The 488,768-nt window shown below is 32.8% G+C and overlaps 7 protein-coding genes and 1 long non-coding RNA gene across 12 annotated transcripts; 4 read left to right on the forward strand and 4 right to left on the reverse strand.

The window, feature by feature from the left end:
- Window positions 1-11,891: 11,891 nt before the first annotated feature.
- Window positions 11,892-114,332, reverse strand: LOC114329808 (UHRF1-binding protein 1-like). Its single transcript, XM_028279044.2, has 20 exons — window positions 114,139-114,332; window positions 109,440-109,641; window positions 79,507-79,698; window positions 77,686-77,911; window positions 76,396-76,562; window positions 69,851-69,998; window positions 68,265-68,363; window positions 63,310-63,458; window positions 58,977-59,163; window positions 40,185-40,277; window positions 39,205-39,386; window positions 35,031-35,327; window positions 31,227-31,595; window positions 26,090-26,246; window positions 24,371-24,592; window positions 21,371-21,666; window positions 16,614-16,748; window positions 15,321-15,596; window positions 13,346-13,520; window positions 11,892-12,459 (listed from the first exon to the last, which is right to left on the reverse strand). The coding sequence occupies exons 1-20, from the start codon at window positions 114,180-114,182 to the stop codon at window positions 12,194-12,196; spliced, it is 3,882 nt and encodes a 1,293-aa protein (XP_028134845.2). The 5' UTR covers window positions 114,183-114,332; the 3' UTR covers window positions 11,892-12,193.
- Window positions 114,333-114,587: 255 nt separating this feature from the next.
- Window positions 114,588-121,722, forward strand: LOC114329811 (adenosine 5'-monophosphoramidase HINT3). Its single transcript, XM_028279047.2, has 3 exons — window positions 114,588-115,009; window positions 118,515-118,708; window positions 121,417-121,722. Exons 1-3 carry the CDS (start codon window positions 114,817-114,819, stop codon window positions 121,450-121,452), a joined length of 423 nt encoding a protein of 140 aa, XP_028134848.2. The 5' UTR covers window positions 114,588-114,816; the 3' UTR covers window positions 121,453-121,722.
- A 2,883-nt stretch (window positions 121,723-124,605) lies between these two features.
- LOC126881803 (uncharacterized) lies at window positions 124,606-127,579 on the reverse strand. Its single transcript, XR_007697003.1, has 3 exons — window positions 126,817-127,579; window positions 126,564-126,758; window positions 124,606-124,787 (listed from the first exon to the last, which is right to left on the reverse strand). It is a non-coding gene; the product is annotated as an uncharacterized LOC126881803 (long non-coding RNA).
- A 1,503-nt stretch (window positions 127,580-129,082) lies between these two features.
- LOC114329816 (adenosine 5'-monophosphoramidase HINT3) lies at window positions 129,083-134,491 on the forward strand. The gene is made up of 3 exons (XM_028279049.2): window positions 129,083-129,727; window positions 132,755-132,942; window positions 134,250-134,491. Exons 1-3 carry the CDS (start codon window positions 129,547-129,549, stop codon window positions 134,283-134,285), a joined length of 405 nt encoding a protein of 134 aa, XP_028134850.2. The 5' UTR covers window positions 129,083-129,546; the 3' UTR covers window positions 134,286-134,491.
- Window positions 134,492-139,942: 5,451 nt separating this feature from the next.
- On the forward strand, window positions 139,943-150,998 carry LOC114329813 (islet cell autoantigen 1). The gene is made up of 3 exons (XM_028279048.2): window positions 139,943-140,293; window positions 145,773-146,408; window positions 149,951-150,998. Exons 1-3 carry the CDS (start codon window positions 140,082-140,084, stop codon window positions 150,330-150,332), a joined length of 1,230 nt encoding a protein of 409 aa, XP_028134849.2. The 5' UTR covers window positions 139,943-140,081; the 3' UTR covers window positions 150,333-150,998.
- A 3,018-nt stretch (window positions 150,999-154,016) lies between these two features.
- Window positions 154,017-178,853, reverse strand: LOC114329809 (armadillo repeat-containing protein 8). Its single transcript, XM_050646370.1, has 8 exons — window positions 178,654-178,853; window positions 177,776-178,594; window positions 175,862-176,028; window positions 170,172-170,392; window positions 168,226-168,497; window positions 166,726-166,992; window positions 164,709-164,851; window positions 154,017-154,300 (listed from the first exon to the last, which is right to left on the reverse strand). The coding sequence occupies exons 1-8, from the start codon at window positions 178,687-178,689 to the stop codon at window positions 154,264-154,266; spliced, it is 1,962 nt and encodes a 653-aa protein (XP_050502327.1). The 5' UTR covers window positions 178,690-178,853; the 3' UTR covers window positions 154,017-154,263.
- A 7,462-nt stretch (window positions 178,854-186,315) lies between these two features.
- Window positions 186,316-243,513, forward strand: LOC114329817 (rho GTPase-activating protein 1). Of its 3 annotated transcripts, XM_028279050.2 has the most exons (8): window positions 186,316-186,621; window positions 186,683-186,808; window positions 218,334-218,625; window positions 222,828-223,145; window positions 239,489-239,667; window positions 240,623-240,820; window positions 241,413-241,519; window positions 243,015-243,513. In XM_028279050.2, exons 1-8 carry the CDS (start codon window positions 186,582-186,584, stop codon window positions 243,183-243,185), a joined length of 1,431 nt encoding a protein of 476 aa, XP_028134851.1. In that variant the 5' UTR covers window positions 186,316-186,581; the 3' UTR covers window positions 243,186-243,513. The 3 variants fall into 3 exon arrangements, with proteins under 3 accessions (XP_028134851.1, XP_028134855.1, XP_028134852.1); XM_028279054.2 differs by lacking the exons at window positions 186,316-186,621; window positions 186,683-186,808 and adding an exon at window positions 187,309-187,330; XM_028279051.2 differs by lacking the exons at window positions 186,316-186,621; window positions 186,683-186,808 and adding an exon at window positions 206,894-207,202.
- Window positions 243,514-253,940: 10,427 nt separating this feature from the next.
- On the reverse strand, window positions 253,941-473,841 carry LOC114329818 (bestrophin-2). 3 transcript variants are annotated; one of them, XM_028279055.2, is made up of 12 exons: window positions 473,569-473,841; window positions 328,057-328,167; window positions 323,756-323,927; window positions 307,884-308,013; window positions 286,241-286,479; window positions 273,834-273,968; window positions 269,176-269,283; window positions 263,352-263,594; window positions 260,000-260,255; window positions 259,631-259,830; window positions 259,135-259,389; window positions 253,941-257,727 (listed from the first exon to the last, which is right to left on the reverse strand). In XM_028279055.2, the coding sequence occupies exons 1-12, from the start codon at window positions 473,637-473,639 to the stop codon at window positions 257,269-257,271; spliced, it is 2,379 nt and encodes a 792-aa protein (XP_028134856.1). In that variant the 5' UTR covers window positions 473,640-473,841; the 3' UTR covers window positions 253,941-257,268. The 3 variants fall into 3 exon arrangements, with proteins under 3 accessions (XP_028134856.1, XP_028134857.1, XP_028134858.1); XM_028279056.2 differs by lacking the exon at window positions 473,569-473,841 and adding an exon at window positions 471,182-471,390; XM_028279057.2 differs by lacking the exon at window positions 473,569-473,841 and adding an exon at window positions 447,707-447,864.
- Between the last annotated feature and the right edge of the window lie 14,927 nt (window positions 473,842-488,768).

A 488,768-nucleotide genomic window follows, 5' to 3' on the forward strand; every position in this document is an offset into this window, starting at 1 on the left:
ACGGTTTTGTTTATTTTTTCAAAACGTACATTTTTGTTAAGTAAAGTTGTTTTGATAAATCGAAAACTATTAATTTTATCAAAAAAATGTATAGAACGTTTTTTGCTTATAATGAATGTTTTTACCAACTCTTGCGGTCAAAATATAATAAAAATTTCCACCCCCGAGATAGGGTGGCAACCACCCCTATGGTAAAAGCGCCTTTTGGCATCATATAGATTTTGATCCTTGGACTATCCACTACTTATTCTCAAATTTTCAAGCAAATCGATCCATTCTGTAAAAATTGCGAGGTTTTGTCCTATTTTAAGTTTCATTATACTTGGACTATGTGTTTTCAAGAAAATATTTGTTGTAAACTTCTCTTATTCGAAATCTTAACCTATTCGCTGCCGATCACGGGCCAGCGCGTGATGTGGTTACTCTAGTCAGGTGCCGTTCACGCGCCAGTGAGTGATATGGCTACTTCAGTCAGGTGCCGTTTAACAAAATGGCTCCTAACCGAGTTCCATCCTCTTCGATAGGTAGCGAATGGGTTAACTGCAATACATAAAATACACCCCTCAATTGAAATCACTGCATCTTACTACTTCTAACAAGTTTAGAGAGAAAAATGATCCTAATAACTTATAATTTCTCTATAAAATATAAATTTTATTTACACTATATTACAAACAGGCACCAATTGTTGATGATATTGCTTGGCATAGCTCCCTTCATGCAAATTATGTGCACCCTGGAAACTTAAATTGTAAACAAGTCTCAAATTAGTTCGTAAAAAATTACCTAAACAAAACAGCCTAGCACTAATATAAAACATGGCTGGATCAATCAAAAATATTCTGAATATCTGAAATTTTGAAAGAATCTGAGATTCTGAAATCAAGAATATTCTTTGTTGCGTCATTAAAAATATATTTCAAGTATAAGCCCAGAAACAGACGAGCCACTCTGCAGCGCTATTCTGTGGCGCCACAGCGTGTAGCTTAGACAGGCGATTTTGTAGCGCCAATGATTTTCTTTTTGTAATAGGGTTTTTCATTCACAGTCATTTGTTTCGAGCTCCTGTCATATGTCGTATAATCCGTGTATATTAATACAAGAATAAAAAACCGCTAAACGCCGTAAAAATGAGTGGCGCATACAATATTTCAGCTACAATAGAGCTGATATGAATCTTACGTGGCGCGAAAATGTATTTTCATTTTGATAGAAAATAAAATTCTAGTTTTTTTTTAAAGATTTTTCCATAATATTTGCTAAATTTGAAATAAAACGCGCCACAAAAGACTAACTTTGATACAGTTTGCATTTTGAGGCTCTTTTGTGGCACGTTTTACTCCAAATTTAGCAAATATTATGGAAAAATCTTTCAAAATAAAACTAGAATTTTATTTTCCATCAAAATGAAAAATCATTTTCGCGCCACGTAATATTCATCTTTTGTAGCTGAAATATTGTATGCGCCACTCATTTTTACGGCGTTTAGCAGTTTTTTATTCTTGTATCAGGAGTTTTTCAAAGTTTTTTATAAATTAAATGTATTAAGTTGAATGTAACGTTTTTCGATTACAAGTTAAGCGTTATAAATGGTCGCCTTTGTCGCATTCTCTCCCAAATGATCTAGTAGTTACGACACCAAACTTGTGATAAGACAATCCGAGTTAATATCCCAGCCATCTTAATAAAATTATGGCCGGCAAATGAACTCGGATTTCCCTATCAAACTTAGCGTCGTAACCACTACAACTACATAAACCATTTCGGCGATAATGGTTAAATGTATTATACGTTTGGAGCTTGATAGCTTTTGAACGGCTTAACCGATTTTGATCATTAAACATGAGTTTCAAACGTATTGATAAGTAGTATCTGATGCAACCAAGGTCAAGTACGATAACTGAAGGTATTACAAGAATTATTGAGCCTGAAAAACCGTTTTTCCCATAAGAAATTGATTTGATCATACTTATGTAGCCTATAACTTAAAAATTCGAATTTTCCCAGATATGAAGTATACACCATTAGACTCGTCTAGAGTCTTCCTACAAACCCTGTTATTGGCGTAATTCGTAGGTTGAAATGTTAAGTAATTGTCGAAAAACCAAACTTTTCAAAGTTTAATTTTTCAGTTTTTCGGCTATACTGAGCCGTGTGTAGGTATGATCTTGACCGCTTAGACACCATTTGAAAGCTTAACTCAACGCTATTGATTTGGTGTATTTGCGGTTTTCCTGTCTGTCCTTGAACCTAAGATATATACGCCCAAAAAATATGCACTTTTGTATCTACGTAGCCCTATAGCTGGCTTATGGGTAATCAAAAGTCACAAACTACACCGGTTCTGAATCGACCCTGACCCCCTCTTGAAACACAGAAAAAAATTTCAGATCGGTGTAACTTTTCCACACACATTTTTTAAATAAAAATTGAGTTATATTTCTGAGGTCGGACTTATTTTTGACATTTTTGGAAGTTTTGGGGACGAGAACGAAAAACAGACCCTAAATGGGAAGGGCCGTAAAATCCACACCCTTGAACCAAAATAGAGTTGACATATGGATGGACGAGCTTTTCCTAAACTTGAAGATGGGATTTGGCCCAATTTTCAATTCAGTCAGATTTAGAAAATCGAAAATTTCATGTATATACAGGGTGATTCATTAAGAATGTCCAATCTCTGAGTTGTAGATTCTAGACCTCAAAATATTAAGATTTAACCCAAATCACTTATATAAAATGTGCCTCGTTACTGAGTTACAGGGTGTTCTATTTAAAAATTTAATAAACATTTTTACCCAGTACTTTAAAACTATTTGACATATCCTTGTCATACTTTGCAGAAAGTGTAGCTGCCGTACACCCTACTAAATTATGATAAACAAACGTTTCTGGCTACTACCAGAGGCGTACGACAGGGGACATTGCATGGTTTACCCTTCCCAAATTCTACGCCACTGGCGAAATTGCTATTTTAGCACAATATTTCGATTTTCCAATACTTTCTATGTAAATCATATACTCTTCATCCGTAACGTTAAGGTCATTAGTTTTCGAGATATTTGAAGTTGAAAATGAAACTTTACAGTTATTTTGATTAATGTATTGTGCCCCTTCATTTTTAATTTCAAATATCTCGAAAACTAATGATTTTATCGATACGAATGAAGAGTATATTATTTGCATAGAAAGTATTGGAGAATCTAAAAATTATGCTAAAATGGCAATTCCATCAGTGGCGTAGAATTTGGGAAGGTTCAACCATTCATTTTCCCCTGTACGCCTCTGGTAATAGCCAGAAACGTTCATTTGACGTAAATTAGTAACGTGTGCAGTACCTACACTTTTTGGCAAGTATGATACGGCAATTTCAGTACTTTTAAAGTACTGGATACAAATAATTTTTAAATTTTTAAATCAAACATCCCATTTACATAAATATTATCTATTTGTATCCAGTATTTTAAAGTATTTGACATATCCTTATCATACTTAGCGGATAGTGTAGATACTGTACAACCGACTAAAATATGTTAAATAAAACTTTCTGGCTAGTACCAGAGGCGTATGACAGGGGAAAGTGAATGTTTGACCCTTCCCACATTCTACGCCACTGGCGGAATTACTATTTTATTGCAATTTTTCGATTCTCCAGTACTTTCTATGCAGATAATATACTCTTCATCCGTACCATTAGTTTTCGAGATATTTAAAGTTAAAAATGAAGGAGCACAATACATTAATCAAAATAGCTATGCCGTTTCATTTTCAACTTCAAATATCTCGAAAACTAATGACTTTAACGTTACGAATGAAGAGTATATTACTTACATAGAAAGTATTGGAAAATCGAAATATTGTGCTAAAATAGCAATTTCGCCAGTGGCGTAGAATTTGGGAAGGGTAAACCATGCAATGTCCCCTGTCGTACGCCTCTGGTAGTAGCCAGAAACGTTTGTTTATCATAATTTAGTAGGGTGTACGGCAGCTACACTTTCTGCAAAGTATGACAAGGATATGTCAAATAGTTTTAAAGCCCTGGGTAAAAACAGTTATTAAATTTTTAAATAAAACACCCTGTAACTCAGTAACGAGCCACATTTTATTTAAATGATTTGGGTTAAATCTTAATATTTTGAGGTCTAGAATCTACATCTCAAAGATTGGACATTCTTAATGAATCACCCTGTATAGTGTCGCACATAGGGGTATTGTGCGCCACTGGCGAGAACTGCCGTTCTCTGGTAATTATACAGTGATTATATACAACATCACAGAAGCTCGAAACAAATGACAATCGATGAAAAGTCCTATAGACCCCACTGTCGCTCGTCTAGAATGACACGTTTAATTTACATAAGAATTTACGACTAATCATCAGAAGCTACTTTGTGGCGCCACAGAGTAGTGCTGCGGAGTGATTCGTCTGTTTCTGGGATAATAGTGGGATCAAAGTAATCAAATGTGATCAGTGATTACTGATCACGTCTAGACATAAAATTTATTTTTGAAGCGAAGCTTTTAATGTTAGCCTTGGGATGAGGAGTGAACGGGGAAAAATACGACCGGATAGAGTCATTCTTTGCCAGTTAAATGTGTCCGGTACTTATCGCGTATAGGGCGCAGGTACAGTGAACCAGAAGAGAAATAGACGTAAATATACTGTGCGCGCTGGTAAGTTTCAAATTGCGGCACAAAGCGCTCAGTTGATCTACAAATGCTTAGCTGTTAGTCTGGGCTGATTATCGGAGAATAGGCCATTTTTGGGAAAAGTTATTTACCAGCAATTTTATTGCTGGAATCGAATCTTATGATTGTATTTATTAATAATATAGGTATGCAAAGTCCGCAGATAGTGTGCTACTTTTTTTATAAACAAAATGGCGACCGAAAATCGTGTTTTTTTCAATTTTTACTCTATAACTCCAAAGATTTTAACTTACACCAAAAGCACTCAAATAAAAATTCACCGCAATTAAATTCTGCATAGAGACGTGTTTTTCCCGATTCACTTCGATGAAAACTTTCCCCGGAAAAAGCGGGTTTTTCCAACAAAATCTTTAATTTTCAACTAAAATTTTAGATAAGTAATTGTTAATTAATAATTAAATATCTTAGTAATGTAAAAGCTCTTTTCGTATAGATTATAATTCCAGAAGCCGATGGAAATTGAATGAACAGTTTAGCAACAATTGAATTGTTAATTAAAAATTTACGGTCGCTATAATAACGACAATAATTATGATGCATAAGAATAACTATAATTTTTTCATAAAAAGACACTATACCTATCTAATGTACTTTACAAAATTGAAATTGGACTATTTAGGCGACCTCAGGAATATTTTAAAATTATAAACAATTTTTAGGCTTATAAACAAATAGAATATCTCGGGAAATATTAAACTAAATTAAATTGTGAAAACGGTATTCGAAAAACAGCGGCAGGACGCTTCCTTTAAAAGAAAAAACGTTTAATAATGAGGAGTGGCTCCTGAGATACAACCGGTCAAAGTTGACCTGAATTTACGGCAAAGATATAAAAAATAGGATCATAATTTTTAAACCTTCACCTTATTATTTTTGTCCTCTTTCTCCACACCAATTTTCATATCTTTAGAATACTCATACCATATATTATTATAATAAAAACTATCGATAATACGTGTGAAAATTGACAAAAATAGCAAAATTCCAATCAAAAATTAGGTTGGAGATAATGTATCCCTCAAAGTTCAAAATCAGTATACGTTAAAAAAATGCATTTTCTCGGCTTTCCATGGAGCAATTTCCTTCATTCTTTTTTTGTTCCCAAGTAACTCGAGGAGAGTCATCGAACAAACGCATTATTAAATGTCAAACTTGCTTTTGTTTTGTTATAATAAATTAATTTATTTATTATAACACAAAATTGTAATTTGTTTAAATAAAAATTGTTTAAATAATTATACAGCTTTCAAATGAGAATATTTATGTTTTTAACTTTAAAAGGTACACTTTAAAAGGTACAACTGGAAAAAATATGTAGTTTTCTGTTCTTATAAATAAATAAATCTATTATAAAAAAACAAAAGCAAGTCTGACATTTATAAATGCATTAGTTCGATGGCTCTACTCGAGTTATTAGGGAACAAAAAAAGAATGAAGGAAATTGCTCCATGGGAAGCCGAGAAAATGCATTTTTTTAACGTATACCGATTTTGAACTTTGAGGGTTACATTTTCTCCAACCTAATTTTTGATTGGAATTTTGCTATTTTTGGCAATTTTCACACGTATTATCGATAGTTTTTATTATAATAATATATGTTATGAGTATTTTAAAGATATGAAAATTGGTGTGGAGAAAGAGGACAAAAATAAAAAGGTGATGGTTTGAAAATTATGATCCTATTTTTTATATCTTTGCCGTAAATTCCGGTCAACTTTGACCGGTTGTATCTCAGGAACCACTCGTCACAATTCAACGTTTTTTCTTTTAAAAGAAGCGTCCTGCCACTGTTTTTCGAATACCGTTTTCACAATTTAATTTAGTTTAATATTTCCCGAGATATTCTATTTGTTTATAAGCCTAAAAATTGTTTATAATTTTAAAATATTCCTGAGGCCGCTTAAATAGTCCAATTTCAATTCTGTAAAGTACATTAGATATGTATAGTGTCTTGTTATGAAAAAATCATAGTTATTCTTATGCATCATAATTATTGTCGGTATTATAGCGACCGTAAATTTTTAATTAACAATTCAATTGTTGCTAAACTGTTCACTCAATTTCCATCGGCTTCTGGAATTATAATCTATACGAAAGGAGCTTTTACATTACCAAGTTATTTAATTATTCATTAACAATTACTTATCTAAAATTTTAGTTGAAAATTAAAGATTTTGTTGGAATATCCCGCTTTTTTCGGGGAAAATTTTCATCGAAGTGAATCGGGAAAAACACGTTTCTATGCAGAATTTAATTGCGGTGAATTTTTATTTGGGTGTTTTTGGTGTAAAGTTAAAATCTTTGGAGTTATAGAGCAAAAATTGAAGAAAAAAAACACGATTTTCGGTCGCCATTTTGTTTATAAAAAAAGTAGCACACTATCTGCGGACTTTGCATACCTATATTATTAATAAATACAATCATAAGATTCGATTCCAGCAATAAAATAGCTGGTAAATAACTTTTCCTTGTATTTTGCTAATTAGCCCAGAGTATGTTTATGTAAATAGTTTTAATGTAGTAATGATTCGCGACGTTGACAAGTTTTGCGTAAAATCTCAATTTTTAATAATTTTTAATAACAGTAATTTTGAATTTTGGATTTGTTCATTTAATCTAAAAATGAATCAACAGTGTAAAGTGAAGAGAAACATTTTTAATGTTCAAGATCGTGAAATAATACAATAATTATATTTAAAAATTGTCGAATGAGTTCTTGAAATATTTTTCGTAGAAAAGCGGAACAGACTGTAGACAAAGTAAAGATTACACACTAGTCAAAACAGCTTGTTTAGATTATTTCTATAATATAAAGAATTTATAATAACCGAAAATTGTTAAAAATCATTTAAAATTTCCAAATTTTAAATAATTACATGCAACTCGTTATAAACAATGATTCATGTAAACAACAGTTCAAAAGAAATCAGTTAACATTTGGAAGAACCGTGGCAACTCTGTAATTTAAGGCCCAAATAAATTCTGCATCCCTTCTCCGGTTTACGCGATCACGTCTATTCCTATTCTGGTCGAAGTGTAGTCAGACTAAATTCTAAATAAATAAATAAATAAATAAATAAATATATTATGTTGTAACTGCCGTTCGATATATTTTTATTCACACATGTTAAATACACTTTTTATAGATATATAGTGTTTTTTATGATATAGATATACAGTATTTATATGGGTTTAATTTTTTTAAGGGCTAATCTTCGGTTTATATCTCTTACTTGCAGCGAATTTAGGCAATTTGATTACACATTACTGCATTTTCAAACGACAGTTTTTTTACAATAAGAATGAAATGATGTCATTCTAGTAACTTTTAAATGTCCAACCATACACCAAATTCCCTATGCATAGATTCTGATATAATTAGTGACTTTTAGTGAATTATCAGTTGGCAAAATATTGCAGAATTGCCAGTGCATTTCTAGCGGACTTTTGTTATTGTATTTGCGTGAATGGGAGGTTAATTCGTGTTGGGTATTTCCTTTGTCGTTTCAATTTTTGCGGCATATTTAATTAAAAAAGTTCTTTTAAACTTTTATAAATTTTCAAAAATGTCTACAGCTTTAGGAAGTTGTACCCAAAAATTTGTTTTTAAAAGAAGAAAACGAAAATTTAGGTTATGTGTGTTTAAGAAGAATCGGAAATGGAAAAATAGTTTGACAACGACGCACCTGACCACTGTGTGACGTCATTTCGTTGAATGTGTGTGAAAAGAAAGTTATACTTCTATCATATAATTTCAAAGAAATAAATATACTTAACAGGTTATTTGTATTTTATTTAAATATTAAACTAACTTTCTTACCTACTACTGTAAAAAAATTTTTATTAAAACGATACCAAAAATTAAAAAAAAAAGAATATGAATCGTCCGGAATTTGAACCCAGGACCTGTCGATCTCCGGTCACACGCTCTCCCACTGAGCTATATTCCCTTCGCTTTGACAGGTTACAAGATTTCTCATAAATACTGACAAATTTAATAGACCAAGTATACAAAAATACTTTAAATATACTTACTATTATTATAAAATATCTGATTCCCGAGGAAGACAAATCCAAAGACACAAAAATTATAATAAATAATACATTTACTAAAAACACTAATAAATCCTTTTAATGATTTATTTGCGCTGACAGCGCTGATACATACATATCTTGAAAGATTAGCAACGAACTACATACTGTCTGTGTGCGCATGCGCCCGGTGTTAAAAAATTTCACTCTCGATCGTAAAGAAGTATACCTTCAAAAAAAAACTGTAAACTCATTTACACATACATACTTACTATACACAAATGCAAAATTAAAATTCTTCACACATAATTGCAAATAACACTAAATACATACAAAAGAAATGCTGCCTTTATGCAAAAGATACAAGAATCCCTTAGAAAATAGAAAACTATGTACACAGTTTTTTTCAAAAAGCTCTTTTGAATAACTATTAAGATGGGAAATAAGCCACAATTAAATTGAAAAAATGATTTTATTAACGTTTCGACGCCCATACCGGGTACCGTTGTCAAAATACAAAATAGGTAATTTTTGGGAAACAGAGATTTGGGCGTCGAAACATTAATAAAATTATTTTTTCAATTTAATTGTGGCTTATTTCCCATCTAAATAGTTAATCATAAAAATGCCAAAAGGAAATAGCTTCAGAACAACCTCTTTTGAACTTAAACCTGTTTGAGTATACAAATATCAATAGTAATTAAATAAAAAAAGATTTAAAAAGAAATTCTTAATATATGAAAACTGTAATACAACCATTTCTTATGAAAATATATTAAAAAATAGGTTTTATATCTCTTTCTACAATAAGAATGGAGCGCATGATTTCAATTAAATTTTATAATTCATTGAAAATCACACAAAACCTTACTGTTCATTGTGAGATTCTTCCTCTTTCAGAAAACTCGTTAATATAAAAGGTATATTTGCCAGGAGGTAATTGTTATATTTGAATATACAAGTTTGTATACTCGTATTTACAACCGTTTTCCCCAGTAACTCTTCTCCGGTAAAGATAATAACAAAAGCTTCGTTTCTGTTGGTAATTCTCCGAGTTTTACACTCTTTTTTACTAAAATCCATTTTTAAAAGATTGCTGATTATGATTTACAAAAAAAAATATAATTCTATTAGCAGATCTCCCTGTCGCGAGTATTTTGATATATTTTGAGCTTTTTAAATCGGCAAATGAGTTTTAAAAGATTATTTTGATGTTAACTTTTGGAAGCATTATTAGTCACAAATATTTAACACAAAATGCTCTTCAAGTAAATTATGCGATTTTTTTATATGCGGTTTTCTGAAGAACGTATTTACCGCATAAAACGAGACCTTACTGTATAACCATTTCTTATGAAAATATACTAAAAAATAGGTTTTATATATCTTTCTACGATAAGAATGGAGCGCATGATTTCAATTAAATTTTATAATTCATTGAAAATCACACAATACCTTACTGTTCATTGTGAGATTCTTCCTCTTTCAGAAAACTCGTTAATATAAAAGGTATATTTGCCAGGAGGTAATTGTTATATTTGAGTATACAAGTTTGTATACTCGTATTTACAACCGTTTTTCCCCAGTAACTCTTCTCCGGTAAAGATAATAACAAAAGCTTCGTTTCTGTTGGTAATTCTCCGAGTTTCACACACTTTTTTACTAAAATCCGTTTTTAAAAGATTGCTGATTATGATTTACAAAAAAAATATAATTTTATTATCAGATCTCCCTGTCGCGAGTATTTTGATATATTTTAAGCTTTCTAAATCAGCAAATGAGTTTTAAAAGATTATTTTGATTTTATCTTTTGGAACTCACAAATATTTGACACAAAATGCTCTTCCATATTGCATACCACAAATAACACAAAGCAAAAGACACATATCACATGTAATATAAATATGAAGCATTTAAGCATTGTTGAATATAGTTTCATTGTATTGTGTACTTTCAGGTATTGTGCTTTTACGAGCTTTTTAAGCAGTATGGAAAAGCATTAAATATTTTGCCTGTATAGGCACAGGAGATGCTTTGTTCGGGTTGAATATGCTGGCCCAGAGATGCATGGGCATGAATCAGGATATGTACTTATGTTTCGTAGACTTTGAAAAGGCATTTGATAACGTTCAACATAAAAATCTTGTAGACTTATTAAAAAAATATTGACAGTCGTGATATGGAAATTATATCTAATCTATATGGGAATCAAATTGTTAAGGGGATGGGTACGTAGTTTCTGCTCCAATGCTATTCAAATGGGATTCATTTTTTTTCGAATCCTAAGAAAACTAATAAGTATTTTTGAAAAATTTAAACGCAGAATGAAAGATTACGTTATTAGCGAGGGCCGAAAGTCCCCGAGAACTTCTATAATGTTTATTTTTAAGTTACAGGGGTGAGAAACTAAGAGAAAATTTAGTGTGATTTATAATTTCAAATATCTCATTCAAAATAAACTTTTTATTTATTTTAAGGGACTTTCGGTCCTCGGTATTAATATAGTCCTTTCATTCTGCGTTTAAATTTTTCGAAAATATTTATTGGATTTTTCAGGATTCGAAAAAAAATTAACACAATGTCCGTGGTAATATTTTCCAAATCTTTGTCATACAATCGCACTCAGTCGAATAGAATATTGATAGCATATTGTCAGTCAGACAGTGACAATCAGTGACAATTTTAAATATTTGACATGGTATCGGGAATATTTTGAGTTGTTGATTAAATAATATTGATAGTGTATTTGATAAATAATTGATTTAAGACGTAAACTTAATAAAAAGTTATTTATTGTTTATTATTTATGGAAGATCCAAAGCAGAGAATACACCAGGACATATTCAGTGATCCAAGTATTTTATTGTTAAAGATGTTCAAAATTGTAAGCGTTTGCCAGACTAAAATGGGCAGGACACATAGCCAGAATGACAGATGGGCGATGGACAAAGAGGTTATTGGAATGGAGGCCAAGAGAAGATAAGAGAAGCGTCGGTCGACCGCCTACAAGACGGACCGACGATTTAAGAAGGATAAATAAAAACTGGATGAGATCGGCGCAGGATAGACAGGGTTGGAAACAAGGGACTATGTCAATATAGGACAAAGTCCTATGTTCAGCAGTGGACTTTTGAGGCTGGATGATGATATCCTTTATAATGGATTTTTTATTAAAAAATTTTGTGATTTATGGTCTACAGCCGACTATAGTAAATTAATTTTCCTTGTGGATAACAAAAAAAATATTTTACCAAGTATATACGCTATACCAACGCTATATAAAACTCATTTGTATTTTAAAACCTTAAAATCCAATCAACAGCACCTCAATAACCTGATTTAACATCATTTTTGATTGATCCAGCCAACTTTTGCAGTCTGCTACACAAAACTACTGAGTAGTAGAGGGATTATCCTTACAAAAACACTTTGTACAATCGAAACAACATTGCTATCTCTTAGAACTGTTCCAGTGGTGCTGCAAACGTCTTATTTCGTCTAGTAAGTTCTGTTTTTCGTTTAACAGTCGCGTCACTTCGTCCTGCGACTTCTTCAGGTATTCCCGCAAGACATCTTTTTCTTTATCACTTTCTTCCTTCGTTTTTCGTAGAAGGCGGTTCTCTTCTGATATTCTTTCGAACGTCATCAGTCTTCTCAGATCTTCGTTATTTAGAGATACGCTATCTACTTTCGCTAACTCTTTCTTTGATGATTGACCTACAACATTAATATACATTAATAGACACTAAATTGAAAAAGAAACATCTGAAGAAATGGAAATAAAAAGAGGAGTCCGGCAAGGATGCATACTATCACCTCTATTATTTAACGCTTACTCTGAAGAGGTAATGCAAGAAACTGGAAGATGAAACAGTCGGCATAAGAGTAAATGGAGTCTTAGTTAACAACATCAGATATGCAGATGATACAGTAAATCAGATGATACAGATAAATATAAAATAACACAGATATTCGAAGACTTCTACAAAACCTTGTACAGCTCGCAAAGTCGGCCTAATGAATCAACAAAAGAAAATGTCAAAAGAAAAGTAATAAACGTGGTATCAGAGGTACTATCAAATATAGAGGGATTCGAAAGAGAAAGAGCTTTCAAAGAACTAAAAAATAATAAAATTTCAGGACACGACGGGCTAATTGCCGAGCTTTTGAAAACAAGCAACACAGCAACTATCCCTATACCAATAGAGATATTTAGATGTGTCTAATGGATAATTACCAACCAGAAGAACAGGCTGGGTTCCGCAAAGGATATAGTATATCAGACCATCTGCTGACAATGAGAACATTGATAGAATAGGCAAATTAATACCAACTACCCGTATTTTCTGCCTCCGTAAATTATGAAAAGGCATTTGAAAGTATCGAAATGTGTCCTATCGAACAAGTATGCTCCTCAGGATAGAGATCGATGGAAGGAGTTATTAGAAGCCTATGTCCAACAATGGACCATAGAAGGCTAAGAAGAAGAAAAAGCTCTTTCTGATATATTTAGTTAGCAGCGAAAAAAAAACTATGTCGGCGATTACTTCTCTAAGAAAATAAAAAAAAATCATTTTTCCGTCTAATAGTAATCTTCACTTACCATTAGTACTATTGGTTTTGGATTTGCTACATGGAAACAGGTTAAACACGCCATCTTCCGTTCGAGTTATATACATATGAGTAACATTTAAATCTATTGGTATCGGTCCAGGTGAAGTAATATTAACAGGTGGTCGATCTTCGTTTAAATGGACTTTTACGTTATCTACAGTCATCTAAAATCAAAATATAAAGATAAAGATAAATAATAACAATATAAAGATAAACATATCAAAAGATTATTACATTAAGTGGATTTTTACGTTCTTTACACTTTTTAAGTTTTAGAACCCAACTGTCCAGTAGCAGCTGCACAGTTCAAGCGTCGCGCGCGTTGTTATATACAAATGAGATTTAGCTCAGGTAAGTACCGTTATAAATGCAGCTATAACATCGTTTCTATTTCGAATTTCTTAATAAAATTTTAGGACAGTGTTTATATGATACTAATGCATGGTTACACCAACAGATCTTAAGCTTAAGACGTGCCTTAAGCTCTGCTTACGAAACATACGCGTTGCACCATTGAGTCTTAGATCAATTTTCAGCTTGCCACAATGGATTGCCAGAATGAAAAGAATGATAAGAATCAAAAATTATGGTGCGACGTAAGTGAGACTTAAAGCGGCCCTATCTATAAGCTTGTAACGTTTGAAAAAACCCAACATAAATTTTATATCCCAGCTGCAAAAAAATATCTATTTTTCTAATTAGTTTTGTGAAGTTTTTTATCATAAAAGTTCTGAACCGCACCTGCTTCTGGATATTACAATTTGTTTCACAATATGTATAAAGAATAACGCGTAGAATAAAAAATACCTACTTCCCCTTAAAATAATGCATTGGCCGATCCCAAACAAATAAATTTATAGATCTTGCAGGCATTAAGGACGAATTTGGCTTGCAAGTTCGCAGAAGAATTTTCGGAGAAGGATTTGCCGCGCGGAGAGAGGGTAGTTCCACATTAACCTCCGAGATGGTAATATGTCAACCAGCGGTGGAGCTCACAAGCCACCACTTTGCCGGCATCAATTAGATATTATCGCTATATGAAATCAAGTGAAGGGTTTGCAATTTGTTCTGTGTTTCTGAGTTTCACTCCCTAATTTCGGATTTTTTAAAGTGAAAATGCAAATACGCAGTACAAATGAATCGCGTAGTTGATGGCCGCCATTATGTGGTGATGTTCTGTTCCTGTTCCCGTATTGAAGTCCCCTACTGAAGTCCTCTATTTGAAGTTTCCGATGTCCCGATGAGATGTTTGGTCTCGTAGCCTCGTTCCAGTTTTTGTTCCTGTTTCCAAGTTTTGCTCCCTACGCCTCTTGTCAAGGACGCCGATGCCTGTTTGTTTTGTTTACGTGTGACAAGGAGATGTTTTTTAAAGAGAAAAAGTGTGAAAGAAAAAAGGAGTTGGCCTAGAAGCCAAGGTAGATGTTAAGAGTAGCCCAGTTTGACCCAAAAGAGGAATCTCATATGAATGTCCCCACATTTGGTATCCGTAAGTAAGATATGTGTCCAGTAAGTACCCAATAGTAAATCTGAGGATTGATTCCAAACTGCGTCATATTTTAAATAGTAGGAAGGTCCTCCAGTCTGTGTAAGTATCCTTTGCTTATTTGGTAATGGTAGTTAGTCTTCTAGTATCCTTTGCTTATTTGGTAATGGTAGTTAGTCTTCTTAAAACCCTCTCAACTCCCTAACGATTCCATCACCCGCCACCGAACAACCACTGAGCTGCCGTTTCGCAAAAGAAGGTTTGAGTGTCTGTTTCTTCTACTTTAGCCCCGTTTCGACCCCCAGTACCTATGTAGCTAGTTTTATCCCTGACCCCAACTGAGCAGACATTTTAAAACGCTTCAAGCTGAGCTGAGCTAAGCTGGGGCTTAAGATTTGTTGGTGCAACCGGACGTTAAAAGTGTTTTTACGTAAAAAATCAAAAATCGATTTTTTTAATTCAGAAAGTTTTAAAAACTCACCTTGATAGGGAACGGAATCGGCATTACTTCATCTTCCACTAGATCGGCTAGCCCAGTGACGGTACTCATATTTAAATTCAACATCAAATCCTTTACTTGAATGGTAATCAAATCCGAAAAAAGTTTTGCGAAACTATCTCTATTCGTCAAATCCGTTTCTGATAGTGAATCTTTACTAACCATTAAGTTATGATCTAACCGCAATTTTACTTTTGGCGACGTAAAATCACTTGGAGGATTGCAGGTCCACACACGAGATCGTGTGCCAAACTTACTCTGAAAGAAAAAGAACATAAGGGTATGATAGGAGTTTTATACTATTATACTTCGTCTTAAAGAATGCAGCTCTGACCTCTATATACGTATTATTTATTAGTTCGCATTATTTAGATTACAACCAAGGTAGGAGATACTGTTAGTTTTCTCCAGTTGTTCACTTCCGGTTGTATTGGCGTTTTACTGACAACCATCACCTTTGTCTTTGCGGTGTTTAGCTTGAGTTCATATTCATCACACGTTGTGGTAATCCTATTAATCAGATGTTGAAGTTCTTCGTAATTGCTTGCAATTAACACCATGTCAATCGCGTATCTGGCTCAAATTATTAAAATTGACGCCATTCATTTTAATACCACATTGAACATTATCCAGTGATTTATTGAAAACGAACTAAGAATAGATGTTAAATATTAGTGGGAACAAAATGCAGTCCTGCCTTACCCCTCTTCGTATTTCAAGCTCTTATTCAGAAGTATCCCGGTCAATCCTAATGTTTGCACGTTGATGCCAATAAAGATTTTTAATAATGCGGAGGTCTTTACCATCAATACCCACCGGTTGAAGAATGGTAATCATTTTAGTATGTTTTACTCGATCAAATGCCTTTTTAAAGTCAATAAAACACGTATAAACTGGATGTCTGACATCTCTGTACCGTAACCTGAATACTAAATAGTGCCTGTCTGGTTCCAAGGTTATTGCTGAACCCAAACTGTATATCACTAAGTCGTTCTTCTATTTTTTGGTACATCCTAGAGTGCAAAATTCGTGTAAATAACTTTAAAACATGACTCATCAAGCTGATAGTTCAGTCGTAGCTATAACACTCTGACCAAATGTATCAGCCTCAATTTTGACAACACATTACGTACTATTGGGTTTTCTCCAATGTGTGCTTCCGGTGTTGATAGAAAAGCATGGAAAATAAGAGTGGAGAGACGAAGACACCTCAAATAATCCTTTAATTTATCTATTTGAGTTCAAATTTAAAAATTTATTAGGCAAGTGACTTACCTGCAGTTCATCCCACGATATACAAGAACAATCATCACACATTAGATTGGTGAGTTGTATCTTTAGCGACGATTGAAAACCTAAAGACTGGTATACGAATTCTATTTTATTAAGTTTGAATGTTGATACTGAGACCTAAAAATAGAAATAAATAAATATTAGAGTCTTTTTGGATACTTTGGATAATTTCTGAATAATTAAATAGAATACATACTACATGCTTTGAAGCCAAATTACCAAACGCAACGTATGTGTCCTGACTGAAAAATAGGCCCGGAATTACAATTTTGCTTAGGCACAGTATAATGCTAACGAATCAGTAGGGTCACTCCGTGAAAATCCTTTGTTCTCTATGTTCCATTTTGGTCATGGCGCAACAAAAATGTTGGTCCTTTGCGCAGATGATTGACAGTTAACGGCATCCTACGTTTGCCGATATTGGTCGTTATCGTCGTGTCTCAGGAGTGGATTGCAAAATTGGAACCATCAAGATTCGAGAGTGAATTAATTGATGTGTTAGCAATAAACTGTGCCTAGGGCCTGCTTTAGCCTTAGTCGGTCACTGAATGTTGTTCAATACATGAGATAATTTATAGTGCAGTCACTGAAGGTGGATATGTGCCATTACCTCCGATTTCGTTGAACCTCCATCGATTTGCATGAAAATTGGTGAGTGGTTAGAGAATATCTCATGGAACAAGGGTGACATAAGGTGCCAACTTGCGCTTTTACCCTGGGGGTGGATTCCGCCTCTTCTCGGGGGTGAAAATTATTTTATTAAAAATAACCCCATAATTCGATAGAGGTATAAATTCTGAGCAAAATTTGTTATACAAAGTTATTAAAATAAATCAAAACTTTTTGAGTTATTAAACATCAAAGATTTTAATTTTTGTGAGAAAAATGCATGTTTTTAAACGATTTTTCATAAATAACTCAAAAACTATAAGTTTTTACAAAAAAGTTATTATTACCAAAACTGAAGCTAATAAAAAGTGAAATAAACCCCTTACTATAAAAACCTCTTAATATTAACTAAAAGTGAGTTATAGGTAATTGAATGTATATTTTTTTCGGCGAGTACCCAAATCTAAGTAGTCAAGCTTAAATAACGGGAAAATGATGCATTCTGTAACGTAAACTTATTAAATATTTGTGAAAGTACTTAAAAATATCTATCAAATGAGCCCCCGAACAAGTTGATAGCATTAAAATTTATACTCCAAAAATTTTTCAAAATTTGTATTAAAAATCGTTCCAAAAAATGTTGTTGTTTTTTTAAATAATTCCGTCAATTTTTACAAGATCATGTTCAACTATAAACCATTTGAAAGTTAATTCCAAGGGCTATTAAACCACATCAAATTTATCATTCTAAACCCCTTATTTTTTTTAATAAAAGGTTAAATTGCTACGGTTACATGATCCTCGCAGCAAAATTTAAGCTTCAAACCTTTCTATCTCGGTTATATTACTCTAGAGAAATAGTAAAAACGGTAAACTATTTGATACAGAAAAAACTAAAATTTGGTTATACAGGGTGTCCAGAAACTCTACCGACAAACGAAGACAGGAGATTATTCAGATAATTTTAAGATATTTTAACCTAATTCACCTAGTCCGAAAATGCTTCCTAAAGGAGCTAGAGCTCTTTGAAGATGGCGTCGTGTAAGTAGTTTTTCTTAAATAACTCCAGAACGCTTATATTGAGAAAAACGAAAATTGGTACACATATTTATCTTCCAGAGATAAATCGACTCCATGCATTGCGAATTTCTATTACCGATCATAGGCGTCCGTTTTGGGTAGGGCAACAATTATTTTATCGCATAACTTTTTTATCTTTAACTCTTGAGCATTTTTGACTCTGGATTATTAAATTGTGAGATATTCTACAACTAAAAGGTACTCTTGTTTTAGGTCGATAGGATACACCGTTTTCTAGAAAAATCGATTTGAAAAATTTTTCTTTTGAATTTCCAAAAAAAAAAATTAAAAAAAAACTATTTAGAAATCTGAAAACTGGTACGTTTATTTATATTTCAGAGATGAATCGATTTCATTAACTGCGAATTTCTAGTACGGGTCATATGCGTCCGTTTTGGGTAGGTCAACGGTTATTTTATCGCATAATATTTTTGTCCTTAATTTTTAAGCATTTTTGACTCTAGATTATTAAGTTATGAGGTATTCTAATACTAAAAGTTACTCTTGCTTCAAGTTGATAAAATACACCGTTTTTTTTTGAAAATTTTTTTCAATTTTTATTCAAATTTACAAAACGAAAAATTTTCAATTCGATTTTTCTAGAAAACCGTGTGTCCTACGGACTTAAACCAAGAGTATCTTATAATACTAGAATACCTCATAATTTAATAATCCAGGGTCAAAAATGCTTAAAAGTTAAAGACAAAAAAGTTATGTAATAAAATAACCGTTGCCCTACCCAAAACGGACGCCTATGATCGGTACTAGAAATTGGCAATGGATGGAATCGATTTATCTCTGAAAGATAAATATACGTACCGATTTTCGTTTTTCTAAATTGAAGCGTTCTGGAGGTATTTAAGAAAAACTAATTACAAGAAGCCATCTTCAAAGAGCTCTAGCTCCTTTAGGAAGCATTTTCGGACTAGGCAAATTGAGCTAAATTGTCTTAAAATTATCTGAAGAATCTCCTGTCTTCGTTTGTCGGTAGAGTTTCTGGACACCCTGTATATATCATTTTTTACGTATATTGAGTTTTGGGGTTCTTATCAAAAGAAAATGAAAATTACGATAATTTTAAAAATTCTGATTTTTTTAAATATCTTTTTTCAAAAATGTGCATTCAAACCGGTCAAAATTGTTGAAATCATTACTTATGCTAATATAATGGAATTCTTGTAAGGATTACTATAAATTTTAATTTTTGTGGAAATGGCGTATGTTTTATTTTTCACTTTTTCCTAAAAAAGTCGAAAGGGTTCTCTTATTTTCATCATAACTTGCTTAATTTTGATGCCATTAACTTCTTCTGGAGCTCATTTGATAAGTATTTTGAAGTACTTTGACAAGTGTTTAGCAGGTATATTTTATAAATTGCATCGTTTTCCCGTTATTTAAGCCTGAATACTTAGATTTAAGTACTTGTCGAAAAAAATATACATTCAATTACCCATAACTCACTTTCAATTAACATTAGTTTAGTTTTATAAGTGGGGAGTTAGTGTACAGATGCAATATTCGTCATAAAGCAAATTACTGAGAAATCACTAAAGTATAATAGACCAGCATTTCTATGTCTGATTGACTTGAAGAAAGCATTTGACAGAGTAAGACTCAAAGATGTAATCCATCTTCTGTATAATAGAGAAGTCCCTCTGAATATCATAAAAACTATTGAAAACATCTACCAAAACAACAAAATGGAAGTCTGAATAGATGGACAACTTACAGAACCTATAGATATAGGCAGCGGAATAAGACAGGGAGACTCATTGAGTCCTCTGCTCCTCAATTTAATCATGGATGAAATCATCAAAAACGTCAACAAAGGACGAGTATATAGAATGGGAAACAAAGAAGTAAATACTCTGCTACGCAGATGACGCAATATTGATAGCCCAAGATGAAGATAGTCTGCAAAGATTAGTCCACAGATTTAACATAAGAGCAAAAGAATTCAATATGATAATTTCCTCTCAGAAAACCAAAACAATAGTAATCAGTAAAGAACCAATCAGATGTAAAATAGAAATTGATGTTATCAGTATTGAACAAGTTATGGAAATAAAATACCTTGGAATTACATTGTCAAGTTACGGAGACCTGGACAAAGAAGTGAGAAATCAAGTACAAAGAGCAAATAGACTAGCAGGATGCCTTAATAACACTATATGGCGAAACCGACATATTAACACTGAGATGAAGTCGAGAATTTATAAAGCCAGTGTAAGACCAATAATGACATATGCATCAGAAATAAGACCCGGTACAGCCACAACACAAAGACTACTGGAAACGGCAGAGATGAGAGTACTGAGAAGAATTACAGGAAATACACTGAGAGATCGAAAGAGGAGTAAAGAAATCAGAAGACAATGTAACGTACAGTGTATAAACGAATGGACACTAAATAGAAAAAGGGAATGGAACAACATCATAACCAGAATGGGGGAGACACGTGTGGTCAAAATAGCACGAGATAAATCACCAATCGGCAGAAGAAGTACCGGCCGGCCGCGCAAAAGATTGAGTGACAACCTTCCATAGAGGTATCAATCCGCCAATGAACAAGCAGAATTGCTTTTAAAGAGGAAGAAGAAGAAGAAGTGGGGAGTGTATTCAGTTTTTTATTATCTTCAATTTTGGTAATATTAACTTTTTTGTCAAAGCTTATAGTTTTTGACATATACGTGAAAAACAGCTTTAAAAAATGCATTTTTTTACGAAAAAATAAAAAATTTTATCCGTAATAACTCAAAAGTATTGGTTTATATTAATAACTTTATATAACAAATTGTGCTTAGAATTTGTCCCTTTATCGATTTATTTTATTATTTTTAATAAAATAATTTGCACCCCCGAGAAGGGGCTGCATCCACCTCCAGGGTAAAAGCGCAAGTTGGCATCATGTCACCTTTGTTCCTTGAGGTATTCTCTAACTACTCACCAATTTTCATGAAAATCGATGGAGGTTCAATGAAATCGGAGGTAAAAACCTTCAGTGACTTCACGATTATTAAAAAAATGCTTCAAAAGATTCTAATACTTACTAAATCTTTCCTACGACTGGTACTCGTCACTGAATGTTCACTAGTACTCGTAACAGTATTATCTTCTTCCAACACCTCCGACGCTTCCTCCACTCGCTCTGAGAATTCTACTACTATGAAAATAATCTCTGCACCAGCAATATCTAAATCACAATTAATATGGACAAATTTTTCTGAATCACTCGACGCATCACTTCTGATCGACATCGTATCACTGAGGTCATCGGGACTAGCTTTAAGGGCGCTGTCGATAGACGACTTGAGACTAGTAAAACCTTTTTTAAGGGAAGTGAAACCTAGTAACAAAATGCCAATGATAACAATTGTACTTACTTTGTTCAATTTTTCACATGCATCAAACCCAAATTCTCAACCTCAATATTAAAAACTGGATAATTATTCGTAGCAGGTACCTAGTTTTATCCCTGCCCACGTACAGACATTTTCTGAGATACTGCAAACTAGTGCAAACGTAAATTCTCTCTCTTTACTTTGGACCGCCTGGGGCAACAGAAGTGCAAAGATAACTGTTCTCCTCACTGTTGGCCCCAAAGGCAACAGATGTGCAAATATATCTCTTGCTCTCTCCTGCGTCGCGTCGAAGTGATAGGACGCAACTGTATCTGCTTTGTCCTCTTTGTTGTGAAAACAACAGTTAAATTAATTCGCATTTATGTAAATCTCTCTTGTAAATCTCTTGGGACAATTTGTATTGTGTTTGAAAAAATTAATTCTCTGAAAACTTGAGTGTTAGCGTTGTGTTAGGCACAAAAGATAAAACGGACACATGGTTGCTGTTTGTCGTCTTCGGTGGTTGCAAGGGTAGAAACATGTGTGGATGGATACTCTCTTATGAAGTGACATTCTTACCCTTAGCGAGAAAACATTTTGAAGTTTTAGAATAAAAACTGAACAGTCCCTTTTAGTTCTCAGCAGTGGATACTTCTGTTCGCGTGTGTTCCTCTTTTCGCCGTGAAGATACGTTACGCTTTCCGCAATAATTAGGTTAAATACTCTTTCTCTTTCGCTATTAAGACAATTTATCGTTAATTCCGCATATTTGTTAAACTCGTTGTTGTTAATAAATGTTTTGTTCATTATTTTGTTTATTATTAACTATAAAGCCAGACCAAATAAAGTCTCAGAACCAGTCGCCCTAAATGTTCACTAGTTTGTTAATATCGAAGGACTCTATGCTTTGGGACATATGCGTGTGGTCCTAAAATATTTACCTATGTAAAATTAGGCAAAGGGTAATAATTAAACCCTTTTCACCACTGTTGGGGTGAGATTCAATAAAAACTCACACCACTCTTGAAGGCTTAATCAAACACGTGCTAAAATACCGCCAATCGCTCTGATCCCTACTCTCGTATTAAACAAACGTTTTCTCTCCTTGTGAAATAGTGTAAAACAAAAACGGTGACGCTTACACATGTACCCGCGAAAGACAGACGGAACATTTTGGTTTTATTCGCGATCAGCCACCGTGAATAAATACCTACTATGCGATAACCGAAACTGAATACTGCGAGTGAAATAACAGTGATATTGGTAAGCTTTTTTACAAACCTAATTTAGATATTGTCTGTATAACATAATTACCTCTAAATTCCTTTGAACCACACCCTATAATACAGTCCACAAAACTGTGAAATTATTTTAATAATTTTGCATGAGGGGAGGGGTATGATTTGAAATCAACATTTCAAACACATTTTTGTGATTTTTGTTTTGAAACTATGGTACAAGTATTTTATTTTTAAATTAAATAAGCGTATTAAGTACAATTCAAAGAATATTAGAAAAAAATTTCAACGAAAAATATTGAAAAATTTGCCAACGGTGACAAATTTTTACAGACAACTAAAAAAAATGAAGTTTGCGGTGGACATCACTGGATTATGTGAAACAAAAATTTCAAAAAGAATTTTCTTGGCTTATGAGTTTCTCGAGGTAACGCTGTCGAGTTTTTTTTTATTTTTAACGATTTTTGAGTTCTTGGTATCACTCGGACGTCAAAAAAACGAAAGTCTTTGTAACAACTGGGTGAAAATCAACATATTTATTATTGCTAAACACGAAAAATGCATAAAAACAAATATATCTCGACAGCATTACCTCACGAAACGTCTAAAGATAATCAGTGCAAAATTTCAGATGAATCGGCCGAGTAGTTTTCGAGTCCACCGCCTTTGAAAAAACAGTTTTGAGAAAAACGCGTTTAAAGTTTTGACAACTTCGTCTTCGTCTTCTTATTTGTCTGTCAAATAATAAAGTGATGCACATCGGAATATGTTTTTGAATCGAAAAGTAACCTACAAAAGAGAACGGAACAGTTGTTAGACGTTTCTCACTACGCTCAAGCGTGCTAGCTCGAAATCGGGGCAAAGCGAGTCGAAGGAAGGGATATTCAACATGATGTATATGAGAGAAGTGTTCTTGACGTTATGCACTTTCATTTAAAATAATAAAAAAAATAAAAATTTCAAACCATACCACCCCCACTTAATTGTGTATATTTTGTTTCACTCGTGCATCGATAATCGTCCAGGTTCCACACGTGGTTGTTTCTTGTACGAGTTTTAATTTGCTTTAGTGGACTAGCGGTTCTTGTCTATAGCGGATTAGGGGTATTTTTCACTGTATTGTCTTTAGCCGATTCGCGCGTTTCTTGCATTCAAGAGGAGAACTCATAATCAATCATGACTTCGACACGAGGCATGAGAGAGAGAGAGAGAGAGATATATATATTTGCACGTCTGTTGTCTTTGGGGGTCAACAGTGAAGAGAGAGAATTTTCGTTTGCAGTGTCTCAGAAAATATCTGTACTTAAGTAGAAATTAAACTAGAACTTACTACGAATTATAATTCAGGGCAGGATTAAGCAATAATTTTTAATATTGAGGTTGAGAATTTAGGATTTGATACAGTCAAAAATAGAATATTATTATTTCCATGTGAAAAATTGAAGAACAATAATTATAATTAATATGTTACCCATGTTGATGTTCGTCTGTAAATTCAAATTTCCTTTTTGCTGAAGTAAAAAACTGTGTTCTTCGTGACTACTGATTCTATTCGGACTTGTCTGAAGATAATCAGAAGAATTACTGGTAGGCAAGTCCAGTTGATTTGAAGATCCGTTTGCTATGGGTTTCTTGCTTATGCCAATTTGGGTTATAGACAAGGAACTGTTGTGCCAAACCGATGGGTTTGAACCTAAAATCAGAAGAAGTTACGAAACTTTAATTCCATGATGAAATATTATATACAGGGTGTTTCATTAACAATTGTCCATATCGTAACTGGAGAAACCTTAGCACAAAATATGAAGATTTAACCCAAAACACTTAAATAATATATGTTCCCTTACCGAGATACGAAGTGTTTTATTACAAATGCTTTTCTAAATGCAAATCTAAACTTGACACACAGTTTACACATGTTAGGATACTTTAACTAGTCTTAAAAGATAGTTTTCCGCTGTTGCCAGAAGCGTGCTGTAGGGATATATACTTCCTTTTCGCCCCTTTTCCTCCCTTACAATCTACGCCACTGTCGTAATAATCATTTCAGCATGTTTCTTAGATTCCTGGATACTTTTAACGTAAATATCATCCGTTGTCTCAATGCGATAGAGTAAGTAGTTTTCAAGTTATTTGCGTTTTAATGTAATGGATTCAATAAGATTATGTATTTTAAACACATAAGCTTATTGAATGTAGTTTAAAGTACATAGTCTTATGGAATCCATTATCTTTAACGGTAAATAATTTGAAAACTACTTACTTTATCGCAATGAGACAAAAGGATGATATTTATGTAAAAAGTAACAAGGAATCAAAAAACATACTGAAATGATTATTGTGACAGTGGCGTAGATTGTGAGGGGGAAAAGGGGCGAAAATGAAGTATATATCCGTACACTGGCGTACACCACTAGTTAAAGTACCCTAACATGTGTAAACTGTGTGTCAAGTTTGAACAAAAAATAGTAAAAGGTGCTTGAACAATGGGCCAAAATTATTTTAGAATATTTGTAATAAAACACTCTGTATCTCGGTAAGAAGGAATATTTTATTTAAGTGTTTTGGGTTAAATCTTCGTATTTTGTGCTAAGGTTTTTCCAATTACGATATGGACAATTGTTAATGAAACTACCCTGTATATTTAAATTGAAACTATATTTATTTATAAAGTTCAACATTTCGTTGATTATTTATTTTTTCAACTTCATCAGGAACATACTACAAAATTAACTTACAATTAAATAAAAACATTATACTCTCTTTTAATAGTTATTTTCTATATCCTATATTTTCTATATATTTTTTCTATATATTTTCTATATCCAACATCTTGACATCTGATAAATTAAATTTTTGGCAAGGATTTTTCTATTTTGCAATCACTTTTGTGCTGTGTTACTCTTTATTTTGACCACTGCGGTGTTTGACCTATATACTGCCCATCACATTAGAGACAAGACAGTTGGTAAATGAGATTACTCTGATTTAGAAGCGCTGTCTGTTCTTTAAGCTTCAAGAATAAGCTGTTATTAGTAATATTTAGATAGTTTGCTATTAGGAATTCCACTCGGCAGCAAACAAGGTAATTATATTGTTAGTTAAGATATTTACGTGGGGTAACTTTTTGTAAATGACGGGATATGTTGGTGTGGAATTTTATACATAAAATTAAAGTATTTATACTTACCGATAAAAATATCATCTGCTAAACTTGACGTGTCTGGTACAACTGACTCAATGTCACCTCCTGACGATTCTTTTCCGGGAGAATTTGATGGCATTACAAATGTTACTTCTAATTGAGGTATGAGTACGCCCATCGCTATGGTACTATTGCTTTCAACCTAAAAATATAATGTTGTGTAACTAAGAAACAGAAACAAAAAATAAAGAGTAAGTAATTATCTATAATTTGACGAAACGTATAAAGAAGTACATTCAAATTAACGAAATATTAAGGTACTATGGTTTGTTTTTTAACCAAGAGAAGTGATTCAAATTTACCGCGCTGTATTGCTTGTTTGTAATTGGTCCAACCGCAGGCAAATTTACCCCATTGTTATAAAATTTTGACACTAATGACATTTATCAAATTTTGACACTAGTGACATTTCACAAATTAATTAAGTTATATCGGCGATTTTTGTGTTTTCTGTGTTATTCCTTTAATTTTTAGATTGCTGTCTGCTTTTATATAAAAAGCAGTTATTATTCTAGTGACTTTCTTGGGTGTGAATCTGTCGTGTTAGTTTACTCCTCCTGGTTAAAAAATAAACTATAGTACACTTTAGAAGACCAAAAATAAGCATTTTTCAAGATTTTTTACTCAGAACCTTCATTAAAAATGAACATAAAACTTTTTACATTTTAATATGTATCTCTTAGAGAGTACAAAAAATTTTCGGGATCAGTGGAGGATGATCTTCAGTTTATTGAAACACCAATAGCACTTAGCCATTTTATTGATATCGACTGACACCAGGGTAGTAAACCCTACAACCCCGAAAGACCGTTTGATGTACTGGTATGTTGCTTATAAGCGAATTAGTTGAAGACTCTATTTGATGCTATATATTGATTCTAGTGAATGAAGCTAAAGGCACTTCTGGCCTGGTTGAAGTGATTCTTGAGAATGATTCTAAAATGTATTATCTCTTGTTGGCAACATGAATTGGGTCATCCCACACGACAAAAGAGCAAAGGTTTTACTTAGTCAGCTAAATTAAATGTCCATTGCCAAAATATTGTTTATAAATTGCAACAATTAAACAAATGAAATATCCCGCACATGTTTAAATATGATAACAAATTGGTTCGTGTGATGTACGGGGTGATAAAAATATACTGTTCAATATCGGATACTAATTCTGAATATTTGGTATTGGACATATGCTTAAGTTAGCATAGTTCATCAATGTTTCCTTGACAGATTAATTTTAAAGGGTTGTTACCCTCATATTTTTGTAATATTATATTTTGGTGGTTAGCATGTTAGATCACGTGAATATTGTTAGATCACGTGAACTTTTCTTAACCGTAGTCAAAATTTTAAAACCTTTGCATCATTTTGTCAGGTTATATTCATTTTAGGTAAGCACTGATGATTGGTCAACCAATCGAAAACTAGTTCTGTGGTGTAGCCCTTTTCAGGGATTTTAAATATATACCTTTTATAAAGGATTTTATGTATTTGTTTTTTTTGTATTGTACGGTATACAGCCAACTACAGGAAAATCTTTTTCCTTGTGGATTTCATAAATTAAGATATAATATACACGAGGCAACAAATCTATTGTTTAATGAATGAGATTCATATCAGCCAATCGCATCCACTGCTGGAATAGGCCTCCCTCAGTTCTTTTCAGTGTTCTCTACACTGGGCCCCTTGTAGCCAATTTCCCGCTACTCTTTTGATGTCATCGGTCCATCTAGTCAGTGGTCGTCTCCGACTTCTTTTCTAGTTTCTGGGTCCACCGCCCATCTCGTGTTCTAGCTAAATGCCCTGCCCAGTTCCACTTAAGCGTCGTGATTCTCTCGATGACGTTTTGAACTCCTGATCTTTGCCCGATTTGTTGGTTTGTTATGTGGTCTCGAAGGCTCATGTTCAGCATTGCATGTTCCATGGCTCGTTATGTAACTCTGAGTTTATTCGCGGATTTTTAATATTTTTTTATGTAATTATGTTTATTTACAATCTACATCATTAAAAGAGTATTAAGTAAATTTGTTCCAGGATTTTTAATGACTTAATTTTTAATATGACTTAGCTTGCCAAATGCTGCCCTTGTCAAGCCTATTCGCCTCTGTATTTCAAGTGTATGATTGTCTCTGCTTTTTTGATCTCGTGTCCCAGATATGTATAAATGTCTGTTTGTTGTATGATATATTGTCAATATGTAGTTATATTTCCACTCATTACGAGATTTGTCATAAGTTTAGTTTTCTTAAAGTTTATTTTTAATCCTGCTCTTTCAGACAGAGTTTTAAGCGAATGTATCATAGAAACTGTATCTTGCAAGTTGTCTGCGATTAATACAACATCATCCGCAAACCTCAGATGATTTTAATCTCTTTCCATCTATATGTATGCCCATTACTTGCCAATGAGTGTTCTTAAATATTGACTCTAGAACTGCCGTGAATAATTTTTGTGAAATAGTATCTCCTTGTCTTACTTCTCGACCTAAGCTGAATTTTTCTGTGTCTTCTTGTAGCCGTATTCATCGTGTGCAAGTACTTGGAGGGAATACGAGAAACGATCGTGCGCGAATAGCGGAGAAATCTTGCAACTTTCTTAAATAAATCATATTGTCAATTGAAATTGTCAAATTGACGTATATTTCACACCTACTGTCATTGAAGAAGAAAAATTATATCCACGATATTGATATAATATGCAATTATTATATTTTAATTAATTGATTTTGCTTGCAGTACTGCATTTTAATAATTAATTTTATTTGCTACATACAATTGTTTACCTTTTAATAACATAACCTCAATATTACTTTTTCTTCTTAAAATTATTTTTGGGCTATGGCCTTGACAAGTATCCAGCAACCAGGACTAATATAATTAGTCAATATAATTAAAAGTGCGAAAAATGTTGCTGAGCTATGAAACCAGGTGTCGCTTTTCCGAACTTGCACGGTCCCAATAGTTGATGTCTTCTTCTTCTTCATGTGCCGTGCTCGATTATCGAGCGTTGGCTATCAAATTGGCTATAGTAATTTTGTTGACGGCAGCTCGGAAAAGGGATGCAGACGATCTGTTAAACCATTATCTCAGATTTTTAAGCCATGACGCTAGTTGATGTAGCGTTCTCATATATGTTTTTGATTAGTGATGTGTACCTGTAATCTATTAGGCTTCGCTTAGGGCTTCCAGTACTGTATCAAACGCTACAGAATCAAAAGCTTTCTCGTAATCGACAAATGCAAGAACCAGTGGTATGTTGTACTAGATGCATTTTTCAATTAATATCTTTATGGTATTCAAATGGTCATTTGTGTCATATCCTGCCTGTTCTTTGGGCTAATAGAAATCAAGGTTAGGTGTTAGTCTCTTCTGTCTCCCAGAATATCTAATTTTCTAATTTATTTTGTGAAGATTATTTATCTTTAAAAATATCCTAAGCCGCTCCTGTTAGAAGTGTTTCAAATTGTTACACAACATTGAGAAAGTACCTATTTCCCCTTGGAATAACGTATTGGACTGGTCCCAAATTTGTTGATGTTGCGACGATAGTGACGAATTTTGCTTACAAGTACGCAGCAGGTTCGCAGCGGTGAAGGTTTTTGCCGCGCGGAGAGGCAGTTCCATGGTACCCTTTTAGCTGGTAGCACGTCAGCCAGCAGTGGAGCTCCAGAGATCGCTACCTACCGACTTAAAATTGTCTTTTGTCGCTATGTTAGATCAAGTGGATGGTTATCTTTTGTTCCATAATCATTGAAGAACACCCGTGAAAAGTTTCACTCCATAATTTTGGATTTAAAGGTGAAAATCGCAATGCAGATAGCATGACGCAGTTGTACTTATCCGGTATGGCAGCGTGTGGTCTGTTTTTTGTTTGAAGTTTCCGTATTGAAGTCCCGTACTGAAGTCCCGATGAGATGTTTGGTCTCAATAGTCTTGTTCCTGTTTTGTCCTGTCCCATTTTAGAAGCCCTGTGTCGTCGTTATGAATTGAATGCCTGCCCCCCCCCCCTCCCCGTGTTGGATGGAAAGTTTGGTTAAGTAGTGCTGTGACGTCAATGCAATGTGTGACGTATATGACAATGAGATGTTTTTTCTTTTGAAAAGGAAAGTTTCTTCAATAAGGTACTGTATTTTTTTTTGTTAAATAAAAAAGGTGAATAAGTTCCAAGTAAATATAAAAATTGTAGTTAGTAAAATTTTAAATATTTTGTAGGGATATTTTGCTTTCAAAATGGTTTAATTTTTGTAACGTTTGTTTAATTAAAAGTCCTGTTTTGCTATTGTAGCTGTCTAAAATTATTATGTTTGAAAATAAACAGTAATTTGTAAATTAAATAAAATGGCAGTGACGTCTGACAGCTCCGTCAAATTTTGTTTTGGAATACACTGCCCGATAAAGTTTAAAGTTTTGTGATTGTAAGTCATGTAAAGGTTATAAATTTTTATTGTCATTCCTAATAGTAAAGTCTGTATTTCTTTGAGAATATGTTTTCTCAACAGAATAAAAATAAAGTTTGAGGTTAAAAATAAATATTTTGAAAATGTACCTATTTTTATTTTTTAAAACCCTTTTGGAAAATTATTAACTAGATTTCTAATGCAACTGAGTTGAGTTTTAAAGTAAAGGAAAAAGAAGTTGGCAAGGGAGCCAAGAAAGATGGTAAAGATAGATAGCCCAGTTTGGCCCAACAGAGGAATCTCAGATGAATGTCCCCCCAATTGGTATCCGTAAGTACCGTAATATGTCCAGTAAGTACCCAGTAGTGAATTTGAGGATTTGTTCCAAACGGCGTCATATTTTAAATAGTAGAAAAGTCCTCAAGTCTGTGTAAGTATCCTTTGCTTATTTGGTTATGGTAGTTAGTCTTCTGTAAACCCTCTTACCCCCTAACGAATCCACGACTCAGCTCACCGAACAACAAACTGATGCGCCGTTCGCAATGAAGTTTTGAGTGTCTACTTCTTCTTATTTAGCCCCATTTCGACCCCAGTATCTTTGTAGTTAGTATTATCCCTGTCCCCATCTGAGCAGACATGTAAAAAACACTACAAGAGGCTGATGGGTCTATAATTTTGAATGAATCTATGAATGAGATTAAACACTACAATATTAGAAAAAGTACAAACCTTTAATATTCTCTCAGAGTCTATAGCCAGGTAAGTAGCCAAAAGTGCCGCATCTTCCGCTAATCTTAACAAGAACAAATACTGGTAATGATTGATTTGAACACTAACTAAATTGGTGATATAAACTAGAGCATGAATATCTGCATCCGTTTGGGAATTTTCTTGACAGTCACCAGGTGGTTTCACAGTTGAATTGGGATCCATGTGAGTATGTAACCAAATGGTAACCGGCAAAGCGTCCAAAAAGGGAACCGATTTAGCAATTCCTATGGCCCTGGCACCATTAAAATCAGCCCAAACAGGATCGAGACTTATGCACCACACATCCTTGGCGTCGGTCCACAACATTTCTCTACTAAAATTCGCCATCTGAAACATTCAATTAAAATTTTTCTATTGTAATCTAACATTACTATTTTTTTTATTTAATTGCAGATATGTATGTAAAGAGAATGGAAGAAATCAGGTAACTAAGCATGAATGTGGTATAGGGGATGTGTTGTAGAGGTAGTATCTTTTATCGGAAGTCTAAAATATCACAAAATATTCGAATCAAGCCCCGTAACGCAAGGCAAAAACATTGAAATTTGGCAACAATGCATACAGGTCCTAGAAAAATATTTTTTTAGTGTTTGTTTACATATTGGCTGTGAGTTTCGACGGTAGCGCTCTCTCGCGGTTTGAAATTTGTACTTTTCTGATAAAATTGGTGTATGTGAAATATACAAAACGAGAAAAATAGATATTTATCCAGAAAAACACAAATTATGAACTGAAATATTATTGTAACCTGATTACTGAACGAATACACAGAATTAATAGTAAAAGTAATTATGTTTTCTTATTGTATTCATTAAAATTTTATTATTTAATATATAAATTCGTGCAACTGGATGACTGCTTACGAAAGAGGCCATTGAAAAAAAGAAGAAGTGTATGTGAAATTTAGAGGTTACCTCTGTTTTTATTGGTTGTGAGTTTTGTCGGTAGCGCTCTCTCGCGGTGTGAAACTTGTACTTTTCTGATAAAATTGTTCAAATTCAATGCACTGCCACTAACAGCGCTGGCGAAAACTGTCAAATCCCCTCTACTCATCGGCTCACAGCGAATCGCGCCTACGCTCAAATAGTGTCACAACTCAAAAAAGGGAGCATACCTTCATTTATTTCCTAATCCATTGTAACACACAAAACGGATACATATTATAATAAATAATAGTATAAATAAATAAACACAACATTTTGTTTACGGTTCGTATAATTTTTGGGCTATGTTGTTGAATTAAGTCACTGTTTCTAAGCATGCGCAAAAATTCCGCTGCGTTAATTTATAAATTGACAAAATATTTTCTTACGTCTGCAGTCCGTTTCTTACGTCTACGTTGCGTCTACATCTACGCTACGTCAAACTATAAATCCAACTTAAGTCATCTTGATCTTGGGATATAACAACTTGGTCGTCCGCAAAGTATAATGTAAATAGGGAGTCGTCTCCCACTTTAAGTCCCATCGGTTTTACTGCTTTTACTACTTTAAGAACACAAAACATCCATACCTAACAAGACAATTCAGTCAAGTGTCAGATTTCTCAAATTCCAACAGGGGATACCTTATCCGCTAATAAAGTAATACGTTATTTTTCTGGTAATGCGCATGAGCAGAATAACGTATAACGTTTAACGTTACTGAAATAAGGGGCTTAAAAACTCTCTAATGACAGTTGTTGATACATCAGATAGCTCAAGAAGTAAAGCAAGTAGTTAGGTTAAATATGTAGTGCAGTCACTGAAGGTTTTCACCTCCGATTTCGTTGAACCTCCATCGATTTTCATGAAAATCGGTGAGTAATTAGAGGATACCTCAAGGAACAAAGGTGACATGATGCCAACTTGCGCTTTTACCCTGGGGGTGGATGCCACCCCTTCTCGGGGGTGAAAATTATTTTATTAAAAATAATACCATAAGTCGATAGAGGGACAAATTATAAGCAAAATTTGTTATATAAAGTTATTAAAATAAATCAACACTTTTTGAGTTATTAAAGACCAAAGATTTTATTTTTTCGTAAAAAAATGCATGTTTTAAATCGGTTTTTCACGTACAAATCAAAAACTATAAGCTTTTACAAAAAAGTTATTATCACTGAAATTGAAGTTATTAAAAAATTGAATACATTCCTTACATAAAGAACTAAACTAATGTTAGTTCAAAGTGAGTTATTGGCAATTGAATGTGTATTTTTTTCAACGAGTACTCGAATCTAAGTATTCAAGCTTAAATAACGGGAAAACGATGCAATGTATAAAATATTCCTGCTAAACATTTGCCAAAGTACTTCGGAATACCTATCAAATGAGTTTAAGAACAAGGTAATAGCGTCAAAATTAAGCAAGTTATAATGAAAATAAAAGAACCGTTTCGAATTTTTTAGGAAAAAGTGAAAAATAAAACATACGCCATTTCCACAAAAATTAAAATTTATAGTAATCCTTACAAGAACTTCTTTATGTTAGCATAAGTAATGTTTTCGATAATTTTGACCGGTTTAAAATGCATATTTTTGAAAAAAAGATGTAATTTAAAAAAAATCATAATTTTTAAAATTATTGTAATTCTCATATTCTTTGGATAATAACTCCAAAAATACTCAATATACGTAAAAAATTATATTTAACCAAATTTTAGTCTTTTCTGTGCCATATATGTTCCCTGTTTTACTATTTCTAGAGGATACAAAATAACCGAGATAGAAATGTTTAAATCTTAAATTTTGCATTGGGAACCGTGCAACCGGGGTCATTTACCCTTTTATTTTTAAAAAAGTAAGGGGTTTAAAAGATTAGGTTTGACCTGCTTACAAAGGACTTGGAATTTACTTTCAAACAGTTTTTAGACGAACCTGATATCGTAAACACGAACGGAGTTATTTAAAAAAAAACAATAACATTTTTTGGAAAAATTTTTAAAAGATAAATTTTGAAAAAATTTTGGAGCATATATTTTAATGCTATCAGTATGTTCGGGGGCTCATTTAACAGATATTTTTAAGTACTTTGGCAAATGTTAAATAAGTTTATGTTATAAAATGCATCAATTTCCCGTTATTTCAGCTTGAATACTGACGAGTTTTTTACTCGCCGATAAAAATATACATTCAATTACCTATAACTCACTTTTAGTTAACATTAAAAGGTTTTTGTAGTAAGGAGTTTATTTAATTTATTATTAGCTTCAATTTTGATAATAATAACTTTTTTGTAAGAACTTACACTTTTTGAGTTATTGATGAAAAATTGGTTAAAACATGCATTTTTCTCAAGAAAAATTAAAATCTTTAATCTTTAGTAACTCAAAAAGTTTTGATTTATTTTAATAACTTTATATAACAAATTTTGCTTGAAATGTGTCCCTCTATCGAATTATGGGGTTATTTTTAATAAAATAATTTTCACCCCCGAGAAGGGGTGGCATCCACCCCAGGGTAAAAGCGCAAGTTGGCACCATGTCACCGTTGCTCCTTGAGATATCCTCTAACCACTCACCAATTTTCATGCAAATCGATGGAGGTTCAACGAAATCGGAGGTAATAGCTCATATCCACCTTCAGTGACTCCACTAATGATACATTACACCAATTCGACGATTATAACTTAACTACAGATTAACTTTGCGTTATATTTAACTTGAGTGATACATCACAGGGCTGATTATATTTAGAAAAAGGCCCTCTATTTGACAGCTCGACAGTGTTGCCACATCTAATATAATCGAACACATTTGCTAAAACTTCAAATTTAAGACTTACCCAATCATCCGAAATCGAGGAGTCGATCTGTGAAGGCACATTTCTAATATTATCCACAGTTGATATGTGATCGATAAATTTCTGAGTCACTACATAAAAATCGTTCTGTTGGGATGGAAACTCCGATCCGAAAAATAACGAGCCCATATGGAAAGAATCCACGCATTTTGCTAAGTCGGCTCTGGAAGATTGCTCCAAACTTCTGATATTCGTTATGGTTGCCCTCGTCACTTGGAAACTCAAACATTTGGGTCTATCCTTTTGGTTAGGATGCTCTAATGGACTTTCAAAATTTATCTGAAATGAGAAATGAAAGATATGAAAATTGCAAGCAAGCAAGCATAGTGATTTAACCCAGCCTGAGAGACTTGCTCACCCCTAGAGAATGACATTCGGGTGATACAATTCATTGGGGCGAGGAGGATTAACTCCCTTAAGCAGGAATCACTCCACCCCGCTTCAATGCTCCAGACCATCCACTTACCCCCCGATAGCACTCTGATGCGCTATAGGGGCTCTCAATCAGCAAAGTGCTTATCATATGGGAGTCTTGGGTACATGGACTCCCATATGAAATCCTACCCCGATCAATGCAGGCCAGCGTGAGGCGCTCTATTCCCGCTATCTGTAGTGACTTATCTTCGATCTGTTTTGCTTGCTCGGGCGCCGAGTCCCCGCTCTGGGCTATGTCCAGTTCGGTGACTCGGCGCTCGAGGATGTGGGCCCCTCATGCCCGTTTTTTGGGTTTTGTTACTAATATTTTTTATGGCTTTCGCCTATTGTTAATATTTTATTGATATGTTTAGTGGCTGAATCCGTTTTTAAGTTTTTTGTATATTTTTTTTTGAGGGATATTTGAAATGTATAAAAATCAACATTAATAAATATAATGAGATGCCAAAGGTGAGCAAGTTGTCTTCTTTTGATAGAGCTACGATTATCTAGCTTTTATTATATATTTATTAATATTTGCTGTTTGGGTCTCCTGTGTTTCCATCTATGGTACACATCATACCTTAATATCTCTTGCAGGATCTGGTTTGGGTGGTCTTCTAGCTCAGCAAATTTTGTTCTGGCTTTATCCTCCATAATATCCAGTACTCTTATTGGTTTTAGGTCTCTAAATAAGAACCGTTCTGCGACGTATCTGGGTACATTTGCAGCTTCTCTGAGGCAGTTCTTGTGTGCCGCTTTTATCTTCTTTTTGTTACTTTGACTTGTGTGACCCCATGCAAGAGATGCGTATGTAATTATTGGCAGTATAATGCTATTTATCAGTCTTAATTTTGTTTTCATAGCTAATTTGCTTCTTCTTCCTATCAGTCCTCTTATTGCCGCTCTGGCCGCTGCTGTTTTCTGGACTGTTGCGTTGACATGTGATATGAATGTTAGACCTTGGATTGTGACTCCTAAATATTTAGCTTCGTTTTGCCATTCGATGGGTCTGTCTTGCAATGTTAGCTGTTCTTCTGGGTTATCTCTTCTCTTTTTGAAGATAACCGCTTGGTTATGAAAATTAAGACCAAGTCTTTTTCAGAACAAGAAAACGCACTAAAAAGTATAAAATAATTTCTTATGAGATTCATAATCTCATACAGATGTGTTTGTTTGAACTGTAAACAATACAGTCGATATCCAAACTCCGGTATATTGAATTAAATCTAATATAATAAAAGGATAACACGACACGTCACGCGGAAATGCTGTTTGTCCGGAACGATAACTCCTAGCGCCACCTAGGAAAGAAATCTGAACTACCAACTGACAGGTTCCGTGGACTTAACCATTTTTTAGTTAATAAAAGATTATAATTAATTAGACATATGTTTTGTTTAATAAAATAATCATTTAATAATAAACCATTTTCGTCGACCGTCCATTTATGATCAATTTTAACAACGATTTCATTATAGGCAACACAACATACATTGCTTGCATAAATTAATTAAACGCTCTGTGATTGGCAGTGACCTGTGGTGTAGGCAACCAAACATATACCTATTTATATTCCCACTAAAAAATTTAAAATCAAGTAGCCGCTGTTAGTACTATCTGGCACTGTATGTCATTATTTACTTTATTGTTTAAAATTCTGTGTATTTGAAAAATCAAAAGATGGATATTGACGAAGAGTTTAATTTAACTCCACCAGAAGTGGCAGAAACTGCAAATGAAATATCTTTAAGTTTACTGCCTGAAAAAAGCAGAGTGTTGTACGAAAAAACATACGCTGAATTTATTGCATGGTGTGACGAGAGAAAAATAATACGATATTCAGAATCTGTATTGTTGACATATTTTCAAACATTGCCGAAAAAGGACTAATAGCAAGTTTGTGGCCCAAATATTCGATGCTAAAATCAACCTTAAGTTTAAAATCAAACATTGATGTATCTAAATATAATAAGTTAATTATGTTTATCAATAAAAAAAAGAACAGGTTATGTACCAAAGAAATCAAAAACACTTGAAAAAGAACAAGTCCAGAAATTCATCTCTGATGCTCCTAACGACGTGTTTCGAATTATAAAGGTAAACCAGTAAATTAAGTTTATATACTTAATACTCGTATTTCATAACATTTCATTTTGTAGGTTGCATTGATTTTCGGAGTGGCTGGTGCGTTAAGAAAGGACGAACTATTGAAATTAGAACAAATAACGTTCAATACTTGGGGTCACAGTTTCTTGTCACAATAAAAGCATCAAAAACACACACAAATAGAATATTTACCATAGTAGATAACGAAGCAAATACCATTCTCAATGCGATCAAAAACTATATTTCTTTAAGACCGGCACACCACCACATAAACGATTTTTCATTTTTTATAAAAATAAGAAATGTTCCACACAGCCAGTTGGCATAAATACGTTTTCCAAAATTCCTTCCATTATTGCTAAATTCTTGAAATTAGAGCACCCGCATCTCTACACTGGGCATTGTTTTAGACGTTCCTCTGCCTCAATACTGTGTGACAGTGGTGCAGACTTTTCAGTTATTAAAAGACTAGGTGGCTGGAAATCGACTGCTGTAGCAGAAGGTTATATAGATAATTCTATGCAGAATAAACTTGAGACGGCTGAAAAATTCTTGGGACAAAACATCACTAAACCTTGTCAAAGTACTTCCTTCAGCACCACCGCGTCTTCTTCTATCACAGAATTTACAGAGGTCCAAGAAGACGTAAATATAAATATGTCAAAATGCTATACAGCAGATAATCATTTATCAATCTTCTTCTTAAGGTGCCGAGACCGCTTGTCGATCGTTGGCTCTCATGTTGTGCAGCATATTAACAATCATTGTCTTATTTACAGCCGCACGAAATAGTTCAGTGCTAGTTTTCCCAAACCATTGGCGTAGGTTTTTAAGCCAAGAAGTTGTACGGCGGCCCACACTTCTTTTTCCCATTATTTTACCTTGCATGACAAGGTGAAGTATGTCATATTTTTCTGGGTGACGCATTATATGACCAAAGTATTCCAATTTGCGCCTTTTAACCGTGTTCACTACTTCGCAACTTTTATTCAAACGTTGCAAAACCCTTTCGTTTGTGACTCTTTCTACCCAACTGATCTTCAGAATACGGCGGTAGACCCACATTTCAAATGCTTCTAGGTTTTTTAAAAGCGATTCTGTCAGTGTCCATGCTTCAACCCCGTAAAGTAGTACTGGGAATATATAACATCGGACCATTCTTATGCGAAGTTCCAAATTTAGATCATGACTGCACAGGATTTTCTTAAATTTCATAAAACTTGTTCTTGCTTTGGCAATTCTACTTTTTATTTCTGTACTAGGGTTCCATACCTTCCTTTATCAATACCTTCCTTTAATTTCAGTAATTGTACTATTTCGAATATTAATATTTACAATAATAAAACTACCACTAAGGAAAATTAAACTTTGAATAAAGTTAATGAAAGCTGAAAAAATTGTTGTTTATCGTTAAGTAAATAAAAATTTAAACTAAGAGATCTTTATTTCTGAAAAGTACGGTCGACGGAAAAGTTTTGTAACGAACTCGTGAATTAAAATGGCGATTAACAATCTCGAACATTAACGCGCTCGCACCGCTCACGCGTTAAAATATTTCAATTGTTAATCGCCCTTATTAATACACTTGTTGGTTAAATAACTATTTATACTTATAATGATATTATATGCTTACTCTTGGAAGAATTGCTTCAATTTTTATATCCATGTACGTATAAGTCGATACTGGTACTTCACTTTTGGCACTAGTTAACGACTGGAAGAGATTCAAGCCGAAAGAGTTAATCCACAAACAGGTATCCACGTCAAACATCACAGAAATGGGATTGAGTTGGACGTAAAACTTCGGAGGAGGTACTGAAAATTAAAAAATTGTTGGTTGTTAAATGTTGTTATAAGTTAAAATATGTTATTATGTTTTAACAAATGTTGGAGACATGCTTACCAACAAAGAAAATATTAAAAATCGAATGTACGTAGCCTCCTAAATTTGAAAAGTCATTTTTATTTTGAACAATACTCGTATGTATCTACATTTCTTCGATTTTAGGTAAAAAATTGGCGATAACGTGGGGTCGACTGAGAGGGGCTTAAGATTAGCTGGTATATTGAAAAACAAAAAATACGAGACAAAAAAAAGAGATGATATAGTAAGAAATGACTGAAATATAAAACAAATAAAGGGGAGTTTGTGGAACACACTGCAAGATTAAAGGATAACAGGTAAAGAACAAAAATTATTGAATGTTACATTTTGATCAACAGAATAGACGGGGGTGAGAGATATTATATATTTCATGCCGAAACAATAAACTTTCGTACTTTTTTCCCTAAAGAACAAATATAAGACACTAATTAAAGAGTCTTAATACAATACAATATCCAACAGATTTAAGATACACCTTATAATACTTGACTAAGACTAATACTAATATGGGCAGCATACGTGATACGCAGTAACGATAATCGCCTTATAAACTATGATTTTTGGGTAATACCAGATAGGAAAATGTCCGTAGAACGGCCTAGAAGAAGTTGGAAAGATGCAATCAGATAGGATCTGGAGAAAGTGAGAGTGAGACCATAGGAAATAGTGGCACAGGGCCCACAAACATGGAAGGCAATAATGATAATGATGATGATTATGATACTTACAAGGAAACGGTACATCACTTGGATAATAGTAATACGTAAATTCTGCGTGAACCATGTTGGAGTCGACTGGAAGAGATAACTGTGTTCGGTCACCTGAAAAAAAGAACATGTATTTTCAACTAAGTTCTAGTTAAATGGGTAATGTTATTTTAATTATTTCAAATCATTTTATTTCATGTGTAATTAAAGTAACTCAGAATAATAAACAAACAAAACTTACAATGCAAACATTATTCATCAATATTTACCAAAGTTCTAATGTAATAGACATGCACTATTGGTTTTATGAATAAAGAACAAAAAACAGTCAATTTATTATTCTGAGTTGAATCTAGATCTAGACTAATGTATGATCTAATAAGCTAAGCTAGTACCTAGACGTTTTACTTGTCTTACCAAAGTAGAGAAACCGCCTGTTTGATTTTTAACCCGCATTAACCGGCATGAATTTATCATCAGAAATTCCACTTCCAATAGACTGGACACATAGATTACGAGAAATCTGATAGAAAATGAATTAAATAAAACCTTTAGTGTCACTGAGACTCCGCTTTTTAGTACAAGGGAGATTGTAAATGCTTTTGCAATTAGTGGTGCAAGTAGAGGTGTGGAAACAATTTTAAAAGAACCAGATGCATCCATGTCATGCCCAATTGCATCAAGAGTTTAACGAGGACGACTTAATAGAAAAGATTTTTATCCGTGTGTGCAGAAACAAATTCAGAACGGACATAATTTCCACTACAGTCTAACCCGCTTACTGGAATAGCCTTCGTGTCAAACAAAAGTAACAAAAGTATGCCTATAACAGGGATATTCTAATAACCGATCATTGGAGGCTAGTAAAAACGTTTCGTGACCTCAAAATTCCTTAAACCGGGATATTCCTATAACAGGTATTCTAATAAGCGGGTTCGACTGTAGTACTCAACTTCTAATCCTCACTACATTCTTAGCCATAGTAAAACAAGATGGCCGTTGAATGTTTTAGCTCGATTTCTTGGAGATGGTGTCATCGGATCCTACTTTTTTGAGGATCACTTTAATGGAGAAATTTATCTACATTTTTTGGACAACGAATTGCCGGAATTATTGGAACCAGTATAGTTGAACATACGTCAGAGAATGTGGATATTTCATGACGGCGCACAGTGGTCAAAAAACAGGAAAAGCTGGCCATAAGTCAAAAAAAATTTAACTTTTCAAGAATATTATTACATTTTCTAAAAAAGAATTAAATTCCCTATTCAGTGTTGGCAACCCTACAGCTATATCTCTTATATCTGAATTTCCAGTTCAGTTCAAACTTGACCTTCGTACGGAACAGAAGCGCAGTTAAGAATAACGAATATTTTATAAGCACAGTCTTGTGCGTGTATCTCGAAAACGAAGTGTGCAAATTCAATTCTGCAAAATGGACGATATTCGTGGAGCCATCTTTAATAAAAGCCGATAATATCAAAATATTTGTATATGTGTTATATTTAGTAGATTTTAAGTTGAAGTTAAGTAATAAGAAAGTATATATTTTGAAAAAATTAAATTTTCAAATAGCCAAATAGTTATGTATTCCATCGAATTCCAAGATGCTACTACAATCATCTTTTAGCTTATATTTCTCTCTTTAAGATTCAAAAAAAAATTAGCTGGCACTATCTGCCCCTTTGGTTTTGCGAGAATTTTTTGTACAAGCGCTCTGCGCTATGAGTTTCAATATGAATCGTTAACAACGCAGAATAAACAGATCATGCCGCAACATTCAAGTAGTTGTTATGACTGTAGATCTTTAGTTATTTCAGTATCGTAGGGTAATTTCGTAGATAAAAGGGTCAGGTACAGTATTGTTGAAAAATAAAGTAAAAATTAGTTTTGACTTTCATATGATTAATAATCGAATTTAACGTTGGAATAAAAAATTGGCAAATTGCATCCGCCATTTTGTTTTTTGAAATTTCGATTTTGGATTCGTAATCAGCAACCTCAAAAACCCCCCGATATCAAATTTCGACGGTATTACATATATTTAAAACGCTTCCATATTGTGGCCATTTTTTCGGGTTTTTGGACCACTGTGCGGCGCCCCAGTATATCATAATTTTTTAGTGAGTGACCAAACAATTATTGACAATTTTCCTGGACGTTGTGTTGGAAGGGAAAGACCCAGATGGTGACCTCCACGATCTCCAGATTTAAACAAGCTAGACTTTTTTCTGGGGCGTTATACTAGTCGAAGGTAAACTGTATAAAACATCAGCTACAACGAAACAAGATATGAAACGAATTAAAAATGAATGTATGAGATTAAACAGAAATGTATAAATAGTATATGTTGCTATTTTTAAGACCGCTTTTAACTATGTATTGGTGTCGATGGAGGATGTTTTGGTCATTTATTATAAACTCAACAATTTTATTGTTATTTTTGTTAAGTAAATACAGTGATGAGCGCGCTAATAACCGACAAAACAGCGCAAAAGATGGAAAACATAATTACTCTGGGCTAATTAGCAAAATATAAGAAAAAGTTATTTACCAGCAATTTTATTGCTGGAATCGAATTATAAGATCCTCCATATTAATAATATAGGTATGCAAAGTCCGCATATAGTGTGCTACTTTTTTTATAAACAAAATGGCGCCCGAAAATCGTGTTTTTTTCAATTTTTGCTCTATAACTCCAAAGATTTTAACTTTACACCAAAAACACTAAAATAAAAATTCACCGCAATTAAATTCTGCACAGAGACGTGTTTTTCCCGATTCACTTCGACGAAAACTTTCCCCGGAAAAAGCGGGTTTTTCCAACAAAATCTTTAATTTTTTAGATAAGTAATTGTTAATCAATAATTAAATAACTTGGTAATGTAAAAGCCCTTTTCGTATAAATTATAACTCCAGAAGCCGATGGAAATTGAATGAACAGTTTAGCAACAATTGAATTATTAATTAAAATTTTATGGTCGCTATAATAACGACAATAATTATGATGCATAAGAATAACTATGATTTTTTCATAAAAAGACACTATACCTATCTAATGTACTTTACAGAATTGAAATTGGACTATTTAAGCGGCCTCAGGAATATTTTAAAATTATAAAGAATTTTTTGGCTTATAAACAAATAGAATATCTCGGGAAATATTAAACTAAATTAAATTGTGAAAACGGTATTCGAAAAACAGCGGCAGGACGCTTCTTCTAAAAGAAAAAACGTTTAATTACAACGAGGGGTTCCTGAGATACAACCGGTGAAAGTTGACCGGAATTTAGGGCAAAGATATAAACAATAGGATCATAATTTTCAAACCATCACCTTTTTATTTTTGTCCTCTTTCTCCACACCAATTTTCATATCTTTAAAATACTCATAACATATATTATTATAATAAAAACTATCGATAATACGTGTGAAAATTGCCAAAAATAGCAAAATTCCAATCAAAAATTAGGTTGGAGAAAATGTAACCCTCAAAGCTCAAAATCGGTATACGTTAAAAAAATGCATTTTCTTCGCTTCCCATGGAGCAATTTCCTTCTTTCTTTTTTTGTTCCCTAATAACTCGAGTAGAACCATCGAACTAACACATTATTAAATGTCAAACTTGCTTTTGTTTTGTTATAATAGATTAATTTATTTATAAGAACAGAAAACTACATATTTTTTCCAGTTGTTGGCTTTTTTTTAGATAAACTTACTACAAGTGTACCTTTTAAAGTTAAAAACATAAATATTCTCATTTGAAAGCTGTATAATTATTTAAACAATTTTTATTTAAACAAAGTAAAATTTTGTGTTATAATAAATAAATTAATTTATTATAACAAAACAAAAGCAAGTCTGACATTTAATAATGGGTTAGTTCGATGGCTCTACTCGAGTTACTTGGAAACAAAAAAAGAATGAAGGAAATTTCTCCACGGGAAGCCGAGAAATGCATTTTTTTAACGTAAACCGATTTTGAACTTTGAGGGTTACATTTTCTCCAACCTAATTTTTGATTTAAATTTTGCTATTTTTGGCAATTTTCACACGGATTATCGATAGTTTTTATTAAAATAATATATGTTATGAATATTTTAAGGATATGAAAATTGGTGTGGAGAAATAGGACAAAAATAAAAAGGTGATGGTTTGAAAATTATGATCCTATTGTTTATATCTTTGCCGTAAATTCCGGTCAACTTTGACCGGTTGTATCTCAGGAACTACTCATCATAATTAAACGTTTTTTCTTTTAAAAGAAGCGTCCTGCCGCTGTTTTTCGAATACCGTTTTCACAATTTAATTTAGTTTAATATTTCCCGAGATATTCTATTTGTTTATAAGCCAAAAAATTCTTTATAATTTTAAAATATTCATGAGGCCGCTTAAATATTCCAATTTCAATTCTGTAAAGTACGTTAGATAGGTATAGTGTCTTTTTATGAAAAAATCATAGTTATTCTTATGCATCATAATTATTGTCGTTATTACAGCGACCGAAAATTTTTAATTAACAATTCAATTGTTGCTAAACTGTTCATTCAATTTCCATCGGCTTCTGGAATTATAATCTATACAAAAAGGGCTTTACATTACCAAGTTATTTAATTATTGATTAACAATTACTTATCTAAAACTTTAGTTGAAATTAAAAGATTTGGTTGGAAAAACCCGCTTTTTCCGGGGAAAGCTTTCGTCGAAGTAAATCGGAAAAAACACGTCTCTATGCAGAATTTAATTGCGGTGAATTTTTATTTGAGTATTTTTGGTGTAAAGTTAAAATCTTTGGAGTTATAGAGCACACATTGAAAAAACACGATTTTCGGGCGCCATTTTGTTTATAAAAAAAGTAGCACACTATCTGCGGACTTTGCATACCTATATTATTAATATATACAATCATAAGATTCGATTCCAGCAATAAAATTGCTGGTAAATAACTTTTCCCAAAAATGGCCTATTCTCCGATAATTAGGCCAGACTAAATACATTGCGATACAAAAAGAGGTGAAACTAGTGGAGGTGGAAATGATCGTTATAAACGTATAAATTAACGTTACATTACATAGTTTCTCACCTTGAGACGTCAGTGACAGGAGTATTTTATAAAATATTCTACTGTCACAGTGACAGTTGTCATACTCCTCTGATACGTCTAAAGGTGGGAATACTATGTAACGTAATGTTAATTTATACGTTTATAATGATCATTTCCATCTCCACTAGTTTCATCGCTTTTTGTTTCGCAATGTATTATGTTCTGTAGCGCGCTCATCACTGTATATTGTTTTACATTAATTTTATTTATAAATTAAATGTCACTTCTCTCTATGTTGATTTATTAGTGGGTATAAAATTTAGATTTTGTAGGTATAATGATTGGGATGATATTATCTATTACCTTCACAGTCTAATTTACAAAGTCTTAGTTAATGGCTGTTTTTATTAATATTTTACACACCAACAATCTCAACTATTTAGGTGTTTTGATATCACATCCAATTTTTAACAAATTAATGATCAGTTTAGATTTTTATGTATTTTTTTTTATTTAATATTTTCCAACGTAATAAAATTTCAGTTAATTGTTTTTGTAATTGATGTTTGATTCAAAGAATCACGAGTAACTCACAAATTAAAGCAGTTAGGTATAGGTGTTCCATTTTAGAAAACTAGGAAAATACTAATTCCAAGTTGCGACCAATCCTGTATACCGAAATTAAATATTTCGATGTGTTAATAATTTTGTTTTTGTTTTTATAGTACTTTATAATAATTTATAACTAAATTGTCCATATTCATATAGGCCATACACTAAATAAATAAATAAAATATTAAAATACCTAATTCTTTAAACAAATTCTCGATTTTTGAAGTTATACTTATTTAGGCGCGTTGGGAGTAAATTTATATGTGCGCGAATTCATCAAAAGTCTTGGTCCTGAGCGCAGCTCAAACGTTATACGGGCTCTGATTGGGTAATTACAGTGACCTGTCAACAATTTTTCAATTTGTCGGTTATGGGTAAACAAATGTTGTGTATATTAGTTTTTATTGTTATGAGTACAGAGAAAAAAGCAAGTTTATAATCGTAGTGACTTTTTAAATAGTTTTTAAAAGCAACAGGTACGTAATTATTGTAAATGTTTCAGAATTGTAATAAAAAATTACATAGGTACTTACCTATTTGGAAAATGTATGTACCTATCTAGTAGGTAATGCTTTGATTTACATAAATTGATTACCATCAAAATTGCTACCAATCTTCATGTAATATATTGTTTTCTTACTCTATGTTTTGTTGTATTTTAATATTTTAATTCCACAAAAATCAAACTAATTTGATTAAATTTAGAACTGTCAAACAGTAAAACGTTGAGTTGGCCTATCTTCGCACATGACAGGTACGTGTAAGTGGCTAAATGAGTAGAGGCTTCGAATTCAAATCCTAAGCACCCGAATAAACGCGGGTTCGAATAACAAAGCAAGTTTTTATTTTTTTATTTTTTTTTAATTTTTTTATACATTTTATACTTGTAAGTATATTTGTTATAATTTTTGAAGTTATACTTCTTTACCGGCGATATGAGGGTGAATTTTTATATGTTAAAACCTATGATCCCGACGCATGCGCATTATAACTTTGTTCTGATTGGATGTTCAAATGACATGTCAAAAATTATTCAATATGGCGGCTGTGGTACAGCTGTAGTTTAATTATTTATGGTTGTTGCGTTTTAAAATTTGTGTGAAAAGAAACAACAAACAAAAGTTAGTTAATAATTATACTGCCTTTTTAAATAGTTTTCATATACCTATATTTTTGGACTTTTGGACTATTTTGGACAAGGAAAACTCATTCTAATTTGGTAAGTAGTTTTTATTATAATCATATTGTAATTATACATTTGGATTAGGTTGAAATACAGTAGATCGTCGATTATCCGAACTAATTGGGGGACATAGGTGTTCGGAAAACCGATTTGTTCGGATAATCGAACTACAATATATTGATACATATTTATAGTCATACATATTTATCCACAAGTGAATAAAAGCCATATTTATATACCTACATCTTTATTTATATCTTGATAATGACAACTAGCAACTAAACAAAAAAGTGCAGTCTTTGCAACAACATAATTATTTTTGGATACAATATTGAAGAAAATTGAAGATATTTTAAGCGTCAATTACTAACGCTTGCTCGGTATTCGAGTGCGGGACGCGGGAGTCGATAGTTCGAATAAGCGGTCGTTCGGTTGATCGACGTTCGGATAATCGACGCTCTACTGTACATTTATTTTCTCAAGAATGGGGATTTTAGAGAGAAATCCCAAATTAGGTCCGATTTTTATTTTTAAATTATGATTTTTTGGCGTAGATTTATTTATCTAGTAGGTATGTAATGCTTTGATTTACATACTTAATTTGATTACCAACAAAAGTTCTACCAATCTTCATCTAATATATTGTTTTCTTACTGTTTTGTTATATTTTAATACTTTCTTCCACAAAATTTAAACTACATAATATAATTATATTCAAAACAACTGTCAAACAGTAAAACGTTCAGTTACCCTATTTTTCCACATGACAAATAATGTGGAATTGGACGAGTGAGTCTAGGCTTCGATTACGAATCAAAGCGCCCCGAAAGTCACGGGTTCGATTCCCGATGCAAGTTTTTATTTTTTTATTTTTTTATGCATTTTATGATTGTAAGTATATTTTAAGTATATAATTTTTAAATAAATTTTAAATAAAATTTTAAATTAAGTATATAATTTATTTTTTCAGAAAATGCGTATTTAAAATTTTTGCCAACAATTATTATCGTTCAGAAATCATTTTTTCTTTGTGGCATTTTTCAATGTGTTTGTGTGCGTTTTATTCTTTTATTTTTTTAAATTTTTGGTATTGCCTTAAAAATCACATAATATGTAGTAGAAGTATAACTTCTTACGTGCGTACAAAGTACACACACATTCTTTTTTTTTTAGAAAATGCATATTTAGTTAAAATTTTTGCCAACAATTATTGTTCAGAAATCATTTCTTTGTGGCATTTTTCAATGTGTTTGTGTGTGTTTTATTCTTTTATTTTTTTAATTTTTGGTATTGTTTTAATAAAAATTTTTGGAAAGTAGTAAGTATTAAAATTAGTTTAATATTTAAATAAAATATTAATACACTGTTTAAAGTACCTACATATTAATTTCGTTGGAATCATATAATAGAAGTATAACTTCTTACGTACAAAGTACACACACATTCTTTTTTTTTTAGAAAATGCATATTTAGTTAAAATTTTTGCCAACAATTATTGTTCAGAAATCATTTCTTTGTGGCATTTTTCAATGTGTTTGTGTGTGTTTTATTCTTTTATTTTTTTAATTTTTGGTATTGTTTTAATAAAAATTTTTGGAAAGTAGTAAGTATTAAAATTAGTTTAATATTGAAATAAAATATTAATAAACTGTTTAAAGTACCTACATATTAATTTCGTTGGAATCATATAATAGAAGTATAACTTCTTACGTACAAAGTACACAAACATTCTTTTTTTTTTAATTAATTGTAGTGAAGTCCCTGAAAAATATTAAAGCTTCTCACTTTTTGTTAAAACAATAATACATTGTGTAGCTCAAAACCTTAGCACAACGTCGAAAAAGCACATGAAAAGAAACATAACACCCATATAAAGAACAAGACATCATCTCAACTAAAGAGGTATGGTCAGAATATTTGATAGTTGCAGATGGTAGGCAGTGTAAAAAAAATATTGGAATAGATCTAGTATGGAAGTGCACATGGTGATAAAAATTTGGAAGAAAATTCCATGCACGAAAAGAGGGGGGAAAGGATAAAGTGCTAAACGACAAAGATGCTTTTATGGTAAATATTTTTTTGGCGCGAGGTACAAAATAATTAGGAAAAATTATAATTCTTATATCTTCGTAATCGGTATCTTGTTTGATTTTACGTCATGTGTTCTCGGAGATCCAACTTTTATTAGGCTTACTCTTAGTTTCTCGGTTCTTATTCTTCGTATTCCTTTATATAAACAACTTTGCTTGTTCTCTTGCTATTTTAACCACTCTTTAGAACGCCATTCTACTGTTATGATAGTTCCTTTCTATTTTTCTACTTAGTATCTACTCGTTTATACACTGTATAACATTCTGTATGAAATGAAGCTGGAATGCATTTATAGACCAGGAAGGATCTGTTATTAGGTGGATGTGAGAGGTGGCATTCGGATTTTTGCGGATAAAGTTAGGTGATAACTTCGTTAATAATAATTGACTTATGCTCCTTCTCAGATATGCCCGGAACATTAATAAATAAAAAAAAATATTTAAAAATTTCAAAAAATTTCGTTTTTTTTCTGCTTCCTTTGCTTATAACTTTAAAACGATTCATTTTGGAACAAAGTCGTATAGAAATAAAACAAAGATAATTAAATTTTCTATCAGATACGATTGGTTAAAAATGTCTTAATTTAACACCCTTGCTGCAAAATAGCAATAAATATAAAATAAGGGGGCAAAACAAGCCTGTCCTTATTCAATGTTTTTCTATCACTTAGGTTACACTTGGAACCTTCCTAATTCGCTTAGAAAATTTTTGTAATGTGCTAAAACCGTCCACCAAATTTCATTAAAATTGACTTAGAGTTTGCATAATAATTTTGCAATTTAAACTTTTTTTAAAAAATTAATTTTTTTTTAAATCTTGCACAACAAAAACTAGAACATACAAAGATTTGTCAATTTTTTTACATATAAAGAAGCACTCCACCTATCTAATGCACTTTACAGAATTGAAATCGGATTATTTAAGCGGCCTCAGCAATGTTTTAAAGTTATAAACAATTTTTTGGCTTATAAACAAATTAGTGCTGTGTCCAGGAGGGGGTGCTACGGGCTCCTTTATTTAGATGGACTTACCCAAGTTTTTTTTATGTATTTTGACCCGTAGAACACGAATTTTTTGGTAACAGTTGATCCGGATGTCGATAAGATTTTTATAAACAAAGAACTTGAGGAATTACATAACATCGATTTTTCGCAAAATAAATTTTCACATTTTTTTGTATTCCTTGGGTAATTCTAAGCAAAAAATGTTCTTACAAGTTTTTTCGTAGGATGCATACTTTTCGAGATAAACGCGGTGGAACATTAAAAAAATCGAAAAATTGCAATTTTTGAACGAGAATAACTTTTGATTAAAAAATAAAATAGCAATTCTGCTGACAGCATTTGAAAGTTTAAGTCAAATTATACCGGTTTTAATTATTTGCATTGCTAAAAATAATTTTTTTTTATTATTAAACAAAGCTATTTGTTTATAAGCCAAAAAATTGTTTATAATTTTAAAACATTGCTGAGGCCCCTTAAATAATCCGATTTTAATTCTGTAAAGTGTATTAGATAGGTAGAGCACCTCTTTATATGTAAAAAAATTAGCCAACTTCTAAATGGTCTACTTTTTGTTCAGAAAGATTTCAAAAAATTTGAACTTTTTTAAAAACATTTAGATTGCAAATTTATTATGCAAAATCTATTAGGTACATTTTAATGAAATTTGGTAGACCATTTAAGTAAGATAAGAATTTCCTAAGCGAATTACTAAGGTTCTAAGTACCACCAAAGTGGTTAAGAAACGTTGAATAACAACAGGCGTATTTTGCCCCCTTATTTTGTATTTATTGCTATATTGCAGAAAAGGTAATACCTTAAGACATTTTTTACCAGTCGTATATCATACAAAATTCAATTATCTTTATTTTATTTCTCTACGACTTTGTTCCAAAACGAACCGTTTTAAAGTTATAAGCAAAGAAAGCAGAAAAAATCGATGTTTTTCGAAATTTTTAAAGTTTTTAATTTTTTCATTAATGTTCCGGGCATATTTGAGGAGCATAAGTCAATTATTATTACTGAAGGTGTCACCTAACTTTATCTGCAAAAATCCGAATGCCACCTCTCACATCCAAAAATACACGTTTTTTTACAGATTAGTCCTGGTCTATTAGACCCTTCAAAGAAAAATGATCGTACTCTGCAAATCAGGTCTCCATAGCTTCTTTTTTGCAATTGATAAAGAGGGATGGTACCAAATATTATGAATAAGGGGAGTGTTTGAGTAACGTAAACCCTAAATTACGAATTGAGCATGCGTTTTTTGTACCAGAGCATTGTCAAATACCTTCAATTCCATCAAAGAAAGAATTGCAAGTCGATTGTATTCTAAAGCTGCTTTCTTTCTGTGTTGCGACATTGTTTCTTTGCTGTGTTGCTATATTTGTTGTAACACATCTTGTCTTAACCCATAGTCAGCTGCGCCATTTGGCTGTTCTTCTGATTTAAGTTTGTTAATCTTAAAGATATTTGTTGTTTTAAAGCTGTCATTATATTTGAGGTCCTATAGGTTGGTGATTGGTTTAGATATCTTGGGTTTGCCTAACTACACGAAATTACAACATAATACATCTGGATCAAATTATAATTAGGTAAATCAAAATGAAAACAGTAATACAAAATGATTGAAGGATAATTTGATATTCAACAAGAATATGATAACACAAAAATATGTGATACAGGTAAACGATTAACATAACCTTTTTATTATCTTTACGATGATCAACTTAATTACCTAAAAAGTTTAACCTGTCCATAGAATCAAAAATGTGTGATTATGTGTTAAGTAGGTACATATTTATGTCATTAATTATAATACACTTGAGAGCAAAAAAAATCGACTCACTCGATGAAGTTTAGTTTATGCTTAGTAATTTTATGTTTCGTTCTTTGAATTAAGGTTTGGAAAGACAGATCTATCTCTCAAAATATCAAGATGAGACTGGTGAATGCCCTTGTATTCTCAATATTTCTATACGGAGCAGAGACTTGAACTCTTCGCGCATGCGAGCGCCAAAAAATTGATGCCTTTAAAATGTGGTGCTGGAGAAGAATGCTGCGCATACCTTGGCCAGTTCATAGGACAAACGTTTCGTTCTAAACCAACTCAATATTAAAAAAAGGCTGTCCACAATATGTCTGCAATGAATTCTGCAATTCTTTTGTCACGTGGTTCGCAGAGGTGACGACAGTTTGGAGAGATTAATTGTTTCTGGAAACGTTCCGGGGGGAAGATCAAGAGGACGATCACCAACTAGATGGTCTGACCAAATAAAGCATTCAGCTGGAAACTCATTCTGAGAAGCTCTTAGAGCAGCTGAAGATAGAGACCAATGGAGAAACATTGTTAGGAATATTGGAAGAAATCACGATCCTCAATAATGGGGAAACGACAAGAGAGAGAGTATGGCATAGGGAATGCAGTAAACATTGTAACGGACATTTTCTACGCAATTTAGACCTCTATGAATTTACTGGTGGTCGTCTCAGTCGCTTTTCAAACGTTGGTCTGTGTGTACACTTCGAAGTAAGTGAATATTTTACAAAAAGTAAGAAGTAGATACATCACCAGTGAAGGCGTCCCAGGTAATTGGATAATTACGAGAGCGATATAGTCAAAGAACTGTCGCCCGTCGCCTCTTTATGACGAAGTCGGCAGTCTCAAGTCGCCAACATATCATCGGACAAATAAAAAAAGCTAAGTATTATTCAATTATATTCGACAGCACTCCAGATCTTTCTCATAAAGATCAAACAAGTCGGGTATTAAGATACGTAGTAATTGAAAATCAGGAAGTAAAAGTAATGGAATCTTTTATAGATTTTTTTGAAACTAAAGACAAAGCTACTGAAGGAATTTCAAAGATGATTTTGGGCAAGATTCAAGCTGATGGCCTAAATATAAGCAACTGTAGAGGCCAAGCATATGATAATGCTGCTGTTATGGCTGGAAAGTATTCAGGAGTTCAGCAAAGAATTCAAGAAATAAACCCTAAAGCTGAATTCGTACCTTGCTCAAATCATTCGTTAACCTAGTTTGTTTACACGCTGCCTCAGTTGAGGTGGATTCATTAACTTTTTTCGGCACTTTAGAACGTTGCTATTCTTTTTTTTTCCTCATATCAATACATCGTTGGGAAGTTCTGATAGCAGCTACAGGCAAACGGGTTCAAGACACGCGGTGAAGTGTAAGAGGCGATGCCGTAAATGTGACATGGCAACATTACAAAGACATTCTCGTCACTTTGGGAAAACTGACAGAGGCATGTGAAAGCTTAAACACTAGGACATATGTAGGTGCTTTACTAGTTTCGATGCAGTTATTTTCCTTTCTTCGTTTTTTGAGCCTGTAGCAACCGGTGCTACACATTAAGTAAATGATGTACAAAAACATTTACAAACAAGGGTACTTGACATAAGATTGTGCGCTTAGAAAGTAAATGCTTTGCAGATGATATTGACAGAGAAAAGAGAGGAATGGGCAAATGGCGCTGTAGGTTATGCAAAAAATATGTGTGAAGAACTTGGAATTTCCATAAAACCTCGGAGGCGCATAACAAGAAAGCATATTTTTGATGACGGAACTAGAGATGCTAACTTGTAGTGTGAAAATGAGTTGAGACGAACGATCTTTTCTTCATTAGATAGTTATTGTAGAAATTCGTGAGCGTTTTCAAGCGCTACAGAATTTAACGGATAAGTTTGCATATCTAACGCCGGCTATATTATTAGATCCAGACAACACTGAATGTAATCTAGGCTACGCATCTGACGAAATTGACGAGCAGGATTTCAAGCTAGAAAGACTTCGACTGCGGACTTTCGTTGCTGCTACAGGCAACGAAAATAAATTGATTAATGCAGACTTACTTAAATTATTTAAATGTATTGTTAAATCCGAGCTGGAAGATACTCTGGTCAATTGTTTAAGTTGATTAAAAATTATTTAAGATCGACAATGAGTACTCTAAGGCTAACTAATTTGGCTATTTTGTCTATTGAGCAAGAGGTGTTTGATGCGATAAATATTGACGGTGCAATAAAAGACTTTGCTCTTAAAAAAGTAGACGTATAAATTTTTAATTGAAGACGGAAGTTTTGTTTTTAATTCTAACAAATACTCATATTACTTTTCAATCAAAATAAAAATATAACATTATAGGATCGTTCTAGTTCTAATTAAAAATTGATTTTATTTAATATTGTCGATCGTCAAGGTGTACCTAATCTTAAGTGATATGTACCTAAGTTATATCAATGTATCTAATTGGTTAAAGTAAAAGAATTTTTGTATTAATAAACGTGATTGTAAAACTTAGATAAACTATTTTATTTAAAATCTAACCTGCATAATGCAAAATAAGGATGAATTTTCTAGCCGAAAAGTTCTCTATAATTAATGTATGTAATGTATAGCATACATTAAATTAAAATACCTAAATAAGAGGGCGGCAAAATTGTCTTCCGCCCCGGGCAGCCGACACTCACGGTAAGCCACTGGAAAAGTGGGAAGCGATTCTTCAGGAATCGCTAAGAAACTTATGTAAGGTCGCATGAAAAGTGTAATACAACGCAAAGGAGGAAATGCTCGATATTTCCTCCTAATTTTGATTTACTCAGATTTTTTATGTTAATTTACTTTGATATTCATTACATAATGACTTTCATCCATAACATGTTTTCTCACATTAAGTTATCTTTCTTATGTTTTTTAGTTACTAATTGTATAAATATTTGCGTCATTGCAATAAAAAGTGAAATATTCACAGTATTTCACTTTTGCATATCTACATTGTGTGTGGATAGACACTTGCCAAACAGCGTAATCAAAAGATATAACTTATTTCACTTTTGAATCGATTTTTTTTGCTCTCAAGTGTAGTGTAAACGTTAAATTTCTTAGGTAATTAAGAACGATAATGATCAAACCATTCTCTTTCTAAAAGCTGTATGCATTTTTAACTACTCTTACTTCAAACTACCTGGTCTTTAGGAATAGATACCTGTATAATAACATTTATCCTTCCTTTTATGCTGAGCTATTGAATAAAACAAAACAAATTAACCACTTCAGTAACAAAAAAATCTAAAAACGCGTATTATAAATATGTATAGATATAGAATCACGTTAATTTTTCCAAAAAAGTAAATGGTTAAATTATAAAAGAAAAATTGGCTTTCAGGATTAGAAATTTTAAAAATTTTAATTAAAAGGCTACATCAGAGCGCCATCAATATTAATTCGAGAAATAGTAGCTGCACTGGTTTTTGAAAGTTCTGCGAACCTTTGACAACAGCTCGTCGGCAGTACGTGACACTATCAAAGACAAAGGCACAATATTGTTATAATAATAATACATTGATACAATAATAATACAAAAGATGGAAAACATAATATATTGGGAAATATAAAAAGAGATGTAACTAGTGGAGGTGGAAATTATCGTTATTAACGTATAAATTAATATTACATTACATAGTTTATCACTTTTAGACATATCAAAGTATGACAACTGTCACTGTGACAGTAGAATTTTATAAAATACTCCTGTCACAGACGTCTAAAGGTGGCAAACTATCTAATGTAAGGTTAATTGTTTATACGTTTGTAACGATAATTTCCGCCTGGACTAGGTTCATCTCGTTTTGTTTCGCAATGTATTATGTTTTCCATCTTTTGCGTCATTCTGTCGGTTATTTTAGCGCGCTCATCACTGTATACTCAGAGGCGCGCTAAATATTGCCAAATTAGTCAGTTAAGTTCGATTTCTTGTTATAGACAATCGATTTTAGTAGTTCTAATGTGACAAAAATCTAGGCATTGGATAAAAAAGTTTATTTGAAGAAAGTGTATTTTTTGTTCTTCTTAGGGCCGGTTGTTCGAACGCTAATCAACATTGATCACTATCAAATACTTAATTACTGTCACAACTGTCAATTTCAACTTTGGTTGGGTTGCCGAAAACATAATTATTGATGACAATTATGAAATTAGTTAATCAATTATGTTAATAATTGTTATGTTAATTGACTAACTAATCTCATAATTATAATTAACTATGTTTTCAGCAACCCAACCAAAGTTGACATTGACAGTTGTGACGGTAATTAAATATTTGATAGTGATCAATGTTGATTAGCGTTCGAACAACCGGCCCTTAATGACGGTACAGACTCGTTTTTTAATATTTTATTTGATTATAGAGTAATCGCCATATACTAACATATTTCTCAAGTTGGACTCTGTACCGCCATTCTTTATACTCTGGGCTAATTAGCAAAATACAAGGAAAAGTTATTTACCAGCTATTTTATTGCTGGAATCGAATCTTATGATTGTACATATTAATAATATAGGTATGCAAAGTCCGCAGATAGTGTGCTACTTTTTTTATAAACAAAATGACGCCCGAAAATCGTGTTTTTTCAATGTTTGCTCTATAACTCCAAAGATTTTAACTTTACACCAAAAACACCCAAATAAAAATTCACCGTAATTAAATTCTGCATAGAGAGGTGTTTTTCCCGATTTGCTTCGACGAAAATTTCCCCGGAAAATGCGGGTTTTTCCAACAAAATCTTTAATTTTCAACAAAAATTTGAGATAAGTAATTGTTTATCAATAATTAAATAACTTGGTAATATCAAAGCTCTTTTCGTATAGATTATAATTCCATAAGCAGATGGAAATTGAATGAACAGTTTAGCAACAATTGAATTGTTAATTAAAAATTTACGGTCGCTATAATAACCACAATAATTATAATACATAAGAATAACTATGATTTTTGTATAAAAAGAGATTGTGCCTATCTAATGTACTTTACAGAATTAAAATTAGACTATTTAAGCGGCCTCAGGAATATTTTAAAATTATAGACAACTTTGGGCCTATAAACAAATAGAATATCTCGGGATATATTAAATTAAATTAAATCATGAAAACGGTATTGAAAAAAAAAAGCGGCAGGACGCTTCTTTTAAAGGAAAAAACGTTTAATTATGATGAGTGGTTCCTGAGATACAACCGGTCAAAGTTGACCGGCATTTACGGCAAAGATATAAACAATAGGATCATAATTTTTAAACCATCACCTGTTTATTTTTGTCCTCTTTCTCCACACCAATTTTCGTATCTTTAAAATAATCATAACATATATTATTATAATAAAAACTATAATAACTTTTGCCAAAAAAAGCAAAATTCCAATTAAAAATTATGTTGGAGAAAATGTAATCTCAAAGTTCAAAATCGGTACACGTTAAAAAAAATGCATTTTCTCGGCTTCCTATGGAGCAATTTTCTTCATTCTTTTTTTTTTGTTCCCAAGTAACTCGAATAGAGCCATCTAACTAATGCATTATTAAATGTCAAACTTGCTTTTGTTTTGTTATAAAAGATTAATTTATTTATAAGAAAAGAAAACTACATATTTTCTCCAGTTGTAGACTTTTTTTAGATAAACTTACTACAAGTGTACCTTTTAACTTTAAAAACACAAATATTCTCATTTGGAAGCTGTATAATTATTTAAACGATCTTTATTTAAACAAATTATAAATTTTTGTTATAATAAATAAATTAATTTATTATAACAAAACAAAAGCAACTTTGACATTTAATAATGCGTTAGTTAGATGGCTTTACTCGAGTTACTTGGGAACAAAAAAAGAATGAAGAAAATTGTTCCATGGGAAGCTGAGAAAATGCATTTTTTTAAAGTATAACGATTTTGAACTTGGAGATTACATTTTCTCCAACCTAATTTTTGATTGGAATTTTGCTATTTTTGGCAATTTTCACTCGTAATATCGATAGTTTTTATTATAATAATATATGTTATGAGTATTTTAAAGATATGAAAATTGGTGTGGAGAAAAAGGACCGAAATAAAAAGATGATTGTTCAAAAATTATGATCCTACTGTTTATATTATCTTTGCCGTAAATGCCAGTCAACTTTGACCGGTTGTATCTCAGGAACCACTCATCACAATTAAACGTTTTTCTTTTAAAAGAAGCGTCCTGTCGCTTTTTTCCAATACCGTTTTCATGATTTAATTTAATTTAATATTTCCCAAAATATTCTATTTGTTTATAAGCCAAAAAATTGTTTATAATTTTAAAATATTCCTGAGGCCGCTTAAATAGTCCAATTTAAATTCTGTAAAGTACATTAGATAGGTACAGTGTCTTTTTATAAAAAAATCATAGTTATTCGTATGTATCATAACTATTGTGGTTATTATAGCGACCGTAAATTTTTAATTAACAATTCAATTGGTGCTAAACTGTTCATTCAATTTCCATCGGCTTCTGGAATTATAATCTATACGAAAAGAGCTTTTATATTACCAAGTTATTTAATTATTGATAAACAATTACTCATCTAAAATTTTAGTTGAAAATTAAAGATTTTGTTGGAAAACCTGCATTTTCCGAGAAAAGTTTTCGTCGAAGTAAATCGGGAAAAACATGTCTCTATTCAGAATTTAATTACGGTGAATTTTTATTTGGATGTTTTTGGTGTAAAGTTAAAATCTTTGGAGTTATAGAGCAAAAATTGAAAAAAAAACACGATCTTCGGGCGCCATTTTGTTCAAAAAGTAGCACACTATCTGCGGACTTTGCATACCTATATTATTATAATATATACAAGCATAAGATTCGATTCCAGCAATAAAATTGCTGGTAAATAACTTTTCCCAAAAATGGCCTATTCTCCGATAATCTGCCCAAACTATTATTATATTACGTATATGTATGCCAAATAACTGAACAAAATATTCAAAATGAAAGCTCAATCTTGGAACGCGTTTTCCGTCTTGATGACTCGCTGATGTAGCCTCTTAAGCACACATAAACATGAATCTACGTACCAAAAATGAATTCTTTCAGTCCTTTTTTCTGGGAAGAAGACACTTTGTATATTGTAAAGTCCTCTATCCGCAACACTATACAACTGGTCATAAGTTTAGCTATTTTAGCCTCGATCTTTTTCTTATTTCGCGGATCACTGTTTGGTAGGGATTTCTGTTCTGGACTTTGAGGTGTGCTACCTGGATTCTGCAATATATGATTCATAATAATCAAACTAGTAAAATGAACGGAGCTAGGTAACTTCTACTTAAAAAGTAATTAAAGAAATTCTTGACTTCAAAACCAAGAAATAGTCAACAATGGATATTATTCCACCAAAATATGTCTCAACATGGCAGTCAATAAGCGCGAAATACTACATACACAGCTCTTGGTTACCCAATGCCTTATTGGTTGACATACCTTGGTATGTCCACTTCATGTATGACTACTCAGAACCAAAGAGTCTACCCTCAGATGTTATATAATTAGAAGTAATGGATTTTGACAAGAGCTATGACTTTGTAAATAACACCTAAACTTGTGTACTGCATCGGCATGACTCATAGCTCTTGTCAAAGTCCATTACCTCTATCTACCCTATTATGGGGAGTAGAGGCTTGGGCTCTTTCTAAAGCTTCTTTAAAAAAGTTCTAAGCCTTCGAAACGTGGTGTTAGAGTCACATCTTAACAATTTCATGGGTGAGCCGGGTGGCTAAGTTTGAGGTTATAAGTAAAATTAAAGGAATGTCAGATCATCCATACAATCAAAGGACACATAGAATGTCTGGGACATATTACGAGAAACCACCAGAAAAACGGCTTCTTGCAAATCTTTCTTCAGAGCAAGATGTACGGAAAAAGAAGACCAGGGAAATAAGGAATACCTAGGCTTCAAAACCTGAGAAAATGGTAAACATCAACAACCTGAATATTCCGAATAGCTCATCATCACGTAGCGCTACAACCCTGGGTGGTTCTTGGCATCTTGGCTGACTGCACAACTGTTTTTCAATTTGTTCGGTCTTCCATCAACCTAGGGTCAAATGGGATGTTCATTTTTCGGAGATCTGCTCGGATGTTATCTCTCCATCGCATTCTGGGACGTCCGAGTGGTCTTTTGCCTGTAGGAATCTCCTCCCATACCAGTCTTACAAGTCTCTCGTTATGAAGTCTGTTCACGTGGCCTGCCCATCTTAGTCGCTGTGATTTAATTTGTTGGATAATCAGGCCCTATTCTGTAACTTTTAACAAATCGAATAGAAATGACCAAGTCAAATCGTAATTACCCGCATGGCCCCCACATTCCATTGCGGGCCCTGTAACCAGGATCAGGCTCGGGCCCCCCTATGTTCGCGTGCTATGCTATGTTTCAACAATTTACATGGTAATTTTTTAGTTTACAAATTTTATTTAAACTGATGATTATTGATATTAAGGAATAATTAAGGCTATTATTTTAATCTAAAAACCAAACTTTATTGACAAAATTGTTGCAAACATAAAGTAAATCATTTATATTTTACTGAAAGTACAGTACATTTCCATTTTGAGATTGATTTCCCTTACTGACCAAGAATAAAATTCAAGTTGACAAAATACTAAGAATGAGATTATAAGAAAGTTAGGAGCTAAACAATTAAAATGTTTTTTAAGTGTTTAATACACTGACAAGAAAACGCTTACTTTGATGTTTGATAGTCTATTTAATCATAGATTTCCTAGCTTTCTTTTCACTAAAATCATTTATAACATCAGAAAAGTCAACAGTTTTGGCCAATTCATTCTCAATTGCCAACATTGCCAGATGGTTCAGACGAGTTTGGCCAGTTGTGCTTCGTTGCCAAGTTTTAAGTGAATTAGACAACCTACTAAAAGACCTTTCAGCCGTTGAAACTGTCACTGGGATTGTACAGAAAAGTCGTATAGCTGTGCACAGGTTCAAGAAAATGGGCTGGAGGTTTTTCTCATATATTGAGTTTAGAAGCTTCAATGGGTCCTTTTCTGACTGGAACACTGTTACAAATACATTCTTCATATGAAGAATGCTTCATCTGAAGCGGAGAGACAAAGATGGACTGGCCGCGGAAGTGGGGGCGGGGCAGCTAGGCGCCTGGGGGAAGGGGAAGGTAGAGAGAGTGTGTGGTGCCCGAGCAGGCTGTTGTACACTAATATACAAACAAACAACAGTAACTAGCATGTACGGTACGCACCTAATTCCTAATTATATCGTAAATAACCAATAACCTAGAATTAATAATTATTTCACAACACTCTGACTTTGTAATAATTATATAGGCCTATTTGAGTTTTTAATCTATGATCCCCTGTAAATATTCTGCAATTAAAAAAAAACAGGGCTAGGCCTGGGCCCCCCAGGAGCCCGGGCCCTGTGACCAGAGTTGCACCAGCCCCACCCTTGTGGGGGCCATGATTACCCGAAATCGGAATGTTTGATATCTATCGAGTCATTTTCGTGTTTGGATTGGTATTCTGTAACTCACATCGTAAGCAAGTTAAATCGAAATCGGCAATTTCTATTTCACGCGGTCAAGCGGGGGTGGCAACCCCGCATTGGCAAGCGAAATTAGTGTTCTGTGACCCGTTTGTTACTGGTTCTAAATTTGAAATACGACACCGTTGCCATATCTTCAGTTTTTAATATTATCACATTACATACAGTTGCTTTTTTAAAAATAGTTTTGAAATAACAAAAAAGAAAAGTTTTGAAAAGTAAGCAATAAAATGTTAGTGTAAATATTGGACACAAAAACCTCAAAAGATGATAAATGGTTTTAAATCAAAGTTAATTAAAATTGTTATAAAAAGAAGATAAACTGATAAATAAAAAAGATAAATGAAGCTAAGATGTATAATGTAAGATATTACTAATATATACAATCTTAAGATTTGATTCCAGCTAAAATAACTGATAAACAACTTTTCCCAAAAACGGCGTCTTTTCTATAATTATTTTCGTTTCTATAAGCGTTAATTAATACAAATACACGTAAACTGGTATAATACATTTATCAGTCAACGCTATAAGTCTATCTTTATATTTTAAACGTTCTTGTACAATATATTCTTGTAGATTATGCCATTGATTGAAATTGTACAAGAAATAAATAAAAAATGTTTGGCAACACTGTGACTGGCAAACATTCAGCATTCAGAATCTGAATTTCGGATACTAAATCAATTTTAAGGTTAGGTTTGATGCATACTCGTACATGTCTAAATTAAATATACAATTCCCTAAGTAAATACCACCAAAATTAAACAGATACAAACGGTAAAAATACTATAAATAATGATAAATAAGTAGTAATAAATTATTTTTAGTAGATATAAAATATAAACGTCAAAACAAAATACAATGCGCTTGCGTCAAACACAATTCAGATTATCGAAATCTAATTTCGACAGGGTAAATGGTGTCGAAGTCATTTCTATTCACTATTCCGATTGTAGAGATTCCGAGGGAGTTATGGAATACCGATTTTGACTATTTCTATTCGACTTGGCCACTTCTATTCGATTTTCCTGACTTCTATCATCGAAATGAGTTACAGAATAGGCATGAATATCGGCGTCATTGTAGAGTGCTTTTAATTCGATATTGGTTCTGATAATATAATGGTTTGTAGTGATGTGGTGAGGTCCGAAAATGTTTCGAAGTATTTTTCGTTCAAAACGTCTGAGCTTTTCTTCGTTTATTTTGGTCATGGTCCACTTTTCGCATCCATATGTTAGTACAGGTCTGACGATGGATTTATGTATTTTGATCTTTGAACTTCTTGTAAGATTTTTTGATTTTATGAGCGAATAGACAGCGTTTTGCCGATTGGATTCTGTCTTTTATTTCTTCAGTATCATCGTTGTCAGCTGTTATTACGGACCCTAGCTCCTTAAAATGTTGTACTCTTTTGAAATTGAAGGTTTTAACCGTCACATTTTGTCCTATCATGTCTCTGCGTGTCGTTCTATTTATACACATATATTTCGTCTTCTCTTCATTAATCTTCAGCCTTACTTCACTTGTTGCTCCTTCCACCTAATTGAAAATGTCTTTTATGGATAGGATGAAGTTTTCAACGAGATCAATGTCACCTGCATATGCTAGTAATAGCTTGGGACCTTGAACCGTTAGCAATTCTGTTTTTATTTTAGCCAACCGCATGGCTTTATCCATTCCTTTTCACTATTCCGAATAGCTGCCAGTAAAGTAAGCAAGCTATGTTCATCGCAAATATCCGAAAGGGATAGGTACCGTAATAAAAAGAATCTGAACATATAGCCCTAAAGTTATATAGCATCTATAGATAAAAATCAATACAACTATCATCTTACCTTCATTGGACGATTTAAAGGAGTATGCAATGGTTTGTGCTGATCGATCAAATTTAACAGTTTAGTCTTGAATGAATTAAGCGCCTGTTCTTGCCATAATGAGTGTGGCACAAAGCTCGTGTTGTATTTCAGCCAATGTTTTCTGTTACCTACAATTATTATTTTACATATAACGTATATAACACTTTTTCAAAACCAAAAAATCTTATTAGAGTAGCCTGTGCAATAAATGACGTCATTTGGAATTTTAGTCAGTTCTGTAACGGGATTTAACTCAGTATTCAGAAACTTCTAAAATTATTTTAATACAAATAGATTAATTATTGTTTAATACGACATTGTTTAGGTTGCATAAAATTAAATACATCGATGTATTACAACGTAAGTGGAACGCATGCATTCAGTGACTGTGACCCAGAGAATCCGGCTGATTAAGCTTAAAACATATTATGATATTGTATTTACAAACTGATGCAGTCACTGAAGGTGGATATGAGCTATTACCTCCGATTTCGTTGAACCTCCATCGATTTGCATGAAAATTGGTGAGTGGTTAGAGGATATCTCAAGGAACAAAAAATAACCCCATAATTCGAAAAAAGGGACAAATTTTAAGAAAAATTTGTTATATAAAGTTATTAAAATAAATTAAAATGTTTTGAGTTATTAAAGATTAAAGATTTAATTTTTCTTGAGAAAATGCATGTTTTTAACCGATTTTTCATCAATAATTCAAAAACTATAAGTTTTTACGAAAAAGTTATTATTACCATAATTGAAGCTAATAAAAAATTAAATAAACCCCTTAGTAGCAAAACATTTTAATGTTAACTAAAAGTGAGTTATAGGTAATTGAATGTATATTTTTTCGGCGAGTAAAAAAATCTAAGTATTCAAGCTTAAATAACGGGAAAATGATGCATTTTATAACATGAACTTATCAAAAATTTTTGAAGCACTTACAAATATCTATCAAATGAGCCCCCGAAACATGATGATAGCATTAAAATTTATGCCCCAAAATTTTTTTAAATTCATTTTTTAAAAACTTTTCCAAAAAATGATATTTTTTTTAATCCTCGTAAGGCGGTGCGGGGTGCAGCTGCACCCCAGACCTCGTTCTTTTTTAATATTCTTTTTTTATTTTTGTCCATTGTTTTATTTGCATTAAATTCAGTTCTAAACACATTACACCCATTGCAGCATCTAAAACGCTTTACGTTTACGTGACTTTTTGGAAAAATGACTGTAGGGTGCAAATGATAAAAATTTGATATTCTAAATTAGACATTTCTGGTGTTCCACTTGGAGCTAACAGAGCTACGGGACAAGGTCGATGTTACTTATTTCAGAGAGAAAAAAGACCGAAAGTCCTGACATAACTGTATTATGTGTAAAAACTTTGTGTTACTCACTCTGTGAAAAATTTCATGTGTTTATCTTGCAACGATAATAATTTTTTTTAAGAAGAAATGGGTACTTTGTTTGTAAAATTATATTTCATACTATAATAAACAAGTCCTAATTATCTTTCAAATCAATTTCCCCGACGTTCGCATATAAAAAAATGGATATACAGATGGGGTGCAAATGCACCCCGCACCGTTGTTTACGTAAGAATCTAAGCACCGCTTTACGAGAGTTAAATAACTCCGTTCATTTTTACGATATCAAGTTCATCTAAAAACCATTGGAAATTTAATTCCAATGCCTATTTAACCACGTTGAATTTAATCTTTTAAACCCCTTACTTTTTTAAAAAATAAAAGGTTAAATGGCCCTGGTTGCATGGTTCTCACAGCAAAATTTAAGATTTAAACGTTTCTATCTCGGTTATTTTTTACGCTATAGAAATAGTAAAACGTAAAATATTTGGCACAGAAAAAACTAAAATTTGGTTACATATAATTTTTTACGTATATTGAGTATTTTTGAAGTTATTATTAAAAGAATATGAAAATGACGATAATTTTAAAAATTATGATTTTTTAAAATTATACCTTTTTCCAAAAATATGCATTCTAAACCGATCAAAATTATTGAAATCATTACTTATTCTAATATAAATAAGTTCTTGTAAGGATTAATATAAATTTTAATTTTTGTGGAAATGGCGTATGTTTTATTTTTTACTTTTTCCTAAAAAATTCGAAAGGGTTCTCTTATTTTCATCATAACTTGCTTAATTTTGACGCTATTAACTTGTTCTGAAGCTCATTTGATAGGTATTCCGAAGTAATTTGACAAGTGCTTAGCAGGTATATTTTTTACATTGCATCGTTTTCCTGTTATTTAAGCTTGAATACTTAGATTTGAGTACTCATCGAAAAAAATATACATTCAATTGCCAATAACTCACTTTGAACTAACATTAGTTTAGTTCTTTAAGTGAAGTGTGTATTCAGTTTTTATTATCTTCAATTTCAGTAATAATAACTTTTTCGTAAAAGCTTATAGTTTTTGAGTTATACGTGAAAACCCGCTTTAAAACATGCATTTTTTTACGAAAAAATAAAATCTTTGGTCTTTAATAACTCAAAAAGTGTTGATTTATATTAATAACTCTATATAACAAATTCTGCTTAGGTATAATTTGTCCCTCTATCGATTTATGGTATTATTTTTAATGAAATAATTTTCACCTCCGAAAAGATGTGGCATCCACCCCAGGGTAAAAGCGCAAGTTGGCATCATGTTACCTTTGTCCCTTGAGGTATCCTCTAGTCACTCACCAATTTTCATGAAAATCGATTGAGGTTCAACGAAATCGGAGGTGAAAACCTTTAGTGACGACTGCACTACGAATTGAAAGTGAAAATATATAGACAGACACGCATCTATAAAAAAGGGATCTACGAAATACCACATGATTATTAATTCTAATAATTGAGTCAATCAGATATCGTCATCACTTTATTGAATTTAACCACGAATAAAATGGTGATGATTACATAATGTGTAAGCTCACCCCATCCTACGCAAATATCCCTTCGAATAATTAATTACCATACTCCACAGAATAACATATGAGGCCCCTAGAACACAAAGGGTGTAAGTGACAAATTTTAGGAAATTGGTTTAAATACAAAAATGGACTCCAAAACACATAGAAAACATGGTGGCTGCAAACTTTCTACAGAAACTAGCAATAACATGATCAAAAATGACATGTCATTGAAAACATGCTAAGTAGTACCTATTATCTAGATTTTTTAAATTTGAATAGAACTTTGAACAAAGTTTTCTCTAAACTTGGCACTTACACCTCTTGTGTTCTAAGGACTTCATATATTATACAGAGTGAGTTTTATGTATGGAAACAGTCAATTCTCTCGATATCGGCTTGCACGATTTTTATAGATTTTGGTAGATAGGGGTTTTCCAATACGGCCGATATTATAGTGCTAATTACATTGTTGTCAGATCTTCCGTTTTTCTGAAAATCTAATGAACTTTATTTTAAGTAGAGCTTTTATGAAGTAGAAGTAAGAGTATATTTTTTGCGTTTTGAAGTCCTTACGAAATACTGATTATTTTTTATGGTATATTCCCTATACCTAAATACCATAGTTTCGGAGCTATTTATATTTATTTAAAAAAAAATTTAATCAAATTATAAAAATTAATTTTTTTGGCCTGGGTGAACATTATTTTAGGTTGCTTGAATAATTTGGAATAAAAAACATATTTTGTAATTTTTCTCTAAAGTTAATCGTTTCGGAGTTTTAAACAATTTAAAACTGAAAAAAATCGAATAATGACGATTTTCAAGGTTCAGAAACATAAATAAAAAATACTATTTTTAAAACTACAAAGTGCCCACATTCAAGTTCAACCCTTATTTTATCAGTTACCGATAATTAATTTGAGCTTGTTTCATTTTAAAACATTGTTTTTTAGTTGTTAATGCAGCTCGATCGCCCGTCCTCTCATATGCCCTTCATTAACAATTAAAAAGCAATGTTTTAGAATAAAACGAGCCAAACACTCTTATGGCAAGTTATTAGAAGAGTTAAGCTTGAATTTAGGTACTTCGTAATTTCAAAAATTATATTGTTTTACTTGTGTTTTGGAACCTTGAAAATCGCCGTTAATCGATTTTTTCAGTTTTAAATGGTTTATAACTCGGAAACGATTAATTTTAGTAAAAAATTACAAAAGATCGTTTTTGTTCCCAATGATCCAAGCAACCTAAAATAATGTTTGCCCAGGCCAAAAAATTGATTTTTATAATTGGTTTAATTTTTTTTTTTTTAATAAATGTAGCAATAACTCCGAAACTATGGTATTTAGGTATAGGGAATATGACATGAAAAATAATCAGTATTTCTTAATGACTTTAAAACGCAAAAAATATACAGGGTATTCCATTTGAAATAAGAAAGTTCATTAGATTTTCAGAAAAACGGAAGATCTGACAACAATGTAATTAACAGTATAATATCGGCCGCATTGGAAAACCCCTATCTTGAGTGTTTCCATACATAAAACTCACTCTGTGTAACCTAACTTACCGCTTACACTTTTCTTAAAAATGTTTGAATTATTTACAAAAATGGTACAGTAGACGGTACTGTAGACTAATGGGAAGCTATGATATAAGATACTATGTTTTCTGAATTGTAAAATTTTAAACAATATTTTTAAAATTGAATAAAGTAATTTTTTTATTTATTTATTATTTTTTATTTTACGATTTTTTAGCATACGCTTTCCTTCGTGACATGACGCTATTTCGTGGCGCTACTTCCGTGACGCAATGTCGTAGCGCTACTTCCGTAACGCTCGTCTCAGCATTTTACTATAGAAAAAATTAATACAGCGCCAGTATCGAAGCTTCGTTTCAAAATCTTTATATTGACAAGTACAATTCATAAAAGTCGTATTGAAGTGGTTGAATTGCCAACATACTCTAATTACGATTTTTCTCGATAATTCGATGATATTGTACTTACCTTTGGCTAGATGATACGGATAGTAATCCACGTGAAATTTCTTTAGGCTAATGTGCAGAGCGTCTCCATTTTTTAGATTCGGATGTGATGAACGGCCAGCTAAATAAATATATAGTATAGAAAAATATATGTGGTATATTGATTATACATTACACAGCTCAACAAAAAAAATTGTTACTTGCTGCCGAAAAAAAGCAACAGATAGGCACCTTTTGAAGAAGTGTGCGGTATTGAAATTAAATCTTAACTGTCTCGTAATCTGCGTTTACCCACGCAATATGAGTACTAGAAATCAGCTCGCTATGGGTTTTTGTTTATAGTCCATCTCACCTTGACTTTACAGTATAAGGGGCATAGGCAATATGAGAGTTTTTAGCGCGGTGATGCCGATTTTATCAAGAAGAATTTGTAATCGAACATTATAGAGATTAAATTAAAACTGTTTTAGAAAGGCAATCTACAATTTTAGGATTCATATGCGTTCAAGTTTTTTTGATATACAGTAATACCCCGAACTTACGCGATAAGTGGGACCGAGCGATAATCGCGTAAGTCGAATTCGCGTAAGTCGGGGTATAATTTCGTATATGTATCTATGTATATAAATTATTTTAATTGGGACCGGAAGTTTAAAAAAAATGCACTCTTTCAAGTCTTCTTAAACAAAAAATCCCTTTATAAAAGTAACAAACACCCACTCCATTAGACAGAACTGCAGATAAGAAATACCTAATACAAAATAAAATCGCTGATTCCGTGTGAAAAGTCCAAACATGTATAATACATTGGATGAGCAATAGTGTGTGGGTGGTAATTATATTTCGTCATAACTAAACGATCGTGTGGCGCTCAAATAATGAATCGAGAATATTTTAAAATCGCATATCAAATAACAAATCGACAAGATTTGAAAATCGCGTAACTCTGGGTTCGCTTAAGTCGGGGTAGCGTAAGTCGAGGTATTAATGTACTATAGTTATTACGCATATGAATCCTAAAATTGTAGATTGCCTTTCTAAAAGTTTTAATTTAAGCTCTCTAATGTTCGATTACAAATTCTTTTTGATAAAATCGGCATCACCGCCCCAAAAACCATCATAAGGACTGCATTGCCTATGTTCCTTATACTGTAAAGTCAAGGTGAGACGGACTATAGATCAATTGACGTGTAAGATAAATCCTGAGCTCCACATGTAGTGTGCAAAACGTGTATTGAAAACTTGCGGCAGTGGACAAAAGGACAACGAAAATGTTTAATTAAAGTATGGTGTTCCAATGGTATGGCGGGAACCAAAAATCATTTTGGCGAGTGCTAGTGCTGTCTTGTTAATGTAACGGGCATTAATAGTAACAATCGACATAAGTGGACATATCCTAACTTGGATTCAGCAATAATATCTATTTCACATCAGGTTGATCAGATACCCATTCCAATATTAGCCTACCTACATTGGTGGAGGATAATGTCGAAACGTCATCTGACAAACTCTAGACTAATACATTTGAGTGAAGCAAAAAAATAAAGCAAAAAATACGACCTGACTATCGATAAACCATTAAAAAATATTAAATAAATATTAACTCACCTCCCTCATCGTCACTCAAATGTAACATTATTTGATGGGATATCAAATGGTAAGAAGTTTCGATGACATCGTGAGCAGAGAATAGTTTATATTTGTCTACCACTTCAGATTCTTCTTGTGATAGTTGTGCTTGATATTCTGGAAGTTCCTAATGAAGTAATAAATAAATATAAATTATATTTTATAATACACTACGAGATATTACACACTGAGAGTACTTGTGTCTTCTGTGTCTTTTTATGTTGTGTTTTTACGTGACTTGTGGTACCAAAAAGAAAGCTGGTGCCTGACGTCAGCAGATATTGCTCGCCTATTATACTCGAAATCGTTTCCCTATTTACAATAAGAGAAGAATACAGAATGGGAAACAAAGAAGTGAAAATACTCTGTTACGCAGACAACACAATGTTGATAGCCCAAGATGAATATAATGTTCAAAGATTAGTCCACAGTTTTAGAATAAGAGCAAAAGAATACAATATGACAACTTCATCTCAGAAAACTAAAACAATAGTAATCAGTAAAGAACCAATCAGATGTAAAATAGAAATTGATGGCATCAGTATTGAACACGTAATGGAAATAAAATACCTTGGAATTACACAGTCTAGCTATGGAGATAACTGGTAAAACCCGGTACAGCCACAACACAAAAACCACTTAGAAACGGTAGAAATGAGAGTACTGAGAAGAATAGGGATGTTCACTAATTTTTAAATATAGTTAAATTCAATAGATTACAAGGTATATAAAAACGTAACAATCATAAAACTGTTTAAAAATGTATATTTTTTAAGATAAATGAATTCATAATGTTGATTTTCTTGGAGGCTAGAAAAACGGTACCCTGCAGCGAGGCTACGGTCTGTGACGTCAGCAGTCGTAACGTCTTTGATCGACGACTAGTTTTGTATACTTATTTACTCAGTGTATTTGAATGTGCGAAGTTTTTTACGTATTTAATTATTAAAAATAAAGCCAAGTAAGTGGTGTTTTGTTCCTGGGTGTGTAAATACATCAAAAAACAGTTCTGACAAGATTTTTTTTACCGTTCCAGCCAATTTAAAACAGAAAAAGAAATGGTTTGTTGCAGCTAGAACTTAAAATAACTAACTTAAAGAACTAACTTAATAAAATAAACATTATAGAAGTTTTCCAGAGACTTTCGGCCCTTGGTAATAATGTAATTGTTCTTTCTGCATTTACATTTTTCAAAAATACTTATTAGTTTTCTCAGGATTCGAAAAAAATGAATGAATTTAAATAGCATTGGACCAAGATTTTGCACCTACCCCCTTAAAGAGTAAATGAAAAAGTTTCGGGACCTCAAATTTGTATTCCTTAAACTGGGATATTCCTAAAAACGGGATTCTAATGACACATACAGTAAAAGTAAACCTTGAAATCACTACATGTGGATGTAGGTATGACTTTATATTATATTAAAATCATTAATAATTTAGTGAAAAGATTGGTTGAAATGAAAATGTATAATACCCAAGTTCAAAAATATTTTTTACCTTGTAACAGTTGTCAACTCGAAATACGAAACAACCGAAATAAGACCTAGAGTTGAAAAGGACATAGCAACATTTAACAACATGCATGAGAAATATTTTCACCCATTGCGGCTGCTAAAATGTTATTATTTCCGGTCTTGCTATATGGCGCAGAGGCCTGGACAATAATGGAAACATTAATGAAAAAGCTAGAGGCATTCGAGATGTGGGTGTACCCACGTATCCTCAAAATATCCTGGGCGACCCACACCAACGTATAGATATTGCGTCGAATGGGAAAACAAAAAGAAATCTCTTTTACAATTAAGAAACGAAATCTTAAATATTTCGGTCATATCATGAGGCATGATAAATATCGTATACTCCAACTGATAACGCAAGGTAAAATAGAGAGCAAACGCGGACCCGGAAGAAAAGACACTCATGACTTAAAAACTTACGCCAATGATTTGGACAAAAATCGATCGAGTTATTCAGAAACGCCTCAAATGAAATTAAAATTGCCATGATGATAGCCAACGTCCACAACGGACAAGGCACATGAGGAAGAATAAAAATATTTTTAATACACCTAACCAAGGTAAAGTAATAACCAGCCAATGTATGTATACAATATGCATGCGTACAATGCATGCATACAGCTTTCTCTATTTTTTTTTTGTGGAATATTAAGCATTTATTTTTTTAGCTTAAAGAAGACATGAAAAATTATATGGAATATATACTGAGTAAAGCTGTGGTAGATTTATTTTTTTACAAGATGCCAATAAATCATACACCATTGTTACATCTACACTACAGTCGGTAGTTTATACGAATCGGCTTTCTGAAAACCTTCTTCCATTTTATTTGTTTATTTTTGTAAAACCCAAAATATGTCCTTACAAACAGTCTATCCACTTTAAACTAAACAAATTCACTATAAAACTCCACTTTAACCCTGATAAAACAAGAAGAGAACAAAATAAAATGACCTGAAACGTCAAACAGGTAAACAGTAACACTATGAGAATGGCGCGCGCTTGGGGCATGCAACTAGTGACGTCAGGCCAATAGAGAAGCGTTCTTGAAATTTAAAATAATGCTAGATTTCTAATAAAGATTTTTTATAGAAAGGCTTTTTCAATTTTATTGAAATTTTGGACAATTATTCCTAGGGTGTTTCTTAATCGTTTTACATGTTTGAAATGAATTTTTAATTTTTTGTGAACATCCCTATTACAGGAACTACGCTGAGAGATCAAAAGAGGGGTGAAAACATTACAAGAAAATGTAACGATCTGTGTATAAACAAATGGACACTGAATAGAAAAAAGAATGGAATAACCACGTAAGCAGAATGGGGGAGACACGTGGGATCAAAATAGCCATAGATAAATCACCAATCGGTAGAAGAAGTATCGTCGCAAAAGACGGAGTGACAACCTTCCACAGAGGTATCAATCCGCCAATTAACAAGCAGAATTTCTTATAAAGAGGAAGAAAAAGACAATAATAAGGGTCTGCGTACTTCCCTGAAATTAGCGGCTAGCGGCTGAGTATATCCCAGGCGAAAGTATAAAGACAGAAATGATCTTTAGAATAAATAAATATTTCAAAGTAAGTACTAACAATGAGGCACTTCGGCACATGAGAATAATCAAAGAAAAAGAAATAGTATAAAGTAAGTTATCAATCGAAGTAGCACAGAAAACGACAATAAATATCGTTCCCATACCACCAGATTGGCAACAGGTGGAATACTTTCTTTGGTTACACCTCCTGAGATTTTCAAAATTTATAAATCAAACAGGATGCCGAGGAAATTAAGATGAGATCATTTTAAATAATTCACAATCCATCTGCTCAGCGTGGTAAAAGTTCCAACAAGAAAGATTCCTTAGTACTGAACAAAAGAGTAAATGAATTAAAATGTATAAACATTTTCAATTTCTTTGCAACACGAAAATGCAGCAGCTGCATAATACTCGGGTTAAATCGGAGAGTACAGGAAGAGTCTATACCGGTTTCGGAGGTTTTTTCCTCCTCATCAGTAGTCCCATATCCTCTTCTCTCCGATTTCCCCAGGCATCACACTTTGGGCCCTTCCGAATTGCAAAGAAAGAAATGTCACGGATGTACTAGAGCCATCTACCGAAAAACAAAGTAAGTTATCAATCTAAGTAGCACAGAAAATGACAATAAATGTCGTTCCCATACCACCAGATTGACAACAGGAGGTTGTAACAACAGGAGGTTGTAACAACAGGAGGTTGTAACAACAGGAGGTTGTAACAACAGGAGGTTGTAACAACAGGAGGTTGTAACAACAGGAGGTTGTAACCAAAGAAAGTATCCCACCTGTTGTCAATCTGGTGGTATGGGAAAGATATTTATTGCCGTTTTATTGCCTTACTTTGTTTTTAGGTAGATGGCTCTAGTACAGGGGTGGCCAAACTGTGGCTCGCGAGCCACATGCGGCTCTTTAAAGGATTGTTTGTGGCTCTCGATAGATGCAACCGAGATCCTTGTCAATTTTTTGTCATTTTCTTCGAATTAAAAAAATTGTTCCAATAACAAGAAAAACAACGGGTATACAGGGTGAGGCAAATAAAAGGCCTATTAGAAATATCTCGAGAACTAAAAGCAACAGAATCATGAAAATTTGAACAAAGGGGCTTTGAAAGATGATATATTAAATGAAAATATTTTCATCTCTTTGCAACTTCCGGTTATACCGGAAGTTGCTTATAACTTCGTTTTTTTTAAATAGGACACCCTGTATATTTTTACATTTTTGGATTCCCTTCGATGTCTTCTTTCTTAAAATATAGGTTTTGTAATATTATACAGGGTATTTTAAAAGATAATTACGTTTTTTTATTAATTTCGTAGCAAAATTAACACCCTGTAGAATTGTAGTAGTTTGACATCTAAAACTCTACTTACGTTCAAATGATTTTTAATATACTCTACTATTGCTAAGAATCATTAGTATAGCTAAGTTTTTAATTTTAGTATACAGGGTTGGTCGAAACTCGGAATGAGTATTTTCTGAGTTCTCTTAAATGGAACACCCTGTATTTTAGTATTGTAATGAAATGATATTTTATGGTACTTTTTATTTTTTAAGTATTCCCTATACCTAACTGCTTTAATTTGTGCTTAATTGTCAATCGCACCAACAATCTTAAGTATGTACGTATTTTGATAGCTAAACCATTATTGGTAATTTTAAGGAACAGTCTGGATTAATATGTATTTATTTCTGAAAAATTATTTGGGATTGAGTATTTTCACGGCCAACCTAATAAAATGTTACGTATTTTTTGTTGCAATTAATGTTTAGCTTGAATCACCAATAACTCACAAATTAAAGCAGTTAGGTATAGGGAATGCTTAAGAAATAAAAAAGTACCATAAAATATCATTTCATTACAATACTAAAATACAGGGTGTTCCATTTAAGAGAACTCATAAAATACTCATTCCGAGTTTCGACCAACCCTGTATACTCAAATTAAAAATTTAGCTATACTAATTATTCTTAACAATAGTAGAGTATATTAAAAATCATTTGAACGTAAGTAGAGTTTTAGATGTCAAACTACTACAATTCTACAGGGTGTTAATTTTGCTACGAAATTAATAAAAACAACGTAATTATCTTTTAAAATACCCTGTATAATATTACAAAACCCCATATTTTAAGAAAGAAGACATCGAAGAGAATCCAAAAATGTAAAAATATACAGGGTGTCCCATTTAAAAAAACGAAGTTATAAGCAACTTCCGGTATAACCGGAAGTTGCAAAGAGATGAAAATATTTGCATTTAATAGATCATCCTTCAAAACCCCTTTATTCCAATTTTCATGATTCTGTTAACTTTAGTTCTCGAGATATTTCTAATAGGAATAGTTTTTGATTGTTGATTGATTTTTTCTGATTTCTTGATTTTTTTTCTGGTTCTATTTGAAATTACCATAATTGAAGGTGAATTTTCCATTTGCAATATAATTATGGCCCAAAAAACATCTGGAGAATTAGAATTAACAGAGATTCGAGAAGATCGAGCTCTATAATTAAAATATAAGTCGAAGCCGATTACTGAATATTGGAAAGGATACTGCACATATCTTATGGAAAATATAATGTCAGTCAAATGAAATAAAATTTAATTACAATAGTTAATATTATTGCGCCAATTCTAAATAGTGATATGATGGCACAATGATATGACATGTTTGTAATTTCGAGACGGAACTATTCATGTAAATTTTAATCCATTTGAGTGACATTATAATATTTTCCATAAGTTGTTTGTGTACAGTGTCCTTTGTACCAGAATCTTAGTATCACGAATTAAAAAAGGCTGCCTATTATTTCCATAATAATTCCATTCAAAATAACATACTTATGGGTATCATATTATTCCACTTTAAAATTCGTAAAATTAAACGTTGATCAGTAATAACTAACCAGAATTTAAAAGAATTACTGAGAAGTGCTGTCACCAATTTATTCAACAAATTTTAAAGAATTATCAAAAGAAGTAAAATAAGTAGTTTAATTATTAATCTTTAAATTTAATCCACGTATTTTGCAATTTTATTTATGTTTTCAATAAATATAACTTCTGTACAAAAAAATTAATACCATTTTGCATCTTTTTTTAATATACAGGTAAATTTAGTTGCGGCTTGCGAGAAATTTCGAATTTTGAAAAATGGCTCGAACTATAAGGAGCTTGGCCCTAGTACATCCGTGACATTTCTTTCTTTGCAATTCGGAAAGGCCCAAAGTGTGATGCCTGGCGAAATCGGAGAGAAGAGGATATGGGACTACTGATGAGGAGGAAAAAACCTCCGAAACCGGTATAGACTCTTCCTGCATTCTCCGATTTAACCAGAGTATTATGCAGCTGCTGCATTTTCGTGTTGCAAAGAAATTGAAAATGTTTATACATTTTAAATAAATATTTAATAACGAATTTTCTGCGACTCTCGAACACCTCATATTTACAGTTATATGGGAACTTATTTACCTCTAATTTTCTAGCAGCTTTAGTCCGCCTGGTAATTTGAGTTGATTTCTGTATTAAATCAGTAAGAGAGTCGATGAAATACAAGGCTGCTTTAAGTTGAGAGTCAGTAAAAAACCACATTAAGTCATTTAAAATAATTGCCAGTCTTGAACCCAAAATGAATGAGTCTGAAACACGAAAGATAGCATGTAAAGATATACACAGTAACCGCCACGCTACTAGACACACGGGTGCATTGAGCTAATGCAGTCCTGGTACCTTCACTTGTTGTATACCCTATTCCACGAACATACGCCTGTTTTGGATTACTTTGACAACGAATATTTTACTGTGCAAAATAAGAAGAACGAAAGTAAATTGTAAATTACATTGTTGTTTATTGGAATAATTATTAGCGCCATTTACTTTCGTACTTCTTATGTTGCACAGTAAAATATTCGTTGTCGCAGTAATCCAAAACAGGCGTATGTTCGTGGAATGGCCCATACTGTTTACTTTTATGTCTAGTGACATCTAGAACGCCAGAAAATGCATAAAAACCAATAGAAACATAGAAAGTTGACAGTTTATAGAACAGTAGTTGTGTTTGAAGATTATAGTTGTCATTGTTTAAAGTTGTATAAGTTATAAAGTATTGTAATTTTGGTATTTGAATAAAGTTTTTTTTAAAAGAGTAACAATACTATTATTTTTTTTTAATGTTGTTCTGAAGCTATTTCATTTGGTTGTCTTTTTAAAGACAGATCACATGCTATGATTCTTTTTGTGGCGGATATTCTTGAGTTGGGTTGATTTCATGTAATCAAATGAACTATCTTTTAGTAAAGTCGTCCCAGGAATGCAACCCATCAATATTGGCAATATCGTTTTAAAATGTATAATACAAGTCTGAATTGCCGATATAAATGAGTCAGATTAAATAAATTATTAGAAGAATTTTTTACTAAGCAACAACATTTTTGTTTAATTTAGTATTATTTTGTATTTTGACAACGACACCCGACTTGGGCGTCGAAACGTTAATAAAATCATTTTTTGGTAAAATTTTGGCTTAATTGCCGTTGAAAATAGTTGATTATTAATTTTTTTTGTATGGAAAAACAATTATTTTGAATAGTTTCATAACAGTCACATGACATGAAAGTCACAGGTGAGAACGAGCCGGATTAGCTCAAGCCTAGCAATTAGGTACCCGTGTGTCTACTAGCGTGGTGCTTACTGTATATTTTATTTTACTAAAGAGAAAAAGTAAAACCTGCCGGTGTAAAAGCTTCGCTTAAAAATTCTTACCTGATAATCTCTTTTTTATCACAATCCTACACCTAGCTTCATTGATAATAAGTCTCAAAGGGGTTAAATTTTTATCTTTGGTAGATTTAGCTTCAATTCTCACAGTGTCCCATTTCAGTTCTTTAAATATCAATACTTGTCCCTTTGCTTGATTCTTCAAGCGCGTCATTCTTAAGTCGGAAGGTTGAAACTTGTGATTTTTCGAATCCACTACTATTCTTGATATCTAAAAATATTTTTTATTTATTTATTTTTTATTAAAACCTTCGCAAAGATAGAGTATAGAGTCTGTATACAGTGATAACCTAATAATAACCGACAAAATAACGTAAAAGGCGGAAACCATATTAAATTGTGAGATAAAAAGAGATGAAACTCGTAGAGGTTGGAAATTTAACGATACAAACCTAGAAATGTACACTGTATTGATTGTTTTCCACCTTTAGACGTATCGGACGAGTTGCAACTACCACTGCGTCAGTGACAGTTTTAATTGACATACTCCTCTAATACCTCTAAAGGTGGGAAACAATCAATATAATGTAAATTTATAGGTTTACATCGCTAAATTTTTCACCTCTTCAGTTCCATGTCTTTTTATCTCACAACTTAACCCATTAGCGCCCAGCGTCCTTGTTTAAGGACGGTTTGTTTAGGTGGGGATAAAACAATCTCTGGGTGAATATTTTCAGTGGTTTAGTAGAAGCACTACCGTAGTCATAAGTGTATGTATTCGTGCTTTATTTTTATTTGACAAAATACTAGCCCAAGCAAAAAATGTTTTATACATTTTTTTGATAAAATTAATAGTTTTCGATTTATTCGTTATCAAAAGTGTTAATTTTGTATAGAAAAAATCAATGTTTTTCGATATTCTCATTTACGATTCACTCAATTTTTGCCGTAGAAAAATTTTTTTCAAACCAAGTTCTTGGGAATTAAATAATCTACAATTTTATATTGAAACATTTTTGCGTATCTCTGCTGCTAATCTTTCTATTCTGAAGAAAATGGCATTTTTTATCAAACTACAAAAATCATTCTAGAAAAAACTTCTAGAACCTATTAATAATACTTAACAAAAAAAGACCAAATAAGGTCAATGACTAATTTTAATTACGGTGGTGATTAGGGGGTTGATTGCGATCACTTTTTCAATGAAAAAAATAGGGACTGACATTTTTTTCATTATAAGTCACTGTTTGAGCTACAGACTTTTTTTATTTCTGGAGATATACATTTTTAAGTACTTTAAATTAGTTTAGACAAGTTGTCCTCGAAAAATGCATAGTTTTCCCGTCTTTTGACTTTGAAACTACAATATTTAGCATTTTACAAAAAAGAGCCAACATTATAATAAAGTATAGCTCAATTACTATTGGTCTTAAAGAAAATTAAAAAAACGGTTTTGTTTATTTTTTCAAAAGGTACACTTTTGTTAAGTAAAGTTGTTATAAAACGAAAACTTTTGGAGTTATTAGCAGAAAACCTAAAAACATTGATTTTTCAATATAAAACTAACACTTTCGATAGCGAATAAATCGAAAACTATCAATTTTATCAAAAAAATGTATACAACGTTTTTTGCTTAGTATAAACGTTTTTACCGACTTTTGCAATTAAAATATAATAAAAAATTTCCACCCTCATATAGATTTTGATCCTTGGAATATCTACTAATTATTCTCAAATTTTCAAGCAAATCGATCCATTCTGTAAAAATTGCGAGGTTTTGTCCTATTTTAAGCTTCATTGCTTGGACTAATTGACTTGTACTAAATTATTGTTCTAGTTGTAGTCGAGTGGTATAAACATACATACCTGTACCGACGCAGAGAATGCTGGACTAGTAAAGAGAATGTTGACAGTATTGACATGTACAGTAATTCCATCGATAACTTTGTGGATAAAGCTGTACTTTCCCGGAACGCCCGCGTTGGAATTTCCCTGTTGCATTGAAGGTATCCTCAAATCTGCACAAGTTTCAACCACTATTTCAACTTCTTCCAAATTCTAAAACACATATTTATAAAATTAAATAACTGATATGGTTTTTTTCATAATGAAATAAAATGATTTTATCATTTCAAAAGAGCCGGAAACTACAATTCAGTTCTTCTACATAGGTGCTCCGATGAGGCTAAATTAAAACCGAAATACGTATAAGCACATAGCGGAGGGCCTATTCTGTAGTCAAATCTGAATCATCTTTACTTTTAGAAATGATTTTAGTTCGCCCAATCCATATAAATAAAAATGAATGTTTGTATGTATGTATGTACCTTATAGACTCGCAAACTATGCATTTGATCGTATGATGACCTTAATCAAAGTTGTTGTGCATGAACCCGGGAAGGTTTCTGAAGTGGTACGATCTACCTAAGTGAAAAGGGGGCTTGTCCCCCCGACGTTTTTTAAATTTTTTTTGGACAAACTCTTTTTTCTTAATTTTATACGATGTAGAACCAAAATATACATACAATCCTAAATTTTCACTTTTTTATGTTCAACCGTTATTTTTTAATAGCCATTTAAATATTTAACATCTATATAATATCGACGGTTGAAAGGCAAGTTATCAAACGCCAATTTGGGCGATATTGAGTTATATACACTATGGTGCAAATGAAAGGAATAAATTGGATATTTCGTAATCCGACAACTTTACGGAAAAATCCCGAAACAGTTCGATTTTTATTTTTAAATTATGATATTTTTGCATATGTATCACACAAGTGACGTCATCCATCTGGGCGTGATGACGTAATCGATGATTTTTTTAAATGAGAATAGGGGGTCGTGTGCTAGCTCATTTGAAAGGTTATTCAATTCTCTATTCAGCAATATAAACATTAACATCGTTATTTATACAGGGACTCCAAAAACATTTTTTTATATTAAATTAATTGACAAAAAAGAAGAATTTATGTAATTTATTTCATTCAAAATACATTTACTACTGTCATAAAACAGAAAAAAAAATGTTTATTTGAAAAATTAACATTGCTTTTCGCTTAAATTAATTGTTCAAACTTCCAAAAAGCAGGTGCCTAGCGGGAGCTGGCTTAAACATTGAATTTAAGGCTATGGGTACATAATTCGCAAATATTTTACGTGTATCCCTACTTTTTCTGTCTTTACACGGCAAATTACATGTAGTAAAATTCACACTGGTATGGATATGTAAACATTACTAGAATGTCATTCTACTTGAAAATGTCATCATTAATTTAAAGAGATGGCTTTTGAATGTTCTTGGATAACTGTTATTTTTATAATTGCAAATTATTAATTCAGTTAATAAATGTGATAATTTTTTCACTACCTATGTATTCAGTGATTGTAATAATTTATTTGTACAACAAAAACTAATACTCAATCGAGAAAAGAGGAAAAGTGTTAAAGTGATTTTTTAATAATATATTGTTATGGAACGCTTACAATTTTGAACATCTTTAACAACAAAATACTTGGATCACAGAATATATTATCCTGATGTATTCTCTGCTTGGATCTTCCACAAATAATACACAATAAATAACTTTTTATTAAGTTCACGTCTTAAATCAATTATTTATCAAATACACTATATCTCAATAATATTTAATCAATACCTCAAAATATTCCCGATGCAATGTCAAATATTTAAAATTGTCACTGATTGTCAGTGTCTGACTGACAATATATGCCGACAATATTATATTCGGCTGAGTGCGTTGTAAGACAAAGATAGATTTGGAAAATATTACCACGGCATTGTGTTCATTTTTTTCGAATCCTGAAAAAAGCAATAAATATTTTTGAAAAATTTAAACGCAGAATGAAAGACTAAATTATTACCGAGGGCCGAAAGTCCCTTAGAATAAATTAAAAGTTTATTTTGAATGAGATATTTGAAATTAAAAATCACACTAAATTTTCTCTTAGTTTTTCACCCCTGTAACTTATTAAAATAAACATTATAGAAGTTCTCAGGGACTTTCGGCCCTCGCTAATAACGTAATCTTTCATTCTGCGTTTAAATTTTTCAAAAATACTTATTAGTTTTCTCAGGATTCGAAAAAAATGAATCCCCATTTGAATAGCATTGCAGCCGAAAATACGTACCGATCCTCTTAAGCGAAAATCAATGTTTATTTTTTAAATAAACATTTTTTTTTCTGTTTTCTGATAACAGTAAAAAGTATTTTGTATTAAATAAATTACATACATTCTTCTTTTTTTTGTCAATTAGTTTAATTTAAAAAAATTGTTTTTGGACACCCTGTATAAATAATTATGTTAATGTTTACATTACTGAATAAAGAATTAAATAACCTTTCAAATGAGCTAGCACGCGACCCCTATTCTCATTTAAAACAATTATCGATTACGTCATCACGTCCAGATAGATGACGTCACGCGTGTGATATATATGCTAAAATATCATAATCTAAAAATAAAAATCGACCTGTTTCGGGATTTTTCCTTAATGTAGCCGGTTTACGAAATAACGAATTTATTCCTTTCATTTGCACCATACCAGTATGGTGCAAATGAAAGGAATAAATGCGTTATTTCGTAAACCGGCGACTTTAAGGAAAAATCCCGAAACAGGTCGATTTTTATTTTTTAATTATGATATTTAGTCTAGGCGCCAGAGGGGTCACCATGTCATATTCAATTCTGATGTACAAAGTCAACGGTTTCTTATGGATTTTTGGCTGCTGATTTCGAATTTCGAGGGGGATTTCGATCCGAGTGGTCAAAAAATTGTTATAAACAATTTAATTGTTTATAAATTGTTTATAAGGCTCTGGCTCATAAACTAAAAGAGATAAAAGAAATGTTTCAAATAAAATTTATTCCTTAATAAAAAACGAAGAAAAAACCGTTCACTAAACTTAAATCTAACAATTAGAACTCAAGATATTGTAAAATTAGTGCACAATGCAAATTGCAAATTGCAAAATAACTATTTTTCGAAGCTTTATCGATCGTAACTCGGCTTCTACGCATGAAAATAAGTCTTAGAAGGTATCGTTTTAAAGCTTAATTAACAGGCTTCCAAACAAAGTTTGTTAAATTACTTGATCTTCATTTGTTTTAAAGTTATACCCGTTTGAAGTTACAATTGTCGTAAAAATATTGTAAATTCATTTGTTTATAAGGGTTTCAAGCAAATTTGAGCTATAAACATTTATACTTTAATGAACAATAATGACAGAAAAACTCAAAAGGAACAATTTGAGGTTACGAAAATGTTCATAAGTTTATTTTTGGCCAAGATGTCGATATTTTAATGGCGCGCGCTATGAGGCGCAAGATCGGCTCACCGCGTAAAGGTTCACGCGCTAAGTTCTCGATGCAAATTATAATTTCTATGTATACATACATTATCTTCATTTTTCATTTTTAAAGATCCTAATAAAATTTTATCATATAATTCTTATAATTAAATCATCATACTGTACCTCGTATCACCTTTCATTCTATTTACATTGTCTTCTATTTTTTGCACTAAATGAGAATAATACATTAAAAACTAATATTTCAGAAGTATAACTAAAAAGTAAGTTGATATTATTTATTAATACTATTTTTACAAACATTTTTTTCATGCACCTGCAAATCTGCATAGGGATATACAGGGAATATCAGCTTTTTTACATCTGCATAAGTTCTTAGCGAAATTTTATCAGTTACATGGTGGTACAAGTCTGTTCTTGTAGGCAGTAAAACTAAAACTTTTTGAGGCTTTAGAGTCTAATTATCTATATGATATCCATATAAAGTGGATCTAGTTCTTTTGCAGCATCATCAAGGCCCGTCAATTGTGTGTATGCCGCCACATCATAAATTCTCGTTTTATATGCAATGATGATGCTGCAAAAGAACTCGATTCATTTTTATATGGATATCACATATTGGCTCATTTTCATGCGTAGAAGCCGAGTTACGTACGATCGATAAAGCGTCAAAGAATACATTTACTTGACTCTGAGCCAATCTTGCGTTTCATAGCGCGCCATTAAAATATCGACATCTTAGCCAAAAATTAACTTACGAATATTTTCGTAAGCTCAAATTGTTCCTTTTGAGTTGTTTTATCATTATTGTTAATTAAAGTATAAATGTTTATAGCTCAAGTTTGCTTGAAACCTTTATAAACAAATTAATGTACAATTTTTTTAAGAAAATTGTAACTTCAAACGGGTATAACTTTAAAACAAATGAAGATCAAATAATTTAACAAACTTTGTTTGGAAGCCTGTTAATTAACCTTTAAAAGGACACCTTATAAGGCTCATTTGCATGCGTAGAAGGCGAGTTACGATCGATAAAGCTTCGAAAAATACTTATTTTGCAATTTGCAATTTGCATTGTGCACTAATTTTACAATATCTTGAGTTCTAATTGTTAGATTTAAGTTTAGTAAACGGTTTTTTCTTGTTTTTTTTATTAAGGAACAAATTTTATTTAAAACATTTTTTTTATCTCTTTTAGTTTATGAGCCAGAGCCTTATAAACAATTTATAAACAATTAAATTCTTTATAACAATTTTTTGACCACTCGGATCGAAATCCCCCCTCAAAATTCGTAATCAGCAGCCAAAAATCCATAAGAAACCGTTGAGTTTGTCCATCAGAAATGGATATGACACGGTGACCCCTCTGGCGCCTAGACTATGTGGCATATATGGTATACTAGTTAATAATGAATTTTAGTACTCAATTTATTTAGTTTTATTTTAATTTATTTACATTCACTATTTACACTAAAACATAATTTATAATACATTTTCATCTCCCGAGTAACAATACATAATCGATTTACATCTCAGAATGTGTGAACAATTTAAAAATCCTCTACTTAGATATTATTTCCAGTTAGCTGGTCTTCGCACGATTTTACTGGAATAACGGGCCCCTTTCGACACAAAGATACCTGCTCTCGGGTCTTCTAGAAAGGACTGATCTATTTAGCTTAAGGTCTGGGGGACCAGGCGGCTGGAAAACCTCAATACCTGTCGTAGATAGACGAATGCTGTTTACTTGAGGAAATACGACCTATTAGTGGAATTTTCTAGTGGGTCATTGATAGGTAGTTAACCTAACAGAAAGACAAAATAATATTCCTTAAAGAACCTCTTTTCGTTTTTTTACAATTTTTGAGAATTTCTTTTTTAGTTTGCTACGGCATCTTATATAATTATTTAACTACAAAAATTAAAAACACGATTAAGCTGTATCCATTGTCTTTTGCATTCATTCGTGACTAGCCATTCGCTTGATGTCATCAATACATCTGGTTTGAGGTCAGCATCTACTTCTCTTGTTTGCTCTTGATCTCCATTCAACAACTCGCTTCGTCCAACTTTTGGCTTTCATTCTTCCTATGTGTCCTACCCAGTTCCAGTTTAACATGGCAATATTTTGGAATACGTCTGTGGGGACACGCTTCAATTACTATTATGCTAATTTTAATTTTTAATAACTTTTTCAAAATGAAATAATACGTCCCATTTTAAAATTCACAAACCATATGCATAAAGGGCCTGTTAAATTTTAAGAAACGAAATATATCAGTATTCAGATAAAATGCCTTCTCAGCTTTTAAAACACCAGATGTCGATGGCCTGTTCAGTTTATGTATGGAAAACGCAAATTCCATAATAGATTACGGGACGATAAAGCGCCAGCCTCCTTATGTCAATAAATCAGTCTTCAACTTCTTTAAAACCACAGAAATGTAAAACTAATGTTTTTAGTTCATCCACAGGCAGTCTGACACAAACCCTCGTGCCGCAAAGAATAACAAACCCTCTTACGAGATATAAGCACGCCTTTTTAACCAAAAATAAATAAATATATTATTGTTTGTTGTCTTACATTTATTTTCTTCTTCCCGTGCCCAAATTTTTAGGCGTGGGTAGCTTCCATAACAATTTGCCGATATCGTTCTCGATCTTGTGCGGCATGTAACAATTGATCTGCTGATAAGCCAGTCCATTGACGAAGGTTTCGGAGCCATGAATATTTCTTTCGACCAATTCCTCTTTTTCCGTCGATCTTTCCAGTTTTATCTTTCTTTGAGTATTAACTGCAGCATCCTGTATCTGCTACCTCTCATTATATGCCCCAGATATTCAAGTTTTCTCTTTTTTATCATCTTGATTAAGTCACCTTCGCCTTGACCTACTCTGTTTAAGACTTCTCTGTTTGAAATGCGTTGAACCCAAGATATTCTGAGCATTCTACGATACGACCACATCTCAAAGGCTTCTAATTTGTTCATCATGTTAACGTTCATGATCCAGGTTTCACATCCATATAGTAATACAGGATACACATAACATTTTAGGAACTTGATTCTTAGTTGTAAGTTCAGCTGAGAGTTGCTCAGAATAAGTCTCATAAATGCTCCTCTTGCAATTTCTATACGAGTTTTAATTTCTTCATCCGGATTTAGTGTCTCGTTTATCCAACATCCAACATTTATTTTAATTTCATTTAATTGATTCCGTAAACCACCAATGGAACACGTCTGTTACTTTTAATCTGTGGAATACATCGTTGCTTAAGGCATTAAGGATTGCTCAAATATTTATGGACTCTAATGCCTTCTCGTAATTTGCCACATTTATCCAAAGTATGATATTGTGCTCTTTGATTTTTCCATTAGTGTTCTTATTATAGTCCAGCAAGTAAAAAATGAAATAAGTCACAAGCGTGATCACTAAGTGATCAATTATTGTATCGTTTAGCTATGGCTGTAACTTTTACCAGGAAGCGTGTCAGCAGCAGAGAAAGTATGTGTATATGGTCAGCAAATATTTAGTTTTTTTCAGAGTTCTAAGGACATTGTGTGTTGTATAAAGGTACCTTTGTGTTTAATAGACTAGATCTAATTGTTAAATAAACTAGATCTAATGTATTATTTTCATTATTATAAGCAGAAATATAATACTGTTATATTGTAAAGTACAAGTACGCAAGCCTTTACCGAGGCTGATAACTATCCAGTGTGTTTGTTAGTCATAATGTTATTATCTTCACAAACAGCTTATGCAAGACTGATAACAGGCTAATGGGTCTATAGTTTTCTAGTCCATATTTACTTCCATTTCTAAATATCAGTATTATTACCAGAGAACGGCAGTTCTCGCCAGTGGCGCACAGTACCAATACATGCGACACTATATATACACGAAATTTTCGATTTTCTAAATCTGACTGAATTGAAAATTGGGCCAAATCCCATCTTAAAGTTTAGGAAAAGACTCACCCATCCGTATGTCATTTCTCCATATTGGTCCAAGGAAGTGGATTTTACGGCCCTTCCAATTTAGAATCTGTTTTTCGTTCTCGTCCCCAAAACTCCCAAAACTTTCAACAATTGAAGTCTCACCTTTGCGGCTTCTGATAATCATTACCTTTCCAACGCATGTCTAATTTTGAAAATGGGTTATACCATTCAAAAGTTACCGAGCTCAGAAATATGACTCAATTTTTATTTAAAAAGGGCGTTTGTGCATAAGTATGTATGTATGTGTGTGGAAAAGTTACACCGATCTGAATTTTTTTTTCTGTGTTTCAAGAGCGGATCAGTGTCGATTCAGAACCGGTGTAGTTTGTGACTTTTGACCACCCACAAGCCAGCTATAGGGCTAGGAAGAAACAAAATGGCATATTTTTTGGGCGTATATATCTTAGGTTCAAGGAGAGACAAGAAAACCGCAAATACACCAAATCAATAGCGTTGAGTTAATATTTTAAATGGTGCCTGAGCGGTCAAGATCAAACCTACACACGGCTTAGTATAGCCGAAACACTGAAGAACTATTCTTTGAAAATTTTGGTTTTTCGACAATTACTCAAAATTTTAATCTACGAAGTGGACCAATAACTAAGCGTTTGTAGGGGGACTCTAGACGCATCTAACGGTGTATACCACATATCTGGGAAAATTCGAATTTTTAAGTTATAGGCTTCAAAACTATGATCAAATATATTTCTTATGGGAAAAACGGTTTTTCAAGATCAATAATTCCTGTAAGAGCTTCAGTTATCATACTTCATCTTGGATGCATCAGACACTTCTTGTCAATACGTTTCAAACTCATGTTTAATGATCAAAATCGGTTGAGCCGTTCAGAAGTTATTGAGTTCAAAGGTATAATCCATTTAATCATTATCGCCGAAATGGTTTATGTAGTTATAGTGGTTACGACGGTAAATTGATAGAGCAATCCGAGTTCATTTACCGGCCATACCAATATTTTTTTCAATCTATTTCGAACAGAAAAAAATGTACTGTACATTCGATGGACACTAGATCATTTGAGAGATAATGCTATAAAGGCGACCATTTATAACGCTTAACGTGGAATCCAAAAACATTACATTCAACTTCATACATTTAATTTATAAATAACTTTGAAAAACTCCTGATACAAGAATAAAAAACCGCCAAACGCCGTAAAAATGAGTGGTGCATACAATATTCCAGCTACAAAGGAGCTGCTATCAATATTAGGTACGTGGTGCGAAAATATATTTTATTTTGGTGAAAAATAAAATTCTAAAAAATAAAATTTTATTTTAAAATATGTTTCCATAATACCGGGTGTCCACTTATATTTTTCCCCATTTTAACTGCCTATAACTTCTAAACGGCTCAAGATAGAAATATGCGGTTTTCGCTGAAATGTTTTATTTTAGTAAAAGTTTTGTCTGAATCGACTGAATTTTTTATATCGCTTTCAAATATGAAAAGAAAAATCAAGTATATTCAAATGGGAATTAAACCACAATTTTACCTAAAAATGATTTTATTAACGTTTCGACGCCCAAGTCGGGTGTCGTTGTCAAAATACAAAATAATACTAAATAAACAAAAATGTTGTTGCTTAGTAAAAAATTCTTCTAATAATTTATTTAATCTGACTCATTTATAAAATTGTGGCTTATTTCCCATTTGAATATACTTGATTATAAAAATGCCACAAGAAAATAGCTTCAGAACAACGAAAAGAAAAATGGTGGATTTTTGAACAAAACGTTGTTGACTTTTTTTTAATGGAACACCCAGTATATTTTTTTGTAAATTGAAAGAATGGTCATTCACCTATCCAGCGATATAAAGTTTTTCAAAATCGGTTGTCAAATCACTGCGTAATTAATTTTTAAGATGAGAGGTGCAACGTGGATATCACATACCTAAATAGCATAACTAAGCAAATTGATATTATGTTATGTGATTTCCACATGGCACCTCTCATTTTAAAAATTAATTGCTCAGTCATTTGACCACTGATTTTAAAAAAATTTATATCGTTGGATAGGGAAATGACCGTTTCTTCAAGTTTTCAGGTAAATGCTTATTTTTTATATCGCTTTTAAACAAAAAATGGCGGATTTTTGAAAAAAAAAATCGTTGTTGATTTTTTTTATTCAAACACCCAGTATATTTTTTGTAGCTTGAAAAAAAGGTCATTTACCTATCCAGCGATATAAAATTTTTTAAAATCGGTTGTAAAATGACTGAGCAAATAATTTTTAAAATGAGAGATGCAATGTGGAAATCACATAACATAATATAATTTTGCTTAGTTATGTTATTTAGGTATGTGATATCCACATTGCACCGCTCATTTTAAAAATTAATTACTCAGTGATTTGACAACCGATTTTGAAAATTTTATATCGCTTGATAGGTGAATGACCTTTCTTTCAATTTACAAAAAAACATACTGCGTGTTCTATTAAAAAAAAGTCAACAACGTTTTTTTCAAAAATCCGCCATTTTTCTTTTCGTATTTGAAAGTGATATAAAAAATTCAATCCATTCAGACAAAACTTTTAATAAAATAAAACATTTCAACGAAAACCGCATATTTCTATCTTAAACAGTTTTGAAGTTATAGGCAGTTAAAATGGGGGAAAATATAAGTGGACACCCGGTATTTGCTAAATTTGAAGTAAAACGCGCCACAAAAGAGCTTCAAAATACAAACTCTATCTTCTTCTTCTTCTTCTTCCTTCTTGTATGTAGGCTTTAAAGCCTGTTTCTTCAATATTATCCTCCTAAATTGTTTAGGTTATCGCACCACCTTTTTCTTGGTCTGCCAATACTTCTTCGTCCATTTGGTGACTTATCTCGTGCTATTCGTACTATCCTATCCTCTGCCATTCTACTAATGTGTTCGTTCCACTCCTGTTTCCGTTTTGTCACCCATCCATTTATGTCTTCTATATTGCATGATCTTCTTATGTTTTCGCTCCTCTCCCTATCCATCAGACTTTTCCCTGATATTCGTCGGAGTATTTTCATCTCTGTTGTTTCTAGTAGTCGTCTCGTTTTAGATGTGTCAGGCCTTGTCTCCGCCGTGTATGTTAATATAGGTCTAATTGCTGCTTTATAGATTCTTGCTTTTGTGTCTTGTCTTAAGTGTTTGTTCTTCCAGATTGTGTCATTAAGAGATCCCGCCGCTTTACTTGCTTTTAAGCTTTGTTGTCGTACTTCCTCTTCAACATCTCCGTAACTGGTTATATCAATTCCCAGATATCTAAACCTTGCTTCCTGCTTTATTATTTTCCCATCAATTTCGATTTTACATCGTAGTGGGTATTTAGATGTTGTCATACATTTGGTTTTTTCTGCTGATATTATCATATTGTATTTCTTGGCTGTTGTATTAAAGATGTGTGTTAATCTTTGGAGATCGTCTTCTGTCTCGGCGATTAATGCGGCGTCGTCTGCATAACACAATACTTTGATTTCTTTATTCCCCATTCTGTAACCACGACCTTTACGTACTGCTTCTATTATTTCGTCCATTATTATATTAAAGAGCAGTGGGCTTAATGAGTCACCTTGTCTGACTCCACTTTGTACTGGTATAAACTGCGTTAGTTTTCCATTTATCTTTGCCTGTATTCGATTATGAAAGTAGATGTTTTCGATGGTTTGTATAATATTGATTGGTATGTTTCTTCCATACAGTAAATGTAAGACGTCTTCGACTTGGATGCGATCGAAAGCCTTTGTCAGGTCTATAAAACATAGATATGCTGGTTTATTGTACTCAATGGCCTTTTCTGTGATTTGTCTCAGTACAAATACGGCGTCTACGCAGGATCTTCCGGATCTGAATCCTTGTTGTTCATCTGATAAAGTTGTTAGTTTATTGATTTTGTTGGTTAGGACTTTTGTGGTTAGCTTAAGTGCGGTGTTTAGTAGATTTATACCTCTATAATTGTTGGGGTCTTCTTTGTCTCCTTTTTTGAACATTGGTATCATTATGCTGTTTCTCCATGCGTCTGGTATCTTGCAGTGCAATATTAGTTTTTGTATAAGTTTTGTCATCTCTAGGGTTATACTTTCTCCTCCGTATTTTAGAAGCTCGTTGGTTATTCCGACAAACTCTATCAAAGTTACTTTTTGTGGCGCATTTTACTTCAAGTTTAGCAAATATTATGGAAACATATTTTAAAATAAAACTAGAATTTTATTTTTCACCAAAATGAAAATATATTTTCGCGCCACGTACCTGATATTCATATCAGCTCCTTTGTAACTGGAATATTGTATGCGCCACTCATTTTTACGGCGTTTAGCGGTTTTTTATTCTTGTAAAAGCATTTAACCATAACCAAATATTGTTAATGATGCGTATTAAGGCACGTATCCACTATGTTGGTGCTCCTGCAACTGCTCCACATAGTGGATACGTTGGCGCTCCCTCTTGGTGTAACAGTGCGCGCTCCGTGAAATGCACTTCTCCAATAAATTAACGCACCACCTTAAAAACCGGTCATTTTTGATGTCTCGAATTTCCTAAACCTGTTATTCGATTTAAGTGATTTTTTTAATATTATTATAGCTTTACTATTTAACAATATTGCTGTAATAATATTGTTGCTAAACAGGTAAATTGTCATTGTATTGGGACCGTGCAAGTTCGGAAAAGCTACACCTGGTTTCATAGCTCAGCAACATTTTTCGCACTTTTAATTATATTGGCCAATTATATTAGTCCTGGTTGCTGTAAGTAAGATTTAGGTTATGTTATTAAAAGGTATGTAGTAAATAAAATTAATTATTAAAATGCAGTACTGCAAGCAAAATACAATTATTTAAATTTACTTTTATATAATAATTGCTTATCATATCAATATTGTGGAGCAACATATAATTTTTCTTCTTCAATGACAGTAGGTATGAAATATACGTCAATTTGACAATTTCAATTGACAATATGATTTATTTAGGAAAGTTGCAAGATTTCTCCGCTATTCGCGCACGATCGTTTCTCGTATCCCCTCCAAGTACTTGCACACCGCGAATACAGGGTGTACCAGTCAAACTGTGATTATTTCTCAAAGTTCGCGTGACCCTGTGGAATAGGTATTCTACGATTTATAAAATACTGAAATTAAAACCCAACTATAGCCTCATGTTTTCTTAACATTCTGTTTTTTGATTGACTCGCTTATGTTGGATAAAAAAAAGTTAGGTACTTTAACATCAAGCCTTCTTTTTCGTCAATACAAAGTGTTTTTAAATCTTCTTATGTTGCCTATCCGTTACGGATGTTGGACACTAACATGGCTATTCTGACTTTGTTGACTGCTGCCCTGAAAAGTCCGGTAGTGGTTAAGTTAAACCATTTTCGCAGGTTATGCAGCCAGGATATCCTTCTTCGTCCTGGACCTCTTTTCCCATGCACTTTACCTTTGAAGTATGGTCCGAAGTAGGTCATATCGTTGTTCATTGCGCATTATATGGCCGAGGTATTCCAGTTTGCGACGTTTTATGAGAACTTCTTCGTTGGTAACTCTGTCTATCCAGGAAATCCTCAACATGCGTCTATAGCACCACATCTCAAATGCTTCGAGTCTCTTTAGTGATGCTTCAGTTAAGGTCCATGACTCCACGCCATATAAAAGAACGGAGAATACGTAGCATTTTAGTAAACGAACCTTTATTTCCAATTTTATATCGTGGCTGTTAAAGATTTTTTCATTTTGACGAAAGCTGATCTTGCCTTCTCGATCCTTATCTTAATTTTCGTCGATTGGTCCCGCTGTTCATTTAAGTTTGCACCCAAATAACAAAAGTTGGTGATTTGTGTTATAGGTTGTTGGTTAACTAGTAATTGACCAGGTGGTATCCTATTTTTGCTTATAACCATGTATTTGGTTTTTTTGATGTTAAAATCAAGCCCAAACCTGCTACTTACTTCTGCCACCCTGGAGACAAGTGTCTGCAGACCTTCAAAACTGTCTGCAAAAATAACAGTATCATCAGCGTATCTTATGTTGTTCAATCGTTCTCCGTTTATAAGTATTCCCTCGTCTATGTCCGTTAGCGCTAGGTTCATAATGTGCTCTGAATATGTATTGAACAATAATGGGGACTATATACATCCCTGTCGCACACCTCTTTTTATCTTTATGTCGTCTGTTAACTGATCCCCTACTAACAGCTGCAGTTTGTTCGTAATAGATATTGTTTATTATACGGCGATCTCTGCTGTCTAGACCAATTGAATTTAATATTTTCATCAGTTCGTCATGTTTTATTCTATCGAACGCTTTCTGGTAATCAACAAAACACACATATATATCAAAATACACGTCTCTACATCTTTGAAAGAGAACTTGTATTGCAAAAAGTGCCTCTCGAGTACCCAATGCATCCCTGAAGCCGAATTGTGTGTTTGTCATGTGTTCTTCACACTTTTAAATAAGTATGGCAAATTTTAAGGGATACTTCTGCATGAAAAAATAATGACAGTTTGAGGGGTGTTGAGTTTTTAAGGGGTGTTGAAATTTTTCTTCAAACTGACGATTTATTTTTTGCATTAAAACCGGTTACGATAGGCGAATGAAATTTAATATTCATCATTGGCGCGCATGCGGGTAATATGACCCTTATGTGCGCCAATGGCGAACATAAAATTCTTAATTGTATATCAAAAAATACGCAATAACTACCTCTTAAAACCCACCAAATTTCATTTGCATATCTCAACCGGTTTTAGACAAATAAATAAATCATCAGTTAGTAAGAAAAATTTCAACACCCCTATCTCGAAAACGAAGCACTTGCGGACATTCGTTTATAAAGAAAACTGTCATTATTTTTTCATGCAGAATTGCCCCTTAAAGCTTGCCATACTTATTTAAAAACACACTGTATTGACGAAAAACAAGGCTAGATGTTAAAGTACCTAACGTTTTAATTATCCGACATAAGCGAATGAATTAAAAAAACAGCATGTTAAAACATGAGGCTATACTTGGGTTTTAATGTCAGTATTTTATAAATGCTAGAATATTCCACAGGGTGTGGTGAAGTTTGAGAAAAATCACAGTTTAATGGTACACCCTGTATACAATGACAATTTACCTGTCTAGCAACAATAGTATTACAGCGTTATTGTAAAAGAATAAGGCTATAACATATTAAAAAAAATCACTTAAATCAGACAACAGGTTGAGGAAATTCGAGACATCAAAAATGACCCATTTTAAAGGTGGTGCGTTAATCTCTTGGAGAAGTGTATGTAGAGGAGCGCATGCCTTATCGATTTGAGCAGTTGCAGGGGGTACGGAGCACCAACATAGTGAACACGTGCCTGTATCACCAGGAACTGATATTACGTTATCTTTGTATGAAAAATAACAAACATCCTCCATTAACTTGATGAACCTGAATGAACTTAAATTTGCATCTAATTTTATTCAAAAAAAGTATTTTTCCACAAATAACTCATTTTTCTTCGTAATACTGATAATGTTTATCAGTAAAAATAAATTAACTCGTTTTTAAATATTGAGGTCAGTTGCATTAAATATTGATGCATATAGTCAATACACGCTTTATAAATTAATGTAAATTGAGTACATATTATAAAATCTAAAAATGCGCATCATAATTCATGAATTAATGGTAAAAACAAAATATATACTAGAAGAATGTACCATGGCAGTCCGATAAGTACTCAGCCTTCAAAAGAAAAATGAAAATTTTGGAAAAGTGACGATTTATTTCTGAACATAAACTTAAGTGCATAGAAATCGGCCCACTTAAAAATTTGGTTATTTTTGATGTCTCATATTTTCTAAACCTGTTGGCCGATTTAATTGATTTTTTGAACATTAATAATATTGTTGCTAAACAGGTAAATTTTCATTGTACATCGGGTGTACCAATCAAACTGTGTTTTTTTCTCAAAGTTCGCATCACCCTGTGGAATATTCTAGCATTTATAAAATACTGAAATTAAAACCCAACTATAGCCTGAGGTTTTCTTAACATTTTTTTGATGCATTCGTTTATGTTGGATAATAAAAAAGTTAGGTACTTTAACAACTAAACATGTTCTTCATCAATACACCGTGTTTTTGAGTAAGTGCGACAAACTTTAAGGGGTAATTCTGCATGAAAAAATAATGACAGTTGGCTTTATAAACGTATGTCCGCAAATGTTTCGTTGCCGAGATACGGAGTGTTGAATTAATTCTTACAAAATGACGATTTATTTTATTGCTTTAAAACCGGTTGAGATATGCCAATGAAATTTGGTGAGTTTTAAGACGTAGTCATTGCACATTTTTTGACATACAATTAAGAATTTAATATTCACCATTAGCGCGCATACGTGTAATATGACCGATCATATTACCCGTATGCACGCTAGTGGTGAATACAAAATTCTTAATTGTATGTCAAAAAATCCGCAATAACTGTCTCTTAAAAACTACCATATTTCATTTGCATATATCAACTGGTTTTAAAGCAATAAATGAATCGTCAGTTTGTAAGAAAAAATTCAACATCCCGTATCTCGGAAACGAAACATTTGCGGAGATACGTTTATAAAGCCAACTGTAATTATTTTTTCATGCAGAATCAGGGCCCCCGCTACCATATGTGCAAAGTGTGCCATGCACACGGGCGGAATCCTTTAGGGGCGCCAAAACCCGGGGTCAAAAATTGCAAAAAAAACAAGCAAACAAACAAAAAAAAACAAAAATTAATTTATTTTAAAATAAAAGTTGAGGAGTTAAATAGGAATAAGTATAAACACACGAAATTTTATAAGTATATCATCCAGATACTGCCGATTCCCATTTGCGAGAACATGTCAGAAGTTAGGCATTTTAATTTATTTTGTTATGAATTTATTCTGTTTGTTTCATTTTGATACTTATTTTAGTCCACAAATAGTCCATTTACTCACGGTTTTTGCTGTGAATTTTAAAGAACAGCTTATATTGACATGAAATTTGTCATACACGTAGCTAACAAGAAAAACAGTGATGTTGTGGGGGTTGATACTTGGGTAATCTCGGGAGCAAAAAACATACGTTAAAAATAAGTCCGCTACTAATTCTAAGTAACTTTTGTTCTATAGAGATTTTCACTAAGTCTGTTGCGATAGTTTTCGAGTTATTTGCAAGTGAATATGTTCATCTTTCAACAAAAAACCCCGTTTTTAGACGGTCTTTCATAAATAAATGGAAAACTAATTATTTTTCGAAAAAATTCTCTTAGCAAAAATACAGCTTACAAAAAAGTGAAAAAAAAAATATATATATATATGGAATCTGCGAACCTAGTAGAAGCAGGGCTGTAGCTAGTGAAAAATAGGTTTTTATTCGTCAAATTCCAAATCGAATATTTCAACGTGAAATAACCAAAAAACTAAGCACTTTTCGGGGGAAACTCATTATAACTTGTTTAAAGTGTTTAAAAAAACGTTTTTTTATATTAAAAAAAAAGTTTCTAGCAACAAGAAGAAGCAACAGCAACCTTTTTTTGCTAAAAAAAATCGTAAAAATCACCCCGTAATTAGCATTCCAAATGAAATTAATCGTTACCGCTTTACCATTTACTTTATATACTGTGTATTGTTTATGTGATCTGTAAGTTTCATCGGTTTAAAGTGCTTATTTTTTAAAAAATTTGGTTTTAAAGTAAAATTTTTTTAATCATGAAAAAATTTCTTTTTTCCGAATAACTTAAAAATTATTAGTGATTCCAAAAATCTCAAACAGTAAAAAAATGTAGGTTTTGCTTTTCTGAATATTTTGGTTTTTTGTTTTCCTGTAAGATAAAAATTGGTTAAGATATGGCCGTTCAAATTTTGCATACACTCGTGATTAGTGACTTGTTCAAGCCCGTTCAACGACACTTTTCAAAAATAAGAACCGACGAAACTTCAGATCATATAAATAATACATACGTAAAGTAAATTCTAGGAAGCTGACCCGTGGACTAATTTCATTTGGGATGCTAATTAGGGGGTATTTTTTAACGATTTTTTTTTTTAACAAAAAAAGGGACCAACATTATTTTGAGCGTAACTTACTTACTTTTGATGTTAAAGAAGCTTAGAAAACAAAAATAAAGCTTCTTTTAAATACGTCCTTTTTATTAGCTACAATTCTGCTTCTACTGGATTTGAAGACTTCATTACTTACACCATTTTTTTTCACTTTTTTATAAGCTATATTTTTTCGATAAATTACTTACTTTTCGGGTTATTTGTGAAAATCTGTCAAAAAACGTGTTTTTTTGTTAAAAAATGAACGTATTTACTCGCAAATAATTTGAAAAAAGTATTGAAAAGTAGGTATTGACAAAACTTTATAGAACAAAAGTTGTTTAAAATTATTCATTTTATCCAATTCCGGACTTTTTTGAGCGTAGGTATTCCTATATTTTTTCACCCCCGAGAAGGGGTGAAACTCGCATTCAGGGCAAAAGCAAACATCGGCACGATATCACTTTTTTCTTTGGCATGTTAGCTATGTGTATGTCAAATGTCATGTCAATCCAATCTTTAAAATTCGGAGGTTTTACAGTATTTTACCTTGAGTGAATGGATTATAAATTAATATGACTTCCAAAGTTCAGTGTTTTGGTTTATTTCAAGCACCTGCCTACCTTAAAAAAATAAACAAAAAAAACATGATCCAAAATGCCTTAAAGGGCGCCAAAATCCTTTTTTGTACACAGGCGCAAGTAACCCTTACGGGGGCCCTGTGCAGAATTACCCCTTAAAGTTTGTCGCACTTATTTAAAAACACGGTGTATTGATGAAGAACATGTTTAGTTGTTAAAGTACCTAACTTTTTTATTATCCAACATAAACGAATGCATCAAAAAAAATGTTAAGAAAACCTCAGGCTATAGTTGGGTTTTAATTTCAGTATTTTATAAATGCTAGAATATTCCACAGGCTGATGCGATCGTTCAGAAAAAAAACACAGTTTGATTGGTACACCCGGTATACAATGAAAATTTACCTGTTTACCAACAATATTATTACAATGGTATAGTTAAAGAATCAGGCTATAACAGGTTCAAAAAATCACTTAAATCGGCCAACAGGTTTAGGAAATATGAGACCTCAAAAATGACCAAATTTTTAAGTGGGCCGATTTCTATGCACGTAAGTTTAGTTTCATTTTAGCTCGATAAGCTTGACCCCGCAATGCTCCACCTTCTTTAACCCGTCTGAATAATACCTTTTTTCGAAGTCTGCAAAGTAGGCTGCGGTGGAGGTGATGAATTCCTTATAGACTTAATTTCTGCCCGGTGAGAGACTTTTTTAAGTTTGAAAACAAAAAGAAGTCATACAGGCTAAAATCTGGAAAATACGTTTGATGGAACAGCAGTTTGTAGCCCAATTCGACCAATTTGGTCATGGCAATGGAGAAGGTGTGAGCCGGAGCGTCGCCATGGTGTAACAGTATTTTTTTCTTCCTCAATTGAGGCTGTTTTTTCTGAAATTCAGCGTCGAATCGGGCCGAATAATGCGGCATACTAAATCCCTGTGACCGTTTTGCGTTTTCCAGAAAGTGGATACAGATCACACCTTGTGAATCCTAGAAAATGGTGGCCATCACCTTTCCGGACGATTAAACAGTTTTCACCCTCCTCGGAACATGTTCGCAGGGTGGCGTCCACTATATTAGTCTAAGAGCTAGTGAACCCTCCGAGTAACGGTCTTCCTGTAAGGCTACAAATTTGTATAGTGATAATTCATAGCACACCAAGGCTAAAAACCATGACCTGGCAGGCATCAGCCCAGCACGTGTATCTACCAGGTGAATCGAAAAGTGAATAGTTTAGGGGTAAAATTAACTTTCTCCTGTAAGGTTTAAATTTAAGTATGTGTTTGAGTAAGTCATTTAGAAGAAATGTGTACAATGACAGGCGATTCTGAACAGCTTAAGACCTTGCCAGGCGAGGGAAAAGATTAGGCTTTTTTCCTAAAATTATTTTTTTTGCATCGAACAAAGTTTTTTTAGGTTTTTTGAATCATTCCAAACAGAAATGGTCTTCAGTGACTTTTCTCTTAGGTTAATAGTTTTTGACATATAAGCGATTAACAATTTTAAAAATTGCGAAATCGGCCATTTTTAACCCTGAATCGAACATTTAACTGAAAATTTAAATGTTGCCAAGGTAGATAGATATTCTTTAAACATCGATTAATGAAATCCCGAAGAGTTTTTTGCAATACAATATCGAAAACCCCTTTGTTTTTTAATTGCTTATCAAGCGGGCGCGACACTGTAGTATAAGTGATGACGTTTGAGTTTGCATAAATTCAATATCTCGAGAACGGGAAAATTTGAAGAGAAATACTCAGACAGGTCTATTTTTATTTTTAAATTAGTACTGTTTGGCATATATATAATACTAGTGACGCCATCCATCTGGGCGTGATGATGTAATCGATGATTTTTTTAAATGAGAGTAGGGGTTGTGTGATAGCCCATTGGAAATGTTATTTAATTCTCTATTTAGTAATATAAACATTAACATAATTATTTATACAGGGTGTACCCAAATAATATAAATAAAACAACACTACAGGCCTTCGAAGCCCTTGGCGAGAAACCATAGTACAAGACATAATTTGAATTTTTAGGAAATTCGAAATTGTAGGTAAAAATTTATTCGTCGATCTGAAAAATATTATTCTAATAAGCAGTATTGTTTTATGAATACGTATTCCAATAAACGGATAAATTTATTAAGGAGTAAATGGAAACGTTTCGGGACCTCGATTTTATTTTCCATAAACCGGGATATTCCTATAACCGGTACTCTAATAAGCGGGTTCGACTGTATTTAAATCGGACTTACTCATATGCCTGAAAAGGAAATCTTTGACCAGTGTATGTTGCCTGTACTCACTTATGGAGCGGAAACATTAACACTCACAAAAAAGGTAGTGAACAAGATTCGCGTAACTCAGAGGGCTATGGAGCGCCAGATGTTGAGTGTCTCCCCGAGACACTAAATCCCAAATGAAGAAATACGTCGTAGAACAAAAGCAACAGACGCTATCGAAAAAATCGCGTCGCTAAAATGGAATTGGGCAGGACACGTCGCCAGATTATCGGATAACCAATGAACAAAACGCATTGTTTTCTAAATTTTTATCTTGCTATTAATCAACTTTTTTTCATACGCGGGATCCAGACCTATTAATGGGAGGTGTATGGAATGGGTATGGAAAGTAAACGGGAGGGATAGTGAGAATCGACCTTTAGCCTGGGCAACGTTTGGTAAATTGAATTATATATTTAAATCGGAGTTACTCATATGCCTGAAAAGGAAATCTTTGACCAGTGTATGTTGCCTGTACTCACTTATGGAGCGGAAACATTAACACTCACAAAAAAGGTAGTGAACAAGATTCGCGTAACTCAGAGGGCTATGGAGCACCAGATGTTGGGTGTCTATTCGAGAGACTGAATCCCAAATGAAGCAATACGTCGTAGAACAAAAGCAACAGACGCTATCGAAAAAATCGCGTCACTAAAATGGAATTGGACAGGACACGTCACCAGATTATCGGATAACCAATGGACAAAACGCATTGTTTTCTAAATTTTTAGCTTCTTTGTTCTATTCCGGTTGGTGGATGGCGGAATTAATTTAATCCTAGAAATAAATGTTACACAACGAACGGTAAATATTTTATTTATTGTTGTAACAAAAATGTGTTTCGCTTAAGACACTCGGAAGAAGGGTCGATTGTTAATCAGAGCGTTGGGTGTGGTCCGACGCGTTTGCCTGCTGAGCTGTTACTGAATAGTAAAACCACAACGATTACTGTTATCTTTCTTCCCTCTGACCAGATGACTGAGCAATAAATCATTTATTACGTCTGGTGTATACTTTCGCAGTTACAACAAAAAACACTCTCAAATGCATAGTGAGTTGTTGACACAAGCGTCTGATATGGTAACTAATTTATGTGGGTGAAAAAAACAGATGGTCGACAGGGTAAAGCCATGTCTCTCTTAACATTTGTATTTGAATGTGCATTTCGAATGACTAACGTTGTTTCGTCTTTGAGAAAAAATAATAAAAGAAATAAGAAAATAAAATTAGCAGAAATAGTAATTATAGCGTAATGCTATAGTTCCATTTCCATATTTTTCCATGGTTATATCTCGGTTCCTTTTACTTTTTCTTTATATGCCCTTTGGCATATTTCCTTGTTCATATTTCTGTCTCTTTTATTCATCCTGGTTTATGTACATATATTATTCTCTCATCTTATTCATCTTTATGATTGTTGTTGCGTATAGTATAGTCAGTTGATAACAAAATAATGATGCAATAGTACCTCTACATATTTAAAATTTGTTATTTGCCTAATTAGTTTTGCTAAAATAATTGCGATTTCATAATAAACTACATTACACACAGTTAAGTAGCATGTTCTAGACTTAACATTCATGATAAGACTAAGTACCTACATATTTTCGTTTATTTATAGTATTTCTATGATAATATACATCGACAGTAACAAGAAACATTGCTTAATATCACTAATTTGTAAAATTCTAAGCATTAGAGATGTTGAGATGTTTATTTCTTATTAAAATTTTACTGTTATTCGATTTTTTTGTACGTAACATAAAAAAAAGAATGTGTGTGTACTTTGTACGCACGTAAGAAGTTACACTTCTATTATATAATTTCAACGAAATTAATATCCTTTAAACAGTTTATTTATATTTTATTTAAATATTAAACTGGTTTTAATACTTACTACTTTTCAAAAAATTTTATTAAAACAGTACCAAAAATTAAAAAAATAAAAGAATAAAACACACACAAACGCATTGAAAAATGCCACAAATGATTTCTGAACAATATTTGTCGGAATTTTTTTTAACTAAATACGTATTTTCTGAAAAAAAATTATATAATAAGTATTCTTACAATCATAAAATGTATAAAAAAATAAAAGTTTCTATTGGGGTTCGAACCCGCTTATGTTTGCGCAGTTAGTATTGGAATTCATTCATATTACACTTTTACCCACGGAGGCACATGCATCATGTGGAAAGATCGACGAACTAAACGGTTTAAACTTTTGACAGAAAACAATATATTAGGTGAATATTGACAGAAATTTTGATGGTAATCAAATTATGTAAATCAAAGCAATACATACCATTTTGGTATGTTCATTTTAAATTTTCCAAATAGGTAGAGTCCTTTTCATGAGCATTTTTCAGTGCGTCACAGTTTTTCGATTTCTTTCTAACGCATTAAATTGTATGTGACAGAAAAAAGGCACGTCTGTGATTACAGACATTTATTTTATTTATAACATTTATTCTAGTTGTCGATAGATGGCGCTATAATAGAAAAAAAAATATTTAGGAATTATATAATATATCTACGAATATAATCTGTACAATTTATAAGACGATACAAATCAAAGAAAATAGCATTTTATAAATGCAATAAACACAATTGATTTGTTTTTATGCCAAATTGCAAATAAAATGTGACACTGTCAGATTTAACTAAAATGTCATGTCAGAATAAATATTATAAATGTGTATTTATCACGGACTTACCTTTTTTTCTATCATTTGTGACGCACTGAAAAATGCTCATGAAAAGTACTTTAGGTACTTATGTAATTTTTTATTGGGATACTGAAACCTTTACAATTATTACGTACCTGTCGCTTTTAAAAACTATTTAAAAAGTCACTACAATTATAAACTTGCTTTTTTCTCTGCCATCACAACAATAAAAACTAATATACACAACATTTGTTTATCCATAATATCCAACAATTATTGACAGATGATTTTAACACCCAATAAGATCCCGTATAACGTTTGAGCGACTAATAAGATAGCGTCGGTGTGCGCATGCGCCAGAGAATGTAAAAAATTCACCCTCGTGTCTAAAGAAATATAACTTCAAAAATAAAAAACCCAAATGAAGTTTTTATGGCTTTGTCCATTTAAATCCTTATGTTTTACCAGTATTGATTAGTTTGTATTCATCATCAGTTGGTGCTACAGCACTTCGTGGGTCTTGGCATGCCTCAAAACATTCTTATATCCATCCTTGTCGAGTGTGTCTTCTCAGTCTCCAATCTAACGTAAATCTTCCTGCACATCGTCCAGATATTCTTTTTCTCATGATCATCTTTCAGTGCGTCACAGTTTTTCGATTTCTTTCTAACGCATTAAATTGTATGTGACAGAAAAAAGGCACGTCGGTGATTACATTTCGTCGGTGACATTTTTATAACATTTATTCTAGTTATTCTAGTTGTCGATAGATGGCGCCATAATAAAAAAATATTTTTTTTTTAATTAGATAATAATATTACAAATATAATCTGTATAATTTATGAGACTATACAGATCAAAGAAAATACCATTTTATAAATGCAAGAAACACATTTGATTTGTTTTTATTCCAAATTGAAAAAAATATGTGACAACTGTCAGATTTAACTAAAATGTCATGTTAGAATAAATGTCATAAATGTGTATTATCACGGACTTACCCTTTTTCCTATCATTTGTTACGCACTGAAAAATGATCATGAAAAGGACAATATCTGAATTTAGGTTGCCCCTTTGTTCTTCTTCTGACCTTATTTTAGCAGGATCACTTTCATCCATCCACATAATCTGGCCCACCCATTTTAGATGGTTTATTTTGATGGTTTTCAGATATCTATCTATCTATAAGCGAGGTTCCTACAGCCTCTGCCGCTTCTCGCATTTCGCCGCCATCTTTTTCTGTCCATTCATTCGTCTTCTTTGATGGCTCTCTCATGATGTGCCGTACATTTTCTTCCCAGACAACTGAAGACCTTCCCCTTCTTCTTCTTTGTTGTGCTATGTAATTTAAAGCTTTGTTTGGCCATCTATCTTCATTCATTCATTTCACGTGACCGTACCACATTAGTTGTCTCGTTCCAATTCTACCTACACTGGAATATATAGTATTTGTCTTCCTTCTAATATCTTTCAATTTCCTGATGTGATCTTTTTTGGATATACCACACGCTCTCCGTAGATAATCCATTTCTACTACTTCTATCCTTTTTCTATCTTGTTTAGTGATCTGTCAAACTTCTGCCCTATAAGTCATAATAGGCTCTACCAAGGTGCGATAGATTGTCAATTTCGTTTTTTGTCTTATATCTTTAGACCATAGTAGAGAGCTTAGAATGTTTACTGCTTTTTGCCCTGCTGTATTCTGTTTTCGATATCTGCACGATATTTTCACGATATCTACAATACCAAAAAGTCTATCTTCTTCTTCATGTGCCTCATCCTTTAAGGGTATTGCCGATCATCACAGCCCACTTTACTCTGTCTGTTCTATTATCTCGTCTCACTCCACTGTTAAACTTTTCAACCAGGGTGTGCATCTTGTTTTTGTTTTTGTTTTTTTTTTATTTCCACGGGACAAGCCCAATACAGTTACAATTTTTTACAAATTTTGGAACAATTTAGTAGATACTAAATGTAAGTCATATATATAACACATAAGACATAAAATATAATAGTTAAAATAGTAAAGAGAAATAAATTACATACAGAACAAATTAGAAACAGGCTGGTAAAGGTGGACAAGACAAAACAATTAAGAGGCAATATTAATTTGTTGCAAGTCGCGTATAAATTGGTTAGGTGTGGAACTAAAATTAAGCCTCTCGGTATTTTGATTTGCTAGACGTAACATTCTAGTTATAGGTTCATTGAGGCCATAATTACATCGATGAAATGTTACATGAAAAGTGGTTTCAATTGCATTTCGAGTACTGTATGAAGGAACTTTAAAACCAACCTTAGACAATAAATAATGACTATTTGCTGTACCATTCAACAAACTATACAGAATTTTCAAATCATGGTGATAACGACGTTCTTCCAGGGTATTGATATTTATATATGCTCTAATTTCGTCATAACTGTAAAATATGTTACTCCCATTAATAGCTCCTATTTTAAATCGTAAAAACCTAAGGAATTTATTTGGAACTTTTTCAATTTGCTCTGCGTAAACATTATAGTAAGGTGACCAAATACTACAACAGTATTCCAAGTGAGGTCTAACAAGAGAACAGTATAACAATTTTAGGGAATTGAGACTTTTAAAATCATAGCAGTTTCGTTTCATGAAGCCAAGCATCTGTAATGCCTTTGAAATAATGGAATCGATATGATCTGCGAATTTTAGCGATTTGTCAAACAGTATTCCAAGATCTTTTATTGTACTAACACAATCTATTCTGCGTTCCGCAGTCACTTTGCAGTGTGGGCAGCATATCCCAATATAAAACTTATGGAACCTTGCAGCTCAGTTTTGCCGGTTTTAAGCAGACGAACTTAAAGTCCGTCTAAATAGAATATTCCAGAAGTCCAAAACATCTTGATTTCAAAAACTGTGGGTTTTATTATTTTTAAATAATTCATAGATAGGTACTATGAAAGATATTTATAAGATATTAAAGATATATCATTTGAATATTAATTATAATTAGCCTGTGATTAATATTATATTTAATAGTTATTTTAGTCCTGTCGCCAGGGGGGGTACAACGGCCTCCTTAATTCAGATGGACTTACCCAAGTTTTTTTTATGTATTTTGACCCATAGAACACGAATTTTTTGGGTAACAGTTGATCCGGTTGTCGATAAGTTTGTTATAAACAAAGAACTTGAGGAATTACATAACAGCGATTTTTCGCAAAACAAAATATTTTTTTGTATTTTTTTGGGTGATTCTCAGCCAAAAATGATCTTACAAGTTTTTTCGTAGGATGCATAGTTTTAGAGATAAACGCAGTTGAACTTTCAAAAAATCGAAAAACTGCAATTTTTGAACCCAAATAACTTTTGATTAAAAAATAAAATAGTCAAGTCAAGTCAAGTCAAATTTATTCATCACATGCGACATTATACAAAGTTGTACATGTATGAGACAAGTCAAAGTTACAGACATATATAATGTACATATTAAAAGTATATAAATTAATAAATACGACAACATACTTAAAAGTTATTTGTAGAATATGGCTCTAGCTCACAACAAATGTATTGATGTACACACCTCCGAAAGTTTGGCTGATGTAAATTCATTCGTATATCTATTGGCAATTTGTTAAAGAAACTTATGGCTGCATAATGTGTGCTACCTTCCAACAAAACAGAACGATGCTGTGGAAGCATAAAGTGATTGTCTCTTAATCTTGTTGAATAAATATGGTTAAATTGAAATTTATTGAATTCATAAATTTTGCAATGTAAATACATTATACACGAAAATATATACAGACCAGGAATTGTAAGAATATTATTTTGTCTAAAGATACCTCTACAAGAATCTCTAAATTTCATTTTATATATTATCCTAATAGCTCTTTTCTGAAGTACGAATATCTGCTCTAATTCAGAGGTACAACCCCAGACTTCAATGCCATATTTGGCTATTGAGTAAAAATGGGCAAAGTATACTGTTTTTAATATTGATGTATTAAAGAGACGTGAAAGAATTCTCAATGCATAACATGCGCTACTTAATCTGGATTTCAAATTAGAAATGTGGTTTGACCATTTAAAATTACTGTCTAACAGGACCCCCAGCAACTTCGTGCAGTCTGTTTTATCTATTGCTGCTTGTATAGTGGCTTGATGGTTTAATAAATTATTTGACGTGAAAATCGTATACTTTGATTTCTCAAAAATAGCAATTCTGCTTACTGCATTTGAAAGTTCAACAAATTCTATCGATTTTGATTATTTGCATTGATAAAAATTAAGTTTTTATTTGTTAAGCAAAGCCATAAACACATAGTGTTTCCCGTGCCCAATGCATGTGTTTTAATGTACGTAATATACGTAGAAATTGTGTGTATGCGCGCCTACTCGTTCGATTTCAAATGGGAAATGCATTGAAAACATCATTCAATCACTGTGTGTTTATAGCTTTGTTTAACAATAAAAAAATTGATTTTTAGCAATGAAAGTAATCAAAACAGATAGAATTTGACTTGAACTTTCAAATGCGGTAAGCAGAATTGCTATTTTATTTTTCAATCAAAAGTTATTCGGGTTCAAAAATTGCAATTTTTCGATTTTTTGAAAGTTCAACCGCGTTTATGTCGAAAACTATGCATCCTACGAAAAAACTTGTAAAAACATTTTTTGCTTAGAATGACCCAAAACATACAAATAAATGTTTTGTTTTGCAAAAAATCGCTGGTATGTGATTCCTCAAGTTCTTTGTTTATAACAATCTTATCGACATCCGGATCGACTGTTACCCAAAAAATTCGTGTTCTACGGGTCAAAATACATAAAAAAAACTTGGGTAAGTCCATCTGAATTAAGGAGGCCGTTGTACCCTCACTGGCGACAGGACTATTTATGATATAAGTGTTAAAAGTACAATTTTAAGGCACGCATGTGAAAGTTTGCAGAATGAGCGAAGCGAATTCTGCAATTCACATGAGTGCCTTAAAAATGTACTTTTAACACGTGTACTTTGTACGCACGTAAGAAGTTATACTTCTATTATATGATTTCAACGAAATAAATATACTTTCAACAGGTTATTTGTATTTAAAGATTAAACTAATTTTTACTTACTACTTTCCAAAAATTTTTATTAAAACAATACTAAAAATTAAAAAAAAGTTAGATAACACACGGATTCGAACCAGGGACCTCTCGATCTCCGGTCGAACGTGCTACCACCGAGCTAAACTCCCTTTGCTTTGACAGCTTACAAGATTTCTCATACATACTGACAAATTTAATAGACCAAGTGAGGTATAAAAATACTTTAAAATTTATCTAATATAAATATTAATATCTCTTGGCAACACTGTTCTTCATGAGAGTCGGTACTGAAAGGTGACCGTGGAACGCAGTACATATAGTGGGGTGTTATCAAGTTTATATTCAAACGGAATATACGTTCTACCTTGATAAAAACTAATTTTATGGCACTTTTTGACATTTAGCTCCATTTCGTTTTCTTTACACCAACCTTGTATTTTATTTAATTGAAATTGCAGATTTTCGGAATCATCAGGACTAGATATTTTCGAAAAGATTTTTAAATCATCCGCAAACAAAAGCTTATCACAGTTTATATCTGCAATGTCATTTATAAATATAATAAATAATAGCGGACCCAGATGTGAACCCTGAGGGACACCAGAACTGACAACTACATCCCGATATAGACAATCCTGGATCCTTACTGCTTGGCGCCTTCCTATTAGGTAGCTTTCCAGCCATTCAAGCAGTTTCCCATTTACTCCAGCAGCTTCTAATTTAGACAATAGGATATGATTTACCCTGTCAAATGCCTTGGAGAAGTCTGTATAAAGAGAATCAATTTGATACCCACCCTCCAAAGCACTTGACAACGCATCCAAATAGCAAAGAAGATTTAATTCCGATGATTTGTGTTTCTGAAAACCATATTGCTCATCTACTGGAAACAATTTGAAACATACTGAGATGCAGTCCGACACTAAGCTTTCAAATAACTTAGGAATAGTACTTAATATAGAAATTGGTCTGTAATTTGTAATGTCGGATCTACTACCAGCTTTATGTATTGGCGTTAAAAAACTTAATTTCCAAGGATCAGGAAAGTAACCAGTATACAAAGAAGAATTAAAAATGTTCCACAATGGTCTTGCCAAAATAAAACTGCATTTCTTTAAAACTATAGGAGGTATTTTGTCAGGACCAGGACCTCTGTTCACACCTAACGTCATCATTTTTCATATACGTGAGATATTGTAATATTACAGGAATTAATCGTTATATTGGTGGTGGGAAACACGTTTACGGATTTGCTTTCTCAGGATAAACTGATGAGAAATATAATGCAAAAGCATTTGCAATATCACTTGGAGTTGTATAAGTGATATTGTTCAAAGACATTTCATTTGGTAAACCCGTCGTCGTTCGTTTAGAATTTATGAATGGCCAAAACGATTTAATGTTACTATGAATGGAATTGGAATCTTCTCCCCGGTCCTCTTTTTCCTTCCACTTTCTTTTGTATAAACAATCGCATCAACTCATATTTTTCATTTCTTAGTAGGTATGTGACCAAAATAGCTCATCGTTCCCTTTTAGTGTTAAGTAATTTTTCCTTTTTTCATGGTTCTTAATGTTTCTGTATTTGTTATTTTTTGTGTCCATGATGTCTTCCACATTTTTCGATAATAGCACATCTCAAAGCTGGCAAGTCCTTTAATCCAGTCCCGTAATCCAGGCTTCAGCTCCATACAAAAGGACAGAGAATACATAACATCTCAATACTCTAGTTCTAATTTCTATTCACAGATAAATTGAATAACTAATTAACAATGTTAAACTCTAAATCTATACAGAATATTAAAAAATAATTGTTCTCACTTACCAAACATATCGGGACACTTTTAAGTTTTGTCCATGGTATCCTGAAGGTAACTTTGTTGCACCAAGCTTGCTTCAAACATAGCCATGAGGGCAATTCCAACAGATCCATAAGAACCACTTCATTGAGTTCGAGGTTCGAGAGTTCGCCTTCACCTTTGAATGTGCTCAGGTTAATCTTGTCAGCTGACAGATTCTTGGTGAACCTGTGAAAGAAGATTGTAATAAAAAATAAACCACTTTTAGATATGTTTCGTGTTGGAAAAGGAATTGTTAGTAAAAGTAATTTGGTTAGCACATAGAGTGAGATGGGTGGAGCATGTGATGAGAATCGAAATGAAGAGGATGCAAAAGGTGGGCCCAATCACAAAAAGAATGAAAGGATGACCCAGACAAAGATGGTTTGATAACATCCAGGAAAATCTCAGAAAAGAGAGAATTTATTTTTTAGAAGAAAGAGCAACAAATAGGGATGAATGGAAGAGAATATAAGTGAAATTAGTAGGCAAGGAGCATGATTGGATAAGAAGCCACCCCACTTGATACAAGTTTTGTAATTTATAAGTATAGCATTAATTGTGTTTTAGTTCTAGGCTTTCAAGGCCTGTTGGGCTTTATAAATAAATAATTTTCGTTGGCATGTAATGGAAGTTAGCCCTCCAATTAGTACTATTTATTATCAAGTAATCGAAGCTAGAAAATTGTTGTATATTTCTGGTCACTTGGGATAAGAGTCTGCCTGTGTAGTAGCAATGAGCTGAATTATTAATGGTAATATCTATTATAATAGTTAATATGGTTATTATATTTATAGTCATCTAAATATAGGGTCACCTAGGGTTAGTGTGACAGCGGTGTTAGTGTGACAACATTAAATACTAATTTATATTGTGCTTTTATTTTACATTATGATGTTATATTACACTTCTATTGCATTTCAACAGATTATTTAAAAAAAAATTGTTTCAGTCCCTTCTGTTTTTTAGGTTAAAATCATAGTATTTATTTATATAAATATGTATTTTAATTCGAATTTGAAATTCTGATATATTAGTCAAAATTTTGGATTTCAAAATTATTTGTCTCACAATAAAACACTGAAAACTTTTGTTTTCTATACTTCCACAAAATTTATTCTTTACAACAATTTTATGTGACTACAGTTGTTTCGGCAGAGTGCCTTTCTCAAGTGATATAATTTACAAGAGAAAAGCACTCTGCCGAAACAGCTGTAGTCACATAGTTGTAAATAATAAATTTTGTGGAAGTATAGAAAACAAAAGTTTTCAGTGTTTTATTGTGAGATAAAATGAACTTCCGATCAAGTAACGGTCGAATCCATCAAAATTATTTGTATTTAATTATGATTTTTTCTCTGCATAGTATTGCATAACTTATTTTAATCATTTAAACTTATTTTAAAGGCCTAATTGTCTTTATCTATTATTTTTTTAGGCATGTCACAGTTCTGTGACAGTGAAACATGGGCATAGTGTGACATGTGACACTATCACAACTTACTACCTTAGTTTGATCAGGGTATGGTTGACAGTAACTTGCAACCATTCATCTGAAGAGCAAGGGATCGCTGGTTCATCATCTATCACTCTATTAAAAGAGCATCAAATCACTGGCCAATCCTCCAGTCCATTACAAAGGTGTCAAATCACCAAACTTTCTGTTAGGCAAGAAACACCAGGGAATGTGTTTGAGCATATGCTTCTGGAAAAGATAGTTCAAACTAGCGTAAAAAAGAAAGTTAAACGAAGATATGATACTGCAAAAATAATAACAAAAGAAGAATATGTACAGCAGTCATCATTTCTTTAAAGACAAAAAGGCTGAGTCCATTAAAGGAAAACAGAAAACCTGTCCAAAAACAAACAAGAAAAAGTCAAAGAAAGATTAATCAGATAGTGATGAGGAGATAGAAGATATGTCTTTAGGGGAAAGTGACGAAGCAGAAGAGGAATTCTTAGGGGAAACTACGACACTAAAACCTGTAAACAAGGAACATATTAAACAAGGCTCTTTTATAGTTGCAACTTTTATGGGTGGGAAGCGTGGTAGAACTGCTTTTAGGTATGTGTGTGTAATTGAAAACTTTGATGACACTAAAGGTGAAATAGAAGTGGTAGGATTAAGAAGTGTTGATAAGGATGAAGTGTTTTGTTGTTATGAAAAATACAGTTCATTTATTAGAATGTCTCAGATTACAGGAATATTGATGAATCCGATATTATCCCTTAATGGTGAAAGAAATCAGTATACTTTTAATGGAAAAGTCGATGTTTTTGAATGTTAGATGTTACTGAATTTGTAAAATAAGAAAAGGTTCTCAATAAAATACCTGCGTTTAATAAAAAAATTGGTGTTTTAAATAAGAAGTTTCACATTTTTTGCTGAAATTGTCGAATTTTTAAATGCCAAAAATTATTACAATATTTTTGTAATGTCTTTCTTTGTCACACCAAGGCACACTCAATCCTAGGTGCTTTTAAATGGCAAAAAAAGCTAGTTGTCACACTATCCCAAATCCTAGTCACAGTAACCCCATAATGTTGGGATAGTGTGACATCTTACCCTCTTAAATAAAACATAATGTAGAAGGAATTTTAAAAATGCAACATGCCTATTCACTGTGCAATGATTGTGACAATTAACCAGAAAGTCTTCATTAAAAATCTGAAACCATTCAATTAAAAAAATTTATTTTTTTTATTTTAAAATCAAATTTGCATATTTTTATGACACACTAACCCTAGGTGACCCTAATAGTTAATTATTAGAATGTTAATGCCCTTTGATATATTAGTGAATAGATTTGGTAATAGAGTACCTGAGTACCAAAGCACTAGTTGCCACAGATGTTCAGCAGATATCAGGTTTATAACCATTTATTTATTATTTTAGGATGAATGTACCTACATACCGTTTTGTTACTGTTAGCTGTTAGTTACTGGAAGTTGTTGACTTTGTCAGTATGTCTACAGTAGGTATGTGAAAATGTAGCTAAAATGCAGGAAGCAAATAAGAATATGTACAAAATATTAATATTTGCTAGTATACATATAAATAAATAAATAATTAATAGCTTTGTTGTCCAACAGGTATCCATTTATAGGACAATTTTACATTAATTATGAACTAAATTTTAAATTACAGTATTTTAAGAGTGTACAATAATATTAAAGAAAAGAAAAAAGAAAAGATAATTACCAAGTGAATTAAGAATTCAAATGAGACTTAGCCATTCTGACTAGTTGACTTATACTACAGTTGAATATATCACAATAGTTTACCAAACAATTATAATTTTCACACATAACAAATATGGGGGAGTTTAATATCAGGTTTGTTCTGGCTTGTGTAGTTCTGAACGTGGAAACATTTCTAACAGGATAAGAAGGTACATTAAAATTTATTTGTTTGAGAATATCGGGGCATTCAATTGAATTATGCAGCAATTTAAATAAAAATATTAGTGAAGCACAATATTGCCTCATTTCTAATGAAACCATATCTAAACTATTACACAACTCACTATTTCTGATACCTCTCTCTAGATATATGCTGTTAATCTTAAATGATAAATATTTCAAAAATTTATGTTGCACCTTTTCAATCAACTGAACATGTGAATTATAAAATGGAGACCAAATTATAGACGCATATTCTAATTTACAACGTACATAAGAGAAATATAGTAATTTGACAGTGTTTGACAGTAATATTTCGGCTATTTCTGACTATAAATCCATATGATTTAAGTGCTTCAGAAACTTTTATGAGGACTAATACAAAAAAAAACAGTATTCGGGTACATGGTACATTCTTCCCAAAATAATAAATAATAATAATACTAGTCTCCCTTTTATACTGCTAAAGAGGCTTTGGAATTATAGTAGGTTAGTCTGTTATCTCTAGGGCCTACAGTATACAAGGAAGGTAACAGGAACAGGGTCAGTACTACACTTCAACCGCCTATGATTACCCTTGGTTTTACCCAAGGTACTCATTTTATTCAGGCTGAGTCGACAAGGGGCCTGTAGACATTTTTTTAAAATGTGTAGAAGTTCTTGCCAGCGCTGAGATTTGATGCCCGGTCTTATGCATGGAAGTCAGACATCCTACTGCCTGAGCTATGCGGCTGAGCTAAATAATAAATAAATGGTCATAAAATTGATATCTGCTGAACATCTGTGGCAATGTGACAACTGATGCTGTGAGGATTATTGCCAAATCTACCTATAATAGCAAATATTAATATTCTTATTTGCTCTTCTTATATATATTTTTCGATTTTGCTTTAGAAGTTGGCATAGAACAGCATAAAACATATACATACTTTACTTTTATCACATATGCAATCACATTAGTATAAAGGGGATGTTCCAATATACAAAAAAACAAATCAATATACAATATTCCTTTCCTTCTGGTACCCTTAAATCGTTTTAGATACATAATTTCAATAAACCACCAAGTTGATTCCCCCTTGGAATAAAATGGCCTTGATTTAATGACATTAAGGGAGAATCAACAGTTAAGGGTAGGTCAGTACCAAAATTGGTTGGTCACACCTTGAACATAAATGATTATTAAATAATAAACTGACTTAACCAGATTACTCTAAATACATCATATTGTATTTTAATATGTAAATACAGAACTGTTGGAAAATCTATATGAACAGAAAATACCTGGATAGATGTTTTAGCAACTGGTTCTTGATAATCGACACCATGATTAGCACTTTAAACAACGGAAAACACTAAAATGGTTTTTCTTTTTAACATGTCATTGCATATTCACTTTATAAACAAATAAATAAATCTAAAAACAGGAATGTTAAAATAAAATTGATGAATTTTACTGAAAGTGACAGTGACATATCAAAAGCTGATTTTGACAACTGGTCAGTGTTGGCTCGTGCGTAGGGGATTAATTGAAATTAATCCTTTACAAATGAACTAGAACGTAGATTTAAACAATTTTATGAGGTTAAAAGTGATAGCACATAATATGACTTTTACATTTACAAAAATAGTTCAAATACTATATTACTATAGTCCTAGCTATAGAGCCTAAAAGAAAATATATACATTCTACAAGCAATTTACCTTGTATTAAAACGAAGAAGAAAAACATAACCTTTCAGTATTCGTGAGTCATAAATGATCAAAGGTCTATTTCATATTATTTAAATGTTTAATATTGTACAAAAGCTGCTTAATATTAAGTTCCTTTGATTTTTGATCATCGTAAATGTATTTCTAAGTTTTAATTTCTATTACAAATTTAAACAACAAATCTTGTGTGGTTCCTTAAAATTCGCAAACATTTATTTCTATATAACACTTTGTTATTTTTTATTAACAATGACAACAGATCCTAACTGCATTTTTTGCAAGATCATAGCAGGAGATGCTCCAGCGGATATATTGTTTCAAAATGAAGAGTTAGTTGTATTTAGAGATATTAAACCAGAGTCTAAACATCACTTCCTAGTTGTGCCAAAGAAGCATATTCTGAATGTAAATAGTTTACAAACAAATGAGGACAGGCTTTTAGGTAGGTTGTTTTAGCAATATTATAATCTCCCACTTCTTTCAGGTACTTACTTGAACACAGATGTTTGGATACAATAAGCGTCTCTTTGTAAAGTCAATGAAGGCGACTTTTCTAAGCAACAAGACTATTACTTGACACACACACTACACTATAATCTGATTGCGACTGACTGAATAATTAACCTGTTCCGTCCGAATGACTTGAAACACTGTGACTTAACCCTGGATTACTGGCGTAGCAAAATGTTACAAGAGTGGACCCATGGTATACACCTGTGTCCCAGGATAAATCAAGTCTAAAATATTTATTCTATTGCTGTTTTAATATCAAACACAGTTTGTTTTCATGAAACATTTATTTATTAGACAACCTTATATTTTGTTAAAAGCGAATGAATAAATACATTTCAACTACAATGATACCTCGATATACGAGCGCCTTAATATACAAGTGTTTTGAGATACGAGCCGCCGAGCGAACGATGTTTTGCTTTGAGATGATAGCATAATTTGAGATACGAGCATCGCTTTTTATTAAAATTCATGCCTCTTTTTGACTACCTATACTTTTAACTTGAAGGAGGTGATAAAGGGTATAATGCCAGCTAAGGGCGTTACAATAATTTCCAAGCTCCGGACCTCTCTCCATAAAAAGATGGAGAAACTAATGATGGTGTGGGTGACAGAGAAGCAGCTTCAAGGAGGAACCTAAACACAAAGCATCATATTGTGAGAAGGCACGAGTGATTTATGAAGGGGAGGAAGAAACAAACCTGTTTGGACAGTTTTTTAAATGAGCGAAAATTAAGCGCTTCCGTAAGCACCTCACTTTTTTATGTTTTTACAGAATATGTTTTTTGTTATTTATAAATAAATGTTTCTTCTTGTAAAAACATTTTTCTTATTTAAGAACACTTAACAAAAACAACTAGTGATTTTTTTGGGACTGGAACGGATTAATGACATTTCAGTTGATTTCAATGGGGAAAATTGCTTTGACTTACCAGCAATTTGACATCGAGCAAGGTTATGGGACGAATTACCCTCGTATATCGAGGTACCACTGTATTAATATTGGATAAAATCATATCATTTATCTTCTTTTGTTGAGAACATACATAGCATCAACCATTTTCTGTTTTGGCCCCTTTTGGTTTGGGTGTAGTTGTTTATTCTTGCTAACATTACAAAGAACCCTCTATCTATAGCAAACATTTTTGAACAAAAATCTCCATCATCTTTAAATCTGGATCTGCCACTCCGAATACTTCTTTCACTTCTAGCCCTTTGTACCATTCCAGCCATTTTTCTGAATCCTTACTCATTTTTGAAGTCTATGAGTAATAATTCCCATTAAAAAACAATATATAATAAAAATAAATAAATAACTCACCAACAAATATTAAGCTCACAATGAAATTCAGAGGTCACGTGGAATACATATCTGAACCGAGAACTCACACATATGCACCTCACCAAAGTCTTGAGTAAACTGTCTAGAAAGCTTACCTAGAAGCTGGTGTATCACATATATAGTCCAAAAAGCCACTGTGCCTCCGCTAGGAAAAATATTTTGATTCAGATTTTTTGCACAATCTTACTCAAAAAGGACTCCTTTTAACAAATTTGCATGTTGCCAGGTCCAAAAGTGGGTCAAAAATTTTTTAAAAGTTTTTTTTTGTTTTTTCCTAAAATTATTTTTTTTACATTGGACAAAATTTTTTAGGTTTTTTGGATCATTCCAAACAGAAAAGGTCTTTGGTGACTTTTTTCTAAAGTTAATATTTTTGACTTTTAAACGATTTTGACAATTAAAAATATTGCGAAACCGGCCATTTTTAACCCTCATAGACTATGTGAAAAACTAAAAATTTCAATGTTGCCAAGGTAGGTAGATATTCTTTAAACATCGATTGATGAAATCCTGAAAAGTTTTTTGCAATACAATATCGAAAACCTCTTTGTCTTTTAATTGCTAATCAAGCGGGGCCTACATGATTTTCAACCATTGCATGTATATGTAATATGCGTAAATATATGTGCTGAAAAATATTTCGATTCAATTTTTTTTTTCACCATTTTGCTTGAAAAGGTTCCCTATTAACAAATTTGCATGTTGCTAGAGTCAAAAATGGGTCAAAAAATTTTTTTAAACTTCAAATGTTTTTCGATTACATCTACATGCAACAGTTGAAAATAGTGTTGCACCCGCTTGATTAGCAATTAAAACAAAAGGGGTTTTCAATATTGTATTATAAAAAGCTCTTCGGTATTTCATCAATCGATGCTCATAGAATATAGAATATCTACGTACCTTGGTAACATTGAAATTTTCAGTTTTTCACAGTTTTTGAGGGTTAAATTGAGAGTTTTTTCAATTTTTAAATTTTCAATCGCTTATATCTCGAAAACTATCACATTTAGAGAAAAGTAACTTGAGATCTTTTCTATTTGGAATGATCCAAAAAACCTAAAAAAATTGTCCGATGCAAAAAAAATAGTTTTAGGAAAAAACAAAAAAAACGTTTAAAAAAATTTTTGACTGCCTTTTGATCCTGGCAACGTGAAAATTTGTTAATAGGGAACCTTTTCAAGCAAGATGGTGAACAAAGATTGAATCAGAATATTTCTCAGTACTATTATATTTACGCATATTACATATACATGCAACAGTTGAAAATAGCGTCGCGCCCGCTTGATTAGCAATTAAAAAACAAAGGGGTTTTCGATATTGTATTGCAAAAAACTCTTCGGGATTTCATCAATCGATGTTTAAAGAATATCTACCTACCTTGGCAACATTCAAATTTTCAGTTTTTCACATAGTTTTTGAAGGTTAAAAATGGCTGATTTCGCTATTTTTTAATTTTTAATCGCTTATATGTTAAAAACTATCAACTTTAAAAAAAGTCACCAAAGACCTTTTCTGTTTAGAGTGATCCAAAAAACCTAAAAAGAACTTTGTTCAATGCAAAAAAAAATAATTTTAGGAAAAGAACAAAAAAGACATTTAAAAAATTTTTGACTCACTTTTGGATCTGACAACATGCAAATTTGTTAAAAGGGGTCCTTTTTGAGTAAGATTGTGCAAAAAATCAAAATCAGAATATTTTTCCTATCCGATGCGCAGTGGCTTTCTGGACTAATACACTATACAAGAACACATTCGCGGTTTTCCGGCAAGTGGGATACGCTGGTATCCCACGTAAGTACTGCAGGGTTAAGAAGCAATTGACCTTATTTGCACGGAGAGGGTTAATATATATGCCATTAAAAAAACTTTCAAAAAATTGACTAGCTCTGCTGAACAATGTTGCAAGTGCCAAAATAAAAATATTTCAGGAAACACAAAAAACAGATTTTATTGATGAATGATGCTTTAGGATAAATATATTTTTTTGTAAACAGTTAATTTCCATCAAAATGATGTTATGTTTTAGTACAAAATCAATTCAGTTGTATATCTTACATAGGTTTGTTATAATTGCCATGACATACATTTTTAGTTGAAAGGATGTTGGAAATTGGTAAGAAGATTTTAGCGGAACACAATGGTGATTTAGACGATGTAAGAATAGGTTTCCATTGCCCACCTTTTAATTCCATAAACCATTTACATTTACATGTGATCTCCCCAGCATCTGAAATGGGCTTCATTAAGAGACAGGTGTTTAGACCAAATACTTGGTGGTTTCAATCTGTAAGTGAATATTATTCCAACTTATTTGATATTATTACTGCTGTGTGAATGTACTTATGCATAAAATATACTCATGGTTTGTGAGTTTACATTCTGGTATTGTTCTAAAGCTATTTTCTGATGGCATATCTATTATTTTTCTTGGGAATATCCCATAACATTTTTTAAAATCATTTATCAAATATTGAATTTAAATCAAATACTATTTCAGTAACGTTTGACATAAATTGTTTATTTCCAGATGTGCCATTAGATAAGACTTTAAAAATAATCAAAACAACATTATTTGTCGGAGTTATTATCATCATGTTATTATCATCATGTACAAATGTACATAGAGATAAAGATATAGTAAACGCATTTGCAAACTTCTTTAAGAGTGTTTATATTTCTGATAGTAATAGCTCTCCTTCTGTTACATCTGATTTTAATTATAATCCAAGTTCTTACTTTAATATCGGTAAAATTACTAGTAACGATATTATAGAAGGTGCAAAGAAATTAAAAAATAAATTTTCCTGCGGTCCTGATAATTTTCCTGTTTCGATACTTAAATGTCACGTCGAGTCATTCATAGAACCACTTGTTGTAATTTTTAACCTCATTCTTAAGACAACAACATTTCCAGCTGCGTGGAAAAATACAAGAGTTTGTCCTATTTTTAAATCAGGTGCAAACTCTGATATATCTAACTATCGACCTATCGCTCTTATATCAGCATTCTCTAAATTGTTCGAAATTATCTTGACAGATTACTTGTATGCTCATGTGCGTTGTTTGATTACCAGCAGTCAACATGGTTTTGTGAAAGCTCGGAGTACAGCAACAAATCTTTGTATATTTACAGAATATGTTTCATCAGCTTTAGATTCAAGACAACATGTGGACGTCATATACACTGATTTCAGTAAAGCATTTGACCGAGTCTCACACAATAAATTACTAACAAAATTAGATCAGTTTGGAATTTCCAATAACTTTCAAATATTACTGAAATCGTATTTAACTGATAGGAGTTTGTTCGTAGAATATCAAGGCTTTCGATCTTTTCGTTTTGTTGCCACGTCTGGAGTACCTCAGGGGTCAAATCTGGGTCCCTTATTATTTCTCCTTTTTGTTAATGATATCTGCTCCATCGTAGACTCTGAAACACTGTTGTATGCGGACGATATGAAAATATTTCGCAAAATTAACCATATTTCCGACTGCGTTAAACTTCAACAGGGTATCTCTGCCATTAATGAATGGTGTTTCGATAATCAACTATCCTTAAATATAAAGAAATGTAAAGTAATGTCCTATACCCGAAAGATCAATAACATACATTTCGATTATAAGGTCAACAACATTTTACTGTCTTCTACCTCAGAGTTTAAAGATCTTGGTGTTATATTTGACAGTAAATTAACATTCTCAACTCATATTAATACCGTGGTCTCTAAAGCAACCAAATCTTTAGGATATATTATTAGAAGCTGCAGAGATGTAACGTCTGTGGAAGCTTTGCGTAATTTATATTTTGGACTAGTTAGTAGTAAACTTAATTACTGCAGCGTGGTATGGAATCCTAATCATGCAGAACTTGTCTCTAATCTTGAATCTGTTCAAAAAAGATTCTTACGGTATTGTTACCTCAAAAAATATAACAGATATCCGGTTGGAGGCTATAGCTATAATTTACTCCTTTCTGAGTTTGGATTCCATTCACTGTGTAAGCAGCGTGAAATAAACGGCCTAATATTCATCTTCAAAATTGTCAATTGCCTAATTAATAGCGATGTTTTGCTTAGTCTTGTAGACTTATATGTACCACGAGCTGTGTCACGTTCAGGTGTAACTTTTCATATTTCGGTGCCTAATTCGCAACATAATTTCTATTGTCCGATAAAAAGTATGTGCAGAAGTGTCAATAACTTAAGATCTGTGGACATTTTTTTTCTTAGTTTTAACATCTTTAAACGCGAAATACGGAATAGCTTATCGAATTGATGCCATGTTATTTTTCTTTATTAAGGTCTTTGTTTATTATTGTGTATGTTTATTAACAACAGAAACATTTTTGGTTATTCTTTATTTTATTTTATATTTTGTCATCAAGTGTTCAGTCAATGTATGTAGTTTTCTTATGTACACCTTTATGGGTTTATACCTGGTGGATGTATATTTCAATAAATAAATAAATAAATAAATAAATAATACCTACTTTCAACTAAATAAGGAATTCTATAAACAAAATTGTGGTCTAGCAATGCGCTATGCTTTTTCTCCATTATTAGCAAATATATTTTGGAGGATTTCATATCAAATATTATTTCTAAACAAAATGTAACACCCACAGTATGGTAGTGATACGTAGGTGATGTGGTCTCAACATGGCCCCATGGATTAAAGTTGTTGGACACATTCTTGAATAATTGAGTAATATAAATGATAAAGAAGAGACAATAACAATTACAAATGAAAAGTAATATAATAACACACTACCTTTCGTTTTAGGAAAGGTAGGAAATTAATTCCTGTCGTATTTGTAGAAGAAAAATATCTTGTTTCATTCATATCACTCTCCTATTTTTATCTGAATTTCTACATCTGTTGTTCTTTGCTGTCAGAGTGTAACTCTTTATCTGCTGTATGTCTCTGAGTTTTATGCAATGTAATAATTAACAATAAAATTGTTTATTTTTTTATCAAAATCATTTTTATTGCAGGTTGATGACACTTTACTAAGGTTAAGCAAGTTATAGTGGAATTAATATTATATTTATTATATTATCGCTATACAAGAAAATTGGTGATTATTGGCAATTAGATATTAATTAATTTGGACCAGTTGAAGAAAAGTTCGTTATTATTTTATAATCTAATTTAGAATGTAATATGTAAAGAGGCACTTAGAAGTCAAGATAAAAACAGAATTTTATGCATTACTTCGATTTTAATAGAGTGTATTGTCTTTGTGATATTTTGTTAAATGTCTGTGTGGGAATTAAGTTAATAAAAAATTGTTACTTGTTTATTTCATTTTTATTTTATTTGTTGTATGGTTTATATTTACAACATGATATGAAAAGATAAGACAGATGACAAATAATATACAGTGTGGGCCAAAGAAAACAGTCCACCTCGATATTTGCCAGTAGTTCTTAGATTTTAAGGAAATGCAATTTAATTCAAAATAATTTTTCTTGGAATAGATAATTATGTCAATGTTAATATTACTGAATATAGAAGTGAATAACCTTTGAAATGAGCTAGCACACGACTCCCCATACCCTATTTAAAAATGAGGGGTGGGGAAGTGGAAAGGAGGGGTTTGACAAATGACAGATGTATGGTTTAATTCACTTAAAATAATAAAAAATATCGGATGATTCCATATAAGTTTGGTTTTGTGCATGATACTATAAATAACAAGATAATATATTGCGCATCTCGAAGAGAAGGGAGTCGTGACGTAACTGGAGACCCAAGTTCGTAATGACCGAATGATTTCCGATTAGTTTGAATTGCACGAGGTTGTATAGTCCAGGCTGTATGGTCGCCCCCGTTGGTTAAATTATTCCGATTCGATTTTTTTGCACAAACTTACTAAAAAAGAGTTCCTTATAACAAATCCGCAGGGTGCAGCGGTCAGAAAATTGTTTAAACAATTTTTTTAAACAAATTCAAAACATTAATTTTTTCGATTCGTTCAATTTTCTTAGAATTTTTGGATCATTATAAGCAAAAAAAGTCTCTTGTGATTTTTCTCTAAAATTTATTTTTGTCGAGTTATACGCGATTTAGTATTTGGAAAACGCGAAAATCGCCATTTTTAAGACAAGAATCTACAGGTCGAGCAAGTCTCGTAAATTTCACGATTGCGAGCCACGTTTCACGCAACCGTGTTTGCGTACTTGTGTTTCGAGTTGCGTGGTCGTGCGGAGTTATATTTACCAATTCGCGCAATCGTACTTGAGACGCTGTGTCAGGTGAGGTGTTTGAAAATTTGTGTAACTTGATTCTGTGGTGTGAAGGTGGTTAAACTTTTGGTTTATTTTTTTTCGCAGAAAATTTTTAGATGAAGTAATTGTATGATGAAGATAACACAGAAAATACAAGAGGGCAGCATACTTTGCAAAACAACTGTTACAATTTGAAATCAACAAGTTGTTGTCTTGCAGGTAAAAAATGTGACTTTTTAAAAAAATTATATCTTGGAAACTAAAAATTATTTTTATTTATAATTGAAACATGTAAAAGTATAGTACTCTCAAAAAAATTTCAGCCAAAAATATTCATTTTTGTAGAGTTGACTGCAATTTTTCGACAACAGCCCTTTTTTGTGGTGAGCAGCATAACAAGTCCAGTCTCATCTGAAATCAAAGTTTCTTGTAGTTTATACCTCTGGCTAGTGAATGAACAAAGGATTTTTTATTAGTTGAGGTCATTTTTGTTTTATAAAAAAAAAACTACTTTAAAAATGAGAAAAATTGGGGTCAAAAATGTGTTTAAACTTATGTAAAATCTTCAAATTTCATTTTTTTAATTCCTTCGTTCATATTCTAGCCAGAGGTATAAACTACAAGAAACTTTTTGATTTCAGATGAGACTGGACTTAGTTATGCTGCCAACGCAAAAAAAACTTAAACTCTACAAAAATGAATATTTTTGGCTGAAACTTTTTTTGCGACTACCTTAAGTACTATACTTTTACATGTTCCAATTATAAATAAAAATAAATTTTAGTTTTCGAGATATCGTTTTTTAAAAAGTCACTTTTTTTACCCACAAGACCTATGTAACCCCTTAAAAAAATGTTTCGAAGAATATGTTTGATGGCCAAGATGCATACATATATTTAGAAGGAAAGTTCCTGATTTATGTAGTATAATACATAATACCAAAGAGGAAGTAGCCCTAAGCGCCGGACTCCACTTGCGATTTGTAGTTGTGAAGATTGAACACATTCTTTCAAATAGAAGTCAATCCATGATTATTTAGTCACAAATGGATTGACTTGTATTTGAAACAATGTGTTCAATCTTCCTGATTACAAATCGCAAGTGGAGTGCGGCGGTAATAACACCAAAATATTCCATATAGGTCCATAGAAGGTACACAGACATTGAAAAATTCCTGGAATATCCCCGAAAACATGTTCCCTGAACATCCCAGGAAAATCCTGTGTCAGCATTTTAAACATTACCTGAATGTCTTATTGGAACATTCCATGAATGTCCACGAATGTTCTCTGGACATTCAAAATATATTTTGTAGACATTCCCTGGATATACCAGAAATACAGTGATGAGCGCTCTAATAACCGGCAAAATAGCACAAAAGATGTATTAAGTAGTGAGATAAAAAGACATTGTATACATTTAGATTGTATTGATTGTGTACCACCTTCAGACGTATCAGACGAGTTTGGAAACTACCACTGTCACAGTGACAATTTTAGTTGACATACTCCTCCGATATGTGTAAAGGTGGGATCAATATAACGTAAATTTAAAGGTTAATTTCGCTAAATTTCCCAGCTCGACTAGTTTCATTTCTTTTTATCTCACAACTAAATATGTTGCCCATATTTTGCCGGTTATTAGGGCACTCATCACTGTACATCCTTGCTGATGTGACAATACCTCCTATCTGTTTTTTCATGAGTTTTGTATGAGAGATGGAAAAACATGTTTTAAGGTCACCTCCTGTGTTCATATGTAAGTTTTGACTTGTTTTGTAGTTCATAGATAGTTTAATTTACTACAAAACAAGTCAAAAAATATCATATGAAAACAGGAGGTGACCCTAAGACAAGTTTTTAGTTTCTCTTACAAAACTCATGAAAAAAAACAGATAGGATGTATTATTACATCACTGACGATATGTGGCCATACCAATTAATACATCCTTGATAAATATAAACATTTTTATTGAACAAAATCTTTTCATACATTTTTTTAATGCAATTTACTAATATTCCTAAATATTTCAAAAAAATGTGTCACATTTGCTTTGTAAACTTTTCTTTTGCCTTTCGTAGCCACATATTCCGTTTCCTTCCTGGTTTTTTGTAGACCACTTCTCTCAGCTGATTCTAAAAAAAAAATAAAATAAATGGTAATTTTTCTATCCTTTACAATTAACAATCAGAAGAAATATTATTTACAGATAATGATATGCATAATAATAATAGGTTTGTTCTAGCATCAGTTTCAAACAGTTTGAAACCATCAGCGAATAGTGGACCAGCGCGAGTAGAGGGGATCGCACTGGTGACTGTATTATGTTCTTTTACTGACCAACTGTTTGCTGACGGTTTTTGACTAGTTTGACTGTTTGCTAGAATAAACCTAATAATAATGAATATTTTGTATTTTGACAATGACATCTGATGTGGAAGTCAAAACATTAATAAAATTATTTTTTCAAGTTAACTTTCACATGCGCGTCTTAAAATTGTACTTTTAATACTTATATCATAAATAACTATTAAAACTATCTTAAGAGGAAACAGTATCGATCAACAGGTAGCGAAAATGTGTTCCAAGATTGCGGCTGTAATTTTGAATATTTTTTCGAGATATTTGGCACACATATTCTTAACATAATAAAGAATGGCGGTACAGAGCCCAATTTGAAAAATATATTAATATGTGGAAATTACTCTGTAATTAAATACAATATAAAAAAAACGAGCTTGTACCGCCATTAAGAAGACCAAAAAATACACTTTCTTCAAATACAACTTTTTTATCCGATTTTGTGTTATTTTGGAACTACTAAAATTTTTTATTTCATTAGTAGTTCCAAAATTACACAAAATCTAGGCATCGCATAAAAAAGTTTATTTGAAGAAAGTGTATTTTTTTGTTCTTCTTAATGGCGGTACAGGCTCGTTTTTTAAATATTGTATAATTACAGAGTAATTTCCACATATTAATATACTTTTCAAATTGGGCTCTGTACCGCCATTCTTTATTATTTTACGAATATGTGTGCCAAATACTTCGAAAAAATATTCAAAATTACAGGAACACGTTTTGGCTACCTGTTGATCGCTACTGTATTAACTTAAAACATTGTAATTTGCTAAACCAGTATATTTTACTCTACTACTACTCTACTAGCTACCTCATTTTCCACTGTTTCTAAAGACTTGTTTACATGGGTAGAGTTTTGAGGAGAGTAGAGGTAGTACTCTACCAAAAATGGCTTGATACCATTCACATGAGGAGAGTACAAGTATAGTACTGATGCTAGTATAGTGAAACCGATTTTTGTATTTTTAAACACTCTTGATTATAAGTGCACCTTAAATTCTTAATTTTTTGCTTAAGCTCGTTTACTCCAAAGCCCCCTTTGCCATTCTTTCGACGATTTCATCCTGCGCAGCTTGCTGCAAACTTTTATTTCTGTAGTATACACTACCTAAATTCCATAAACACTGGTATTCGCCGTATTATAGCTCTACAAGTTTTAAAGTTTCATCTTCGGTGAACTTCATTTTCACTATTTACACAAAACACAATTCCAGCCAGAATGACAGCGCCCCATGGACTCTCCTACCTACTCTATTCTGCCATAATTGAGCGTGTTCCATGGGTAGAGTGTGCAGCCGAGTAGACATTTTGGCAGTAGTGGTGGTTATAGAGTAGTTACTTTGCCATAGGTTGCTAGTCACTCTACTTTAACTCCAACTATACACTCTACCAGCTATTCTACTGTGCTGAGCATTTTTACAGGTAGAGTTACTCTATCAAGTACTTGCATCATTACTCTACCCGTGTAAACAAGTCTTAAATCTACTGAATGAAAATCTACTTAATCTTAATCTACTCTTAATGAAAAATGTCTAAAATCATTTACCCACCTAGTATTATTGTAGAATTTAAGACAGTCCAGTGCCTTATAAATAATTTCAATATGAATATTTTTTCCTTTAATTCTCCTTTGATACCACTCCATTTTAGATTTTGGGGAACTTATTTCATTGTGTTTATAGCCCATATTTATTGAAGGAACCCAATCTGGAGATTGTTATTATCGATTAAGTCGGCTGGTTTTCCTATAAGATTAAAATGTTAACATCTTCAAAAATCGTTACTGTTGTAATTGTAACTTACCAGATATAAAATGATTACAGCAGACAGGACAGGAAAATTTTCATTTCGCTAGTAAAACCTGTACATTGTATTGCATTTAACCATTGTTGTCTCTCAGATACCTTATTTAGTTCAGTTTAAAAGTGAACTTTATCTTGACTTTATCACAATTAGGTACTTTGCATTTCACACTTCAAAACACAACACCATTGAAGCATATTATCTTTCTAAATTAATACTTCCAGAGAAAATGTTAAATTAATCTTTGTACAACACAAAATTACAAAGAAATACAACTAAAATTATCTAAAACTCATTAAGAACAGATAGAATAACATTTATCTTTTACACCCAGTAGCCATATTGACATATATTATCAAGGTTGCCAGGTCAAAAAACTAAAAATCACCAGACAATTGCTTCAAAAGTTGCCAGATTTTGTTAAAAATCACCAGATTGTTATGAGTATGCGCAGTAACGAAAAATGTGTTACTGCGCATAATTTTGCGCATGCGCATACGCGTAACCATTCGAGAACGATAATGTGAAGGGTTGGAACAAACCTAATAAAACAATTAGAATACCAATGAAACGATTTTTTTTTGTAAAATATAATGCAAAATGTAGGTGTTCATTTTTATGAAAGGTATGTACTGATAATCCCGACAATATAGATTATTCAAATCTTAACGTTTTATGTCTTAAACTTGGCCTTACAGACGACCCTCGTCGATCAGGGTGTTATACAAAATTCTTTTGTTGGAAACCTTGTAATTTTTGATCATGCTAATAAATTTTTAATACAAATTAAAATTGAAAAAAATAGTTCCAATAACCTTTGAGATTTTAGATGATCAAACCAACACAAAACGTGACAAAACTACAAAATATGAAGAACAGTAATCACTTAAAACTCTACAGCTGACACAAGAAATATAAAACTGATACATTGAAAATTAATATGTTGATATTAACTGAACTGGTTTGTTTATAAAACCAAGACATAAATTATTGGAAGTGCATGACACGTGCAAGAGTAGCCTAAACTTCGGGAGATCCCCGGTTGAACATCACAGAGGCGGATCATTTTATATTACAAATAAGACTTTTTGTATGATATGAATATTAGGCAATTCTTAATAACGAATAACAAACATATATTCGTACTTTTTAAATAAAAAAATATAATATAGATAAGGTCAAAAAATCACCAGATATTAAGCTTTTTAAAAAAGTTTTCACCATATCACCAAATGGGTTAGAAAATCACCAAATCTGGTGATTTTTCACCAGACCTGGCAACCTTGTATATTATTATGAATCAGTAGAAACGATTATATTTAAATTTGGTAAATATAACTCCGCACGACCACGCAACTCGAAACACAAGTACGCAAACACGGTTGCGTGAAGCGTGGCTCGCAATCGTGAAATTTACGAGACTTGCTCGACCTGTAGATTCTTGTATTTTTAAGTCTTAAGAACTCAGTTAAAAATTATTACTATGAAAGTTAGAAAGTGACCAAATCAAAGTTTAAAGTCCACCCTACAAGATCCTGAAGAAATTTTTGTCATTATTTTATTACTAAGCTGTTATTTTTAATTATTAACAATGAGCGCTAACTGCATATAGGCGGCCGTCAATAGTGAGTGCGAAAGAGATGCACTATTGCATCTCACTTGCACTCACATTGACGGCCACCTCACTTAGCGCTCTTGGTTAACAATTAAAAATAACAGTTCCGTAATAAAATAATGACAAAATTTCTTCAGAATCCTGTAGGGGGGGGCTTTCAACTTTGATTCAGTAACTTTTTGACATTCATAATAATTTTTAACAGAGTTATTAAGCCTTGAAGATGGCCATTTTCGCGTTTTTCAAATTTTTTGGCTCATAATGACCCAAAGATTAAAAAAATATATACGAAGTGAAAGAATAGATTTTTTGAAGTGAAATAATTGATTTTTTGAATTTGTTTAAAAAAATTGTTTAAACAATTTTCCGACCGCGGCACCTTCCGGCACTCTATGTATTCGTTATAAGGAACTTTTTCTAAGTGAGTTTGTGCAACAAAATCGAATTGGAATATGTTACCTGACGGGGGCGACGATACAGCCTGGACTATAAGCTAACAACAAGAATTCAAATTCCGGTCTCCAGTTACGTCATGCGATGCGCGAACTCGGACGTATTTGGGCTACGGGAAGTTACTAACTTGTTATTTATAGTATCATGGTTGTGTGTAGTTTTAAAGTATTGGGTACAAATAGTTTATAAATAAAACACCCTGTGTCTCAGTAAAGAGGCACATTTTATTTAAGTCAAGTGATTTGAGTTAAATCTTAATATTTTTAGGTCTAGAATCTACATAACTCAGAGATTGGACATTCTTAATGAATCACCCTGTAGATTCGATCGTCGATCACAAACTTAACAATGATTCATTGTGTAGTTAATAACGGTGGCATTGAAAATATTGATAACAATGGAATATCCAGTTTTGTAGTAATTATGAACTTGAATTGTAGCATCTGTGATTAAGACAAAAATGTCTAGTAATCACATCATATACCTACCATAAAAGGTAGATAATAATATGTATGTGTTGTGTTAGTAATCTAGGAACTCGCAATGCGTATAAAATTATTATCATTTTGATATAGTATATATAGACAGGTACTTAATAGATTAATTTAATCTTTATTACCGTTTTCCTAAGTTTAATCTTATCTAATGTATTTGCTGCCGCAATGGCAGATTGTGTATTTTGTGAAATCATTTCCGGACAAGAGGAAGCAACTCTGTTCTTTGAAAATGACGATTTTATTATTTTCAAGGATATAAAACCAGCTTCAAAGTATCATTTGCAAGTCGTGCCTAAGAAACATATACGTAATATTCATTATTTAAAACCACAGGATAAAGATTTTGGTAAGTCACATAAACTTTTTATCTAATAAGAATACTAATAGTAGTTATCTAATGACAATAGCGGTTCTGTGTAACTATGGATGTGAGTTTTATGTATGGAATCCTCAATTATCTCGGAAACGGCTTGCATGATTTTTACAGATTTTGGTGGGTAGGGGTTTTCTAATGCGGCCGATATTATAGTGATTATTTCATTCATAGGATATTCTGACCAATAGAAAGCTACAGAGATGCAAATTAAGGTGAAAATTCCACACCTGTAATTTTGAACCAATCAAAATACGTTATTTTGACAGATCACCATGGCAACGGAGGTATTTTATCGGAAATTTTTTGCTCGTGGGGTACCCAACAGCGAATTATAGTGGAAATTTTTTGACGTTTACAATAACAGAACATTTTTGACAGACTGGTTTTTATTTGTTTACATAATTTAGTTTTGATTCATTTTCTATCACTTGTAGTTACTCAAAACTTATGTAAAATTGAAGAATATACTATTTTCTATCTTGAAATGGTATTCCCATGCAACTACAATGAGTAGAAATTACGAATTTGAAAGCCTAAATAATTGCTGACAAAGCTATGGCGCGCTATTAATCTGTTCATGCAGCTTTGGATTTTCAAATGCAAATTTGGTGTGGAATTTTCTTACCGAATACCACGCGAAGTCAAATTAATATCCGGAAATTTTTTTTGATCATGAATATTTTTAGAAAATTTCCCTCGTCTGCGACTCGGGAAATTTTCAAAATATTCATGATCTCAAAAAAATTTCCGGAAATAATTTGACCTCTTAGTGGTATTACCAGTGATAATTTATGATAATCTCCCGTGGTTAAGCATATTACGTCAGATGCCCTTCGTTGCTATGAAAAAATACATTCAGTGACATTAATGACAATTAATGTTTTAAAAATTATAAAAGTGATGGCTTTCAATCGTCAAATATTTTTAAAAACTGTGCGTTTAATGGTACTTACATAAATAAGTTACAATAAAATTTTGGTTTTGAACAGTTTTATTCATGAAATAATCGCAACAAATTGCACTCGACCTCTGAAATTAATATAGAATTTTTGCTCTCGTGACACTTTGACATAATTTCACTCGCCTTCGGCTCGTGAAATTAAAACTGTCAAAGTGTCACTCGGGAAAAATTCAATAATTTCAGAGCTCTTGTGCAATTACTACTGATTATTTCATTCATAGGATATTCTGACCAATAGGGCTTTTCATTCACAGTCATTTGTTCCGAGCTTCTGTCATGTGTCACATAATATTAATATATCTACGTCATACGTTATTGATATAACCAATGATACAAACCAAAGACGTATGACGTAGATATAATAATATTATGTGACACATGACAGAAGCTCGAAATAAATGACAATCGATGATAAGCCCTATAGAAAGCTACAGAGATGCAAATTAAGGTGATAATTTTTGATAATCTCCCGTAGTTAAGCATATTACGTCAGATGCCCTTCGTTGCTATGAAAAAATACATTCAGTGACATTAATGACAATTAATGTTTTAAAAATTATAAAAGTGATGGCTTTCAATCGTCAAATATTTATAAAAACTGTGCGTTTAATGGTACATACTTACATAAATAAGTTACAATAAAATTTTGGTTTTGAACAGTTTTATTCATGAAATAATCGCAACAAATTGCACTCGACCTCTGAAATTAATATGGAATTTTTGCTCTCGTGACACTTTGACATAATTTCACTCGCCTTCGGCTCGTGAAATTAAAACTGTCAAAGTGTCACTCGGGAAAAATTCAATAATTTCAGAGCTCTTGTGCAATTACTACTGATAATTACATTGTTATCAGATATTCCGTTTTTCTGAAATTTTGATTATCTTTCTTAATTCAAATGGAACACCCTGTATATTTTTTGCGTTTTGAAGTCCTTAAGAAATACTGATTACTTTTGATGTTATATTCCCTAAAGGCCATAATTTCGGAGTTATTAAAGAAAAATTTTTAAACAAATTGTAAAAATCAATTTTTTCGGCCCGGTTAGACATTATTTTGCGTTCTTTGGACCATTGGGAACAAAAAAGTTCTTTTGTAATTTTTCCTCTAACAATTTCTCTTCTTCTTTCTCGATACTCCTTATGCCCCTCAGGGGAGTCGGAGGTTTTATTCATCTTCTATCCATCTCTTCCATTTCGTGCGGTCTCTAACAATTTAAAACTGAAAAAATCGAATAATGACGATTTTTCAAGGTTTAAAAACACAAATCAAAAATATTATTTTTGAAACTACTAAGTACATACACAAATTCAAGTTCAAGCCTTATTTTATCAGTTACCAATAAGTAATTTGAGCTTGTTTCATTCTAAAATATTGTTTTTTATTTGTTATAATGCAGTCCGATCGCCCGTCCTCTCATATGCGCTTCATTAACAATTATTAAAAAGCAATGTTTTGAATAAAACGTGCCAAAAAATTTTATCGCGAGCCCCTAGAATCCTGGAAGAAGGCTTCAGTGTTGATCTATTTATGAGAACTTTTTCTCCTACTACTTATATTTCTGTATTTGTGTCATTTAGATATTCCGGTCTTTTTGTGTTAATAGGGATTTGTAATGCTGGACCCATTCTTGACTTTGTATTAATTGTATGGAATTTTTGTTGTCTCGTTGGATTTCGGCCTGTTTATGAATTTCCAAGATTCGCTACACTGTCTTCCTCCTATGTAGGTGTCAATCTCTTTACATTTTCTATCCCATATGTTTCTTTTACTTTCTAACATCTTATTTCTCTTTGTAAATTTTACTTTTACTTTGTAAATTTAAACAAAAATCCTTTTTTTTTACTTAAAAGCATTCCTTAGTGTCATAGAAACACTATCTTAAAATTTTATTAATAAATTAGAAATAGAAACGCATTTATCTGAGCAAAACCTCCTTTGTATACAAGGCGCTCGACGCCTGACTTATGCAGCTGCAACTCGTCATTTGGGCTCTAAAACTTATAAAGCACTGAATATTTAAATATTCTTTTAGTGGAAGAAATGTTGGTACTCAGCAGATACATTCTTGAACTGAATGGAGGAGACTGTAATGATGCTAGAATAGGTTTTCATTGTCCGCCATATACAAGCGTAAATCATCTCCATCTCCATGTAATATCTCCCGAATCTGAGATGCGTGCCTATCAACGAAGCAGATTTGAATCTCCTAAATTTAAATTGGTAATAACTATTTAAATAAAACTTTTTTAATGTATCCAATTTAGGGAAAATACCATTAGTCCAGTCGGGATAGCATGTGACCTTGCTTGGTAGCAACCTTTAGATCCAGCTTCGTCAATATTTCAAATAATATGTTTAATGGTAATGCATCATAGGCTTTCTCTAAGTCAACAAACACTAAATGCCTCGGTTTTCTAGCTGTTATTTTCTCTATGATTTTCTCGTATTATAACCTCCCAATGAGATAATAACGCTTATACCTCTGTAATTTTTCATTTCTCCTAGCCTCCTTTTTTGTGGACAGAGCTTATACATACCAACCTTTTTCTGGAATATTTCTTGTTTGATTAGACATTTATTAAAGATCTCGTTCGTCTTATCTCGTCCACACTGATTGGTTGTACTTCGTCTTCGCCTATTGTATCTCTTCCGAAGTCTCTGTAATTTATTTCGCAAAGTGGTCTTGCTTCCGTCAATACAGTCAATCGTTTTTTTTTATCTAAACTTGGAAAACGTCTTTATTATTTCATCCTTTGTCTGTGACGTTTTCTGTCAACGCCATTTTCAGAATTCCTTTATACACCCACAACTCGAATGATTCCAGTTTTTTTGGAATAAAGAACAAAGTCGAGAAAACGTAGCACCTCTCCAAACATAACTCTTGGCGCCATCTTTAAATATCTTGTACAAGTTGTACAGAGCACTTTTCCTGTTTTGTTGAAATTTGCTCTAGCCTTTTCTATTCTGATTTTGATTTCCTGGAAGTAATTATTTGTGGGGTTAATCATTATTCAAAGATATGCATATTTGTCCACTTGTCCGACACGTTTTCTATTTATTAGAAGATTCTCGTTATTTATTCAAGTTTTCGATATTCTCATAAATTTTGCCTTCTTGAAGTTCGTTGTTCAACCGTATTCGCGTATTCTTTTCCATTCTCTGCGTGTTCCAATGTGTTCCAGGTTCCCTCTTTCATCATCGAACAGTTTGTCGATGTATTCTATCCAACGTTGTACTTTCTCATCCGTCTGTGTTATAGTAATCCCGTTTCTATCCAGAAGTGCACCAGTGAGATTTTGTTTTTTACTCCTGCCATTGCTTTAACTTTTTTGTGTAGATGAAATAAATCGTACCTATCATTTTTTAATGTCCTCGATCTCTTTGTATTTTTCTTCAAACTTCTTCATAATCAATATTCTATATAATAACAGTATGCGCATGCGACAAACGCATCAGAGAGACTGCACCTTAATATTTAAAAGTTTAACTAAAGGACTAAAACGTATATTTATTATTTTACTTTTTAGGTGGAGGACGTAATATCACAACTTAGTAAACAATAAATATAATAGAATAAAGAATCTTGCCGAATTAAGTGACGAAAATGGATCACAAATGTTACAGTAAAAGAATTATACATACATAATATAGCTTTATTTATTTCTATATAATATAATTTGTACATACATTCAGAATTATTATCACTATGAAAACGTATGTGATATATTACAATTACAATATAATAAAAAAATATATTTTTAAATAGATATTTAAGGTGTATGTTTATATTTTCACCTTTTGAATTTCATGCTGCCATACATCTACATAATATGTATGCTGCTATTAGGTGGTCTCAAACCTGGATTAGGAAAAGGGTCCGAAGATGACCAGCAATCTGCTCTGATAGAAAAGAAAAGCGCCACCACTAAATAAGAAAATGACCATAAACAAAAACGACATAATATGCGCACTCTCGGAAAAAAAAAACAAAAACAATCTTTCCAGATTTATTGGAGAAAACAAGTTTATTTTAAGAGCTGATGCGTTAGGCATGACCTTATATATTAGAACAACTTTGTCAAACGGTAATGACAAAATCAGGGACTAGACGGACATTAGAACAATATAAGGAATCAAATAGATTACGTGACAATTGATACAGGAATGCTGTTACTTCTGCATTACCTCTGGAGCAGACATAGGATCCGACCACAATTCCATAGTTATAGTTACAAATACTAAACTGAGGCTCGCTACAGCCAAAAGAAAAAAAACCAGAAGGCATCATTAAACAGAAAACTCATAAACAACGATACATTAGAAGCATATACAAAAGAAATAAACAATAGGTTCTCTAATATATGGCAATTGTGGATGATGTTGAAAAGTCAGGGACCACCATAAAACAATCATTTGATGATAAATATAAACAACACTTTTCATCTCCAAAATAATATTCTCCTGGATTACAGAAGAACTATTAGAAATTATGGAACAACGCAGGCAGTGTAAACTCAGACAGCGCCAAGTACTTGGTAGCGTACATACGTAAGAAGAGGCTGTGATACGGGCCATTCCAGAACCAAAGCATGCCAAAACCCACAACCAAAGGCTTTGGTGTTGCCAACCATCGAGTAAGCTTTTTCCGTCAACCTTAAAAATTCCCACTTTTATAAAAAATTCCCTCCTGTTTACAAAATCTGAGAAGATATGTTTAATTATTTTCAAATATTTTGATTTTTTTTAATATTTAATAATTTGGAATGGAACAAAAATTCCCTTTTGAGTTAGCTTTTCCCTTTATCACCTTTTATGTTAAAAATTCCCGCAAAAAGTGAAATTTCCCTCCGTTTGGCAACACTCATCGGTGCACCGATGTTGTTATTCCACTTCCACAATACATATACCCCTAACCCCGTCTTGTCTTATTCTGACCATTTCTTAACTGAATGGATCAGGGTAGGAAACAACGGTAAAATATGAAATCGAAAATATGTATCTATGCAGTGTGGCAGTGTTAAGGATGAAGACGAATGATAATAAAGTACTAGTAATAATCTATTTTGGTAACTCAATATTATTTAATAAATACATATAAGTATATAAATTTTAGTTACACATAGTTTAGTTTAGCTAAATATTATAATATAATAGTTTATATAGATAACTAAAATTTATAAATATGTACTTACTTTTTAAGTAATATTACAGAATGTAGGTACTAACTACATTCTCATTTGCCATTAAAATATGTAAATATAATAGGTATTTGGTAGAACCAGTAGAAACTAAGATGAGATTAGGTGATTCCGAAAACATACTTCTGAGCAATATATAGCACTTTCTTAGAATATCCTTAAAAATATATTCTTCTAATACAAAGATGTGCAGTAGTACGTTCTAAGTATATAAATAGAAGGTTTATAGCACTTCCTTGGAATATTCTAAAAAGTACGTTCTTAGTATAAACTAAAAAGATGTGCGGTAGTATGTTCTAAGTATATAAATAGAAGGTTTATAGCACGTCCTTGGAATGTTCTAAAAAGTATATTCTTAGTATATACTGAAAAGAAGTGCGGCAGTACATTCTAAGTATATACATAGAACGTTTAAGTACTGTAATGTAGTATATACTCAGTATGTGCTCTGCACATTCGCAATGGTAATTACGCATATTCTTAGTATATACTTTTTCTGAAAAGTATGTTGTATGAATCTACTAAGAACATGAAATTGTTATGTGGGGTGACATTTATAACATTTATTCTAGTTGTCAATAGATGGCGCTATAATCGAAAAAAAAATTATTTACGAATTATATAATATATCTACGAATATAATCTGTTCAATTCATAAGACTATACAAATCAAAGAAAATACCATTTTATAATTGCAATAAACACAATTGATTTGATTTTATGCCAAATTGCAAATAAAATGTGACAACTGTCAGATTTAACTAAAATGTATATTATCACGGACTTACCTTTTTTTTCTATCGCATTTGTGACGCACTGAAAAATGCTCATGAAAAGAGACATATTTACATTAAATGACAGGATCGATTTTCGGGTGGGCCATAAACTTTTTAGGGGGGATACCGGAGGGTCTGTGGGAAAATTTTTAAAAATTGGGGTGAAAATGGGGAGTTTTAAGGCGCTTTTCACACACTTTTGAGTGCCATAAAGACATTCAAAACATATCGTTATTAAATATTTTTATTTGTATATTATTTGTTTGTTTAAATTTTCAGAGGGGCATGGCTCCCTCTCTAGATCCGCCCTTGTGCAGTTGGGATATCTCATGGACAATAATAATTAACATAACATCCTTGCACGTTTTAATATCGCTTAATATATTAAAGTAATCTGGAATAGATCTTATTAATGTACATAGAAATACGGAAGCAAACATTTTTCATGTATGTAATTTTAAAGTACGAGCCTGGGTTGATATAATACAAATATCTAATTAATACAACAGTAATTTGGAATTACCACCCGTTTATTTAAACGTAGGTACATATTAGGTAAATATTATAACTAATTACATGTAGGTGCGTTCGCGGGTACAGTTGACAAATTGTCGCCGACAATTTCTAACCTCATTTAATATAAATAATATCGTTAATAGATAAATAAACAAGGTATATTTACTTTTAATTAATATTAATAACTAATTATTAAATTACAATAGTTAAATATACCTTGTATATTTATCTATTAACGATATTATTTATAGCATTTTAAAGTGCGCATGCGTTTTACTGCTAATTTGTCGCCGACAGGCACCCGCGAACGCACTTATAAATGCATGAGGACGCCCTGCTCATATCGCACCTTGAAAACCATATGGCAATATCTGCAATTTTTTCATGAAATGACCTTTGAATGCAGTGTAATAGGAAAAAAAATCTATTTTTTAATGCTATATAGCAGCGTCTGCAAAAAAATTTAAGTTCGGCACCAAAAAGATACATCTCTACGGCTTTTGTCAAAAATCGATTCTTCTTTTTATGCCATCAGGCATTATCTGCAGTAGTTGATGCTCTACGGTTCTAAAATTGGAACAAAACCCCAGATCTATATGGCAATATGTGCAAAATGTGACCCAAGCTCTTAAAATGAAAGCAAGATCTACTAAGGAAACATCATTTGAATGCAACAAAACATAGAGTGCTGCATAGAGATTTGATTGCAACACTAGAAATAAGCGACAAGACTATACCAAATTGATATAGGTACAACGTCGTACTGCAGATGGGTTTATCCCAAAAGAAAAACGAATTATAACCGACAGACATTATATAAGCGACAGATTATAATATGCAAGACTTTGATTAAGTGTTAACTCTAAAAATTTGTAATAAATAAGTACAATCAATAAAAAAAACTGTTATTTTATATGAATTTTTACTGTATCATGTGCGAAAATTGATATATTTTTTAAAACCATATGGCCGTATGTGCTAAAATACCTATTTCCTGGCGGAAATTTTACGTACTTTTTAATTCATATAAAAATATGTAAAATTAAAAACAATTGTGCCAAATACCAGGTTTGCAGCTTAATTTTTGGAATTACAGTAAATAAAATTAACTTTACAAAAACTTAAAATGCTCATAAAGGATCGTTTAAACACAGCGATAAATCAAACAACTTATCAAGGTCAATCGAGTTGTTGCAACTTATCATTGTGTGTAAACGGTGCATCGCACAACTTATCAAAGTTGGAGTTGGGTTGAAGGTGGTATCGCATTGAATCGCAGCGTCTAAACAGCGTTTCAACTTGTCATCACAACTAGTTGCTGTGACTTGTCGTTGTGTTTAAACGACGCTTAACTCAATATTATGATTTTTGCAGTACTGCCCTATGGTTTTCAAGGTGCGATATGAGAGTAGTTCGCGCATGCGCAGGGTTGTTAACAACGCAACTGAATATTTCCGTAGAGAGCGCTTCAAAAATCCGTAGAAATCCGTAGTGCAGAAATCTGACAGAAAATGACACTTAGCAGACCAAAAAAAGAAGAAGAATGACACTTGACAGACAAAAAAGAAGAAGAATGACACTTGACATACCAAAAAAAGAAGAAGAATGACACTTGACAGACCAAAAAGAAGAAGAAATGACACTTGATAGGCCAAAAAAGAAGAAGAATGGCACTTTACAGACCAAAAAAGAAGAAGAATGACACTTGACAGACCAAAACGAAGAAGAATGACACTTGATAGGCCAAAAAAGAAGAAGAATGGCACTTGAAAGACCAAAAAAGAAGAAGAATGGTACTTGATAGACCAAAAAAGAAGAAGAATGACACCTTAAGAGTAAAAAAATCCTCATTTTAGCTTTTTGATGGCTGCAGCCTTAGAATATAAAGAAACCAGGAAGGAGTACAATGCGAAATGACTCCGAGCCAGGAAGGAGGTTACAAATCGCGATCAGCTGTCAGATTTGCTTTCTATCTCCAGTGACGTTCCTTTGAAAGAGGAAAGAAAAGAAATTCTTAACGATTTTATTACATCTTTGATGTTAAACAAACAGCTATAGATCAAGAGAAAATACGTATTAATATAATATTTTGTTGAAAATTTAGTTAAATAAAATTTTATTATACTAATAACTTCAGTTAATTGATTGCATATACAGGAGCTTTACCAGATGGTACGCCTATGCACACAGCTGATCCAATACACAAACACCTTCTACCTCGTTGACAAAAACTTATGAGTCATCCACAGACGTTCAAGATGGCCGGTTCCGCTAGAAATTTTAGGTGTTGTTGATATATGACACACTCCTTCCTGTTTATTTATATTCTAAGGCTGCAGCTGAAAAATCCGTACAAATGTGGTCGATATCTGAAAATCCGAAATAATTTCGAAAATCCGTAGAACTACGGAAAAATCCGTAGAGTTAACAACCCTGCGCATGCGTGTAAATAATTCTTCGTTGCGCGCGCACCACGCAGTTGATAGTCTGAGAGCTGGATACATTACAGTAATTTAATAATTACTAGCATTTAATGCTAATGAGTGGTTTGTCATAAATTAGTCCAGAAAGCTGAAACAGTAGAGTTTCCGTATTTAAAATAAATCAACGTATTTCATTCCCCAATTTACAAATCATTAATAATCGAAAATTAAATTAAAAACTGTCGGCTATATTAACATTCGTGGCAAAATAAATTTGACTGACGCCTGACGGCAACTTTTGACATTTGACTTAAAAAGAGTGACGTTGTGTTGTAAGTTGTAGAGATAAACAAAAATGTTAAAATTGTAACTGAAATGAAACATCCGGAAGATAAAATTTATTAAAAGATCAATGCCAGAAATCCATTTAAAGCAAATTTATTAAAATGCAGCATCAATATTGGGTCACCAAGAAAAGCGTGCTCAGAAAATTAGGTGGAAAGGAAGACGAGTGTATCGTTTCTTCTGATGCAGAGTTGGACGCCAAATTGGAATTATTTAAATCAATTAACGATAGTTGTGCTCAATTGCAACGCGTTATCGACTTATATCAAGAACGATTGTGTTATCTGGCACAAGAGGAGAATGTTCTTGGCAGGTATGCGTATTCTTTGGAATCAGGATAACAATATAAAATTTGTTAGCACTGCTTTTGCTTTAACACTTTAGCTACCAAGCGATTCATATATGAGCCACATCGATTTTTCCCTTAAACCAGCGTTTCGCCCGTGAGCTGGGAATCACATTGCACATACACATAATGGCAATTTAAATTGCTCTGGTCTGTGAGGATGAATTAATTACCCCCCTTGGTAGCGAACGGGTTAATTAACCAATTATAACTAGAAGAAAAACACGTTATATTGGCACTATCATTTAAAATGTTTTTGAAAAGATTTCACTTATGATTTTAATTAATAATCAGATATTAAACAAATACCCAATGTATACCGTGTTTCACAAGATGCCTCAAATGATTCTTATGGTACAGGTGTGGCTTTTATTGTCCATCTGCAAGTGCAAGGCACATTTAAATTGAGTAAAAAAATATCAATTTTTACAGCAGAAGCTTTTGCATTCATGAAAGCTTTAGAATTTATTCTTCTTTGTGATGTACCTATCCATGATAAATGTTGGCGATCATCATGGCAATCTTATCTGCAGCAGTTTTGTTATAATCCTAGTTGTATTGAACCAGGTTTTGAGATCCTTTAACTAGGATGTTCTTCTTCCTAGAACTTGCTGTCCAAATATTTTCCCTTGCATGATGGCTTGTAGCCAGGGCCGGCCCTAGCTAATTTTATAGTGTAAGCAAACAGTAGTTTTGGCGCCCCCCCCCCGATAAACCGTCATACACTACACTGTAGAACGGTAAATGTCACATACCTTGTACCTAAATAGTAAACAAAGGGGAACAAATTAGGAGAAAAAAAATAGCTGACAAACCAGAGTTTATGTTTATTTACCAGTGTTCATTTACAAATACAGTGACACATTGTAGACTACAATTACGATACATTACATTATTAAGTTATGTGATGTATGATTAGTGTGACCAACTCCAATTCAGTCGAATTTGGGACAAGGCTGACAAAAATAGCTGAAATCCGGGACTTTTCAATGAAAATCGGACCATTTTTTCGGGCAGCTGATTCATGTGTATAGATGAATTGTTATTGAATCGTCTTTTCAGAAGACAATAATTAAAATACACAAATGAAAAATAGCCCACAGTTTGAGTTTTCGTAGAACTATAATATGTACCACGAGATAAAATGCATGCGTTTTGGATGTGATATTAGTATTACACTCTAGAAATTGTCAACTTTCTTTGTCCCACCAATTCAATTTGATGTGAAATCTTAGAAGAATAACGTATTCAAAATTTCAAAACAGAATTTTACCAAAAACCAAAAAAACGTTGAAAATTCGGATGGCCCGGTAGCCTTGTCCGGGACGCCGGGACACGACTTCGTAATTCGGGCCATGTCCCGGATTTTTCGGACTAGTTGGTCACACTATGTATGATGGAAAACACAAAATCGTCTACAATCAATATTGTGTGTACAAGTCATTGTTAAATGTCAGGTTGTATTACAGACAATTCAAATTAAAAAATAATAGCCTAATAATTACAATTAAGATACTCAATGTTGCAGTTAAAAAGGAATTCGTCTGGCTTTTAATTTTGAAAACTCTTGCAGTAGAATGTCCGTTTCCATTTCATTTAGGGCATCATTTTCAATCGCCAAGGTTGCTAGACCACTTGGCTAGTGTTCTTGGCTCAAATTTGATCGTAGGTAAGTTTTTATCAGTTTTAATTTGGAAAAACTTCTTTCGCCACTGGCCACGGATACTGGCAGAGTTAACAAGATTCTCAATGCTACAAAAATATTTGGAAAAGTATCCACATAACCACGTTTGGTTATAAAAGACAACGCTCCAGCTGGGTGACTTCTAGGGGGCAGCATTGGTCCAAAGATTTGAAGCTCATCAAACAGCTCATCTCCGTTAATGTCATATTCTTTTGGTTTGTCATCTCCATCACCACCGCTCAAAACTGTTTCAAGGTGTTCGCAGGCTTTCTTCAACTCTGATTCACTCCATGCTTTTCCTAAGCTAGCAATATCATAGAGAAATTTAAACCCGTACATAAAGCCTCAAAACACCCATAAAACAACATTTTAGTTAAAATTAAATCAACAATCAACTTACAATGTCAATGACTTGTTGACTATGCGTAACAACAGACGTAGATGAAGATGACATCACTGTATCAACTAATAAATCATCATCCACAACTTTGGTGGCGGCTACAGAATCGTCACAATCAATATTTGATGGTGGAAATGGTGTTTCTGTAGCTAGATAACTATGGAATTGACTGGTTGACGGTCCAGGCAGAACCTCAGATTCAGTTATTGGTAAATTATTGTCAACATCATGATCTAATTCGGTTGTCTCTACGCTTATTGATGCACTCGCACATAATGGTGGATTTGTTAAAAACCTTTGCAGTGCTTTACACTGCTTTTCATCTTCTTTAGATTGCTGCAACTTTCTTTTGCGGTTAAATGCTCCAGATGTTTTTTTCTTGCTCGACATTTCGTGTTAAAACGTCACTTTTTATATACCCTAAGAAAAAAGAGTAATAAAATAATTCAAATTACTCAGTACACGCACGGCATTAATTTTACAACTTACTACAGTACAACGCACATCAATGTAATTATATAAAATAGTAAGACAGACAGCTGTCACGGCGAGGGTGCTTGCAAAGCGGCGCTAACAGTGACTAACTGCGAGACTGCGAACAGAAATAGACATATGAGTCATGCGGACGGTTCCATGTCACTCGCGTAAGGGGTGGGGAGTGTGTAGCGGGTAGCGGTGTATTAGTCAGTGCAGGGCGCACGTGCACAGCGCCCCCACGGCGCCACCCGCGGCCGCGTAGTTCGCGTATATCACGGGCCGCCCCTGCTTGTAGCAGAGGTGTAACTAGGATGATCCTAAGGTTACAACTACTTGATGGTATCTGGGGGGTTTGGAATAGTAATGGTGTTAGATATACTATATAGCCGTATGGAGCGTATAGAGCTCAAAATACATCCAAATGATGGGGGGGGGGTTATAACCTCTCAAACCAACCCCTGGTTACGCCTATGGCTTCTAGGAGGATGTATCTGGATCATTTCGCATGATGTGTCTGAATTTAGAGGTACTGATCACCATCAAATATAGAGAGTAATACTATATACTCCATAAATTTTTCCGATTCCTGTTCAGTTTTAAATTGTCTATGTCTATGATCACATTTGCAAATCAACTCTGCATATATCCATCCGTACATAGCCAAAATAAGAACAATCTCTCAAATGCAAGAAACTAGGAAATTGATTTTTGTTTGGGTAAAAGCACACTCAGGCATCACATACAATGAACAAGTTGATAAAGCTAAAGTAAGCTAGTAGCAAGTAGCTAAAGAAAGCATACAGTTGGGAGAAGATGGTACACCCTTATTAACCCTGTGTTAGTGCAGTGGGGTGTGTAGAACCCCAATAAAAATAATCTAGAGTACAAAGTAAAAATTTGAAAAATCAAAAAATTCGCAGAAATAATATAAGTAACTGTAATCTTTACTAAATGTGTTTATTGCTTTGAACTGAAAAATACAGTAAATTGCAAACATACAAATAATATCATTCTAAATATGCAACAAAGACACCAAAATATTTCCAACTGGGGTGTACCATACCCCTCCACATTAACGCAGGGTTAACATTGGATGGGAGAATAAATGAGCTGTTGAAAACCAGAGTGGTCAAGTCAAGAATTTTGTTTTACTTGCTCTCTTGATATATTATTTTTATATATAAATGTGGCATATATTACAGTAGTACTGTATTAATATATCTATTATCTCTATCTCTATTACTCGAGCCAAGAGTACACAAACTATAGATCTGGTAGGTCTAGATAGAAATTATTAATTAAAAATTAAGATTATTTAGATTTATCCATAATTCAAAAAAATGTCTCGAATAAAAGTTACTTATTTTTACGTAAGGAATCCAAATCTGTAATAAAAAATGGGGGCTCCCATTTAAGATTTTAAAGTAAACCCCCACCCCACCTCCGTGGGGGTCGTGTTTAGTGCCATTTGATAGATTTTTCAAAAATATTGAATAAGTGTATTTTTCAGTTTTTTGATGTTCATTTTGCGGAATATCGCAGGATTCGTATTTAAAATTTACCCCCACCCCTCTCCTTGGGAAATCGTGTTTGGTGTCATTCGATAGATTTTTGAAAAATATTGAGCACATATTTTTTAGTTTTTGGATCTGTCATTCATTTCGCGAAATATTGCTTTTTACAGTAGAACCCCGCTAATCCGAACATTCGGCAAATCCGAAATAACGAAAAGTGAAAAAAATTTAAGACAAAAATTTAAAAACATATTTATTATATAGAGAGTAAAACTAGAGAATTTAACAATGTAGGATTAATAGGATTTTACATTTTAAAATTTCTTAAAAATGAATACATACTTTATACTTAGTGCTTAAATAGGTTAAACATAAACTTTCTAGTCAACTTAGGTCCCAAAAAAATTGTCCACACTCTTACTAGAACATTTTCGGACTAATTTTCGGATAATCCGAACTTTTCGGAATCCGAACAGGCTGTCCCCCGATTAGTTCGGAATTTGCGGGGTTCTACTGTATAATAATATATACTTAACTTACCTTATCTTAATCTGACAATTTCGAGTTTTTCTAGGGATAGATTTTTTTCCACCCCCCCCCCCTTAACGAACTCCCCTGCATTAAGAGTGAATATATGGTAGAGGTAAATTTTGCGCTTGACTAACTGCAAAAATCCCGCTTGGGCTCCCCTACCATTTGTAAAAACTACTGGTTTGCAAATTACACTATCCTAGAATTTCCATAACAACCATACCTTGTGTGAAGTTTTGATATGCTTGCTATCCGGCCCATTTATACAAAATAAATAAAATTAACAACAATCTTTGTGATATTTGCAAAGAAACGATAGCTACATTTCTTGTTTGAAACATTTTTTTCTATGGGATGTTTTCCATTTTTATTTCCTCCATATGGGCCTATTATTTTGTTACTATCATTTTTTCCAGTTCTTGCATTTAGGTCCCATCAATATAATTTCTTTCCAACTGTTTACATTTTCAAGTCTTGATTGTAAAATTGCTTTGAACTGATCTTATTCTTCTCCTTTACTGTCATAAGGGGGGCATTTATTCCTATTATGACTGTATCTCTTCCTTTGATTTTCATGTCTGCACTGATTATTCTTTCATTTATGGTTGTTCAATCTGACATGTTCATTATATTTTTTTCTTATTCCTACAGACACTCCCCTCTTTGCATCAACTTTACACTTCAAGTTAATACTTTTTATTCTGAAATTCAAAGCAAATAGTTTCAGAGATTCAGATTAGACATTTTTTGGCCACTATAAAAAAAAAGAAAACAACTTAGTTTGATACCTACACATTTAAAAATTTACAATTCTAGCATCTAATCTTTAATGGTTTTTAGATATTTAAGAGACTGTGGAAAAAATGAAAAAAACACATCTGCAGGACAAATCATGTCAATTGCTGGAAAAGCATTGGCTTACACTGGACACCAAAGATTAACCATTAGACCATCTCTAGTAAGATTGCACCATGAATTGGAAACATTCCGTAACAGAGCTATAACTGATACAAGAGTCACAATATCTGAAATGGAGAAAACCAGGACAGAGTACAGAGCAGCTCTGAGTTGGATGAAGTCAGTATCATCAGAATTAGATCCTGACACTGGACATGGTCTTGAAAAGTTTAGAAAAGCCCAGTCTTATGTTAAGAAAACCAAAACAAAATTCGATAGATTGACTCTAGCTTGTTTACAGAAGGTTGATTTATTAGCTGCTGCAAGATGCAATATGTTTTCCCATAGCTTAGTTCCATACCAAAGTGCAATTTTGAATTTTTCCACAAAGTCTTCTGAAACTTTAGGTACAGCTGCAGGCAAATTGGATACGATTAAACCAACCGATAATACAACCATTATGGAGTTGTTTAGTCCCTTTGACACAGACAAATCTAAAAAGACCTTCTTTAATTCGGATTATTCTGATGATCCACCCAAGAGTAAGAAAAAAGATGAAGAAGAAAGTAAAGATGTGAAGTGAGTATTTTAGTTTTTCTCATTATTCATATTTTTATTATGTTAATGATGTTTATCTGCTGCGTTAGTTTATGCATTCTCCTTATTTTTAATATCCTCTTAATGATAGTGATACCGCCTTAACACCTTATTGGTGAAAAAAAAAAACAATAAAATCCTTTACAAAAGGTGTATATTTAAAATCCCTAAAAAGGGCTACATCACAGAACTAGTTTTCGATTGGTTGACCAATCATCATCAGTCCTTACCTAAAATGAATATAACCTGGTAAAATATGTAATGCAAACATTTTGAAATTTTGACTACGGTTAAGAAAAGTTGTAGGTTATACTCACGTGAAATTTACATGCTAACCACCAAGATATAATTTTACAAAAATATGTGGGTCAAAGCCCTGTACAAGTAATCCGTCAAGGAAACATCGGTTAAAAATGCTAACTTAAGGGCAGCCAAAGTAAGAACATTGAATTTTTTAAGTTTTTTTGGGTTATGATTGAAAATTATTCTCTGGAATCTTCTCTTTCCAACTATATATAACACATTATAGTAGAAAATATCCATGGTTACAAAATTATTTGTTTTTTGAACATCCGCACTTAACTTACCGTGTACCGGTCAACGGCGTAACCAGGATGATCCAAAAAAGGCGGGGTGTTAAAACTACTGTAGGGTCTCTGGGGGGCATGGATAAGCTCAAAGTACATCCTAATGGGGGGTTATAACCCCCAAAACCCTTCTTGGTTACGCCACTGGTACTGTTAGCTTTCTTTATAGCCTATTAGGTTTTTTAACTTTTGATATCAAATATCTCCGGATCCTTAGATGATAGAAGATCCAAATTTTTACAGTAGTTGTAGATGTATAATATCAAGTTCCGCGTAAATCTTTATTGAAAAATGTACAAAAATAAGTAAAATAAAAAATAAAATCTTAACATTTTTGGGGTTTTTTTGTAAGAGTATTTTCAAAAATTTTAAAATAAATGTTACTTTCACTTTATGCCCCAGGTAACATCTGAGCTGTGGTTTGACTTGTTCACATGGTGAAAGTATGGCAGCAAGTGACAATGAAATGGATAGAGACTTCTGAACGATGACATGACAGAAATGACAGTTCCACAGGAAGTTGAAAAATTAACCTATCAAATTTAAAGACTATGGTGTACAGCTGGTTAAAATAAGAAATGATGTAACAACACTCACTCCATTGTGAAAAATAATCATTTAAAATTCAGTATATTGTCACGTGGAGGTGGTTAGGCAAACCACATTACACAAATGTTTGTATTCGAAAACTAAAGTCAGTAATCAAATCTTGTTGTCAAGAGACCTAAGATTTAAAAAAGCAATTTTGTGTTGATTTAAAGCTATCGAATTTATTTAACTTATTGGTAGCTGTTGGAATTTGTGTAAGTTTAAAAAGAGATCACAATGGGGGTGACTGAAGTGTAAAAATGTTTTAAATAATCTAGGGGGATGTATCATTAAGAAAGCACAAGCTCAAACTTAGGCGACTAATTCCCAAAGACCCCGCAGGCTGCCCGGATCCCTAAGGGTCCAAAAACCAAAACCGTCATAAGATGAAGATGACAGTAGGGGCTGAGGGGTATGAAATGTCTATGAGGAAATTAATGAGAAAGGAACATGAACGGGACCCAAAAAGAAAATTAGACTTTTGATTTGGTTTTAGTATAGATGAGTGTTATATGTTGGTAATGACAGATTGAATAGGTAGGGTGAGAATAGTCCTATATAGAAATATGGTACCGATTACCGGTAATTTTTAACCGATGTTTCCTTGACGGATTACTTGTACAGGGCTTTGACCCACATATTTTTGTAAAATTATATCTTGGTGGTTAGCATGTAAATTTTACGTGAGTATTGGGACCGTGCAAGTTCGGCAAAGCGACACCTATTTCTACGCTCTGCAACTTTATTCGCACTTTTAATTATATTGGCCAATTATATTAGTCCTGGTTACTGGATAATTGTCAAGGCCATAGTCCAAAAAAATATTAAGAAGAAAAAATAAGATTCAGGTTATGTTATTAAAACGTAAACAATTGCATGTAGTAAAAATAAAATTAGTTATTAAAATGCAGTACTGCAAGCAAAATACAATTAATTAAATTTACCTTTATATAATAATTGCTTATCATATCAATATTGTGGAGCAACATATAATTTTTCTTCTTAAATGACAGTAGATATGAAATGTAACTCAATTTGACAATTTCAATTGACAATATGAATTATTTAAGAAAGTTGCAATATTTCTCCGCTATTCGCGCACGATCGTTTCTCAATTCCCTTCCAAGTACTTGCACACTGCGAATAACCTACAACTTTTCTTAACCGTAGTCAAAATTTCAAAATATTTGCATTATTTTACCAGGTTATATTCATTTTAGGTAAGCACTGATGATGATTGGCAAACCAATCGAAAACTAGTTCTGCGATGTAGCCCTTTTTAGGGATTTTAAATATATACCTTTTATAAAGGATTTTATTGTTTTTTGTATTACATGGTATACAGCCAACTACAGGAAAACTTCCCTTGTGGACCTTATTGGTGATTATATTTGGTCTCTATTCACAATGAAAGTTGATATCTTAATAAAAATACATGTTTCTTAGTAAATTGGGTTCCATTTTACATAAAATTATAATACAGTCATACCTGGTTATTGGAATAGTCTTTGTGCCAACCAAAAGTATTCCGATAACTGGGATATTATAATAACCGATCATTGGTGGCTAGTAGAAATGTTTTGGGATCTCAAATTTCTATTCCTTAAGGGTAAAGGCGCAAAATGACACCTGTCAAAATTTTCAATGTGTTTTAAATGTATTCATTTTTTTCAAATCCAGAGAAAACTAGTTAATATTTTTGAAAAATTTAAACGCAGAATGAAATATTACGTTATTACCGAGGGCCGAAAGTCCCTTAGAATAAATAAAAAGTTTCTTTTGAATGAAATATTTGCAATTAAAATCACACTAAATTTTCTCTTTTATTTTCACCACTGTAACTTATTAAAATAAACATTATAGAAGTTTTCAGGGATCTTCGGCCCTCAGTAATAATGTAATTGTTCATTCTGCATTTAAATTTTTCAAAAATACTTATTAGTTTTCACAGGATTCGAAATTCACACAGGGTTCGATTTAAAACACATTGAAAATTTTGACAGGCGACATTTTGCCCCTTTCCCCTTAAACCAGGATATTGCTATAACTGGTATTCTAATAATTGGGTTCAACTGCGAACACTATACAGTAAGCGCCACACTAGTAAACACATGGGTACCTAATTTCTAGGCATGGGCTAATCAGGCCCGTACTCTCTCACCTATCTACTATATTTATATTGGTTTCTATACTTTTTCTGACGTTCTAGATGTTGCTAGACATAAAAGTAAATAGTGCAACAAGAGAAGGGTCCAGGACTGTATTACTCAATGTACCCGTGTGTCTAGTAGCATGGCGGTTACTGTATAAACATAGGTTTTGAGTAATGTGAATGTTTACTTTTTTCAGTAATGAAAAATCCGATACGGCTGAAGTAGCTGATCTATTGAATGCCGATTTTCTTAATCCACCTCCAATAGAACAACCAATCACTGCCGAAAATGCCAACACAAAGCCAAGCGACGAATTGCTCGATCTGAACTGGACCTCAAATGCCGACTTCATGTCTGGTGACTTTATGCCTTCAAAATTAATGCAAGAAGGATTCTTCAACACACCCATAGACCCAACACAGCAAAATCTAAACAATTTTGGCCAACTTCTAGACAAAACTGGAGAGAATAATGCTACTAATGAGAATAAAGTTTCTTGGCTTAGTCTTTTTGCTGAACTGGATCCTCTTGCAAATCCAGTTCTCGAAAATAACTCAACTGCATCAGACAGAGCATAAGTCTACCACTAGGTTTCCACTTAGAGGTTTTGTTATCCTATTTTATCTATTTAAACATTCCAAAGAACCATGCTAAAGACTTTTAGCAATTTGAAAAAGTAGTTGTTTATTTTTATTTGAATTTTTTGACTTTTTAGACTATTTTATCAAACATTATTTTATTGTAGTGTTTGATAAATATGATTCGTAATCTCAGTAGGTTGTGAACAACACAATATGTGATTGTGTTCTCATCTACAGTTTTACATTTTTAAGTCGTACACATATTGTTTGAAAAACACTAGTCAGTTTACAGTCGGAAAATTAAAGAATACCCATGAACGATCACATCAATCACTTATTTTGTATTTGCCATATTTTTCTATAACAAAAGTTTGTTATTTATAGAAAAAGACAGCAAACACAAAATAAGTGATTGATGTGATCGTTCATGGGTATTCTTTCATTTTTCCGACTGTATGTGTTATGTAAATTTTTATGTATACTTGGTGAATATTTCTAAAAAAATCAAATTGGGAACCTTATGGATCTGCTACGAATACCAAAGAAACTATTTTTATGAACGCAAATTGTACTTAATTTTACCCAATTTTATCTTATACATTCCTCTATAGATTATCAATTTATGATTGTAATCATAAGATTAATATATGCCTACAGAATTGTCGTTTGCCTTTTTTTGTACCTTATAAACATTATTTACTACATTCCTTATACCTATTCCAAAAAAAAAAATAACAGAAAGAAGTAGAAACATATGTATCACAGAAAGTGATGTTAGTCGAAGAAAGCTGCTATATGGAAAGCTATTATACAGGGTGTTTCATTGGGAAACGGAAATACTTTAACGGTAAATAGGGCTCACCGAGCCGGTTCTAGATATACTACATTTTTTGCCCTACCGACTTTTATAACCGAGTTACAGGATATTTTATCGATTTTGCCCATTTTTTTCTTAAGCCATAATTTTAGAACCACCCTGTATATTTTTTTAATATTTGGTACACATGTCTCATTCAAAACCCAAACGACATCCAGGGCCGGATTAAAAAAAAATTATAAAGTAATTGTGACATTAAAATAACACCCTTTATATTCAAATTTTGAAAATCTGTTTGCACATTTGAAAAGAGCACAAAAAAGTAAGTTTAATGGTTCGCTTCAGTTTTTCGGCCAGACAATTTTATGACTTTAATTTTGAAATTATATTGAATTTTTTAAGAACTCATTAAAAAGCAGGTATTATTAACTTTTAGTTATAAATTATTAAAGTTAATGAATAAATACTCATTTTAAAAATAATCAATACTTATTTACCACATTGGAACGACCCAATTACTAATGACAAGAAAAATCCAGGTCCGGATTAACAAAAAAATTTAAAGTAATTGTGACCTTGAACCAACACCCTGTATATTGAAATTTCGACAATTTGTCTGCGCATTTTAAAAGACCATAAAAAACTGTGATTAAAGGTTCATTTTAATTTTTTGCGCCGTTGATTTAATTTAATTACATCAATTTTGAAATTACATATATTGATATTTTAAAGAACTCTAAGAGCAAGGTATTATTAACTTTTAATAATTTAATGTTAATGAATCAATACTTATTTTAAAAATACTTATTTACTACGCTGGCTTCATGGATTCTCTGTATTTGTAGCTGTATGCACATCATTAAAAATTAGAATTCCGAGAATTGGGATATTTTAATGATTTAGTAAAGAATTAAAAAAAACAGCTATATCTAATAAAAAAAAATCGTTTAAACAATTCAACAACTTAACATAAATTAAAAATATTTGAACTATACAGTTGCTCAAAATGTCCGCCATTTTGTTCGATGCGTTTCCTTGCTTGTTTTAAAATATTTAGAATCGATTTTCTAATTACATTGGGATTGTTCTTCATTTTTCGGCAGCTTCGTGTCACCTTGACAGAATTAATCAATATGATTTCAAAATTGCTGTAATTAAATTATCTGCGCAAAAATTTGACATGCACCTTTTACGCAGTTTTTGTGCGCTTTTAAAATACGCAAACAAAATTTCAATATACAGGGTGTTGTTTCAAGGTCACAATTTTTTTGTTAATCCGGACCTGGATTTTTCTTGTGATTAGTAATTGGTTCGTTTCAATGTGGTAAATAAGTATTGATTATTTTTAAAATGACTATTTATTCATTCACTTTATTAATTTATAACTAAAAGTTAATATCTGCTTTTTAATGTCAGAGTTCTTAAAAAATTCAACATTATTTCAAAATTAAAGTCATAAAATTGTCTGGCCGAAACTTACTTTTTTGTGCTCTTTTCAAATATGCAAACAGATTTTCAAAATTTGAATATACAGCGTGTTGTTTTAAGGTCACAATTACTTTATAATTTTTGGTTAATCCGTACCTGGATTTTTCTTATGGTTAGGATGTCCGTCGTTTGGGTTTTGAATGAGACACATGTGTACCAGATATTAAAAGAATATATACAGGGTGGTTCTAAAGTTATGGCTTGGGAAAGAAATGGGCAAAATCGATAAAACACCCTGTAACTAGGTTATAACAGTCGATAGGGCAAAAAATGTATATCTAGAACCGGCTCTGTGACCTATATTTACCATTAAAGTATTTCCGTTTCGCAATGAAACACCCTGTATATAGTCTTTCTCTTTCTTTAACTAGGAAGTGAATGGGGAGCATACCCGTTATGCCTTGCAGGGTAGTCGTAGTAGTCCGGGGCGCTGTATAAGAAGGTAGAATGTACAACTTGTATTTTGAAGGTGGTAATGGTTAGTCCTTTTTGGACAACAGACTCGGTAAAACACACGCTCAAGATAAATAAATATAATGAGGATATTTATATAGATACAGACTAAAATTAAAATATATAATTAAATAAAACTAAAATGTTCCACCCCCTTAGCGGACGTCTGCAACAGAAAATTGTATTTACTACTATCAAAAGAAAATGCAATAACAATATTAATGTAATGCAAAAAGCAATTACGCACAGACTCTCAACCACGTTATACCTCAGTCACGCACGCAATCTCGGAAATGTTATACCTCAGTCCGGTTTAACCACATACCAAACCAAAGAATCAACGACTACACACACAGATACCCTTACGACTCCAGGCCGGAGATAAAAGCAACCGTTTCACTACACGGATTTTGTTGAATTACGAGCGAAGCGTCTCTTCAATACAGAGTTTCTTCGCCCCGGCAGGCTCCGACTCGATCCGTCGAAGCCCAGATTGGCTTACCAGTTCAGTACACTAGGGAGCCTAGACCTTAACGCCGCAAGACTTAACTGTTCTTCGTCGTTAACCTGCATTTATACCGTTGACTGACCATCTCTTTCTCTTTTAGTTATTCCATGGTGGGATGTAGATTGACCACGCATACTGTTGGAATATACACAATCATTACTAGGTACATTCTTCTTTTGAGAGCATTGGACCGCCAATGTTCGGCATAATTTTTATTAATACCGCGGTTCTCTCTTCTGCTCCATGGACAACTTTTATCAGGTGCTTTGTAAATATTAGACGTGTCTAGTTGGATTCCTAGATAATTATCTCAGTACATAGGCTCTATCCTTTTGCTACCTATTACCTCAAAAGTTAGATTTGGAAGGCCTTATTATATTATGAGTGAAAAACTAATAGAAAAAAACCAAATAAATCTCTTTATAAGAGTCGTTTAATAAAATTCAGATCTAGTGTTAACACAATGTAATTTGTGTGCATTAAAACTGTAACACAAAATAACTGAAACAATAATAAGGTACTATTTTTTTTTAAATTATGAATTGTAGGACTTAAAGTACATACATTTTTTTTATTTAAATACATACTCAGTCTACATTAAAATCACAATAAATTACGTAAAGGGTTTTTTATGTGCAAGAGAGAATTTTAACTTAAGGGAATCACACGTCTGCGAACTGGCTTAAAGCAGATTTGACTCTGAAAAACAAAAAATAGTAATTAGCTTTTTCTATGGACTATATAAAGCTCAGATTTTAAATTATTCTTTGGAATGAAATTCTTAAACTTTAACTCTCTGACCTGATTTTTTTTTTTGTATAAAAATAGACCAGGGCTGATCTGTGAAAAAACGTCATTTTTGGATATGAGAGATAGTGGATTTTTGCAGATAATGTTAGGTGACACCTTCAGTAATAATAATTGACTTATGCTCCTTCTCAAACATGCCCGGAACATTAATAAAAAAATTAAAATATTTAAAAATTTCGAAAAACATCGATTTTTTTTTCTACTTTATTTGCTTATAACTTTAAAACGATTCGTTTTGGAACAAAGTCGTAGAGAAATAAAATGAAGATAATTGAATTTTGTATGATATACGACTCGTTAAAAATGTCTTAAAGTATTACCCTTTCTGCAATATAGCAATAAATACAAAATAGGAGGGCAAAATAAGCCTGTTGTTTTTCAATGTTTTTTAATTACTTTGGTGGCACTTAGAACCTTAGTAATTCGCTTAGAAAATTTCTATAACATACTTACTAACCGTCTACCAAATTTCATTAACATCGACTTAATAGATTTTGCATAATAAATTTGCCATCTAAATTTTTTTTTAAAGTTTAAATTTTTTAAAAATTTTCTGAACAAAAAGTAGACCATTAGAAGTTGGCTAATTATTTACATACAAAGAGGCGCTCTACCTATCTAATACACTCTACAGAATTAAAATGGAATTATTTAAGGGGTCTCAGCAATGTTTTAAAATTATAAACAATTTTTTGGCTTATAAACGAATAGCTTTGTTTAAAAATTAAATTTTAGCAATGCAAATAATCAAAACTAGTCCATTCTTTCACGGTTTTTGCTCTAAAATTTAAAGAACCGCTTGGATTGACATGAAATTTGGCATGCGTATAGCTTACATGTCAAAGAAAAAAAGTGATATTGTGCCGATGTGTGCTTTTGCCCTGGGGGTGACTTTCACCCCCTTTTGGGGGTGAAAAAATATATGTCCAAAATAAGTCCGGAAATTGGTAAACTGACTAATTTTAAGTAACTTTTGTTCCATAGAGCTTTTTCGCCAAGTCAACACTTTTCGAGTTATTTGCGAGTGAATATGTTCATTTTTCAACAAAATAACCACATTTTTAGACGGTTTTTCGCAAATAACTCAAAAAGTAAGTATTTTGACGAAAAAAACGTTCTTAGCAAAAATATAGCCTATAAAAAGTAAAAAAAATAGTGTACGCGTTAGGTCTCTGGATCTCATCGTAGAACCAGAGTTATAGCCAATTAAAAATAGATTCATATTCACCAAATTTCAAATAGAATATTTCGATGTGAAATATTCAAAAAATTAAGCACTTTTTAGGGAAAACCCATTATAACTTTTTTAAAGTGTTTAAAAAAGATTTATTTCTGTTTTTACAAAAAGTTTCTAGCATTAAATTTAAGCAAGTTACGCTCAAAATAAAGTTGGTGCTTTTTGCTTTTGCAAAAAAAAATCGGGAAGACCAACCCCTAATTAGCAACTTAAATGAAATTAATCGTTACGGCTCCACAAATTATTTTACTTATGTTGTGTTTATATGATCTGTAAGTTTCATCGATTCAAAGTGCTTATTTTTGAAAAAATTGGGTTTCAAAGTAAAATTTTTAAAAATTTAAATTTTGAATAATATCCTTTTTTTCAAAATAACTTAAAAATTGTTAGTGATACCAAAAATCTCGAAAAACAAAAAAGTCAGATTTGCTTTTCTGAATATCATGTATTTTTTTTGTTTTTCTGATAGACAAAAATTGAGTAAGATTTGGTGTTTCTAAATTTGCATACATTCGTGATCAGTGACTCGCTCAACCCCTTTTAACTACAGCCCTTTCAATAATAAGGACTTTGAACCGATGAAACTTACAGATCATATAAACAATATATACACGAGTCAAGAAACTTGTGAAGTCGTAACGATTAAGTTCATTTAAGATACTAATTAGGGGGTGATTTTCTCGATTTTTTTACCAAAACCAAGAGAGACTAACTTTATTTTGAGCGTAACTTGTTTAATTTTGATGCTGGAAATTTTTTTTATAAAACAAAAATGAAGCTTTTCTTAAGCACTTTAAATAAGTTTTAATGAGTTTTCCCCGAAATGTGCTTCATTTTTGGTTATTTCACGTTAAAGTATTCCATTTGGAATTTGACGAATATGAACCTATTTTTGATTAGCTATAACTCTGCTTCTAGTACGTGTAGAGACATGATGTGTACACTATTTTTTTAAATTTTTTACAGGCTATATTTTTGCTACGAATGTTTTTTTGCCAAAATACTTACTATTTGAGTTATTTGCGAAAAACCGTCTAAAAGCGTGGTTATTTTGTTGAAAAAATGAACATATTCACTGCCAAATAACTCGAAAAGTATTGACTTAGTGAAAAAATCTACAGAACAAAAGTTACTTAAAATTAGCCAGTTTATCCATTTCCTGACTTTGGACGAATATTGTTTTACCCCCAAGAGGGGGTGAAAACCACCCCCAGGGCAAAAGCACATATCGGCAAAATATCACTTTTTTTCTTTGACTTGTTAGCTATGTGTGTGCCAAATTTTATGTCAATCCAAGCGGTTCTTTAAAATTTAGAGGTTTTGCAATATTTTACCGTTAAAAAACGGACTAAAAACCGGTATAATTTGACTTAAACTTTCAAATGCTGTCAGAAGAATTGCTATTTTATTTTTTAATCAAATTATTCGGGTTGAAAAATTGCCATTTTTCGATTTTTTGAAAGTTCAACCGCGTTTATCTCGAAAACTATGCATCCTACCAAAAAACTTATAAGAACATTTTTTGCTTACAATGACCCAAGAAATGCAAAAAAAAGTTTTATTTTGCAAAAAATCGATGTTATGTAATTCCTCAAGTTCTTTGTTTATAACAATCTTATCGACATCCGGATCACCTGTTACCCAAAAAATTCGTATTCTACTGGTCAAAATACATAAAAAAAAACTTGGGTAAGTCCATCTAAATAAAGGAGGCCGTTGCACCCCCTCCTGGCGGCAGCACTAATTTGTTCATAAGCCAAAAATTGTTTATAACTTTAAAACATTGCTGAGGCTGCTTAAATAATCCGATTTTAATGCTGCAAAGTGCATTAGATAGGTAAAGTGCCTGTTTATATGTAAAAAAAATGTGTGTATTGTACCCACGTAAGAAGTTATACTTCTATTATATGATTCCAAAGAAATTAATATATGTACTTTAAACGGTTTATTTATATTTTATTTAAATAATAAATTATTAAAATAATACCAAAAATTAAAAATATAAAAGAATAAAACACACACAAACACATTGAAAAATGCACCAAAGAAATGATTTCTGAACAATAATTGTTGGCAAAAATTTTAACTAAATACGCATTTTCTGAAAAAAATTATATAACAAATATATTCACAATCATAAAATGTATAAAAAAAAAATAAAAACTTGCATTGGGATTCGAACCCGCGTCCTTAGACTAAGGTAGGCTAACTGAACGTTTTACTGTTTGACAGTTCTGAATTTAATCAAATTAGTTTGATTTTTGTATGTGTGTGTGTTCACAAAGGGAATTAAAATATTAAAATACACTCAACTCCCGATTAACCGGGATAAAGTAGGGTTAAGGCTTCCCGGATACGTAAAATCGCGGTTAATCCGCAAAATACTATAAATTTAACAGGAAAGGGTATTAAAATGCAAAACACTATTAAATGGTGTAATTAACGTATTTATATTGCATTAAAACATACCTGAATGTTGTATTTGACAAGAATCACATGAATAACACACATACATATTGTAACACAATAAAACACGTTACTGTAAATACCAAGAATATGAACAATAACAGTACATACTTTCAAATATGTAAAAAAAATATTTACAAGGTACAAACTAGCGTGAATTACTTTCGTTGAAAATAATCCGTAACAGTTTTCTGTTTTTGAATAGAGAAACATCTCTTTTTGATTCTACTTCTCATGTTTCATAACACAATTTTGTCTGCGATTGGAGCATCTTCTTGACTCTCAACGTACTCAAGCAGCTGTTCCACACTCGCCAATGCAGCACTGCACCACTGTGCGACACAGTTGTTTGTTGTTGATCGCGTGACCCTCCCTCCTCATCACTTTCACTCTCGTCCACCCCAACTCCACCTGTTATCTTGTTTACAATCTGCTCATCTGTCAGCTGCTCATACCCTTGATCTTCCGCATCACAATCCAACCACTGCAGTATATTTTCTCCGTCCACTTCCTCTCCTCCTGGCACATCTTTTATAGCTTCAGTGATATTTTTAACAAAATCAGTCTCATCAAATCCTAGAAAGTCATCGTCTTCACAAATGTCGGGCATGATTTTTTTCCAAGATCGTACAATAGTAAGCGGTTTGGTTTTTTCCCAAACAGATCGTACTTCGTAGATGGCATCTAAGATTGTGAAGTATTTCCAAAAGCTATTGAGGTCGTTCCCTTCTTCTATTCTTTTCTGAAGGATAGCTGAGCGATAGTTACGTTTCAGAGAAGAAATAACGCCTTGGTCCATTGGTTGTATCATTGCCATAACATTGGGAGGCATATATTTCACGAAGATTTTTCCATCAGGTGATCTTAAAGTTGTTGCACTAGGATGGGAAGATGCGTTGTCCAAGAGAAGTACAGCTTTCTGAGGAATACCATTAGCTTTTAAGTGTTTTTTTACCTCCGGTATAAATTTGGAGTCAAACCAAGATTTAAATATTTCGCAATTCATCCAAGCAGCCTTTTGATGAAAATAGTCTACCGGTAAATTTTTGGCCTCAGTGCCCTTAAAAGATCTAGGTTTCTTTGCTTTTCCGATCACAAGTAAGGGCAATTTATGTTTCCCAGTTGCGTTAGCGCAGGTCATAATTGTTATGCGCTCTTTCGAAGCTTTGTATCCCGGTGTATTACGCTCCTTTTTAAATGCTAGAGTCCGGGTGGGTAGACATTTCCAGTACAACCCCGATTCATCTGCGTTGTAAATTTGTTCATGCAATAGTCCCTCGTCCTCCACAAATTTTTGAAATTCCACTTTAAACTGATTAGCAGCGTCAATGTCACCACTTAAAATTCCTCCTTTTGTAGAAACATCCCGGATTCCGTGTCTCTGTTTGAATCGTGTGAACCAACCAGATGATGCGTCCAGTCCCCTTCCATGCCGAGAGCTTAAAAAAAAACTTTGCTTTCGTCATGCAAATCGGTCCTGACACCGGAGTTCCCTGTGCGCGTTGTTGCGAAAACCACTTTAGCATGCACTGATCAAATTCGTCAAACTTTGATTTTTTCATGGTTTTCCGATTGGCCATTCCAAAATTCGTGTCCGAGGAACATGTAAAATTTACGAGTTTATCTTTATTTTTTAAAATATCACGCACTGTGCTATCGCGAACATTGTACTGGTTACACATCTGTTTAACCGTGGATCCACGTTCAATATTTGAACAATGTCCAACTTTTGTTGGATCGTCAAAACAACACTTTTACGCTTAGTAGCGGTAGCCATCGTACGCACACTCTGTGTCACACTCCACTGCTGTACTGATTGTGGGGTGGGCGGGGCGCGCGGGTGAGAGTGTGTCGACGTATCGGGAGGGATATGAGGGGAGGCGTCTATGACCTTGAGAGTGCCCGGCTGCCGGCTGGAGATGAGTGACTCGCCTACTGAGCTTCACAGGCCGTCTCCAACTGCATTTAATTTTACGTATTTTTTCTGAAACACGTCCCGGTTAAGCCGCATCACGGTTATTCCGATTACGGTTAATCGGGAGTTGAGTGTACAACAAAACATAGAGTAAGAAAACAATAGGTATATTATATGAAGAGTGGTAGAAATTTTGTTGATAATCAAATTATGTAAATCAAAACATTACCTACTAGTAGGTAGGTACATACATTTTTCAAATAGGCAAGTACCTATGTAATTTTTTATTACAATACTGAAACATTTACAATTAAGTACGTACAGCTGGTTCCAAAAAAAACTGATACGACTCTTAAAGCGTATTTTGTAGAAAATTGAGCAGTGTACTTTCTTCTTCTTCTTCTTTTTGTTTTTGGTCTCGCTGCAAGGCAATTACCAGCACGATTTTTAGGCGATCTTGATGTATTCTGGCTCTAAGCCATATCAAAATCGCTGACTATGTTCTTGTAAAAAGCTTTTGATGAGGTGTGATATAATGAATATGAGTTTAATTATATTTAATTTATTATATTTTGAAGGATAAATACCTATTATTTACATACTGTCACTGTCACTGCCAAATCTTAAAATTTGTCAGATAACTTCAACCTCAAACAATGGCTGTTTGTTTGTTTATTTTATTATTTGTATGTCATAATAAATATAATATAATGTCAGACCAATCATACACTGCTCAAAATGATCAAATCTTACTAAGAGTCGTATCAGTTTTTTTAGGAACCAGCTGTACCTGTTGCTTTTAAAAATTATTTAAAAAGTTACTACAATTATAAACTTGCTTTTGTCTGTGTCCTCACAACAATGAAAACTAATATACAATATTTGTTTATCATAACCTCCATACTGAACAATTATTATTGTCATGTCATTTGAACACCCAATCAGAGCAAAGATATAATGCGTCTGCGCCGGGGAACAAGATTTTTGATGAATTCGCGCATATTAAATTTCACTCTCATCGCGCCTAAAGAAGTATAACTTCAAAAAAATAGAAAACTTTTAAATGGTCTACTTTTTGTTCAGAAAGTTCTTAAAAAATTCGAAAGTTTTAAAAAAAATTTAGATTGCAAAATTATTATGCAAAATCTATTGGGTCGATTTTAATGAAATTTGGTGGACGGTTTAAGTATGTTATAAATTTTTTTTAAGCGAATTACAAAGGTTCTAAGTCCAACCAAAGTGGTTTAAAAACAGGCTTATTTTGCACCCTTATTTTGTATTTATTGCTATTTTGCAGAAAGGGTAATAATTTAAGACATTTTTAATCAGTCGTATGCGTCGTATGTCATACAAAATTTAATTATCTTTATTTTATTTTTCTACGACTTTGTTCCAAAATGAATCGTTTTAAAGTTATAAGCAAGGAAAGTATAAAAAATTCGATGTTTATCGAAATTTTTAAATATTTTATTATTTTATAAATTATATATATTATATTTTTTTACTACTGTTCCGGGCATATTTGAGAACGAGCATAAGTCAATTACAATTAATGAAGTTGTCAACTAACTTTATCTGCAAAAATCCGAATGCCACCTCTCACATCCACCTCAAAACAGATCCGTCCTGGTCTAAAATACAAGAATAAAAAACCGCTAAACGCCGTAACAATGAGTGGCGCACACAATATTCTAGCTACAAAATAGCTGATATAAATATTACGTGGCCCAAAAATGTATTTTCATTTTGATGGAAAATAAAATTCTAGTTTTATTTTGAAAGATTTTTCCATAATATTTGCTAAATTTGAAGTAAATCGCGTCACAAGTGTAATTTTGATACAGTTTGATTTTGAAGCTCTTTTGTGGCACGTTTTACTCCAAATTTAGCAAATAGAATGGAAAAATCTTTCAAAATAGAACTAGAATTTTAAAAGTTTTTTATAAATTAAATGTATGAACTTGAATGTAATGTTTCTCGATTATACGTTAAGCGTCATAAATGGCCGCCTTTATCGCATTATCGCCCAAATGATCTAGTGGTTACGACACTAAACTTGTTATAGGGCAATCCGAGTACATACCCAGCCATCCCAATTTTTTTAAATATAATTCTTTGTGTGCACAGAATGTACACTAGATTTTTTTTCTATTCAGAATAGATTGAAAAAAAAATACTGGAATGGCTGGCACTTGTAAAATTTAGCGTCGTAACCACTACAACTAGACCATTTCGACGATAATTGTTAAATGGATTTTAATTTTAATCCTTTTGGTGCTCGATAACTTCCAAACGGGTTAACCGATTTTGATCACTAAACATGAGTTTGAAATATATTGGAGCAATATTTTTACTTTTTCGAAAATTTTGGGGCGAGGTCTACCGATTTCCCCCAAATTTTAGTATGTTGTCCTACAAGAAAAATGGCCTTCTGAATTTTTTCAGATTTTTTTGAGCTTAGGCGGCCATTTTGTGAGCCTTAAAAAACCAAAAAAATAACAATTTTAACACTTTTTGAAGAATTTTTTTCAAGGGTCTCTTCACAGAAAATCATTTTGAAAACGTCATACTTTATCTACTAATGTCTACTTTTAACTTGAATTTTTTCAACTCTTGTCAAATGTCAAGGCGCCATTTTGGTAAAAATTAAAGTATACCCACCTTTTAGCAAAATTGACCATATTCAAACAGCTATAAAACAGCTTTTAAGTAACGCAGCTATACTTAGGTAGTAACTAGTCGAAAGATCTAAAAAACGTCTATAATTTTGTTTTATAAAGTTTTTTTCGTGCTTCACAACTTTTCAAGCTACGTTCGTTTAAAAAGTGCTCTTTTTACAAAAAACGCGTATTTTCGCATTTTCAAAGAGGTGCAAATTTTTTCTGCCATCTTCGAATTGCACAAAATTTTTTTTGATGGTAGTTTTTGACATATATTATAAGCTTCTAAGGAAATTTCTTTGGCTATTTGCTTTTAGATCCTTCGATTGAACCTCTAAAAATAGATTTAATTCTAAAAAAGGCGAAAATTTGTATTTTCGAGGCTTGGAAACTTATATAAGTAAGTTATCATTTTTGAGGTTGACAAGTGCCTAAATTGAAGATTAAATATTCAGTTTTAAGATTCTGGTAAAAAATGGAGGCCTATTTTAATACAGAGCGTTGTTTTTTAATTGTTAATTATTCGCGTCTCCTCATGTATTAAGCCGCCGCTCCCATTCTCATAATAATAAATAATTAAAAAACAACGGTCTATATTAAAACAAGGCCAGATTTCTCACCAGAATCTTAAAACTGAGTATTTAAACTTCAATGTAGGCAGTTAGCAACCTAAAAAATTGCAATGTACATTATGAATTTTCAAGCCTAGAAAATGCGTATTTTCGCATTTTTTAGTTTTACACCACTTTTAACTCGAAAACTATCAACTTTAGAGAAAAATGAGAAGAGACCTTTTTTGTTTAGAATGATCCAAAAAAAAACCTAAGAAAATATTTTCCGGAGCCAAAAACAGTAATTAATTTTTTCATACAGGAACGGCCTCACAATATCGACTATACATTCACTTTAATTAAATCTTAAAATTGTCATAACTTTGGTTTCGTAAACGGTAGGAACTTCTTTCAGAGCTTAAAATAAAGGTGTTTTTTTTCTACTTTCACAATTCATGATGTATGGAGGGGATAAATAGCCCCTGCTTTAGCGGGGTAGGTCAACAGGTTAAGGTATATTAGCTCACAAAGGTATCAAAATTCGCGATTTTTTAGAGGTTCAGACGAAGGATTTAAAAGCAAATAGCCAAAAAAATTCCTTTGGGAGCTTATAATATATGGTAAAAACTACCGTCAAAAATTTTTTTGTGCAATTCGAAGTTGGCAGAAAAAAGTTGCACCTCTTTGAAAATGCGAAAATACGCGTTTTTTGTAAAAAGAGCACTTTTTAAACGACCGTAGCTGGAAAAGTTGTGAAGCACGAAAAAAACTTTATAAAACAAAATTATAGACGTTTTTTAGATCTTTCGACTAGTTACTACCTAAGTATAGCTGCGTTACTTAAAAGCTGTTTTATAGCTGTTTGAATATGGTCATTTTGGCTACAAGGTGGGTCTACTTTAATTTTTACCAAAATGGCGCCTTGACGTTTGACAAGAGTTGAAAAAATTCAAGTTAAAAGTAGACATTAGTAGATAAAGTATGACGTTTTCAAAATGATTTTCTGTGAAGAGAGACCCTTGAAAAAAATTCTTCAAAAAGTGTTAAAATTGTTATTTTTTGGTTTTTTTAAGGCTCACAAAACGGCCGCCTGAGCTCAAAAAAATCTGAAAAAATTCAGAGAGCCATTTTTCTTGTAGGACAACAACATACTAAAATTTGGGGGAAATCGGTAGACCTCCCCCCCAAAATTTTCGAAAAAGTAAAAATATTGCTCATTGTCAAGTAGTGGCTGATGCATCCAAGGTCAAATATGATAACTGAAGGTATTATAGGATTGAGTGAGCTTGAAAATCCGTTTTTTCATAGGAAATGGATTTAATCATACTTATGAGGCCTATAATTTCGATCTAGACGGCCAACCATCATACCACATTTTAGGTTTAAATTAGATCTAAATTGTGTAATTCTATCTGAATTCCTTCTAGTTACAATTCTGTTACATTTACTGTTATAAATAACAATTTACCTATTATATAGTATCGTATCAGTTGTACTTAATAACTGCTGCAAAATATTGACCACTCCAAGTTCTTTCAAGCGATTTTGTCTTTCTAGGGCGTTTGGTTCTCCCAACCTCGTTAAATTGTTTATACAAAAAACGGCAGATTCCTGTAAAAACATATTAAAAAATATAAAATCTTAGGAACAAAGCACAAATATTACGAGGGTAATTCGTAAAAAAGGTCCCTATGTCGCTGAGAAAGAATACGACGTGCTGGGAGAAATCGGGCAACACTGCCTTAGGCATCAACTCTCCCTCTGTCTTACCCACCACTCTCGCCTAGCTGCATTGCTCAATGTCGGGTGCTTGTCTAGCAGCTTTCGAAGATGGACCATGGGGGTTCACCATTAACGACCTTGCTTTGCGTATTCCTGACTCTTTCCACACCACAAAGATATTAATTGATCAGAAACCAGCTATACAAACTAGATAAGGTGAATGAACTATGGTGCAGAAAGTGCGAAATGGAAGAAGGGACTGCCATACACATACGAGATCTCAAAACTACCAATAAGGAAACTGTTGGCCTTCGTTTGTAGCACCAGCGTTTCGGGCACCATTAAATGTAGCACGCCTATGGATAACAAAGGCAAAAAATAATATGTAACACGACAAATTAAACAAACATAAAAATATCTATACTTGGTGCTACGTAACTTTTCGGAGTGCCTCGGTAGCTCTAAGTCTTCAGAGACCTAGGGGTGTGGGTTGGTAATAGATTTTAAATATAATAGAAACTCAAATGCTTGGGGGACGCCATTGGATAAAAAGAAAATGAAAGACGAAACATACTTAAAACTTCAAAAAAAAAAAAGAATATGTGTGTACTTTGTACGCACGTAAGAAGTTATACTTCTATTATATAATTTCAAAGAAATAAATATACTTCACAGGTTATCTGTATTTTATTTAAATATTAAACTAACTTTTAAAAATTTTTTATTAAAACGATACCAAAATTAAAAAAAAGATATGAATCGTCCGGGATTTGAACCCGGGACCTCTCGATCTCCGGTTCACACGCTCTACCACTGAGCTATATTCCTTTGCTTTGGCAGGTTACAAGATTTCTCATACATACTGACAAATTTAATAGACCAAGCGAAGTATACAAAAATACTTTAAATATACTTACTATTATTATAAAATATCTTATTCCCGAGAAAGACAAATCCAAAGACACAAAAATTATAATAAATAATACATTTACTAAAAACACTAATATATCCTTTTACTTATTTGCGCTGACAGCGCTGATACATACATATCTTGAAAGATTAGCAACGAACTACATACTGTCTGTGTGCGCATGCGCCTTACGACCAAGTGCCAGATAGTAACGAGTCTCGCCTGATTTGGAGGAAGCCACAAGAAAGAGCTTTTGGACTGCATCCTATACAGGCGAAGAAACATGTTTTTGTCTCATGGAACAACAGTTAACTGCGACAGATATTGCGAAACATTAAAAAGACTTAGATGTGCGATCCAGAACCGTCGGCGAAGACGATATTCCAGTGGTATTAGACTTCTCCATGACATGCTCGACCTCATGTCTCACATCAAACTGAACAACTGCTGTGATATTTTGGCTAGACTGTTGTGATATAATATCCCCCCTATAGTCCAGATCTAGCACCAAGTGATTATCACTTATTCCCAACATTAAAGGAGCACGTGGGTGGTTTACGCTTCAGTACCGATGATGAAGTCAAGGAAGACGTTACTCGATTCCTCAAAGGATTAGCGGTAGAATTCTATAACGTGGGGATAGAAAAGTTAAAGCATCGTCTGCAAAACCGTTTGGAAAGAAACCGTGATTATGCAGAAAAATAGCCTAAGTTTTAAGCTTTAAAGTATGTATAACACTTAGAAGAAAAATAAAGTTGTCTATCTTTTAAAATTAAGGGAACCTTACTTTACGAATGGCCCTCGTAGATTAATTAATATAGCGAATTGGTTAAAATCGAGTAAAAATAGTTACCTGTAAACATGGTGCTGGATGTATCATATAATCGATTAACTTTTTGAGTACATCCTCGTTAGACATTATATGGTCTCTGGCTCTTTCCCCGTCTGCGATGTTTCCTAGAATACAGAGAGCTTGTTCTTTGACATCGGGTGGATGTGGTCCTTCCAAAACCAAAACGACACCTTGCATTATCTGTGGACCGTGCAATGCCATCATCATATCTGTGTGGGTACGTGGAGATACTAAGTTTCTTAAAAGTCCCAAAGTTTTCATTAACACCTAAAAAAGTTACATTGTTTTTTACTGTACGTCAAAATTATTGCTTCATTTATATAAATCAGCAGTCTCTTATCTAGTTAGAATACAACAAATCGGCATATTTATGTTTCGTGGACCTTAAGAAAGCATTTGACAGGGTCAAATTAAAGGACATTATCGATTTGCTATACTCAAAGAGAGGTACCTTTAGCTCTAGGAATAATTAAAAAGATTGAAAACATCTACTAGAACAACACTATAAAAGTAAAAGTAGAAGATTAACTAACTGACCCAATTGAAGCTGGCAATGGGATAAGACAAAGGTATTCCTCGAGTCCTTTATTGTTCAACCCTCATCGTGGATGAAATAATAAAAATGTAAGAACTAAAAGAGGATACCAAATGGGAGAAAAACAACTTAAAATAATCTGCTATGCGGACGTTGCAATACTAATCTCTCAAAGTGAAGATGGTTTACAACGTATGCTGCACCAATTTAATATAACCACTATTTAACATGTTAATTTCCCCAAAAAAGATAGAATGCATATCGTCCTATTAGAGGTAAAACTCACTAACTACACTTTTCAAAAAGTGGCGAAAAATCGATTTAAAGGTACAAATTGTTTTTTAAATTCACCTGACTTGAATATTGGATTTTTTTTAATGCAACTTTAAATAAGTCTTTAAATAAGAACTTTAAGCTCATGTTTCGTTAATCAATCGCCGAACAGATAATGCACACAAATATAATGAACAGTTTCAACGATACCATATAACACATCAGTCTCCTGCTTAATAGTAGTCGCGCAAAATACGTTATGTTATCTAATGTATTGTTTGAAAGATTACTAAGTACCCATTCGGCATTCCAGATTGTAAGGAAAAATTCACTTAGTGCAATAATAAGTTTTAATGAGTTTTACCCTGAAACCGAAATTCGCAACATTGCACTCCAGACTGTAAGGAAAAATTCACTAAGTGCAATAATAAGTTTTAATGAGTTTTGCCGTGACACCGGAATTCACAATAATGCACTTAGTGAATTGTACCATAAATTATCTCAGCAATTAGAATGGTTAGAGCCCCAGTTGACTTCTCCAGGGCTGGGCAGTACCGTATTGAGTTCAAATTGATGAAAATGTCACAATCTCAAAAAAGTGCACTTAGTGAGTTTTACCTCTAATAGGATGATATGTGATACAATGTTATAATAGCAAAACCAATAAGATGTAAAAGATGAAATTTATTTACCTTTGTATCAGGATCAGCTAGCAGCCTAAAAATTTGATCTGTCCCCAATGTTTGTAAAATTTGTGATTTTAGCCTCTGTTCTGCTTGAAATGCAAGATTCATCAATGCCCAAACACCATTCAGCCGAAGACTTGGGTCCGACTGTGAAGTAATAGTGGCTAGTAATTGGACGACTCCTTGTTGAATCATAGGTTCTTTAGCGGGCGAGAATTCCAGCAGCAAATTACAGAGAGCGGACGAAGCAGCCGTCAGGAGTTCATTGCATGGAGAATCTGGAAAATAATACAATAACGTCATCAACATATACTAGGACGTAGTGATGTTGATTATAGTTACTTTCGAGTATTCGTTACGAATCGTTACTTTTGTATAAAGTAATCGTTTAAAGTATTCGTTACTTTGATTACTTTTGTTACTTTTGTATTTGAGTACCGGTAATCATATCGAGAATCGCATTTCTCAGTATTTCGTATAAGTATTAGATCCAATATAACGACCTTCACCGATCTATTTAATGGATAGAAATTAAATGATATGTAATTGTTCTGTCATTGCTGCTCCACAATATCAGTAATCTCTAGTAATCTGTTTGCATCAATTAAGTGCCAAAAAACAAACCCTTGAAACTCTAGATGACGTACATACCCTAGCAGTAACCCTGGGCACCCAGGTGCTTCGGAGGTCGGTTCTGATTGCAAATTCATGTTCAGTGACCCCAAATACCCCGAAATATGAAAATCTGGCCCTTAATATACTGATTTTAACATGTTTATGCATTTTTCGATGCGTTTTAAAAATGTAATAATGCATTTCCACCTATTTTTGTATTGTAGTTTTTTTCCAGACGTCATGCTAATCCTAAATACAATGCAAAAAGTTGCAAGTCTCTATGTACCTACCATATTTAAAAATAGATTTATTCCTGTGTTTTTAGTGTTAAATGCCCTTGGCTAATAAAAACAATGCCATACCTACATGTAAAATTAAAGTTGATGATCATAGTCTAGAAATATTATCATTTTTACATATTTTCCGGTCAATCTAAGCTATTTTTTTTCTAGGCCTGATAAGAATAGTGTGTATTTATTATTAAAATATAATGTGTTGCATTTTTATTTTCAAAAGAACTAACATCTGTGAAATTCTGTGAATTATCTACCTCGACAAATCGTATAGACATCTGTTTCTGGGTACATGCTTTGTTAAATGACATACCTCCCTCTGTTTCAGCTACTTCTCAGCGCCCTGTAATCCTGTAAAACTCTTCATAGCCTTCGCCTTTCATAGATAAAATTTTAGTTAACTGTACTGATACCGAACACTCGTGGAATACCGGTCCGACTCCGATATCAACCGAGTATATACAATACTCAAAATCAAAATAGGTACTCGCTCTGATACGATTGGTACGAAGTAATCAGAGTAATCAAAGTAATCAAAGTAACGATTTACCTCTGTACAGTAATCGTTACTTTCGGTATTCGTAAGTAACGAGTACTTTGTAACGAATAGTTACTTTTTCAACATCACTACTAGGGCGGTCTGATAAGTACTTAGCCTACAAAAGAAAAATGAAAATTTTGGAAAAGTTGTGATTTATTTCTGAATGCAGTCTCCTTTTAGCTCAATACAGTTGACGCTCCGTCTCCTTTAACCCATCTGAAAAATATGTTTTCTCAAGGTCTGCAAAGTAGGCTTCTGTGGAAACAAAAAGAAGTCATACAGGGTCAAATCTGGAGAATACAATGGTAGGTACAGCAGTTCGTAGCAAAGTTCGACCAATTTGGCCATGGCGACAGCAGAGGTGTGAGCCGGTGCATTGTCATGGTGGAGATTAAAACAAGTTTTAGCTTGTGGATATTAAATCGACCTTTTCCGACAAAAGGCACCCTCCTATAATTACATCACACAGAAACAGAGTAAAATATCAAATGTGAAATATTTACCTGTTAGTAAAGTCATTAATGGTCTCCACACTGAATGATCTTGAAAAGTTGTCCGCAACTGCTGGACTGACCTGCTCAAAGAGTGTAAACATCTTACAGCTGCTAACCTTATTTCTTTATTGTCATCTCCTAATCCATCCACAACACGATCCATCAAACATTTGGTGTCGATGATCCTTTTTCTGATGTCCTCGTCATTGGCTCCCAAAGAAGCAAATGCCCTATATACAAAAAACATGTTATATAAAAACTAATAATTAGTACATGGCCAATTGTAGAGTGACGGGGCAAAGTGATCTAAGTGCCAAAAAATCAAAAAATCACTTTTTCCACTCAAAGTGTTCTATGTGCCATCGCCAATAGCCCCACTGTGATTTAAGTCCCTATTCTACTGTTACCTAATTTAAAAATTGACTGCATGATCAAGCTAGCGGTATGTCCTTCGAACGTGTCCGGCCAAACTGTTCTAAGTGCCATGCTTCTTTATTAGTATTGTTCCATGTCAGTAGTTGCTTATAAACGTTCGGGAACGTGTCGTTTTAAGGTTAAAATTCCTATTTTGCATGAAATAATGAATGAACAAGCATTTCGTCGTGATGAAACAGTTAAAAACAAAAAACGTAAGAGAAAAATACAGAGTGAGGCACGAGTTAGTGGAAATTCGTACACTACCGATAAATTTAAAAAACTAGTTCCGGCAAGACGTAAACCTAAAAACGAGGTTAGTATTAATTTTTATTTTCGAGTATGTGTGCAATAATGACGTTAGCAACAAAAACCAATATTTGCAATGTAACCTTATATTTTGCTTTTTTTGTTTTCAGATTGAATGCAAATGTAAGAACAGCTATTGTAAGGAACTGACTGGAATAGAGAAGATGCAACTCCATGAGTCCTACTATTCACTGGATTTAAATGAACAGGGTAGTTATCTTATGGGACTGATTCAGATACTTCCGGTGACACGACGTCGTCATGGTACTTACGATGATGATTCAGAGAGCCGACGCCAATGCACTATGAGTTACACTGTTCCTGATGGTAAGAGAGGTTTACAAAAAGTTTGTAAACAGACATTCATGAAGATTTTTGCTGTTAATCCCCAAAGGATTACAACCATTGTCAAGAAGAAAAAAAGTGGGGATTACACTTACACAGACAAGCGAGGTGGTGCAAAAATGTTTAAATTCACTGTCCATGATCGTCGTTTAGTGAAACAACATATTAATAGCTTCCCTAGAGATGTCAGTCATTACAACCGACTTAAGTCGGACAAAGAGTATTTGAGCTCTGATCTGAATGTGCATAGGCTTTTCAGGGCATTTCAAGAAAAGAATCCTTGTACTCATATTTCACACAAGTTTTACCGAAGTGTTTTTTTGAAGGATTTTCCGAACCTATCCTTCCGTCGACCACGAGTGGATACTTGCAAAACATGCGATCAACTGAGCATATCAACCAAAAGTTCTGACCCAGCAACCAAGAAAACAGGGACAACAAAACTTGAGTTACATCACCGCCAAGTAGAAGCTGTTTTCGCATCTATAAAAAGCGACTTTATACGAAGCACTTTGCCAGTAAGTGACACGTGCACCATAACAATGGATTTGCAGAAAGTTTTTTCGTTACCCAAACTAACTCACAGTAGTATGTACTATTCCCGCCAAATATCTGGTTACAACTTTGGTATTCACGTGGCTGATACAGATGATGGATCGATGTGTATTTGGCATGAGGGGCAATCAGGAAGAGGAGGCAACCAAATGGCATCTTGCCTTTTACAAACACTAAACTGTGGACTACTCAATACATACAAAAAAAATCTGTGCGTTTGGAGTGATAACTGTGCAGGTCAGTTGAAAAACAGAATGCTTTTGTTCTTGTACATTTTTCTTGTCTGCCATGAAGTTTTTGAAACGATTGATCATAAGTTTCTTGTATCAGGTCATTCGTTCTCAGCTTCAGATCGGGATTTTGCTTTAATCGAAAAAAGAGCAAGACAATGCAAGCTAATTAATATGCAGGATGTTATGAAGGCGATAGTCACAGCAAGACCTTCACGTCCTTACAAAGTTCTGAACATGGGTGACGAGAAAACGTTTTTTGATTTTGATGCAGCCTCTTCCGCGTTTCTGAATACAGCCAAACTTGGAATTTCTACAGCTGTTTGGATTAGAGTTTCAAAGAACAACCCTGGGACCGTCATGTACAAGAAAAGTTACAGTGATTTAGCACCGTGGGAAAGTTGTATAGTCCTAAAACCTGGCATTACTGCCACTACCATCAAAAATGCTACACTGTCTTCTCTTCCAAATTCCTTACCTTTAAAAGAATCTAAAAAGAAAGACATTACTGCAATGTTGCAATTTCTCGATGATGACAATAAACAATATTTTTTAAACATTTTGACAGTTTAAGCACTTTATCATTTTCATTTTTTGTAATATGTGTTATATTTGAAGCATGTTTAATATTTAAAATGACTTAATTTAACAGTTTTTATTTTTAAATAAACGATTTACGACAATAAATTTGATTCAAAAACGGTTTTTTGTGTTTTCCCAATAAAATGTGTTTTGGCACTTAGATCACTTTGCCCCGCTACTCTACAATTTATGCATGTCTCATGTTCTGTAGTGATTTTTAGCTCTTTCCACAATTTAATGTGTGTGCATGGATTTACTCCCGTTAATGTGTGTGAATGGTTTCGCTCCCGTGATATGATAAGAAAGGAGGAAGTCAGGAATAATTAGATGGAGACACGATAAAATAGGAGAAAGCCAGAAAAAACTGGAGTGATATACACTGCGCGTCAGAGAAAACGGGCACCCCAAAAAGTGGCTCATTTTGGATGTCTCGTATCTCCTAAACCTGTTGTCCGATTTAAGTAATTTTTTATATGTTTTAGCCCTGTTCTTTAACAATACCGCTGTAATAATATTGTTTTCATTGTATACCAGGTGTACGAATCAAACTGTTTTTTTTTTCAATTGCAACACCCTGTGGAATATTCTAGCATTTATAAAATACTGAAATTAAAACCCAACTACAGCTTCAGGTTTTTGTAACATTATATTTTTTGATTCATTCGCTTATGTTGGATAATACAAAAGTTAGGTACTTTAATAACTAGCCATGTTCTTCATCAATACAGGGTGTTTCTAAATATCGAGAATTTTACTATCATCGTTGCATTTGGTTGTCTTTTTAAAGACAGATCACATGCTATGATTTTTTTGCGACGAATATTCTTGAGTTGGAATTGATTTCATGTAATCGAATGAACTATCTTTTAGTAAAGTTGTCCCAGGAACGCAACTCATAAATATTGGCGATATCATTTTAAAGTCTTCTACTTTAAAATGTATAATATACCTCTGAATTGCCAATATAAATGAGTCAGATTAAATAAATTATTAGAAGAATTTTTTTTACTTAGCAACAACATTTTTGTTTATTTTAATAGTATTTTGTATTTTGACAACGAAACCTGATTTGGGCTTCGAAACGTTAATAAATTAATTTTTTAGTAAAATTGTGGCTTATTTCCCATAGAAAATACTTAATTGTTTCTAAATAAATGCGACAAACTTTAAGGGGTAATTCTGCATGAAAAAATAATGACTGTTTGCTTTATAAACATATGTCCGCAAATGCTTCGTTTCCGAGATATGGGATGTTGAATGTTTTCTTACAAGCTGTGATTTATTTATTGTCCTAAAACCGGTTGAGATATGCAAATGAAATTTGGTAGGTTTTAAGAGATAGTTATTGCGCATTTTTTGACATGCAATTAAGAATTTTATATTCAACATTGGCGCGCATAGGGCTACTCTGACCGATCATATTACCTGTATGCATGCCAATGGTGAATATAAAATTATTAACTGTATGTCAAAAAATGTGCAATAACTACGTCTTAAAACCCACCAAACTTCATTTGCCTATCTCAACCGGTTTTAAAGCAATAAATAAATCGTCAGTTTGTAAGAAAAAATTCAACATCCTGTATCTTGGAAACGAAGCATTTGCGGACATACGATTATAAAGCAAACTGTCATTATTTTTTAATGCAGAATTACCCCTTAAAGTTTGTTGCACTTATTTAGAAACACCCTGTACTGATGAAGAACATGGCCAGTTGCTAAAGTACCTAACTTTTGTATTATTCCACATAAACGAATGAATCAAAAAACGAAATGTTAAGGAAACCTGAGACTATAGTTGGGTTTTAATTTCAGTATTTTATAAATGCTAAAATATTCCACAGGGTATTGCGAACTTTAAGAAAAAAACAGTTTGATTCATACACCTGGTACACAATGAAAATTTACCGGTGTAGCAACAATATTATTATAGCGATATTGATAAAGAATAAGGCTATAACATATTAAAACAATTACTTAAGAGGATCGGTACGTATTTTCGGCTGCAATGCTATTCAAATGGGGATTCATTTTTTTCGAATCCTGTGAAAACTAATAAGTATTTTTGAAAAATTTAAACGCACAATGAAAGATTACGTTATTAGCGAGGGCAGAAAGTCCCTGAGAACTTCTATAATGTTTATTTTAATAAGTTACAGGGGTGAAAAAACTAAGAGAAAATTTAGTGTGATTTTTAATTTCAAATATCTCATTCAAAATAAACTTTTTATTTATTCTAAGGGACTTTCGGCCCTCGGTAATAATTTAGTCTTTCATTCTGTGTTTAAATTTTTCAAAAATATTTATTGGTTTTTTCAGGATTTGAAAAAAATGAACACAATGCTGTGGTAATATTTTCCAAATCTGTCTTTGTCTTACAACGCACTCAACCGAATATAATATTGTCAGCATATATTGTCAGTCAGACACTGACAATCAGTGACAATTTTAAATATTTGACATTGCATCGGGAATATTTTGAGAAATTGATTAAATATTATTGATATATAGTGTATTTGATAAATAATTGATTTAAGACGTGAACTTAATAAAAAGTTATTTATTGTGTATTATTTGTGGAAGATCCAAGCAGAAAATATGTACATCAGATATATCCTGTGATCCAAGTATTTTGTTGTTAGAGATGTTCAAAATTGTAAGCGTTCCAAAATAACAACATATTAAAAAATCACTTTAACACTTTTCCTCTTTTCTCGATTGATTATTAGTTTTTGTTGTACAAATAAATTAATACAATCACTGAAAACATAGTTAGTGAAAAAATTATCACATTTATTAACTGAATTAATAATTTGCAATTATAAAAATAACAGTTATCCAAGAACATTCAAAAGCCATCTCTTTAAATTAATTATGACATTTTCAAGTAGAATGACATTCTAGTAATGTTTACATATCCACACCAGTGTGAATTTTACTACACGTAATTTGCCGTGTAAAGACAGAAAAAGTAGGGATACACGTAAAATATTTGTGAACTATGTACCCATAGCCTTAAATCGGACAATGGGTTTAGGAGATACAATACATCAAAAATGACCCATTTTTTGGGGTGCCCGTTTTCTCTGACAGCAGTGTATGATAAAATATAGTAATAATAGATGGCAATTGATTGGATTCCCCATTGGATGGCGGCAGGTAAAATCACTAGTCCTTACATAAATATAATGTGTTAAAAGTTAATTTTAAATAACAATAAAAGTACAAATTGTTTTTTTGTGTATGAATAAAAAATGTTTATACCTGAAAGCAGCTCCACGAGCAGCAACACTGGGACATTTCAATAGATCGACTAGAGCACTAACTAACTGGTTACTGATAGCTGCCACCTGCTGAAGATTGCTGTCAACCTCTGTCAAATAAGCCAAAGTATCTGCTGCTGCAGCTCGATGAGTTTCTTGATGTTCAATCTAAAATAACCTAGATGTTATTTATTGTTGGGCTAGTTCTAATTAAAAAAAAAAGAAGATCCATGATACTTGCTGAGACAGTTTTAATCTTTCAATCACGTCCATGTTTAAGGTACATATTTGGGTTTAATTTCAGATTGAGAGTAAGTTTCACCTAACATGACTTTTACAGTTGATTTTATATAATGACCATTGCTTTGAAAAGCCCTGGAAGTGTTAATTATGCCAAAAACTTCATTTTAATGTTCAGGATGTAAAGATCAATTTCATATTGTTACATTGTTCTGTGGGTTCAGAGATTAAGTGAAATACGATGTGGTTTAAATAACTTTATTTAACTGAAAAACTCAGTTACAGATAATTAAATATTTGGATCACCTAGAAGAATTCACACTGATGCGTAGAATCACCAATACCAATACAAGAGCCCACTCCTGCTTGCCTATATAATGGGAACAAACTATTCTCAAAAACAGGGAACCTTTTGAGTCCGACCGTCAAAAAGTCCAAAATTCACTCCAATATACAGGGACGCAATCAGGTGTATGTGACTTTACAACATCGCCCCCTTCTTGTAGGCTTTTTTCCCCAAACATTACCTAAATGGGCCACACCTGTGAATTCTACCCTTCATAAATATTACAATAAATTTTAAGCAAAGTTCATTATAAATGATATATCTCTATATGTTAAGTGTTTATTCTCAGATATAAGATTAAATTTCAACAACACAATGCTTCAAATAGTATTTGAAAAATGGTTCCTATTAATTATGTAACCACCACTTCACAAAAACTTTAAATATAGTACATATTATGTTGTTAAGATATTGTTTATAAAACCTGTTACAGAAAAAACGAAATTTGGTCAGAATGCGCAAAAAAGTGGTGGTATCAATGTTTGGTATATCGCACCCTGAGATGACAAGTGTTGTATCTTCCAAAACCAAGTTATGAGATAATCTACCTTTAAAGATTGCCACGGTTCCAGTAATTTTAATATCCGGTATAAGGTTACCTTGCCATGGTTCCAGTAATTCTAAGGTTAGTTATAAGGTTAACCTTATACCCGATATTAAAATTACTGCAACCGTGGCAATCTTTAAAGTTTGTTTATCTCGTAACTTGGTTTTTTGGAAGATACGACACTTGTCATCTCAGGGTGCGATATATATGTTTAAGAAATTCAAGTAGCCGCCCTAACGCTAAGCACTTAGTATTTTATCAAGTTGTAAATTAGTCATTTTAGAACTAATGTAAACACTTGCATATTAGTAAAGTTAAAATTATTAGACAATAAATATTATTCAAGACAAATTAAACTTTTTTTTCTACTTTTAAGTACAAAAAAAGCAAGTTAGTGGAACGAATTCAAACATTATTTGGTTAAAACATCTCATTTGTGTTGGTAAAAAAGTATATTAATTTGTCTGGACTAAATTACTGTCCTGTTGATATCTGAGAAGACATGGTTTTCACACATTGTTGCCAAACTGAATTTTGTTATTTTCGGTTTAAATTTTCTAGCCAAATTCTCAGTCTACTACTATACATAGTCATAGGCGTAACCAGGGGGGGTTTTGGGGGTTGTAACCCCCCCCCCCCATTGGGATGTACTTTGAGCTCTATACGCTTAACACCATAGCCCTCAGAGACCTTCCAGTAGTTGTAACCCCCCCTTAGGATCATCCTGGTTACGCCTATGTACATAGTTTGTTAGTTGTAATATATTTTTTTGTATAACTTACCTGGCACAATCGTACTAGACATGGAAGGGTTCTATAGGTAATGATTGGATCATATGCTGATATGGCCCCAGCTCTATACAAATTTGTAAGACATTTAGCAGCCCCAAGCTGCATATCAATAGGTCTATCTCTAGATATGAGTATTTCAAGATAATCTGGAATTCTGATCCCCTTACAACTAGTATTCACTATAACACCAGCTACCACAGAATTATTAAAACACATCGTAGCTAGACAGGTTACAATAGGTATAGTAACGGAATAGTTTTGGACAGACAGTAGAGAGGCTAAAGTTGCAGGAGCTCCTATCGAGCATAAAATATTTTGTTCAGCAGGTCCTCGACATGCAGACGTTATAATATTGGCAACACATGATTGGCGCTGGAGGGTATCTTTGGGACCAGCGAAACTTAGTAACTTCTGTAGATTTTTTACATTATATTTGACATCGGACGAGATGGAATGCTGGGACAATGTACGTAGACAACACAGACACGCATCTATTAATCTGGGCTCGTTTTCTTCAAGTACTTCTAACAGAATTTGACTAGTTCCAGAATTGATAAGAAGTTCTACATGGTCTTCAGTACCTTTGGCAAGAGATCCAATCGTTACAGCTGCTTCAATACGCACATTTGTCTTCGTGCCTTTGTCTCTCAACAGAAATAGAAGCCTTGGTACTATTCCTTGGGCTATAACACTTTCCTTTTGGCGGTTCGAGCCAATCACTGAATTTTTAATACAGACAATAGATGCGAGACACTTGGAAGGATCCTTCGAGTACAAATCATCGATATACGACCGAGTACACTCAACATTCTGAAAGAAAGGGATAAAATTAGTTTTTCCCAGGTATGTAGGTTAGGATTACCTCTTACCATAAATGCTGTGAAAACTTGCATTTCTGTTAGCATCGCACGTACACATTAATACTTTAAAAAGCGTAATACCCTTCGGTATCCAACACAACACACATTAACATATATAACTTTAGTATTTAAGAATTATTTTTGCAAGTTAAATTCCTGACAAACGCAGATTCTGTATTTTGACAAGAAATGTCATTGTTGCCGACTCGCCTTGCCGGAAGCCGACTCTGAGTGTTAAAAAACCCGACACTTGTGTTATAGAAAATAAGTTGGTGGGCTTTAAATGACATGGGCAGGTCAGTTCCGATTTTAACAGGTCTGTAACCAGTAGAAAAGTTACCTTCAAATAATTATTCATATTTTGTGTGATGAGAGTTCCGCACCGTTATTAAGAAAAACTATGTTGTAATTTTCAATTGCTGAAAGTACAAACTGACACATGATGGTGCCAAATTAAGGTCTTCGGCGAAAATAAAAGGTTTTTTTAAGATTTCAAAAAACAGTGACCAATTTCTTTTCAGATAGGTATATATTGTTTTCACCCAATTTTGAAAAAATGTGAAAACATTGAATTATCCACGTCCGTCTGTCCGTAAATTATATCCGGATATGTCCGGATATCAAGACGACGACTTTGGCAACGGAATATGGAATTTACGCTGGGAACATGGAATGTCAGAACGCTAAATAGACCCGAGCACAGAGGATCCTTCTACACGAACTGAAAAGATATAAAATAGGAATCACTGCAGTACAAGAAACTAAATGGTTGGGAAAAGGTATCCGGGACACTAAAACACATACTATACTGTATAGCGATAAAGATGAAGGAAATAAAGAATTTGGAGTAGCCTTTATCGTAGATAATAAAATGAAGCACCTGATAACAGATTTTCAAGCCATCAATGAAAGAATCTGCAAGCTTAGGATAAAAACGCATTTCTTTAACATAACCCTTATAAATGTACACTGTCCCACAAATGAACAGGAAGAAGACACTAAGGTAGCCTTTTATCAAGATCTAGAACGAATCTATGACTCAATACCAAGAAACGACATTAAAATGGTGATAGGCGACACAAACGCCAAGATCGGAAAAGAAGAAGAGTACATAGGGGTAATAGGGAAACATAGTTTGCATAGAGACACAAATGAGAATGGTCAGTTTCTAATAGATTTCGCAGCTGGAAAGAATATGATTATCAGTTCGACATGCTTCCCACATCGGGACATACATAAGGGCACTTGGATATCACCTGACGGAAACACAATAAATCAAATAGACCATATACTGACTGAAAAAAGAATGGCGACGAGTATATTAGATGTAAAAAGCAGACGTGGCGCAAGCTGTGACTCAGACCATCTACTAGTGCAGACACGGTTTAGATGCAAAATCAGTCGACAGGTAAAGGAAAAATATCCAAAACAAGAAAAACTAAACTTAGATAACCTAAAAGTCCCTGAGGTACAAGAAAGATTTGAGAGAACAGTGGATGAAAAATTACTAGAAGAAAACAGAGCAGACTCCACAATAGAAAATCAATGGAACACCATAAGCAGTATCATACTAAACACAGCGAAAGAAGTCATAGGAACAAAGACACAACGGAGAGAAGAAACATGGTTCGATGAAGAATGCAAACAAGCTATCCAGGAAAGAAATGAAGCACATAAGAATTACATACTCAGACGTACTAGAGAGAGAAAAACAGAATTTGAGAACAAAAGACGAAGAGCAGATAAACTGTGCAGGCAGAAAAAGAGAAAGTACGAAAACCAACGGATACTAAACATAGAGAGGGAGTTTAAGGAAAACGAAACACGTAGTGCATACCAACTTATTAAACATTTAAGACAGGGATACAAACCGAAGACTAGCCTCTGCAAAAATAAGAAGGGTGAAATCATTAGCGATATGGACGAAATTAAGATAACCTGGATGACATATTCTAAGGAAGTATTAAACAAAGGGGCACAACCACCATTACAACAACAGAGACAGCAGCAGGCACGGCAGGAGGTACAACAATAAGAGCTGGGGGAAGATGGAGAAGAAAATGAATTAACTAGACCCCCAACGCTAGAGGAGGTCCAAACGGCAATCCACATACAAAAAAGCCATAAAGCACCGGGAATAGATAAAATACCGGCAGAACTACTCAAGCAAGGAGGAAGGAATTTGACACAACAGATGTATCAGCTAATACGAGAGATATGGATAGAAGAAGAAATCCCCCAACAATGGAAGAAAAGTATAATCTGCCCTATTCATAAAAAAGGAGACAAACTGTTGTGTCAGAATTATAGAGAAATCTCTTTACTTTGTTCGGGATACAAAATATTCACAAACATCCTTAATCGAAGACTTCAACCTCTCACGGAAAAAATCATCGGGGAATATCAAGCAGGGTTTAGGCAAAATAGATCTACCATTGACCAACTATTTACAGTTAAACAAATACTAGCCAAAGCATGGGAATATGACATGGACGTTTACAATCTCTTTGTAGATTTTAAACAAGCCTATGATTCAATAGATAGAACAATTCTACCTAATATATTGGAAGAATTTGGCATACCATCAAAATTAATACGACTAGTGCAAATGACAATGACAGAAACAGAAGCACAAGTATGTATTCAAGGACAGATCACTGATGCGTTTACGATAACGCAAGGACTGAAACAAGGCGACGGACTGGCTCCAACGCTTTTTAATCTTGTTCTTGAATATGTAATTAGACGGTTGACGGTAAGCGGAAATAACATACTTACAAACAAATCTACCCAATTAGCAGCATACGCGGATGATATAAACATAATGAGCAGAACAATGAATGCAGCGGAAGAAACCTACGTTGAGTTGAAACAGAGTGCAGAAGCAGTAGGACTAGCAATAAACACAAATAAAACAAAACTACTCATACAAACCAGATCAAATAGACCGGCGCAACAACACTTTATTGACGATATAGAACATGTGAATAGATTCACGTACCTAGGAATGGATCTGGTTGCAGGCAGTGAAGAAGAACCGGAAATAAATAGAAGGCTTGTGCTGGCAAATAAAGCATATTTCGCGATGGGCCACATATTCAAATCGCGAGACGTACACCGGAAAACAAAACTCCGGGTATATAAAACAATAATCAGGCCCATAGTAAGTTATGGCTGCGAAACATGGGTGGTGACACAGAAATCTGCCAATGCATTAGATGTGTTTGAAAGAAAAGTATTACGTAGGATACTGGGCCCAATAAGGGAAAATAACAACTGGCGAATTAGGTATAATAGAGAAATATACGAGCAATATAGCGAACCAACTCTAGCACAACACACTAAACTGCAGAGATTACGGTGGGCAGGGCACGTGGTCCGCATGCATGAGAATAGAATCCCCAGAAAATTGCTGAATGCAAGAATGCAGGGAAGAAGACCGGTTGGAAGACCTAAAAAGAGATGGGAAGACGAAGTCGATGAGGATGCCAGGAACTTCCTGGGAACGCGTTCATGGAAAAGAACAGCGGTAAATCGAAATGATTGGAGAAGCTTATTGAAGGAGGTCAAGGCTCGATTTGGGCTGTAGTGCCATTGGATGGATGGATGGTCTGTCCGTAAATACAACTCCTCCGTCATTATACCAGGTAGAATAACGTGTCGAATGAGAACTTATCACCCAAGAATAGTACTAAAGGTGAGATATTTGACCGAGGACTTCCGGTTTTAAAAATGTAACCGGAAGTATTGTTTTAAAGTCGCCGGAATAATACAAGCGAGATATTTCCGGTTAAAAAGTTTTAACCGGAAGTGTCATATTATAGTCGCAGAGATAGTACACGTGCCATATCAATCCAAGCATATTGAAAAGTCGACCTTTAATGTTTATTTCCGGTTTTGAAGTCATTTCCATTTAAACAATAATTATGACCGAAAGTTGAGTAAAAATAACTTACAATTAGTAAAATCATATATGAATCGACGCAAAGTTACACAAAGAGTTCAAATATCGACTACCACTACCGGTTCTACTTTCGGTCACTTTGGGTGAAAACTTAGGACTTAGGAGGTCAAATTACTTGTTTACAGTTGAGTCCGCGAATCTTTACCCGTGTGTCATCATTTAAAGCATACGAAATAAGTCGATGATAAGTCGGAAATTGAAATTTACTAAACGCAACAGCAAGTGACAGTAAGTGACTTGCTGTTGCGTTTAGTAAATTTCAATTTCCGACTTATCATCGACTTTTTTCGTACGCTTTAAATAATGACGCACGGGTAAAGATTCGCGGACTCAACTGTAATTGTCTTCTTCCGTTTTGGATGTTGGCGACTATAATGGCAATCTGTACTTTGCACACTGCTGATATGAAACGATTTGAGATTGTTATATTTAACCACGTACGTCAATTTTTCAGCCAGGAAATCCTTCGCTTTCCTAGTCCTCATTTTTCTTTTACATTTCCCTGCAAAATTAGTTGCAGCAATCCATATTTTTCTCTGTTCCTCATAATGTGATCGAAGTTTTTGGTTTCGGATGTTTTTATTGTGGTTAACAGCTCTTTTTCTTTTTGTATTCTTACAATTCAATTAAATTGGTATTATTAAAAATTAATAAATGAAAAGGGTTTCTGTCCTTGTGGGATCGGTACTCACCGGAAGGACCGCAGATGTTCGGATACACTAAGGAACTTGCACACTTTTTTATTACATTATAATGTTCAGTTTTGTTTAAAAATAAGATTTCCAAAATTTCATGCCTTAAAAAACCATATTAACTTACAAGTACAAATTTAAAATCTTCTGTGTATTTAAACCATTTCAAACGACCCAAAAAGCGCGCGAACACTTGTGACGTCACATCAGTATATTTTATTTATCGTATGTCATTGTAATAATATATACCAGTTTGTTGAGATTGGAGTTTGATACAGTTGTTAAAGGAAAGGAAAGAACTATTAAAATATTTATAAAACTGTTTGTCAGAACGAATACCTAATGAATTAATGGCAAGGAGTTCAAATACTTTAATGATATGGCGTCACGGCTAATGAGGGCGAGTATTGGGCTGCCTGCTAAAATTTGAATTTTCTCTCGATTTTAGTCGTCTTTAGGGGCCAAACGAAAGACAAAAAATGTATTTCCTTTGATATATGTTTTAAATTATGTTCTGTTGTGATTTATAGCATTTTTTCGAATTTAAATTTTATGCAAGTTCCCTATTAGCGTCTCTTTGTAAAGACAATGAAGTCGACTTTACTAAGTAACAAGCCATTTATTCAACACACACACACACACACACACACACACACACACACACACACACACACACACACACACACACACACACACACACACACACACACACACACACACACACACACACACACACACACACACACACACACACACACACACACACACACACACACACACACACACACACACACACACACACACACACACACACACACACACACACACACACACACACACACACACACACACACACACACACACACACACACACACACACACACACACACACACACACACACACACACACACACACACACACACACACACACACACACACACACACACACACACACACACACACACACACACACACACACACACACACACACACACACACACACACACACACACACACACACACACACACACACACACACACACACACACACACACACACACACACACACACACACACACACACACACACACACACACACACACACACACACACACACACACACACACACACACACACACACACACACACACACACACACACACACACACACACACACACACACACACACACACACACACACACACACACACACACACACACACACACACACACACACACACACACACACACACACACACACACACACACACACACACACACACACACACACACACACACACACACACACACACACACACACACACACACACACACACACACACACACACACACACACACACACACACACACACACACACACACACACACACACACACACACACACACACACACACACACACACACACACACACACACACACACACACACACACACACACACACACACACACACACACACACACACACACACACACACACACACACACACACACACACACACACACACACACACACACACACACACACACACACACACACACACACACACACACACACACACACACACACACACACACACACACACACACACACACACACACACACACACACACACACACACACACACACACACACACACACACACACACACACACACACACACACACACACACACACACACACACACACACACACACACACACACACACACACACACACACACACACACACACACACACACACACACACACACACACACACACACACACACACACACACACACACACACACACACACACACACACACACACACACACACACACGAGTCCCGGGTTCAAATCCCGGACGATTCATATTCTTTTTTTTATTTTTGGTATTGTTTTAATAAAATTTTTTTGAAAGTGGTAGGTAAGAAAGTTAGTTTAATATTTAAATAATAAAATACAAATAAACTGTTAAGTATATTTATTTCGTTGAAATTAAATAATAGAAGTATAACTTCTTACGTGCGTACAAAGTACACACACATTCTTTTTTTGAAGTTATTCTTCTTAAGGCGCGATTGAGAGTAAAATTTCATAAATCTGCGCGCATGCGCACACAGACAGTAATAGTTCGTTGCTAATCTTTTAAGATAGGTATGTATGTATCTCTATCACCGCAAATAAGTCATTAAAAGAATATATTAGTGTTTTTAGTAAATGTATTATTTATTATAATTTTTGGATTTGTCTTTCTCTGTAGTAAGATAATAAAATATTATGTAGGTATAACATTTTTATATGTCTATTTGTCACCGTGTTGTGTACTTATATCCGAAACTTACGTGTCAGTCAAAGAAGCCAGTGGAGTAGTTGGTAGAGCGTTGGGCCAGTTATTGGAGGTCGCGGGTTCTAATCCTGGACGATTCACATTTTTTTTTTAAATTTTTGGTTGTTTTAATAAAAATTTTTTGAAAATGGTAGATAAGATAGTTAGTTTAATATTTAAATAAAATATAAATAACCTGTTAAGTATATTTACTTCGTTGAAATTATATAATAGAAGGATAACTTCTTACGTGCGTACAAAGTATACACACATTCTTTTTTTTTAATGTTGTTCTGAAGCTATTTCCTTGTGGCATTTTTATGATTAATTATTTATATGGGAAATAAGCCACAATTAAAACGAAAAAATAATTTTATTAACGTTTCGACGCCCAAATCGGGTGCCGTTGTCAAAATCCGACAACGGCACATTTGGGCATCCGGATTTGGGCGTCGAAACGTTAATAAAATTATTTTTTCGTTTTAATTGTGGCTTATTTCCCATATAAATAATTATTCTTTTTTTTTGTTTATAATTTGAATTTATTTGGACGTTCTTCAGTCCAACCCTGCTTACATTTACATGTCAGAAACTACTTGTTCTTGATTGGTTAGCAGGTGTCTCCTAACAAAACTAACAGCCAAAAGAATACAAGTTTCTTAGCATTCGGTCCCAGCGAGCATCCATTTGCCAGATTGATTTAAAAATTAAAGACTACAGCCAATCAAACACAAGTTGATCTACGTCTTCACCAAATTTTGTTTTGTGATGACAGCTTTATCCGAGAGATTTGTCAGATTGTCAGTTTATGTTTTCTATCAAGGATGTTTTTTGTACAGTAAAGTGTAAAGTAAAAAATTGTGCGAACAGTGATTTAATAAACGAACAAGTAATTATTTCTTGTTCTAGTCATGTTTTCTTAATTGTGAAGTGTATTTTCAAAAATAATCATGGATAAACCGCAATTTAGTCCCAGTAAAGGAACTCCTGGTAAGACAATGGTTGAATTTTAATGTTTTTTAGTGTTATTTACCTGTTAAATATTTTACAGTGAATAATTTTGGGACTGACAACGATGAACCCTACCCAAGTCTATCAGATTATCATGATTATGAGCCAAATCTTGAGTTTGACGACTCTGAACTTCAACATTCTACAACTGTCTTAGCCCACACAGGCAAGTACACAACAACCAGTACATACATAAATAAACAAATGATGATCAGTTTATCTTTATAATTCGATATAAAACAGATAAGAAATAGGTGGCTATGGAAAAACAAGTTCAGATCAATTGTTCATTTAGGTACTTGAGAAGTGAAAGATTAGAAAGCAATAAGTAGGCATACCATAACTGCTTAGAGAAGTTTACATCCATACTAGAAATATTTGTATTTAATATGAATGATTTTACCAATTCTATTAACCACTCCTTCTGCTTCTCAGATTAGCATATTGAAGTGTTACCTCTTGCATATTAAGTAGATGGTATTCCAAGTTCAATGCAATATGAGTGAAAAATGTGGTCAACTTGTTTGCCTGACCTTAGCTACATTGATTCATAATTATTTTGTAATATTTACTTTGCATTATTACTTCAAAATATTTAAACTTTCCGTGATAATGTGAAATATTAGTTTTCGTGTGCTTATCTCTTGACATTGACCACATTAATTTACAAGTCTAAAAATATAACTAAGTAAGTGATTATTTGTTGAATATTTTAAAATTGTAATTAGCCACATAGGTTCTATGTACCAGCCTAACAACTATATTATATTGGAACAAAGTAAAATATATAATAAATTCAGGTGTTTTACATTTAATTAATTATTTTTTTAATAATTATGATAGTAATGCTGCATAAGCAATACCTATTTCAAATAATCAATAAACACAAGTACTTTTTTATACAATCCATAACACCTATTACTATGGTTTGTTTTTAAACCAGGAGGTGTAAACTAAAAAGACAGATTCACACTCAAGAAAGTTACTAGAAAAGTCACCAAATACACCTTCTTTTTTGGTTGATAATGTCTGCCTTCAACAGTAATCCGTAAATATTATATTATACTAATATGTAGCTAAAAAGTTCTAAAAACAACTGTTTTTTATATAAAAGCAGACTAATTATCTAAAAAATTAAAGAAATAACGCAGAAAACACAAAATATGCTGATATAACTTAATTAACCTATGAAATGCCAAAGTGTCTAAAGTTTCATAAATGTCATTAGCATCAAAATTTCATAACCGTGGTTTAACTTACCCGCGGTTGGATCACTTACAAACAGGCATTAAGGAGAGGTAAATTTGAATCACTCCTCCTGGTTTAAAAACAAACTATAGCATAAGGATCATAAAAATATAGAAATTTATAACAACTAAATAATGGGAGAACAAGGTTAGCAACCCAATATAACCTTTGTGCAAAAAGAAATATGCAAATAAAAAACACCCTATTTCAAAGGAAGCCCAACAATACATTCCTACATATAGACAAAAATATTCGACCTGTAGAGTTACTACTGAAGAGAATCCAAGCAGCAGAACGTATAAAGACAGGTAAAGCACTAGGTCCAGGTAAAGTAACACCAGGGATATAAAGCTGGCATAAAAGAGAAACCTGAATTGATATGTAGAGTACCTATTCAATGAACTTTTGAATGTGCAAGAATTCCCAGATAAACTGAAGTTGGTGAGACTAGTATTACTACTAAAACCCGGAAAGAACCTGGATGAAGTCAGGACCTTTTAAACACCCGACAAACAAGTATTTAAATGTATAATAAAGACATGAAATTATCATCAGGAGTACCGTAAGGGTTCGTCTTGGGACCTAGTGTATGGAATGTACTGTACAATGGGATATTAGAAATAGACTATGGTCAAGACACCTACACCACAGCATGGCCTACTATATGCCTACTTTAAGGTAAGCTACAGCTGAATGAAACCCTAAAACTGGATTAAATTTGTCAAGAAAATGCTGTCACAAGTGGATACTTAGATCTAGATTAAAATTTTATAAGGTTAAATTAATGCCCAAGGCAACAAAATAGAACAGATAGAGATATTTAAATACCTTAGAATAATTTTAAATAAGGGGACGCAAGAAGATGAAATTAGAAATAGAATAAAAGTAGCCACAATAACATATCATTCCCTAGATAAAAACTTCTTAAATAAAAAGGAAATAACAATGAAAATCAAAATGGTGATATTTAAAACAGTTAACCTACCTATCACTGCATATGGAGTAGAGAATTGGGTATTGAACCACAAACAAGAAAAGAGATTGCAAGTTGTGGAAATGAGGTATTTAAGAAAAGTTGTTGGAGCTAGGAGAACTGATAAAAGACATAGCGAAGGTATTAGAAGATAATTAAAAGTAAAAACATCAAAGAAAAAAATTCATGAAAACAAATTAAAATGGACAGGACACATACTTAGAATGAATCACAACAGACAAGTTAAAATGACATGGGGAATGAGGCCCATAGGGAAAAACAGGAGAGGCTGACCAAAGAAAACCTGGAATACAAGTGTGATGGAAATATTGAAGAATAGAGGAAAATCGTGGAAGTAAGCCAAAGAATTAGCCAGACAGAAAAAAGTGGAGTAAGTTTGCAGAGAATAACGAGTAAAAAGACACCTTGACTCCTTCCGGTATAAGAGAAACATCGATTATCTATGGAAGGTTAAATTACAAATAACCATTTAAAAATATACTATGATACTCATATAACAAACAAAAACAAAAATTATATTTTCTAATAGACAAAGAAAAAGCCATTGTTACCAGTAAGCCAGACTCATATGGGCAAAATCTAAACTTTCTTAGATCGTAGAGGATTGGTGCCAAGTAATTTTTAATTATGACTTAAAATTGAATATGTGTTGCTGATTACTGCAAACAAGTTATTCACATGCAGCATGAGGTTTTTCATAAGAACTTTGAAAAGGAAGGTACAATTCTAAAACAGATTGATGATTTGGGGTTTTGAGGATGGAGTGGTCTGTCATAAAGCCAGGACCACAAAAAACTGGTTTGGAAACCACAATATAAATGTCCTTTCTTGACCTTCTAATACTCCTGTAATAGTATGGCACAAAATGAAACAAACACTAAGGAACTATGTATTTACAAAATACATTACACACCATAGAACCAAAATAGAGCAGATTTGGAATGGATTTAACCCTGAACAGTGCAGATACTTACTTAGTCAATGCCCAATCCAGTTATAGTGGTCCAAAAGTCTAAGGGCGTTGCTACTCCGTTTTAAAAATAAATATTTTGTTCTAAATATGTCCGAATATTTAGTTGCCAACCAAATAAACATTTTTTATTATTAATTAGTTATGTTAGAGGAAGTATATTTTGTTTTGTATTGCTGATTAAACCTATATTATTTCTAAGATTTGTTTTTAAACCAGGAGGAGTAAACTAAAAAGACAGATTCACAACCAAGAAAGTCACAAAAAATTAAAGGAATAACGCAGAAAACACAAAACGCCGATATTACGTAATTAACCTATGAAATGCCAATAGAATCAAAATTTTATAAATGTAATTAGTGTCAAAATTTCATAACAGTAGAGTAAACTTGCCAGAGGTTGGACCAATTGCAAACAAGTAGGTATTATAGTGCATAAATTTGAATTACTCCTCCTGGTTTAAAAACAGAGTATAATAATTAAATAATTACATAGTATTACACTAAAAACATTAATAGAAAAAATAAACTGTCAGCTATCTGAATTATGCTTGTATTTTACTTTGTAGTGTAACTTCTATAGTAGCTAATTTTGAGTAAATCTAAAGTGGAACATTTGGATTGACTGGTAATTTACTATTAAAAAAAATAGTAACTTAAAACCTACGAATCTTAGTTTTTATGATAAAAATTAAATTTAATTGTTAAGGAAACAAAACAAAATAGATAATAGATATCACTCAGATAATATCAAGATATATTTTGTTAAATACTAGAGGTTTTTTTACTAAGTTTTAAATCATAATAAATAATGTTTAAATGAAATGTATCCATTTGATGGAAATGAGGAAGGAAATCCACAAATGAATTTCCTGTAGTCAGCTGTATACCATAAATAAAAAAAAAATATTAAAAATCCTTTATAAAAGATATAAGTATTTATGTAAATATACCTTTTATAATAGTTATTTATGAAACAGTTCGTGAAGTATGCTTTTTTGCGAACGCACCCGATGTTTAGAGCACGAGCGACAGCGGGGCGAGTGCTATACATCTCGTAAGTTCGCAACAAGTACTTCACGCACAGTTTCATACAATATTTTATCTACGATAAACAAATAAAAAAACTGTAACTCTTCGTGACTGGAATTCATTTCTATTCTACAATTTTTAGAACTTTGACATTTAAAAATTCTAACTTCTTTCAAACCACAAAACTTTCAAAATTTTTGTCGTAATTTATTGCTGACAATGTCATCACCATGACAACGCGAAAGTTAAGGATATTTGATTATATGAAAGTGTGCCAAAAACAGTGCGAAAAAGTAAATACCATTTAAAATACATTGTTACTTCACGCACACTTTAAATCCTTCACGCACTGTTATCTATAATGACAGTTTTCACAAACTAAAAACTTATACATAATATGAGATAGAGTATATAAAGGATTTTTTAATATTGGGAATATTCCACATCCTGTAGATCTGTAAACTGTTCACATGAAACTAAAAACTCAATAGATAAAACACAGACAGTTCTTAGTTTACTTCACTAAAATGTACAGGGCAGGTAGAAGTCAGTACAAGTTTTTTGAGTGTTTTATTTGAGGACTGTTTAGTAATTTTGAAGGTTCGTCAGGGCAGCAAACTATTTATTTATTTGTTCTATAAATGAACTATTAATTTCTTCTCATGATTAATGTTTGCTGATGGCTTTAAGATGTTTAGGGTTGTAGAATTTGTTAGGAATTAGTAGAATTGGTTAGTGCTAGATAAAATTTTTCTAAATATTGCAAAAAGTGCTGTCATTTCTTACACATGTAATAAAAATTTCATTAAAATATTTTACTACAGCAAAAAATCAAGAATTATTGTAGTTGTGCAAAGTTTATTTTTCTTGCCACTTTTTTGACTTTCAGAAACCTTTTGTCTCAAATCAAGACTATGTAAAAAAGAAGGCAGACTGAAATTGGAATAAAATAATTATTTAAATAAAAATAAGAAATATGTAGCGTTTATAATAGATGGAGAGCTAGAGCCGAAAAATCATCGACATAAGTAATATGGAGTTTTTCCTGTGAAATGTGTTCATTGTATATTGACAATTATGACCCCTTTCATGCTGACACCTCAGTGGATACAGGAAGTAGCAATAAGGGATGAAAGGGGAAAGTTAATGCAGTCATTAAAGGTTTTCACCTCCTATTTTGTTAAACCTCCATCGATTTGCATGAAAATTGGTGACTGGTGACTAGTTAGAGCATACCTCAAGAAACAAAACTGATTTGGTGTCACTTGCACTTTTACCCTGGTGGTGAATATGAATACCACCCCTTCTCGCGGGTGAAAACTATTTTATTAAAAATAATCCCACAAATCGATAGAGGCACAAATTTTAAGTAAAATTTGTTATATCCTGTTATTAAAATAAATCAATACTTTTTGAGTTACTAAAGATCAAAGATTTATCTATTTAAGAGCATATGCGCGAAGTTACGAATGATAAAAAGAACATGTTAATTAATTCTATGTTAGTAAAATATTATTTTTATATTATTTCGATATTTAATTGATTTTTTTTTCATTATAAACTGAATATGTCCAGAAACTGGGGGTGTCCAATAATGGGTACATTTGACATATTCGAATACACTTTTGCTAAATTTATAATATCGAAATAATATAAAAATAATATTTTAGTAACATACAATTAATTAATATGTTCTTTTTATCATCCGTAACTTCACGCATGTGCTCTTAAACAGACAAATATTTGATCTTTAATAACTCAAAAAGTATTAATTTATTTTAATAACATGATAGGTATAACAAATTTTACTTATAATTTGTCCCTCTATCGATTTGTGGGGTTATTTTTAATAAAATCGTTTTCACCCCCGAGAAGGGGTGGTATCCACCCCCAGGGTAAAAGTGCAAGTTGGCACCAAATCATTTTTATTTCCTGAGGTATGTTCTAACTTTCATCCCTTATTGCTACTTCCTGTATCCACTGAGGTGTCAGCCTGAATGGGGTCATAATTATCAATATACACTCAACGGCAGAGAAAACGGGCACCCAAAAAATGGGTCATTTTTAATGTCTTGTATTTCCTAAACCTGATGTCCGATTTAAGTAATTTTTTTAATATGTTATAGCCTTATTCTTTATCAATATCGCTGTAATAATATTGTTGCTAGACAGGTACATTGTCATTGTATACAGGGTGTACGAATCAAACTGTGTTTTTTTCTCAAACTTTGGAACACCCTGTGGAATGTTCTAGCTTTTATAAAATACTAAAATTAAAACCCAACTATAGCCACAGATTTTCTTAACATTCTGTTTTTTTATTCATTCGCTTATGTTGGATAATAAAAAAGTTAAGCACTTCTACCCCTGTTTTTCGTCAATACAGGGTGTTTTCAATAAGTACGGCAAGCTTTAAGGGGCAATTCTGCATGATAAAATAATGACAGTTTGCTTTATAAACTTATGCCCGCAAATACTTCGTTTCTGAGATAGAGGGTGTTGAAATTGTTCTTACAAACTGACGATTTATTTATTGCTCTAAAACGGTTTGTGATATGCAAATGAAATTTGGTAGATTTTAAGAGCTAGTTATTGCGCATTTTTTGGCATACAATTGAGAATTTTATATTCACCATTGGCGTGCATACGGGATATATCTAAAATATTTATACCCGTATGCACGCCAATGGTGAATATAAAATTCTTAATTGTATGCCAAAAAATGCGCAATAACTACCTCTTAAAACCTACCAAATTTCATTTGCATATCACAAACCGTTTTAGAGAAATAAATAAATCGTCAGTTTGTAAGAACAATTTCAACACCCCCTATCTCGGAAACGAAGCATTTGCGGGCATACGTTTATAAAGCAAACTGTCATTATTTTATCATGCAGAATTACCCCTTAAAGTTTGCCGTACTTATTTAAAAACACCCTGTATTAACGAAAAACAGGGGTAGTTGTTAAAGTGCTTAACTTTTTTATTATCCAACATAAGCGAATGAATAAAAAAACAGAATGTTAAGAAAACCTGAGGCTATAGTTTGGTTATAATTTCAGTATTTTATAAAAGCTAGAACATTCCACAGGGTGTTCCAAAGTTTGAGAAAAAAACACAGTTTGATTCGTACACCCTGTATATAATGACAATGTACCTGTCTAGCAACAATATTATTACAGCGATATTGATAAAGAATAAGGCTATAACATATTAAAAAAATTACTTAAATCGGACATCAGGTTTAGGAAATACAAGACATTAAAAATGACCCATTTTTTGGGGTGCCCGTTTTCTCTGCCGGTGAGTGTACAATAGACACCTTTCCCATGCCAAACTCCATATTACTTATGACGATGATTTTTCGGCTCTACCTCTTAGACTATAATGTTACAAGATTATACTTTAAACAGGCAACTCCAGACTTGTTAATTTTCTAGTAGAAGTCTATTAGTAAACGCTAATATCACAAAACCTAGAGTAAGCTTTTTTAACTGATACATTTTAATGGTTTATGTTTATATGAATAAAAATTAAATATGTTCTTACTGTGGATTACTACCAACCGCACACACTATCTAACAAAATTTTATCGAGAAAAATTTGCTCCTCCGCTTAGTCTATATTTCATTTTTATTATTCATTTAGTAATGTTAATTTTGTATATTAATGCGGAGTGTAGGTACTTATAGTTACAGGTACTATTTTTAATATCGATATTCAACTAACATCAATATTTAATTAATAATATCAATTGTAGCATACAATATCGCGTGGAAACATGGACATTAAAAGTAAAACCAATGAGTTGTTGAGAATGCTTCGCATCTGATCGGTAAAATATGCATATACAGTAGACGCCCTCTATAACGAGAACTGAAATGGCAGACTAATTACCTCATTATAAGCTGATCTCGTTATGTTAGTATTGTGCATGCCAATGAGTATGTAGTTTTCTAAGACATTAACTTTCTATAGTGAAGCCATTCCAAGCAATATAAGATGCTAAATATTGTTTGAATGGCGCTTTTGAAAAAGAGTCGGTGGATAAAGAGGAATAAGTTGACAGGCGGTGGAGTTTATTACTTCACTGGCCTCGATAAGCACACAGATTTTAGGTATTTCTGTATACAGGCAACTGGGATATTTATTTATAGCCATCACTGCGCCTGTTGTGACTGTTGTGGCATTTGCTTATAGGACGGTTATTGCTGTTGTGCCACAACAGCAATAAACCTCCACACCCAAACTCAAAAAATAAAACTAAAAAGGGAGACAAGGAGACAACATGTTGCCAAAACTATTCAATGCCGTAATGCAGCATGCATTCCAGATGTTAGAATGAGAAAACAAAGGTTTGAATGTTGATGGCGAAAGGCTGAACCACACCTACGATTTGCAGATGACATATAGGTCTGGATCCCGCGTATGAAAAAAAAGTTGATTAATAGCAAGCTGAAAATTTGTTAATAGCTTAAGGGTGTCTAGTCGAATAAACTTTGATATGTGTGAACACTGGAACAGGGGTAGTTTTAATTGTGGAACAGGTTAAAAATTTGGAACGGTCACAGCACGAAAACGGCACATTTATTTTGTCCGACAGAACAGACTTAAACTCTTCGAACAGAGATTAAACTCTCATGCAAAAATCAGACTGCTATTTATCACCAAATGGGCGTTTTAATGAGTGGAACATGTAGAATATGTCAAATGACAGGAATTATGACAGGTAAAAAATAGCAGTCTGATTTTTTCATGAGAGTTTAATCTCTGTTCGGAGAGTTTAAGTCTGTTCTGTCGGACAAAATAAATGTGCCGTTTTCGTGATGTGACCGTTCCAAATTTTTAACCTGTTCCACAATTAAAACTACCCCTGTTTCAGTGTTCCCATATATCAAAGTTTATTCGACTAGACACCCTTAAGCTATTAACAAATTTTCAGCTTGCTATTAATCAACTTTTTTTTCATACGCGGGATCCAGACCTAATAGTTCTAATAACCGACGACTGAAAGGAAGCCCACGAAATGCTGCAAGAACTACAACGAATTTCTCAAAAAGTAGGGTTGGAAATAAACTTTGGGAAAACTAAAATGACCAATTCAGTACCTAGCGGACCATTGAAACTAGAAAACTGCCATATCGAAACAGTTGACAAATACATCGATCTGGGCCACGAAATACAAATAAGCAGAAACAACCAAACATGCGAATTATCTAGAAGAATAGCTTTAGGATGGGCAGCGTACGGCAAACTAAGAGACGTGTTCAAGGAAAACATCCCAATAAAGCAAAAAAGAAAAGCATTTAACCAGTGCGTACTTCCGGTGCTTACTTACGGAGCTAACACCAAAAGCTGACTAAAGCGTCAATACGAAAATTACAAGTAGCATAATAAAAAATGGAGAGATCCATGCTTGGCCTAACTTTGAGAGACAGAATACGAAATCATGAGTTACGGCGAAGAACTGGTATGGAAGACATCATAAAACACATCACGATGTTGAAGTGGAAATGGTCAGAATACGTCGAAAGACAGTGAGACAACAGACGGATAAAGAAGTTTTTTTAGTGGCAAGGCAGACAAGCGAAATCGTAGAATACCACCTACCAGATGGACTTGTTATAGAGGGTTACTTGGTTTGGAAGCGAAACCTCGTAATGTCCATGTTACCGATATTCTACAATCTACAGAGTACAGAGGACTAATAGTGAGAGAACATCGTTGATGTAAAATTCCGAAAAATAGAGTATCCTTGGCATGCACGGAAAGGGGAACAATACCGTTTATTACAAAACAATAATTAATAGGCTATTGATTATATTCAAAATAAGATAGCTAAAAGGAACTACAACGTTAACGGGGTTTTATTATTTCATATGATCAATGGACATCTATATATGAAAAAACCGCGGAGTGCTACCGTTTAAAGGGGTGCGTTTTTGAGAAATGGGTGAGTTAGTCCCTGGGCACAGGTTACATTAGGGTGAGTTCTATGCACTTTTGGTACAAACATATCTACATAAAATGTGTTCCTGGTTAAATTTCCTATCTAAATATCGCTTTTTAAAGTCAATGATACTTTTTTTTACAAAAATATATTCAAAAGAAAAAGCACAAAGAAACCAAAAAGAAAGAAATTTTGTTTTTTGTCCCATAACTTTTGTCCACGGGGATATAGGTATAGATATTGCTTCAGAGAAAAAAAACTTACATATTTTTTCTTTAAAATAATGTTTGGTAGAGGTAATTAGGATTTATAGTTTTCGAAATATGATTTTTTAAAGTTCGCCACTCACAGCAATTTTGGGCAATTTTCCTTGTAATTTCGCAAATATTGTTCTGTAACTTTTTTCCACGTAACTTTAGGTAAATGCAATGGTACGTAGTAGGAATAAAAATTATTTACCTTTAAAATGGTCTACTGTATAACTTTGTACGACTTTTTTTAAAGAAATTATGGTTTTTCAAGTTTTTATACTTTTATCGATTTTTTATAATATAATATAAAAATAAAAAAATATTATTATATAATATATTATATATTATATAATATTATATTATATATAGTACATATAATAAGTTATTATATTATATATTATATAATATCTAATATAAAAAAATATTATTTTTTACATTGTTTACAATTATTTTTGAAATTTCTCAATAAAGAGGGCTTACTTTCTGTTCTTTAAAATGGTGTATCATCTATATTTAAACATGTAATGGAAACCGAGTGATTCTTTGATATATTTTTCCCTGTATTATTTAAAATTATTTCTTTTACAAAAATTACGTAAACATTAGTCTTAGAAAACATATTAAGTACTTGCAACGATTTTTGATTTTAGGTTTATTTTTTAAATTTCTCATTATACCTTTTTTTTCTTGTACATGAATATACTATATATTGCTCAATAAAGATGGCTTACTTTCTGTTCATTAAAATGGTGTATCATATATATTTAAATAATGGAAACCGAGTGATTCGTTGGTATTTTTTACCTGTATTATTTAAAATTATTTCATTTACAAAAATTACAAAAACATTAGTCTTAGAAAACATCACTTTAGTTAAAATTATTTAAACGTTGACATTTAAAAAATTTTCAAAATCAAAGTCCTTCTCTTCGTTAGCATTAGCTTCAATATCTTCCTCTGACACCTCAGTTATCCTAGAGTTCCCACAATTAGTACCCATGCACATGCACCCTTTGCAGAATATTGAACAAATAATTCCTATCTTTCTACAACCGCAGTTTTTTGTATATCCTTTGGTACATTTACATGCTATTTTTTTCAAGCAAAGCTTGTGGTGCAGGAGCTTCGACAGTAAATATTGGAATTAATCCATATTTTGAAGTTTGCCCTGCCGAGTCAAGTGGATCCAAAGTATTACCTATAAAAAATAAGATTCAATCATAACACACAATCACATAAAAAAGTTATAATGAGGAATTTAAAAAATAATCCTAAAATCAAAAATCGTTGCAAGTACTTATTACATTTTGAAAAAGCATATCTTATTCAAAAATAATCCTAGAATTTTTTATAATACACCATTTTAAAGTAAACAGAATAAGCTTTCTTTTTTATTATATAATATATACCTAAATGTAGAAAAAAAAGTTATAATGGGAAATTTAAAAAATAATCGTACAAAATATAAAAACTCGTTAAAAGTATAAAGTCTTGAAAAAGATAACCTCTTTAAAAGAAGTCGTACAACATTATACAGTAGAACATTTTAAAGGGAATTGATTTCTATTCCTCCTACATGTACCATTGCATATGCTTAAAGTTACGTAGAAAAAAGTTACAGAACAATATTTGCGAAATAACAAGGAAAATTGTCCAAAATTGCTGTGAGTGGCGAAATTTGAAAAATCATATTTTGAAAACTGTAAATCCCAATGACCTCTACCAAACATTATTTTAAAGACAAAATATGTAAGTTTTTTCTCTCTGAAGCAATGTTTATACCTATATCCCCATGGACAAAAGTTATGAGACAAAAAACAAAATTTCTTTTTGGTTTCTTTGTGATTTTTCTTTTGAATATATTTTTGTAAAAAAAGTATTTCTGACTTTAAAAAGTTATATTTAGGTTGGAAATTTAACCAGGAACAATTTTTATGTAGATGTGTTTGTACCAAAAGTGCATAGAACTCACCCTAATGTAACTTGTGCCCAGGGACTAATTCACCCATTTCTTAAAAACGCACCCCTTCAAATGGTAGCACTCCGCGGTTTTTTCATATATAGAGATTCATTGACCATATGAAATAATAAAACCACGTTAACGTTGTGGTTCCTTTCTATAGTACATAATCAATAGCCTATAAGGGTAAAATCAGTCATCAGACTTTTCCATATGTTCCAGTTCTCATAGATTTGATCTCTAAAAACGAGACCAACAAGCTGAATTTTGCTGAGAATGTTAATTTTGGGACTCAAAAAAGATGCAAAAAACTTTACCACTCCTATGTCCGGGCTTCCCCCTAAAAACCCCCTCATAGGGAGAGGGGAACAGAAAACATCGATTTACCAAGAATCTGTACGCCGCGCCGTAGAAAAAAATGTTTAAACAAGAAATGTAGCTGAGACAATTTTTAATAAAAATGTTTATTAGTACTTTTTGTCTAGAATGATGAATGAACCGTTCTCTCAGAAACAAAGCTTGAAGCGACCATCGATTTTGAATGTCAGCTACGCGCGCGACATCAATTTTTTAAATAAAATTTGTTTCACTCGAACTAAAATTTTTATATCTTTTGATCAGAGTGTCCTATCGACAAAAATCAAAATGCATTTTAAAGTTAAAGAGTGCAGCTTTGGTACTGTGTAATTTTTCCATTTTGCCGCAAATGGGGACTTATGGGGGAAGCCCTGGGACAGGAGTAGCAAATTTTTTGCATTTTTTTGGCATCCCAAAATTGACATTCTTAGCAAATCACAGGCATTGACATTCTTAGGCAACATTCTTAGATGTTGAGTGGCATTTTTGTCTCTGGCGACTGAGCTAATATGGCAAAAAACGAAAGAGTGATTCATTATAGTGATCCCCAACATCTGAAAGACAAAGACCGAGAGGCACTTAAACGAAGAAGATGCATCCTTGCCTCACACCTATTTTCTAATATTTTCAAAAAGGCTGAAACACGTTAATATTTAATTTTAATTCTTCCTTTAATTCTCTCTAAAGTATGTCAAAAATTATATGCATTATACATTAAAGTTACTGGCCTATTAGATTAAACCACCTGTTTACTGTTACTGTTGATACATACAAATATAAATACAGTTAATCACTCACTTATGTAAATAGTCTACGCTTAATCACACTTAGTAATTTAGTATGATTAATTTCTATTTTCGTTTTCTATTTTCTACCCTAATATTTGTGTTTTTTTCCTTTTTAATTCTTAATTTCTTGTATAATTTTAAGTATTTCTAATGATTTTTCACGCTGATATCTAATTTAAATAGATCCACCAACCTTCATAATTATTAACGAATTTTTATCAATGAAAACAGGATGTATGATTTATCAGTTGTAAATTGGCAACATTTCCTGACCACACTAAAGGTAGCTTTATGTCATTGTAATTAGGCGATATGTGTAATGAGAAATGAGATAACTTTTATTTTTATATTATATTTAGTAATTATTTTTAGATTATAATATGTAAAAATTGCATTATTTTAATACTAGTGTAGGCTATATGTTCGCCCCCGTTAGCTAAATTATTCCGATTCGATTTTTTTGCACAAACTTACTCAAAAAGAGGTCCTTATAACAAATCCACAGGGTGCCAGGCGATACCGTGGTCGCAAAATTGTTTAAGCAATCTTTTTATCAAATTCACAAAATCATTTTTGTTTACTTCGGACCAACTTGTTTTAGATTCTTTGGGATATTCTGAGCAGAAAAAGGTGTCTTGTGATTTTTCTCTAAAATTATTGTTGTCGAGTTATACGTGATTTAAAATTTGAAACACGCGAATGGCCATTTTTAAGTCGTAATAACTCTTAATAATAAAAATTATTATTATGAAAGTCAGAAAGTGGACAAATTAAAGTTTAAATCCGTCTACCAATGGTGCACCTCTCTCGCACTCACTATTGACGGCCGCCTCAATACGCGCTTAGCGCTCATTGTTAATAATTTGTACAGCTTTGTAATAAAATAATGACAAAAATTTCTTCAGGATCTTGTAGGGGGGCTATAAACTTTAATTTGGTCACTTGCTGACTCTCATAATAATAAATTTTAACCGAGTTATATAGTATACTAGCGTCATCTGGCAATTGAAAGATGAAGTAGTTTTTAATCCTAATTAGTCCAGGGCCCATCTGTTTTCAGATGGACGTTGAGAGGTGACTCAAATTTTTTGCAGAAATTGCTTGAAAATAACTCAAATAATAATATTTGAGTTATCCTCCCTCTCAAAAAGGTCCGGAACATTGTTTAAATAATCAAAGTGTCAAAAAATGAAGGAAAACTTCGATTTTTTTCTTCGTTTTTTGATTATATCTTTAAAAGTATTCATTTCCGAGAAAAGATGTACTGACATAAAAGTTGCGTAATTAAATTTCCTACAATATAGAGTTGGTTAAAAATTTAAAAAATAGTCACCCTTGTTGCAAAATAGCAATAATTGCGAAAAAACCATACAAAAGCAAGTATTCGCATTTTACGTTTTTCAACCATTTATGCTACACTTAGGACCTTAATATTTCACCCAGAAAAACTTTATGATACAGTAAAACAATACTGTAAATTTCATTAAGATCGGTTCAATAATTTTGCAAAATAAATTTTGCAATCCAGCTTTCGCAAAAAAAATTCATTTTTTCAAAATGTTACAGGACTGAAAATAAAGCAGAGAGCAAGTTGAATTTTTTTTTGCATATAGAAGTGTACTGTACCTTTCATTTTCAATTTGCAAAATTAAAATCGATTAATTACCACAGCGTCAGGAAATTTTTTAAATAAACATTATTAATTTTTGGTGCTACGCGCAGGACAGCGGTGTTCGATTCACACAAGTTGATTTCCACCAAAATTTCTTCCAATCTTTATCTAATATATTATTTTCTTACTCTATATTTTGTTGTATTTTAATATTTTAATTCCACAGAAATCAAACTAATTTTATTATTGTTTGTGAAATATTGTTTAAACAATTGCATATGTTTAAAAATAATAAACTTTTATTCTCTAAGTTAAAATATATGAACAAAGAAAGTTTTTGCTAAAAAAAGTGTTATTTCAAAGGATAGAGTATGTGTTTTTATTTTGCAATAAACAAATTTGTTTATTTATATCGAAATGTAATAAAAATTAAAATGTAGCAATCATTATCAAAGGTCATTGGAATGCCCAATCAGAACAAACTATCCGCTGTCCTGCGCGCAGCACCAATAATTAATGTTTATTTAAAAAAAAATCCTGACGCCGTGGTGGTTAATCGATTTTAATTTTACAAATTGCAAATGAAAGGTACAGTACACTTCTACATGCAAAAAAATTCGACTTGCTATCTGCTTTAGTTTCAGTCCTGTAACATTTTGAAAAAATGATTTTTTTTTGCGAAAGCTGGATTGTAAAATTTATTTTGCAAAATCTATTGAACCAATATTAATAAAATTTACAGTATTGATTAACTGTATCATAAAGTTTTTCTAGGTGAAATATGAAGGTGCTAAGTGTAGCATAAATGGTTAAAAAACGTAAAATGCGAATACTTGTTTTTGTATGGTTTTTTCGCACTTATTGCTATTTTGCAACAAGGGCGACTATTTTTTAAATATTTAACCAATTCTATATTGTAGCAAATTTAATTACGCAACTTTTATGTCAATACAACTTTTCTCGAAAATGAATAGTTTTAAAGGTATAATCAAAAAACGAAGAAAAAAATCGATTTTTTCCTTCATTTTTTGACATTTTGATTATTTAAACAATGTTCCGGACCTTTTTGAGAGGGCGGATAAATCAAATATTATTATTTCTGCAAAAAAATTTGAGTCACCTCTCAACGTCCAAATGTACCAATATTTTTACAGATGCGGCCTGGTCTAAATAGCAACATTAATAATTTTTAAAAATATTAAAATATTACTAAAAATCTTTTATTATGAGACTCCAACAAGAGTCCAAAAAACGTAGATTCAGAGGGCTGGACTGCGCTCCGTATTCTAATTGAAAAATAAGATTGTTTTGCCTTCGCATTGCAACTGAATAAAAATGGATTTTTTATTTTATTTTTATATTGGTCGTTACTTCTTTGAGTAACTAGGTCCATTTTCTGTTGGAATTTACCAGCTGAACAGTCGGGGTCATGAATTGTAAGTTTTTTGAATTCCCTCTTGTCTTCTTCGCTTCAGCATCCATCTGGCTTGCAAATTTTAGAAGCCTTAGAAGCCTTTCAATTTAAAAATCTTTTAGTAATATTTTAATATTTTTAAATATTATTAATGTTGCTATTAGGATTGAAAACTATGTACTTCATCTTGCAATTTAAAAAACGTTTGTTCGAAGTAAAAAATTGATTCTTTTTAAATTTGTTTAAAAAATTGCTTAAACAAATTTCCGACCGCGATAGCGTCTGGTACCCTGTGGATTTGTTATAAGGACCTCTTTTTGAGTAAGTTTGTGCAAAAGAATGTAATCGTAATAATTTACCTATCGGGGGCGAGCATACAGCCTGGACTGTACTAACATCTTACGAAATATGCATTTTAGTACTTTTAGTGGGAATAAGCCACAGTTTTACATTAAAATGCAGTTTTTTTATGTTTAGAATGAAACTATGGTAAAATTATTTTATTTTTAAATGAAATAAACATATTCAGTGTATTAAATAAAGAATATTAAAAATATATATCAAGGCAAAATATCGAAAAATAAGCCAGCAACGGCTTTTATTAGCTTATGAGTTTCTCGAGATAACGTTTTTTTGGTTTTAACAATCTTTGACTTTTTGGTATCACTCAGAATTCAAAATAACGAAATTTTGTGTAAAATTGGGCGAAAATCAATATATTTATTATTGTTGAACAAAAAATAAGCATAAAACAAAAAATATCTCAACAGCCTTTGAAAGGTCCAGTTTTAAGAAAAACGCGTTTAAAGTTTTCCTCCTGTCAATTTGTCTTCTTGTTTGTCTGTCATAGTAGTCAATCGTAGAGTGATGCATGCCGGAATATGTTTTTGAATCGCAGAGTAATCTACAAAATAGGGGAAGCTGTTGAACGGTTCTCACTTTCACAATAACAATCGTTGAAAGCAATTTACTTTCGTACTTTTTATTCTGTGCAGCAGAGTGGATCATTAGTTGTCCAGTGTCTAGCGATAATCCAAAACAGTCGCAAATTTGTGACATATACTTTAAATAACTTCTATACTAAATTTACAATCAAGATGCAGTAGAAATAAACAAACTAAGACACGTTAAATGCTACTAGGAGCACTCCCGAATCATAATTTACAATGTACGGTGGAAGCTCGATAGGTCGGAATAATCGGGACCGCGGCCGATCCGGGTTATCGAAAATCCGGGTTAGCCGGAGAATATGGTAAAAATTAATAAAAGGCGGGTAATATACGAGAGTTATCAAGTAACTCTATGAGAATACGGTAACGTTATAAATAACATGTAAAGTATACAGTAAAATAGCGTTACTCTCTATACTTACAGATAACTCTCTATACTTACAGATAAACTCCATTATAATTTCAAAAACATGAAATACGTATGCACAGTATATCTAAATTACGTACAGTTGTATACAGTATTGTTTATTTCTTGGTAAAAACTCAGTCAAAGTGAAAAAATGTTTGTTTTGTCTGATGAAAATCGGTTCGGGCTATCGGAGGCCGACTTATTGGGGTTCCACTGTATATATTGTTGTAGAATTGTTTTTTTTAAGAAATTAAAAAAAAAATTAAATTTATATCAAAGACCATAAGATCATAGTTTTTCATCACCCTGTATATGACCAAAATTGTATAGAATTTAATTTTGCTATTAAACAAGTGTTTCGGAAAAGTGAAAACGATTAGTGATAATGATTCGACGAAATGGACGGGACATTAACAAACAATTCGGTGATTAGAAAGTGGACAGAGCGTTGACGGGAACAATAACGTTTTTAAGATCTTTCCGGGAAGGTTTTTAATTTGGTAAACAAATTGTATTAGTTTTTAGATGTAAAAGTAGAAAGTAGAAAAGAACTAATTATGATATTTCTTGAAATTTGACAAATTGGAAAAGTTATGTGGAAGAATATTTGGTTTATTAAGAAATGAATGGTTTGAGAGAGGTTGTTGTTGATTGGACGGAAAATATTGGGAGAAGGGATAATGAATGTTGGAGTCTGAATTGGAGAGAGAAATAAGGCACTGTGGAATGAACATCGATAGAAGGCAGTCGAGTTTTTATAAAGTGAGTAATCAGTGTAGAGTGGAGTGATCAGCCTTTGCGAGCAGAATCAAGTTGAAACCAAATTGTCGACCGGTTGAAGAGTTAATTTTCCTGGTCCGAGGGAGATTCCTTTGTTTTGTCTAGAACGAGTAGCTGATTATTATCTTTCTGTGCACAAGATATCCAGCAAGGAAAACTGATGTTGTTCTGAAGCTATTTTCTTGTGGCATTTTTGTAATCAAGTATATTCAAATTAGAAATAAGCCACAATTTTACCTAAAAATGATTTTATTAACGTTTCGACGCCCAAGTCGGGTGTCGTTGTCAAAATACAAAATAATACTAAATAAACAAAAATGTTGTTGCTTAGTAAAAAATTCTTCTAATAATTTATTTAATCTGACTCATTTATATCGGCAATTCAGACACGTATTATACATTTTAAAGTAGACGACTTTAAAATGATATTGCCAATATTGATGAGTTGCGTTCCTGGGACGACTTTACTAAAAGATAGTTCATTCATACACCCGACTTGGGCGTCGAAACGTTAATAAAATCATTTTTAGGTAAAATTGTGGCTTATTTCCCATTTAAATATACTTGATTAAGGAAAACTGAGTAATAGAATTCGAGCAAGTCCTGTGTGTTTTTCTTGGAAGCAGTTTTGACGAGAGGGACTTTTTCGCAACATCCAGAGAGTACGTGTTGGGAGAATCAAGGACGGCGCAATCCAGAAAACGAAGGAGTGAAGAAACAAAAGGTTAGTCAAATCATTTGTCGGAATGGAGAAAATTTGTTTATATCAAAACCATATTTGTTTATTTGTTTATTGAACAATTTTTTTAACGCAGTTAGTCATTTCAAATTTGAGAAATCAATTCAAAAAAAGAAAAGTAAAATTCATTCAATCTCTTATGAGTAAATAAGAAATTAATTAAATAATTTTTTTTGTCAAAACAAGGAGATATTAGAGTTAGAGTTTAATTTATTAAGTTAGAGATTGTTGCAACAAAGTTAAAATTTTAGTATTTTTTGAATCATATGTACACGGCTTATTTCCACCCTGGAAGAAGTAAGCAACTAGAAATACTAGAAGCCACAGATCACAGGTATTGTATCAAATACAAAATTAGCCCTGAGAATAAAATTGATTGGAAAATTTAATTTGAATTTAGTTAAGTTTTTACATAAGATAATTTAATAATCAATTAAATTAAGAATTTCCTAATCAATCTAAATAAATAGATAAAGTAGATCATAACAATAAATAAATTATGATTCGGGAGTGCTCCTAGAGCATTTAACGTATGTTGGTTTGTTTATTTCTACTGGATCTTGATTGTAAATTTAGTATAGATGCCTAGATTATTCCAAAGTCCCGAGAAACACTTTCTTCTCGGGAATAGAGACCTCTTTTTGCATACGAGCTTATAATATACTGGCCTAGAGTATACAGGTAGATGTAGATAAGAGAAAGTATGTGGATTTTTTGTTTCGTAAATTTTCTAGATAGTACCGCTATATATTGTAAAGTGTTGTAAGTATGTACTTAAAAAACGGTAGATAAACAATGATAAAAGTAGCAGTTTTTACAACTTGGTAGCGTTTTAATAGAATTAACGATCGGAAATAATCAACGATCCTAAAAAAGTCAGTATTTGTGTAGACGTGACAGTGCATTGTGCAAAACGATAAAACTATTTTGAAACAGTAAAACAGAGCAGTGTCAGCATAAAGGCATTGTTCGATTTTAACTGTATTGTGCTACTAAAAGTGCACGTCAACTTGTTTTTAAGTGCAGTCGATTACCTACAAACTAAAGTTTAAATCAATTTTTACGGGTTCGATTTATAATATGGTGAGGATAAAACAAAGATATAATGTAAGCAAAGCTTTTATCAAACATTAGTCGAAACAATTTTTAATTACTAAAGTAATAGAGCATAATTTTTTCGTATGGAATAATATTTTTTATTTCAATTGTTGATATGACGTTGAAAAGTTTATTAGCAATCTTAAAAATGTCCTGTATTACTAGCTGCTCCAGCGCAATAAGCTAGAAATAGACCATGTTCGGGTTACTCAAAGATCCAGGTAGCTGACTACTTTTTTTAGTTATTGTAGACCTATAGGAAGAAAACCTACCTGTTTCCTGCCTAAAGTTCGCGCCCGTTTTTTAATTATTAACAATTTAGTTCAAAAAACGCGATTTTTTCGATTTTTTGCACACCATTCAAAAGCTAAACAGTTGACATAAAACTAGAAAATTTAATTTTTTAGAACATTGAAAAACCTTCAAAATGCCGATTTTTGAAAGTTAAAAAGTTAATTTGTTGCTACACAAACTGCAAAATAAGTAAAAATCGTTATTTGTTAATAACTTTTACTAAAACTATTTTAGAACTTTAGTGTTTCACCCAAAAGTTGTGTATTGGGGTACATAACAAACCCTCAAAATTTGAGACCGATCCATTAATTAGTTTAAAAGTTATTCTATTTGTTTATCCCAGAGATCTTTATTTTGCAATAACATAAGACAGAAAATAATGAAGATAAGGCGATTCTGCGTATGTCAAATGAAAGTAGAATAGTGATACTATCAAAATGTACTAAAAAAAGATAAAAAATTATCTGATATAGTCAAAAATACTAATGCCAAATTTTTGAAATTTTTGAAACAACCTTAAAAATATTGTCAGTAGAAAAAATCATTTTACATATTCAAATAGTCACATACATACAGTTGGTGACTAATCGTGGTAAGTGAAGGGGGAGCTGGGAGCCGACAAATGCACGAGTTCAAAATCTAAAAAAGGCAACTTAAAACTACTATCATTTTCTATATCTCGGGATCTACTGAATATATTTTGATCTTTCTTTTTTTAATTTGTATGTAATTTTTGTGTACACTGCAAATATTATGTAATTTGTCTGTTTGCAATTTGACATTTATTAATTAATAAACAGTCTAATTTGTTTAAACAATTTTTGAAAAAATAAGTTTTTCCCAAAAATCCATGTTTTTAATCAGACTATCATTATTAATCATAGAACAAGTTAAGGTATACTTTAATAAATAAATAATTATCTTCAATAAATAATTATCTAATAAAAATAATTGATTTATTAAAGTGAACTTTAACTTTTTGTATGATCATTAATGATACTATGATTAAAAAAATAGATTTTTGTAAAAAAATATTTTTTCAAGAATTGTTTCAACAAATTAGACTGATTATTAATCAATAAATTTATAAACAAATTGCATATGTGTAATGTACATAAAAATTACATACAAATTAAAAAAAGAAAGATGAAAATCCATTGAGTTGATCCGGAGGTACAGAAAATTGTATTAGTTTGAAATTGCTTTTTCGGTATTTTAACTCGGTGGATTTGTAGTTTCCACCTAGTAAGAGTTTGAACTACAATTTTGAAAAATCGTAGAGGGTGCTGTGAAGATACAATGTTTATGCAAATTTTTTAACAAAAAATACAAATCCCATTACATTAAAATGTCATCAATGAAATTCCTTAATTATTATAAACAAATTAGCTGTGAATTAAAAAAAACACATGGCTAAGCCAACTTTGTCCCTAATGAACCCAGGCTAAATTTTTTTATTTGAAAATTCGTGTTAAAATACTAGTTTTTCGAATATACAGGGTGTCCCAAAGGTAGTGGAACGGTCGAATATTTCGCGAACTAAACATCGGATCGAAAAACTGAAAAATAAGTGTTCAATAATTTTCAAAAATCTATCCAATGACACCAAACACCAACCCCCACTACACCCCCTGGAGGTGGGGTGGGGGGTAACTTTAAAATCTCAAATGGAAACCCCCAGTTTTTCTTGCAGATTTTAATTTGTTACATAAAAGTAAGCAACTTTTATTCAAGACATTTTTTCGAACTGTGGATAGATGGCGCTATAATTGGGAAAAACGATTTATCCTGATACCATAGGTAAATTATAGAAACGGTCTAATATCTCACGAAATACACTTCCAAATGAGAAACTAAAAAACAGATTTTTAGTCTTTTTCGAAAACCTATCGAATAACACCAAACATGACCCTCCAACCCACCCCCTGAATGTGGGGTGGGGGGTAACTTTAAAATCTTAAATAGCAACCTCCACTTTTTATTACAGATTCGGATCCGTCATGAAAAATTAAGTAACATTTATTCAAAACATTTTTTAGAATTGTTAATAGATGGCGCCTTAATTGGAAAAATTCGATTTATTAGCGCCATCTATCAGAAATTTGAAAAAATGTTTCGAATAAATGTTGCTTAATTTTTTATGACGAATCCGAATCTGCACTAAAAAGTGGGGGTAATCTACTATTTAAGATTTTAAAGTTACCCCCACCACACATCCAGGGGGTGGGTTGGAGGGTCATGTTTGGTGTTGTTCGATCGGTTTTCAAAAAAGATTAAAAATCTATTTTTTGGTGTCTCATTTGGAAGTGTATTTCGTGAGATATTAGACCGTTTCTATAATTTACATATGGTATCAGGATAAATCGTTTTTCCCAATTATAGCGCCATCTATCCACAATTCGAAAAAACGTCTTCAATAAAAGTTGCCTACTTTTACGTAACGAATCCAAATTTGCAAGAAAAACTGGGGGTTTTCATTTAAGATTTTAAAGTCACCCCCCACCCCACCTCCAGGGGTGTAGTGAGGATTGGTGTTTGGTGTCATTGGATAGATTTTAGAAAATGATTGAACACGTATTTTTCAGTTTTTCGATCCGATGTTTAGTTCGCGAAATATTCGACCGTTCCACTACTTTTGGGACACTCTATATAAAAAGATCGTTCCTACGGACAATGTTTGTAAAGTTGTTCTAAATGTTAATAAACTACAAAAATTCAATAATTTGGCATTAGGATTTTTGATTATATTGATTAATTTTTATCTTTTTTAATACATTTTGATACTATCAGTCTTCTACTATCATTTGGCATACTCAGAATTGTCCAATCTTCATTATTTTCTGTCGTATGTTATTGCAAAATTAAGTTCTGAAGCTATTTCCTTGTGGCATTTTTATAATCAACTATTTTTAATGGGAAATAAGCCACAATTTTACCAAAAAAATGATTGTATTAACGTTTCGAAGCCCAAATCGAGGTTGTAATAATAAATAGTTTCGAGCTGGTAATAATACATAATCCTATTCTCAATTTGTCGTACTGTTAATTATGCTAAATCGACAACAAACTGAACTTGTCATGTGCAAAAAAAATCTGCGAAGATGTGTCACATCTTCGATGAATTTTTTTTAAATAATCGTTTTTGAGGACGATTTCCGGAGTAGAAATCGAAACCTCGAACATTAGTTATTTAAAAATATAATTTGCATTGCAATCTGTATACCGTGGGTTCAAAAAATTAATTGTGCCCAGTAAAATGCAACATACTCATGAAAGAAATTTGAATAGCGAGACAGACAGATAGTAAGTGCTAGTGTTAAAAGCAAAATTTTTTTAAAGGAAAATACTGCCCAATTAAATTTCTGCAGATCCCGTTTATCCACCCAGTTTGTGGAATGAACTTTTAATACGACTATATTCCCATGCACCCATAAATTTTTAATTTTATTGAAATTTTACAACAATTTCAAACATATACTAACATAAATATACAAAGTTTATCAAAACATTTTAAAGAATATGCGATCCAGCTATGTGGAGACATACTCGCTAATAAAATAGGAGAGTGTGTTAAAAATGTTTTTTAATTTTGTTGAATTATTGGGACCGTGCAAGTTCGGAAAAGCGACACCTGGTTTCATAGCTCAGCAACTTTTTTCGCACTTTTAATTATAATAATAATATGTAAGCACTACGAGCCTAGTAGGCCCAAGCTTGATGTACTATTCTTTTCCACTCCCTTTTGTCAGTCGCTTTTCTTTCCCAGTTCCTTACGTTAATTCTTCTCATATCTTCTCTAACTCCATTACTCCATCGTGACCTCGGTCTTCCTCTTCGTCTTTTCCCTGCCAATGCACTAGATAGTACCATTCTGGGAATTCTAGATGGAATCATCCTCTGCACATGGCCCAACCATCTAAGTCTTTGCGCCTTAATTACTGCTAGTATGTTAGGATCTTGATAGAGCTCAGTTAGTTCCTTATTTGTTCTTCTTACCCATTGTCCATTTAAGTTTTTCCCACCGAAGATTTTGCGCAGTATTTTCCTCTCCCAAACTAATAACAACTCTTGATGTTTTTTTGTTGTGACCCATGTTTCAGAAGCATACGTTACTATCGGCCTTATTACGGTCTTGTAAGTTCTTAGTTTTGCTCTTCGTGATATATTTTTACTTCTTAACAACCCATTAAGAGCAAATATACCGCTGTTGCCCGACATAATTCTCTTTTGTATTTCTTCTCCACAGTTAGGATCTCTTGTGAAGACAGTTCCTAAGTACTCAAATCTCTCAACTTCTTCGAATTTATACTGTGTTCCCTTCGCTGTTGTCATTGTTATGTATTGCCCCCGAACGAATTGCTTATTTGTCCATTCCATATACTTTGTTTTTGCTTCATTTATATACAATCGAGTTTCATGACTTTTTCGATAAGTTCTATTTTGCTCCTAGCCAAGATTACCAAATCGTCTGCGAATGCCAAGCACTGATGTTTTTTGTGGTAGATCAGACCTGTTCTATTAATGTTTGCTTCCTGTATAACCTTTTCTAGTAATATGCTAAACATTATAGACGATAATGGATCACCCTGCCGCACTCCTTGTTTGACCTCAAAGCTTTCTGTTATAGTATTGTTTATCTTGACTTTATTCATTGTTCTTTGGAGAGTTAATTTTATAATTCTAATAAGCTTTGGAGAAACGTCCATGTCTTGCAATGCTGTGAATAACTCGCTTCTTTTCACTCGATCGAAAGCCTGTTTAAAGTCAATGAAAAGAACCATGGTGTCTTTATTATATTCGTAACTTTCAGCCTGTATTTCTCGTAGTGTGAAGACTTGATCCACAGTACTTCTGCCTTTTCTGAACCCACTTTGATATTCTCCTATGCTTTTATCAACCTTCGTTGTTAATCTGTTTTTAATATGCATAGCCAATATTTTATACGTTATGTTTAGCAGCGCTATGCCTCGATAATTCTGACAATCAGCCATATTTCCTTTTTTGTGAATAGGACACAGTATTGCTTCTGTCCATTCCTCAGGTAGTATTTCTTGTTCCCATATATTATTAATTAGTTTATGGATTTTCTCTACTAACTGATTTCCTCCAAATTTAATCATTTCAGCCGTTATGCCGTCGCTTCCTGGGCTTTTGTTCATTTTTAATTTATCGATGATATTCTGAATTTCGCTTATAGTCGGAGCCTGCTCTTACCCTGTTGATTTTGTATTTCATTTACTAGATCCTCTGTTTCCTCGTTATTATCGTCTGTCTTTTCAGGTCCATTTAGAAGCTCATCAAAGTACTGCTTCCAGCGTTCTAATATCTCTGGTTCACCCATAATCATTTCTCCATTTTTGTCTTTATAATGTACAGTTTTCGGTTGGTGCCCTCGTTTCTCATTTTTTATCCTTTGGTACAGGTTCCTTATTTGATTATTTTTGTAGCTTTCCTCTATATTTTTCAGTTTAGCTTCATAATGTTTCCTTTTTTTTCTCGTAGTATTTTTTTGGTTCTATTTCTTTGTTTAGTGTAATTTTCCTGCGCTTCTCTTGTTCCTTGAGTTATCATTTTTAATCGTAGCTTGGCCCGTTCTTCCAATGATTGTTCACATTCTTCATCAAACCATTCTTTTTGTTTTTTCTTTGTGTTGTCATTGGTGCTGGAAATATTTGCTGCTTCTTTAATTACATCTTTTAATGTTCCCCACATGCATTCTACATTCCTTTCATCCACTATGCTCTCTAATTTGTTGTTAATAATTTGTCCATACAACGTTTGCTCACATTCTGTCTGTAATCTAATTGGTTTGTTTCTTTCGTATTTTAATCTCTTTTTGTTTCGAAGAGTTGGTACTAATTGTTTCATCCATATTCCGACCAAATAGTGGTCTGAGTCCATATCAGGTCCTCTATATATTCTCACCTTTGTTATGCAGTGTTCTTCGTTTTTCTCAATTAAAACATGGTCGATCTGGTTGACTGTACGGCCGTCTGGAGATTTCCATGTTCCCTTATAAATGTCCTTTCGTTGGTGGTACGTACTTTTTATTATAAGTCCCTTTTCTTTGGCAAAATCTACCAGGAAATATCCATTTTCGTTAGTCTCTGGATGTAAACTGTGCTTGCCTATAGTGGGCATTAATATTTCTTCTCTGCCTATTTTGGCATTAGCGTCTCCTAGAATGATTTTCATATCATACCTGGTAGACCTGGATCCCGCGTAAGAAAAAAATGTTGATTAATAGCAAGCTGAAAATTTGTTAATAGCTTAACGGTGTCTAGTCGGACAAACATTGATGCACGGGAACACTGAAACAGGGGAAGTTTTAACGGTGGAGCATGATAAACGTGTCGTCCTGACAAGTTTATGATGGTGAAAAATAGCAAGTTGTTTTTAAGTTTATTCAATAGCCAACGTTATATAATATATGAAAAAATGTTTGTCCGACAAAAAGGTTGGGCATTTTAACGAGTCCGACACGTAGAACATGTCACATCACAGGAACTATGTTGGTGATGAATAGCAGTCTGATTTTTCCATGAGAGTTTAATGAAAGGTTAAAAAAGCAATTGGAAGTTCTGTCTGACAAAATGAATGGGAAATTTTCCTAGTCGGACATTCTAAACATGTAAGATATAGACAAAAATGTTGGTGATAAATAGCAAGCTAATTTTGATTTGTTTATGTACAAATTATATTTTGTAACGCAAAAAGTTATATGTCGGACAAAAAGTTTGGGCAAATCGAAGGAAATAAATAAAAAACATTTTTTCAGAATGACTTAGTCACATATTGATAAAGCTATTTTAGTTGTATATTATTATTTATGTTCACATATTTGCATGTGCATTTATATACATGCACACTCCAAAAACAGTGAGGTAAGTATCAATGCATGTATACATTGCAAAACAATTATTTTCTTGGGTGGAGTTTGTCCTAGATATTCTCAAAATTACAATAAAAAATGTCAGAGAACATGTGAAAGCAATCTCTTAGGGTTTTCTAATTAGACGCATCAGAAAGTACGGAAAATTTCCTACAAAAAACGTTGTATACATTTTTTTTCCATACTCAAATCTTAACCCTGTAAACGACATTGAAAAATGTGAAGAGTCTAAAACTTCGGTGCTTATAAGAATAGACGTAAATATGACACATTATGCTTAGAAGTATGTATTAGAAGGCTGCATTTGTCAGTGTGACACTTTGTGCTATACAAAGTAGTATTTGAAAGTACATGGTCTCTGAGTTTCTGTTTGCCACGTGTGTTGGAAATTAAAATTTATATTAACTATGGAGTGTTTTGTGTCTATTTTTGAGTGTCAACAGTTTAAATTTTAAGTCGCCAAATCAAAAGTGAAACCATTCAACGGAACATTTTTGAGTAATTTTCGAACATTTTACAAAGTTAGTAAAATACTTGGTCATCAATTCAATGAGGTTCAGTTGCCAGATAATTGTGAAAGTTCTACTGAATATCATTCTTCGTGCTATAATGCTTTGCTTGATTGAAAAAGGGTACCTAAATAAATTATTACTAAAATTGTATAACGTAATTTTTCTCAACTTTCTGCAAATGAAATAATAATGTAATTAATATGTCACATGGCAAGAAATAATTTGCTGCCAAAATAAATCGATTAGTTTAAATTTGAAGTTACGATTGCAATTTATTATGAATTATTGTCAAAAGTGACAGTTTTTCTTAAATGGAAATGTATTCATAGACATAAGGGTAGACAGGGAATACAGTGCAAAAAGTCGATAGGTGGTCTATCTATCTCTTTTAACCAAGCGATCCCGCGCATGCGGCAGACAAAGATAACTAGACCACTCAATCCGTAATATAATTTGCCTGATCTACTATAAATGTATTACAGTGAGGTATCTAAATGATGTTGACATAAATCGAAAGATATCGATTGTAATTGATTGGAGGTACTTTTGACATAGAATAATCACCCCTTCTTGAAAATTCAAAAATTATTTTTTTAAATAGTCCGACTACAAAATGTACCCCTTATTTTTTCCGACAACAGTCATTCTTGGTAAGGAATAATTTACTTAATTAAATTTCGTCTTTGTCGGAAAGCTATTTATCACCAGCATTTTTGTCTATATCAAACCTGTTTAGAATGTCCGACTACGAAAACTTCCCATTAATTTTGTCGGACAGAACTTCCAATTGCTTTTTTAACCTTTCATTAAACGCTCATGCAAAAATCAGACTGCTATTCATCACCAACATAATTCCTGTGATGTTACATGTTCTACGTGTCGGACTCGTTAAAATGCCCAACATTTTTGTCGGACAAACATTTTCGCATATATTACATAACGTTGGCTATCGAATAAACTTAAAAACAACTTGCTATTTTTCACAATCATAAACTTGTCAGGACGACACGTTTATCATGCTCCACAGTTTAAACTTCCCCTGTTCCAGTGTTCCCGTGCATCAAAGTTTGTCCGACTAGACACCGTTAAGCTATTAACAAATTTTCAGCTTGCTATTAATCAACTTTTCTTTCTTACGCGGGATCCAGGTCTATGGGTATAGCCTCATATACTTCATCTAATTTACTATAAAATTGCTCTTTCAGATCCATTCCTTTTTCCTCCGAGGGTGCATGTATATTAACAAATGTTATTTTTTGGTATTTACCTTTTAATCTGAGAGTGCACATCCTGTCCGAAATTGCTTTAAAGTCTGAAACAAATTCTTTCAATTTTTTACTTTTACTTTTTACTTTTAATTATATTGGCCAATTATATTAGTCCTGGTTGTCAAGGCCATAGCCCAAAAAAATTTATAAGAAGAAAAATTAAGATCGAGGTTATGTTATTAAAAGGTAAACAATTGTATGTAATAAATAAAATTCGTTATTAAAATGTAGTACTGCAAGCAAAATACAATTAATTAAATTTACTTTTATATAATTATTGCGTATCATATCAATATTGTGGAGCAACATATCATTTTTCTTCTTCAATGACAGTAGGTATGAAATATACGTCAATTTGACAATTCCAATTGACAATATGATTTACGTCGGAAAAATGAGAGAATACCCATGAACGATCACATCAATCACTTATTTTGTATTTGCTATTTTTTTTCTATAACAAACGTTTATTATTTATAGAAAACGACAGCAAATACAAAATAAGTGATTGGTGTGATCGTTCATGGGTATTCTTTCTTTTTTCCGACTGTATTTAAGAAGGATGCAAGATTTCTCCGCTATTCTGGCACGATAGTTTCTCGTATCCCCTCCAAGTACTTGCACACCGCGAATAGCATATTTTTATCAACGTAACTTCAGAATTTTATTTACTAATTATTGTAATTTTTAATTTGTAATATACATATCATGTTTTGTGCAAGTATTTTAAATCTATTGATATTACACTATAATTTTACTGCAAATAGCAGTTTGAATTAATTTTATATAATGACTTACACTGTAACGAAGTCTGCAGAATACAACAAACTATTGTCACTGATATTCGTGGACTACGAGAAAGCATTCGATACCATAAGCCAGCAGAAAATATTAAAAGCATTGACAGAATGCCGAATAGACCATCGCTACATTATGATTAACATGATCTACCAAAAGTCAACGGCTAGCGTAAGACTGTGTGAACAATAAACAAATACATTCTGTATACAGCGAGGAGTGCGGCAAGCAGACACCATCTCACCAAAGCTATTTACAACCCTTTTAGAACACACTTTTAAGAAGGCAGATCTAAACGAATATGGTATCAACGTAAATGGAGAGAATCTCAGTTATTTTAGTTTCGCAGATGACATCGTCCTTATAGCCGATCGTATGGATGATGCAATAATAATGTTGAACAAATTATATCACGCTTCCTTAGAGTTCGGACTAAAGATTAACATCAACAAGACGCAAATAATGATTAATCTGGTGCTACATCGTAATATTGTTGTTGATGGAATGGATATTGAGCAGACTGCATTTTATAAGTACTTGGGACATGAAATTCGGTTGGGAAGAGATAACTAGACGTGCGAGCTCCCACATCGCGTAGGATTAGCCTGGGCAGCGTTTGATAAACTGAACTATGTACTTAAATCGGACTTGACTATATGCCTCAAAAGGAAAATCTTTGACCAATGTGTGTTGCCTGTACTCACTTATGGAGCCGAAACATTAACACTAACAAAAAAGGTAGTGAACAAGATTCGTGTAACTCAGAGGGCTATGGAGCGCCAGATGTTGGGTGTCTCCCTGAGAGACCGAATCCCAAACGAAGAAATACGTCGTAGATCAAAAACAACAGATGCTGTCTAAAAAATCGCGTCGCTAAAGTGGAATTGGGCAGGACACGTCGCTAGATTGTCAGACAACCGATGGACAAAACGTATTGTCGAGTGGAGTCCAACAATCCAGATATGCCGATGATCTGAAGCATGTTATCGGTAACTGGATGCAAGCCGCACAAAACAGAGACAGATGGAAAGAACTGAGGGAAACCTATGTCCAGCAGTGGCCGCGTACGGGTTGATGATGATGATGAATGATTTACAAAGATAAATAGGCCAGAGCCGATAATTTTTGAATCCATATCCAAGAGTAAGTTATTTCCATAAACTATTCAGGCTATTCAGTATCCTTTTCATATTTCAGTATTGACTGAAAATCTCCCATTTGACTAAATTAACTTGTCTTTCCGAATTTTCACATTATTTACGAAAATGAAGGTATTGACGGTAGAAACTTTTAAAATTCTCACTACAATGATACACTATGCTCATTACCATTTATTTCTTCTACATCTAAAATATAACGTCTGTCTTTCTTTACAGTTGATATGATCCAGGTCGAATCCAATAGCATGGGCTCTCCGATATCAGACTTCACGGATGACAACTTCGAAGAAGAACTAGCAGAAGCTTGCGAGGAGAACTTGGACAGTCTGATGTTTTGTTCGACTTCATATCCAGAAGTCGGAGATACTGCTCCCGAAAAGTTTTCTGAGATTTCGAGATACGGGATCGTCGATGTCAAAGGAGATGATGCAGATGGGAGAAAAATTATTGTCGTTTACGCTTGCAAGTTGCCTCAAATTAAGGAGATTGATCATGGATTGTTGTTAAGGTAGGTGAGAATATGTTGTTACAATTTTTTTAGCTTTTGTTTTGTAAAAAAGTGTTGTAAATCACTTAATTTTTTTTCTAATTATTCCAATCCCCAAATATTGAAAAATATCTCATCATCATTGAATATTCGCTTGTCCACTGCTGGACATAGATCTTGTGCGATACGTCTAAAGGTGGGAAACAATTTATATAATGTAAATTTATAGGTTAATATCGCTAAATCGCTGGTACCTATGATTAATGTATTCCTAATACATTTCCAGTGAAAATAATAACTCTTTGATTTTGATAAGTATTGGCGATTACAATTTTTTTATATGCGTGTCCGCGAAGATTATATCTCCCAAAATATGTATAATGAAAAGATTTAGTTCATAATAGATGCCGACGAAAAGAATTATTTCCCTTTCGGTTTCTGTTTCTGCCGACGAATACAATTATTTCTGATAACTTTTTACTAATTATAATTTTCGTGGACCCACAAACAGAAATGACGTTTTTTGCCGATACTCCTCAAAAATAAATTTTACACTTTATTAGGGATTATAATTTTCAAAATCATATAATCGAAAATAATATTTTTCGCGGCGGTCATTGAAAGTTCTACTCTTAACGGCATTTTTCAGAGTTATACTTTTCGTAGGCGGCGGCGAAATGTCCCAGCTCGACTAGTTTCATTTCTTTGTATCTCACAACTTAATACGTTTTCCATCTTTTGTACTATTTTGCCGGTTATCAGCGCGCTCATCACTGTATTTATTTTCCATCCCCCTTCTAGCGAAGAAAGGTGGAGCTAATTTAAAAGTTCTTTGGCATCATCTATCCTCTCAGCTATGTATTAGAACAATATCATTTGCAAACCTCAGATGTTTTCTCATCATCACTTTTATTGATATAACTCCGTTATTATTAATTCTACGAAAAAACATTCATCATCATCAACCCGTACGCGTCCACTGCTGGACATAGGTCTCCCTTAGCTCCTTCCATCTGTCCCTGTTTTGTGAGGCTTGCATCCAGTTACTCAGACGATCCGAAGCACGAAAAAACATTATTCTTTATAAAATGTTCCGCACGGTCACTCATAAGATATCAAATTTTATTAATTGTATACGAGGTATGCCAAAAATATGAATTTCGCTCAAGAGTAAAGTACCTTTATTTTTGACAATTTTGAAAATTGTTATTATAAAAAGTTGTTCTAAATTAAAAACTATGTTTTAATATGCAATTACATCCTTCTAATTGAAATGTTGTGAACTATAGAGGTACTTTGCTCTTGAACGAAATTCATATTTTTTACATACCTCGTATAAAATTGATAAAATTTGATATCTTATTATAATAAATATATAAATATTAATTTATTATTGTTGTTGAAATCAGTACGATAACACATTCATTTATGGTCACTTATCGAACTTTTTGTTTTATCGAAATTTTTGATAAAAAATAAATCCCTATTGTTTAGAAGAATGCCATAAAAAATTTAAACATAATGTATAGAAATTAATAATTGCACTTATACGTGGGCTGGTCTAATTATAATGCCATATAATAAGTTCTAAGATTAGAAACTCATAATAAATGGGAAATATATCATTGATCGAATTTTTTGCACTTGAGTGTAGACAAATTATTATAAATGTTGTAATGCTTCATGAAAGGACACCGCACACATCTTATGAAACATGTAATGTCACTCAAATGCAATAAAATTTACATGAATATATCCGTCTCGAAATTGCAATCATTTCATATCATTGCACTAACTCTGAATTATATATAACATTAATAATGGCGTAAATTGTTGATTAAAGTTTATGGTAATCACATTTTTGTAGTCCATAAAGCTGAAATATTGCCATATTAGTCTATTCACTATTGAAAACAGCTTAGGGGCCGTCCATTAATCACGTGATGTTTTTTTTTGGTATTTTTAAAGCCCCCTCCCCTTTGGTGATACATTGTGTGGCTTAAGACCCTCTATATCACGTGTATTGTGACATTTCCTGATTTTTTATAGACTCCTCCCCCCTTTCGAGCCTAACGTGATTAATGGACTGCCCCTTAATCCAGCGTGAGCTAAGTCTATTAGAGGTGATCAGTGAGTTAAACTGTTAAAAGACTCTAATTTTGCGGTGCGCCATCGGAAGTGCGTTGTCATTTATTTTTACAATTACGATAATGGCCTAAATTTTTTTTTGAAACGTTAATCCAGCAATCTGTTAGTTATAAAAATTCTAACAGTAAGCGTCTTTGGGGTTTGAAGTAAAAAAAATTGACATTGTTGACTATTATCAAGTAAGTTTATTGCCAGGGCATTTGGATGACTTTCTAGGCGTTTTATGTACAGAACACGGCACTGAACTATCACTTCACTGATCGTAGGTACTTCTAGATCACAATAAATGTCTTTGTTTGACACAAACCATGGGGCGTCTGTTATAGAGCGTAACACTTTGGATTGCAATCTTTCCATTATGGATATGTTGGATTTTGCTGCTGTACCCCATGGCTGGATCCCATAGTTCCAGACCGGTTTGAGTATTGTAACTGTTGGCGCTTTTTTCATATATGTGTTCCCCATGTCAAAGTTTTGTCCAGGTGCATACCAATGTATTTAACGCTTTCGGCTTGTGGAATTGCTTTGTTATTTATTTCTATATTAGGCGATATTTTGCGACATTTTGTAAATATGATATGTTGTGATTTTGATTCATTGATCTTTATTCGCCATTTCTTTGTCCTCTTTTCAATGTTCCTAATATGCCTTTGAAGAGATTCGGTAGCTGTTGCGGTATCTTCATCTGTGACTAATATAGCTGTGTCGTCTGCGAATGTTGTAGTCGTTACATTTTCGTTTGTTGGTATATCGTGTGTATATCAAATATAATATAGGACCCAGAACACTACCTTGAGGGACTCCAGATCGTATAGGGTAGATTTTTGATATATTTGCTTCATGCTTGACACGGTAGTATCTTTCTTCTAAATATGATTTTAGTATAGTAAACATTGAATCAGGAACGTTCATTTTTATTTTGAAGAGCAACTGACTGACGTCAAGAAAAAGTGCAGAACAGTATTTTTTTTCTTCAAAAGTTTTATTAACTATATCAACGACTCTATGAACTTGTTCTATTGTTGAATACTTCTCTCTGAAACTAAACTGGTGATCCGGAAAAAGATTATTATCGGTTATTATCTTCATTAGCCTGGTCGCTAATAGCTTCTCAAATAGTTTAGCTAGTACCGGTAAGAGACTAATAGGACAATAAGAGGTATGTTCGTGAGGTGGTTTACCATGTTTATGGATCATTATTATATCAGTAAATTTCCATTGCGTTGGTACAATTTTGAACCTTAGTGCGGCGTTGAATAGTTGTGTTATAATAACTACACCTTTATCTGCTAACTCTTTTAAGATAGTTCCTGTTAATAGGTCATAGCCAGGAGCTTTTTGGTTTTTAATCTACATATATTGAATAGTATTTTTTACATCTCTTTTTGTTACTGGTTTAAGTTGCTCACTTGGCTGTTGGATTGTTGCTAGACTTTCATAGATAGCCTCATCTTCTGCAGCACTGACAGAGGGTAGAGGTTGAAAAACTTCTTCAAGACATTTTCCAAATGTCTCTGCTTTTTCTTGATCTGTTCTCGACCATGAGCCATCTGAATTTAATAATGCTGGTATGTGTTTACTGGGTTGTTTTAATTTCCTGGTGGCTTTCCAAAGTGAATCTCGTAATCGGTATCTGCTGTTGGTTTTAAATTTTGAAGATAATTTTCGATGTAGGAGTTTTTGTGCTATAGTATTGCATTTTTCAGCTGTCTTGCGGCTATATTGTAGTTTATTTTGTCTTAATGCTTCCTTGTGTTTTGCCATATCTTTCTTAGTCTCTTCTTCTCTTTAATTTGCCTTAATACCTGCAGAAAGATTTATGAACTTCAAATTCATAAAATCTCTTTTCTCGCTCTAACTCACGTACTCTATTTGATTTTATATCAATTTATGCCATTATTAATCCAAATTCAGAGTTTGCGCAATGATATGAAATGATTGTAATTTCGAGACGGATCTATCCATGTAAATTTTATTGCATTTGAGTGACATTACGTTTTTCATAGATGTGTGCGGTGTTCTTTTTTTCTTTTTTTTTAACATTCATTTTTCATTTTCATATTTTTTTCTTTCAGTTATTTGAAATATACCTTAGAAAGTTATGTAAAGCAAGACTACAGTTTAATTTATTTTCACCACGGACTGACGAGTAAAAACAAACCCTCGATAGGGTGGTTGGTCCAAGCTTATAAAGCATTCGACAGAAATTACAAGAAGAATCTGAAAGCGTTATATCTAGTCCATCCAACAAGCTTTCTTAAATTCGTTTCGCAACTGTTTAGGCCCCTTATCAGTGCCAAGTTTGGAAAGAAATTGAACTATATTCACAGGCTGAAGGAGTTAAACGACTTTATACCGATAGAAAAATTGGATATTCCCAATGAAGTGATAGAGTGAGTATAAAAAAATTATATTTAGCTTTTACAACCATATCTTTATAGTCCAGGGCGGATCTGTTTTGAGATGGACGTTGAGAGGTGACTCTAATTTTTTTGCAGAAATTGCTTGGAATTAACCCATATAATAATAATTGAATTATCCTCCCACTCAAAAAGGTCCGGAACATTGTTTAAATAATCAAACTGTCAAAAAATGAAGGAAAAATTCGATTTTTTCTTCGTTTTTTGATTATAACTTTAAAAGTATTCACTTCCGAAAAAAGTTGCACTAAAATAAAAGTTGCGTAATTAAATTTCCTACAATATAAGATTGGTTAAAAATTTTTAAAATTGTTAACCTTGTTGCAAAATAGCAATAATTGCGAAAAAAACATAAAAAATTAATTGATGGATTCGACCGTTACTTGATGGAAGTTCATTTTATCTCACAATAAAACACTGAAAAACGTTTGTTTTCTATACTTCCACAAAATTTATTACAACTATGTTATTACTACAGCTGTTTCGGCAAAGTGCCTTTCTCAAGTGATATATTTCACAATGGGTTTGCCTTTTTAAGTCTTTAACTGAAGAGGTTGAGGAGTGGGGAGCTGTTTGTCTCGAGTTGGTCATTCAGAATTATATCTGTATTTTTCATTATTAATTTCCATTGATTCTAAAAGTGATAGCTTAAGGCCTTTATTTTGAATATGTAGAATTTGAAACTCTTCATTGAAAGAATGATTATGATCTAGCAGGTGAAGTGCGTATGTAGAAGTGTCTGTTTTTCTATTGTTGAAAGCCCTTTTGTTGAAAAAAAAAATAATAACTTCGAGACAGAATTAAATATCATTAGACAAATAGCAGTAAACAATGGCTATAACGAACAAACAGTTAACAACATTTTAAACCAAAAACTCCATAAGAAAGCCTTGAAATTAGTGTATCCACCACCACAGAAAGAACCCAGCACCTTCTGCTCTCTCACATATACTGGCAAAATAACAACAAAAATAGCCAGATACATAAAAAAGAAAGGAATAACACCAGCTTTCAGAACTAACAACAACTTAAGCAAACATATTAAAAACAATAAAAGCCGAAAGAAAAAGCAACTACAGAGTGGTGTGTACAAACTAACTTGTGGTGACTGTCCGAAAACTTACATAGGTCAAACTGGCAGAACTTTTGACAAACGGATAGCAGAACACAAAAGGGCTTTCAACAATAGAAAAACAGACACTTCTACATACGCACTTCACCTGCTAGATCATAATCATTCTTTCAATGAAGAGTTTCAAATTCTACATATTCAAAATAAAGGCCTTAAGCTATCACTTTTAGAATCAATGGAAATTAATAAATTGAAAAATACAGATATAATTCTGAATGACCAACTCGAGACAAACAGCTCCCCACTCCTCAACCTCTTCAGTTAAAGACTTAAAAAGGCAAACCCATTGTAAAATATATCACTTGAGAAAGGCACTTTGCCGAAACAGCTGTAGTAATAACATAGTTGTAATAAATTTTGTGGAAGTATAGAAAACAAACGTTTTTCAGTGTTTTATTGTGAGATAAAAAATTAAGTATTTGCATTTTACGTTTCTCAACCATTTCTGCTACACTTAGGACCTTCATATTTCACCCAGAAAACTTTATGATATGGTAATACTGTAAATTTAGTTAAGATCGGTTAAATAGATTTTGCAAAATAAATTTTGCAACCCAGCTTTCTCAAAAAAAAATTCATTTTTTCAAAATGTGGCAATTTTCAAAATGAAAATAACGCAGATAGCAAGTAGAATTTTTTTTACAAATAGAAGAATAACTGTATCTTTCATTTGCAATTTGCAAAATTAAAATTGGTTAACTACCACGGCGTCAGGAATTTTTTTAAATAAACATTAATTTTTGGTGCTACGCGCAGGACAGCGGCGTTCGATTCACACAAGTTGATTTCCACCAAAATTTCTTCCAATCTTTATCTAATATATTATTTTCTTACTCTATATTTTGTTGTATGTTCATATTTTAATTCCACAAAAATCAAACTAATTTGATTATTGTTTGTGAAAAATTGTTTAAACAATTGCATATGTTTAAAAATAATACACTTTTAGTTAAAATATAAAGTTAAGTTAAAATATATGAACAAAGAAAGTTTTTGTCAAAAAAGTGTTATTTCAAAGGACAGAGTATGTGTTTTTATTTTGCAATAAACAAATTTATTTAATTATTTCGAAATGTACTAAAAATTAAAATTTATTAATCATTATTAAAGTTCATTGGAATGCCCAATCAGAGCGAACGTATCCGCTGTCCTGCGCGTAGCACCAAAAATTAATGTTTATTTAAAAAAATTCCTGACGCCGTGGTAGTTAACCGATTTTAATTTTACAAATTGCAAATGAAAGGTACAGTATTCTTTTATACGTAAAAAAAATTCAACTTGCTGTCTGCTTTATTTTCAGTGCTGCAACATTTTGAAAAATTATTTTTTTTTGCGAAAGCTGTATTGCAAAATCTATTAAACCGATCTTAATGTTTACAAGGAAAATAGAAGCATTCGAGATGTGGATGTACCGCAGGATACTGAGAATATCGTGGACAGAGAGAGTGACAAACATGGAAGTGTTGCGAAGGATGCAGAAAGAAAAAGAACTTGCGCTTACTATTAAAAAGCGCAAACTGCAATACTTGGGACATATAATGAGGGGACAAAAGTACCAGCTACTACAATTAATTATTCAGGGAAAAATAATAGGTAAAAGATCCATTGGCAGAAGAAAACATTCATGGTTGAAGAATTTAAGAGATTGGTACAAGTGCAGCAGCTGCCAATTATTTAGATCTACGGTATCAAAAATACGCATAGCCTTGATGATAGCCAAACTTCGGAACGAGGACGGCACCTGAAGAAGAAGAAATGTTTACCGCATTGTTTTATCATATCATATAGTTTTTCTGGGTGAAATATGAAGGTCCTCAGTGTAGCATAAATGGTTGAAAAACGTAAAATGCGAATACTTGTTTTTTTATGGTTTTTTCGAAATTATTGCTATTTTGCAACAAGGGTGACAATTTTTAAAATTTCCAGTTATTGTAGGAAATTTAATTGGACAACTTTTATGTCGGTGCAACTTTTCTCGAAAATGAATACTTTTAAGGTTATAATTAAAAAACCAAGAAAAAAAAATCAAATATTTCCTTCATTTGTTGACATTTTGATTATTTTAACAATGTTCCGGACCTTTTTGAGTGGGAGGATAACTCAAATATTATTATATGAGTTGTTTTCAAGCAATTTTTGCAAAAAAATATGAGTTACCTCTCAACATCCAAATGTACTAATGTTTTTACAGATGCGCCCTGGTCTATTAGTTTATTTTTACTCTCTAAGCTAAAATATTCGATTTTTACACTTGATTTATAAAGTATAAAAATCGAATATCTACGGAATTCGCTAGAGAACCTCAATTCTAAGCAAAAACTGTTTTATAATTTTTTTTTGAAAACAATACTTTTTGAGTTATTCGTGGTTGCAAATTGGCCATTTTCATTGAAATATAACACCTTTTCGAACGGTTTTTTACGGATACCTTAAAAACTATGTATCCAACTAAAAAAACTATATAAAACATTTCTGTAGGTTATAAAAAAACAAAGAGACACTTGCTTTCATAAATCTTCTAGTTATAATACAAAAAGAGATATGGTAGGTGAAAAGATTTTGTTTTTTTGGTACATGCTCAATTTGGTGTATCCAACTTGAAATAACACAGAAACGGTCGATTTTAGGTGTATCTTTCATTTGCAATTTGCAAAATTAAAATTGGTTAAGATTGGCTATCAATATCTTTTGTAGTGTTTGAAAAACCTTTAAAATGAGCAATATTAAAGGTCCATTACATTCAAACTAAGCGAGATATGCTGCAAACAAAATTGATAACTAATGTATTTTAAGAAAAAATGAAAAGTAATTTTAACCCCCATCCACCAGAATGGAAATGCATCGTTTTACTTCTACAATTCCTTTTATTATAGTGTTATTTCTATGTTCAAAAAGTTGGACGGGTTTAAAATGAATGAATTTTGAAAAAAAAATAGATCAAATTATAGAGCGCATTTTAAAAAATTTTCTTAAAAATCTTCCTTTTTCTCCATGTAACTTGATATAGTAATGAAAAATAAAAACAAAATTTTTATGTAAAAAACCCTACATTTTTGTGTGGTGTCTTTTTTTAGTATCTCTTATCATTTTCGAGTTACATCGAGAAAAAGGAAGATTTTTAAGAAAATTTAAAAATGCGTTCTATAATTTGATCGTATTTTGTTCAAGAGCCATTCATTTTAAACCAGTTCAACTTTTTGAACATAGAAATAACACTATAATAAAAAGTATTGTAGAAGGAAAACGATGTGTTTAAATTCTGATGGATGAGGGGTTAAATATACTTCTCATTTCTTCTTAAAATACATTAGTCATCAAATTTTTTGCAGCATATCTCGCTTAGTTTGAATATAATCGACATTTAATATTGCTCATTTGAAAGGCTTTTTAAAGCACTACAAAAGTTATTAGTATCATTATACACCTAAAATCGACCGTTTCTCTGTTATTTCAAGTTTAATACACCGACTTGTGCATGCCCAAAAAAGAACAAACTCTTCTCACCTACCATATTCCTTTTTGTATCATAACTAGAAGATTTATGAAGGAACGAATCTGTTTTTTTATAAGCTAAAAAAATATTTTATATAGTTTTTTTGTTAGATGCATAGTTTTTAAGGTATTTGCATAAATCCGTCCGAAAAGGTGTCATTTTTCAATGAAAATGACCAATTTTCAACCACGAATAAATGAAAAAATATTGAGTTTTCAAAAAATAATTATAGAACAGTTTTTGCTTAGAATTAGGTTCTCTAGCCTTTGCCGTGGCTATTTTAACCAAAAAATTTTTCACCCCCGAGAAGGGGTGGGAACCACCCCCAAGATAAAAGCGCACATCGGCATGGGGTAGACTTTGTTTCTTGAGCTATTCCCTACTTACTGTGAAAATATCAAGTAAATCAATGTAGTAGGATGGAATGCGGAGCCAAATACCCTCCTTGACTGCCCTATAACAGTAGTTTCTGAAAATAGTTAATACTGAAAATTTTCGGTGATGCGTAATTTTTGAAACTATGTATGTATTGGGAATCCTTTGAATAATCCTTTGTACAACTTTTAATATAATATTTCCAAAACTGCGAAATTGCGACCGAGGTAGTACCTTGAAAGCCAATTTCCGGTCCACAGATATTCCTAGATATTTAGATGCTTCCTGTTACTGAAGTTGTGCTATTTATCTTTACAGAGGGAAGTAGAGAGGGAAGTTAGCTCTTAATCGTACACTTTAATTAAATTTAACAGTCGAATCAATATTTTTGATATATTTATATTAACATCTTGTTTCAGTGTTGTGCTGTGTAAAATATTCGTGCTTTTTTAAGTGGTCAAAAAGTGGGGATTTATCGGATATGATTTCGGTAATGGAAAATAGTTAAAAATACAGTGGTTTTTAAATTTTATACTAAAGTATGTGATCAAAGTTTCACTAAAAATAGGAAATATGCCTCAAGGCGACGCTGAACACATTTTGTAAGAGTCTTATTTTGTTAATAACCTGTTAAATTTTTCTACAGTCAGCTATATCATAAGCTTTAAAGTGAACCAAAGATGTTTTTTTAAAAGTCATATCTCGATGGAAATTCATTTTATCTAACAAAAAAACACTGAAAACTTTTGTTTTCAATACTTTCACAAAATTTGTTACAAATGAATGTCACTACAACTGTTTCGGCAGAGTGCCTTTCTCAAGTGATGAATCTTTTACTATGCATCTATGCTTTATAGTCTTAACTGAATAAGTTGAGGAGGGGAGAGCTTTTCGTCTCGAGTTGATCGTTTAGATTTACATCTGTATTTTTCATTTATTAATTTGCATCGATTCTAATAAAGATGGCTTAAGGCGTTTAGGTATTTCGAATATGGAGAATCTAAAATTGGTCATTAAAAGAACGATTACGATCTAGTAGGTAAAGTGCATACATAGAATATGTTTTTCTATTATTGAAAGTCCTTTTGTGTTTTGCTCTGTGTTTGTTAAAGATCCTACCAGTTTGACCGATGTAAGTTTTTGTGCAATCACCACAATATTTGATTTCCTGGCATCACTCAGAAGTCAAAATATTGAAATTTCTTGTAAAAATAATAGGGGAGTGAAATTAGAACGAAAACATGCATTGTTTCGGAAAAATTCAAACAAGCTTATATTTTTCTAAAACTTTTTTTGTTAGTTTATATACATGTTAAAGTAAAAAGTTCTACTAGCGGATTTGTCCGCTAATTAATTGTTTATTAATTGTTTAAACAATAACAATTGTTTTGTATTAATAATTTTAAAAATATCGTTAAATTCATCATTTTACTTTGATCAAATATGTTTCTATTTTGTTTTTGATTATACTGAATCCGAATATGGCATTGCAATTTTAAAACTCTCATACAGTATGTCTGCATAGCTAGGAACCATATGGAAAACTTTTTTATTATCCATTTTACGAAAAAAGTTATTCTTCATAAAATGCTCTGGATAGTCAAAAATCTAAAACTCAACCATCAGATATCAAATTTTATCAATTTTATACGAGTTATGTCAAAAATATGAATTTCGTTAAAGAGTAAAGTACCTTTATATTTCAGAATATCAAAAAATGCTATTATGAAAAGTTGTTTGAAATTAAAAACTATGTTTAAATACACAATTACATTATTCTAATCGAAAATTTTTTTTAAATTTTTTCTCAAATTTACTCATCATCATTTTATTACAATTATGATAACTATTTTATTATCACTTTAATTCATAAAATGCTCTCCCTGATCTAAAATCTAAGATACAACCATCAGATATTAAATTTCTTTAATTTTATACGAGGCATGTAATAAATATGAATTTTTCCTAAGAGTTAAGTGCCTTTATTATTCACAATATTTTAATTAGAAGGATGTAATTGAACACTAAAACAAATTTTTTAATTCCAAACAACTTTTCTTAATAACAATAATTTTCGATATTGTGAAATTTAACGATACTTTACTCTTGAGTGAAATTCATATTTTTTGACATACCTCGTATAAAATTCATTAAATTTGATATTTGATGATTGCATCTTAGATTATATACGATGCAGAGTATTTTATAAAGAATAACTTCTTTTCGTAAAACTGGTAATAAAAAAGTTATCAATAGGTTCCAAGTTACGCAGACATACTGTATAAGAGCTAAAAAAAAATTTTTTTTGCTGAACGTTTATTATTGTTGAAGTTTATTATTAAATGTATTTTAGGTAAGTTTTACAGAAAAAAGTTTTGATCACTTTATATAAACATTTTTTTAGCTGGTAATTTTCGGTTTTTGTATTACATTTTTGTTATCTTTCTAAATTTTCTCAAAAAGAAATAGTCTATTTCATTACTAAAGTAAAATAATTTAGTGCATTTTAAAGATTATATCCTAAGCTTTAAAAAAGCACCTATAAAACTGTAATAGATCTGTTCAAACTTGAGTAATACCGTCTTAAAGTGGTGGTAATTCTATAAAACTACGAAGATTTCAAAAATTACATTTTTTAAGACGTCATATCATTTGAATTAAATTTTTTAGATTTTTTTTGAATGAAACATCATTTAGTGCGATGCTTGAAAGGTAAGTTGTGCAAAATTGAGGGTTTTGTAAGAAAAATTGTATTAGTTACACATTTTTAAACAAAATTCATGTAAGGCTCACTTCCCGTCCCCGCCGTACTTATACCCATAGATTTTATTTCTTTTTATTATAACTATAAGAGCTTAATTATTCTTCTTTTAGGTTCAATTTGTAAAATTTCATTTGATCCATTAGTTAAAGAATTACATTAAAATAACTCAATCGTACACTTCGCCGTACGCTAGTTTACAGTGCGCCAATGTTTGTGAGAAGGGTGACTTTAGCGTTATAAATAAAAAATTATAGAAGATACAGATTTAATTTTAGAAAATTCTTTATATAAGGTTTTTTTTGTAAAATTTTCTGAATTTTTCAATGGTTAAGTCAACATTTCTTAATGAAATTACAAAAAGTTCTATCTTGTTTGATTTTTTCCGAAGTGAAAATCTATATGCACTCCCCTATAAGGTGAAAATCAGCATATTTATTAGTGTTAAACAAAAAATAAGCTTAAAACAAAAAATATCTCGGGAGTTACTTCACGAAATGTCTAAAGAAAATCTGTGCAAAATTTGAGGTGGATCGGTGAAGTAGTTTGTGAGTTACAATGTCCACCGACATTGAAAAAGAGGTTTTGAGAAAAACGCGTTTAAAGTTTGGATAACTTTCTTTTCAATTTATTTTTTGTGTGTAAAATCGTAAAGTGATGCACACCGCAATGTTTTTTTTCAATTGCGAAGTAATTTACAAAAGAAAATAAGAACAGCTGTTGAACGTTTCTCACTAATCGCGGGCGCGAAGCTGGTGCAAAGCTGCTGTATATTAAATATCCTGTATTTCCGGTAATTTTGATGTGGTCAATGTGAAATTTTCAGAGAATATTCTTAAAGTTATGTACTTTCATTTAAATTTATAAAAAATCGAAAATTTCAAACCATACCCACTCTCCCTTAAATACTGATCGTATTTATTTTAATATTTAGAACAGAATAGAAATATGCTTTATTCTTATGGAAAATTTAACAATTTTATAGACAAAGCTTAAAAGACTCAGTAAATAAAAAATAATGAAGTGAATCAAAAAAAAACAATAACAATATATTGCAAAATTTAACAAAATTGCAAATTGCATAATCTACCTTAAGAAATTTAATAAGTTAAGTTAAGCTGCTGCATATGACACTCAAATATAGGTCAAAATTCTACTTATACTCGTACATAAGAATACTGTAATTTCTTAGTTATTGGTTAAGAAACTCTGCTACTGAATAATATGGTCTTTCAGATAGATAGATATATTTACAATATGTGACTCGATATTTTTACTATATTACGCCTTTTATACCAAGACAACAAACAAATAATTACTATTTTCTTTGAGAAATAAAGCCACAATTCTAGTTTGAAATTAATGTATTGACGTTTCGACTTCCACGTCGGAAGTCGTTATCGAAATACAAAATATTAATAAATTAAACAAGTTTTGTCTATGTTGCTTGGTAATTTATTTATTTATTTTTTACCTTGCTATTTTTTTAACAAGCAACATAAACAAAATATATTTAATTTATTAATATTTTGTATTTCGATAACGACTTCCAACGTGGAAGTCGAAACGTCAATACATTAATTTCAAACTAGAATTGTGGCTTTATTTCCCAAAGAAAACAGGAAATTTCCACAAGGAAAGAGCTTCAAAACAAATAATATGGATAATTGTTAATACTTTTTAACAAATTACGCTTGTTAAAAACATATTAATCAGCAAAACTACGTTCAACACATACTTGGAAAATAATGACTTAGCGCTCCAATGTAAGACCAAGTTAATTTCGTAAACAACGATGAGTAATTAAATATATATTTTTAGTCCAGAAAGCAACTGCGCATCCGCTAGGAAAAATATTCTAATTCGGATTTTTTGCACAATACAGTAGAACCTCGATAACTCGGATTAATCGGGACCGCGGCCGATCCGGGTTATCGAAAATCCGGGTTAGCCGGAGAATATGGTAAAAATTAATAAAAGACGGTATAATTACAGATAAACTCCGTTAGAATTGAAATAACATGAAATATATATAAATATGCATAGTACCTACACATCTAAATTACTAAAAACACGCAAACACAAACGTAAGCAAACGGAAGCGAACAATATACTACACACACTGTACTACACACAATACAGTCACAATCGATGTGATGTTATTTAAGAACAGTGAAAACTAAAGACCACTGTTTGAAAAAGAATTTTTTAAATAGTCTTTTAGTCTTTTTAAACAATGCTGTTTGAAATATATAAAGGAATACTACAGACATGTGTCTGTTGTTTCTGCCGGCGCGGCGTGTGCCATGAGTCATTTTTACTATCTATAGTTCAAATTACACAAATACACATTATCTCTCAGATATTATATTACATACATTTTTATTGCTGAAATGTTTATCTGATAATTAACTATGTATTTTGATGGGAAATAAGCCACAATTAAATTGAAAAATAATTTTATTAACATTTCGACGCCCCAATTCGGGTGTCGTCAAAATACAAAATACTGAAAATCAAAATGTGTATCTGACGAAAATCGGTTTGGGTTAGCCGGACTTCCGGGTTATCGGGGGCCGACTTATCGGGGTTCCACTGTATTACTAAAAAAGGACCCCTTTTAACGAATTTGCATGTTGCCAGGACCAAAAGTTGGTCAAAAATTTTTTAAACGTTTTTTTTTGTTTTTCTCCTAAAATTATTTTTTTTTGCATGGAACAAAATTTTTTTAGGTTTTTTGGATCATTCCAAACAGAAAATGTCTGGAGTGACTTTTCTCTAAAGTTGATAGTTTTTTGACATATAAGCGATTAAAAATTGCGAAATCGGCCATTTTTAACCCTCAAAAACTATGTGAAAAACTGAAAATTTGAATGTTGCCAAGGTAGGTAGATATTCTTTAAACATCGATTGATGAAATCCCGAAGAGTTTTTTGCAATACAATATTGAAAACTCCTTTGTTTTTTAATTGCTAATCAAGCGTGCGCGACACTATTTTCCACCGTTGCATGTGCATGCGCTATGGTGCAAATGAAAGGAATAAATTCGGTATTTCGTAAACCGGCGACTTTAAGAAAAAATCCCGAAACAGGTCGATTTTTATTTTTAAGTTATGATATTGTGACATAATATATGGTATACTAGTGACGTCATCCATCTGGGCGTGATGACGTAATCGATGATTTTTTTAAATGAGAATAGGGGTCTTGTGCTAGCTCATTTGAAAGGTTCTTCAATTTTCTATTCAGTAATATAAATATTTATATAATTATTTATACAGGGTGTCCAATAATTTAATTTTTTTGTCAATTTGCCAAATGATTTAATTTAATAAAAAATTTTTGGACACCCTGTATAAATAATTATGTACATGTTTATATTGCTGAATAGAGAATTGAAGAACCTTTCAAATGAGCCAGCACATGACCCGTATTCTCATTTAAAAAAATCATCGATTACGTCATCACGCCCAGATGGATGACGTCACTAGTATACTATATATGCCACAATATCATAACTTAAAAATAAAAACCTACCTGTTTTGAGATTTTTCCTTAAAGTCACCGGTTTACGATATAACGAATTTATTCCTTTCATTTGCACCATACTGTATACACGTGCAACGGTGGAAAATAGTGTCGCGCACGCTTGATTGGCAATTAAAAAACAAAGGGGATTTTGATATTGTATTGCAAAAAACTCTTCGGGATTTCATCAATCGATGTTTAAAGAATATCTACCTATCTTGGCAATATTCAAATTTTCAGTTTTTCACATAGTTTTTGAGGGTTAAAAATGGCCGATTTCTCAATTTTTCAATTTTTAATCGCTTATATGTCAAAAACTATCGACTTTAGAGAAAAGTCACTAAATACCTTTTCTGTTTGGAATGATCCAAAAAACCTAAAAAAATTTTGTTCCATGCAAAAAAAAAATAATGTTAGGAAAAAAACAAAAAAAAAACGTTTAAAAAATTTTTGACCAACTTTTGGTCCTGGCAACCTGCAAATTTGTTAAAAGGGGTCCTTTTTGAGTAAGATTGTGCAAAAAATCCGAATTAGAATATTTTTCCTAGCGGATGCGCAGTGGCTTTCTGGACTATTTATGTACTCGACGGCATTGGAATTTTGTCAACAAAATAGCGTAGAATTTAAAAGGTGGAATTGGTTCCGGCTGTAAAACCAGAAAATGGTGATTTATGTAAAAATGAAAATAAATTTTTCCGAATGGGATTTTCCAGAATTAAAAATTCTAATGATGATTGAACTAATCTTCTCATGATAACTTTTTTACCTCCCATTTTATAACTAACAAACGGCAATGTAGACCAGGTGAGTTAGCTCAAAATAAATCGATTTTTAGATACAGCACCTAGAGTCTTGCAACTTTTTGCATTGTGTTCAGATTGATGTCAGGAAAAAAATCTACTATAGAAAATGGGTGTAAATGCATAGTTGCATTTTAAAGTGCATAAAATGCACCCAAAAGTGCATAAACTTGTCAAAATAAGTGTAGTAAGGACCAGATTTTGTTACTCGGCGGCTTTTGGGGTCGCTGAACAGGAATACGCCATCAGAACCGACCCCCCGGTACACCTGGTGCCTAAAAACCCTCCAAACTCCAGAAGATAACATGCCTTAGCAGTGACCATGGGCAGCAGGTGGTTCGGATGGGTTCTGATGGCAAATTCTTATTCAGCGACCCCAAAAACCGTCTAGTAATATACACTAAACATAAAAAGTATCGCATAATTTTTAAAACAGAAAAAAGTTTAAAAATAATTTTTAATTTTTAGCAGAATGTTGTAATACCCGTCTATCGTCTTCTTTAGGTGTCTACAAACCCATAACATTTCAAGTTGAAGCGTGTTTATTCCAAAAAAAAAAGAAACAAAACGTTATTAAAGAAGAAAATTTATTTTGGACATTTGTGTTCAAGATTTTGATCTGTACACTATGTCTGCTTGAGTTTTCAATGATGAGGTGCGTTCTTACAAAAAATGAGTAATATAACGTCAGAACAAATTGTAGGTTTAATTGGAGATGGCCGATCGCAGCAATATCTTGCTGAAGTTCTGGGAATCCACCAATTCAGCGTTTCAAGAGCTTTAAGAAGGTATAGAGAAAGTAAAGGATATACAAAAAGACCAGTTCCAGGACTTTCCAGGTGCACGAACCCAGCAGATGAACGTTATTTACATCTGCAGACTTTGGGTACACATCATGCTACAGCTAGACAACTGCAAAATGATCTTTCCACAGCCCGTGGCCCGTAATGTTCGGTTCGTAAAGTGCTAATTCGGTTAGAAACAGATTAAGGGAATTTGGAATCAGAGTCAGAATGACTGCTACTGCTCCACTGTTAACGAGGGCATACCGTATGTCACGTTTAAGTTTTGCACCAGAACATGTCGATTGGGATATTAACGACTGGACTAATATTCTTTTTATTGATGAGTCAAAATTTGCACTTTTTGGATCCGATAGACACCTCGCACTGTCGGATCCACAAAGTGCACATTTTGACCCCTCAGTAAAAACAATATTAGTCCAGTCGCTAATATCCCAATCGACATGCTCTGATGCAAAATTTAAAGATGCCATACGGTGTACCCTCGTTAACAGTGGAGCAGTAGCAGACATTCTGGCTCTGATTCTAAATTCCCTTAATCTGATTCTAACCGAATTGGCACTTTACGAACCGAAAATTACGGGCCACGGGCTATGGGAAGATCATTTCGCAGTTGTCTATCTGTAACATGATGTGTACGCAAAGTCTGCAGATGTAAGTAACGTTCATCTGCTGGCTTTGTGCACCTGGGAAGTCCTGGAACTGGTCTTCTTGAGTATCCTCCACTTTCTCTATACCTTCTTAAACCGCTTGAAACGCTGGATTGCTGCGATCGGCCATCGTCTGCTTGTTTTGACGTTATATTACTCATTTTTTCTAAGAACGCATCTCCTAATTGAAAACTTAAGCAGACATAGTGCACAGATCAAATTTTTGAACACAAATATCCAAAATAAATATTCTGCTTTAACGTTTTGTTTCTTGTTTTTTTTTTAGACAAAAACACGCTTCAACTTGAAATGTTATGGGTTTGTAGACACCTAAAGAAGGCGATAGATTGGTATTATAACATTCTGCTAAAAATTAAAAATTATTTTTAAAATTTTTTTCTGTTTCAAAAATTATGCGATACTTTTTGCGTTTACTGTATTTGCATGCATTCAAGGTCGAAAACCTTCGAAATTCCAAAAGATGACGTGCCTTAGCAGTGACCGTGGGCATCGGGTAGTTTTGTGAGCGTATTCGTGTTCAGTAACCCCAAAAACGGGTCGCGTAATCTGTTTGCATCAATTTAGTGCCGAAATCCCTCGAAATTCCAGAAAATGACGGGATTATAGATACCAGGTTCTAAGCAACCCCAAAACCGCCCGATATTTGCATCAATTTAATGCCGAAAACACTCGAAACTCCAGAATAGGACATGCCTTAGCAGTGACAATGAGCACCAGGTGCTCCGGGGGTCGGCTCTGATGGCTTATTCGTGTTCAGCGACTCCAAAAACCTCCAAGTAATCTCTTTGCGTCAATTTAGTGCCGATAACCCTGGAACCTCTAACTCTAGTGGTCTAAGAACTAGCAACGTTTTCGAGAAATCATTTTAAGACGGCTGATTCTTTCATATATTGTTCCCTATGCTTCCTCGAACATCGTACCGGCCATCTGGCTGCTAATACAGGTTGCGTTCATTACTGCGCAGCACACCTGTACAGGTAAACACAAAATCAGGGTGATTGATTAGTGTGAAAAAGCTTAGTAGATCCGCTATAGTAATAGATAGCAATAAAAGTTAATGACAAAAATTGTAGCTAACTTTGCGCTTCACATTACAAAATTAGTTAGAATGTTACAGGGTGTTCGATAACATAGTGGCAGACCAAACTTTTGTTTTTTTAAATGGAACACCCCATATTTTATTTTATATTCGAAATCTTCTGAACTTCCCCATCACAAAAATATAAAGGTTTGTTATGTTATACAGGGTATTTACAAAGTTATAACCAATGTTCTATGAAAATCGTAATTTCAGCTCCCTGTATAAATAAGAATAAGCACAACAGCAATGGTTTGTTGGTGCCATATTTTTTTGTTGATTGTCAAAATTTATAAAAATGGTTGATATTGCTAATTTTCTTTATATCGAAGACAGGGTGAGTCAAAACGCAAGTATATTATTTTCACAGTAATTTTAAATAGAACACCCTAATTAATAACTTGCTCTGAAAAATGAAAATATCTCGAAAACTGACAAATTTAGGCATAGGGAATATTATACAAAAATTAAAGTACGGTAATGATATTTTTCGATAGTAATATAAAATACAGGGTGTTCCATTTAAAATTTCTGAGAAAAGAATGTACTTGCGTTTTGACTCACCCTGTTTTCGATATAAGGAAAATTAGCAATATCAACAATTCTTAAAAATTTTCACAATCAACAAAAAAATATGGCACCAATAAACCATTGCTGTTGTGCTTTTTTTATTTATACAGGGAGCTGAACTTGTTACGATTTTCATACAAAATTGGTTATAACTTTGTAAAAGCCCTATAACATAACAAACCTTTATATTTTTGTGATGGGGAAGTTAAGAAGATTTCGAATATAAAATAAAATATAGGGTGTTCCATTTAAAAAAACATAAGTTTGGTCTGCCACTATGTTATCGAACACCCTGTAACAATCTAACTAATTTCGTAATGTGAAGCTGAAAGTCGGCCACAATTTTTATTATTAACTTTTATTGCTATCTATTACTATAGCGGATCTACTGAGCTTTATCACACTCATCAATCACCCTGTATGTATATTGAATTTAAATTATTTTAGAACGAAATTTTTTATTGTAATTACTTTTTAAACCACAGAAATGTCTGGCAATTACAGTTCATATTTCTAATAATGTTTAAAAAGTAATGAAAAAAAAATTTTTCGTCTTACAATAATTTTAAATTCGATATGTTTACCTGCACAAGCGTGCTGCGCAGCAATGAACACAACCTGTATCAGTAGCCAGATGGCCCGTACGGTGTTCGAGGAAGCATAGGGAACAATATATGAAAGAATCAGCCGTCTTAAAATGATTTTTTTTCCGACGTTGCTAGCTCTTGGTCCATAGAGGACGTGCCTTAGCAGTGAACCTGGATACTAGGTGCTGCGGTGGTAGGTTCTGACGGAGTATTCGTCTTCAGCTACCCCAAAAGCTCTCAAGTAACAAAATCTGGCCCTTAATACACTTATTTTGACTTGTTTATGCACTTTAAAATGCAACTAATATGCATTTCCACCCATTTTTCTATAGTAGACTTTTCTTCTGACATCATTCTGAACACAATGCAAAAAGTTGCAAGTCTCTAGGTGCTGTATTTAAAAATTGATTTATTCAGGTGTTTTTAGTAAACAATAACTAGGCGTGACATATATACATATATGTATTTCGTAAAAATTAAAGTCCTTCTTTTAATATATATTTTCAATTTAATTTTAGACATGATAAGAAACTCGGGGGAGAGGTTCCAGTTTCAAGAACGTCTCCCGACTCTGTTTATGAGCCGACGTGCCCTACCCAACAATTCGGAGTTACTCTGCAGTACATTAGGGATCAGTACAATGTAATCATTCCGCCTGTTGTGAAACAATGTATAGAATACTTAGACCAGCCTGACGGTAAGCATTTTTAGCTTCAATTTAAATAATTTTTCGATGAAGAATGCGATAATTTACGTCATCTTCTTTGTTGAGACAATGCGGGCATTTTTCAATCTCTATAGCTTCTTGGATAATTCTTGGTTTATGTAAACTGATGAGGGCTATGGTTCTTGAGTTTTCAAAGTAAATTTTTTGACCTGCATGAAGATGGTGTTGTGACCCTGGAGCTGAAATTTAATCGGAATTGCGAACAGATATGGAATGTTCATAAATCCTATTATGGATTCAACGATTGGTTTGGCTTATGTAAGATAGGGGCAGTCTGCACAAGGAATTTCACAAACTCCGTGTTGTTAATTTGGCATGTTGTCTTTTATTAATAGGACAAAAAAGGAAAGTTTTTGTTGGGGTGTATTGTCTTTATTCCTCTTGATTTGGGGATTTTGTCAGTGGCATCTGGCATCTTTGGTTTAGGGAAGAAATGCTTTCGTATGATGAGTGTCCGAGTCTTTGGGTTGAGATTGAGTGGGAGATTAAGGCCTGTTGATGATCCTATTTAAGTGATTTTCGCGGTAATGATTTTGGATGAGGACTTGTTTTAAAGATGAGAGCTCAGAGGATCTACTTGCATCACTGCAAAGCCGTATTAATCCGAAGACAAGGGTATTAATGACTGAAAAACACTGAAGTTCGGAAACAACTTTTATAAATGTGTTGTTGTTGTTGCTCATCATCATTCGATTCATCCCATTCCATCTAAGCGAGAATTCAGATCTTGTTGGTACCAATTAATCGGCAAACATTTTGGAAAAGTGCTGAAATTTCGCGCTTGCTCTTTTCTATGTATGTATAAAGTGAGAAAACTAGAAGAACCACTTGGTTTTGGTCTAAAACTCCCTTGGTCGATTTAAATAGATTTAAGTATGTACCATTATCTTTACTTAGTATGTTACATTATTTTATCAATTTCTAGCATTAGAAACGGAGGGTATATTTAGAAGGTCCGCCAACGCTAACAAAGTTAAAAGTCTGAAAGAAATCGCAAATACTGGCCAAAAGGTACCTTTTGAGGATCCCCATGAAGCTGCTGTATTACTGAAGAAGTTTTTGAGGGAACTTAAAGAACCTCTGTTGACTTATGAACTGTACGATGAAATTGTACAATTTCAAAGTAAGTATTTGTATATTTTTTACCATATAAAAACACAATTTACATTAAAGAGCAAAATAATTTTGTAAATGCTTTTTTGTGATTGAATTTGCTGAAATTGTGATTTTGTATAATTTATTGGGACCGTGCAAGTTCGGAAAAGCGACACCTATTTCTACGCTCTGTACTTTTTTTCGCACTTTTGATTATATTGGCCAATCATATGTTCCTGGTTACTGGATAATTGTCAAGGCCATATTCCAAAAAAAAATAATAAGAAGAAAATAACATACAAAAAATTGTATGTAGTAAATAAAATTAGTTATTAAAATGCAGTACTGCAAGCAAAATACAATTAATTAAATTTACCTTTATATAATAATTGCAAATCATATTAATATTGTGGAGCAATATATAATTTTTCTTCTTAAATGACAATAGGTATGAAATGTACGTCAATTTGACAATTTCAATTGACAATATGAATTATTTAAGAAAGTTGCAATATTTCTCCGCTATTCGCGCACGATCGTTTCGCGTATCCCTTCCAAGTACTTGCACACCGCGAATTAGATACGTTTGTAGGGTTATATAATTTTCCTTTGTGTTTTAGGTTGGAATAATGATGAAAGGCTGAGGCTGGTGTCCATACTTGTAATGGAAAAACTACCAGAAGACAATTACAAGGTCTTAAAATATATCATTAGATTTTTATCCAGGGTAAGCAGAGAAATTTTGTTTATAATATGTATTAAAATTCAGAGTGAATTCTCCTACCTCCTATATATAGTGATATCTATATATTGCTAGGATATAGAGTTAAAAAATAGCTCCTCCCTGTCCAACAGCTCTTTAGATTATTCACACGTGTCACACCTCGTCTAACCCGCCATTCTGTGACGCATGTTTCGCTAATTTTAGCTCTTCAGACAGAACTTGCTAGACGAGGTAAAGAGAATATTCTTTTCGTATATCGCTGGTTAACACACAACTATGCAGTCATTTATAGACTAGTGCAATCTTGACTTTATAGAAACAACCTACTAGCTTGACAATAATCTGTCCCTTTTCTTTAAAGCCATCGGTACATAATTCGGAAATATTTTACGGCTATCCCTACTTTTTCTGTCTTTACACGGCAAATTACATGTAGTAAAATTCTCACTAATATGGATATGTACACTTTACTTGACAATGTCATCATTAACTTTAAAGATGGCTTTTGAATATTCTTGGATAACTGTTATTTGTATAATTATTTGCCTTAATTATTAATTCAGATAATTAATACGATAATTTTTTCACTAACTATGTATTCAGTGATTGTAGTAATTTATCTACTGTACAACAAAAACTAATAACCAATCGAGAAAAGAGGAAAAGAGATGAAACGCTTACAATTTTGAACATCTTTAACAACAAAATACTTGGATCACTGAATATATCCTGGTGTATTCTCTGCTTGGATCTTCCATAAATAATAAACAATAAATTTTTATTAAGTTCACGTCTTAAATCAATTATTTATCAAATACACTATCAATATTATTTAATCAACAACTCAAAATATTCCCAATGCCATGTCAAATATTTAAAATTGTCACTCTCTGACTGACAATATTCTATATTCTATTCGACTGAGTGCGTTGTATGACAAAGATAGATTTGGAAAATATTACCACAGACATTGTGTTCATTTTTTTCGAATCCTGAAAAAACCACTAAATATTTTTGAAAAATTTAAACGCTGAATGAAAGACTAAATTATTACCGAGGACCGAAAATCCCTTAGAATAAATAAAAAGTTTATTTTGAATGAGATATTTGAAATTAAAAATCACACTAGATTTTCTCTTAGCTTTTCACCCCTGTAACTTATTAAAATAAACATTATAGAAGTTCTCAGGGACTTTCGGCCCTCGCTAATAACGTAATCTTACATTCTGCCTTTAAATTTTTCAAAAATACTTATTAGTTTTCTCAGGATTCGAAAAAAATGAATTCTATTTGAATAGCATTGGAGCAGAAACTGCGTACTCATCCCCTTAAGGGCACTAACAGCTTTCCTTCTAATATTTCAATACGCAATTATTTTATGGGCATAGGAAGCAATTTATTTTTATAATAATCTAGGTCTGACAAAAGTTTTAAACAAAAAAATTGTTTTTTTTTTTACCGTTACAATAAAAATACTAATACATTTTCTGGGTTTTAGGTAATGGAAAGGTCTGACTTAAACAAAATGAATGCACAAAACCTAGCTGTAGTCTTTGGACCAAACCTAGTGTGGTCCGATTCAGTTTCGATGTCACTAGCTGCCATAGGTCCCATTAACATGTTTACGCAGTTTCTACTAGTGCATCAAAACGATATATTTATGATTTAGAGTAAACGTTTATCAATGTAATTTTTGTACTTGCGACTCTGTGTGAAAATATTTGCGAGATAATAGTAAGGGAGAGGAAGGCAACGGATAATTGAAATGTTTTTGTATATAAGAATTAGACTGCTTAAAAAGCAAGGTACTGACTATAACACTTTAACTGTGGTGCACGTATTACAACCATATTCTGAAGGTAAATAATTGATTAATGTACAGAAATTCTAGTTTATTATGTTGCGGCCGAGTTTTTTTACATATCTTTTCCTTAATTTAATATATCTATACTTTGCAGCAACATTATTTTTTAATACAAATAAACTGTAAAATTTGATTTGTGTTTTGCCATTTTTCTCACAACATATCTTGGATCATGCTGGTGCTCTACATCTATTCAACTTGTTAGTTGCTGGCAATTTTGGCGATTTAAATAACGCCGGCTCTGACAGCCTCGTCCCACTGAAATGTAAAATCAACGAATATAGACGCATATAGAAGCACACTTAAACGTAATTTTTTTGTATACAGGGTGTTAGTAAATAAGTATGAAAAACTTTAAGGGATAATTCTACATGAAAAATAATGGCAGTTTGCTCTATGTATAAGCGTATGTCCGCAAATGCTTTGTTTCCGAGATACAGGGTGTTGAAATTTTTATTTCAAACTGCCAATTTTTTTATTGCTCTAAGACCGGTTGAAATATGAAAATTACATTTGGTGGGTTTCAAGAGGTAGTTATTGCGCATTTTTTGGCAAACAAATAACAATTTTATATTCATCATTGGCGCGCCTGCGGGTAATGGTCTGAATTTTTTTAAAGAAAAAAAATGGTACGCCACTCGGATATTTCAAATTAAAAATTATTTTTGTATTCCACGTTTAATTTATGAAAAACAACCTTTCTTGTATTTTTTCCTATGGTGCACCGTTTTTATGCGAAAAAATAAAACAACTTCGAGCGTATTTTTCATTTCTTAATACATTATCAAGAACTCTCCAATATAATAATACCAAAGTCGAACAATAACAGAAAATATTACTAAAAAGATTTTAACTAGGTGCAAACCTACAACAAATGTTCAAAATTACCTCCTTTACAGGTGACAGAATAATTTTATATTCACTATTGGCGCCCGTACAGGTAATGATTTGAATTTTTTAAAGACTAAGAATAGTACGCCACCGAGAAACGTCAAATTAAAAATCATTTTTGAATTCCTCGTTCAATTTACGACAAAAAACCATTCTTGTCTTTTTTTCATATGCGGCGCCGTTTTTATACAAAAAAATAAAACATCTTAACGCTTACAAATTATTCAAGGTAGATTCCATATGCATAGAAACTTATTTCAAATACTTTGTAAACGTTAAGATATTTTATTTTTTTGCATAAAAACGGCGCCTCATATGAAAAAAAGATAAAACCGATTTTTTGTTGTAAATTGAACAAGGAATTAAAAAATGATTTTTAATTTGACATATATCAGTGGCGTACTATTTTTTCTTTAAAAAATTCGGGCCATTACCCCTACGCGCGCCAATGGTGAATATAAAATTACTCTGTCACCTTTAAAGGAGGTAATTTTGAACATTTGTTGTAGCCTTGCACATAGTTAAAATCTTTTTAGAAATATTTTCTGTTATTGTTCTAGTTTGGCCTTATTATATTGGAGAGGTCTTGATAATGTATTACGAAATGAAAAATACGCGCGAAGATGTTTTATTTTTTGCATAAAAACGGTGCACTATATGAAAAAAAGACAAAAAAGGTTCTTTATCATAAATTAAACGTGGAATACAAAAATAATTTTTAATTTGAAATATCTCAGTGGCGTACTATTTTTTTCTTTAAAAAATTCAGACCATTACCCGTAGGCGCGCCAATGATGAATATAAAATTGTTATTTGTTTGCCAAAAAATGCGCAATAACTACCTCTTGAAATCCACCAAATTTAATTTCCATAGCTTAAAAGGTCTTAGAGCAATAAAAAAATTGGCAGTTTGAAATAAAAATTTCAACACCCTGTATCTCGGAAACAAAGCATTTACGGACATACGTTTATAGAGCAAACTGTCATTATTTTTTCATGTAGAATTACCCCTTAAAGTTTTTCATACTTATTTACTAACACCCTGTATATGCTGAGACGGGAACCAATACTTTTTTTACTTCTGTTCCCGTAACACCAGGGAGCGCTGTTCTGATCCCCTCTTCACGACCGCGCCGTCCGCTGTCAACAAACTACTAGTGCTTCTGAAATAATATGGAAAAGTGGGGCTGGGAATGCTTAGCTTTAAATTAGGGAATATAGATGCATATAGAAGCACGCTTCACTGTCATGTCATTTTTTGGTAAATACTATGCTAGAAAGGTTTTACTTCCGTTCCTGTAACACCAGGGAGCGCTCATGTAATCTTTCCTTCATAACCGCGACCGCAACATCCCTCGTTTACAAACTATTACTGCTTCTAAAATAAGAGAGTGAAGCAACAAATTCAAATGTCACGATTTATCAATAGCCATAAAAATCAGGTTACTACGACGTTATATCTTCCCTATACGGTTGTACGAAGTTGAGTCGTGGACTCTCACAGTCGGCACCTGAAAGAAATTGAGGCTTTATCGTCGAATCCTGAAGATGTCTTATACCGACCACGTTACTGATCAGGGTGTTTTATTAAGTATACAAAAAGAAAAAGAGCTGCTAACCACAATAAAACAGTCAAAATTGAATACATCGGTCACATCATGAGGAATAGCGAGGTATGTGGACTGCTGCAACTAATCTTACAGGGAAAAGTAGAAAGAAAACACAGAGCTGGAAGGCGAAGGATTTCTTGGCAAAAAAATCTACTTACGTGGTTCAATACAACAACCACAAATATTTTTAAAGCAGCAGTGTGCAAAGTACACGTTGCCATGATGGTCGCCAACATCCGGAACGGTCAGGTACTACAAGAAGAATTTTCTTTTATGTAAATGCCGCTTAGTCGTGTGCATAGAATGCTTAGCCTTAAATTTTTGCATTTTATAAAATTAGAGATCAAATGAATCGGTAAGTTTAAATACGACATCATAATATATCCACTGAAGTGCTTTTGATAAAAACCATTTTAAATTCAATATATTGTTTGAGGGGGCAATTATTGTGGCTTGGTACTTACTTATCCAGGGTGTCCCCGCAAATAGTGCGTTCCTTTAAGGTATGGATATAATACACAATGTAGAACAAAAAAGTCCTACAACATTTTTTTCTAACCTTAACCTCCATATAAGGCGAACCTTTCTCCATATAAGCGAACTTTTATTTTCATAAAATTTAATAATTTGGCATCACTGTACAAGAACTGTTGGTGACTTGGTTATTGACACCAAAAATGTAGGTCAGAAAGGTAGACACCTGCAAAATAATTATACCACCCCATGTTTGAAAATCAAACAAAACAAGAATTTGTTTGTTTGTTAAGGAGGAAGACAGGGTTTAATGTAAATACTAAAGGCTAATACTGCAACTATTTTTGAATTGTGATTGTCTATCTTCAGATTTTTGTATACATAGTTGTCAGATTTCAATTTGCATGCCAAAATGTATTTTGATTTTTTGGCCAAACGGTTGAATTTAGAAAAAAATGTTATAAGACTTTTTTGCTCTACATGGCGCCTTCTACCTATACCTTTAAGGAACGCACTATTTTAGGGGACACCCTGTATAATATACGCAACGCCTTCGGGGGTCGGATTAGTGTGATTTTTTTCACAAAATAGAGACTGGTACCAACTCCATGAAAATGTTATAAAAGTTATTTTTGACAAAATGTGGATATATTTAAAATGACCGATTCAAATACTGTTAATGCACCATATTTTTTTTTTGTAGAAAATAAAATATTGTTTTAACTTTTAATAATTTTTAATAACCGAATCTTTTTACAACTATAAACAATATTGTGATTCAAATTTTTAATTTAAATGTGTAGAAACCTACAAATAATATAAGGTTTGTTCGTAGTACGATCCAATCGATCAGCAACCGTTGCCAACCATCAGACGCATGCGCAGTTAACAGTTAGCGCTGCGCAGTTAACAGTTCGAGTTCGTAGACTACGAACGCGCTTGCGTCTGACGGTTGGCAACGGTTGCTGATCGTTCTACGAACAAACCTATAATAAATTTTATGCAGTCGCCATCTACGAGGGTATAAAGAAGTATAGAGTGACCATTGCTCTCGTTTGAATTGTTTTTCTATATGCATCTATATTCGTAGGTAAAATATTAGATTTTCATGCACAGAGCAGATTTGTTCTTGAAAGGATCAAATAAAATATTGTATCTAAATGAGTAGTTTGCTATTTTTGAGCAGTGTATTATAGTCAATATGTGAGACAGTTTATTTTTTAATATTCATTAAATAGTGCTGGTATTAAAATATTTGTAACATATTTTTGTGTGATGACGAAATTATCGTTTATCTGAAACAGGAACAAACCGTCTTTTTTAAATTTATACAATGAGCCTGTTTATTCAAGTAAAACTGAACATAAGCAAATAAATGATCAGTACCTGTAGCAAAAATTTTTTTTTTAATTTTCCTTACAGTGGATCTTTATTTTGACGCAATATGTCTTAAGTATGAATCTTTATTATTTTTGTAAATCCTAATATGTGATAACATTTTATAAAGTTAATAATTATTATAATATTCAAATTAAAACTATTTATTAAAAAAATATGTGTTGTTAAACTTATTGTATTTTGATTTATCCTTGGAGAAATGATTTATGGGCATGGATTTAATTTAATTCTATCAAATTTGGAAGAAAATGGAAGGTTCAGAAGCCAGGCAGTGTAAAAATGATACAAAACTATTACTATTGTAGCGGTAAAAATCCTTAGTAGTTTTACTTAGTAGTTACTTACGGGGTAAGTTAAGGGTAGTTTTACTTTCTAAATTTTCACAAAATCGATTTTTTTATGTAAAAACATTCCTAAGGATCATATGGTCCTAAAATTTTATCAAGAAATTTGAAATAGAAACGAAGTTATAGCTGTATTTATAACGGTACCTACCTGCGCTAAAACTCGTTTGTATACAACACTGCACGAAATGCTTCACCTGCTTCTTCTTCTTTTATATTGGGTAGATTTCATGTATGTGTTTGAAATGTATGTATAGTAGAGAACTCTACAGTTGCTTTCTAAAACTTATAAAGCGAGCAGGTGTTTTACATGATTGAAATTTATCGAAAACGATTGTTTTGAAAATCGAAAAAATGCCTGGATCTGGTGATCATTTAAAAGGCAGTCGAAATAAGCATGATATTAAAAGAAAATTTAAAGGTAATAAGTTTACTACAGAAAACAACACTAAATTACCCAGTTCTTCGGCCAAAAAGTTAAAATGTAGTAGTTACAACCTCCATCAGAGAGCTCTATATATTGTGCTTTAATTGTGTGATAAGAAACAAACTGAATGAAATTATAACACTAGCAGAAGAACAACAATGCTTTAGGCCGGGAAGACGACGCTATATTTATAATGAGGTAAGTGCAAGAGAAGTCATTAGAATACAACAAACTGGCATATTTGTTTAGTGGCCCTTAAGAAGGCATTTGACATACTCAAATTAAAGGACGTTATACACTTAATGCACGCAAGAGTGATACCTCTCGGAATAATCAAAATGATCGAAAATATCTACCAGAATAACACAATAAAAGTACAAGAAGAACTAAATGACTCAATTGAAGCTGGCAATGGGATAAGAGAGAGGGATTCCCTGAATCCTTTGTTGTTCAACCTGATCATGGACGAAATAATAAAAAAGTAAGAACTAAAAAAGGATACCAAATGGAAGAAAAACAACAAAATCATCTGCTATGCAGACGCAATACTAATTTCTCAAAGTGAAGATGATTTACACACCAAATTAGCCGAACACCTTAAAAATGGGACATGTTTGATGTCTCAAATTTCCTAAACCAGTGGTACGATTTGAGTGATTCTTTTAGTATGTTATAGCCTTATTATTTAAGAATATCGTTGTAATAATATTGTTGCTAGAAATGTAAATATCATTTTATACCGGGTGTATCAATCATATTGTGTTTTTTTCTTAAAGTTTGGAACACTCTGTGGAATATTCTAGCTTATGTAAAATATTAAAGTTAAAACTCTATTGTAGGCTTAGGCTTTCTTAACATTTACCTTTTTGATTCATTTACTTGTGGGATAATAAAAATGTAATGTGCGTTAACAACTATCCACGTTTTTCATCAATAAATCCTTATAGTAGGGGAGGAAAGTATGCTAAATTTGCAGTCACTCGAGCGTTATGGGGACCAATTGGATTGTGAAGAGTATGTGCTAAAACCAGAATCATGTTAAGTTTTCCATAAAGTGGGGGACTTTTCATTTTTTAATTTAATTTTCCATTTGAAATAATCGTCTTTTTCAGATTACAGCGCTATCTATCCATAATTCGACAAAATGTGTCGAATTAAAGTTGCTTATTTTTACGTAAAGAATCCAAATATGCTATAAAAATTGGGGGCTGCTGTTTAAGATTTTAAATTAAATCCCCCTCCCCACCACCGTGGAGGCTCGTGTTTGGTGCCATTCGATAGATTTTTCAAAAATATTGAATACGTGTATTTTGGAGTTTTTCGATCTGATGTTCATTTCGCGAAATATCGAAGGGTTCGTATTTAAAATTTTTAATTTACCCCTCACCCCTTTCCGTGGGAGTTCGTTTTTGGTATCATTCGATAGACTTTGGAAAAATATTGAACACGTATTTTTTAGTTTTTCGATTTGACTTTCATTTCGCGAAATATTCGCTTTTTTTTGTGAAACTTTGTGACTCACCCATTTTCTTAGACCCCGTTCAAATCGTTAGATTTTTTAAATATACACTATTTTGCATGTACTTAACTTACCTTATCTTAATCTGACGATTTCGAATTTTTCTAAGGATAGATTTTTTTCGGATCCCCCTTAACGAACTCCCCTATATTAAGAACCAATATTATGGTAGAGGTACATTTACAGGGTACAAGGTTTCTCAGTATTTGCTTATGTTGGATAATAAAAAAGTTATGTGCGTTAACAACTAGCCATGTTTTCCATCAATAACTCCTCATTTTCTGCTTAGTTTAATAAACAATCCTAAACTAGGCTATGAGAAAGTTTCACAAAAAAGCGAATATTTCGCAAAATAAACGTCAGATCGACACACTAAAAAAATACGTGTTTAATATTTTTCAAAAATCTATCGAATAATACTAAACACGACACTCCACGGTGAGCGGTGGGGGTACCTATATTAAAAATTTTAAATACGAACTCTGCGATATTTCCCGAAATGAACATCAGATCGTAAAACTGCCAAATACATGTATTCAATATTTTTCAAAAATCTATCGAATGGCACCAAATACGACCCCCCACAAAGGTGGGGGGGGGTTACTTTAAAATCTTAAATATGAGCCCACAATTTTTATTGCAGATTTGGATACTTGACGTAAAAATAAGCAACTTTTATTCACAACATTTTTCCAATTATGGATAGATAGCGTTATAATCTGAAAAAACGATTGTTGGAAATGGAAAATTAAATTAAAAAATGGAGAGTCCCACACTTTATGGAAAACTTAACTTAACTTTTTTTGTTGTTCTGAAGCTATTTTCTTGTGGCATTTTTATAATCAAGTATATTCAAATGGGAAATAAGCCACAATTTTACCTAAAAATGATTTTATTAACGTTTCGACGCCCAAGTCGGGTGTCGTTGTCAAAATACAAATGAATACTAAATAAACAAAAATGTTGTTGCTTAGTAAAAAATTAATAAAAAACCAATTGTGTCGCAAATTCCTCGGTAGAATGCAGTAGGATGTGGTTACCCATATTAAAGGAGGAAGTCAATAGAAAGAAAATACCACAATTAGTAAATCGGTAACATATCGAGTTAGTACATATTTAGTATTTTAGTATTATTTAAAATTTAAAATATCAAGTCAGAATTTGGTATTAGTTTTGAGAGTAAACTAAATGTAAACCCAAATACTTACGATGTCGGGATAGTATCACGAGGTTTTTCCTGGTTTTCCCTCGTGATTTACTATGGAATCTCTAACACGAGAATTTCAGTGCCACCGTTGCATTTGGTTGTCTTTTTAAAGACAGATCACATGCTATGATTTTTTATGGCGGATATTCTTGAGTTGGGATTGATTTCATGTAATCGAATGAACTATCTTTTAGTAAAGTCGTCCCAGGAACGCAACTCATCAATATTGGCAATATCATTTTAAAGTCGTCTACTTTAAAATGTATAATACGTGTCTGATTTGCCGATATAAATGAGTCAGATTAAATAAATTATTAGAAGAATTTTTTACTAAGCAACAACATTTTTGTTTATTTAGTATTCATTTGTATTTTGACAACGACGCCCGACTTGGGCGTCGAAACGTTAATAAAATCATTTTTAGGTAAAATTGTGGCTTATTTCCCATTTGAATATACTTGATTAACTTTTTTTGGTTTTAGCACCCACTCATTACAATCCAATAGGTCCCCATAACGCTCGAGTAACTGCAAATTTAGCAAACTTTTGATGAAAAACACGGCTAGTTGTTAAAGTACATAACTTTTTTATTTTCCAACATCGGCAAATGAATCAAAAATGAAAATGTTAAGAAAGCCTAAGGCTATCATTGAGTTTTAATTTCAATATTTTATATATGCTGGAATATTCCACAGGATGTTCCGAACTTTAAGAAAAAAACACAATATGATTGTTACACCCGGTATAAAATGACATTTACCTGTCTAGCAACAATATTATTACACGGATATTCTTAAATAATAAGGCTATAACATACTAAAAGAATCACTCAAATCGGATAACAGATTTAGGAAATTCGAGACATCAAACATGTCCTATTTTTAAGGTGTTCGGCTAATTTTGCCGGTGTGTGTATAAGCACCAGAAAATTTAACATGTTAATTTACCCAAAAAAAGACAAAATGCATGGTTATAATACCAAACATAGTAAGATGTAAATTAAGGCTGGAGGGTCAGATAATAGAACAAGTGATAGTAAAGTAACTAGGGGAGTTTTGGAGGTTATAACCCCCCCCCCCCATTTGGATGTACTTTGAGCTCTAAACGCTTAACACCAATACTATTCCATACTCCCCAGAGACCATCAAGTAGTTGTAACCCCCCCCTTAGAATCACCCTGGTTACACCTCTGAGAGGACTGGTAAGAAACAGAAGAGTAAAATGGAACGATCAAGTAAGCCGAATGACAGCAAATAAAGTAGTAAGGACGGCGAGAGAAGGTTCCCCAATAGGAAGACGATCAGTGGGAAGACCTCGAAAACGATGGAACGACAAGTTACTGGAGGCACATTAAAAAACAGTTATGTCAAAAAAAGAATAAGAGGAAGTGACTTAGTTACGAAATTTTTTCAAGTCACCCATTGTAGTTAGCCAAGATATAACCGGTAATCAATGTTCTTAGGAGACCAAGTGTATACTTTTTGTTTATAATTGATAACAGCTTGACATCATCTTTAATGAGATTTTAAGACCTTAAAGTTTGTGTTTACTTTTCATTTGATAGTCACAATATTTAAAAAAACTAAATGCAAATTATTTGAGTGTCCTTTTCCCTTACTGTCATCATCGTAGTATGTTTACCAGTGTACTGTGATTTTGTTGCATTTTTTCTTATATTTATGAACAAATTTTAATATACAATTTATATGTATCTATTAACGAACCTATTTATTATTTTTGATAGTATCAATATTGTGATTAAAACACTCCAAATAAAAGAAATTTATGTTACTAAAATTAGTAAATGTTGGTTTCTATTCACTCCAAGATACTACCCACTCGATATGAAAATAAACATTAAGAAAACCAAAGTGATGTCAATCCGAAAAAATCAGAATGTACCTCAACCTTGCACAATAGGGCTTTTCATTCACAGTCATTTGTTTCGAGCTTCTGTCATAATATGTCGTATAATCCGTGTATATTAATATTATACACAGATTATACAACATATGACAGAAGCTCGAAACAAATGACAATCGATGAAAAGCCCTATAAACGGGCACATTTTAGAACATGTCAATAAATTGAAGTACCTAGGGTGTTGGATCGATAGCAGCCTAAATCCTGATCTAGAAATAAGATCGAGAATAGAACAGGCCAGAAAATCGATCGAAAAAAACCAGGACTGCTATGCAATTCTCCAATAAAACTCGAAATTTGACTACGGTTATCAAAATGCTACGTCTGGTCGACTCTTCTCTATACAGTTGTAACGCGGACCCTTAAAACATCAGCCGTAGATAAATTGAAGGCTTTTGAAATGGGGAAATCTTCAAAATTTCGTGAACATCGCATACCTCAAGCGAAGAAGTATATATTATATCACATTTAAGGGGTTTTTATCCCTATATTTTGGTGGCTCAAGCATGTAAAACCTGTTAGAAGCACTGATGACGAACTTGTTAGTTCGAAATCGTTCTGTGATGTAAACTGAAAGGGATTTTTTAAATTGAATGTATCTTTTATAAAGGATTTTAACTAATTTGTTTGATTTTTAGGCAACAGCACGAGTTCTTTGCCAGATTTTATTTATTTTCCGTTTTTCCGCTATTTTTTGTTTAATTTTCAAAGGCAATTCTTGAGGTGTGCTAGTTGATACTTAACTTAATGTAAGGGATAATGAAATATTCTTTAAATTTAAACCAACTTTTATTCCCAACTGGTAATATATATTATGTACATGTATGTTCGTGTCATGTTTTAAGACGTGGATGATATGAGTCTTACAGTAAAGTATTTAAAAATTTACGTTTGTTATCAATTTACATTTGTTTAAATACAAAATTCATTATTGATCATAACATATTAAAATGTGTTACAGTTACAAATCACAGATAAACAAAATAAATGAATATCAACAATCCGAGTAACATAGTTTCAAAAATACAATACATAATTATTGATATTTTTACAACGTATAAAACAATATTTAATACCTAAATACGGATAAAATGATAAAACAAATGGCATCTATTTATGATATTAATGTGTTTTAAAATCACTTTGAATAAAATGTTAAAAATTTATACATTATAAATACATAACCCTCAATAACATTTGGTGAATAGCATGGACTAACGTTTTGCAAGTCGTACAATCTAAAAATATCACAATTCCATACTTTATTAGCAGTTTCTTTTAACAAGATAACAAGTAAAATTAGTTTTTGTAATAAAATTAGAAAATGCTTTAATTTATTGTTTTTTAATGCTTATTTACAGTAACCTAGCTACATATATTCTTTACTGTTGTTTAAATGGTTTGGTGAGCACTACTGAGAAAATAATTTCAATACAGTTTATATATTATATCTACATTAAAAGAAAGCTGTAGATTATATTAATTTCATTTTTCCCAGCCTAGTTTCCTTTGTTTATTATTTTATTCTAGCCGTGTCATTTTTTCATATCTTTCGAAGTCAGTTTTTTTATTTTATTAGTCTTTTAGGAAATCTGTATCCCAAATCAAGTACGTGGCTCCTAGTGGTGGGATACGGGCAACAATACATTTCTAAAGCAGTCCTTGCATTAGGGATTCTGGCCTATACAGAAAAATGCAAGCGGGTGTGGGGCAATACTGTACTTTGGTTGCAGTGGTGGTGTGTTGGCTAAATAGTGCAGGATATGATGCTGATAGAAAAGGAAAAAGCATCTTTTCAGGCCATAATAATGAAAAGACCGTATCCAATGCAATAAAACTGAAATGATGGCATCTCCTGAGCTAAAATGTTTCAGAAGCAAAATGAGTCTACGTTCGGATTTCCAGGTCAACATTATTTCAGGGGGAACACCATTAGAGGTTAGAAAAATTAAAATATGGTCTTGGAATCTTGGTAGTCTGACAGGTAAGAGTGTGGAGTTAGTAGATGCGAAACGAAGGCGAGTTCAAATTGCTTGCTTTCAAGAAACTAGCTGGAAAGGGCCAAAGAATTAGAAGAAGGATACAAATTGGGGTATTATATGGGGAAAAATAACACTAGGAATGGAGTTAATTGCTGACAGTGAAATAAAAGATAACGTAGTAGAAGTTGTAAGAACGAGTGATAGACTAATGTCAGTGAAATTTGTAATTGATAAAGAAGTATTGGATGGGTGTGTGTATGATCCTCGCACAGGGCTGGGTGAGAATGAAAGAGCTTTCTATGATCAATTAAGAGACATACTGATATTCCATCAGAGGATAAAGTTATAATAGGAGATGATTTTAATGTGAACCAATCCAAGACAGGATATGAAGCAATACGCGGACTAGGTTTTGAAACTAGAAATGAAGCTGGAGATAATATGCTTGGATTAGCAACATCATTAGATATGGCGATTGTTAATAAACTCTTTCAAATGAGAGAAACTCAACTTATTAAGTACAAAAGTGGACAAAATCACTTCCAAAATAGACTATTTCATGATAAGAAAAGAAGATATTACTTGAATGTAAGGGCTGCAACACCAATGTAAGGACTGTAACCACAAAATATGAATTCAAAACACTTAAAAATTTTGAAAAAGGTTTGAAAAATTTAGAATTGTGTATAATTGAACATTTCAGGTATCATTTTTGTAATTGTTTCTCCAAACAATCGTTTTGTTTGCTTACAAGTTCAAGTGGATAAAGCAAGTCCTAAACTTCATTATTCCATGATAAAGATCATAAATAAAGTTAACATAAGTAAGATCTTTCAAAATTTTCTTATTTTCAATCAGAAATTGCCCCCTTAATTTTTTCCGCTGAAAAATAGCGCCCTTTAGCCGGCTTTAATTTTGTCTTAATAAGATCATAGTGAGTTCAACCTCAAGTTTATTTAATAGAACTCTGTGGGTTACACAAACATTTTCACAAAAAACTGTCCAGTAAAAGAATCTGAGACAAAATAGAAAATATTTTAAAAATCTGGTACCTACGGCAAGTAATCATAAACGATGTGGTCTTATAGGCGACTAATTACAGTAGGTATTTACAGCAAATATTTCCAAATTCATCAAGGACGTTTGCTTAATAAAGTAATAGTAGAGCGAGCGAGCGAGAGAGAGAGAGAGAGAGAGAGAGAGAGAGAGAGAGAGAGAGAGAGAGAGAGAGAGAGAGAGAGAGAGAGAGAGAGAGAGGCGTATAGTTGGCAAGGTTCGAAACCGTCGGCACTTATACGTCCCAAGATATAATATGTATTTGCATAGCAATGAATGTTTATAGATAAATTAATTTAAGCTGCTTTAGGCTAGTACATTTTCGTATGAGTTTGCCTCTTAGACCACAGTTTAATGCTTAAAAGAATTCTTTTTAAAGCTATGGAGCGTTCATTTCAAGGTTCGCTGGAGTTGCGCTTGCGTAAAGGCTGGCGCGAAGATTTTTGATGGTGGGATTTGTATTGGCGGATACTGTGAGTTGCCTACATAGTAATGTGTATAGCAAATTTTTCCTTTAGCTAAGAAGCTTTAGTAAGAAAATCACTTGTTTGTGTGTATATAATATAAGATTATTGATCGATACAACAAAAAAAGACAATAAAATGTATAAAATTCGTTGATAAATTACAGAAATGCTATATAAAATGAAACATATTTTTTATATTATAGATAAAAAAAATAAAAATAGAAATATTGGAGCGATATAAATAATGAGAAATAAAATAACCAGTAGGTAATAAATATTTGATTAGTGTTGGTAGAGGATTATATTTCTTATTTGTATTTGACATAGGGATTAAGAATAGTTTTAGTGTTTAGAATATTTTCTAAAAAACATTTTGTAATTTTTTATAAAGATGATAGGTATATTCCTTATAATCACTTTGGTATTTCCAACCTTGTTCTAAAATTATCTTTTCATAGAAAATATGTAGAAACCAGAAAGACCACAATGTTTTCACAGTACGTCCTTACAGTAACACATTTTGTACAAAACAATTTTTCCTACCAATAGCACCTTTTTAGTCACAGTCTGTGCACTAATTCGTGTCTATCATCATACATACACTTCTCTCTTTTTCGAAGCGTTCTCAACAGCACTCTGTGAAGATATTTTTCTTATTCTGTCAGCTGCTAAGCTAGCACCGAGCGATGCAAGGGAATTTGGTGCCGAAGCACTGGGACTTAAAGAATGTTCTTCCTTAGAACTAGCTGAGCTTTGGGTATCGGTTTTTCTTTGAGCGATTGGTGTTGATAGATTGGGCAATCCATCGAAATTGCTCAAAGCAACTGTGTCTGTATCGGTTTCGGCCGCGGGCAGATCTAGAGACTTATTGGAGGTAACTGAAGCTGTTGTGTTCGAAGCTATCGATCCCTTTGAAGCGTGGGATGCGTCTGATGCTGGGGAATCATTGTTTCTCCTATTGATCGTCGGGATTTCTTCTTCTGATTGTACTTCTGTGAGCGTGAGGGGCGTGTGAGGTGTCATTGGTGTTTTAATAGGTGCTTCGAAAGCCTAAAATGAAATAAGAAACATTATTAAATGGATTTTTATCTAAAAACATACAACTTATCTTTAAATAAAGGTTTAGTAACCCATTCGCGGACACGACTGCATATGCAGACAGTTACATAGAGAAATGACTGTCTGCATATGATAGATAAAGATGAAGTCGTCTGCGAGAATGGGGTAACTCTCATATATCTTAAAAAATTGATATTATAATGCTATGGAATGATTAAATAGGGTAGACAATGTTGTTTTACTGCGGAAGACGGTCTTGCTCTAATGTAATAAAGATTAAAGGCTTGGATTATTCCTTGGTCCATAAGTTGAAGCAAAGCCGTCGTATTGGGAGGTTAACATGCCACTTTTATATTTGCATGCATAGTATTAAGTTCGCGAGAATGACCTGGTGTATTGTCCAAAACTAGAACAGCTTTAAGTCTAAATTCTTTGATTTCAAATAAGTTTCAACTCTAGAAACAAAACAATTCCAGTCTCAAAAAAAATGCTTGTAACCCACGCTTTCTTAGTAACACGCCAAAATACTAATCGGTCGTCCTTGTTTTGATTTTTTTAACGCACGAGGACTTAAAGATCTATAAAGCATCAATGGGTTAATAACACAAGATACATGAGAACAAAGCAGTAGTGTAACTATCACTTGCTGCCTTAAATCTAATGGCAGATTTTCGCTTTAAGAAATGCATGATTTATCTGGGATTCTCTTCGAAAACAGTGCAGTTTCGTCTGCATTAAATACTTGCTCAGGTCCTCAGGTGTATATCCTCCACCAGCTACATAGTCCAGAAAGCCACTGCGCATCCGCTAGGAAAAATATTCCGATTCAGATTTTTTGCACAATCTTACTCAAAAAGGACCCCTTTTAACAAATTTGCATGTTGCCAGGACCAAAAGTTGGTCAAAAATTTTTTAAACGTGTTTTTTTGTTTTTTTCCTAAAATTATTTTTTTTGCATGGAAAAAAAATGTTTTAGGTTTTTGCAGGCAAAGTGCAGGCATATTTGACTTATATAATATTCACAATGGTATTTCGGTGAGCGTCAGACCCTTAGCCGAAAATATCCATTGAGTTTTAAAATTTCAAATTTTTAGCTGTATTTTTTTGTGTGATTAATAATTTTTTATTTTTTATTTATTTTATTTTATTTTATTTTATATTTAATATTAATTTTTGATTTTTAATTTATTTTATAATTTCTTATTCAAATTCACATAGGTTGGATAAGAAATTAAAAAATTAAAAATTAAAATTATATATAAAAATATGGAATAAAATAATGGTATAACTAAATAAATATTTATATAATAAAAAATAAAAAATTAAAAATTAAAAATTAAAACTTCAAAATTAAAAATCAAAAATTAAAAATTAAAAATATTTAACTGTTTGGCTTACCTGTATAAAAGCAGGACTCCTCAGATTTTGTTGATCGAATGCTCTTGCCAGTAAGGGACTGTTGGGATGCGACGCCAACTGGAGGGAAGTAAGCTGTGAAACAGTCATAGGTACACTAACTGGTGTGGTAAGGACTGGGCCAAGGCCGGGAGAAAGTATAGCTTGTGCTAGTGCAGCAGTGCCGGGTTGATTGGGGTGCAACGTGTTGTTCACCGAACCAGTGCCGTCGAGTTCTTGGATTGGTGATAGAACCACCTAATATGAACACAAACATAGCATTTACAAAGATCTCTCCAATATATTATATCAAAGTAATTTAAAAAATTGATTTTATTTTGTAATTTTGTATTTTGTAAATGCACCATTGGCGGATATTTTAAATACGACCCTGAATCCGGCCATATTTTGAAATATCAACCTTTCGAGAATTTAGATGTAAACAAAATGCAAGAAACCTAGTCTAGTGAATAAAATAAACATTATATAAGTGCTTTACCTGTACAAGCGGAACATCTACCGTAGGGTATGAAGGATGATACCCTGCTGGCAACTGTTGTGACATTAGTGTCACCCCAGACATTTGATTTTGGATGTTACTTGCGCTTTGTGTTAGCTTACTTTCTCGTTCTAAAACTTCTTTCGTTACGTCTGGAGTAGGAATTCGAGGTCGATTCTTGACAGGGATTCCTGTAGTTTCTAAAGATAAAAATAAAATATGTTATGTCAGATTTCTACCAAATATATAATCAAGTATCTTTGAATAAATTCAACTCTGTCCAACTTTGCCCTTCAAAAGATACGAGGGAGAGGAGACTTTTGGTTAGCAGTGTATATTGATTTAAATCACTTTATTCCACACACTTACTTATTGGTTTCAAATTCCTAGTCCTCCCACTTTTTCTTCCTACAAATCTGTCGGCGATGGACATTTTAGGCGGTGGCATTCCTGGTAACTGGCCATTTTCAGGATTAACATCCACAGAGTATCTATGCCGACCAAAAAGACCTCCCGAAGAATAGGCTGTTGAAGCAGATCTAATCGAACCCATGCCTGTTCTGGATATCTGTCTAGAAAACCAGTTGCTCTTCCTTCGCTCTACTATGGGCGTATCAACACTTTCCTATTGCAAAAATAAAAATAAATTTTTTTTTCTGAACATTTAAGTGATGTGTAATCGATCAAAAACAATATTTTTAACACAATCTACAAGTGATCTTAAACGCTTGTACACACGAGAGAGGTTTGCCAACGGTTGCGTCGCGGTTTACCTGAAAAATCCAAACGCCGCGGTTCAAGTTACCAAAGAACAAATGCAAGCGCATAGTATCGTACACATGCAACCACTCAACATCGTCAAACCGCGGTGATTGTAATGGGACCGCCAGTCAAACGCTGTCATGTGTACGGTACAAACGTCGGCTAACCACGGCATTACCTGCTAGCAAACCGCCCTCTCATATGTACATGCGCCAAGAATTTATACGTGTAAATAACTTTCGGGAAATGAGGAACATATTGGTACTATTTTGACAATAAACTGCAATCCTAAATCACCATTAGTTTAACATAATCTTCTTGATATTTTTGTCTCTCTATACTTTTTTAAAAACTCAGTTTCTTTAAAATAGTTTTTTTTTCAAGTTATGTTCACACGTTTCCATTAACCGTTAACCATTAAGCGTTAACCATTAACTGTTAATAATTACCCATTAACCGTTAATAATTAACCGTTAACCATTAACTGTTAACCATTAACCGTTAACGATTGAGAGTGAAAAATGAACAATATCCTTGGTATATAAACCTCCAAACCAGCCCTTTATATTTTTACCACCACCTAACTTCCAATCACAACCCAATCAGCTAATACTGGGAGATTATAACAGTCACAGTTTACTCTGGGGTTACGCAGGTTCGGACGCAAACAGAGACGCAGTAAAAGTATGGGCTGAAACGAGGTGTCTCACATTAATCCATGATTATAAACTTCCACCATCTTTTCAGGGAAAAGTTTGGAAGAGTGGATATAACCTGGATATCTGTTTTTTAGATATGCTGACGACATAGCATTAATTAGCAGAAACCTAAACAGTTTAAAGGACGAATTTATGAAGTTATACAAAGAAGCATCCAAAAGGGGTTTAGAAATAAATCAAAACAAAACAAAATACCTAATATGCTCAAGAAAAAGCCCAGTTAATATGATAACCTTAAATATTTGAATATGAATTTGAAAAGGTAGAAAATTTTAAATATCTTGGAGTCTCAGTTAATGGAACTAATGATAGAAGTACCGAAATTAATGAAAGAATCCAGGCAGGAAACAGAACCTACTGGAAATACAATAACTTCCTCAACGATAAGAAGCTTACTCAGAATACAAAACTGAACATTTCCAAAGCAGCAATTAGACCAGTAATCACATATGGTGCTGAAGTAATGTGTCTGACACAGAAAGAGGAAGAAAGATTGAGGATCCTAGAAAGGAAATTAATTCGGAGGATAGCAGGACCACTAAACTTAGGTAATAATGAATTTAGAAAACTCATGAAGCACGAAGTAAGAGAACTTCTGAAAGGAGAAGACATCGTCAAATTTATCAAGGAACAGAGACTCAGATGGATGGGACATATAGAAAGGAGGAATCCAGAAGCCGTCATCAAGAAAATTTGCAAATGGAGACCTGTATCAGGCAGACCAAGAGGAAGACCCAAAACTAGATGGGAGAACCAGATAGTGGAGGACCTTAAGAAGATGGGAGTCAGGGAATGGGTAACCAGAAGCAAAAACAGGAACGAATGGAGGAAAATTGTAGAAGATACCAAGTCACACAACCATTTGTAAAACGAAAATGTTAATGCGGATTGATCCACCGCGACAAACGAATCGGAAGAGCCCAAAGAGGGCGCCAATCACTCCGCTAGGAGTGTAGTTGCCATGATGATGATGATCTGTTTTTCAAATGCTAATCTCGAAGATCGATTTACCAAACTAGTATATGATCCCACACCAAAACCCAAAACTTAGTATAGACCAATAATTGGTATAAAAATATTTCCAATTGTCAGATCATAAGCTATCCCATTCAGAAGGAGATATAAATTCAAAAAGGCAAATTGGGAAAAGTATACAGACATGCTAGATGTTGATGTGCTACGTCTTCAACAATTATTAAAATTTGTAGATCACGAAAAGAAAGATTTAAAAAGAACCACGAAAAATTTGTAGAGCGAGTAAAAAATGTGTCTGGGAAAGTTATCGCCAGGAGATGTAAGCTACAATATGTTCTCGGGATGTTTAGCGAGTCCAAAGAACTAATCAGAACATACGAAACGCTCTATGCAGCTGACCGTTTTAGCCAAGAAACGGTTGACTGCAGAGCAGTCCTACTCTAATAGCTGAGTGAAGCCAGAAGAGGAAAGAAGATAGAATCCATGGAAAAAATGAACATGACACGTAATAACAAAATAGAATGGAATTTTGTTAATAAAACTTAGAGGTAGAGGTGATCCTAAAGAACATAAACCACCTTAGAAGGTTACAGCAAACCAAGTCGCTACTGGATTCCTTGTGAATGGAAGAACTACGAACTGATATAAAGACCCAAACATTAGAAAAAGACTGAATGAGGAGGAACTCATTTTACACTAAAAGAACTTCACGACGATATGAGGTTAAAAAACGGGAAAGCTGCAGGTGTGGATAATATATGTAGTGAACAAAAAAGCATCTAGGCCAAGAAGTAAAAAATGGATCTTGCAACTCCGTGACACCTGCTGTAAAGCCTGCGAAATTCCAAAATCATGGAGAAGATTTAAAGTAATCATCGTATTAAAACCAGGAACGGACCCAGAAAATCCCAGTAGCTACAGATCTATTTCCCTGTTGTGCCACTTTTTCAAACGCTACCGAGAGACTTATTTGGGCCAGAGTAGAAAAAAATGTCGACAAGCACCTCATTTCACAACAAAGAGGATTCAGACCTGGCAAATCTTGCACCGGTTCAGTTCTCGCAATATCAGAACACATTGAAGAGGACTTCGATGAAAAACTTATAATAGGCGCTTTTTTCGTAGATTTGACAGCACCCTATGACACTCAGATTAAGTTTTGTGAGAGTTTTGATATAAAATTTAAATAAAAATTTTCAATCTCTTAGAATAGTCTCCATCCTACATCGATGAAGGAAAGGTAAACAAAATGTTTTTGTACTTACATAATCAGCATACATGTCCTCGGGAATTAGAGATTTCTTCGGATGCGGACTCATTACGTTGGCATAAACAGCATCTTGAGCCTTTATCTTGTAATTTTCTGCAGAACCTTTGGGTTCTTCTCGTCGATAATGCTCAGAAGCTACTGTGTAAGGAAGTTCTTTTGGAATTATGTCGTCCCAATATTGGTCCTTCAGTAATTCAGGATGTTCTTCGTGCATTTCGTCAACAATCATGTAGGAAGCCTAAAAATATCTCAAAGAATTAGCCTTAAAGAACATAACGATTTAAGTTTTAATGTTGCAATAATCAATAATAAAATAATGAATCCACTGTATTTAATTGGAATAACCCACAATGTTAATTAAAAAATAACGATTAAAAAATTAAAAAATTAGAAAATTAAAAAATACGATATATTTGATGTACCTCGGAAACTACCAGAATAAATATGAGTCCGTACTGTACAATTGTACAGTATAGGTACATAAACAACAGTATAAATAAGTCGAATAATGAGTTTAATTATTGTTACAATCAGCTTCTAAATTCTGTGTCGGAATTTTGGGGTTTTTATGTATAATAATTATGCATAAAAACCCCAAAAGTCCGACATGGAATTTAGAAACTTATTGTAACAATAATTAAACTCATAATTCGACTTATTTATACTGTTGTTTATGGGTCTACCCCAAAATCCCGACAGCCAAAATCCCGACAGCCACGCCAGAAACCGACAGGTTTGATAAGTTTCTTTTTAACATATCATTACATTTATTTCTTGTTTTTTGTTTATGGCTATCTGTTTTTTATTTTTGTTACTAAACAAAAAGTATTTTGTATTGAAAGTATTAAACAAAAGTCGGAATTTTTACTTATGCGAGGATTGTTGCATGTCGGTGTTTTGGCCGTCGGGATTGTGGCTGTCGGGATTTTGGGCGCCACCGGTTGTTTATGTATAGCGAAATATCCAACTTTTAATTATTAAAAGTTGGATATTTCGCTAGTTTACGACGCTATCCAAGTGGTCTATCGATTTAAGTGACGTCATAGAAAAAATCAACTGGTTTAAGATCTGGATATTTTGGGGGCCAGTCTATTATTCCTCGTCTACCAATCCATCTCCTAGGAAAACATCTGTTTGAAAAATCACGAAGATGAAGTGCAAAGTGCGGAAGTGCACTGTTATATAAAATATCTTTGGCCCGTAACACGCTTATCAAATAAAGGACCTTCAGAAATATCCTAAACTATCCCCGCCCATTTATTAACGTTTTGATGATGAATGTGTGCCTCAGTCATCCTATGAAGATTCTCTCGGATTCCAATATCTGCAGTTTTGCCGATTCACTGTTCCGTGTAAACAAAAGGTTGCTTTGACGCCATAGCCAGAAAATGGGCACCAAGGAACTATTGGTAGAGGAAGGAAAAGTCGAAGGCCCAGGACCAAGATGATCTCCAACACGATGGGCAGGCCAACTGAAGACTCTAGTGGGAAAAACCTTATATGAAGCCGTCCATCTAACACGGGACCACAGCCAATGAAGAGAGCAAGCTAACAATATTTGGAAAAAGATTTCGGAATTTTGGTGTTTTTGTGTATAGTTAAAAGTTAGATATTTCGCTAGTTTACGACGCTATTTAAGTGGTCTATCGATGTAAATTTTTATCGATTTAAGTGACCTCATAGAAAAAATCAAGTGGCTTAAGATCTGGATATTTTGGGGGCCACTCTATATTGTTCCTCGTCTAGCAACCCATCTCCTAGGAAAACATCTGTTTGAAAAATCACGAAGAGGAAGTGCAATGAACGTGGATATAGAAATGAATATACATAGATGGATGAGTGAGTAAAGTATAAAACGAGGGATTAATATGTGGTACCGATTGATGCCATAATCACCAAATACAAAATATTGCTGAATGTCATCTTCCTCGAAAGAAATGAAGACCTGGAGAGTCAAGAAGATATAATAACGTTCAATTATGAAATAACATACATTTATTGTTATTCACAGTTATTGAAAATGTAAATAAGGTGCTAAATGCAGTGTACTGGTCACTATGATGAGCGAAAATTACAGATTCATGTTTTAGTGGCATAAATATTTTATTTTCAACACCAGTGCGAGACAACGTTAAAAAAACCAAATAATTATAGTTCTATTTTCAAAATATAATAAATACCATGGCATTAATTAGAAAACAAAAACAATAAACATTGTTGTTGGTTGTGATTTAGTGTAAGCACGTGGATCTGTAAACAATAACAAATCTAAAGCGTGCAGCAACACCTGAGGGGAAGATTAAATATTTGAGACAAAAACAAAGATCAACACGACACCGGCTAATAAAAATATCTTATGATCACAATATCATTATATATTAGACTAAGAGCCGGGATAGGTGAAATTTGCTAATCATTTTAGGCACCGCATAAGAGTCTATCCGCTGGGAGATGCATCTCATGGTGGCATAATTTGTAAGACTTCCCCTAGGGGCAATAAATTCATTTCTTCTTCTTCACTATATTTTCTTACCTTAATAATGAAATCTTAATAATGAATTACCTTAATAATGAAAATAACGCAGAAAGTGACGGAGTCGAAGAAAGCTGGGCAAAAATTAAGTCTAATATTTCTTAATAATTAAGTCTAATAGCCAAGGAAGTTCTTGGTGAAAGAAACATTAATAAAAATAAATCGCTTCCAAGACGAAGAACTCCATGGTCTTGTACAGAAGTGAAGGAAAAATGTAAAGAGAAGAAAAAAGCTTACCTAAAATACATGTCAACTAAAACACAAGAGGCATACGATAATTATAAGACTATAAGAAACGAAACACATTCAGTAGTAAGAAGAATAAAAAATGATCACTGAGAACGTTTTTCGAAAGAAATGGAACATGATTTTTATGGTCTCCAAAAGGAAATATGGCGCTTTATAAGAGGTCAAAGAACGGAGGTAAAGGAACTAATAGAACCAAAACACATAGAAAATAAACTATGTAGAGGAAGAACAAATGATGGTAGAACCGGAAACACCAGAAATTACCACAAATGAAGATGTTAATATAAGTACACAGGAAGTACGAAAAACACTCGAAAAGCTGAAGAACAGAAAAGCTGCAGGTAAGGATGGAATACCAAACGAATTACTGAAATATTGTGGAGCAGCAATGACAGAACAATTAACAACATTAATTAACAAAATCATAAAACACAATAAAATACCGGAAGAATGGAGAACGAGCGAACTAATTCTACTATTCAAAAAAGGAGATAAAGAGCAGCCAGAAAACTACAGAGGTATCAACTTGTTAAATACTACCCTAAAACTTACAACTAAAATTTTACAAGACCTAATGAGTCAGAGGATAAGTTTATCAGATGAACAACAGGGTTTTCGTACTGGAAGATCGTGTACAGATGCAATATTCGCCATAAAGCAAATTACTGAGAAATCACTAGAGTATAATCGACCAGCATTTCTATGTCTGATTGACTTGAAGTAAGCATTTGACAGAGTAAGACTCAAAGATGTAATCTATCTTCTGCATAATAGAGAAGTCCCTCTAGATATCATAAAAACTATTGAAAACATCTACCAAAACAACAAAATGGACAGATCAGAATAGATGGACAACTTACAGAACCTATAGATATAGGCAGCGGAATAAGACAGGGAGACTCATTGAGTCCTATGCTCTTTAATTTAATCATGGATGAAATTATCAAAGACGTCAACAAAGGACGAGGATATAGAATGGGAAACACAGAAGTAAAAATACTCTGCTACGCAGATGACGCAATATTGATAGCCCAAGATGAAGATAGTCTGCAAAGATTAGTCCACAGATTTAACATAAGAGCAAAAGAATTAAATAAGACAATTTCATCTCAGAAAACCAAAACCATAGTAATCAGTAAAGAACCAATCAAATGTAAAATAGAAATTGATGGTATCAGTAAGTAATGGAAATAAAATACCTTGGAATTACATTGTCAAGTTACGGAGACCTAGACAAAGAAGTGAGAAATCAAGTACAAAGAGCAAATAGACTGGCAGGATACCTTAATAACACTATACGGCGAAACCGACATATTAATACCGAGATGAAGTCAAGAATTTATAAAGCCAGTGTAAGACCAATAATGACATATGCATCAGAAACAAGACCCGATACAGCCACAACACAAAGACTACTGGAAACGGCAGAGATGAGAGTGCTGAGAAGAATTACAGGAAATACACTGAGACATCGAAAGAGGAGTGAAGATATCAGAAGACAATGTAACGTACGGAGTATAAACGAATAGATGCTAAATAGAAAAAGAGAATGGAACAACCACATAACCAGGATGGGGCAGACACGTGTGGTCAAAATAGCAAGAGATAAATCACCAATCGGTACAAGAAGTATCGGCCGACTGAGCAAAAGATGGAGTGACAACCTTTCATAGAGGTAGCAATCCGCCAATGAACAAGCAGAATTGCTTATAAAGAGGAAGAAGAAGAAGAATAATAATGAAATCTACCCCTTCTTTTCAACCAGATCCTTTGGAAACACAAATAATCTACATACCCCTCTTTCACTATAGTGTTTACAGTCCGGGGCAAAGCACATTTTTATTATACAAAATACAATGGTTCACAAAAGTTTGTAACCTTTGCTTGGTGAATATAACTATGAAGCTATATTTCATAGAAATTTAAGACCGAATTATGGTGGTATTGTCTTAAAAATACTATACTTAAGCGTGCTTAAGCAGAAAAAGTAGCAAATGAAGTAAAAATTACACTTTAAAAGAATTGAAAAGGCTTGACATTGGGCAAATCCTGGCTTTCAATCTTTGTTTACAACCCCTTTGGTGGGGAGAAGAGAAGGGGTGGTGGGTTAAAATTGCACTAAATATTATTTTTTAAATCACACATAACTTAAGAAAAAATGAATTTTGGGAGTGAGGTGAGGTACCCTTTAATTTATTTATCCCGTCTCTAAGTGGAAAGTTTGATGCACCACCACTGTCGACGCATGTGCCACTGAAAAGTGACGGCATAGTGCTCATAAGTTTTCTTTCAGGTTCTACTATTTAAGTTGACTCTTACGGTGCCTTAAATGATGAGCAAATTTTACCTATCCCAGCTCTTAGTCTATATCACGATAGTGCCATTTGAGGTCAATCCTCCGTGTCTGTATGTTCATACTCTTCGATCTTGTTTGAGAGATGTAGTCGAGCGACTTCAATGCTCATTTACATCGGTCTTTAAGAATGATACGGGTATATATGTAAATGTTTCATTAGATTAGAATATTAACTTGGTGATTATTTAAGCAAATCTAATACAGGTTTACTAATGTAAAGCTCAAGGTCTGCACATTTAGAAATTCTACGGCATTTCTTATTGAAAACAAAATCAAAGCAATTTGTATGCCATAAGCGTTAAATTATACGCACTAAATAATTTAAGAGATTAACAAAAACTAAAAAACTATCGGACTAAGATCTGGAGAACGAGCAGGTCACTTTAAGAGTTTTCTATGGCTAATCTATCGTTTGGCAGTTTTTTCATCGGTAAAGAGTCCTAACCATTTATAATAGGGGAGAAGCCGTTCCTCATTGTTGTTAGTGTCGAAATAACTTGCTTATTTAGTAAATTTAAAAACCGTTGGAAACGAATCCACCTAACTACAATATTGATGCACTGTAAAACAACTCAACATCATTTTTATATGTCATAGCTTAGCCAAAAATTAACAAACCTGATCTACTCCTCAGACTGGAATATCTACCAAAATATTGTTAATATATATTTATTTTCTTACCTTGATATGCCTATCGATGAGCCAATTCAGTTCGATATCATCGTCGTCCTCACCAAAGGGATTGATCAATACTTCGGCTACTTTTAACCATCCAACGTAGAAGCAAAACTAAAAACAAAATTGAAATGTAATATGGTTTACTGGAAAAAAACTGACATATCTTTAAAAAACATTAATACTATGTCAACTATGATAAAGTAGATAAGCTTGATAATTTTGTCTCTCTACTAGTGTTCTTCGTTTAGCAACTTTCTAAAGTAGGTACTCATACCACTTTTGCTTTATTTCCACATCGTTTCTTAACACTCTTCCATCCGCACTTTTAATCTGCCGTACAAGAGTCAAGTCCTTTGATGACTTTTCCCTTGCTTTAGCAATGCTGTATGCCCTTTTCATCAGCTCGGGTGTTTCTAACTTTTGATTCAGCTGTGTAGACGATCTTTTCTTAGCAGTAGCTACAGCGCGCTTTGATTCCCTTTTTACCTTGTATATCTTCTTATCTTCCTTGGGTCTTGCAATCTTGGTAGTCTTACAGGTAAAAGTCTGGAGTTAGTGGATGCGCTCAATCGAAGAAGAGTTCAAATTGCTTGTATTCAAGAAACTAGGTGGAAAGGACAAAGGGCGAAAGAACTAGGTGAAGGATACAAATTGTGGTATGTAGGGAGTAGTAACACTAGAAATGGAGTTGGTATAATTGCTGATAGTGAAATGAAAGATAACGTTGTAGAAGTTGTAAGAACGAGTGATAGAATGATGTCAGTGAAATTTGTAGGTAATTGATAAAGAGTTATTGAATGTTGTGTGCGTGTATGCTCCTCAAACAGGTCTGGGTGAGAATGAAAGAAGAGCTTTTTATGACCAATTAGGAGACGTACTGAGTGATATTCTAGCAGAGGAGAAAGTTATAATAGGAGGGGATTTCAATGCACATGTGGGCCAAGCCAAGCCATATGCTTGAATTAGCAACAGCATTGGATATGGCGATTGTTAACACATTCTTTAAAAAGAGAGAAACTCAACTTATTACCTACAAAAGTGGACAACATCAGTCCTAAATAGACTACTTCATGATAAGGAAAGAAGACATACGTGAATGCAAGGATTGAAAGGTAATAGTTAGTGAGACAGTAAGCCAACAACATAAGCTGCTTGTTCTGGACATCGAAATAAAAAGCGAAACTAAACAAAAATATCGGAGAGGACCACAAAAAAGTGATGGATGCTAAAAAATGAGAAAGGTCTATTCAGGGAAAGAATAGTAGAAAAAATATGTTGGAACATGAAAGGAAGCCCTAACACAATTTGGAGAAAATGGCCAATATTATTAGAGAGACGGCTACTGCAATACTTGGGAAAACATCAGGAAAGAAGTTTGAGGATAAAGAGACTTGGTGGTGGTCAGATGAAGTACAAGGAAAAATAAAAGAGAAGGGAAAATTATATAAAAAGTGGCAAGAAACCAGATCGGACATAGATCTTCAAAACTTTATGGTCGCCAAAAAGGAAGCGAAAGTAGCAGTAGCAAAAGCTAAAGCAGAAGCGTATTCAAACCTATACGATCAATTTGATACCAGGGAAGGCGAAGCAAAGATATATAAAATAGCCAAACAGAGAGCAAAGAAAGCAAGAGATTTTAATCAGATTAGATGTATCCGAGATGAAAATAATAAAATACTAATTCACGAAAAGGATGTTAGATGGAGAAAGTATTTTGACAGTTTATTAAATGAAGAATTTGACAGACAGCCTGTGGAGGTTAACGGAGACAGTAACAGCAATGGTTACCAGAATAACAATCGAGGAAGTGGCTCAAGCGCTTCAAAAAATAAAGAAAAGAAAAGCAGTCGGACCAGATGATATTCCTGAGGAAGTATGGAGAGCATTGGGAGAGACAGGAATAAGTTGGCTAGCAGGTCTATTTAATAGAATTATGGAAGTTGGACAAATGCCAGACGAATGGAGAAACAGTATATTAGTACCTGTCTACAAAAACAAGGGAGACATACAACAATGTACAAACTATAGGGCTATAAAACTACTTAGCCACACCATGAAAATATGGGAGAGAGTAATTGATAAACGGATACGTGAAGAAACCGGAATATCCGATAATCAATTAGGCTTCATGCAGGGCAGATCAACAACAGATGCAATTTTCATTGTAAGTCAACTGATGGAAAAATACAGGAATAAAGAGATCAAGGCCCATATGGTATTCATTGATCTTGAGAAAGCATATGATAGAGTTACTCGAGAGATTCTGTGGTGGGCACTCAAAAAGAAAGGAGTCCCTGGCGAATATGTAAAGATTGTGAGAGATATGTATGAGGGAGTAACGACTAGTGTTAGGACAGATGTGGGAGAGACTAATAAATTTCAGGTGAAAGTAGGATTGCACCAAGGCTCGGTGCTTAGTCCTTATTTATTCTCATTAGTTTTGGACCAGATAACAGCGAAACTACAGGGTAGCATTCCAAGGTGCCTAATGTATGGTGATGATGTAGTGTTAATAGGAAATAGTGAAAGAGACTTAGAACAAAAACTGGAACAGTGGAGACAAGCTCTGGAGGAAAAAGGTTTAAAACTTAGTAGGACAAAAACAGAGTATTTGGAATGTTTATTTAAAGATGGAGTTACTACAAATAAAATGGTATCTTTGGATGGTGAAATTATTGCAAAAAACAATCATTTTAAGTACATAGGATCGGTATTAGAGAGTAATGGAGAAATAGACAGAGATACATGCAGTAGAATTAGGGCTGGATGGATGAAGTGGAAAGAAGCGAGTGGTGTGTTGTGTGACAGAAAAATTCCAATGAAGCTGAAGGAAGAATTCTATAAAACAGCCATAAGACCGGCTATGATGTACGGAACTGAATGTTGGGCAGTAAAAAAGAAAGAGGAACAACGAATGTATGTGGCGGAAATGAGAATGCTTAGATGGATGAGTGGAGTGACAAAGAAGGATAAAATTAGAAATGAGTATATTAGGGGAAGTCTAGGTGTGGCACCAATTGATGCCAAAATGAGAGAGCATAGGTTAAGATGGTTTGGTCATGTTCAACGTCAAGACGTTAATCACCCAATACGAAGAATCGCTGAAGTGCAGATTCCTGGAAGGAGTAGGAGAGGAAGACCAAAGAAGACCTGGGGGGAGACGATAAGGCAGGACATGTTGGTAAAGGGAATTGACATTGATATGTCCCAAGATAGAATTGTGCGGAAAAATGCAATTAGGGAAGCCGACCCCAAATAGGGATAAGGCAAAGAGAATGATGATCTTCTTATCTTACTCTGTTTTAGACCTGTTACCATTTTCTAGTTTCTTTTCTCTCTCAAACCTACTATTGCACTTTATCATTCTACCACCAAGTTACTTTGCCCCGAGGAGACCCTTTACCAGATGTTTCTCTTAGCGCTTCCTCTGCTACTGGTACCAAAACTTTGATGTTGGATTCCCACCAGTCATTGACTGTATCTTTTTCCTCTACTCTACTCTTAAACACTCCTTGCCACGTTCTTTACTTACACCACCACTTTACTTCCTGGTACTTTACTTGTATTCCTTTCCGGCTCACCTTTATCTCCATATCCACTATCACCGGTCGGTGTTGACTAACTACAAACTCACCCTTTATCACCATACAGTTGGTAATCTGACTTCTTCTACACAGTAAAAAAATTATCTTACTCTTCCCCTTCTCCCCAGAACTCATACTGGTTTTCAGTCTTCAGAAATAATGTATTAACTACAGACAAATACCATGCCACTGCACAGGTAATCACACTATTTCCTTCATCATATCTTATCCCCATCCCAAAACCTTCATGAACTCTTCCTGTTTCAGCTCTTTCTGTCCCAATATGTCCCTTCAAATCACCTTCAATAAAATACTTTTCATCTACAGGAATCTCGAGTACCTCGCAATCAAGGGCACTACACAATTCTTCCTTTTCCTGTTCTTTACATCCTACCTGTGGGGCATAGTAACATGATATGATGTTCCCATTGGTATTGCCTCCATTCAGTTGAACACTGATTATCGTATCACTTATTCTGATTACCCTTACTAGATGTTCCTTTCACTTGTTCAAAATAATACCTACCTACTCCATTTCTGCTATGAGCGTACTAAATAAATAGTAAACCTTAAGAGGAAAGGAACATTTTGACGCCTGTCAAAGTTTTCAATGTATTTTAAATGTAATCATTTTTTTCGAATCCTGAGAAAACTAATAAGTATTTTTTTAAAATTTAAACGCAGAATGAAAAATACTTTATTACCGAGGGCCGAAAATCCCTTAGAATGAATAAAAAGTTTGTTTTGAATGAGATATTTGAAATTAAAAATCACACTACATTTTTTCTTAGTTTTTCACCCCTGCAATTGATTGAAATAAACATTATAGAAGTTTTCAGGGACTTTCGGCCCTCTCTAGGAACGTAATCTTTCATTCTGCGTTTAAATTAAAAAAAAATACTTATTAGTTTTCTCAGGATTCGAAAAAAATAAATCCCCATTTGAATAGCATTGCAGCCGAAGATACGTACCCGTCCCCTTAAGTTTTTCTATGCATTTTTGACTCTGAATTTTAATCAAAGACTGAATAAAAAACTAATATATTTTGCATGATATTTCGAGAAATTTGCGCTTTACCTGAATTGCTGTAAAGAATGGAAAGTACATATCCACATTATCCCATTTTCCCAAGTCTTCTTTGTCTGCATACGGAACAAATTGACGCCCAAATAATTGGGCTAAGAAATACACATATAATGCCAGTGAGACTACCTAAAAAAGAAGAAGTAAAAAAATAGTAAATTATTATTTTAATATTAAAATATTATAAACATTTCTACAGGTATAAACAAGATTCACTTCTGTTTCTTTGTTGGGTCTTTTTTACTTGTTCCACATACTTCCTTAACCTCTTCCACTTCCAGTAGTAGATCCTAAATGGTTATTCCATAGGTTATCTATATCAGCGGCTCTCAATCTATGGTATATGTACCTACCACTGGTGGTACCTACTGTACATATCATTATTTGCGGTGGTACACAAAACGCAAAAACAGCCAAAATCAACATCACTATTATAGTTAATTATATTACCTAGTTAGATAGGTATTTCCGTTAGGTGGTACCAAAAATAATAAAAAGAATTTTGTGGTACATATATGACTCAAAAAGCTGGAGAGCCACTGATAGGTATATATCATTATTGCCTTCTGTTTCTTTTATTGTTGTGAGTTTTCCGTTTACTTTTTTCTCAAATAATTTTGGCATTTCTTTGTTTCTAGTTTACATGTTTCTATCGTCTCTTTTTTAATTGGTTTTTCCTTTTCTGTAATTGGCTTTTCCTTCTTTTTTATTTCTTTTCGCATCTTAGTTGCGACCATGTAATGGTCGCTGCCTATGTCGGGTCCATTGTGTACTCTTATATCTGTTACAGTTTAAGTTGATTCTCAGTTAGAGTTGACTCCAACTAGTTGGAGTCAACTCCAACTGAAACGAGCAGTAAAAGTTGATTTTAAAAATTTAAATCAACTTTTACTAGTTGGAGTTGACTCTTCCTGGATCGATTCAGTAAATGTTGATTATACGAGAATCTCTCAAGTGCATTTTTGATGAGTGTGCGTTTCTTTGTTTTGACCGTTTCAACTGCTTATTAGTATAGTCTGTAACGTCGCCCCCGTTAGGTAAATGATTCTGATTCGATTTTTTGCACAAACTTACTCAAAGAAATACATCCGTATAACAATCCTTATAACAAATACACAGGGTGTCACGCGGTACCGCGGTCGAAAAATTGTTTAACCAATTTCAGTAAAGTCAGTCAGTAAAGTGACTCTTTATCGAACGAGTCTGATATTACGAGCAGAGGAACAGACCCGTTCGATAAAGAGTATTGAGGTGGTGCGTACAAAATTGTATCGTCAATCATAAAAAACATTAACACTTACTTACAACTTTGAGGATTTTTTTAAATTTTAGACGAAATAAAAAATTCGAATGACAGTAATGACAGATGATTTTTGCATGATAGCCGGTTTTGATGTTTAATCGATAGTTATCAATATTGTATACCCACCTAATTACTAAATCTGTAAAGTTTTGATTTATTTTGTATGAATAAAATTGCGAAACACTACTACAGAATTTTACTTTTTGACATAAATTTTATTAATAATAAGATAAATTTTGTACAATATTTTTAATAATTAAAGTAAATAAATTTTAATTTCACTCAAATAAATAATCGATTGCTGCCATTGACCACTTATATTCAATCTCGGTTAATTTGATTAATTATCGCGGCAGGTAAAGTAACATTCTTCTTTTAATACAACAAAGTGTTACTTTACTGCCGAAAATGAGTGCAAATGAGTACAATAATAAATAATTTTAGTGACGTTTGGCGATAAACAATGATTTTAAACAAATTCGCAAAAATAAATTTTTTCACTTCGTACAATTTTTTTTTTAGATCCTTTGGGCCTTTTTTTCTCTAAAATTGACTGTTGTCGAGTTATTAGCGACTTAAAATTTGAAAAACGCCAAAATAACCATTTTCAAGGTTTAATAACTCGGTTAAAGATAATTATTGTGAAAGTCGAGCGAGCGGCCGTGGAGTAACGGCATAATCGCTGGCCTCATACGCCAGTGCACGTGGGTTCGAGCCCTGCTAAAGACAAACCATTTTCATTTCCAATAATGACACGAGCCGTCTCACCGTGCCTCGGAGAGCACGTTAAGCCGTTGGTCCCCCTGGGCTAGTGTACATCGACACTAGTTACTTGAAACAGGGTTAAAGATGTAATTGGCGCCGGAACTGCCCGAAAGCCAAAAATGCCATACGATATTATATATTATAAAAGTCACAAACTAAAAAAAATCAAAGATTAAAGCTACCTCTATAAGATCCTGAAGAAATTTTTGTCATTATTTCATTAATAAGATATTATTTTTAAATTATTAACAATGAGCGCTAACCGTGTATTGAGGCGGCCGTCAATGTGAGTGCGAGTGAGATTCACCATTGGACGGCTGGAATGATGCATCTCTTTAGCACTCACCATTGACGGCCGCCTAATACGCACTTAGCGCTCATTGTTAATAATTAAAGATAAAGCTTAGTAATAAAATAGTGACACAAATTTCTGCTGGATCTTGTAGAGGGGGCTATAAACTTTGATTTGGTCACTTTCTGACTTTCATAATAATGGATTTTAACAGAGTTATTAAGCCTTGAAAATGGCTATTTTCGCATTTTTCAAATTTTAAATCGTGTATAACTCGACAACAATCAATTTTAGAGAAAAATCACAAAATACCTTTTTTCTACGAGCGTGCAAAAATGTCTACTTTCGCGAACGCGTTTTAGTTTAGAAAGTTTTACTTTTCCGCACGCGTTTTACTTTTCCGCACGCGTGTTAATTTAGATATGGCCTTAAAGTAATTATAATACATACAATAAACTAATATTTAGATATTATTTACTAATTTATTTCAAATATATCTTATTGTGTTCATGTTTTAATGAAATTAACGCGAGAATTCGATGAAATAAAATAATTTTGACATAATATTCGAAAGTCAAATCAGTAGACAGTAACAGTGGTTTTGAGTCGTCGTCATGGAAACCAAGATCGTCGTCATGCTAAGCAATTATGCTGAAAGTTTGGTTTTGACAACCTTGTCAAAGAATTAATTTGTGTATGTATTTTCATATTAATTAAATTAATTGATTAAGATTTGGTCATTTTTTAAAGACTCGTTGAAAAAATATTGTTCCTAACGCTCGCAGAAAGTCTCTTTTCCGCACTCGACTGCTTGCCGAACTCCGCGTCGTTCGGCAAACTTTCTGCACTTGTTAGGAAAATAACTATTTTTGCTCAGAATAACCCAAATGATCTAAAAAAAATTGTTCGAAGTGAAAAAATTATTTTTGTGAATTTGTGTAAAAAAAAATTGTTTAAACAATTTATCGATCAAGGTACTGCCTGGCACCCAGTAGATTTGTTATAAGGACCTCTTTTTGAGTAAGTTTGTGCAAAAAATTCGAATCGGAGTAATTTACCTAACGGGGGCGACGATACAGCCTAGACTAATTTGAACATATTCAGTAACATTTAATTTCTAGAATCGGCTGTTTGTGTGAATCAGAATCAACTTTTACTATTCATAAATGGCATTGGGAAGAGTATACTTTTCCTAGTTGGAGTCCACTTTTACTAGTAAATGTTGAATATAAATCTTCATTTTATATTTCTAATCAACTTTTACTGAAACCAGCCGTTAGAGTTGACTGACTCCAACTAGTTGGAGTCAACTCCAACTGGATAATCAACTTGAACTGTAACATATCCATTACGTTTCTTCTATTATTGCTTTCAATTAGTATAAAGTCAATTATGGATTTCTTATTTCGACAAAACAATCTTCAGATGTATTTCAAAAATTGGCCAATTATGTCTAGGACGCCCTGTATCATAACTCACTGAACAATTTAAAGTAATTTTGTGGAAAAATTACTGACATTGAGTATTTTTCATATTATCTCGAGAGACGTAGATAATTACAATTGTAACTGGTTTCAAAAGTTGATTGCATATCGTCAGACAATTTAAGTTTAAATGGTGTTTATTTCAATAAAATATGCTGGTTCGGACGTTTATAGTCTATAAAGAACCATCGTTTATAACTCTTAGGATTAGGATTAAGATTTATATTGATTTTTATTAGTATTTACATATTGCAAATTGCATATTTATACATTCCTACTAAACTTACGCAAAAGGCAAAAACGTAAAACAAGTACATATCTTCTAAGTGCATGAATCATAATACTCAATGGTTATGAAGATGCCACACCATCAATATACAATGTTGTTAATAGAAATTATTACTCTGCTTTAATCGCGAATAAAATGGAATGAAAAGAAAATCTTTAATCTTAAGGTACTTAAACAAAATCTGTATTTATAAAGTGTGTAAAAGGTTTACTTTTTTATTCGCTTTGAGATTAAGCACTTACGAGAGACGAGAGCTAAATTAAAAAAGAGAGCTAAAGTTAAAGCTGTGGTTAAAGTAACTCTAAATTTAAGTGATCCGCAATATTATAATCGATATAAAATATTTAAAAATGTTTTCATGCAATGTTTTCGCTTTTTTGCAATAAAACTCTCGACGAAAAATTACTTTAAGGGCACCAAAGCAAAAACTCCAGCTTCGAACACAGTTGAATATTGACCTAGGCTGTAAGATTTATTATAATGGCACGTTTTTCCAAAGACTGCTAATCCAGTACCATGGTCACATGGGCAGTTTCAGATCCATCAGTAAGCCATATCAAGTCCCCATTAATATTTGGGACTTTTGTTCTCTAGCTAGATGGTATAATTGTGTTAACCTTCTCAGTAAAGATTAGTCCTGGTGTCACCATATCTGAGTTCATCATAATTATAAATTCTTCAAGTTTAGCCTCAGTACCTAGTGTTTGTGTGTGGATATTCAATAGATAATTTGGCCTCCAAGTAAGTTTTTGCTTTGAGTCTCAGGATGAGACGAGGGGAGACCTATGATAGCCTCTAACAAAGCTATTCCTGTACTATTCAAGGTTCATTCTTCTTCTTCTACGGCACTAGAGCCCAAATTGAGCCTTGGCCTCCTTTATTTTTTGCCTCCACCCTTGCTTGTCTGTGGCTGCTCTTCTCCATACACGGACTCCTAAAAGGGCTTGTGAGTCGCTGTTTACTGTGTCTTCCCAACCGGTCTCTTTCCCTGCATTCCAGCATTCAGTGCTCTTTTTGGTAGCCTATCCTCTCCCATTCTTATCATAATATGTCCGGCCCATTGCAATCTTTGTATTCTAGTGAAGTCTGACAGGGGTGCTTCCTTATAAAGTTGATAAAGTTCGTTGTTGTATCGACTTCTGAAGATTCCGTTTTCCCTCACAGGTCCTAGTATTCTCCTCAGTACTTTCCTTTCGAATGTGTCGGAGTTTGTTTTTGGATGTTTCTTTCAGGACCCAGGCTTCACTGCCATAGCATGTTATTGGTTGAATTAAAGTTTTATAGATTCTCATCTTTGTATTTCGGTGGACACTTTTAGACCGAAATATATGGGAGTGGGTAAAATAAGCTCTGTTTGCCTGCGTAATTCTCTTCCGTATTTCTCCATCTTCTGATCCGTCGGCATATATTTCTACTCCCAGGTATGTAAACTTTCGAACAGTTTCAATGTCATCTTCATGTATAATGTTTTGTGGGACTATATTGCTTCTCGTCTGAGTTATTATTTTTGTTTTTTCTGTGTTAATTTCCAGACCTAGCAATTCAAGGTTCCTATTATATTTAAAAGCTCTTGTCGTTGTAGGGTGGTGAGAGAGATCCCACAAGATTACAAAGCTGTCTTTTTCCACCGAAGTACTGAACCATTAGTAACGATTGGTCGTATCACTGATGTATAACTGTATAATCAACAGATTACTTTTGGTTTCAGGCTCTAGGTTTTACGTACAACTCGTCTGCAGTTCCAGAAGATTAGCTTGGCCCTGTTGGTTATATGTATTGTTAATGTGAGTGCTCCAATTGAGTTTGGAATCCAGGGTTACCCTTAAGTTGTGCTCATGACGAGGTGCCGACCCTCGTTCCCTGGTATCCCTTGTACTGCTCGTACCATATTATCGATCGCCAGATGCATTATTTTAAATGCGCGCGTTCCCCAAAATAGGCGAGGATACCATCCTTTGGTCTCCGTAATGAGCAAACCCTTAGATACTTGATCTCATTGTTTCTATTCAGTTCCTCCCCAAATCATTTCAGCTCACTCGGTCCAGTAATTTTCCTCTTATTAGTTAAGGCTACTTAGTTTTGGAAGGGTTCAAGGAGAGGTTATTTTTCAGACAGCAGTTCTCTATATAATGAAGGCATATTTCTTCTGATCCGCAACAGTAATGGGAAATTTTCCCCTAGTCACTATTACAATGTCGTCTGCGAAACCTTGGAACCAGATTCCTTGGGTGCTTAACCCATGACTCAGTTCATTGACAACAACTATGTTGTCCAAACATCTACAGAGAATTTTAGATAAGGTTGTTGCAACGAGTGAAGAATTTGGTCTGTCACTAAACATAAAGAAATCGAAATTCATGGTTATATCAAAGAAAAATAGAAACATCGATCTACACGTAAATAATAAAACGATAGAACGAGTTCAGAATTATAACTATTACCTCAGTCTAAATCTTAGAAAGCGAGTACTAAAATGTTATGTATTTTCTGTTCTTTTGTATGGTGTGGAGACATGGACTCTCAATAAACAATGCCTCAATAGATTGGAAGCATTTGAGATGTGGACGTATCGAAGAATGCTGAGAATCTCCTGGACAGACAGAGTAACCAATGAGGAAGTACTAAGGAGAATACAGAACAGCAGGGAGATACTGGATTCCATCAAAATAAGAAAACTTCAATGCTTGGGTCATACAACACGTGGTGACAGATATAAACTCCTAAAATTAATTATGCAGGGAAAGATTCAAGGAAGGTGCAGCATAGGTAGGAGAAAAATGTTCTGGCTGAGAAATCTCAGAGAATGGTTTGGATGCAGCTCAACTGAACTTTTTCGGGATGTAGTGTCAAAAGTGAGAATAGCAATGATGATTGCCAACCTTCGTCGCGGAGATGGTACGTAAAGAAGAAGATGATGTCCATAATGATGGTGACAAAACAACCCCTTGAGGGCACCTCTTAGTTGTCCTCAGGTTTACGGCTCCTTCGTTAGCCATCATCGTCTCAAAGTCGTTCACTGCTGAACAAAGGCCTCCTCGAAAAACCTCCATTCAGATCTATCCTGCGCTGCTACAATCCAGTTGGTACAAAGCATCTTTATGTCGTCAGTCCATCTTGTGGGTGGTCTTCCCGGGTTTCGTCTATCCGTTCTCGGTCCAAGATTTTTTATGTCCACCTATCATCTTTCATTATGACGACAGACGTACTCTCAATCATTTATTGTAACTTCCGACGACCGGTTTCGCTCTCTCTATAGTGACTTGTAACCGTTGATCTGAAGATGCTCTGCATACTTAGAGAGCGAAACCGGTCGTCGGAAGTTACAATAAATGATTGAAAGTACGTCTGTTTTTTACTTCATTAAAAATGAACACATACAACCCATTCAACATTTTAATTTAATTTAATTTTTGGAAGGTGTATCCAAACCCTCGTTCGTATCTGTGGATATAATTCTGCTCTGAAGCATCTGAATAACCCACTTGCATGTTGTGTTGTTGATTTCCTTCTTCACCAGTGCACTTTTTGTAGATTTAATCGATGTATTATCAAATGCTCATTCTATATCTCCTTTCGGGTTTCGACACCAGATTGTGCAGGATGGCTTGGCTTCACCTGATTTCCCCACTTGATACGCTTTTCACTGAGATTGGTTTTCTTGATGTATTCATTCAAGAGTTTTTCCATGGTTTTCAATATCCCTCGCCCTTCTACAAGTTTTGGGAACGTATTCAAGAGCATGGGTTCATGGCTAGCTCTAGCTAAAAATATTGCGATCAAGGAACCCATAATTATTATCCAAACCCTAGTCTGAAAGTTTAATAATCTACAACTCTTTCTAAAGAGTAAAGAGCAAACAGTTTAAAAACGTATGAGATTTATGTCTGTTCCAGTTCGAACAAACACTTTATCCGCATTTTATAAAAGTATGTAATTCATGATTTATTAAATTAATACAAGTAGTTTGACAAGTAAATTTTTGTTTTTCTTTTCTCGGAATTCGCAAATACCAAACCGGTAACGGAGGCTGTGGGTAATAAAATCAAGGTCGTCTGTTATTTGCTTTTATCATTTTATTGGCCAACATATCGATGAATCAGTCTTTTGTTCGGTAATTGTAATTATCTTGGGAAACTTATTCCCAGGCGTTCAATTTATTGGCTACTTCTTTATGTCGAATAAACTAAACATGATGCAAATCTGTATCTTGTACTTGTTATTAATTGATGTGGTTTCTCCAGAAATTATTATCACGTTTATACTTTTGTCCAGGACCGCTGAGAAGGATGAGCGGGCCCTGGTAAAAAGTGAAAAGTGGGCCGAGAGAAAAAAGAAGGGAAACACTACGTTATGCACAGCACATAATCTACAGGGTGTAACAAAAATACAGGTCATAAATTTAATCACATATTCTGGGACCAAAAATAGTTCGACTGAACCTAACTTACCTTAGTACAAATGTGCACATAAAAAAAGTTACAGCCCTTTGAAATTACAAAATGAAAATCGATTTTTTCCAATATATCGAAAACTATTAGAGATCTTTTATTGAAAATAGAAATGTAGCATTCTTATGGCAGTAATATCTTAAGAAAAAATTATAGTGAAATTTGGACACCCCATAAAAAATTTATGGGGGTTTTGTTCCTTTAAACCCCCCAAACTTTTGTGTACGTTCCAATTTAATTAGTATTGTAGTACCATCAGTTAAACACCATATTTTGAAAATTTTTTTGCCTCTTAGTACATTTTCGAAAAGTCAGTTTTTATCGAGATATTTTGAATATTTGTTAAATCCACCACTTATTTGTATATGGCTAAGTACGATTATGGAGACTTGGTAATAATATGAAAATTTATTTATGATTTACATTTTTAGGTATATTTTGAACCATATTAAAAAAGAAGTCGCATCTCGATAAAAAGTGCCTTCTCGAAAAAATACAAAGAGGCAAAAAAGTTTTAAAAACACTGTGTTTAATTAATGGTACCGCAGTAAAAGTTTAATTGGAACATACACAAACATTTGGGGGGTTTAAAGGAACAAAACCCCCATAAAATTTTTATATAAACATATTAAAAAAGAAGCCGCAACTCGATAAAAACTGCCTTATCGAAAAAATAATAAGAGGCAAAAAAGTCTTAGAAATATTGAATTTAACTAATAGTACCACAATAATAATTTAATTGGAACGTACACAAAATTTTGGGGGGGTTTAAGGGAACAAAACCCCCATACAATTTTTATGGGGTGCACAAATTTCACTATAATTATTTTTTAAGATGCTCTTGCCATAGGAATGCCACATGTCCATTTTCAATAAAAAATCTCTAATAGTTTTCCATATATTCGAAAAAATCGATTTTCATTTTGTAACTTCAAAGGGCTGTAACTTTTTTTATGTGCATATTTTTGTACTAAGGTAAATTAGGTTCATTCGAACTATTTTTGGTCTCAGAATATGTCATTTAATTTATGACCTGTATTTTAGTTACACCCTGTATATTATGTAGGAACATTTTTTATAAGGTTTGAATTTATTAAAAAAGATATCGTTATAAGGATTCTGAAAATGTTTACAATAGAGGTGATTTTCACAAAGGCATTAAACAATAAATTAGTAAATCTGTTTGAAAGACATTTTAAGGGACATTATTATGGGGAATTCTGACGACGAGGTCGAGGCGCGTGTTGAAGATATAACGACTGATAAAGAGGAAAGGGAAAAGACAATATGGTCAACGGAGTGGCTTCTAAAAAGAAGCCAATATTCCCACATCTCGTTACTGAAGCAAGACACATGCAAGAGAAACGCAATTACACCCGATGAAAGATTCACAGCAACTCTCAGATATCTTCTGAGACTCCTCGTCATCATTTATTGTTTCTTGTGGAATTCTTGGTACATCTTGATCATTCAAAGATTCCAATAGGGTGATGTACCACAAAAATGGTTTGTAAATGTCTTTTTTCCAGTTCTAGATATAACTAAAAAAACTTTTAAACCCTTATAAAGCCCTTATAAACCGATCGTAACGAGTTTATTTTTTGTAATGTGTCTCTTTATTTGCCATTGTGTCTATTTCTTTGTATTGTTTTTATAAATGCCTCATACAAGACATTTTTTATTCATCGTCATTCTCTTTGCCTTATCCCTATGCGGGGTCGGCTTCCCTAATTGCATTTCTTTACACAATTCTATCTTGGGTCATATCAATGTTAATCCCCTTTACCAACATGTCCTGCCTTATCGTCTTCCCCAGGTCTTCTTTGGTCTTCCTCTCCTACTCCTTCCAGGAATCTGCACTTCAGCTATTCTTCGTATTGGGTGATTAACGTCTCGACGTTGAACATGACCAAACCATCTTAACCTATGCTCTCTCATTTTGGCATCAATTGATGCCACACCTAGACTTCCCCTAATATACTCATTTCTAATTTTATCCTTCTTTGTCACTCCACTCATCCATCTAAGCATTCTCATTTCCGCCACATGCATTCGTTGTTCCTCTTTCTTTTTAACTGCTCAACATTCAGTTCCGTACATCATAGCCGGTCTTATGGCTGTTTTATAGAATTTTCCCTTCCGCTTCGTTGGAATTTTTCTGTCACACAACACACCACTCGCTTCTTTCCACTTCATCCATCCAGCCCTAATCCTACTACATGCATCTCCATCTATTTCTCCATTACTCTGTGATACCGATCCTAGGTACTTAAAACTATTGCTTTTCACAATCATTTCACCATCCAAAGATACCACTTTATTTGTAGTAACTCCATATTTAAATGAACATTCCAAATACTCTGTTTTTGTGCTACTTAATTTTAAACCTTTTTCCTCCAGAGCTTGTCTCCACTGTTTCAGTTTTTGTTCTAAGTCTCTTTCACTATTGGAAAAATAGTTGAAAGACTGATAAGTTTGTACACACTTGAATGAATAGAGGAAATAAAAAATGTAGTATATCAAAGTGTGTAAATCATTTATTTCTTTAGCTGAGCGCTTTCGACATAAATGTCATCATCGGAGCTAATGGTCAATTGCTAAAAAAGTACCGCTACAAAATTGAGGTGTTAACATTTGCATCTTGTGAAAATAAATTTTGGTTGGATATGCTATGTCCTCCGTACAACCCCAAACAGTAAAAACAGAAAAACGGCCACATTACACGTTACACAAACACAAAAAAACTTTTTTCATGGTATATGTATCACCCATCCATTGTTGGCCTAGTAGAAACAGGTCAGTCAGCTGTTTCTACTAGGCCAACAATGGATGGGTGATACCTATACCATGAAAAAAGTTTTTTTGTGTTTGTGTAACGTGTAATGTGGCCGTTTTTCTGTTTTTACTGTTTGGGGTTGTACGGCGGACATAGCATATCCAACCAAAATTTATTTTCGCAAGATGCAAATGTTAACACCTCAATTTTGTAGCGGTACTTTTTTAACAATTGACCATTAGCTCCGATGATGTCGAAAGCGCTCAGCTAAAGAAATAAATGATTTACACACTTTGATATACTACATTTTTTATTTCCTCTATTCTTTCACTATTTCCTATTAACACTACATCATCAGCATACATTAGGCACCATGGAATGAATGCTACTCTGTAGTTTCGCTATTATCTGGTCCAAAACTAATGAGAATAAATAAGGATTAAGCACCGAGCCTTGGTGCAATCCTACTTTCACCTGAAATTTATCAGTCTCTCCCACACCTGTTCTAACACTAGTCGTTACTCCCTCGTACATAGGTATCTCTCACAATCTTTACATATTCGCCAGGGACTCCTTTCTTATTGAGTACCCACCACAGAATCTCTCGAGGAACTCTATCATATGCTTTCTCAAGATAAATGAATACCATATGAGCGTTGGTCTCTTTCAAGACCACAAGATATTTTTCAAGACCACATTTGTGGTCTTTCAAGACCACAAGATACAAGACAATTTTTATTATGGTCACTATAATCTTTGCCAAAAACTTAGACTTGCCACAAAAGTATGGTTTCTGCAGTTAATCATCGAAAGAATGATCGAATGAAGACGAAACATCGGACGAAAGAAGTTCTCTTGGGTGTAAAATTTACACCAATGGTTTAACATAAGATGGAAAATAATTCCAGCTGATAGTCGCCCACCTCCGATGAGGAAAAAGCACATGAAGAAGAACAGATTTCCTAGAAGTTTTTGAATAAGACACTTAAATAAAATAATAATTTTCAAAACATTAAAACAATGTAATTAATATGGCAAACTTACTTGAGAATAAACTAACGGGACATTAACAGTATCATATCCTATCAAACCTCCCAGCCTTCTTCTTATATCAGACAGTTCCATTAAAAGCGTTTGTACTATATGGTCACTCCCTATTATGGACTCCTTCCTAGCTCTGTTAATGATGTTCGTAGCCCAAACAAGCGGCATCCAATATTTTGACATCGGCGTCCTACCGTCCATCAGCTCGAAAATTTTCTTTTCGCTTTCCATCATCAAACCTACAAAAGAATAATTAATGATTCATTATAAAATTATATATGTTATATGTATAACAAAACTGCAGGTACTGGTCAGATAAAAATCCGCATTCGAGACACATAGGGCTTTTCATCGATTGTCATTTGTTTCGAGCTTCTGTCATGTGTCACATAATATTAATATATCTACGTCGTACGTCTTTGGTTTGTATTATTGTACATACCAATAACGTATGTCGTAGATATATTGATATTATGTGACACATGACAGAAGCTCGAAACAAATGACTGTGAATGAAAAGCCCTATACGCAGTAGTGTTGCCCAAAATAGGTCTTGGTCTTGTTCTTGCGTTTTCGCAAGACCAAGACCAAGACCTACCGTGTAAGACTTGAGCAAGAACAAGACTAAGCCTGCGAGACTCTTGCGTCTTGCAGTTAGAACTGAGGGTCGTTTTAGGAAGTATATAAATTCGGCTATATTCTTAGATACTCTATGAGAAACAAAAAAAAGTTGTAAAAAAAATTTGAAAATTGGATTTATGCGCATTACGAACAATACCATAAACATACATAGCGAATCAAAATATCCATTAAAGAACACTTGACACATTTGACATGTACTCAGAGGTCATTATTATAATGTAAAAATAAAATATTTTGTACATTATTTCCCAGCAGCCGACTTCTTTGCTCTGTAATTAATTGTCCAGGTTTTGAGAATAGTCGTCTTCTAATCATAACATAACATTCCTGCTTTGCGACGCCTACAGTAACATCGAATATAGTATACAAACTTTTTAAAAATGTGTCACCTTAGCTAATAGAAAGTAATACTTAATAAATATATAAGTAATTAATTTTTTTCATTATTAGTTTTCTAGAACACCAAAAATCTTATCGGTATACATATTTTATAGTAAGGCTATTATGTATTGTTTATGCTAACTGTGCTATGAGGTCACTCGGCTAAACAAAATTTGCCGAAACAGCGCGGCTATTATTTAAAAGTATCATAAGATAATGATAGGAGACAAAAGTATGTACAGATAATGCTGGATATTGTGTAAACAAAATACCGAAATATTATTTTAGCGATATACACTTCTCCAAGAAATTAACGCACCACCTTAAAAACGGGTCATTTTTAATGTCTCAAATTTCCTAAACCTGTTTCCGATTTAAGTGGCTTTTTTTTAATATGTTGTCTTATTCTTTATAAATATTGCTGTAATAATATTGTTGCTATATAGACAGGTCAATTATTGTCATTGTATACCGGGTGTACCAATCAAACTGTGTTTTTTCTCACTCTGTGGAATATTCTAGCATTATTCAAGCATGCAATAGCATACTGAAATTAAAACCCAACTATAGCCTCATATTTTCTTAGCATTATGATTTTTTGTTCATTCACTTATATTGGATAATAAAAAAGTTAGGTACTTTTTTAACTACATAGCCATGTTTTTCATCAATACAGGATGTTTTTAAATAAGTATGGCAAACTTTAATGAGTAATTCTGCGCGAAAAGTAATGACTGTTTGCTTCATAAACGTTTACTTTTTTAATTGCTTCGTTTCTCAAATAGGGGGTGTTGACATTTTTCTTACAAACTGACGATTTATTTATTGCTCTAAAACCGGTTGAAGTATGCAACTGCAATTTTGTGGGTTTTAAGAGGTAGTTTTAACTTAACTTAGTTAGAACATAGGCAGGTATCACTTAGATCGTGGGTTCAAACCCCAGCCGGTGTCAGTTTTACTTTCAAAAACTATTCAAAACCCTTTACTATGGCTATGATACTCAAGCTTAAAATGTACCTCTCTGTTACGTTGTTCTAAGATATGCAATAGGCTAATGGGCAACTGCGAGACTTGCAAGACTCTTGCTGCAAGACCAAGACTGTCCAAGTCAAGGGCGGATCCAGGGAGGGGGCCATGGGGCCATGGCCCCCTCGAGAATTTAAAAACATATAAATGTAAATGTAAATATTTGCAGACTGAGCTAGACAAATAAAAATACTTTAATAAGGATAAGTTTTGAATGTCTTTATGGCACTTAAAAGTGTATGAAAAGTACCTTAAAACGCATCATTTTAACCCCAATTTTTAAAAATTTTCCCCATACTCCCGGTACCCCTTCCAAAAAAATCATGGACCCTCCCGAAAATCTGTCCTGGATCCGCCCTGGGTCCAAGTCTCGTCTTGGTCTTGCATTTGGGCCACACTAATACGCAGTATCGATAAAAGATCAATGCATGGGCAAGAATTTTTAATAATACTTACCATTATTGGATCTTATTTTTGATATAGAGCCATAACAGGTGAATAATACGGGTAGGGCATTTTTAGAATATTAGAGTTAATTTTAGAATAACCCAATCTCTTTCATGATGATATAAATCCTCATCTAGTCAATAGATCAATAATTTGTTATCAGCAAGATGGAGCATTATCTTCCAGGCGTTCGTGATTTTCTCGACAATACATTTCCAATCGTTGGATTGGCAGATCGAATGGCCAGCAAGATCCCCGAATTGGACACCTCTAGATTATTTTTTGGGGGACAATTTAAAAAGCAAAGTCTATGTAAATAGACAGACACAGACTATCCCAGGGCCCCCGCTAGGCTGACTGGCGCCCGCGTGCGGCACATATTTTAGCGCCCTTTAACCCTTAACTGGTCCGGCGTCGTCTGACAGACGATTCAATAAATTTGATTATTTTTTATTGGAAATTGGCACCGCCCACAGGCAAGTCGTTCTATCTAATCCTTAAACTATTGGAGCTTGACAAGTGGGTGTATTTGAGACAAGTTTCTCTCAGTTCCTAAAAAGTTATCGCAACAGTTAGGTTGAGAGTAGTTCCTCAGACGACGCCGGACCGTTTGTGTCACTTTTTTGTGTTCATACTTGGAGTTCAAGAAGAGCAAGAGGATGTTCTAATTTTAGAAAAAGCGCAAGATTTGCAGTTTATGTCCTTGTAGAAAGCGCAGGATGACAAAATACCTGTGCTTGAGTTGCAAAAAGCCTGTTTGTTTGGGATGTATAAAACCACTACCTATGTAAAAATTGCATTTAAAATAGGTAAAGTTTGACTGATGCTGGAAACAACCATTTTTGATCGATTTTTATTTTACCTAGTTTGTTTGAACTATTTATTTAGTGCAGTTTGAACATCTATCCTAGAAATAAATTTTTTTTCATGTTGTTTTTTATATTTTTTTTATTTACTTTACAAAACTATGTACTTTTTCACAAATATTTGTGCGGATTTCAGTTTTATTTTAATATTTTTTCTTAACAAAAATAATGCCCAAATCTAATACGTTCACTTTTATATAAACATATCAAGGTATGTTTGTAACATTTATTCTTAATAAAAAAATTATTTTCGAGTGTTGTTTTGCTTTCTTGAAAAGAGTAGTTTCCCAGACGACGCCAGACCAGTTACGCTACTGCTACACTACCGGACCAGTTAAGGGTTAAATCTACTATATAAAACTAATAAATATTTTTGAAAGATTTAAACGTAGAATGAAAGACTACATTATTACTGAGGCCGAAAGTCCCTGAAAACTTCTATAATGTTTATTTTAATAAGTAAGCGCCGGACTCCACTTGCGATTTGTAGTCGTGCGATTGTTTTGTCGCGAAAATTCAACACATTGTTTCAAATACAAGTCAATCCATTTGCGAGTAAATAATCGTGGATTGACTTGTATTTGAAACAATGTGTTCAATCTTCGAGACAAAACAATCGCGCGACTACAAAATCGCAAGTGGAGTCCGGCGCTTACAGGGGTGAAAATAAAAGAGAAAATTTAGTGTGATTTTTAACATGGGATCAGTCGCGCCGTTAGAAAAAATCTTACATTTTTTCGTTTTTGGTGATAGCTCAATGAAAATTTTTACAACATAACTTTCCACTCGTAAGTGCTTCGAGGAAGGGTGTAGTAATGCGTGGGTTTTTTTCTTTTTTTTTTTATCTTCTTCTTTTTCTGGAATTTATGGCTTTGGTGAGAATTAATTAGCTTTAATAAAAATTGTTAGAAATAATATTTCTCACATATCAAGTAAATAAAAATACTACAAAACTAAAAATTTGTTGTAAATTCGTATTTAAATTCGTTTTGTTAGATAAAATCTAACGCGCGACCGATTACGAGACAGAAAAGGGCTCGATTGTTCCCGGGTTAATCGCAAATATTTCATTCAAAAGAAACTTTTTATTTATTCTATGTCACTCTCGGCCCTCGGCAATAAGGTTATCTTTCATTCTGCGTTTGAATGCTTTAAAAATACTTATTAGTTTTCTCAGGATTCGAAAAAAATTAACACATTTAAAATACATTGAAAATTTCGACAGACGACATTTTGCGCCTTTCCACTTGAATTTTTTTGCTACATTAATGAAGAACCCTGCATATTAAATTAAAAATATACATTTAAGTAAATAAACAACAATATTTTGTCATTTCAAAGTTTTCAAACAAATTTTATATAGGGTGTCCACATTACTAGGAACCATATGGGAAACTGTTTTATTACTAATTTGACGAGAAAAAGTTATTCTTCATAAAAAGATCTGCATTGTCTAGAACTCAGGATACAACCATCAAATATCAAATTTTAGGAATCTTATACGAGGTATGTCAAAAAATATGAGTTTCGGTCAAGAGCAAAGTACGTTTAGTTTTCACAATATTGAAAAGTTATTATGAAAAGTTGTTCAGCATTAAATACAACAACAATACAAAACAACTTTTCATAATAATAATTTTCGATATTGTGAAATATAATAAGGTACTCTTGATCGAAATTCATATTTTTGATAGGTACTCGTATAAGATCGATACAATTTTATATTTGGTTGTACAGTAAGGTCTCTTTTTATGCGGATTTTTTTATGCGATTTTGAAGTTATGCGGTTTGTATTTCATCCAAAAATTTCTATTATTAATAACTAGTATAATAATTAATATTAACTATTCCCATCCAGATGTCATTAATCTGAGGGTTTGCAATTCGGGTATACCCTTGGTTCATGATGTAGCATGTAGCTATTACATCAATCTGAGTTTCGCATTGAAAGGTATAATATATATAAAGGTATAATATATATAATATATATAATCTGTAATTCTTTTGAAATTAAATTTAAATGTTTAAGTATTTAAGAGTTTAACGCTCGATTTCATAATCAGTTAAAGTGGACTTTAAATTTTAAGTTGGTACCTTTATCAATGCAATTCATATGGGTAAAAATGTCAACGTTAAAGTGAACTTTAGTTAATGTTCACTTTAAGTTGATTATGAAACCGGGCATAAATGTAACTGATTTCAAGTAGCAGTATAATAAACAGCACATTTTGATTTCTGGATTGAAACATTTAATTAAGTGTCATAAAGTTTTATGTTTCATTAGAAGAGTAAAGTAAAGTCTTTTTTTATGCGATTTTTTTATGCGCTTTTCTGTAGAACGTATCCACCGCATAAAACGAGATCTTACTGTATTTTAGTTTTTAGACTATGCAAACTATTTTATAAAGAATAATTTTTTTCCGTAAAGTTAATAATAAAAAAGTTTTCCATATGGGTCCAAGTTACGTAGGCACAATGTCTTAATTTTATTTTTTTCAAAATAAATTGTAAATTGTAGATTTTATTAGAGTAAACCCGATTATAGTTAAAATGAATTATTAATATTCTATATTCTCTGCAATGATTATGATACTTACCATTTTCACAATTATTATTTTAATTTCCACACCACATAAAATAACAACAAATAAAAAACATTGTCCTATATTTTTTACACTAAAACAAAAGTTTAAAATCAGGGCAGAATAAACCCAACGCATACTGCAATAATAGTCGTAATTATTAATTTCAATATAAAATAAAATTTTAAACCTTTCACTGCAGGAAACCACCCGTTCAACAGTAACAGTAAATAATGTTTGTGCCTAATAGACAAGAAGGGAAAAGGTATTATCAAATACATAATCATAATTATTCATAGAGTATTTGTTTACTTAAGGATAATTATCATAAATTCGAGTAAAAGATTCACTTTATAGGAGTAAAACTGCTTGATCCAGCAAGTTTTTTTGTACGAGTAAACTGCTAAGTTGCGTTTTATGGGTGTTAATGATTTATGTTTCTACTCGTCAAGGAGTGTGATTTGATGTTTACTTGACTATTTTGAGTGTGGCTTTTTAGTTTACAACATAAAATCGATTGGATGGTATACCAAGCGTAATGTAATTCAATCTACTTCAAAGAAAAAAATTAAGAAGGAACAACAAAATACATTTCTGACGGAGTTCAACATTTCAGGACGGGAGTAATTATTTTTTCCGTAATAACACAATATTTGATTTTTGAGATTTCTCTAGCTGTTCATGAAATAATTAAAATTGTATACAAAAAATTATTATCTCATTTAAAATAAATATTTCTTATTTACCAAACTTTCGGTTTGGCGCCCCTTTGGGGTTACGCCCGCGTGCGCCGCACGCGTTGCACGCCCGGTTACGGGGGCCCTGGACTATCCAATAACCGAAAGACATAATTACGGAAGAGTCTTAGATAAATTTTCATTCAGAATGGATTCTTGTTTCCTAAGACAAGGTGGTCATATTGAACACCACCTTTATTTTTTTTTCTTTAGGTGCTTTTTGTTTGTACAGCAATATAATTACAAAATAAAAGCGTTTTTCTTAATTTTTGCATATTATTGGCATGGACACGGTACGGAGAGCAGATAAAATATGACAAAGTTAGTTCCTATAATATAGGCTCACCATATCAATAAACGATGCGAAAATCGAATACATTAGGTTTGTTCCAACTCGATACAAAACCGTTCTGGAATCGTTACGCGCATGCGCAATAACGAATAATTATGCGCAGTAACACATTTTTCGATACTGCGCATACTCGTAACCGTTCAAGACCGGTTTTTGTGACGGGTTGGAATAAACCTTTAATATCTTAATGATTAATTTCTTCTCCGTTTTCTGTTTCTGACCCTTTGTTAAATAGTCGAATAATAAGTATGAACTCAGTTTCATATTTCTATTGTTTTTCAAAGAAAGGACATCGCACACATCTTATGGAAAATATAATGTCACTCAAATTCAATAAAATTTATACGAATAGATTCGTTTTAAATCAACGGTCAAATCTTATCATTGCGCCAACTCTATATTTTCAATAATAAGAGCAGAAATTTATATAAATAAATCTGAAATCAAATGGATACGTACATAAGTTAGAGAGAGAAAAAATATTTTAAAACACCCAAATTGTCGGTACTCCATAAATCAGAGGATTAGTTTCACTAATTCGCTTAGGCCCAGCGGGGGGTTTAAACTCTTTTGAATAGCACCCAGAGCAATAATGATGGTAACTGACACTTTTACTGACTCAAAAATGTGATTTCGATAAACTTTAATTGCAATTTGCGCCGTAATTAATCATAATTAAGAGTTGGCGCAATGATAAGATTTGACCGTTAATTTAAAACGAATCTATTCGTATAAATTTTATTGAATTTGAGTGACATTATATTTTCCATAAGATGTGTGCGATGTAAATTTTTTATTTTATCGATAATTATTTAACTAACGATTAACGACTATTTTATACATAATTTTACTAAGAAAATTAATAACTAACGTAACGAAGTGAGTACGTTCGTAATCATAAACAAAATAAATGATATAATTCCACGAGGCAATTGCAAAATCAATTATATTTGCACATATGAGCAAATAAAACAATCAACAAACTAATTATAGGACTACCTGAATAACAATAACAGGCCTGGATCCCGCGTACCAAAAAAAGTTTAGCAAGCTGAAAATTTGTTCATAGTTTAACGGTGTCTACAGGGCTATAAGGCTGGGCGCTCCCGCGTGCGGCATATATTTTAGCGCCCTTAAATCTACTATATCCACAATGTATTCATTTTTTTCGAATCCTGAGAAAACTAATATGTACTTAAGTATTTTTCAAAAATTTAAACGCCGAATGAAAGATTACGTTATTACCGAGAGCCAAAATTCCCTGAAAACTTCTATAATGTTTATTTTAATAAGTTACAGTAAGGGGTAAAAAAAGCAAAAAATTATTATGATTTTTAATTTTAAATATATGATTCAAAAAAACTTTTTGTTTATTTTAATGGACTTTCGGCCATTGGTAATAATGTAGGTAATCTTTCATTCTGCGTTTAAGTTTTTTAAAAATATTTATTAGTTTTCAAAGCATTCGAAAAAAAAATGAGTACATTTAAAAAACATTGGTCCGAAATTTTGGGCCTACGCTCTTAAATCTAGAAAGCGATAGCTAAATCTAAATTGAATTAAATGGGTATTTTTCTAGATTTGACTGCAGCAAATCCTTTTATATTATCTTCAAAGTCAATTTTATTGACGAGCTCTTGCTATATATTTTTGTAATTGACCTCTCATGTCTTTTATATTTAAATTTTGTAATAGTTCAACTACAAAATTAAATAACCCTTTCCCTGTAGTGTCAAATATTATCCGACAAGCTAAAAAACTTTTTTAGAATTATCGTTTAATACAACATAACTCAAAATTAGGCTTATTTGCTTTGTACCACTTGAATCTGAGGTACAGTCCATAATTATTGAATAAAATTTGGAACTATGCAGCACACCCTAAATATTATTTTTTACTTTAGAAAACATTAATACTGAAAAACGGATATTCGAAAATTATATTGTTTTTAAAAATACAATAATAGTAGACATTGTTTATTAACACCAAATATAAAATAAGATTTTAATTATTTTTTTCAGTAATAAAACAATATGTACTTAATTTTTTGAGATTTCTCTAGTAGTCAATGGAAAAATTAAAATTAAGATTGAATAAAAAAATTATCTCATTAAAAATAAATATTTCTTAACCAAACCTTCGGTTTGGCGCCCTTTCGGGGTTACGCCCGCGTGCGTCGCACGCGTTGCACGCCCGATCAGGGGGGCCCTGGGTGTCTAGTCGGATAAACTTTGATGTATGGGAACACTGGAACAGGGGAAGTTTTAATTGTGGAACGGGATTTTAATTGTGAAACGTGTCATCCTGACAAGTTTATGATTGTGAAAACTAGCAGGCTGTTTTTAAGTTTATTCAATAGCAAACCTTATATATTTTATAATATAAGAAAAAATGTTGGTCCGACAAACATGTTGGGCATTTTATTAAGTTCGACACGTAGAACATGTCAAATGACAGGAATTATGTCGGACAAAATACATGGGACGTTTTCGTAGTCTAACGTTCGAAACCTGTAACCTGTTCCACAATTAAGACTTCCCCTGTTCCAGTGTTCCCGTACATCAAATTTTGTCAGACTAGACACCTTTAAGCTATTAACAAAGTTTCAGCTTGCTATTAATAACCTTTTTTTGGTACGCGGTATCCAGGCCTAATTGATATAAATGTGCTATTGGCAAAAACTTTCCTCTCGCTGCCCGTTTATTATCCATAATTTTGTATTTATGGACGAGTCCAACTAAAAACTTAATTGAATGGTTTCATAATGCGGAACAATTGTCAATCAAAAAGATATAAATCATTATTATTTGATAGTCAATACTGATTGCTCTTTATTAAGAGTATGGCGATATTTTATGTTTCTGTTAAAATCAGTGTTCACCATTTTCAATTATAAAGATATAAATCTTTAATTGATACTTGGTAGGATTTTATTTGAATCTCTACTAAACGTTGAGGAAACTGTTAATTCGTTCCTTTTCTCTAAGATGAAGATGACATCAACTTGTTTTTGGACCAAGTAAATGTTAAAAAAGCGATATTGTTTTCTTTTTCATGGAAAATCTAATTTTTGACAGGGAAATGTTACAGGAATCCCGTGGTATTTTCCACAAACTGTAAGTGCCTCCTCAAACCTTCCAGTATTGCAAAGAGCAGAACTCAGAAAATCGTGGGTGAACTTCTATTTAATATATCCCGCCATTCTGGATTCTGAATTCTTACCGCATACCGTTCTGCTCTTAGTTTTTGCAGATGTATTAAAGACGCCACTTCTTAACAAAAGAGTCCACAAGTGTTTTTACACTTAAATGGACATTGAGTCAGAAATTCACATAGTAAAAATTAGTAAACAACTTTATGTATAAGCACGAAATTATTTAAAGATGCAATCATAGCATAATTATGTAATTAAAAATGAACTACCAGGGTGTGAAAACAATATACTCCTGGTTATTGGTTAATATTTAAATTATGTATCTATAATATACAGGGTGTTTCATAATTGTCCATATAGTAACTGGAGAAACCTTAGCACAAAATACGAAGATTTAACGTAAACACTTAAATAAAATAGGGTTCCTTACTGATTTACAGGGTGTTTTATCTAAAAATTTAAAAATTATTTTTGCTCAGCATTTTAAAACTATTCGACGTATTCTTTTCATACTTGACAGGAAGTATAGGTACTATACAAACTACTAAATTATGTTAAACAAACCTTTCTGTCGATTACCAGAGGCGTACGACCGGGGAAAGTGAATGGTTGACCCTTTCCAAATTCTATGCCACTGGCGGAATTGCTATTTTAGTTCAATTTTTGGATTCTTCAATACTTTCTATGAAAATAATATACTCTTCATTCGTAACGATAAAGTTACTAGTTTTCGAGATCTTTAAAGTTAAAAATGAAACGACACGGTTATTTTGATTAATATATTGTGTCGCTTCATTTTTAATTTTAAATATCTCGAAAACTAATCATTTTATCGTTACGAAGAGTATATTATTTACATAAAAAATATTGAAAAATAAAAAAATTACACTAAAATAGCAATTTCGTCAGTGGCGTAGAATTTGGGAAGGGTCAACCAATCACTATCCCCTGTCGTACGCCTCTGGTAGTAGCCAGAAACGTTTATTTATCTTAATTTAGTAGGGTGTACAGTACCTACACTTTCTGCCAAGTATGATAAGGATACGTCAAATAGTCTTAAAGTACTGGGTACAAATAATTTTTAACCCTCCGTTAGTCGCTATCGGTGTCACACACCGACGACAGAATTATTCATTCGGGATTTACAAAATAACTGGTTTTTTCTATCGCCACTTTCTGTACCTCTTCCTATCAACTAACCTCGTGTTAGTATACGTTCTTACCTACTTGGGTACAGTTGTGCGAGTTTTATAGCTATTTTCGGTGCGGTTATTACTTTATTCGCATAACTTGCAGTTCAGGTAAAGATTTAGCATCTTATTATTGCATTTTATCGGTAAGTTTTGGTCAAATCTTATTTATAGATGTCCTTTGAAGCCGAACAAAAACGTTTGTTGGAATTATGGGAAATGGTAGCTAGCGAATATTTTTATATTACAAATAATATGTATATTGTTATACTAGGGTTTTTCATTTTATATCTGTTGTTTTTCAATAAAACATTTTCAAAAATATTTTTCAGTCATTCCTATACACAATATAAAATATTTGTATGAATTTTATAGCAATAACTATTTTTTTTTAATTGTTGGTCTCTGACACCGTAGCGACTCTTGATGCTCCGTTTGTCCTAGCGACTAACGGAGGGTTAAATTTTAATCATATGAATCATATCATAAATTAATCAAAATAACTGTGCCGTTTCATATTTAACTTCAAATATCTCGAAAACTAATTACTTTATCGTTACCAATTAGGAGTATACTATTTTTCGTAGAAAGTATTGGAGAATCTAAAAATGGCACTAAAATAGTAATTCCTCCAGAGGCGTAGAATTTGAGAAGGGTCAACCATTCACTACCCCTGTCGTATACCTCTGGTAGTAGCTAGAAACGTTTGTTTATCATAATTTAGTAGGGTGTATAGTAGTCGCACTTTCTGCCAAGTATGAAAAGTATAAGTCGAATAGTTTTAAAATGCTGCGCAAAAATAGTTTTTAAATTTTTAGATAAAACACCCTGCAACTCAGTAAGGATTTATTTAAATGTTTTAGGTTAAATCTTCGTATTTTGTTCTAAGGTTTCTCCAGTTACTATATGGACAATTAATAATGAAACACCCTGTATACATATTATAGATACATACATATTATAGATAATAATTTAATAATTTAATGTGTATGTATTTAGAAATTTGCACAATATTTCCATTCATCTCCAGGACTCCAGGCCTGTCGTTTTCTGGCAACTTCCCTCCATCTTCTGACCCTTAGAACTGTAAGTTTCCTCCCACATCATCAATCCATCTTCTTCGTGATCGTCCTCTACTTCTTGTGCCCTCTGGTTTTGAAAATATTATTCTCTTCGCGTATTCATGATCTGACATCCTAGCCATGTGTCCAGCCCATCTAAGTCTCTCCACTTTATCGAATTTCACAATATCTGGATCGGTGTATAACTGATATAGTTCAAACTTGTATCTTCGACGCCATAGCCCATTTTCATTTACGACCCCAAAAATCTTTCTAACAATTTTTCTCTCAAAAATACCTAGAAGTCTTTCATCATTTTGAGATAAGGTCCACGTTTCAGCCCCATATTATCAAAGCCGGTCTTATTAAAGTCTTATATAACTTGAGCTTTCCTGCACGTTTTATATTTTTATTTTTTAAATGTTTCTGGAGACCAGTTCTGTTTGCTATTGCTATGCGTCTTTTTATTTTGTCGCTTGTCGTGTTTGTTGCGTTTACTAACGATCTAAGAATGTGAAGTCTTTGACTTACTCAAAGGTATGGTTGTTAATTTGAGTTCTCTGTTGGATATTTCGGGAGGTTTTAGAAACCAACATATATTTGGTTTTTTTCTCGTTTACCACAGGTCCTAATTCACTTGCCGCGTTCGCAAGCTTTGTAAAACACTGCACCATGTCTCTCATACTGCTGCCCACTATAACCATATCGTCAGCGAATGCGACAATTTGCGTCGATCTGTTATGGTAGGGGAGCCCAAGCGGAGATTTTTGCAGCAACTCGAGCGCGTCAGATTATCATATTTGGAGAAACCTGGTGCCCTGCAGATGTACCTCTATCTTATATCAGCTCTTAACACAGGGCAGTTCGTTAAGGGGGGGGGGGACCGAAAAAAAAAATCTATCCTTAGAAAAACTCGAAATCGTCAGATTAAGATAAGGTAAGTTAAGTACATGCAAAACAGTGTATATTTCAAAAAATCTGACGATTTGACTAAAAACTAAAAAATACGTGCTCAATATTTGTCAAAAATCTATCGATTGCTACCAAACACGACTGCTCACGGAGAGGGGGGGGGTTACTTTAAAATTTTAAATAGTAGCCCCCATTTTTTATTGCAGCTTCGGATTCCTTGCGTAAAAATAAGTAACTTTTATTTGAAACTTATTTTTTCGAATTATGGATAGATGGCGCTATAATCGGAAAAAACGATTGTTGGAAATGGAAAATTAAATTAAAAATGGAAAGCCCCCACTAAAATGCAAAATTTACTTAACTTTTTTTGGTTTTAGGTCTACTCTTCACAACCCAATAGGTCCCCAAAGCGCTCGAGTGACTGCACATTTAGCATACTTTCCTCCCCTACTATTAAAAATAGTTCCATTCATCCTAATATTTAATTTTCTGATTGACTTTTCCAAGGCAATAAAGAGGAGACACGCTAGCGCGCCCCCTGTATAAGACCATTATTAATGTCAAAGAACGTAGAGTTTTTTCTTCAATTCTATTATTTCCATTACAATATTTCTATTATATATAGCATTTTGTGCATTTAGATTATATTGACACATACAACGATAAAACTAAATTAAAATCTCTGTGCTTCCGTGATAGCGTATAACCGGCGCATATTTACATAATATATAATTAAATAAATTGCATGTACCACATTTATCTCTAGTTGAACAGAAGAAAGAGTCATGTTCAATTACTCACTCAATTACCATTAAGACAATGAAGTTGTAGAATACATCTGATATTTTATTATATGCGTCACAGATGCTTGACTGCAACACAGCTTTCTACGCACATTTTATTATCAAAGTAGGAATAATAGCCATACAGATCTATAAATTAGCGTAATCTGTTTTACTGCTCGGTGAAAGGGTAAAATGAGTTTTGCTTATAGATAATCATTAACGATCACCAATGCAATAGATCGTCCGGAATAAATGTGACACACCTAAAAAAATGCATAATTGCAGTTATCTTGTTAAATCGACTCCAAATATCCTATACTTTTGCTAAGAAAATTGTCACATAGAAGCCGATGGAAATTGAATAAACTGTTTAGCAACAATTGAAATGTTAGTTCAATATTTACGGTCGCTATAATAACCACAATAATAATTATGATGCATAAGAATAACTGTGATTTTTGTACGAAAAGACACTGTACCTATCTAATGTACTTTATAGAATTGAAAATGGACTTTTTAAGCGGCCTCAGAAATATTTTAAAATTATAAACAATTTTTTGGCTTATAAACAAATAGAATAGCTCGGGAAATATTAAATTAAATTAAATCGTGAAAACGGTATTGGAAAAAAAGCGGCAGGGCGCTTCTTTTAAAAGAAAAAACGTTTAATTATGATGAGTGGTTCCTGAGATACAACCGGTCAAAGTTAACCGGCATTTACGGCAAAGATATAAACAGTAGGATCATAATTTTTGAACCATCACCTTTTTATTTAGGTCCTCTTTATCCACGCCAATCTTTATTTCTTTAAAATGCTCATAACATAACATATATTATTATAATAAAAACTATCGATATTACCAGTGAAAATTGCCAAAAATAGCAAAATTCCAATCAAAAATTAGGTTAGAGAAAATGTAATCTCAAAGTTCAAAATCGGTATACGTTAAAAAAATGCATTTTCTCGGCTTCCCATGGAGCAATTTTCTTCATTATTTTTTTGTTCCCAAGTAACTCGAGGAGAGTCATCTAACTAACGCATTATTAAATCTCAAAGTTGCTTTTGTTTTGTTATAATAAATAAATTTATTTATTATAACAAAAATTTTTAATTTGTTTAAATAAAGATTGTTTAAATAATTATACAGCTTTCAAATAAGAATATTTGTGTTTTTAACGTTAAAAGGTACACTTGTAGTAAGTTTATCTAAAAAAAGTCAACAACTGGAAAAAATATGTAGTTTTCTTTTCTTATAAATAAATTAATCTATTATAACAAAACAAAAACAAGTTTGACATTTAATAATGCGTTAATTAGATGGCTCTACTCGAGTTACTTGGAAACAAAAAAAGAATGAAGATTGAATTGCTCCATGGGAAGCCGAGAAAATGCATTTTTTTAACGTATACCGATTTTGAACTTTGAGATTACATTCTCTCTAACCTAATTTTTGATTGGAATTTTGCTATTTTTGGCAATTTTCACTTGTAATATCGATAGTTTTTATTATAATAATATATGCTATGAGTATTTTAAAGATATGAAAATTGGTGAGGAGAAAGAGGACAAAAATAAAAAGGTGATGGTTCGAAAATTATGACCCTATTGTTTATATCTTTGCCGTAAATGCCGGTCAACTTTGACCGGTTGTATCTCAGGAACTACTCATCACAATTAAACGTTTTTTGTTTTAAAAGAAGCGTTCTGCCGCTTTTTTCCAATACCGTTTTCGTGATTTAATTTAATTTAATATTTCCCGAGATATTTCATTTGATTATAAGCCAAAAAATTGTTTATAATTTTAAAATATTCCTGAGGCTGCTTAAATAGTCCAATTTCAATTGTGTAAGTGTAAAGTACATTAGATAAGTACAGTGTTATTTCATACAAAAATCATAGTTATTCTTATGTATCATAAAAATTGTGGTTATTATAGCGACCGTAAAGTTTTAATTGACAATTCAATTGTTGCTAAACTGTTCATTGAATTTCCATAGGCTTCTGAAATTATAATCTATACAAAAAGAGCTTTTATATTAGCAAGTTATTTAATTATTGATAAACAATAATTACTTATCTAAAATTTTAGTTGAAAATTAAAGATTTTGTTGGAAAAACCCGCATTTTCCGGGGAAAATTTTCATCGAAGTAAATCGGGAAAAACACGTTTCTATGCAGAATTTAATTACGTTGAATTTTTATTTGGGTGTTTTTGGTGTAAATTAAAATCTTTGGAGTTATAGAGCAAAAATTGAAAAAAAAAACACGATTTTCGGGCGCCATTTTGTTTATAAAAAAAGTAGCACACTATCTGCGGACTTTGCATACCTATATTATTAATATATTATACAATCATAAGATTCGATTCCAGCAATAAAATTGCTGGTAAATAACTTTTCTTGTATTTTGCTAATTAGCCCAGATTAACAGGATCGCAGCCAATAGGGACAGCAACATATAATGATGTTTTCTGGTAATATTTCTATATCAATATTTAGAGTGTCACCATGCCGTCTCAAGGACTCAAGGAATGAGGAGGAGGAGTACATTTGCTAATTTTTTGTTGTTTTGTAGTACATTTCTGTAATTGATAGTGAATGAATTACTGCTTTTGCTTCGATGTGATGGTCAAATATAATTATAAATGTAAATAACTCTTTGCCACACTATAATCAATTACTTAGCAATCAAAGAATATTCTCAGATTACGTATTATTTTAATGTAGGTAAGATCTCTTTATTTATTATTTAACTGCTTAGCTACCAGTTTATAGTGCGGCAGATTCGTGCAAATATTATTAAGAATTGCACATTTAATGATACAAGCATATAATTTGGTCCACATATACTGCACATATAGAGGTTCAAATTTAGATATGAGGCCATCTCAGATTTTGCCTTTTACAAAAATGGCGGTCATTCAAAATGGGCGACTATACATATGTGACTAATAGCACGATATCTTTTGAATGGAAAGTCCGATTTTAACCAAATTTGGTATATAGGTTCTTTTTGTGATTCACAAGATCGTTGTCGTGAACTGGAAGAATCGGTTTACTAGAAGTTGTGTTTTCCTGGTTTTTTATGTAAAACTATTTTATATTATGTAAATAATTTATTTCCAATTTTTTCACCCTGTATATAGTATAAAGAGCGTAAGAGTATGTTTTAGGAAATATTTTGAACTTTTTAGTTATGTGAATTACCATTTAATAAATGCATAATGTATCTGCACATGTACCTATGTGTGGCAGATGCGTGCAAATATTATAAGAATTATTGTGAATTTAATAGTAGAAGCATATAATTTGGACCACATATACTACACATACAAAAGTTTAAATTTAGATATGAGACCATCTCAGATTTTGCCTTTTACAAAAATGGCGAGCATTCAAAATGGTGGCTATACATATGTGACTAATAGCACGATAACTTTTGAACGAAAAGTCCGATTTCAGCCAAATTTGGCATCCAGGTTCTTTTTTTTTATGGATAAGATTGAAGTCCTGAACCGGAAGAATCGGTTTACCAGAAGTTGTGTTTTTACTATTTCTTATGTAAAAATATGTTGTTTTTTTTTTCAATTTTTTCACCCTGTATATATTAATTTTTCAAAAAGGTAATACCGCCATTGAGAAGAGTGTAAAAATATTTTTTAGGAAAGATTTTGAAATTTTTAATTATGTTAATTTCCATTTAATAAATGCATAACGTATCTTCACATGTACCTATTACCTATGTGCAGCAGATTCATTTTGAATGCCCGCCATTTTTGTAAAAAAAAAAACAAAATCTGAGATGGCCTCATATCTAAATTTGAATCTTTGTGTGTGTAGTGTGTGTGGTCCAAATTATATGATTTTATCATTAAATGCACAATAATTCTTATATTATTTGCACGAATCGGCTGCACATGGGTGAATAGGTACATGTGAAAATACGTTATGCATTTATTAATTGGTAATTAACATAACTAAAGAGTTCAACATATTTCCTAAAAAATATTTTTACGCCCTTTTTAACGTCGGTATTAACTTTTTGGAAAAATTAATATATACAGGGTGAAAGAATTGGTAAAAAAACAACATGCTTTTACATAAAAATCGGTAAAAAACAACTTCTGGTAAATCGATTCTTCCGGTTCAAGACCTTGGTCTTACACATCAAAAGAAGAACATATATACCAAATTTTGGTAAAATCGGAAATTTCGTTCAAAAGTTATCGTGCTATTAGTCACATATATATAGTCGCCATTTTGAATGCTCGCCATTTTTGTAAAAGGTAGAATCTGAAATGGCCTTATATCTTAATTTGAACCTTAATGTGCTTAGTACATGTGGTCCAAATTATATGCTTCTACCATTAAATGCACAATATTTCTTATAATATTTGTACGAATCTGCCACACATAGGTACATGTGAAGATACGTTATGCATTTATTAAATGGTAATTAACATAACTAAAAAGATCAAAATATTTTCTACAAAATATTTTTACGCTCTTTTCAATTGCGGTATTACCTTTTTGAAAAAATAATATATACAGAGGGAAAAAATTGAAAAAAAAACATATTTTTACATAAACAACCGTAGGTAAAAACACAACTTCTGGTAAACCGATTCTTCTGGTTCACCACATCCATCTTATAAATCAAAAAGAGAACCTATATACCAAATTTGGTTGAAATCGGGCTTTTCGTTCAAAAGTTATGATACTATTAAACACATATGTATAGCCGCCATTTTGAATGCCCGCCATTTTTGTAAAAGGCAAAATCTGAAATGGCCTCATATCTAAATTTAAACCTTTATATGTGTAGTATATGTGGTCCAAATTATATGCTTGTATCATTAAATGTGCAATTGTTTCACATATCGGCCGCACTATTTAACGAGAAAACAATATGTAAATTACAATACGATTTATATTTTAATGAAAATAATTGCCGACGAGCAGAGCAGGATGCATTCATTTTGATTGTAAATACGGTTGATTTCCGTTGGGGAAAATCTATCATTATTACCGTCATTATCTAAGTTGGTGTAAATCCGGTTGAATTGGTCTCTTTCAAGCCTCAGTACGCGCGCGTTCGATAGTTGACGAATCACGTTGCAAAAAATTGCAAAAAACGCTAATGTTTCAGATGAAATCCCGCGTATGTGCTGGTGGAACTAATGCTTTTCAATTATAACATAGTTTCAATCGCCGAAAATATAAATGGGTTCGTGTTAATAAAGGCTTACACACCATTTCATGTACATGAACACGGCTACAATAACTACATTTTAATTCGAACCATTCCCACACAAACAATTAATAATAAAATATACATTAAATTTGAGTGAAACTATGTATTATCTCGATCTTCTTTTAAAATCATGATTTTTGTATAATCTTTTTTTACTTGTATAATCTAAGTACGATGTTGGGGGCCCCGGGGCAAATGTGATTTGGGGGCCCCCTACCGGAGGGCCGTGGAGGCATACCCCCCCAGTGGAGGGGGTCCGGAAAGTGTTTGATATTTAACCTTTTGAAAACGCATTTTAATGCAAATGCATTCCATGACCGAAGTCTCTTTATGGTCAGAAAATAACCAGCAAGGAAGACAATAAACACTATCATTTATTTTAGAGTAGCACAACCAATTTCTTTTTAGCTTCATTCCACCCTTAGTGGTTAAGGTGTAAACGTGGTTTGAGAAACATCTACCTGTTGATCTTTATCTCTTGGAAAAGGTCCATCATGCTGAAAAGGTCCTGCCTGGATAAGTTTTTGCTTCAGGTCACTTCCATGCACAGTACTTGGGAAAACATCGCACAAGCTTACTTCTTTATCTGTAGAGGTTGGTTCTTAAACCGGAATGGTATCTACACTACGACCAGACTCTTTAGTAATTGATTCTGCTTGCAGGTCAAGCAGATTTTGATCATTTTCTTCAAAGTTATGACAAATTTCTACTTCATGGTTTACAGATTCCGCTAATTCATTCTTCAATTCTTTATATCTCCTATAGGAAAGTCAGATCATGAAGTTATAACGGCTCACATACAATTCAATCAAATACTACCCCACAAAAATAATATTGTAACATACACCATAACCGATTTTTCTGAAGTCAACGCTGAATTCTCTCAAATCAACTGGAATTTGTTTTTTGCTGACTTAAACGACCCTTCATCAATGTGGACTGTATTTCTCGATACCGTCCACAATATAATTTCTAAAAATACTACCATCCGTAAGACTTATAAAAACAATCTTAAACCGTGGATTAATCAAACGGCAACAGAAAAAATTAATCACAAACGACATCTCTGGCGGAAATTTAAACAGACCGGGCTTTACAGCGATTTTCAAAACCACCGCAGATTTTCAAATAACTTACAAACATTTCTAAAAACTTAAGACGTAATTTTGAAACAAGTGTTATTGAAAGCGGTAACATTAAAAAAGTTTACAAATACATAAGATCCTCATTGACATCTAAAGTGTCCATACCTTTACTACGAAAACCTACTCAGACTTTATGCTCTTCTGACACAGATTCTTCCGAAACTCTCTCCTTAGCATTTTCACAGGTTTTTACTAAAGAATCGAATGATGGCAATCTACCTCCTATTAGGGGTAACCGTGTCGGCGCATCCTTAGAGCAAGTCGAATTTTCAGTGGATCATGTCAAACAACATTTAATGAAACTTCGCACAGTCGCTTCACCTGGTTTAGATGGTTTAACACCAAAAATGTTAAAAAGATGCGCAGACACGCTTGCAATACCTTTAACGTTAATTATGCAGACTTCTTTTATCCAGAATTCCTTACCCCCTAGTTGGAAATTAGCATCCGTCACCCCTATTTTTAAAAAAGGCAACAAACTCGATCCCAACAATTATCGTCCGATTAGCTTGCTGTCAGTAGTTGGTAATGTCATGGAAGCCATTATTTCCGAGGAGATGACTAAATTCCTTCTCCAGCGTACCTTAGATGGTTCAAGCGTTGTTCAGGAATTTTTATACCTTTTTTTTTTTAAGAAAAAAGGAACAAAAAAATCTCTCCTTTAGTATCGTCTATAAATATTGTGCTATCGTGTATTACTCGCAGGAAGATCTTCAAAACGTGATATCAGGCTTATGGTCTGATAATCACAGCATGTCTTTCCACGACATTTCTTTGGCATTATGACAAATGTCAACTGAAACCAATCAGTTGGCAATATCTCAGTGTCATAAATTCTGTTAAAGATACCACACAGTGCTTTAATCCCATTTCCCCCAAAATCGTTAGTAGTTCAACACTCACTTTATCAGGATAAAGTGTATTTTAATTTTTTGCGTTTGTATTACCTACCTATAATAATATAATTTCACTTTCTGCTCAATAATTATAACTTACTACTTGTATTAAAAGGCAGAAAACATTCATATACTGACTTACGCCAGTACAATACTACATAAATATTGAAATAAATCATAATACATAAATAATTGGGATATGTGTTTACTGACCTGAATCTACAACGTGTTGCCAAGTTGGAAACCTCTTCTTTACCCTAAGCGATATCCTTTGTAATGTTATAACATAAGCTAAAACGGCGTACCTTACTATAGTTCTTCTCATCAGTCTTTGTCTTTCATTCTGTAACAAAAAATATTGAGAAAATATCATAATTAAATCATTCTAAATCTACAATAGGCCTTGATCCCGCGTGCCAAAAAAAGTTTATTAACAGCAAGCTGAAAATTTGTTAATAGCTTAACGGTGTCTAGTCGGACAAACGTTGATGTACGGGAACGCTGGAACAGGGGAAGTTTTAATTGTGGAACAGGTTAAAAATTTGGAACGTCAGACTACGAAAACGTCCCATGTATTTTGTCGGACAGAACTTTCAATTGATTTGTTACCCTTTCATTAAACTCTGACTCAAAAATCAGACTGCTATTTACAGAGCCGTGCGGTACATCTTTTCAATATGATGCAAGTCTTCGAAATGCTGCCCCCTAAATATTATTGAAACTTAATACTAGTATTTATTTTTATTAAATGAAATTACACAAAATGAACGAAAACTTTTATTTTAAAAACAAAACATACTTTAAATTAAATGAAATAATATGTATTAACATTAAATAACATTTATGAAAATTACAATTTTATCCTTTTGATTTTAATTTTGGCAAACTCGTCAATCAGACTGGTGTAGTCTAAAGTAGCAGCTAGTGAGGACTCTATTGAAATAAGTGCTAATTTTTTTAGTTTTGTTTGTCTTATGGAGCTTCGTAAATAGTTTTTAATCATTTTTAATTTTGAGAAACTTCTTTCCCCAAGCTACAGAGACAGAGAGTGTTAATAAAATTCTTAGGGCTGGTACTTTCTGCACCTCGCATGACAAAATTCCTCTAACCGGGTTTTAATCGGAACAGATTATACCGGCCCTTAGTGATACAACCATATTTGGGTATAAAGAAATTAGGTTATTTTGGCACAAATAGTTCAAAACCTCTAAGGTTTCATGAAGTATGGTATCATTTGGGATAAATCATGCAATAAATCTTCTAGAAAATCATTTGCCTCTATATCCGATTATTTTTTATAAAAAGTATTGAATGAATATTTTCTACTATTTTTCTAGTATTTTATCATCTTTCCCTTTTCTTATATTTCCCTCAATTTAAAAATATATAAAACTTTAAAATTTTTATTATGAGTTTCTAAAAGCGAAAATCGATCAATCAAAGAATTAAAGGCAATGTTTAAAATGTAGATGAAAAAAAGAATGTGTGTGTACTTTGTACGCACGTAAGAAGTTATACTTCTATTATATGATTTAAACGAAATTAATATACTTTTTATTTATATTTTGTTTAAATATTAAACTAATTTATACTTACTACTTCTCAAACATTTTTATTAGAACAGTGCCAAAAATTAAAATAATAAAAGAATAAAACACACACAAACACATTAAACAAGCCACAAATGATGTCTGAACATTAATTGTCGAAAATTTTTTTAACTAAATACGTATTTTCTGAAAATACAATTATATAATAAATATACTTACAATCATAAAATGTATTAAAAAAAACAAAAAAGAAAGTTTCTATTAGGACTCGAACCAGCGCTGATAAGAGCGGTTGGTATTGGAATTCATTCGCCTTCTCCGCTTAGCCACGGACACTATGTGTCATTATTTACGAAGATCGACTAACTAAACGGATTAAACTTGTGATATTTTGATATTTTAAAAATTGATCAAATTATTTTAATTTTGAATTGAAATGATTTAGAATTGAAAAAATACAACAAAACATAGAGTAAAAAAACAATATATTAGGTGAATATTGATAGAAATTTTGATGGTAATCAAATTATATAAATAAAAGTATTACATACTATGTATTTTGGCAGATCAAATAGGTAGGCTTATACCCATGATACATTAAGAGGAAACAGTAGCGATCAACAGGTAGCGAAAACGCGTTCCAAGATTGCGGCTGTAATTTTGAATATTTTTTCGAGATATTTGGCAGACGTATTCGTAATATAATAAAGAATGGCGGTACAGAGCCCAATTTGAAAAATATATTAATATGTGGAAATTACTCTGTAATTAAATACAATATTAAAAAAACGAGCCTGTACCGCCATTAAGAAGAACAAAAAAATACACTTTCTTCAAATAAACTTTTTTATCCGATGCCTAGATTTTGTGTCATTTTGGAACTACTAATGAAATAAAAAATTTTAGTAGTTCCAAAATGACACAAAATCTAGGCATCGGATTAAAAAGTTTATTTGAAGAAAGTGTATTTTTTTGTTCTTCTTAATGGCGGTACAGGCTCGTTACAGAGTAATTTCCACATATTAATATATTTTTCAAATTGGGCTCTGTACCGCCATTCTTTATTATATTACGAATACGTGTGCCAAACATCTCGAAAAAATATTCAAAATTACAGCCGCAATCTTGGAACGCGTTTTGGCTACCTGTTGATCGCTACTGTATCACCTTAACAATTATTACGTACCTGTTGCTTTTAAAAACTATTTAAAAGTCACTACAATATTATAAACTTTTTTGTTTCTGTCCTCACAACAATAAAACTAATATATTATACATTTGTTTACCTTTACCTCCAAACCACAGCTGCCATATCGGATAATTTTTGACATATCATTTGAACATCCAATCAGAACAAAGTTATAATGCGCATGCGCCGGGCTGATAGGTTTTAACATATTAAAAAATAACCCTCTATCGCCGGTAAAGAAGTATAACTTCAAAAATTTACTTTAAATTTATCTTTCTCTGTTGAGAGCTAATCCATAGATCAAATTGACGCATTTGTCTCTTGCCTCAATATTCGTTTTCAGCAGGAAATTCGGAACTTATTTACAAGATTTTCTGCAATTTCATTATCAGTAATTTTCATTTGGTCATAGCCAAATTGTCAGTAAATTTTAATTTTTCCATAGTTTCTGACATTTTTACACAATCTGACAAATTTATAGTTACATGTTGTAACATCTTCGAGACTGAATTTATATAAAATAAAATATCATGCCAAAGAACTACACCGCATATAAATTTATAATTTTTAATATTTTTTACTAATCCTCGTGCTTTGACTTTAGTTTCTGAATTATTGTTGACGTCTTCTATTATTTCGAATAAGGCATTACGTATTTCACAAAATTGAAATCTTAGAGATTTCAATGCATCTATTGGACTTAACCATCTAGTAGTACTCAACGGTTTTAGTGTTAGTTGTGAAACATGTTTTTTTCAGAACTTCCCAACGCTTTGTAAAACCAGAAAAAAAGTTTACAGTTCTTGTATAATACAAAAAAAGTTTGTTGTTTCTGTGAAAAAAAGACGCTGCGTCATTTATGACTTAGTTGGCATGTGCAGGGCACGTAAAACGCTCTCGGATATTTTTCAAATATTCTGTTTTGCACACCCTTATTCCTTTCATATTAACCCCGTTATCATAACCTTGTCCTCTGAGCCGTTTTATCAAGAACTATTTTTTCCAAATTTGTCAAAATAAGTTCTGTTAAACCTTCACCATTTAAATATTTTCGGCTGACACTTGGTCCTATATATACTTTTAATTATTGAATGGCTCAATTTGTATTTTGATTTTACTGATTATGTCGCCCCCTTGTGATGCCGCCTGATGCGACTGCCTCACCGCATCATAACACCGCACGGCCCTGGCTATTTACCACCAACATAATTCTTGTCATTTGACATCTTCGACGTGTCAGACTTATTAAAATACCCAACATATTTGTCGGACAACATTTTTTCATATAATATTATATAAAGTTTGCTATGGAATAAACTTAAAAACAACCTGCTAGTTTTCACAATCATAAACTTGTCAGGATGTTCTACAATTAAAATCACGTTCCACAATTAAATCTTCCCCTGTTCTAGTGTTCCCATACATCAAAGTTTGTCCGACTAGACACCGTTAAGCTATTAACAAATTTTCAGCTTGCTATTAGTCAACTTTTTTTGGCACTCGGGATCTAGGCCTAAAGATTGCCTGACTTAACAAACAGAAAAACATCTCACTTTTATTGTATTTTACGCTATATGGTGTACACCTGGTCTACAATCCATCAATCCTACAAAATCGTAAGGCAAAAGACAAAAATGATTCATTATATGTATACTGCCGTGTTAAGGTAAAAGACAGTAAGTGACATTTTTGTCAAAAATGAGATATTAATGTATCCTACCTAAGTAGTACCTAACTGCTCTTACTTTTAAGGGTTTGGTGCACATTTATAGTCAACTTATACCAGAACTAGCAATGGCAAAAAGCAGTAACTATCAAAGTAACTCTCAATGTGATGGTAACAGGCAGTATCCAACGTAATAACTAATTACTGCTGTTTGTCTACATAGAGATCTGGAACATAATTTTTAATGTGAATGTAAACGGCAGTAAGTATCTACTTAGTAAAGTAGATTACTGCTATTTTCCATCACATTTGTATTCAAAGCTTGTATTATATCATGACATAAGGCAGTATCTTCTCAGATACTGCTATTTGCGTAAACATCACCTGATTTAACATCCGTTAAAATAAACACATGACATCGCGCAGAAAGTGTAATTTGCAGTTCCTGACCGTACTTAGATTTGTTTAGTCTTATCATTTGTTTAGTGGCTTTTCATCTAACCTTTGCATCAATGGCAAACAAGAAGAGTAGATGCACTAAAAAAAACATATCAGTCTTGTGGCATGAAGGAGTGGCTGGAAGAAAGGCATAAGAAATTGCATCGGCCTATTGTAGAGCTTTTGAAGAAAGAGACGCCGTTAAAGTACCTATTGTATTGGACAGACAATTGCTCAGCCCAAAATAAAAATTGGTGCTTATTTACCATGTTTGTCACAATGGTAAATTCAAAAATGATTGCTACCTCTGAAATTACCCTTAAATATTTTGAGACAGGCCACACCTTCATGAGTGCGGATTCTGTTCATCACGGTGTGGAACAGAGCATGAAGATCACAAATGAAGGAAATATTTATGACTTCAACAATTTTATCAAGGCTATAGAAAAGTCAAATGAAAGAAAAATAACGTAATTTGTTTAAAAAACGAAGATGTTTAAATTGGCAATCTGGAGATTCAAAAGCCAAATAAAAAAACGGACAGACCTTTGCTTTGCGATATACATATCTGTGGTAGATAGAGTTCAGACGAGGCAGTCGATTACTTTTTTATAAAAATAATATTAACGACGAAAATTTCAATGAATATAATTTTCTTAAAACAAATTTCAAACTAGAAATTCCTAGTAAATTACGCGATAATTGTAGAGGAGTCCCTAAGCAAAAGAAACAAGGTCTAATTTCGCAACTGTGACCTCTCCTACCTGAAAACAGACGGCATTTTTGGCGTTCATTAAAAGAAGATGACATAGAAGACTTAAGTAATAAATTTCGAATAATTTTTTCAATATTATGTAATTAAAGACTTTTTTCTTTTTCTAATGTGAATTACATTTGATTTTTTATTTGATTACACTACCGCTTTATTCTGCACTTTGGTTTATTTTTAAAACCTATATTTACATAAAGCTAACAATTCTACATTTTTGAACTGCTGAATTTTCAGCCAAAAAACAAGTAACACAATTGTTTGTTTTGCCAAAAATTAAGACCTATTTCTTAACGTTTTTAAAGTTTTTCTGCTTAAAATTAAAGAAATAATAAATTGCGTGAAAGAAAAATCTTAAATTACAAATAACTCAAAACCATTATTTTGGCACTTCTGCTTTTTACCTTATCACGGCAGTATATTATACGAGTATACGGAAGAACTACTTGTGACAGTAATCATTATTCAATATGGATCAAGACCACATTTGGAGTAGTGAAACCACAAAATTTAAAAGAAGAGTATGAGATGGAGAAATTATCAGAAAGAGATACAACTTAAAGAGCCTAGAATAAGAAAGCGTGAGAGAATTATATAGAAATAGATTGGACCAAAAGTTGGAAATTAAACAATTCAATAATAGCAAAGAATATTACCATTATAAAATATGCCTTGAGGGGACAGAGACAGAAGCCATTGGATATCAAATGCAGAACCAGATGACTCCTGTATTGGTGGGATGATGAAATAGAACAAGAAATAGAAAATAAAAGAGAAATACCAAAAATATTTTAATACCGAGGATGAGACTGAAAACTGATATACAAGGAGACACAAACCAAAGTGCGAAAAATGATATGTCGTAAGAAAAATGAAGCAACAAAAAGAGTAACATGGTAAATTCTCATCTAGGATGATGTAGAAGTAGAGAAATTTGGAGAATATTAAAATTACTACGATAGGAAAAGTAAAGATATACAATATCACCAATGATACCTGGTAAATAGTATGAGTACTTCATAAGACATTTAAATGAAGACAGACCAGACTTCAAAGATAACAACAAAACCCATAATATAAATATCCTTGTCTCTCCTGTACGAATATTATCAAAATAAGTAGAAGAGATAATATGTAAATAGTTAAAAAATAACAAGGCACTTGGTCCAAAAAATATCCATGCTGAACTAAGACAATAGGGCACAATAAAATTATATGAAAGCCTAGTCCAAATTTTCCAAAGTTCCATTCTTCTTCTTCTTCTTCGACTACCCATTCACGTCCACATCTGAACATAAGCCTCTTCAAATCTTCCTTTCCATTGTTTTTTGTTGTACGCTACTTGTAGCCAATTTTTCCCGGCAGTTCGTTTCAGATCATCTGTCCATCTCATAGGAGGTCTGCCTCTGGGTCTTTTGTGTTCGTATGGTTTCCAGGTTAGAATTGTTCTGTGCCATTTGTTAAGATCGCTCCTAGCTACATATCCTATTCCCATTTCAATTTTAGTGATTTTTGTACCACATAGGTAACTTTGGTTTTCTGAAAGTTGCATTATCATTTCATTCATTTTCTGAAAGTTGTTTGAAAGTTGCATTAGAGAAGAGCAGATCCCAGAAGAAAGTAGGACATCATTCATACCTACCATATACAAGAAATGCAGAAGGGACGACAGTGACAACTATAGAGACTTCACTGTGACAAACTTATTTAGTAGAATATACGGAAAAATAATAAAGATAGAATAGAAAATGAATACAAAGATTACCTACAAATAAAAAGAAAAATGATGTTCTGATGAATAATTTTAAACATTCTAGTATGAATAATGAAAAATAAGTCAATAAAAGGAATGGCATTATCAAATGAATCAATCTAAAATATTAAGAACCAAATATTCATTAACGTACTAAATCAATGATATATGACGTAAACATTAACTAAATGATTAAGCTGATTGACACATTTTAGTATCAAAACAACTAGGAAAAGTAGTGCAATACCCTCAGCACCAAGAAGGTTATTGTTTCTAAATCGTACATCGCGAATACGTGTTCTGCATAAATAAAGAACTGGTTGCTTTGCGGCTATTGCTGATTTACTGGATCTGACTAAAAATAACTTTATAATCTCAATAATATCTGGTTAGAGTGAATGCTTGGTCGTGATTTGTAAATACAGGATGTCCCGGGACTAACGAGCAAAATGAATGAAAGGGAAAAGAAAAGTATTTTTGAAGTGTGTAAACATAAACATATTTAATTCCTAGCTGAGTGCTTTCAGCTTACAAAGCCTAGTCACATGCTTTTTCAAAGTTATATAATGCAAGTACAAATGGGGTCAGCCAACAGAGACAGCAAGCTAACATTACCAAGCATTACCAAGTATTACCAAGCTCTCACAGCCTCACAGGGGCTCAAGGAATGAAGAGAAGCAGAAAGACCACGGTGTCATTTATTTACTTGGTTTATTAGTACATTCTTTCACGGTTTTTGCTGTAAATTTTAAAGAACCGCTTGGATTGACATGAAATTTGGTATACGCATAGCTAACATGTCAAAGAAAAAAAAGTGATATGGTGCCGATGTGTGCTTTTATGTGCTTTTGCCCTGGGGGTGAATTTCACCTCATCTCGGGGGTGAAAAAATATATGTCCAAGATAAGTCCCGAAATGGATAAACTGACTAATTTTAAGCAACTTTTGTTCTATAGAGCTTTTCAACAAATCAATACTTTTCGAGTTATTTGCAAGTGAATATGTTCATTTTTCAACAAAATTACCACGTTATAGACGGTTTTTCGCAAATAACTCAAAGCGTCCGCATTTTGTCGAAAAAAATATTCCTAGCAAAACTATAGCCTAAAAAAAAGTGAAAAAACGGTGTATATATTAGGTCTCTATACCTAGCAAAAGCAGAGTTATAGCTAATGAAAAATTCAATGTGAAATATCCAAATAATGAAGCATTCTTGTGGAAAACACCTTACAACTTTTTTAAAGTGTTTAAAAATGCTTTATTTCTGTTTTTATAAAAAAAATTTCTAGCATCAAACGTAAGCAAGGTAGGCTCAAAATAAAGTTGGTCCCTTTTGTTTTGGCCAAAAGAAATCAGGTAGATCACCCCCAATTAGCAACTTAAATGAAATTAATCGTTACCGCTTCACAAGTTACTTGTGATGTGCTTATTTTTGAAAGAAACATCGATTACAAAGTGCTTATTTTTGAAAAAAGTTGGTTTTAAAGTAAAATTTATAAAAATTTTAGTTTTGAAAAAAGTGCTTTTTTTCAAAATAACTTAAAAATTGTTAGAGATACCAAAAATCTTAAGCAATAAAAAAAGTCGGATTTACTTTTCTGAATATTTTGTATTTTTTTGTTTTTCTGTAACACAAAAATTGGTTAAGATTCGGTGTTTCTAAATTTTCATACACTCGTGATAAGTGACTCGTTCAAGCCCTTTTAACTACAGCTCTTTCAAAAATAAGGATCAATACATACGAGAGTAAAAAACTTGTGAGGTGGTAGCAATTAAGTTAATTTGAAATGCTAATTAGGGGGTGATTTTCCCGATTTCTTACCAAAAAAAGGGACCAACTTTATTTTGAGCGTAACTTGTTTACTTTTGGTGCTAACAATTTAAAAAAAAAAACAAAAATAAGCATTTTTTAAACACTTTATAAAAGTTAAAATGAGTTTTCCCCAAAATAGTACTTAGTTTTTTGGTTATGGCACGTTAAAATATACGATTTGGAATTTAACGAATATGAAATTATTTTTCATTAGCTATAACTCTGCTTCTACTAGGTATAGTGACCTACTATATACACCATTTTTTTCACTATTTTACGTGCTATATTTTTGATAGGAATTTTTTTTTCGACCAAATACTTACTTTTTGAGTTATTTGCGAAAAACCGTCTGAAAACGTGGTTATTTTGTAGAAAAGTTAACATATTCACTCGCAAATAACTGGAAAAGTATTAACTTGGTGGAAAAACTTTATAGAACAAAAGTTGCTTAGAATTAGTCATTTTATCCATTTCCGGACTTATTAGACATGTACCCCTAGGGCAAAAGCATACATCGGCACAATATCACTTTTTTTCTTTGACTTGTTAGATATGTGTATTATGCCACATTTCATGTCAATCCAAGCGGTTCTTTAAAATTTAGAGGTTTTGCAATATTTTACCTTTAAAGAACGTATTATATCTGTACTTTTCCAAGCTGTGGTTTTACGTATTTGATGTTCTATTAAAATGTTTTAATCTTGCGAACCGTCTTTCACTCTCTTCATTAGGTCCTACTCTATTTATTGTCATTTAGTTTATATGATCATTCCATTCAACTCCAGTTCTTGATGTTCTCTACTTTGTGTCTGCGTCGTATATCTGTACATGTAGTACATACATATCTCCCATAGTGTCTTGCCATCAATTTTTCTACAGGTTTTCAGCTCTGCTGTTTCTAGTTTTCTTCTTGTTCTCTTTGTGCCGAGTCGTGTTTCTGGCGCGTATGCCATTAATGGTCTGATGACCGTTTTGAAAATTCTGCCTTTAATTTCTTTCTGATATTTTTCTTTTTTTACATTGTTTTATTCGTGCATCCTGCAGCTCCGTTCACTCTATTTACTTGATCTTCCATTTTTGTTTTAAGTTTTCCGTAGCTAGATCGTGTGATAATCAGATATTTAAACTCCACCATTTTTTTATTATTTGTCCTTCTATCTCCAATTTACATCTCAGGAGGTTTGCTGTTATAACTTATAACTATGCATTATGTCCTTTTTGGTGAAATTATCACGTTAAATTTTGTGGCAGTTATATTAAATAGTCCATTGAAATGTTACATTTAGTGTGCATTTCTTAGATGAGTCAATTTTATATTTTTAATGTGTAGGGGAATTCAGTAGAAGCTTAAGTTCAAGTTTTTGGGGTTGAGGCCCTTGTCCCCTGGCCGCCATCTTGGAAAAAGTGGTGCAAAGGGCTTTCGCGCTGTATCTCGTAAACTAGCTACCCTAAAGAAAATTTAATTTTACCTAAAATGAAGCAAATTAAATTTTCTACAATTTTATATATATTACTTTTTATCGTAAAGGGACCAACAAAAAAGTTATAAACAAAAATAAGAGAAAATTTTGTAAAAAATTTCCTTTTGGAGGTTATAACTTTTTTTACGTTCATTTCACCATAAAATAACATCATAGCGATTTTGTAGAGGATTTTTCAATAAACAATTTTCACTATAAAATTGTTTAATTTTATTTATTATCTAGGTTTTACAGCGCTCCAAACTTGACCAGATTCTCGAATTCTCGTAGAAAAATAATGCTTTTCTATCTATATATTAGACGACTACTACTATCATTGTTTGATTTGCGTGTATAGATATAATGCTATGTGGAAATGCGATCAATGATTGTCCCCGTTTAGGATTTTGTCCTCTTCAGGGTTTGTAGTGAATGTATAATGTTGGCAGCAAAAGCAAACAGTCCGAAAAACACACTGGGGCAAGCGCCGTATCCTGGTGTTTTTTGGATCCTGGGTTATGCCGGACGGTGGTGTCCAGAAGGCTAGAAGTCAACAGAGAAGAAAGTTTGATGGATTGTTGTTGGTTCCATAGACATTTACGTGTACTGTCCGTGCTTTGCTCCAGACCAATCTCCCTAGAAACCATTGTACAACGACAGGCGAACCTGCGTCCCTCGTCGGCGGTCAGGAGGTGGCTTTGAGCACGGCGTGGACAGTGTGCGTTCGAGTGGAGAAAATAGTTGCGGCTATTTTCTTGGGACGAACAGGTAAAATTGTGCAATGAAGTTGGGAAACCGCAAAAAACCAACTTCTCCCTGTTCGGGGTAGGGAAGAGGAGATGTTAAAGGTGGGTACGGAAGGCTAACGGGGTAGCCTCGAGGATGTTTTCGTACTCCACCGGGAGTTCGTCAATGCATGTTTGCATTAGAGCGGACGGTAAATGAATCTTTTTGCGTTTGGGCTTTCGGTGGAGTACGTGGCCGGAAGATGAACAGGAACATTTGAGAGATTCTTGTGTGTCGGAGGGGGGGCCGTTGATTACTTTGATTGTGAAGTTCCTGTTCAGAGAGTTTATTCTCTCGGTGATTTTGGGGATATATTAGACGAGCGTTATGCCAACCACGAAAATCAAATTTAAGGTGAATGATCAATTTTGGTCTATTTTTTATGTTTTCGAGGTCGCTGAATCCGAATATGAAGTTTATTTTTATCTAGGGTTGGTGGAACATGGTAAAAAAATAAATTTTATACAAAAATGCCAAAAATCAATTTTGATGATTTTTCAAATTTACCTCGCTGTATCTTTGGTCGCTGTAAATATTTCCTTTTAAAAATTTTACTGTGTCATCTTTGAAGTATGTAGATAACAATGAAATTTGTCCAAAATGTTTAAACACATTAAAAAAAGAGTTGTTAATTTATTAACATTTTGTCATCATATTTCGTTAGTTTCATGTTTACTTAAAAAAGTTGAGTGACAAACTTTTTAGTTTATAATTTTAACCAACACAACAATAAAATATAGTTCATGAAGAAGTTTTTTGGAAAATTTTAAGGCAAAATATATAATAGGAAAAAAGTTATGTTACTTCATATACAAGCGGCACACCCCAAAAAACGTTTATATCTCGAGATCCTGACCACGGTGTGGTGAATGGCTAATTTTTATCATACTTTATGATTTTGATATCAAAAATTGTTTTTTTGCTCTGCTTAAGAATTTTGTATTTTGCGGTTGCGTCATTTTTTTCTGAAGCGGCGAATTTGTCCTCAAACAACTTCTTGGGCCTTGTCTATATATGCTTAGAGTTATAAGTTTTATAGTGGGAAGAAAGGTCAAAAACAGATTAATAATAGCATAGAAATGTTAAAATCATATTAAATTGTATGAATAAAAAATATATATAGATAGAAAAGTAAGCCTAACTTTTGTTTTTATTGTATCCCTATGAGCATTCGAGAATCTGGTCAAGTTTGGAGCGCTGTAAACCTGTATAAATAAATAGAATTAAACAAATTTATAGTGGAAATTGTTCGCTGAAAAACCCTCTACAAAATTTGCTATAATGTTATTTTATTTTAAAATGAACTGAAAAAAAGTTATAACATCCAAAAGGAAACTTGTTAAAAAAAATTTACATATTTTTGCGTATATCTTTTTTGTTGGTCACTTGACGATAAAAAGTAATAGAAACAAAATTGTGGAAAATTTAATTTGCTACATTTTATGTTTGAATAGATTTTCCGTAGGGTTGGTAGTTTACGAGATATAGTGCGAAACCCCTTTGCACCCCGTTTCCAAGATGGCGACCGGGGACAAGGATGGCGACCGGGGACAAGGATGGCGACCCCAAAAACTTGAACTTAAGCTTCTACTTATCCCCCCTACACATTAAAGAAATAAAATTGACTCCTCTAAGAAATTCAAGGTACGGCCTAAAAAATGTAACATTTTAATGGACTAAAATTGGTTCAGAATACGTTGTAAATTATCTTCACTTTGAGAGATTGGTATTGCGTCATCTGCATAGCGTATTATTTTAAGTTGGACTTGTTTGTTCTTACTTATTTTAATATTTTATCCATGATCAGCTTGAACGAACATCAGAACATGTTTTATACGATTGTCATCATTGCCATCCTCAATTGGCTCTGTTAATTCCTCTTCTAGGTTTATAGTCTCGTTTTATGTATATTTTCGATCATTTTAATTACACCTAGAGCTATCTCTCTTACATAAAATACATTTATATTACCGTTCTTTAATTTTACTCTGGCAAATGCCTTCTTCAGGTAAACAAAACAAAAATATGTCGGTTTGTCGTATTTAAGTGATTTTTCGCCTCACTACAAATATAGTTTTAGATCTTCCCGTACTAAATCCTTGTTGTGCTTCTACTACTCTTATAATTTCATTCCGTTTATTTGTTATCACTTCGGTTCTCAATTTTGGTGTTGTGCGTAATAGATTAATTGCGTTTTCCATATTTAATTTCGTCCCCTTTTAAAGGGAAGTATGCATTAGGATGCTTGATCTCCATTCTTAGGAGTTCTTTAGGAGTTCGTTCGATGTTCTGTTCTCTCCTCTTATACTTCCTTTATGTTACCTCTAGAAAATACGGATCAAAAGTAATCTGCCCATGTTTTCTTGTGAATGTCACTTGTTTTTATTAATTTTCTCTTTTCTTTGGCTTCGGATCATTCTCCATATTTATTTTCTCTGTGTGTTTCGTAAAAATCGTCTTCCATCTGTTTTGATAAGCTTTCGCAGTGATAATTTTAATTTTGATATTGATTGATTTTTTGATTTAATCTGATTTTGATATTTTTTGCCACGTTTTGGGAAAGGTGGGGATAATTCATTAGAAAAATAAAATATGCTATGAAAATAGTTAACTTTTGTAGTTATTAGTTAAATTAGTTCTTCGAAGAAGAAAAAATTGTGGAAAAAGTATATAAGCAATAAAAGTGAAAGTAATTATCAAGAATATAAGGAACAGAGAATACTGGTTAAAAATAAAATTAAAGAAGCTAAGAATCGACAATGGAAAGAATTTGGAAATAAAATGGAAAGTGATAGTAAGGGGAATGCGAAGTTGCTTTATAGGACTTTAAAAAATCTAAGACAAAAGAAATCAAACGGAGTAACAGGTTTAGAGGACAAAGATGGTAACATATTATTAAAAAATGAAGAGATTACCGAAAGATGGCGAGAACATTTTATGGAGTTATTAATGGGAGACAACAACGAAATAGAGAATGACAGGGAGGAGTACAATTTAAATGAACAACAAGATGATGATGACATAACATACGAAGAATACAGGGAAGCAATTTTAAAATTAAAAAATGGCAAGGCTGCAGGACACGATAATATTAAGGCTGAGCTAATTAAATATATGGAAGGAGAAGGATTACAATTACTATGGAAGATCATAAAGAGCTGTTGGCGTACCGGATGCATACCTAGAGATTGGACGCTTGCAACTATTCTACCATTACACAAAAAAGGCGATAAACATAAGTGTTCTAACTATAGAGGAATATCATTGTTGGTAGTTGCTAGTAAAATCTACGAAATAATACTAGAGAAAAAGCTGCGAGAAAATATCGAGGCCACACTGGATGACAGCCAATGCGGCTTTAGGCCAGGGCGAGGTACAACCGATCTCATATTCACGGTGAGACAGTTATCAGAAAAAGCCCTAGAGCATAACAGTAAGTTGTATCTCTGTTTTGTGGACTTGGAAAAAGCATTTGATCGGGCGCCACGTAACAAGATCTGGGAAATATTAAACCGTAGAAATGTGAAACCGAAGTTAATCCAAGCAATAAAGAGTATATATAAATGTACACGTAATAATGTAAGAACGAACAATTGCTCATCTCTTGAATTCTACACAAGGACAGGTGTAAGACAAGGTGGTGTTCTGAGTCCTTTGTTATTTATCACTCTAATGGACGAAATTGTAAAAGAATGCAGGGGTAAGGTAAAAAGAACTAGGGTTGGGGTGTATAAACTTCAACAAGTATGCGTGTCAGAGTTGATATATGCCGATGACCTGGTAATTGTGGCAAAATCAGAAAAAGGACTTGCAAGTAAATGTGAATGTTTGAAATGAAGCCTTTAAGAAATTTGGGATGAGAATAAATATTGAAAAAACAGAAGCTTTAGTAATATCGAAAACACAAGAAAATATAAATGTTAAGTTGAATAATGAGACCATTACACAAGTTGAGGACTTCAAGTATCTAGGATCAACAATGAATGGGCAAGGAAATATAGAACCAGAAATAAACAGCAGGGTAATGAGTGCAACAAAATTATACTATGCACTAAATAAAAGTTTTATTAGGAAGAAAGAAGTAAGCCTGAAAACAAAAATGAAAGTATTTCAAACCGTATACGAGCCGGTGCTACTCTACGGTAGTGAAACGTGGACAGTGAACGACAACATCCGTAGTAAAATTCAAGCATGCGAATTGCGATATTTACGTGCGGTATCCAGGGTGACCAGACGTGATCGTATAAGAAATGAAGACATACGTGAAAGGTGCGGTGTTGGAAGGACCTTAGACAGACTTGAAACGAAACAGTTATCGTGGTTCGGACATATTGCGAGAATGAGTGAAGGTAGAACTGTAAAGAGGGTATGGAAAGCGGCATCTGACAACAAACGAAGAAGAGGCAGGCCAGCAAGAACGTGGAATGCAAATATTGGAAAGGCTTGCGGAAAAAGAAATATTGGGTGGAGAGAAGCAGAAAGACTAGCTACCGACCGAAAGGCATGGAGACGTCTCATTTCTCCACTTACCTCGACACCGTAAGGTACAAGAGGACGGCTTAAGTAAGTAAGTAAAGTAGTTAAATTAGTTAAATTGTAAGTTTTATTACAGTTTTTATAGATTTTTTTGCAAATTATGAATAAAACCAATACGTACTTACCGCGCCTGGAATGCCCGCATTGAGGAACAAGGCAAGAGTATCAGGCCAAGGCAGCAATTTGTACTGGTCCCACCACCTTCCTACCACTAAAGATACATAAAAACCTAACACGAAAGACATTGGTATCGTCTCACTCTGTTGACCAAAATATAGCCGAATTTTTTCGAATATCCTGAAAATAAAGAGAAAATATTTGTTACAGGTCATTTGAAAATGATTAATATGGTATATTTCACGAATTTGTCATAGTACAATAGAGGCATGTACATAATGTGAAATTATTAAGGCTATGGGTACATAATTCGCAAATACTTTACGGCTATCCCTACTTTTTCTCTCTTTACACGGCAAATTACGTGTAGTAAAATTCTCGCTGGTATGGAAACTGCAGATGTAAATATTAGGTTGACAGTGACATTGTCATTAGAAAGGTAGAGATGGCTATTTCGGTTTCGTTCAGTTTTTGAATGTTCTTGGTTCTTGGATAACCTTTACTTGTATAAATGATAGGAATATTTTTTCACTAATTATGTATTCAGTGGTTACCATTATTTATATACTACACAAATAGTCGAAAAAGAAAAAAGTTGTAAAGTTATTTTAATAATGTACTGTTACCATGGAAAGCTTAGATAAGGTTTGAACACGTAAAGAACTGCGTTGTATAAATGTAGTATTACTCAATTAATTTATAAAGACTTTATTTATTTCTTTATTTGCGCAAATTAAAATATGGGACGTTGTTACAAGCAATGTGTTACTGAAAAGCGAAGAAATAGACGGTTAGCTCAATTGAAGTAAGTACCTTTTTATAATAAATCAAATTAATTACTTTTGTATTTTTCAAATTAATTTTAAATTTATAGTGAAAATATGATCTATAAAATCTATCGGTAAATCAAGAATTTTCGCATTAAATTTTATTCTCGTTTAAAGGAATAAACTATTTGTTGGATTATTTAATTATTAGAATTGTACATGAGAAAAAACGAGTGACTCAGATTCCGAAACGACAAACGAGTTACGCGAGGATAAAAATGAACAAATGTTATTTGTTAATCTTCTTCACAATTATTAAATTTTATTTGATAAAAGAATGACCCCAAAAATTAAGAATCTTCTTCTTAGTTTGTAAATTTTTCTATGACACACATTCATAAATGCTGCCATATTGTAACAAAAAAATACCTACGCCGAAGACGTCCACCCACCAACTTCACTTAAACTGAAGCAAAATACTACTAAACAAGCACATACTTCAAAGGCGTAGTACATTCTTCTATGTGGGCTGGTAAATAGAAGCAAATACTACGGAGAAAAGCAAATGCTTTTTAAGTGTAGTTAAATCTTCAAAAATGTAGTACGTACTTGAAGCTTTAGCATTTACTACATTTTATGCCACCATGGGCACTTTATAGCTAAACTCGTACCTATTCACGGTTATCGGAACAAACTCTTGTAAAATAATACTTTTATTTGAATTTTAATGACTTGAAATACTTGGATTTTCCATAAATAATATATAAACAATAAATAACTTTTTATTAATTGTACGACTTAAATCAATTATTATTTTTCAAATACACTATCAATGTCTATCAATACTATTTAATAAACAACTCTTTGATTGATTTTATTATCATCGTAAAAGCGTTAAAAAGCAGTAGCAGAATGAACTGCTATATCAAAATAGCGGGTCGGACACATCTCTACTTGTCACTGTCTTAAGTCTTGTCATAACATTATATTCGACTGAGTGCGTTGTATGACAAAGATAGCGAATGTTCGATTTCCACGGACATGGTGTCCATTTTTTTCGAATCCTGAAAAAACTAATAAATATTTTTAAAAAGTTTAAACACAAAATGAAAGGCTAAATTATTATCGAGAGCCGAAAGTCCCTTAGAATATATAAGAAGTTTCTTTCGAATGAGATATTTGAAATTAAAAATCACACTACATTTTCTCTTAGTTTTTCACCCCTGTAACTTATTAAAATAAACATTATAGAAGTTCTCAGGGACTTTCGGCCCTCGCTAATAACGTAATCTCTCATTCTGCGTTTAAAATTTTCAAAAATACTTATTAGTTTTCTCAGGATCCGAAAAAAATGAATCCCCATTTGAATAGCATTGCAGCCGAAAATACGTACCGATCCTCTTAATATACTAGGGAACTTGTACATTTTTTCTATTACATAATAATGTTAAGTTTTGTTTAAAATGAGATTTCCAAAATTTCACGCTTCAAAAATTCACAATAACTTAGAACTACAAATTTAAAATCTTCTGTGCATTTAAAATAGTTCAAACGACCCGTCACATACTTTATTTATGTTTAGGGTTACATTTATATTTTAATGACATTTATCGTGTGCCATTGTAAAAATATATACCAGTTTGTTGAGATTGGAGTTTGATACAGTTTTTGAAGGAAAGAAAGGAAGGTTTACTATGGAAAATAAAAGAAAACACTATAAGTATTAAAAAAACCAATAAAATCCTTTATAAAAGGTATATAGTCCTGTCGCCAGGGGGGGTACAACGGCCTCCTGTATTCAGATGGACTTACCCAAGTTTTTTTATGTATTTTGACCTGTAGAACACGAATTTTTTGGGTAACAGTTGATCCGGATGTCGATAAGATTGTTATAAACCAAGAAGTTGAGGAATCACATAACAGCGATTCCTCGCAAAACAAAACATTTTTTTGTATTTTTTGGGCCATTCTAACCAAAAAATGTTCCTACAAATTTTTTCGTATAATGCATAGTTTTCGAGATAAACGCGGTTGAACTTTCAAAAAATCGAAAAATTGCAATTTTTGAACCCGAATAACTTTTGATTAAAAAATAAAATAGCAATTCTGCTTACCGCATTTGAAAGTTCAAGTCAAATTATATCGGTTTTAATTATTTGTATTGCTAAAAATTTATTATTTTATTGTTAAAAAAAGCTATAAACACCTAGTGCTTGAGTGATGTTTTCAATGATTTCTCATTTAAAATCGAACGAGTAGGTAGAAGAGGTAAAAGTGCAAGCGGGGCTATTTCTACGTAGCATGCATTAAAACGCATGTATTAGGCACGGGAAACACTATGTGTTTATAGCTTTTTTTAACAATCAAAAAATAAATTTTTAGCAATGCAAATATTCAAAACAGATATAATTTGACTCAAACTTTTAAAGGCGGTAAGCAGAATTGCTATTTTATTTTTTATTCAAAGGTTATTCGGGTTCAAAAATTGCAATTTTTCGATTTTTTCAAAGTTCAACCGCGTTTATCTCGAAAACTATGCATCCTATGAAAAAACTTGTAGGAACATTTTTTGGTTAGAACGACACAAAAAATACGAAAAAATGTTTTGTTTTGCGAGAAATCGCTGTTATGTGATTCCTCAACTTCTTGGTTTATAACAATCTTATCGACATCCGGATCAACTGTTACCCAAAAAATTCGTGTTCTACAGGTCAAAATACATAAAAAAAAACTTGGGTAAGTCCATCTGAATTAAGAAGGCCGTTGTACCCCCCCTGGCGACAGGACTAATATATTTAAAATCCTTAAAAAGGCCTACATCACAGAACTAGTTTTCGATTGGTTGACCAATCATTATCAGTGATTACGTGATCTAACATGCTAACCACCAAAATACAATATTACAAAAATTTGTTGGTAAAAACTCTTTTTAAAATTAATCCGTCAAGGAAACATCGATGAAAAATGCGAAATTAAGCATGGATGTTTAAAATATTCCATGTAATACGCTCTAGGTACCATCTGAGCTCTGATTCGACTTGTTCACATGATGACAGTATGGTAGCAAGTGACCATATACCTTTTACAAACAAATTGTTCATTTTTTTTTAAATAAAAGTATTTAAAACTCTATCGAGCCGGTGCTACTCTACGGTAGTGAAACGTGGACAGTGAACGACAAAATTCGTAGTAAAATTCATGTAGTAACCGGAGTGACCAAACGTCATCGTATAAGAAATGAAGAAAGACTTAAAAGGTGCTGTATCGGAATGATCTTAGACATACTTGAAACGAAACAGTTATCGTGATTCAGACATGGCGAGAATGAGTAAAGGTAGAACTGTAAAGAGGGTAGGGAAAGCTACATCCGACAAAATACGACGAAGAAGCAGGCCAGGGAGACTAGCTACTGACCGAAAGGCATGAGGACGTCTTAATGCTGTACAGTGAAGTGGATAATCCAAGAAATTCGCACATTCGTGAAATATACCTATTTTACGTTACTTTGTACAATAATCCAAATACATATGAAATTGACTTACCTCTGTTGAGGAGGAGTTAATGCAAACCTATAAATAAAATTTATCACATAATATAAAAATAAATAAGCTAAAAGTTCTCTCCACACTAATTTGTACACGCTCCCTCTCCATCTGCAACAAAGAAAAAAATTCAATTAGTGTTTGTTTCAAATTGCAATTAAACTAAAGTATAGTTATTAGAGAAGAATTTGCTTTGTACAATATTACACAATAGGTTATTCGAACAAAAGTTTAGTTACTAATATTATAAATTATATAATAGGTTAAAACCTTGACCGTGGGAAATATAAACGCAGATTATTTAAAACGAGGCAAAGAAAATAAATTAAAATCTCCTCTTCATTTTTATTTTATTTATTTCTCTTTACCTAAACTGAAATGGTCTCACATAGGCAACATAATCAAGATTTTGGTTTTATTTTAGTTAGGTTTTCGTTTCTATAATCTATTCGTTTCTTTATAAATGGTATTGTATAGAAAAATATATTATTTTATTAGTTTATGATTAAAAAATTAAAATATAAGAATGTATGAGAAGAACAATAAGAGATGGAGTCAAAAATGTATGTCAGGAGGGGAGCAAGTGAGGAAAACGTAAAAATATGGAATGGTTAGCAGTATTTTTTTTTCACAGTATAAGTTTACTATTGCGATTTAAACGCCCCTTGTTTTATTTATGGTAGGGGAGCCCAAGCGGGGATTTTTGCAGTTACTCGAGCGCGTCAGATTATCATATGGGGAGAAACCTGGTACACTGCAGATGTACCTCTACCATATATTGGCTCTTAACACAGGGGAGTTCGTTAAGGGGGGACCGAAAAAAAAATCTATCCTTAAAAAAACTCGAAATTGTCAGATTAAGTAAGATAAGTTAAGTACATGCAAAAGAGTGTATATTTCAAAAATCTGACGATTTAAGCCGGGCGTAAGGAAATGGGTGAGCCCCAAAATTTCACAAGAAAAAAGCGAATATTTCGCGAAATTAATGACAGATCGAAAAACTAAAAAAAATATGCTCAATATTTTTTAAAAATCTATCGAATGATACCAAAGACGACTTCCCATGGAGAGAGGTGGGGGGTAAATTTAATATTTTAAATACGAATTACGCGATATTTCGCGAAATGAACATCAGATCGAAAAACTGTAAAATACACTTATTAAATATTTTTGAAAAATATATCGGATAGCACCAAACACAACACCCCACGGGATTGGGGTGGGGGGTTACTTTAAAATCTTAAATAGGAGCCACCATGTTTTATTGCAGATTTGGATTCCTTACGTAAAAATAAGTAACTTTTACTCGAAACATTTTTTCGAATTATGGATAGATGGCGTTATAATCGGATTTATTTATTTTTATTTAGCGTATGGCTTAAGTATATCACAGAATATAGTTAGATTTATGCATTATACAATGCATCACAAACAGATGTCCAATTTTTTTATATATTCGATTGACCCTTCGGTTGCCATTACAAAGTCTATAGGGTCGCCTGTGTATGCTCTGCGTGGGCAGTCCTGAACAATGTGACTGATCGTCTGTCTTGCAGCGCCGCAGTCACAAGAAGGCGAGGGGAGTTTACCCCATCTGTGGAGGGAGTCGGCGCATCTTCCACAGTTTGTTCGAATTCGATTAAGGGCTGCCCAAATCTTACGGGGACGTTCAAATTCGCCAGGTTTCCCTATGATGTCCGGTAGACTATGGTAATGCGGATCTGTCCTACTTTCCCAATCTTCTCTCCATCGGGTATTTAAGTCAAAGTTGGATTGCTGCAGCGCTTGAGCAGATTGTAGAGGGGGTAACCTGGATCGGAGACGGTTTCCAAGAATATCGGGGATGTCGTTGTGGACTAGAAGCTGGCGACTGTCCATTATTTTGTTATATTCTTTAACCAATGCATGTTCGCGGCGTAGGTTGGGTGGTGCTATATTACTAAGGGTAGGTAGCCACATTGTAGGGGTGGGCTTAATTGTGCCTGTTATCATACGCATAGTACGGTTTAGTTGGGTGTCGACCAGGTGGGTATGCCTGCTATTTAGCCACACTGGAGCACAGTATTCTGCCACCGGATATATCAGGCCAAGAGCAGAGGATCTTAATGTTGATGCTGTGGACCCCCATGTAGTGCCGCAGAGTTTCTGTATTATATTGTTGCGTGTTTTCAATTTTGCTGCTGTTTTCGTCAGGTGTTCTCTGAATGTGAGCGTTCTGTCTAGAGTAACCCCAAGGTATTTCGGGTATTTATTGTGTTTTAACAGCTTGTTATTAAAATACACTCGCAATTCTCTGTTTGCCAACTTGTTGTTTAGATGAAAAGCTGATACTTCAGTTTTTGTAGTACTTGGCTGTAGTCTCCATTTCTTAAGGTATTCGCTGAGGATGGATAAGTCATTCGTGAGAGTGATTTCTGTAGTTTCTAAAGATTGGTGGCTTGTTGCAAGGGTCCAGTCGTCAGCATATCCAAACTTCCGAGATTCGGTTTCAGGCATGTCAGCAATATAGAGGCTGAAAAGTAAAGGGGCAAGGACAGAACCCTGTGGAAGACCATTGTTAAGTTTCATCTGTCTACTCGTCTCCTTTCCCATTATAACCTGGAAGGCTCTGTTGGTCAGCATGTTGTCAATGAGGTTAATTATCTTTCTGCAGGGGATAATGCGGGCCAGTTTATATATTAATCCCTGTCTCCAAACAGTATCATATGCTGCTGTTAGATCTATAAATACTGTTGCTGTCTTTTGTTTCTTTTGAAAACTAGCTTCTATAAAAGTTGTTAATGACAGCACTTGGTCCGTACAGCTTCGATGAGGGCGGAAGCCAGCTTGTTCAATGGGGACATTTTCTAGTATCCTGTGACTAATTCTGTTGAGGAGAAGCTTTTGTAATAGTTTATATACCATGCTGAGTAGAGCTATGGGGCGGTAGTTTTCTGGCTTATCGTTTGATTTGCCCGGTTTCGGAATTGCAATTATCTTTGTTCGCTTAAGTGAGAAAGGAATGTTACCTGACTGATGTTATAATCGGAAAAAACGATTGTTGGAAATGAAAAATTAAATTTAAAAATGGCAAGCGCCCACTAAAATGGAAAACTTTACTTAACTTTTTTTGGTTTTAGGACCTACTCTTCACAACCCAATAGGTCCCCAAAGCGCTCGAGTGACTGCACATTTAGCATACTTTGCTCCCCTACCATTATTATTATCGCAAATGCGATTAAAACAATAACAAAGTTATTTTATCGACTTTATGGTATTTTTCTTTTTTTATATGGTAACTTTTCGACTTTTTTATATGGTAAACTTTAGGTAGCAGTACGGGGTAATTTTCCAAAAAATGGCGTTTTACGTACCTAATATGTATGTACTTGCATGTCCCTTAGAAAGTGTATCAGTGCGCTGAGCCTACTTCCGAGTTGTTGTGTTCACTGTAGCCTAAGAGCTGTGAGACATTTTTGAGTAGGTATTTTAGGCAACCTGAAATTTTTTCAGGTGACTCTTCCATGATAGCCTAATACAAAAATGCCGGTCTGGCTGGAGGGTAGCGGTTATTTTCCCCAAAAATCCCCCCAAAGTTAAAAAAAGGGTAAACGTTGTTATTACAAAAAATATCATTGACGTGACTTAAAGTAAATTTAAATATTCAAATATAAAGAAAATAAACAGGCCAGGCGATTTGAGGGCGATTTTAACTCTGCAAGATACTGGCATGGGCGCCCCAGGATTATTTTCAGGGGGTGCATCTGAACTTCAGAAGATTTCATCTGAATCTGTACATACTATTAACGAGTATAAAATATACAACTATACATGCATAGCTATGATGTACATTCCTTCCGGACAGGGAGGTGCAATTGTTATTTTGACAGGGTATTTTTTAATACTAAAAATAAATATTCTAAAAAGACAGGTTTTTTTGGTGAAATTTTTCAACTGCTAGGTGATTAAACAAATTACGCGAGCATGTAAATGAAAAGCACTATAGGTAAGCAGCAGTGTAAGAAAGAGCGTATACCGATAGCTGTTTGCGTCCTATATTATAGCTGAGCGAGTCCGTTCGCTCGAGAAAAATCACGCGACCTGGCGATACCCATGTTGTTGTGCCTCGAAACGTTAGAGTAATTATTATATATTATAGTTTTTTAAGTAACTTTTTATTAATTAAAGGAAAATAATACGTACTATACAATAGATTTTGCAAATATGGCAGAAAAAAACAAATTTATTACTATAAATATATAGGTAGAGAAGCAGAAAACTATAAACTAAATTAATTATGTGTCCGAATCTTGTACTACTTCTTCAAACTCCTCATCTAAGCTTAAATATTCATTATCTTCTTCTTCGTCAGACTCCTCTCGAGACTCAGATTCCTCTTCTACATGATCTGTAATATATATTTAGAATTAATTAAAAATTAATTAGTGATTAATTAATTGAGTTGATACGTATTCTCTCTCCTTTTATACGGAGTCGAAGCCTGGACAATCACGGGCGCATCTGAAAAAAGGCTTGAAATTGTTGAGATATGGTGTTATCGAATAATATAAAAAATATCATGGACACAACACGTAACAAACACAGAAACATTAAGAAAGATGAAATAGGAAAAATAAATACTCAACACTATGAAGAAAAGAAAAATGAGCTACTTTGGTCATATACTAAGAAATAAAAAGCGTGATGTGATTGGTTATAAAAGGAAAAGTGTTAGAAAAAAGAGAACCGGGAAGACGATGCATATCCTGGTTGAAAATTTTAAAGTAGTGGTGTGTTAAAAACAACAATAGAACTCTTCAGAATCGCTGCAGAGAGAATAAAATGGGCCGTGATGATCGCCATTGGCATGAAAGGATGAGGCACACGAAGAAGCAGAAAATTGAGTTAACTAAAAAAAAGATTTCAGTTATAAAAAGAACATGTATGTAAGCTTACCCTCAGCAATATACCTGAAATTCTCTTTGGTTCGCTGATGAACTATAGCAATCATAAACTGATTGAGGCAAACAATCTCGTAGATAAAGATGGCTCTAATTCCGTATGTAGCTTCGTTATATTTATGTATATTTTAAAATTTCCAGTACCATACTCCATAAAAATCTCTAGATCGTCACTTTAGAGATTATCCATGTTTCCAAGCTCAATTATCAAAACATCTGTATCCGAAGTTTTAATAAGAATATTGGTCTTTGCTAATGTATTAAGCTTGCATACGTGATGAACTATCTTCGTGTCGGCTTCTTCGTGATTTTCGCAGGTCATGTTATCGTCGATCGACATTTCTATACCATCAGTATTTACAACATACGAATCACATAAATCATAATTTAAATTTATTAATAAATTACCAATAAAAGGCACCATCTCCTCTGTAGACCAATGTTCAATTAAAAATTTAACTACTTAAATTTAATATTTTTTAATTCCTTGGCAAAATCTGTTAGTATCCATCCATTTCCGTTAGATGTTGAAGAATTACCTATAGCCCTTTTCATTCACATGCACGCGTTATTTGTTTCACCTGGCAGTTAGAAAATTACACCAAAAAGAACCTGTCTTTTTTAGAATGTTTATTTTTAATATTAAAAAATACCCTGTAAAAATAACAATTGCACCTCCCTGTCCGGAAGAAATGTACATAGCTATGCATGTATAGTTGTATATTTTATACTCGTTAATAGTATGTACAGATCCAGATGAAATCTTCTGAAGTTCAGTTCAGATGCACCCCCTGAAAATAATCCTGGGGCGCCCATGCAAGTATCTTGCAGAGTTAAAATCGCCCTCAAATTGCCTGGCCTGTTTATTTTCTTTATATCTAAATATTTAAATTTAGTTTAAAGTCACGCCAATGATATTTTTTGTAATATCAATGTTTACCCTTTTTTTTTAACTTTGGGGGGGATTTTTGGGGAAAATAACCGCTACCCTCCAGCCAGACCGGCATTTTTGTATTAGGCTATCATGGAAGAGTCATATGAAAAAATTTCAGGTTGCCTAAAATACCTACTCAAAAATGTCTCACAGCTCTCGGACCATAGTAGACTCCGAATTTGGCTAGAAAATTTAAACCGAAAATAACAAAATTCAATTTGGCAACATTGTGTTAAGACCAAGTCTTCTCGGATATCAACAGGATCGTAATTTAGTCCAGACAAATTAATATATTTTTTACCATTAAAAATGAGATTTTTAACCAAATATTGTTTCAAATATGATGTGTAGAATAATTTTGAATTCGGTTCCGCTAATGAACTTGCTTTTATGTAGTTGAAAGTAGAAAAAAGAGTTTAGTTTCTTTTGTTTAATATTTACTGTCTAATAATTTTAACTTTACCAATATAAAAGTGTTTACAGTAAGTTCTAAAAAGACCAATTTACAATGATTAATGCGATGTTAGAATACCGACAAATGCTTTTTAAAGCCGCTACTCTTATTTCTTAAACATATATACCAAACATCGTTACTTTTTTACGTATTCTGACCGAATTACGTTTCCATTATACACATTTGTTATTTAGTACGAATATTATTTGATCATGATTAAATTTTCTTATTTTAAATATCCAGAACAGCAGCTAATTCGTAAATTTTCTGCAAGGATACTAGCCAGGGAGGTAGTGTCAAATTTGATCGGAGCATTTTAGCATGGCTGATTTCTTTTTTCCAAAGCTTATTAACAAATGATGTGTCAGCTGGCTCAAAACCGGGGATTTTAGACAAGAAAAGGTAAAATATGAAACTTGATGGGAAAACGCTACAACTTATGTCAAATATTTATCTACGTGACTTACAACTCTTAATAGCCTTGCTGACTTCTCTCCTAGCTTTCACTCAGGCAATCCGGGTTCAAATCCTGGCGTTGAAATTTTTTTTGTTTTTAAAATTGACATTTTATTTTGAAAAATAATTATTTTTATAATAAGGCCGTTATTCAGCGGAATACTAGATTTATTGTGTTTTGATTGATTTGCACACTTTCGATAGCTATTTTCTATTGGATATATTGCGTTTGGAAGGAATTGGCTGTAACCACTGGATATATTTCATGAGAAAGCTATTTAGTATTAATTTAACTCAAATTCTAAAAAACTGGATTTATTGCGTTTTGATTGATCGCTCCTCATACAGAGAAATCTCCATTTTTATATACCTATTATATAGAACTGGCAAATATTTAGATTAAGAGGACGTAAGTTTTTCACTCATTTTTTATATGAAAAAAATCTTATCTTAAATATGTCCTTTTAGGAAGCTCTGATGATGGCACGTTATGTGTTGAAAGTACTTAGCTGATATAAAATATATTTTTTACACACTATCAAAAGTTTTTTGAAAACATACACCTGTTTGCCGTTTTGACCTATTTAGAAGTGTGTACAAGTCTTGCAGTCTTTTCCAATTTAAATATTTAGATTGCTATTAAAAATGGGGGTTGGTGATAGAAAAGTGAAAAATTAGGGTTGTATGTATCTTTTGGTTCTACATCATATTACATTAAGAAAAAACAGTTTGTCCAAAAAATAAAAAAAAAGTTGGGAAGGGGTGGGGAGGGCAACCCCCTTTTTCACTTAGATTGGTCGTACTAACTCGGGAAGCTTCAGGGGTTCATTTACAACAACTTTGATTATTAAGGTCAATCATAATATTTATGATCAAAATGCATAGTTCTATTTAATAAGTTATATGCATAATTCTATAAAAGACATACAGATTTTTTTATATTGTCTCGTATAAATAATACAAACGTGGTATATGTCAATTTTAAAAACAAAAAAAAATTTCAACGCCAGGATTCGAACCCGGATTGCCTGAGTGCAAGCTAGGAGAAAAGTCAGCAAGGCTATTAAGAGTTGTAAGTCACGTAGATAAATATTTGACGTAAGTTGTAGCGTTTTTCCATCAAGTTTCATATTTTACCTTTTCTTGTCTAAAATCCCCGGTTTTGGACCAGCTGACACATCATTTGTTAATAAGCTTTGGAATACCTAACTAAATAAAAAGAAAGCAGCCATGCTAAAATGCTCCGGTCAAATTTGACACTACCTCCCTGGCTATAATCTTGAAGTTCTAATCCTTTGTTAATTTTATATTGGCTAGATGAAGATTATTATGTAAGCAATAATACAATAAATACATAAAGAATATTTGTATTTTTATATTAAATAAACATTTAATCATAGGCCACTAAATTTATGGACCATAATAACAACACCATAATTTAATAAATATAGGAAGAAGCATTGGATCGATAATAATGTGTTTTGTTTGTTTGGTAGTGATTGGATTATTTTTTTCAATTCTAATACCAAACTCGTGGTATCGATGTGGTTTTTCAAAACAATAAATATTTGTATAATTAAATATATTAGCATGTTATTTTAACAATATTTATTATGCAATAAGTTTTTACAATGCATATATTAAACTCAATTAAATTTTAAATGAAAAACTGAAATTTATTGATAAACTGCCCAAATTTTAGCTCCTAATTATTATAACACCCCTCTGTGGCTCAGTGGTAAGAGAGCCTACCTTTGGATTCAGGGGTCGTGAGTTCGAATCTCATCTGGGTAGAAAAAATTGTTTCTATCCTTGTGGGATCCGTAGGTACTCACCGGAGGGACAGCAGACCTTCGCATACAATTAGCATTTTTTTGTAAAGACAGTAAAGTCGACTTTTCAAAGTAACAAGACATTTGATCAACACACACACTACACACTACATTAGGTATCTGAAAAATCAAATGTACTAAGCCAATGGCCATTAGATGTCAAGGCATTAAGCTAAATAAAAAAATTATTATAAACGAGTTCGCTGAGATTAAAAACACAAAAAAAATACTCCGGAGCTATAGCTCGTACAAACTTCTTTTTTATAAAAAGATGTTTTTAATAATATCCTTTCAGATGGTACTGCATTCTGCATCAATTATTTGTTTAGTAAATAATAATTATAAATGAATATGCTTTTTATTGATATGATCACCTCAACAGAAGTCAGCAACAGATACGGACTAGCTCTTAACATCAAGAAGACCAAATTTATGACAATTAAAAAAACAATAACAAACACTCAACTTATAATCAACCAACAGAATATCGAAAGAGTCGAGCAATACCTATACATATCTGGGCATCAATTTAAATAGCGAACTCAACAGAAATTAAACAGCGAATAAAAGCAAAAGCAGCAGTCGTTAGAATGAGACCCATTTTCAACAGTCGAGACATCATTAAAAACAAAATATCATCTGTTGAAAGGCTACATATTCACAGTTCTGCTCTACGGAATCGAAGCATGGACACTAACTGTTGCATCTATAAATCTTCTTGAAGCTTTCAAAATGTGGTGTTATAGGCTCATCTTACGTATATCCTAGGTTAACCGAATTACTAATGTGGAACTCCTGCGTAGAACGAGGAAAGAGTGTGAAATTCTCATGACCATCAAAACTAAAAAATTAGAATATCTAGGACATGTAATGAGAAATCAAGAACGTTACGGCCTTCTCCAACTGATTCTCCAAGAAGACGCATTTCCTGGCTTCAAAATTTACGAAAGTGGTATAACATGGCTACCACTGAACTGTTCAGTGCTGCGGTAAATAAAGTCAAGATAGCCATGAAGATCATTAACATCTGGAACAGACAGCCACTTTAAGAAGAACAAAAAGATGCTTTTTTAAAAACCTAAAAATTTGAGACCTTACGAAGAGAATAAGATAAAAAGTTCTTATAAATATTGAGAAAGCATATGTACAACAATTTTAAAATGACCTTTTTTTCTCACATGGAATAAACACAAAATATAATTATTTAAAAACTGCTCGCCCAATTAGTCCTGTCGCCAGGGGGGGTACAACGGCCTCGTTAATTCAGATGGACTTACCCAAATTTTTTTTATGTATTTTGACCCGTAGAACACGAATTTTTTGGGTAACAGTTGATCCGGATGTCGATAAGATTGTTATAGACCAAGAACTTGAGGAATCAAATAACAGCGATTTTTGGCAAAACAAAACAATATTTTGTATTTTTTGGGTCATTTTAAGCAAAAAATATTTCTACAAGTTTTTTAGTAGGATGCACAGTTTTCGAGATAAACGCGGTTGAACTTTCAAAAAATCGAAAAACTGCAATTTTTAAACCCGAATAACTTTTGATTAAAAAATAAAATAGCAATTCTGCTTAGCGCCTTTGAAAGTTCAAGTCAAATTATGTCGGTTTTGATTATTTGCATTGCTAAAAATTTATTGTGTTATTGCTAAACAAAGCTACAAACAACTAGTGCGTGAGTGATGTTTCTATGATTTCTCATTTAAAATCGAACGAGTAGGTAGAATAGGTACTAGTGCAATCAAGACTATTTCTACGTTACATGCGTTAAAACGCATGTAAAAGCACGGGAAACCCTACGTGTTTATAGCTTTGTTAAACAATAAAAAAATAAATTTTTACCAATGCAAATAATCAAAACCGATATAATTTGACTTAAACTTTCAAATGCGGTAAGCAGACTTGCTATTTTATTTTTTAATCAAAAGTTATTCGGGTTCAAAAATTGCAATTTTTCGATTTTTTTAAAGTTCAACCGCGTTTATCTCGAAAACTGTGCATCCTACGAAAAAACTTGTAGAAATATTTTTTACTTAAAATGGCCCAAAAAATACAAAATATTGTTTTGTTTTGCCAAAAATCGCTGTTATTTGATTCCTCAAGTTCTTGGTCTATAACAATCTTATCGACATCCGGATCAACTGTTACCCAAAAAATTCGTGTTCTACGGGTCAAAATACATAAAAAAAACTTGAGTAAGTCCATCTGAATTAACGAGGCCGTTGTACCCCCCCTGGCGACAGGACTTTTGCTCAGTAACTACAAAAAACTCACATTGTAAAATGTGTTCTAAATATTTTTTTATTGTTTATTTTAGTAATTATAAACAATATAACAATTATAAACAAAATAATAAATTAGAAAAAATACTTACTTTCGGGTTTAATTTGCAATAAACGTTTTGTTTATAAACATTTTAGAAAATCTCGTTTTAAGGGCACCCGAAGTCCCATTTAACGACAATGTTAACATTATGACACGTAACTCTGTAACCAAAGCACTTAGAGACCTAATTTTTATTTTACAGTGGAACCTCGATAAGTCGGATTAATAGGGACAGCGGCCGATCCGGGTTATCGAAAATCCGGGTTAGCCGGAGAATATGGTAAAAATTAGTAAAATACATATAAATAATAAACAAATACACATTATTCATAATTGCAAAAACATGAAATACATAAATATGCACAGTACATCTAAATTACGTACAGTTGTATACAGTATTGTTTATTTCTTGGTAAAAAACTCAGTCAAAGTGAAAAAATGTTTGAAAATCGGTGCGGGTTAGCCGGACTTTCGGATTATAGGGGGTCGACTTATCGGGGTTCCACTGTATTTTGAAACTAATAGATGTATTGTTTAGTCCCGCGTAAATTTTTGTAAAGTTGGAGTGGAAGAAACATTTATTTTAAAATTTTTCAAAATACTCTTACAAAAAAACCCAAAAAAGTTTGGATTTTATTTTTTATTTTACTTGTTTTTGTACATTTTCAATAAAACTTTACGCGGGACTTGATGTTATTATCTATCTACAACTACTGTAAAAATTTGGACATTCTATCATCTAAGGATCAAGAGATATTTGACATCAAAATCAAAAGTTAAAAACCTAAAATGACCGTTTTGGAGTGTAATTTTGAGGGGCAACTCCGAATTGCATGAAAATTTGGATTTAGGTTCTAGTTACCCTCCAGTTCAAAGTTGAATTTGTGCCGTTGGTTGCTTTTACTTGGGGGTGACAGTCACCCCTTCTCGGGGGTGAAAAAACATACGTTCAAGATAAGACCGGAAATGGATAAGCTGACTGATTATAAGCAACTTTCGTTCTATAAAGGTTTTTACGTTAGTCAATACTTTTCGAGTTATTCGCGATTGAAAATGTTGATCTTTCGATAAAAAAAAACTACGTTTTCAGACCGTTTTCGCAAATAACTCAAAAAGTAAATATTTTATTGAAAAAAATATTCTTAGCAAAAGTGTAGCTTATAAAGTAACGAAAAAATGGTCTATCAGTAAAATTTATAAAAGGAGTAAAACCAAAGTTGTAGCTCATGAAAAATACGTTGTTATTCGTCTAATTCCAAATCTAATAATTCAACACGAAATCAATGAAAAATTAAGCACTTTTCGGGAAAAGCTTATTTATATTTTTAAAGTATATAAAAAAGGTTTATATTGGTTTTTTTTACAAAAGTTTTTAGCAACAAAAATAAACGAGTTACACTGAAAAAAAAGTTGGCCCCTTTTTTTGGTAAAAAAATCGTAAAAACCTTCCTCTATTTAGCACCCTAAATAAAATTAATCGTTACCGCTTTACCATTTATTTTAACTGTATGTGTATTGTTTATATGATCTGTAAGTTTGATTGGTTTGAAGTGCTTATTTATTATTTTTGAAAAAAATTGATTTTATAGTAAAAAAAATGTTCTAAAAATTTTTGAAAAATTTCCTCATTTCAAAATAACTTAAAAAGTATTAGTGATAAGAAAAATCTTAAAGAGTAAAAAAATGTAGGTTCTGCTATTACAAATATACTAGTTTCATTTTGTTTTTCCATAAGGCAAAAATTTGTTAAGATATGACTGTTCAAAATTTACATAAACTCGTGATTATTGACCCGTTCAAGCTTTTTCAACTATAACCCTTTCAAAAATGAGCACTTTAAACCGGTGAGAATAACAGATCATATAAAAATAGATAAGTAAGTAAATTGTTTGTAAAGCCGTAGCGATTAATTTCATTTGGGGAGCTAAACACGGGGAGATTTTCATGATTTTTTTACCAAAAAAAAAGAGGGCCAACTTTATTTTGAGCGTAACTCGCTTATTCTTAATGCGAGAAACTTTTATGAACCATTAAAATACAGCCTTTTATAAACACTTTAAAAAAGTTTGAATGGGTTTTTCCCGGAAAATGCTTAATTTTTTGGCAATTTTACCTTGAAATATTCGACTTGGAATTAGACGAATAAGAACGTATTTTTCATGAGCTACAACTTTGTTTTTATTCGATTCATAGACTTTACTGATACACCATTTTTTTAGGTTTTTTATAAGCTATACTTTTGCTTAGGATATTTTTTTCGATCAATTATTTACTTTTTGAGTTATTTGCGAAAAACCGTCTGAAAACGTAGTTTTTTTGTCGAAAAATAAACATTTTCAATCGCAAATAACTCGAAAAGTATTAACTTACGTAAAAAACCCTATAGAACAAAAGTTGCTTAAAATAAGTCAATTTATCCATTTCCGATTCTATCTTGAACGTATATTTTTTCACCCCCGAGAAGGGGTGACTGTCACCCCCCAAGTAAAAGCAACCAACGGCACAATTTCAACTTTGAAGTGGAGGGTATGTAGAACCTAAATCCAAATTTTCATGCAATTCGGAGTTGCTCCTGAAAATTACACGGTATCGCCGTATTTTCCGTTCATTTACTGGGCTATAATAGGCGATACCTACTGGTACACGGTAAGTTGAGTGCAGACGCAGACGTTCAAAAACAAATAATTTTGTAACCATGGATATTTTATACTATAATGTGTTATATATCGTTGGAAGGAGAAGATTTTAGAGATTATTTCATTCATAGGAGATTCTTACCAATATAAAGCTACATAAATCTAAATTAAACTGATAATTTTTGATAATTTCCCGTCGTCAAGTATATTACGTCAGATGCCCTTCGTTGCTACGAAAAAATACATTCAGTAACATTAATGACATTTAATGTTTTAAAAATTATAAAAGTGATGACTTTCAACCGTAAAATATTTATAACTGTGTGTTTAATTGTACTAATTTGTACTTAATAAATAAATTACAATAAAATTTTGGTTTTGAACAGTTTTATTAATGAAATAATCGCAACAAATTGCACTCGATCTCTAAAATTAATATAGAATTTTTGCCCTCGTGACACTTTGGACATAATTTCACTGGCCTTCGGCTCGTGAAATTAAAACTGTCAAAGTGCCACTCGGGAAAAATTCAATAATTTAGAGCTCTTGTGCAATTACTACTGAAAATTTTCAATCATAACCCAAAAAAATTTAAAAAATTCAATTTTTTGGCTTTGGCTGTCTAAAGATCAAGTACCTATTTTAGATCATTTTAGATTATTGAGAAAGTCGTCTGTTAACTGTTTTTATCTACAATATGTATCACAATATTGAAATGAATGAAAAAGTCGCTTTTTGCTTAAATGTTAATCAAAACAAAACCATGGCGCAGTAAAAATTTCGATTCACGAAATGGTACGCCGCCGTTACCTAGACGAAGATTATTATGTAAGAAATAATGTAATAATAAATACATAAAGAATATTTGTATTTTTATATTAAATAAACATTTAATGAGAGGCTACAAACTTTATGGACCATAATAACAACCTACCATAATTTAATCAATATAGGAAGAAGCTTTGAATCTTCAATGGATAATAATGTGTTTGTCTGGTAGTGATTGGATTATTTTTTTCAATTCTAATACCAAAGTCGTGATATCGATGTGGTTTTTCAAAACAGTAAATATTTGTATAAATTAAAGATATTATTAGCATTTTTCGAAGCCCGAGGCTAATCATGTAATTGAGAAAAATATAGACAAGACGTGCCTAATTACCATAGGTTGAATCGTCCTTCGTAAGAATTTACGTATTAGAAATATTTAATTAATAAATGCTGCGAATTTTGTTATATATTTTTCTGGTAATTGCAGAGTTTTAATATTTAAGCAGCTATTTAGCAGAGGCGGCTCTAGAGTTATTTTTATGAAATATAAAGCCGGGATCCAATGTTATGTGGCGTGGCACGCTTCAAGACGTAACGTCAATCAACCGTCGGCGTCGACGGATTACATCTTCATCAAGAGAAATATAAAATATATAATAGTGAAAAGGAAAGAGAGCACGGTTGGCAACCCACGTTACTGTGAAATTCTTCTTCTTCACGTGCCATCTACGCGACGGAGGTTGGCAATCATCATGGTTATTCTGATCTTAGATGCTGCTGCTCTGAATAGTTCGGTTGATGTGCATCCGTACCATTCCCTCAAGTTACGCAACCACGAGATTCGTCTCCTTCCTACACTTCTCTTGCCCTGGATTTTCCCTGTATAATCAACTGAAGTATGTTGTATCTCTCATTACGCATAACATGCCCCAGGTACTGCAGCTTTCGTGTCTTGATGGTTTCCAATATTTCCAGTCTTTTGTTGACTCTTCTCATGACTTCGTTATTTGTTATATGCTCGGTCCATGATATCTTCAGGATTCTTCTATACACCCACAGTTCAAATGCTTCCAACTTTTTAGTAGTCGATGCGTTAAGTGTCCATGCTTCTATTCCGTAAAGCAGAGTCGAGAAAATATAGCACCTTGCCAGCCTAACTCTCAAGTCTAATTTCAGTTCTCTTGCACAAAGTACCTTTCTCATTTTATTGAAGTTTGTTCTTGCTTTCTCTATTCGAACTTTGATTTCTTTGAAATAATCGTTTGTGTGATTAATTATTGTGCCAAGATAGTTGTAGTTTTCTACTTGTTCTAAAGTTTTACCTTTAATTGTCAGGCTTTCATCATTATTTTGGGTTTTTGATATCCTCATAAATTTAGTTTTCTTGATGTTTATTGATAATCCATATTCTTCTCCATACTCAACTATCTTGTTCATTAGCTTTTGGAGTTCTTTAAAAGGTTGTCTGCTATTATGATAGTATCGTCCGCATATCTAATGTTGTTAATTGGCGTTCCATTTACCTTTATTCCTGCTGTTTCTCCCTCAAGAGCTCTTTTCATAATTTCTTCAGAGTATGCATTGAATAGTAGTGATGATAATACACACCCTTGTCGCATTCCTCTTTTAATTTCTAACTCTCCTGATGTGTGTTCGTTAATCCGTATGTGTGCCTGCTGTTTATAATATAAATTTGTTATAATTCGAAGGTCATTGTATTGTAATTGTTTTGCTTTGAGGACGTCCATTAGCTGTTTGTGGCGGACTTTATCGAAAGCCTTGTTGTAATCTATGAAACAGACGTACATATCCTGGTTCACGTCCAAGCATCTCTGGATTAGTACGTTGAATGCAAAGAGAGTTTCACGGGTACCTACGCCTCTACGGAATCCAAATTGGGTTTCTTCAATATCCATATCAAGTGTTTGGTAAATGCGTTTATGAATGATCTTTAAAAACATTTTAAGTGTGTGAGACATCAGGCTTATGGTGCGGTGGTAGGTGCATTCTCTAGCATTTTTCTTTTTTGGGAGACAAATAAATGTTGAGGTCAACCATTCATTGGGTATGTCACCCGACAGATAAATTTGATTAAAGAGCTTTAAGAGGACATCTATGTACTCATTTTCTATTATTTTAATGATATCAATAGGCAGTTGATCTGGCCCCGGGCTTTTTCCGTTACTGGTGTTTTTTTTAGTGCATACAATATTTCTTCCTTTGTAATTTCTACACTTGTTTCTCTGTTTTCGAAAGATATGTCTTGTAGGTTTCCTCTTTTGTCGTCGAAAAGTTCTTCCATATATTCTTTCCATCGTTTTAGCTTTTCTTCAGTCGTTATAATAGTGTTTCCATTTTTGTCTAAAAGAGTTTTGTTGTGTTTTCTTTTTTGCAGCCCTGCCATTTCTTTAACCTTTTTATGCAGGTTGAATAGATGGTATTTGTTCTGAAGATCTTCTATCTCTTTACATTTTTCCTCACAGTAAGTTTGTTTTGTCTCTCTTATCTTTTTTCTGATTTCATTGTTAATTATTTTGTAATTGTGATTGTCTTTGTTCTTGGCTTGTCTTCGTTGGTCCGTCATACCGAGTATCTCGTCGGTCATCCAGTTGTCTCTCTTTCTTATCGGTTCTATTAATATCTCTTTGCATGGAACAAGTAGGCAGTTTTTTAGTGTTTCCCATTGATGGTTTATCTCGTAGGTGTTAGTATCTAATTTATCAAAGTTTTCGTATAATTTCTGTTGAAGTTTGTTTTTTATATCAACTTCTTTCAGTTTTCTAACAACTATATTTGGAGTTCTTTGGGGTTTTCTAATACGTTTAAGCTTATGCGTGACATTAGCGATTAGTGGGTTATGGTCGGTTGTGACATCTGCTCCTGGATATGTTTTAACGGATTTGATGGTGGTACGATATCTCTCTTTAATCAGTATATAATTGATTTGGTTTCTTAGCACTTTTTCCGGTTTATCTGCTGGTGAGCGCCATGTATATAACCGTCTCAAAGGTAATTTAAAGAACGTGTTTGTGATTATTAGATTTTGTTCTTGGCAGAATTGTATTAGGCGATCACCTCTATCGTTACGTTCCCCTAGTCCTTGATCTCCCATTATTGTTCCAGCACTTCCCTTGCCGACTTTTGCATTAAAATCGCCCATAAATACCGTGATTTCCCTGCTCTTTGTCATTTTCAGTGCATCTTCAATTTGTTGGTAGAATGTTTCTACTTCATCTTGTGTTGCATCCGTCGTTGGTGCATATACTTGGATCAAATTTAGTTTCGTGTGTGATGTCCTTATTTGTAGTAGCATCACTCTTTCTGAGATTGGGACAAAACCCTCTATGGACTTGTTGACCTCTGTATCGACAATAATTGCTACTCCACGTATATGTTGATTGTCAGTGTTTCTCGAGTAATATAAGGTACCGGTTTTGGTCGAAAGGCATCCTGAGTTAGGCCACCATGTTTCGCTTACTCCTAGTATATTTATATTCAGTCTTCTCATTTCTTGAAGGATGTTATGCATTTTACCCGGCTGATACATGCTTTTGACACTCCACGTACCCATCTTTGCTTTCGTTCATTTTAATTTGTCTTGTTTCGGTGTTTGACAAGGGTTTCGCCGGTTAACGACCTGGGAGTCCTTCCCTGTCTGTGAAATTACTGCTATGAAATTATTAATAAAAATATTTACTTTTTTATAAAATCGGTAGGACCCTGCTTGTCCTGTCCAGTATCGAGGGTACACCACTAGTGTTGGTGGTAGAAATTTTAGTAAGTTGGTTACTTTATACAATGGTAAAAATTCCAACACACCGTCGTTAGATCACAAAATTATCACGGCACTGACCGTACCATCCGCTAGCCGAGTTGGAAGGGTCTGTTTCCAGCTTTTGACTTCCTTTGAACCATGCTCATTTACCGACAAACGATGGAACACTTCGCGCCGATCCAGGACGGTCATAAATAGAAGGTTCAATCGGCCATAAATCACAAATTTTGAGGGAAATAACGCTATTTCACGTTGCGTTGATTCCCGTCGTTAGTTTTTACCTTTTTCTATATTTTCTATTTCTCGAGGTGTGCCACGCCACGTTCTCTTGGATCCTAGCTTAAGGGTAGAGTCCGGATAAATAGCGTAGAAACCATAAAAAAGTAAAAACACTTCTTCTTCTTCTTTGTGTGCCGTGCTTATTTTCAATCCTTGGCTATCGTCGTATTAACAAGCTGATTTTTCTCCGCCAGCAGCTACACACACCCAAACTTATACATATATGGAATCATCTGATATTTCTTACTATTTCGTGCGTAATTAAAAAAACGAACACACGAAATTAAAGAATATTTATGTTAAAGCAATTTAATAACAAATACCTAACAATTAAATAAAATAATAAAGTATTTAACAAACAAATTGAAAGTAGTTGTTTTAAAGTCAATAGCATACAAAATTTCAATGTAAAACGAATAATGTTTAAATTGTTTTTATTTTTTTTTGTATTTTGTGGTAGTCAGTGTTATCACCTCTAGTCCTTATGCAAGCTTCAGTTTGAGTGGGCACGCTCCTATTCAAATTATCAACATTTTGTTGTGGTAGGTTGCTCCATCCTTTAAGAGCAGCTTGTACTAGCCGTGTTAAAAAAGGTGATAGAATACTATGCGAAGACTACAGAGGCATCGCACTATTAGAAATAGTTTACAAAATCTTGGCACAAAGTATAAGAAAAAGGCTAAGTCAATATTCGGAAAAAATACTGGGAGAATACCAGGCAGGTTTTAGAAACAACAGATCAACGACTGACCAAATATTTGCCTTAAAAGAAATACAGACTACCTGTTACGAACATAAAACAGTACTATATGCTTTGTTCATAGACTTTAAGCAGGCTTACGACATAGTAAATAGACAGCAGATGTACGAACTGATGAAAGAATTGGGAATACCAATTAAAATTGTCAGGATGATAAAGATGACGATGGAAAACACAACAAACGAAATAGCTTGGAAAGGGTATACATCCAAAAAGTTTGAAACCAAGGAAGGGTTACGACAAGGAGACCCACTATCAACAACGACATTCAATCTAACATTGGAAGGAATAATCAGGAAGAGCAGAATAAACATGGAAGAAACGATATTTAAAAACGGCCACCAATGCATAGCATTTGCAGATGATCTGACGCTATTAGCAACAAGCAAAAAAGAACTGCAAAAGTTAATGAAAAACATAATAACAAAAGCCAAAAAATTCGGACTTAAAATAAATGAAGAAAAGACAAAGTATATGATAATGGGAGAGATCCAAAAAGAAAAAGAGAATAACATCATAGTACAAATAGATGGAGAAAAAACATACTCGTTCAAAAGAGCCAAAGAAATTATTTACCTGGAAGTAAACGAATGCCAAAAATGGTACTCTCACGAAGACCAATACAAAAGAGGAGGAAAGGCAGGCCAAGGAAAAGATGGAAGGACAGTGTGTATGAAGACTTGAAGAAAAGTAACTTTGAGAGATGGAAAGAACTAGCATTGGACAGGAGATGGAGAGAGGTGGTGAAGAAGTGTATAAAAAGACTGAAGTGTAATTAAATAAAATGTATAAGTTTTATAAGTTATGTAAGTTATATTAAGTTATTTATTATATTATTTATGTAATCAGAAATGTAAACATTTTAGCCCTAGGCCTACAAGGTCTGTTGCGCTTAATAAATATAATATGTACTAGCCGTGTGGTGTTTTGTGGATTATCCCGGTGAGCTCTAATTTTTCTACATATCCCACAAATACTCTATAGGATTAAGCTCGGGTGAGCAAGCAGGCCACTCCAAACAAGGCATATCTTCTGCTTCAATGATGTATGTAGTCACTCTAATGGTATGTAGAGATCCATTATCATGCAATAAAATTAAATTTTCTCCCGTTGCACCTCTCCGGAGCCTGACTAAAGGTTATCAACATACCTGTGAGCAGTCGAAGTTCATTGGATGAAAATTAAAGGAGTTTTTTTACGGATCACAATTCCTCTCCAGAACATTACACTTCTCCTTGTATATTTGTGAACAGATCTACCAGTTTTCGTTCTTGCTTGTTTTCGTTCTTTGTCGTTTGTCGATTCTTTCATTTTTCCTACTGTAGCAACATAGGATAGGGCCATTTTTCGCGCTTCATTTTACTGCTCTTACAGCACCGTAAATTGTCGCTTGTCTGGCCGTAGCCTAAAAGGGGTGATACACACGCGAGTAAGTACGCGAACTTATGGCTCGACAACCTTTTTCGCGCGTGTATCACAGCAAGTACTGGTACTTTAAGTCCGCCGAGTAAGTACGCCGTCGATCCAACAAGTTTGAAATCTTACTCGTAACCCGTACGTGTATCACTGCCACGAGCCGCGAGCCTCGAGCCATCATGTTATTGCGTTTAAAGTTACACTTATATTTTCACTGATTAAGCAAATTGCCTAGAAATAATTCAATCGTTTATTGTTGAAAGGACACAAGTTACATTTTATAAGTTTTGAAAAAACCGTAAAACACTATTTTAAGCTATACTAAATTATTTTTGATTATTTGTTTTTGAGTAAACCTAATTATTTATAGGCTGTTTTATCTTCTTGATGAAAATATTACCCTCTTATCTATGATATTTTGTTTGTTACCCACATTTTTCGATTTCGTCTTTTTTATTAGTATTAAAAATATATAACACGATAGGATACGATACGAAGTATATAACACGATAAAATTCCTAAATAGCACAAACCACCGCAGTGGCGTGCTGGCCATATAAATGAAACGGTGCAATCACCGAGAGGCTGCGGCCTCTTGAGGCCGGTCAAATAAGTTTTTTTCACAAAAAATTTTAGATATAACAAAAAAATTGTTTAATTTCTAATCGAATGATATTAACAAAACATTTCAAAAACAATTTTAATCTTTGTAAATTATAAAATACAGTTTAAGTAAATGAATAAGACTCTATGTACATAAATGATTGCTACAGATAATATTTATTTTCATTCATGCAAGTTAGTCCTGTCGCCAGAGGGGGTACAACGGCCTCCTTAATTCAGATGGACTTACCCAAGTTTTTTTAATTTATTTTGACCCGTAGAATACGAATTTTTTGGGTAACAGTTGATCCGGATGTCGATAAGATTGTTATAGACAAAGAACTTGAGGAATTACATAACAGTGATTTCTCGCAAAACAAAACATCTTTTTGTATTTTTTGGGTCATTGTAGGCAAATAATGCTCTGGCAAGTTTTTTCGTAGGATGCATAGTTTTCGAGATAACCGCGGTTGAACTTTCAAAAAACCGAAAAATTGCAATTTTTGAACCCGATTAACTTTTGATTAAAAAATAAAGTAGCAATTCTGCTTACCGCATTTGAAAGTTTAAGTCAAATTATATCGGTTTTCATTAGTTGCATTGCTAAAAATTAATTATTTTATTGGTAAACAAAGCTATAAACACCTAGTGCGTGAGTGATGTTTTCAATGATTTTTCATTTAAAATCTAACGAGTAGGTAGAGTAGCTACAAGTGCAAGCGAGGCAATTTCTAAGTAGGAAAATGCGTTAAAACGCATGTATTAGGCACGGGAAACACTATGTGTTTATAGCTTTGTTCGGCAGTAAAAAAATTAATTTTTAGCAATGCAAATAATCAAAACCGATATAATTTGACTTAAACTTTTAAATGCGGTAAGCAGAATTGCTACTTTATTTTTTAAAATCAAAAGTTATTCGGGTTCAAAAATTGCCATTTTGCGATTTTTTGAAAGTTCAACTGCGGTTATCTCGAAAACTATGCATTCTACGAAAAAACTTGTAGGAATATTTTTTGCTTAAAATGACCCAAAAAATACAAAAATATGTTTTGTTTTGCGAGAAATCGCTATTATGTAATTCCTCAAGTTCTTTGTCTATAACAATCTTATCGACATCCGGATCAACTGTTACCCAAAAAATTCGTATTCTACGGGTCAAAATATATAAAAAAAACTTGGGTAAGTCCATCTGAATTAAGGAGGCCGTTGTACCCCCCCTGGCGACAGGACTAAGTATATTTCTGGTTTTCCAATTTCCTTCGAACATCTAATAAATACGTAGGTACACTGCAGAATATAAAAATGGAAAAAAATTTTGCACAAGAGTTTTCCAAAAATATGAGAAACATAATGATAAACTCATTCAAATTTTTAAAAGTATCGAAAAATGATGTAATCAAGGCAAATCGTCATCTACATCCGGCACTCTACCTACATCCTAGAAATTTTGATACAATAAAACATGGTAATACTTATACCTTTGACGACATCTAAATAATTTACTGAAAAATTAAGAAATTTTTATCCTACCATATCTGCGACTGCAATTAGAGAAGAACTCGTTGATTTTGCTGATAAATAAATTGTATTAAAAATAGGATTTTGCAAAATACTGAAATTATAGATAGAAGATCGAGTTAATGATGAATATGTTCAGTCTACAGAAAATATGAAGAATGATATTATTAATCTAAGTGATAATGAACATGAAGTAACAAATGACAATGTTGTTGATACCGTGAAAGCTTCACCTCCGTGTGGTACTGAAAAGTGTAAAGATTATATAGCTTGCTGTTACGCTGTCTTTCATAAGCAAAACTTCTATCATTGTACTTCAACTAGGTAGGTCATTCGACCTACCTATGTAGCTAGTTGCAACTACTTTGGATCTGAAGTTTTTAACCTGATGGTGGACTGATTAGTCCGAAAACGTTTGTTTTGTACTAGTGATGTACCCACTTTAAGTCCAACTTGGATCTTTTTTAGAAAATTTTAATAAATTTTATACCATCTACCTACAAGAGAAGATTTTTACTTCCTTAGTAATCAAAGTTTTATGTTTGATTTACAAATAATTTATATTTTTGTATTTCGGTTTTTGTTTTATAAATAACGAGTAAAATATTCTTATAAATGGAAGGTAAAATGAGGATGAGAGGCCGCTTTTCTATAAATTCACCGGGCCGCTTGAAAAGTTCCAGCACGCCACTGAACCACCGACGGCGACCGCGATCTTTAAAACCGCGTACTTTAAGTCTGCCGTGTATCACCGACGGCGAGCCGAGTAAGTCTGCGATCTTTAAACCCGCGTACTTAAAGTTTGCGTGTGTATCACGCGCTTAACGCTTTCGTACATAAGCACGTTTCAAAATTTAAAGACAACTTCAAAACGTCTTAAAATTTTGCCTGTTTATTCGCAATTTATGGGTATTTCCAGTACGAACAAAAACAACTAAGTCTTAGCACAAAGCGCACGAATTTAAGAAAAAAGTGCTTAGAAATTACACCATTAAAATATTTGTGAGATATTTACCTCAGAATATGCAAAACACAAGGTTTTGCGATGATTAAGATTTTTAACATCTGTTTATTACTGTATCTAATTACACGCCAAGCGTGTTTTTTTCATCATGCAAATTTCAAGTTTATGTCGATTAATTAAAAGCTAAGTGTTTTACTTTTGTTAAAAATAATTAATAACTTCATTATGATACAAGTACATCCGATATTCATTAGTATTCTTCTTCTCATTGTAGTGCCTATCCGTTTCGGACGTTGGCGACCATCCTGGCAATCTGTACTTTGCACACTGCTGCTCTGAAAAGATTTTTGGTTGTTGTGTTGAACAACGTACGTAGATTTTTCAGCCAGGAAATCCTTCGCCTTCCTGGTACTCGTTTTCCTTCTACTTTCCTGCAAGATTAGTTGCAACAGTGCATAGGTATCTCTCGCTCGCTGTTCCTCATGATATAATCGAGGTATCCGATTTTGGCTGTTTTTATTGTGGTCAACAGCTCCTTTTTCTTTTTGCATTCTCAACAAAACAGCCTGATTAGTAACGTGGTCGGTATTAAGATATCTTCAGAATTCGACGATAAAGCCACATTTCGAAAGCCTCAATTTTCTTGCAGGTGGCGTCTGTGAGAGTCCACGACTCAACTCCGTATAACAGTATAGGAAAGATATAACATCGTAGTAACCTGATTTTTGTGGGTATTGATAAATGATAACATTTGAATAGCTTAGCCATTTTTTTGAAATGCAGATCTTGTTTTGTCTATCTTATATTTTATTTCTAGGGAAATCAAATTAGGGAATAAGTAGTACAATCCACGAGGAAAATAAACTTCCTGTAGCTGGCTGTATACCATAAATCACAAAAATACCAAGTTTCTTGTAAAAGGTATATATTAAAATACCCTAAATAAGGGTCACAATACAAAACGTTTTCGGATTAAGGAATCCATCATCAGTGTTTAAAAGCCCTAAAATTAAGTATAACCTAATTAAATGAGATAAAAGTTAAAATTGACAGAGGTTTTCAAGAACAAGAGGTCATACTTATAAAATTTGCATGCCTGAGCCACCAAAATGTATAGGGTAAAAACCCTTTAAATGTAAATAATAAAGATATTTTATATAAATATGTAAAATATCTTTATTATTTACAGTTAAAGGGTTTTTACCCTATACATTTTGGTGGCTCAGGCATGCAAATTTTGTAAGTATGACCTCTTGTTCTTGAAAACCTCTGTCAATTTTAACTTTTATCTCATTTAATTAGGTTATACTTAATTTTAGGGCTTTTAAACACTGATGATGGATTCCTTAATCCGAAAACGTTTTGTATTGTGACCCTTATTTAGGGTATTTTAATATATACCTTTTACAAGAAACTTGGTATTTTTGAATAAGTAGTAGTTATTATTAATAATCAGGATTTATTTTGAATTCAGTAAAATTTTATAAAATAAACAATAAGCTTCTAATTTGCGTCCTACTATTCTTTAATACATAATTATTATGATTTTTTTGTCAAAACTTGAGCTTTGAATCTTTCGAATGGAGCTTTTTGAAATTTCTTGATACAGTCTCACCCGCTTAGTAGAATATTGATTTTAGGAATATTCCGATTTAAGGAATGGAACTTTGAGGTCCCAAAACGTTTCCATATACTCCGTTTAAAGGAATACATTTTATTAAAGGTATCAAAGTAATACTGTTTAGAATAATATAAGTACATTATGACTTCGTTATCAACACCAATTCGACACTTTTTCGACAAATCTATGGACACGCGCCAACTCGTAACTTTTAATGACAAAAATTTTCAAATCAAAATGTACACCGGCCAATTCGTAATTTTTCTATTACCTGACCTGCCAACTCGAAACTTTCTTCAGGTGAATTCGAAACCATTGATTAAAACCTTAAATCTAAACCGAATGTTTCTTGGTTTACTTAAAAACATTATATTTGTATTATATTATGTACCTATAAAAAATAGCAAAAATTGAAATATCTTAATTAAATAATTGAAACAATATTATAGTGTTTCATTAACACGTGTTATAAATATTATTTCCATCAAGTATAGCTCTACATGAGCTTGGTTTTTATCAAGTAATTGTAAATTCAATATTTAGATGTTTAGCAATGATAAATATATGTTTATTTCAAGTCTAAAAGATTATACCCTTATTTAGTTACGAATTCACCGGTAGTTAATTGGTTACCGAAAAATTACCTGAGGGTCAGAGTTACCAATTGGCCTGTAATCAGGATGGGGGATTAAAATAGTTACGAATTCACTGGGACCCAAATCTATAGGTCATCATAAAGTAATTTTTCAATTATCTAAAAATTTGAATTGCCCACCCGCTTCTTTGCCTCACCAAATTTATCAAAAATAGTTGTTAAATTCCTGAGAGAGGCCCTGGACGTAAACATATATCCTGGTTGGCTCATATTAGGAAAGGGCTGCTGTAACGTCAACTGCTCTACTTCAGTTGCTGTGAATACAAGATAGATTGTAGAATAAGATAGGTCAATATGGTCGCCAACATTAGTAGATGATAGGCATCTTTAGAAGAAGATCAATGAGTGTCACGAAAAATGCTTTTATTCTGCTAATTATTTTTCTGGTCTGCATGTAAGTTCTGGTCTCTTAGTAAAATTACTTCGTATTTCTTATATTGTGTAAACCAATAAATTGCTAACTTAATTTTTCCTGTTAAAATAAATAAAAGAGGTAAACAATACTATATCCATAACCATACCTGCGGCTAAAAAACAAGTTGTAAGTACTTGTTAAAGCTTCCCGTTCAAAGAACATGTCTTGAATTCTCGTCTGCCAATGATTAATATTCTCAGAAAAAGTTTTCATATGCGTAATATGTGTTCATGTAGTTATTATTCGTGTCGTACATACCTGATTACATGTTAACATTGTTCTTTACCATTCCACATGATGTCGAGTTTCGAAAATTAGCTATTTTGGTCAGTGTTGAATGGCTATTACGAAAGTAATTTGGTAATAGATGATATAACAAAAGTGTAAATTAAGTAAAATAACGTGCCAAAAATTTGTGAGCAAAACGGAATTTTTTTAAGACAGAAAAGGAGCACAAAAACAAGTACTGTAATTAGCAGTCTGGTTTTTGTTTTAAGCTTTTCAAAGCTAAAAAGAACAATATTTAGTAAAGTGAAGAAGGGGTGGATTTCTAAAAGGGCAGATTGACTGTTGACAGAAAGGGGTTCAAATAGGATAGTGATCCTTCTCAAATCAATCGTGAAAGTGTTCAATAGGAAAGTGAGCAAAAGCTACACTTTAAAAAGATTTTCTGCCGACACTGTAATATAATACAGGTTATACACCGCATCCCTAGGTATACCGCAAGCAACAAAAACGCAACGGTAGACCGCATACCGCATACTATAGTGGCCCCGTTTACAGAAAACCAACCCACAGCAACAGGTATTTAAATTTCTACTCAAATCACAACGCAAACATCAAAAAAGGAATTATTAATGTCCTAATGTATTAATCGATGAAAAGCCCTATGCCTATAGGGCTTTTCATTCTCAGTCATTTGTTTCGAGCTTCTGTCATGTGTCACATAATATTAATATATCTACGCCATACGTTATTGGTACATACCAATGATACAAGCCAAATACGTATGACGTAGATATATTAATATTATGTGACACATGACAGAAGCTCGAAACAAATGACAATCGATGAAAAGCCCTATAGGGCTTTTCATTCACAGTAATTTGTTTCGAGCTTCTGTCATGTGTCACATAATATTAATATATCTACGTCGTACGTTATTGGTATATACCAATGATACAAACCAAAGACGTATGATGTAGATATATTAATATTATGTGACACATGACAGAAGCTCGAAACAAATGACAGTCGATGAAAAGCCCTATAGGGCTTTTCATTCTCAGTCATTTGTTTCGATCTTCTGTCATGTGTCACATAATATTAATATATCTACGTCATACGTTATTGATATAACCAATGATACAAACCAAAGACGTATGACGTAGATATATTAATATTATGTGACACATGACAGAAGCTCGAAACAAATGACAATCGATGAAAAGCCCTATAGGGCTTTTCATTCACATAAGCCATATTTCGCTTTCTTCACGTATCCGTCTATCAATTACTCTCTCCCATATTTTCATAGTGTGGCTAAGTAGTTTTATAGCCCTATAGATTGTACATTGTTGTATGTCTCCCTTGTTTTTGTAGACAGGTACTAATATACTGCTTCTTCATTCGTCTGGCATTTGTTCAACTTCCATAATTCTATTAAATAGACCTGCTAGCCAACGTATTCCTGTCTCTCCCAATGCTCTCCATACTTCCCCAGGAATGTCATCTGGTCCGACTGTCTTTCCTTTCTTTATTTTTTGAAGCGTTTGAGTCACTTCCACGTTTGTTATTCTGGTAACCATTGCTGTTACTGTCTCCGTTAACTCCACAGGCTGTCTCCAAATTCTTCATTTAATAAACTGTGAAAATACTTTCTCCATCTCTTTTTGACATCCTTTTCGTGAATTAGTATTTTATTATTTTCATCTCGGATACATCTAATCTGATTAAAATCTCTTGCTTTCTTTGCTCTCTCTGGCTATTTTATATATCTTTGCTTCGTCTTCCCTGGTATCAAGTTGATCGTATAGGTTTGAATACGGCTCTGCTTTAGCTTTTGCTACTGCTACTTTCGCTTCCTTTTTGGCGACCGTATAGTTTTGAAGATCTATGTCCGATCTGGTTTCTTGCCACTTTTTATATAATTTTCCCTTCTCTTTTAGTTATTACTGTTACATCTTACTTATTACATCTATTTTAATAAATAAATGGAAGTTAATAGCAAGTAAATGCCAATGAAAATATCGATAATCATGCATGTCATTCGATAATTATATAACACTAAATTACTTCTGGTAGAGTATTATTTTATTTAATGCCTAAGAGGATGGTACGTATTTTCGGCTGCAATGCTATTCAAATGGGGATTCATTTTTTTCGAATCCTGAGAAAACTAATAAGTATTTTTGAAAAATTTAAACGCAGAATGAAATATTACGTTATTGGCGAGGGCCGAAAGTCCCTGAGAACTTCTATAATGTTTATTTTAATAAGTTACAGGGGTGAAAAACTAAGAGAAAATTTAGTGTGATATTTAATTTAAAATATCTCATTCAAAATAAACTTTTTATTTATTCTAAGCGACTTTCGGCCCTCGGTAATAATATAGTCTTTCATTCTGCGTTTAAATTTTTCAAAAATATTTATTGGTTTTTTCAGGATTCGAAAAAAATGAACACAATGTCCGTGGTAATATTTCCAAATCTATCTTTGTCATACAACGCACTCAGTCGAATAGAATATTGTCAGCATACTGTCAGTAAGACAGTGACAATCAGTGACAATTTTAAATATTTGACATGGCATCGGGAATATTTTGAGTTGTTGATTAAATAATATTGATATATAGTGTATTTGATAAATATTTGATTTAAGACGTGAACTTAAAAAGTTATTTATTGTGTATTATTTGTGGAAATTCCAAGCAGAGAATACATCAGGATAATATTTTCTCTGATCCATGTTTTTTTTTGTTAAAGATGTTCAAAATTGTAAGCGTTCCATAGTAACAATATATCATTAAAAATCACTTAAACATTTTTCCTCTTTTCTCGATTGAGTATTAGTTTTTGTTGTACATATAAATTATTACAATCACTGAATACATAGTTAGTGAAAAAATTATCACATTTATTGACTGAATTAATAATTTGCAATTATAAAAATAACAGTTATCCAAGAACATTCAAAAGCCATCTCTTTAAATTAATGATGACATTTTCAAGTAGAATGACATTCTAGTAATGTTTACATATCCATACCAGTGTGAATTTTACTACACGTAATTTGCCGTGTAAAGACAGAAAAAGTAGGGATACCCGTAAAATATTTGCGAATTATGTACCCATGGCCTTAAACTAGAAATACCAAAGGGATGAAAAGTACAGCGCTTGTAAATTAGCGGTAAAACTTATTAAAGTTTATTCGCATACGCTATGCAATAGATGTAAACATTAGTTGACAGCGATGTCGTCACAAACAGCGATCAAAAACGAACGTGGTGGCTATTCGGTTCAGGTTTTGAATATTTTTGGATAACAGGTTTGTATAATCACGTAAATTATTATTCATTAATTTAATTTTAAACTTGAACACCTTTGACAACTAAAATTGTTGTTTACATGCACTGCATGTGTTACTGAAATTTAGTTTATATTTATACAGATTTGCAAAAACGAGAAGGGAGTCCCAAAATAACGAAAGTGGATATAAATACTTGGTTGAATAACCGTAGCAAATTCCCGTAATATGATGTAAAATGAAGTAATAAAAAATAAAATAATATAAAATTTTTCATGATTCATCAACTCAGTTAATTCAAGGACGGGGTTTTCTGATTTAATAATTCATTTTCTTAAGCTAATATTTAATAATTTGCAGTTTATAATGGTGGTAGAAATAAAGTCATTTTGATCAGGAAAGAAACATTGCATAAGTAATACAATATTTTGGAAATCAGAAATAGACAATAAAACTAAAATCAGAGTACATAACAGTATAGTTAATCCGATAACGACATATGGGCGGAAAAATGGATTGTGCAAAAGAAATATGAATCAATGATAAACGCAACTACATGAGAAGAATAGTTGGAGTTACCAAGATTCAAAGGTTTAGAAATGAAGAAATAAGATGTAAGGAGCGAGGTGGAGCAAGAACCGATAATGAGGAAGATCGAAAACAAAGAATTGAACTGGTTTCACTACATAGAGCGAATGGAGCAAAAGAGACTAACAAAGAGGGTAACATGGACCATAATCATGAAGCCAACATGGGAAACAAAAGAAAAAAGGGAAGACCGAGGAAGACATGGATGGACCAAATCCATGATATAGGTGAAAAGAGAGACATGAATATATGCGATATGAAGAACCTGGCCACCAATAGAAGTACAGGGAAGAAATGGACTGACATTATTGAGGGTGTAAGTTTTGGTATTTGGCAATGACTAACTCTTCAATTCAATTAATAATTGTTGGACTTTATGACTAAATTGCATTGTTTTCTAATCACAATGACTTTATCAAACATAAATATTTCTAGCAATATTATCATGGTTTATTGCAAAACATGGAATGTTAAATATGTATGTAAGTTTAAGAATGTGAATTATCATTAAATCAGACATCCCTGTTTTCATATAATTATTAATAGATAGTGAATCATGGAAAATTTATAATGGCAGGGGAGCCCAAGCGGGGATTTTTGCAGTTACTCGAGCTCGTCAGATTATCATGGGGAGAAACCTGGTACCCTGCAGATGTACCTCTACCATATATTGGCTCTTAACACAGGGAAGTTCGTTAAGCGGGCCTAAAAAAAATCTATCCTTAAAAATACTCGAAATTGTCAGATTAAGATCAGGTAAGTTAAGTACACGCAAAAGAGTGTATATTTCAATAATCTGACGATTTGAGCGGGGCGTAAGGAAATGGGTGAGTTAAAAAGTTTCACAAGAAAAAGCGAACATTTCGTGAAACGAACGTCAGATCGAAAAACTAAAAAATACGTCTTCAATATTTTTCAGAAATCTATCGAATGGTACTAAACATGACCCCACGGAGAGGGGTGGGGGGTAAATTTAAAATTTTAAAAACAAACAACGCGATATTTCGTAAAATGAACATCAGATCGAAAAACTGCAAAATACACTTTCAAAATGTTTTTGAAAAATCTATTGAATGGTATCAAACACGACCCCCCACGGAGGTAGGGTGGGAGGTTATTTTAAAATCTTAAATGGGACCCCTAAATTTTTATTGCAGATTTGGATTCTTTACGTAAAAATAAGCAACTTTTATTCGAGACATTTTTTCCAATTATGGATAGATGGCGCTATAATCGGAAAAAACGACTGTTGGAAATGGAAAATTAAATTAAAAAATGGGAAGTCCCCACTAAAATGGAAAATTTTACCTACTTATTTTTTTTTTTGGTTTTAGGACCTAATAATCTCAACCCAATAGGTCCCCATAACGCTCGAGTGACTGCAAATTTAGCATACTTTGCTCCCCTACCAAAAGAATTTACACAGAGATACGATTGTTCAACCAAATCGATTAGTTCAACCAAATCGAATAATTATTAGGGGTGTATAAGTTTCGTGTAATAAAAGAATATGAGGTATTTAATAATAATTAAAGTTTCAAACATTTAAAATAATATTTTAGATATTATATTATACATAGTATATTGTACATGTATTGTAGGTACATCTACATATTATGCAGATATCTCTTCACTCTTCTCATTATTTTTATCTTTATCATGCAAGTCCATTGCCTGTATAATATCTTGTTATGCACAATATTTATAAACCTGAATGCTTTATTGTTACTCCATTCGGTAATTTTTAAATTCGAACTGGTATAATATATTGTTCTTCTTTTTAAATTCATCAATCTTAATAAGTTCAAATCAATAGAATTTAACATATATCATCTTACCTCTTTTATCTATTTAGAAAAGGCTTTTGACAGAGTTGGGCTACTATATTTAAACAATACACGTACTATGCAACAGGCAAGTACAATTATTGGATATAGTAAAATTGATAGCGAAGATATATCTAAGAAACAAAACAAAAGTAAAATTACAGACAAAACCAATAGAACCTACTGAAATAATATTTGCTTTAATTTTGTCCAGCTTTCTCCAGTTCATCGGTTTTTATGATATGTATGTTTCTGCATTTTTCCGCTATTCCTTTTTGGTATAAATAGGCTTGTGTCATTCTACAGATTTTCAACTTATCTTTAACTTTAACTTATCTTTATGGTGTATTCTGCAATTTCATATTTATCTCTGTCATTTTCACTTTTAACTCCACCAGTAGTGTTGTTAGGCGAACCGAGTAGCGTAAAAGTTGGTTGGTGCTGGTTCTAACCGGGATAAAGGAGGAAGGAATCTTCAGCAATGTTAACACCCTACTGATAAACTATATAGTGCTCATAGATTATGCTTCGGAACATGTTTTCATTTAAAGTTACTACATATTATACAGTGATACCTTTTGATGATAAAATTATTGTGAAAAATATTAGGTGTAAGTACCTACCTATTGTAGGATCTTGTAGAAGTAGGATGAGATGGATGAAACGGAAGAAAGTCAGTGGTGTATTGTGTATGTGTAATAGAAAGATCCAATGAAATTTTTTAATTCTCCCCAAAATTCCGAACTGAAATTTGGGCAGTTAAAAATAAATAGGAACAAAGAATGGATGTGGCAGAAATAAAAATGCTTAAATGGGTGACTGGAATGACAAAAAATGATAAAATTAAGAATGATTACATGATATATTAGAGGAAATCTAGGGGTAGCACCAATTGATGCTAAAATGAGAGAGCAGGTTAAGGTGATCACCGAAAAGCGGGGGAGCCACTTAGGCAGGATATATTGGTAACTGTAAATTTAACTTTAACTCATTCAAATATAGAAAATAGTTTCAGAACCATGGATGCCGCCTGGGAATATTTTCAGGAGGGTGCATCTGAATCTATACGTATGATGTACGATTAACCAATATAAAATATAGAACAAAATATACAGCTATGTACTTTGTTTCAGGACAGGGCAACTGCACCCGCCGCCGGTGCAGTTACAAAATTTAAAGAAATTGCAAATTGCATAGCCCACCTTAGTAATGAATAATAAGTTAAGCTGCTGCGTATGACACCCAAATATAGATAAAAAATACTACTTGTACATAAGGGTACTGTAATTTCTTAGTTGTTGATTAAGAAATTGTTCTACTGAATAATATGGTCTTTCAGATAGATAGGCTTTTGTCATTTTACGGAATTTGGGGAAAGATGTTGCAGATTTAAGTTGTAAAGGAACTAGATTGTAGAGTTATTTTGCGGAATATAATATAGATTTCCTTACTAACTCAGAGGACGAGATCAGTAAATAGACGTCAAAGGTAGAATTTCTGGTGGTATAGTCATGATTAGGTCTTGCTGGAAAGACATGTAGATATTTACGAATTAAACAAACAGTTTCTAAAATATATAAAGAAGGAAGTGTTAAAATCCCGTGATCTTTGAAGTAGTTTTTGCAATGTGTTGTTCTTCTGAGGTCGAACAGATATCTTATTGCTCTTTTTTGTAATTTGAAAATAACATCAGATTGGGCAGCTGTATCAGAACCCCAAAAAGGAAGACCATATCAAACCGTTCAGAACCATAGATAGAATAAATCGACTGCAGTTGCTATTTCTGTACCAAATAAACTACTTTTTGGGCAAAAATGTAATGTCTAAAAATAAAAAAGTTCACAGGCCCGTTAGTTGGTTTACGAATTTTATCCAACCCTAGGACGACAAATAAGCAGGTACGCTAATTCAGTCTAATGTAACCTTAAATCGTGACTAATAAAGATTTATTATGAATGCATGCGAATAACGTAATATACGGCAGTATTAAAATTGCAACATAATAATAATAACCCGTGAGAGGTCCAATTAATTAATATTAAAAACAGAGAGTACGTTTCCACTCATTACACTGCCACTACCAGTCTAGTTTTTGCGATAGTGAACGACCTTTGATACTTGCGATGCAAAATAATTTAATTTTATATTGGTAACACAATACCATGGATACGAATATGGGTGCAATATTTAGATCAAGGGTACTTCTGACTAAAACAAAAGAAGACGACATAATAAATATATAGCAGCAACAATTTATATCATGATTCGGAAGTTGTTAACTGCTGCTGCTCTTTCATCAATATTTATTTTGTTCCTGTTTATCTCAGTCAACAGAGGCGGATCGTGGCAAGGTATGTAAGAAATGCCCAAATAGGATAAAAAATATTAATATTACTAAAAAAATTAAATATATAAGAGTGTCAGACAGGGATGCGTGTTGTCGCCACAATTATTTAATGTGTTCTTCTTCTGGATGTGCCTATCTCTGACGAATGTTGGCGATCATCATAGCAATCTTTATTGAAGTTATACTTCTTTACGCGCGATATGAGGGTGAATTTTAATAGGATTAAAACCTTTGATCCCGGCGCAGTCGCATTACGACTTTGTTCTGATTGGATGTTTAAATGACATGACAAAAATTATCCAATATGGCAGCTGTGGGACTGTGGTTTGGTTATGTATGGTTGTTGCGTTTTAAAATTTGTAGGAAGAGAAACAACAAACAAAAAGTTACTGATAAAAAACCTATTAAATCGAAGGCGTAGAGAACTGTGGATAACAACAATCAACCGGGACGATCTACGATCTCGCTTATTCAAAGCTAAAGAATCTTACACTGGTAAGTGTTTTAAAAATAGTTGATCAAATTTTGTTATGATATTTGAACATAGCCACTTTGCACGATGTAAGTGATTGCGAAATTTATTAGTCGTTATATTGATACATAATTAAGTATTTTCTATGGGAAATAAGCCACAATTTTACTAAAAAAATGAATTTATTAACGTTTCGAAGCCCAAATCGGGTTTCGTTGTCAAAATACAAAATACTATTAAAATAAACAAAAATGTTGTTTATTAGACGTATATTATACATTTTAAAGTAGAAGACTTTAGAAGTCTTCTACTTTAAAATGATATCGCCAATATTTATGAGTTGCGTTCCTGGGACGACTTTACTAAAAAATAGTTCATTCGATTACATGAAATCAATCCCAACTCAAGAATATCCGTCGCAAAAAAATCATAGCATGTGATCTGTCTTTAAAAAGACAACCAAATGCAACGATGACAGTAAAATTCTCGCGTTAGAGATTCCATAGTAAATCACGAGGGAAAACCAGGAAAAAGCTGGTGATACTATCCCGACATCGTAAGTATTTGATCTTACATTTAATTTACCTTCAAAAAACTAATACCAAATTCTGACTTTAATAAATATGTTTAAATTATAAATAATATTAATAATAATATTGATACATAGTATGTAATACTTTTATTTACATAATTTGATTACCATCAAAATTTCTATCAATGTTCACCTAATATATTGTTTTCTTACTCTATGTTTTGTTGTATTTTTTTAATTCTAAATCATTTCAATTCAAAATCAAAATAATTTGATTTACATAATTCAAAAATGTCAAAAGTTTAATCCGTTTAGTTAGTCGATCTTCGCACATAATGACACACTGTCTCCGTGGCGAAGCGTTTAATGCGAGTGAACCCCAATACAACGCCAATACCAGCCGCGCTGGTAAGTTGGTTCGAATCCCAATAGAAACTTTTATTTTTTTATTTTTTTTATACATTTTATGATTGTAAGTATATTTATTATATAATTTTATTTTCAGAAAATACGTATTTAGTTAAAAAATTTTCCGACAATTAATGTTCGAAATCATTTGTGACATTTTTAATGTGTTTGTGTGTGTTTTATTCTTTTATTATTTTAATTTTTGGAACTGTTTTAATAAAAATGTTTGAGAAGTAGTAAGTATAAATTAGTTTAATATTTAAATAAAATATAAATAAAAAGTATATTAATTTCGTTTATAATCATATAATCATATAATAGAAGTATAACTTCTTACGTGCGTACAAAAGTACACACACATTCTTTTTTATCTGCAGCAGCGCAAAAAAGCTGCACAGATGTGTTGAACTAGGTTTCAGGTTCTTTAATCAGGATGTTCTTCTTCTTCCTGGACCTCGCTTTCCAAATTATTTTCCTTGAAGGATGGCTTGGCTTGTAGGAGGGTATATCTGGATTCATTTCGCTTAATCTGTCTAAAGTATTCTAACTTTAGAGATTTGATGGTGGTCAGTACCTCTCGGTTCTTCTTCATTCTTTTCAGGACTTCCTCATTTGTGACCCGGTCAGTCGACAGGATTTTAAGAATTCTCCGATATAGCCACATTTCAAATGCTTCCAATTTTCTGCACATATCTTCGTTTAAGGTCCACATCCACGATTCAACACCATAAAATAGGACAGAGAAGCAGTGGCGACCAAACCAGATGTAAAAAAATCTTATTTAAAAAAAATTATTTTGAACCTCCCAAATATAAGTTTTTGTTTTCAATCCTGTGGGATAAAATTAAACAAATCACTATTCGCAAATTATATTTATGTAATTAAATAAATGATATTAACATAAAATTAACATAAAAAATGAACAAGTAGGAAAAAGCATAGATTTTGAAAACTATTTTTTGTTCTATTTAGCTCTATTTAGTATACAAGTGCTATTTTAACGATGTAGAGACGTGAATTGCGATATTTATGCATGTTTCATTGATTACCATAAAGCGTTCGATACAGTAAAGCACGACAAGCTGATGGAGATATTAACCAATATTGGAATAAACACCTGTGATTTAAGGATTATCAGCAATCTGTACTGGAATCAAACATCATCTATCCGGACAGAGGCAGGAGAATCCGACGATATCAAAATCAAACGTGGGGTCCGTCAGGGATGTATACTATCCCCACTGCTGTTTAACATCTACTCTGAGGAAATCTTTCAAGAAGCATTGGATGATGTTGAAGCCGGAATTAGAATTAACGGAGAATGTATCAATAACATAAGATACGCAGACGACACTGTGGTATTCGCTGACAGTTCTGAAGCCCTACAGGAGTTAATGAGCAGAATCGCAGAAGTCAGTCAGAGATACGGACTTTCACTAAACACTAAGAAAACCAAATGTATGATGATCTCTAAGAATGAACAGCAATTTGGACGAATCAGTGTGAATGGTCAACAAATAGAAAGAGTAAAAACATACACCTACCTTGGTACGAACGTCAATGAAACTTGGGACCATTCTATAGAAATCAAATGTAGGATAGAGAAAGCAAGATCTGCATTTCAAAAAATGGCAAAGTTGTTCAAATGTCATGATTTGTCGATACCCATAAAAGTCAGATTACTACGATGTTATATATTTCCTATACTGTTGTACGGAGTTGAGTCGTGGACTCTCACAGACGCCACCTGCAAGAAGATTGAGGCTTTTGAGATGTGGCTTTATCGTCGAATCCTGAAGATATCTTATACCGACCACATTACTAATGAGGGTGTTTTGCTGAGAATGAAAAAAGAAAAAGAGCTGTTAATCAAAATAAAAACAGCCAAAATCGAATACCTCGGTCACATCATGAGGAACAGTGAGAGATATGGACTGCTGCAACTGGTCTTGCAGGGAAAAGTAGAGGGAAAGCGAGGACCAGGAAGGCGAAGGATTTCCTGGCTGAAAAATCTACGAACGTGGTTCAACACAACCACTACAAATCTTTTCAGAGCAGCAGTGTGCAAAGTGCAGATTGCCATGATGGTCGCCAACATCCGAAACGGATAGGCACTACAAGAAGAAGATTTTTTGTTCATATTTTAATTCTTCCACTTTCAATAATATCCTTTTTTTCTTCTTCAAAATTATATATAAAAAAATATACAAGGAGAATAACTTTTCAAGTAGTTGATCAATTACGCAATACGTAGCAACACTCTTGCATGTTTAAATGCACTCACACTGTAATCTGTAATAGGTACTAAACTAATGTTACCAATCCTCAAAATGGTGACAATACTGATATACACAGCGTGCCCGCGCGCCGTCTCTAACAGAGCCGTCGCTCCTTCAAAATTTTCAGAAACGAGCTAGTCCCGAGCGATAGCGAGGTTTCTCCTGCGTTACCACTGCCAGTATTGGTAACGGCATATAAGAACGTGCAATGGATTCACATATCTCGCCAATATTTTCGTGCGTCTAGTTGGCTATTTACTGAATTAGGTACTACTTTAACAAATATTTCTGTTGGTAAAAAATATAAATGGAATTATTTCATAACAGTCATAAAATATTTATTGCAAGATTTTTAAATGTTACCAATGGTAACAGTGGTTACATGGACGCTTCGCCAGTGCAGAGAAGACCAAGCATCGCAGCAGTGTTACTTTTATGCCAAGAGAGAGGTTGTGGCTCTTGAAAAAGGACCCCATACGGTTGAAGGAGGATCTAGCTTTTCCGATGTGCGCTCTTATCTCTTGGTTGTTGCTCTTCTTCTTCTTGATGTGCCTATCCGTTACGAATGTTGGCGATCATCATGGCAATCTTCACCTTATCTGCAGCAACGCGGAAAAGCTGCACCGATGTTGTGTTGAACCAGGTTCTGAGGTTCTGTAACAAGGATGTTCTTCTTCTTCCTGGACCTCGCTTTCCAAATATTTTTCCTTGTAGGATGGCTGGCAGGAGGGCATATCTGGATTCATTTCGCATAATTGTCCAAAATATTCCAACTTTCGAATTTCGGTTGATAGTATATTCTTCATTTATTATCGTGTCGAGGTAGCTGTAGTGCGTCATTCTTTCTAGAGGAGTTTGGTTGATTTAGGGTTGACCTTCCTTTATATTTTTCTTGCTAATGATCATAAGCATTGTCTTCTTTATCTTTTTTAATGTGTACTCCCAACTAATATTTCAGGAGACACTATGGAAAAAAACTGAAAGAGTAAGGATTGTATGGAGCATCATTAATAACATAAGATTTGCAGACGATACCGCAATCAAGGCAGATAATATAGACGATTTACAAATTCTTCTAGAAATCACTAACAAAGAAAGCGAAAAGATGGAACTAACAATGAATATAGATAAAACCTGGTGATCTCGAAAACCCCTGTTGACAACATACATTTGACATTGAAGGGTAAACCGTTAAGGTACGTATCCATACGTAGGTGCTCCGTGCTCGGTGTAGCTGCTCAAATGGATACGACATGCGCTCCCCTACATATAAACCGCTAACCGGTTGAACGAAGAGGGTGAGCGCCGAGCGGCGAGCACCAACGTATCCACTATGTGGAGCTGCTACACCGAGCACGGAGCACGCTCGTATGGATACGTACCTTTAGAGAGGGTCGACAAGTACAAATACCTCGGACCAATAATTATAAACTCACAGTGAGATAAAGATGAGGAGATAAAAGTCAGAATACTAATACCTTGAAAAGAGTTTATAAAATACAAGTCAATGTTTACAAATAAAATATTGAGTATATCTATCAGATTGAGATTCGACGTAACTCAAAATGTTGATCTTTTTTCTTTGTTAAATCACATATTATAGTTATATTTGGTTTTGCCTCTTACACAATTAGAAACATTCACTTATCCATCTTCTTCGTTTTTATTAATTTACAAATTTTAGCAGTTACCGTTTAAAACTTTCAGTTAAATTAAGATATAAAAAATTCATTTTTGTCTCTCCTGAAAAAAAGTTGTTTTTTGAGTTGGGACACTTTTCTTCCGGTGAATTGAGAATAGAGGTGATGAGCGATTTATTATTATTAATTGGTATTTTTATGACATAATAATTCTTGATCATTAACTCTGTGAGGATGAATACTTGGAATAAAGTGAAATAATATTATAAAAATAGGTAACCAGTTATTACCGATATTATTATTGTAGATTACAATAATAGCCTAATAAAATAAAAAAAAGTCAATATGTAAATTCGTACAGGTTAAAACAAATTTTATATTAGAGTTTAGGTGGGTACAAAAGATATTTTCAAGAAAGTATCCAAATCATACAAGGGTATCAATGTTTAAATAATTAAAAAGGGGTCATTTTTGCAAAATAATTACTTTTTTAACTGCTGAGGTCATTCAATTACTAATGAAGGTCTATAGGATTTTTTCCTGCAAAGTTGAAGGGTAAATCTTTCACATAAGGCTTACTAAATTAAATTTGACCCCCTATTTATTTAAATAATTATACATAAAACTTTAAAAACAAATTTGCAAAAAATTATTTTTAGCGTTTTAAATAAGCACTATAAAATATTTTATTTTACAGACTAAGTTGCGGTATATTACCAGTATTAAGCAAAAAAAATTGGTCGAAAAATATTTAATATTTTTTGAGATATTGAATTTGTTTATTAAATGTTACTATATTTTCAATTGCAAAAACGCGGTTGTTGCCAAAGAAATATTCACCTGCTTAAAATCACATTATTTTTATTTTTACGTATATTTTCGATAAATGTATTGATAAATTCAAATTTCAGTTAAACTCCCCCCTAAAATGGCATTTGAAAGTTATTCAAATTTGTTTATAATTTGCTTTTTTAATAACGTCGCGGGGGTTAAGTATTTTGAAATGACGTTTCGATAATTGGGTTCCTGGGAATTTTTTACTAATTAATAAAAATTTTTTGTCGTTTTTTCTTCTTTTTTTTTTCTTCTAGTTATATTACTACGGGCCCTATTAGGGTTAAATTTTATTAGGCATGTCGAATCTCTGAGTTGTAGATTCTAGACCTAAAAATATTAAGATTTAACTAAAATCTCTTAAATAAAATGTGGCTACTTACTGAGTTACAGGGTGTTTTATTTAAAAATTTAAAAATTATTTTTACCAAGTAGCCAATTATTTTTACCTACTTTAAAACTACCTATTTGACGTATCCTTATCATACTTGGCAGAAAGTGTGGCTATTATATACCCTACTAAATTGTGATTAATAAACGTTTCTAGCTAGTGCCAGAGGCGTATGACAGGGGATAGTGGATGATTGACCCTTCCCAAACTCTACGCCACTGAGTGAATTACTATTGTAGCGAAATTTATCGATTCTCCAATACTTTGTATGTAAATAACTTTATTAGTATCGATAAAGTCATCAGTTTGAGAGATATTGGAAGTTTAAAATGAATGAATGAATGAATCAAAATAACTATGCCGTTTCATTTTTAACGTCCAATATCTCGAAAACTAATGACTTAATCGTTACCAGTAAAGAGTATATTATTTATATAGAAAGTATTGAAGAATCGAAAAATTTCGCTAAAATAGTAATTCCCTCAGTGGCGTAGAATTTGGTAAGGGTCAACCATTAACTGGCCCTTGTCATACGACTCTAGTGGTAGCTAGAAACTTTTATTTATCACAATTTAGTAGACTGTATAGTACCCACACTTTCTTCCAAGTATGATAAGGATACGTCAAATAGTTTGAAGGTACTTGGTAAAAATAATTTTTAAATTTTTAAATAAAACACCCTGTAACTCAGTAAGTAGCCACATTTTATTTAAGTGATTTTAGACCAATCTTAATATTTTTAGGTCTAGAATCTACAACTTAGAGATTCGACATACTTAATGAAACTTAACCCAAAAAGGGCCCGTAGTAATATAATGCCAATAAAAAAAAAGAAGAGGAAAAAAGACAAAAACATTTGTTAATTAGTGAAAAATTCCCAGGAACCCAATTATTGAAAGGGCCTTTCAAAATATTTAATCCCCGCGACGTTATTAAAAAAACAAATTATAAACAAATTTGAATTATTTTAAAATGCCATTTTAGGCGAAGTTTAATTCAAATTTGAATTTATCAATACATTTATCGAAAATATACATACAAGTAAAAATAATAAGATTTAATTCAGTTGAATATTTCTTTGGCAACAACCGCGTTTTTGCAATTGAAAATAGAGTAACATTTAATAAACAAATTCAATATCTCAAAAAATATTAAATATTTTTGGATCAATTTTTTTTTATTAATACTGATAACATAGCGCAACTTATCCTGTAAAATAAGATATTTTATAGTGCTTATTTAAAACGCTAAAAATAATTTTTTGCAAATGTGTTTTTAAAGTTTTATATATAATTATTTAAATAAATGGGGGGTCAAATTTAATTTAGTAAGTTTTATGTGAAAGATTTACCCTTCAACTTTACAGAAAACGATCCTATAGACATTCATTAGTAATTGAATGACCTCAGCAGTTTAAAAAGTAATTTTTTTGGAAAAATTACCCCTTTTTAATTATTCAAACAATGATCCTCTTGTATGATTTGGATACTTTCTTGAAAATATATTTTGTACCCACCTAAACTTTGATATAAAATGTGTTTCAACCTGTACGAATTTACATTTTGATTTACATGTAGTGTAATTTTATTTTACTAGACTATAACTAGTTTCTAACATTTAAAATCAATATTTGTTATAAAACTTCAAACTCTGTAATATTCACTGGCTATTAATATCCTTGACAATGCAGGTGCGCTGAACTTCATTGATGGATTAACCACGTAAATAATTGATTCAAAGAATTCTTAGGAATAACCCAAATAAAAAATAATTCCTAGATATATGCATACTCTTAGTTTTTGAGAAATTTTGAAAGACAAACCACAAACAACCTGGTTCAGAAGTACATATTTTCTTGTTGTATGTATGCTTCACATTAATATTTTATATTTTTTTGGCAATAAACCACAATAATTGTTATACAGGGTGTTCCGAAAAGATTGGTCATAAATTATACCACAGATTCTGGGGTCAAAAATAGGTTGATTGAACCTAACTTACCTTAGTTCCTTAGTATTAGTACAAATGTGCACGTAAAAAAGTTACAGCCCTTTGAAGTTACAAAATGAAAATCAATTGTTTCCAATATATCGAAAACTAGAGATTTTTTATTAAAAATGGACATTATGGCAGGAACATCTTAAAAATAAATTATAGTGAAATTTGTGCACCCCATAAAAATTTTATGGGGGTTTTGTTCTCTTAAACCCCCCTAAACTTTTGTGTATGTTCCTATTAAATTATTATTGTAGTACTATTAGTTAAACACAATGTTTGTAAAACTTTTTTGCCTCTTAATACTTTCTCGAAAAGCCAGTTTTTATCGAGATATTTTTAATGTTTGTCAAATCTACTACATATTTGTATATGGTTAAGTACGATTATAGACACCTGGTAATAATATGAAAACTTATTTATAATTTACATTAATTTATAATTTACAAAGGTGCCTTATCGAAAAAATACTACGAGGCAAAAAGTTTTAAAAACAATGTGTCTAACTAATGGTACCACAATAATAGTTGAATTGAAACCCCCATAAAATTTTTATCTAAACATATTAAAAAAGAAGCCGCATCTCGATAAAACCTGGCTTACCGAAAAAATATGATGAGGAGGCAAAAAAGTTTTATAAATGTTGTGTTTAACTAATGGCACCACAATAATAATTTAATTGGAACGTACACAAAAGTTTGGGGGGGGGTTTAAGGGAACAAAACCCAAATAATTTTTATGGGGTGTACAAATTTCACTGATGTTTTTTTTTTAATAATCCTGCCATAAGAATGCCACATGTCCATTTTCAATGAAATATCTCTAAGAGTTTCCGATATATGAAAAAAAATCGATTTTAAATTTGGAAACTTCAAAGGGTTGTAACTTTTTTTGTGTGCACTATTGTATAATATGTAGGTAAGTGAGGTTCAATCAATATATTTTTGACCCCAGAATCTGTGGTATAATTTATGACCAATCTTTTCGGACACCCTGTATATCAAAATGCATGGAATTAGAATGTCAAAATATAATACAACCTATAAAACATTTTTTTTGTCAATTGGTAGTACCTATATAAATACAATTTTTGACAGTTTAGACTTACGTGGCTTCCATCTTGGAGGCGTCAGTCATGACTACAGTTCTTGAAAGTTGTTTCTTACTTTCGATTTTAAAGAAGCATAGAAAAGCAACCAATCAGACCAAATAAACAAGATAAACAATGCTATGCGCACCTGAATGATGTTAGTGAACAGTGTGGGTCATGCTGGTACAGCAGATTGAAGTTCTTCTTTTTATCAGCTTTTTCCTTTTCAGGGGTGGCTGTTTCATACTCTTCTTCGCCTGACATTCCTGTCCATTCTTCATTTAAACCTCTCTCAAGTTCTCTTCCACACATCCTTCCATTTTCTTCTCGCTTTTCCTCCCTTCTCCTCAACTTCTAACAGCTATGTAAGACCTGAAGATATCTTCATGTAACAGCAGTTTGTATGAAAGATACTAGAGAAATCGATATACCTAGATATTTTGGACATGTAACTAGAAGAAAAGAAGACATGAAACGAATGTTAGTTGAAGGCAATGTAGCGGGCAAAGGATCCAGGGGAAGATTTTCCAACACGTTGGTCGGGCCAAATAAAGGATATGACTGGTTACTCATACTCATTCTCCGAAGCAAAACAATACGCACAGGAGAAAGATAATTGGATCATCATTAATTAGCTAATCGCGTCCACTGCTGGACATAGGCTTCCCGTTCTTTCCAATGTTCTCTACACTGGGCCGCTTGTAGTCAGTTTTCCGCTACTACAATAAAAAACCTCCGTTAAGGTACTAGTACACTTTAGAAGACCAAAAATAATCATTCTTTTCAAGAATTTTTTTCTCAGAACCTTTATTAAAAATGGACATAAAAGTTTTTACATATTAATATCTAACTCTTAGAGAGTACAAAAAATATATATTTTTTTATTTGTGTGCGTACATTAATATTGTAGAGGGCGCAAAAGTCGATACCTCGAAAAATTATGGCGGACAGTTAATCTCAGGATTGGGAGATCTTAAACAAAAAATTCGTACTGAATTGGAAAATGGAAGGTTTCTTACGTGACAATTTACCACAATTTGCCCAAAAAATAAAAAATAAATATTTTTTAACCATGAAAAACTGAAGAAAAAAGGGCGATTTTTTCCCAAAATTTTTTCAAGTTTCCGTAAAATCTATTTTATTGCGGAATTTTTCACTAACGGTGGTAAATTGTCACGTAAGAAACCTTTCTTTTTCAAATACCGTACGATATTTTTGTTTCAGAGATCCCAATCCTGAGATTAACTGTCCGCCATCGGAACTACTTTTTTTTGAGGCCTCGACTTTGGCGCCCTTTACAGTATTAGTACACCTGCATAAATGAAAAGAGATATATTTTTTATATTCTTTAAGAGTTAGATATTAATATGTAAAAAGTTTTATGTTCATTTTTAATACAGGTTCTGAGAAAAAATATCTTGAAAAAATGCTTATTTTTGGTCTTCTAAAGTGTACTAGTACCTTAACTGAAATAATTGGGGGAGGCCGTTTCGGATAACAAGAATTTCAGATAAAAATAACATTGTTTTTTGTACTTTTCTTGTATCAAATTACATAGTATTCTTGGTCAAATTTGGTATTATAAATACTATAAGATGTTTTCGTAATGTGTTGTATATTTAATTGCGTTCTTTAGTTGTATGAAAGCACTGTTGACAATGTTGACAAAATTACATCGAATTGTTTCCGTTTTGCGATAAAAATTTACTTTTTATTGACGAAATCAGCTGTTTCGGTTAAACGATGTTTCGGCTAAAAAGGTTTCGGTTAACGGAGGTTTTACTATATTTCTATGTCGTCGTTTCATCTAATCGGTGGTCGTCCCCTGCTTCTTTTATAGTTTCTGGACCTCCATCCTTGATTTGTCTTGTCCACCGTCTATCTAGTGTTCCAGCTAAGTGCCCTGCCCAGTTCCACTTAAGCGTCGTGATACTTTCGATGATAATTGGATAGAAATAGTCAAATAAATTACAGGACGCCACTACATCCTTACGAAGGAGAAAAGATAGAGCAAGAGGATACCTTAATCAATTGTTGTTCATATCCTTGTACTATATCAGAAGAAATAATTATTTATTAATTATTATTTGATTGTATCATAAATATTTAACAACTGAAGGAGGTGAACGAAACATATTCTATTTAACTGAAATAATGACAAAACTATTCCCACACACCAATGTGATATATGAGTTGCAATGAAACAAGTATGTATCTGATCATAAAGTTACCTGGTCAGAACAATTAAACATTAATTCCTGTTATCATTATAAAATTCGAACCTTGGACAACCTTGGGACCAAATATTATAAAAACTTTATGGTAAAATTACTAGCTGTGTAGATAGATACAATTCACTCAAAAGGAACGACATTAGTTTTGTACTTGATGAATCTTTAGTATAATTTAAATTAAATATCCGGAATTTAATTAGGCAACAAAACGGATTTAGGGGAAGAATTTGTGATAAAACCGTACCACAATTAGTACAGGCAAATAAGCAAAAAAAGACTTTGCAAAAAAAGATGATGTTATACCGGTTTTACATAAAGATAACTTCTTTCTGCTGAAGGTAACTGAAATGACCTTTGAGGTAACCTTTACAACCTAACATTCTCCGTCTATTCCAACATATCCCGTTAGCATAACTTAAGCAAGATATCATGATATTGAATACTCAGGAAGTAGCTCCTTGTAGCCGAATGTAAGTACGACACGTTACCATTGCATGATTACAGACAGCATACATTTGCATGTGTTTGTTAGCTTGGGGACGTTTGTTGCCGCCCCCGAGTGTACATGTATATGTAGTTGTCTGCTGTCTTAACTACTTTTTATGTATGTTGTTCAATCGTCCTATTAGAGAGGTAAAACTCACTAAGTGCACTTTTTTGAGATTTTGACATTTTCATCAATTTGAACTCAATACGGTACTGTCCAGCTCTGGAGAAGTCACCTGGAGCTCTAGCCCTTCTAATTGCTGAGATAATATATGGTACAATTCACTAAGTGCATTATTGTGAATGCTGTTTCAGGGCAAAACTCATTAAAACGTATTATTGCACTTAGTGAATTTTTTCTTACAATCTGGGTGCAATATTGTGAATTTCGGTTTCAAGGTAAAACTCATTATTAAAACTTATTATTGCACTTGGTGAATTTTTCCTTATAATCTGGAATGCCGAATCTGTACTTAGTGATCTTTCAAACAATACATTAGATAACATAATCTATTTTCTGATTATTAAGCAGGTCACTTGTGTGTTCCATTGTATTGTTGAAACTGTACATTATATTTGTGTGCATTATCTGTTCGGCGATTGATTAAAGAAAAATGTGATTAAAGTTCTTTGCAACAGTGATAGCGTACATAAAGGGTAACATAATCTATTTTGTAATTAAGCAGGCGACTTTTGTTGCTGTCATAAATGCTGAAAGAATTGCATTTATTTTCAAAGAACGAAATTTTGTTCATTTTTTAAATAATAGACTGTTATTTTTGATAGTTCATTTGTTGCAAATCAGCAAAATTTTATGGAGACCAATTCATTAACTTCTTAATATCCAATAATTGTGTTCAAGGAAAAACTCATCAAGTACAAAGTGTAGTTAGTGAGTTTTACCTCTAATAGGATATCAATATCTAATAATAATTGTGTTCGTGGAAAAACTCATCAAGTATAAAAATTGATCTAATATTGATTGTATCATAGTTCCTGTGACGAAATATGGCTTAAAATATCTGTTTTTATTTATTCTTTAAAGATGCATTAAAATAATCCAAAATTTAAGTCAGGTGAATTTAAAAAACAATTTGTACCTTTAAATCGATTTTTCTCCACTTTCTGAAAAGTGTAGTTAGTGAGTTTTACCTCTAATCGGACGCAATATTGGGTTGATCTTATGGATCTTTAGCATCTGTTTTAGTAGTTTCTTAGTTTTTATTTGTAGTATTTAGTGACTTGTAACCGTTGACCTGAAAATGATCTGCATAAATGATTGAGAGTACGTCTGTTTTTTTACTTCATTCAAAATGAACTCTCACATGCACCCCATTCAACATCTGAAATGAAAATGTTGGACGATGGATGATGGGTAAAACTTATTCTTCTTCTAGTGTTGACTCCACTAATGAAGGTTGGTTATAACCATTGTAAATTCGTCTCTATCTTCTGCTTTTCCGAAGAAGCGTCTGTGTGTTTAACCCGGTTTAGTCGCGAATGTTGTTCAGCCAGGATATTTTTCCCAGGACCCCTTTCCTTTCGATTTTACCCTTCATAATCAGCTGTAATAACTCGTACTTATCATTTCTAAGTCTCACTCTTCAATCCTGACCCCCCGGAGGGAGTGTAGTGGTCGACGTGATGTCGTGTATTGTCCGTCTCCAAAGATCTCTGTCTCTGGTCATTTCTTTTAACTTATGCATAGGTCTTTTGCATATTCCCGTAATTTGATCGATCCATCTTGTTGGGGATCTTCCTCGTGATCTTCGACCTTCCACCTTTCCTTGTATAATGACAATAATGAGTCTTTCCATGTTTTCTGTGTTTGCTCTCATAACATGTCCAAAGTATTTTAATTGTTGGAGATGGACTTTACTGGAGAACCGTTGGCTAACTTTTAGCTCTCTTAAAATTGAATTATTTGTGCTATGGTCGGTCCAAGGAATTCGTAGCATTCGTCTCCAACAGAACATTTCAGTGACATCTTTCTTCTTTCCGAATTTCTCAGGGTCCAAGATTCACATCCGTAGGTCAGTATTGGGAATATTAAGCAGTTGATCAACCTCATCTTTAACGCTCTTGAAATTTGACAGTCCTTCCTTGCTAGATCACATCTACGTTTTATTTCTTCCTGTAGTTACCCTGTGTTTGTGATTAATGATCCCAGATATAAGTATCAGCTCACAACCTCAAACCGATTAATTGTGGTTATGTGTGGATGATTGATATGTAGTCTATCCACTATCATGACTTTTGTCTTTAATATGTTTAATTGCAAACCAAATATTTGACTTTCGTTTTGAACAAGTCGTATAAGATCAATCAGCTCTGCTTGACTATTTACAAGAAGTGCTGTGTCATCTGCGAAACGTAGGTTGTTTATTTTATGACCATTTACTGAAATGCCTTTTCCCCATCCTTCAAGTGCTCTTCTCATAATATGCTCTCCATATATATTGAATAATTGTGGAGATAGTATACATCCCTGTCTGACACCCCGTTCTGAATGAAATTCGTTTGAAAGTGTGTCAAGCACTTTAACTGATCCAGTAGTGTGTTCGTATAGTTCAGTTATAAGCGAAATAAGGTGTTGGGGTACGTCTACTTCTTTTAGTATTCGCCATAAGTGTCTCCGCTTGACCCTGTCGAACGCCTTATGATAATCTATAAAGCATATGTACAGTGGAATATTGAATTCCCTAGATTTTTCGATTATCTGTCTTATATTCAACAGGCGTTCTCGAGTACCTCTACCTTTGGTAAATCCAGTTTGCTCTTGTGGAATTTCTCTTTGAAGGAATGTTTTTAGTTTCTCATTGATTATATGCAGCATTATGTTACTGGCATGTGATTAAGAGAAATACTTCTATAATTGTCGCATTTATGGAAGCTGCCTTTTTTATGAATTGTCGTTATTGTAGATTTTGTTCAGTCTTCAAGCCATTGTTTAGAATGCCATATTTGGTTACAGAATAGATGAAGTAATTTTACGCCAGTTTCTTCTGTGGCTTTAAGCATTTCTGCTGTTATCATATCTGGACCTGGCGTTTTATTATATTTGAGCTTAATGATCGCGAGTCTTACTTCATTTTCAAGTATATCAGGTTCTTCTTCTACCTCGTCAGAGATTTGGTTAACAGGTTCTTGGCGTTGATCATCTTTATATAGGTGCCTACAATACGATCTCCATGTCTCTGCTATATCTTCTCTGTTTGTTCTCAGAGTTCCAGTGTTAATGGCCCAAGTTCTGGCTTTGAAGTTTCTTGTTAAGTAGCGTATTTTTCTAAATAGATCTCTCGGCTGATTATTCTGATCATGTCTCTCAATTTGTTTGCATATACTTTGATAGTACAGTTTTTTATCTGCCTTGCATCTTCGTTTTATTTCTTTATTGAGGTTTCTTAAACTAGCTTTTTCCCTTTCACTATGCACATCACTTTGACAAAGATTCTTCTATTCTCAATGATTTGAAAGTTTTCATCCAGTGTTTCCGTTTCACAGGATTATTTTATCTTTGGATGAGCACAAATATGCTGTTTTTCTCTTTTTAATGGTGGTCTAAAGTTGTCTGTCTCTTCCCATTCTGCGCAACACCATTTCATTCGTAATATGATCGGTACACGATATTTTCAAAATTCTCCTAAAAAGCCACATCTCAAAAGCTTCTAGCTTCCTCATTAAGCCAACAGTAACAGTCCAAGCTTCGACACCATAAAGAACAATAGTGGGGGTAAAAACAGTTATTAAATTTATAAATAAAACACCCTGTAACTAGGTAACGAGCCACATTTTATTTAAGTGATTTGGGTTAAATCTTAATATTTCAAGGTCTGGAATCTACAACTCAGAGAGTGGACATTCTTAATGAATCACCCTGTATACTACGCAGTTCATTAAATTTTCTCGTTAATGGAATTTATAATGCAACTTAGGTAATAAATATTTAAATTCAATAAAAATTAAAGAAGTAATGCAGATAAATCAAATAAGAACGTATAGATATTACTGCATGGTCGACATAACTAATCGAAATAAAACAGTTATGGTGTGACGACGTTGGTAAATAGTACCTACATACATGATTTCAGGGCAGTCACCTGACTATATTAACCATTCTAATTAGTCTAATGGGTCGGAAATTGAATAATATCTTTGCTTTAATATTTTAAATTATTATTTCACATTATTTTTAACATTATTAACACCATAAACAAGATAGATAACATTGGTTGTCGTATAATATTATGTGTTAAATTATTCTGGAGGGAATTAAATTGCAGGGACGACAAGAAGGGATATAATATGAAACAACATCATCAGAGAACAATGTGGCGTGCAAGATGTAGTAAGATGGGGTAGGCAAAGACGAAGAGAATGGTTCAGTCATGTAAAAAGAATGGAGGAGCACCGACTACCAAGAATTGTGCTAGAGGGAAAACCAGCTGGCAAGCGGTCACCGGGGACACCACCAAAGAGATGGAGAGGTAGTTGGCAGTCTATATACCTCTCAAGAAATACTTCAACGTCGGAATTAATAGATCGAGAGATCTACAACAAGTATAAGAAAAAGAAGAAGAAGAAGAAGAAGAAGTTAATTATTCTGGTATTTTATCATCTTACTCCTCTAGCGCTACAACCCTCTATGGATTTCGAACTCGTATAATGCTTAGATCATTCTCGACTCTCGCTAACCAACGCGTTGGTTGGAGCTAGTACAACGATCTATCTCTATCTATCTTCGAGCCTTAATATCCATCGAGCCATCTTTGGACATATGCCTCCCCTTCTCTTTTGCTCTGGTTTCTATCCAGCGCTGTGGTCATCCATCTGGATCGGGCATGCTTTTTGAGGTCGTCGCTCCATCTTATCTGAGGCCTTCCTCTTCCTCTCTTATGTTCCCATGGTCGCCAGTAGATTATTTGCTTGTTCCATCTTTCATCTGCGTGTCGTGTCGGATGGTGCGACCTGTAAATTTCCATTTGAGTTTTGCCACCTGTTACTTAACGTCTTTCACTTTGGTTACTCCTCTGATCCAAACGATTTTTTTGCGATTCTTAAGTTTTATATGCAGCATCTTTCTTTCCATCGATCAACGGCGGATCCAGCAACCTTGCAAGGTGGTGGCAATGAAATAAAAAATTTCTCGTGACGGGCGTACCTACGCAGGATTCTTTTTCGGGATGGGCTGTTATTTTCTTATTCTTCATGTACCATGTCCTTTCAGAACGTTGATTACCATCATAGGTATCTTAATTTTATTTATTGCCACCCTAAATCAACTATGAAGTTCTTCTTCGTCCTGGACTGCGTTTGCCTGCTATTTTCACTTGAATAATATTTTGTAGCAACCTATATTTGGGACCTCTCATTAAATGTCAGAAATAATCCAGCTATCTCTTCTTGATGCTTTTTTATAATCGCAGTAGTCTTGCTGAGACATTCTAGTATTGTGGAGTTTCCAATCTTCTCCATCCAATAAACAAACTCTTAAAATTCTTCTATTGCACCACATTTCGAGAGCCTCAAGGCGATTTAGATCGATTTTATACATAGTCCAAGACTCGACACAATACAGTAAGACCGAGAACACGTAGCAGCGAAGTAGCCGGATAATTAATGCCAATTTTAGGTCTCTGTTACATAATACTTTGGACATCCTTCTAAAAGCGGCTCTTATTCAGGGGTTTTATTAAAAAATGATCAAATTACCATAACATAGCACCGGCAATTACTATTTTTATCTGGTCTCTGACACTGAATGGAATAGATGGCAATAAACAAATTTATTGTGGGACTTTTTCATTTATTATGTTCCAGACTTTCTGCCATATTTATGTTTGAGTTATTCAGTTATCAACAGGACACAAAATTCACTATTTATGTTCAATCGTGATCTCTTTCTTAAAAACAGTGTCAGTAGACACCAGGCGAGGTCTCAAGGAGGAGGCAATTGACTCCATTGACCCCCCCTTGGATCCTCACCTGCCTACGATCTTTGTGCTTTTGCCCCTTTATCGATATTCTCCTTTGTAAGTGTCCAAACTTGGGAGCCATATATGAAAACAGGAAGTATACACTGGTTAAAGATTCGCGTTCTAAGATATTCCGGATATTTTTTGTTTTTCAAAATGGAGCTTAGTCAAAAAATCTTACGAACTTTCAAAAAACTTACTCAAAAAGTACAACGATAGTAGATGCTAGTATATGCTACATGCAAGGGAGTTACAAAAAAATAGGAAAGAGGGACGCTTCCAATGTAATTAAATAAATGATAAATAAGTTCGCCAACTCGCACATCAAAGGCATAAAATCGCACAAAATCTTTGAGAGATTAAAGCCCTTTGACTATCCAGAAAGCAAGCCAAATGTTCATTGACAAAGACCTAACATGCGCCCAAAATGATATTATATGGAGCACGAATAAAAACTTCTCTTCGTGTTAGTCTTTTACAAAAAAAAATAAATGATATCCGACATCTGAAGCTTCTTAAAACACCACGTGCGAAATTTTGCAAGGACCAAAGGCTAATAAGCCTAATGAACTTTTTTAAACTTTTATTGAGAATAATACACACAAGAGAAATGTGAAGAGGTCAGTGTCTGGAGTCAGTTTGATTTCAAACATGGACTTGGCACTTGGCATACATGGTATGGCGATTTTTAGTACGCAAACATTAATACAGAATTGTTTTTGAACAAAGAAAGGATATTTGTCTGTATTTCATCGACGATGAGAAAGAATTCGATAACGTAAAACACGAAATAATGATAAAATATCTACAAGAGTTGGGGTTGGATGCCAAGGACATAAGAATTATGGCCAGTTTGTATTTAGTAGTAGGTACTAAACAGTACTTCTTTAAAAGTTCAACGAAACAAGAGATTTCTAAATAAAAAAGGGTGTAACGCAAGGTTGTATACTTTCTCCAATGTTGTTTAACCTATACGTAGAAAAAGCCTTAACAGAAGCAGTGGTAGGCTCTAATAAGGGTATCAAAGTAAACGGCGTATTTATTAACATTAGGTATGCCGATAACACAGCGATAGAGGCAAATAAATTTTAAATGATTTAAACTATAGCAAGTGAAATTTTGGGTTTGAAAATAAAGACCAAGAAGACAAAACAATGATTATAGGTAGATAGAAATAATTAACCAAACACAGAGATATAATCATCTTCATTTGCAAAGATATAAGCATCTGAAAAAGATATGGGTAGCTTGGTTTGTTTGCTAAACGAGAGTTGGGACCCTGAGACTGAAATAAAGAGCAGAGTAGGACAAGCCAGACATGCTTTTTTGAAACGTCGTTAATTTCTGACTGGTCGCAAGTTGGATTGCAAGCTGCCATACAAGATGCTAAAGTGTTACGTTTGGCTTGTTCTCTTGTACGGAATGGAAGCATGGATGTTAAAGGCCACACCCAGTAAGAGGGGTCTAGGATGCAAAAATATGGCATGGCTGTGTAATATTCCTCAATGGATAGAAATCCACAGTTATGAAATGCTTCACAATGCTGTTAAAATACAATAAGTTAATCCTTACTATCTTACATTTTATTTGTGGACACCTACGCAGAAATGCATAAAACCTGAAGAAGAAGACTTTATAAAAAAATTGCCAAAAATCGACGAATAATCAATTAAAAACCGAAAGAAAGAAGTCTGCGACCTGCCATGAGAAGATTGAGCAAGTTTATTGCAGGAGAACAAATGACAAATATGTCATTGTTGTGTTGTTGAAGGTCATATTACATAATAGGCTATTGATTATATTCAAAATAAGATAGCTAAAAGGAACTACAACGTTAACGGGGTTTTATTATTTCATATAGTCAATGGACATCTATATATCAAAAAACCGCGGAGTGCTACCATTTAAAGTGGTGCGTTTTTGAGAAATGGGTGAATTAGTCTCTGGGCACAGGTTACATTAGGGTGAGTTCTATGCACTTTTGGTACAAACATATCTACATAAAAATTGTTCCTGGTTAAATTTCGTATCTAAATATCACTATTTAAAGTCAATTATACTTTTTTTTACAAAAATATATTCAAAAGAAAAAGCACAAAATAACCCAAAAGAAAGAAATTTTGTTTTTTGTCCCATAACTTTTGTCCACGAGGATATAGGTATAGACATTGCTTTACAGAAAAAAAAAATCTACATATTTTTTCTTTAAAATGTTGTTTAGTAGAGGTAATTAGAATTTATAGTTTTCGAGATATGATTTTTCAAATTTCGCCACTCACAGCAATTTTGGGCAATTTTCCTTGTTATTTCGCAAATATTGTTCTGTAACTTTTTTCTACGTACCTTTAGGTATATGCAATGGTACACGTAATAGGAATAGAAATCAATTACCTTTAAGATGGTCTACTGTATAATGTTGTACGACTTTTTTTTAAAGAGATTATGGTTTTTAAATATTTTATACTTTTAACGATTTTTTATAATATAATATAAAAATAAAATAATATTATTATATAATATATTATATATTATATAATATTATATTATATATTATATTATAATAACTAATATAAAAAACATATCTATTATTTTTTACGATTATTTTTGAAATTTCTCATAACTTTTTTCTTCTACATTTAGGTATACAGTGAGCACGTAAAGGTTGGAATAAATTCATTTTCTCGTGAATGGACGATTTTGGAAAAAAATCCCAAAACAGGTCAATTTTTATTTTAAATTTACGACTTACTGGCGTATATATCATACTAGTGACGTCACCCATCTGGGCGTGATGGCGTCATCGATGATTTTTTTAAATAAGAAAAGGGGTCATGTGATAGCTCATTTGAAAGGTAATTCAATTCTCTATTCAGTAATATAAACATTAACATAATTGTTTATACAGGGTGTCCAAATTTTTTTTTAATTAAATTTATTTACATAAAAAGAAGAATGTGTGTAATTTATTTAATTCAAAATACATTTTACTGCTAGCAGAAAACAGGAAGAAATGTTTATTTGGCAAATAAATATTGTTTTTTGCTTAAATTCAATATTAAAGCCGCCACCCACCAGCCTCGTGACAGTTTGAACATTTAATTTAAGCGAAAAGCAATGATTATTTTTCTAATAAAAATTTTGTTCAGTTTGCTGAGAGCAGTAAAATGTATTTTAAACTAAATAAATTACATACATTCTTCTTTTTATGTCAATAAATTTAATCCAAACAAATTTTTTTTGACACCCTGTACAAATAATTATGCTAATGTATATATTACTGAATAGAGAATTGAATTACCTTTCAAATGAGCTATCACACGACCCCTATTCTCATTTAAAAAAGTCATCGATGACGTCATCAGCCCAGATGGGTGACGTCACTAGTATGATATATATGCCAAAAAGTCGCAATTTAGAAATAAAAATTGACCTGTTTCGGGATTTTTTCCAAAATCATCCATTCTCGGGAAAATGAATTTATTCCAACCTTTACGTGCTCACTGTATATTATATTATATAAAAAAAGCTTATTTTTTTACTTTAAAATGGTGTATTACAAAAAATTCTAGGATTATTTTTGAATAAGATAATATTTTTCAAAATGTATTAAGTACTTGCAACGATTTTTGATTTTAGGTTTATTTTTTAAATTTCTCATTATACCTTTTTTTTCTTGTACATGAATATACTATATATTGCTCAATAAAGATGGCTTACTTTCTGTTCTTTAAAATGGTGTATCATCTATATTTAAATAATGGAAACCGAGTGATTCGTTGGTATTTTTTACCTGTATTATTTAAAATTATTTCATTTACAAAAATTACAAAAACATTAGTCTTAGAAAACATCACTTTAGTTAAAATTATTTAAACGTTGACATTTAAAAAATTTTTAGAATCAAAGTCCATCTCTTCGTTAGCATTAGATTCAATATCTTCCTCTGACACCTCAGTTATCTTAGAGTTCCCACAATTAGTACCCATGCACATGAGCACATGCATCCTTTGCAGAATATTGAACAACTAATTCCTATCTTCCTACAACCGCAGTTTTTTGTACATTCTTTGGTACATTTACATGCTATTTTTTCAAGCAAAGCTTGTGGTGCAGGAGCTTCAAGTCAAGTCAAGTCCGAGTCAAGTGGATCCAAAGTATTACCTATAAAAAATAAGATTCAATCATAACACACAATCACATAAAAAAATTACAATGAGAAATTTAAAAAATAATCCTAAAATCAAAAATCGTTGCAAGTACTTATTACATTTTGAAAAAGCATATCTTATTCAAAAATAATCCTAGAATTTTTTGTAATACACCATTTTAAAGAAACCAAAATAAGCTTTCTTTTTATTATATAATATATACCTAAACGTAGAAAAAAAAGTTATAATGGAAAATTTAAAAAATAATCGTAAAAAATATAAAAACTCGTTAAAAGTATAAAATCTTGAAAAAGATAACCTCTTTAAAAGAAGTCGTACAACATTATACAGTAGAACATTTTAAAGGTAATTGATTTCTATTCCTCTTACGTGGACCATTGAATATGCCTAAAGTTACGTATAAAAAAGTTACAGAACAATATTTGCAAAATAACAAGGAAAATTGCCCAAAATTGCTGTGAGTGGCGAAATTTGAAAAATCATATTTCGAAAACTATAAATCCTAATGACCTCTACCAATCATCATTTTAAAGAGAAAATATGTAAGTTTCTTTTCTGTGAAGCAATGTCAATACCTATATACCCGTGGACAAAAGTTATGGGACAAGAAACAAAATTTCTTTCTTTTGGGTTTCTTTGTGCTTTTTCTTTTGAATATATTTTTGTAAAAAAAAGTATCTTTGACTTTAAAAAGTTATATTTAGATAGGAAATTTAACCAGGAACAATTTTTATGTAGACGTGTTTGTACCAAAAGTGCATAGAACTCACCCTAATGTAATCTGTGCCCAGGGACTAATTCACCCATTTCTCAAAAACGCACCCCTTTAAATGGTAGCACTCCGCGGTTTTTTCATATATAGAGATTCATTGACCATATGAAATAATAAAACCCCGTTAACGTTGTAGTTCCTTTCTATAGTACATAATCAATAGCCTCCGTATAAACCGAATTATACAAATATCTTATAAACTGTTTTCGAAATAATTAGAGCCTTCCTAGCTTCACTCTGTATTCTGTAGAGATTGTGACGCAGAGATAATCATTATCTAGACACACTTCCTTATTTATTATTGCTTCTGCACTACATTAGAACCTGTTTGTCAGGATTTCATTCGGTTCACCTCGAATACAGATACGCTCACTCTAATTTTAATTTAAATGCAATCAGTTTAATATTCAGAGATTGAGTTAGTATGGATGTACGTTTGAATATAATTTTTGTGTTACTCAATGTGAAGGTCGTGTGACAGGTGGACAGGTGGACCGTTAGAATTCTTTTCGAGCTTATCGACACATTTTCATCTTAGACACACATTTTGTCTGTGTTTAAAATGTATAAGATAATTAGATTTAACAAGTCTTAATATTGTTTGAACTGAAAATCTGACCAAGTGAATGGTCCACCTGCTACAAAGGATTAAAGTAAGCTTAACGATGGATCATAAAATAAACAGAGATAATGAGAATCATGATAATTGATACAGCTAACAACAATAAAATTCATCTAACGATGATAAACAATTTCGCTGTTGTATGTAGATAAATTTGTGCATCTGAGGCGGGGCTCTTTAATAACTAAAAAGGAGGGCTGTACTGAAAAAATAAAAAGCACCGGTCAGCAATTATTGCAAAAAACTCTATGACAAAATTAACAAAAATTTGGTAAAGCTAAAATAACTATCGATTCCGATACAAAAAGACTGGTAAGAATATAATTTTTTTAGTTTTCCAGAATGCTGGAGCCTTATGGAGAAACATACAAAAATTTTCAATGTATTTGAGATGTACTGTTGGAGATGATCACAAATACAGGGTCATTACAGGAAGAGGTTAAACGTAGATGTGATCTAGCAAAACTTGCCACAGCAAAAATGACTAAAATATGGAAGGCCTGTCAAATTTCAAGAGCGTTAAAGATGAGGTTGGTCATTTGCTTAATATTCCTAAAACTGACCTACGGATGTGAATCTTGAACCCTTGTAAACGTTTACATTTTTCTGCATGTAGAATAAAATGCGAGTTGGAAATGATATGAACTCACATCAAATTGGGTTCCCAAAACCATAATAAATTTCCTTCGCGTTGAGAAAGGCATTTGAAAAAACTGTGATTTTTTAAAACTTATAGCTGATTAGTCTCAAGTGTCAAGGATTTTGTGGGAATATCTCTTCATTTTCTCACAGATCTTAATTTAGCGTCGTTCCCACACAACGTGTATAAATTGGGGCATACATCTCAAACAAGCCCTGTTTTAGTTTGTTAGCCGTGCAATATGCATTCCGACCATAGAGTTATATATTAGCATAGAGAGTGTCATTCAGAGCGAAGTGACGACACCATCTTTTTTATTTGGATTAGTGCTGTTTCACTCTTACGCATAGTAAAGCTGCTACAGTTGTCCTCCTCTTCCGTGCCTATATTCGCACTGAATGTCATCATAGATTTTCGATACAATGTGTTAGAAAGAGATGCAGCACACCAGTCCATGAGATCTTGTCGTCAGGAAGCGCGGAAGGTAGGCTCCCTCTATGTTAATATATACCTCTATGATTCCGACGTCGATTTATTGTGATCAGTATTTAATGAACTCATAAGTGAATTATGGTAAGTCGAAATAACCTTTCATTCTATTGTTCCGACGTTAATAAAGAAATACTTTTTTTCTACAACCACTATTCAAAGTGCACTTTTCTGCACGGTTTTATGTTAGCAAACTTGATATTTTCTCACAGTATAAGATATTTGACATTAGTGTGCAGAAAAGTGACGTTTCTGTGCCGCAAAGTGACGTTTCTGTGCCGCAAAGTTCTTTTCTGCACAGTTGACTACCTCATTCTGAGTAACGTTATATTCTGTTTACATCCGTGGACTACCGCATTCTGAGTAACGTTATATTCTGTTTACATCCGTGGTTAAACTTTAGACAAATATATAACCTATAAGACAATTATTATATTTAACTATAGCATAGAAACTAAATTATGGATGTTACAACTGTTTTATTTTACAATTTTATTCTTATTAAACATTTTATAATTATCAAATAACCAATAAGGATTTAGCAACCTGTGCAAGAGACGTCGAATGAAGTAGGTTTTGTGTAAATCCGTGACTCCATAAATATAATGTCAATAATGGGTAATAATTGTTTAAATTTAAACAAATTAAGGCAGTGCATTAATTTTTTAAACTGATTTCTGTGCAATTTATTTAGGTATAAGGAATTTAAATTGATTAGTAGGTATTAATTAAATACAGTTTAAAATTTATCACATAGGTACCTATTATAATTAATCGTCGTTTGGAAATTGTGATTTTTATTTTTAGGAAAAACTGTGCTTGTAGAAAAAGTATAGTGTGAAACACGTGCAGAAAGGTAATTTCTCACTCGTTTGAATTGCGGCACTCGCTTGCGCTCGTACCGCAACTTTTCAAACTCGTGAGAAATTAGTACCTTTCTGCACTTGTTGCACAATATACTATTCTTTCTATTCAAGCTTTACGGCACGGTCAATTCTATCATACCACTAACTAGTCTTCTTTGAGAGCCATTTCTACCGCCCGGGCTTATCTTTTGGGGCCAACTCAACAGTACTGCTCATATTTGAAGGGCTTGTCCGCTATGTACCATGTTTTTCCCTTTTCGCAGGCCAGATGGACTTTGCCAGATGTCTCACTTTATAGTAAGTTACTAATTATTATCTGCTTACTGTGAAGAAGAATATACCATTTTTGTGAACATATACCCATAAATTGGGTGATTTAAACTATAGATATTTTAATTATGTTATTTTTTTGTGTAATTACTATAATATTTAGTATTATAGAAACAAAAAAAACTTTTTTTATTGTCCAATAGATGACGGAATATGAGTGTCAATTATCAATTTTTAATTTTTTTGAGTAATTATTCAGTTTTTCAGTATAGTAAGTAGTCATTAGAAATTATAGTCATCTATTCTACTTTCTTATCTATTGTTTATTATCGGTCTGTGTTGTGTTGACCAAATAATATTAAGTCAATGTATTTGAAGTTTTCTTTTTTTGGTAAACAATTATATAGTTATTTCTTCTGTGTAGATTATGTAAATATTGAGTATTACCTTATTGATAATACCTTATTGAGTATTTTAATAAATGTTACGTTCAAACGTACGATGTCGCATTTTATTTAATTTTTTACTTTTTTAATAATTTAATTTTTTTAATATTTACAGCTCAAGACTAAAACATTGATGTTTTGTCGTAGCAGTGTTGCTAATTTTTCTATTGTTGTGTTATGTTTCGTTAATTTTTCCTTTGAGAGTTTAGCGGTCAAAACTCCTGGCGAATGACTTTTAGTTTGATGTATTCAGTATTTCCGTTTTCTTTGAGTCCAAGTGTCAAATCATCAGTTAATGTTATCTAACCATCTTTTGTCTATTACCTTTTCAGTAGCCCTATTAGCATATATTTCTTTATTCATTTAACACCTTTCATTGTAACAGAAGCCCAACCCAATGAACCACACCCACATCTCTTCCGACTTAGCAACGTGGCCTTTGTTTCGTCAATGTAGGCGATTGGACCTTTCCATTTCGGTCATTCCTTATTCCATCTAAGGATAATATCGTCCTGATCCTTCTGGTTCAGCCTTCATGACCCCTTGTCCATCCGATTGTTATACCCTGAGACAATCGGTAAGAAGAAATATAGACGCCACTGAAATATTCTGTTGGAGACGAATGTTATGAATTCCTTGGACCGACCGTAGTTCGGTAGGTCAATTTTAGAAGAGCTAAAAGTTCGCCAACGATCCTTCAGTAAAGTCCATCTCCAGCAATTAAAATATTTTCGACATGTTATGAGAGCAAACATAGAAAACATGGAAAAACTCATTATACAAGGAAAGGTGGAAGGCCGAAGATCACGAGGAAGATCCCCAACAAGATGGATCGATCAAATTACAGGAATATGCAAAAGACATATGCCTGAGTTAAAGGAAATGACCAAGCTAGCTTCCAATCGTTCACATCAGTAAAGTCCACTGTAGAGATATTGAAAAAGTATGTATTTGTTACAAAGTAATTGTTACTTACGAATTAATACCGAAAGTAACGATTACTATACACAGAGGCAAATCGTTACTTTGATTACTTTGATTACTCTGATTACTTCGTTACTTCGTACTAATCGTATCAGAGCGAGTAACGACTATTGTATCTATTTTGATTACTTCGTATCAGAGCGAGTAACGACTATTGTATCTACAACCAGTACACTTGATTACTTTCTACCAATCGTATCCCAGCGAGTAACGGACGGGCCCGGTATTTTACGAGTGTCATCGAATATCGTTATCGGTATGAAATGTTTTAAGGGTGTGAGGGTGAGGACTGAGAAATACGATTCTCGATATGATTACCGGTACTCAAATAGAAAAGTAACAAAAGCAATCACAGTAGTCAAATCATTTCTATCCCTTAAACAGATCGGTGAAGATCGTTGTTATATCGGAATACCTCTATACAAAATACCTACCTACTGAGAAATACGATTCTCGATATGATTACCGGTACTCAAATACAAAAGTAACAAAGGTAATCATAGTAATCAAATCATTTTTATCCCTTAAGCAGATCGGTGAAGGTCGTTGTTATATGGGAATACCTACACAAAATACCTACCTTCTGAGAAAGTGAGAAATACGATTCTCGATATGATTACCGGTACTCAAATACAAAAGTAACAAACGTAATAATAGTAATCAAAGTAACGAATACTTAAATGATTACTTTATACAAAAATAATGATTTGTAATCAAATAGTAATCAAATCATTTTTATACCTTAAACAGATGGGTGAAGGTCGTTGTTATATCGGAATACCTATACAAAATACCTATCTACTGAGAAATTCGATTCTCGATGATTACCGGTACTCAAATACAAAAGTAATCAAAGTAACGTATACTGTAAATGATTACTTTATACAAAAGTAACGAGTTGTAACGAATACTCGAAAGTAACTATAATCAACATCACTAGTCCACTGATGTGTACGATTGAAATCTCGAAATGGAGTTATGAGAAATTAATAAAATCTTTAAATGTTTTTTTTTTAATTATTACAGTAGGTTATATTAATTTCTGAATTTTTTGTTAAGATTTTCGGTTTAGTTAAAAAACAAAAAAGTAGATAGGTACCTATAATTTTTATTACAATTCATTGTGATTTATTCAAATGTTTAAAATATTTATTAAAAAGTGTTAAATATTGTTTTAAATATGTCAATGTTTGTAGCTGAACCACTAAAATAGGAAGTATTATTGCTTTATATTTATTGCATTTTAAGTATTTACAGAATAAAAATTATTATTGTATTGTCACGTTTAATTTTTAATTTACGTGGTACTTACTGATACAAAAAAGCTATTAATCATACCTAATAATTAGAATATTGACGTAAACTTGCTATATAAAAATTATTAATATTATTTCACTTTGCTGTTTCAGTTAAGTGCATTTTTAGCGATAGCGAATATAATTACTTTATGACATTTGAAAATGTTTAACTTTTTTATATACTTTCTCGTACTTTTAGTTCAGAGAAATAAGGAAAAAAAAATAGCCTGTTGGTGACACAACCCCCTCCAGGCCGAAACCAAATTTTTTGAGTAATATGGACATCTATAATAATAACCTATATATTTCCTGCAGCCGATTTTGATGATATACATAGTTATAAACAAATGAAGATCAAAAAACCGTAAATGTTCGCTTTTTTCGTCTATTACTAAGAAAATAGTCATTTTAAACAAATTTGAGAGTCAGAAACTCATAAACGGTATAAAAAACTTCAATATAGCGTTTGCTTAATATGTCTATCCTTATTGGTTGCTTAGAAAATTGCAAAATAAATCATAAATTTTGAGTTTTTATAAATATTTATAACTTATGTAAAAATTAACTTAGAACCTTCTAATTAAACGGAGTGCTGAGACTTATGGTGCTTAATTCATACCCTAAATTTCGAAGAAATTGGTCAAATAGTTTAAAAGTTATTTAATTTGTTTATCCCAAATTTAATTTTTTTGCAACACTGTAAGTCAGAAAATGATGAAGCTACAGTAATACTTTGGATAGTTTATGGAAGAAGGAAATTTACAGTATTAATTTAATTAAAAAAAAATTACAAAAAATAATTATAAATATTGCAAAATTATTTTGCAAAAACATGTGAATTAAATAAATGGGGGGGCTAACTTTGTCCCTAATTGTCCTAGGACAGTTGTTTTTCTTTCTAAATGTGTATAAAAATTCAGTCTTTCTAAATATGAAAAAATAATTTTTCTACAGGTAACGGTTAAAAAGTTATTCTAATTGTTTATAAGTAAGCAAAAAATCGACATGTTTTTTCAAAATAATTTTACACTGTTTAAAATTATTTTTTGTCATTTATTTTTAATAATGGTAATAGTATAAATGTTCTTCTTTCATAAACTGTCCGAAGTATGATTGTAGCCTCATAATTTTCTGACTTATAGTGTTGCAAAAAAAATGAATTTGGGATAAAAAAATTAAATAACTTTTAAACTATTTGACCAATTGCTTTGAAATTTAAAATATAATTTAAGTACAAGAAGTATCAGCATTCCGTGTAATAAGAACGTTCTAAGTTAATTTTTACATAGGTTATGAATATTTATAAAAAGTCAAAATTTATGATTTATTTTGCAATTTTCTAAGCAACCAATATAAGGATGGACATATTCAGCGAACGCCATATTGAAGTTTTTTTATACGATTTATGAGATTCTTACACTGAAATTTGTTTAAAGTGCTTAACTTCTTGGTAATAGACGAAAAAAGCGAAAATTTAGCGTTTTTTGATCTTCATTTGTTTATAACTATGTATATCATCAAAATCGGCTGCAGGAAACATATAGGTTAATAATATAGATGTCCATACTACTCAAAAAATTTGGTTTCGGCCTGGAGGGGGATGTGTCACGAGAAAAATCTTATTTCTCGACTATTTCAACAAATAAAGATACAGCACATCTGACACAAAAAATCAAATATATCCGGTAGGATATTATGCAGTAGAAAATGGTAGAAAGAACTTTATTTCATCTTTCTCTTTGACTTCATCTACAGGGTGATTGATTAGTAGGGTAAAGCTCAATAGCTCCGCTATAGTAATAGATAGCAATAAAAGTTAATAACAAAAATTTTAGCCACCTTTGAGCTTCACACTACAAAATTAGTTAGAATGTTACAGGGTGTTCGATAACACAGTGGCAGACCTAACTTATGTTTTTTTAAATAGAACACCCTATATTTTATTTTATATTCGAAATCCTGTTAACTTCTCCATCACAAAAATATAAAGGTTTGTAATGTTATACAGGGTATTTACAAAGTTATAACCAATTTTGTATGAAAATCGTAACACGTTTAACTCCCTGTATGAATAAAAATAAGCACAACAGCAATGGATTATTAATGCCATATTTTTTATTTATTGTCAAAATTTTTAAGAATTATTGATATTGCTAATTTTCTTTATATCAAATACAGGGTGAGTCAAGACGCAATTACATTATTTTCTCAGTAATGTTAAATGGAACAACCTGTATTTTATATCATTATTAAAAAGTAACATTAACGTATGTACTTTATTTTTTATATAACATTCCCTATGCCCAAATTTATTAGTTTTCGAGATATTTTCATTTTTCAGAGCAAATTATTTTAGGTGTTTAAATTTATCTAAATTTTAAGTAAGCCATGACTGAATTGACAATTGAAGATTACCGATTATCATTCCGGTAATCAATGTAACACTGTAGCAAATAAAGAAATAAAAATAATTTATTAGTAATACATTTTACAAACAAAAACACAACCACTACATGCAACATTTTTGAAACAATTAAAAACTATATTTTTATGTAAATGCAACAAATAAACAAAGAAAATTGGTAATAAATTTTACAAAAAAAACACACAAACACAAAATACAATATTTTGTGAAGACAATTAAACACTACTTTTGTATGTAAATGTAACAATGTAACAAATAAATAACGAAACATAATTTATCAGTAATACATTTTGCAAAAAAACATGTTTGAAAAAATTAAAAGCTACTTTTAATAAAATATTTTTAATATTTAATTACATAAGGTGTTCAAAATTATCTCCTACACTTTATATACGCCTAAAAATGATCATTGAATAAGCTACTTACTCTACGGAGCATTTGTAAATTAACACATCGAAATACACTTTGTATTCTATTTTTCATCTCATCCCTTGTTGTTGGAGGTATTTTATAAACTTCATTATTAACGTAACCCCAAAAAAATCAGTCCAGTTTATTAAATTCTGGTGATTTGGGTGGCCACGCTACTGGTCCATTGAAAAATGAAAATATCTCGAAAACTAATAAATTTAGACATATGGAATGTTATCTAAAAATTAAAGTACGGTAATGGTACTTTTCAATAGTGATATAAAATACAGGGTGTTTCATTTAAAATTACTGAGAAAATAATGTACTTGCGTTTTGACTCGCCCTGTATTTGATATAAAGAAAATTAGCAATATCGACCATTCTTGAAAATTTTGATAATACCTACGTTAAAAAATTTGGCATTAATCAACCATTGTTGTTTTGCTTATTTTTATTTATACAGGGAGTTGAACTCATTTACTTTAAGTTTTTTTAAAAAACAAAAATAAACCTTTTTTTAAACACTTTAAAAAAGTTAAAATGAATTTTCCCCGAAAAGTGCTTCGTATTTGGGTTATTTCACATTGAAATATTCGATTTGGAATTTGACGAAGAAGAACCTACTTTTCATTAGGTGCAATTCTGCTTCTACTGGGTCTACAGATCTCATGAATACACCATTTTTTTTTTCAATTTTTTATGAGCTATATTTTGCTAAGAATATTTTTTTCGCTAAAATACTTACTTTTTGAGTTATCTCCGAAAAACCGTTCAAAAACATGTTTTATTTTGTTAAACATGAACATATTCACTCGCAAATAACTCGAAAAGTATTGACTTAGTGAAAAAACGCTATAGAATAAAAGTTGTTTAGAATTAGTCCGCTATAGAATAAAAGTTGTTTAGAATTAGTCATTTTATCCAATTGCGGTCTTATTTTGAATGTATTTTTTTACCTTCAAGAAGGGGGCATGTAGAATTGTAAACTTTTTCTTATATAATAATAGACAATTTCAACTACCTATTCCCAAATTTTCATCCTTCCTTTATTTTTTTTTGGGTCAGATTGTTCTTTGATCGGGCTATGAAGAGTTCTACAGAACTGCATTTAAACCAGTCCAGTCCCTTAAATTCTTTAACTATGGCACTCTCCTTCTTCATATACTCCTATACTCCTCATCCGTAATATGTCTGAGATTCTCCAATTTTATTGCTTTGATTATATTCAAGATTTCCATTTCTTAATTCATCCTCAGTACCACTTTGTTTGTGTCGTGTTCTATCCACGATATTTTCAGAATTTTTATCTAGAACCACAACTCGAATGATTACAGTTTTTTCATAGATGTCGCAATCAAGGTCCAAGCTTCCTTTCCGTCAAACAAAGTAGAGAAAACTTAGCATCTCGTCAACAAAACTCTTTACCCCAATTTTAAATCTGTTGTGCAAATCACTCTTTCATATATAATTTATTCAAAATATCAAAGAGTATTCAAATAAAATAATCAAATAGAGTAATTAAATAAAGTTATCAAATATAACAAATTCCAATAGGGGTCCGGACAAATAATCCCCGGACAAATAATCCCCGGACAAATAATCCCCGGACAAATTTTTTTGGACAAAATATCCTCACAAAAAATTCCGGACAAAAAATCCCTAAGAAATATTTTCTGCCGAATAGTTCTTTAAAAGTTTTCCCGTGAATGCAATAATCGAATCAAATGTTTTTCAGCCTCAGTGCATGCGAGCTATAATAGCAATCGCCATGAAACCGCCTTTCGGCACGAAAGTAATTATTAGCAATTGCAGATTAAGCATGAATTGCAAATTAGATTACCAAATTTCAAATTCCAGTTCCATGCAGAGATCTTCAAATTTTACATGACAAAAGAGTGTGAGTTTTTTCAAAAATCGTGGAAGATATGTCAATGAGCTAAGGCTGTAGGAATCATGTAATTATTCGCTTAAATCTTTTGCTCACACTGCTTTGAATAACTATTTTCAAAACATGTCTATTTTCTCTAAAAAAATTATTTGTCCGGGGATTTCTTCTGGGGATTTTTTGTCGGGGGATTATTTGTCCGGGGATTATTTGTCTGGGGATTATTTGTCCTAGCTTCGAGAATTTAAAAAGAAAAAGATAAAAAAATATACATTTTTTTTAAGAAACGCTTTTCTTTAGTTACGAGTGACTAAAATTAAAAATATTATAAAAAAAAATCAACTAAAAAGCAAAAAATAAAAAAAAAATGAAAAAATCTAACACATTCGTCAAAGAAAAGCGTGACGCGTCTTCATCGAATAAACGGTTTTCGCCCCACGCTTTTCTTTAACGAATGTGTTAGATTTTTTCAATTTTTTTTTTTGATTTTTTGCCTTTTAGTTGGTTTTTTATAATATTTTTAATTTTAGTCACTCGTAACTAAAGAAAAGCGTTTCTTAAATTTTTTTTTATATTTTTTTATTTTTTACTTTTTAGTCTTACACTTTTCAAACATTAAAATATATCGTCATGTTTCTTAAAATATGTATAAAACATATGTACTAACATAAAAAGTAGTCGGAATTGCCAAAAAATTTGAAACTTAATTGTTTATTTATGAAGCATAACGTAAACAATTAACGTAAAAAGTGAAATTATGTATAGTTCATATCATTAGCTACAACACGTAAAAGTTTCAAGTTTTTACATTGTAAAAAACAAGAGAATTTAAGCATTTTCCATTAAAATCGTTTTTTTTATTTAAACAATTATTAATAAACATAAAAAAATTTTTTATTGATTATTCGTGTATTGTTTCCGCGAATGCATATGTCTGCAAATTTTCATTCATTTGCATTGGAGAAAAGACACTCAAAAAGACATGCAATTAAATGAGAAAAGTTTAAATACGCAAAAAGAACAAAAAATTTCCTGTCTAGTTAATCAATTTCGGTTAAAACATGTTTAAAATAGAGACTGCACAAAAATATTAATTAACATTAAATGGACGGGATTCTGCAGAAAGGAACCAAACCACAAATATGCATTTTTCCTATTTACAGTCGCATAGATTGTAAAATACCGCCTAGATACTTGTGCAGAAAAGAACCAAGCCACATATGATATATACCGTCCTCTATGAGCGAAAAAACTAACCAACATTATCGTTGCAGCATGACAGAGTTCTGTTGAAAAGCTCCATGTGGGTTGGTTCCTTTATGCAAATTCATTTACGTTATTTTGCAGAAAGGAACCAAGCTACAAAAGTGGATATTTTTAAAAACAACTGTTTTCTTGAATTCACGGGACTTACAGAACAAATAATTATTAAATCCCAGTAATTTCATATTAACATTTTTTTACATTATACGCCTGATTATGTAACTCAATAATGGAAAATAAATGTTTGTTAACTTCGAATTCACTTAAGTTGTTTTACAGAAGGGGACCAAGCCACAAAATTTGATTTTTTTTAAACAACTATTTAACTTGAATTCACGGGATTTTGAAATCGAACAAATTATTAAATCCCAATAATTTCATATTAACATTTTTTATATTATACGCCCGATTATGTAACTCAATAATGGAAAATAAATGTTTGTTAACTTTGAATTCACTTAAGTTGTTTTGCAGAAGGGAACCAAGCCACAAAAGTGGGTTTTTTGTTTAAAACAACTGTTTTCTTGAATCAAACAGTATGTGTGAAATCATGTCTAATGCATATGTTGACGATTTTAATGTTAAACCATGATTATTTTTAATAGAGAATTTTAAATTTTATCATAAAGTTTTTGACTAATATCTCAGTTTTAACAAAGTGTGGTTTGGATCCTTTCTGCAGAATCCCGTCCAAATATTGAATTATGAAGAATGAAATATGCACTATAATAATATATACCAAAAGTATAATAATATATCATATTTTGGCCTAATCGAATCTTGAATGAAAATTTATGCAACCAAATCAACCCAGAAAATGTCATACAGCAAATAGGACAAAGAAAAGGAGATGGCTGGTACACACCCTTCAGATGACATCGCCAGGACACCGCTCGATTGGAATCCTGGATATAAATTAAACATAATGACTAACTTCTTAAAAAAGATATAAAAAATTATTTTGAGAATTATCTTGAATTATGTATTAAACACATTGTGGCTATTATGTTATTTATTGGAATGTGATTTGGAAATCCTACAAGCAATTATTATCAACTTGATAATTGGAATGTTCATCTAATAATACAGTTTATCAATTCCAAGAGATCCGCGAATATCAAAAATGGATGTATAATATCATTATTAATACTTAATCATAATAATCACAATAACTTCCTTTTATTTATTTAATTTATTCGCGATTGACTATTATTGTTATTTGGAGTTGATTATGGTTTAGTTGAATAGGAATTTTTTATCTAATAAGCCACTGCATGCATTATTTACTAAATGTATATTATCATAAAAAACTAATTATATACGTCTTATCACATAAACCCGAACTAAAAAAATGGTTATTTTGTATAACGTGAAGTTTGGCATCAGACTGCTTTAGCGCCATAACAGATGGGCGACTGTGGCTGGCCACTCTGTGGATCCACAAAAGTAGTTTCCGATGGTTGACCGTGGGTTCTTACGTGGAGTGGACGTTGCATCACAGACGAGCGACTGTGGCCGGCCACTTTCATACACTTAAAGACATTCCCGATAGCTATGAAACGGAACACATTTGACCAATGCGTTCTTCCTATTATGACATACGGAGCAGAAACTCTAGGCATGCCGCACTGCAGGATGCTAGATGGTCGTTGGAGGGTGGATTTTAAAGGTGGATGGTGGAGGGGCGCTGCATCCTGGACGCAGTGAAAGAGTGAAATGAAGTCAGAAGTCAGTATCCAACTGACTGCTGAGGAATCGTTTGTTTCATTTGTTACGTTACATTTGGTTTGTTTTTTAGCATATCGTCTCACGAGCATAATACGTAGCATAAAACTCACTAACTACACATTTCAGAAAGTGGAGAAAAATCGACTTAAAGGTATAAATTGTTTTTTAAATTCACCTTACTTGAATATTGGATTTTTTTTAATGCAACTGCAAAGAATAAATAAAACAGATATTTTAAGCCATATTTCGTCAAATAGTGGGACTGCTGGCTCCCAAATTGCCCTTCTTTTATACACAGCACTTATTACGCTTTCTTTCATAGCCAGGCTACCCGGATGGAATATCAAACACGTCTGATTACTGATTTGGGTGGATATAGACGCCTGGAGAACCAGCGGATAGTTAGATGGTAGTGGGAGGCCACTGCGGCTACCGTTGTTTTGTTATTCGTAGTATAAGTAGCTGGATGGTCGCCAGGCAGGTACCTACCAGGCCAATCAGCTTACTTCCAGCGATCAGCAAGATAGTGGAAAGAATCATTCTTAGCAGACTGCAAGCGGAAACAAATAGATTAAACATTATCCCAGAAGCTCAATTCGGATTCAGAGCAGAGCACTCCAGCGAGCTACAAGTACTCAGACTAACCGAGTACATAGCAGCTGGATTCAACGACAAGCAGTACACTGGAGCAGCGTTCCTGGACGTAAGCAAAGCGTTCGACAGAGTATGGCATAAGGGGCTTTTATACAAAATGCGGGGTTACGGGTACAGCGGAGCGATGACGAGGCTAATCTCATCGTACTTGGGTGGCCGGAGTTTCAGGGTTCGGATAGGACAAGTCCTGTCCGAGCTCGGGAACCCGGAGGCTGGAGTACCCCAGGGAGCGGTCCTGTCACCTCTGCTGTACACGATATACACCGCTGTATGTACCTAGAACACCAGGTACCCTTATGAGCCTCTACGCCGACGACACAGCGATAGCGGCCATAGACATAGAAACATAGAAACGTAGATATAGCAGTGACCAACCTGCAAACAGCGCTACAAGAAATAGAGGAATGGAGTATAAAATGGAAGATAGCCATCAACTCGGAAAAGACACAAGCGGTTCTATACAAGAAAGGAAGACAACAGCCAGAGGAACAGCTGACGGTACAAAACAGCCCCATCGAGTGGAAAAACGAAGCTAAATACCTAGTAGTCATCATGGACAAAGGATTAACCTTCCAAAAACATGTAGAAGCCACAGTCCAGAAGGCCAACATAGCGAAAGCAACACTAAGAGGACTTACAGGCAGAAAAAGCAAATTAAGACTAAAAACAAGGTTAAGATTGATAAACAGCATTATACTACCGGTATTAACATACGCATCTCTCGCATGGGGACAAGTATGTAACACCCACAAAAAGAAGATACAAGCTGTCCACAACAGCAGCTTGAGAGAAGCCGCCAGAGTCCCAAGATACGTAGCAGAAAGATTCCTGTTCAGAGAACTCCAACAGGTGAGAGTCACCGAAATTATGACAGACAAGGCAAGGGTCAAATTCGCGGAACTGGAGCACCACCCAAGTCACATACTGCGAGAGATGCTAAGGTATGATGAGTTCCACCGATGGAAGCACAAACGTCCGAAACAGCAAATAGTGGAATAAAGTGAACAAAAGTGAAAAGTGATAGTAGTCAGTTCGTAGCTCGAAAACAAGTGCCGCAGACAGCGTTACACACGAAGATCCAACACCACGATCACCTTCAAGGTAAGCCAATTATAAAAAATTACAGAAGGGCGCAAGCCCCCAAAAAAATATATATACAATATAAAAAAGGCGTAAGCCTCCAAAAAAATATAATAAACCAAAAAAAAACACATAAAAACTCAACAACAAGTCATTGGGCAGAGCCCAATAGGGCTCAGCACAATGACTTGGGGCCCAAGCAAGCAATTTTAGTTACCGCGGATAAGTAAGTAAGACGATAAAGGCATAGAGCGCATCACGCTGAGCCTAAGATTTTTGCATTCGATTAGGGTACCACATGGAATCTTATTACCCAGGATTCCATTGTGAAGAGCATTTGGCTACGATAGTTGTGCCCTCATCGCGCATCAGCGTGCTATGGGGGGGGGAAGGGATGGCCTGGGGCATTGGAGCGAGGTGGGGTGATCCCTGTTTATACTCGGGTCAAAACACCTCGCCCCAATGAATTGTTACACCCGAATGTACTCTTTCGAGAGGGTGGACATTCCCACAGGTCGGATTGAATCAAATTGCTTGCTTGCTTGCTTGGCAGGTACCTACCATCCACATCGGCTTCACGCTCATAAAAAAAGCACTAAAAATGCGAGTGGCACAAATTAGCATGGAAAGATCAATTCTCGACGTGACAAAGAAAAGACAAAATAAGGATCCACGACTTGAGAAAAAGAACAGGAATCACTGCTGTTCTCCAACGCATAGCCAAGCTAAAATGGAATTGGGCAGGTCACGCAGTGAGACTAAAACACTCAAGATGGACCAGAAAACTAAATGACTGACGCCCAATAGAAGACAAACGCAGCAAAGGACGACCGCCAACAAGCTGGATGGACAACATTAAACAAATGTCCAAGAAATGGCTACAAGACGCACAGAACCGTGGAGAATGGCGAAAAATGGGAGAGGCCTATGACCAGCAGTGGATCGAAGAGGTTGCATGATGATGAAATTTTCTACTCATTTTTCCTATTGTTCTATTGTATACATTTTTCCTGGAGTTATCCCGAACATAATATGCAAAAAGTTACAAGTCGATAGGTGCTGTATTTAAAAATCGATTTTTCCTTAATAGTCTATAGTCCAGGGCGCATCTGTTTTGAGATGGACGTTGAGAGGTGACTCAAATTTTTTTGCAGAAATTGCTTGAAAATAAATCAATAATAATATTTGAGTTATCCTCCCTCTCAAAAAGGTCCGGAACATTGTTTAAATATTCAAAATGTCAAAAATTGAAGGAAAAATTCGATTTTTTTCTTCGTTTTTTGATTATAACTTTAAAAATATTCATTTCCGAAAAAAGTTGTACTAACATAAAAGTTGCGTAATTAAATTTCCTACAATATAGAATTGGTTTGAAATTTAAAAAATAGTCACCCTAGTTGCAAAATAGCAATAATTGTGAAAAAACCATACAAAAACAAGTATTCGCAGTTTACGTTTTTCAACCATTAATGCTACACTTAGGACCTTCAAATTTCACCCAGAAAAACCTTATGATACAGTAAAACAATACTTTAAATTTCATTACGATCGGTTCAATAGATTCAGCTTTCGCAAATAAAATTCATTTTTTCAAAATGTTAGAGGACTGAAAATAAAGCAGATAGCAAGTTGAAATTTTTTTTTGCTGATAGAGGTGTACTGTATCTTTCATTTGCAATTTTCAAAATTAAAATCGATGAATTACCACGGCGTCAGAAAATTTTTGAAATAAACAATAATTTTTGGTGCTACGCGCAGGACAGCGGTGTTCGATTCACACAAGTTGATTTCCACCAAAATTTCTTCCAATCTTTATCTAATATATTATTTTCTTACTCTATATTTTGTTGTATTTTAATATTTTAATTCCACAAAAATCAAACTAATTTTATTATTGTTTATGAAATATTGTTTAAACAATTGCATATGTTTAAAAATAATAAACTTTTATTATTGAAGTTAAAATATATGAACAAAGAAAGTTTTTGCTAATGAAACTGTTATTTCAAAGGATAGAGTATGTGTTTTTATTTTGCAATAAACAAATTTATTTATTTATATCGAAATGTAATAAAAATTAAAATGTATTAATCATTATCAAAGGTCATTGGAATGCCCAATCAGAGCAAACTATCCGCTGTCCTGCGCGTAGCACCAATAATTATGTTTATTTAAAAAAATTCCTGACACCGTGGTAGTTAATCGATTTTAATTTTGCAAAATTGCAGATGAAAGGTACAGTACACTTCTATAAGCAAAAAAAATTTCAACTTGCTATCTGCTTTATTTTCAGTCCTGTAACATTTTAAAAAAATGAATTTTTTTTTACGAAAGCTGGATGCAAAATTTATTTTGCAAAATCTATTAAACCGATCTTAATGAAATTTACAGTATTGTTTAACTGTATAATAATGTTTTTCAGGGTGAAACATGAAGGTCCTAAGTGTAGAATAAATGGTTGAAAAACGTAAAATGCGAATACTTGTTTTTGTATGTTTTTTTCACAATTATTGCTATATTGCAACAAGGGTGACTACTTTTTAAATTTTTAACCAATTCTATATTATAGGAAATTTAATTACGCAACTTTTATGTCAGTACAACTTTTCTCGTAAATGAATACTTTTAAAGTTATAATGAAAAAACCAAGAAAAAAATCGAATTTTTCCTTAATTTTTTGACATTTTGATTATTTAAACAATGTTTCGGACCTTTTTGAGAGGGAGGATAACTCAAATATTATTATGTGATTCATTTTCAAGCAATTTCTGCAAAAAAATTTGAGTCACCTCTCAACGTCCAAATGTACTAATATTTTTACAGATGCGCCCTGGTCTACTAGTCCTAGTCGCAACATAGGGGCCCCGTGGGCACTTTTAGGTTGCCGCGATTTGATGGTGGTATTATAGGTTTTTTGGGTCGCTGAATCCAAAGGAAGTGGTCTGGAAGCCCAAATATGGTGAGTTTAATTGTTATTAACAAATTATGGTAAAATTAGGTGTTTTTCATGAATTATTAGAAGCGCTGTAAATAAATTGATAGTATTAAGGTCTTTTCTGATGTATTTTTGGTCGCTGAATCGAATGCGACTAGTCACGATTACTCAAAATGTGTTCTTATTTTGTTAATAACAAAATAATTGTTTATTCGCCGAAAAGCTGGAAATGCGTTATCTACAGCAAGTTTGGAGTCTTTTTCATTTATTTTTATACGCTAAATCGATTGTCACTAGTCGTGATAGCTTAAACCACGTTCCGAGTTTGTTATTAATAAATTATTGCAAAAATAATGGTTTATAGTACTCACGATTTTTGCTATAAATAAAAAAAAACCACCTGCAATGACATTAAATTTGGCAGGCACGTAGCTAACATGTCCAACAAAACAAGTGATATTGTGCCGATGTCTGCTTTTACCCTGGGGGTGAGTTATTCATTTTCGGGGGTGAAAAAAGAAACTTTTAAGATAAGTCCAAAAGTGGATAAACTGATTAATTCTAAGCAACTTTTATTCTATACAGTTTTTTCACCAAGCCAATACTTTTCGAGTTATTTGCGAGTGAATATGCTGATTTTTCGACAAAAAAACTAAAATAACTCGAAAAGTATCGACTTAGTGAAAAAATGTATAGAACAAAAATTGCTTAGAAATAATCAGTTTATCCACTTCCGGACTTATTTTAAAAGTTTTTTTTCACCCCCGAAAAGGGGTGAAACTCATTCCCAGGGTAAAAGCAGATATCGGCACAATATCACTTGTTTTGTTTGATATGCTAGCTACGTGCATGCCAAATTTCATGTCAATCCAAGTGGTTTTTTTAAATATAGATAGAGCAAAAATCGTGAGTGAACGTACTATAAACCGTTATTTTGCAATAATTTATTAATAACAAAGTCGGAACGTGGTTTAAGCTATCACGACTAGTGGAAATCGATTTAGCGTATAAAAATATTATGAAGAAGACTACAAACTTGCTGTAGATAGAGCGTTTCGAGCTTTTCGGCGAATAAACAATTATTTTGTTATTAACAAAATAAGAACATATTTTGAGTAATCGCGACTAGTCGCATTCGATTCAGCGACCAAAAATACACCAGAGAAGACCTTAACACTATCAATTTATTTACAGGGCATCTAATAATTCCTGAAAAACACCTAATTTTACCATAATTTGTTAATAACAATTAAACGCACCATATTTGGGCTTCCAGACCACTTCCATTGGATTCAGCGACCCAAAAAACCTATAATACCACCATCAAATCGCGGCAACCTAAAAGTGCCCACGGGGCCCCTATGTTGCGACTAGACTATAATGAACTGGTCTAAATAGCATACCTACAAACTTTTCTACTTGCGAATCAACTAAATATTTATAAATAAAACAGTTATAAACATCTCAAGGCGCTACTGATTTTCATTATAACAGACAATACATTCCTGGTATTGACAGAGAAAGTGGCATACCGAATTTACCGCGATATACGCGAAATATTCCTTTTGTTACTTTACTCTTTCTCCAACTATTGTCACGTATACCACAACACCTTCTATCATGCCACCTAGGCGCGCCATGGAACGAAATTCTTTGCACACCATTAACCTATTTTAATAAAGAAAGGCAGATAGGTTACAGATTAAAAATCATTGATTAATGTTAATATTTATTAATACTTAATAAAGCTTTTATGTTTTGACATGCTATAAATTTTCATCAAGATAATTTGCGAAACTGCAGATATTGGCATGGGCACTATATGCAATGATAAAGACCTTGCAGACGGGTCTTTAAAGGCAAACACGTGTGTTCATGGCCGATTTCGGAACAATTATTCACAATCGCAAGACAAATCCTAAAGACAATTTAAGAATGAAAGGTTCCGCATACATCATAAGAATGCATTTTTATTTATCCCAGTATTGACTGCTGACCAAATATAGTAGGTAGGTATAATGGTTTAAACAGAAGACGTGTCAATTATCTTGTATTTGAACTAATTATTTAAAAATAATAATAAAAAAGAATTTATGATTATCCTAACCGAATATATCAACCATATGAAGAAGAAGATCGTCATGCTTGCAAAATAAAATAAAAAAATATGAAAAAAATATTTTTAAGAAACGCTTTTCTTTAGTTACGAGTGACTAAAACTAAACATATAAAAAAATCAACTAAAAGGCAAAAAATAAAAAAAATTGAAAAAATCTAACACATTCGTCAAAAAAAGCGTGGCGCGTCTTCATCGAATAAACGGTTTTCGCACCACGCTTTTCTTTAACGAATGTGTTAGATTTTTTCAATATTTTTTATTTTTTGCTTTTTAGTTGATTTTTTATATGTTTAATTTTAGTCACTCGTAACTAAAGAAAAGCGTTTCTTAAAAACATTTTTTTCATATTTTTTTATTTTTTACATTTTAGTCTTACACTTTTTAAACATTAAAATATATCGTCATGTTTATTAAAATACAGTCGGAACAAGCTGAAAATGCAAGCATTATCATAACGAAAACTTTGTTTATTTACGTATTTTAATTCATAATATGAAAAATTGCTATTGTGAAAAGTAGTTTAGAATTAATAATTATGTTTTAATGTGCAATTATATCATTCTAATTTAAATGTTATGAACTATAAAGGTAGTTTACTTTTGATCGAAATTCATATTTTTATATACCTCGTATAAAATTAATAAAATTTTACATATGATGGTTCCATAATAAATCTTAGAACATGAAGAGGTTTATATGAAGAATAACTTTTCTTCGTCAAATTAAAAATAATAGAGTTATAAATGAAAATGTTGTTATAGTATGTTTACTACAAAAGCGATATTACGTAGGTCAAAATTTTTGACGTAAGAGAACTGTCAAAACATTAGAATGTGACTTTTCATTATTGCCATGTTTATTATAAACAATAACAACAATAATGAAAAGTCACATTCTAATGTTTTGACAGTTCTCTTACGTCAAAAATTTTGACCTACGTAATATCGCTTTTGTAGTAAAAATACTATAGTATCCATAATTTGAGAAAAATCTTCAAATATTTTTTTCTATTAGAAGGATGTAATTGTGCACATATCAGACCATAATTTTTTATACCAAACAATATTATTTCATATACTGTCGGTTCGCTAAACTCAGACACAACTGGTTAGTGATTTAAGTCAATAATTTTGCCAATTTGGCAAAAAAAATAATTACTAATTAGTTAATAATTACTAAATAATTAGTAATTTTGTCAATTTTGGCAAAATTCGCAAAAACAAAAAAATTACCTACTAAAATTACTAGCCAGTTGTGTCGAGTTTAGCGAGCCGACTATATTTTAATTTCATAGCAAATGGAACAGTCCATTTATCATAAAGGGGAGGCCGTATACCCGTATAAACCTTTTTAAAGCTGTTAATAAATAATTATTGCTTTTAAAATACACTCAAATTGTATTTTTGAACATCTTATTTATTTTATATAATAATTAAATTCACTATCAACAATGTCATTGATGTTTTATTAATACTTAATTTAAAATTTAGTTTGACATTCACGAAGTGTCAAACTCAAATGTAAATAACCTATGCTTTGCTTAACAAATTGAGATTAAAAACTAGCCTACAAAAGCGATATTACGTAGGTCAACATTTTTGACGTAAGAGAACTGTCAAAACATTAGAATGTGACTTTTCATTATTGCCATGTTTATAATAAAAAATTTTTGACGTAAGAGAACTGTCAAAACATTAGAATGTGACTTTTCATTATTGCCAAAATTTTTACCTACGTAATATCGCTTTTGTAGTAAAAATACTATAGTGTGTCGGCAGAAAATAAAACCATTGTGACGTCACATTTTAGACTTTAAAGTCGATTATCTCGAAGACGGTTAGAAATATCGAAATGCCGTTTTCAGATTTTGGATTCAGAAGGAAAAACTACATAAGAATCCATCGATAAATCTGAGCTGAGTATTGCAGGAGCGGCAACGTAATAACACACACACTTTTGCGAATTTATAAACGAAATGTTTTCGTTGAAAATGAAAGAATACCCATGAACGATCACATCAATCACTTATTTTATATTTGCTGTCTTTTTCTATAACAAACGCTTGTTATTTATAGAAAAAGACAGCAAATATAAAATAAGTGATTGATGTGATCGTTCATGGGTATTCTTTCATTTTTCCGACTGCATGTATAAAACATATATGATGTACAAACATGAAAAGTAGTCGGAATCGGCAAAAAATTTGAAACTTTATTGTTTATTTATGAGGCATAACGTAAACAATTAACGTAAAAAGTGAAATTATGTATAGTTCATATAATTAGCTACAATCTGTAAAAGTTTCAAGTTTCTTCATTGTAAAAAACAAGAGAATTTAAGCATTTTCAGTTAAAATCGTTTTTTTATCTAAACAATTAATAAACAAAAAATGTTTTATTGACTATTCGTGTATTGTTCCCGCGAATGCATATGTCTCTAAATTTTTAGTCATTTGCATTGAAGAAAAGGCAATCAAATTGACGTCCAAAGATTTGACCCAAACGATTGGACTAAAGAAAAGCGTTTAATTAATTAATACGACAGAACGAATTCTAATGTTAATTGTAGCACAAAACGTCTCTACCGGTGGTTTTTCTACGACTACGATAAAAACACGAATTTTTTTAATTCGAGTTTTGGTTGAAGTTTTGTTTCGTATCGTATTGAAATTTGACACGAATAAAAGCCGATTTATATAGAAACAAATATATGAGCGTTCAAAATTTGAAACTTTATTGTTTATTTATGAAGCATAACGTAAACAATTAACGTAAAAAGTGAAATTATGTATAGTTCATATCATTAGCTACAATCCCTAAAAGTTTCAAGTTTTTACATTGTAAAAAACAAGAGAATTTAAGCATTTTCCATTAAAATCGTTTTTTTTTATTTAAACAATTAATAAACATAAAAATTTATTTTATTGACTATTCGTGTATTGTTCCCGCGAATGCATATGTCTGCAAATTTTCATTAATTTGCATTGAAGAAAAGTCAGTCAAATTAACATCTAAAGATTTGATGCAAACTATTGAAGTAAAGAAAAGCGTTTAAATACTCTAATGCAGGGGTCGGCAACAGGCGGCCCGCGGGCCGCATGTGGCCCTTTGAAACTTTTTGCGCGGCCCGTCAATACACTAATGTAATTTTATGAAAAATCAACAAACTTATGAAAAATAATAAATTAAAGACAGAAAGACAACAGACGCTTAAGGACAACAGTTGCATGGACCGAAATTCACTAAAATATAAGGAACTTAATAAAGCAATAAAAAAAGGATAAGACAAGACATCAGGGACTAAAATACCGAACAAATCGAAAATATTATAGGGAAAATCAAGAGTATGAAAGTGTTAAAAACTCTAAATAGTAAAGACCGACAACAAATACACCTGATAACAGATATAAATGGAATCACTATAAATGACAAAAATAATTTAATAAATATTATTGAATATTACTATTTATACAGAAATATACTCGTTCAACATAGAAAAACCAGAAAACCGCGGTATGGAAATATTAAATGTAAAATCTGAACTACCAAAATTACTAACGAGGACGTTATAAATGCCTTAAAATAGATGAAAGATGAATATAGATTAAGATCAACACAGAGGTTCATCGAACAAGCTATGTAAGGACTAAGCTGAAAGGACATAAACTAAAATAAGGACGTGTGACGCAGGACGAAGGTGGAAGATGCAATTGGAAAAATTGCGCAAATAAAATGGAACTGGCCATGACAAAGCAATGAAATGTGGATGCGAAACATTATACATTGGAGACCACACGAGCCCGGTCATACTAAAGCAAAACCACAAAAACGATGGCTAGACGACGTCAAAGCAAAAATGGGTAGATACTGGCACTAAATAATACAAAACAGAGAGAAGTGAAGAACTCATCGGGAGACCTATGTCCAGGGATGGATGCAAACAGACTGAAGACTGTTTAAGCTACATTTGAATATGCGGCCCGCATAAAAAATTTTATTTTGAACATGGCCCGCCATCCGAAAAAGGTTGCCGACCGCTGCTCTAATGTAATGCGCTTTAAGATATCTCTCTTCAATCCTGACCCCCCGGAGGGAGTGTAGTGATCGACGTGATGTCGTGTATTGTCCGTCTCCAAATATCTCTGTCTCTGGTCATTTCTTTTAACTCATCCATAGATCTTTTGCATATTCCCGTAATTTGATCGATCCATCTTGTTGGGGATCTTCCTCGTGATCTTCGGCCTTCCACCTTTCCTTGTATAATGAGTCTTTCAATGTTTTCTGTGTTTGCTCTCATAACATGTCCAAAGTATTTTCATTGTTGGAGATGGACTTTACTGGAGAGTCGTTGACTAACCTTCTGCTCTTTTAAAATTGAATTATTTGTCCTACGGTCGGTCCAAAGGAATTCGTAGCATTCGTCTCCAACAGAAAATTTCAGTGGCGTCTATTTTTCCTCTTTCCGATTGTCTCAGGGTCCAAGATTCGCATCCGTAGGTCAGTATTGGGAATAGTAAGCAGCTGACCAACCTCATCTTTAACGCTCTTGAACTTTGACAGTTGACAGTCCTTCCAGATTATGCTCATTTTTGCTGTGGCAACTTTTGCTAGATCACATCTACGTTTTATCTCTTCCTGTACTAAGCCTCCTTAGGCAAATGTCAAGATTGGCCACTGAAGAGAATATTCCAAAAAGTTTATGAGGTAAGTATATAAATGAGGTCTTAAATAAGAACTTGGGTAAAACCAAGTTTCTAATCTTTACCAAGAATCCAAATATTAATGCGCAACTTATTATTGATGGCCAAAATATCGAGAGAAAAATCCCCATAAGAATCTTTGGACCTTTATGACGACCTTAATAGCAACCAATACGGAATGAGAATAAATGCTGAGGTCAAGCAGATGCATGGGCGAGCGACGAAGTCCAAGAAATTAAATCTCAGCGTCTAAGTAAAATCTATAGACCCAATAACCGCCTTGCCAAGTTGATCTGGGAGAAAGCCCCCACAGGAGGAAGTCCCTTAGGACGCCCACGAATGCGATGGAGAGACAATATATGGTTAGGTAGGTAGGATTTAAGAACAATGGGGCTACTCACTGACCCAACTATCATGGACGACCGTTAAGCTGACGCCGCACTGCAGGATGCTAGATGGTCGCTTGGAGGGTGGATTTTAAAGGTGGATGGTGGAGGGGCGCTGCATCCTGGACGCAGTGAAAGAGTGAAATGAAGTCAGAAGTCAGTATCCAACTGACTGCTGAGGAATCGTTTGTTTCATTTATTACGTTACATTTGGTTTGTTTTTTAGTATATCGTCCTATTAGAGGTAAAACTCACTAACTACACTTTTCAAAAAGTGGAGAAAAATCGACTTAAAGGTACCTACAAATTGTTTTTTATGTTCACCTGACTTGAATATTGGATTTTTTTAATGCAACTGCAAAAAATAAATAAAACAGATATTTTAAGCCATGGTTCATCACATAGTGGGTCTGCTGGGTCCCAAATTGCCCTTCTTTTATACACAGCACTTATTACGCTTTCCTTCATAGCCAGGCTACCCGGATGGAATATCAAACACGACTGATATGGGTGGATAGACGCCTGGCGAACCACCGGATGGTTAGATGGTAGTGGAAAGCCACTGCGGCTACCGTCGTTTTGTTATTCGTGGTATAAATAGCTAGATGGTCGCCAGGCAGGTATCTACCATCCACCATCCTACCAAACTTCCTGCAGTGCGGCATCGGCCTAAGGCTAGAGATGGAAGCTAGTTGTGCGAAGATCCAGCCCGGGTTGTAGTGCTACCAGAAAAAGAAGAAGAAGAAAATATCGAACGTGTATATAAATATAAATATAAATATAAGTATGTATCTTGGAACTTTAATAAATGAGAATAATGATTTTGAAAAGGAACTAACAACCAGAATAGAAATTGCATTTAGAAAATGAAACAATTATTTTGTTTTGCAATAGAACTTTCAGTGTCAACATAAAATGAGCTTGTTACAAAAGTATCGTTTTATACGGTGTAGAGGCTATACTCTGACTAAAGCGATGACGAGAAAAGTGGAAGCTTTCGAGATGTGGCTTAACAGACGAATCCTGTAATACAGATACGAAAAGTACCATACTTTGACCATGTGATGAGAGGAATAAAATACCAGCCCCTGCAGAATATCCTACAGGGAAAGAATTTAGAAAAGCTTAGCGTTCGAAGTGGTACCACAATCTCAGAGAGTGGTTTAATTGCTCGTCTATCCAGTTTTTTTAGACCAGCAGTGAATAGAGTTCAAATATCATGATGATCGCCAACCTTCAAAAGAAGTCGGCGCCTGAAGAAGAAGATTGCTTCTAAAACAAAATATGAAATAATTATTTTTCTAAAATTAGAGATTCATTGAAAGAAATGTCAATGAGATTAATCAGAAATCACTCAATCATTATGTATAGTAGATGCATTTTACTTTTATTCTACAACATAGAAGACAGTAATATCGATTTCTAACGCAAATTTCACTCTCCAATCGGAATTCTGTATCAACTACCTATTAATCATTAATTAAGCGACTTTCATCAACATGTAAATGTAACACAGACAAAATCAGAACACTGATAGTTTATTATTTTTGAATTGCAAAGGAAGTTTGGCAATAACATTTTATTACGTAAATATTCCAGTTTGCATAAAACATAGATTTCTGTATTATACGGCAATTATAAAATAAACTGCGGTTTTATTTTATTTCAGTAACCGATTCTCGAGACATCGTCAATTAAGTTATTTAAAGATAATTGTAGTGAATCGTATTAAATGTTTGAATTGAAAATAGCTTATCATGGGATAGTAGTCCAGGAACTGAATCTTTTCACCTCGCAATTTTTACAGAATGGATTGATTTGCTTGAAAATATAAGAATAAGTAGTGGATAGTCCAAGGATCAAAATCTATATCATGCCGAAAGGCGCTTTTACCATGAGGTAGTTGACACCCCATCTCAGGGATGGAAATTTATTATATTTTGACAGCAAAAGTTTATAAAAACATTCATTCTAAGCAAAAAATGTTCCATACATTTTTTTGAAAAAATTAATAGTTTTCGTTTTCGATTTATTCGCTATCGAAAGTGTTGGTTTTATATCGAAAAAATCAATGTTTTTCGATATAGGTATTTACTCATTTACGATTCACTCAATTTTCGCCTTAGAAAAAATTTTTTCAACCCAAGTTCTTGGGAATTAGATAACCTACAATTTCATATTTAAACATTTTTTCGTATCTCTGATGCTAATCTCTCTATTCTGAAGAAAATGGCCTTTTTTACCAAACTACAAAAATTCGTTATTCGCTTTTAACTCCAGTTTTTTTAAAACTAATCATTCTAAGCCAGTTAAACTTCTAAAATCTATTAATAATATACAAATAAAGAAGAATAAATAAGGCCAATCACTAAAAACACCGCTAACTTACATTATTATGCTTCCAATTGGATTTCTCTTTTGTTTTTTCAAAAAAATATATTGATTTTTTAACCGTAACTTTTTTATTCTTTTTTTCGTAGAAAGCTTGTTAAAAAAGAATTTTGTAAGTTTTTACAAGGTCTATAAGGCTGTTAATATTAAATCCTTTTAGAATCCTCAGTCGCAAAAAGAGGTGTCTTTGAAAGGGTTGGTAAAGGTGTTTTTTTTTCATGTTATTACAAGTTTTAATTGTCAATACCTCACTCAATTTTTGCCGTAGGAAAAACTTTTGCAGATCAAGTTCTTGAGAATTAAATAAGCTAAAATTTAATATCATAAATACATTTTTTCGTATCTCTGATGCTAATCTCTCTATTCCGAAGAAAAGGACATTTTTAATCAAACTACACAAATTCGTTATTCGCTTTTAACTCCATTTTTTTTAAACTAATAATTCTAAGCCGGTTAAACTTCTAAAACCTATTAAGGGGCCGTTCAAGTATTACGTAACGCAAGTTAGAGGGGGAGGGATCGAAAATCTTCAAAAATTACGTTACGCAATAGTTAAACGCCCATTACAGTGCGTTACGTAGGGGGGGGGAGACGGGTCAAAAATCTTCAAAAATCGCGTTACGGTAATACTTGAACGCTCCCTTAATAATACATAAATAAAGAAGACCAAATAAGGTCAATGACTAATTTTAATTAGGGTGGTGATTAGGGGGTAGTTTGCGATCACTTTTTTGCTGAAAAAAATAGGGACTGACATTCTTTCCAGTGTAAGTCATTTAATTTTTGAGCTAGAGACTTCTTTTTTATTTCTGGAGATAGATATTTTTAAATACTTTAAATTCGTTTCAACAAGTTATCCTCGAAAAATGCATAGTTTTCCTGTCTTTTGATTTTGAAACTACAATATTTAGCATTTGATGAAGAAGAGCTAACATATAATAAAGTATAGCTCGATTACTATTGGTTTTAAAGACAACTGAAAAAAAAACGAATTTGTTTATTCTTTCAATAGGTACATTTTTGTTAAGCAAAGTTGTTTTTATAAAACGAAAACTTTTTGAGTTTTAGCAGAAAACTGATTAAAAAGAAAATATTGATTTTTTCGATATAAAACTAACACTTTCGATAGCGAATAAATCGAAAAGTATTAATTTTATCAAAAAAAAATGTGTAGAACGTTTTTGCTTAGAATGAATGTTTTTACAAACTTTTGCGGTCAAAATATAATAAAAAATTTCCACCCCGAGATGGGGTGGTAACCACCCCCATGGTAAAAGCGCCTTTCGATATCATACAGATTTTGATCCTTGGACTATTCACTACTTATTCTCAAATTTTCAAGCAAATCGATCCATTCTGTAAAAATTGCGAGGTTTTGTCCTATTTTAAGCTTCATTACTTGGACTATCGCCACCTTCAGAGCCTTGGACCATTAAAAAAGCAGATTCAAAACGTATAATGGCATTTGAAATGTGGGTCTACCGGAGAATGTTGCGCATACCATGGACCGCACATCGCACAAATAATTCAATATTAGCCGAACTTAACATAAAAACTAGACTCAGCACAACTATCAACCAAAATATACTGAGATATTTTGGACATATAACTAGAAGAAGAGAAGGCATGGAACGAATGATAGTTGAAGGCAACGTAGAGGCAGAAGATTCAGAGGAAGTTCTCCATTACGATGGTCGGACCAAATAAAGGACATGATTGGTTACTCATTCTCCGAAGCAAAACAATACGCACAGAAGAGAGAGAACTGAACAGAAATAGTCAAACGACTTACATGACGCCACTACTAGCCCAATAAATGACCGTTTTGGAGTGTAATTTCCAGGGGCAACTCCGAATTGCATGAAAATTTAGATTTAGGTTCTACTTACCCTCCACTTCAAAGATGAATTTGTGCCGTTGACTGCTTGTTTTTACTTGGGGGGTGACATTTACCCTTTCTCGGGGGGTGAAAAACGCGTGTTTAAAATAAGGCCGGAAATGGATAAATTTACTTATTTTAAGCACCTTTTGTTCTATAAAGTTTTTCACGTAAGTCAATACTTTTCGAGTTATTCGCGATTTAAAATGTTGATTTTTCGACAAAAAAACTACGTTTTCAGACCGTTTTTCCCAAATAACTCAAAAAGTAAATATTTTATCGAAAAAAATATTTTTGGCAAAAGTGTAGTCTATAAAAAAAAACGAATAAAATGGTGTACCAGTAAAGTCTATAAATTGAGTAGAAACAAAGTTGTAGCTCATGAAAAATACGTTCTTATTCGTCTAATTCCAAATCGAATAATTCAACGCGAAATCACCGAAGAAAGAAACGTTTTTCGGGAAAACCTTATTAACATTTTTAATGTATCGAAAAAAAGCTTATTATTTGTTTTTTACAAAAGTTTACAGCATCAAAAATAAACGAGTTACACTGAAAAAAAAGTTGACCCCTTTTTTTTTGGTAAAAAAAATCGTGAAATCCTCCCTCTATTTAGCACCCTAAATGAAATTAATCGTTTGGCTTTACCATCTATTTTAACTGTATGTATATTGTCTATATGATCTGTAAGTTTGATTGGTTTGAAGTGCTTATTTTTGAAAACATTTGGTTTTATAGTAAAACAAAATTTTCTAAAAATTTTTGAAAAATTTAATTTTTTTAAAATAACTTAAAAAGTATTAGTGATAAGAAAAATCTTAAAGAGTAAAAAAATTTAGGTTTTGCTATTATAAATATGCTAGTTTCATTTTGTTTCTCCGTAAGACAAAAATTGGTTAAGATATGGCTGTTCAAAATTTGCATACACTCGTGATTAGTGACCCATTCAAGCTTTCTCAATTATAAACCTTTCAAAAATAAACACTTTAAATCGGTGAGACTGACAGATCATATAAAAAATAGATAGATAATTTTATTTGGGGAGCTAAACACGGCGAGATTTTCATGATTTCTTACAAAAAAAAAGAGGGCCAACTTTATTTTGAGCGTAACTCACTTATTTTTAATGCTAAAACTTTTGTTAACAATTAAAACAAAGCCTTTTATAAACACTTTAAAAAAGTTTAAATTGGGTTTTCCCGAAAAGTGCTAATTTTTCGGTGATTTCACCTTGAAATATTCGATTTGGAATTAGACGAATAAGAACGTATTTTTCATGAGCTACAACTTTGTTTTTATTTAACTGATAAACTTTTTGGGTTTTTTATAAGCTACACTTTTGCTAAGGATATCTTTTTCGATAAAATATTTACTTTTTGAGTTATTTGCGAAAAACCGTCTGAAAACGTAGTTTTCTCGTCGAAAAATCAACATTTTTAATGGCAAATAACTCGAAAAGTATTGACTTACGTAAAAAACTATAAAACAAAAGTTGCTTAAAATCAGTCAATTTATCCATTTCCGGTCTTATCTTGAACGTATGTTTTTTCACCCCCGAGAAGGGGTGACTGTCACCCCCCAAGTAAAAGCAACCAACGGCACAATTTCAACTTTGAAGTGGAGGGTAAGTAGAACCTAAATCCAAATTTTCATGCAATTCGGAGTTGCCCCTGAAAATTACACGGTATCGCCGAATTTCCCGTTCATTTACTGGGCTATACATCCTTACGAAGGAGAACAGATAGAGGAGGAGGAAGGACTTGGACTATAGGTTTCATTTAAAAAAGTGACTGTATTTGACAAAGCATAAAATAAAAAATAAATACACTTTCTTTCTTCCTGTCTTTCTCCCCGTCCTCTTACCCTATCTTGGTGTCGGATTTGGGCTAGATAGTTTAATTTTCATTCACCCCTCTCATCCATTTTTTTTCTATTTTCTGCCTAGTTATCTATCTAATTAGCCTTATTCGGTTAATCTTTGGACATAGGAACCTCAATCATTTTTCATTCTTCTCTGTCTGTCCCTACAGTTATCCACCTAAAGACAACGTGCTTCTTGATATCATATTCCCATCTCATTTGGGGCCTTCCTCTGTTTCGTTAATATTCCCACGGTCTCCAATTTATAAGAATTTTGTTTTGTTTTGTTGCTATGCCCTGCCATTATTTTCAATTCCTCGAATTATATTTGTTTCAATTTTCAAGCCTCTACTACTTGCTTTATCCATTTTTCTTGGTCTACCTCTTATTTTTTTTGCGATGGTTTTTGCTTCGTAAACTTTTCTTGTAATTCTATTGGGTTGCATCCTCATCAGATGCTCATACCAGTTCATTTGTCTCTTTACTATTTTATTCATTATTGGTTCTTGGTTGGCCATTCTCCCAATAGTCTCGTTGCTTAATCTATTAGCCCAGTCGGGATACCATTTGACCTTGCATTAGGAGCTGCCTCAAATTTTATTTTTCTAATCTTTGGGGGGGGGGGGGGGGTCAATAGTAGTATAAATTTAAAATGTCGACTGAATTTGACCGTTGCGTTAGACGCCATCTTGATTTTAAACGAGAACCGTTTTTGCTCAATTAGCAAAGATGGTTAGACGCCATCTTGATTTTAAACGAGAACCGTTTTTGCTCAATATCTCCGCCATTTTCAACTTTTCCACAAAAAATATACAAACTGAAATTGTTGAAATTGCGATTTTCTATAATTTCGTTTATTATAATTTTTTTCGTGCGGTCCATATTTTCCGAGTTATGGGGAAAACAGTGACAGTTAAAGCATAATTATTGATTTATTTAATTATCTCGTTTATTATTAATTTTACAACAAATTTTATCCTATACAAAAATGAAGACAATTAAATTTTGTACAATTTTGATTTCTTTTATTTTTTTGATAAAATCAATATTTAAGGTAGTACGTATGCGGTAAAGGCGCCAGCGTAAGACCCGATTGATTTTAAAGCAATTGTTTTTGTTCAATATCTTCCCCATTTTCTACTTTTCGACAAAAAGTGTAAGAACTGAAATTGTTGCAATTACGATTTACTACAATTTTTCGAGAGAACCAGAGGCGGGTCTAAGAGGGGGGATTGGGAAAATTCCCCCAACGGGGTCCAAAATTAAAAAAAAATTTTAAAATATTAAAATAAGTTAGCTGACATGAAACTTAATTATCGACAGACAAATTCAACCAATAAAACCCGCTAGTTAATAAAATTAAGTGAACTTAATGCATATAAGTTATTATTTATGTCTTTTATGTACTTAGTTTAGTTGGTGTTTCATTGGAAGTTTCAAAAATTGTATAAAATATAATTCTCTTTATTTTTGTTTATGTACAATTATGTCGTAAAGTTAATAATAAATGAGACAATTCAATAATTATGCTTCCCCTCCGCTTTCACTATTTTCCTCCTTAACTCGGAGAATATTGATTGCATAAAAAAATTGTGGAAAAGAAATTGTAGGAAATTGCGTTTCCAACAATTTTAGTTCCTACCGTTTTTGTCGAAAAGTTGAAAATGGCGGAGGTATTAAGCAAAAACGGTTCTCCTTTAAAATCAATATGGCGGCTAACGCAACCGCGGAATTCAGTCGAGATTTTAAATTTACATTACTATTGATCTCCCCTAAAGGATAGAATTATAAAATTTGGGGCAGCTCGGAAAAAAGAATCAATTCAGTAATTATGCTCCCCCCACCACTTTTTATTATTTTCCCACTTAACTCGGAAAATATCAACCGCATGAAAAAAATTGTTGAAAAGAAATTGTAGGAAATCATATTTGGAACAATTTAAGTTGAAAATGGCGTAGATATTGAACAAAAACAATTGCTACAAAATCAATCGGGTCTTACGCTAGCGCCATTATCACATAGATACTACCTTAAATATTAATTTTAGCAAAAAATGAAAGAAACTAAAATTGTGTAGAATTAAATTCTCTATATTTTTGTATAGGAACATTTTTGTCGTAAAACTAACAATAAACGAGATAATTCAATAATTATGCTCTATTTATATATAACTGTCACTATTTTCCGCTATAACTCGGAAAATATCGATGGCACGAAAAAATTGTAAAAATAGAAATGATAGAAAATTACATTTTCAACAATTTTGGTTGTTATAATTTTTGTCTAAAAGTTGAAAATGGCGCAGATATTGAGCAAAAACGGTTCTCATTTAAAATCAAGATGGCGGCTAACGCAATGACGGAATTCAGTCGAGATTTTAAATTTACACTACTATTGACCCCCCCCCTAAAGATTAAAAAAATAAAATTTGGGGCAGCTCCTAATGCAAGGTTAGGCCTGTTATTCGTCTAACCCGACTGGACTATATCCTATTTTGTCTTTACAACTATCCTCCTTCTTCGAGAATTGATCAACGTCATAAAAATGAGAAAATACTTCGGTCATATAATGAGAGGACCTAAATATCGCTTACTCAGGTTGATCATTCAGGGCAAAATCGAAGGAAAACACTGGGTTGGAAGAAAACAACTGTCCTGGCTGCGTAACATTAGACAATGGACAGGTCAAACGGTCGAGGAATTGTTTCATATAGCTGCCGACCGAGAAACATTTAATCAGCTTACGAATGAAACACGGCACACAAAGAAGAAGAACTATCCTTCTTAAGTGTCCATTGCATTTATCCTCCTCTTATATTTTTCCAGAATTGTCCAGTTTTCACTTGCACACTCAGTATCACTATTGTGTTATACAGGGTGTCCCGAAAAGATTGGTCATAAATTCTACCACACATTCTGGGGCCAAAAATAGTTTGATTGAATCTAACTTACCTTAGTACAAATATGCTCATAAAAAAAGTTCCAGCCCTTTGAAGTTACAAAATGAAAATCGATTTTTTTCAATATATCGAAAACTATTAGAGATATTTTATTGAAAATGGACACGTATCATTCTTATGGCAGGAGCATCTTAAAACCAAATTAAAGGGAAATTTCTCCACCCCATAAAAATTTTATGGGGGTTTTGTTCCCTTAAACCCCCCAAACTTTTGTGTACGTTCCAATTGATTCATTATTGTGATACCATTAGTTAAACACAACGTTTTTAAAACTTTTTTGCCTCTTAGTATTTTTTCGATTAGCTAGTTTTTATCGAGATGCGCCTTCTCTTTTAATATGTTTACATAAAAATTTTATGGGGGTTTTGTTCCTTTAAACCCCCCAAATATTTGTGTACGCTCCAATTAAACTATTATTACGGTACCATTAGTTAAACACAGTGTTTTTAAAACTTTTTTGTCTTTTAGTCTTTTTTGATAAGTCACCTTCTATCGAGATGTGGCTTCTTTTTCAAAATACAGCTAAAAATATAAATTATAAATAAATTTTCAGATTATTAACAGGTTTCTATAATCGTACTTAACCATATACAAATATATGGTGGATTCGAAAAATATTCAAAATATTTCGATAAACACTAGCTTATCGAAAAAGTACTAAGAGGCAAAAAAGTTTTAAAAACATTGTGTTTAACTAATGGTGCCACAATAATCATTTAATTGGAACGTACACAAAAGTTTGGGGGGTTTTAAGGGAACAAAACACCCATAAAATTTTTATGGGGTGGACAAATTTCACTATAATTTTGTTTTAAGATGTTCCTACCATAAGAATGGTACATGTCCATTTTCAATAAAATATCTCTAATAGTTTTCGATATATTGAAAAAAATCGATTTTCATTTTGTAACTTCAAAGGGCTGTAACTTTTTTTGTGTGCACTATTGTATATAGGTAAGTTAGGTTCAATCAACCTATTTTTGACCAAAGAATCTGTGGTATAATTTATGACCATTCTTTTCGGGACACCCTGTATATTTATCCTTGTCTCTCGTGTAAGTTCTCTTTTTCCCAGTATTGGAGCTAACGCATAGTGCATAGTATAACTTGTTTGATTTCTTTGCTTTGTTTGACATTTGCTCTGTTTGCATCTGCTATTAGTAGGTACTGGGTCGTCCGCATACATTAATGAAACAAAAAGTACACAAATAATAAAAAAATGTAGCTGCCACGAGGTAGCAGAAGTCAGCTACTGTATACACAAGTGACAAATTTTTATAAAATGATGTTTTCTCTCAAAGAGACACATGACTACATCCTCTTCTCCACTCTTTTTCTTTTTATACGTATATGTATAGAGTATTGCTCTATCTCTATACAACTAGTTCGATATATTCTTTTTCTCATGATCATCTTTCAGTGCGTCACAGTTTTTCGATTTCTTTCTAACGCATTAAATTGTATATGACAGAAAAAAAGGCACGTCGGTGATTACTTTGGTAATTATTCTAGTTCGGTGATTATTCTAGTTGTCGATAGATGGCGCCATAATAAAAAAAATAATTTTTTTTTAATTAGATAATAATATTACAAATATAATCTGTATAATTTATAAGACTATACAAATCAAAGAAAATACCATTTTATAAATGCAAGAAACACATTTGATTTGTTTTTATTCCAAATTGAAAATAAAATGTGACAACTGTCAGATTTAACTAAAATGTCATGTTAGAATAAATGTCATAAATGTGTATTATCACGGACTTACCTAATATCTGTGGCAAAAAGTTTATCTAATGCCATCCCCTCTTTGTGAACACACACACACACACGGACTTACCCTTTTTCCTATCATTTGTTACGCACTGAAAAATGCTCATCAAAAGGACAATACATACTCACACTGTAACGTGTCCAAAAGCCGATTGTTAAAATTTGTTGAATTGTTGTTTATTTTATTAAATCTTCATAACAGATTTGATAATCGAACAACTTGATAGTTAATATTTAGTTTTTGCAAGATTTCCAGTAGCTTATCATGCTTGACTGGCTAGAATGGATACGTAGACACGATGCTTATCGTAATCGAGAACGCCCTCTGACAAGATGGTCGGACGACATCAAGCGCATAGGATGCAATGGAATTATTTACGGGAGGCCTATGTCCAGTAGTGGACTCAAAACGTCTGATGATGATGATCATGCTTGACATTGTCAAAGACCTTAGTATAGTCAATGAAGTAGACATGCATATCTTGATTGACATCTTTGCAGTACTTGGTCAGTACACTAAAGGCTAACAGGCCTTCTTTGGTTCCAGGGCCCCCGCAAGGCTGAGCGGCGCCCGCGTGCGTCATATATTTTAGCGCTCTTAAATCTACTATATCCACTTATGAAATAAATCTATATTTTTTAATTTTTTACCCGTAATAAAACAACAGAAATTGCAAGAACTCTAGACTAAAAGAACTAAAGAAAAAGAACTGAAGAAATTTTATTTTTCTTATAAGTGATTTGCTGATGATGACAAAAAACAAATAAAACATTAATATATTAGATAAGAGCGTAAGCGCAAAATTCTGGGCGAATGCTTTTTAAATGCATTAATTTTATTCGAATCCTGAGACAACTAATACTTAAGTATTTTTGAAAAATAATGTAAACGCAGAATGAAAGATTGCATTACCTATTATCGAGGGTCGAAAGTCCCTGAAAACTGCTATAATGTTTTAATTTTAAAAAGTTACAGAGGTGAAAAAAAGAGAGAATATAGTCTGATTTTTAAGGTATAGTCGCAAAATGCCGCCTGTCAAAATTTTCAATGTGTTTTAAATGTATTCATTTTTTTCGAATCATGAGAAAACTAATAAGTGTTTTTGAAAAATTTAAATGCAGAATGAAATATTGCATTATTACCGAGGGCCGATAGTTCCTTGGAATAACCAAAAAGTTTCTTTTGAGAGAGATATTAAAAATTAAATGTCACAGTAATAGGTCCTCGGTAATAACGTAATCTTTCATTCTGCGTTTAAATTTTTCATAATTACTTATTAGTTTCCTCAGGATTCGAAAAAAAAAAATAAATACATTTAAAACACATTGAACATTTTGACAGGCGACATTTTGCGCCTATTTCGTTAATGTTAAATATCTCATTTAAAAAACTTTTTGTTTATTTTAATGGACTTTTAGCCCTTGGTAATAATGTAAACCATTCTGCGTTTAAATTTTTCAAAAATATTTATTAGCTTTCTCAGGATTCGAAAGAAACATGAGTAGGTACATTTAAAAAACATTGGTTCGAAATTGTGCGCCTACGCTCTTAAATCTAGAAAGCGATTAATAGATACCTGAACTTTAAATTTAATTAAATGGGTGTTTTTCCATATTTGACTACAGCAAATTCTTTTATATTATCTTCAAAGTCAATTTTATTGACTAACTCTTGCTGTATAGCTAGCTATCTTGCTATATCTTATTCATAATATTGCCATCCCAGATAATCTTTCCTCTACCATCGTAAAACTCAAATAATTTTTAATAACTTTAATTTTGAAAATGATTACTCACCATCAGAGGCAAAAGACACAGTTAAAGTGAGGTGGATTCTTAATGAAATTTATATTGATTATTAAGAGTTTTGGTGGAGAGAAAGACAGTTTTTTTAAAATATCATCGTCACTTAATGTTAAAATATCACTAAAAACATGATCATAACCAAACATCATACCAAATGTACTATTTAACGAACTTAGGACTTGACCAATTATTCTAATACTATAATATATAACTTTTACATATAATAGAAGTTCTATATAACTTCTACATAATGATTCTCACAAATTTTAATTAATTGAAATTTGAATGGCTTTATAGCTTCTATCCTACTCGACCATCTTGTATCACTTAAGGGTTTTAGATTTAACACAGAAACATGTAGTTTTATAAAATCCCACCTTTTTGTGGAGGAAGAGAAAAATAGGTACGTAAAGTATTTGTACTATATTAAACAAGTTTACCATTTTATTTGATAGCAGCATCATTCACTACTAAATTTAAGCTATGTGCAGCGCGTGGAACAAAAGAAACTTGAGCATTATCCTACCCTTATCATACACGCATATTGGCACCGTGATCATACCCTTGACCGCTCATGGCTTTTATATTTAAATTTTGTAAAAGTTCAACTACAAAATTAAATAACACTTCCCCTGCAGTGTCAAATATTAGGTGAGTATTTGAACTCTCTTGTATTTGAACTTTTTTTAGAATTATCGTTTAATACAACATAACGCAAAATTAGGCGTATTGGCTTTGTACGACTTGAATCTGGAGTACAGTCCATAATTATTGAATAATATTTGGAACTATGCACCATACCCTAAATATTATTTTTACTTTAAAAAAACATTAATACTGAAAAACAGATATTCGGACAAAATAGGATAATAGTAGTAATTATTTATTAACACCAAACATAAATATTTGACAGTAATAACACAATATTTGATTGTCCAATATTTGATTTTTGTCCATAACAAAAATTAAAATTGTAGGTATAAAAATTATCTCAATTAAAATAAATATTTCTTATTTACCAAACCTTCCGTTTGGCGCTCTTTCGGGGTTGCGCCCGCGTGCGTCGCACGCGTTGCACGCCCGGTTACGGGGGCCCTGTTTGGTTCCCAACTGAGGCATTCTTTTGGAACTATTCCAGTTCTATGTATACAATTTAACATGTCTTACAAAACAGATACTATTAGAATGCTATTAGTATAGATGGTACGTATAGATTTGTCGTCCAGTAAGCTCAAAAATTTAACAAAACTATTATCCGGTTCGACTGCTTTGCCACTTTTAGCTATCTGTATGGCTTGTTTTATCCCATCAGGTGTTATCGGAGTTTTGACGCAATTTCTCGATATATTAATATTATCATTGAAGCGCTGAGATATGTAATTATTCCAATATATAGTTTTTCTTCTAAGTTATAATAAGTTCATGATTATTGCACCGTTTTCATTTCTTAACTTGTTTGTTTCTTATTTGAATCCAAGATTGACAAGTTGTTCTATCAATAATGTTCTTGTGAACGTTAATATTTAGTTCTTCAATTTTATTGTACTTTTCTTTCATTCGTTTGCTTCCTAATTTTGTTTCTAACGAATTTGTGAATTTTCTTGTATTTTACATCATTCTATTGTTTATGTTTCCTACATTTATTCATCGGTGTTTAACCATTTAAACAGATGATTGTGATGGGATGCAACATCGCTGACTGGGCAACTCCTTAGTAATTTTATTCCGTTTCTAAACTTCTATAAAATGTTATATTGTTTTATTTTCTATAAAAATGTTTACATTGCTTCTATGTAGGTATAATAACAACCAATCATTCTCTCTCATTTATTTATTTACAACGTTTAACACGAAGCCCAATGAGAAAACATCAATTAACATTAAACTCATTTAATGAAATTACTCTAAGAATTACTTTCTAAGATGAGGACGATCCTATGTTATTTATAGATAATAAGAAACACCCACATACTAACACATAAGGATTAAAATAATCATTCATAGTTTAGATATCTATATGCATTTATAGAGAATAAAATTAGTAATTTCATAAATTTTTCTTGTGAAACGTATCTCACTAAAAGAAAATTCCTCTATTAAAAGAGTTTATTTACAAGTCATATATTGTGCAAAATTTAAGCTATTTTTTTTTAATACTGGATTATGATCTGACGAGTTATCAGTTTCTAGGGACGTTTTAAGAATGAAGTCTCTGATTTCTATCTTTTCTATCTTATTATTAGATCCGTCAGCAGGATGCGTTGAGGCGTTATACATAATTAATTCGTTTTGGTAATTTGAACCATGTGTTTTTACAACTAAATCTTCTATTTTGAAAGAATATAAATTCCTTTTTTCAGTTTTTCAAGAAGACATCTTCTATTTTAGCAGCCTTTTCTGGTTCACCCCTGGACATAGGCCTCTATATCTGTTTTCCACGTTCGCCTGTCTTGAGCTTTCTAGTTCCAATTTTTCCCTGCTGCCTTTTCTTTAATATCGTCGATGCATCTTTTTAGTGGTCTTCCTATGTTTCATTTACGTCTTCTCTTGACCCACTTCGCTTCGACCTATCTTGCCATCTAAATATTTATAGCTTCGATAATATCTTCTAATTTGGTTTTCCTTCTTAGATCTTATGATCTCTTAGTCATCTCTGAGATTTTTTTAGCCTATTAGAAGATTAGTTAGTGTCAGGGTTTCTTATTCTTCTTGTAATTTCAATTTGATTTTGTTTCTATCTTTATTTGATGTCCTCCTTCTTCTTGGTGTGCCTATCCGTGACGAATGTTGGCAATCATTGTCTTCAGCAGCGCGAAGAAGCTGCACAGATGTTGTGTTGAAACATATTCTGGGGCTCTTCAACCAGAATGTTCTTCTTGTTCCTGAATCTGGCTTTCCAAATATTTTTCCTTGCAGTATGGCTTGAAATGGCGGCAGGTCTGGATTCATTTCGCATAATGTATCCGAAGTACTCTAGCTTTCGAGATTTGATGGTGGTCAGTACCTCTCGGTTCTTCTTCATTTTTCTGGAGAATCTCTTTATTTGTGGTGCTAGCTCCTAAATGCTTCCAATCGTCTAGGGGCTGTCCATTAATCACGTGATGCTCGAAAGGGGGGGAGGGGTCCATAAAAAATCACGAAACATCACAAGGATGTAGGGGGGTGTAGTAATATATCACGTGTATTTTTTTTTTTCGGAAAATGCCCAATACTTAACCCGTTACGTATATTTATTTTTTCGTCAAATGCGTACAAAAATCGAAAGTGGCATTGCTGTGACTAATATTAAAAAAAATCCATTTCTCTTTCATACACAACCCAGCAAATTGGTTCCACCCAAATTATGTTGAATGTTATGATAAGAAGCGACCCATTTCAAATCGTTTTGTTGTGGATGCAGCATATGTTTCCACTAAATAGGAATACTGACCGGGACTCTGTCGCCGTCTCCGACTTTTATTTATGAGCCTTTAGTCTTTACATGTGTTTTTACCTATCTGATGAATTGAAAATTCTCAAAATCCTGTCAGTTTTATTCCGTTGTTTTGTCACTGAATACATGCGTTTAAACTGATTTTAACTTCGTACTTTTTTCATCACAATGTCTAAGCTAGGTGATCTGTATAAAGAACTATTTACAGAGTATAAGAAAGGAAAAAATCCTGGTGTTGCTCAAAAAGAATTTAATGAATTGTGGGTTAACGGGAAACAAAAATATACAAAGGAAGAGTTTTTGTAGATACTAAAAAATACACGTGATATAGGGGGAGGGGGGGTTAGTTTTAAACCTCACCATGTATCATCAAGGGGGAGGGGGGGTTAAAAAATGCCAAAAAAAACATCACGTGATTAATGGACGGCCCCCTAGTACATTTTTTCGTTCAATCGTCCGCGATTGAACACCATTATAAAAAAGGGCAGAGAAGACGTAGCATCGCAGCATTCTTACTATTATACCAAAAGAGAGGATGTGGCTCTTGAAGAAAGCCATCATCCAGTTGAAGGTAGATCTAGCTTTTCCGATGCGCACTCTTATTTCTTGGTTGTTGTTGTATTCATTTATTATGGTGCTGAGGTAGTTGCATGCAGTGACACTGTTTCTTCTGGGTTTTGATTGAAGTAGAGTTATTTGATCTCCCAAAATCACATATTCTTCTCCAGTTTAAATTTTTCTAACATCAAACCTTATATCCACTTCTTCATTCAAGCTTATCTTAGTTTTCTCAATATTCAATTTTAGTCCTGCTTTTTCTGATACTTCTCAACAAGGAATAAAGTAATAATGGCAATTATTTTTTAATGGAAGGAGAACAATTCACACATTTGAAAAAACCTCCTATTTCGTTGAATCTTCATAGATTTTCATGAAAATTGGTGAGTAGTTAGAAAATGTTTCAAGGAACAAAGGTGACATAATGCCAACTTGCGCTTTTACCCTGGGGGTGGATGCCACCCCTTCTCGGGGGTGAAATTTTTTTATTAAAAATAATACCAGAAATCGTTAGAGGGGCAACTTCTAAGTAAAATTTGTTATATAAAGTTATTAATAAATCAATATACAAATATACATAAATCAATATTTTTTGAGTTATTAAATATCAAAGACTTAATTTTTTCTTAAAAAAATGCATGTTTAAAGCTGTTTTTCACGTATTACTATAATCTTTTGTAAAAAAGCTATTATTACCAAAATTAAAGATAATAAATGTATAGTTTTTTCGACGAATACTCAAATCTAAGTATTCAAGCTTACATAACGGGAAAACGATGCATTTTATAGAATATACTTGTTAAGCACTTGTCAAAGTACTTCGGAATACCTATCAAATGAGATCCAGTAGAAGTTAATAGCATCAAAATTAAGCAAGTTATGATGAAAATAAGGAAACCCTTTCGATTTTTTTTAGGAAAAAGTGAAAAATAAAACATACGCCATTTCCACAAAAATTAAAATTTGTAGTAATCCTCACAATAATTTCTATAGGTTAACATAGTTAATGATTTCAACAATTTTGACCATATTTTAGAAGGTTTAGAATGCATATTTTTGAAAAAAATATATAATTTAAAAAATCAGAATTTTTTAAATTATCGTACTTTTTATTTTCTTTTGATAACTCCAAAAATACTCAATATACGTAAAAAATGATATTTAACTAAATTTTAGTTTTTTCTGTTCCAAATACTTTACCCATTTTACTATTTCCGTAGAGTAAAAAATAACCGAGATAGAAACGTTTAAAATTTCAATTTTGCTGCGATAACCATTTAACCTTTTATTTTTAAAAAAATAAGAGGTTTAAAAGACTAATTTCGACGTTTTTTAATAGCTCTTGGAATCAACTTTTAATTAGTTTTTTAGGTAAACCTGATATCTTAAAAATTAACGGAGTTGTTTACAAAAAAACAATAACATTTTTTGGAAAATTTTTTAAAAGATACATTTTGAAACATTTTTGGTGCATAAATTTTAATGCTATCAACTTGTTCGAGGGCTTATTTGATAGATATTTCTATGAACTTTGACAAATGTTTAATAAGTTTATGTTTTGAAATGCATCATTTTCCCGGTATTTAAGCTTGAATACTTAGATTTGGGTACTCGACGAAAGAAATATACATTCAATTACCTATAACTCACTTTTAGTTAACATTGAAAGATTTTTCTAGTAAGAAGTTTCTTTATTTTTTTATTAGCCTCGATTTTGATAATAATAACTTTTTTGTAAAAACTTATAGTTTTTGAGTTATTTATGAAAAATCGGTTAAAAACATGTATTTTTCTCACGAAAAATTAAAATATTTGATCTTTAATAACTCAAAAAATTTTGATTTATTTTAATAACTTTATATAACAAATTTTGCTTATAATTTGTCCCTCTATCAAACTGTGGGGTTATTTTTAATAAAATAATTTTCACCCCCGAGGAGGGGTGGCATCCACCCCCAGGGTAAAAGCGCAAGTTGGCACCATGTCACCCTTGTTCCTTGAGATATCCTTTAATCACTTACCAATTTTCATGCAAATCGATGGAGGTTCAACAAAATCGGAGGTAACAGCTCACAGCTCATATCCACCTTCAGTGACTGCACTAAATATGATTTATTTGATGATATAAATGTTGGAGCAAGTTTTCTTTTATCTTAACTATTTCTGTAATTTCGTTTTATTTCCAAAAATGTCGCCATGTAATTAGGCAATAACAATACACAATATGAAACAGTTACCTTGATTGCTAATTAGTTATAGCTTTCTTTAAAGTTTTAAGTGCGATTTAGAAATATTTCGACATCATAATATAACAACGTGATTATTGGAAAGTATAATTTTTTTGCATTTTTTATTCAGTACTAGTCGCACGTTCAAGGCTGTACCTAGCACCTGTACAGGTATATAATGGAAACGTTAAAAAAACTACATATACATATCTTGATTCATTCCTTTATTTGCAAATTCAAACAAGTCAACGCCTTTAACTATTTGGTAACCTCATAAAATGATTTTTGAAATAGTGTGATAGTCTAGTCATCAGAGATAAAAATGCCAATGAAACTCTAAAAATCATACGCACAAGCTGAATTTTGCCGAGAATGTCAAATTTGAGACCTCACAAAAGATGCAAAAAGCTGGTAGTGGAAGTTGGAAATCATCATAGCAATGCGGACCCTGTTGACTGCCGCTCTAAATAGCTCTGCACTACTGCATTCAAACCATTCCCGTAAGTTCTTAAGCCAGAATGTTCTTCGTCTTCCCACATTTCGCTTTCCTCGGATTTTGCCTTGCATAATAAGTTGTAATAATGAGTATTTTTGCCCTCTCATCACATGTCCCAAGTACTCAAGTTTTCGTCTTTTGATAGTTCGTATTATTTCCGGTTGATTTCCTATCCTTCTAGTTACTTCCACGTTCGACATTCTTTGATTCTTCTGTAACACCAAAATTCAAAGGCGGCGAACTTATTCAAAAGGACTTGTTTCAATGTCCACGCTACCAAGCCATAAAGGAGAGTAGAGAACACGTATAACATCGAAGCATCCTTAGGCGTAGTTCTAACCTTATATCCCGACAATAAAGAAACTTTTTAAGTTTAATGAATGATGCACGTGCTATTCCAATACGTGTCTTAATTTCTTTGGTTTGGTCTACATTTGATGTTATCCATGTTCCTAAGTATTTGTAGTTATCCACACTCTCAATTACAGTATCTTCAATAGTTAATTGGATGTTTGCCTGTGTTGATTTAGTTATGAGCATGCATTTAGTTTTCTTTAAATTCATCTTCAGTCCGTACTCATGACAGCGTTCATTAAGGCGTTGCATTACGTTCTGTAAATCATTGTTGTTATCCGGTATTATTACTGTATCGTTTGGAAAACGTAAGTTGTTCAAAACTTCTCCATTGATAGATATACCTTCTATTGAATCTGAGAGCGCTTCTTAAAATACCGCTTCACTGTAGACATTGAAAAGTAGTGGAGACAGCACGCAACCCTGTATGTATGTATGTAACTATGTATGTATTTTGATATCTTGGGTGTCCTGGTTGTCAACTCTTACCTTGACAGTTTGATTCCAATATATATTAGAGATATAATTTTCATATCACGACTGTCAATATTTTTGCTTTTTCAGAATGCCCATACATATAATGTACATAACACTGTATAATGCCCATCCCAAAAGGGAGATAGAACTGAATGCGCAAACTATAGAGCAGGGTTTCTCTACCGGTGGTACGCGTACCACTGGTGGTACGTGGGAAGATTTCAGTCGCTTGGGTGAAACAAACGGAAACGATTACGATTGTCCTTTGTTTGCGGAAGTGCAAGTCCGTCTCTTCACCCCAGCACAAGTTTTTGATCGTCTCTTCAAAGTGAGATCAGAATATCAGAAGTTTTATGCTTTTAACTGAAAAAAATAATGACATGAAATATTTATTCTGTGATGAAGAATGGTTGTCAAGATTGGCGTATTTAGCTGACATTTTTAACAGACTCAACACGCTGAACATGAGTCTTCAGGGAGCAAACACAACACCCTTCACAGACAATGAAAAAATAAACTCCTTGAAGAAAAGTTGGTTCTTTAATGTTCTCAAATACAGGGGAAGGATGTCTCTGCATTTCCTACGCTGTCACAATTTTTTAACGACAACGAAATATCTACAATACCATACCAGATGTGGTTGCTGATATAATTCTTCACTTGGAATCTCTTCAAGAAAGTTGTAATAAATATTTCTCAGAAGATTACTCCAAACTTGATCGGATCAGAAATCCTGTTTCAGCATCATCCACCAAATGAATTGGATGCAATGACCAAATTAATTGTTAACAAGATTTACAGGAAACATTCATCGATTTCACAGAAGGCAGTTTCAAAGAGAAATTGTTAATTGACTTCTGGATAAAATAAAACAAGCCAATGAACATATTTGTGATAGCAAATACGTTTCTAAAAAAATAGAGGGGGCTTCTTTTCGTTCCATGCCTTCACTGTGTTTGGTGGTACGACAAAATCTTCAAAATGTATCAAGTGGTACACAGTTGCCCGAAAGGTAACAATCCTTGTTAGAGGTAATGTTATACAAGGTGCTCGCCATATTAATCTAAAAACGACTAGAAAATATGTAGAGAAGAGTCTAGGAGAATACCAGGAAGGATTTCGTAAGGTAACATCAACAATTGATCAAATTTTTATGTGGAAACAAATCATGATCAATTGCTATAAATAGAATATTCCAGCACAAGTACTGTTCTTTGATTAAAAGGCTGTTTACGGTACAATAGACACACATAAAGAAGTGGAAACGCTAAACAAGTTCCAAGTACCAACAAAAATAATAAGATTAGTAAAAATGACACATAGAAAACCATTTGTGCTGTGACAAAAGAACGATCAAAATACATTCAGTAGATCCCGAGATATAGAAAATGATAGTAGTTTTAAGTTGCCTTTTTTAGTTTTTGAACTCGTGCATTTGTCGGCTCCCAGCTCCCCTTTCACTTACCACGACTAGTCACCAATTGAACTACATTTTTAAAAATTCGTGTAAGATACCAGCTTTTCTAATATGTAAAATGATTTTTTTAAGGAGACTATTTTTAAAGTATTCTAAATAGATGTTTATAAATTACAAAATTTCACAAATTTGGCATTAGGATTTTTGACTATATTAGATATTTTTTTTATCTTTTTTTAATGCATTTTGATAACATCAGTTTTCCACTTTCATTTGGCATACGCAGAATTGCCATATCTTCATTCTTTTCTGTCTTATGTTATTGCAAAATAAAGGTCTCTGGGATAAACAATTAGAATAACTCTTAAACTAATTAGTGGATCGGTCTCAAATTTTGAGGGTTTGTTAAGTACCCCAATACCCAACTTTGGGTGAAACACTAATAGTCTGGGCTGATTATCGGAGAATAGGCCATTTTTGGGAAAAGTTATTTACCAGCAATATTATTGCTGGAATCGAATTTTATGATTGTATATATTAATAATATAGATATGCAAAGTCCGCAGATAGTGTGCTACTTTTTTTATAAACAAAATGGCGCCCGAAAATCGTGTTTTTTTCAATTTTTGCTCTATAACTCCAAAGATTTTAACTTTAGACCAAAAACACCCAAATAAAAAATCACCGCAATTAAATTCTGCATAGGGACGTGTTTTTTCCGATTTATTTCGACAAAAACATTCCCCGGAAAAAGCAGGTTTTTCCAACAAAATCTTTAATTTTCAACTAAACTTTTAGATAAGTAGTTGTTAACTAATAATTAAATAACTTAATAACGTAAAAGCCCTTTCCGTATGTATTATAATTCCAGAAGTCGATGGAAATTGAATGAACGATTTAGCAACAATTGAAATGTTAATTAAAAATTTACGGTCGCTATAATAACGACAATAATTATGATGCATAAGAATATCTATGATTTTTTCATAAAAAGACACTATACCTATCTAATGTACAGCTGGTTCCAAAAAAAACTGATACGACTCTTAAAGCGTATTTTGTAGAAAATTGAGCAGTGTACTTTCTTCTTCTTATTCTTTTTGTTTTTGGTCTCGCTGCAAGGCAATTACCAGCACGATTTATAGGCGATCCTGATGTAGTCTTGCTCTAAGCCACATCAAAATCGCTGACTATGTTCTTGTAAAAAGCTTTTGATGAGGTGTGATATCATGAATATGAGTTTAATGATATTTAATTTATTATATTTTGAAGGATAAATACTTATTATTTACATACTGTCACTGTCACTGCCAAATCTTAAAATTTGTCAGATAACTTCAACCTCAAAAAATGGCTGTTTGTTTGTTTATTTTATTATTTTTCTGTCATAATAAATATAATATAATGTCAGACCAATTATACACTGCTCAAAATGATTAAATCTTACTAAGAGTCGTATCAGTTTTTTTAGGAACCAGCTGTACTTTACAGAATTGAAATTGGACTATTTAAGCGGCCTCAGAAATATTTTAAAATTATAAACAATTTTTTGGCTTATAAACAAATAGAATATCTCGGGAAATATTAAACTAAATTAAATTGTGAAAACGGTTTTCGAAATAGAGCGGCAGGACGCTTCTTTTAAAAGAAAAAACGTTTAAATATGACGAGTGGTTCCTGAGATACAACCGGTCAAAGTTGACCGAAGTTTACGGCAAAGATATAAAGAATAGGATCATAATTTTTAAACCATCACCTTTTTATTTTTGTCCTCTTTCTCCTCACCAATTTTCATATCTTTAAAATGCTCATAACATATATAATTATAATAAAAACTATCGATAATACGTGTGAAAATTGCCAAAAATAACAAAATTCCAATCAAAAATTTGGTTGGAGAAAATGTAACCCTCAAAGTTCAAAATCGGTATACGTTAAAAAAATGCCTTTTCTCGGCTTCCCGTGGAACAATGTCCTTCATTCTTTTTTTGTTCCCAAGTAACTCGAGTAGAGCCATCGAACTAACGCATTATTAAATGTCAAACTTGCTTTTGTTTTGTTATAATAAATTAATTTTTTAATTATTTTATTTTAATTATAATTATAATATATTAATTTGTTTAAATAAAAATTGTTTAAATAATTATACAGCTTTCAAATGAGAATATTTAAGTTTTTAACTTTAAAAGGTACACTTGTAGTAAGTGTATCTAAAAAAAAGCCTACAACTGGAAAAAATATGTAATTTTCTGTTCTTATAAATAAATTAATCTATTATAACAAAACAAAAGCAAGTTTGACATTTAATAATGCGTTAGTTCGATGGCACTACTCGAGTTATTAGGGAACAAAAAAATAATGAAGGAAATTGCTACATGGGAAGCCGAGAAAATGCATTTTATTAACGTATACCGATTTTGAACTTTGAGGGTTACATTTTCTCCAACCTAATTTTTGATTGGAATTTTGTTATTTTTGGCAATTTTCACACGTATTATCGATAGTTTTTATTATAATAATATATGTTATGAGGATTTTAAAGATATGAAAATTGGTGTGGAGAAAGAGAACAAAAATAAAAAGGTGATGGTTTGAAAATTATGATCCTATTCTTTATATCTTTGCCGTAAATTTCGGTCAACTTTGACCGGTTGTATCTCAGGAACCACTCATGACAATTAAACGTTTTTTTCTTCTAAAAGAAGCGTCATGCCGCATTCTTTACAGTACCGTTTTGATAATTTACTTTAATAAGATTTCCCGAGATATTCTATTTGTTTATAAGCCAAAAAATTGTTTATAATTTTAAAATATTCCTGAGGCCGCTTAAATAGTCCAATTTCAATTCTGTATAATACATTAGATAGGTAACGTAATTATTGTCGTTATTATAGCGACCGTAAATTTTTAATTAACATTTTAATTGTTGCTAAACTGTTCATTTAATTTCCATAGACTTCTGGAATTATAATATATACGGAAAGGGCTTTTACTTTACCAGGTTATTTAATTATTGATTAACAACTACTTATCTAAAAGTTTAGTTGAAAATTAAAGATTTTGTTGGAAAAACCCGCTTTTTCCGGGGAAAGTTTTCGTCGAAGTAAATCGAAAAAAACACGTCTCTATGCAGAATTTAATTGCGGTGAATTTTTATTTGGGTGTTTTTGGTCTAAAGTTAAAATCTTTGGAGTTATAAAGCAAAAATTGAAAAAACACGATTTTCGGGCGCCATTTTGTTTATAAAAAAAGTAGCACACTATCTGCGGACTTTGCATATCTATATTATTAATACATACAATAATAAGATTCGATTCCAGCAATAAAATTGCTGGTAAATAACTTTTCCCTGTATTTTGCTAATTAGCCCAGAGTATAAAGTTCTAAGGTGGTTTTAGAAAAAGTTATTAACAAATAACGATTTTCACTTATTTTGCAGTTTGCGTAGCAACAAATTAACTCTATAACTTTAAAAAATCGGCATTTTGGAGGTTTTTTAATGTTAATTAAATTTTGTAATTTTATGTCAACTATTTAGCTTTTAAATGGGGTGCAAAAAATCGAAAAAATCGCGATTTTTGCCCTAATTGTTAATAAATAAAAAACGGACGCGAACTCTAGGCGGGAAACAGGTAGGTTTTCTTCCTATAGGTCTACAATAACTAAAAAAGTAGTCAGCTACCTGGATCTTTGAGTGTCCCGAACATGGTCTATTTCTAGCTTATTACCCTGGAGTATATGGCTTATGGCTTTGTCTAATGTTCCGGTCTTTCTATTTTTAATCCGGTCAACTTAGACATCAAAATGCTTGGCAAATAACAAAAATTGCCGGAGAGCCAAATTTTGGTGGAGAGCTAGGGTATACCATAACAAATAAAGTTTAAAAAGTCCCCATCGATCTCATGTGTGCGTCAAAAGTTATTCGGGGTCAAAGGTCAAAATTTGAGAATTTTTGGATTTTTTTCGAAAACGGTAAGTTTTATCTAAAAAAAACCTTAAACCAAAGTTGTAGATCTTAAAATTCTCTACAAAAATAGTCCTTACTATTTTTTCCTAAGAGTTGCCATTCCTGAGATATCGCGATTCAAAGAGTCACATTATACATGATATGCATACGTTTCCACACCACCTGTGAGGGAGTGTACTCGGCGCGTTTTTTTTACCGTGGTTTCCCCTGTAGGCCTACTCCACTAACTGTTTTGACAATTTTAGGATAATTTAAGGAAACAATACCGGTCAAGTTCTAGATATTACCTTATTATTGATATTGATTATTGATATTGCTATTGATTATTAGGTTAACTATTGTTTTGATTTCTTTAGATATTTTAATCAGACTCATATTCTTGAAAGTCTACTTCAACAGTCAAGTCTTCTTCGATTTCATCTTCTTCCTCTTCCTCTTGCTGGATGTTCAAAAATTGTTCAAATGTGACTGAGTCATTGGTCTCTTCATTAAAATCACAGGAATTTTCCTCTGTTGTACTAAACTGGACATTTGAGCAAGACTGACCTTGGCAGTTGGTACACACTAGAGAACACAGCAACCCGACTTTTTTACATCCACATTTGGCACTACAACCTTTTTTGCAATTGCAAAAAATAGTGTTAAGGAGTTTTTCTGGAGCAGGTGGGAGTAAGGTTTTAATCGGTTCCAGAGTATTATCTATTAATTTCCAACCGCAGTCTTCTGGATTCAGTTCATTGCCTAGCCATGTTTGAACTTGATAATATACTCGATACAAATGTTGAAAAGCAGATGCTGATGTTGGAGGAAGACATGATAGTTGTACTTGTTTCTTGTTTCGCGTATTTTTTACAAAAGTTAAGTATCGGTATTTATCAAGACAAATAATTTTTTTGGAGCTCCATAAACCGCAAGAAGAAAGCGAATTCCTTCCGTAATTATTGTTTGCGGTGTAGAATAAAGTTCTGTAAAAACTTTACAGCAGTCAGTCAAATCTTTTTTTTTTTTCGAATAATTTAAGTACTGACGTTTTGCTCCTTCTGTACATTGCGGACGTAGTGTCGCAGCCGGTTATAATGCGGTTATGTAAAAATAAAATGTACTTTTGGCATTTGGGATAAGCCGAGAAACTATTCGAAGAATATAACTCTGTTCGCTGTTCCCAGCGCCCTTGAGTCCTTCCAGGTTTCAGAAAATAAATAACTTTATCTACTGGAGTTATTGCAGTAATCAGTACCAACAAATCAACACCTTCACCAACTACAATTGTTGTGTTTGTTGCCTTAAATTTTTCAATTGCTGTCTCAATTATAAGGACATCTGCGTCATTTTTAGCTTGTTTCACTTCAATATTCGCAGCTATTAATTTGTCAGTTAACATTTCAGCTTTCTTTCAGCTTCTTGCGGTTTATGGAGCTCCAAAAAAAAATTATTTGTCTTGATAAATACCGACACTTAACTTTTGTAAAAAATACGCGAAACAAGAAACAAGTACAACTATCATGTCTTCCTCCAACATCAGCATCTGCTTTTCAACATTTGTATCGAGTATATTATCAAGTTCAAACATGGCTAGGCAATGAACTGAATCCAGAAGACTGGGGCTGGAAATTAATAGATAATACTCTGGAACCGATTAAAACCTTACTCCCACCTGCTCCAGAAAAACTCCTTAACACTATTTTTTGCAATTGCAAAAAAGGTTGTAGTGCCAAATGTGGATGTAAAAAAGTCGGGTTGCTGTGTTCTCTAGTGTGTACCAACTGCCAAGGTCAGTCTTGCTCAAATGTCCAGTTTAGTACAACAGAGGAAGACTCCTGTGATTTTAATGAAGAGACCAATGACTCAGTCACATTTGAACAATTTTTGAACATCCAGCAAGAGGAATAGGAAGAAGATGAAATCGAAGAAGACTTGACTGTTGAAGTAGACCTTCAAGAATATGAATCTGATTAAAATATCTAAAGAAATCAAAACAATAGTTAACCTAATAATCAATAGCAATATCAATAATAAGGTAATATCTAGAACTTGACCGGTATTGTTTCCTTAAATTATCCTAAAATTGTCAAAACAGTTAGTGGAGTAGGCCTGCAGGGGAAACCACGGTAAAAAAAACGCGCCGAGTACACTACCTCACAGGTGGTGTGGAAACGTGTGCATATCATGTATAATGTAACTCTTTGAATCGCGATATCTCAGGAATGGCAACTCTTAGGAAAAAATAGTAAGGACTATTTTTGTAGAGAATTTTAAGATCTACAACTTTGGTTTAAGGTTTTTTTTTGATAAAACTTACCGTTTTCGAAAAAAATCCAAAAATTCTCAAATTTTGACCTTTGACCCCGAATAACTTTTGACGCACACATGAGATCGATGGGGACTTTTTAAACTTTATTTGTTATGGTATACCCTAGCTCTCCACCAAAATTTGGCTCTCCGGCAATTTTTGTTATTTGAAATGTCTATATAGACCGGGTTATTTATCTGCTATATTTAACAGAGAATTTCCTAGTTTCCATGTGTGGAGCGTATCACATCATCACATTATTTCATTATTTTGGTGACGGCTATTCAATAAAAAAACAAACAATAATAAATCAACATAATGTATATGTATATAGGTATGAGCGTATATAATTTTTAATAATTTTCCATTTATTTTACCACAAATGTTGGTTGCGACCTTGAATATCCAAGTGATGTAATTAAGAAAATCAATATTTTTTACATTTCAATAACTTTATGAACACATTTCTATTTATCTATAAGTATAACAAAACATACAGAGTGAGTTTTATGTATGGAAACCCTCTGTTATCTCGGACATGGCTTGCACGATTTTTATAGATTTTGGTGGGTAAGGGTTTTCTAATGCGGCAGATATTAGAGTGGTAATTACATTGTTGTCAGATCTTCCGTTTTTCTGGAAATCTTGTGAACTTTCTTATTTCCAATGGAACACCCTATATATATTTTTTGTTTTGAAGTCCTTAAGAAATAATAATTATTTTTCATATAATATTCCCTATACCTAAATGCTATAATTTCGGAGTAATTGTTACATTTATTTTATACTACTACCTGGCTAGCAGGTCTATTTAATAGAATTATGGAAGTTGGACAAATGCCAGACGAATGGAGAAGCAGTATATTAGTACATGTCTACAAAAACAAGGGAGACATACAACAATGCACAAACTACAGGGCTATAAAACTACTTAGCCACACCATGAAAATATGGGAGAGAGTAATTGATAGACGGATACGTGAAGAAACCAAGATATCCGATAATCAATTTGGCTTTGTGCAGGGCAGATCAACAACAACAGATGCAATTTTCATTGTAAGGCAACTGATGGAGAAATACAGGAATAAAGAGACCAACGCTTATATGGTATTCATGATCTTGAGAAAGCATATAATAGAGTTCCTCGATATCTGGTAAGTCAATTTTAACTAAATTTGGTGTACGGTTTTAGCACATTACAAAAATTTTCTAAGCGAATTAGGAAGGTTCCAAGTGTAACCTAAGTGATGGAAAATCATTGAATAAGGACAGGCTTGTTTTGCCCCCTTATTTTATATTTATTGCTATTTTGAAGCAAGGGTGATAAATTAAGACATTTTTAACCAATCGCATCTGATAGAAAATTTAATTATCTTTGTTTTATTCCTATACGACTTTGTTCTAAAATGAATAGTTTTTAAGTTATAAGCAAAAAAAGTAGAAAAAAACGAAATTTTCTGAAATTTTTAATTATTTTATTTTTTTATTAATGTTCCGAGCATATTTGAGAAGGAGCATAATTCAATTATTATTAACGAAGTTATCACCTAACTTTATCCGCAAAAATCTGAAGGCCACCTCCTCACATCCACCTAAAAACAGATCCTTACTGGTCTATTAATATTATTTGTATTTTGGCAACGACACCCGATTTGGGCGTCGAAACGTTAATAAAATCATTTTTTTAGTAAAATTGTGGCTTATTTCCCATAAAAACTAATTAATAGTTTAAGGTTCTTATTATAAAAAGAATCAAAAAGAAGAAGCTTTTTCGGATATGTAATGAGAGGTCTCAAATATAGGTTGCTACAAAATGTTATCAATGGAAAATATCAGGCAAACCTAGTCCAGGATGAAGAAGAACCTCATGGTTGAAGAACTTGCGAGATTGGTATGGGGTTGATACAAGCATACTATTTAGGGTGGCAGTGAATAAAATTAACATAGCTACGATGGTAACCAATGTTCTGAAAGGACATGGTATATGACGAAGGTTTTGTATGTGTTTTCAATTTGCATGATGTCTGTGACAAAAGTGAGTTAGTATACAGTGGAACCCCGATAAGTCGGCCCCCGATAACTCGGAAGTCCGGCTAACCCGGACCGATTTTCATCAGATAAACATTTTGATTTTCAATATTTTGTATTTTGACAACGACCCGATTTGGGCGTCGAAACGTTCATAAAATTATTTTTCAATTTAATTGTGGCTTATTTAGTTATGTGGCCTATTTAAAATAGTTAATTATCAGACAAACCTTTTAACAATAAAAATGTATGTAATATAATATTTTTGAGAGATAATGTGTATGTGTGTAATTTGAACTATACGATAGTAAAAATGACTCATAGCACACGCCGCAGAAACAACAGGCACCTGTCTGTAGTACCTATTCCTTTTTATTTCAAACTGTCTTAGCATTGTTTAGGAAAGACTATTTAAAAAATTCTTTTATAAACAATGGTCTTTAGTTTTCACTGTTCTTAAATAACCTAACATGGTTGTGACTGTATTGTGTGTCTTGTACTGTTCGCTTCCGTTTGCTTACGTTTGTGTTTGGTGTTTTTTTTTAGTAATTTTGATGTATAGGTACTGTGCATATTTATAAATATATTTCATATTATTTCAATTCTAATGGAGTTTATCTGTAGGTATACCGTATTTTATTAATTTTTACCATATTCTCCGGCTAACCCGGATTTTCGATAACTCGGATCGGCCGCGGTCCCGATTAATCCGAGTTATCGAGGTTCCACTGTACTTGTATTTTTTGGTTACAATTTATTAGGAATCAGAGTCAATATTGAAGACTGGACTGGACATATAATAAGCTGACTGAGTTCTACAGAGGCAAGGTTGTTCGTTTCTTATGATTTCACTTTAAGCTCCCCCTGAACATGTAGATATCTTGTATACTTTGTCTTCTGGCTTTATCGCTTTCGACATTTATACATATTTTCCTGAGATATTAAATGTATTAAGAGACACATCACATATACAAAATTATACAATCGACGCGACAGTTTTTTGTATAGTTTTTTTTTTATATATTCAGCTTAAGCAAGTATTTACCTATTCAGTACAACTGTCAAGGATTTTAAATGTTTGCTTAAAAAAGTTATTTTTGCAAATGTTTGAACACCTAAAAAAGTCACTAGATGATTTGCGTGGTAGTTATTAAAATATTACTATTGACAGTCTATAAATAAAGTAATTGAATCTGTTGTTTCATTTTTTAATAATAAACTGTGAGAAGTACGGTGCCTGAAGGTTATTCTTTAACACTAAACGCAATTATCATGAGAAGATCTTTATTTTTAAGTATTTGTTTGGATGATGATTTGTAGATGACAGACGACAAAGTTACTAGAGATTATGAAACAAAGAAGACAAATCAAGAACAACGCAGGTGACTACAAAAGAAAACAAAAAGAAATAAAAGAAAAAATTAACAGGTCAAGAAAAGTGGATGGCGGAGCGATGTTCAGAAATGGAAGAGAAAAGAAACATAACATGCTCCCTGTGCACAAAAAAATTCGTTAAGTGGCTGGCCTGTACAATAAGAAAAACACTAATACCCTAATAGTCTAAGAGCTAGTGAACCTTTTGACTAACGGTCGTCCTGTAAGGCTAGAAATTTGTAGAGTGATAATTCATAGCACACCAAAGCTAAAAACCATGACCTGGCAGGCCTCAGCGGTGCACGTGTATCTACCAGGTGAATCGAAAAGTGCAAATTTGGGGGGTAAAATAAACTTTCTCCTGTAAGGTTTAAATTTAAGTATGTGTTTGAGTAAGTCATTTAAAAGAAATGTGTAAAATGACAGGCGATTCTGAAGAGCATAAGACCTTGCCAGGCGAGGGGAAAGATTAGGAGTTTTTCCTAAATTTATTTTTTTTGCATCGAACAAATTTTTTTTAAGTTTTTTGAATCATTCCAAACAGAAAAGGTCTTTGGTGATTTTTCTCTTAAGTTAATAGTTTTTGTTATATAAGCGATTGAAAATTTTGAAAATTGCGAAATCGACCATTTTTAACCCCAAATCGGATATTTATCTAAAAATCTCAAAGTTGCCAAGGTAGGTAGATATTCTTTAAACATTGATTGATGAAATCCCAAAGAGTTTTTTGCAATACAATATCGGAAACCCCTTTGTTTTTTAATTGCTAATCAAGCGGACGCTTCACTGTAGTATAAGTGAGGACGTTTGAGTTGGCATAAATTCATTATCTCGAGAATTGGCAAATTTCAAGAGCAATCTTCAGACAGGTCGATTTTTATTTTTAAATTAGGACTTTTTGGCATATATATAATACTAGTGACGTCATCCATCTGAGCGTGATGACGTAATCGATGATTTTTTTAAATGAGAGTAGGGGTTGTGTGATAGCTCATTTGAAAGGTTATTTAATTCTCTATTCACTAATATAAACAATAACATAATTATTTATACAGGGTGTACAAAAAAATTTTTTTTATTAAATTAACTTTGATTAAATTTGACAAATAGAAGAAAAAATTTTTTTTGTACACCCTGTATAAATAATTATGTTAATGTTTATATTACTGAATAGAGAATTAAATAACCTTTCAAATGAGCTATCACACAACACCTACTCTTATTTAAAAAAATAATCGATTACGTCATCACGCCCAGATGGATGACGTCACTAGTATTATATATATACCAAAAAGTCCTAATTCAAAAATAAAAATAGACCTGTCTGAGGATTTCTCTTCAAATTTACCCATTCTCGAGATAATGAATTTATGCAAGCTCAAACGTCCTCAATTATACTACAGTGTAGCGCCCGCTTGATTAGCAATTAAAAAAACAAAGCGGTTTTCGTTATTTTATTGCAAAAAACTCTTCGGGATTTCATCAATCAATGTTTAAGGAATATCTGCGTACCTTGCCAATATTGAAATTTTTAGATAAATGTCCGATTTGGGTTAAAAATGGCCGATTTCGCAATTTTCAAAATTTTCAATCGCTTATATAACAAAAACTATTAACTTAAGAGAAAAATAACTAAGGACCTTTTCTGTTTGGAATGATTCAAAAAGCCTAAAAAAAATTTGTTCGATGCAAAAAGAATAATTTTAATAAAAACCCCTAATCTTTCCCCTCGCCTGGCAAGGTCTTATGCTCTTCAGAATCGCCTGTCATTGTACACATTTCTTCTAAATGACTTACTCAAACACATACTTAAATTTAAACCTTACAGGAGAAAGTTTATTTTACCCCCTAAATTTGCACTTTTCGATTCACCTGGTAGATACACGTGCACCGCTGAGGCCTGCCAGGTCATGGTTTTTAGCTTTGGTGTGCTATGAATTATCACTCTACAAATTTTTAGCCTTACAGGACGACCGTTAGTCAAAAGGTTCACTAGCTCTTAGACTATAATAGATAATGCAGAAAATATTTATGTATTGATTATTGATTACCAAGAAATACTTGGAACATGGTGTAATTATATAACTGAATTGTTCCAAGATAACAGGCCAAATATACAGACCAAGGGGAATCAAGAAGGGCCTGAAATTTTAAAATCTGAAGCTCTTCATGTAATAAAATCAAACAAAAACCCGAAAGCAACTGGACCAGACAAATTTGCAGCTGAACTCTTACAAATGATACAAGAAGAAAATACACACCAGAGCTCTAGTTTCTTTACAAACTTTTTAATGTCGTGTATATTACTTATGAAAACCCTGATGAATGGCTTACTTCTATTTTTAAAAAAATCCTAAGGAGCAGGGATACGAAAAGATGCGATGAATGCAGGTCAATTAGTCTGATGGGTTACACATTGACAATTTTTCTTCGCATTACTTATGGAAGGATAAGAAATGATTGCGAAAGCGACATAGATGCAATGAATTTTGACTTTCAGAGCGAAGACAAAAGATGTACCTAACATTAAATTAGTTTTTAGCAATGGCAGATCTATATATTTGCCTTGGGAGTGGAGACTTCCAGTGAAACACCAACCAAAAGACATAAAAGGACAAACGCAAACTACATAAAAGACAAAAAAATAATTACTTACTTATATGCATTATGTTCATTTAATTTTGTCAGTTAATATAGTTTTGTCTCAAAAGTCCCAAATTTCCCCATTTCCCCTCAGTAGATCCGACACTGGTTTTTATTAAAACAGCTGCACCCTCTGCAAATTAACAAAATTACTGTTGCTGTCTAAACCAACTCTGGTCTAGAGAATGAATGCACCTTTCACTGGTGGCGCTAAGGTCATAAAATTTTTTGATGTGTATGTGTATATACATACTCGTTTAAAATTATTAAAAGGTGAGTTAGGTAAAAACTAAAGCCCAAGGGTTGAAGTGCGCTTCACAAGTTGGGTAATTTAAGTGCTTATTGTATAAAGGGTATAAGTCCACAATACTTAGTTTTAAGAAAAACGAAAAGAACTATTTAGTTTAGAAACTTAATGGTCTATCAAATTTTGTTCTACAATATATGAAATGTAGAAGGAGATTAGTAGAGTGACATGTGATACAGCAAACTTGGCTTTGGAAACGATTAAGGTCAAAAAGTCGTTTTTAAAGGCTGGGACTTGATTCCTTTATACAATCAATGAATAAATGACGAAATAATACTGCTTCTCTACAGTTAAATCATTAATTTATTTATAAAAAAGGTTTATTATTAACAAACAAGACCTAAAATACATCGTAAGACTAAATAACGTAAGCTAACTCAAGTAATAAAATAAACAACAAAGTGCCACAAACGATGGTGGCGCCACAAGAATAATTGTATAAAGGTAATTAGTCCCGGACTAGTTCCCTTTATACGCTCAACAAAAATTTTATCGTACGATATTTCGCGTACGGTGAGAGATACAAATTTCCTTTATAGACTCATCGATCCGTCGACGTTGGTTTAACAAAGTGTATATCTTACTTTAATTTCGTACGGAAGTGGACTTACTCCCTTTATACAATAAGCGATTCAATTTAAACGTCGGCAAAGAGATATAGAAAATATATAATAGTGCAAAGGAAAGAAAACACGGTTAGCACCCCCTGTTACTGTGCAAATTATAAATATTTAATTTTTGACAAAATCGGTCAGGCCAACAGTAAAGACGATACACCACCAGTTTAAGCACTGTGGGCGGTAGCATTTTTATTAAGTTGGTTAATTCATACAATAATAAAACTCAACACAACGTGGTTAGACCACTACATAGTAATATTACCACGGCACTGATCGTGGCTCCTTTGAAAGGGTGGAGGCTTTAGCAGCTGTATGTTAAATTTCTTTGAACCGTGTCATTTTACCTTTACCGACAATTTACGAGAAAGATTCGACGTTTCCGACGATTCCGTTTTACCGCGCCACATGCCGTCGGATATCTTTGTAATATTTTAGCTTTAGGGCATTTGTAATTTTAGATAATCTAAGCCATTGCATTCATATTCAAATATTTAACAGAAAACTTCTCTGTTGTGGGAAAATGTTCTTATTTTTAAACGTATTATGTTTATTTGAGTTAGATATTGTGTTTATACCGGGTCGTTAATCGCAAAACGGGGCATAGGAAACTCAATGTAAAATTCTAAACTGTTGAATTCCTGCTTCCGTAATTATTTTACATCAAATGTCATGAGAGAATATTTCTAGAGGATTAAAATCTGTATTTAAAACAGCAGTTAAAATTGTTCTACGATTTAAACGCATTCCAAAATTGTGAAAAATATAATACATTTGCCACAGTGGGTATGTGTGTAAAAGTTAGGGGACACGTTACTATTTAACTGACTATAACTGACTGTTGACTGAATGAAACATCTTTTTATCAATATTTTCTCCTCAACTGAGGGTATCTTATCAATTTTATTGTTTTTTAAACAAAAAATGATAAAATAAAAATATTGACAGTCCAAATATGGTTAATATAAAACTTCATTGTGACACATTATTGCACTGTGTGTGGCCTAATTTTGGCGTAATTATCTGAAATTGTACTACATTTTTTCGAAATATTGGAATATGTTTAATTTGTAGAACAATTCTGACAATTGTTTTCAATACAGATTTCAATCCTCTACAAATAGTTTTTCATGTATTTTGATGTAAAACAATTAGGGAAGCAGGAATTCAACAGTTTATAATTTTACATTGAGTTTCCTATGGCCCGTTTTCCAATTCACCGTCCGGTATATGGAATAAGCCACAGTTGATTGTAATGACAATTTCATTTTTACCTAAAAAATTTGACACCGTTTTCAAAAAAAAATTATTAAAAAAGTTTTGTTTAAAGAGTGTGTAACCGCAAGTTGTTGAGGAGGTTATGTAGTATCAAAAAATTGAGGTTGAGATACTTGACCATGGTGTTGTAGACAATAACCATGCTTTGGCTGAATATGTCTGAGGGTGGACACCATTTTATGGTGGTATCCGTATCAAGTCGTTGCAATTTATGTAATATTTATATTAGCTGTGCAAGAATATTTAAAGTATTTGTAATTGCAGTCGATTATTTAAAAGAAAAATTTCGAAATGTTCTAAAGAATTTTAAATATTTTACGCTTTATCGCTAGTACTGCTGTACTTTTTTTTTGCTAGTTCGTGCAATGCATAACAACAATAAAAAACTTACATTCTTAGAACTCTCCAGAGCAATCCAAAGGTTTTATTTGGGATGTGCCGCGCATACGTGACGGTCATTTTACTATATCACAATGGGCTTACCCCTTTTGCACTCACTTCACAAACACCATATTTATTGTAACAACGACCCAACAAATATTACCGTGGACGGACAACGAGAAGAAGCGCGATACCACCTCCGTTGTTGTACCTACATGGACTAACTAGAACTCTCCCAATGAATAAATAGATAAATCTCCCATAAAATAAATAGGAAAATTAAATGAACATAATAGATATAAGTTATTTTATGTCTTTTATATTGTTTGCGGTTACCTGTTTTATGTCTTTTGTTTGGTAATTCATTGGAAGTCCCCTCAACAGCAACAATATGTATCTTATATAGACCTTGAAAAGGCTTTTGACCCGGTACCAAGGCAAAAGTTATAGGGAATATTCGACAAGAGAGGTATTAATAACAAAAAGATATGGGTAATTAAGAAAATGTACTTTAATTATTATTTACTATATTTATTTATTTATGTCGGATCTATAGTATCTAAAGAAGGCATTACCGAAAGAGACATCGAAAACAGAACGCAGGGGGACAAAAAACATTCTAAGCTTTTTACTGTGGTCTAAAGATATAAGACAAAAACGAAATTGACAATCTTAGTTTGGCAGATCACGAAAAAAGATAGAAAAAGAATAGAAGTAGTAGAGATGGATTGTCTAAGGAGAGCGTGTGGCATATCCAAAAAAGATCACATCAGCAATGAAAATATTAGAAGGAGGACAAATTAATAATGCTGTATATTCCAGAGTAGCCCAGTAAATGAACGGGAAATTCGGCGATACCGTGTAATTCTCAGGGGCAACTCCGAATTGCATGAAAATTTGGATTTAGGTTCTACTTACTCTCCACTTCAAAGTTGAAATTGTGCCGTTGGTTGCTTTTACTTGGGGGGTGACAGTCACCCCTTCACAGGGGTGAAAAAGCATAGGTTCAAGATAAGACCGGAAATTGATAAATTGACTGATTTTAAGCAACTTTTGTTCTATAAAGTTTTTTACCCAAGTCAATACTTTTCGAGTTATTTGCCATTGAAAATGTTGATTTTTCGACCAAAGAACTATGTTTTCAGACGGTTTTTCGCAAATAACTCAAAAAGGAAATATTTTATGGAAAAAAATGTAGCAAAAGTGTAGCTTATCAAAAACCCAAAAAATGGTGTATCATTAAAGTCTATCAATCAAATAAAAACAAAGTTGTAGCTCATGAAAAATACGTTCTTATTCGTCTAATTCCAAATCGAATATTTCAAGGTGAAATCACCGAAAAATTAAGCACTTTTCGGAAAAACCCATTTAAACTTTTTTAAAGTGTTTATAAAAAGCTTTGTTTTAATTGTTAACAAAAGTTTTAGCATTAAAAATAAGCGAGTTACGCTCAAAATAAAGTTGGCCCTCTTTTTTTTTTTTGTAAAAAATCATGAAAATCTCGCCGTGTTTAGCTCCCCAAATGAAATTAATCGCTACCGCTTTACAAACAATTTACTTACCTATCTATTTTTTATATGATCTGTCAGTCTCACCGGTTTAAAGTGTTTATTTTTGAAAGGGTTATAATTGAGAAAGCTTGAATGGGTCAGTAATCACGAGTGTATTCAAATGTTGAACAGCCATATCTTAACCAATTTTTGTCTTACGGAGAAACAAAATAAAACTAGCATATTTATAATAGCAAAACCTACGTTTTTTTACTCCTTAAGATTTTTCTTATCACTAATACTTTTTAAGTTATTTTGAAAAAATGAAATTTTTTAAAAATTTTTAGAAATATTTTTTTTACTATAAAACCAAATGTTTTCAAAAATAAGCACTTCAAACCAATTAAACTTACAGATCATATAAACAATACACATACAGTTAAAATAGATGGTAAAGTCAAACGATTAATTTCATGTAGGGTGCTAAATAGGGGGAGGTTTTCACGATTTTTTTTTACAAAAAAAAGGGGCCGACTTTTTTTTCACTGTAACTCGTTTATTTTTGATGCTGTAAACTTTTGTAAAAAACAAATAATAAGCTTTTTTTCAATACTTTAAAAATGTTAATAAGGTTTTCCCGAAAAACTCTTCTTTCTTCGGTGATTTCGCGTTGAATTATTCGATTTGGAATTAGACGAATAAGAACGTATTTTTCATGAGCTACAACTTTGCTTCTATTCAATTTGTAGACTTTACTGGTACACCATTTTTTTCGTTTTTTTATACGCTACACTTTTGCTAAAAATATTTACTTTTTGAGTTATTTGGGAGAAACTGTCTGAAAACGTAGTTTTTTTGTCGAAAAATCAACATTTTAAATCGCGAATAACTCGAAAAGTATTGACTTACGTAAAAAAACTTTATAAAACAAAAGGTGCTTAAAATAAGTCAATTTATCCATTTCCGGCCTTATTTTAAAGACCCGTTTTTCACCCCTCGAGAAGGGGTAAATGTCACCCCCCAAGTAAAAGCAACCAACGGCACAAATTCAACTTTGAAGTGGAGGGTAAGTAGAACCTAAATCCAAATTTTCATGCAATTCGGAGTTGCCCCTGGAAATTACACTCCAAAACGGTCATTTATTGGACTGTAGATAGAATTGAAACGAGACGACTAGTGTGGTATAGTCAAGTGAAACGAACGAATGAAGATAGATGACCGAATTTTATACCACAACAAATAAGAAGAAGGGGAAGGCCTTCAGTTGCCTGGAAAGAAAATGTACGACACATCATGAGAGATAGAGCCATCAAAGAAGACGAATGGATGGACAGAAAACGATGGCACTCGAAATGCTAGAAGCTGCAGAGGCTGTAGGAACCTCGCTTATAGATGGATAGATAGATAGAAGAAAATTTACAACAGCAATGTGAATAATATCATCAGTCAAAAAGGAACAGCAAAACCATTTAAACAATGGTCTCAGACAAGGAGAAAGACTAAGACTAGCTCCATTAATTTATAATTTAAAAGGATGAGATAATTGAAGAATGTATCGTAAAAGTGAAAAAAATGCATATGGTTATAGAAACTTAAGAAGAGTAGATATTTCAAAAGGTGCATTCGGAATTGAAAAGAAATATAGAAATATGGAATAGACTATTAAAAAATATGGAATGACAATTCATAAATATAGAACAAGCACGAACCTTCCAATACTTAGGCGTATAATTAAAAGACAACGCAAGACAGGAAACAGATATAGAATTATACCCCAGGCTGTGGGTGAAAAATAGGTCGATTTCAGGATATAATTCAGGAATTTTTGAAACCCATCAGGTGTTGTAAAAAACGATGCCAGGAATAACTTCTACTAAAATGTAACCAAAAATGTTGTGCTCTTTTTTTTTAATTGCGATTTTCATTTGTTAAATTTGCAATTTTTATTGATTTTTAATTTTGTAGCTTAGGATATTGATTTTAGAGAAAAACTTTTTAATAGAAAGTTGTAGTAAATTAAAAAACCTACAATTTGAGCTATGGTATGTTTAATTTTGTTAATTGGTTATTGCAAAACAGCCTGCGAAAGGTCCAAAATGGCCGTTTTTACAATTGCATTATTTATTGTACAAATATTTTTTTTTTATTTTTTTAAGCTTTAAAATGAAGATCTTTCAATTCCAAACGTAAAAAAAATTGTAAAGCCAGATTAACGAATTTGTTGCTTAGATATTATAAATTGTTTATCCCAAGAGGTCAAATGTCGAAGGCTATAACTTTTTGAAAAAAAAAATCGTATAGAGTTGGTGAAACATCTAGTTTCCTTCTAAAGAGTTATACTTTCATATTCTGATGTAAATAAATGCGTAAAACATTTTTAAACCTCTAATTTTTGGGTTTGAAAATAAGGGGGCAAATTTCGTTATAAACATTTAGAGCTGAAGCGGCCCTGTACATCCTATGAGTTTTTAACTTACAGATTATTGTTGCTGAAGATGAAACAAAGATTTATAAAAAAATAAAAAATTTCTACGACCAACTGAAGCCGAGATAATTTTTGGGTTTGAAAATAAGGGGGCAAATTTCGTTATAAACATTTAGAGCTGAAGCGGCACTGTACATCCTATGAGTTTCTAACTTACAGATTATTGTTGCTGAAGACAAAACGAAGATTTATAAAAAAATAAAAATTTTCTACAACCAACTGAAGCCGAGATAATTGTTTTTTTTTCTTAAGTCGTAGTGCCTTTATTTATAACAATTAAGAAATTATTTTACAGTCATTGACTAACTAAATCACTTATATTATCTTAAAATAAAAATATAATTACATTTAATTATTAAAAATTATAAACCAATTACAAAAAACTCGAAGATGTACCACAAGGTTATTTATTATTGTTAAAAAACATATAAAATTATATAAACATATAAAACATATAAAACATATTTATATGTTTTTTAACAATAATAAATAACCTTGTGGTACATCTTCGAGTTTTTTGTAATTGGTTTACCTCGAGACCACATTTGAGTAAGTATGGATACTTCTCTTCATGATTAAAAATTATTTTTAAAATCGGTGCTTTTGCGAGCGGCCGAATTTTGCAAATCGCCCGGCTTGCTTCAAATCCGCGCGGTCGGAAAATTTTTACGTAACTGGTATTAAATTTTGACAGAAAACAATTTAATACTATTACCATTATAATATACAGTCTATTTACCACTGTATTTGTTTTTCTTGATAAACTTTTATATGTGAAATTTCATTTCTGAAGAAATAATATTACAAAAATGATACATATACAGTATGTCCCTGTAAGTTGTATCCATATGGAAAACTTTTTTATTATTAATTTTACGAAAAAAAGTTATTCTTTATAAAAAGCTCTGCATGGTCCAAAACCTAAGATTTAACCATCAAATATCAAATTTTTTGAATAATATACGAGGTATGTCAAAAAGTTTGAATTTCACTCAAGAGTAAAATAGCTTTATTTTTCGTAATATTGGAAATTGCTATTATGAAAAGTTGTTTGGAATTAAAAACTATATTCTAATATGCAATTACATCCGTCTAATTGAAATTTTTTTTTTTTTTTTGAGAAATTATGGATAACTATCATTATTTTTTCAGTTATTTCAATTCTGATAACTCTTTTATTATTAATTTTACGAAAAAAAGTGATTCTTAATAACAAGTACTGGATGGTCTAAAACTTAAAATACTTATTTTATGTCTTATGTCTTACTTATGTCTAAATCTTATTTTATCAATTTTATACGAGGTATGTCAAAAAATATAAATTTAGATCAAAAGTAAAGTACCTTTAGAGTTCAGAATATTTCAATTAGAAGGATGTAATTACATATTGAAACATAGTTTTTAATTCTAAATAACTTTTCATAATAACAATTTTCGATATTGTGAAAAATAAACGTATTTTATTCTTGAGCGAAATTCACATTTTTTGACATACCTCGTATAAAATTTCACAAAAGATGGTTGTATTTCAGATTTTAGGCCATGCAGAACTTTTTATTAAGAATCACTTTTTTTCGTAAAATTAATAATAAAAGAGTTATCTGAATTAAAATAACTGAAAATTAATAAGTTAGTTATCCATTTTTTCAAAAAAAAATTTTTTCAATTAGAAGCATGTAATTGCATACTAAAATACAGTTTTTAATTCCAAACAACTTTTTATAATAGCAATTTTCAATATTGTAAAAAATAAAGCTACTTTACTCTTGAGTGAAATTCAAACTTTTTGACATACCTCGTATAATATTCAAAAAAATTGATATTTGATGGTTAAATCTTAGGTTTTGGACCATTCAGAGCTTTTTATAAAGAATAACTTTTTTTCGTAAAATTAATAATAAAAAAGTTTTCCATATGGATACAACTTACAGGGACATACTGTATATGAAATATATAACTATATTTTTAATTTTTTCATTGTTATATAAATATAATAATAATAATGTTACTTCTTACTATAATATACAATATAAAACTTTTTCTTCTTGTAGTGACTATTCTTTTTGGATTTCACATATAAAAGTTTATCAAGAAAAACAAATACAGTTCTAAATAGACTGTATATTATTATGGTAATATTATTAAATTGTTTTCTGTCAAAATTTAATACAAGTTACGTAAAAATTTTCCGAGCGCGCGGATTTGAAGCGAGCCGGGCGATTTGCAAAATTCGGCCGCTTGCAAAAGCACCGATTTAAAAAATAATTTTTAATAATTAAATGTAATTATATTTTATAATAATTTTTATTTTAAGATAATATAAGTCTTTCTTTGGTCAATGACTGTAAAATAATTTCTTAATTGTTATAAATGAGGGCACTATGATTTAAGAAAAAAAAACAATTATCTCGGCTTCAGTTGGTTGTAGAAAATTTAAATTTTTTTATAAATCTTAGTTTCGTCTTTAGCAACAATAATCTGTAAGTTAGAAACTCATAGGATATACAGGGCCGCTTTAGCTCTAAATGTTTATAACGAAATTTGCCCCCTTATTTTCAAACCCAAAAATTATCTCGGCTTCAGTTGGTCGTAGAAATTTTTTATTATTTTATAAATCTTCGTTTCATCTTCAGCAACAATAATATGTAAGTTAAAAACTTATAGGATGTACAGGGCCGCTTCAGCTCTAAATGTTTATAACAAAATTTGCCCCCTTTATTTTCAAATCCAAAAATTAGAGGTTTAAAAATGTTTTACGCATTTATTTACATCGAATATGAAAATATAACTCTTTAGAAGGAGATTGGATGTTTCACCAACTTTATACGATTTTTTTTTTCAAAAAGTTATAGCCTTCGACATTTGACCTCTTGGGATAAACAATTGATAATATCTAAGCAACAAATTCGTTAATCGGGCCTTACAATTATTTTTTATGTTTGGAATTGAAAGATCTTCATTTTAAAGCTTTAAAAAATAAAAAAAAAAATAATTTGTGCAATAAATAATGCAATTGTAAAAAACGGCCATTTTGGACCTTTCGCGGGCTGTTTTGCAATAACCAATTAACCAAATTAAACTTACCGTACCTCAAATTGTAGGTTTTTAATTTACTACAACTTTCTATTAAAAAGTTTTTCTCTAAAATCAATATCCTAAGCTGCAAAATTAAAAATCATTAAAAATTGCAAATTTAACAAATGAAAATCGCAATTAAAAAAAGCGCACAATATTTTTGGTTACATTTTAGTAGAAGTTATTCCTGGCATCGTCCTTTACAACACCTGATACGTTTCAAAAATTCCTGAATTATATCCTGAAATCGACCTATTTTTCACCCACAGCCTGGGGTATATATGGAATTTATAGGAATAAAAGGCAGATATCGAGCAACTAGTTTAAATTAAATCTTGCCCAAGTATGCTTTCGCTAACTTAGCATCATCAGGGACATTTCGTCAAATCAGGAAGATATCCCAGCAAAATGCAACATTTGTTTGGCAAGAAAGAAATTTTTAAATTGGCAACTAACACATAACATAAAACACACACTGTACGAAGGACAAACAAATCCAAAAATAAATTAACACATTTTTTGACTTGCCAAGATATAGTACCCGGCATAATTTAATTTATTTTTTGATCTGTTTTTCCTTCGTACAGTGTGTGTTTTATGTTAGGTTAGTCCACTGAAATATTCTCAACTGCTCAAAATTGGCAAAGAAGACGAAAACCTTTTGCAAACATGTTTTCGACCATCAGGAATCTGAATCTGAAATTAGTTTTGCGAGAAAATGCCGGGAAATCCGGAAAAATCGTAAAATAGAGCTTTTCTGCAGTTTTCTTGAAAACTACAATAGCTAGCGGAAAAATAATCAAACCATCGTGTTTATTGGACGATTTTACATAAAAATAGATGTGCTTTTTTGCGAGAAAATGCCGGTAAATCCGGAAAAATCGTAAAATAGAGATTTTTCGCAATTTTCTCGACAACTACAGTAGCTAGCGGAAAAATAATTAAACCATCGTGTTTATTGGACGATTCTACATAAAAATAGATGTGCTTTTTTGCGAGAAAATGCCGGGAAATCCGGAAAAATCGTAAAATAGAGATTTTCCGCAATTTTCTCGAAAACTACAGTGGCTAGCGGAAAAATAATCAAACCATGGTGTTTATTGGACGATTTTACATAAAAATAGATGTGCTCTTTTGCGAGAAAATGCAAGGAAATCCGGAAAATTTTAAAATAGGAGATTTTACGCAATTTTCTCGTTAACTACAGTAGCTAGAGGAAAAATAATTAAACCATCGTGTTTATTGGACGATTTTACATAAGAATAGATGTTTACTAAAAAATGAAAGTAATCCCAACGATAAGAAATGAAATTCTTGTGTAAAGTGATAAAAACTTGTGTGATATCGAATATAAACAAAGCAGGTTTTACAGTAGGTGGAAACAAAACAATATAATATTATTGTGAGTGGTGTATTTCTACAGGAAAATAAAGCATATTAATAAACAGAATCAGCTGAAAGTAGAAAACTTTATTATAATATAATTAATGTTATTATAAACAGCTAACCAGGGCCGGATTTTGATTTTTACCTAGGAATAAAAGTGCTGGAAAATTAGTAACGGCCAGCGCGGGCGCGGGTGGGAATTTGAACTGTGAGTAGAGTTCTTCACGAAACTTCACCCGTGACGCATTGACTAATAACTCTAACACGAAAAATAACTAGGAATTAAGAACAATGAGTTCAGATAGCGAATTAGCTGATGAAATGAAAAGGAGAATGGAAGAGGAGGAACATGATGAAAATGATGAGAGAATTAGCAATGGATATAAAAGACATAAAAAAGAACAATATAGATCTGGAGACGAAATCACACAACTAAAGAATGAAATTAAAGAACTGAAAGATCAACAAAGCGGCTACAAAGATGAAATTAAAAAGCTGCGAGAAATAAACGAAAAAGCTATAAAACAAATAGGTCAATTAGAAAAATAAACTAATAAAGCAAATAAAAAAATAGAGAAATTGGAAAATGAAAGAAAGAGGAAAAATGTAATAATCATCATCATCAATGGTGTTACAGCCCTATGAAAGGGCCTCGACCTTCCCAAGTCTATTACGCCAGTCAGTCCTATCCATTGCCTCCCATCCTCATCTACGCCATCTTTCCATCTAAGTTTTGGCCTACCCCTATTTCTACTTCCCACTGGTTGTGACATAAGGATTCTTCTAGGAGGGTTGTTATGCTGTGATCTTGATAGATGTCCTGCCCATCTTAGTCTTCCTATTCTTATAAGAGATACTACGTCTTTAAAAATATAATAATACAAGGAATAAAAATTGATACAAATGATCAGAAAGTTTTACGAGGGGCTATGGAGAATTTTACAGAAAAAGAGCTACAAGTTTCAGTAGATGTAAATGGAGCAAGGAAAATAGGAGAAAATACTGTCATAGTGGAACTTTATAGCGTGAAAAACAAAATAGAAGTAATGAAATATGTCAAAAGGAGAAAGAATTATCCAGAAAGAAACTAGAAACAAGGCTATGGTAGAGAGGCATAATGGAAAAAATGAAAAAATAGGATAGCAGAAGCTAATCATTAATGGTGAAATATGGACACGGAATAGCAGTCAACAACAACTCATAAGAGAGAAAAATATACAACCAAAAAACTAGCAATACAACTAAAGCAGACTGAAATAACAGAGACGACATGGCAAAGTAAAGGTACACCAAATAGACAAAGTGTACAGATTATTAATGAAAAGAAGTCCGCAAACGAACATATATTAGTAGGAACATGGAATGTAAGAGGAACATACGAAGAAGGAAAACTGAAACACCTAGTAGATGAATGCAAAAAATATAAATTCGAAATAGTAGCACTACAAGAAACGAAACAACTAGGCCAAAACTCAATGGAAATAAATGACTATTTATTTTTCAACAGCGGAGGGGAAAATAGAATGTTAGGCACAGGATTTGTAGTAAACAAAAAGCTGAAAGATCTAATCGTTGACTTTAAACCAATTTCAGAGAGAATATGCATACTAAGAATAAGAGGAAAATACCAAAAAAAACCATTTTTAAACATACATGCACCGATGTGGAGTGTAAGAATGTGTTATAGAGGTAGCACCTTTTATTGGAACGACCACATGAAACGTCATCGACGGGAGATTGTTTTTGATAACTGGTCCTCATAAGGCACTCAACTCTCACCACTTATGGCTCCACGTGCCACATCCCGGGCAACTGCATTGGTCTGCAGGCTAAACTAAGTGAGGGTAGCCAGACATGGTGATAGGTTGGACAGTGGCAGCTGGTTGTTACAAAACTGACCATGCGGCGAGAATTATAGCCACAGAAACGGCACATATACAGCATTGCAGAATTCAAAGGGAAACGACTGCACTATTTTCCCAAGAGAATTTCTTCCCATAACGATGACAATTTCAGTAAGTGAAGATGGAATGTGTAGCGACCCGACTCACGCCATCTCGGTTGCGGGTCGGATGGCATGAAATTTGCTACCGGCTGCCAGGGTGTGAGGGACCAGGCACCTGGCAGAAATTGAGAGACTGAATCCAAATTTTCATTTAATTTAAGAAAATGTCAGCGAATTGGTACATGGAACGTCCAAGGACTGATCCAAAACTCAGGAAAGTTACACATAATTGAAAAAGAAATGGCAGACCACAATATTTCTGTACTGGGACTCTCTGAAACTCACTGGAGAGGTAAAGGGCATTTTAAAACAACTGCTGGCAACGTCGTCTATTTTTCAGGCCCAGATAACAAAAGTACAAATGGAGTCACAATAATTTTACCCTCTAAACTTAACGACTGCGTAATTGGATATAATACTATAGATGGCAGGATAATATCCCTTAAAATGAGAATATCCATCAATACCCTACACCTTGTCTAGGTATACGCTCCTACAACAGCTGCACAAGAAGAATACATCAACAGGTTCTATGGTCGTCTAGAAGAAACGGTTCGCGCTATTCCGAAACGTGAACTCATCATAATTTTAGGAGATTTTAACGCCAAAGTGGGTCATCTAATGAAAATATCGAAGGAGTGCTGGGCAAAAATGGACCGGGGCAGAGAAATGAGAATAGCGACCGTCTAGTGGAGTTCTGTGTAGAACAACATCTTGTAGATCAACATCATAGACCTAGAATGTAGAAACAACAAGGAATCAAATAGACTACATCCTAATAAGATCAAGATGGAAGTCGTCGGCCATCAACTGTAAAACTTATCCTGGCGCAGACTGTGGAAGCGATCATCAACTCCTGGTATTGAACGTTCGACTTCGTCTTTAAAGTTCCCAAAAGAAGACCCCAGAGAAAAGTCATGTCTCCAAATCCATCAAAAATCAGTGACTTCCAACACAACCTAGAAGAAGCTCTCTCTTTAGACAAGTAGATAGTGACCCTGAAAGCACTTGGATTTATTTCAAAGATAAGGTAATCGAGGCTGCAAAAGACTATGAGACAGAGCGGTTTCCACTGGCCGTAAGCTATGGATATCCGATAATACGTGGACTGTTATTCATCGCAGAAAATAACACAAAGCTAGACACGGAACAAACGATGAATACAGAGAGTTATCGAAAGAAATAAAAAAACAGTGCCGCAAAGACAAAGCTGATTACATCTCTCAAATATGCAGAGAGATAGAGGAACATGGCTGTCGAAATGAACCGAGGGATTTATTCCAGAAGATCAAACTCCTTACCAGAGAATTTAAACATCAAACGTGGTCTGTAATATATAAGGAAGGTAATCTAAAGACCGATACTGACGAAATGTTGGAAAAATGGCGAAACTACTGTGACGAGCTATGTAAAAATAACGAGGTATCAGCAGAAAATCAGTGGCCCTCTAACTACCCTAGAGAACCTACTGTCTTACTCGCTGAAGTCAAAGATACAATTAAATCACTAAAGAGAAATAAATCCCCAGGCATTGATTCAATACCATGTGAAATACTACAGTTACTAGGTGAAAAAGGACTACATATCATCCATTCTGTGTCGCTGTTTGGAATTCAGGAAAATAGCCATCTGATTGGTGCACCTCAATTTATATTCCGCTACACAAAAAAGGAACTACTACCAGATGTGAAAACTACCGCACACTGTCACTAATAACACATGCTAGTAAAATCTTGTTGCATATAGTCAAAAACAGATTAAAAACCTATCTACATTACCAAATACCTCAGGAACAAGCGGGATTTGTAAAGGGAAAAGGTACAAGGGAACAAATCCTGAACCTGAGACAACTTATTGAAAAGTCTAGAGAATTTCAAGTACCTATGATTATATGCTTCGTTGACTACCAAAAGGCATTTGATTGTGTAAGTTGGATAAATCTGTGGTCAATTTTAATAGAAATGGGCGCACCAATGCACCTGGTGACACTTATTAAAAATCTGTACCAGTCTAATATAGCGACATTACGACTAGATCAGAAGTTGTCACCTGACTTATTTAACATTTATGGTGAACATGTCATGAGGATGGTTTTAGAAGGATGGGCCTTTAGAAGGATAGGAAAATCTCCAACTTGAGATTTGCTGATGACACTACACTGACAAGCAGCAAATGGCAAGAAATGTTTGATCTTCTGCGAAGAGTTGAGCACGAAAGCAATAAAGTTGGTCTGAAAATCAATTAGGGCTTACAATACCGGAATTCCGGGATCCCGGACGATTTTTGTCTGGTATTCGATACCGGTATTTATAAAAACAAAAATAATGGTGGTCGACAGATTCGACACTATTCAACTGACTTACATGTTACAGGAATACCAGATAGTAAACACCTTTGTCTATCTCGGGTCTAGTATAACTAACGATGGCAACTGTGAAGCAGAAGTTCGGAGACGTATTGGTATGGCAAAAAATGCGATGAGTCGCCTAACTAAAGTTTGGAAAGACAGATCTATCTCTCAAAATATCAAGATAAGACTGGTGAATGCCCTTGTATTCTCAATATTTCTATACGGAGCAGAGACTTGGACTCTTCGCGCATGCGAGCGCCAAAAAATTGATGCCTTTGAGATGTGGTGCTGGAGAAGAATGCTGCGCATACCATAGACAGCTCATAGAACAAACGTTTCCATTCTAAACCAACTCAATATTAAAAAAAGGCTGTCCACAATATGTCTGCAACGAATTCTCCAATTCTTTGGTCACGTGGTTCGCAGAGATGCCGACAGTTTGGAGAGATTAATAGTCTCTGGAAATGTTCCGGGGAGAAGATCAAGAGGACGCTCACCAACTAGATGGTCCGAGCAAATAAAGAATTCAGCTGGAAACTCATTCTGCGAAGCTCTTAGAGTAGCTGAAAATAGAGACCAATGGAGAAAGATTGTTAGGAATATTGGAAGAAATCACGATCCTCAGTAATGGGGAAAAGACAATAGAGAGAGAGAGAGAGAGAGAGAGAGAGAGAGAGAGAGAGAGATTCACCGACTGAAGAGAAAAACATAGAGATAAAGGAAGACTTCTAAAGTCAAATAGATACAGTATTCGAAAATATTCCCAAATACGATATAAAAATAGTACTAGGTGATGCTAATGCCAAAATAGGAAAAGAAGAAATATATACACCCACCATAGGAAAATAAAGTCTGCATGAAACAACGAATGAAAATGGTCACCTCTTAATAGATTTTGCAAAAGAAAGAAACATGATCGTTATGAGCACGTACTTTCAACACAAAAGAATATACCAAGGAACATGGAGATCACCAGGAGAAAAATGTATAAAGAACATAAGAACATATAGAGGACCAGATGCAGACACAGATCACTTTATAGTCGGAATACAACTGAAACAGGTTATACCAGTTCTTAGAAACCAACAGAAAAAAAGGTACAAAGTAACTAAACCTATTAGACTACTGTCAGAAGAAGAACAAAGTAAATATAAAAGACTAGTCACTAGAGAACTGGAAAATATTGTAGAAAATGGAAACATCGAACAAAAATGGACGCAAATAAAAGTATGTATGACCAACGTAGCACAAGTCAGTAATAGAAATATAAAAGAGGGATTCAAAGAATGGTTTGATAAGGAATGTAAAATAGTGGATGAAAGAAATAAGTTAAGACTCAAAATGATGCAAGTGAAAACACCAGAGATGGAGATAAAATACAAAGAACAAAGAAAACGAACTAAAAGTCAGAAACTTATATCAAGGAGTAAAAAAATGAGAAAAGGGGGTTCCAAAGACAACCTGTACACTAAAAAAGCAAAAATGTAAGGAATTTAGTAAGCGACGAAGAAATACTGAACAGATGGAGAGAATACTTCGAAGAGCTTCTAAATGAAATTCCCACAACAGAATATGCAGAAGAAGAAGAAGAACCGAATGAAAGTATTGATCAGGAAGAAATACAGGAAAGACCGCCTAATGAAAAAGAAATAAAAGAAATAATAGAGAAACTAAAGAAAAACAAGAGCCCAGGTATGGATAAAATAACAGCGAAATGTTTAAATATGGAGGACCAGTATTAATTAAGCATTTGGAAAAGCTGATAAAGAAATTTGGGAACAAGAACACATACCAAAAGAATTGACTGAAGCCACACTGTGTCCAATTCACAAAAAAGGCGACAAAAGTTTATGCCATAATTACAGGGGAATAGTCCTACTAAACGTTGCATATAAAATACTTGCAGTACATATAAAATACAAGATAACACAAAAGATAGATAATGACATAGCAGAATATCAATGTGGATTCAGAAGAGGAAGCAGCACGGTGGATCAAATTTTCCTACTGCATGAGATACAAGCGGAAAGCTACGAATACGGGAAATCTACAATGGCCCTATTCATCGACTTTAAACAAGCTTTTGACAGAGTTAAACGGAAAGAAATATACAAAGCACTATGTGAAATTGGAATTAGTGAAAAATTAATAAAGATGGTAAAAGTTACACTCAGAGAAACAGAGAACAGGGTTAAAATAAATCGAAAGGAAACAGATAAGTTTAGGGTCGGTGCAGGGGTACGACAAGGAGACCCACTGTCATCACTGTTGTTCAGTATCCTTCTTGAAATGGTCATCAGAGAAGCCGAAATTAACAGGACATGACTTGTATATCAACGAAAACAAACAACAATGCTTGGCATTCGCTGATGACATAGTAATGATAGCCAGAAGTAAACAAGAATTAAAAGAAATACTAAAAAGACTAGAGGCGATAGGAAGAAAGAAAGGGATATACATAAACGAAGAAAAAACTAAATATATGGAATGGAGAGAACGAGAATTTACACAAGGACAATATCTGACAATAAACACAGAGGCAAAATATATGAATTCGAAGAAGTAGAGAGATTCCAATATCTAGGAGCGACATTCAGAAGAAATCCAAGCGAGAATTATGGCTGGTAATCGTTGTATCTTTGCTCTAAACAACTTATTAAGAAATAACAACATATCTAGAGGGGCTAAGATAAGAATATACAAGACAGTGATAAGACCTATAGTCTTGTATGTCAGTGAAACATGAACGATGAACAAATCTGAGCAAGTCATGCTTAAAGTGTGGGAAAGAAAAGTCCTAAGAAAAATATTTGGCGGAAAGATATGGAATGGAATGTGGATAAGAAGACCAAATGTAGAACTAGAGAGGACGTATAGTGAACCAAACATAGTAGGGATCATAAAATCACAAAAACTGAGATGATTGGGACATATCCAAAGGATGCCAAACACGAAACTTCCAAAAAAATACTAACGGGAGGAATAGGAGGAAAAAAGAAGAAAGGTAAACCGAAAACCAGATGGAAGAAAGATGTTGAAAAAGACAAGTTTCTGACTTCTTCATTTTTATAGTTTTCCTCTATGCATTTCAATTTATCTTCGTTGTACTATCTTTTCTTTGCTCTTACGATTCTTTTAGTTCGTTTTCTTTGTTCTATGTATTTTATCTTTATCTCTAGTGTTTTCACTTGCATCATTTTGAGTCTTAACTTATTTCTTTCATCCAGTTCTATTTTACATTCCTTATCAAGCCATTCTTTGATTCCATCTTTTATATTTCTATTACTGACTTGCGCTACTAACTTTGGTCATACATACGTTTATTTGCGTCCATTTTTGTTCGATGTTTCCATTTTTTGCAATATTTTCCAGTTCTCTAGTGACTAGTCTTTCATATTTACTTTGTTCTTCTTCTTACAGTAGTCTAATAGGTTTAGTTACTTTGTACCTTTTTTTCTGTTGGTTTCTAAGAACTGACATAACCTGTTTCAGTTGTATTCCGACTATAAAATGATCTGTGTCTGCATCTGGTCCTCTATATGTTGTTATGTTCTTTATACATTTTTCCATGTCTTTTTCGACGAGCACATGATCTATTTGGTTTATGGTTTTCCCATGTGGTGATCTCCATGTATATTCTTTTGTGTTGAAAGTACGTGCTCATAACGATCATGTTTATTTCTTTTGCAAAATCTATTAAGAGGTGACCATTTTCATTCGTTGCTCAAATGGATCGTTGGATTTCTACGGCTGTCGCCGCCTCTCCATACCCAGCTTCCAATTTTTTCTATCGTAACACATATCTTCATCTAATTGCCTCGAATCCATTGCCTCCTGAATATTGTCCCTCCAGCTTCTCCGTGGTCGTCCTCTTCTTCTTCTCTCCGGTGGGACCCACTCTAATATTTTTCTCGGCCAGCGAGTCTCATTCATTCTTTTAACGTGACCGAACCATATCAGCTGTCTCTTTTCAATATCGTCTATTATAGTTTTTTTGCACCTTCATACGTTCTCTAATTGTTTCATTTCTTACATGTTCTAATCTCGAAACCTGACAACTTCTCCTCAAAAAGTCCATTTCTGTACTAAGTAGCTTCCTTTTATTTCTTGCACTTATGTCCCAAACTTCTGCACCGTAGATTGTAGCGCTCTTCATTATACTTTCATATATTCTTCTCTTTGTTTCCTTCCTGATATCTTTCTCCCATAAAATTGAATTGATCTAGTGATGCTTCTACGTTTATTGATCCTGTGTTGTATTTCATCTTCACTATTTCCTCGTTTGTTAAATATAGCTCCCAAATATTTGCATTGTTTCACACCAACAATATGTCCTTGTTCCAATGGTAGGTTTTCAATGTCTTCGTTTCCCACTATGAAGTATTCTGACTTATCCATATTTATTACTAATCCTCATTATTTCATGCAGACTTTATTTTCCTATGGTGGGTGTGTATATATTTCTTCTTTTCCTATTTTGGCATTAGCATCACCTAGTACTATGTTTATATCGTATTTAGGAATATTTTCGAATAAGTACTGTATCTATTTGACTGTGGAAGTCTTCCTTTATCTCTATGTTTTTCTCTTCAGTCGGTGCATGTATGTTTATAAATGTTATTTTTTGGTATTTTCCTCTTATTCTTTACTACAAATCCTGTGCCTAGCATTCTATTTTCCCCTCCGCTATTGAAAAATAAATAGTCATTTATTTCCATTGAGTTTTGGCCTAGATGTTTCGTTTCTTGTAGTGCTACTATTTCGAATTTATATTTTTTGCATTCATCTACTAGGTGTTTCAGTTTTCCTTCTTCGTATGTTCCTCTTACATTCCATGCATGTTCCTACTAATATGTTCGTTTAAGGGCTTCTTTTCATTAATAATCTGTACACTTTGTCTATTCCGTGTACCTTTACTTTGCCATGTCGTCTCTGTTATTTCAGTCTGCTTTAGTTGTATTGCTAGTTTTTTGGTTGTATATTTTTCTCTTTTATGAGTTGTTGTTGACTGCTATTCCATGTCCATATTTCACCATTAATGATTAGCTTCTGGTATCCTATTTTTACATTTTTTCCATTATGCCTCTCTACCATAGCCTTGCTTTCTCCTATTTTCCTTGCTCCATTTACATCTACTGAAACTTGTAGCTCTTTTTCTATAAAATTCTCCATAGCCCCTCGTAAAACTTTCTGATCATTTTTATCAATTTTTATTCCTTGTATTATTACATTATTTAAGACGTGTTATCTCTTATAAGAATAGGAAGACTAAGATGGGCAGGACATCTAGCAAGATCACAGCATAACAACCCTCCTAGAAGAATCCTTATGTCACAACCGGTGGGAAGTAGAAATAGGGGTAGGCCAAAACTTAGATGGAAAGATGGCGTAGATGAGGACGGGAGAAAAATAGGCGCAGCAAACTGGCAAAAGTTGGCAATGGATAGGACTGACTGGCGTAATAGACTTGGGAAGGTCGAGGCTCTTTCATAGGGCTGTAGCACCATTGATGATGATTATTACATTTTTCCTCTTTCTTTCATTTTCCAATTTCTCTATTTTTTCATTTGCTTTACTAATTTCTTTTTCTAATTGACCCATTTGTTTTATAGCTTTTTCGTTTGTTTCTCGCAGCTTTTTTATTTCATCTTTGTAGCCGCTTTGTTGATCTTTCAGTTCTTTAATTTCATTCTTTATTTGTGTGATTTCGTCTCCAGATCTATATTGTTCTTTTTTTATGTCTTTTATATCCATTGCTAATTCTCTCATCATTTTCATCATTTGTTCCATTTCGCTTATGTTTTCCTCACCTGTTTTTTGTGATGATATAACTGTTCTTTTTGATTTTTTGCTGGGATATTCCTCCTCTTCCCTTCTCCTTTTCGTTTCATCAGCTAATTCGCTATCTGAACTCATTGTTCTTAATTCCTAGTTATTTTTCGTGCTAGAGTTATTAGTCAATGCGTCACGGGTGAAGTTTCGTGGAGAACTCTACTCACAGTTCAAATTCCCACCCGCGCCCGCGCTGGCCGTTACTAATTTTCCAGCACTTTTATTCCTAGGTAAAAATCAAAATCCGGCCCTGGTTATCTGTTTATAATAACACTAATTATATTATAATAAAGTTTTCTACTTTCAGCTGATTCTGTTTATTAATATGCTTTATTTTCCTGTAGAAATACACCATTCACAATAATATTATATTGTTTTGTTTCCACCTACTGTAAAACCTGCTTTGTTTATATTCGATATCACACAAGTTTTTATCACTTTACACAAGAATTTAATTCCTTATCGTTGGGATTACTTTTATTTTTTAGTAAACATCTATTCTTATGTAAAATCGTCCAATAAACACGATGGTTTAATTATTTTTCCGCCAGCTACTGTAGTTTTCGAGAAAATTGCGTAAAATCTCCTATTTTACAATTTTCCAGATTTCCTTGAATTTTCTCGCAAAAAGCACATCTATTTTTATGTAAAATCGTCCAATAAACACCATGGTTTGATTATTTTTCCGCTAGCCACTGTAGTTTTCGAGAAAATTGCGGAAAATCTCTATTTTACGACTTTTCCGGATTTCCCGGCATTTTCTCGCAAAAAAGCACATCTATTTTTATGTAAAATCGTCCAATAAACACGATGATTTAATTATTTTTCCGCTAGCTACTGTAGCTGTCGAGAAAATTGCGAAAAATCTCTGTTTTACGATTTTTCCGGATTTCCCGTCATTTTCTCGCAAAAAAGCACATCTATTTTTATGTAAAATCGTCCAATAAACACGATGGTTTGATTATTTTTCCGCTAGCTATTGTAGTTTTCAAGAAAACTGCAGAAAAGCTCTATTTTACGATTTTTCCGGATTTCCCGGCATTTTCTCGCAAAACTAATTTCAGATTCGGATTCCTGAGGGTCGAAAACATATTTGCAAAAGGTTTTCGTCTTCTTTGCCAATTTTGAGCAGTTGAGAATATTTCAGTGGACTAAGGTGTTAGATGCTAATTTAAAAATTTCTTTCTTGCCAAACAAATGTTGCATTTTGTGTTAGATGTGTTAGATTTTATCTCACAATACGAATTTAAATACGAATTTACAACAAATCTTTATTGTATAGTATTTTTATTTACTTGCTATGTTGGACATATTATTTCTAACAATTATTAAAGCTAATTGGCTCTCCCCAAATAAATTCCACAAATAGAAGAAGAAGAAGAGACAAAAAACCTACGCAATACTACACCCTTCCTCGAGGCACTTACGAGTGGAAAGTTATGTTGCAAACTTTTTCATCAAGTTATCGCGAAAAAGGATAAAATGTTGGATTTTTTCTAACGGCGCGACTGCTCGCGGGTTAACCTTTTGGTTACGAGTCTTACGGTTCTAACAGAACAATAAAAGAGTACCATACAGCAGTGGCGGCTCGTGACATCTGCTATAGGGTGTGCTGCATGAACCACGGCCAATATAAAATAATAGAAATAGAATAACATACGAAAACAAAAACAATAAAATTAGCTTTAATACTAATTAATAGTAACTAATAACGACATGCTATAAAAATCTGATTAACTTACATTTATTGCATTTTTCTAAATTGGAAATTAATACGCCGGTCCTTTTTTGTCGCAAACTTTTCGATTACTTTATCGTTACCTAAGAATTTCTAAACACGGCACAGATGCAACGGTCACGAATAACTGTCGTGAATTGCAGCTCGCAAACACATTTCCGAGGCCGTTAATCAGCCGATTGCCGAAGCACATCGGCTAAGATCGCCGTTTGCCTAATAAATGCATTTTACCGCTGCCAGTGTTTCGGTTCTTATCGACGCGGCTTCACTGGAGCAGCAAATACGTAAAAAGATTGCTTCACTGGAGCACCAAATACGTAAAAAAATTATACGGTTTCACTAGAGGAGTAAATACGTAAAAAAAATAATATTAATCATCGTTGTTGGTGAATTATTATTAACAGTTGATGTTTAATATGATAATATGGCAGATTTGAAATAAAACTATATTAATTATTCTTTAATAATTAAGATTTGCTATGGTTGTTTGGTAGTTCTGCAGCTCAGCAGCACATAAAGAAAAGCCGCCACTGCCATACAGGCAGTAGAAATGAAAAAATATCTGAGACGAGTTCGACTAGTTACCAAAAGATATAGATAATGGAACATTCAAATAAGAAAAGAATTGTATATAAACATTAAAATATAATATAGAAAGAAGGCCACTCAATTGGGGGAACATCTTCAGATAATGAAGTATATAAAACCGGTAAAGAAAATTTGGCAGGAAAAACGCAAAGAAGAAAGAAAAAAGGTGCACCATGACAAACATGGGATATAACACTAGGAAATAATTATCATCAATAAAAAAGGGAAACAACATGGACAGAAGCAAGGACACTGGTCATCATGCTTTATTTCTTCAATTGTGTATGCCTCATGACGTGTCTAACTTTTTTTATATTAAAATTGGTAATGATTTTATAACTCTAATTTTCTATATAAATCGGGACATCTAGTATAAAATTCTTACGGTTCTTGGACTTGGGACGGCTCAAAAAGTTCAAAGCTTCTTTAACACTCGCTGTTTATTGCTTGGTTTACCGCTTATATCAGAATAAATGCATAAGACTAGACAAACACTATAATTGTGAAACTGGTATATCCCAACTATGTTTTTGTGGTGGTATCAAGTTGTTGCAACCTATTTTATATTTATATTATAGACGGGGTGATAGAACCTTCTACGAGCCCATGGGTCTCTCCGGTGGTCCTGGTCAAGAAGACAGATGGAACTACGAGGTTATGTGTGGACTACCGTTTGTTGAATAATGTTACCAAGAAAGATAGTTATCCTCTACCTCGGATCGACGACACGTTGGACACATTGGCTGGAAGTAAATTGTTTTCTACGTTGGACTTGAAGTCTGGATATTGGCAGGTAGAAATGGATTCAATGGACAAGGAGAAGATGGCCTTCACTACAGGATCTGGATTATGGGAATTCAACGTTATGCCGCGTGGACTCTGTAATGCTGCTGCGACATTTGAGAGGCTTATGGAAAATGTGTTGAGAGGGTTATCTTGGAAAACGTACCTGGTGTATTTAGACGACATAATCGTTTTGGGGGAGACGTTTGAAGACCACCTGAAGAATTTAGAAGACGTTTTTAATCGACTTAAAGCTGCCCAGTTAATGTTGAACCCCAAGAAATGCCAGCTATTTCAAAGTAAAGGCAATTATTTAGGTCATATATAATCAGCAAAGAAGGAGTGGCCGTGGATAAAGGAAAAATCGATTCCATTAAGGAATGGCCTGAACCAACAGATAAACATCAAGTGAGAAGTTTTCTGGGACTATGTACTTACTACCGGAGGTTCATTAAGAAGTTTGTAGATATAGCTAAGCCATTAACGCGACTTATACAGAGGAAGCAAGGGATTATTGCTGGGATTGAGACTGCCAAACGGCCTTTGAAACTTTGAAGAGGCATTTAATTACAGCGCCAATACTGCGATACCCACTGCCAGAAGGAGAGTTCATCTTAGATACGGATGCAAGTAATGTGAGAATTGGAGGAGTGCTGTCTCAGATTCAAGGAGGACAGGAACGAGTTCTGGGATATTTTAGTAAACTGCTTTCAAAACCTGAACGAAATTACTGCGTCACGAGAAGAGAACTTCTAGCAGTAGTGAAGTCAGTGGAACACTTTTATCAATACCTCTATGGAAGTAAGTTTCTAATCCGAACCGACCATGCCACTCTTAAATGGTTAATGCAATTTAGAATCCAGAGGGTCAGATAGCCAGATGGATTTAACGACTTTAAGAATATGATTTCAAGATCGAGCATCGAGCCAAAGTTAGCCACAGGAACGCTGATTCTCTATCTAGAAGGCCGTGCCCAGCAGGGTGTTCCCATTGCAACAAAACAGAGTCAAAGGAAGCAGCAGTACTAAGCCTACCAAGATCAAGGAAGAACAAGAGAAAGATCCAGTTTTACAGAAGATTCGAAAATGGAAATAAGAAAATCGTCGACCATCTTGGCAAAAAATATCAAGCCTAGGCTCAGTAGTTAAGACGTATTGGGCCCAATGGGACTCATTTATCTTGGAAGAAAGCTTGCTTAAACGAGTAATGGAAAATGATGATGGTTCAGCGAGGAGAACACAGTTGGTGATTCCAAAGAGCAGAGTAGCCGAAGTACTTCTTCAGTTACACGACAGTCCATCAGGAGGGCATTTTGGTGTAAAGAAAACCCTTCAGAGAATTCGGGAACGATTTTATTGGATGAATATATATGTGTACAAGAATATTTAAAGTATTTGTTATTGCAGTCGATTATTTAAAAGAAAAATTTCAAAATATCTAGACATTTTTAAAATGTCTATAGGCCCCAGGTCGACTCAGCCTGAGTAAAATGAGTACCTTGGGTAAATTCAGGGGTAATAATAGGCGGTTGAAGCGTAGCACTGGCCCTGTTACCTTCCTTGTATACCGTAGGCTCTAGAGATAGCAGACTACCCTGCTATAATCCCAAATCCTCGTTAGCAGTACAAAACGGGAGACTATTATTTAATTTCAAAATATTCTAAAGAATTTTAAATATTTTACGATTTATCGATAGTACTGGTCTACTTTTCCTAACAATTCGTGCAATGCATACAAACAATGAAAAACTTACATTCCTAGAATTTTCCAGAAAGATCCGAAGGCACTGCCGTTTGGCATTCGACCCACATACGTGACGGTCATTTTACTTTATCACAATGGGCTTAGCCCTTTTGCAATCACTTCACAAACACCATAATAACAACGATCCAACAAATGGTACCGCAATGGACATCAAGAAGAAGCGCGATACCACCTCCGTTGTTCTACATAGACTAACTAGAAGCACCTATGATCAGTAGCGGATGTACGGGGGAGGGGAAAATAGGAAATTCCCACTCCTCCCCAAAAACTCAACGTAATATACCCGCTCGGTATTAAAATTAGTTTGTTATCTTTTTTACCTATATGTTTTTTGTTTATGTTTTTATGTTGGTGTTGGTTATGGTTGGTGTTTCATTGGGAGTTCCCCCTCTTTAAGACAAACTCCCTCCCCACAGCCAACGCAATTGTCTAGATCCGCTACTGCACATTACCATAATATTTACCATCAAATAAATAATAGACAAGTATCATCAAAAAAAAATATGTATCTTAGATAGACCTTGAAAAGGCTTTTGACACGGTACCAAGGCAAAAGTTATGGGAAATATTCGGGAAGAGAGACATTAATAACAAAATGATAAGGGTAATTAAGAAAATTTACAACAGCAATATGAATTCTGTCATAAGTCAAAAATGAACATCAAAACAATTTACTACAAATGAAAAGAGTAGATATTTCACAAGGACCATTCGCCAACGACGTCGTCATATTGGCCGAAAATGAGAAACAACTACAAAGAAATATAGAAATATGAAATGAAGTTTTAAACAAATATATGACAATTAATAAAAATAAAACAAAATTTATGGTGATAGCAGAAAATGAAGAACAAAAGACCACGACAAACATGGGATATAGTACTAGGAAACATCATCGTAAAAAGGGGAACAACTTGGATAGAAGCAATGACACGAGGAATTTACCAGGAATAAGAAGAAATGGGTCAATAAGCACTTGCTATCAATGTGAAAACTTAAATTTTACCTAACAACCTACGTGCCTCGTGGGAGCCATGTAGTGCCTCAGGACCTTATCCTTAGGGATTATATCCATCCTTTGGATTTCATATTTATTTTAACAATGTAAGACATTTAGTCAACATGTACAAGGTTTTAAACTCTGTATTTTTGGGTAAGTGGCGTACCGATAGATCAGCGGGCCTTGGTTTCAGTTGGGATGCGGACCCACACGCCCAATAAAAACTCACATTGTATAACACGAGTATCGAGCATCTAGCCTATTGTAATGGGATTATTTTTATGACCCACCGTATAAAACTTGCATTGAATATCTCAGTTTCCGAATTTCTGCAAGTTTGTAGTTTACCTACCACTTATTCATGGATCGTGCTAATATAAAAAATACAAGTGCTTGAGTGTGCACGTTAGGCAGGCACCGGCGGTAAGTCTTTAAACAAGGACTTCGGCAAGCAGGTAAAACGAGCAAGGAACCTTACAAAAGCGTTCCCTGTGTTTCTTAATAAATTTTGAGTTCAGATTTTTTGATGAATAGTTATTTTTCGTTTTTATTAATAAGTACGTGCACAAAAATTCAAATTTATTAAAGTTACATTTCGTAGTGTGTACTTGTGTAGTTCAAAATGTCCCCATCAAATTAGAAACAAAAGCAGCAAAAAGCGCTTTAGAGCGGACCATGCACGCCACTGTTTTGGGTGGCTCAGCATGTCAAGCCTGTAACACTGATGATGCTCGTTTTAGAGAACGAAAACGTTCTGTGATATTTGTAGCGCTTTTAAAAATTTTTAAATATACCTTTTATTAAGAGGAATTTTTCATTAAATTTACTTGTAATTAATGCTATACAGCCAGCTATAGGAAATTCTTCACTTATATGGTCTGACGATCTTCTTTGTGGACTAACATAAAAAATTGATTTTATAGTCGAAATAATTTCAATAAAGTGACCAAATTTGGATTTGTTTTGCTCATTTGCCTGTGCTAGTCAAGGAACAATTTCAGATAAAGAGGGCTCACAAATATATTGCCTTAAAAAGTTCAAAGTTTCTTCAAGCCCTGCTGTGTTTATTGCTTGTTTTACCGCGTGTACCACAATAATTATGCATAAGTCTAGGCACTATAATTGTGAACCTGCTATATCCCAATTATGTTAAACAGCGGTTTATGTTATGTTGGTATCGAGTTGTTGCAATCTATTTAATATTTATATTAGGTGTGCAAGAGTATGTAAAGTATTTATTTGTAATTGCAGTCGATTATTTAAAAGAGAAATTTGAAAATATTCTAAAGAATTTTAAATATTTTACGATTTATCGATAGTACTGGTCTACTTTTTCTAACAATTCATGCGATGCATACAAACAATGAAAAACTTACATTCCTAGAACTTTCCAGAAACATCCGAAGGTACTACCGTTTGGCACTCGCCCCCCATACGTGACGGTCATTTTACTATTATCACAAAGGGCTTAGCCCTTTTGCACTCACTTCACAAACACCATGTAACAACGATCCAACAAATGGTACCGTAAACGGACATCGAGAAGAAGCGCGGTACCACCTCCGTTGTTGTACATAGACTAACTAGCAAGCAAGCGGGTTGTTAACAATCAACGGTGTAGGTGAGCACAGGTGCATAGTGGGGTACTGGTTGCTGGGTACTTGCATATTGGTATCATTTTATTATTGAATACATGTTTACCGTACGGGTTGAGGAAGTGCTCGCTCTAACATATGTCTGATTTCACCGGAAGATTTGGAGCTACATCGACTTTTTTGTTAACCAAATGAGATTTTGTATCAATTCAATTAGTTTTCTCGCCTTCCTATTTGATTCCCATCTGGTGATCGATTATTGCAGATCATTATTTCTACCAGTGGCGGATCTAGACATTTGCCTTAGGGGGAGCGTTAAGTATTACGTAATGCGATTTTTGAAGATGTTTGACCCCTTTCCCCTTTCCCCCTACGTAACGCACTGTAACGGTAACGGGCGTTTAACTATTACGTAACGCAATTTTTTAAGATTTATGACCCCTTCCCTCAGCCTGCGTTACGTAATACTTGAACGGCCCCAGGAGGTACTTCCAAACTGGCGGATCTACGTAGAGAGAACAGGGGGAAATCGCCCCCCCCCCCCCAACAAGGTCCAAAATTAAAGAAAAAATTGTTGAAATAATTTTCTTAACTACCGTGTTTATTGGATTGATCTTGTCTATCTGCGGTTTAAGTATCATGTCAGCTGATATATTTTTGTGTTTCTACAATTTTTTTCTTTAATTTTGGACCTTGTTATGGGGAGAATTTCTCCATTTTCCCTCCCCGTGGATCCGCCACTGATTTCTACAGTCTGCTGTATCAATTTATAAATCAACTGTTTTTGATTTGATTCATAATGAGAGGGAGTGGCGACGCGTAACTTTTTCTAAAGTGTTACCAAAACCAGATGTAAAAAAATCTTATTTAAAAAAATATTTTGAACCTCCCAAATATAAGTTTTTGTTTTCAATCCTGTGGGATAAAATTAAACAAATCACTATTCCCAAATTATTTGTATGTAATTATGTATATGTAACAGGTATAACAATAAATAATAAACAAATTAAACATATTATTCTACCATAAAATTAACATAAAAAAATGAACAAGTAGAAAAAAGAACAGATTTGGAAAACTATTGTTTATATTTTAATTCTTCCATTTTCAATAATATCATTTTTTTCTTTAAAATAATATATAAAAAAATATACAAGTAGAATGACTTTTCAAGTAGTTGATCAATTACGCAATACGTAGCAACACTCTTCCATGTTTAAATGCACGCACACTGTAATCTGTAATAGGTACTAAACCAACGTTACCAATCTTCAAAATGGTTACAATACTGATATGCACCCCGTGCCCGCGCGCCGTCTCTAGACCCGTCGGTCCTTCAAAATGTTCAGAGCTAGTCCCGAGCGACAGCGAGGTTTCTCCTGCGTTACCGTTACCAGTACCAGTATTGGTAACGGCATAATATGATAACGTGTCATGGATTCAGAGGATTCACATATTATTATCTCGCCAATATTTTCGTGCGTCTAGTTGGCTATTTACTGAATTAGGTACTATTAACAAGTATTTCTGTTGGTAAAAAATATAAATAGAATTATTTCGTAGTAGTCATAAAATATTTATTTGCAAGATTTGTAACTGTTACCAATGGTAACAGTGGTTACATGGACGCTTCGCCACTGATGAGAGGAGAGTAAATAGTAAATTGTATCTACAAGAAAAACTATAAAATGTAAACAGTATGGAAATTATATGTAAACAGTTGGGAATTATAGATGAGAGACCCCCCATTAACAAAATGGGAGATAAAATCAAATAGGTACCCTCTACTTACAGATAAACTAAACGACGAGTCAATATCTTGCTTATAAATTGAGACTAGCATCAAAAACGAAAGATATACGAGGAATAACAAATGAAGGTTGCTACTTTAGTATGCGGTCTACCCGAGGATGCGGTCTACCTATGCGTATCTATTATAGTATGCAGAATAAGCAAGAATAATAGAATAATTTTATAAGGATTTTTTAAGATTTATTATTATAAGAATTATTTATTATAATCATTCATCTGTTTGATTTATCTTTTTATCTACTTTATTATTACAATTTAAATTATCTATGATTTCAAAATATTTATACAGTTTATCTTTATTGATCTTTTTTATTTATCAGTTGATCTTCTTTTTTATAACATTTTTAATTAACTTTGATTTTAAATGCCTCTTTTGAGCTTTTTGTATTAAAAAGCTTTACTTTATTGGTGTTTCGAAATTATTTTTTAATTTATTATAATCATTCATCTGTTTGATTTATCTATTTATCTACTTTTTCTATAACAATTTAAAATATCTTTGATTTAAAAACATTTATACAGTTTATCTTCATTGATCTTTTTTATTTATCAGTTGATCTTTTTTTATATAACCATTTTAAGATAACTTTGATTTAAAAATGTCTTTGAGCTTTTTGTATTAAAAACTTTACTTAATTGATGTTTCAAAACTATTTTATAATGTAACTTTATGTAATGTGATAGTATAAAAAAAGAATGTGTGTGTACTTTGTACGCACGTAAGAAGTTATACTTCTATTATATGATTATATGATTATAAACGAAATTAATATACTTTTTATTTATATTTTATTTTATAGTCCATTCTTTCACGGCTTTTGCTCTAAATTTTAAAGAACCGCTTGGATTGACATGAAATTTGGCAAACGTATAGCTTACATGTCAAAGAAAAAAAGTGATATTGTGCCGATGTGTGCTTTTGCCCTGGGGGTGACTTTCACCCCTCTCGGGGGTGAAAAAATATATCTCCAAAATAAGTCCGGTAATGGGTAAACTGACTAATTTTAAGTTACCTTTGTTCTATAGAGCTTTTTCGCTAAGTCAACACTTTTCGAGTTATTTGCGAGTGAATATGTTCATTTTTCAACAAAATAACCACATTTTTAGACGGTTTTTCGCAAATAACTCAAAAAGTAAGTATTTTGTCGAAAAAAACGTTCTTAGCAAAAATATAGATTATAAAAAAGTAAAAAAAAAATGGTGTACGCGTTACGTCTCTGGATCTCGTAGAACCAGAGTTATAGCCAATGAAAAATAGATTCATAATCACCAAATTTCAAATATAATATTTCGACGTGAAATATCCAAAAAATTAAGCACTTTTTGGGGAAAATCCATTATAATTTTTTTAAAGTGCTTAAAAAAAGCTTTCTTTCTGTTTTTACAAAAAGTTTCTAGCATTAAATTTAAGCAAGCAACGCTCAAAATAAAGTTGGTCCCTTTTGTTTTTGTAAAAAAAATCGGGAAGACCACCCCCTAATTAGCAACTTAAATGAAATTAATCGTTACCGCTCCACAAATTATTTTACTTATGTTGTGTTTATATGATCTGTAAGTTTCATCGATTCAAAGTGCTTATTTTTGAAAAAATTTGGTTCCAAAGTAAAATTTTTAAAAATTAAAATTTTGAAAAATATGCTTTTTTTTTCAAAATAGCTTAAAAATTGTTAGAGATACCAAAAATTTTGAAAAACAAAAAAAGTCAGATTTGCTTTTCTGAATATCATGTATTTTTTGTTTTACTGTTAGACAAAAATTGATTAAGATTTGGTGTTTCTAAATTTGCATACATTCGTGATCAGTGACTCGTTCAACCCCTTTTAACTACAGCCCTTTCAATAATAAGGATTTTGAACCGATGAAACTCCCAGATCATATAAACAATATATACACGAGTCAAGAAACTTGTGAAGTCGTAACGATTAAGTTCATTTAAGATACTAATTAGGGGGTGATTTTCCTGATTTTTTTACCAAAACCAAAAGGGACTAACTTTATTTTGAGCGTAATTTGTTTAATTTTGATGCTAGAATTTTTTTTTTATAAAACAAAAATGAAGCTTTTTTTAAACACTTTAAATAAGTTGTAATAAGTTTTCCCCGCAATGTGCTTCATTTTTGGTCATTTCACGTTAAAGTATTCCATTTGGAATTCGACGAATATGAACCTATTTTTCATTAGTTATAACGCTGCTTCTACTAGGTGTAGAGACGTGATATATACACCATTTTTTAAAAATTTTTACAGACTATATTTCTGTTAAGAATGTTTTTTCGACAAAATACTTGCTATTTGATTTATTTGCGAAAAACCGTCTAAAAGCGTGGTTATTTTGTTGAAAAAATGAACATATTCACTGCCAAATAACTCTAAAAGTATTGACTTACTGAAAAAACTCTATAGAACACAAGTTACTTAAAATTAGCAAGTTTATTCATTTCCTGACTTTCTTTGGACGAATATTTTTTCACCGCCAACAGGGGGTGAAAAGCACCCCCAGGGCAAAAGCACATATCAGCACAATATCACTTTTTTTCTTTGACTTGTTAGCTATGTGTATGCCAAATTTCATGTCAATCCAAGCGGTTCTTTAAAATTTAGAAGTTTTGCAATATTTTACCGTTAAAGAACGGACTATTAATATTAAACTAATTTATACTTACTATTTCTCAAATATTTTTATTAAAACAGTGCCAAAAATTAAAATAATAAAAGAATAAAACACACACAAACACATTAAAAATGCCACAAATGATTTCTGAACAATAATTGTCGGAAATTTTTTTAACTAAATACGTATTTTCACTAGTAATACCACTAGAGGTCAAATTATTTCCGGAATTTTTTTTGAGATCATGAATATTTTGAAAATTTCCCGAGTCGCAGACGAGGGAAATTTTCTAAAAATATTCATGATCAAAAAAAATTTCCGGATATTAATTTGACTTCGCGTGGTATTCGGTAAGAAAATTCCACACCAAATTTGCATTTGAAAATCCAAAGCTGCATGAACAGATTAATAGCGCGCCATAGCTTTGTCAGCAATTATTTAGGCTTTCAAATTCGTAATTTCTACTCATTGTAGTTGCATGGGAATACCATTTCAAGATAGAAAATAGTATATTCTTCAATTTTACATAAGTTTTGAGTAACTACAAGTGATAGAAAATTATTTTTTGGCGTTTTATTTTAAATTATGTAAACAAATAAAAACCAGTCTGTCAAAAATGTTCTGTTATTGTAAACGTCAAAAAATTTCCACTATAATTCGCTGTTGGGTACCCCACGAGCAAAAAATTTCCGATAAAATACCTCCGTTGCCATGGTGATCTGTCAAAATAACGTATTTTGATTGGTTCAAAATTACAGGTGTGGAATTTTCTGAATAATTATATAATAAATATACTTACAATCATAAAATGTATAAAAAAAATAAAAAAATAAAATTTTCTATTGGGATTCGAACCAACTTACCAGCGCGGCTGGTATTGGCGTTGTATTGGGGTTAACTTGCATTAAACGCTTCGCCACGGAGACAGTGTGTCATTATGTGCGAAGATCGACTAACTAAACGGATTAAACTTTTGACATTTTTGAATTATGTAAATCAAATTATTTTGATTTTGAATTGAAATAATTTAGAATTGAAAAAATACAACAAAACATAGAGTAAGAAAACAATATATTAGGTGAATATTGATAGAAATTTTCATGGTAATCAAATTATGTAAATAAAAGTATTACATACTATGTATTTTGGTAGGTTCAAATAGGTAGGTACCTATGATACATTTACAATTATTACGTACCTGTTGCTTTAAAAACTATTTAAAAATCACTACAATTATAAACTTTTTTGTTTCTGTCCTCACAACAATAAAACTAATATATTATAATTTGTTTACCTTCATATTGAACAATTATTTATTATTGACAGATCATTTAACACCCAATCAGAGCCCGTATAACGACTAATAAATTTCGCAATCACTTGCATCGTGCAAAGTGGCTATGTTCAAATATCATAACAAAATTTGATCAACTATTTTTAAAACACTTACCAGTGTAAGATTCTTTAGCTTTGAATAAGCGAGATCGTAGATCGTCCCGGTTGATTGTTGTTATCCACAGTTCTCTACGCCTTCGAGCTTATAGGTTTTTTATCAGTAATTTTGCGGCACTCATACTAGTCACAGTTTGATAAGCTTTCACATTGGCATGCAACAATCATCTTTTCTGTTAGTAAGTCCAAAAATATAATATGAAAACTATTTAAAAAGGCAGTATAACCATTAACTAACTTTTTGTTTGTTGTTTCTCTTCCTACAAATTTTAAAACGCAACAACCATACATAACCAAACCACAGTCCAACAGCTGTGCCACAGCTGCCATATTGGATAATTTTTGTCATGTCATTTGAACATCCAATCAGAACAAAGTTGTAATGCGACTGCGTCGGGATCAAAGGTTTTAATCCTATTAAAATTCACCCTCATATCGCGCGTAAAGAAGTATAACTTCAAAAATAGGGGATATGGCAACGGTGTTACATGTCAAGCTCGGATCCAATGCCAAATTATTTAGGGTGCACTAATATACAAGCTGTCCAACTTCAAAGGGCATTAGGGTGAGATCAAGTAAAACAGGTAAACCGCGCAGTCGACGTTGGCAAACCGCCCACATATGAACAAGCCCTTAGTTTCTATCCTTTTCAATAAAAAGACACAAATAGCTGGTGCACGAGATCAAAATAGGCAGAGGCAATCAAACTCGTGAAATACAGCGGCGAAATAGGCCTGACTTGAGCAGTGCAAACTAAGCCATAAGTATTCTAAAAAGTTCAATTGTTCAAAAGTTCAATCTCAAGCGGAAGGTTTATACCTAAGCAATGTATTTTGTTTAAGCTCTGAGTTTATTAAGCAATAAACAAATTATCGACACCACATAAAAAACCTACCAATCACACAAAGATCAGGAGTTCATCACAAGAATAACGATGTTTAAGTTGAACTGGGTAGAGCACTTAGCTAGAACACAAGGTGGAGAAGAGGAATCATGAATTGGAAGCCCAGAAACTATAAAAGAATCCGAGGACCACCACCGACTAGATGGACCGACGACGTAAAAAGAGTAACGGGAAACTGGCTACAAGCACACAGTGTAGAGAACACTGAAAAGAACTGAGGGAAGGAGGCCTATGTCCAGCAGTTGACGCGATTGGCTGATTGATGATGATGGTTGAAATAAGAGAGATACCAATTTACCAATGCATCTTCTTAAGGGGAAAATGATACACAACCCTTCAGTCTATTTGAAAAGTAAAATCGAGGGTCGCAGAGTGATTGAAAGGAAACAGATGTTATGGCTAAAGAGCATTTGCGGTATCATCATCATCATCCAGCCTTCTGCATCCAAAGTTGAACATAGGCCTTCCCTAATTTCTTCCAGTTTTGTCGATCTTGGGCTTTCTGCAACCAATTCCCAGCAATCCTTTTGACGTCGGCTGCCCATCGTGTAGGTCTACCTCTACTTCTTCTGTCTTCTCTTGGTCTCCACACTGTAATTTTTTGGGTCCACCTCCCGTCCTTCATTCTGGCTACATGGCCCGCCCAATTCCACTTCAACCATGCTATTCGCTCTATGACATTTGTGACGCCTGTCCTTCTTCTGATTTCTTCGTTTCTGACCCTATCTCTGAGAGTCAGTACAAGTAGTAAGTAGTGACCGTTCCATTCTTCTTTGAGCTACTCTAAGTTTCGTTGCTGTGGCCTGGATTAACGATAATGTTTCGGCGCCATAAGTCATGACTGGAAGCACACATTGGTTGAACGTCTTCGTTTTCAGATAATTTGGCAAGTTGCTCTTGAAGATGTCTGATAGTGCTCCATATGCGGCCCATGCTAAGGTGATCCTTCTCTGTAATTCAGCAGTTTGATTGTCCCTGGCAATTTAGATTTCATGCCCTAAGTATTTATATTTATGGACCAATGCTATTTCGTTGACGTCGACTTTTGGATTTTCGCTTGGTACTAGGTTTGTCATGTATTGTGTCTTTCCAAAATTTATGTTTAAACCAACTTTTTTACAGGCGGCATCTAACTAAGTAAGCATAGTTCAATCTCTTTTAAGCTGTCTGTTATAAGAACTATGTCGTCTGCGAATCGTAGGTGGGAGAGCCTTTCACCGTCGACATTTATTCCTTTGGCGTCCCACTCCAATTATTTGAAAGCATGTTCAAGTACTGCCGTAAAGAGTTTGGGAGATAACGTGTCTCCCTCTCTAATTCCTCTTTTGATTTCTCTAGATTTGGTATCTTTGTGTAGTCGGACGGCCATGGTTGCATTATTGTATATGTTCGCTATCAGTTTGGAGGACCGAATAATCTATACGACTTTCCTCCAATGCTCTCATTATGCTGTTAATTTCTATCGTATCAAATGCTTTGCGAAAGTCTACGACAGCCAGGACCAATGGTCGGTTGTATTCGATAGATTTTTCTATAATTCCTTTTATGCAGTGTAGGTGGTCGTTAGTGCCAAAGTTTTTCCTAAAGCCCGCCTGTTCTCTAGGTTGGTAAAAATCCAATTTTGTTTCCAGTCTATTTGTTATTATTCTTGTGAATAACTTGTAGAGGTGGTCTAATAGGCTTATGGGCCGGTAATTCTCGAGGTCTGTTGGATCGCCCTTTTTGTGTAATAAGATGGTAAGTGCACTGTGCCATCTTGTAGGTGTTTCACTTTGGTGCAGACATAAGTTGAACAATTCCTTTATGTTGTTTAAAAGTCTGTCTCCTCCAATCTTTACGGCTTCTATAACGATATTGTCTTCTCCCGGAGCTTTATTTCTTTTCATTTTTCTCAATGCGTTCCTGATTTCGTCTGTTGATATATCAGGCATCAATTCCGATCCGTGGTTGACTAACCTTTTTCCTGAATCTTTAGTGGCTCATCATGGTTTTGTTGGCTGTTGTATAGTTCTGTATAGAAGTCTTCTACTACCCTTAATAATTCATCTCTGTTGATGACGATAGTTCCATCTCTGTCCTTTAATTTCGTTATTTCTTCTTTGCCATTTGTTAATTGTCTTCTTAGAACGTTGAGGCTCTTGTTATCTTCAATTGTTTGTTGAATTTGTTCGTTTTTATATTTTCGGTTGTCCGTCCTAATAGATTTTTGTATTATTTTACTTATCTCTCTAAGTTCATGGTGTTTTTTACTTCTATTACTTTGCATTTTTCTCCGCTCTTCCATTAATTCTTGTGTTTGGGCGCTATTTCTTTTGTTATGTGATGTCTTTTGGCAGTGTATCTTCTGGCTCTCTTCTATAGCTTCTATTATAATGTCATTAAGGGTGTTAACATTTAGGTCTGTATTCCTATTGCTTTTGAGAATGCTGTTGATATGTTCTTCAAATGCATTTATATTTTTAGGCTCGGTCCAGGTAGTTGTGGACTTCTTTTTATTTTTGATCATGCGGTAGCTCTCTTTCCCAAGGTCTATTTCTATCGAGGCTTTTACCATTCTGTGGTCGCTACCTGTTGAAAACTGGTTTAGAACTGTAACCTCTTTAAAGATTTGCTTCTTGTCGGTGATTATAAAATCGATCTCGTTCCTAGTTTTTCCATTTGGGCTCCATTTGGGCTTTCTATTTGCGGTATAAACAACTGTAAATAATGTAATTGCCAAAAGTAGGGGAGGGCGCATTAAAAAAGAAATGAAGCTACAATAGCTTTTCATATATTTTCCTTTGTATTCATTACTGTATCGAATGATAATCTCCACTACTATTAATATCAATCGAAAGGAATTATAAATTGATACTATTGATAGTACTTTTCTGTTAAAAGAACTTTCACTTAATCTATTCGCAGTGCGTGACTTGATCATGTAATTCCGCTATAATTAATTTCAATCGCGTTATTCCTTTGTTTTTATAAATCATGGCAACACTTTTATCTAGCGATTTCCAAATGTGCATTTTTAACCAATTTACTGTAGTTTTACATTCTGCTATTGTAGAACAGGGCATTTAGCACAAAATAATTCGATATTTAAATACAGCACCTAAAGACTTACACGTAATTGTGTATGAGCGATTTAGACCATATGCGGAACAAATAGTTGGGAATATCAATGTGGTTTCTACAGTCAGAAGTCCACAATAGATCAGATCTTCGTCTTAAGTCAAATCTTGGAAAAGACAGTGAATTTAAGAGAGTGAATTTAATATAGGCACAGGTCATCTCTTCATTGATTTTGAGAGTGCTTATAATAGTATCCATCGATACCCTGTAGAATTGTAGTGATTTGACATCAAATTTTTATTTTATGTTTAAACGATTTTTAATATAGTCTATAGTCTAGAAGACCTTGTATTTTAGTATTGTAATAAAATGATATTTTATGGTACTTTTTTATTTTTTAAGCATTCCCTATACCTAAGTGCTTTAATTTGTAAGTTATTCGTGATTCTTTAAGCCAAACATTAATTGCAACAAAAATTACATGAAATTTTATTAGGTGGCCGAGAAAATATTCAATCAAAAATAATTTTTCGAAAAAAAATTAATCATAATCTAGCCTGATCCTTAATTTATTTATATTGGATGAGATATCCAAATAAATTCGTAGTTAAGATTGTTGGTGCCCAAAATATTAATAAAAACCAACAATATTCTACCTAGTACACTTAATTTGCTTAAAAATTTGACATTATACTATTTTTATAGTTCCAGTTGCTTTTTTACCGTTACTAATATGAATTTTTTTAATGAGCCACTGATTATTAAGATTTTTGTGCTAGTGGAGTATAACAAAAATGTGCTACTAGCAATAAGAATTTTTCATCAGAAATTCCCTGATAGACGACAACCAAGAAGAGAAACGTTTGAAAATATACTAGAACGGTTTCAACGGACTGGACACTTAGATTATGAAAAATTTGATAAAACAAAAACTATTGTAAATGAAGACAACATGAATTAAATGTAATCCTTAGTGTCACTGAGGATCTACATATTAGTACAAAGTACAACCGTTCTTACAATCTAAGTATCTAGTATGTTGAAACCGTTTTAGTATACTTTCAAAGATTCTCTTCTTGAACAAACTGAACTTTTAACTTTCTCTTTTTGGTTGTCGTCTATCAAAGAATTGCTGATGATAAATGTTTATTGCAACTAGCTCATTTTTGTTATACTCTCCTAATACAAAGCCATTTTAATCAGTTCCTCATTAGAAAAATGCATATTAGTAATGGTAATCAACTGAAACTATAAACAGGGTGTAACGAAAATACAGGTCATAAATTAAATCACATATTCTAAGACCAAAAATAGTTCGAATGAACCTAATTTACCTTAGTACAAATATGCACATAAAAAAAGTTACAGCCCTTTAAAGTTACAAAATGAAAATTGATTTTTTCGAATATATCAAAAACTATTAGAGATTTTTTATTGAAAATGCACAAGTGGCATTCTTACGGCAGGAACATCTTAAAAAAGAATTATAGTGAAATTTGTGCACCCCATAAAAATGTTATGTGGGTTTTGTTCCATTAAACCCCCCCAAACTTTTGTGTACGTTCCAATTAAATTATTATTGTGGTACCATTAGTTAAATTCAATATTTCTAAAACTTTTTTGCCTCTTGGTACTTTTTCGAAAAGTCAGTTTTTATCGAGTTGCGGCTTCTTTTTTAATACGTTTACATAAAAATTTTATGGGGATTTTGTTCCTTTAAACCCCCCAAATGTTTGTGTATGTTGCAATTAAACTTTTACTGCGGTACCATTAGTTAAACACAGTATTTTTAAAACTTTTTTGCCTCTTTGTATTTTTTCGAGAAGGCACTTTTTATCGGGATATTACTTCGTTTTTAATATGGTTCAAAATATATAAAAAATGTAAATCATAAATAAATTTTCATATTATTACCAAGTCTCCATAATCGTACTTAGCCATATACAAATATGTGGTTGATTTGACAAATATTCAAAATATCTCGATAAAAACTGACTTTTCGAAAAAGTACTAAGAGGCAAAAAAGTTTTTAAAATATCGTGTTTAACTAATGGTACTACAATAATAATTAAATTGGAACGTACACAAAAGTTTGGGGGCTTTAAAAGAACAAAACCCCCATAATATTTTTATGGGATGTCCAAATTTCACTATAATTTTTTCTTAAGATATTACTACCATAAGAATGCCACATGTCTATTTTCAATTAAATATCTCTAATAGTTTTCGATATATTGGAAAAAATCGATTTTCATTTTGTAACTTCAAAGGGCTGTAACTTTTTTTATGTGCACATTTGTACTAAGATAAGTTAGGTTCAATCGAACTATTTTTGATCCCAAAATATGTGATTAAATTTATGACCTGTATTTTTGTTACACCCTGTAAATAGTATAATGTCAAATGCTTAAGCAAATTTTGTGTCATAGCCAACTAGGGAGAATTTTGTATGTTTTATTAATATTTTAAGCACCAACAACATTAACTAGGAATGTAATTGGATATATCATCCAATATTATTAAATTAAGGATCAGGCTAGATTATTATGTATTTTTTTTCGAAAAATTATTTTTGATTGGATATTTTCACGGCCACCTAATAAAGTTTCACGTAATTTTTGTAGCAATTAGTGTTTGGCTTAAAGAATCACGAATAACTTACAAATTAAAGTACTTAGGTATAGGGAATGCTTAAGAAATAAAAAAGTAGCACAAAATATCATTTTATTACAATACTTAAATACAGGGCGTTCCATTTAAGAAAACTCAGAAAATATTCATTCCGAGTTTCGTCCCACCCTTTATATTAAAATTAAACATTTCGCTATACTGTTAATGTTTAACAATAGTAGACTATATTAAAAATCGTTTAAACATAAAATAAAAATTTGATGTCGAATCACTACAATTCTACAGGGTGTAAATATTGCTACGAAATTAACAAAAAAACGTAATTATCTTTTAAACCACCTCGTATAATATTACAAAACCTTATATTTTAAGAAAGGAAACATTGAGGAAAATCCAAGAATGTAAAAATATACAGGGTGTTTCATTAAAAAAAACATAAGTTTGTGTCACCCTGTCAATACGGACGTCCCTATATATTTGAAAATATTTTTAAATTATGGTACTATGTGTGCCTCAACTTTTACCTAAATAACTTTTTTCGTATCTCTTACGACAAACGATTAAATGGACTTTGTCACACTAATGCCCCACCCTGTATACTAATCTTAACACCTTTGTTATACACTTTTATGTTATTGCATGACAAATAAAATAAACAATATTTTTACTATTTTCAGCGAAAACTATTAAATTTAAATAAAAACTTTTTTGTTGGGAAAAGTTGTTCGTTCTAAATACACGTCGTCAACATCCATCTTTGCATAAACTTTTGTTCAAAACATCGTAAAATCAAAAAACAATAGGCAATTCAGTGAAATATTCCAAACAGTTTGACGAAATAATAATATTAAACAATACATACTAACAAAAATATTAGTACCTAACAGCAATAAAAAACGTCGGTTATTCATGTTGACTAACATAGTTGAGGCAATAACTATTTATCTGCGTATTTCGCCAAATATTTCTCTGAATAATGGAATGTTTATTCATTCATGAAGCATTTCCATCCCTAGGGATTACCTGTGTTATAGATAGCTAACACTATGGCGTTCAAAATCCTATTCTTGGTTGAGGTTATTTATAACTCCTTAATGTTATGTTAATGTTAAACTCCCTTATCGTCACCCTAATTAGCAAACCTCGTAAATCCATATCCTAAATTGAGTAAACCCCGTTTGCTCAATTTGTGAATATATGCGCCATCTGTTTGTAAATTAATTTATCTGTGTTTTAATTAAACCCTGTAACTCCACCTAAATGTGGAAATTAAGTATAAGCGAAAAAGAAAACCTTGTAACTCCGTATCAGATTTTTTGTGTCTCCGGAACAATTTATCGTTTTGGAGTTACGAGTTTTGCTAATTAGGGTGACGTTATGTTATTTATACCTAGCTTGTTGTGTGTCTTTACTGCTGTTGTGACTCTTTTCCATTTCTTCCTGTCCTTTTCCTGAACTTTCCAGTCTTTAACATTAATTGCTCTTATGTCGTCTTCTACATCATCCAGCCATCTTCTTTTAGGTCTTCCTCTACCCCTGGGCTATAGTGGTGTCTATGTCCAGTTAGTTACTCTTCTCAACATATCTGAGTGTGGGCGTCTCTGTATATATGTCCTATCCATTCCAAGCAAAAAAATTTTATGTATCAACTGTATTTTTTCCCTTTAATTCTTCTTCAATTTCAGCATTAGTTTTCATTCTTATTTCTCCTTCTCTTGTGACATTGTGGCCCAGTATCGTTCTCAGTATTTTTCTTTCAAATTTCAGAAGGCTATCCTCCTCTTTCGTGTTAATAATCGTTGTTTCCATCCCATATGTAACTACAAGTCTTATTAAGGTTTTATATATGTTCATCTTTGTTCTCTTACTTAGAGTCTTGCTTCTCAGCAGATTTATATTCATTCCATATGTTTTTTTTGCCTTTCAAAATTCATTCCTCTATTCTTTCTTTTCCGGTTTTCCCTATTGTTACTCCCAAGTAGCTAAAGGTGTATACAGTTTCAAATTTATGGTTCTATGTTATTAGATATTTCTGAGTTATTATGTCGGTCTTCCCTATCCTCATGTATTTTGTTTTGTGATGGTTTATCTCTAACCCTATTCTCTTCGCTTCCTTATCTAATTTTTCCACTGTTTTTAAAAGTGCCATCTTCGTCTTCGCTATGATGACTAGATCATCTGCGTATACTATTACTTGACGTTCTTCTTCTTCTTAAGGTGCCTATTCATTCCGGATGTTGGCGATCAGCATGGCTATCCTAACTTTGCTTGCTGCTATTCTGAATAGTCCGGTTGTCGATGTATTAAACCACTTTCTCAGGTTTTGAAGCCAAGATATTCTTCTTCTCCCTGGTCCTCTCTTTCCGAATACCTTGCCTTGAAGAATGAGTTGCAACAAGTCATATCTCTGTTCATTCCTCATAACATGGCCAAGATATTTTAGTTTGCGCTTTTTGATTGTGTTAATAATCTCGCATTCCTTACCTATTCTACGTAGAACTCAACATTAGTCAC

This window comes from Diabrotica virgifera, chromosome 3 (genome assembly GCF_917563875.1).
Source record: "Diabrotica virgifera virgifera chromosome 3, PGI_DIABVI_V3a".
Lineage (NCBI taxonomy): Eukaryota > Metazoa > Arthropoda > Insecta > Coleoptera > Chrysomelidae > Diabrotica > Diabrotica virgifera.

Coding starts and splice junctions, on each gene's coding strand:
- LOC114329813 (XM_028279048.2), top strand. CDS start 140,082: ATGCAGCATCAATATTGGGTCACCAAGAAAAGCGTGCTCAGAAAATTA. Junction 140,294..145,772: donor GAGGAGAATGTTCTTGGCAG/GTATGCGTATTC, acceptor AATGGTTTTTAG/ATATTTAAGAGACTGTGGAA. Junction 146,409..149,950: donor GAAGAAAGTAAAGATGTGAA/GTGAGTATTTTA, acceptor TACTTTTTTCAG/TAATGAAAAATCCGATACGG.
- LOC114329808 (XM_028279044.2), bottom strand. CDS start 114,182: ATGGTGTCGATTATCAAGAACCAGTTGCTAAAACATCTATCCAG. Junction 39,387..40,184: donor AAGTGATGTACCGTTTCCTT/GTAAGTATCATA, acceptor TTTAATTTTCAG/TACCTCCTCCGAAGTTTTAC. Junction 31,596..35,030: donor CCTCGATTTCGGATGATTGG/GTAAGTCTTAAA, acceptor TGAATGTTTCAG/ATGGCGAATTTTAGTAGAGA.
- LOC114329817 (XM_028279050.2), top strand. CDS start 186,582: ATGGATAAACCGCAATTTAGTCCCAGTAAAGGAACTCCTG. Junction 186,809..218,333: donor AACTGTCTTAGCCCACACAG/GCAAGTACACAA, acceptor CTTTCTTTACAG/TTGATATGATCCAGGTCGAA. Junction 239,668..240,622: donor ATACTTAGACCAGCCTGACG/GTAAGCATTTTT, acceptor ATCAATTTCTAG/CATTAGAAACGGAGGGTATA.
- LOC114329811 (XM_028279047.2), top strand. CDS start 114,817: ATGACAACAGATCCTAACTGCATTTTTTGCAAGATCATAGCAGGAGAT. Junction 115,010..118,514: donor AAATGAGGACAGGCTTTTAG/GTAGGTTGTTTT, acceptor ATACATTTTTAG/TTGAAAGGATGTTGGAAATT. Junction 118,709..121,416: donor ATACTTGGTGGTTTCAATCT/GTAAGTGAATAT, acceptor TTTTTATTGCAG/GTTGATGACACTTTACTAAG.
- LOC114329818 (XM_028279055.2), bottom strand. CDS start 473,639: ATGACCGTCACGTATGGGGGGCGAGTGCCAAACGGTAGTACCTTCGGA. Junction 328,168..473,568: donor TTCTGGAAAGTTCTAGGAAT/GTAAGTTTTTCA, acceptor TCTTTGTTGCAG/ATGGAGAGGGAGCGTGTACA. Junction 323,928..328,056: donor TTAACTCCTCCTCAACAGAG/GTAAGTCAATTT, acceptor CTTTATTTTCAG/GATATTCGAAAAAATTCGGC.
- LOC114329809 (XM_050646370.1), bottom strand. CDS start 178,689: ATGCTAACAGAAATGCAAGTTTTCACAGCATTTATG. Junction 178,595..178,653: donor AAGTTTTCACAGCATTTATG/GTAAGAGGTAAT, acceptor CCTTTCTTTCAG/AATGTTGAGTGTACTCGGTC. Junction 166,993..168,225: donor TAGCTGATCCTGATACAAAG/GTAAATAAATTT, acceptor TAACTTTTTTAG/GTGTTAATGAAAACTTTGGG.
- LOC114329816 (XM_028279049.2), top strand. CDS start 129,547: ATGGCAGATTGTGTATTTTGTGAAATCATTTCCGGACAAGAGGAAGCA. Junction 129,728..132,754: donor ACCACAGGATAAAGATTTTG/GTAAGTCACATA, acceptor ATATTCTTTTAG/TGGAAGAAATGTTGGTACTC. Junction 132,943..134,249: donor AATCTCCTAAATTTAAATTG/GTAATAACTATT, acceptor TTTACTTTTTAG/GTGGAGGACGTAATATCACA.